We start from the raw sequence: 576,716 nt of genomic DNA, 5'->3' as shown, positions 1-576,716 counted from the left end.
CTCTGTAATGTAGAAATACGAAATTATGTTCTATGTAGTCTTAGAATCAAGCATCACTTATTGTGGTTTTATTCTTGACAATCCTTATAAAGCAGCAGCACACAAAGTATGGTTTGTTGTTTGTACTGCTATGCTTAATATCAAGACACTGAAGGAGAATTTTCATTTCAGCTCCAAAGACTACACTTGTCTTTTTCCCCCTTATAATAGCCTCCTTTTTCTACCATACCAAGTTCCTCTAAACATATAATTAAAATACAAGGGATTTGGGATACACATTGCAGTTAGATCTGAATTGTAGTGAAGTTAATTAAACACAAATCCCTTTCATCATTCTCCTTCTAGTCACTGGTTACTTTTTAACACAAACTCATAACATAGCATTTCTTTTTTTGTTACAGCCTGGTGGAGCCATCTGTTCCCTGTTGAAACTTAACAACCATTGATTTCCCCTAAACCAATATTCCTTGCCTAGCTTTACTTTAGTTATATATTTAAAATGTCTCATCTCGTCTAGCATATTTGTAGTGTCTTTTAAGCTTTCTCTCTTTCTTAATTCACAGGACCTCTAAAACCGACTATGGGTTTTTTTTTTTATTGTTGTTGTTTGGTTCGTTGGTTTTTATTTCTTTGTTTTGTTTACTTCTGGGCATATCAACTCACGGGAGCCTAAAGCACTTAGGATACACATTGGGGTGTAGCCAGGCTCCTCTAACATGTCTCAGAAACACTAAGTTGACGTTGAGTGGTCTTGAAGCATTCAGTGGACATGTTCCATAAATATTTGTGTTTACAAATCTGGATCCCAAGACAAAGTTTATATGAGGCTGCAAAATAATATACAGTTATCCTATGAAATTCCAGAGAATAAAGAGTACCTGGTTCTTGGGTTCTTCCCCACGGTAACTCATTTCTGTCTCCTGAAGTCTGGAGTTCTTCACATAAATGAAGGCAAGGAAAACTTTTTCTTTTAGTTTAAGTGGGACAAACTTAAATTTGCAAAAGAAGAAAAAATCAGAAATTTTAAGACAAAATGTGTAAAAGTGGTAATGAGGAATACAAACATCCTGACAACTAAAATCTAGCCATAAATCGGCTTAACTAGTACTGTTGGATACCTGTCTCAGCACTCTAAAGCAGTAATTTTCAAAAAGGATGAATTAGCGCACCATGGAACAGTTGGCATAGTCTGGAAGCATTTTTGATTATCACAGCTGGGGATGTTATTGGCATCTGGTGAGTAGAAACCAAAGGTCCTCCTAAACTTCCTCCACAGGACAGCCCCCTATAAAAAGAACTAACCTGCCCAAAATGTCAATCCTGAGTTTGAGAAACCCTGGTCTAAGTAGATGCGTGAGAAGAATGAGGTTCAACCATGCTCTTTGGCCTTCTAGCCCAAAGATATTGTGGTTGATACTGTTACATACTTGGAGCTCTATCAGAGACCAGGATCAGGATATGGTTCCATAGTGTAGCAATTAGCATGTCTGCTTTACACGCAAAGGTGCTGGGCTCACCCCCCAGGGGAGTTTTGGTCCATGGCCTTTGGCCATGCCACCCTGAAAGACCCCGATGTCTGATCTCAGAAGCTACGCAGTGTTGGGCCTGGTTAGTACTTGGATGGGAGACCACCTGGGAAGACCAGGTGCCATAGGCATAAATAATAATAAATAATAAAAGGGGAAAAAAAAGATCAAGATCATAATCTTAAAAATGATTCTAATTCAATGAAACCATTAATTTCTCCTATTGAGAATTCCAACTCTGATATTGCAGAGAAAACAAACCAAATAACTAATCAATGATTAAATTGTATTAACTTAGGGAGGTAGCATTCTCTATTTGATAACTTAGAGGCCCCTAAGAGAAAAACATTGTAGACGTCCATCACTAGTTTTCAAAAATCGATAATGTAAAAGTTCCCTTAGAGAGATCATTAACAAATATTTAGCGCCTACTGAATTTCTAATATTCTGCAAAGAACTATTAAGGATTTTTTAAAAGTATCATCTTCATCTTCACTACTTTTACATTAACATTTTGCCTTCAGCTTATATTGGAGGCCCTCTCAGGAAGCAACCACATGAAATTTGAAGTATGCTGTATGAATGTTAAGGATTAGTTCATTGCATCACTTACAATGTCTCCTATAATGTCCCACATTAAAACTTTCTTTTACAGTTAAGTTCAGGGAAAGTTTGGGAATGGTTCTTCTTTACTGATAATAAGGTTTAACGACTTATTGGATTTCCTTTTAAGCTACAGCTGCCGGGGAAATTTAGCGATATTTTAATCACACGAACAGTGTCTTTTGTCCTACCTTAATTTATTTATTTTGTTGTTGTTGTAGTCGAAATCAATTTCAAATCCTGTCTAATAAGAGGTAAGGGTGGGAAAGGAGGCAGAACCAAGAGGTAGAGAAAAGTGTATGCAATTAAAGAGTACAGAAACAAATGTACATGCAAAAATAACTGGAGAATATGATGTGTCTTTTAAAAATTGAGTGCTAGGGAGTGTTGTATAGTTCATAAATATATCAGACTGCTGCAGAACACGCACACACACAGTTTTAAAGCTGGAAATCAAATATAACCTCCCATTTTGAAAATAAGAGACAGAGGAACCAAGGGGTTAATTTCCCCCACTTCCAGGAGGGTCTAGAAGGCAAATTTCCTTACTCTTGGCTCTTTTGGCTGCACCACATTGCCTTCCAGATTTCTCTTGGCAAGAGAAAGCCATTGTAGGTTTATAAGCTAGAGAGTCTTTTAGAAAGTGTAGCAGAGTAGAGGATAAGTTGTGAAGGAAGAGATAGAACCAAGGAAGAGTCTTTAATTTTTAAGCAGGAATTCATTAATGAAGGAAAAGAAAAGAATTTGCTGCTTAGGAAGCTCTCTGAGTACCCTGCTGAAGTTATTGCTATAGTTCCTGCATCGTAAATGGCAAGGTCAAAATACGGAAGTCCCTATTTATCAGGACTGCGATCTTTCTAGGAATGTTATGAATGTTTCATTTAAGTTACATTTGTGTCCTTTGGGCTGTCTCACCTGACCTGGTTTTGATTGCTTGATTACTTCATATTCAGAAGTCAGGCAAATTAGATATGAATAATATGGTTTTATACAAAGGTAAAGTAAGGGTATTCTTGGGAGCAACCTCAGCCTCAACCTCTAATACATTTAGTAGACGATTCTCTTCAGCAGCAATGTTTCCAATGTATGGAATATGCAATTCTATATCCTCACCACTTTTCAGGGAAATGAAAGACACTGAAAATGCCTTTTCCCATATTTTGGAAAAATGAGTTTTATGAATGAGTTTGAATACTATGAATTTAATGCTTATGTTACTACTTGATACAAAATATTTTTGAAGAAACATGCAACTTAATCAGGCACCAAAAGAAAATAAGGGCTTTTCCTTAATGACAGCTTTTCAGCTGAGAAATAGAAACTTGACAACTTGAAGTTTTTATGGCAAAACTCCAAATGACCTACTCTCAGGTCAATAAAAATAAAATAGTTTGAAGCACTAAGATTAAAGATATGCTATCACATTAGTGTTTACAAATGTATCAACTTTTTTTCAACATTTTATTCTTGCTTTGCTGAAGAAAAGATATTTCATATAAAGTACTGAGAATGCCTGAGGTGTTTCCTGTGTCTCTTCTGGGTTTTGAGACTTATCTTGGTACACAAAACTTTAGGGATATCATTTTTCCAGACAGAATTTTACAGATGAGACTATAATATTCTTGAATAGACAATGAACCTTTATAAATAGATTTCAGGATAGCCTTGGAGAACCTCGGGATTCCATAGTAGGACCATTGTAAATCACATAATGTGAGATGAAGAAAAGCAATATAGTCGGAGCACTCGTGAAATCTACTTTTGCTGCTAACAGACATGTTCTCAGGCTAATCATTTAAACCCTAGGTAAGCCCCAGCATTCTCTGGGAAATAAAATGGTTGCTCTCTGAGCTCCATGGTCCCTACGTACTTTGTAGTTCTAAGAAACTTCCAATAAGCTTTACAAGGTGTCCCAAAACAGGACTCATTGTAACCAGATCCTTGCTGGGCAGAAATTCCATGGGAAGTTGGAGTGGTCATGGTGTGTATGATTTACATACAATCCACCACATGAAACTTGTATGATTGCTTCCAAAACAAAATGGGTCTCACCATCTCTTGGGGCTGCTATTCCCTCTTTTCTTACACACAAACTCCTGTAGGAAACCTTTCTTAGTGTTCCCTTTCTTGTTCTCTTCTCATCTCTTCACCAGCAGCCCAGGCTGATTTCTCATAGATCTTTCCCACTGCTCATCTCGTTCTAATCACTATAGACCATTCTCAGCTACAATTTCACCCTGCAAGCCTGTGCTGCTGAAGTTGGTTACCTGAGACAGTTGGCGTGACTGAGCAATTCGATGCACTTGTGAAACAACGGCAGCATTCTACTGCAGCTTTCTTGTTAGCATTTCAAGTACTGTAAACTTTAATTTAGAGTACATAAAGCTTGCTTCATTTACGTATTGCATAAAAGTTGATGTGATTGGCTAACTAGGTAAAAGGTATATAAACATTTATTGAAGCACTGCTCCCTACCCGGTGTCATGTTCAATACAGATACAAATTAACATGTCAGTTCTGCATTTTCCAGTTTTTTGTTTCCATTAACATTCTTTGTTTATTTTATGGTGAAGCATGTCTATTGTGAAAAATAATCATAGGCTTCCAAGTGTGTAACTTATACAAAAAGTGCATTGACATTCTGCTTGTATAAATATAAGTATTTTGTATCTTTTCATTACTTATGCAGTTCTTCTGGACTTAGTGCTATTCTTTGCCTTTGACACTCTGCATGTCTGTAACACAATGCCAAGCCAAAGTGGATGCTACTTGAATTTTTATGTTTAAAAAAAAAAATACTGGATAAAAGCTGTTATCTCCAAGTCGTGAGAATTTAGATTATTTTTATTTCTTTACAGTCTTCTGCATTTTCCAGATGGCCTAACAGAAGTAATTTTATATGTATATAAAGATATGTATATCTATGTTTATACATGTATATATGCATATAAACATATACGTGTATTTTTGTGTGTATCTATATCCACATACATATATGAACCTCAGGATATCATATAGTCCTGTGTTCTACCTTCAGAAAGATTATGTGCTATTATCCTTATATGAGGTCAATCATCAAAAACCCAGAAATAGTAAGTTAATATTAAATAATATAATCTAGAATTATACAAGTAGGAAATGATGCAGAAGGAACCAGAACTAAGATTTTTCTAACTACTAGTTTTGTATTTTTCCTATTAAGATGAACATGACAGATGGAAGTGTGCTTTCCCCCAGTAGTGTATGTATGTGTGTGTATGTGTTTGTGAGTGTGTGTGTGTTTCCTGCTTTATGTTAAATCTCTGGTATTTCAGAACTTAAAAAATAAATATACTACCCAAGTTTTTGTGTGTGTGTCTACAGTCCTTAATCAATTGGTCAAGGTCTGTCTTTTTTATATCTAAAAGTATCTTACATAATAAAATGCATATATAATACTCAATAATAATACCTTAAAAATAGAACAAAACATTAACACTGATAGACTGGGTAATGTTTTTCTCCTCATTTACATTTTCGTGTTTTTCTTATTTCCTATCATGACTACTTCATAGTTTATCATCAATCGAAACTGATTTCTGTATTTAGCCATCCTATGTCTTTTGACTGGAGCATTTAATCCATTTACATTTAAAGTAATTGTTGATAGATATGTAGTTATTGCCATTTCATTATTCATATTTTAATTTTTTTCTTCTTATTAAAGAAGTCCCTTTAACATTTCTTGTAATACTGGTTTGATGGTGATGAACTCCTTTAACTTCTTCTTGTCTATGCTTTGATTTTAAATAATAGCTTTGCTGGGTGGAGTAATCTTGGTTATAGGTCCTTGCTTTTCATCACTTTGAATATTTCATACCAATCCCTTCTGGCCTGCAAAGTTTTTGTTGAGAAATCAGCTGCTTTTAATATATTCTTTGTCTTTAAGCTTTGATATTTTAATTACGATATGTCTTGGTGTGCGCTTCTTTAGGTTCATCTTGTTTGGGACTCTGAGCTTCCTAGGCTTGCACGTCTATTTCCTTCACCAGGTTACTGAAATCTTTCATCACTATTTCTTCAAATAGGTTTTCATTTCTTTGCTCTCACTCTTCTCTTTCTGGTATTACTATAATGTGAATGTTGGTATACTTAACGTTGTCTCAGAGGCCCCTTAAAGTATCCTCATATTTTTAGATATTTTTCTTGTTGTTATAATTGAGTGTTTTCTGCTACTTTTCTAAATTACTGATTCATTTAATCTACTACTGATTCCTCCTAAGGTTTCTTCATTTCAGTTATTGTATTCTTCATTTCTGACTGATTTCTTATGTTTTTTATCTCCATTTTTATATTTTTAGCTCTTTGTTAAAGTTCTCACTGAGCTCATCTACTCTTCTCTTAAGTTCATTGATCATCCTTGTAACCAGTGTTTTGAACTCTGCATCTGGTAGATTGCTTGTCTCCATTTTGTTTAGTTCTTTTTCTGAAGCTTTGCTCTGTTCTTTCATTTGGGACATATTTCTTTGTCTCCCCATTATGATTGCCTCCCTGTGTTTGTTTCTATGTATCAAGTAGAGCTGCTATGTCTCCTGGTCTTAGTAAAGTGGTCTTATGTAGTAGGTGTCCTGTGGGGCCCAACAAAGGAACAATGGCCTCTGCCAGTACTTCTGTCTGGGAGAAAGCTGCCCCTCCAGCCCTCGCCCTGAAGCCAGACAATTCAGTTCCTCCCAATGTTTCTGGCATCCTTTGAGCTGCTTCCTAAGTGCCAGAGCCCAAAGTGAGTGAGTCTGTCAGCAAGTACATCCGTACATCAGATCCCCATAACCCTCTGCCCCAGTCAGCAACTATATCTGCTGATTTTCACATCCCAATTTTGTGGGGATTCCTCTTACCAACACTGGAACCCTGGGCTGGGGAGCCCAAAATGGGACAAGGCTCCTTTGTTCTTCTGAGGGGACTTCTGCAGCCAAGATATCCCTTCCAATCCGCATCTCCATCCCTCCTAACAGTCTTGACATGGCCCCTTCTGTATGTCCTTAGTTGTAAGACTTCTGGTAAGCTAGATTTCCATGACAATTGTTCTTTAGTTGTCATTTTGATGTGGGCATGAGAGGAGGCAAACACAACATTTATCTATTCTGTCATCTTGACCAGATCTGTCACAGGCACCTTTAATAATATGTTAAAGTTTATGAAACCTCTCCTTAGAAAATACATATATAGAAACAAAATGTTGTAAAGAATTCTGGAGGCGCACGGATCCCCGAAGCTCATTCGTTTAAACCCTCTCACTATTGCTCAAAGTGTGGGCTACAGTTTTCATCAGAACACCTGGGATGCTTGTTCAAGATGTAGACTCCCAGCCTTGACCAAAATTTTCTGAGTTGGAGATAGGAGGCGGGCTCAGAAATCTGTCTCTTTAACAAGATAGTCCTTTTCGACCCTCCAGACAAATGAAATTCACTGTAAGTGTGGAAATCTTAGGAGCCAGGTGTCCATTTTGAGTTAATTTTTGTATATCATGTAAGATAAAGGTTAAACTTAATTTTTTTTCTTGTCAATATCCAGTTTTGCCCAAAAGACTATTTTTCCACATTGAGTGGTCTTGGCACCCCTTGTCAAAATTTATTTCTGGGCTCTCCATTCTATTCTATTGATATATGTCTCTTTATGCTAGTACCACGCTGTTTTCATTCACATAGCTTTGTAGTAAGTTTTCAAATCTGGAACTGTGAGTCCTCCAAATTTATTTATTTTTTTTTCTGACTATTTTGGTGTCCAGGGTCCCTTGAGATTCCATGTGAATTTGAGGATGAGTTTTTCTACTTCTGCAAAATGGTCATTGGGATTTTGATAGGAATTGCATTAAAACTATAGACTATTTTTGGCAGTATTGACATCTTAAAAATATTATGTCTTCTGTATGTCTTCTTTCATTTCTTACAGTCAAACTTTCAGTTATAAAATAAAAAAGTTCTGGGGACCTCATGTACAACATGGTGACTTTGGTTAATAATACTATATCTTAAACTTGAAATTTGCTGTGAGAATAGATTTTAAGTGTCCCTATCTCTCTCTCTCTCTCTCTCTCTCTCTCTCTCTCTCTCTCTCTCTCACACACACACACACACACACACACACACACACACACACAAAAGAGGTAATTGTGAGGTGATGGCTATTTCAATTAACTTTGTTCTGGTATACTAATATGAAATCATCACATTGTAAATCCTAACTACATATAATTTTTATTTGTCACATGGTATATCCTAAATGTATGTCATTATATTTTAATAAAGTTGGAAATAAATAAATAAAACTGGTCATTCACAAATAGTTTTGCTGAACCTTTAGAATTCATATTAGAACAAATTTTCATTCCAAAAAGAAGCTTAAAATTAAAGGCAGTCCACAGGGAGAGGCCAATTGGCAGCCTCAAATAAGATAATAGCCAGTATCCTCTGCCAGTTATTTGAATGAACCAACTTGACATCCAGCCCAGTTGAGCCTACAGATGACTGTAGCCTCAGCTGATGTCTGACTGAACTTCTTAGGAGAATTTAAGCAAGAATTTCCTATCCAATCCCAGTCAATCTGTAGAACATTGAGATAAGAATAAATTATTCTAAGCTACAAAAAACGGAGGGGTCGGTAGTCAAGCCATTTTTCCAAAGGCGTTTCTAAAAGAATATAGAAATCCTGTTTCTATGGAAACAGAGTTTTAAACCTAAATGTATACCAATATACTAAAGGACAGTCATAACTTAATGATTACTCTTAAATGATCAACAGCATATAATCTAAGGTGAACCTCTAAAAAACAGTCTTGAAGTAAATTTTATTCTAAAAGAACAGAAAGATGTTCACATACTAAACTGAGCTGCCTTCATGGTCTAGTTTTAGAACAGAACGTAAAGGAATTACCATTGGTAACCTGGTGAATCATGTGAAAGCAAAATTTCATTCTATATTTTATTAGGAAGGGTTTCTTCAACAGACTTCACAAATGTAAATGAGAAATGCTTCTCAAGTTACTTCTCTTTTCACCTGAAAAAATTTTTAAAGAGCAAACTATCTTCATTTCTCTCTTATGTGCCTCCCATGTACTCCACTGTTTCTAAACTGTCCATGCAAATGCCACTACTGACCTCCATCATAGGTGCCAAGGTCGGTGGACTTCAATTACCCCTTTCCCTTCTCAGTCTTCATCTTTCTGTACCTCTGCAGTATGTAACACTGTTCACCATCTTTTCTCCCATCTTTCTTCCTGGACTTCCATGATGCCACTTTCTCCTCTGTTCTTCCTCTCCCTCTAAACAGTCTCATTTCAGAGCCATTTTAGAGAACTCTTGACCTTTCTCTCTCCATCTTCGCAGTCAACCACACACAAATTCCCATTAGTCAACATCTGTAATGTCCATTCCTCTCCATTCACCGCCATGGACCTGGTCCATCCAAGCCCTTCACCTGTTTTGTGCCCCTTCCTCATCCCTCCCCTGCACCACAACTTCTGTCCAACCCTCCACACACCGTTGTCGGAGCTATCTGTCTAAAACCCAAATCTGATCACCTTGGAGGGAAGGGGAAAGATGAACGATTCTCTAGTGATTCCAAAATAATGTCCAGGCTTTATAGTAGCTCTTAGCTGCTTTCACTCATCTGCCGCCACTGTGCCTTATGCTCTGTGCTGTCTTCTGAGTCTGACAAAGTCCTATTTGTGCTTTAAAGCCAGATCAAATTTGACCTCCTCTATAATACTTTTTCTAGCTTGTCACCTTTCCCTCTTCCTCTCTTTCACTGTCCTTTGAGTACAGAGTTCCTTGGGAATATAGAGAAACCAAGAGGGAAGTGATGGGGTGTAAAATTTGCAGGCCTGGGGAGGGACTAGCTGCCTCTGGGCACTAACCATGAAGGCATCCTGCCAGTGCCTACCAGGCTGCCTCCAATGCAAGCACGAATCTCCTTCCCATGGAAGGACCAACTCTACACTCAACTTTGTTTTTGTTTGTTTTTTTGAACTTGATAAGACCTGCATGTCTTCCGGACATGTTACTGTGTCCACACCAAGATCCTACATCTAGCCCACTGTCCACCTACTCTCAGTACCCGGAGGGCCACTCTACCCTTTCCTGATGAGGAGGGAAGAAGGAGGTAAATTACTGGGCTTGCTGGCTGCTGGCTGCTGAGACAGACCCAGCAAAGTTTGATGCTATGAATACTAAAAGAAAGAGGAGCTGCCACTCATTAATATCTGATAGTATTAATACTAATACAAACAGCAGCTACTTTGTGCCTTGCATTGCTGATGTTTTACTTATATCACCTTGTATAATACTCTCAACACTCCTAGGCAGAAGATATCATCATTGTACAAGCTTAAGGAAGTAACTTGTCCAAAATCAGCCATCAGAAACAAAATTGTTCCCTAGTTTGCTTTGCCCCAAATCCCATGACATAGCTTTGTCTACTGTCCCCAACTGTCGGGAAACTAAATCTAGAGGCAGTGGCTGCTGCTCTTTGGCAGCTAGTCCAGCTTCAGCGGAAGTACAAGGAAAGTCAGGGATTTAAATGAGTGTCTCTCCACCTAGACTTGTGGCCCCTACTTCTAAAAAGGTTACCTGAGCCAAAACAGTTCCCACCTCTCTCACCAGTTTCCAAAGTGCCCCACTCCTTGTGATAGGCTCTGTGTTGCTAGTGGGGCCCAGGATGAATGAATAGAGTCTTATTATTCAGATTTTTCCTCAGTGAGCAGAGAAATACAATCCCTTGTGAGCAAGTTCTGCAGCTATTGTGACTCTTTGGCAATTAGAGTACAAAATGAAACTTGTCATGCCAAGGACTCCAGGAGTCTATCTAAGTCCTTGCCGAATTAGGAAATAAATGGTAAGCATTGTATTAAGAGTACAAATGTAATTAGATTCACCCTCTTATATAAGAAGTTCAAAACTTTTAATCATAAGAAAGCCATCAAGGGATAGTTTTCACAGATAATTACTGATATTAACATAAAACTTCCTCGAATTTTAAGTGTATTTTGCAGAAGGGTTTAGGAATAAGTTTTTCAGCTTATGTATGTTTGCTGTTGTTTTTTCTAATTCAAAAGTGTCAGGGAACCCATCATAGGAAATGCTGGTGTAAGTCTTTGCTGCTCAAAATGTGGGCCAGAAACCAGTAGCACTAGTGTCACCTGGAAGTTCACTAGACTCTCAGGCCTCGCCCCAGAACTACTGAATCAGCATATACAATTTCATAAGGGGTCCAGGTGATTTCCATGCAATAGACTGGTAAATGATAACAGAAGTTGGAGTGGGAGTGATGTTCATTTCCTGGGGGTGTAAGGTAGAGGGGAGTGGTAGTGGTGGGCAGAGCCTAAAGCGATCTTCAAGTGGAAGAGTTCACCCTGGGAGAAACAGCTGGGCAAGCAGGACCAGCAGGTGAGCTTCCCATTGAGGACATGGTTACACAATTTGATAAGTATTTGTCATTTCAGTGATACTGTGGTTGGGAGAGAGCTGTCAATTTGTCTTCTTGAACCCAGGTTGTTATCAGTAAAACAACAAAACCTTCCCTGAAATATTTCAGCCTGAAATTTGATGCATTTTCAGAAACCAGATCCTTATCAAAGTTATAGAAGTGATATTTTAAAAGAGTTTATAAATGAGCTTATGAGTGGAAAATAGTGTAGAATTATGGAAAATATGGAACCCTTTACTTAAATTCACTGTTCGGTGAATTAGGAATAATACTTACTGGTAGGTTGTAGTGATGTACATGGTATATTTTTGAAGATGTTGGAATAATTATTAGAATCAGCATTCATTTCACACCAACATCAGCACAGCAGTTGCCGTGCTGACTGCCTACGTTCTAAGCCGATGTGAACCCACATTTCTTGGTATCTACATCTGGCTATTGAAAGCAGCAGAACCTGACTTAGAACCTGAAGTTCTGGATTGTGCTTCAAAGCTTATTCGTGACCACATACAATGAGAGCGAAAGCGAATGACCACAGAGGGCTAAGAAGACCTCGTTTATAAAAAGGACATTTGTCACCAGTCTTATGGGGAATAATAACAAGGTTGTAAATTCCCATGATCCTCTTACTGGATGACTTACTAGACCCAGGACCAACTCTAGCCAACAATGACACCAGTCTTCACATTGTCCTGCCTTTTAAAAGGGGCATTCCAAAAAAATTTAGAACAGAGTCCAGCCCAGGCTTGCGTCTTTTCAAAACTAGCTTATGTAGCTTAAGAGCTGGCTCCTCATTTCCCCCCACCCCAACCCCTCCACCCCAAACTGCTCAGATGCTTTTTTGCTGCATAACAAACTAACCTACAGCTGGTGGCTTAATATAACACGTCATTATTTCTTATGATTCTGAGGTTTGACTAGAATCTTCTGCATAGTCCCATTCTTCGGGTCAGTATTTTTAGTAATAGAACTGATAGTTGATATCCACTTATCTTTTTCTAGTGCTTTATTTCTCAAGTGTTCTGAATTTTAGAGACAAAGGTAATATAATCAACAAAAGACTGTGCTCCTATGACTGACTTTACTGAAGAGCCATGAGTGACCAGAGCAAAATTTCATGTAGGGGAAAAACATAAAATTATATATGCTAATTATAACTGTTTCCAAATTACAGATTTTAAAAAATTAGTCAAACCCTTCCCTGGACACAATGTTTTCCTGTCTTGGTGTCTACACCTTAAGAAAGAGAGAAAAAGAGTTTCACAATACAAATCATATCCCATCCGCCATAGAACAACTGTCCAAATCTTAACATAGGGTGAAGGGAGAAGCTCTATCAGGTTGGCCTCACATGAGCTTTGACTTTCTTCTGTTCTCTGAGAATTCTTTACAGATGTGAAATGAGTCTGCACCTCTTCACTCTTCCTGCAGGCTCCTAATGGATCTCTTTCCCCTTCCCACATACATACCCTTCAGGGATAAACAATCAGAAACAGTGGAGTCTAAATTCACATGAAGGGCAAGAACCATTCCCCTATGTGCAACCTCATGAGGTGATCCCCTCCCCTCAGTGGACAGGGTGTTTCACTGTGCCGAGCAACTGGGTCGGTTGCTCTTCATGCATTTCTCAGCTTCCAGACCTTGCCCAGGAACCTATTAATATTTTCATACTTAAAAAAATTAGACCCTTGATAGTGTCTTTTCAACAATAAAGAGTATAATCCTGGTGGCTACCCTTTAGCTGTACAAAGTCCAAATAAAAGCACTGATTGTCAGTTTGTCTTTACCTTGGACCAAACCAGGTCCTTGGATTCTAGCCTCTATTAGTGGATAAGCAATGTAAACAAATTTACAGAATTCTTTCCTTCTGTCTAGAGCACATGAGAGGGGCTAGGTTATGAGGTGTATTCTTTCCTCCGTGTGTGCAACCTCTATGTAGTTTATGAAGGTCATTCACTGTGAAATTTTTCCTCTCAGGGGAAGAAAATAATCCCAGGCAAAATGTGCCAGGTAACTAGAAAGTAGTCAAACGTGCTTTCACCACTTCAGAACACCTGGCAAAGGAGGTCAGATCATGTGACTCCAGTCTCCAAAATAGTCCCTCTAATGCCAGGCGTAGGAAGTATTTCTTAGCATTTGACAGAATTATTCGTTGAGACTAAATTTCCTACAATGGCTTTATCCTGTAAGAAAACAAGGCATACATTCCTCTCCGTTTTTTGAGAAAGCTCTTAGTAGCGTATAACAAATCATTTACTTAGGATCTTAAAATACCTGACTTTCAAATAAATTAATTTTAAAAGTACTTCAAGAAGTTAATAAATCTAAAAACCTGATAAATCTCCAATAATATGGTGAAAATATGCTCTTGGGCACAGCCTGGTAACTAATCACATGGTTGTAGTTTTAAAGAAATGGAGTCTATGAGGATCCTTCCGATGGCTGAGGTAGAGCGACACCTTCTGGCATATAGGGAGTACTGCATGCTAGCTGGCCTCCCCCACCCCTTGAAAAGGCCCTCACTCTGGTTGGCCCTAGATGGTTTGCCTTGGGTCAAACCATCGATCAACTAAGTTCAGCCTCATTAACAGAGTAAAAGGTAGGTGAGAGTGTTGGTTAGAGTTAATCATTTCCAATGCTCTCTTTTACAAGTTGTTCTGGCCACTGGCCGTTTAGAAAGAAACGAAGCCACCTCACGTACATAAATCATCTAGAATTATGGGAAATATTGGCCACTCCATGTCCTACCTAAGAGAAGACTTCATAAGACCAGAAATTAAATGAAATCTTTGCAACAGGTTCAATCCAAAACATTTTGAGTGACACAGGTAGCTGAGTGGTTTTTAAAGAATATCACAGTATTCTGGTGGGCAATGAGGGAATGGGGGGATAAAACCAATATTACAATAATGGAGTTCCTAACTGCACAGGAGAAAAATAGTATATGGTTATTTAACTATATTAGTTTGCTGGGGTTGCTGTTACCAAGTACCACAACCTACCTGGTGGTTTAAATAATACAAATACATTGTCTCATAGCTCTGGAGGCTGGAAGTCCAAGATCAAGATTTTGGCAGAATTGGTTCCATCAGACTGGAGAATCTGTCTCACGTTTCTCCCCTAGCTTTTGGAGGTGTCTGGAAATCAGTGTTTCTTGGCTTGTACACACCTCATCCCAATTCCTGCCTTCGTGTTCAGATGGCGTTCTCCCCATGTGAACGTTATGTTTCTCTACATCACATTCTTTTATAAGGATTCTAGTCAGATTAGAGGCCCACCCATCTTAATATCATCTGACTTTAATTCATCATATTTCCAAATAAGGTCACATTTTGAGGTAATGGAAGGTTAGTACTTCAGTATATGAATAAGAGTGGTGGATACAACCTAACCTGTAACAGTTTGCCCCCTGATTCCCCAAAACTCGTGTCCTTCTCACATGCAAAATACAGTCATTCCATTCCAACATTTCCCAGAGTCTTAACCCACTCTAGCATCAACTCTAAGTCCAAAGTATCATCTAAATCAGGTATGGGTGAGATTCAGGGTATGATTCTCCTGGGAAAAATTCTGTGAACCTAGGAAACCAGACAAGTTCCCTGCTTACAAAAAATGTTAATAGGACAGACATACAATAGACATACCCATGCAGAAAAGAAGAATTTGATGTTACATTTAACAATATCTTTGCCTATATTTTGATTTACATTTGGAAGATACCACCCATGTCCTCTATCTCACCAAACATTGTACATAGCAAGCTCCCTCAATCCTAGGTTTTGCTCTATCGTCGTCCACATACAAAAGTTCATTATTTTCTAATTCCTGGATCCCTTTGGAAGGATATAGCATCATGAATTTCAGTGCTATTACCACCACACCCCATTCCTGCCATACACTCATACACACACTCGTAAATATATACACACAAAACAATACCACCTAAGATTGGCCCTGTGTTGACAATTGCAAAAGCTAGGTGATGGATAGATGGGGCTTCATTATATGATTCTCTCTCTTTTGAATATATTTGGAAATTTCAACAATAAAAAATACTTTTTAATTATTTAAAAAGGGAGAAAGTAGGAAAGAAAGAAAAAAAGGCCACAGGTCCCAAGCAAGTAGGAAACCTAGCACAGCAAAGTCCATTATTATATTTTGCAACTTGAGAGCATAATCCTTTTGGGGTGGATGCTCTGTCCTCCTGGCCCACTAGGTTGGTATCGGGCTCTAGAACAGAGAAAGTGGCCCTGCCCGCTGGAACTAGAGAGGATCTGGCCCCTGTAGGAACATTCTTTCCTTTTCTTGAAAAAAAGATAACACTTGTTCACAGCCAAACAGCTCTGTTGTTTCCTGCCTGTAGAATTCCAAAAATCCAAAAGCTTTCCTTTATTTCTTCCAGTCTCTGCCCACTTTAGTCCAAGCTTGCAGTGTTCCTGCAGAGATGGTTGATTGGATCCACAAGTCACACACTTAATCCATTTTGCACACTCTTGGTGTTTTCTTCAGAGCTTACTTTCTCATTTTTTTGCAATATGGGTAGGCTGAGAATTTTCCAAATCTTCAAGTTCTAGTTCTTTTTTTTGCTTAAAAATTACTTCTTCGATTTCTTTTCCTCTTGAATTTTACTATAAGCTGCAAAGAGAAACCATGCCATAAATTTAATGTTTTCTTTAAAAGCTCTTCAGCTAAATATCCAAGTTCATTTCTTAGATTTCTACCTTCTACCTTACAGAACACAATTCAGCTAAACTCTCTGACACTTTATAAAGTGGATCACCTTTCCTCTAGTTTCCAATAACCTGTTTCTCATTTCTGTCTGAGACTTCACCAGAAATGTTTTTACTGTTCACATTTCTGCCAACAGCTTCCTCAAGTTGGTCTAGGCTCTTTTTAAATCAAGCACCTCAAAACTCTTCCAGTTTCTACCTATGACCCAGTTCAAAGCTGCTTCCTTCCACATTTTTAGTACTGTTGGAGCAACACTCCATTTCCCAGTACCAGGATTGGTGTTCACTTGTTAGGAATGCTGTTACAAAGTACTATAAACTGGGTGGCTTAGACAGCAGAAATGTACTGTATAGGATGCTAGAAGTCTGAGACCAAGAAGCTGCAGGGCTGGCTCTGTATTTCTAGGCAGTGGTGCAGAGTGATAAAATCCTTTTAGGCATGCAGTTATCCCTCTGTTGCTCTTGGCCCTTTTGCACACGGTGCCCCCTTGACATCTTGGTCTTTGCTCTCAGCACCTTGGTCTTTTCTGTTTGGAGTCCTTTTCAGTTCCCAAGCATAGCTTGAAACACAGTTTAGATTTTGAGAGACATTAGTGTCTTTTGGATGACATGATAAAATGTAAACTTGGCTGCACAGCAGAACCAACTGGAGAGCTTAAAAAAAAAAAAATCCTGAAGTCTCAGTCTCACTGCCAGAAATTGTAAAATAATTGATTTGTGGTATGTGTGGACTGGATAGCATTATTTTTGAAAGCTGATCCTATTGTGCTCCATTTTCAAGGTGACTCATCACCTGTCTCTGCTTCTGGCACCTTTGAAGCTACCAGTCGACCTCTTCATCTTCCACTCTTTAGGGCAGGTAAGCTGCTCATTACTCAAGTACTATGCTGCCTGTGTTAGAGAGAGAGAGAGAGAGAGAGAGAGAGAGAGAGAGAGAGAGAGAGAGAGAGAGATTTTATCTGTTATTCCCACTGCCACCTAACTAACTCTCCCCTGAATCTTGGTTTCATGTTTGAAAAAGTCAGCATCTAATTAGTCTGCTTTTTATCCCTATTGGACAAAACTCTCACATTGGGCCAATGCATAGGCTACTTCTCAAGCAGGTGCCCTCCAGTATAGCTCAGCCAGCTATACTGATGGTGGGTCATAAGGAGCAAAGTATGGTGACTTCACAGAAAATAATCCCTTGGAAAAAGACAATAGGTGTAGAATTGCCAGATTTAGCAAATAAAAAATATTTGAATTTCAAACAATGAATAATTTTTAAAATATAAACATGTCCCATGCATTTTTGGGACATACTTATACTAAAAAAGTACTTACATGCAAACACTGCCGCATCCAGCAAATAGTAAACCCTGCCACATCCAGCGCCGCCCTTGGAAAATAATCCTGAGTGGGAACGAAGGGAGATTGAGAAAAGAAAGAAGACAGAAAGCTGGGATTGGGAGGCCCAATATCCACTGATGAGGGAACGGAGAGCGATTTTATTTTTGCAAATTGCTTTTACACAAGAGCAAACATTTGCTGGCTAAAATGAGATAATCCCCATCCAGCCTCCACATCCTACTATAATCATTTGCATTTCCGTAGGGTAACCCCCACCCTACACAGCCTGACAAAATTATTTGCATTTCAACAACCACATTATTCTCCAATCAGTTCTTCCCATTCTTAGGAAGATTTGGGGAGGCGAGGCAACCCTTTAATTGGCCTCACAGATTGCAAGGATCTTGTCAGTTTCCAACCTGCTCTCCACATATGCCGCATGAGATAGAAGTATACTAAAAAGCGAAATTATTCACCTGAAATTCAAAGTTAACAAGGCATTCCGTATTTTACCTGGGAACCCTAAATAGGTGGAAATACCTTTTATAGTAATGGCTTAGTCTAACCAGTATATCCAGTTGTACACTAGTAAACATCCAGCTCTCTGGAGAAAACAAACCTGAAAACCTTGATTCTAAGTGCTTGCTGATTTGCATAGAGTAAATACTCCCACTGTGGCTGATTTTAAGCTAGCAAGGTGATATCACTAAAGGTGAAGTTGGGAAGATTGTGCAGTAACACATCATTATATCCACTATACAGATACAATACACTAAATAACCTCAAGGGTGCATAATAAATGTACATAATAAAATCATAATAAAAAGTTAAATGATTCAGAAATGATGAATTTTGAGCATTTAGAATCTTTATTTTAAACATAATTTAATTATAAGCTTTTGTACTTGAATTTTTAATAATGGCTAGGCTTATTAACTGGCTCATGAAATTCCTGGAAATTCCACATTTGGCTCTTGCAAGCTGGTAGGAGCTAACTTTAGCTCACCACTAAAAGCGTAAGCCCATATTTCAGGAAGAAAATAGTTTGCTAAACTCAAAACACTGCTTCAGAAGGCAGAGGGACTTTAGGGCAGATTTAAAAAGCAGTATTCTATGTACAATGCAGTATTTTATGTCTTTTATTTAAACTGTCATAAATTTAAGATAGAAAATATATTAACATAGAATCCCTTAAACAAAAAAAAAATTTATTTCAGCACACTTTAAGGTCTTAATGATTTAAAAAAGAAAATGGTTCTATTCTACAGTGGTTTTGCAGAAATGATTCCCATTTTTGAATAGTCCTTTATATTTTGATATATTTAATAAACTTTCTGTCATAGCAGTAACGATACCTTTTCTTATCAAGTAATGGATGTTCTAAGCATAATTTGTGCTGCCATTGATTTTCCAAGCTACTAAAATCTTTCGCCACACAAAGGTGAGGTCGGTTGTGTTAGTTTATTGCTTTGCAACTTGGTTGTGTATTCCAAACCAATTTAGATGAATTATGCAGCTAAAAATGCAGTATTTGGCGCTAACACTAACCTGTGATGGTGTAAAGCACTAGGGGTTCCTAATAGAGTAAAGACTGTTCTTGTAATATTTGGAAAGCAATTTAGTGCTAGACAGAAAATTAAAAATTTTGAAGGGCCCAACATTTAATACCAAAATTTGCAATTCTGAGAAGCATGCTGATTTCTTAACCAGCCTTAAAATTTTTTCTTTGTTATTTACTTTCTAATCTAGTATATCTTTTCTTCCTATATTTTTTAAATATATGGAATGAGTAGGGGTGGGGAACTCCTCAGCTCATATAATTGTTTGACCTGACATTAGTGTCACAAAAGGAAATATAAAGTTAAAATATATCTAATTCTTTGTCAGTTGAATTTTCTGAAGTTCAAGGAGAGCTTCTGTATGCTAAAAGGCCTACTTACGGTTGCTTGTGTTTAAACTACTATTCAATTCCTTAATATCACAAATTGAGTTTTTCTTAAGATACTAAGTTCAACTTAGAGATCTTGATTTTCCATTTATAAATAAAATAATTTTGCATATCTTAAGAAAAATCAAATATTAATTCATGTTCCCCTGACAGTTTAAACTCCCCTGAACAAATAACCTATTTACAAATATATTTAATTTTTTAATTAATTTTTATTACAGTGACATTGGTTAACAACAGTGAGTTTCAGCTGTACACTTGAACAGTAAGGGATATACATATTTACACTGTGTGTTCACCACCCATAGTTAGATTTCTTTCTGTCACCACATATTTGACCCTCTTTACTCTGTCTACCTCCCCCTTTCTCCCTCCTCCCCTACCCTTTGGTAACCACTAGTCTAGCATCCATGTCCATGAGTAAACATATTTAACTAAATTACCTGTTCAAAAACTGGGAAATTTATTAAAATACAAATTTCTAACCCCGCCCCATAGTTTCTGATATAGAAGCTCTAGAGTGGGGCCTGAGAATATGAATCTCTAACACATTTCCAGATGATGCTGATGTTTCAGTCTGGGGAACCACTGCCTAATCCTTTCAAGCAATAAGTATAGATGCAAAGTATCTGATTTCTTGAACACTTCAAACATTGAAGGAAGCAGCCAAACAGGACTCATAAGCAAGATCTTTCTTAGTATGTAACTCTTATAAATCAAGTTATTACAAACATTCAGATTCAGTTTACAGAGTTAATCAAATTTTTCTACACATGCTAAATCAAAATAGACAGTATAATATCAATTACGCATTTCAGATAAAAATCACATGACTGAAATATCTGATTCTCTAACAAGTCAGTTTACAAAAATCTTAAATCATAAGTATCTCAGTGAGTACAAAATTTATAAGCAGAGTTTTACCATCTCAGTTGGATGGAGATTACCAGATTCAAGGTTTTGGACCATGAAATAATTACTTGTGCAAAAGGAAGACTCAGAAAGAAAAAAACAACAACATTAAGAAAATGAGTTTTACTTGCAAATTTTAAAAGAATTGTTTCACCAACTAAAAACTATAACAATAATTTAAGGAAAAAAGTTACCAAGATTGGTCTATACAGCCTGAAAAACAATACCCTCCCCTTCCCCCCGCCATGTGATTATTGTATCTCCAAGAATCATCACTGTCTGTAGACATTAGCTATGAAAGTTTAGGGTAGAATATGTTTTGTAAGGGAATGAGCTTCATCTAGTGCTAGAGAGAGTACTTCTTTAGAACTACATTTTAAGGTAGCATTGTATACTAGATTACATTTTAGATTTGTCTTTTTCTCTGTGGTGTGTGATACACCAGCAGGACAAGAGGTCAGTTGGTCTTCCTCACTTGTTGATTGGTAATTAGACACCAGGTTGAATTTACCTGAGCTGAGCTACCACTGGATGTGCTAAGTCCTTTCTTATAGCTGGATGTGACCAACAAGGTAAAATGAAGGACCCCCAATCCCCATTTCAGTTAGGACTTAGTTATGCTACTGCATGACATCGTGGATTCCCTGAGCCTCTTTCAGTTTCAACCGTATTAAGATTTTATCCTACTCCTTTTCTTCTATTTCCTGATTTTATTTGGTAGATTCTGTATTCCCATCTTTTTCAGTTGCTGCTAATTTCCTTCACCAAGTATCAACTATTTTCTTTACTGCCTGATAGATTCTGTACTCTTTTCCTTTTATCTGGATCTACATCATTTGTTGGCAGTCTTTAATATGTAGAATCAATAATCAAAACTCCATAATTTTATTGAAAAACTAAGCCATAAAGAAAACAGTTCAACAGAGCTACAACAAAATAATAAACTTACTTACCCTCTTAGAAAAATATTACTTCATTTGTAACACAAATTAAGGAGTATTCTTAATAAATCTATGTAAAAACACAAGATTTAAATTTGAAAGTGTTTCACATGCCTTAGTTGACACTCCAATGTTCACGTCTCATTTTTCTTAGAAGATTTTTATACTATAGGAGAGTTACTACATTAAAAAGATTGCAAGGATTACAACAGCATTTCCAGATACACTAGAAAAGCTTGCTATTTAGGCGTGCAAATATATTGCTCAACAGTGAAGAAGGTAACTATGATGCTGTTTTGATGGTAAAGATACAAAAAAAAAAATCATAAAATTCTTGCTCAGCAATTAATAAGCAAAGAAAAAGGAAAACAAAAAATAATAGCAATTGAAACACATATTTCTTTTTATCAAAAAGAGCAAGAGCTGGTAAATAAACTTGCTAAGCAGATTGAAGTTATATTTCTTCTAAGGAAATTGCTGAATATATTAAAAAAGAAATATAAAACGTTTGCAATAACACCGTATCCAACCAGACCTAAACTGCTAATGAAATGCACTCCTGTATAAGAAAACAGTACACTGTTTTTAGATGATTTATAACATAGCTAACTATCCCACACTACTTTTTTTTAGAGAACTTAGAATGGAAGAAAATGCAAAGTAATTTTTTGTTGATTAAAATGAAAGAAATCATAATGTTCATGTCATCTAAGAGAAAATCCCTACCTCGGTTCACCAACAAAGATGAATCGCAAACTTTGGGGTTGAAGTTACCCTGAATGCCAACATATTTCTCTGCAAGGACATTAATAATAGTTACGTGAATGCATGATTCGATGCACTAATTTAGCAAGAAATAATGTGTTCCACTTTTCTACATTGAGGTTGGGTCTCAGAAATTAAAGCAATGCTCTTAAACAGCTAACATTCCTGAAATCATGGTGTTGAAGAATGAATTTAAGAAAAAGTTCTCTGGTTTAAAACTTGAGGAAAATGAAATGACATTGTTTAATTTTCTCTTTGCCATTAATACTGAGAGTGTGAATGAAGAGCTAAAAATGGAAACTATTGAACTTCTGTACATTATAATACTGAAAACCTAACTGGAGGACCAAATTTATTATAAATATCTCTGGAATATTTTTCTTAAATACGAAAACCACGGATAGATTCATTTTTAGTTCAGAAGTATATGTTTGTTAATTACTATTTTCCGTCGTAAATAAAACAACTTTTGTTTTCAATTAAAGAATTCAAGGCAAAAAGTCTATAGTAAGTGCAATACATAAAACTGACTTTTATAAAAAGAAGAAAAGATACCAGGTTTCCAGTTCCAAATTAAAGGAGTAGTGACTTATGAGATGATGTAATAACGAAGATACTTCTATTTTTTCACAGTGACATTTAAGATATTTTCGACGTAGTACATGTATGGTGAATTCATGTCTGTAAGTCTGTAAACGTATGCCCTGTGTATTTATTGTTCCTACTGCTCTTTCTAATCTCTGCTTTTTTTCCTCTTCCCACCACAAAAATCAGTGGATCTAACTCACTTGTTTTAGAAGCATACTTGTAAGGCAAGATTTTCCATATCCAGATAGTAGGTAAGACTTGGTCTGGGAAAGAGGATGGAGGAGTAAAAAAACGGACTAGGACCAGGGAGGAGAGGAAAGAGAGGAGAACCTGGGTCCTGGAAAGGGAGAGAAGGAGGGTCCATCACAAATGCCAGGGAACCATGTGGAAGGATTCTGTGCCTGGCTGTAACAGAGTAAAGACCATTCGCAGCCAGCCCATTGGACCAATCACCTGTGATGGACTGAATGTTTGTGCCCCACCCCACGCCCAGATTCATCCCTTGAAATCCTAACTTCTGATGTGACAGTATGAATTGGTGGGGCCTTTGGGAGGTGATTAGGGCATGAAGGTGGAGCCCTCATGAATGGGATTAGTGCTCTTAAAAAAGCAACCTGAAAGCTCTCTGGATACTTTTCTGCCATGTAAGGACATAAGAATTTGGCAATCTGTAATCCAGAAGAGGACCTTCACCAGAACCCAACCACGATGGAATCCCAATCTCGGACTTTCAGGTTCCAGAACTGTGGGAAATCAATTTCTATTGTTTATAAACCACCCAGTCTATGGTATTTTGTTCTAGCTGCCCAAAGAGACTAAGACAATAGTTGAGGGCAAAGCAAACCACCAGAACAAGAGTGGGGTGGGGTGTTGATAATTGTTTGAAGAAAAAAAATCTTACCCCTGAACAAGGACTGCACGGACTAACAGAAATAGATACATGACTGTGATATGGAGCAAGCCTCCACCACAGTTTAGGAAAAATAAAGAAAATGTGAGTATAATTTTGGCAGTTGATGATTTTTCTTACATCCCAGCCCCTCTTGCCTCCTTTTTCCTTTCTCTCTTTTTCTTACCAGTCCTGTTCCTGTGTTCTCCTCTCCAGGCCCCTGCTCATCTTCCTTCCCTCTCTCCCCCTCCATAGCTCCTATGCTCTTTCCCTCTTTCCCCTCCTCCTCTCTTTTTTATTCACATTTCAAGCTTAACCTCTCTGGGTCTGTTTCACTTCTCTCCCCTCTCTTCCTTCCCTCCCTCTCTTCCTCCCTTCATCCTTCTGACATCCATTTTCCCTCAGAGGGAGCCTCCCCCTGCTGCCTTAATGTGCACACACACTTCAATTCTCAGAAGCACAGCAAAAGGATAGGGCCTCCCTTTGCCCAAGGCCATTTTGAAACAGTTCATTAGGTCAGTCTGATGTCTTCCCTTTTCTAAGCACAAGGTAATTCTGCTCAAAAACTCATTGCAGAAATCAGATGTGGTGACTGTGATACTTAAATCAACTGGGATGTGTTGGGACCAATAACGTAAAGAACTTGTGTGCCGCCAGAGTAGAAGATTCAAAAGTGAGAGTCTCACCAGTTAATTAGAAGAGTCACATTTAAAAGTAAGTGTACATGGAAACACATTCTCACGGTGCTCTATGAGAGTCAAGTATAAATGACGACCAGGCACTTGAAAAACATTCTACTTCGCAACTAATCAATGACAAGCAAATTTATATAGTAATAAGTGTCATTATTCCCTGATCAAATCAGCAAGGTTTTTGTTATGAAGTATAACTATATTGAGATTTGTTTTAGAACTGTGTTTTTCAAACTCTTTTGACATAATCTATATTAAGAAATAAATGTATTGCATTACAACCAAGCCCATTCATACAGGTTGGGAATAATCTGGCTTCTACTACTACGACTGTGCTTAGTGGTGGATGTCTATTCCTATGTCATGCAGTTCTTAAATTTTTTTGAATATCATATGCATTGTTTTATACACATACACACATACACACATACCTGAAAGTTTCACGAAACAATACTCAATCTTATAAATGTGATGTACACTTATATTGCTTGTTCTGTTGTCTTCTATTCTGTTCTATCCTGTTCTGTTTTTGTCCATTCCATTCCATTCCATTCCATTCCATTCCATTCCATCTCATTCAATTTTACTCTATTCAATTTTGGTTGTCAGCCTCTTGTTGATTTCACCATTCTAAATTAATGTACCCATAATTTAAAAACAATTCCAGAAGAAAATCATGGTGCTTGTAATACCTAAAGTTTCCACAAGACAGCATCATAAATCTAATCAGACATTTTATACAAAAGGATCTCCCCTAGAACAAGGCCAAGGGCACAACCAAATGGACCAGGAGTGGGCACGTGGCCCAAGGACAGCAAATCTCGTGACCATTAACCTACCTAAAAGCCAGACACAAATAGCCCCACCCCTACAGAGACTATCAGGGTATATCAGAGTCTCAGTCTCATGAATCTAAAATGGAAACTGCAGAGAGATTTAAGTGGTTGACAGAACAACCGTCACCTGATGAAAATCACCTGAAGTCTAGCTGAACAGAGGTCCTACAAATCAGAATATACAAAGAAGCAACCTCAAGACTTGCAGGAGGGGGAGAGACATGAAAAAGGTGGTTAAATCTCAGCTGTGGAGGTCCCCCCTGAGGAGTGAGGGGTCCCAGCCCCACGCCAGGCTCCCCAGCTTAGGGTTCCAGTGTGGCAAGAAAAGTCCTCACAATTTCTGGCTGTGAAAAACAATGGTGCTTGTGGCTGAGACAGAGAGTGGCTGGAGTCTCAGACGTTCCTATTAAAGGGCCCGTGAATAAATTAACTTGCTGATGGGCTTTCTCACTGTGAGCTCCAACTCTAGAGCAGCAGCTTGAAAGGCACTGAGGATATATGGGGAGGAACTGAATTGTCTGGATTCAGGGAGAGGACTAGAGGGGTAATTTTCTCTCGGAAGTGCTGCCAGAATCCATTGATTTTTGTGTGAGTCCTCCCCCTCCTAGAGTGTAGCCATAGGTTGCCATCATATCTGGTTCCATCAACCTGGCTAACACTGATTGCTTACCCTGGTGATTCCCAGAGACCCTGCCCCACGCAACTTGTAGGCCCACCCAAGCTGTTTTAGTGGCTTTTCCATGCAGACTTTCCTAAAACTTCTCAAAAGTCCATGAACCCCAAATAAGCAGTATCTGGCCTCAGCATGCCTCATACCTCTTGCTAAGCAGTCTGGCATAGGCAGCAGCCAGACTCAGTTCACAGCTTAGCCTCTCCCACACACCACCAAGCCTAGCACAAGTGGGAACTATCTACAGGTCACTTTCTAGCTCATACCAAGTGGCCCCAGGCAGGGCACAGACAGCAACTGACCAAAGCCTACTAAAAAGACAGTCCTAAGAGGCCCCAAAACCAACACACCTGGTGGCCAGCCTGAGACCATCCAGAGTACCACCCAACCACCTCCACAAATGACACACCCAAAGGGCAGACTGGGCAGGCACCAGAGCCCTGATAAAGCAAAGCTTGCTGTGTAGGGTCAGCCCCAGCGCAACAGCTCCTTCACTGTAGTCATGGCCAGTCTTCACAACCAATCATCCTGAGGGTCAATTCTTTCCATTGACATAAACAGTAACCAAGGCTCGACTACAACAGAAGGGCACATACAACCCACATAAGGCACACACCTAGAGCACCCAGCTCAGGTGACCAGGAAAACTATATTACTGTGCCTCACAGGAAACCTATAACATAAGGCCACACTACAAAGACTGGGAGACAAAGCAACGCTACCTAATACATAAAGACAAACACAAGGAAGTAGCCCAAATGAGGAGATAAAGAAATATGTCCCGAATGAAAACAGAAAACAAACAAACAAACAAACAAAAACCAGAACTAAATGGAGACAAGCAATAAACCAGATGCAGAGTTCAAGTGCTGGTTATAAGGATGCTCAATAATCTCAGTGAGAACCTCAACAAAGATATAGGAAACATAATGATGGAGGTAGAAAACAAAAAAGACCCAATCGGAAACGAAGAGTACAGTACCTAAATTGAAAAATACATGACAGGGAATCAATGTAGATTAGATGAAGCAGAGGATCGAATCAGCAATTTAGAAGATAAGGTAGCAGAAAACACCCAATCAGAACAGCAAGAAGAATAACACAATTTTAAAAAATAAGGATAATTAAATGGGCCTCTGGGACAACATTAAGCATGCCAATATTCACAACATAGGGATACCAGAAGGAAAACAGAGAGAGCAACAAATAGAAAATCTATTTGAAGAAATAATGATGGAAAACTTCCCTAACCTGTTGAAGGAAATAGGAAGCAGGGAGAGGCCCAAACAAGATAAACCCAAAGAAGCCCATGCCATGACCCAACATAATAAAAAGGCCAAAGCTTCAAGATAAAGAAAGACTCTTAAAAATAGCAAGAGAAAAGAAATTAGTTACCTACATGGGAGCTCCCATATGACTGCCAGCTGATTTCTCAACAGAAACTATGCAAGCCAGAATGGATTGCATTCAAAGTGATGAAAAGTAAGGACCTACAACCAAGATTACTCTACCCAGCAAAGCTATCATTTAGATTCAAAGAACAGATAAAGAGCTTCCAAGACAAGAAAAAACTAAGAGTTCATCAACACAAAATCAGCATTATAAGAAATGTTAGAGACTTCTTTAAGATAAAGAAAAAGAAAAAAAAAGATTAAAAATGTGAATAATAAAATGGCAATAACATATCTAGCAACAATTATTTAAATGTAAATGGATTAAGTGTTCCAGTAAAAAGACATAAAGTGGCTAAATGGATAAGAAAACAAGACCCTTACATATGCTGCCTAAAGGAGACTCACCTCATATCGAAAGACACATAGCAACTGAAAGTAAAAGGATGAAAAAAGGCATTTCATAAAAATACAAATAAAAAAAATTGGTGTTGCAATACTTATACCGACAAAATCGACTTTAAAACAAAGGCTATAACAAGAGACAAAAAAGGACCCAGTAATCTCATTTCTGGGCATTTGTCCAAACAAACCCAAAACACTACTCCAAAGGGTTATGTGAATCCGTATGTTCATTGCAGCATTATTTACAATAGCCAAGATATCGAGGCAACCTGGGTGTCTATCAATAGATAAATGGATAAAGAAAAGGTGATACACATATACAATGGAATATTACTCAGCTATAAAAAAAAATGAAATTTTGTCATCTTCAGCAACATGGACCTAGAGGGTATTGTGCTGAGTGGAGTAAATCAGAGAAAGATAAATGCCATATGATTTCACTTAGGTGTGGAATCTAAAGAGCAAAACAAATGAACAAACAAAACAGAAACAAACTCACAGATACAGATCATTTGATGGTTGTCAGATTGCGAGGTGGGTGAAAAAGGGGAAGAGATTGAAAAGTACAAATTAGTAGTTCCAAAATAGTCATGGGGATGTAAAGTATAGTGTAGGGGATACAGTCAACAATATTGTAATAATTATGTATGGTGTCAGATGGGTACAAGATTTATTGAGATGATATATAAGTTATATAAATGTCTAATCACCACACTTGAAACTAATATTAGTTATTAGTTATTAATTATATACCTGAAACTAATATAATATTGTATACCAACTTTAATGGAAAAAATTATTTAAAAAAAGATGTTCATAGTATGTTGTTTTAAAAGGATATCACTTAATAGCGTTTCTTTATAATGTAATTTTACTTTAAATTGTGTAATATAATATAAAATATGTAAGGATATACATTAAGATATTAAGTGATTATAGCTGAATAATGATATTGTGAGCATATTATATAAATAGATAGATAAACAAATAGATATAATACCACTAGGGGTTTTTTTTCTTTAAAACAAACATATACTAATTGTTTAATGTTTTAAGTGCAATGATCATTAAAAAGAAGGAAAGAATTTTAAAATCCACGATTATTTTAAAGATAACAGTACAAAGTTTCAAAATGTCTCCAGAAGAATCATGTGAATTGGGCCAGGCCCCAGAGGCCTGATAAAGTACAGGTGTCCTGGGAACTTTCCTCAAAGGGGCCACCTGAGTAAAGTCCCTGAGGGTAGAGAATTCAAGGAATACTGGGGAAATGGAAGCCTGAATGCAGCTGAAGCAGAGAGCACCCTGAGATCTTAGAGAATGCAAAAATTTGAACATATTTGGTAGAGATCGTTCTGTTTTCTTAGACTTCTAAAAAAAATGACACATTATTTGGGAGATATTTTAAAAGATGTAATTTTATATATACTAGAAAGCATAATAATAAAACAAAACATATCCATTACCCAACTTAAAAAATAGAACGTGACTAACACCTTTGAGACTCTCATATACCCCTCTTTGAACCCATCAAGTTCCCACCTTTCCAAAGGTGATCACTCTTAATTCCATGTTTAACATCTCTCTCATAGTTTCATTGCAAATGTACACATCTTTAATAATAGTAATAGCTAAATTCTTTCAGTGCTTACTCTTTTTACACACTATTCTAAATTCTTAACATATTTTAACTCTAATCCTCACAACAACCATGAAAGGTAAACACTGTTATTATCACCCAAATCAGCAAATAAGGAAGCTGAGGCACAGAGAAGTTAAGTAACTTGCTCAAAATCACACAGCTAGTAAGTGCCAGACCCCGGTTTCAAACTCATATAGTCTGCTCAAGCTTCTGTACCCTTAACTACCTACTGTACCTACTCTTAACAATATATTGTTATTCTACTTATTTTTGAATAACATATGATTAGGATCTTACTATCTTCGTTTTATTTGCCCAGAAGCACACTCTGAGATATGGATTCTAATGTAAGTGGTTTATTTGGAAGATGAGCCAGTGTATTAATCAAGGTTCCCCAGAGAAAGAGGACTAATAGGATATATATAGATACATATAAGAGGAGATTTATATTTATTATAGTAATTGGCTCATACAGTAGTAGAGGCTTAAAAGTCCCACCATCTGCTATCTGCCATGCTGGAGAGCCGGGAAAGCTAATAGTAGAATTCAGTCTGAAGGCCTAATAATCGGGGCTCCATGGTATAAGTTCTGGTCTGGGTCTGAAAAATCTTAAGAACCAGGAGTGCCAATGTCCAAGTGCAGAAGAAGAAGATGGGTGTCTCGGCTTAAGCAGAGAAAACAAATTCACCTTTTCTCCGCCTTTTTCAGTTCTATTCAGTTCTTCAGCCGATTGGATGATGCTTACCTGCCTTGATGAAGTCGATCTTTACTCAGTCTACCCACTCAAATGCTAAGCACTTCCCCAGACCCTTCCCAGACACACCCAGAAATGTTTTACCAACTGTCTGGGCATTCTTTAGCTCAGTTAAATCGGCATAAAAGTAACTGCCATAGCCACAAAATCCAGTAATGGAGTGGAGAACTGAGACAGGGAAGGAAAGGCAGCCAACAAAAAAGTTACCTCTGTGGGCAACTATATCTTAATCACACTGCAGAGCCAGAGTAGAACAAACACTTTAGAATTATCCCACCCATGGGTGAAGGAGCCGAAGTAGTTATACACCAATTCCGTTGGCCATTGGTTGAGGTCTGGCTCCGAGAGGACAGTTATTCCGTGGCACTCTGGCCTGCCATGCGTGTAGGCAGAGCATGCTTTAAAAACAGAGAAAAAACACTGGCAAAGGGTTGAAATTACTGACAGCTGGGGTTAAACTGGCCTGTGCTGAAATGGTAAGGCTTAAAGGGTTATGACAGGCACTTCCAGTATTTGTTACAGACTAAAAGCGCATTCTACAACTTGCTTTTTTTCAGTACTATTTACCATTATGGTTGTGGAATTCATCCATATTGGCATGTTATGTAAAACTGTGGTTCAGTTATTTTCATCGCTCTATTCTATCGTTTGACTATGTTCCATTTGCTCATCCATTCTTTTGTTAATGGACATCTGGGGTGTTTCCACACTTTTGTTATCACAAATAATGTTACCTTGAACCTTTTCTTTACTACCTAATAAGTATAATAGTTTTTGCATTAGAAGTACCAGCAGCAGAGTAGGACATTTCTTAATGTTTCATGTCTTTACCCAAAATGGTGTTGTCAGACTTTTAATTTTTGCCCATCTGGTGGCTGTAAAATTATAAAAAAGGAGGTTCTTCATTGTTTGGGGATGTAATATATTTAAATTTAAAAGTCATGTGGGTTCAAATTCCATATCGGTTTCTGTCATTGTAATTTAAATTGTATAAGAAGGAGGATTGGATAATATAAAGTTGTGACTATGAATAAAATTGTTTTGCATAAACTTGTATGATGGTTAATTTTATGTATCAACTTGATTGGATCATGGGGTGCTCAGATATTGGCTAAACATTATTTCTGGGTGTGTCTCTAAGGATATTTCCAGATGAAATTAGTATTCGAATCAGTAGACCCAGTAAAGCAGTTCGCCCTCTGCAGTGTGAGTTGGCATCGTCCAACCTGTTGAGGGCCTAAACAGAATGGAAAAGTGGAGGAAAGAAGAATTCAGCCCTTCCTGCATTATTACTTGAGCTGGGACATTAATCTTTTTCTGGCTTGACACTCCTTGTACTCAGACCTGCAGACCTAGACTGGAATCTACATCACAGCATCAGCTTTCTGGTACTTGGACCTTCAGATTTAGACTGAATTACACCACAGGCCTTACTGGGTCTCTAGGTTACAAGTGGCAGATCATGAAACTTTTCAACCTCCATAATTGAATGAACCTATTCTTTATAATGAACCTCTCCCTTTCTCTCTCTCTCTCTCTCTCTCTCTCTCTCTCTCTCTCTCTCTCTCTCTCTCTCTTTTTCTCGATCTCATATACATATTTCTCTAGAGAACCCTGACTAATACAATTAGCCAGCAGGTTCTAAGGCAGATGCAAAAGAAGACTTTCAAAAGTATGAGTGAAGAATTAGCCAAATATCTGGACACCCCATGATACAAACAAGTTGACACATAAAATGTTACAAGGTAGCAATTTGAGTTAGGTGTAGCATCTAAGAATGAAATTGTAGGACGACACTAAAGTTCTGTGTGTCTATTAATCATTCAATGTCTTCATGTTTTAGGTAGGTCTCATATATATAGGTGATAGGTTTCCTTCTCTGTAGTCTTACTTAATGGCTCTCTTAAGACCCTTTTTACTTTGGGACAAGTGGTACTTCTAGGGGAGTGGTACTTCTATCACAGGAGAAAGCTTTGTCAACAATAAATTCTTGCAACATCTCCAGTAAAGGAGAAAGTGGTTCCCAGTAGAAGTTCCCAGTATTAGTTTCACAAGACTGCTATATCAATTACTACAAACTTGGTGACTTAAAACAACTGAATTTTATTCTTTCATAATTCTAGAGTCCAGAAACCCAAAAGCAAAGTGTTGGCAGGGTTGTTTCACTCCAGAGGCTATGAAAGAGAATTAGTTCCATACCCCCCTCCTAACTTCTGGTAGCTGACAGCAATCTTTGGCATTCTTTGGCTGTATAACTATAATCTCCAACTCCTTCTTCACATAGTCCTCTTCTCTGTGTGTTTCTTTATGGCCTTCTCTTATAAGGGCACTTGTCATTGGATTTAGGGCCCGCCCTAATCCAGGATGATCTCTTCTTGAGATTCTTATCTCAATTACATCTGCTAAGACCCTTTTTCCAAATAAAGTCACAGCCATAGGTTTTGCATAAACATCTTTTGGGAGTCCAGGATTCAACCCACTACAGGAGGCAACTGAAGATACTGTTGTTGGGAGAACTAATCGCATTAGATATTCTGAGGTTCTGTTCATATCTCTCTCTCAGTGGGCAGAATGAGAAAACATGTTGGGTGTTATAGATGAGATTTCTTCCTTTGTTTATTCTGAGAATCAATAAATATCTTTTCCCTAAATAGAGGTTCAGTAATAAATGTCTGCTCTTACCAGAGGGAATGTCAAGGAATCTAGCCAAGGGGAAGTGGTGCTAATATTTTCATTGAGTAGAATATAAATGACTCTCTAAGAAGGAAAAATATGTATGCTATTGGATGGACAGATTGCAAGAGAATTTCTTAATTGTTACTTATTTAATCTTCTCTTCCTGATCTTAATGTTATTCTAAAAAAAAAAACTTCCCCAAAATTCTTCCCTGGTAAATAAACCTATCCTGTAATGTTCTATTTAAAAACTCAGAAGAGTGATAAATGTTAACTTTTTCATTCTTGGTGGGTTTTTGTTTTTGTTTTTAGACTTTTCTGTGTTTTTACAATTAAAAAGTTAATGCGATAAATTTTCCATAATTAGCATGAGATATAGATATTTTATTAAGCAATACTATTTACTTCAGATATTTATTTTTCACTACGAGCCTGGATTTCTAAGCAATAGGTAGTGTTTTCTTTTGTAGTCTCTCTAAAAAAAAAATTTAAGTGACATTATTCTAAGCAAAGAAGTGTGGTTATCCTATTAGTATGTCTATTTAGAGAACACCTCAGTAGTGTGGAAAGAGTGCCCAGAGCAAGGTTAGAAGGGTGGGCCTGAGTTTGTGTGGTGCTGTGCTTACAGCACTAAAAATTTCTAATTATGACAGAGAAAATACCTTTATGAAAATGTTTTTACCCCCTAAAAAAGGCCAAAATTATCCAATGTCATTGTATGGAAAACTAGTATAACTACACTGGATCTGTGAACTACATTTGCATTTAGAGTTTTCTTTCTTTCTTCTCTTTAACTTTAGGTCTCCCTCTCCTATGGCCAAAAAGTCACATTGTTATGCCCCGACTCATATCTCCACGAACCACCAAGAAGCTGACACCGATGCAAGAGCAAGAGGGAGTTTATTTCAGACTCGAGTCCGGACCGCACTCCGCACACCGATGCAGCAGTGAGTAGGAGGCGTCCGGAACATGGGGCTTCAAGGGTATTTGCAGGGAAAAATCGTAAGCATGGGGAGCGATGTCTTGGCATTACAGCATTGGTACAACAAGCTTGTCGCTTAGCAGGATTGGCTGGGAGATGGCGCCAAGGAACAAGGCGGGGAATTTGGAGAGTTACTCTCCACAGTTGCTCTGATTGGCTGAATCTAGGATGGGGTGATCGTCTTGTTATCTGCAGCTTTTCCAGGAACTGGCCTGTGCTTAAGATGGAGTCTTATACCTAAGATGGAGTCATTTTGGTTGTTCAACATTATTTTAGTGCCAGGCATCTTTAAAGAGATATCTATTTATTCCATCATTGTCATTCCACAATGAGAAAATGTGAGCTCTTAGTGTTAAATAAATAACTGAACGTGACACAATTAGTGACAAAGCCAGGGTCCATCACACACTTCTCCAAAAGCTAAATGCCTAAATTTTAAACAATTCACTCAAAATAGTTATCAGGAATGTCCTACATCTTGAATGAAATGGTAACAAAAAATAACTGATGTCATTCCCAACATTTTTTCCAAAGCTTCCTTAAGAAATGTAATATAGTTCAAAACTTAAGTAGTCCCTACCTTGTCCTTAAATCTTTGTTTTCAAATTTCTAATTCATGAAATTAATTAGTTACAAACAATATGCACACACACAATTTAAAACCCAGAAGTTATTGTAGGAACTTCAGTAAGCAGTTACCTGCTCAAAAATGTCTTTGCTTTTATTTGAGAAGACTGGCTTAAATTGGCGTATTTGTTTAATCTAAGTTCTCTGTGCAAATTGTGCACTTTCAAATTGGGAACAATGTTTCCGCTCTGGGCAACAGACTACTGGTTCAGATTTTTATCTATTCTAGAATCAGCGCTAAGTCAATTATTAAAACATCTAAAAATTACTGTTTATCAGTTGTGGTTCATTCTAATGAATAACATTTCAGGTATAAAAATTAGTTTCACCCACCATATCTCATTTAATTGTCACAACAACCCTGAGAGAAATGTTTTTCTTTTTTTTTTAGCACATATAAAACTAAGCTTCTGAGATTTGCTCAAGGTCACAGTTCTATGCTATACAGCGGCCTTATTAAAAATAGGGAGCTCCAAATAAAGTGTGTAGTTTAGTTAAAAGTATTATAACAATGCTCATTTCTTAGGCTTGATAAATGTCCCATAGTTGTGTAAGATGTTAACAATGGGGAAAGCTGAGTTAAGGGTACATATTGAAACTCTACTATCTCTATAACTTTTCTGTAACTCTAAAAGTATTTCAAAATAAAAAAATTTTAAAAGAGGTCCTCTAATTAATTATTATCACAGTTTATAAGCATTTTAGAACTGGCAGGGTAGAATATAATCTTTCCTTTTACAGCCGAAGATACTGGTGCTCAAGCTGACTTTCCTAAGCTTGGATTTGACCAGAGACCCTCAATTGCTGAGCTGGGTCTTTCATAACACCTGCTCAATTTGCAGAGATGGTGTAAATATCTCATTCTTCTATTCAAAAAAAAAAATTATATCGGGAAGCTCACAGATCCTATCTACTCTTGAGAGAATTTTCAGACTGGTATGTACAATCTATTGCAATACCTAAATTTATTGTATCTGAACCAATTTTCCTATCGCATGACTATTCAAACTATGTGCACCTGTTATATAACCAGGCCATTATTTCCATTGGGCCCTCTTTTGTAGGAAGATACTTTCTCCCTTATTCTTGTTCTTTTGTTGCTTTTTTTTTTTTTAAATACTGCAGCTTTTTTTTCATCTAGACTTGTTTTTTTCCCCTGACCTTTTTTCTCGAGTCTGCTGAATGAGGCTGTGAGGGTCACATGCAGAGCAGAATTGTGAAGATGTGTGCTTTTCCCACTCCTTGCCCTTTGAGAGATATCCCAGTTCAATAAGACTCTGGCACAAATTACCTGGTATGCTTGTCTCTCGTGCTTGAGCCCTGGGAACTGGGAGAAGCACATTTCTTCACAATTCTGCTCTGTAACCCTTCCTAAATCCAGCTACTTGATATAATCCTACACACCTGGAAAGGTTGCATGTGATTACTTCATTTCTATTGAAACCCACCTCGCTGACAGGTACTGGATTCTGAGCTTTCCCTAGTTCTCACTTTATAGACTGACTTTGTGCACCGCTTCTGTCCTCACTCGTTTCTGCCCTCTGAAAACTGCTGCTCTTGGCTGTTGAAGGATCATATGAGGCCAATTGTTGCTACTTAGCATGTACTAAGGGGAAAAAAGAGGCACAAATTCATTATTGTCAGTTTTCCTATCTTCTCACAATGGCATGGAACTTCGAAAACATTCAGGAAAATAGAGAAAGGTTAATTTATAAAACCATATTTTTATATTTTTCATGTTCTCTTCCAGTCTTAGTTTGCACTAGGAAAATTATCATTTATATTTAGTTTTCCCTTTAAGATGAAATCATATGCATGTTTTCATTGTACTATAGTCTTCATTACATTCATTTTAGTAGCTTCATAATATGCATAATTAACAGAGTGTTAAATATGTGTCAGGTGTTTAACATAAAAATTTTTGTTTAATTTTATTTCATTCCCACAAAAGCCTCTAGGGTAAGTATTCTTTTGTTCATTCACAAAAGTAAAGCCTTTTTGTAAAGGCTTAGAAGGTAAAGTAACTTGCTCAAAATCATGCATTTAGTGAGGAGGTAAGCCAGGATTCAAACCAAGGCCTGTCTATTCTGAAGTCTGTGCTATTGACCTGTCAAATAGTAGACTGAGGATCCACAGTGGAATGCCAGGCCCAGAATTATAACCCAAAATTCTCCCATAAACCAGTGATTTTCTGCCTGGCCACACATCAGAATCGTCCAGAGAGCTTTGAAAACTACTGCTGCCTGAGTCTCATCTTAGAGGTTCTGATATAATTGAGCTGGGGTATGACCCCAGGCATCAGAGTATTCAAAAACTCCCCAAGTATTTTAATGTCCAACCAGAATTGAGAGCACTGCTCTCTATGACAGCTTTACTACAGAGAAAACAAAAAAGAAACATAGTTAAATCATACTAGAAATGCATGAAAGTTATTTCACTACAAAAATGGCTTCTTTCATAAGTTATAGCCGCCTGACAAATTGTGTAAGTCTATTCATGTAAGTTAGGAAGTCATCGGCATAGATATATAAAAGGAAGCAATGGAGGTATATCAGCTGCCCTGGCAAAGCATGTGGTAAGAAGAGAAAAAGTCTAAGTACAGAGCCCTGGTGGATAATATTGAAGAGATGTGCAGAAGAAGAACAGAAGAGCTATCAAAAAGGCTATTTCCAGGATTTTTAAGTGCTAAATGCTACCAAGAGTCCATGTAGGAGAAGTCCTGAAAAGTGTCCAGTGAATTCGGTAGTAAGTCCTCACCAGAACCCTCATGGGAGAACATGGTGGAGTGGAGTGGGGAAACCAGATTTCAGTGACTGAGACAAATTTTGGCTTTAAAAATGTATCAATAGGCTTCTGGTCAAGATGGTATAATAGGTAAATGCTGTGCTTGCGTCCTCCCATGGCCACATCAAAATTACAACTAAACTACAGAAAAACCATCATTGACAATCACCTGAAGTCTGCCTGATCAGAAGTCCTACAGAGAGGACTTACATAAAAAGTTACTTCAAGACTGCTAGGAGGGGCAGAGACGTGAAACAGGCTGGTCCTGCACCCATGTGTGGTGGTTAAAAATCCGGAGTGATTTCTTGGTTTCAGAGATGTCCCCTGAGAAGCGAGGGGTCCAGCCCTACATGAAGCTCTCCAGCCCAGGGTTCTAGTGCCTGGAAGAGAAGTCTCCACAACTTCTGGCTGTGAAAACCAGAAGAGATTGTGGCTGAGTGAGACAGGGGGTGGCTGAACTACCAAGCATTTCTTTTAAAGGGTCTGTGCATGGACTTACTGCCTGATGGACTCACTTACTCTGACCTCCAATGCTGGGGTAGGGTTTGGAAGGGCAGCTTTCTCCAAAAAGGCCAGTGTTCCTTTGTTGGGCTCTCCACTCACACAGATTGCACATGGAGGTGACCACCATATCTGAGTCTCCATTACCATAGCCTACACTATTTGCCCTGCCCTGGTGATTCTGCCCCACCCACCCAACTTGTGGGCCCACTCAAGCTGCTTCCATTGGCTTTTTCAAAGAAACAGCCTGTCTTGGCTCATACTCTGGACTTTTCTAAAATCTCTCAAAAGTCCATGAACCCAAACAAGCAACATCTGGCCTCAGCATGCCCTGAACCTTTTGCTAAGCAGGCCAAAGCCCAGCACTAGTGGCAGCTGGCCATGGTTTGCGATCACTTTGAAGCTCACAGTAAGTGCCCTGGGCAGGGCATGGACAGTGGCTGACTTTGGCCTACACCAGAGACCCTGCAAAATGGCCCTAGAACCAACACACCTGGTAGCCAGCTTCACATCACACCAGAGCACCACCCAACCACCTCTACAAATGATACACCCAAATGGCAGACTTAGCAGGCACCAGAGCCCCGATTAAGCTAATTCTGCTCCGTAGGGTCAACTCTTCACAACCACTCCTCCATTGTAGTCATGGCCAGTCCTTACAACTAATCTGCTTGAGGGTCATTCCCTCCCATTGACATGCCAACAGTGATTAAGGCTCAGTTACAACAGGAAGGCACACACAACCCACACAAGTGGCACACCTGGAACACCTGACTCAAGCAACAATGAAGACTGTGCCACTGGGCCCCATAGGACACTTTCCACATAAGGCCACTCTACCAAGACTAGGAGACACAGGAGCTCTGCTGAATACATGGAAACAAACATAGGGAAGCAGCCAAACTGGAGAGACAAAGAAATATTTCCTACAGAAAGAAAAGAATAAAACTCCAGAAAAAAGAACTAAACAAAATAGATATAAGCTATCTACCAGATACAGAGTTCAAAATACTGGTTATAAGGATGCTCTGTGATCTCAGTAAGAACTTCAACAAAGAGATAGAAAACAAAAGAACCAGTCAGAAATGAAGAATATAGTAATCAAAATGAAGAATACATTAGAGGGAATCAATAGCAGATTAGATGAAGCAGAGAATCGAATCAGCAATTTAAAAGATAAAATAGCAAAAAAATCCCCAATCAGAACAGCAACAAGAAAAATGAATCTAAAAAAAATGAAGATAGTTAAGGAGCCTCTGGAACAATATCAAGAGTACCAACATTCACATCATAGGGGTATCAGAAGGAGAAGAGAGAGAGCAAGGAATTGAAAGCCTATTTGAAGAAATAATGACAAAAAACTTCCCTAGCCTGGTGAAGAAAGTAGATGTACAACTCCAGGAGTTTCAGAGAGTCCTAAACAAGATGAACTCAAAGAGGCCCACACCATGGCCCAACGTAATTAAAATGCCAAAGCTTAAAGACAATGAGAGAATCTTAAAAGCAGCAAGAGAAAGGCAATTAATTACCTACAAAGAGCTCCCATAAGACTGTCAACTGATTTCTCAATAGAAACTTTGCAGGCCAGAAGGAATTGGCATGAAATATTTAAAGTGATGAGAAGGACCTATAACTAAGATTACTCACTCTACGCAGCAAAGCTATCATTTAGAATCAAAGAACAAATAAAGAGCTTCCCAGACAAGAAAAAACTAAAGGAGTTCATCAACACCAAACTAGTATTACAAGAAATGTAAAGAAACTTCTTTAAGAAGAGAAATATCAAAACCATGAGTAATAAATGGCAATAACTACATATCTATCAACAGTTACTTCAAATGTAAATGGATTAAGTGTTCCAATAAAAAAAATGGGGTGGCTGAATAAGAAAACAAGATCTTTACATATGCTGCTCATAGAGAGAGATACTTCAGATTAAAAGACATACAAAACTGAGAGTAAAGGAATGAAAAAAGATATTCTGTGCAAATGAAAACAAAAAAATTATCAAAAAGCAGGATAGCATACTCATACCAGACAAAACAGACTTTAAAACAAAGGCTATAACAAGTGACAAAGTAGGACCCAGCAATCCCACTTTTGGTAATTATCCAAGGAAACTCAAAACACTAATTCAAAAAGACATGTGCATCCATTGCAGCATTATTTATAATAGCAAAAATATGGAGGCAACCTGTATTTCCATCAACAGATGAATGGATGAAGAAGAGATGATATATATATATATATATATATACATATATATATATGTATATATATACACACACACACACACACACATACACACACACAATGGAATATTACTCAGCCATAAAAAAGAATGAAATCTTGCCATCTGCAGCAACATGAATGGACCTAGAGGGTATCGTGCTAAGTAGAATAAGTCAGACAGAGCAAGACAAGTGCCATAGGTTTTCACTTACATGTGGAATCTAAAAAACACAATAAATGAACAAACATAGGAGCAACAAACTCATAGATACAGAGAACAGTTTGATGATTGCCAGATGGGAGGGAACTTGAGGAGGGTGAGCAAAAAAGGGGAAGGGATTAAGATGTGTAAATTGGTAGTTACAAAACACTCATGGGGATTTAAAGTACAGTGGTCTTGGAGGATCTTAATAGGGATGTCTCCCAGGTTGTTCACCCCAATAGGAAATAGTCACAGGGATGTACAGCATAGGGAATGTAGTTGATAATATTGTAATAACACTAAATGGTGTCAGATGGGTACTAAATTTATTGGGTGATCACTTCATAAGCTATATAAATGTCTAATCACTATGTTGTATACCTGAAACTAATATAATATGGTATGTCAACTGTAATAGAAAAATAAAATATTTAAAAATGTATCAATATGCTTTCAGCTGCAAGCATGGAAATACCCAAATAAAAGTGATTATACAAGAGACTCTCCCATTCAAAACACACACACACACACCCCATACATAAGAAGTAGCCTAGAGGTAGGCAGGTCACAGGTTGACTCTAGTTGGTTTCTCTGGGATACTCTTGGCTGCCTGTTCATGGTCATAAGATGGGAGAAGCATCTCCAAATATCGCGTCCTCACATGACAGAGGTGAGAGAGATGGCCCTCCTCATATGCCTCTCCCCTGTTATTAAGCAGCAAATCTTCTGAAAGCCCCCAGCAGACTCATCCTGATGACTCATTGGCCTTAACACTCACATCTCCCTCCCCCAGCTACAAGGGAGTCTTGGTGAGTGAACATCTGGTGTGTTTTGCTTTATAGTGGAAGATAGGTTCTGCTTTCAAGGCTAAAAGGGGCAGAGGAAAGATGGCTATATAGAAAACTAAGAGTTACAGAGGGTATAAAGGAAGAGAGTGTGGTAGCCAGAGGGAGGAGACATTAGCTTAATGTAAGTTTTTTGCTTATTTTAGCATGTTTGAATCTGACTATATTTAAATGCTTTTTGTAGAAAAAATATAATCATAATAGTGAGACCCATGTTATTATGGGATGCAATGGGATATAAAACATGAGAGATAGATAGGCATCTCTTCCATTCTAACTGGAGGGAAGGAGAAAAGGAGAAGGATGAACATAGGTGAGTTTGTACGTTTGCAGGGGAGTTGAGGGAATTCCCATCTGATTGCTTCGGGTTCTTCCCTGTGATCAGAGTCATCTGCTGAGCATAAGGAAGAGTAACCCAGGCAATGCGGGATTTCTGGCTGGTTTTAACGGCACAGTCGAAGTTGGCTGCCCTGAATTTAAAATTACTCTTACCAAAAGCATTAATGATATTTTCCCTCTAGCTGGACTAGAAACCTGCTCACAGGTATTGAGAAGGCAGAAAGATTAATATCTCAGGGGACATTTTGTAAAAGTGTGATAAAATAAATGAAACAAGGGAACTGAGGGTATAATCTAAAGAGCAACTGCAGTATTAGAATACGGAATCTAAGCTAGAAGAAAGTGAAAACAGGGGAATAGATCCACAGGAAGAAAAGTAAAGAGGCCAAAGGATCAGGACTGATGCAGAGTGAGTTAGCGAGTCAACTGGAAGGTCTGGAGGACAAGGTTTACCAAATGGTCTCTCTGGACTTATTTCCAACATGGTGCTGTTTGGGGGAGCTGTAATAATGAGGAAATTGGTTCTTAGGAAGAAGAATGAAACAGAGGCACAGAATCGATATGACAAGAGACTAAGAAGCTCTAGAGTGAGAGGGTCATTATCCCTGACTCAACTTTCCTCCTCAGATATACCCTACATGAACATCTGGCCTCTCTGGCGAGCCTTCTTGACTCTTCTCCTTACCTTGGCTAAATCATACTCTTCTTTGGGGGTCTTCATTTCGAAGGCTGCTTAAGGAAGCTTCCCCTGCCACCTGAAGCTAGTGGGTGCCCTCCCATGTAGACTCATAGCACCCCACAGTGTCCAGATCATAGCACTCAATCTTACCATTTATGACAACCACCATTTGGATATTTAGTTGCCAGGTGTCATATATTCTCTATTAAACATTATATATATATACACACACACACACATATATATATACACACATATATATACATATATATGTAATTTACAACTTGTTGAAGTTAGATATTCTAGTTCCATTTATTGTTATCAATCCTCACTTTTTACATAAGAAGGAGCTCAAGTGAGGTTAGATAACTCACCCAAAATCACATAGCTTGTGGCATCAAGATATAATCAGCTTCAAAGCTTGTGCTCTTAGCAGTTATCTGTTGCTTTCTCTAGACTGTAATCATGAGTTTCTATCTTCCACTCTAGCCTCAACACTCTGATCTGATCACTGAATTACCCTGTCTGGTAGATGCCCAGTACATGACTCGTTCTCAAAAGTATTTGTTGAGTGAATGCAGCTGAATGTGAGTAAATCAAGTTATGTATTAGTCCAATCAACTTTCTAATCCAACTGGGTACACAATTGTGTACCATTCCTATTACAACAAAAAGGCTTGAACAAAGATCATTTATAAAATATATAACTGGTATGTCAGATAGATTTGCATGATACCTGATTCTAAATTTGTAATTTGCAAATTACAAATCTATAGTTATGTTGTTCTTCATCTATCCCTTGTCTTAATCCCTTGTCCTAAACTGTTGAGAGACCACCCGGAATCTTGGCTTGGACTGTTATGTGGTTACACGTGCTAACACAGGCTCTCCCTGCACACAAACATTGTCAAACTCTCTTCAGTCGAGGAGCTGTAGTGGCCAGGGAAGCTAGCGTGTCCGCATTTGTTTCATATAGTTATAAATGACCCCAAATGCAGACTGACACTATGTTGCCTATGAGGCCTATCCACCTTCAATCCTTTATACTCTAAAACCAGAAGAGGTTGACAGATGACGTGTTCTCCGTGGCTGCAAATATGCTTAGTCAGCACCATCACTAGCCGGATGAGTGGAAAAGTTGAAATACCTAGCACACGTTACCTCCTTACTGTTTCCGTAAAAGATATAGGATCCCTACCCAAGGACAAAGCAATATGAACACACAAACAACCCTAAACAAATTTATCACTGACCCCGTTCCGTTGTTCGGTTCTGTTGCGCAAACAAACATTGGGGTGGTAAAGCAGGCTGGTTGTTTTTAAGATGGCTTTAGCCAAATGCAAAGCTATCTTCGGAAATGTTCTTTGTCCACGTGCATAGTGCACACTCTGGCTAATTACTAAGAGGCTGAGAAACGTGCACCTGGGGTGGGGGTGGGGGCGGGGGTGATGTTGCCCGTCCCACGGGGAATAAGCTGGCACTGCTCGAAATAAAGCTCCAGAGCCAATGTGTCGCCTCGGCACGCGGGATTGGCGGCCTCAGCCGTGACGTGGCCTGGGCGGGCCGAGTCGGTTTGCGACAGTGGCAGAGGGTCCTGGCCCGAGGATCGGAGAGGAAACCCGCAGCGCAGCCGGGGTCCGCGCGCCCCTTCTCCGCCAGCCGAAAGGTCTTTTTCTTCCCTACGCGCCTCGCCCGCGCCCCCGAGCTTCGGTACCTAATCCCGGCGCGGGTTTGGACCCGGGACCCGTGGTCGCCTGCTGAATTAGGACTCCCCAGCGCGAGGGCGGCTGGGGATGCCGCGGTTCGGCCTGCGGGAGCGGGGCGGGCGCGGAGCTTCCCGGGAGGGTGGCCGACCTGTGCAGGGCCGAGGCGGGAGTCTCTTTTCAGCTCGCTCTGTCCAGGCCGCTGCTCCAGCGACGGCTCCCGCAGAGCGCGCGAGGAGAGCGGCGGAAGGTACGCCGGCCCTCGGGGAGATGCAACAAATGAGGGCGATCCAAGTTGCTGGGCCTGAGCCCTCAGTGCTGCGGGAGGGGTCCCCAGAGCGCTTGACTCTTTGCTCGGGCAACTAACTTCACTTCTCCCGCCGCTGGGGAATTGGGAGTGGGGAGAGGTGCAGAGGGCTTGGAGAAGGGCTTGTAATGAATTCTTCCATGAAAACTTTTTCCTCCCTGAGCATGAAAGTCTGCGTGCTCACAGTAGGACACAGAGAAGGGCGGGGTGGGGCGAGGGGTGGGAGTCACGCGTGGCTAGTGGCGAGGGGAGGGCGATTTGCATTGCGAGCTGCAGCGCCCGGCAGACCGTGCGGCCGGGAAGCGGGCGGGCTGAGCGCTGAGATTTGGGGAAGTGGGAGCTGCTCGGGTGGGGGGCGTCCCGCGGAGAGTGGGCCACTAGGTGTTCGTTTCCTTTCACTTCCTAAGGCAGCTGCTCAATATGAGGAGGAGAGCGGGGCTTAGGCGGAGCGGCCTGATTCCCCGGGTCTGAGCGCCCACCCACCGCCTCCGCCCGGACTTCCCGGACGCTCTTGTGCACGAGCTATGTGTGCCCGGTGACCAGGCGGCGTGGGGAGCCCCGGACTTGAGACTTCGGGAAGGAATGCTGGCTAGTTTTGAGTGACTTGGGGAGAGTGAAGAAACCCCAAAATGGAGGACTTCCCCACCAGGACCTACGGCACCAGTGGCCTGGACAACAGACCTTTGTTCGGAGAGACGTCTGCCAAGGTGAGTGCGGACCGGGACTCCGGCCTGGGCGTGTGTGTCTGTGTGTCTGACTCTGCCCTCCCGCTCAGAGTTCTGGCTGGGCCCTCTGCGGCCTCCGAAGGCACTTATAGAGAGAAAGCTGGTTCTTCAACCCGGCTTCCATCTCAGGATGTTTCCCTGCCACTCTGCTCCTTCTTTGGGACAGGGTTGGCCAAGATCCTTGAAGGCTGGGGGTGGAGAAAAGTTCAGAAAGTTCTAGGCTGTTGGGGGCCCTTCAGTGGAGTGCGGAAGCCCCTGGTTTGGGGGGTGGGAGAGGAAGTTGTGTATGATGTTTGCATTTAGGCATATCCAGCTGGAGTGCTAACTTTCAAGAGGCTTCAGATGTGCGTCTAAGGCTCTGGTAAGAAAGAGCCAGTAGAGGTGCTTTTGATTACTTTTTATCTAGAGCCATTAAGGATTGCTGCTGAGGCAGCCAAGCAAATTAAAAGAGAAGAGGCGTGAAATGGGAGTTTCTTTGTTGGCATTTATTACAGGAAATGATCAAAGGGTCTCTGGACCCTAACAAGCTATATAGTACCTTGCTTTAGGCTTTTAAAAGTATGTTTTCTTACAAGTTTAATCATGTGATGTTCTGGACCAGTGATTGAAGAGAGCTCTTTTTCAAATATTCAGCGTTTACTAAGCATTACTCTTTTGAGTTGTTTGGACAAGATTAGCCTGTTCGTCTTTTTTGTTTTGTTTTGTTTTGTTTTTCACCCAGCAAGTGGCATTGGTAATCTTTGATCCTTAGCAAATTGCTTTCAGCCTCTTCAGAAGTGGGGCACAGCGCTTTTTGGGTTTCTCAGCTTTGGCAGGGACCTGTAGTAGAAAAGATAGGGAACTTTTACACCCAGCAGTGTGGGGCAGAGCCCTGAATTTGGAAGCTGCCAGCCTGCTGCAAGGCTACTACTTTACTTTATAAAACTCCATGTGGATTTTGCCTTCTTGTAAAGTGACTTAAAGAAAATATTTTAAGCTTGATCTCTAGGGAGATGCACTTTGTTTATCTTCTGGCTTTGTATTATCCTCACCCACAGTGCACCTGGTTTGAGAAGCATGGCTCTAGTCCAGTAGTTGTTTCTATTTCTGCTAACAACATTATTGAGCATTATGTGCTAGGCCCTGGGAGTCCAAGGAACCCAGTTAGGTGAAGAAAATATGTAAACAAATGTGATGCGGTTGGATCTTTGCTATTATGGGACACAGAGGGAGTATGTTGGGGTAAGAGGAGAAACTGGTCATTTTTATTTGGGAAGCTTGGGGAAGACCTGAGAGCAGGGGTCCCCAAACCCCAAGCTGGGGACCGGTACTGGTCTGTGGCCTATTAGGAGTTGGGCTGCACAGCAGGAGGTGAGCGGCAGGCTAGGCAGTGAAGCTCCATCTGTATTTGCAGCTGCTCCCCAGTACTAGCATCACCACCTCAGCTCCACCTCAGATCATCAGGCATTAGATTCTCATAGGAGCACCCGTCCCTGGTGCCAAAAAGGTTGGGGATCACTGCAGAGGATGGCTTCTCCATTCAGTCTCTGGTAGCTTTGGGCTTTCAGATTTGAGTGCCCCTAAAATGGGATTTGACTAGAAGGGAATTTGGGGTCTGGAGAGTTGAGGCAACTTGCTACTTGAAGGAGTTGGACCCAGGGCATCTGGCTGCCCAGGCTTTTCAAGAGTGAAAAGATTCACTGTTTCCCTCTACCCCCAGCCATGCCCTGGTGCACAGATTGGGGTCCTGGGTGATGCAGACTTTCTGACCTCATTTAACTCCATAGCCCATGAGTACTGAGGTAGGTGCCTTGGTAAAGGGCTTGTTGATTTATATAGACACTTAGAAATATTGATGTTTTCTGACTTGCTTTGGCCTAAATAGTCAATGACCGATTGTAAGTTTCCTATTGCCTATGATCCACTTGAAGCCCATCCAGAAACCTCATTATTCCAAATATGTCTGTTTATTGCATACTTATTTAGTCCGAGAGTATAAAGCCCTGACACTACTTAGGCAGCTTTAGGCATTGTGACAGTAGATTCAGCTTCTCAGAGCTCACTTCAGCTCCCTCTGTGGGGCTGACAGAACGATTGGACACAGAGAAATTGTGTAGAATGGTGAGAGAGAGAGAGAGACCTCTGTTCTCGCGGTGGAAAAACATCATTTTTTCTTTTAAATTGAGGTGCCAGACCTAAAGAAGGAGGGGCATCCTTCTTTGAAGACAGCAGATGATTTTATTGAGGACCTGAAGTGGGCAAGGCAGAAACTGCCAGAGCGGGTGGGTTCCTGGGCACTCTGAGAACCCCTTCAGTGGTGCCTGCATGCAGTGTTCCTAGTTTGTTCTCTTTCAGATGCCAGAAAACTAGACACAACAGCCGCTTTACAGTGGAAACTTAATATTAGTGAAGTACCACTTCTGAGAAAAAAATCCAGAAAGGGGAAAACCCACTTCCTGCTATAGTCTGACAGATCTTCGGTACTCTTATATTTGCCTTGTAACAGCTAATCATGTATCACCTCTCAATTTTAAATCTAGAAAGGACTAGAGCTTTAGGTTTAGTCGGTAACTTTAAGGCAAAGATTACTGAAGCCCACACTAGAGAAGCGTCTGGAGGGAAATGGTTTGCTCAGTGCGGGTAATGGATAATGTGCTAGGCATTCAGCTTTCCTTCGATCTCCAGGTTCCTTTGTAAGATGAGCATTGCCATTCCAAGTTTAGAACTGAGGAAGCTGAACCACAAAGCACACTACTCGTTCAGTCACACAACTTGCTCTCCTCTGGTGGTTTCACCAACCCCCATTCCGTGAGTTGACTGGGGTAGTAAATAGTAAATTATACGGCCTGTGTCACATACTTCTAAAAATACTATAGATATTCATATACCTATTGCCCTTTCACAGGAAATAGGTGAAGTGGTTCACCCAAACTCATGGAGTAAAAGATTGTGGAATCTAGAATAATAACTGTATCAGCCAGTGAGTCCTGAGCTGCACCCCCGTGGGCAATCCCTGAGGGAACTTATGTCCTCATCTGTACTCGCATGTATGGTTTCAGTTACTGAACTCCGAATTCATTCAATCTTTAGTGTTTTTAGGAATAACTTTACAGATAGAGTCATGGAGCAAAGGGCAAAGTGAAACAGTTCTCTATCGTTACATAAATACCAAAGGAGTAAGGGACAAAAAAAAAAGATGTTCATTTTTTTCTAAGAAATATCTCCCTCATTCTTTGACAGCTTTGGAGTTACCTGTTGCTAGGTGGGTTGTCTTATGGATGCAGGTCAGAATGTTCGGATGCATTTTCATCTACCCCCATTTCTGGGATAAGTAACCTCTTTCAGGTGAAAAAGTGTGGCACAAATGTCCCAATAATACAGTATATTTGAGGCTTCTAAGCCTGTGCTGTAGCTCAGCATTTTCTAAAGGAGCACTGTCCAATAGAAATATAACGTGAGCCACATATATGATTTTAAATATCCTGGTAGCCATATTAAGAAGTATGAGATGAAAATTAATTTTAACTCCATACACCCAAAATACTGTCATCTAATATATAAATCAAAATACTGTCATTTCATTATATAAGTGGAGATATTTTTTACATTTTTTTTTTCATACTAAGGCTTTGAAATTCAGTGTGTATTTTTCACCTATAACCCGTTCTCAGTTTGGACCAGCCACATTTCTGACGCTCAGTAATCACATGTAGCTATTCCTACCAAATCAGTGCAGTTATAAGCAAGTGAATTATTAGTTATGGTGGTTCCATAGTCATGGTTATGAAACATTTCTTTACTGTGGGACTCTCAGAACCTTTAATATGCTAATTTTCATTGGGACCTTAGTTGGACAGGGTGGGAGAATAGTGCTTCCTGTACTATTTTGGTGGCTTCGTCATTTAGTACTGGCACAACGCCCTGCCCAGTTCTTGCCTCCACCCTGGGAGCATTCACAAGATGAGTTTTGACAGAGGACCCTTTGGGAAATGTTACTCTAGGAAGCTCCATCCCCTTTACCTCTCTTCCCTCCTCTGTGTGAGCTAGAACCTGGAGTGACCTGGAGTGACCTGCCCTGCTCTTGCCCAGGGCTGCCTTTAAAAGTTTGCTTAGGACAACACAGTTGGGGCCATCTTTCTGTCTATGAAATGGGTGGGCATTGTTATCCTAGGAGCTTATGAGGCAGTCTTGATTTGCTAGCTGATTGCCAGATCATCTGAAAACAGTTTCAGCCAGTCTAGGCTGGTAAACCTAGGAGGGGTGGGGGAGAATGGCTTTCTTCGGAGGGACAAAGCAAATGGGAAAAGGAGAAACGCTGCACTTGGTGGAAGGTGGTTTCCAGACCAGCCTGTTGATTTTCACTAAACTACATAGGGATTCATCCGCTAAGAAGGGTGGTGATATTTCTTATCTTTTTATTCTTACTTGGAGGTGATATAAGAACATTAAGTGACATTGGAGGAAGGCACACACATTGAACTCAGATAATATGGGGGGTGGGACGGAAATCGTATGTGTAGGGGGCAAAGTCGTAAGCCCCAAGGCTCAGATCTTTGGTTTATGGCAAAAGTACTAAAGTACTTTTCCTGCATCCTGTAAAAAAAAAAAAAAAAAAAAAAAAAGCAAATAAATAAAAATGGTTAAAAACAACCTATAGTCCAATTCCAGCCATCAAACTTAGGGCTTTTGTCTTCTGCAAATAAGAGTGTTAAGATTAGAGTGCTACTTCTTGTCTTTTTTGGGGGCTGGGGAGTTTGGGGATTGCTGCTTTATTAACAACAAAGCTGTGGTTCAGATTGTTGTGCACCTGCCGCCTCTGCCCAGAGCCCCAAAGACTGTGTCCTCCCAGGAGTGCAGGCTTCTAGCTTCTTTCCTTTGACAGAGCTTCTGGGTGATCCTCTGAGCACAACTCCTGTCTTCCTCAAAGGAGACCTGGCTACCCAAGGGACTGGATCAGTTGTCCCCTTGCCTCTCCAGCCTGCCAAACCACTTTAGTTGCCGTTTCTTATGCTGGAAAAACTGTTCAGGCTGATAGATGTCACGACTTTTTTCTTCCCTATTCTAATTTGTGTTCTCTCCCTGCCCACAGAGCAGAGGACTGGGGATCTCAGGGGGTTGGGCTCAGGCATTTTTTTTTTTGAAAGCCCCTCAGAGGATACTGGTGTGAAGGGAGAGCTGACATCTGCTGGTCTCACCCTGGCTCTGTAGAAGTCCAGTCCCGGCTGGCACCTCTCCACTGATTCCCTTCCTTTAGCTGCCTCCCTGCTCTTGGCAAATGTTGTTTTCCTTTCTGTAGCATCCTCTCTTCTCCAAATATCTGAATTCTGCTCAGTCTACTTCGCAGCCTTAGAACCTTCCTTACAACCCAGCCTGCATCCATGCTTAGGAGCCTGGCAGTCAGAGATGCCCCCAGCACTTCTTGTGCTGTGAGAGATTTATAAAATCTCGTATCCTGACAAGACTATAAGCTCCTGTAGGGGAGGACCCAGTTACCTCATTTCTATAGTCTTTCTAGCACTAGGCACAGTGCCTTGCCCAGTTCTTGATTTTATGTATATTAAGTTTAAAGCGAAGTAACAATTTAATATCACCAAAAAATAACTTTCATTTTTAAGGGACAATAGGAGGAACCAACAGTGTTTCAGGCTCTCTTGCAATTAAAGTCATCACTCTGCCTTCTTCTTGCTGAACCTTAGCAAGAAGGCCAGTAGTAAACGTAATATGATATTGTAAAAAAATACTTAAAATGAGGCTTGTTCTGCTGAGTTTTCCTCTCTATAGATGTGGTTTTTGCAGGTCAGTAGTAATAAGCTAGGTCTACCGAATTGAGTCTTTTTTTCTTAGCTTTAGTCCATAGTTCATGTATAGGTATAGTGACCATGTTATCTGAACTGCCATAAGGACTTGTGGGTTGACAAACTTGAGTGTCTCTGTGGGGGTGATGGAATGCATTTGAAATTGGGGCTGCCCTGGAAGTTGGGGTCAGGGGATGGCGCCAGCTCAGCTCTTACTCATCTCTGAGGAGCCTAATCTCACTGGTGAGATGCACATTAGATGTAGTAGAAATGACACTAATACCATATTAGCAACCATTTACTCGTTCGCTATTAAATATTAGTTACTCTGGTCTAGGTGCTTTACATGTATTATCTTGTAATCCTTATAGCAACCCTGTGTGTTTGACCATTTACAAATATGGACGTTTAGGCTTACTAGTTAAGTGACTTATGCAAGGCACAGGCAGGCCTGTCAGGCTTCTGACCTCACAGTCCTTGCAACATGCCTCCTGTTCTGAAGATCAGCACAGAAAAGTCAGGCACTTCCTTTGGGTACCAGTTCTAGGGACCATTTGTCCCTTAAACATGTAGAATAGGCTTGTTTTCTACTTTTACTGTGATCAGATTTCCGTAAGTGATACTTCAATGAAAAGAATATATTTCAAGTGCATGTATCTCTGAAAAAGAGAATCTGGATGGATGGGTATACAAAAATATTCACGCTTGAAAGATAACTTCAAAATATTAAATAAGGAAAATATTTAAAAATGTCTATGCATTTACTTTGTCTAGATAGAAATGAGGGAAAAGTTGTTTAGATCTGCACGTAGCTAGCAGTGGAGGTCATGGCGGGACACTTGAGAGAGTTCAGAGTGTGAAAGTCGTAAAGTGCGGGCGTGCCTGTATTCTCATAAATCCTTCCTCATGCATTCTTCTGGCACAGTTCAATCTAGTGTTTCTTTGGCAAGTCTTAGAACAGTAGTACCTGTGATCAGAGAAAAGGTGTCCCCTTGGTCACCATCCACTAGGGTTGCCCCTGGTGGCATCGGGAGGGGAAGCTCCTGCTTAGAGCCATGTAGTTCTGGTTTTTTGCTTCAGCTGGGCCCAAATCTTTTTTTACATCTCACATCGTTTTGGTCTATTTCTAGAGGGCTGCCTCTTTGGCAGCTGACCAGGCCATTTCCAGAGATTTCCTGACAAGAAGTTTTCCGCTGTGATTTGGAAGAAGAAAAGAAAAATCATTTCTGAGAATCAGCCTTTTATGGTATTGGAACCCTTAAGTTTGATGAAGAAATGCAGAACTTTGGCCATAAAATTGTAGGATGTGGCTCAAGGGTCTGAATCTCTTCCTCCAGGTTAGCAGGTTGGAAGCGGCACTCTTGGCACATGTAATGCATGCTGACTACATTGCCTTTTTTCCTCTCTCCCTCACAGTAGAAGATAATAACTGTCTTCAGTGACCTGAAGAACGTGTGGGCTAGGGAGGATAAATACTGAATTTAAAATGGGATTGAGCCCTATAATAAAATGATGAGCAAAGTGCCAGGGAGCATGGAGAAAGGGAATAATTCTCCTGGGGCCATCAGATCAGAGGGCTTTTGTGTCTTAGACCTAGACACAGGAATAAGATTTTTGACAGGAGGAGGTGCTTGGGCATCCCAAGCAGGAGGTCCAGCTTGTGTCAAAGGGGTGGAACAGGAAGGTACAGGAAGTGGCGAGGGAATGTGAGTGCTCCATTGACGGCATCTAGAGCCTGGGAGGCATGGTCAGAGGAAAAGTGGGGCCTGGTGAAGAAGCTTGAATGCTGTGGTAAGGAGTATAATTTTCTTCTGGAGACTGTACGTTGTTGAGAGTGCTTCTATGTATTCTTTTATTCAATTATTAATCATGTACGTATTATCCCAGGAAATACGCTATGTGCTAGATGGTATATCTTTTCTCATAGAGCATATATGTACTGAAGATAGAAAGGCATTGAAACAAGTCCTCTTCCTTCTCTCTCCCTTACTAAGCATCAGTCATCCTGGCCTTCTTTTTTCCTTCTAATTCCCAAGCTCACTTCCACCTCAGGGCCTTTACACTTGCTGCACTGAGTTGCTTGCAGTACCCTTCTCCCAGGTCTTTGCATGTCTCATTTCTTTTACTTATAAAGGCCCCTGCTCTGATGTCACCCATCCTCAGAGAGGAATCCCTTTCTCCACCCTGGTCACTCATTTACTCTGTTTTATTTTCTTCCTAACTTTGTAACACTTATGTCAAAAGAGTGGAGAATGAATACTTAACGTCAAAGTTGGAAGCAGGATGAATGGAAGGCTCTTCTAATGTTGGAGGGTGTTGAGATTTTTGGGCGAGAGATGGACTTCTTGAGGGAGAGATTCAACATAGAAATGAGGACGTAGATGATTAATTGAGCCAAGGAATGGGTGCAGGATTTGCTGAGAAGCTGGTCACCTTCTGATCCTCTTCAGGCAGGAAGGAATGGAAACGGGGAAGGATTTCCCTCTTTTTTTGTGGCATCTTTTTTTTTTTGTAAGAATTTCTGCTGGTGTATAGCCTTCAAGAGTGGGATTGGAAACCTGAGTTGAGGTTCTTCTAACCACTTTCTGGAGAGAGACAGGGACATTCAACCCAAAATAAAAAGCTATGGAAATACAGTGAAGGCCCAGCTCAAAATGTGAATTTGTAGTAAACTCAGTTTATTCTTTTAGTTAATATTTGAGCATCTAATATATGATGGGTACTGGGTTTGGCTGAAGGAAATGACCAATGTCTCTACGCACTAACATGGTAGCACCTTTGTACAATCAGAAGAAGGCTATCTCTTTGGGTAGTGGCAGCTCTCACAGTCACATGGCTTGGCTTTGTCTGAATTACAACAAGGTGCTCCTGCCTCTGGGCAGATGCAGGCCTATGCCAGGGAGCACCACTTGGAGAGTGCAGCATCGGGCTGGATTTCAGCCGTATAGCCACGTGCAGTGTCCCAGAATCTGACGATGAACATGGCAGACCTGACCCTTAGCTTCTGAGACCTTACGGTGGAGGAGAAGAGACAGATGTGTAAACTGGCAGTTAGGACAGTTTAAAGGTTTCACAGGAAGGCTTGGTGCTGGAGCATAGAATTGGTTGGAGGCTTGAGGGTAACTCAGGCCTGGGTTTTCAAAGCATCAAGAACAGATGAACACATGCACCAGGGAGTCTTATGTGTGTTGTTAAAACCGCCGACTCCATGGTTAGAGGTTGGTGGGAAGCCCCTCAAATGAGAGCTTTGGTGCAACAGATTGGGATGATCTAGTCAGTGTGTGTGCGTGAAGACCAGATTCAGGGCAGTAGAGGAGCGGGTTTGAGGAAGAGGAATTTGGCAAAGTAGGTACTGAAATAATTGAGGTAACTGAGAAGAAGAAGGGAAGAAATTGGCATGAGACTGCCCAGGAACATATGTTTCAAAAATAAAGGCCGTTTATTCCATTTGGGTTGCTCTAACAAAATACTACAGACTGGGTGACTTATAGACAACAAACATTTCCTTCCCAAGTTTCCGGAGGCTGGAAGTCTAAGGTCGGGGTGCCAGCATGGTTGGGCGAGGGCCCTTTTCTGGGTTGTAGACTCTCACTGTATCATCACGTGGTGGAAGGGGCTGGGGAGCTCTCTGGAGCCTCTTTTGTAAGGGCAGTAATCTCATTCGTGACCTAAGCACTGCCCAAAGGCCCCACCTCCTAATGCCATCTGTCAAATTGGGAGTGTGGCATGTCAGCCATCCCACCTCCCACCCAACAACTCTTTCGGGTACATTATACCTTCAGCTTCTCTGTGGGTCAGTATAAGAAATGACTGTGTGAAGTAGTTGCACTTTCTGTGTTCCTGTATTTGTACAGATGCATGCAGCAAACTCTTTTTAGACTCAGGAGAGGGTTGTTTCTAGTGATCCAGCGTGCTTATTTTTATTAGAACTTGTAAACCCCGTTGTTCATTCCACTTAGCTGCCAGGAGTCGTACGTAGTGCTAACATTTGAATTTAAAGCACAAATGTTTTCTTAGTGAAATTTTTTTCCTATAAATTCTTCTTTCCATTCCCCAAACCCTTTTACAATTTTTTTCTTGCTCTTTTAAATGGATTAAGGTTTTACTATAGTAGCACAAGCCCTTAAATACATTTTGGAAGTGGGCAAAACATAAATTGCTGTGGAAATGGAAGGTAAAACACGATTTTACTTATTAGCATCTCAAACTGGCTAGAACCAGGATGTTTCCAGGTTGCTGAGGACAAATGCCAGCTTTTGGTTATTTGGGATGTTACTGCCATTTTCCTCCCAGAGCCATCATTAACCCCCCTGAACATTTGAAATGAGTTTGGAGTTCTCTGCCTTGTTATCAAGATGCTGGCTAATGATTGACCAAGACTGGGGGCTCCTCTGCTTTTTGATTGCTGAGGAGTTGGCTTTCTACTCTGGCCCCAGTACTGATCCAGAGCCATAAATTATTAAATCAGAAAGGGACCAGCTAGCATTTGATTTGATAGACCCAAATGGCTTAAGAGATCCTTTTAAAGTCACATAGCTATCCAGTGTCAGAACTCAAATGAGCAACTTGGTTTTTTAACTCTTATTTCAGGGACTATATGTTTTGGCGTAAGGATTCTTAGACTTTTGAACTGCTCGTTAGGCTTGCTTTTTGCAATGAGCTTTTGAAATGTTTTGCCATTGCCTGGCAGTATGACCTTGGGCCAGTCAGTCTCATTGAACCTGGTTACCCATTGGTAAATGGAGATAAGATATTCCTTACTTGCTTCACAGGGTTACTGTCTCCCATCCTAGGTATAAACCATTTGCATGTACGTCCATCTTTTTCTCCATTCTTTTTTCAAAGGAAGGTGAAGATGTGATTCCGTTGGCAAACTGATCCCAGCCTCTTTCCTCTCAGCTCTCATGCAACTTGCTCAACTTTCAGCTATCTCCATTTGCCTGATTTTGTTTATTTTTATTTTTTGGTAACAGCCTTGCTTTTGTTTTTTCTGGGGTTCTTGTGAAGTTTCTTCTTCATGAACCATCTTTTCTTGTTCATATGCTAGTTCTTGTTCAGGTTTGACTTTTTTCTGAGTCTCTCCCTGACTGCCCAAGGTACCTCACTTTGTTTCTTCTTAGTGCCCTCTTACGCTCTGGACAGTATAAACTTCTGGAGGCTGGAGATGGTTTTATTTGTTACATTTGCATCTGGAATATAGAGATAATTTTTTTCTAATTTCATTGAAATATAATTGAGATAGTTTACATGAATAAATGACATAAGAAATAACATCAGAATTCCTCCCAAAACCATACATATATGTACATTTTTATGTTCATGTGCTTGTGTATGCATGTATGAGTTCTCTCTCAACCTGGTGGTATTTGTCTTTGGGAAAGGCATCCTGATTCCCTTTCCTGTCCTCTCTGCAGGTCAGGATCAAGGCTGACTCTGGTCCTGTCAACCCTCCTTGCTTGGAGAGTGAAAATAAGCCACAGTATAAGGTTTAAAACTCTGAGTGGGGAGAATAGTTTTGGTAGATGGAAATAGGATAGTAGTAAAACTGGGGAGAAGACCGAGCTAGTTTCTGTGAGAAATTGAAATAACCGAGTTAATAGAGACTGGCTATAGAAGTAGAAATAGCCTGAGTTTCAGTTCATTCCACAAACAGCAAAGTTTAAATGCAGTATTCTCTTTTCTTCACATGCTCTATTTCCGATTTGTGGTTTATTCTCAAACTCTCCTCTGAAATGCTATTTAACTGGCTATTTAAATATTCTGTTATTCTTTTACTTTTGGGGACTGGAGCTGGGGGAGCTGCTGAAGCTCTGAAAGATAATCCCTGTGTCCAAGGATTGGACCGTACACTATGAACTTCTCCGTCTTCAAAATGGTTTAGTTTAGGCTCTAAACTTTAGAGAAGTACTTCCAAATTTAAATGTACACACGAATCATTGAGGATCTTTGTTAAGTTGCAGATTTTAATTCAGTAGGTCCAGGGCAAGGCCCAAGATTCTGCATTTCTCATGGACTTCTAGGGGCGCCTAGACCACGCCTTGTGTAGCAAGCACTTAGAAGGTGGTCTTCCAGAGTCAACTCTGCTGTTTGTCTGGATTCATGGTTACTTCGATAACAGAAGGCTTGAAGCCAAGGCTTTGGCTTAGAGAAAGAAAACCCTGGGAGAAACGCTCTGCCATATCCTAAATAGTTCACCCCATTTTGGGAGTCCCAGAGAGACTACATTATAATAATAGAGTAGCCGATATTCATGAAGATGTCTTGGAATTCCATTTGAACTGTCTAGAAGGTAAGCAGGAAAGTATTCATTCAAATTTAGATACATTTTCATGAATTATTAAAACCAGTTTAGGTGTATATGGATAAGTTCAATAATCTGAAAAAAAAAATCACTTATGAGAGAACGTTTATTCCTGGAAGATAAACGCTTTAGTTTGCTAATAGGCTTTTTGAGGTGTCACCTGCCACTTGATGTCTTTGTTTAGGCCAGCAAGTAGCATTCTCGGTTGTTCTTCCAGTGAGCAGTGTATGTGTTGACACTGAATCCTGTCTCTGTCACTTACTGTTGAGAACTTACCAAGTTCTCAATTTCCCTGAGCCTATTTTGCCATCTGTAAAATAGTTTTAAGACCATTTTACCCCATTTTTTAGAAAAGATATTCAGAAACTCCTCGCATAGTTACTGTCCCTTCACCATTATTTTTACCCATGCTTTGATTCTGGTTGGCAGCTTGCTGTGCTATTATTCTGAGACTAGTGATTCTTCTTGACCACCTGTCACCTGAACCTCTTCACTGGTTTCCTTCTATTGGTTAAGAGAGCTGTTGTGAGGTACGCAGACCTTCACAAACTTTTCTAAGTCCCTGAAGCTCACAAGGAGATGGGAACAGATATTCTTGACTTTTCAGAGTAGACCAGAAGTGTTTAGTTGGACCTTTTTCACAAGGCAAAAAATAATGTTAATGGGGCTCCCATTAATAGACTGTCTACATACACATTTATGTTACACACACAAGTTTGTCTTGTGTGGGAATAAGCTAATAGTGATAATTGATTATTTGCCTCTGGGTTCCTTTCCTAAAAATGGTCATTAATTTCTGACCAACTCCTGTGTACTCTGTAGGCTGCCCCGAGGTGGTGGTAAGATTGGTCTGAGGCTTCCTAGTTTAGTAAGGGTGTGGCTGGAGTCAGTTTCCTTTGTCCTCTAATATCTGAATTGCTTTGGCCTTGGTCTGGAGAGTGGTCTGTTCTTGGTTAGATCAGGCACACCCAGTATAGCTCTTGGCTTTCCTTCTCTCTTCCTTTTCAGCTTGGCTGGCCTGCCTGCCTGCCTCTTTGGATTCTTATCTTTAAATAGATAATTTGGAAAAAAGTGTTCAGTTGTTGCACTGCTTATTCCTGTACCCTTCCCATCTCTGAGCTTTTGTTTATTGGCTGCTCACATTCCATATCCTGTTCTCTGCACACATTACCAAAAAATCTCCAAGACCTATTCATTACTCAGCTTTGACTTCTCAGAAATAAGACTGCTTGGTATTTTCATTGGCCAGTTTCCTATCGTCTTAAATCCTTATGACTTTATTCTGTAATATGTATTACTAGTATTACATTCGTAACATGAAAATATTACTTCAACTTTTTAGTCCCTATAACTCAATCTAACCAGTGACCCTGATTTAGGAATCGTTTGCATTACTTCTAACTTCCTGAATCAAATGATTCTACTTTTGTTTATATACTTTAGGCTTCTGCTATTATTAAGTAAGTGGAAAACCACTGGACAAAATGGTCTGAGATTCGCTTCCAGCCGTGGCATTCATTTTGTGATCCCTCTAGTGGTAGCATCTACTTTTTGATTAGATAAGGATACTTAAAGCTGTATCACAAATAGGTCCACACTCATGATGGCACTTGACATCACATACGGTCTGGTTCCTGATACTTTTTACTAGGGCTTTGGGCTGGCCATCCCAGTGCCACTGTCCCTTTGCTTCTGTTCCTAAGATTTGTCCTGTCCCGTTGAGAGACCTCCTAATTAGTTGTCCCCGTCTTTCTCATTCTGGTGGCTTTGCCTTTCTGACAATTTTATGTCTGTATAAAGGGGGCAGGATCTTTTTTTTTTTTTTTTCCATTCTAACCGCCCAGTGCCTAGCTTTGTACTTTTCTGAAAGTGCTATAGATCCATCATATGGCTCAAATACTCTTTTCTGTTTCAGGATCGAATCATCAATTTAGTTGTTGGCAGCTTAACATCCTTATTGATTCTAGTAAGTATCTTTATTTTGTCTCACCCAGGCTCTTAGGCAAAGTTTTTAAAACTTTAGTATTGTGGTTCAGTTACCTCCAAAAAAGTAATTAAATGGGGCCAGTACATAAGTATGTAAAATATTCCATCCAGTTATATTAATGCAATTTTATTACCACTTAAAACTGCAGTTTGTAACTAGAGTAGCTAAACTGATTTCCACCCTTAACCACAGTTGAATAGGAATAGTACAAGTCAAACAGTTTTGTGAGTTTGCCATGTTTGTTTGCCTAGTAGGTTTGTATCAGTTCTACCAGTAATTCCCTTCTGTACACAATTCACAACTCCTAATTTTTCCTAATACTTTGAGTTTATTTTATTCTTAAAGCACATTCATTACCTTTTGGTTCAAAAAGATTTGGTTAGCATGTAGTAATTTTTCATCCCATAAAATCAGCTTGGGGCTATCACAATAAAATAAAAACAAAACTCTATTTCTCACATACTGAGAAAGACATTTCTGTGGCACATTTTCATTAAATATAATAAAATTTTAGTGAACTTTGTTACCATGACTTCCTAATAAAAAGAATGGGTACATTTCTGTATCTATGGGAAAAAGAACTCAACAGGGCATTTGGGACTTATCTTTTAGTATTTAAGCAAAAATAGTTTAACAAAAAGGTTATAACGTTCCCCAATATAACCGTTAATCTCAGGAATGAGGTTGAAATGCTTCCTTTTTAAATCTCTAACGAAGAGGTTATTTTTTGAGGTTAGTTAGATTTACCACTATGATGTCTCCTTTCATAAAGGAGGAAAAGTTAGAAAAAAAAGAAGTACTAAAAGAAATAACACAAGCATATTTACAAATATTTTATTAAATATATTAACGTTCCAGAAGGCAACTGTAGTGGTAGTTATCATTTTACGTGAGATTTTGTAATATATTATATTGCCTAGACTCCAGCCTAACCAAGTCTTGGAATTACTCCTAAGGCCTGACATAATTTCTCTTCATACAGGTAACGCTGATCAGTGCTTTTGTTTTCCCTCAACTACCTCCAAAACCATTGAATATATTTTTTGCTGTCTGCATCTCTTTGAGTAGTATTACTGCCTGCATACTTGTGAGTACTGTTTAGAATTTAACTTGAGTATCCTCTCAGTGCCTGCGACAGATTCCCAGCCCTGGGTCTGTCTGTATGAAAGTTTTTCTAATTACAGCTCTCACCTGCCAAGGGTGTCAGAATTCTTAATATTAATCACAGGGCTTTCTTTTTTAGTTTCTTTCTTTCCTCCTAAATCCCAAAGTTGTAACACTAAAGAGAAACTGTTCCCTTGATAGGGTAAAAAGTAGAAGGAAAAAAATAGTTAAAAGACCTAGGTAGTGCGTGTGTGTGTGTGTGGGGGGGGGGCGGGGCGGGGAGAACTTAGGTGGTGAAAGGTTTAAGTTACTTCTGTCCCTTTGAGGACTACCCGCGGGGCCCAGCAGGCTGAGAAAGGCCATTGCTGCTCTTAAGGGAAGACGTATGGCACCCTGCCTGGATCCATTTCTAATAATTACAAAACTAGTCTATTTCCATCTCTGCTTATTGCTCCAAGTGAAAGTAATTAACACCAGTCTCCTGGGAAACCTAAAGCTGCGGTTGTATCCTTGTCACAAGAACATTCACTTTTACTATAAAAAACCCTTTCTTTTAGGTAAGGAAAACATAGGTGGTGGTGGATCTCAGCTGCGTACTGGCCTAGCGTTCAGTCACTCATTAGTTGGCTGTTTCATTTCCTTCAAAACAGTAAACACTTAAAAGCAATCGTTTTGACTCACATAGGGCTTAAATCATAACGGTAAACGTGCTGATGAATTAAAATTAAACGAGGAGGGGAAGGGCTACCTCCAAGCTTCTAAGTGACTGATTCTGCTATAGTCCTGACCTGAGGGAAGAAGAGGGGGCCACCCCACTTTGGGAGCATTTGGATAGAGCTCCAAAAGATGCGCTTCTCCTACTCCCAACCAAAAGCTACAAGTGGCTAACAGTGAGCTAGTTTTAACCAAATACATGCTCACAGAAGCCCAATTTTGTATTGGCAGTGTGAATGTTAGATTAAAGTTGTTTTCCCAGTACCTAAAAAAAAAATTATATCTTTTACTCAAATATATTTTAAATGTCCAGAAGGTACATATTTTAGGTATGTAGTCTTGGTAGACTCTGTTTGTCTGAAAATAGAACAAAGTTAACTAAGAATGCAGGAATAAGCATGATAACTTGGTACTACTTGAATTGTAAAAAAATAAAAAATTAAATTTTGGCTGCATTAGTTTCAGGAATGTAGATTTTAATAGTAAGTCTCATTTAGAGGGAAAATAATTAGTTGCATTTTAAATTTTAAATACTTGACCCAGTGACTATTACTTAAAACCTGTATTTAATTCTTCTTCTTTTAGATCTACTGGTATCGACAAGGAGACTTAGAACCGAAATTTAGAAATCTAATTTACTATATCTTATTTTCTATCATCATGCTATGTATATGTGCGAACCTGTACTTCCACGATGTGGGAAAGTGAGGCTGCCAAGGAGAAAATACTTACCAGGTCTCTTCAAAACTATAAATTAGGACTGTGAGTAAGTGCTGGATAAGGTATGCTGAAGAATCTCCTGTAGAAGTCTGATACATGATTTTCATGTTAAATTCCCTCTTGCAAGGGAGACACATCATAGATCACTTTGCTTTTTGTTTAAGGAACTGATGTTGCACTTAAACATTCCAACCCTTAAAGCTCAAATAGCACAAGTAATTTTCACTTTTGAAATTAAATTTTTTTATAATTAAATTGCATGGCGAAAGGCTATGTAACAATCAATCTTGCATTTTAAGACAAATATTCTTTTATTTCTGTTAAACTGAATATACAATTGTTCCCTAGGCAACCAACTTTTGCTTATAACTACAATTTAAGTTCACGTTAACAAAACACAGACAGTGAAAAGACAACTTTGTTTGTGATGATCTAATTACAATAATAAATAAAATAATTTATACAAGGTTTTTTTTTTTTTTTTTTTTTTTGGTGACTTTTCTATAGGGGTCATATGTATTAAAGCCCTAAGAGGCTAGTTTTGGTTGAACCTTCTCTAGTATAGGAATGACTCTTGATTTGTTTCCTTTCATTACAGAAGCATTTTTTTTTTTCTTTTTAATTGCCTGAGAGGGAGAAGTTACTTTGTACCCTCACCAGCTAATGCACTAAGTGAACGGCAAACTCTGGTACCCTACTATTTTCTGGGTAATTTATATAGCAAAACATGTAAGAAACGGTCACGGTATAGGATAGGGAACTTTACTTCCCTCCCATTTAATTTTACTTCAAAGTGCTAATTTTGTAAACTGATGACAACTGGTTCTGAGGGAAAACTCTACTTAGCTGTAGTGAATTTTCTTAACTCTTTTTTTAATGCTTTCCTTTCTGTCCAGCTTAAATCAGCTCCCACCACCAGCAGTGGGTAAACCACAGGTAACTACCAGAGTCACCTCGTAGGTCTGTGTCCTTGTATGCTGGTAAAGTCTCAAACTAATGATAATGTTTTTGAAGGTGGTCACTGGTAAGATCATGTTGTTGTGACCTCTCTGAAATATAAACAGGCCTACCTGAGACAGGATAGAGATTCATGTCTCATCTTTAGAGATGAATATTACAGCTTTTAAAACAGAGTAGTTAAGCTTTGGTGATTTTAAACTTTTCTCAGTAGATGAAGTGAATGAAATTCCCTGCTGACAAATGGCACTAATCACAGGGATCTATCTATGTAGTTAAGACCCCTTATACTCCACTCATCTACATGCTTTCATAAGACTAGAACTCAGATGATATATTTAAAGGAGGTAAAAAGTCATAGCAGCAACACTATGTGGCTTATGCATTGTAGCTATTTAAAAGCCAGAGGAATGGTAAGTTAAGCCTCTTGAGAGTTGCTCCTATTTCTTTGGAGATGTTGTAATTAACAGTGTGGCTTCTCTGCCTGAACTACCTGTTTCTAAGAATTACCTAATGACAGTTTACCAAATCCTCAACATCTTTTGAGTCTTCTGAAACGGGACTGCCCAAAGATGATCCAATGATATTTGATTCTTCTCGATGATGCTGGAGTATGGGATCTGTAACGAGTTAAGTTTCAAGTTAGTCTTAAATGTATATATTCTTTAATTCATGTCAAGAATTTAAGTATTCTACCAAAGTGCAAAATTTTAGAAGACTAATCTTTACTGTTGGATCAAGAAAGACTAAAATAACTGAATTAACTATCTGACTGCCTGCTTTTCCCCTTAAGACTTATCAAGCACGTGATGAAGCTGTATTACAGTACCTGTTAGTGTTGTCAAAGGCAAGACAGAGTCTGTATCTATAACATCAGATGCCTGGATAAAGCCATGTGGTGAAGGAACAATAAGTATCGTTTCATCATCAATTGTTGTTTGATCAACTTGTTCTTCTATAGTAGGAGACTCTAAATCCTAAATAATAATAATTGGAAAAATGAGATTCTGACTCATATTCCTTATCAGTTTTCCTTAAGATCCCAAACACATTTAGGTTTTAAAGGGCTTAACTTTCAAACATGATCTCATTTAAAATTTAGAATATCAAGAAAGTTAAGGTCTTAAAATGGACAAAGCTAATAACTTCATACTCTAAAGTACTAAATATTAACAAAAAAGAACTTAAGAGAACCAATTCAATTATAGGTTCCCTGAATATAGAAGAAATAATGCTGCTATACTGTGGGTTGAGGTTCCTAAGCTAAACTGCAAAGATCTGTTACTAACTACCCTCAGGAAAATGGTTCCAACAAACATTTCTAAATGTCCTGGAGGTGGAGAGGGAAAGCTTTTAGTGACGAACAGTGGTAAGAACAAGCCACACTACAGGCTGTCTGATACTTGTGAGGTCAGAGGTGGGGGTTTGCACTTTATTTAGTCTAAAGTAAAAAGGAAGGTACTAGAGGATCTCACCCCATAAATTACTTCTAGGCTCTTCCCCTAAGTGCAACTTACCTCAGTAACATAAGCACGGGCTAAATGAGAGGGTGAATCCTCCTCTTGTTTATGGTCTTCTTCTGTTCTGACCATAACACTATTCATCAGTTCTGTGCTATTTTGGTCACTGAATTTGGATACATGAGCATCATTAAATGATGGCTCTACAGTCACCTTAGGTTGATGAATTTCATCTGGGAAAGTATCTGCTTCTAGGGCGTCTGGAGGCTCAGGAAAATCAGATGAATGAATATCACTATCTACTGTCAGTTCTGCTTGGGATATGGAAGAAGTGATGTCCTCTGTGGCAACTGTCTGAATGATGACTCTTGGTGTGTGACACTGCACTGTAACATTGTCACTTGTGTTCAACAAATGTTCTGGCTATAAAATGTTAAAGAAAACAATCAATGGTAAAATGAAAAAGTACCTTCCATATTCAAGTTATAGGCAACAAATGACATTTATAGGTGCTAATAGGGGCCACTGTTCCCCCCACCTCTCACCTCTGGAACTGAAGTGTTCTTATCATTATTTTTCTAGAAACCTTTTTCTTTCCCCATTGGGACCTTTGCTCTCCTTATGTCCCTATTCCCCTAATGTAAGTCCATCACATGTAAGGAGACACAGTGCGTGAAAATTTACCCCAGTGGAGGCAGAGTGATGATGTAAAGTATTGTTCCTGGTACAACAGCAGTAGGACAAATTGTTTAAGTAAATGGACTGTATTAGTTTTGGCTCTTATATTTTTTATCTCGTAATCCTAGTCCCTAACAGATATTCAAATACTTGAACTGAGCTCAAAATCGACTCCTCCCCTAGAGATAATATTACTGAAATGGAAGGCACATGGGTTCTATCATAACACTAAAACCTAGAAAAACATGGTGACACGTGTCAGCCAATCTTCTCTACCAAAACTAGGAAAATCAAGTAATTTATGTAAGGTAACGTACGGATAAAGCATGAACAATGATCTGTTCAGGAGAAGCAGGAGCAGCAGCTGTCAGGGTTACTGTAGGACTAGCAGTCAGAGTTAGGGGAAGGCCTTGGCTTGAGCTTGTTTGAAGTAGGTAGGTGCCTGGAGTGCCAGTGGGCTGTAAATGGAAAGACTAAAGGAAAAAGAAAAACAAGCTCAACACAGGTGCAACAGATTATCGAGTAAGCAGACTTACTAGTACTTACTAAGTCCAGCTTTGTGTCCAAAACAGGGACTGACTTTACTAGTCACAAATATACTTACCAACTGTAAAGGTGCAAACGTAATAAAATGAAGGGTATAATATTCTTGACTACTTGTCGTAAGTCATTACTTGGCCTGGAGGTTTAATAGAGGAAAAGTCCTTTATCCTGTTTCTCCCTGTATTTCTATGGCCTAGTCTGTTTTTTGTTTCATGGCACCAAGACACGGTCACAAAAGCCACTTTCTAGTGTGCTGGTGCTAACAGGGTCTACTGTTCCCCCACCCTGTAACCCAGTGTACCCTGTCTTCCCTCATTATCCTTTCTCTATGGCACATAAAAATTGGCAGTCTCCCAGTTTAAAAAGCTTCACATTTTTGAAAAGGCTATGCAGCAGTATTACTTGAACAGATTTTTTTCCCCATAGTATAATTTTAACAAATATTTGGCAAATATTAAGGGGAAATGTATAGAAATAGCAATTAGCAGTGTTCTGCTGAAGGAGAAAAGAAAATTACTATTTGAAAAGCTGGTTAACAGATAATACGTTTATTTTTTGAGACTATGGATATATAAAAAAGCTCAACACCTTTCACAGCCATTAAGCTTCTATATAATAATTTGAGTTCAGTTTATTCTAAGACTCCAAAGGAAAAGAATTTGCACTTAAAACAGAGCTGGAGGTTAAAGTCACATGACCTGTTCTTTAGTCTGATGTGGTCTTGTAGACTTAAGCCACAACTAGGTATTCATTCACTGAATCTAGGTTTCCTTATTGCTAAAGCAAGGATAACAACTACCTCTCATTGAAAATGTTGTGAGGATTGGAAATGATTACAATGGTGTCTGGCACACAGTGGGAAATCACTTTCTTTCCTCCATAAAAGTGAAAGCTGACTGTTTTCCTAATGGTTGTATTTAATAATCACATATGGTCAGGCAGTAAATCCTTTATATGTACATGTACATTATAATACATTATTTAATAAATAATATTCATTGTTCATAATTTTTTGTCACTGAGGCACGATCATCATTCTCTATTAATTAGGACAGAAGTTTCTAAATATTTGATTGTAACCCCACAGATAAAAACCTGAACACATTCTAAATATATATGTGTATAGTTTATTTGGCCAGGAGGAGAAGGAGGTAGCGAAATAAAGTAAAATGAAGTTATTTTTTGTACCTGTGAAAAATGGTTATCTTATACATCCTGTTTTAGAGATGACTGGATTAGGAAATTGAGGCTTCAGTAAACTTACAGAAGTTCCAAGGTTGTTCTTAAAGAGAACCTTTTGCTGTGCTGGGCTATCCTCGCGAGATTTGGCTGTGGAGAGGATAAACTCTTGCACTAATATCCCTTGTGTTCTTTACAAGAAATCTTGACATAATTTAATTATAATTTAATTATTTATATATTCTTTGTGAAAAATGAGGTAATACTGGATTTACCCTATTTTAGAAAGCAGGGCAAGAAGTGGGACTTTTTAAAAAATTTCCATCTCCCCACAAAAGAAACCCCATTCAAATCAGCAGTCATGACCCATTTCTCCCCAAAACCTCTTAGCATAGACATTGCTGATCTACTTGCTCTCTCTATAGGTTTGCCTGTTTTGGATGGTTCAAATGAATGGTAGTCATACACTATATGATTTTGTGTATTTTCTTTCACTTAGTATAGTGTTTCCAACGTTCATCCTTATAGTAGCATATGTTAGTACTTGGTTCTCTTACTGCCAAAGAATCATGTATGGCTATAGCATATTCTATTTATCAGTGGATGGATGTTTGGGTTGTTTCCACTTTCTGATTATGATATAAACATTCATGTATAACTTTTTATGTGGACATATTTAAGTATACCTGGGGTTAGAATTGGATCATATAGTAACTATTTAACCTTTTTAGGAATGGCAAGATTCTTTTCCAAAGTAGCTATGATATTCAGGACTGAGGCTTTTAAATTCTGTATTCCCAACACTGCAATGTTCAACATTGCTAGTGCAATGTTTACTGAATTAATGTTGTTAAATAATTCATTCCACAAACTTTTTCTCAAATAACCAGTATGGACCTTTTGGTTATATATTTGCTTATGATTCAGTACAAAACCATAGCATGTACCCTACTCTTTAGCACTGTTATTTTATACATAAAAAAAACATACTATTGGTTTATATACAGATGAAGAAAGAGACTAAAATTAATTATAAAAGTAGAATCTGATTTATGTCATCTTTTAACAATCTGGCCTAAAAATCATGGACATAGTTGCACTTAATGCCAGTCATGTCTTTATACTTCATGTGCTTATATGTAACATTTCTAAAACTGATGCCTACTGATCTTTCTTATGCATAAAAGTGGCCAGTATCTATTTTGTGAAGTATTACTCACTGGAAGAATCTCAAATGTTTGTAGTGTTCCACTGTTTAGTGTTATTGTTTCCGAGTCAACAGTAGCAGTAGGGGAGTCTGTGGAAGCTGTGGTAAGAACAAAGACAGTAAAAAATAAAATACTTTGTAAATTTAAATTTCCCCAGAGTACTTAATTATTACAAAGGCAATCTTGTATTGGATATTTATCTGGAAACCTGAGGTCATTTAAATATCTTATGAGATATAAGAAATTAAATGGATTTATCTGGGATGGCATAGATCAGAGGTTGGCAAACCAAGGCCCACGGCCAAATCCAGCCTACCACCAGTTTTTGTAAAGTATTATAGGAATGCAGCCACACCTGTTCATTTATGTATTTTCTATGGTTGCTTTTATACTACAATGTCAGAGTTGCATAGCTGTGGCAGAGAATATTTGCTTACCCCTGGTATAGATCATAAAATATTTTGAATGTTAGGATGTAAGAGGAATACACTAAGGCTAATCTGTAAAGAGATTGGAACCTGGTAAAAAAGAATTTTCTGGACATTTTGGTAGGCAGTACAGATGCCTGTAATGGTAGTCCCAAAACATTAGGTTTTAGTTCTAGCGGCATCACTTCCTAGCAATGTAAACCTCGGCAAATAACTTACTTTAATCAAAACTAATGTTCAGAAACTTTATCTGTCCTGCCTATTTCATAGAGTTGTTATGAAGATCAAAAACATTAAGGAAATATAAGTATTATTTCAGAAGACCACGTTTGGGAGACTGAGCACTTTAGAGATCAGTTATTATAATCTATAGGTGGGTCAACTGAGATAAAGATTTAATCTTTCTTCTGAAGGTTATATAGAACTAAAACTTATTAGAAGAAACGTGATCTCCTGGTGCTTGCAGTCATAGCTGGAGGTAAATCCACATGAAAAATGAGAACGGACTTTTAATGTGTACTGTTTGTTAGTTTATTATATTCTGACTATAATATCTGTTTGAAAGAAATGTGATACCTTTACCAAAAGAAATGCATTTGATTTGTGTTATTTCTCTTTATATCTGGTGGATTCTTAAGATCACGCCTACAATAATTTGAAGCGATCCCAGATAACCTCAATCAAGGGTAAGCAAACTATGGCTGCAAATAATGTGGCTCAACGCTAAGAATTTACATTTTAAAGGATAATTTAAAAACAAAATCTAGAAAGACCTATGTAGCCTGAAAAGCCTAACAAATTCATATTTTCTATTCTGGCCCTAAAATCTGCCGATCCTAAAAGAAGAACAATCATGAGACTGTAGCCTGAATGTCAAGAATAATGGGTGTGTCTTAAAACTCTTATTATACTCACGTTTCTTGCTGGAACAAAACTATTCTAAGTACTTTCAAAAAGCCATGCTGTGAATGAATACTAACATATCACCCCCCCCCCCCAAAGTACCATCAACTCAATAGTTTTGTAATTCTCAAAACTATAAAAATGAGCAGTGCCAAAGAAAAATTCTTTGTTCTTTATTATACTGGTAGAAAGCTAAAACACATAACCAAATTTAAATTAGAACTTTAAGGCAGGCATTATTAGTTTAAATGTCTCTAAGGTAACTTTGACAGTCACTGCATATACAGACACATAGTGTTAATAACACTAACAGGTGGCCCAGTGATTCTCAAACATTTGAAAATCTGTATGGTGTTTCTGTTTGCCATAATGATTAGAAAGCACTACTGGCATTTTCTGGGTGGGGTCAGAGACACTGAGCATCCTACAGTATGTAGGAGAGCCCTGTAAACAAAGAACTGTCCCCCTCAAAATGCCAATAATACCCTAGTTGAGAATAACACATTGATACACTATTGGCAATGACCTTTCCATAAGCAAATAACATTACATAGAAAAAAAAGTAAAAGTGAAGAATAATGGTTCTGAGATTTTATTCTCATTCCTTTTCTGTTACTCTGACGGAAAGGTAGCTGGAAAGACCAACTTAGAGCTAAGGATATACCTTTCTACTTCTACAATTGCTAGGCTCTCATAATCTCGTTAAGCAAAAACAAACAAACAAAAAACAACAAAACAAACAAACAAACAAAAAACAAGTCAGAGGTTAAGGAATAGGGGTAGGTACAATAGTTCCTATAGGAAATTGTCTCTTTATTCCTTAAGAAAATCTTTTTCAACCTCACCAAAATCCATTTCTTCTACAGTCCATCTGAAATCCTTTCCTAATTTTTGTCTTCTGGTGAATTACTACAAATGATGTGCCACTGTATGAACTCTATTTCTTTGCACAGTGACTATATTTTAGGTAGTTTTCTATTAATAGTTAATTTATAACATCTTAGAAAGTAAGATGATTTAAAACGGTCTATAATGGCTGAGCGTTGGTTATCAGTTCTTGTCACACATTCTTCTTTTGTTCAAATATTAATTGAGGTAACAAATATAAAATGCCTTAGATCTCCTTTAATTTGTCAGCTTGGATAAATTTCTATCGACATTCTGCAGGACTAAAAGGTGTCAGAGCCATTAACCAAATCAAGTAGCAAGGAGTCTTGAGGTTCCAACACTTACAGACATGGGTGATCTGGACTGGAATCTGCAAAGCTGTCATGGGGCTTGGAGAGATGGCTGTACTGTCTTCCAAGCGGGCGACTCTGATCTGAACGTGCTGTACACTGGAACTGGAATTACTGTTTGGAACTCCAGATCCTGATTTATTCTCCAAAAGCGTTGGGTTGTTTTTTTGATTCTCATGTAACTGTTTAAGACCTTTTATTAAGACTGAAGGGAGATGGGTAGACAAAAAGAACATTGATTCTCCGACAGACCACCATCTAAGCAGCAAGGGAGGTGGGGGGTAAGGAGGGAAAGTATTTGGAATAAATAATTGTATACTAGATGTGAAATCTTACCAAAATTACAATAAAAATATTTTAAAACTACAACTTGTCTGGAAATTTTTGTAAATGTTATCCATCACATCAGATTTAGAAAATTCATAATGTAATATTGTTCTTGCCATCTAAGATGCATTAAAAAAAATAGCCATTGTGAAGAGCATAAAAATAGAACCCTTTCTGTATACTAGGGTTTCATAAAATTATTTTATCCATATTAATATTGGTAATGTTAAGTAGCTTATTTTCATTTTTACATGAATACTTTTCTCCCAAGGACTCAAGGGCATTTGACTATTTTAGCCACTGCAAGCACATCATCAGTTGGCTCTGAGTCTAACTCAGAACTCCAGAGCAGGAGCTAATCTTTTCCAAATAGTAATATACAGCCACCTTGAGTTTTTGTACAGGAAAGCCAACTCTAGACTTGCCCTCCTCTGCTATAGTCATGATAAGTTACATCAGCTCTCTCAGGTGATGCTGCAATCTGGCTGGGTTCATGTTACATTAGTATTCATCCACTCTTCTAGATTTAACATTAGATTTATAAATTAATAATTGGGTATTTAATTTTTTAAACACCAGATTTCCATTAAGCCAACATTTCTCAGCATTTAATTTTCCTTTGGAAAAATGGAAGTTGGAGAACTATATTAAGAGGAATGATGTGATTACTTAAACAGACTGTACAACTTAGTTTAGTGTCTTAAGTGCACAGCAGATGATGAAGTGAAAAGTATGCTATGCCTCATGCAAACCCACCTTAAGATCTCCAGATTTACATAACAAATGAAACCAGAAATTTACATAGCCTTTCTTCTATACAATAAATCACAGAATTTTTCTACATAAACCCAGTTAAGACTTGAAATTATTCAACTTATAAAGTTGATTTAAACTTACGTTTTCAGAAATACCTCTTTGTACACAATGAAAAAATATATGTAAAATTTAGTTCCTCTTTATAGTTTATGTGAGAGAACAAGAATGTGTGTAAATGTGTATATTTTTATCTTAGGTGCTTTGAAAATTACAAATCATATCAACTCTTTATTTTCCAAAGAAATAAAGCACAGGTTTAAGTGAAAATCTATGATTCATATCTTTAGCTGAGGCAAAGAACTAATAATCTCTAACTCCCAAGGAGTAAATATGGTTTAAGACAAGGGAAGGACTTTATTAGCAAATAATACATTACCAGGGAATGAAACATCCTTATGGTTTGCAATTTGCCTTTTGATGGTCCACCATTTACTTCGAAGCCACTGTGGTGAACGGACACTGCTCCATCCTTCTGCTAACAGATCCCAGTTTATGTCATTTTCATCAGCCACATCAAGCTCTGCTATCCTACAGATTACAAATAATCATCTGTTAGATGTTAATTTATTTCTCTATAAGAATCCTCCTTTGACTCTATACATGACGGCGCTGATGATAACAGAAATGACAGGTTGTCACTGACATGCTGTTAAGTTGCATGGGAAAGGATTCCAGGATGGTAGACCTGCTTTGAGAGCTGAGAGTTATGAAATACCAGCAGTAACAGCCTTTTGCTAATGGTACAACCAATGGGCTGACCCATAAATAAACCAGATGAAGCACTGTGAAAGAAAGGGAGTAGCTAAAGGTTAAAAAAGGATAAGAACAGGTTTAGTGTTCTGCAATCTTTTATAGTGTGTTATAGTTATTTCCTGCATCTGAGCTTTTCCATTTCCAAAATAAATGTTTAGAAACGAGCTAAAAGTGACTAGCTGAAAAAAAACTATTAAAAGCAACCCAAAACAAAATGGCAAGACAAAAACAATATTCTAGCAGCAACCAAAATCAGAAAACCCCACCAAAATAAAATAATGTCCTCCGCCCCCCCAAAAAAACCACAACTAAATGTGGGTTTTCAATGGTTTGTTTTTTAGCTTTAACTGTCATGCTGATTTTCGTTTTCAGTAGAGAACTATCCACAACAATTGCTGCTATTCAAATATTTTCTTGCTGGTATTTTTGCCCATTTGAGTCACTAAGTCTTAATGGTTAAACCAACTAATTTAAAAAATGTCAGCTTAGGATTATTACCTTAAAACTTTTTTGGATATGCATGAAATGGAAGTATCTGATTCAGTCTAGTTTCAAGGTGTGGGTTAACTGCCGACTGGGCCCCCTTCTTGGCAATCTCAGCCAAAGACTGAAGAGCATGGAGACTGAATCGCCCTCTTACCCTCAGTATGGCCCCTTTGGGTAGGACTGAGGCACATGGGTGGGACAGTGGAAAAGCTGCACTGCCTTGGCCTGTGCCATACCTGTTCTGTAGGTATAGAGAGGACTTCAGTCTCCACACCTCCTATATCTGGTACTTTGCATGAGTACTACACCCACTAAAAAGGAACAAACACAAAACAAAGAGCTCAATATAAAATACATAGGATCTAAAACAGTGGCTCTTTATAGAAAGGATGCTTTTCGGACATTAGGCATCTAGGGAAACCAAAGAGAAAAATCAATCAAGACACAACCATAGCAATTAAGGAGCTTTTGTCATTAAGAGATTTGAGGACACAAACCTGAGGATGAGATTGATTTCATCTTCCTTTGTCCACTCAGTACCTCCACTCTGTTTCCAGTTCAGGTAATTCAGCCATTTAGAACGACACTGCTTTTCTGAGCGGGTACCCACTCGTTCTGCCACAGCTGCCCAAGACACACCCTGTGTGACTATGTCACCTGGCTCAGTGCTTGTCAATTCATGGACAACCTCTGCAAGTCTCTTTTCCTCTTCTTCTGTCCACTTTCCTGAAAAAAGGAAATCATCTAGACTACTACTGCTACTTTTTTTTTTTTTTTTTTTACAAATCAGAATCAGACCTGTATTTCCAAGAATGGGAAGTATGCAACAGTACTAAAAGCATTTCCAAATACCCTCAGGTAAGAAACTGCATATACTTAGTAATACAGTTACATTTACATTTCACTAGTCTAGTACAGTTCTTAGTACAAAAGGAAATATAGAATCCGAATAGAAAGTGTTGACTGACTCTTTAAGAAAAACTACCCTAAATATAACCAGCAGGAATTATGTGCTCTCAATTATACTAAGTCCTAAGTAAGAAGAGCTTCATTCACGGCTTGATGGACACAGAAAACTCATACTTTTTTCTCAGTCTCACTGAAGATTCCCTGCTTTGCGGAAGTATAATAGGCTCAATAGAGGCCATTACTTCTAGGAATGAATGATAAAGGATAAATGGAATAACATCTATGGCCTCCTACCCATTTTGGTAAAAATAAAAATAAATTTATACCGTCTCCTTTCCCCGTTATCCCAACCCCAAGCTGTGATGAAACTGAGGCTGGTATTCACTTGTACTTTTATTCCAGATTTTTCTGAATCTATAAACCTACTAATAATATCAAATGTTCCTTTTGGTCTTTTCTTAAGGAACTTGAGTAGAAAAAAAAAAGAGAGAGAATCTTCAAAAAAGAAAAGCCCTTTCATTTCTGTTTCCATTACGAGTAGCTAAAAACTTCTAGAAAAATTCAAAAAGGCTATGTGCTTGCTTCGAGGATTTGTTCATTCAACAAAAATGTACTGACTGTCTATTATGTGGTAGGCAAAGGTCTGGATACCATGGATTGAAAACAAAGTCCTGTTCTCCTAGTTTAGCATGGTAAGAAAGGAAGGGCAAAATCAGACAGTACCAGCTTACATTGTGGTACAACAGAGAATTCCTGATCAGAAACAATACATGGAAAGGTAACAGGCAGATCAATCCTCTTCAGGCTGGCAATCAAGAAACAGCAGTGTTGTTCCAAATTATGGTAACAAAAGGGGTTCTGTACTCATAGCGCCTTACATGAAACTGGGGTCTGTCCTAAATCTAAAGCTTCCATTCCTGCTTCACTCATTAAGTTCTCATTTACCTCAGAGTGACAGAGTTGGTAGAATCTATGTCCTCAATGCCTTCCAGGTAATAGTGCTGGTGGAGTGGCTAAACAGGATACATTACTGATTCCACTTTAGCAGGGTTGGAGGGTGAGGACAGAAAATATTTTTCCTGGAAGCTCAGGCTTAAACTTGAGAACTATTTTTTCTTATTGAAAGACTGATCATAGACTGTAGAGCCTTCAGAGAATATTAGGGCTAAAAGAGAATGAACTATGAGATCACTTATTCTAATCTCTTTATTTTACAGAGGAAACCGAGGCTCACAAAGGTTAAGTGAGAGTTTAGTGTCAGAGCCTAAGTACCATTGCTGGTCATAAAAGTTAGGTTTAATAGTATATTCATCGGTATATTTCTATACAATAAAAGTTAAATAGGCATTTGTGGTCTGGTCTGGGGACGGAAACAACAATCACAAGTTTTTTTCCTTGCTTTGAGTTTAAAATAAACACAACACATACAAAGCTTTGGAACACAGCTTCTTCCTAAATTGGGACCTGCCAAACTAAAGTTTTTCATAAACATGAGTTGATAAGCTGTTGTTAACAAACGTTCAACTGTTAGATGAGCTTAAATTAAAATTACTTCCTGTATATTTGCCTTAAAAATACCTGTATATAATCCTTAAAAATAAATACTTTTCTAACTGAAGCAGTTCTGAATTGCTACAAAATGGAAACAAGTTAGACCTAAAACCTTTGAAACCGAGATGTTGTGTCCCTGTGAACAATGTCACTACAGAAAAGCACAAAAATAAAGGGTTAGTTGGGTCTATTAACCTTGAAGAAAAAGGACGGCTAGAAAATGAAATTTGAACTAAACTGAATTACAAATTCTTCCCAGAAGAGAAAGCGGTATCTGAAGGGGCAGGAAGTTCAAACGGTGACCAAAAAAAACACCAGCAGCAGCACTCATAGTACCTGTGTTGCAAGTATCCTTCATCAGTCGGCACCGATCTTTGACGGAAGATGCACTTCTTCCCAGCGCCGCCCCTATTGTTGCCCAGTCATTGCCATGCTTTATCCGGAGCCTAAAACAAGAGTCTGCCAATCAGCATTTGGTTCAATTGTTTTCTCCCTTTTAATTTCATCATTTATTCTTCATTCTTCTTCTTCCCATTTGACTGGTTTGGAAGTTGTGGGCAGCAATACTTTGAGAGCCAAAGTTTGAAAGTGTGGCCTTTTTTTGGGGTCCACAGTTGTCTGTGGGTAAAAAAAAAAAACAGGCAGCAATTGCCTTTTTCCTGGGTCAGAGAAGAAATAAGTAACTTGGATATGTGTTCAAAAAAGACCAAATTTCCCCTCAGGTTATTGATACAATCTCCCAGGCAATCCCCAGATTTTTCCCTTTTGAATACTCCTAACAAGTTCTTAGATATCTGAAAAAGTTTCGCAAGTCCTTATTATCATAAATAGGACCAACCTTCAGTATTTTCATGATCCACATAATCCATTAATCCTTACTATATGGTCCTAATTCAATGAAGTGAAACTGTTGCCTGTGAAATAGCCTTTATAAAGTAGAGTTAGCCCAGGCATTAAATGAAACACTGCCAAGTCTCCATTCTAACCTAAGCAATGTAGCAAAATCCTGGTTTTGATCCTGGTATATTAGGTCCCCAAATTTAGACTTCAGGCCACCAGGAATGGCCATATTTGATCTCTTCTGTAACCCCTCACAGTGGTGTAAAGACACATTTTTGTTAACTGACGCTAGGAGGAGACTAAATGTATGGGCATGGTTACTCTGTGCAGGTATTGATCTGATAAATTCTTTTAATGGTCAATCATTAACAGCAGGATTAAATTATACCAGTCTACCAAAAATTCTTGACATTTCAAAGTAAAACTTTTAAAACACAAGACATTAAAAAAAATAATAAAACACGAAAATGAAAATCCAACCATCAGAATTAATGAATAAAAGTCTTTAAACTTACTCCTTGAGCTTTTCGATTTCTTCAGGTGTATATCTAGAAATTTAAAGAAATTTAAAACAAAAGATCAATTAAAACAAAGAATGCCAAACACCTTAATAAAAACCGGAATTTCACTTAGAGTCAAATGTTAAGTCACTTAGCATATTGATAGTATTTTTAAAGTAAAATATTTCAAAGTAGAGTAATATGAATTAATTCTTCTATTTTCTTTTTTAAAAATAAATACTATTAGCTACAAGAAAAGTGAACACTTTATCATCTTCTTTAAAAAAATTCAACAACTAAGACATATTTGCTCCTATGCTGCCTTTCCTTACTTTAAAGTTAGGTTCAGGAACCCTAACAGCTATTTTGAATGACTCAGTGGTGACACTGTAAATTGGAGCTAAAAAGAAAATGTATGATAAATTTTCACGAAGCACTGAAAAATTTAAATTCTCTTCATTTTCTCTATCCACGTGTGGACATCTGACGTAGTGTAGCTCCAATGCATAGGTTCTCCTTTTTAAGTAAAGAGGTACTTGATATAGTCAATGCAATGCTCTTCTTAAAAGCAGTATCTAATTAGTCATACTACTACCACCTCAAATTCCCAGAGAGAAAAATATGTCAATAACAACACCATATAATCATTGCATTGAAAATATGATGCTTTCCCATGTTACCTATCACAGAAATCCACGCATTGTATCATAAAATTTACTTATTTTCTACTCTGGACTAAAAAAAGTCACTGAACTAGGAAATGCTATACTATAAAAATGAACAGGAAAAGTGTTACCAATGAATTTATAGAATTCTTTGCACAATTCTTAATCTTTAACCACTATGATAGTTTTTATAATGGTACTTCACTACAAAGCAGACTTTGATGTATTAAGTCAGTAAGTCTTAAACCTACATAAAGTGATTTGGAATAGATTCTAATTTCTAAAAGAGGCATTATTATAATGAGGCTTCACCATACTGACAACATAAACCTGGAGTAATATAACTCAATAGCAATTCATAGAATAGCTGTCTGCAATTAAGGCTTTGATCACAACTATTTTTTAAAAGTAATTCCTTACGTACTTCCCCTAATTACATGAAATCATGCAGCATTACAAGGTTTCATACTTTCCCACATGGTTTCTGTCATCATACATGCGGAGCACTCTTCTATAAACTGCAAACAAAGGCCGGTTCAGACCCCATGCTATAGTCCTGTAGAAATCTTTTCTTTCGTCTTTTGACATCTCAAAGATGATTTCTGTAGCATCTTTTATTCCGCGTGCCTAAATGGGTTACATTTATTTGATTTAGGGATTTCTGATAAAATGCATTATGGATATACTATGCTTTTTAAAAGTTTTTTTTTTTAATGTTAAAGATCATCAATGGCATTTCAAAAGTAATGTATTGTTAATTCATTAATAAGTAAAATATGAACTTCAAAATGTTGCATGATAAGTGATACTTAAATGTTCCAAAAATAAACTGTATATAATTCAATAAAGTTGCATTTTGTCAACCCCTTTTAAAATTATAAAACATTAAGATCTAAAGAAAGTAGAGGAAGAAAGTCATAAGAACAAAATTAACAGATTCCGAAAACAAAAATTAGAAAGCATAAGCAATGCTAAAAATTATTCCTTTAAAAAATCCTTTGAGACTAATACAAAAATAAATTTATGGAGGGAAAAAAGATAACATTAGAAGTGAAAAGATGTGGCCTAAGTAGAGATGTTACAAAGATTAGACAATCGAACATGATGAAAATTTTATGGCAATAAATTTGAAAACTTATATAAAATAAATTTCTAGAAAAAGTCAACTTACCAAACTGACTCAGGAGGAGATAAAATATCTAATAAGCATAGACCGTTAAGAAAACTTAATGAATTATTAATAATTTTTCCATAATGAAAACCCCAGGCCCAGATGACTACTTTATAGGTAAATACTATCATATAATCAAGAAAAATATAATTCTGATTTTAAACTATTTCAGAGCAAAGGAAAAAAAAAGGGGGTGGTGGGGGGACACTTTCTCATTCATTTTATTAGGCTAGCATAAGCTTGATAGCAAAAGCAGACAAGCACAGTTTCAGAAAATAATTTTCAGGTCAAGCTCATTTGTTAACATAGGTCTCCCAAGTCCTTAAAATATTTTAGCACACTAAACCCAGCAATGTATAAAAAGGTTAATAATCAATGAAAAAAGTGAACTCATTCCAGGAATACAAGTTTGTGTTAATTTCAGAAAAATTATTACTGTAATTAATCACGTGAGTACATTTATGGAAAAGAATGTAAAATATCAATAAATGTGGCAAGAGCGTACAATTCAACATTTACATTTGACAACACTCCTAGCAAGTTAGATTTGTAAACTGATAAAAGGAAAATGTATAAAAAGTATAAAGATCGGAAAAGAATCATTTGCGGATAATGGTATCTATATATACATACATATATATATTTATAAACCCAAAAATCTATGAAAAATTATTTGATTTAAAAATAAAACAGTATTTAGCAAGGGTAGTGCTTACAAAATCAATATATAGACATTTGCATTTATATACAAAGCTCATAAAAAAGTTCTTATTTATAATAGTATCAAAATTAAGAACATTAGGACTAAATCTTAGGCATGTTATGAAATCATTTATGGAGGAAAAAACTAATGAAAGATATTACAAAGGAACTAGCCAAAATGGAAAGCTACACAATGTTCCTTAGGGAGAAGATGGAATCTTGTAAAGATGTTAATTCCCCTCAAATTGATGCACAGATTCAATGTAATCCCAATAAAAATTCTGAAAGTTTTCCATTCTCTGCAAGCTGATTCTACATTTACAATGGAAGAGCAAAGGGCCAAGAACGTTTATTAAGAGACTTGCTCCATCAGATATTAGGACTTCTGAAGATAGTGCTGTATTAATGCAGGTATCAACAAACAAAACTTGGGAACAAATTTAGAAACGAATCCATGGAAGCCTGATCTCGGGCAGAATGGACACTGGAGATTGAGAAAAAACTAACATTCCATAATGATGCCTTGACAATTATCATCGACACCGAAACAACAACACAATGAAACTCTATCTCACACAGGAAAAAGAAATCCGAGGCAAAAGTCTAAAACTTTTATAAAATAATATATGAGAATATCTGTATGCCCGTTTGATGCAGGGGAGGATCTCTTTAAAAAGCATGCAAAATATTAAAGTAAAAAGAGGATGAATTTTGATATTGATATTAACAATTTTTTTTATCAGATGTCACCTAGAGAGAAGAAAAAGACAGGCCACAAAATTGGGACAAGATATCTGTAACACAACCAAAAAACCATCAGTATCCAGCATTCATTAAGAACATCTAGAAAAAGAAAAAACCCATAGAAAAATTGGTGAACAACACAAACAGGAATTTGAAAGAGGAAATACAAATGTCCAATAAGCATATAAAACTATGTAATCAAAGAAATATAAATTAAAACCATAATATCATTCAAACCCACCAGATTTGCACAAATTAATAGCAAAAAAGGAATTGAACAAAATGACCATTCACTATAAAATGGGTAACTTACAGTGTGCATATCTGCACAATGAAATACAGTCAAACAAATCAACAGGGCATTAATTTCAAAATCATAGTATCTAACAAAAGTTACATAATACCCATAGAAATTTATTTACATAAATTTCTAAAACAGTTAAAATTATACTGACATACATTTTATACTCTTTTTAATGTATGAAGTCTGTAATAACTTACCAGCAGAAAGTTTCTAAATTTTAAAATCTTTTCTAAAATTCTTTTGTTTATGCAATTTCAATTTTGTAAACAATTAAATCTAAATATTTACTGGGCACCTACCTACATGCAAGGCACTGTGTTGTGGAATGACTATATAATGAGATAAAAAGGTTCTGCATTTTTTTGTTTTGTCTGTAGCAGTTATTTTCATTTATCCTTTTACCCATAGTACATCTAATTAGTTTAAAATGGCTCCTTCTTAGAAGAGCACCATGTAATAACAACCATGATCAAAAATCAAAACCAAATACAATCGTCCCTCAATTTATATGGATTATCCATTCCACATATCATTTTTTTCATGTGGAAGAAAACCATGTTCAGAGTCCACTGGCACGGGAAAAAAACCACTAAAGAAATAAGCCAATGTAAGTCATAAAAATATTTATTTCACATATTTTCACACACAAAAAAATGCTAATGAAAATTGAGGGAAACCAAAATAAATTTTATTTGCTGTCGGTATCTGTACTGCGATCTATAGCAATCAACCTTTGCTTTTTAACTGGTACAAAGTCACTATTTTCATCGCTCAAAATATTTGGAAGTACTACTTTAGTTTCATTATTTATGTTTATGTTTTTTGGATGATCTTTTTCCAACCCTATCTTTTGGTAAGTTTTAAAAAATCCTTCAATATTCACTGTAACATTTAAAAAAATCTTTTCAAAATTTTAAGGCTTACTGGATATTTGGATCAATATCTAGAATTGGAGTTTCCAGTTTTGTGGCCAATTGAAGAGCTTCGTAAATATTTTCTGAAACTGGTTGAAGGTCACTGCCCTATTCATTGGCAGGCTGGACTTCAGAAAGTAGGTGAATTAATTCATTATCAGTTAATTTGTGATCAACTAGTAATTAGTTAATATCTATTTCGAATTGTCAGAGCCTTCTTATTGAAATTAATTTAATAAATTAATAATGCCACTCAATCCCTCTTTAGTTGTTGAAACCACATTCCCTGGTACAACCACTTCTGGCCATATAGCTTTCCAGTAAGCGTTTAAAATTGACAGCTTTATGTTACTCAAAGCTAAAGCAATATTCTTGATACAACTTAAAATTGTGTATTTATTCAAGCGTTCTGTAACTGTGATTCCTTATCTTCAAGTTTATTAAAAATATCATTAAAATTCTGTTTTATATAATTAATCCTAAAGGTGGAAATAATGCCTTGATCATAAGGTTGGATCAAGAAAGTTTCATTTGGTGGCAAATATACAACTTTCATATTTAGATGTTCTAATTGTGTGGATGACCAAGTTACTTATCTAAAAATATTTTAAAAGAAAGACATTTTTCTTTCATATAATTTTCAGCTTCTACAAAAAAATTTGTAAAACCAATCCTGAAACACATTAGTAGTAGTCACCCCGGCCTTTTTATTTACCATCCAATTAATAGGAAGATCATTAATAATTGCGAGTTAGTATTAGTTCTCTGTATGTTGCTGAATTAAGCTACTGTTTTTTAGAAAGAGTAATGGCCGATAATGGAAATGAAAAAGAATCATGTAAAATGAGACCCTGCAAATGTAAACTGCATATAACGAGTCTGTCCAAAGGGAGAGAGGGCATATTTACTGCATACAAAAAAAACTCTTGTAAAAAAAATACTGTGTAAATTAAGGGATGGGTATAAATGATCTTTTTCCATGGTCAGTACATCTTTTTGGTCATTTCCTATTTCTGCCACTCCTATCATCAGTCTCCCAATCACTCAAAATGAAAACTCTTAAGTAATTACGACTCCCCATTTTCCTTCTCCCCCAACATCCAGTCACCAGGTTTCCTTAAGAGACTATTTGCTTATCTGCGCTTTCCCTGCCAATTGTATTTCCACCACTAACAAAGTCCTCTTAGTACGCTCATCTGGTCAACTAAAATGGTCATCTAAAAAGTCTCAAATTTTAATCATGTCTATTCCCTTTAATCAAATAGTGGGAAGGGACCTTGGAGATCATCTCCAATCCCCTAGAAAAGAAACTAGCTGCTTAATTCTCAAAGTTCAGTGTTCTTACTCATTACTGCATTATCTAAACCCATGCATTCTTCCAGTTTTATATGACCAGCAGCCAACTAATACACTTCTGGATACATTTTTAATGGCCACTGAATTTAACTATTGAAACAGTTAAGAAAGAATGAAGGTTTTAACTCTTAATAGTTTATGAAGCTTAGCTTGGGAAGGATGCAGCTTAAAATTAAGCTTAAGAATATGGATATTCTAGGCAGCAATATATAATAGTGAAGTAGTGAAGAATTATAAATAATCTAAGTATCAAACAATAGCAGAATAGTTAAATAAATACCGTATACCTCCCATTCCCAAACACTGTTAATGGCCTACATTTTGAAGACACACTATTTGAATCTAACTCCATTTCTGGGACAGCAAGCCTCTGAATATTTTCCTGAGAAGAGCACAGATTTACTCGCCAACCTCTCTCTCTTAACTAAGGTACCAGTCTTTCTCATCTCATGTAGGGCAGAGTTCTAATTCTTCAGTATGGACTTCAAATGCTAGTTTCTGCAGGCTACTTATTTTGGTTCAAATTAAAGGAGTTAATGTGGTGGTCTGGGTTTGACTCTGATTCCTTGGTGCTCGGCATTTACTCAAGTTGTTCCCTTCAGTTCTATTTTAGTCTAAGTTCTACTCCCTTTTTAAAGACTCAGCTTAAATTCTTGCTCTTCTAAATGTTTTTCACAACTGTCCTAAACCTGAGAATAAACTCTTCCTTTTCTGATCTCATGCAGAATTTACAGCATGTAGCGCTCACATGGTACAAAGCCTTGTATCATTCTTTATCTGTTTTCAGGATTCCCAAATGGATTGTTGCTTTTCGAAATCATGTTAAGGCAAGTTGTACTTCCAGTGCCTCAAAAATACTGTGTTCAACAGGCATTTAACAAAGGGGATGACAAAATTACCAGAAAATAGCTCCAAATTTGAAAATGAACTAAATTTTTGATTTTTTTTTTTTTTAAAAGGAAAGGCTAGTATATCACAAGTTCATTCAAAGAAGCACATTTTAGGCTTTAGACCAGGGGTCCCCAACCCCCAAGCCATGGACTGGTAAAAGTCTGTGGCCTGTTAGGAACTGGGCTGCACAGCAGGAATGAGTGGTCGGCGAGCGAATGAAGCATCATCTATATTTGCAGCCGCTTCCCAGTGCTAGTATCACTGCCTCAGTTCTACCTCAGATCATGAGGTGTTAAATTCTCATAGAAGCACTGGTTCCTGGTGCCAAAAAGGTTGGGGACTACTGCTTTAGACAATACAAACCTAAAATAAACTAATTTATAGGCTGCTTTAAAAGCAGGGCTTTAAGGTTCTGAGAGGCTATTAAGATTTTTGTCTAAACTTCAGGGTGGTTAATTAAAACAGTAAAGCTATTTAAAACTGAGAATTCAAAATTCATTTAAAAATATGCTATAATCATACACTTTAAAATTATTAAGCTGCAATTTTAGCTAGTTATCCATTACACAAATTATTGAAAAGCTCTTAAGTATAAATATGCGCCTTTGGTATGTTTGCAATTGGCAGTGAACAAATTAGTACAGAAACAAAAAAAATATGCCATAAGATACCTTTAGATAGCGTTCAATATTGTTCATCAAAATATCAATTTCTTCCTTGGACCACATCCCCTGCTTCCATTTGTGTCCTATAAAAGAAACCAATGTTATAGACATGTTATTCCTTAGAGGAATAAAATACTAAAGATAAAACATACCTCTCATATCCTTTCGGCAGTATAGGACTGCTAAAAAGACATATAAGTATTAGAAAAGCTCAAATGTGCTGATGAAATCCAATGAAAAATGAATTTTATGGGCAAAACAAGATGTACATAAAATTCTAGGGTAAGGTAAACACAATATGCTAGATAGCAAATGAATAATATATTCTAAATGAGAATTCACAGTAGTTAAAAACAATCAGTTTACTTACTTTTGCTTCCTTTCCTTACTACAGAGTGGCATATACACAACCCCTATTTTCCTGTAGCAGTTTCTTAGCAATCTTTATGAACATAGCAGCACTATAAACACTGTGACAGTAAGCCTGTAAGCCACTTATTGGACCAAAGTAGGCCTTTGAAAAGACATGACTTCGTATTCCCATAAGCAATAACTGTACTGTCTAATAAATGCCACCAAGGCATTTGCTCAGAATAAGACAAAATTTACTTCATATCAGAAAAATGATCAATTATTGAAAAGCAAATGTTTGTTTCATAGTCTCAGTCATGTATAGCTACATTTAATTCATTTAGAAGAGCTCACTTACTATAACTACTTAATCACAATTATAAAGTTCAACTCAGAATCCTGATGACTACGGCTCTTTTTGCCTCCTTTTTTTCCCCATTAGACACTAAATTTCACAATATACCTTACCTTTGTTAGTCAGAGAATCCTTATCTTCTTTAGTCGTAAACCATGCTTGGCTAACTGCTGAAACTTCCTCATTACCCAAAGGAGATATTTCATCTAGTTGCTCATTCTGTAGAATCTTAAAGTTAAAACAAAGTCAACTTAATTTAATACCCAACCTGATTTCTCTCTTTGTAATGCGAAGCCATTAAAAAACTCTAATATAGTAATATAAGATTTAGTTATTTTAAATATATTAAAATATATTTATAGAAAGACATTTTCTTGCTGTTTTTATTATGGCAATATGAAAACAAAATTATCTACATTAATAAAATATGACCTTCATTTAAACAAGTAACTCTACCAGTGACTTGTTTTATTGGCTAATATTGGCTAAGATTCTATTAAGTATTTAAATCAATATAGGATATCCAATTATTTGTATATTTATATATGTAAAATGAGCTCTAAAATGGAAATGATGGGGCTGAGTATTATGATTGATTGTTTATGTCCTCACATGTAGTTTGCTGCCTAGTCATATGTAATGTAATCTCTTGTTAAATTTAAAGGATTAACAGGGTAAATCAAAAAACATTATTCCAAAATCATGGTCTGCTTACTGTTTACTGACAATTTTGTTTTGGCCAACCTCTAGAGCTGACTCCTATCCTCATTAATATAGCTTCTTCTCAAATGACTATATGGTACTTACGATTATTATTATTGCAGCTAAAGCAGTCTTTATTGAGAAATGTGTAGTTAAAAAATAAGCTTTAGTGAGGCATAATTCACATACATAAAATTTAGCCTTGAAAGTATGTAAAATTCAGTGCCTTTTAGTACATTTATGCAACTATCATTGAGTATATTTTTAATGATGTACCTAATCTTGAAAATTCTGCTTTTAAGAGTTGGCTGTGGGCTAAACAGAGCTACAGTGTGAGGAAGATATGCTTACAGTGCTATTTTATCAGCCAGGAGCCTATCACAGGCAGACAAGGATAAGGGGAGAGTCACATGCCTAGTGATCACTCAACCCAGTGCAGTCACTGGACTGAATCAACTGCTAAGCTGTATCACTCACTGGCTGGGGGTAATCCTAACAAAGACTGGTCTATTTACTCAATAAGCAAAAAAAGAAATGAATTCAAACTTCAGGAGGAAATAAAACCAATTATCACTTGGAAAGAAAAGCTGTCAATGAACAACCAAAGCACATTGAGAGGAAAAACCATACTTCTATTGTCACCTGCTTTACTTTAATATCCAGTGGTAATGAATATATTATATTTAAAAATGCGTTTTTTAAAAATCCATGGGCAAAAAGCTAGAAATCACTGAACAAGTATGAAAAGTTTTATAACCCTGTATTTATGTGCCATACATTTTAGATATTTTTCTTTTAAAGACCTAGAGGCTATTATAAAGCTGAGAATCGAAACGAACACTAGATAGATGATGTCTAAGGCCTCTTGTATTCTTAAGATCATAATTCTATCACATTTGACACAGAAGGTGATTCACAAAGCTATCAAAAGACTCTGATACATATAATACCCACTTTTAAGAAATACAATGTAGAAAATGCTGTCCTGAGATGATATTCTCTTATCTTAATCAGCTGGTTAAATGTATTAAATCAACATTTCTCAAAGTGAGTCTAAATATACAGCAAAGTGCACTCTATGAACCTTAGGAATAAACCTGTCATGCTGAATTACTGCCATCTTTGGACAAATATTTAATGCATTATGGCATAAACTCTCCTGATGAAGAGTTACAATCATTACTTAAGTCATATAATGCTAAATATGTAAATAGCTATCTAATGAGGCAAATAATTATATTTTAACAGTAATATCCAACACTGTCAATAACAAATGAGTTAAGTGAACACAGCAGGAGACTTAGTAATATCTATAGTGAAGGGTATCTATACTTAATGTAGGTATTAATAAGTTTTATAGTATTTTACCTGCATTTTCCTCTACTTTATGCATAAATCTTTTAAAATTACTCAGTATTTAATATGCTGTTGGGTTTTTAAATTAGTTGTACAGTTTCATGTTTATAATTCATACAAGGCTTAGAAGTATTTCACCCAACAAATACCTGTTGCAACCACAAAGTACTGTATATATTTGTTTTTTTTTAGTTTCTAATTATCTTTCAAGCTAGTCCCATTACTAGAATGAGATATAATACATTAACTACTGAACTATGTAAAATAGCTACATCTGGTTTAACAAAGGACAGCAAAAAAGTAGAGTATTTCTGAACTTTTAACTATGCTGACTTTTGTTCATGACTTAATGTTAATCTTATTAAACATATATTCAGAATTATTAAAAGTTTTTCATTCACTAAAATGGTAATAACAAACCAAGAGGCTAGTATTAAATTATAACTCATTAACTCCAGAAATAACTCAAACAAAACAAGCCTAGAACTTGTCTAACATTGCCACTGCTCAATGTTCTAACTAGGTTGTAAACCAAATCATATTTATGTATACAGCTATTTTTACTGTGCTGAAATGAAATGGAAGTGAAACTAGTCTTTGAACCTGAAGTGAATTTGACAAGCCCCATTTTTAAGAAAGGATGTGCTCTATTGCTTCAGAGGGCTTAGAAAAAATTCCTGTCCAAATCACCCACTGATACGCAAGGTTAAATTATGAGCATCTCCAGCCTGTCTCAAAACTGTATGGAGCATATCACAGACTCAGTCATTTGGAACTACTTTGAAGCTACCTATCGGAGAAGGTTCACAGTGCATCTACTTGAGATGTCTTTAGTCCTTGATGTTACATATCAACTTATAACTATCATACTTAACTGAACAAGGGTCACTATGATGCTTCATATAAGAAAAATAATGGTACAATGTCTCTACTGTCTACTTCAAAAATATTTTATTAAATAAAGAGATGAAGCAAAAGGACACGCTACTAAAAAGAAAGGCGCAATCTACCAGAGATAAATTTATACATAAAACAGATTTAAGCTTCAGGCTAAGAGCAAAGAATTCCAATTACTTTTGGCAGAAATAACTTGACAAAGAAGTTCACATAAGAGGAAAACAGTAAGACTGATTATTAGCCAACTTCTAAACACATAATAAAATGTATATAGTCCTACAGGCAACAAAAGGAACTACCACAATTACAACTTTTATAACTAAAACCTGTTGAAATGACTAGTTTCCAGTAATATAGAATAAATACACATAGCCTTTCTAAATCAGTTACTACAGATATCTGCTGGGTAAAACTATCTCAAAAAGCTTTATATTCCAATCAATATCTAATATAATGGGAAAGATAAAACTTAAAGTTATTTAACAGCTCAAGTGAGATCACTCCATATCAAGAAGCACATGCATCACCTGTTTTAAAAGACGTGAACCACTCTACAGGGAATTACATTTAAAAGACTTTGCTTATAATTCTGAGACTTACATATGTGGGGATTTAGAAACCCGAATGAAGTAATAAGTCTTACCTCAATTTTGTGCTTGCTACTTTGTCAGACAAACATGTCTGTGCCATTTTATCACTTAAGGTATATGTCAAGGAGAGCCCTCTTGTAGCTAATAAAAAAGACTTACTATACCTGGATCTGTGTCACAGTACCCTCAGTAATCTCATCATCTGCCACCTCTGTGGTTGCGGTCATGGTCACCTCAAAGCTCTGATCATTTTCTGAAACTTCAAGAAAAAGAACAGTTCAACCTCAGAATAATAATGGCAGCTCATAATTATTTTTAAAAAAATCTATGAGAGGATGATGGACTAGGTAAAAGCAGAGTTTGCCTCCTGTCAGGTCCACATTAAAATTACAACCAAATTATAAAATAACATGGAGAGTCATCTGAGGTCCAGCTGATCGTAATGTGTACGGTCTGATCATATAAAGAAGGAGCTACATCAAAGGCAGTAGGAAGGGCAAAGTCACGAATTGGGCTGGACCTGTACCCACAGGTGGTAGTAGAGCATAGGGATGGGAGCCAGGCTGCAGAAAGCCCCCTGAAAGAGAGCAGAGTCCTTGCCCGATATGGGGGCTCCCCAGTCCAGAGAAGAGGAGTTCTCAAAAAATCTGACTATAAAAATCAAAGGTGATTCTGGCCATCTGGGTGAGACAGAAGGAGAGTGAAATCCCAGAAGCCCCTTTAAAGGGCCCACGCACAGGCTCTCTTGCCCATGGACATTCACACAGGGCACTGGATGTGGAAAGGAGGCTTGGGCCAGATTTGTACATGGAAAGACTGCATTACCTGGAGCTGGAACGAGGGCTATACAGACAGTCGCCATTGTTCCTTATTTGGGAACCCCTTATGAGGCGGTCTATAGTCCAGTACCAGCTTGCTTGTGCAGATCTGCCCCCTGCATGGCCAATTCTGAAGCTGCACTGGCCCAAGATCAGTCTGCTCTATCCATCCTATATTGCCCAAGGCAGATTTGTCAACAGGCGGCTGCCCCACCCTGCCCCTTTCCAGGGCCCAACATTTGGTGCAGGCAGCAGACCTCATCTAGCATTATGGATGCATTTTAGGGGAAATCAATACGAGAAGACACCACTGCTGCTTGCAGAGCTGCAATATCACTTGGGGTGGGTGGGTCGCAGGGGTCTGTGTCTCACTGGGATCTGTGACTACAGCGGCAATGCTCGGACACAGAAGTTGCAGCAAAACTGAGGCTGTACTGGCTTGATAGCCCTTGTCTCCCTGAAATCCTGCCCTATCCAATCTACAAAGTACCCAAGGACCATTATTGACAAGCAGCAACCCCTGTCCTGCCCCTGTTTGGAGTTGTGCATTCTGTGCAGGCAACACACCTCGGTTAGCGCAGTGAGCAAATTTCAGGGAAAACAGTGAGGACGAGATCACCGCTACCAGCACAATACAATATCACTTGGGCAGATCCCAGATCCCAGATGGCAGTAGGTCTTGCAGTGATATGTGATGTTTGTGGGAGCCCGTGGTTTCAGAGCGGGCAGCAAATCTGGTGCTGTGTAGGCTTGACAGCCCTCTGTCTCACTGAGGCACTACCCCACCTAACCCACAAATTATTTGTGGCAAGGCTGTTCACAGGCAACCCAGTCCATCCTATGCTTTCCTTGGGACATGAATTCAACAGCAAACAATAGCGCTCAGTTTGTGTGGCCCATGCAAGGCCCATGCAACCAGGAGAAGCTTATGGTGGCGGGCCACAAAGCCATGCCCATGAGCTTCAGTAAGCCTTGAACAGATCTTAGGTGTGAGCATGCCTGAGGTGGGCAGTGGCTGCCCTTTCTGCAATCTGATACTTGTACAGGGAACCACAGAGACAGTGTAGGCATGTAAACCGACACTGCAGTGGCAGGGGGAAATTTACTCTATAACCAGGTGATTCCCAGGCCCCTGCACCACCCAATGCACATATCACCCAGAGGCTCCTCCAGTTATGGAGTGTTATGGGCAAATGACAGGCAGTCTCAAGCCTTGAGGAGCATTGGTTCGTCTACAAAAATGCCCCAGGCCCGGTAATCGGGGTAACCAGACTGTGGCCTGCAGCATTGTCTCTGCCACTTGCCTATAGATCTAGCATAGGTAGCAACCATCTCCGGATTGCTTTGTAGCTCTCACCAGGTAGCCCCGAGCAATCAAAGGCAGCAGCTAACTTTGGCCTACTGGGGAGCCCCTCCTAGTAAACCAACGCACTTTGAAGTTGGCACTAGACCAAAACAAAGCAACTCCAGACTAGTCTCAGAAGTGGTACATACAAAGGGTGGTCTCAATAAGTACACAAGTCTGCTAGGGCAAATCCCACTCAGTGGGGTCAGCCCCCACACAGCAACTCATCCCTGTGGGCACAGCCAATTCCCACATTCATCCAGCCCTAGCGTTAATCCTATTCACTTATATACTAACACTAGCACAGGCTTAGCTACAACAGATCATACACAACCCACACAAAGATCATGTCCAGAGACCCCAGCACAGGGGATCAGGAAGAGTGTGCCACTGGGCCATAGGTGACACCTTCCACATAAGGCCATCTGGCCAAGGCTGAGAGATGAAACAAATCTTCTTAATGCAGAGAAACTAATAAAATAAGAAAGGAAAGAAACATGCCACAAATGAAATAGGAGGAAACACTCCAGAAAATAAGCTAAATGAAATGAAGGCAAGCAACCTACCAGAGACAGAATTCAAGATAATGGTTGTAAGAATGCTCAATGATTTAGAGGGAGAATGGATGAGTTCAATGAGAACCTCAACAGAGAGAAAGAGAGAGTAAGAGAAAAAAGGACATAGAAACCACAAAATAGAACCACACAGAAATGAAGAATATGATAACTGAAACGAATACATTAGAAAGATTCAGCAGTTGATTGGATGAAGCAGAAAGTCGAATCAGCGACCTGGAATACAAGGTAGCAGAAAACACCCAATCGGAACAGAAAAAAGAAATAAAAAGAGGATAATTTAAGAGACCTCTGGGACAACATGAAGCGTAACAGTATCTGCATCACAGGAGTACCAGAAGAAGAAAAGAGTGAGAGAGAGCAAGGGATTGAAAATCTATTTGAAGAAATTATAGAAAACTTCCTTATCCTGGCAAAGGAATTAGACACACAAGTCCAGGAAGTACAAAAAGTCTCAAACAAGAGGAATTCAAACAGACCTATACCAAGACACATCACAGTTAAAATGTCAAAGGTCAAAAGCAAAGAAAGAACCTTAAAAGCAGCCAGAGAAAGGAAGTTAGTTACTTACAAGGGTATCCCCATAAAAATGTCTGCTGGTTTTTCAGTGGAAACTTTGTAGGCCAGAAGGGACTGGCAATAAATATTTGAAGTTATGAAAAACAGAAATCTACAACCACGAATACTCTACACAGTAAGGTTTTAAATTAAAATGGAAGGTGAGATAAAGAGTTTCCCAGGCAGGGAAAAGCTTAAAGAATTCATCACTAACAATCCAGTATTATAAGAAATGTTAAAGAGACTTCTGTAAATAAAAAAAAGAAGGGGGTGAACAAAGAAATAGGAATAAAATGGCAGTAATTATGAATCTATCAATAATCACTTTACATGTAAATGGATTAAGTGCTCCAATCAAAAGATAGGGTAGCCAAATAGATAAGAAAACAAGACCCATGCATATGCCGTCTATAAGGTACCCACTTCAGATCAAATGACAAACGCTTAAAGTAAAGAAATGGAAGAAGATATTTCAGCAAATGGTGGGGGGGGGGGGGGGAGAGCCAGGGTAGCAATACTTATATCAGACAAAAAAGACTTTAAAACGGAGGCTATATAAGAGACGAAGAAGGGCATTACATGATGATAAAAGAATTGCTACAACAAGAGGATATAACCCTAGTAAATATATATGCACCCAACATAGGAGTACCTACAAACAAGGCAATTACTGACATGAAAGGAGAGATCAACAGTAATACTCTCATAGTAGGAGACTTTAATGCCCCACTGACACATATGAACAGATATTCCAGACAGAAAATCAACAAGGAAACAATGGGCCTAAAAGACACACAGATTGATTTAATAGGTATTTTCAGAGCATTTCACTCCAAAGCAGCAAAATATACATTCTTCTCAAGTGTACACAGAACATTTTCCAAGATAGACCACATGTTAGGCCATAACACAAATATTAATAAATTTAAGAAGACTGAAATCACATCAACTGTCTTCTCTGATCACGACGGTATGAAATAAGAAAAAAACTGGAAAATACACAAACACATGAAAGCTAAACAACATTCTACTAAACAATGAATAGGTTAACAATGAGATCAAGGAAGAAATCAAAATGTACGTAGAGACAAATGAAAGTAGAGACAAATGAAAATGAAAATATGACTCAAAATCTATGGGACACAGAGAAAGCAGTCCTAATATGGAAATTCACAGCAGTACAGGCCTACCTCAAGAAACAAGAAAAAACTCAAATAAACAATCTAACCTTACACTTAAAAGAACTGGAAAAAGAACAGCAAAGGAAATAATAAAAATTAGAGCAGAAATAAACAAAATAGTCTAGAAAAATACAAAAGATTAATGAAACCAAGATCTCATTCTTTGAAAGGATAAACAAAACTGATAAACCCTTAACCAGACTCATCAAGGAAAAAAGAGAGGGGACTCAAATAAATAAAATCCGACATGAAAGAGGAGAAGTAACTATGGACTCCACAAAAATACCAAGGATCATAAGAAAATAGTACAAGCAATTATATAATTATATGACAAGAAATTGGACAATCTGGAAAAAACAGGTACGTTCCTAGAAACATACAATCTCCCAAGATTGAGTCAAGAATCAAAGAATTTGAACTGACTGATTACCACCAACAAAATGGAATCAGTAATCAAAAAACTCCCCAAAAACAAAAGTCCTGGACCAAGTGGCTTCAGAGGTGAATTTTGACCAAACATTCAAAGAATTAACATCTATTCTTCTCAATTTTCTTCCAGAAAATTTAAGAGGGAACGTTCCTTAACTCCTTTTATGAGGCCACCATTACCTTGATTCCAAAACCAGATGACATTATAAAAAAAGAAAACTATAGGCTGATATCTCTTATGAATATTGATGCAAAAATCCTCAACAAAATATTAGCAAACCTAGTTCAGCAATACATTAAAAATATCATACACCATGATCAAGTTGGACTTATTCCTGGGATGCAAGGTTGATAAAATATCTACAAATCAATTATTGTGATACACAGCATTAACAAATTGAAAGATAAAAATCATATAATCATATAGATAGATGCAGCAAAGCATTTGACAAAATCCAGCATCCACTTACGATAAAATCTCTCAGCAAAATGGAAATAGAGGGGAACATACCTCAACATAATAAAGACAATATATGACAAAGCTACAGCTACCATCATACTCAATGGGGAAAGGCTAAAAGTGCTTTCCTTAAGATCAGGAATAAGACAAGGATGCCTACTTTCACTACTTCTGTTTAACATTGTATTGTAAGTCCTAAAAATAGCAATAGAAATAAAAGAGAAATAAAAGGCATCCACATTGGAAAGGAAGAAGTAGAACTCTCATTATTTGCAATGACATAATACTATATACAGAGAACCCTAAAGATTCTACCAAAAAACTCTTAGAACTGATCAATAATTTCAGTAAAGTAGCAGGATACAAATTAATATTCAGAAGTTAGTCGCATTTTTATACACTAATGATGAGCGTTCAGAAAGAGAAATTAAGAAAAACAATCCCATTTATACAATTGCATCAGAAACAATAAAATACCTGAGAATCAAAGTAACCAAGGAGGTAAAAGATCTGTTCTCAGAAAAGCATAAGTAATTGAAAAAAGAAATTGAAAAAGATAAAAATAAATGGAAGCATATACCATGCTCATGGGTAGGAAGGATCAACATCATTAAAATGGACATACTACCCAAAGCAATCTATAAATTCAATGAAATCCCTATCAAAATACCAGTGGCATTTTTCAAAGAGCTAGAACAAATACTTCCAAAACTTATGTCAAACGCTAAAAGATTCCAAATAGCCATAGTAGTCTTAAGAAAGATAAACAAAGTTGGAGGTATCACACTACCTGATATCAAACTATACTACAAGGTTACAGTGATCAAAACAACATGATACTGGCATAAAAACAGATGTATTTATCAATGGAACAGAATAGAAAGCCCAGAAATAAATCTAACTCTATATACTCATTTAATATATTACAGGAGGCAAGAATATGCAATGGAATAAAGACAGTCTCTTCAATAAATGGTGTTGGAAAAGTTGGACAGATACATGCAAAAAAATGAAACTGGACTACCTTCTCACGTTGTATATAAGAATAGACTCAAAATGGATTAAAACTTAAATGTAAGACCCCAAACCATAAAACTTCTAGTAGAAAACATAGGCAGTAATGTCTCTGATATTGCTACTAGTAATTTCTTTTCAGATGTATCTCCTTGGGCAAAGGAAACAAAAGAAAAAATAAACAAATGGGACTACATCAAACTAAAAAGTTTTTGTAGAGCAAAGGAACCCATCAACAAAACAAAAAGAAAACTGACTGAATGGAAGAAAATATTCACTTATGATACATCTGATAAGGGGTCAATATCCAAAATACATAAAGAACTCATACAACTCAACAACAAAAAACCCCCCAAAAATCCAATTAACAAATGGGTAGAAGACTTGAGTAGATGCTTCTTCAAAGAGGAAGTACAGATGGCCAATAGACATATGAAAATATTCTCAAGGTCACTGAATCATCAGAAAAATTTAAATTAAAACCACAATGAGATATCACCTCACATGTGAGAATGGTTATCATCAATAAATCAAAGAACAAGTGTTGGTGAGGATGTGGAGAAAAGCGAACCCTCATACGCTGTTGGTGGGATCACCAACTGCTACTGCCATTATGGAAGAGTCTGCAGGTTTCTCAAAAAATTAAAAATGAATATACCTTTTGACCCAGCAATTGCACTTCTGGGTATTTAGTCAAAGAAAATCAAAACAGTAATTATTAAAGATTTATGCATCCCTATGTTCATGGCAGCTCTATTTACAATAGCCAAGATATTGAAGCCACCTAAATGCCCATTAAGAGATGACTGGATAAGATTGGTTCATATACAGAATGGAATGTTACTCAGCCGTTAAAAAAAATGAAATACTACCATCTGCAACAACATGGATGGATTTAGAGGTTATTATGCTGAGTGAAATAAATCAGACAAAGAAAGATAAATACCACGTAATTTCATTTATATGCAGAATCTGTGGAACAAAAATAACATACTAATAGAAAACAGACTCAAATATAAAGGACAATCTGGTGAAAGCCAGCGGTAGTGGTGTGAGGGGCTGGGAGAAAGTGGTGAAGGGTTAAAGAAGTACAGATTAATAGTTGGTCATGGGGATGGGGAGCATGGCATAGGAATGCAGTCAGCAGTAAAGTAATGGCTATGTGTAGAGGGAAAGAGAGTAATCAGGGGGGTTTTTTTGTAAACTATATAAATGTCTAACCAATGTACTGTATACTTGAAACTAATAAAAAGATAAAACAGATTGCAAATGAAAAAAATCTATAGAAAAAAGGCAATCATCTAATTTCCTAACACATTCTTTGCATGCATACACATACACACACTTAACAAATATTTATTGTGCACCAAGTACATACTAGTATTGCTCTGGGTGATGTGGAGATAGCAATGAGCAAAAGAAACAAAAATCCTGCCTTTATAGTGCTTATATTTTAGTGGTTTAGACATAAAATGAACATGGTATCATGTTGGACGGTTATAAGTAATAAGGAGAACAAATAAAGCAAGAAAGGGAATATATTGGGGAGGGCGAAGGTGTTTGAAATTTTAGATAGAGGCTAGGAAACGTAACCAAGGCTTGTAAAAAAGTGAGGAAGTGAGCTAGTTAAGTAGGTATCTTGAGTACAAGCAATTTAAGCATAAGGAACAACAAGTGCAAAGGCTCTGGGATGGGGGCATGCCTGGATTTTCCTAGGAATAGCAGGGAGAGCAGTATAGCTAGAGCTGGATGAACAGGAACAGTAAAATATAGTGTGGGAACTTGGAGGCTACTGCAAAGGCTATGGCTTTAATGCTCAGACAGGAAATCACTGGAAGACTTACGGAAGTCATATAATCTGACTTATTTTTAACAGGATCACTCTGGTTGCCCTGGAGGAAAACGGCCTGAAGAACAGCAAGGGCTAGAGTGAGGTAAGTTATGAAACTAATTCAATAATCATGATAAGACAGTGGCTTGGAACAGAGTGAAGGCAAGTAAGGGTGATGAGAAGTAGATCAAATTGTGGATATATTTTAATGGTTGAGCCGAAAGAATTTGCAGATAAACCAAATGTGAGAGAAACTGAGAAGTCAAGGGCGATAGTACAGTTTCTTTTTTGGAATCCCAGCTACTGGAAAAAGTGTACCTGCCTGCCATTAATGAGATGAGGAAGACAAGAAAAGTAGCAAATTTAAGAATTTAGGAAGTTTCAGGAACTCAGTTTTAAACACATTAGTTTAAGATATCTAAAAACATCTAGAGTTAAGAGGAAAAGTCTGGACTAGAATAAATCTGGAAGTCATTACCAAAGATAGGATTTAAAATCATGAATTCTAAGGAATATGTGAAAATGGAAAACAGAAGCAGTCTAAGAACTGAGTTCTGGGACATTTAGAAGTTAGGGAGATGTGGACAAGTCAGTATAAGAGACTGAAAGAATGGACGGAAAAGTAGACGAAAACTAGAGGAATATGTTACGTGGAAGCCAAGTGACAAAATGTTTCAGGGAGAAGGGGGTGATAAATGTCAAATATTATGGATAGATCAAGTAAAACAAAGACCGAAAAAAAAATTACCATTGGATTTTGTAACGAGAAGGTCTCTAGAGACCTGGGAAGAATGGTTTTGGAGAAGTAATAAGAGGTAAAAGTGAGATGAGTGGGTTTAAGAAAGAATGGAAGAAAAATGAAGGAAATTATAGGCAATTCTTTCAAAGTATTCTGTTCTTAAAAACTGGATGGAAGCCAAAAGTGGACTAATGGGACTTTTTATTTTTTAAAAAATTACAGTGTGTTTGTCATTCTAATGGGAACAATCTAGTAGAGATGGAAAACCTGATTCAACAGAGAAAGAAAAGAATTGCTGCAACAATGTTTGGAAGTAGACAAAAGGGATGGGACCCAATTAATCGAAGGGTTGGCCTTAGCTAGGAGAAAAAATAGCACATATGGGCATAGATACACGTGGGTGTAAACTTGTGGTAGCAGAAACTTATAGAAATTCATTTCTGGCTACTTCAATTTTCCCAGTAAAGTAGGAGGCAAGGTTATCAGCTGAGAGTAAAAAATAGTAGAGGAAGGAATAGAGGTTTTGGGATATATGAATGGTCATCTCATTGAGGGGGGAAGAATACGTCTAGAAGTATGACGTGACTGGCAGGCAACACCATGATCCCACTTCAAGTTAATGATCATCGATTTAAAGTGAGAACAGTTGGCCTGCTTGTGCTGTTCTTCTCTGATTGGATATAGACATATAAAGGCAGATATATTTAACTGGGGTTGTGGTCTGACCAAAGAACAAAGAACTGAGGGAAGGGAAAAAGGACAGTAAATGCAAGACAGTGATTACAATAATTAACCATGAAACTGAAACTGGGTAAGAAGGAAACAAGATACAAAGTGGAGAAGAAACAAAGAAAAAAAAATTAAGATCAATGAAACCCAGCAGGGCAAAGGATCACAGAAGTTTAAAGTATTAGAGGAAGTAAGCTGGAAACAGGAGGAAGTAGTGGTAGGAAACAAAGTCTGAAGTAGATCACAAATGGACTCCAGTTAATAGCTAACAGCAAGAGTGGTAATAGGAATGATAAATGAGGCAGTGTGGAGAACAAAAGGGACAGGAGGCTAAGGTATTGCAATAGTTACCTAAATGAATAATCACCAAGAGCTGTAATTATGAACATGGAATGGAGTAAATGTGGTGGTAGATGACTGCAAAAAGAAGTGGTTAACGAATGATCTAGACTGATAACCATGAGAGGTAAGAGGTCTTTTAAGGCTCAGATTGATAAAATTTTATCAGTTTTATAAAGCATGTAAAAAAAAAACCCTATTAAAATTGAATTTTAAGTTAAATCTTTAAAAATTAATCTTTACTTCCATGAAGTCCAACAAATGACTTTTAATCAACCCCGGATGATGGCGATGGATACAGGACTTAAGTTTTTATATGACTTTTAAATGTTGAAACCTTCCTAAGCTGATTTTATCAACATACTTTTTACAAATCCAGGGAACATGTAAATATTTCAAGCCTGCTTTTCATAAATTCAATCATAAATATTAGGCTCCAAGATGCTGTCTATCTGTGATTTGCTATGACCTAATATCAAGCAGCTCATGTATTTTTCTGTCGACACAGCCATATTATCTTAACTGGTTAAATGAATGAGGATGCGAAGGATTCAGTCTACCTTAAAAGAGAACAAAATATCAATTATAATTTGAACCTACGATCATGATCAAGGCACTATACTTTAACCAAATGAATTAATCAGTGAATTTAATCACTCAAAAATTCTGGCTTAATAAAATAAATCCTGAGGATGTAACATACAGCATGGTGACTATAGTTAATAATATTGTATTATATATTTGAAAGTTGTTAAGAGAGTAGATCTTAACGTTTTCATCACAAGAAAAAGTATTTGTAACTATGTGTGGTAATGGATTTTAACCAGATTTATTGTGATCATTTCACAATATATACATACACCGAATCATTATGTTGTATACCTAAACCTAACATAATGTTACATGGCAACTATATCTGAATAAAAAAAAATTCTACCTTAGAAAATGTCTACATATGATTGTATCTAAACAGATAGGCCAATCAAGTTTTAAAACTGAATCACAACATAATGACAGTCAAATTAGGAAAGAGTTTAAAAAATCATATGACTCACCATTAGAAGTAAAGATCATTTAAATAGAAATAGTTTATGTTTGTATATGTCACAAATGGACGCAATATTAACATTGACACTGTCTTTCAACAAAGTCTCACAGTATACTAATATAAAAGAGTTTCACTGGATTAGTGGTTAGCAGAGGGAAGGGGAGAGGGGAAGGTAGACTGGGGTAAAAGGAGTCATATATTTGGGGGCGGCGGGGGGAATAAAAGTTTCTTTTCTTAATAAGCAATTAAATTCTAAATACTGAGTACGTATCTACTTTGGGAAGACATGATTTTCTACGAACACTTAGTCTTAGTGTTCCCACTGGATGAAGATGTGATTTTGCTTGATGAGGGTACAAAATGAAAGTTCTAGGATAAGGCAAGACTCTCCTTTATGCAGAGTGCCGCCGACAGCCTTGTGCCCCAACTCCATTGCCATTGCCTAAGATGCACTCTGGTTTTGTGGTGCCACCAGTTCAACAAGATTCCTATTTTTTGCTAAACAAATCAGAAATATAATTTAACGTTGCAGTTGGCATGTTGTAGTCTTTTGCCTACAGTATTTCACCTGAAGTACTATACCCCCTTAGAATCCAGTCTACTCTAAATGATCTTGGAATATTAACTTGTGAAAAACTTTCTTAGAATAAATTAATCAGACTCCCATCTAACTTCCATTTAGCTATATACCATATGAAGAGGCAGTATAGTTTTGGGGTTAAGAGTAGAAACTATAGGAACCAGAATGCCTGAATATAACCTGAGATAAGTTAAGCCTAAATTTCCTCATTTATAAAATAAGGATGATAATAACCCTTCCTCTAGAGCACACTTTCTCAATGAGAAAGTATGTTTCTCAAATATGCTTCTGGGGTATGTGTGTGAAAAACATTATACTATTTATTAACAAAACAAGGATGTACACAGTACATTAAAAAAACAAATCAAACAAAACAAACTCAAAACAGTATATCTGTGGTATTAAAATTTCATGGGGGAGAGTACGATCAGGAAAAAAAAAAGCTTCTGGGTGGGGTAAGGGGGGCAATAAAAAAAAGATTAAGAAGATTAAATTGCCAATATATGTAAAAGGATTTATAAACACTCCTGGCACCTAAATAAGTGCTTATTAAGTGTTAAAATGCGTTTTGACTAAATGAAAGGAAAAATAGAGGTGTAAATCTACCTTCAAATGGTAATTCAATCTCTTGCAAGCTAAAATCTGATTTCAGAAGGGAATTCTGTTCTTAATAAACATGACTTACGTGGAAGTGCAACAACTGATATGCAAGGAGTAGAATCATCAATACTCTGATCATCCTCAGAAGACAGACAAAGCCTTTTATGCGGAGGTTCAGTACTATCTTCTGAGTCTATTTCATCAGCTTCTAATGAAAGGTAACAAAGTGAAAAAAAAAAATCTCAAAATCTTTAAATCAATGAGGAAAACACAAAAATCTTCAAGGTGTGACTGTAAAATAATCTTCTTACTAATTTGCTCTGTTAACTAAAATCAGTTGTACAAGCAGAACTCAAAACAACATTGTCTTCTCTATGTCTGATTCAGTACCTCAGTTTCTATTCTTAAGACAAGGAACTCTGACAAAGATGTCACTTTTTAAATATTACACTTTTGCTGACTATCTGATTTTCCAAATATTTCACATGTAAAAACAAGGGCAGGTTACTTATTCACTCACAAATATTTGATGAAAGCCTACTATATGCTAAGTGATGGGAACGATAATGAGACACACTGTAGTGGAAATGATGAAGCTAATAATTTCAAAACTTTGTAATAAGAGCTATGACAGGGAATAAAGAGGTTGTTATATGAGCAGAGAGGCAAGGCATTTAATTTAAACTGGACGTGAAGGAAGGTTTCCCGGGGAAGGAGTCTTGAACTTGAAAGAGAAATAGAAGCCAGGGGAAACGATTATCACTGGCAGGGAGAAATGATTATCACTAGCAATAGGAATAACATGTACAGTGGTACTGAGACATAAAAAGCTTAAGGCAGGAAAATAAAAACAGTTGTGAGCTGCTGGAACATATATGAAATGTGATAAGAAGTGAGGCTGGAAGGAAAGCTGAGATGATGGAAGGCCTATGTACTAAATTAAAGAACCTGAATTATAAAGACCATGGTAAGCTTTGAAAAGCCCTTCTTACTTTGTTGAGCCATGACCAAAGTCATTGGCAGTTTGAAAGACGAGTCAGAGGTGGGAGACTGGTTAAAAGGCTATTAGAGCTACTTAGGTAAGAAATAAACTAACAAAACTTGAGAGAGAGGAAGGAATGGATTCAAGAAACATAATTCCATCAACAAGTCATCATGATGGGATGGAGGTGGGAGATGAAAGAAGGATTTATTCCTATTTATACTTATGATTTGAGATACTAAGTAATGAAATTGAGTAAGGAAAGGAAAACTAGGTTGGGGAATTTATAAAATAATTCAGTTTGGGACATGTGAAATTTAAGGTGCCTATGAAAAACACAGAATTCAGAATAAAGACAAGTTTGAATAATTTTTACAGGCAGGTGGTAGTTAAAACCACGAGCTTGAATGAAATAACACAGGGATTAAGTATGGAGTGAAAAGAGAAGATGGAACTTTGGTTGAGCAAAGGTAAACATAAAGCAAAATAAATAATAAATTATAAATAAGGAATAGGTAGAGAAATAACAAAATCGTAAGTCTCAAGGCTGTTGAATCTTAATTCATTATATATGATCAAATTAAATCCTATTCAGATAGTCACATAAAATTCTCTAACACAGGTTCAAGTAAAAAAATGTCTATCTATTCCTATTGGTACAACTATTTCTACATTACTATTGTACTACATATACTTCGGTATCAAACAGTATCAAAGAGGAAGTGTATTATAGTTAGTTCATCATCTTTGGAGGCTCAACTTTTTTTGCTTCTAAAATAATCACCCATAAAGGTTAAAATTTATGGTAAATTAAAAAATAAACCAAAGTATATTTTAAAAATATAAAATTAAAAATACAAACTAAGATTAATTCATGACTCAAAGAGATAACCTCCTTTCCTACTATGCTAGCCTAAAATGTTTACCTAGATAATAGAGATCAAAGGTGACAAAAATCCAGAAATTCAAAAAGATTAACAATTACATGTCAGCAAGTTCTCCTACCATTCTGAGGGCAATGAAGAATGAGGTTCCCGTCTGTGTCCCGAGTCAAAGTCACAGAGTTCACAGTTTCTACTGTTACTGTGTCAGAATCCTCTTCAACTGTGCTCATACTCAAATCTGTACAAGAATAGACTGCAGATTAGGATTTAAAAAATTATTTCCAAATATAAACATAAAGTAGTCCCATACCTCCCCCACCTTCCTCTGCAAAACTCTTACAATTTGCATCTTTCTACAGTGTTCTTTATGTAAAATTGTGATGACCATTCAGATTTCAAACGTTTTTCCTATCCGTACCCATTATTTAGAGTTAGATGTAGTAATATCCAAGAATCTGACTCCTATGATTAAAAGCCCACAGCATTCACTTTTTTAAGAGCTGTTCATACTACATGCAATGAAAGAATTTGTTCTAAGTTGTCAAGTCAGCAAAACTCTCACCACTTTTTATTTTTGATTGACAGCTTTATGAGAAGTTTAACTTATGATTCTTTAGAAGATTCACCAAAACTTTTATGTTAATCTAAGAATTACTTCTCCAAACTACTTTTTACAAGTATTTAAGCTCTATTATTTTCTGACCAATAGGAACACTAAGTAAATCTTAAAAATTTTTTCGTAATATTAAACAGGTGCATATATACATCATGGATCAAATGTTTTTCTAACAGGTATGGAGTTATGCTTTCTGTTTCTGTATAAAGTGCCTTTACCTGCTATTTTATGCAGAGTGTTCATGACTGACAGGGAGACATGTATTTAATTATAACCAATAGCCTGGCTGAAGTCTTCAGGCTTACCTATTAATGCTCAATGAAGTTCTTGATGCAATATTCAGTTTTGGTCTTGTCCACATACCTTTTTACCAACTACATAATATAGAGGATGAAAGCCTTGATGTGTATTTAAGTTAATCACAGTATCTGTTTGGTTCCTACACATAAGATATTAGTCTGTTCATATATTTACCATTTACACAAATGCATTTTCCCTAGGCAGAAAAAGTCAGGATCTATTAACATTTACATACTGAAGATCCAGTGATTCATTTAAGTTTTACTATACAAATTACTGTTTTAAAAGGACATCATTTCTTTTACAATGGTAAAGATGCCATTTCCAAATTAAAGATAAATAGAAGTTTATCTTTATTATTAGTTATGATTAAAATCTGCAAATCATGATGTGAAGTCCTTGGAACAAAGGCAGGCTTACCTGAAAAACAAATGGATCAGCTATAGCCCTTCCCACAGAATCAAGTCGCCTTCCCTTAGCCACCAGCATCACTTTCATGTCATCCAGACTGTTTCTTCCCCATGTTCCTGCTGTTATAACATTCTGAAAAAGTAACAGCATTACACAATAAGGCTTTACAAGAACAAACAATTGGGTGCAAGCAGTATGCTGATAGCACCCTAGCCTCAAGCCTCTGTTGTCAACTAGAAGAATAACAAAACCAGCATTCTTCTTAAGTAGACCTTTAGGAAATCAGTCTAAAAGTATTATTCCCCAATAAAGGACAGAAATGATGAGATTCTACACCCACAATGACCTCTAGTATTCAAATAAAAAAGAGCTGTATGTGTTTCACTTTAAATCAAAAGCTAGAAATGATTAAGGGTAGTGAGGAAGGCCTGTTAAAAGCAGAGATAGGCTGAAAGCTAGACCTCTTGTGCCCAAGTTAGCCAAACTGAGATAGCAAAGGAAAACTTCTAGAAGGTTGTTAAGAGTGCTAATCCAGTAAACACACAAATGATAGAAGAGCAAAACAGCCTTACTGCCAATATGGAGAAAGTTCTAGTGGTCTGGATAGAAGGTCAAACCAGCCACGACCCTGTCTTAAGCAAAAGCTTATTCCATAGCAAGGCCCTAGCTCTTCAATTCTATGAAGGCTGACAGGTGAGGAAGCTGCAGAGGAAAAGTCTGAAGCTAGCAGAGTTTGGTTCATGAGGTTTAAGGAAAGAAGCATCTTGATAACATAAAAGTGCAAGGTGAAGTAGCAAGTGCTGATGTAGAAGCTGCAGCAAGTTATCCAGAAGATCTAGCTAAGATAATTAATGAGGGTGGCTACACTAAACAACAGATTTTCAGTGTAGATGAGACAGCCTTATGCTGGAAGATGCCAACTAGGACTTTCACAGCTAGAGAGAAGTCAATGCTTAGCTTCAAAGCTTTGAGGGACAGGCTGACTCTCTTGTTAGGTGCTGCTTAAGCTGGTGACTTTCAAGTTGAGGCCAGTGCTCACATACCATTATGAAACTCCTAGGGCCCTTGAGAATAATGCTAAATCTCCTCTGCCTCTGCGCTATAAATGGAAAAACAAAGTCTACATGATAGCACATCCCTTTACAACATGGTTTAGTAAATACTTTAAGCCCACTGTTGAGACCTACTGCTCAGAAGATTCCTTTTAAAATATTACTGTTCATTGACAATGTGCCTGGTCATCCAAGAACTCTGATGGAGCTGCATGAGATTAACAGTTTTTATGCCCAGTAACAATAACACAACATCCATTCTGGAGCCCATGGATCAAAGAGTAATTTTGACTTTCAAATCTTATTAAGAAATACATTTTGTAAGGCTATAGCTACTGTGGTGATTCTTCTAATGGGTCTGGGCAAAGTCAGCCGAAAACCTGGAAAGGGATTCACCATTCTAGATACCATTAAGAACATTTGTAATTCATGGGAAGAGTTCAAAATATGAGCATTAATAGGAGTTTGAAAGAATTTGATTCTAACACTCATGAATGACTTTGAGGGGTTTAAGCCTTGAGTGGAGGAAGTAACTGCAGATATAGTGGAAATGGCAGGAGAACTAGAATTAGAAGAGGAACCTGAAGATGTCACTGAACTGCTGCAATCTCATAAAACTTGAATAGATGAGGAGTTGCCCCTTATGGAAGAGCAAAAAAAAAAAAAAAAAAAGTTTCTTGAGATGAAATTTACTAAAGAAGATGTTGAAATGGCAACAAAGTGTGTTTAGAATATTACATAAACTTAGTAATAAAGCAAAGGCAGGGTCTGAGAGCATCGCCTCCAGTTTTGAAAGCAGTTCAGTGGGTAAAATGCTATCAGACAGCACTGCATACTACAGAGAAATCTTTCATGAAAGGAAGTCAATCAATGAAACACACTTCATTGTTTTCTTAAATTTTAAGAAATTGCTACAGCCACCCCAGGTTTCAGTAACCGCCACCCTGTTCAGTCAGCAGCCATCAACATTAAGGCAAGACCTTCCACCAGCGAAAAGATATGACTTACTGAAGGCTCAGATGATGGTTAGCAATTTTTAAGAATAAAGTTATTATGGTTATATACACACTTAATAGCCTACGGTATAAACATAACTTTTATACGCACTGGGAAAATAAAATTAAAATCCATGTGACTTGCTTTACTGCAGTGGTCTGGAACTGAACCTGCAATACTGCTAAGGTATGTCTGTATGCTTAATTGCATCCAGTTTTATGCAAACTGTAAAACCCTTAGGGTTTTCTGACACCTTAGGACACATCTCACCAATGGATGTACAAAATAAATAAAGATAATGCACAGATGTTCCATTTAATGCTATGGTGGCTTGCTGCTGAGACGCTACTTATCATTTCCTCAACGGCAAGATGAAGAGACACCACTGCAAGTATGTGACTGCAAGTTGACCAACTGATTAATAATAGCTAAGTCCTTAAGGTGGGTCCTGATTTGGTCTTGTTGGAAGAAGAAAAGGCGGCTGGTTTGGCAGAGGCTTTTGATTGAGAGATGAAGTAGCTGAATTTAAGAGTTTGGAGATAAGAAAAAGACTTCACAAATCCTTGGAGGGTTTTAAGTTAGGAAATACAATTTACATTTTTAAAAGATTATCCAGACTGCAGTATGGATAATGCATAAGAGAGTAAGTTATGAAGAAAAGCTGCTGTCCAAGAGATGACTGCCATTTGGAATAGGTGGCAGAGATAAGGGGGTACTTATCCTTAAGCCTGAAATGTGGTACAAAACATTTATAATGGGGTACTTATATATACTCACATTTATAACTTGGAGGCAGTGTTGACAGGATTTGCTGAATGAAGAGATGGAGATTAAGAGAAGGGGAGTTATCTCAAGATAATTCTAGGCTTTCAGCTTGAACAGATGAGTTTTGGGGCACTAAGAATATATTTTATTATTTCTATGACTATCAATAAAGATTAGATTAATAATTAAATGCATGCAAATGATGTCAAGTTGATAGTTGGAAGCTGGAATTTAACAGGCAAGAATTAGACCTATGTATTTGAGTTAGTGGTATGAAAATTGTTTTCAAAGATAAGAACACCTAGAGGTTAGAGAAGACAGCCTAGATTCCAGTTCAGGAGCACTGTTTAACAGCTGGTAATCAAGTGATTCATAAACATAGGAGATTGAGGATGACCAGGCACCAGTACAGGATGAAAACTAAGTGGTAACTAAGAGGCATAAGCACAAGAGTGTTTTTCAAGGACCATTAAGTAGTTAACTGTGTTAAATACTGCTGAGAGGGTAAGATGATGAAGTGGTTATCTGATCTGGCAATATGAAGAACATTGGTGACTTTAAGTAGTTTCAGAGGAATAGTGAATCAGGGCAGAAGCCCTACTACTGGAATACACAGAGAATTGGAAGTAGAGAAGACAATTCGAACAGGTCTTTTACAAGGTTTAGCTTTCCAGTAGAGTGAAAGGATACCTGCTATCACAGGGTCAAGTCAGATTTTATTTAGAAGAGCATATCTGTATTCTGATACAACTATCACAGTGACTGAGAATGTTGCTGAATAAATTAACTTACGATAGTAAGGTAAAAAGTTGCATATTTAGTGCCTGTATTCTAATTATACATGAAACTGTACATAACTTCTAGACCAGTTCCCCACCTGGTTTATCAGTGAAATATGTTAGGAAGATCTCCAATTCTACCATCGATTTTTTTGGTCTTCTTTGGGGCAAATAAGCACACACCATTGGACCACAGATCATCTTTTTCTGTAACAGGTTATAGTTATATCACATATACTATTTTTATACTAATTAGAAATAAAAGAAAAAATTTTAACATCCATTTTAAATGGTAAAATGGTACTTTGCCATGTTTCTACCATTTGATGGATATCTTAAACAGCCAACAATACCTTAATAAAATCAAGGAAAGCAAGCCTAAATTTGGTACAAAACATTTATAATGGGGTACTTATATATACTCACATTTAAACGAGAAATAAATTTTTATTTATAGCTCCCAATAAACAAGATACTAATGTATAAAAAAGAACAACTCTTAGATCTGTTATTAATATAGAATTAAAGAGATAGTCCTTAATCCTACTCAGTTCCAGTATTGATGTTAAGCTTTTATTCAATGGATTATTTTAGACTGTTATCACCATCAATCGAGTCTACAGAATTGCCCTGATTTTCCAGGCAATTTAGTGCCAAATCTTCTAAAAACTACAACAAACCAAGTGACATTTCTTCCTAGTTTTGGGATTAGTTCTTAAGCACAGTACCAACAGAAGTGGGTAAGGGGGGGTTCTATTAGTGGAGATCATGGAAGCACATGAACTTTTGCTAACCCTAAAATGCTTGGAGCTGTGATTTTACATTGAAAGATGGGATGAAATTACATGGTATGAAAAACATTACACTTTTATAATGGGAAATTAAGCAAGCTGCAGAATATATAACACCAGAATTTTATTAGACGAGTTAGGGATTGAGAACTACTAGCTAAGAGGCGAAGTATCTGGCATACTTCAATTTATAACACGCCAAGGACATTTTTCTGATGTCTTTTTTCCCTGACTTGATGTATAAGAAAATTACTTATATTCCTCACTAACTTTTTTGTGATCACCCAAGTCTTATCCATGTATTAACATGCCTGCTTTTTACCATTTTTATGAGATCATACCATCACATCTTTTATAACTTTTTTTGGTAATTATTTTATCAGGAGCATTTTCCAATATTACTTACTCTTTGCAACATTTTTAATGAGTGCATGGTATCGACATTTACCTAATCATTCACCTATCACTGAACATTTTTGTTTTAAGGTCTTGCTAGTATAAAGACTCCAAATTAACCACTATCGTTGCATAATGCCATATGAAATGCCTATAAGGGGATTGGCTTGGTAATGTATAATAAAGAATCTGAAAGATGTGTTTTAAGGTATTATTTTGAAAGCATGAAACTCTTTGCTAAATAGAAAGTCTTAAACAGAATATGTAATAAATTCCTACATCCTGAACTTAGGTTACATAGTGAGATGTTAGAAAAACAGACAAAGCCACAGAATACCATCTTGAATGCTGCTTTTATTTGAGTTAGGATTGGGGGACACAACAGGCTTGAGGTTTAATGCTTTCAACTATGGTCTCAGGTCCCTGGGGATTTGTTCTTCTGTATACTTTGCTGAAGTCTGAGAAGTACAGCTATAGATAAACATACAGCATACCAAATTAGGGTACCTACTTAATACTCATTTTGGCTTGGTTTTAATATGGTAATATGACTGTACACCATAAAAGTCAATAAAGATGTTAATGGAGTTTATTACAATAGACTTTAATTGCTTAAGATGTTGATTCCAATTATCAACTGTTGAAAACGATGTCATCATTTGAGAAATCAGAATTACCTGGTAATATGGTTCATTTCAAAGTGCAGCATTTTATACCTAGTTTGGCAATAAAATCACCATTTATTAAAAGCTAAAATGTTATTCTTCACCCAGTGAATAATTTAAGAGCTATAATGTGTAGTTGGCTTCATTTTACGATTTTATCCATTCAAAATTGAGCACTTTATGCAAACCAGCATCAGATCTTTAAAGGGAGTATATCAAATTATCATTATACTCTGATTTACACTGAAGTTGATCTTTAAAGTGCACTTCCTCAATCGACATTCATCAGCAGTACATAAATCTAATTAACATTTCTTTTGCTACATAACACCTGATAGTAAAGATGAGCTTTGACAATCTGGCACTTAGAAGAATGGGCCAGACAACCTAAGTGTATATAACCAATATGACAGCAAAACAACAAAAACCAAAACACAATTCAATCGTTCACACAGGGATATCCAGTGTACTTTTCCCGAATAACTTATTCCTGGTATTCAGTCACAGAACAAGATATCTATCCACAAACTTGCAAAAGCAGACTTGATAAACGAGTTTTCTTTTTTTTATTATTTACCTTTATGGAATCAAAAGAAAAATGAAACCTATTTGTGATTTCTACAAGAATTCTCTTCACAGAAGGGGGAAAAGAAAACCATGAAAAAGGGAGAAATGATATGCCAGCAAATAAATGACACATACATTTAATAACTATCTGTATTTTATATTTAACACACTTAGCAACAGGTTCATCACTTTCTCAGGTCACTTTATATCATTTGGGGATAGAAACAGCTTTGCACCTGAAACTGAATAATATATCAATTATTAGGGAATCCCATTATAAGGGAAAAAGTGCTAAAAATGATGGGAAGAGAAAATTGAATATTAAAACTGTTTTGAGAAGGCAGGCTAACATCTCAGTGTTAAACAGGTAGCCTCTGTACATATTTAAAAAATGGAACTCTACCTAAACTTTACTGCTGTTCTAAAGTTTTAATGTTTTTGAAACACTTTCAAAACACTTCTCCCCAACTCCCTCAATATTTTAACATCTATGTGTCAGCCTGTGAATCCCTTCAGACACTTGTTTCACATTATCTTATTCATCCTCACAGGTGTTAACTTAAACCAATGTATTGAAAGGAGCACGACAAAAGCAATTTAAAATATATTTTAAATAGCACTATGTTATTTCAGGACATACATATTTATTACAACATTAATAAAAACTAGGGCCTGTAGAAGTTGGAGAAATGAAGTGAGCAGAAGCATTATGTGTGGAAGGTAAGAACTAGTTTTGCTGTTTTTATTTCAACACTAACTATAGTAACATCTAACTAACCTTACAAATAGGCTTCTCTCTCCTACCTTAGAGTGAAACGAAATAACCTCTCCACCTCACAAAAAAAAATTCTGTAAAAAAAGGAAAACTTAAAAAAAAAAATGACTAAAGAGGACACCCATCTTATTTTGATATAATTCTGGGCCAGTAACTGTTTTCCAGACGTGCTCTGCTTTCTAAGCTCAAATCCTAACTCCAAGACCTTTTTTGATTGCTCCTACAAAAATACTTCTAAAACATGAACACCCAGAGAAACATGTTTCTGTAGCATATATTTACTCATATAACTGCTTAAAAAGTATGGACTTAAAAATTCCAAATAAGTATACAATGCCCAGTACTTTTACTGATAAACTGTGGATGAAGACAGGACAATAGATTTTGGGTCCACCATCTAGCTCAACTGCAATTAATTAAAGAGATTCACACAGAATATGCAGATCCAGATCAGTCCCCAAAATCATATTTTGGGGTGAGCCTATCAACCAAAATAGTTAGGAAATAATCAGTTTGTTTAGGCAAATAAAAGCACTTAGTGTATGGAAGTTAAAATAATGAGATAAAATGGTCACAAACATGATATGTACTTTTCCCCGTAATGGTACTGTAACAAGTAATGTTTTTTTCAGAAAGGATCAAGTTGGTTTTTTGTCCCTGTGAATAAAGGAAAAAAATTTCTTACACAAACCTTTTTTAAAAACTCTTAAGGCCTGACCATTTTTGTAATGCTAAGAAATGTAATTTCAATTTTCTTCCTAAATCTTAACTAAATTTCTAAATCTTAACCTAATATAATAAATTAACTCTTAATGCTACTAAATCATCATAGTAAAAGCTAAGTTTCTGGTGTATTATTACCAGAGTCTTTAAACGTTAAAGCAGTGATAAATTACTCAAATTACTTTAAAAAAATACAGTCGACACTCCAAAAGTTATTTGAAACACAAATTTAAAACCAGCCTAAAGAATCGCAAGTAATGGAAAAATATGAAAACCCTTAACTAAAAAAAAATAGATTGTAAAACTTTCAACATAACGGAATACTTAGACTAGAGCTTAAAAACTAGAAAAGGTGATTGTATTTCAAGAATTAAAAATAAAGGTATAACTAGCAAAAGATAAAAAATTTCCGAATGGTATTATTCTAAGCTTAAAACACTAACTAGAAAGTAATCCCACGAAATGTGCACTTTGTCGGCTGTCCCAATATCCAGCCTCGCCTGTCATAAAGGAGGTAGGAGAAAAACCACCAGGGAATTTGAATTTCCAAATTCAATCAGATAAAGGGAGGAGTCCTGACTTACATTTCATAGAATTGTCACCCTCTCCTTATCTACAGCGAGTATTTTTATTATAAAAACATATGCTGTATCATTCAACTGCCTAGAACGGCACTTGGCCACTTCTACTCTCCAGTCTACGTCGTAGATGAGGTTAAAAACTCTACGTCCCTGAAAAGGTACTCAAAACAAAGTCTATTTTAAAGGACAAAGGAGATTAAAAAATTATTTAGCTTCCTCAGAATTTGGTAAATTTTGATAATTACTATTTAATCGACGCATTTTGCCAATCTCTGCTCGGTTAGGACTGTTTCCAGCACTCCAGCCCACATCCCTCCTCAAAAAGACTCAGGCTGACAAAGATACAGAGATAGTTCGGCCAGCAAACCCGATTCCCTCAGCCTGGGCCACGAATAACTGGACTGAGAATGAACCCCCCAATATGGGAGACTCTTAGACACAAACAAGGTTAAAAAAAAAAATCGAGGGGGATGGGGTGGGGCGAAACCCGCCCCAACTCTCAATCCCACCCAGGTCCACCTCTCCTTTACTGAACCATGTAACACCAAAAGGTAATTCAAAAAAAATTAAAAGGGAACATCACGAGAAGGCAAGTAAGGCTTCTTTACACTCCGCACCCCCGGACCCAATTCTCTACCGAAGCTCCCGGCCCTCCCCACCCCCAGGGGTCCCGGCGCCATTTAGCTCCTCCGAAGCCGCCGCCATTTTCCGCCCCCCGTCAGATCGCTGCTGCGTCTCGGCGGCCGCTCGCTACCCTGCTCTGCAGCCCGAGCCACCGCCACAGGCCCGGCCCCGAGAGGGAGGCCCTGGCCTGAGCGTGCGGGGCCGGCAGCTTCAGCGTCACGAAGGCCCAGCTCCGACCCCGCCCGCGGTGCCCGGGGGCCGGGAGCTTGCGCTGCCCGGCGAGAACAGGCAGGCAGCAAGGGGGCCGGACAGGCTCCACTGGGCGGAGCGGCCCTAGCGGCGGTTGGGACCTGAAGGTTCCATCGCACTTACTTCCTGTTTTGGGTCCGGGCACTTTGGAAGAACCAGGATGGAGGCTCCAAAAAATACCAGGATGGAGGAAGCAGCCACGGGCAAGAGTGGCTGCAGCTGGAGAGAGCGAGCGCGACGAGCCACCGGAAACGGAGCTGCGGCCGTGCCCCGCCCTCCAGCCCCCGCAGGCTCCCCCTCCCACTCCTCTTTCCCTTGGGGCGGCCCCCAGCGCCGACTGCTTGCGTAACTTCCGGCCAAGTTGGAGCGCGAAAGAAAATCTGGGAGTATTGGAGCTTCAGTCCCAGTTTCTGTGGTGGTGTTCTGTGGTCGTCTCGTATCCTCTCCTCCTGCTAGGAAATCTCGGTACAGGCTACCTCGCTGCCCATGATATAAAGGGGGCCCTCCCTTTTTTTTTGGCAGTTGCGATCCTTCTGGCTTTGGGCAAAGTTGAGTTGCGCGCGCGCGCGAGCCGAGTTTTGTAATTCTCCGGGGCTCGGAGTGGAGGGAGCTGCGGGTTGAGAGGGCTTGAAAGCCAGGTCTGAGTGCAGGAGAAAGCCAGGAATTCTGTGTCTGGCTTTCCCTTCGTCTGCTTTGCCATAGGTGATTAAGGTGAGGTGTTACCTGTTTGGGCGTGTGATGCAATTCTTGGTGAAATGTATCCTGAGTGTACTCTAGTGCACAATCCGTCATAAAGCACTGCTCTTTTACGTTTGCTACTTTTCTATCTGGGGAGATTTTAGAGAGGACCAATACTTGGGCGCCGACCCCGAGACCAGTATTAAGCAGCTTAGTGAGACCCTGGCAGAGATTTTGTTTTTAAAGTTCCAGGTCTTTGAAAATCGGAACATTGAGTTAGTTGTCTGAACCATGTTACAGCTTTTATATATGACCTCGTTTTGTTTATCGAACTAGATTTATTGTACTCTCCTAGGATTACAGGAGCTTAAAATTTACGCTTGACTAATAGTCTCGTGTCCAAAAACTATGTGTAGGCTCACTACATTGTCACAGTGGGAATGTAGTCTATCAATTGTAAAGGTCAAATAAAGACTCAGGAATGTGAATGTGTACATCCGAATTGGTTTTTAAGTAGCTAATAATAAGTGTAGTTGAAAGACTTGATGGAAGTGGCACCAATTCATCAAAGTAACATTGGGATGGGGAAGCAAACTACACACTAATGGAATTAGGATAAATGTTTTTTTAGATTTTAAGCCATATGTACCTAGTTTTCACCAGTAGTCCACATTACTGAGATATTTTGGGGGGTAACTCATAAATGTTACATTTTATAAAGTGTAAAACAACGGGATAGTGAATGGCTAAAATTCAAAACACTGACACGTGCTGGTGTGTATGTGGAATAGGAATGCTCATTCATTAGTAGTGGTAATGCAAAATGCTACAGCCAGTTTGGAAGATAGTTTCTTATAAAACTAAACATACACTTAACCATATGATCCAGCAATTGCTCCTTGGTATTTACCCAAATGAATTGAAAATTAATTTCCATGTAAAACCTGCACATAGTTATTTATAGCAACTTTTTATAATTGACAAAACTCGGAAGCAATGAAGATGTGTTTTAGTAGGTAAATGAGTAAACTGGTACATATATACAATGGGATATTATCCAGTGTTGAAAAGAAATGAGCTATCAAGCCGTGAAAAGACATGGAGGAAACTTAAATGAATATTACTAAGTGATATTTATTCCAGAAAGGGCAAAACTATGGAGGTAGTTAAAAGATCAGTAGGTGCCAGGGTTTAGGGTTAGAGGGAGAGGAACCGGTGGAGCACAGAGGATTTTTAAGGCAGCAAAATGGTTCTGAATGATCTATAATGGTACATACATGTCATACATTAGTCAAAACTCTAGAATGTACAATACTAATAATGAACCCTAAGGTAAACTGGATTTTGGATGATTCATCATTTGTAACAAATTTACCACTCTGATGGGGGATGTTGATAATGGGGGAGGCTGTGCATGTGGAGTAGCAGGGGTGGAGGGATGGGTATATAGGAAATATCTACCTTCCCTTCAGTTTTCTATTAAATCTTAAACTGCTCTTAAAAAGTACAATCTGTTTGCAAAAAGATAGTATGAAAGGATTTAAGTGATACTTTGTATCTGGACAATATGAGCCAATGTTTTTTGAGTGCTTATGTGTCAGTTCAATGCTTTACATGTATTAAACTTATTTAGTGTTTGCGAGCGCCAATTACATCAGTACGGTTATTACTAATGAATTCCAAAAATAAGTGAAGGAATGTGTCCAAAGGCATACAGCAAAATAAATGGTAGTGTCAGAATTGAAACCTCAGCTCCAAAGCCTATGCCCTGAACTACCTTTGTGCGGCTCACAAAGTACACTTTGGCAACAGTCTTTTTATAATGAAAACAAATTATTACAGTTTCCAGAGTCTGTACTGAACTAAAAGATGGACGTGTTTGACCAGTTTTCAAAAATAAATTCCAGAAGCAGCATTTTATTGCATCTAATTTTATTACCAATTTGTGGTACTTTTTGCATCCTATTGTGGTTATGATAGATATCATTCAGTTTTTAAATGAGTACATAAGTAGTATGTAAACAAAACCATGAAGCATGATAGTGTCGTGGTATAGACGTTAGAGTCCTACTTGATTGTTAATCTTAGCTTTATTGCTTAGTAGTGGGCATGGTATTTCACCCCTCTAGGCTTCATTTGCTTTTGAAAAATGGGATAATAAAATCTGCCTCCCAGAATTATGTAGTGAACATGCATTGCACAGAGCCTGACCTATGTATTAGGCACTTAAAAATGGAAACTAATAAACCTTCGAACCAGAAAAGCAATTAAACTACTCAAAGACAGTTCTAATGAAATAATCACATAGAAAATTAACATTAATATTTATGAGTAAGTGGTTCCTAATTAGCCACATTTTTCATAAAGCATAACCATATAAGATTCTTTTCCCTATGACATAAGAGAGTGATATCTAGATTATAGTCTGGCTACTCATTGTCTTCTGCAAAATCTTAGGTCAGCCTGCACTCTGTTGATAATTTCCTAACGTCAAGTGCATCCTCATGATTCTCCCTTTGTGGGAGAAGTTAATTTCTTAACTTCTTTTTTCCAAGGTTATTTGGTATTTCCTTGAGGACAGTGTATTTTAATACTGGTTTAATACATAATTTAAAAAGTAAATTTAACATCAATTTATGATAAAAACTCTCGACAAAGTGGGTATAGAGGAAATGTACCTCAACTTAATAAAGACCATATGTGACAAGCCCACAGCTAACATCATACTCAAGGGAGAAAAGCTGAAAGCTTTTCCTCCAAGATCTGGAACAAGAAAAAAATGCCCACTCTCACCACTGTTATTCAACATAGTTTTGGAAGTCCTAGCCAGAGCAATTAGGCAAGGAAAAGAAATAAAATGCATGCAATTAGAAAGGAAGGAAGAAATAAAGCTGTCACTATTTGCGGATGACAAGATATTTTTAGTATATATATGTATATCTCTAAAGATGCCATTTAGATATTAAAATAAATTCAGTAATGTAGAATACAAAATCAATAAAAAATCTGTTGCATTTCTATTCACTAATAACAAAGTCAGAGAAGCAAACAATCCCATTTACAATTGCATCAAAAAGCATAAAATACCTAGGAATAAATTTAACCAAGGAGGTGAAAGACCTGTATATTGAAAACTATAAGACATTAATGAAAGAAATTGAAGAACACACAAATGGAAAGATATTCTACACTCATGAATTAGAAGAATTAGTATTGTTATAATGTCCATACTGCCCAAGCAACATACAGATTCAATATTCAGAGTACAGAGCAGGGCTTTCTGAAAAGACTTTTGAGCACACACTGGAAAGGTGAGATGAAATCTACACAGGGAATGAGGAGTGGGACAGCATTTGTTCAATTAATACGGGTGTGTATTTGTAAAAAAACACATGGCCTATATATAATATTTACAAGATGGTAAGGACACAGTATTCATAAGTGGTAGGCTTGAGTTTAAGTCCTCTCTAAGGCTGAACGTCAGCACATGCCAGAGGTTGCTAGACTGTCAGCCACCTCTGCCTGATCTTATAGCTTCAGTTTGCCAGCATATGGCACAGTACCTTAACTTGGTAGACACTTAAATGTTTGTTGAGGTCAAAGATAATTAAGTATCTTGAACCAAAAGATCAGGAAGCTAGCCATTTCTATTCTTTGGCAATAGTTACTGACTACAGGAGAATCTAGTTTTTCATGTAGTGTCACTACTTGGGTAACTCTGGAATAAAACAAACAAATGTTACCTTTTATTATTACCCTAGTGGAAGGTAGGATGTCACATGTTAGGTGTTACTCTAACCTTTATTGCCCAAATCTCTCTGTTCATCTAGATGAAGTATTTTAAGGATAGAGACATTACATTTTCACCAGCAGATGTCCCTATTGTTCAGCAAGATTTTCTTTTTTCCTTTTCTCTCCAGAGTAGTAGCTTCAATAGCAGATGGGAATTCTGTGGCTTGAATTTGTTAGTGATACACTATGGTGGACTAGTGACAAGCTTAAACAATAATAAAACCAAAGGAATTATGCTTTGAAATTCAAATATGAAAGGTCCTCTAGCATTTAAAGACTTTTCATTGATTTATGCCCTTCTCTTTTATGCAATGTACATCTAATTCCCTTGCTAAGGTTATGCAGTGAGAAAGAAACAGAGAACCTGTGTAACCTTTATAGCTTTCAGGAGTTTGCACATTTGTGATACTCCTTCATGCCTTTCATTCATCAGACCTAGGCATGAAAAACAAGGACCCTGCCCTCAAGACACATATATTTCTAGTAGAGGAGCTTATGTTAGAGTAGTGTAGAGTAGTGTTTTTCAATGTGTCTTTGTACAAAACTCTAGATTAAAGTTTTGCAATTGTTTGTAAAAACTTGCTCGTGATTGACAACTTAATGAGAGATTAAGATAAACTATCATTTAGTATTATCATTTAGTATCATCAGATTAATCTAAATTTAAAAATTAGGAAATATGCACCAGTGTTCATTAGTCTTGCTTAGCCAAAGCACTTTGAATACTATCTGACAAATTGAAAGTGTTCAGGAATGTCAAATATTATTTGTCTTTACCCATAAGCAACGAAGAAGCAAGAAGAGAGCATTGTGTTATTTGACTGTTGAGTAGGATTTGTTTTAGTAAAGAGTATTGGGATATAAAAAATTTCTTTATCATGTTAAGATTGATATTGAAATAACAATAGCTAATGGGTGGTCTATTTAAAACTTATTTTAAACTACCTTATTTTAAACTATCTTTCAAAATGGAAGTCTAATGCCTATAGATACAGAAGAGGATATTATAGTTCCATTATTTAAATTTTTTTTTCTTTCTCTGTAAGTCCTTTGTAATCGGCCTGTTTTCATGTTTCTATATGGCCTCTTAGTTGAGGAATTTTCTTCTACTGGGATTCACTGGATACCCTTAGTACACATGTGAGAGATGCATATAAACACATGCGACTTAAGGTCTTTCTTGACCTGAAATTGTTAAAGTTAAAATCCAAACTCAACAAAAAACACTGTTAATCAAGTGAGCTATTTCTCTCAAAAATTACCTGAACTATCAAACTGTAGTTTTTAATAACTACCTAATTTAAGAATATATATATTATGTTAAGTATAACCATATTAAGTTAAATTCATTATAAATTAATTTAATTTCATTATAAATTATTTAAGTTTATAATGACTGCATCTTAAGTGGGCAGACTGGGTGAAGACATGTAGTATATGTTTTTAATTTAATGAAATTGGAAAAAACAAAATTAGGAAAGTACAGTTTCTATAGGTCCTCTGTTCAGACTAGAGGATATATATAATCATGTTTTGTAATTGTAGCTATTGAAGCAGTATTTTATTGATATTAGCAAACTTATGGTTAAGAAAATATGTGGCTCCAGCAGTCACAGTATCACTAATGTCTTTTTTTCTGTGTCTATGTTTCCTTATTAGGAGTTTACATTTATGCTGAACTTTAATCTGTGTTGCTTCAACTTGGTGTAGTAAGACATAAGGCTATTACAGCCATTGTCTGAAGGTGAAACTTCTTTCTTTATTTCTTTTCTAATTGGATAAGCTCTATTTTTGTTAAACAGGAGCTCATTTTTCACATGATGCTGCAGTCTTTCTTTTCCTTTGCCAAAGAGCCATCTGCTATGGAATCATTCTATATCACGAACACTCTTGATCTTGAGCCTATAATAAATTTCCACAAGAATCTCCTCTGAGAAGGGACCCATGCTGCTTTACCTTTGTAGACCAATTGTAGGAAAAATATATGATACAACAATGTCTCACACATAATGTTATAAATAACTATGTTATTCGAAAATGTCATAGTAAATATAGTGCTATATAAGCAACCTGTCTCCTGCAGTACGTGAAAACAAAAAGAAGTCTGAAGCCTTTGCTTTTAGGCCTTTCCTACTACTCTCTTCACTGCAACTACATTTTGACAAATTAGTACATAGGATGACAGATTTAAAAATCATATTTCCCTAGGATAGGTGACTTATAACTGATGGTAGGATGCAACAAGTGACCAGAGTTTTCCTATAATCCCCATATTTACTTGGTAGTAAAATCTGACATTATAAGTTGTTTTATTTTTATTAAATTTTAAATAGAAATAGAGTGATTGATTTCATTTGTTTTTATTGTTATTTAAACAAATAAAAGGTAAAACTCAATCCCAGTGAAGTTTTTTAAGTCACAATTGTATGCATACAGGTTTGTAAGAAATAAATCTGTCATTTTTTTGGTAACAAGCCTGAAGAGTGATCCTCAGATCCTGATAGTTAGTCATTTTACCTCTCTCAACAAATGACCTTCACAGAGACTTTAAAGCATTAACTCCCTCTCATAGCCTCCCCAGCCCTCACTTATATACTCATCTGTGCTCATCTTGAGCACCTTCCCTTCAATCCTAGAGAAGTTTCTTCTCTTATCCAAGGCTAATTCCTTTTTATGTGCTTTTGATTTCATCTCCCTCTCAGGACTATTTTTATTCCCTCTTCTAGGTTTTCAACTACTGTAGTCTGGTTTCTGACTCCAGTGCGGTCACTTGAAGATCATTAATGACCTGCACATTGCTAAATCCAGTGAATAATATTCTGTAAATTTAATATTATAAACTTAATAATAAACTTATTATAAACTTAATATTTCAGCAGCATTTCGGTTCCTGAAATGACCGCCTTTTCCTTCTCTGAATACTCTTTTTTTCTCTTGATTTTGAGTTTGAATACTCTGGAATTCTTCCTACTTCTCTAAACTCTTCTTAGCTGCTCTGTCTTTTAAATAGCAGAGCTCTTCATAGTGATCTCCTAGGCCTACATCTCTTTTTCATTCAATCCTCTCTTCCAAAATGATTATTATCCACTCTAATGGCTTCAATTTCTCTCTACACTGATGACTCCTAAATTTATAACTCTGCTCATCTACTATATAGGTGCCCAATTGGGTGTGGCACTTGGCCTAAATGTGGGATACTGTATTTTCCATAGATGGATGCAATAGTATCTCTTGTCCAACATGCTCTTCATGCAATATAACTTTGACACTCTTCCTATTAAAAGGTGGATATTTATTAACTCGTTCATTGAAGCTGGATAGCTTTTGTGGCCTATTTTAACCAGTAGAGCATGCAGGAAGTGGTGCTATGTGACTTTGGAAAATATATCATGAGAGGCCTATCAGCCGTCAAGGAAGCAACCACCTTCAAGCAGTTATTAGCTATCATACTGGGAGGAATCCCAAACTAGCCATTCAGAAAAATTACATGGAGAGTCCCTGAGACCATATGAAAAGAGGATGATTGGAGAGCCATTAGCCTCTTCAGCCTCCCCTCCATATTCGTTATCCATCACTGTGTAATAAATTACTCCAAAATGTAGAGGATTAAAACAGCAAGTTTACTACCTCACAGCTTCTGTGGCTCAGGAATTTAGGAGTAGCTTAGGTAGGTAATTTGCTTAGGGACTTGCATGAGGTTGCAATCATGGTATCAGCTGGGGCTTCAGTCATCTGAAGGCTTGACTGAAACTGGAAAATCTAGTTCTAAGATGGCTCACTCACAGGTTGTTGGCAAGAGGCTTCATCCCTGGCTATTGGAGGCCTAAATTCCTGCAATGTAAGACTTTCCCCAGGAGCAAGTGATACAAGAGTGAGAGCAAGGAGGAAGCTGAAAGTCTTTTATGACCTAGTTTCAGAGGTTACACGCTGTCACTTTTATTTTATGCTATTTGTTAGAAGCGAGAAACTAAGGCCAGCCCATATTCAAGGGGATAGGGATGGGGCTCCACCTTTCGAATGGATTTGTGGACACCCTCCATCCATTGTTATAGTTTCAGCCATTACCTGATTACAATGGCACAAGAGATCAGCAGATAACCTGGAATCGCTTATCCTAGCCTTTCCCCCAATCCTGATCCATAGAAACTCTGAGCAATAATAAAATGATTATTGTTGTCTTAAGCCACTATGTTTTAGAGCAATTATGTTTTCAGCACTTGCTAACGAAAACATGGAGTCTTTTGACTAAACCTTGGAAAAGAGTATTCCTTTCTTCTCTGGAATCCCCATAAATTTATCTGGGGTTTCTATTTCCCCTAGACCTAGGATTTTGATGCTAAAAAGGGAGTAGCATATATGGTGTGTGTGGAGGGGAGCTGTCCAAGTGCCCACTAGCATTTGTTAGCTTTTCAAAATTTTTATCTCCTTTTGATTATGAAAACTACTCTTATCAACATTCTCCCTGTGCTCTGGTCCATGATAGAAACTCTGACCTAGGAGGTGTAGGCCCTTAGTTTTTAAATGAAAAGTTTTAGAAGCTCCAAAGCCTTTTTTTCTCCATAGTTTTGGCTCTGGATTTTAATTCTATCACATAAAGTTATAAAATTCCATTCAAAAATTTAATTCACTTCTTTGTTTTATCTTATATATATGTTCTTCCTCTGAGGCAGTGTTTATAAAACTATCAAAACTCTCTTTATGGTGGGAGAAGAATAATAGGCATAAGAAAGTGCTGTAAGGAACAGCAGCCCATTAATAGCTCAAAAATATTATACTAAAGGAGTAATTAAGATACAGCATTTATATTAAGTGGTATTTGATTTTCTGTAATTTGTAAAAGTTTGTACAAAGTATGTATACATGTTATAGTTCATTATCATTCTTTTTTTGTGTGTGTGATAGATTTTGGAATTTTGGAAACATGGAATGGATACCCAAGACTGGAATTCCAATTTACAACATTATACCACAGGTAATGGAGATTGGAGGAAACATGTACCTGGAAATTACTCCCTTTCACAGCAGATAAAGGGATTAAAAAGATTAGGATTTGTAAATTTTTTATGTTAGAAGCTGAAAAAATTTGCTACATATTATTTTCATCATATTTTAAAATATAACTGATACCAGCACTTGCAAGCCATAGTATGTGTAGAAAAAGAATGTTTTCTGAGTGTAATATATATTCCCATATTTATTACATTACTAATAACGTGAACTATTTATAGAAATTAACTGAATTCTATATGTCAGTAATTAGTAACATAGAGTTTACCTGAACATCTGGGTAAAAAATAATTGCCCAAACAGTAGCTTAAACAGAATAGAGTCATGTTCTCCATTTCTTAGCTGACCAGACATTTCAACTTCTGTTCTCCCACAACTTGCATAGGAAGGACAGAACTAACTTGTGCAACAAAGAGTTTCTTCTGAGAGGGCTAACTTGTGTTATATCTGGTTAACATCTGAAAAATCACTTTCTGCGAAAAATGACATGTGGAAGCTCATGTAGGGTTTCTTGATGACTCTTGGTTTAGGCTTATTTGCTTCTAAATAAACTTTCTACATGAGCACTTCCACTCATGTCTGAAGTACACAGTTGTCCATTTGCTGGGCTGTTTTCACCAACATAAACTATAGTCCATTTGGGCTCTTTCAGAAAGACAGAAATTGGCCAGTTCATCCTGTTTCCTTTACTGATGTCTCAGTGTCAGTACACAAAATGTGACTGAGAAGAAATTGAGATGAAATTTTTGAAATCTGTGATGGTTACATTTAGCCTACATTTCAGTAAGAAAGTGAGTCATACTTCATGTCTATTTTCAGTTGCTAAAACTAACACTATGTTAAACCTAACTAAAAGCTCTCTCAAATTGCTAACTTTATAGTAGCTATAAGTAGAGTAATTAGGGACTCTATACTGATTTTGTAAAAAAAGAAACCATTTTTTAAAAAACTTATGCTTAATCCTGCTTCTAGCACCCTTGTTCGTTTAAAAGTTGTGGATTTTAAAAGGAACTGTGGTGGTACTCACATGTCAGCTTGGGCCTCCTATCTCCTAGTTCATGAAATTAATGTAAGATCACCTCAACTGCCCAAAGTCCAGTTATGTTGAAAGCTTTCTATAGTCACCCTCACATACTCAGGGTTTTACACTATCACGACTCTCACTCTAATTCTTTTATCAAAGCATATACTGTATTTTGCCTTGAAAAATCAAGTTTCTTCACCAGTTGCCACAGGCTTTATATTTCAGGAATTTAGAGGCCTTATAGGAGAGTTAAAAGTTCCAGGGAGGAGTCATAGCCTTCTACCATTTTCCTGGCTTTTCTTTCCTCTTCTACTCTCTATCTTACCTCTCAGGAAAAAAGCCAGTTCCTCTTTTTGCCTTATAAATAGCGTTTTAGCTGGTTAAAATATACTTGATCTTACTTATGGCTGAGACTACTAATGATTCCCATTATTTGTTCTTCCCTCCTTCTATAGTAATAGTAGAATATTTGAGTGCCAAGATGATATTACATTTTATTAGCCTCCTATGCAGCCAGGGATAATTATATGACTATCGCTCTGGCCAATGCAATGTAAGCAGAACTGATGTATATACATTATCTGTTTCTCCTTCCCCCCACCGCTAAAGGAATGAACCTTCCCTCCTTTTGACTTTTCCCTGTGCCTTCTGGCTGGAGTGTGGATGTAGTGGTAATGATTCATCTCGAACTAAGCAGACAAGAGCAACAGGAATATTGGCGCAATAAGATGGACTGACGTGATAGAGTCCCTGTACCTGTCTTTGTGTGATTATGTCCTGAATGTTACATGAGAGAGAGGGAAACTTTTATCTCCTTCTTAATTTATTTATATTTTGGGTTTCTGTTTCTACAGCTGAGTCCATATCTTAATCCATGAAATGCCCTTCACATCAAAGCATTTCTTGGGAATGCTCTGCACTTTCTAAGAGGGACCCTGTAGAACCAAATATTCTCCCCCTCTTCATATTTATGAAACTTTTGGGTTTTATAAATTTATGAAAATTTATGAAATTAGAAGGGGAAGATGAGTGACATTTCCTTAAGCAGAGATGTGAGAATAAAGGGACTTCAGATAAGTGCAAAGAATTTCTAAGGAATATGCAATTTAGGTGGAACGTAGGGGAATTCTGGAAAACAAAGTCGGGAATGTGACTTGGGTGGGATTGGGTCATTGAGGGGTATATCAGTTAGTCTTTGCTGCTTTGTTTTAACAAAATACCCCAACTTTTGGTATCTTGAGACAGATTAAGTTCACTGTGGGTTGGTAATTGGGACTGGTTGCATTTGGTCAGTTCTGCTGTTTCATGTTTAGTCATGCAGCTGAAGTCAGCGAGAAAACCAACTGGGACTGGATGGCCTCATTGACATGTCTGTGTTATAGGTTGATGGCTGGAGTGGCTCACTTCGAGACTCCATGTTGTCACTTCAGTTTTCTGGCTTGGGCTTGTTCATATGGCAGCAATGTTCCAAGTGCAGCAAAGAAGGCAAGACTAAATGCTCAAGCACTTTTTAAGCTTCTAGTTGTTTCATATTAGGAAGTCATTGACCAAGCACATATATGAAGTGGGAAGAAAATACTTCACCTCTTGGTAGGAAGAATTATAAATTATTAGGAGACAACATTTTGCAATCTGCTGGGTGCTTAGATACTAGCTAAGAAGTTTGAACATTTAATTGCTAGACAGTGAGGAAGCAAAGGCAAAGACTCAGAAATCAACCTTAGATGTAGCCCCGAACTGTCTTTAAAAAATTTTAAGAGCAGTTTTAGATTTATAGAAAAATGAGAAGATAGTACAGAGTCCTTATGTACTCTACGCTCAGTATCCCTTGTTATTAACACCTTACATTACATTTTTAATGACCTGGACTATTTTGAGGCATCCTGGTCAGAAATTATGTAGGATGACCTCCATTGGAATTTGATGTTTTTCTGAGTATTAGACTTAAGTATGGATTTTTGGAAGGAAGACCACAGAGGTAAAGTGCCAGTTTCATCATATCAAAAATATATACTGTCCACATGACTTCTTGCTGTTAATGTGAAACCTGATCACCTGGTTGAGGTAGATTTTGTCAGGTTTCTTCACTCTAAAGTTACTCTCCTGCCAACACCCCTACCCCTACCTCCAGCATACTCTTCGGAAGTCACTATGCTCAGCCCACACTTACGGAGTGGGGCGTTATTCTCCCCCTTCTTGAGAGTGGAGTATTTACATAAATTATTTGGAGATACTCTGTGTGGGAGATCTATTTCTTCTTTTCTATTTATGAATTTATTCAGTGGTTTATTTGTATCAGTATGGACTCATGGGCATTTATCATATACTTTGGGTTTGGGCATTTATCATATACTTTAGGTTATAATTCAATACTGCTTTTTATTTTGTTGGTCAAATTGTTCCAGCTTTAGTGACTAGAAGCTATTTCAGTTGTCTCTTATGCCCCTTTGACATACTCCCATCAGTCATAGGCTGATGTGGCCTAGAAAGCTAGGCCACGCAAGTATAAGCAACAGGTGGCTTAAGGCATTGGAAAGCAAAAGGGGAAGTTGCATGAGGACAACTAAAGGGGGTGGGAAGTAAGGAAAGGCTTAACCCTTTTTTCATATGCATTGGAGAAAATAAGAATTATCTTGTTATAACAGATTTCATGGTTAAAGATATCATCAGGGGAAAGCCAGATGTTGACTATGTTATTATAACAACAACAAAAAACATCTTTAGGAAGGTTGAACAGAGAGTGATAGAATGCAATGGAAGGAACTAGTAAAGTGTTCAGAAGAGATAGAAGACTGTGGAAGCAAGAGGGAGAAAAGTGGAGATTTAGTTTCACGTATCAGAAGTGTACTATAAGGTATCACAGTACCTTAATATTAGCACCAGACTACAGGTTCGATAGTTAAATAAATGAATAAAAATATCTTTTGACAAATTAGTAACTAATAATTGCTTTCTTGCATAATTATTTGGGACAAAAATGAGTGAAGAGCATATGCTGCTTGTTTGAGCTGTCATTACTTGGATGAGCTGTTGACAAAAATGGAATTTTAAATTAGAACCACAATCTTGCAGAATGCATTCAGAAAATACTGGAAATGCTGGCACTTTAAATATTCATATGGGAAAGTCATAATGGAAATGACTTTTTACAATATGTGAAAAAATATATAATGACATGTAGGCTATGTCATTATACTTTCTTAGTTGCAGAGAAGGAAATATAATGGTTCTCTCTTTCTCCCACAATACTCTTTGCATTCTCCAAACATTTTGGTACCCATCCCTAATGCTGGGTTTTTATCTGGGGAGAATTGGAAGGTGGGAAGAATGTTCTGAAAAACAGACAGATTTAAGGTAAAGAAAACACCCTTCCTTCCTTCTCATCTCTCGCTCCCCAAGCCCCACCCACTGACATCCCTAGTCTCTCCCACCAGTCCTAAGTACTGGATATGGACAACATAAGCCAAGGGGATCAAAGATTTCCATGTACTTGCTTTGAGTAATACAATGGGAATAGAATGAGAGACTGGATTTAAACTCAACTTTGAAAACAGAAACATCTGAAATTTTTTAGATAATTTAAAATGACCCCAGATAATATAAAAGAACTGTCTTCTGCAGGGAAAAATCTTTATAAATCTGGGCGAGAAGTTTGCATCTGTCATTTAATATTATCTTCTGTTACTTCCTAGTTATCTGTCCTTGGGCAAGTTAATTCACGCTAGATAGTTTATTCATAGGGTTCCAAGACTTAAATATAATCTATGTATATAGTTTTTTTTTCTCTCTAGTTTTATTTTTTACTGAAAACCATCAATTTCAAGTTTGGAGAAAAGTTGCAAGTACAGTATAATTACCTTTTTGTAAGCTATTTGAGAATAAGTTGTCGACCTGATGCACTGTTACCTATGAATACTTTTGTGTGTATTTTCTACAATGACATTTTCTACATAATCATAATCAATATATTACTTCAGATCCTACTCAAATTTCACCTTTATAGAAAAAGAATCCCATTCAGAATCAAGCGTTGCAGTTAGTCGTCATCTCTCTTTAGTCTCCTTCAATATGAAAGAGTTCCTTGGTCTTTCCTTGACTTTCATGACCTTGACAATAATGAAGATTACAGACTAATTATTTTGTAAAATGTCCTATCATTTTTGTTTGTCTAATGTGTCCTCGTGACTAAATTTAGGCTCTGTGCATTTGTCAGAAATATAGAAAGTAATGCTAATTTTCTCTCATTACATCCTGTCAGGTGGCACAAGATTTTGATGCATCTCATTATATTTATTTTCTTTTGCTGCTGTAACAAATTAATACAGATTTAGTGGATTTAACCCACACAAATTTATCTTATACTTCTGGAGCTCAAAAGCCTGAAATGGATTTGCTGGGCTAAAATGAAGGTATTAGCAAAGTTTCATTCCTTCTGCAGGCTCTAGGGGAGAATCTAGCTTCTCTATTTTACTTTCTAGAGACTGCCTGCATTCCTCAGCTCATAGCCCTCTTCCAACTTCAAAACCAGTAATCACATCACTCTGAACTCTGCTTTCATTCTGTCTCCTTCTTTGATTTCTCCTGCCTCCCTTTTCCATTTTTAAAGATCCTTGTAATTACATTGGATCCACCTGGATAATCCAGGATACACCTCCATCTCAAAATCCTTAATCATGTCTACAAAGTCCCTTGTCCTATTGAAAGGAACATATTATAGGTTTGGGAATTAAGGAAAGTGTAGACATCTTGTATGGGGGGGGGCATTATTTTACCTACTGTACCCATTTTTGGTAATGTTCACTGTAAGCACTTGATGAAGGTGGTACCTGTCAGTTTTCACCACCATAAAGTTTCTTTTCTCACTGTAATTAATAACTTTTAAGGGGGGAATTATCTGGGACTGTAAATATCCAAATTTTCATCAACTCCTTTCTTCCTTTGTGGATTTTTATGGGTTATAAAATAAAATTTGGAATTTTTATTTCTTAAATAATAAGTAAACAAGCAAGCAAACAAACATTTTATTCCAGGCTTAGCTTGTACTTTCCCTGTCCCTGCACCTGGATCAGACATTTCTATAAAAAGCTCTGGTTCCCTTTTAATCGAGAACAGTATTCAGAAATCAAGAATTGGGTACTAGGTGTGGTCATTACTATTGAACTGTTGCTTTTCCCTAGGCTTCTCAGTACACAGAAATTTATATATGTTTCCACAGAAAGACTTGTACAAGAATAGTTATGCAGCTTTATTCATAAAAGTTCAAAGCTGGAAACAGCACAAATGTTTATCAACAGGAGAGTGCATGAACATTGTGGTATATTCATACCCTGGAATACTGCTTAGCAAAAATTAAAGAAAAAAAAAGAACCAATGATATATGCTATCACATGAATAAATCTCAAAAACATTGAGATGAAAGAATCTAGATGCAGATAAGAATACTGTGTATGAATCCATTTATATCAAGTTGAAAAACAGGCAAAACTAAGCTGTGACAATCAACCAGAACAGTGGCCGCCTATAAGGATCAGAATTAAGTAGAAGGAGGTTCAAAGTAATTCATTAACATTATAGCAATATTTTATCTCTTAACTGGGGTGTTGACTATACAGTATACCTATTGAAATTTACATGTAAGACTTGTACATTCCACTGTATGTTAATTTTAACAATTAAAAAAAATGTCGTGGGCTGATTCAGCTTGGCAGAGAGGATTTTATGCCTTGTCTTGCCCTTTCTTCCTGGCAACTATTATGTAATTTGAGTATGGATGCCATGAAATAAAGATGACAGAATAAAAAGAATGTAAGTTTCTCATGGCTTTGTAGGACAACATAGCATTCTTCAACGGTGTACCACCAGAATGTGTGTGTGTGTGTGTGTGTGTGTGTGTGAGAGAGAGAGAAAGAGAGAGAGAGAGAGAGAGAGAGAGAGAGAGAGAGAGAGAGAGAAAGAAAGAAAAGGAAAGAGACAGAGGAGAGATTGAGATCCTAATGAGTTTAAGCCTTTATAATTGAGCGTCAGTTCTAAAGCAGTCCAAACCATTTCCCAAATGACACACTTCCCCTGATCTCTTTGTCTTCATCTTGTTTGGTTAGGAATATAGTGTTTCTAGATCTAAATGTACTATCAGTTCTGAGGTAGAATTAAGCAATTATTTCACATGACAGTAATTGCCTGTTCCTAAAGTGTGTTCTACAGAATATTAATATTGTAAAAAAATTCATCTTTAAATAAACTAGTCTTTCATGTATGACTAATTATAGATTATTTAGAATTGTAAATTTCCACTAGGGATACATCGTACTCATTTCTCAAATATTTCTTGGTTACTGAAGCTTTTTTTCAGTGGTGCATCAAGCTGAATTAGAATATAATTTTGGAAATGTCACCATAGGTCAAGGATGAAACTTGGAATGAAATCTTTACGGTAAACAACTGTTCCTCTTGAGATTTACCATTTTCCCCACCCACCTCTCCTCACTTCAGGAGAGTATGTAATTTGCTTCAATTTGCTGTCATGTATTTTCTATCTTGGAAGAGCCATAGAAAACCTCTCTAAGACTGATAGTATTTGATTTTTAAAGCCCTTTTAGTGCAGTGCACTCACATCTTTTGTCCTGCATGTTTTGCTTTTCCATGAAGTTCCTTATTCTTGAGAATCTGGGACTTTGTAAATACTATGCATGTGCATGTCAAAACCCCAGTAGGCACCATTCATTTAGACAGTGATATGAAAGGTGCCCCCTGGAATGTCCAAAAGGGCAGCCCTAGACATACTCTGAGTCTTGGTTCCTGCCCACACCCTGACAGACTCTATGTTCTAGGTTTCACTATTCACGAACTGTGATTTCTTTCACTTTTCTAGTTTCTGACTCTTGGTTTTTGTATTCTTACTTTCATCCTGTATATGTTTCTGATTCTGACGTGTTGGTCTGGGAACCGACTATGGCTAAAATAAACTGGTATCCCATATCCAAGTACTAATGCTTTTCAGTTATCTCCTTTTCTCTTACAAATGTCCTTCTGCTTAAAACAGTCTTTTGTCCAGATGACACTTTGGAGACATGTGAGAGAAGGCTAAAGATAGAGAAATGTTTGAAATTCAGGATTACTGTGTGTTGCAAATATTTGGGGGTGAAGGTAAGCTACTTTCCTTCTCAAGTAAGACTGTAGATTGTATATTAAGAATTAAATTTTAGAAGAATCACAGGGTAGCAAAATCTCCAAAGAGGAAGAATGGTTGCCCAGCAAGTAACATTGAACTGTAACCTGAATGAATATATTTAGTAGCTAAAGAAAGAACATGTCATTCAGGTGGTGTGGAGGCTTCGCTATCCCTGAAATTTCAGAAAAACAAAGATCACAGAGGCAAAGATTCACTGGGCCTAGGACACGAGACCTTGGCCCAGAAAGAGCATAGAACTGATACCAATCATTCTGAGGTTATAATAACAAGAAGCCTTTTGATTATAATTTAACTTCCCATACAGTGTAAAGAAAGGTGGTCATAGCAGCGAATGGCAGTAAACACGTTCCTTTGCAAGTTAGTATACTTGAATTTGACTTTATATATCAATCTCTGTGAGCTGGATTAGTGGGATGCTGCATAGTGTATTGACAGATCAGGTTTATGAGCTTTCTAGGCTGACAGCTAAGCCTGTGAGGAATTTACCAAGGTAATGCCACCCTGCTGGCAGCTGAATGAGCAGCTAGTCACTCTTCCCTAGTCATCTTTCCTCTAACACTGCCTTGCATGTGAGCAGATTTTCTTCAGATTTCTTGTCTATGTAGCTCAATTAATCAAGTGTGTCAATATTAATAGCATGTCACTATCCATGTCCTTTCACAATTTCTTTCCTGCTTCCATTTCGGGGTAAGCATATCAGCAGGAAACAGAGGGATGTTATGACCTCATATTAGATAAAAGAAAGGATTTCCTAACAGGTGTGCTTTGAAAGTTTTGTTTCTTTTTTAATTTTTATTTTAATGTAATTTTATTTATTTACTGATTTTAGGAAAGAGTTCAGACACCAATTTGCCTGAAATAACTTCTGGGTTTTCTTTATTTTTTTTTGTTTTGTTTCTGGAAAAAAGGAGCTATGTGTGATGATTCCACTTGGTTTTGTCTACACGGATCCTAAAGTTCATTATTTTCCTTAATGTTAAAAGTATTTCTATGAGCAAGGATCTCTGCCAGTCACTATTTAGGCTTGAGGCTTGGATTTTTTTCTCACAAAGTTAGGTGAGAAAGTAGGAAATTAATGCGTTTATTCACTTAATCAAGGTAACCTCCCCTGTGTTTTGCTAAATTCTTGATTCTATATTCATAAGCAAAACCTAGGTTATTTCCTTTTATTCCAGCCTTTCTCCCTGGAAACATCTGAATCAACACACACAGCTGTTTTAATCACTGTGATTTAGATTACCACACAGTCTCTTCAGCATCATATCTGTACTATTTGTTTGTAGATTGCCAAAATAATTAGCTTGGCTGTGTTGCCATACTATTCAGTGATATTTTTTGACCATAATGAAATTGTTTAGGCTTCAGTTTCTCATAATCTAAGTGCAAAAGAATATTTGATGGATTAACTCATTGATGGTTATACCATTAATTGAATTTTTGAAAGGATTGCATTCCACCTCATATGAGAGAATACACTGAGATTTACTGTCAGAAATGAGTTAAATGAAATGAAACTCTTAAACATTAACATGAGAGAAACAGATTCATGTGGGATGGCTGCAAGAACATATCACTTCTAATTTTGTTCATGTTGAGAAAGTTAAACTTTTCATGTTGAGTAACAGTCATTCAGTGGTAACAAAGTGTCACAAATTATTTTTTTATGCTAGGATCACGAAAGCTCACTAGGACAGAGACTGGACCAGGGCCTGCCCACTGGGCCTTTTTGGTCTGCCCCCAGAGGTATGGAATTTCCTCTGGAAAGCTGTGTTAGCTCAGATGCTAAGCTGACTGTATTCCAATTAAGAGAACATCCAAGAATACCAGACCCTCACTCAAGTGCTAATAATGTATAATGTTTATCAAACCCCAGTAATTTACAAACAAATACCTTTTGAGGAAATTAATTTCTATAAACCCTCGGTGATGGCAAATAGTACTTTCTAAATATAGCTATAAAACTAGATTTAAACTTCTTATACATATAGATCTTGAACATTCATAACCTCAAAGTAAATTTATAAGTTAAATATAAAAAATAAATAAAACTGATAAAGTTCAAATTAATAAGACTTAATGAGAAAGATGCTTCTTTTACTGAAAGTAAATTGTTATTTGCAACATAAATATGGTACTGACCCATAAAGTACAGGTTCTTTTGAATTTAGTACACCTATCATTTGATTACTCAGTTCTTCCCCTACTTTTCTCCATTAGAACCATCTTGCATCTTTCATCTCTGCTGGTCTTGGTGAGCTACCTGATGGTGTGACTTCCCACTTTCATTCCTGAGGGGTCAGAGTTCCTGGTAATAGTACTCTTCTTAGCCTAGGGTTGCTACACTTCTCCATTTATAGTGCAACTGTTAGAGAAACCGGTAGGCAACCAAGCGGATTCCCTAAATTTCACACTTACTCCTCTTTGTTGTGATTGTGTCATAGAGCCCTATGTCTCCTGCTTATCATGGTCATTTACCTGTAATGAGATTATGACTCCATGTTGCTGGTCACTTGACATGAGAAGCTCCAAGAGTCTAGGTGGCATCTTTGGCTTTTAGTTCAATAAGATCCTTGTTATGTTGCCTGGTAAGAGTGTGCTCCCCGCAGAACCCAGAGTTAAGAAGATGAAAAGCTACAAAGCCACCAATGTGTCTTTAAGAGTGATAGAAAGTGAGATCACTCCTGTTTCCACACTTTGATCTCTGAGTCAAAACATATATTGCATCCTAGAAAAACGTGCCTCATTCTTAGAGGATATTGCCTCCAAGCTGATGCTTCTACTAGGCTGATGACTTTTGGGTGGTGAAACATGTGATATGACCAGTATATTCCATGTTCATGGTCTCACTCTCACGCTTCCTTTGCTGTAAAGTGGTTTCCCTAGTCAGATGTTATGTTGTGTGAGATTGCATGCCTATAGATCAGGCATAGTGGTGTTAGCTCAGTCTAAAAGGGCAAAAAAGAAAGAAAGAAAGAAAAAATTCCATGCTGAAAAATTGGTGTCTATTCCTATGAGGAAGAAATGTTGGATCTTTCAAAGTAGAATCCAGTATTGTCCATTTGCTACCAAGTGCTATTTGCCAGCATTGGAGTGGTTACTAATAAAGTCTGGCTAACATCACCAATTGGTTCATTCTATCTAAGTTGTTTAGTGCTTCTTCCATAGTTGGTGCTTTCTTGTGGGTTGTTAATATGTGCTACAAAGATCTTCACTCTTTATATTCACTCCTGTTTATTCACATATGCTTTCTTATATATCTTTGGTACAAAAGATACGGTTCCCAGGAAGCAGATGCTGAGATGGAATAGGAGTTTAAAAGGTTTATTGAGGAGTGACATCTGTGACTGAAAAGGGGAAGAAGCAGGATTGGTCAGGGAGAGCCATTAGACCATGATATAGAGTAAGCAAAGTCTCTGTCAGCCCAATGGATAGTTATGAAGCAAAGAATACCTGTTAGAGGAGATTTGCATTGTGTAGACATTGTTAAGCTTTGGTACGACTACTGTCCATTATTATTGCCTTGGGGACATCCCAAGAAGAATGTGACTTTATCTTGAAATCTGAGATGGACCCTGATGGAGCCAACAGTCAAAGGCTGTCAGCTTATCACATTCTTTGTGGCTAGATGATGAATCATTTTTTTAAAGGGGATGTGGTCTTAATAGCGTTACTGTGTCTACCACAGTTAGGCAGTTGGATAACTGGGTCTGGGGCTCGCATGATTTTTCTTGGCCAAAGATACAAATTTGTGATCTATCTGCATAGCCCTGGCTGGTGCAATAGGGTGTAATATAACTACTGTGTGTATGTGAAATTTCCTAGGAAGGAAGTGAGGAGTGAGATGAAGAGAGTGTCTAGGACTAATACTGAGGGGACTCCAGTATTAAATGGCCACATAGAAGACATTAAGCCTTCAAAGAAGACACAAGATGGAGTAGTTAGAAAGGTAGAGGATCACAGAAAAGTAGAGAGTCAAAAAATCCAAGGAAGACTGTGTAACTGCTCCAACTGTGGAAGGCCTTGAGAGATAAGTAATGTAATCCAAGAACTGAAAAATATCAGTTTAATTTAGTGACATGGAGCTCATTGTTGATGATAATAATGATGGGGCAGAAGCCAAATTCCAGGGGTTTGAGAAATGTGTATGGAGGATGAGGAGGTGGAGAGAGGAAGCAGGTTAAATCTTTTGAGAAATATAGGTTTAATTTAAAGATATATTTTAATGATGTATTAAGAAAATAAAGTCCAAATATATTCATAACTCTAAATAACCAGCCAAAAGAGTAGTCAGGAATAGCAATTACACTGTTACTGTTAAGAGAAACACATTTATTTTACACTGTATTTTGTATTATCTTAGTTACTTTGAAAATTATCTATCCTAGAAGTTTAAATTTTAACTCGAGTATTTAACTAATAGATATAAATCAATGGGAAAGATAAATACATAAAATAGATGATAAGAAGAGTAAAGAAAAAGCCTTCAATTTCAGCAATTTGTATATATCAGTAAATGTAACATCTGTATGTCGTCTTACCTTTTAGTAATAAAAATTAATTAATCAGACATTCCTGGAAATACAGACAAATCATTTTGTAGCTGTTAAATAGTCCAATATTAATTACATTAAATGAAAATGTTTAGGACATTAGAACAATTAGTTCTTTAGAAAGATTCTATCTGGGTAAGACAAATGACTAAAAAAGAAGCCACGTGTAATGAATGAGGAAGTGAATGAGTAGGATATAGTTTTGTTGACCTTATCTTGTACTTTAGTTTTTTGAAAAAATGGTAAGAAATAATTTCAGATCCCTTGGAGTATAATATAAGGAATGATTTATCATTACAACAATTGAGCAATGTCCAGCTGCTGAAATGGCAGTCGTCAATAAAAAACAGCATAATCCCAGGAACAATATTTAACAAGAATTTTTTGATCACCTATTATGAGAGAGACATTATTCTAGCTCTTAGGGAAATAATAAAAGATAGTATAACTCTCAAGCCATCATTATTCATCATTTCTAATATAAGCTTGGATTCATTTGTTATAATCAACTTTGTGGCCACATTTCATTTTGGGTCCATGGTATTTGCTTGGGACAGAGGAACACTGTTTAGCTTTACTTATTTAGGAGAGACATTCTTGCCTGACACACTGGGACTGGTAGGTGGTTAGCTAATCAACCATGTGGCTAAAACCTTGAATCTTACAATTTTTTTTCTCTTTTGTTTTTTTCAGAGAATGTTTAAAAATTAATATTTTAAATATGTAATTCAAACTTATAACAATATAACAATGTATATTTATTTGCCAGATTTTTGGAATAGAGTCATGATGTTTCTTTCTTTCTTTTTTTTTTTTTTTGCACGTGGATCTCATGATTGGAATTCTGTAAACTTTTTCAGGCATACATGACATAGACACACAAGAATCATCACTTACACCTCTCAGTTTTGTTTCCTTAAAATAGCTTTGAAAGCTTAAACCACTTGCGAAGTGACTTGAGAGAAAGCTTTTATATTATTAAAATTTTGTTGCCTATATTTTGGGGTGCCTAGCTACTACCTAATTCAATGACAATAGTTCTTTGACATTTACCTTCATTGAGTCACTAAAGTGAATGAGACAGTATGATTCAATTCTATTACTTAGCATTTCTGAAACATTTAACTTAATTTTTATTGAAGTGACTTTGCTTTTTCACTTATATTCCATTGATTTTTGTGATATATATTTGAATTATATATTTACAACAGTAAGCCCAACTAGAATAAACCCAACTGACTTGATGATGACGTAATTCAACTGTTGAGAATAGAAGTGTGGGGACACAGAGGAGAAGAGTACTGACCATGATTGTGAAGTGTGACAAGAACCTTTCTAGGTACATTTTACAGAAGAAATAGAGAGCATTAGTTTCTTAACAGGGCACTTAAGTGGATGATGTTTGAAAGATATTACTCCAGGGTCTTTTGGGTAGATTTATCATATAGCTATGGTATTACGGTCTTGAAACTTTGTTATGTAATATTTTCAATGGAAAAGTTGAGGATCCCCAGGCATAGTTTTATCAGAGCTCTTCACTCATCAGTGATTCTCTTGGCTTTTCCTTCCTCCATGTCTTGGTGTAATCCTCAGGCCGACTTCCTTTATGATAGCAAAACAGCTGCAGTTCTAGGCCTCATATCCACATACCTCACCAGCTAGAAAGATCGAGTATCTCTTCAAGCTGCTTCAGCAGAAGAGCAAGAATGCCCTCTTCCTAAAAGTCGCCAGCACATATCTCTTATTTCATCCACCAGAATTGTATCATGTGCTCTTCCCTGAATTAATTACTATGATCAGGTGATGGGGTGTGCTATTTAGCTTAAACCCATCAGTGTATATTCACAAAACACACAGCATGAATAGAAGAAGAAGGATATTGGGATGAACACTTTAGTACTATAAAAGGAGGAAGAAAAGTGTACAGCTGAAACTTACTGGGTTTCATTAATGATTATCACAATGAAAAATAAGTAAATTAAATAAAAGGAGGAAGAAAGAAGAAATTTCCATTATAGGATGCAAACCAAATCTATAAGTCCTCTAACATGTTGATTTATTTAATCAAATATTATCTTTGAAATTATAGATATTTTTTATAGTAGTGGAAACTCATCTAAGATATTTTTCCTTTTATTATTATTATTGATGGAAGGTAGCATTTATAGCGTAATGGAGATAAGTACGTATATTTCATTGAATGATGGGAAATTGTCATTTCATTTAGTGTCTCAGAAAAGAGCATGGCTTAGGGGCTAAGAACAGGGGCTTCGGAGACTCTGGATTCATATTTAGAAACATGTACTGTTGTAACATGTCAATGACTTTAGACAAGTTTCATAATCTGAGACCTTGGTTTCTTCATCTATAAAATATAAAGCATCATATAGTTGTGGGGATTGAATAAAATAATTCATGTAAAATATAGTACTGTTTCTGGTTGTACTTAATAAATGTTAGCTTTTATTGTTCAGATCTGATCAGAGTGAGTTGCACTCATTACCATCTCACTACCTAAAGGGCTTCTGGAGGTCTCGAATCAAACTTTGTGCTACAGCTTTGAACGAAGTTTATATAATTTGAAAAGCCATCCTGTATATTTCTCTAAGTGAAATGATAAATTTACCAGTTGTCTTTATTTCTTATGTATAGTTCCTTTCATTATGTAAATAAGAATGAAAGGAACTATACATAAAACAGTATAATGTTGAGTTAAACTGGGCAGAGGAGTGATTCCATTTAGATAAAGGCAGAATAAGCAGAACCAATGTATGGTATTAGAAGACAGGATATTGATTAGTGTTGGTGGGTAAAGGTTAAATACCTGGAAGGGGCATAAGAGGAGACTTCTGGTCTGGTAGGTCGTGTTCTGTACCTTGATTTGGATGCTGGTTACAAAGTATATTTACCTAATGAAGTTTGTTTAGCAGTATATTTATAATTTGTCTTCTTTTCTTTATTTGTTATACTTACCAGAAGGTTAAAAGTGAACATGCTTGATTTTATTTGGGTCAAAAGATTTAGATCCTTAACTTTTGTTCAAAGATAAACCAATTGAAACCTATTTCTTTGGAGGAAATATGGCCTTACAAGGACAGTCTCACCCATGATTCCTTGGTATCTGGCCAGATTCCTTGGTATCTGGCCACTGAGGTGGGTAATTCATGTAGGAGAACAGACACATCCTGGGAGAGTAGAGATTGAAATAGCAAACCCTTCTTTTTTGAGGTCCAATGTTATTAGAATCTCTTTAATGGGTCATGTTGGTCCTAGTGGAGGGTAGTTGTCAGAATGTCCTTAAAGTCCCCAAAAGAGTTACTAAACATTAGGGAGGGAGGAAATGGTTTGATAATTGAGGCCTGGAGGTTACGAATGTAGAGCTGGGTACATCACACATCTGTGGTGTGTGGGCTATGCTGACCTGAGCCAGTCTATGTATCCCAGTTTTATGGCCATAGTGGTTGTTTCATACATGGGTGCAACACTGGATCAGCACAATATTTAAGGTGACACTTGCTGAGCTGTTTTGTTAAAGGAGAGGTAAAGAAAAAAAATCAATTGTGGAAAATGGCAGAGGGGACATTTCTATTGTCTTAGCTGTTGAGGTACAAGAAGTAAAGTGAGTTTTGTTGTTGCTGTATTACTGCAATCAGCAGAACAACTCTGAAGCTTCCCAGGAAGGCTAGTACACATGCCTTGAGGATTATGCTTACATTGTGCAGAGCAGAGTGGAGACATGGAGAGAAACTGAGTCTTTGATGACATAGATTCCTTTGTTGTTAAAGCTAGTTTGAGTCAGTTTTTCTCTCACATAGAATGATTGTTAATATATTCAACAATTTAATTATTTTTAAGAATGCATGTAATATAGTTTTACCTGATTTCACCTGTGTATAAATGTTGACTTGAGAAGGAGCTACATAAAATGACTGGTCTGAGTTCCTTAACGCTAATGAGTAGTTCTGCTCTCATCTTACCCTGCCTTGCACATCTTCCTTCTACTTAATTTTGAAGGATATCCTAAGATGATTGTATCCTTATATCTAATTTATTCCCATATGAGTTCTACTATACTTCCTTTGTATAGTGACCAAGGTGAAAATTTGGTCAATAAAATGCTTGTTGAATAATGATTATTTATTTTTAAAGTAGATTAGACCTTGGGTTTTCTTTTTATTTACAGAAGAATGACTTCTTGTAATGATTTGTTAAGTATCCATAACTTGGGAATCTGTCATCCATAGATTCTAACTATATCAACAGAGACCATGAGAGAGCATTTTTGCTGAGAAAAATGGAAGTCATTAACAGTGTGACTTGTCTCCATTTTTGGTCCACATTCTCATACCCTCCCTCATTCTATTTTGGTATGTTCATGTTTTCCCAGAATAGCTGTGAAATCATGTAATTAGCTTCCAATCAGCAGTGCTGACACAGCCATTGGCATTAAGTGCAGAAAAACTGATCAACTTATTTTAAAGAAAACATTCTAAAGGACTCAGGTCTGCTTCTTACTGCCAGAAAGAGTCTAATCTGTTTATCAATACTATGCTTCTGTTAAAACATGTAATGACTACTGAAAACAGTCCCCACAGTGCTTCTAAGAACACATACTCCCATACATAATAAACACCTTGTTGGTCTAGATTTCTCCACAGAGTACCTGTCATGAGGTCAAAGGAGCTAGATCTAGAAGGGTCAGAAAAAGTCTATAAAATAACATTTTAGGTGAAAAGTAATTGATGGCCAGGTATGCGGTATATGGGGGCAACATTGGGTTGCCACCCAAGAAACTTTAAAAGAAGGGAAATGAGATATTCCTTTGTGATTTAATCTGTAAAATGAATATATATTGGATGAGTTAGACATATAAAATACCATCCAGGAAGACAGAAAGACTCGCAAATAAAAGGAAGACATGCTGGTTACTTAATTGGTAAAGCGTGTCCGTGTATGTATGTTTGTGAGTATTTACATAGATAAAATGAGTCAATCTAATTTTTCTTATCTGCAAAATGCAAATAATAATAGTACCTATTTCACAATTTCGAGGATTAAAATGGAATGAAGCATGTCAAGCATTTAGTACAGTGCTTGCTGCTACTTAATGAAAGCTTAGAGGAGGCAGAGAAGGAAGGAGCAGGGACAAGAGCACATAAGCAATCCACTTGCCTTCTTTTCTTCTCTGAGATCTTCCCAGGAACACTCCAAGTGCTTCATATGTTTTAACTCCCTTAACCTCACAACAATTACCTTTAAGTACCTTTAAGGAAGGTACTCTTACTTCATTTCACAAATAAGACACTAACACCAAGAAGTTACTTAAACACAACTTCACCAAAGTTACAGCGCTGGCAATTGGACAAGCGCTAGAACCAGGATGGACCTCAGTCTGTGCTGTTGGCATCTATAGGGTGCGAGTGTACCCAGAGCTCACTTTGAGGATCCAGTAGTTTATAGGGGATTCTTTCTTTTTGCCCAGAGGCTTTTTTATCCAAGTTTAGTTATCTCAGAGTCCTTAGTTTGGGCTGCTTATATAATCAAATAAATTTGGATAAGTATAGATTTATAGGAGGCATTCTTTAATTTTTTTCACCTACTTTCAGGAATGATTATTCCAGTTACTCTTAAGAATTGCTTAGATTTTCTTGCTTTTTTGTATGCCTAGTAATTTTAGATTTTATCCTGAAGGTTTCAAATATTATGTTATGAGCCTCTGGGTCCTATACAAATCCTCTGGATATTGTTGATTTGTTGTTGCTGTTTTAGCAGGCAGTCGGCCTGGTTAGGTTCAGACTAAAAATCCTAACTGTCTTCTGTGGGCAGTGGTTTAATTTTTAAAGTCTATATTAGTATTTGGATCCCATCCCATGTGTGTCCCACTGGGTGCCAGTCTGGGATCTGGATGGAGGTCTATCCTATAGTTCAGTTCTAAAGCCTTTGCTATGCTGTTTTGGGTCTCTTTTGCACATGCATATCTCAGGGGTGAACATAAGACTTGTGTGGGTTCATTCAGGGATACACAGATTGAAAAATTCTCCTTCATTTCCCTCTGCTGTGACTTCCCCAGCTTCCAAGGAACTTTTATCCCAGTCCTCTGACTATAAAATTGCAATTTCTCTTAGAGTTTTAGTTTCCCCATACTATTGTGTACTTCCCATAACTGGGGCATAGGGGCAAGGCACAAAAGAGAGAAATAAATATTCTGGATTTCTCCCATGCTTTTTGTGGTGGGGAGCAGGCCCTTTCTTGAGTTTTCAAGCTGGAGATAAGGGCTTTTCTGAGTTTTAGGAGCCCATAGGACGATAACTATCACTGCCTTCCCACTGGGGTTTGCATTGGGGAAGGCTGGGATAGAGAACAAACGAACAAGCAAACAAATTCTCCCATGCTGTCAGGGATGCTGCTGCCTTGTCCTCTGATCAGAAAGAGTATTTCTCCTGGAGGTTTTCATGCTCACACCTGCTGCATAGTCCCAGGATTTGGGCCATCCTCAAGTCTAAGCTGGGAGCTGCTCAGCAGGTTGTTCTTTGACTTTTGATTTCCTTCTGCAATATGCCTGCCTTTATTTATTTTCAGAGTCCTTAGATATTGCTTTTTGTATTCTGTTGCAGGAGTTTTTAGTTGTAATCACCAGAAGAGTTAGCCCACTATATACCTCTGAAATAGAATCAGAAATTCCTTAATTATCTCCTAAACTGAGATATCCCATTCCTGTGTGAGCTGATGAATTCAATGTGCATTGTTATATAAGGAGCCTTAATCCACTAGAGTTATGTATTTATTGATTTAATTATTCACTAAATATGTGCTAGAATACATATATATACATATATATATGTAAATACATACATATGCCAATTTCTACCCAGATTTCTAATAGTCTTGTACAGAAAACAGATAAACCAGTAATTACAGTACAGAATAGGTGCTACAGTGGAGTTTAGTTTTTTTCTTTTACAAACTCCAAATAGGGAACTTTCTTAAAGGCCAAGCTCTTTGGAACATATTCTCCCTAGTTTTTCTTTACTTTTGATAATTCCCCATTTTACTCTCTGATTTTTTATAGTCCAGAATAGTTGGCTCTAAGGTACAACTAAATGTTCCTATTAGACAATGAAATTACAATGCATGTATTTTGAGCAAAATTGAAAGTAAATTTTTGCTTTACTGGGTTCCTTTACTGGGTCCGTCTTTTCCAACCTTCCCAGCCATCCTCATCAGTTCATCTCTAGACCATATCTCTTGCCTAAGAATTGATCCTCTGAGTTGCACAGTTCACAAATGTTTGTCCAACCATTGAACCAATGCTAAGCTCTAGCTGTGAATTCTATTTTAGCTTCTCTTCAGAAATTTATTTATTTATTTATTTATTTATTTATTTATTTATTTATTTATTTATTGCCTACAGCACATGGTATTTCTAGGTGGTCTCCCACCTAAGTACTAACTAGGCCTGACCTTGCTTAGCTTCTGAGATTACACGAGATCAGGCATGTTCAGGATAGCATGGCCTGAGACTCTTTTCAGGACTTTAAACTATTCTTGTTTTGGCTTTCTAGCACTGTTTACCAAATTATCCCTAAAATTTAGTTGCTAAAAATAACAAACATTTATTATCTCACATTTTCTGAGAATGATTGATGCTAGATGCCTCTGGTTTTGAGTCTTTCTTGACATTACAGTTAAGCTTTCAGATGGAGCAGCAGTCTCATCTGAGGCTTGATGGGGAAGGATACACTTCCGAGTCACTCACATGGTGCTTGACAGGATTCAGTTCCTTTTAGGTTGTTGGACTGAGAACTTTTATTCTTTGCTAGCTGTTGGTTGATTCCTTGCTACATATCTCCAGTTCCTTGTTATATATCTCCGGAAGGCTGGTCTTAACATGACAGCTGACTTCTCTCAGAGTGGGTGTGTGAGAGAGTGAGAGAAAATATACACGATAGAAGCCAGTATTTATGTAACATAATCTCAGATGATAAACTATCACTTTTGTCATATTCTATTTGGCACTAATCCAGCTCACACTCAAAGAAAGGGATTACAAACCTTCACTGCCTGGATCAGTGCATTTCTTACTTGCTATGAACATGTCGTCTCCATCCTAAGTCATGGGCTACTATAGCCTTTGCATGCTGGCTCAAAGCATCTAAAATTCCACAGATATTTATCTATATAGTTTTATTTTGTATATTCATCTTTGCTTTGACCTACTTTTCCAATAGGTTGGATTCAATCAAAATAGACCTCACTCTTAAAATATTCTGAGGAACATCATAATATACATCTATATGTTAATAAAAATAACCATCTTCCTAAAGAAGTCTCTACCGTCTTTCAAAAAGTATGTGAAATATTTAAGACTACATATTTATATTTAATATGTTTTGTCTGCCTTTTGTTTGGTTTTTGGTGCTTATTTCCCAGTTACTTTTGGGAGAAAGAGGACATTGGGCCACAGTAGAAAATCTTTTAAAACTCAGGGTCACTTGGGTAAAATTTTCCAGGCCCTGTGATTATTTCTGGGAGAACTATAAATTAAACATTATATTATTATTTATGTATTAATGCATACCTTAAGATATACTTATCAAAATCACAGCAAGGGTATTGCTGCCATGGAAAATATACATATTCTCTTTCTATTATGTAATCTGCATCAATAGGACTATCTCTAATACAAGAGAATTAACAATGCAGACATGTTAGCATTGTATAAATTAGAATAAAAATTCTACTTATAATCTACTTATTAAATTTGTGTCTGCTGCAGATTTTAATAAGTATATCTTATATCTTAGAAATATATTATTTTTTCACATGATTTAATTTTTCTCCAATTTTTGAAAGTTTGCTTTAACAACACTAAATTTGGAATGTCCTCTTTCATCTTTTCAGGCAATAATTTATATGCTTCTGAAATTAAATGAGCTTTATGGACCACATTATTATCGGAGTGCAACAGGAGCACATGGCATATGTGTTGAGAACCATGTGAAATAAAGACGTAAACATTTGTGCTGAAGGGTTTAAGAGTCCAGAGATAGACTCTAAAGACAAGAAAATTAAAATATAATCGCTGTACATAGATAATACAGAAAGATGCAAACAAATGTTACTTAAATCCTGAACAAGCCATATATTTTATTATTCTTTGTCAAAAATTTTATTCATTAAACAAAATGTTCTGAGCTGAGAATCATCACTTTCTTCAGAGCTCACAGTATGACAGAGAAAACAGGCGTAAATGCTACAAACAGTGCTATCTCCTTTTTTGAAAATAAGCTTTTTAAGGAAAAGATTTTGTTATCAAATATATCACGCATATATAAATTTTTGACCAAAAACATTCACTATTCTTTAGATGGTGAAGAAAATATTGAGTGTAAATGGTTTAACTATGCAATAACACTTTAAAATCCTCGGACCAAAGAAAGATATTAACCTGTCATTTCAATTCTTTTCAAAGAACACTGTCACAATTTTAGTGCTATGAACCTGTTACTCACAGATCAGACTTCAGTAGTTTTTCTCTGTTCACCGAATGTACTCTAAACTTTTAAACTAAAAAGTATAAAGCCTTGTGGTCCCAGAGAACTTTTCTAACCCCATCTTTCATTACTTTTATTTTATAACTTTCTAGCTTTGACTTTCTTAATGAGTAGTGATATACTATTTCAAGCCGATCATTCTCAAGATATACCTGTGCTATATTTGTCTCCATGCCTTTCCACATGCTCTTCTCTTCACCTGGTTCTTCACCTGTTTCTTAACCAGGGCTGATTTTGCCCTCTCTTTCCTCCCCCTGCCAGGAATATTTGGTAATGTCTGGAGACTTTTTGATTGTCATAACCGGAGGGTGCTACTGGCATCTAGTGGGTAGAGCCTAGGGATGCTGCTAAACATTCTACAATGCACAAGACAGCCCTATCCATGACAAAGAATTATCTCTTCCAAAACACCCCTAGGCAAAGCTTGAGAAATCGGACCTAGACAGTCCTTTCTTTTGCTCTTTGTTTAAATTCTAACCTTTCTTTTTTGTTTTTATGGACTCATTTAAGGACTACTTCCTCTATGAAAGCTGGTTTTGGTCTTTCTACTCAAATAATCACTCTTTTGACTTTGAACTTTCCAAGGCAAAGTACTTTCAGTGCTCAGTGTTTTTATTGATTTATTCAGTTAAGATGATTTTTAGGTTCACAGAAAAATTAAGAGGAAGGTACAGAGATTTCCCATATATCCCCTATCCCTATAAGTGCATAATTTCTCCCATCGTCAATATCTCCCACCATTGTCATTCATTTGTTAAAAGTGAAAACCTCTATTGATACATCACAACCATCTAAAGTCCATAGTTTACATTAAGATTCTCTCTTGGTGTTGTACATTCTATGGGTTTGGACAAAAAGTATAATGACATGTAGCCACCATTATAGTATCATACAGTGTACTGTCACTGTCCTAAAAATCTCTCTGCCTGTCTACCCCCCAGCTCTCAACTCCTGGCAACTACTGATCTTTTTACAATCTCTGCAGTTTTGGCTTTTCCAGTATGTCGTATAGTTGGAGTTGTACAACTATAAGTTATTTAATCTTTTAAATTTGGCTTCTTTTGCTTAGTAGTAATATGTATTTAAGTTTCCTCTGTGTCTTTTTATGGCTTGATAACTCATTTCTTTTTAGCACTGAATAATATTCCACTGTCTGGATATACCACAGTTTATCCACTCACTTGTTAAAGGATATTTTAGTCGGTTTCCACATTTTGGTAATTATGAATAAAGCTGCTACAAATATCTATATGCGGGATTTTGTGCGAACATAAGTTTTCAACTCCTTTGGGTAAATATCAAAGAGTGCAGTTGCTTGATCATATGGTAAGAATATTCAGTTTTTGGCATCTCCTTTTTACATCCGCTTTGACTCTGTCCATCCCCTAAAGCATAGCTTATAGTACATCTTCAGAAAGTCTGAGAATATATGGCTGACAGAATTCTTTCTTTTTAAAATTATTTTGTAGAAGTAGTATAGTAGAGAGCAGTGGTTTTCAAGCTTGAGCAGGCATCAGAACCCTAGTGAGGAGGGTTTGTTAAAACACAGATTCATAGGCCTTATTTTAGAGTTTCTGATTCTGTAGGTTTATGTGGGACCCAAGAACTTGCATTTCTAACAAATTCCCAGGTGAGGCTGATATTGCTATTTGAGGACCACACTTTGGGAACCATGTCCATAGAAGCATAGAAACCATCCTTAGGGCCAAAATAACCTGGATATTATCTTCGTTTCTCCACTTCCAAGCTGTATGACACTGAATGAGATATTTTATTTTTCTAAACTTCAGTTTCCTCAGTTTCCTGTAAAAAAGGGAACAATAATAACTACCTCAAAGACTAGTTTGTTAAGATTTAACAAAAATAAAATAAGACATATAAAAATATGTTATATAAGACATAAAATAAGAGGGCATAAAATACTAGGTTTCTTTGGTATTTTGTGTTTTATGATAAAAAACTGAAATATACCAATTATTATTTTTTCTGTTGGAAAATAAAAGGCTAGAGAGTAGATATTTGTTGACATTCATAGATCAAATCCAAGTAGAATAGCCAGCACTTTCAAGATTGGCATGCAAGCAAGCTATATGGAGAAATGGAGCAATTGTTTATCATACAATAGCTGTAATAATCATTCTGCGTGCATGTTACTCTGTCATTAACATGAGGAACAGAGCGTGTTGATATGTTATCATCCGATATAGAGCATCCCTATTGGGCAGAGTTTCACTCCAAGCTTCTCAGAGGATTAGCAATTCCTAATGTTCAGTTTACCATGTCTGCTTTTAGCATAGACAAGAATATCTGGTCCAATCTGCTGTGATAAAAATGGCAGGGTTGATTCTAGTTGATGTACACGGTATAAATCACAGCAGAGATAGTAGGGAGCTGCTTTCCTCACAAGAACACACTGGGAATGTCAAATAGGACCTTTGCTTGAACTATCCTGACAGGTATTTTCGCCCACAATTCTGGGCCAGGCTTGGCTGAGTGGCTTCGCTCTAGGCCTGTCTCTAGGTTGAAGGGGCAGTGGCTGTAGAGAAAACCCTTTTCATGGCTGTGGTAAAAGTACACAAGAACAAGCAGAAACATGCAAGGCATATTGAGGCCTAGGTTTGGAACTAGCATTTTGTCACTTCTGTCGCCTTCTTTTGGCCAAAGCAAGTCACATAAGATAGGGAAAGGTAGTCAGTCTTTATGATGCCATTAATGCAATCAATTTAACCCTCCCCCCCAAAAAATTAATAAAGTAAAGGTTCTACATGAATAAAACTATAACATTTTCAACATAAAATTAAGGTCTAAATAAAGAGGCATGCCATGTTCTTGGATGAAAAGAATTATAAAGATAATTATTTTCAAAATCAATTTATACATTTTATGTAATTTCAATTAAGGTACCAACTTAGATTTGTTTGGGGAACTGGACACAATGACCTTAATGTTCAGTTGGAAGTGAAAATACATCTTAAAAATAACTAAGAAATGTGTCTAAAAGAATGGTGATGGGGACTTCCTAGCTATCAGAACATAGTATAAATCCATTAAAACCACAGTAATATGGAACTAGCATAGGAATAGACAAATTATTCATCCAGACATAGAACTAGAGACATGAAAATTTAACATGACAGAGTGTTTCATTTCAGAGAGAAAATATTTACTTAACAATTGGTGTTGGCACAACTGATTATCCATCTATAAGAAAAAAAATTGTAAATTTTAAATGTAAATTCCAGTTAGAAGACTTAAATATAAAAATTAAAACATCAAGAATTTTGGAAAAAGCTAGAAGATAACATATGCACTCTAGGGGCAGGGGAGAAAAAGACCTTAATAATTTAAAAAAGAATCCTAGAAGCTATTTTGAAAAAATGATATAAATACTATATAAATACTAAAAATTTTGTATGCAAAATAAACTATAAGCAATGCCTGCAGACCGTCATTAGATTTAGAACAAATATTTGCAAAGCAGATGATGGATTCAGCAAAGGTTAATAACTATAATACATAGAGAGCTCTTACAATTTGACAAAAAAGGCAAACAACTCAATAGAAAATAAAGGATATGAATGTGCAGTTCACAAGAACAAATCCAAACACCCCATAAATATATTAAAAGATACTTTAATGCACTGGTTGTCATAAAAATGCAAACTAAATTAACGTTGACATGTTGCTTATACCTTCCAGGCTGGCAAATGTTAAAATAAATAAAATTTTAAAAAAGGTCAAATAGCTATTGCAAGTTGGGATACAGGAACCAAAAGTACAGTGATCATACTTGCTGAAGTGAATTTTCAGTTAACTTCTTTGGTACCTAATGTCATATTTTTTCTTTCCAATTATCTAGCCTTTTCACCCTCTTCTCCATGTCCAAGATCTCTGGGTGATGTTCATTCCTCTCCAACAGGCCGTGTGTTTCCCCATGGTTAAGTTTATTTTATAAACTAAAATACAAGGTATTGGTTCTCAGTACAATCATATGCAATGATTAAAAACTGCAATATGAGCTTCTATTTGGAAAGAGACAGAGTTACTGGTCCATAGCAAATATCAAGAGTGGCAAGGACACTGTGGTGTCGAAGAAATTGCTAACAGCAGATCCTTTTTTTGTTTTCTGGGAAATCTCTCTGTGGGTCCATTCCATAGCCTCTGGAAATTAGTGGGGTTGAGAGTAGAGGATTTTTGTTGTGCATTGCATTTCATGAGCACAGGTAAGGTCAACTCCCAGTTTTAATAGCTCACTTCTAGTTGGTGTGATTTAGGGGGAGGTGAGGATGGCTCTAGAGGTTGATTGATGGGGATTGTGGTTGGAGTATTGGGGTAAGAATGTGGGTAGGGGAGTATGGGAAATGGACCCATGAGGACAAGGAATTTATCTGCTGGCTCCTTTTTGTGTCTCGTCCCTCAGAAGAACCTTTAAACTCATGAGCTGTGTTTATCTGGCCATTCTTCTGAGGGACCCAGGTCTCCTAGCTCTTCCTCTGAGCTGAAGTGGTGGGAAGAGTCAGAGCTTCAGTTGGTCTCTTCAAGTCTGTATGGGAAACAGGAGCTGCTGGGCCCTATTATGGTGAGAGGAGGCTGGAGGAGATGCAGTACAATCAGCTGTCACTCGTTGAGAGGGTCCAGTCTCATATAGTTTCCACTCATCTCATGCATATGTGGATTCTGAAAATGCTGTAAGAAATGTCTGTAAGCATCTACATAATATTCAGTATTTACACAACTGACTTCTTAATTATTCATGTTTGATTTTACATTTTATCTCTTAAATTTCATTTCATTAATTTAGGAATTGATGGGATGGATAATAGGAAAGAAGCTAGCTACTCTGGAGTTCGGGAAGAAGAGGGAAAGATGAGGAGCAAACCCTTTTTTATTAGGGTTTGAATAGCCAAGAATTATGGTAGATTGGGCACATATTTTAACTTTGTGGTTTTTAACCTTGGGTATGTATCAGAATCACCTACCGACTTTGTATAAAATGAAGATGTCCAGGTCTTACTTCAGTGAGCTTCTGTGTTCTTTATTAACTCATGACATGAAGTAGATATCATTCATTGCTCTCTATACAGAAAGACAAGTTAGGATTCAGAGAGGTTAAGTAATTGGTTTAAATTGGGCTGGATGAGAGGGAGGAACTGAAAAAAGGAACTTTTGCCCCAACTGCTGGGGAGTTTTGGAGTCTGGACGTCTTAGTTTCTATTAACATGACACTGTTCTTGCTCACAGTCTGGTGAGGCCTGGTGACATTATGGACATGCTTAGAAAAAGATACTGCACATTAAACAAAGGAACAAATATTCTCAGCATTAACTTGCTCTCTTATATTCTTAGCCCCCGTTTTTTTGTTAAAAATTTCAAATATTATTTGCATGTAATTAAAAAAGTAAAACAATGAAGAAAAATTTCTTCCTCAATACTAGGTGTTTCTAATAAGTACTGGGGGAGTGTGAGGGTGTTTATGCACTTTTTAACATATATAGGTCATTTCAGGTCACCCTTCTAGCCCAATCTCCACTTTATTCTATAGTCACTGCATATAGAATAAAATGTAAACTCTTTTACACTATTTAAAATCATTTTGTGATCTAGCCCTGCCTGCTTCAACTTTTCCTACCACATTCTTTAGCTATATTTCACCTCGCTGGCTTTGTGCTGTCTGAGGGTTTTGCCTTGGATGGTCTCTCTGCCTGAAATACTCTCCCAATCTCATCTGGTTTTCAGGTCTTACCTCAGCTTATCTTATGCAGTTTGTCCATTAGTCTGTGTTATTTTCTTTATAGCATTGTTTTGAAAGCATCTTATTTATCTGTTTACTTGTTTACTCTTTCTCCACTTACAAGTAAACTCCATGAGAATAAGAACTCTGTCTTGTTTCCATACTGTCAAGAAAAGAACAGTGCCTGGCACATAAGAGGGCATAGTACATATTTGTTGAATGACTGAATATACCCTCCTGAGCGTACACATACGAACAGATACAAACACACATATGCACACACTTTAAAAGATTTATACCAGCCTTAAATAGGATCATGTTATCCTGTTTAAACAATTGATTATGTGTCTTGGAGATTTTCTCAGAAAAACACATAGAGATCTGCCTAGTACTTTTCATGGCTTAAAGATTTTTAGGATCTAAAATTTAGTTAAAAATAAAAAGGGAGAAGATAGAAATGTAATACTATTTTGCGGGTGTACTGTAGTTTATCTAGTCCCTTATCAATGGATATTTTGGCTGATTCCAGGAGTTTGCCTTTTCAAAAATGCAACAATGAATATAATCAGACTAGTATCTTAGAATACTTTTGTTTCTTTCTTACTTTTAAAATTTTAATATTTCAGTTGCATTCACATTTGAGCATTTTATCAGAATCACCATATTATGTGACTGTTACTGCTGGTGGGAAGGAGATATCATTAATTAAAATTAATACTTAAGGATTTTCTAAGATCAGTAGAATGATTATTAGAGAGAAAACATTATTCTTTTTACTTTAGCTCCAGACTTACTGTAAGTGATATTATTATATGTGAGATGTCAATTTTTAAATGAATTTCCTGGAAAAGAAGTGTTTTCCTTATTACTCTGACTTTTGAAGTGAAATCAAGAATTGCTTAACTTCTCAAGTGTGAAATTCAGCAAGACCCATGCCTGCTGACCCATTAGGAATTTCAAAAGGCTGGCTAATGCATTATTGATTGAACTTTTTCTAATTAGTTCTAGGAAGTGGGCAGTCCTTGGAGTGGGGTGGAGGGTATAGGCCCTGGGTCACATCATCTTATGTCCCCTTTTTTGTTCCATTGGTCTTGTTAAATAGTGCTATCAGGTCATGAGGTATACAGGCAGCCTTGGTGGCAAAAAAGAGTTTCTAAAAGGACTATGGCCTGAGGATGGTGCAAAAAATGAGAGAGAAGCAGTTCCTCCAGCTGAGCTTTGTGGATAGGAATAAGATGCACAAGGAACCCAGGGCTGCTTCCTTGAATTACAACCCCATCTTTCAACAAGAGGAGAGTAGAAGGTGAAGGGCAGGTGGCCCAGACCAATCTATCTGATTCATATATCCTAGATCAGTGTTTCTCAAAGGGCTACTTTTGTACCCTAATTTATCAGCATTTATTTTATTATTTTTAAAAATATTTTTTATTTTTTAATTATAGCCGACATACAATATTATATTAGTTTCAGGTATATGATGCAGTGATTAGACATTTATGTAACTTATGAAGTGATCACCCTGATAAATCCAGTATCCATCTGACAGCATTTATAGTTATTACAATACTACTGACTATATTTCTCATGCTATACTCTACATACCCCCGTGAGTATTTTGTAACTACCAATTTGTACCTCTGAATCTCCTCCCTGCTTTACCTGTCTCCCCAACCTGTCCCCCATCTGGAAGCCATCAAAATATTCTCTTGTATCTATGAGCTTGTATCTGTTTTGTTTGCTCATTTATCCTGTTCTCTAGATTCCACATATAAGTGAAATCATATGACATTTGCCTATATCTGTCTGCTTTACTTCACTCAGCACAATACTCTCTAGGTCCACCCATGTCGTTGTAGATGGCATGATTTCTTTTTTATAGCTGAGTAATATTCCGTTGTATGTATGTACTGCTTCTTTATTCATTCATCCATTGATGGACACCTTCTATATCTTGGCTGTTGTAAATAATGCTTCATAAATATATGGATGCATATATCTTTTTGAATTAGTGTTTTAGGTTGCTTCGGACAAATACCCAGAAGTGGGATTATTGTGTTCTTTGTCTCTTGTTATAGCCTTTGTTTAAAAGTCTATTTTGCCTGGTACAAGTATTGCTACCTCAGCTTTTGTTTGTTTGTTTTCATTTTCATGAAATAAATACCTTTTTCATCCATTTACTTTTCTGTCTCTGCATGTCTTTCAATCTAAAGTGAGTCTCTTGTGGGCAGCAAATGTAAGGGTTTTGTTTTCAAATCCATTCAGCCACCTCATGTCTTTTGATTGGAGCATTTATCCTTTTAACATTTAAAGTAATTGTACATATAGATATGTAGTTATTACCATTATTAATATTATTCATATTTTTGATATATATATATATATTTTTTATTCTTAAAGAAGTCCCTCTAATGTTTGTTATAATACTTGTTTGATGTTGATGAACTCCTTTAGGTTTTTCTTGCCTGGGAGGCTCTTTATCTGTCCTTCGATTTTAAATGATACTTTGTTGGGTAGGGTAATCTTGATTGTAGGTCCCTGCTTTTCATCACTTTGAATATTTCATGCCAATCACTTCTGTTCTGCAGTTTCTGTTGAGAAATCAGCTGACAGTTTTATGGGCGCTCCCTTGTATGTAACTATTTCTCTTGCTGCTTTTAAGATTTTCTCTTTGTCTTTAACTTTTGCAATTTTAATTATCATGTGTCATGGTGTCTCTTTGGGTTCATCTTGTTTGGGACTCTCTGTGCTTCTTGGGCTTGCTTGTCTATTTCCTTCATCAGGTTAGGGAAGTTTTCTGTCATTATTTCTTCAAATAGGTTATCAATTCCTTGCTCTTACTCTTCTCTTTCTGGTACCTTTATGGTGTGAATATTGGTATGTTTGATGTTGTCCCAGAGACTCCTTAAACGCCTCATTTTTGTTGGATACTTTTTTCTTGTTGCTATTCTGATTGGGTGTTTTCTGCTACCTTGTCTTCTAAACTGCTGATTCGATCGTCTTCTTTATCTAATCTACTACATTATATTATCTAATCTAATGTATCCTTTTTTAAACTAAAAATTATCGAGGTGACATCAATTAACAAAATCTAATAAGTTTCAAGTGTAAAATTCAACAGTATGCCATATATATATTGCATTGTGTGTTCACCATCCAGAGTTAGATTTTCTTCTGTCTTCACACATTTGACCCCTTTTACTCCAAACTACCTTCCCCTTTCCCATCTTGCCTCTGGTAACTACTAATCCACTGTCCATGTCCATGAGTCTCTGTTTGTCATGTTTGTTGCTCTTAGATTTATATTTCACATATGAGTGATATCATATGATTTTCAACTTTTTCTGTCTGACTTTTTTCACTTAGCATGATTATCTCAAGATCCATTCATGTTGTTGCAAATAGCAGTATTTCATCTTTTTTTTTTTTTATAGCTGAATAATATTTCCATTGTTTCTATGTACACGTCTTCTTTGTCCAGTCATCTATTGCAGGGCGCTTTGGTTGCTTCCATGTCCTAGCCACTATGAACAATGCTGCTATGAACATCAGGGTGCATATATCTTTGAGGATAAATGTTTTCAGGTTTTTTGGGTAAATACCCAGAAGAGATATTGCTGGATCGTATGGTATTTCAATTCTTAGTTTTTTGAGGGAACTCCATACTGTTTTCCATGGTGATTCTACCAGTTTGCAGTCCCACCAGCTGTGTATGAGTGTTCCTTTCCCCCACATACTCTCCAACCCGTTATTACTTGTCCTATTGATGATAACCATTCTAACAGCTGTGAGATACCATTTCATTGTGGTTTTGATTTCCCTCTAATGTATTCTTAATTTCAGTTCTTGTATTCTTCATTTTTGACTAGTTCTTTTTTTATGTTTTATATCTCCATTTTTATGTTTCCTCTCTCTTTGTTGAAGTTCTCACTGAGATCATTGAACATTCTTATAACTACCATTTTGAACTCTGCATCTGGTAGATTGCTTGCTTCCATTTTGTGTAGTTCTTTTTCTAGAGCTTTGTTCTGTTTTTTAATTTGGGACATGTTTCTTTGTCTCTTCACTTTGGCTACCTCCTGGTGTTCATTTCTATTTCTTAGGTAGGGCTCCTATGTCTCCCTGTCTTAGTAGAGTGGCCTTATGTCTTAGGTGTCCTCTGGGGCCCAGTAGCATGGTTTCCCTGATCACCTGAGCTATATGCTCTGGGTGTGTCCCTTGTATGGGTTATGTGCCCTCCTACTGTAGTTAAGACTTGATTATTGTTTGCACTTCAGTGGGAGGTATTGACCCTCAGGCTGATTAGTTGTGAGAACTGGTCATGACTACAGTGGAGGAGCTGTTGCGCTGGGGCTGATCCTATGGAGCAGGATTCGCATTAGCAGGGCTCCGGTCCTGCTCAGTCTGCCTTTTGGGTGTGTCTTTTGTGGAGGTGGTTGGGTGGTGCTCTTGTGTAGTTTGAAGCTGGCCAACAGGTATGTTCGTTCTGGGGCCTCTTCAGTGGGTCTCTGTTGCAGGCCAAAGTTAACCATTGCTTGTGCCCTGCCTGGGGCCCCTTGGTATGAGCTACAAACTGATATTCAAATGGTTGCTACTTGCGCTGGGCTTGGCGGTGCCTGAGAGAGGCTAAGCTATGAACTGAGGCCAGCTGTCACTAATGCCGTGCTTTGGGGGCTGCTCAGCAAGAGGTACAGGGCATGCTGAGACAAGAGACTGCTTGTTTGGCATTTGTGAACCTTTGAGAGATTTCAGGAAAGTTTACAGCATGAGCCAAGGAAAGTTGTTTGTATGGAAAAGCCACTGGAAATGGCTGGGGTGGGGCCACAAGTTGAGTGGGACAAGGTCTCAGGGAATCACCAGGGTAGGGCAAATGGTTTTAGCCAGGTGGATAGAGATTCAGATATGATGCCCACCTGCGTGTACAAAGGGACAATGGCTTCTGCTAACACTACGGTCTGGGAGAAAGCTGTCTCTACTACCCTTGCCCTGAAGTTGGACAATTTAGTTCCTCACTGTATGTCCCTGGCATCTTTTGCACTACTGCCCTAGAGCTGGAACTTAGAGTGAGTAAGACCATGTGTGGACCATTTAAGAGGAGTGCCTAGGACTCCATCTGCCCCACGTCTCACTCAGCCCTAATCTCTACTGGTTTTCACAGACAGAAGTTCTGAGGACTTCTCTTGCCTGCATTGGCACCCTGGGCTGGGGAGCCTTGTGTGGGGTGTAGACCCCTCACTTTCCGGAGGACAGGGAGTAATGTCCACAGCTGAGACATCTCTCCTGACTTTTAATTACCACATGTGAGTCTGGAACCAGTAGTTCCATATCTCTGTTCCTCCTACAAATCTGGAAGTGGCTTCTTGTGTATAACTTTACTTATAGGACTTCTCTTCAACTGGACTTTAGGTGATTCTCAGTAATGATGCTTCTGTATTTAGTTGTAACTTCGATGTGGTCATGAGAGGAGGCCAGCACGGCATTTACCTACTTCGCCATCTTGACCAGACTCTATCAGTGCATATTTTAAAAGTATTCATGTAAGCCTAAGCAGGAACTCCCACCTTCCACTCCCAACACCAATCTGACCTTGTCATGTCACCACCCTTTGGGCAACCACAAATTATAGTAGTGAGAAGCAATGACTAGCTCCTTGAGACTTGTCAGGGCCTGCCTTTCCTTGGTGGCAATTCCAGGTCTATTTACACGCCCAACCCCAAGAAGGAAGAAGGCCAAGGGAGAGTCTGTGTGTGCCTTATGCACTTTAAATGCACAGTGAATTCTTGTACTTTTAAGTGTGACCAAATGAGTATTTTGAGCCTTATCAATCTGCTAGCAATTCTTCTTTCCTTGGGGAGAAGAAGAAAGAAGTTGGCATAAAGTAGGGAAAGTGGCAGATGTGTTTTCTCTTCTATATCTGGATTAAGTTTAAAAAGATATGTTTTCAAGCAGGAATGCTAGAACTCAGTTTAAGCAACAGAAGTCTGAAAATAGGGAATATTTTAGACTCACCTTAGTCTGTGTTCCACTCCCTTTTGTCTTTCTATATTGCTATAAAATACACACACACACACATTATACACTTTATACACACACATACACATACACACAGAGAAATATATACACATATATGTATACATTTGTTTTTACTAGATCTTGAGAAGGCCACATACAGATCTAAGTAACATCCTTGGTGATAACAATGTCAGGAGTATTGTGATTTATGATTTATCTTGGACCTTTTTCCAGCATAGTTGCTAAGATTCTAAGAGATGCTGTTGACATCTTAGAAAGATGATGTCACTGGCTGACACCCCTGTTTCCGACTCCACAACTTAGAATTATAGATGAAAACCACATTGCAAGATTTTTATCCTCCCATCTTCTTATATCTCAGTACTTACTATGGGTAGTTTTAATGACAATTAATATAGTATTGAATTTTGAGGATATAAGAAAATATGGACAGGTTCCTAACCCATGTGTGAACCTTTGCAAAAATATTTGCCTTTAAGCCAAGCTCGAACATCTCGTTAGTTATTGACCTGATGCCAATAGACCGAATTGCATAATAGTTCCAAAGATTCTGCCTGTCAGACTCTTGGCTATTTTCATGTTTTATTCTTGAAGACTCCGAAAGGATCTGATACTTAGGGAGAAAAGGCTGGTTCTGCTAGTGGAGATTACAGGCATTTGTTCATTTTCTGTTTGGGAAAATTGCCATTATTTCACCAAGATGTTGTAATTAAACAAAAAGATACTTACTCATTAAATGATAATGTAGTGATTTCCCTTCAAAATAGGAAGAATAAATATATTTTTTCCTAAGGAACTCCATAAAAACCAAATATTAAGGAATTGTAGGTCACTTATTACTTTGCTTGCTGCCGATGGGTCATAGTGGGGTCTGAAGGTCCAGAACCTTATTACCATAATTATAGGTAAATCCCTTCCAATAATTACTGGAAAATGTAATTTTATAAGGAGGTGAATCATAATTAAAGCTATTTGGTGAATTATTTTATATTGTATAAGTTTCCATTTTATTTTATCAAACTTTTTAAAAAATAAAGTACAATTATACTTTCTTATTGTGTATAATTCACCTTGGAAATGGATAATTGCATCTCTTATATCCTAAAAGGAAGGAAGTAAAGTGGTAAACATTACAGAAGACAGGAATAGATTGAGTTAGGTAACAAGGAAACCTAGAGAATACAGTCCAAGAATGGGTCTACTGTTTCAAGAAAGAGGCTATTTCTTAAGTTTAGTTGCATGTATCCCATCAGAAATAATGTAATGAGAAGACATGAGCACAGTACATAGTGAACAGATGTCTTCTCTATAGGAATAAAATTTTACATCAAAGACATATTTCATGTTTAAATTTTGGTTCTATACTCTTATTTCAAAGTTTTAAAGTGATTCTAAAATTATATTTGACTCAAGGTTTAAAAGACAAATTGTGCATCTTTGGAAGGTTAGAGTCACAGAGCCTGACAGTCACTGGGGAATCACTGCAGATAGTGGTAAATGACCCAGATCTATATAACAGTATTCTTATGCTTTGACCGAAAGTAGGTTGAGATGGCATATGGAAGGGGAGAGCAGGTCTTGTAAAACCTGTAAGGAAGCAACGATGATGGGAAAGACAATTAATTTAAGAGGAAACATTTCATTCCACTACCCTGAAAATATAGGAAGAATGCTTTCTCGAGAATTTGGAAACAGTGATTTGAAGGATGACTCCATTAAGACTTCAGTGATGACAAAGCTTAGTACAATTCAGTGTGGCACAGGTAGGTAAATAAGCATAGACCGTGCTTTGATACACAGACCAAGTATTTGTCTGATTTTATGTTGTCATGGAAAGATGGCAATAACAAAACAAATAACAAGGAGATATGCTCATTTATCCTTTTTTCTTAGTTTTGTTGCTGTCCCTTCCTACAAATCCCCTCAAAAAAATTGATGAGTATCACTTGAGATCTTTGAATCTTTGCATTTCTTTCTTCCATTCCTCTTTTTCCCTTTTGCTCAGCCTTGGGCTAATACTATTTAATACTCTAATTGTTTACCCATTGAATTAATTATCATGAGTTATAGAAACACAAATTCTGCTGTCTGTTGTGCATCATTAAGTGGCTTCATGAAAACATTAAATTATATCAGGGTGGAGAACATTTGTGGGTTCTGTTCATTTATATACCATCTTTGCAAATTCTCTTTATGAAAAACCATCTGTGCAAAAATTTTTATGGGAGAAGAGAAGGAAAACCTATAAATTATAGACTCTGTAAAAATACAGTAGAGGAACTCCACAATCATTGTTGGCTCGCAATGAATCCCAATAGTGCTCAGATATAGTTTGGATGAGATTATAGTCAGTGCTCCACTGTCTTAACCTTTAAGAAAACTGTGTTCACACTGACCAGGGAATATATACTAGTTTCCTATTAAGAACAGGTATCTAACAGCATCTCTGTTAGAAAGTTACTGATGCAGTAGGAGTGATGCTACGAAGGGCTCCAAATTTATACTCTAGGTAATGGGAGGGAAAGTGAGAGATCAGTACATGGACAGTTTCTGTGAGTGGCAGAAAAGGGTGGATGCGAGGTTTGTTTGGAGGATCTTCTGTGTAGTGGTCTGATCCTGGTGAGACTGGCTTTCCCTGGCTTGACAGAGCCTTAGGATTAGGCTGAAGATCTATGTCTGTTATGTTATAGAGCTTCTTGCGTCAGGGTCCGATGTCAGAGAGATCTGGGTGTAAATCCTGAGTCTGGCACGCAGTGGCTGTGTGAACTCTAAGCTTCAGTTTCCACATTTATATTACTTCCTAGATTTGTCGTGAGGATTAAGATGAATCATGTCTATAAAGGCACTCAACTAAGGCTGGTCATTGTTACTTCAGTAATATAAAGTGAAAGTGAAATCCAAACACGATACCTCCATTCTTTCCTAAAGACTGGGTACGAGTGACAGGTAACGGAGGATGCATGTGTGACTGGGGATAGCATGAGGTTACCTTCTAGGATTTACCATATCTCCCAGAGTTTATACTGTTCAATGACTTTTCAACTTTTCTTTGCTTCCTTCTGTTCAAGAGCCTGAGTTGTAAGAATCAGAAATAATGGATTGGTGATTAGGCAATGTTGAGGTGAGTACCTATTCCCAAGACAATAAGGTATTTGCTTCTGGATAGATACAGAGTTAATTGTGGTCAAAAGGAAGTCAGACGCAACTCTACTCATTACTGAGTGCAGAGAAGAGATTCAGGAATTGACTGTGTTGAAATTCTAAAGGATACTAGACTAAAACAAATAGAAAATTTATGTAACATAGTGTTATAGGTCGAAGTGTGTCCTCCCCAAATTCATATGTTGAAGTCCCAACCCTTGTACCTCATAATGTGATTTTAGGGTGATGGTAGATGTAATTAGTTAAGATAAACTGAAGTTATACCAAAGTAGGGTGGGTCACTAATCCCAGTGTCCTAATAAAATAGAGAAAATTTGGAGACAGACAAACATACAGAGAGAATACCATGTAAATATGAAAGCAAGGATAGGAGTCGTGCAAATCAAGAAACACCAAAGATCTCCAGCAGACCATCGAAGGCTAGGAGAGAGGCATGGAACAGATCATGAAGCATAGCCCCCAGAAGGAACCAGGTCTCTAACACCTTGATCTTGGACTTCTAGCCTCCAGGACCATAATGCAATAAATTTCTTTTAAGCCACCAGTTTATGGTACTTTGTTATGACAGCCCTAGAAAACTCATACGCATGGGTAAAATCATCTCCCTTTCTCTTAAACAGGACTGATACTAGGGTGAAGCAAATGAGGCAGTTGCCTCAGGCACAGTGTTTAAGGGGCACCAGAAAACACCACTCGGCAACTTTTTTTAAAAATTGAAATTAATGTAAAAGAAATCAATGCAAACAAAGTATCAAAAGTTTAAATAAAGACAGGAACATTAATAGATTCATGCTGAGTATATTGGAGCATATGGTAAAAATAATGAAAAAATTGGTGATACTGATCATGTCTTTAAATTTTTGATATTTTGTTCATGCCCTGCCTCAAAACCATCCCTTGAGTCTATTATTTTCAACACAGAAGGCTGAAACCTATGTGATTCCGATGTTCATTTTGGTTTTGGCCAATGAAGAAAGAATGCTTGTCAGACATGTCCTCTCAAACACAGCATTAACCCAACATTCAACTTCTCAGCTCCAAAGTGATTCTCTTGCTGTAACCCTTTCTTTAGTTGCAATATGATCTTCCCATTAATTGCAGGTCAGCACCTCAGTATCATTATTAATTCTACTGTCTCTCTTGTCACCCACATCCATTTGTTAAGGCTAATTATTTTCCTAGCTCCTAAGTAAAAATAGCCTTGTTCTCCTTTTGTAAAATAAATATTGAAGAATATATTCAGTTATAAAATTTCACATATTTTAGCAAGTATAAAAAAAGGAAAAAATTATCAGTAATATCACCATCCAGAGATACCCTCTGTCAGTATTGTGGTATATATTCTTCCAGACACTTTACATTTGTACTTGCAAATATATTTTCAAAAATAGAATTATACTGTACACACTTTTGGTAATCTTGTTAACTTGTTAAATGCCTTATGAACTGTGGAAATGTTTTCATATTAGCAAAATCTATATATACAAAATAATTTTTAATGGTTTCATAGCATTCAAATAAAGGGATGTACCTTAATATATTTAACCAGTATCTTCTTAAAGAACACTAAACTTATATCTACTTTTTATTAATAATAAGAGCACCACAGTGAACATCTTTATACATATACTTTTCTGATGATTTCTTTAGGCTAAATTATTAGAAGTAAAATTATTTGGCCAGAAAATGTATAAATTTATTATTTGATACTTATTGCTAAGTTAACAAAATTTTGCTTTTACTGTTAGGAAGTGCCTCTTTCTCCAGAATATCATTTGATGTTTTGAATATTTCACTTATTTTATGAATTGCCTATTCATGTCCTTTATATATTCTTTTTTTTGGGGGGGGGGAGGGTTCATCTTTTTTCAAAGTGTTTTTATAAAGAGGTCTTATATTAAGGATATTATATGGATATTAACTTCTAGTTAATGTTAAATGTATTGTTAGTATTTCATCCAGGTTATAAGTTATCTTTTAACTTAACATGTTATTTTTTACCCAACCAGAAATATTAACTTTAATGTATATAAAAACTCATTAACAAACCCCTGGCTAGACTCACTAAAGAAAAAGGAGAAAGAACACAAATAAACAAAATCAGGGATGAAAAGGGAAATTATGACAGACACTGCAGAAATACATAGGATGACGCAAGAACACTATGAAAAAGTATATACCACCAAATTCAATAACCTAGAAGAAATGGACTAATACTTAGGAAAATACAACCTTCCTAGCCTGAATCAAGAAGAACTGGAAAATCTAGACCAATCAGTAGCATGGAAATTGAAACAATCATCAAAAACCTACCAAAGAGTAAAAATCTAGGACCAGATAGCTTCACCAGGGAATTCAAAGATTTATTACCTATTCTCCTCAAACTCTTCCAAAAAATCGAAGAGAAGGCAATACTCCCCAACTCATTTTGTGAGGCCAGTATTACTTTAATACCAAAACCTGGTAAAGGTAACACAAAAAAAGAAAACTACAGACCAATATCTCTCATGAACACAGATGCAAAAATCCTAAATAAGATTCTAGCGAACCAAATACAGCAACATATTAAAAAGGTTATACACCATGATCAAGTGGGCTTCATTACAGGGTCATAAGGATGGTTCAACATAAGCAAATCAATTAAAATAAATTAAAAAACAGGAATCATATGATCTTATCAATAAATGTAGAAAAAGCCTTTGACAAGATACAGAACCCATTTATGATCAAAACACTTAACAAAATCGATATAGAAGGAAAGTAACTTAACATAATGAATGCCATACATGACAAACCCTTAGCCAACGTTATACTTAATGGTGAAAAACTAAAAACCTCCCCTCTAAGATCAGGAACAAGGCAAGGCTGTCACTATTGCCACTGTTATTCAATATAACAGTGGTCCTTGTGAGTGCAATCAGGCAAGAGAAAGATATAAAAGGCATTCAAATAGGAAGTGAAGAAGTCAAACTGTCACTATTAGAAGATGACATGATTCTCTATATAGAAAACCATAAAGACTCCACAAGAACATTACTAGAAACAATAAATAAATACAGTAAAGCTTCTGGATACAAAATCAATGTTCAAAAATCCATAGCATTCCTATACTCTAATAACAACATGTCAGAAAAAGAAGTGGAAAAAATAGTTCTTTTTTGCAATTACAACAAAAAGAATAAAATACCTAGGAATAAATATAACAAAACATGTGAAGGACCTATATAATGAAATCTATAAGACCTTATTAAAAGAAATTGAAGGAGATATAAAGAAATGGAAAGATATTCTGTGTTCTTGGATTGGAAGAATCAACATAGTTAAAATGACCATATTACCTAAAGCATTTTATAGATTTAATGCAATCCCCATCAAAATCTCATCAGCTTTTTTTTAAAGAAATAGAACAAAAAATCATCAGATTTGTGCGGAAGCACAAAAGACCCCGAATTGCCAAAGCCATCCTGAGAAAAAAGAACGAGACTGGAGGCATCACTCCCTGACTTCAGATTATACCAGAAAGCAACAGTAATCAAAATGGCATGATATTGGCAGCAAAACAGACACATGGCCCAGAATTGAGAGTTCAGAAGTAAACCCATATTTATATGAGCAAATAATTTTTGACAAAGTAGCCAAAAACATACAGTGGAGAAAGGAAAGCCTCTTCAATAAATGGTGCTGGGAAAACTGGAAAGCCACCTGCAAAAGAATGAAACTAGACTGTTGTCTATCACCACACACCAAAACTAACTCAAAATGGATTAAGAACCTGGATATAAGATCTGAAACAATAAAATTCATAGAAGCAAACATAGGGAGTAAACTCGAGGCCATCGGACTTAAAGAGGATTTTATGAATTTGACCTCCAAGACAAAGGAAGTAAAAGCAAAAATAAATGAATGGGACTACATCAAACTCAAAAGCTGTTCAGCAAAAGAAACTGTCAACAAGGGAAAGAGACATCTTTCCCATCTGAATGGGAAAATATATTTGCAAGCAATGCCTCTGATAAGGGCCTAATATCCAAAATATACAAAGAACTCATACGACTCAATAACAACAAAAAAAACACAAATGACCCAATCAAAAAATGAGCAGAGTACCTGAACAGACACTACTCCCTGGAGGACATAAAAATGGCTAACAAATTTATTAAAAGATGCTCAACATCACTAGCTATTAGGGAAATTCAAATCAAAACCACAAGGAGATACCATTGCACAGCTGTTAGAATGGCTGTAATCAACAGGACAAGTAATAACAAATGTTGGAGAGGATGTGGAGAAATAGGAACCTTCATTTACTGCTGGTGGGACTGAAAATTGGTACAGCGACTGTGAAAAACAGTATGGAATTTCCTCAACTGACTAAGACTTGATCTACCATATGATGCAGCAATCCCTCACTGGGTATTTACCTCAAGGACTTGAAAACTCATATCCAAAAAGATATTTGCACACCAATGTTCATGGCAGCATTATTCACATTGGCCAAGACATGGAAGCAATTGAAATGTCCTATGATAGATGATTGGCTAAAGAAGCTGTGGTACATATATACAATGGAAAATTACTCAGCCATAAGAATAGGTGAAATACTGCCATTTGCAACAACATGGATGGATCTTGAAATAATTATACTAAGCGAAATGAGCCAGACAGAAAAGGTTGAAAATCACACGATATCACTTATATGTGGGATGTAAACCTAAAAGCAACAGATGAACAGGACAGAGGAGACTCGTGGACATGGACAATAGACTCGTGGTTACCAGATGGGGGGTGGTAAAATAAAAAAATGTTAAAAATAATGTTGTACAAAAAAAAATGTATAGCTTCAAAGAAAAAAGTCAGTATTTTTGTTTACTTCTTATTTTATAATTATGCTTAGAAAATCCTTTCCACTTCAAAGAGCTTACCTAAGTTTTATTTCAGTACAGTTATAGTTTAATTTTTATAATTATATTTTTACTCCATTTAAAATTCATGTCGATGTAAAAGTTCTGATAATTCTTCCTTTCCTTTTCTTTCTTATTCTTTTAGTGCTGTCTTCTTTTGGGCCCTGTATGATTATAGCCATCTTCTATTTAGTCTTCTTGTCCTTTTTTTTGTTTGTTTGTTTTTATTTTAAAATATTCATACGATACCTCGAAAAAAAACATTCTAAACACTATCCGTTGTTAAGGGGGAAAAAGCCCTGAGTTCTCTAGCCAGTCCTATTTCTAATGTTGTTACTTAATCTTACCTCTTTACATGAATTTTTTACCCAAGCCAGGCCGAAATAATTATTGTTTCTCAAGCATGTCTTGCCTGTGTGCCTCTGTGAGTGCTGTTCCCATGAAATACCCTGCCCAAACCCAAGCCATTCTTAAGGCATGTCCAGGAAGTCATTTCTGGAATACACTTTTCACAGAGCCTTCTCCTGGTTTTGAAACTCCTGTATCACTTGTATATGTGGTTCCTAAATGTATGCTTACTTGCTTTGTTATTTAACTTTCTACTTGTATAAAGTCATAGATTTAATGGTTTCAGAGTAGGAAGAGACTCAAGATATTTGTCACTCAATGTGTTATTTGACATCGAAACTTATCTACAATATAATTGCTAAATAATCACTTGGCAGTTGCTTGATTACCTCTAATAATGAAAAACTCACTATATCCCATAACTGCCCATACCATTCCCAGTCATGTTCTAGTGATTAGAAAAATTTTTTCTTATTAGAAGCCCTCAAATCTGCCCTCTTGTATCTTTCACTCTTGGGGGTAGTTGTGAGAAGGACAATAAGCATGAAATCTGGTAAAACCAGTTTTGAATCTTGACTCTACTCGCTAATAGTTTTGTGATCATGGGCAAAATGCTCCACTTCTATTGGGCTTTAGTTTCTATATCTGTGAAAAATGGGTAATATCTACCTCAAATTGTTGTGGTAAAAATAACATTAAATGAGAATTAAAGTAATTGAATGAAGACATATATGTAAGTCTCTGGCATAGATCTTAGTACAAAGGAGTGTTCAATAAATATTTGTTGAATTAGAATTTGATTTATGTTCTTGAACCATGCAGTCAAAATCAAATCTTATAGGCTAATGTTATAAACACTTTGCTTATGTCTTTTCTTCTCCATTACATATTTTCAATTTCTACAGTTATTTTCTGATGTCACGATTTCTTACATGATATTCAGTACCACCTCCCCTACTGTTTGGGCACTCTTCTCAACATACTCCACTTTTTCAGCATCCCCCTTAAAGATCGGGGTTCTGAACTCTAACAGACACTGCTAAAGTTACCTAATCAGAATCCTATCATTCTGTACATCAATTACAGAGGCTCTCAAGCCGGGATGTATATTAGAGTCACCTGGGGAGCTTTTAAAAAATACCGATGGCACCCATGGTTTATTTTAAAGATCTGTGTAAGAACTAAGCATTAACACTTTTTAACAGCTGATCAGGTGATTCTAATATGCATAGGTCTGTAAGTTCCTTTGGAACAAACAAATTTGCAATCTCTATTTGAAATACTTGGACTCAGAAGTGTTTCGGAATCAAATTTTCCCCCAACCCTTCCTCCCACTTTTTGGAAAGGTAAAATGGTGCATACACCATTAATATGAAATTAGTGGATCTGAATCTTCATTTTTCAGTCAAATACATAATTATTTTGGCAGTGACAGACATAAACATTCAAGTTAAATAGAAATAATAAAGACTACAAATAGCCTTCTGTTATCTGAGATCTAGTTTTGCAGCCAAATGAATTTTGGGACAAGATTTCAGAAGAAAATGGCAATTGTTAGAACTTCCAAATTGTAGATAAGGGATTATGGACCAGTCTTTAATAGTATCTTTTCAGCACTTAGCCTAGTGCGCTGCCCAGACCTACAAGCTTAACACATACTTATTGAATGAATGAATGAGACATACTTTTCTATGTCCTATCTGTAGAAGTGTTGGTATATTCCCTAACATTGATTCTCCTCCAACAAATAGTACCTTTGGACCTTAAAACTGGAAATAAGTTAATTTGAAAGACAGTGAAGGAGAATAAAATCAGTCCTGTTCTGGGCTTTTTTTTTTTTTTTTTTTTTTTTTCATTTCAGGATATCTATTCCTGGAAATAAATACATATCAAATTACTGAAAACAAATGGAGAGCTTTTCTCTATTGTGTGCAGTATATCATATACCATAACAGTTGAGGAAAATTGAGTAAAGGAGTAGAACACAGCTGAAAAATCTAAATTTAACTGAGAATAACAATGAAGGAATCTGAAGAAGTATACAGATGGTACTCAACTTATGATGATTCGACTTTACCATGATGAGAAAGCAATATGCACTCAGTGATAACTGTACTTTGAATTTTGGATTTTGATCTTTTCCTGGGCTGTTGATATACAATGTGATACTCTCCCGTGATGCTGGGCAGTGGCGGCGAGCCATAGCTCCAAGTCAGGCATGTGATCAGGAGGGTAAACAACTGATAATCTACAGTGTACTGTGTTACCAGTGTTTCTTTTGGATATTGTGTTCCGAGCACATTTAAGGTGAGCTAGGTTAAATGGTGATGCCCTGTAGGTGAATTATATGCATTTTTGCTTACAATATTTTCAATTTACAATGAGTTTATCGGGATGTAATCCGATTGTAAATGGAGGAGCATCTGTATTCTAATTTTCAATAACCAAAATTGTAAGTCTAAATGTAAAAAAACATTAAATAAGATAGAATTGCAGGAGTTTACACATATAAACGGAATTAAACTCTAAGAATCAACAAGCAGCAAAAAAGAAAAAAAAGGAAAGAAAAGAAAATCTCCAGTTCTGTTTTCAAAGTAGTAAGTCTCTGAAGAAATGAAATCTGTGTAGACATTTAGTGCAGACTGAGGCACTCTCAGTCATTAAGGAAGAGGAATTTAAGAGCTATTAAGGTGATGGTCATTACTGAGTGATACTCTGAAATCTTTTCACTGAGAGGAATCCCTTTTATAATTTAAATATGTTAGTCAGGTTCTTCAGAGAAAGGGAACAAATAGAGAGACAGAGAGACAGAGAGACTTAAGGATTTTGCTCATGTAATTGTGGAGACTGGAACTTAATAAAATCATAGTGTGGGCAGGCAGGCTTGCAACCCAGGAGAGCCCATGGGTCAAGTGAAGTCCAAATGCAGTCTGTTGAAAGGTTCCTTCTTGCTTAGGAGGCTAGTCTTTTTGTTCTATTTAGGCCTTCAGTTGATTGGAGAGGCCTATCCACATTATGGAGGGCTATCTGCTTTACTCAGAGTCCACTAATTTAAATGTTAATCACATCCAAAAACACTCTCTAAATTGACACATAAAATTAATCATCACAGATATTATTCAAAACAACTTTTTTACCCTCATGTCAATATTCAGCTTTAATTGTTCATGGTTAATTGTTTTCAGAGTCTTCAGTGCATATTGCTTTATTTCATAGATTTTTTTTTTTTTTTTTTTTAGAGCCGTACATGTCTAACAAGCACCCAGGTGATGCCAGTGCTGCTGGTCTGAGGACCACACTTCGAGTACCAATGGGCACTATCTTGTGCTCCTAGCTTCAGAGGGAAAGAGTGCAGAGCAGAGCCAAAGGAATCTCCCTGTCTTTCGAGTTTCAAACTTTTAGGTCTTTGGGGTACAGGGAAGAACTCAGTAAAAAAATTAAAGATTGGAGAGAAGTTGTGATGCAAGGAAAATATCCCTTGGATTGGATTGCAAAGAAAATCAGAATCAGAGGCAGTTCAAGGGTAAGTTTAATGCTACCAAGTTTCCAAGAAGACCCTTTTCTCTTATAATCTTCCCTGTTGGGAGAACCAAAACTCTAAGAGAAATGTGGGGAAATGATGGAGAGTTACAAGAATTATTCATGTGGCATAAGCAGGGATTTAGAAAGAAAATTAATCAGCTGATGTGTAAGTTGTGTCTGATAATTTCTTTTGTGATGATAATGATTTATGTTGTGCTAACATTGTGCCAGACAAATGCTTTATATATATTTTTACTTTATCTCACAATAATCCCATGAGCCATGGGTAGATATTTCTGTTATCCCCATTTTAAGCCAAACTTCAGCAAGGTGAAGAATCTCATGCCTATCCCATAGTTAAGTAGGAGACTCAGGGTTCATGGTGAGCTTTTTGTGTGGGTTAAGTGGACTAATATTTGTAACATGCAGCAGTGCCTGTCATATAGTAAGTACTATATAAAGGTTAGCAATTATTATAATGATTCCTCAATTTTAGATCCTGATCTCTCTTAATTTTCTTTTCTACCTACAGAGCTAAAGTTCACATCTCTTTCTATCTCTACTTCTAAGGGAACCAACAGACTCTGAGACCTATGTTCACTTCTTCCCTTGCAAAGCCAGCAAACCCAGGTAGAGAAAAGCTGCTATATTAAAGTTTGTAAGGAGGGAAGGGAAGCACCTTTTCAGAATATGGAGGGAAGTGCTGACACAAGTAGGGTGAAGGGGTAAAAGAGGAGAGAATTATAGGAATTGGCGTAGAGAAGGGAGAGAGCACAGGAGGGCAGAGCCCTGTGCTTGGCCTCCTTTCTCCAGAAACCTCAGGTGGGGAGGAGGGCTCTCTCTTCCGAGTGATGCAAAGGAATGAAATAGTTACATTGGAGGTTCTGTGACCAATCCCATATCTTCACTTCCAAGTCCTCTACAATTGGCATATTTCATTTGAACCATTGTATAAGAATTTCCCTAAACTATCCTGAGGGTCTAGTGGGTATATATTTTGTTTGAGCATAGGTGAAAGAGGAAGTAACTGGAACAAAGATTGGAGATCCATTTAATGTGGTCACAGGCCGACTATTAAACATAAAAGACAGGTACCTGAACTCAACAATAGGCAGAACAATGAGAAAGAACTTTTCACCATATTTCCCTGCCCCTGAATAACTGAATACAGGTATACCTGATGTATACATATTGACCGATTTGCATGAACTAATGAATTCTACTTTTTGTAGGGCCAATTTGAGTTAGAGTTCTGTCTCCTAAAGAAGGTACCCTACTTTATCTCCATTTTCACAGGTATATTTTAAAAAGTATAATTATTACAAAGAACTTTTACAGGTCACTGATACAATGTGAAGTTGCCTCCTGGTGATTGATTAAGAAGTAACTTCATCTTTCCAATTGTTAACATTCACTATATTAAAAGAAACCTCTTTCTTCACTAATTTCTTAAGGTGTACTGATTTGTCAAATTTAAAAGTGGTACACATTCATTAAATAAAATTGGAAAAATATAAAAAATGTAGAAAGAAAAAATAACTCTAGACCAACTACCTAAAGACAACTATTGTTAACAATTTGGTTTCTTTCCCAGCTTTAATTTTAATTGAAAAATGCTAAATAAATACAGAGGAAAAATGATGCATTTATTATTTTTGATTTTTCTAGCTTAGCCTCAAATGTAATATTTATAGAATAGTCAATGACTGTCACGTGCCTCTCTTTTTTTTATGAAATGTAAGATTCCATGTATTTCTAAAAATCAAGAAGTATATCTAGGACAAGTCATTATTTCCTAAATTATCAAATTCGTCCTGGAGATGAAGTTGTTTTGAGATGACTGATCTTTCTAACTATCCCACGAGACTATATACTGCAGTATTCCTTTTTCGCCATTCACATTTTTAAAACCTTTCAGGTGAAAAATACAGAAAGTCCCTAAGACCTTTCTCCATTTCAGTGCTTCTTGTCTTTCCTGTGGCACTCCACCATGGCTTCTTGGACAGATTTGTTCCTGATGGAGGAGCAAATGATAATATGTCAGTCTGAAGACCTCTGCTCAAGTGATTAAACAGATAAACTGCTGACTTCAGCCTTGTTTCTCTCCCCTAAGATTATGTTTTCTTAAAAAACCTTCAGTGAAGGTTTTTGCTGCTGAAACAAATTACCTTAAATTTAGTGGCTTAAATTTAGTACCTTAATTACCTTAAATTTAGTGGCTTAAAACAACACAAGCCCATTACCTTCTAGTTCTGGAGGTCAGAAGTCCAAAATGGTTCTCACTAGACTAAAATCAAGGCGTTGGCAGGGTGGTGTTCTTCTCTAGAGGTCCTGGGGGAGCACCTGTTTTCTTGTTTGTTTGTTTGTTTGTTTGTTTGTTTGTTCCTAGTTTCTAGGGTTCTCTCACAGCCCCCTTCCATGTTCAAAGCCAGCAATGGCCTGTCCAGTCTTTCTTACATCGCATCACTCTGACACTGACACTTTACCTCTCTCACATTGGGCGCACCCTGGATAATCCATGGTAGTTTCCCAGGTCAGGATCCTTAACTTAATCACAGGTGCAGAGTATCTTATGGCATGTAAGGTACTGTTCACAGGTTCTGGAGATTAGGACATGGGCATCCTTGTGGTGGGGTGCATCATTCTGCTTACTAAAAATACTTAAAAGAGTGGGTAATGTTTGAAATAGGACAGAATCATTGGGGAGATACTGTTTTCCTTTTGCTAGTTCTCAATAATACTAATTTTACTGCTTTAGCTGTTATAGTTAGTATAAAATACCTTTCAGGAGTAAAATTATTATTCTTGCTCAGGACTGGCCCAAGACAAAATTGTGAAGCAATTTGTTTGGCCTGTCAGTTTTTTCCCCTCTAGTCCTATTTCTTCTTTCCCATAATTCTACTCTCCTCTTTTTACTCTAAGTCTTGGATTAATTCTGATAAGGAATTTCAAAATAAGAGCTAAAGAAATGACCCTTCTAGGGATATTTTCACATTAAAATGTTTTGAAAATCAAGACTTAAAGACACAGAGTGGAACTGTAAGTTCCAAAGTGATTAGTAATAGACTGAGTAAATTGTATTCAAATATTTACCCATTACATAGTATGCTCGTCATGAGGGGGATTCAAGGATAAGCAAAGTTCAGTTGCCACTCTCAAGTATTTAACAGTCTCATCAATTTAAAATTCATATTATTGGATCAGAAGACTTTCAAACTTCCCATGTAGGTTTTAGGTGTTTGTAGCTATACTACCATTCACAGATATTAGGGGTCAAAACCCAAAATTTTTCTTATGGAATTGTTATGGAACTATATTTACCAAAGGTTGCAAATTTACTAATATAGTGTGCCAATGAAATATAGCCTTAAAGTTTCCTATACCTTCTGATACCAGAAGTGGAGGAAGAAGGAATGAGACATAAACTTTAAATCTGCAAGTATACAATATCTCATGGCTTAAATATTCTCTTCTGAATGACTCAGATTGTTAGGTTTTAAATTTATTTCCCCAGCTCTATACCTATCCAAAATAGTATCTGAGTGTATTTGGAGATGGGGCTTATGTGGCCATATTATCATAGGAGGATATAGGGCCTCTGGATTTTAGCTGGTTGCTGCTGTAGATGAACTATTATGATTTTTTTCCTAGACTAGTGTCCATTGAAATGTCTGCATGGTTTTGGACTTATGCTGGTATAGATCTTGGTCTCACATATATATTTCTAGAGGTGAAATCTTCACGTACTGAGACCTCACAGTCCCAACTCTAGGCTTTTGCTAGTCTTTCAGCTCTCTCAGATCCCTTTTACCAGGGCATTCAGAAACCTCTGGGTCCCTTGCATCCGTTGTGTGGGCAATAGGTGGATAGGAGTGCTGCTTCAGGCTCATGCCTTCACCAATGGAGCATTACCGCTTCTGCAGCATGCTGAATGAGGCTGTATGTGGCACTCTTATCAAGGGGCATTAAGCCTTCGAAGCCATCCTTGGATATTGCTGATACGATTACCAGGAGACAGAATTTGAGATGCAGATTTGCATGTAGAAGTTTGAGAAGGGCTCCCAGAGTCTGTGCTTGTGGGGGAATGATAAAAGCAGGATTGAACTGTGATGGAATGAAGCAAAGGCTGAGCTGACCCCATGGAGAAACTCTGAAGCTGAAATGTTGTCCCAAATTAAGGCAAGGGTTCTAGGCATGTATAACCCTGCATTGACCAGTCACTGGATGAGATTTGCTCCCCACCCCTGGAGGTGGAATTCCCTTGGGCAATGAGACCCTTTAGCTGAGAGCAGTCTCTTAAGAAATATTTTGCTGTGAACTGTCAGACATGAACACACCCATCAGCTGGGGAAATGAGTGCTGTATCTTAAAGATGGGAGGAACTGGGAGGCCACACTGCAGCACCCACTACCTTAGGGAAGTATGCCATTAGCTTCTCCTGCCTCCCAGTTGATATTCTTGGGATCCCCTGTTACACATCTGAATATTTCTACATGGTCTTCATACTCCTAACTCTGTCTAGGAATTCCACTCTGAGAGAGAGATGAGGGGGCATAGTCACTTGATCGTATTTCTCTATTTCCTTGTCATTTCTCTTTCTTACACTCTCCCTGAACAGTGAGGTTGTGGGCTTTCCCTGTCCACCTCCTCTCTGGAGCGGACTTTTACATTATATTGTTAAGGACTGCCTAGGGTCTGAGATTTTAAGCTAACAAGTTAGCCTGTTATAGTTTCATAGATGCTGACATGAGACTCCTGAGTCTGAGACTGAGGCTTTGTTACTCACAGCACATCACACGGCATGAGCCTTGTGTTCATACCCATTCTCCATTTCTCCCAGATTCCTCAGTGGTGGGTGCCCTCCATTTGGCCAGCTGACTGTCAGAGTGTTGAGGACTATGTGGGATGTTTTAGGGGTCAGGCCAGAAAGAGGTATATAACTACTCATATTTCATTGGCCAAAACTAGTTCATGGCCTGACCTAGTCGCTAAGGTGGGAAAATGTAACCTTCAATTGTTTCTGCCATATTCTTTAATAAGAACCTGCCAGCCAACTATATTTTTTAATGGTTATCTTGGCACATATCATTATATTAGGCACTGCAAAAGTAAAAAGAGAGAGTAAAAAATTCTCATGTATGGATATAGAAAATGGATTAAAGGAAATCATTTAGTAATAGGTTTTGTTTAAAGCACCATTGTGAGTTAGTTGTTTAGAAATTAGGGGCACATTTAAGCTCTAGAAATAATGTATAAATTATGGTGTAGGTATCAGATAACGTTTTCTGGGTTCAAATTCTAGGTGCCCAGATCTATGGCAGTGACTGCCGACAATCCTCCGTGTTTAACAGCTTAAGCAGCAGAAGAGGGTGGGCCTAAGTAGTGTAGGAAATTGGGTCTAACAGGTTCATTCTTGGCATAAGCATAAAAAAGGATACTGTATGTTAAGCAGTCAGTGGCAATCTAAAGGAGGATAGAATTAGTACTTGGGATCTGGATCATGAGAAAACTATATAAAAGAACAGGTGACAAGTGATAGGACATGACGATTATCCAATTGGCAAGGGCTGCTTTATAAAATCAGGTAGGGAAATGAACTAACATGATTATTGAATGTATAGTCCCGCTAGCTAAAGAAAAGAAAATGTAAGTTAGAATGACCATGACCTCCTTTTTGTTGCAACAGATTATATTATAAATATATTATAAATATATTTTCAACAGACTTGGTGACCTCATAACTATGGAGTGAAAGCAAATTAAGTAGCTACTTGCCTTCTGAGGTCCAATTTTCCATTCTTGTTTTTAAATGATTCAGATGATCAAGTAGCACAATAATTGTAGAAGGGTACAATTTGTTGAGTGCTGATTATATGTTGGGCACCACACAAGCACTTCTAAAAAATAGGTTTATTATTTTAACTTTTATGAGGATGCTCTGAGGCAGGCATAATTATCCCCATTTTAACAGAAGAAAAAACTGAAGCTCAGTGAAGCTGAAAGATTTGATGAAGGACACATGACTAACCGACCAGTTGTGGAACTGGAACTAAAAATCAGGTCTTTGGATATGGTTTGTTGCTTTACATTATAATGCTCACATGAATATAACTAATTACTGTATTCTGTGATTGATACTTTGAGCATTTTATAAAGCCATGTGAAGTTGAATAAAAGATAGCTTACTTGAAATCTGCAAAAAAGGTAAAAGGAAGAAAGGTGAAATATTGAAATGTTGAAATGTATTGATTTGGGTATCAGAGAAAAATATGTGTACCTGTCACTCTGGCGTTCACGCTCTCATTTTTTTTTTTTTTTTTCTGTTTCTTTCTCATTTATATCTCATCAGTTTCTGGAAAAGAATTTATGAAAGCTCTTTGAATGACTCCCAGGAAAGTCATAATGTACTAAAATTATTTTCGAATTTCTAGCTAAATAGATTGCTTGCCTTGAGATTGTGAAGAACCAACAATATTGATAAATGAACAAAATTTATGTAGGGAGTATGTGTTTTTGTGCTTCATTATATGAATGGAATCATATGTATTTTCTATGGCATGCTTTTTTGTTTAATATTATGTTCTCGGGATTCATCCAGATTGTTTCATGTAGCTATAATTCTTTAATTTTGGTGTTGTTCATGACATTCCACTGTATGTATATCCCACAGTTTGTTTAACCTTTGTATTGCTGACAGATACTTGGACTGTTGGTTGTTTTTTGCTGTAACAAATACTGCTGTGAACATTTTTACAAGTATCCTGCTGCACATATGCAAGTGTTTCTGTAGGAGACATATTCTTGGGAGTATAATTGCTGGGTCATAGAGTAAGTGCATCAGTTAACTTCATAGTGTTTTTCCAGGGTGAATATTATACCAATTTGCACGCTCAATAATCATCTAAAAGTTTTTGTTTGCTCCATAACCACATCTTACACTCATTGTTACTTTTTAACTCTTGCCAGTTTTAAGCTCAATGTAGTTTTAATTTATATGCCCCTGAGTACTAATGACATTAAACATCATTTCTTATGTTTTTTGGTAATTCATGTTTCCACTTCTGTTACTTTCTGGGACCTTTGCACATTTCCCATTGGGTTATTTATCTTTTTATTATTAATTTGGACATGGGTTTTCTTTCCCGCTTTTTAAACATATCTTCTGGATAGTAATCATTTGACAGAAGTTTGTGATGTAAATCTTTTCTTTCATTTTATAATTTTTCTTTCATTTAAAAAATGAATTTGTTTTGTAAATGTAAGTATTAAATTTTAATGTAGTCAAGTCCATCATGTTTTCTTATATAATTTGTTCTTGCATCTTACTATAAAAACTCTTCCTAACCTAAGGTTGTAAAGATAGTCTCTTATCTCTCCTTTGAAAATGTTTCTTTTTTTTAATACATGATTTTCTTAATATGTATGGTGTGCTTTAGGAATATAATTTTATTTTTTTTCATATGGCTAACCGATTAGAATTCGTACATTCTCTGCCACATTGGGGTGCTAATTCTTTCATATATAAAGTTCATGACTTGTATACTCAAACAGCCACTGTCCATTCTTAGGTCAGATTCAACAACATTTTGTTACATGATTATGATTAAATTTGTTTTTATTGAAAAATAATGTGTGGCTGAGGTAGATTAATCTAGACCTGGTAAGCAGGAAGCAGGAAAGGTATAAAAGAGAACTTTGAGTCAGGGAGACCGGTTAGAAGTTTATCGCAAGTTCAAGAAAATGAGGTTCTGAATTATAAAAGAGGCATAGTGATGGAAGAGACAAAAAAGTGGGAAAACTTTTAGTGAATAATTGAAAATGGAAAGCAAAGTAAGGGAAGTGACAAGTGTGACTCTAAGTTTTGAGCTTGGATAACTCTGATTTTAGAAAAATCAAGATTATTTTAATGTTAAATTTATTAAAATTGATGTGACTGTTGGACACTGAGGCAGAGATTAAGGAAGTTGGAGGGAATTTTAAATGAATTTTGTTGGTTTCTCCATTCTTATTGTTTCATAGGAATTCCTGTTATATTCTGGATACAAATCCTTCTTCCAGGAATATCTTCTTCCAGATTGTGTCTTTTTGTTTGTTTTTAATATTTTTACAATGTCTTTTGGGCAACAGAAGTTCTTAATATTTATGTATTCAATTTTATCAATTATTTCCTTTATGTTTGCATATTTTATTTAAGAAAATTTTCTGTACAGTGAGGTCATGAAAATATTTTCCTATGTTGTATTCTAATTACAGTTTAATAGTCACATATAGATATTTAATTCAATTGCAATTATTTATTATTTATGGTATCGGATATTTATGTATTTAAGATACAATATCATATTTTCCCTGTATGGTTACTGAATTGTTCCATCATCAACTATTGAGAAGTCCATTTATTTCTCACAAATTTTTAATAACATTTTGGCCATATATTAAGTACTAAATGTATGAGTTTGTTTCTAAGCTTTTTATTCTATCTAGTTAAAGTTTCTAATCACCAATCTGTGTCAATTTTAATTTCTTCAATTTTATAAGAAATCTTATTATCTAGTAGAGCAAATTCTCCATCCTTTTTTATTATCTCCTTCAATAGTGTCTTGAACCTTGAACCTAAATTTTAATTTTAGACTCAACATGTTAATTTACACACACCTGATGGGATTTTTATTGGCAATGCATTGAACTTAAATAACAATTAAAGAACAGATATCTTTATGATATCGAATCTTTTAGTTCATGATCATGGTATAGCTCTTGATTGTTTAGGTCTTCTTTAAGATATTTCAGTATGGTTTTATATTTTTGTCCATGATGGTTTTGCATATATTTATTACATTTATTTCTAGGTATTCCATATGTTTTTATTTTAGTTTAGAAAGTTTCATTTTCTAACTGTGTATTGTTCCTTTATAAAATGCAATAATTTTTACATATCAATTTTATACTGTGAAAATTTAATGAATGCTTTTCTTATTCTAGAAATTATAGGTATTGTTAGATATTCATAACAAAGTGTATCACTTGAAAATAATATTTTAATTCCTTTCCCTCTATTCTTCCTACTGCTTATTTCCTTTTATTTCCCTTTGGTACTGACTAGACTCCAGTACCAAGTTGAAAACAGTGGACTTTCTGGCCACTTTCCTGATCTCAAGAATGTTTTTATTATTAAGGATGATATTTAGTGGTAGCTGTTTTTGTAGATACTCTATCAGGTGAAGAAGTTTTACTAATTAAAAAAATCAAAACCTAATCATTGGCCTAGATCAAGGGAAAGGGAAAGGGAAAGGAGAATCAATTGAATTTTTAATTCCAGTTATTATATTTTTAATATCTAAATGTATTATGTAGTTCCTCCCTCCTCCTTCTTTCCATTCTTCCTTCCTTTCTTTCTGCCTTCCTTCCTCTCTCCTTTCTGCTCTCTCTCTCCTTCTCGCTCTCAAACCAATTTTGTTCTTCTAAAATATTCTGTTATTTCTTTCTTGTATATTCAGGGCCCTTTAAATTTTTAAATTTACTATATATATTTTTTTGTTTTCTAATCTCAACATCTGAAGTCTTTGCCTATCTAACTTTGCTGTCGTTTCTACTACCTCTCACTCTAGGGGGCTTGTTTCTTCATGCATTTTGTGAATTTCAACTATAAGTTCATATTTTTTTGAATTTTATCTGTTCGGAAATTTTTAAGCCCTGTGTTGGCAATTTATACCTCTAGTGACTATTTGTATTTGCTTCTGCCAAACACAGAAACACCTGAAATTAAATTTTCTTGCCTGAGGTCTTTTTGGATATCTCTAGATAGAGTAAGATTGGGCTACAAGCTCAGGTGAGGGCCATGGCGTGTGTGACTATGAAGTCCAAAGGGTGATTTTATGTTTCCTTCTACCCAGTGCCACATTTTATAATAAGCAATTTTCCTTGCTGTCCCAATGATTTATTTTTAGTTCACAGATATTTTGAGGATTTAGGCCTTTGGGATACTCGATTTATTAAGGCATCTTCTATTAGAGTCCTCATCTTGGCCAGGTGCCTCCCAGGGTTTATCTCCTATTACCTGTGAGTACAGAAGTTAAATTTCACCCTCATGGATAAATGTCCTCAAAGTGAAAGCCAGATTCAAAACAAAGTTCAGCTTATCTCTCTGGATTTCTATGATACATTCAATAAGAATTGAACAAACTAAATACTCATACCCAATTGAAGAACTAAGTAAATCATTGTAAAGAAGGTGCTATTTTATCTCAATCAATAGGTTAGACAGAGGGGGATGAGTGCAAGTTTATTCCAGGTAGGAAACAAAGAGTAAGAACAAAATGTAGAGGTTAAAAAAAAAAAAAAACAAACAAACTATATTTGACTGGCCTGTGAGGAAATAGTTAATGATAAGAATGGAAAGCCAAGCTAAGGCCTGAGTATACAGGGCCATGAATTCTAGGTTAAGCACTTTAAACTTAAATTAGTAGGGGGACTGAGTTATCAATAGATGCATAAACCTCTCAGTTTCATGCTGCTTAAATTATGTCATTTAAGGGCTGATAGTAGAATCATGATTTAAACTCTAGTAATTATAAACGGGTAAGTGAGAATGGGATAAAGTATGGGAACGTGAAACAAGTAAAACACTTTCTGATTTAAATAACTTTACTTTCTGATGATAGCTTGATGTTGTTTACATAATTACTTTCTTCCATTGCTCAGAAAAAAATTATTTATTTTCTGAATAGGTTCGAAACCACATCTTGGTATTTCCTTCCATGAGTAAGATTCAAGCCTGAATTAGAACCCAATGGACACACTATTTAGGAACTTTAAAGAGAAATAACCAGGCAGGTTCTTGCTCAAATAGTTTTGTTCATTTTCTCTTACTTTTAGATTATGATATTAGTTGAACAGTGCATCTTTATAAATTTCTTAGGCCACCTCATTTTGTTAATAAGAAAAGGAATCATTAAATGTTCATCAGGATTTGTGGTATCAAAATTCAAGGTCTACTTTATAAATGCCAAGAATTAGAAAATTATCAAAGGGACACTAATAGGCATACTATAAATGGCTAAGGTAATTTTTATTTCTGAACTGAGATGAAAAATGAGCGTGTGTCTTTCTTCACTCTAGGACCAAAACCTCATTAGGTCTGGCCAGCATGTGGGGAAATGACACAGCTGAGGCTTTCTTAAGCAAAATACATTAACATTACAAATGAAACTGGGTCCAAATCTTTCTCAAGGAGCATTTTCTCTCAGAGGTATAGTAAGAATTACATTAGCAGTACAGTTATTAAGCTCTGTTGAATAATTCTGTGTTTTAGAAAAGGAAAGTGACCTTTTGTATCTCTCATAGGGGTAATAGCTAGCTCTACAGATATATTTAAAAAATAACTAATTGTGACAGAACATCAGATTTACAAAAACATGTTGGGAAATTTGGGATTCAGTTAAAAATATGGAGTATCTTAAACAAAGCATTTCATGATATTGGACAAGATGTATGACTTTTATTCCTTTCTAATCAAACAATTTTATCTTCTTTTATAGGTTGTAGAAGGGGAATGAAGGACAGAAAATAGTGTTGAAAATTCCCAATTTTGTACTGCTTTGAAATATGGTAACAATTTGTAACCTAAATGCCTCAGTAATAATCATAACTATTGTTTTCTTTGATTATCACAGTTACATATTTTTCACATTTTGACTTACTTGAAATTTGAATGTTTCCTAAAAAGCCTTGTTAAAAGACAAACATGCTCCAGTTTTTATGCTTCTTAATAGTCATCATCTTTGTGAGTAATAATGCAGTCATGAGGTAGCATTCAGATGTTTATATTTTAAGTCTCTCATGTTGCCTTAAATATTTTAAAAAGAGGTAACACTGCAATGCAGAACTGAAAAGAAACATTATTTTATATAAAGAAGAACAGTTAAATGTCATCGAATGAAATCAAAGGTGGTAGCAAACTGCCAAATCTACTGAATACGTTATGGCATTTGAAAGCCAGGAAATATTGTATAACAGATTTATGGTCTTATAGGATTATTACTCAGTTGCCAAAGCATCTCTCTCTCAAAAGGATGACTTTCAATATAATTCACTTATAGTGATGGTAATTTAATTAAGGAAAGAGTGAAACAAAACCCTAAACGCAAACAAAACCCTAAAATTATACTGTTAATCTTAAAGATGCCCAAGAGGTAAAGGTCACAAGCATGGATTATAAAAAGCAACATGTTGTTATGCTGCCTAACCAAAATCAATTCAGAAGACTCAAAATCAACTCAGAGACTGAGTGGGAAGACACTGGAACCTGAATTTAATTTTAATGGTACAGAATGTGCTATATCCAATTATATGAATAAAAATATAGTATCAGAGTAATGAAACAACTTAACATAAGTCTAATTTAGTGTTTTGTTTCTGAAAACAATAAATATTTAGAAGCAGAAATAGTAATCACTAAGATCCAAGATGAGTTTACTATTTCTAAATTCACACTAATACGATATTCTTTTTTGAAAGGGTTAATTGGTTTGAGCTGGGATGACAATTCTGTATTTCAGTAGGACACTTAAACTCATTGTATTTTTATAGACAAAATGGAGAAATATGGCCTGGATTAGGCAGTGTATTAGAGATTGAATAACTGTGCTGATAAAGTCTGACGACTGAACTGATGTCCGGAGAGGGCCTTCTAGTGGCTTGTGGATGACACTTTCCTAGGCCTTCTTCTATGCAGTGTAATTTGTTGGTAACTTGAACACATGGAAGCCTTTTTCTTTTTTTAAAAATAAGATTAGCAGTAATAAAAAAGTAGCAGGGGTGATACTTTAGATGATCAAATCACTGTCTCTAACAGACAGAGTGATGGACCAAATCCAGTAAAATTAATTTTATAAGGGGTAAATATAAAATTCTGAACCTGGGTATGTAAAATAACATGCTTGGATAGGCTAGTTTTTAATTGCTAACCATTTTGTTATACCTTTTAGAACCTCGATTTTTCTATGTATAAAATAGGAATAATAATACTAGCTACTTAACAGTTTGAGGTAAGGGCTCTGCACAGTTCTGGCAAACAGTTAAGTGCTCCGTAGGTGTTAACTACTTCTTTTCTTGAAATCCTGGGATAGAATATCCAAATTCTGTCACTGATGGGGTATTTGACCTTGGATAAGGTACTTATTCTTTCTAAACTTCATTTTCTCATTTGAAGATGGGATAAAAAGAGTATCTACCACATCGGTGGGTGCCCTGAGAATTAAATGAGATAATGCATGTGAAGCCTTCTTTGAGGTGCTTGGCACATAGAAAACTCCTAATAAATGTTAGCAATTGCAGTGAACATTAGTGTAACTTCCAGAAATTCCACCAGGAACATTATATTGCAAAAATAGAATTTATAGCCTTTCTGTAGAACTATAGAAATTATACTTCTACTCAATTATAGACTAAATAAATGTATGCTATTATTTCAGTTCAAATGTATAATTTTAAAAGGAATATTGGAAAATCTAGGTGAACATATAATTAATCTATGTGAAAAATGATGTAAGAAACTGGGGATATTTCTCCTAGAAAAAAGATTAAGATAGGAGGAAGCTACCTGAAGAGTCATCATTAGAAGAACGAGGCTTGTCCTGTTTGGGCCCTAGAGTTAGAATGACAATGAGATAGGTTTTTGCTTCTCTGAAGAAAGACTTTCTTACAGTGAGAGTTGTCCAAAGGTAGAAGGGTTGAAATTTCTCAGTTCCTGAAGTTTCCCCCCCCCCCCTTTTAAAGTCTGAAAAGTCATTTGAGGGAGAGTTGCAGAGAGGATTCATAGATTTGAGATGAGATTTGGCTCAATGATTTTTAAAGGCCAGTACTTTTCTGAGCTTCTGTGGTTCTGCAGCTGTTGACTTCTTTACAGTGCTTAACATTTAAAACCATTTTAAAACACTGCATTTAGTCACCTAGTTTTTTCTTTCAAATTATTTGACTGAAGCATCTCACACTAAGAATTGCATACCCCTGACCTTTAAGGGCTAAAATTTATTTCCTTCACTGCTCTTATCTGAGTTGTCTGAGTAAATGGTTTTGCAGAATCTGTGCATACCAATCATACTTGAATTTCTTTTAAAATAGGGAAGTTGATAAAGTGGTAAAAGAATTGTCTGGTTACAGGATTTCTGATGGCTCAGTTTTAATAGCCAGTAATGCTCCTTTTCCAAGTAATGTCAATATTAGTTAATAAGCATGCAAATATTGGGTATGTGGTTCACAAACTAGCTTTTTATTGCAATGCATTCTTTGAACAATGTGTCTCATAGGAAAAATTGTGTTGACATTTGCTATCTCATTCAGCATAATATTCTGTTTCCAAGTGGTTTAATTTTTCTTTGAATTTTAGTTCATGCCTTCTGGCCTTAGAGAATTGTATGTTAAGAAAAAACTCAAGGACCATCTTGTTGCTTTTATATTGATTAGCAAATAAATCAAGAGTGGCCGTGGAGGACAATGGAGAAGGCAGCCCTTCCAACAAGTGCAACTGTTTGGTGAACTTGGCCTGAAAGAAGGTGACATGATGTCAGATCTATACTAATTCACGGGTAGTAGCTAAAGTTTTGGCTATATGGTGAAAAAGTTGGAAGGAACACGATTAGAACTTTGCCAATAAGGAGGATTGGGGAAGAATTATGTGAGTGAATCTCTTGAAACAGACCCAGCACGTGGAAGTATTCATTTCCTATGTGAATTTTCAGGTGAACCAGATGACTTACTCTATTGATGTCAGTCACCTTCTTTCCCCAGTGACCTAACTGTGTCAATGAACTCATAAACAATGGTCCATCATGTGCAGATTACACATGCCTCAATAAAAAATTGATTGCCTCGCTCACAGGCTGACCTGGCTCTCCTACCATGACTGGATGCCCAATCTGCCAGCAGCAGAAACCAGTAATGAGCTCTTAGTATTATATGATATAGTGAGGGGGCCATCCTACCTCCTGGTCGATTATATTGTGTCGATTATATTATATGATATAGTGAGGGGGCCATCCTACCTCCTGGTCGATTATATTGTGTCGATTATATTGTGTTACAGAGTGAACAGTGTTTTGTCCTCACTGGAACAACCATGCTGCTTCTGTTGCTTTAATGTCTTATTTACATCATGTTTTCTCACATAATATTGCTTTTAATAAAGGAACTCATTTCACAGCAAAATAATTAAGGTCAGTGTTCTTGGGATTCTCTGGTATGCTACAAAAGCTTTACACAGAAGATTATGGCGTAGCAATAATATACGGAATGGATTTACTCTATCAGATGGGAAATAATATCTTTTGACTCTGGAGTAGTGTCTGAACTAGTACCTAATATATGATGCTGTTTATTCCCAAACCAGAAACACTTAGAAACAGGAGTGACACAGGGATGGTATTTCTCACTATCACACTGAATGACTAAAGCACAAAAATTTCCTTCCCAAGTCTCTTACTTTAGACCCTGCTAGATTGAAGGTCTTAGTATTCAGTGGAGAAATATTCCACCAGGGAGACAAATGAACTGGGAGTTGAGACATTGAGACTGCCATTTGGTCTTTTGGGCTTCTCCTGCCAATGGACCAGGAAACAAAAAAAGAAGTTTCCTATGATTTTCTATGATGGAGCTCAAGGATTCCTCTGGAATGCCTCATAGTTGTAATATCCTGTGATAAAAGTTAATGGGAGATGACAGCAGCCCTATAGAGTTGGAGCTACCAAGCATCAGTCCACTTTGGAGTTAAACTTTAGATTAATTCCACCAGACAAATGACCAGCTGAGAGGCTGCTTGAGTACAAAGGGAATTTGGGGGAAGAAAGTTATCAAAACCAAAGGTGATCTCAGAGATTGCACTGACATTAATTTAAAATTTTAATTTTTAAATTAACATAGAGTAAAATTGACTTTGTTTGGGTGTGCAGTTCTAAGGACTATATTGCATATACAGATTTGTGCGACCACCATCACCATCTACATACGATTTCATCACGCTCACTCAAATTACCCTTGTGCCATCCTTTTGTAGTCACACTTCCTTACCACCACCCCTGACGATAACTGATTTGATTTTTATCATGAAAGTCCTATCTCTTCGAGAATGCCATATCAATGAAATCATACAGTATGCACGGTTTTGAGACTGGCTGCTTTTCTTCAGCATAATGCCTATGAGATTGACCATGTTATAATGCATGTCAACAGTTCATTTCTTTTTATTGCTGAATAGTAATCCCCTAGTTTTTAATATGTAGTGGATTGGTGGTAGTTCACTTTATAATTTATCTGATAGATTTCAGGATATCAAGATGGGATTGCCACTGAGGTAGAAAAGAAATGAACATGACCAAGAGATGGAAGTTTTACCGTAGGAATAAGAGTGTTTATGTATGTTGAATAGCAAGAGGGTGGACTGCTGCAGAAATTGCAGTTTGAGTCACCCAATCTGTCCCACTTCTAGTATGCTTTCCTGAGCCATAGTGTGGAGATAGCTAAAACATTCCCAAGATCCCCTTGTAGCTAGATTCTATATTAAAACTAGGTTTTGCCAAGGAAATCTCACATGAGGCTCCAAATAAGTAAGTGAGCAACATGAAATGGCAGCTGCACGAGTGTGGATTAATTCTGGCTGACATGGCAATAGGGGCATTTGATTCTGCTGCTCTAGTAGGTGTGGAGGTTTGAATGTTTTAGTCCTCAGCATCACATGTTCTGAGTGGTATGTGAAGCCTGCAGTAGTCATGTGGGGTGGTACGATAGCACTCCTAGCCGTGTTTCACCTGGCTGCATAGATCCAAGCTTTGTTCACTGGCACTCCAAAAAATTCTGTAAGGTAATAACACTGTGTGATAAATCCCTTTCTCCTTTAAATGGATAAAGTGGATTCTAATACCTACAACTAATCCTTTGTTTCTCAAATTGAGAATTTGAGGATTCCCCTCAAATTCATCTTTGGATAAATTTTAGAAACTATTAAATTAATTGCGTGTCTAAAATATTTGATATGAACAATAAAAATTTAACTACCCTCGTTACGGTGATCACATAATGTGTTTATTCATTCAGCACATATTCACTGAGTGCCTATGTTCTAGCTCTGGAAATATAGCAATTAAAAGCAGAACCAAAATCTATTTTCATGGTGCTTCCATTTTAGTGAGGAGAAATAGACCAGTAAAATAGGCCACATACAAGAAGATGATAGTAGGGAGAACAGTAAAGCGGGGAAAGGAGATAGGGAGTGTCAAGGACTTTAGAAAGGGTAACGAGGAAACCCCTTACTGGGAAAATGACATTTGAGTGAAGACCCAAAGAAGGAGGAGCATTCTGGGCAGAGAGAACAGCAAATACAAAAGCCCTGAAGTACACTGAAGAAACAAGGAGGCCAGTGTGGCTGGCATGCAGGGAATGTGGTGCCTTCAGATCATAACGTTAGGTGCAAAGGTGTTAACATTTTATGCTAATGATTGGCATACAGATAATACAAATAATATATGTATATGTGTATATATTTCTGATTATTAACAAAATGTAAATACAAAATGTAAAAACCATTAGAAAAAACTCATCTCCTGAGAAGACATTGAAGGCATACCCTCCCATCCCTTTTTGGGGGGTTTTGGACTCCAGTGGAGAAATACTAGTGTGACTAACTTAAGAAGAGAACATTTATAAAGAGCCACAAATATGCCAATAAGCATGGTCATGCTTTAGTACTCATTATGTATATTAACTATTAACTCATTGCACACCAAGCCTATAATGTAATGTCAGGTATTTCTAAACTCTAATTTGAAGCTAAGAGAGATTAGGTAATGTTCACAAGATCACAGTAAGTTTGTCTGACTTCACATTCTTCTCGAAATTTCTATAACCTTTCACAGTAGGTGCAACTCTATATTCAAGTGAAACATTTTCTCTTAATTTAAAATGTTTTATACTAATCTCTGAAGGAAATAGTGAGCAAGGGAGATATATCCCACTGGTGAAAGGCTTTCACGGACTTAGGGAAAGTAAACCAAGATACCCTAATTTAGCCTTTCTTCATATGACCTATTTTCCATTTTTGAATCTTTTTTTTGTTGTTGTTCCTCTAAAAATCCTCTCTATTTATCCTCTCCAATTCCCCATTCTTCTTCCCCCACAAGTTATTTAAAATATGGTGACCACATAGATGTGTAAAATAAATATATGACAGAATAGCTTTAGTATTGTACTCCTTTTTAATACACCCCAGCTTTTTTTAAAAATGGAACAAATATATATTTCCTATAAACTATTTGGAAATGTGGAAAAGTATAAAGAAATGGAAAAATATAATTCATATCATATTATCCAGGAAATAGCATTATTAATCATTTGGTCTGTCTTTTCAGTCTTTTTAAATATGGATTTTAAAAACCTATTTAAGAACCTATTCTATGTAATAATTTGAACTACTAAATATTTCAAAAATATAGAAAAACACAGAGGGTAATAAAACTAACTTCCTAAGTACGTGAGCCCTAGAATTAGACTGCTTGTGTATAATGAAACGCCACACTGCCTCTTGCTGAGCAACTTATGCCTTTATTTTCTCATCTGTAAAATGAGGATAATAAGGGCACCTATTTCATAGGCTGTTTTAAGGGTGAAATGAAGAATGGCTTGTAAAGCTTTTCTAATAGTGCCGATATCTATTAAGTGCTCAATAAGTATTAGCTATTATAATTGTTCCCATTGGAACAATGTTACATTTTGTCAAATCTGCTTCAGATATTTCCTTCTTTCCTTCCTCCCGTTCATCTTTCTTTCCTTTCAGAAATAGAGGTACAAGGGAAGTCACTTTTACACTAATTCCCAATCTCATTCTCTTTTCTTTGTTTCTAGACAGTTACTGTCCTGAAATTGGTTCGAATCCTTTGTCTGTGTTTTAAACTTTTACTATAGTGGATGTCTCTATTGTGTCTAAATTTTGTCTCATGATTTTATCTATTTAACTAAAAGCATTTTCAGAAGAACTTTTCCGTTAGACTCTTTATGAAACAATTCTTTGTGTTGGGATAATATGCTATCGAATATCATTACTTACTTAACTGTTTTTCTAATATTAGATATTTAGGTCTATGAGTTTTTGTTCGTCCGGCTTGTTTGTTGCTTTCAGTTTTATACCCCATATATGAGTGAAATTATGTGGTTCTCAACTTCTTTTGGTCTAAGTTATTTTGCTTAGCATGATTATATGATGTAGCAATCCCTCTTCTGGGTATCTACTCCCCAAATTTGAAAACACTTATCTATATAGACATATGCACCTTGATGTTCATAACAGAACTATTTATGGTGGCCAAGAAATGGAAACAACCAAAGTGTTCTTCAATAGATGATTGGATAAAGAAAATGTGGTACATATAAACAATGGACTATTAGCCAAAAAAAAAGATGAAATACTGCTATTTGAGGTGACTTTAACCTTTTTAAACCTTCATAGTTGATCTTAATTCCATTAGGAATTTTCTATTAAAGTACTTGTTGAAAAATTAGACTTTTAAGATAAAGTTATTGATCAGATAACCACAAACCATTTGAATAGTCTGCTGTTAGAGTGTAAAATAACAGGTGCACAGGAAATGTAGAACATCTTATGTATTTTCCTTTCTCTATAAGTCTGCTAGTTTTAATGACCTAAAGTCAAGATGTTTTCTATAGGTTAGACTCATATGAGAAAAATTATTTATTGACAGTGGCAAATTGTCCTACTTGGGAAAATCTGTAATTGTCATTTAATCTAGGTGCCTTGACTGGGACAACCTTAATTATCACAAGGAAAAAAACTTTTCAATCCATTAGCCGTGTTGTTAGATCTCACTTCAATAACTAAAATAATAATATAATTTGACTGAAATTCTGGATGGATTAAAGAATAAAAATACATACAAAAATAAAATAATAACAAAATAAGAAAATGTAAGCATCTGTATGCTCTCGCAGAGGTACAGGTGCCTCTAAGCATAAAACAGAGAAATCACAAAAGGAAATGCTGCTATATTTGAGAACATACAAATGTCAATCTTCTATAAAAAAAGGTCACCAGAAACAAAATTAAAAGGAAGAATACAAATTGAGAAAAGTTATTTGTGACATATATGGTCAACAGAGGTGTAATACGAAACTTATAAAGATTGCTTCCAAATTAATGAAAAAAGATGGAACTTTAATAGAAAAATGGCCAGAGAGTGCCAGTGGAATATTCACAAACACTGACAAGAAAAGGAAATACATAGTTGATAAACATATATGAAAGATTATTCAACATTACTAATTGTAAAATACATTTAAAAATACTTATAAGATAAGAATTTTCTCTTTTACCCAAATGGCAAATATCTGAAGTATTATAATCTAGAACAATGTGAAATAGTACTCATAAACTTCTGGGAACAATTGATATAAAAGTTAAAACTGCACATGCCATGTGATCCAATGATTTTAATTCTAGAAAGGCATCTAGAAAATCAAAAGATGTGTACACGGAATATATACTAAGGGCATTCATTCTAGAATTATTTATAATGTTGAATACTTGAGAAACTGCCTAACATCCAATAGCAAATTACATAAATTCAAACAGTAGAAGATACACATTTATTGAAGCTGTGTTGTCAGAGAATTTAATGAATTGAAAAAATATTCATGTTGCTAAAGAAAAAAATTTAAGTGATCTATAAATTATAATTCCAGTTTTTCAGTAGACACACATTTAAAAGACCAGGAAGGAAATTCTTCAAGATGCTAATACCATTAATAATGTCATCTTTGTGCAGTGGGATCCCTAATGATTTTTATATTTTTCCTGATACTCTCCAATCTGTTCCAAAATGTTTACAATAAACATCCATTACTGTTATAATCAGAACACACACTTAGAGAGGAAAAAGAAAACTTCCACGTTCCATGTGGAGATGTTTATTAAAATGATATTAGAGACAGTGCCACAGGCAAATTAAAGTCAATTTATAGTGAGTCTGTCAGGTGGATTTCTCCAGGTAATCAATTATTAGAAATTTGAGTTCTCCTTTTGAATAGCAGGATAACTCACCCACTCACTGAATTTTAGACCAAGGAGGGACACTCGAGGTCCCCTATACTGAAGAAGGCATCATATCCATTTTGTTCACCCCTTGGTATCCACCACCCAGTTCACTATGTTTTTGAATGAAAGAAAAATGAAGATTACTCCAAGCATTGCACAGATGGAAAAACTGCTTCCTCTGGAAACAAAAGGGCTTACTTGCCCAAGGTTACACATTATCCCCATGAAATAACAGCAACAGCCGGAGTAATTACGGCCACTACCATTACCAACACATACCGCACCTACTGCTTCCAGGCGCTCTTCAAGTATTTTATGTACATCGATTTAGTTAATCCCCATAAAAACCCTATGGGTTAGGTCTTGTTATGATTTTCATCAAATAATAAAACTGAGTTACGAACAGCGTCTATATTTCATTCGCCTTTCTTCCCCGCCATTTCACGCAAAGTCTAATCACCTAAAAATTCGATTTGACGCTAGCTAGCTTGGATCCTTAGGGATGTTTCTAGGGAGCATCTGTGTGTTTACGCGGGCAGCAGGGAGATTTTGAAGACCCGCCACCGGAAAATAATGTCTTGATGTCCTGTATTTCACTCTGGCTTCATCCCTGGAGCGCCCCTCCTGGTGGGCCATGGGGCCTGGGGATCAGAAACACCACCAGAGGATCTCGGCCTTTCCTGTCCTCTACAACCTAATGAGGCTCCCGCCTCTGGCCGCCGGGAAGCCCCTCAGGACCCGCTCAGCTGGGCCACAGCCCCGACCCGCGCGCCACCTGCTCCCCAGTGCCCGCGTCCCCGCCCTGCGTCCCGCCCCCGCGCCGCGCCCGCGCCCCGCGGTCCCTCCCTCCGGCGTGACGGGAGCACCGGCGCCGGCTGCCCCGGCCGCGAGCGCGGCGGAGCTGTCAGCAGGCGGACGAGCCGGGGGCGAGCGAGCGGCGAGTGGAGCGCGCAGCCCTAGCGGCCCGGGAGCCAGAGCGCGCCCACCCGGGGAGGCTGCCTTTCCGCCGGCCCGTCGGCCACAGCGGGACAGAGATGCTGCCGCGCGCTCGGGCGCTGGCGCGCGGGAGGGGCCGGGGGCGGCTGCCGGGGGCTTCCCGCCGCCGGCTCCCGCTGTCCTCGAGCCCCGCCTGGCTGTGCTGCTGGGCGCTCGCCGCCTGCCAGGCGGCCTGGGCTGGAGACCTGCCCTCCTCCAGCCGCCCGCTTCCTCCTTGCCAGGAGGTGAGCCGCACCTGGTCCTTCACCTGGAGTTAGCGGGGGAGGGGGATGAGGGATCGGAAGATAAGGGGTGAGGTTTGCGCCTTTTACTGTTCTCCGCCGTCTCCTCTTTCCTTCCTGGGAGGACAGCGGTTTTCGTTTGTTTCAAGGGATGAAGTTACCCGCCTCGGGAACCTGGCCGTCAGAGGGTGTGTGGCTTTGCTGTCTTTCGGGTGATGCTTTTGCGTTCGCACTCCTGTGTTTTGAGGGCTCTGAAGGACTTTGCGGCGTCCTTTTTGGAGTGCCAGGCTTGAGCACCTGGGGCTAAGGGAGAGCTTTCAGCAGGGGGAGGAGACTGGGGAAGCCCCGCCAGTGGGATTTGGAGACCCGTCTCATCACAGCTTTTCCAGAGAGCCAGATAACTACCACAGAGGGTTTCCCGCTCCTCCCGTCTTCCCACTTTCTCCATTCTCGTCTCTACAAACCCCTTCTTTCGACTCCCTTGCTCTCAACTTCCTGATAAGGCCCTGGAGATATGCTGAGTTAGTGTGTGTTGTCACTTAGCATCTTTCTGGGAAAATATGGATATGAATTAGGAAGAAAAAGGAGTGTGTACTTAGAGAAGAGGCGGCTTGGTGATCTAGAAAATTAGAAAAGACGGCGAATGTGCTCCTTTTGGGAGATGTTCATCACCTGGCTGAAGGATTGCCACTGTGTATTTTATTGTTTGAGATTATTGTTGGCATACAGCCAAGAAGGATAAATTATGGGCGATGAGATTTTTCTCCTGCTTTTAGGGGAAACGAACTTGTGCCAAAAATTTAGAGGGGTGTCACTGGTACTTGTATTGGGTGTTTATCTTTCCCTTTAGTGTTCCAGAAAGTGCATCTTCTTAATGAAAATCAATGAGGGGAAGGAAGCAGCATTCTGACCTACTTTGAGTGATTATGTCAGGGAGGATATGAGGAGTGAATACTGTTTTTAGGAAGATTGCTAGGAATCAGGGTGATGGGTTATTTTAATTTATGTAGCAAAAATAGGCTTAGCTAATAGCCCCTCTGGGAAGAAAGGCTAGACCTTGTTTCTTTGTGTATGATACTGTCACTTTTGAGTTTTACCCAGGCTTGAATTATAGGATATCTGTGTTCTAGATATCATCCATCATCCATAGATTTCATCTTCCTCTTTCATAGAACGAGTCCAGGGCAGACTGAAATGAAAGAGAATAGATCAAAGGCATACGTATAAGCACACAGTAGTGTTGAAATTGGGGAAATCAGGGCAAGATCTCAACCAACAGCTGTGTTTAATTCCAGAATTTATTAGTATATTCTTTATATTTTTCAACTTTACTTATCACCTAGAAATAATTCATTCTTCCAGGTTTCTGTAGAAAGCTGATGTGTGGACATTCTCAGACCGAACAGTTGTAATAGGACATACTTAAAACCCGGCCTTCAGCCCTCAGCCTCAAAAGGCAGAACATATTTCTTTTCTAAAGTGAAAAGTCTTAAGCTTCTTATAACATCAGTTCTTAGTAATGAAGAATCTACTTGAAATGGGTGAAAGAGACATTGGGGGCAATGCTTTTGGGTACCATGACTAGGCTGATCCTTTTGATGAGCACATGTTCTACACAAGTACACCTAGAAAGAATGGAGTAAGAGGCTGCAACCTAAGACAAATATTGAAATGAGAGGCAGAAAGAAGACACTGGTTCAATTAATCCCAGCTCCTTGTTGCACTTTTAGAAATTGCATGTTAATCTATTGAGGTCTAAAGTTTGAATTTTCCTGTGAAAAGGGGAATAAATAAAATATATAGGAGGATGTTACTGAGTCTGCTTGGAGTTGGCTGTGTTTTTAGAAATGTTGACGCAAGAATCCATATATATTCTTCCTGGAGACTGACAAACAGTTGTAAGATGATTGACTGGGAGTTAGAGGTTCCTTTGGAAATGCTTCTTGGCATTTGGTCTAACCAGCTGAGCTAATTTGTAGAAATGATCATTGTTTCTCTCTGACATTGTTTTTAAGAGGAAAGTGAGAGAGAAGGGTAGTTGTTTCTCAGTCTTTGAGGTTAAGGGTCTGCTGTGCTAATGGGTAGGGAGATATAACTTTGGAAATGTAGGCCAAACTCTCGTGAACAAAGACATAGCTAAAGCAACTATTTTGTGTCCACTCTTACCCCTTTTCTTTCTTTCCACTCTTTATTAACAGAAAAGGAAGCGAATGCCGCCTGTAATGGATGGTACCATGTAGTGGAGAGGAGAGGGAGAGCAGTTAAAGTGAGGGAGTCTGAGTATGGGAACTAGAGCCAACTCAGTAATATGAGCGAATGTTGAAGCAGAGTATGGAAAAACCTGGAGGTAATTCTAAACCTCATTTCCCCCAGTAATTTGAATCTTTTCTTACTTATTGGTGTTTTCAGAAAAGTAGTCATGTTTAACTAAGTTACATAGACTCTCATTTTCTTGTCTAATTTAGGGGAAAGTAATGAAAGGAAAAGGATAGGAAGCATAGAAAATTGGCCTGGGAGTAATCTAGTTATGATTGTCAGAGTTCAGAAAAAAATGCCCTTCAAAATGACAACTGGGTTTCGGGTAACGTTTCACTTAGATGTTTGCAGAGGATTGGACTCTGGGGTAAAACTCATAAAATACAGCTTCTTCTGTTAAAGTCATTGGATTATGGTGTTGAAAAGGGGGGAAAAATGATTACTTTAGAATGCTCCACTGGTGATCAAATCAGCAGGGTAGAAGCATAAGCACAAACAGGAAGGCTATAGTTTGAGAGACAGAAATAAAAGTAAAGTCAATGTGCCAGTAGTTGAAGGACAACAATAGGATATGACTTTGATAAATAATGTTTAAAGAAAAAAATATATGATGGCTGAACATATGAAAGTAAAGAATTAGTATTCCTCAAACTTTTTTATGGGGGAACTGTAAAAGGATAGGTATCATCGGGGTTTCTTGGCATCTGTTTTTAACTTGTAAAATGATAGTAATAAAAACTGACCTGCCTATTGTTATTTTGAGAATGAGATGAGATTGCTATAAATTAAAGGAAAAAAAAATCTATAAATTCGAGAGTTGGTCATTGCTGGGTGAGTAGACCTAGATCCTGATATTTCAGGAAGTGTCTACAGTGAAACTTGAAAGGGTCAGAGGTTAGGCTTACCCAAGAATTGATTAGAATGTAATTTTTGACTCTTTGAATAATAGGACTTAATGGGGTTGCCCCTAGGAAAAAAAGATAAAGGTCCACAGATGATTCAGAGTTGGAGTAGGTATTAGAAGATAGAATGCATGAGAATAGAAAGAACAGAACTAAGTGGATTATGTATGCATTATTTAAATTCGGAAAATTAAATTATAGCATCACTTGATTCTTAGTTCACTACTCCAAAATCCTACCTAATACAATTCTATTGGTCTCTCTGAAACTTAAGTGAATGATGATTTTTTGGGAACAGTTTTTATTCCACAAACATTATCGAGCTTATACTGTGTGCCAGGTCAAATATCAGGTGATGCGAAATTACTAATTAAAAAAATAAACTCTAATTGGGTAAGGAAGAGACAGATATGTAAACAAACAATTGCAGTAAAGTGATTTGGTGTCATTAGAGAAGAAAGGGGCAGTCAGATACAGTGGGGAGGGTCAGAAAAGGCCTGATAGAGGAAGTGAATGAGACTTGAAAGATCAGTAGGAATATGCCAAACAGACAAGGGTCAGATGTGAGTGTGGGCTAGTTTGGGAAAAAGACATTTCTGCTGTACAGCACCTTGAAATTGGGTAGAAATACAAATAATTGATTATAATTGAAGTACACTGTGCTATGAGCTTAATGAAAGTGGAGTCTGAGAGGAAAGCAGAAGGCTGATTATAGGGGACTATATATTATGCTAAAAGCTGGAGCGATAGAAGCATTTAAAATCAGGAGTAATAAAATATGCTTTAGTTTGGCAACAATATGGAGGCTACATTAGAGGGGTAGGAAATAGAAGTAAGACCTGCTAGGAGCAATTGTGGTAGTTCAGCTAAAGGGTGACAGACTCAATGAATAGCAATGAAAATGGTAAAGACTGCAAGATGTTAGAAGATAGAATTGACAGATGATGTAAGAGTGAGGGAATGAAAGGTTCTGGTTTGATTAGAGGATGATGCCTCTAACCTCCATGAGGATGAATGTGAGGAAGAGAGAGGGAGCTTGTTTTTGGAGAGTTTGGCTTTCAGAGAGTTTTTTGGTAGGCAGTTATGTCTTAGGTCTTGTTGCTCAGGGGCATGGTCTGGGGTGGCGTGGAAATATGGGAAGTACTTGAAGGAATGAAAGGCATGGTTGAAATTGCTAGATCGGATGAGATCATTCAGAGAGTGAGAACAAAGAAGATAAAAGATAGGACTAGGGTTTTACTAACATTAGAGGGGGCAGAAATAGAGGTTTCCACAAAAGAGACATATAAGTAATGGCTAGTATAAGGGAAATGTGACAGCATAGACTTATGAGGAAAGGGAGAAATACCTTTGAAGAAGAAAGAGATTGTGGTTTCAGTTGCCCAAAGAAATTCAAATAAGACGAGGACTGAAAAGAGAAGATTGAATTTGACAATTTGGTCACTGGTGCTCAATGCCAGAGTGGTTCATGTGGCATGTTGGAGATGGGTTGAGTGTTAACTAGGAGGTGAGGCAGAGGTGATAGAATAGAATTTTATTACATAGCCTTCCTAGATTTGATAAGAGATCAAGTCTTCCAAGTCCACATAAATTGGAAAACTTGTAAATGGCCTTATCGTCTTAGCAGGCTTTCATAGATACAGTTGAGAAATATCCTTTCTGTAGGAAGAATCTGAATGTCATGGGCTGTGGATGAGGGTGTCAGAGTCTAAAGCCACACTGTTACTGAAGGAGTTAGGACTCAGCCGCTGTTTTTAAGCAGTTGACATAATTAATCTTGCCTGCAATGCTTGTGGAGGTGAATTTTCCATTTCGCATTCTTATGCTCAGAGCCATTTCTCATGTTTTAGGCAAATGTGAGCAAGTATTCACACCATCAATATTTACAATGTAAAACTAAGAGTTGACAGATCCGTGAAGTGTCATATTTTAGCACAAGGGATGGAAATAGCAGAGTGTAGTATAGAGTGGCACGTTTTCCTGTCTTAGTGTGTTCTTCAGCAGTGTCTTGGATCTTATAATAATTCCTTATTGTTAGAAAACACCAGTCAAATTTTGGTTGTCTTTTCCTTCTCCCCGAAGGAAATACTTGTCCTTTTTTGTCTTTTTTAATCTAAGTTATTCATAAGATTTCAATATTAATTCCCATCTTTACTGTATACTTGGGTACCAGTTAGTAGCAGTAAAATCATGAAAAAAGCATATGGCCCCTGCCCACATTGAGTTTTTTAATCTCATGGGAACAGAATCAAAATAATGCCACATATCACATAATTACATTTGCTATACTGCTATGATGGAAAAAAAACTATGCAGTGGAAGTATAGCTTTTCTGTTATGGTGGTGGTGGCGGGGGCGGGGGGGGGGGTCCTGAGGAAAAGACATTTAAGCTAAGACCCAAAGGATGAGTAGGAGTTTGTTGAATGAAGGTCATGGGTGCTGGTGATAGAACATCTCAGAGAAAGCCTTCTGGCCTAGTTCAATTGCCATACCTCCTTTAACTCTTCCTGGAGTATTAAAGACCTTTTCTCTGGATTTATCTCAGCTATTATTTACTCTTAGGCATGCATATGCTGTTTGATGAATAGTTTGCACACACGGGGCCACCCCGTATGGATGGGCCAGTTGTACCCTGTACAGGGCACCAAGCTGTGGAAGCATGTAATAGCTAGAATCCAGTGGTCAGTGTGCCAAGCCAGCTGCCCTGGCACAGGTCTGCATCCATCCAGAAGAAGGAGTTCCTTTTTTTCTATTCATATACCCAGAGGGAGCACCATTTTCTAAGTCATACAAAGGTGCCATATGTTTTACTAGAGGCTCTGAACACTTACATCCCAAGTACACGATTAGCTTACTGAGGACATGAGTTTCATCATCTTATTCAGCAGTGATTAAATATCTTTTTGTTTAAGGCACGTTAGGGGTTTTAGAAGCGATTTAGATATAGGTCCTCTTCTCTGGGAGCAGTAATCACTGCCTTGAAAACACTGTATAGTAGAGTGAATGGCTTTCACTTTTTCAGTTATAAAAAAGAATTGATCTTTATAATGCATTTAATCCTAATTGACATCTTCTCTCAGTTGTACCAGATTTAGGACTCTGAAATAAAAACCCAGTGATCAGAATATATTGAAGCTTATTCTCAACCCAGTTTACAGATCTGGAGTTCAGGATACCATTTATTACTTATTCAAAGCTTCTTTTTTATAGGCTTTTTTTTTTTTCTCTAGGTCAGTGGTTCTCAAAGTGTGATCCTAGGATTTGCAGTGTCAACATTACCTAGGAACTTAGAAATACAAGTTCTTGGGCCCTGTACATATCCCACTAAGTTAGAAACCTAGTCTGTGTTATAACCAGCTCTTCAGGGATTAGATGCACCCTGAAGTTGGAGAACCACTGCCTAGGTATAAAGTGAGGAATACAATTTAGTTATCTTAAATCCAGGGACCTGGATTTCATGATTTCATTGTTAAAATTTCTTCACCTGTAACCCTCACTTCCTGTTTCTGCAGGGCATCTTAGAAACTTTTAAAAATAATTACACTAAGTAGTACAAGTTCCTCTCAATACCTTGAAGTGCATGAGCAAGCATTTCTCTACTATTTTCTCTACACCAGGTACTAGTACTAGGCAAGATACTGATGAAAGGACAGAATGCAAAGGATGTTGTCATCCCTCTTTAAAGGCTTATAGCCTGATGGAAGAAGCAAGCATGGAAATTACTAAGTACCTCTCTCTGAGATAGACATTAGAATCAAAAAATATGGTAATTTTAAGAGGTAACGGTAAAATGGTGAAAACATAGTAATAATAATATAAATTTTCTTGATAAATGTTTCCTGATGTTTGTTACTTATGGGAAAAGAGTGTTGATTACATTTTGCAAAGCCTCTTCTTGTTATAGTAGAAGTAGTACCCAGGGTAATCAGAAACTTATTCAGATCTGAGCCCTGCCACTGGTTTGTGTGACCTTGAGCAAATCAACCTCTTTGAGTCTTTCTGTGTCTGCAAATGGAGATAGTAACTTCTGCCTTATCCACATTATAGGGTTGCTGTGAGGGTCAAGCTAATGCATTAAAAAATGCTTTATAAATTTTAAAGCAGTACTAGTTATTAGTTATTATTCTTGTATAAGTTAAGAACAGTGTTTCTAAGGAGACAGATGGACGTATGAAAGGACTGGGAAGTGGATAGGAAAATTTGTTTACTTATAATAGTATTTTATAGGAGGAGTATTTCTAATTACGAAAGTTGTGCATTGTGAAAATTTTAGGAAAAGAAGGTATAAGAAAAATATCATCTCTAAGCCTTCTACTTAGTGATATCTAGTATTAATGTTTTAGCACATTTCCTACACATCTATATTACATATTTTCCTTTTTAAAAGCTGAAAATGAGCTCATACTGTATGTAGAAGTTATAACTTTTCCCCTCTTGTTATAAGCATTTCCAAATGACATTAACACTTATTTATAAATAGTTTAATATGTAACTTATTGCAAAATATAGCATCATTTGAATGTAAGCCATTGTTTACTTATGAACCATTTGCCAAATCCAGCTGTCATCACTCATATTTACCTGCCTTATCAGAAACATCAGGCCCATCTGATTGCTCTGTCACCACTGAAATGTTCACTTGGCTCCAAGCACTCCTCACTCTCATGGTTTTTCTCTTACCCCACAGCGATCCTTCTTGGTCTTTTCAGGTTTCTCCTCATCACCCTGACTTCTTTACATTGGGGCATTCCAGGCCCTAATCCTTGGGCTTCTTATCTTTTTTGTCATCCTCGAACTCTTAGTGATGTCATCCAGTGTCTTGGCTTTAGGTACCACTTATACACAGACAGCTCTCAATTTTATATATCTTCTGGTCAACACTGAAAATTGTTATTTATTAATCGTTACTAATTTGATGGTGGAAAATGCTATCTCATTGGTGTTGTTTACATTTCTTTAATCACTACCGAGTGTCAATATTTTGAATGTCACTTAGGTTTTTGTATTTCATTTTTTTGTGGAATTTTCTGTTTAGGTGTTTTCACTTATCACTTTCTTTACATATATGAGCTCTTCATATAGCACGGATAAGATATATATAGTGAAAATATATTTCTCTAGATTTGTTTTTGTCTACATGTTTCGAAACAAAATAAATACTCAAGAAAGCAATTATTTAGATAGTAAAAATTATATGGAATTACTTCCCTTGCATCAAAATAGGAATAAATTTTAACTTTTAAAAACTGATGTTTGCTACATAGTATCTTACTAAATTCCTACATTATATGAAGTTTTTCATGTGTTTGGCTGCAAAGTGAACAAGAATTCTTGGGCTTGGATTGATAGTCCTTGTTCTAAGAAAGTGTTTTTGAAATTTCAAGACACCTTTACTCTATTCTGCTACTTCCTTTTCAGTGGCCGTTCACATTTTTGTTTAGCTAGCATTTAATGATTTCATATCATTCATTTTTCTCATAGGAAAATGAATAATATACAAATCTGTGATTATAGTACAGATGAGTTAAATGCCATGATGGGGTTATGCACAGGGTTATATAGAAGCACAGAGAAAGGGCAACTAAATCAGACTAAGGAGCCCCGGTCTCAAAGAAAGTGCTGTTTGAGCTGAGTTTTGAAAGATTTCTAGAACTGCTTTACAGGATACACAGAGGTCAGTCAGCATATCTGAGTCAAAGAAAATAGATTGTATAACTGCACAGAGGGATTAAATCACATGATAATTCACTCAAGGGCTAGAGGGAAGGCACATGGGGAGGAGTGGCAAGAGATGACTAGATTATGAAGAAGGCAAAGATTGAGGGTCTTGTGAGGAAAGCTGTGGGGAGCCATTGACATCAGATTAGACAGATTATCTGTGAAGAAGATAAAAGGGGCATCGTATTGGAGGCAGGAATATCAGTTAGGAGACTATTGCCCCTCTTATGAGGAGAAAAATGAAGAGCTAAGCAAATGACCGAATGGTGGGAGAGGTGAGGAGATGGATTTGACAGCTGAGTGATATATTTCAGTGTCCCACAATTTCTAGGTTTCTCACCTTGGACTGCTGGGTAGATGCGCTGCCTTTCGTTGAGACTGAAAATTTAGGAGGAGGAAGAAGTGGCTGGAAGAAAGAGGGTGAGTTCGTTATCAACATCCTTAGTTTACAGTGCCCAAGGGACATTCAAACAGTGCTCTCCTGGAGACAGTTGGATGTGTGGGAGTGTAACCAAGAGACAACTTGGGAGCCATAAGCACATAAGAGGTAATTGAAGTCATTGGTGTTGATGAAGTCACTTAGGCACTGAGCACATAGCAAGAGCAGTGAGTTGAGAAGCGACCTCAGGGAAATGCCAATATTTAAGAAGAAGCAGAATGAGAAGTGATTTGAGAATGAAACTGAAAAGGCACAGACAGGAGAGTGATAGCACAGGAACTGGCCGAGGGTAAATGGGGTAGGTGACTGGCCAGTTAATCTGGAGTATGATACAGACGTGATTCTTGTTGTTTGGGAAGGCATTCAAAATGTCATATTCTTGTGGACAAGATGCAGAAGTATAGGCTCAATGATCTTATAACTAGGCAGATTCTTGGCTATTTAAACAAATGTACTCTCATGTTATTACTCTAAGGAATTGATGCAGAGCTGGAGGAAGGTGTCCAGTGTAATACCTTTGGTCTTAGTATCTAATTTCTGTCTTGTTACTGTTTTACTTTTACTATTTTAATCAATGCTTTGGTTTTGAGAAGACTTAACCAAATTTTGTGAAGTCAGAAAGCTGGGCAAGGTGCCTAATGAGTTGGAAAGCAGAACTGGGATTCAGTGATGTTCAAAGGCTACAATAATGGGCAAACATAATTGTTTTAAATATAGACTGTCCTTTTTGGTTTTGAAATTTAGATATTCAAGCCTAGGATGTGGAAATCTTGCTTAAAAGTATTTTTAAATTCACAGATGTTATGTGTCTGTTGAAAGCAATGATGGGGTGAGGTGGTGTCTTTGGCCTTATTATGAGTAGAGTGCTTGGCTCATAGAAGGTAGACATTTAAATTAGGTCATTAATTCAACTTAGGTGCAATATTTGAAGAGAGACACTGAAATAGGGAGATGTTGGCTTGAGGTATGAATTAGGAAGATGATCTATTTGAAAAGTGTGTCCAAATAATTGAGGACTGGTCAAAGGAATCGAGGATGTTTAGCTCAGAGAAGACCTAAGGAGGCCATGATAGTGAGCTTCACATGTTAAGTGCAGTCATGTATAAGAGGTGCTGGTGTAATGTTCATTTAGAGATCAAGATTAGGATTGTGGGTAATAGAGGAAAGCAGAATTTAGTTGATTCAAGATGTTTTATGTCTGTATAGCCATGTTCTGCTTCTTTGAACTCTGAAAGTTGTAGAGTTCCTGTTTTGGACAAACTGTTGGTCTGGGTCATATCTATGGGTACCATGAGTTCTGGTTTACTGCACTGTGCCTATATTACTGTGGTGGATTTAAGGGGATGTTCAATAAATGTATATATACATTTTTACTATAAAGGTGAGAAGATAAGTTTATCCTTGGTGCTTTAGTCCTAGGACACATTATTTCTTAATGTCTCATCCTTGACACTGTATTTTAAGATTGCTACAGTAAAAACATAAAACAATACCCTTTGGTGTTTAATTTAACACCCTAAAACGAGAGTGGAAAGAATTGGCCATTTGAAATGTGAGTTTAATGCAGACCTCTATGTAATAATTCTTGAGCATATCAGTAATGCATATTAGGTGACAATTTGAACCAAAATAACAGTAGATGCTTAAACAGAACTGATTTTAGTATGCTAGGGAAGTACTTCCCTATCTAAAGAGCAGATAAATATTAACATTATTTGCTCATTTTTTTTATGGTTTCATCTTTTACATTTGACCTTTTAAAAATTAAAAGCAATAAATATCCATTTGAGAAAAATGAAGCAATAAAAACACCTGTAATCCCACCAAATACGCACCCATAATCACATGAAATAACCCCACTCTTAACATTTTTGCATTTGTAATAGGAATAATAAATAAAAATCACAATATCCAAGTACAATTTTAAGGCATTTCATGTATCGACTCACTCATCCTCCAAACTCTAAGGAGCTCAGTCCCAATATTTCCAGTGTGCTTAAGGTCAAATACCTTGTGAGCCCAGCTGCTGTCCCAGTGTCTACTCTCTTAACTGTTCGGCTATCCTGCCTCTGTCACATATATCAAATATCTTTGCATATATTCCATTATGAATATACATGCATGTTTACAGAATGAGAACATTCTGTATGTACAGTTTAGTAATCTACCTTTTTTAGTATTTAATAATGTTCTGTGAATTTATTCTCATATTTTGACTACTCTAGAATTTTATTCTGTGGTTGATGTAAGGTAAGCCTTTGACTTTATTTTCTGAATAGCCAGTTTTAAAAACTTGTATTTTGAACAATCCATAATTCATTCTTTCTCCATTGATTTGTTTCTATACCATCTACTGGGGGGGGGGGATAGTATATATATGTGTGTGTATATATATATAATACATAAAACCTATTGTTTTATATAATATGTAGTATATTATATATATACACAAACATCGATTTATTTTTGGGCTACTTTCTAAACTATTGATTTTTATTATACCCAAATTGCACACAGAGTTTCATAATTTTGCATACTTTTCTTTTATTCAGAGATTTTTTTTAGCTTTTCTCACTCCATTTAGTCTTCTTGTTCAACTTTATAAAAATTAAAAAATCTCATGAATTTTATCTTGAATTCTATTACATCTCTTCATTTATTTGGAGAAAATATAATCTTTATAGTATTCTCTTCACATTTGAAGGCAGTCTGCTTCAGAGTTTGAGGCACTCTGTTTCTCACTTGTACAGTCTGTATTCCTAAGTACTTTTTGTTACTGTTTTCTGTGATAGAAAATTTTACCCTTTTACCATTTTACCTTTTAATTGATTTTTTTCTTTGATATTTGAAAAGCCATTGGTTTTTGGAAATTAATTGTATATGCAGTCTATTATAGAGCAGTCTTATTAATTCTTTGATTTTCTTGATAACAAGTATCATTTTTGAGTATTAAATGTGTATAAACTTTACATGTATTAACATTAATCCTAACAGCAATCCATACCTCTGCTTTTAGAGATGAGGAAACTAAAGCTCAAAGGCAATGAATAACTTACAAAAGATGCTAAGCTAGTGAGCCGTAGCCTGAGATATATTTGTCTCCAGAGACTTCACGTTCCACCGAACCCCACTGCCTCCCACTCTGTCTGCACAGAACTGGTCTATACTTTCAGCTCTCTACAACTGCTTCTAAGAGACTGTGTGTTAAACTTAAGTTCACCAAGAAGCTACTTATAATTTTTTTCTCCTTTTATCAATTATTTTTATATTATTCCTTTTTCTCAACAGAGTATTCCCTTTCTCACATGTTTCAGAAGCCTGTCATTTTCTCTAAGGTTGACATTAGTGTTCCACATGTTTTAACAAGGAGATCTCTCCGTGCTGCTCTGTGTTACCCACACACAGGTATGTGGGTGGCTGTGACCACTGGTCTTCTCTCGAGGATGTGGTGTCTGTGCAGAGTCCCTTGTCCAATTTCTGTTGGCAAACTTTCTTCCCATGCTGTGCTCATCAGCCAAGGAGACCTCAGTCTGTCTTTATCAGATCTCAGTTAAGAGAATTTTTTTTTTCTTTTTAGAAGAATTTGTTTTAGAATTTTAAAGAAGCAGAGCTCTTTGTGGTTCTTCACGGTAAGCAGCACATGACAGGTACTGGGCTTAGGGCATGTTCTGCATCTGTTTTTACCGGTACAGTTCTGGGATTAAAGGATGGAGATGAAGAGGTAAGCTCAGTGAGGGGTGTTAGTCCCATGACATCTTAAATCAGAAGCCTATAAAACTTTAAAAATGAAAGGTCAAACCCTGTTGGAAAAAGTATATCCAAGACAATTCTGAATAAAAATTGATGGACCACATTTCTGTCATTTTACCACAATTATTTTAACGTTTTTGTTTTTTTCTTTATCCTTCTTTGAAGACTTATATCACAGTTATATGGGCCATGCATTGTTCTAAATGTTTTAGATATATTAACCTATTTTAAAACAACCATTTATTATTAGTCCACTCATTGTTTATATGTAAATGATATTGCTTTAAAGTGTTATTCAGATATTTTATGGAAAGGTTAAACAATTGCCTCAATCTTTTTAAACATTTTGATGATTGAGTCCAGTAAACTACATGTGTTTGAAGTGAACAATTTGATCAGTTTTAATATATTGTATGCATTCATGAAACCATCACAATAATCAAGATAGTCATGTCCAATACCCCCAAAGTTTTCTTTTTTCCCATTTGTAATCCAGCCTTTTCTCCACCATGTCCCCAGGCAGCTACTGATCTGTTTTGTCAGTGCAAATTTGGTTGCCTTTTCTAGAGTTTTATGTAAATGGAATCACATGGCATATATTCTTTTTTCCATTTTTTTTTCTTTTTTGGTCTAGCTTTTTTTCACTTAGCATAATGATTTTGAGATTGATTCACATTGCAGTGTACTCAGTAGTTCCTTTTTATTGCTGAGTAGCATTCCTTTTGGCTCTACCATATACGCCTATCTATTTATAACATAATCTAGTTCTAATCATAGTACTTGCGATTCTTCAGCTTCAATATGATAATGTAATCTAGGAATATCAAGAACTCATTAGTGAGCTCTCCAGATGGGTTGTCTATAAAGTTCAGCAGCAGTAGCTTAAAATGTAAATGTAAAAGGGACTCTTGGCATTCTGAGATATTCTGGGAAGTAATTTAGTTCTCTGTTTCACTCAGTATTTAGTGCTATTTCAGATAAATCTTGATTTTTTAAAGAGCTAATCATTCAGTTAGTCAGTTACATATGCTTGTGGTTGGAACTACTTCCACTTGTCTGTCTAACTTTGCACCATTTCATCATTGGTTAATGAATGCATGTTTCTCAGTGCAGGTGAGGAGAGTGGATCTCCCACTGCTCAGTTGGAGGCTAGTGTGGAGACTTTGTGATGAGCGTGTACTATCTGGATAATGACAGCAGCCTTTATGTTCATCCGGAAGGACAATTAAATATGTTCATTACTAGTTGAAATTATATTTCTGTGAACTTATTCAGCTAGATAACTAGGTCTAATTTTCTTTTTTCTTTTTTCTTTTCCTTTTTTTTTGTGGGTGGTGATGGGACTAACATGTTTGCATTTAGAACCAGGTAAGAATTCTTTTAGACTAATAGTGGTGCTGCAAATTTGTAGGACTTTTTTTTTTTTTTCTTGCTTTGGAAAGACAAAAGGTACTGATAAGAACTATGACTGTGAGACTGGCTGACATGTCCTATTTAGGTTTATTTCTTCTGTAGCAGTAGGTGATGACTTTGACAAGACAAGGAGAATGAATGTGACTCGTTTGAATTCATAGTACTGAGTTCTGTACTCTTTACGATGGACACAGATAAAAGCAGTCCTTAACCTGACCTTTTCAGCTATGACTTTTTTCTGACTTTCCCTTCAAAACTAGACTCTTTACTTTTATTTCTTAATTTTTTTAGTCTCTTTTCAACTCATTTGTAGTCTAGCTTTTATCCCAATCATTTTCCTAAATCTCTTGTTATGGTTAGTAATCATCTCCTTATTGCCAGTAGTTTCTTTAATCTTCATTGTACTCCATTTCTATGCAGCAATTAACCCTGTTTTAAGCAACCCTGTTGCTTTTTGAGACACCAACATTTTACATCACTCAAACTTACATTCTTATTTCTTTAGCTGGCCATGCTAATATTACTTCTTTGTAAATGTTGGTTATCCCATGTTTTTGCTTTTGGTCTTCTCTTTGCTTTGTACGTGTCCTCTCTGACTCTTAGCCATATTTTTCTTTATTAATTCTTATATTTCTGTAAATAGAAATAGTGCATGCTTATTATAAACAATATGCATAATTTGAACAAGTAAAAAAGATGGAAATCCCCTGCAATCTCGCTATGGAGAACAACTGTTAACATTTTTCATCTGACAGCTTGTCTTATTTACAATCTTTGTTTAAATGATTCTTAAAACCAGCCTCCTGATTCACCATCAAGTTCCAAAAGCACATTTACAACTCCTTAAAAGACATCTCTAGTTGAGTGTGCTGGACTCCTTCAAATTAAATACATCCTGAACAAAATTTATCATCTTCTCCTCCATTCGAAAGTATTTTTTTTTTTATTGCTTTTGTTTTTGATTGGTTACTAGTGGTTGACTTGTTTTAATTAGTCCTCTTCCTTCTCATCTCTAAAGTATACGTGGATCCAGTCGGTCATAAAATAAGTCATTTTAACAGGATATTCAAGGTCCTTTACCATGTGGTTTCAGGTGACCTTTTTAGTTTTCTCTTTATGCCCTTGACTGTCTTCCATTTTATTTCTCTTATTTAGCAATCTAACCACAATTTTCAGTTTCCAGAGATTATCATACTTTTCCATCCTTACATGCTTCACTCATGGTCACATCTGAAAAACCATTTTCTTTCTCTCCCTGATACAGCTAACCTTTAATTATTGCTCAAGACCTGGATTCCATGTCCTTATTTGTGGATGAGATAAACCCTGCCCTGGCAGAATGAGTCTGGGGCAAACACTACATTTGCTTTGATTTGTCTTGACTAGAAAAGAAGCCCAAATGAAAGGGCTCATTAAGATTGTTTTTAAATGTATGAAAAGCTATCTTTAGAGAATGAACTTCAGGAATCTTTCAGACAGCAGACCTGGGACCAATGAATGGTTGTTATAGTTAGGAAGATCTTTTCTCAGATTAATAAAGAACTGTACCCTTTAAAGATAACCAGCAATGGAAAGACTTCCTTTATAAACTGGTTAGTTCTTCATCAATAGAAGTATATGGGAAAAGACTAAATGACCATTTCTAATGATTCATTCATTTAATCAACATTATTAATCACTTTGCCAATCTCTGTGCCGGAGATACAAAGATGAAAAAAACTCCTTTTCTTTAAGGGGCTTACAATATGATATGGTAGTTCTCAACTTGGCTGTACATTAGAATCACACACCAATAATTGGTTTCTAATTTAGGAATATTTGAGGTCAGGAGTCCAAGAAACAGATTCCAGTGTGCAGCCAGGGTTAACAGTCACTTGTCTAATGGTTATTTTTTGAAGTACTATTTATTTCACACCTACTCTATGCCAGGTCATGTGATGTTTACTTATTCTTTCAACAAATATTTATTCAGGCCCTCTTTTGTGTTTGTCCCTGGTCTTGGTACCTGGAATACATCAGTGAACAAAAACAAAGTTCCTGCTCTTACAGTGTTTATAAAATGGTAGACTATAGACATTATATAAATGCATGATAGATGGTGGTAAGTCTAAGAAGAAAAATAAGGCAGGCGATGGGATAAGCAAGTGTCTATCTAAGTAGTTAGGAAAGGGCTTTCAATGCTATGGCACTTGAACAGTGCCTGAATGGAGGGGGCTTAAGCCATACAATCACCTGGAGAAAGGGCTTCCGGGCACATGGAGTAGCAAGAGCAAAGGCCTTAAGATGAGCATACATTTGGCATGTTCAAAGAAGAGTGACCCACTGTGGCCGGAGTGGAGTGAATGAGGGGGGATATTACAGGAGGTACAAACATAGAGGTCACGGGTGGATGGCGTGTGGCAGATCCCATGGCACCTTTAAGGATATGTTAAAGACTTTGACTTTTATTCTGAGTGAAATGAGAGCCATTGAGAGTTTTTAGCACAGAAGTGACATGATATGATTAATGTGTTAAAAGATCAATCTGGCTACTATGTGAAAAATAAATGCTGAAGATATTGGTGAAAACATGAGTTAGGTTATTACATTAATCTAGATGAAACATTATGACAGTTTAGATTAAAATTTTAGGGGTGGAGTAGTGAGAAGCAATTATGTATACATTTTGTATTATATATATATACTAAGATCTCCTAGGGAGTGATTTTAGCTAGGGAAAGAAAAGGTCAAGGACCAAGTACTGGGGCTCAACAGGAGTATAAGGAGAGCTGAAGGATGAGAATGGTCTTCCAGAGGCCAAATGAAGAAAATGTTGAAGGAGAAGAGAGGGAAGGACTGAATTTTGTTTGTTTAGCTCTAGTGAGAGGAATATTGAGAATCAATGGTTGGATTTTGTGAGGTGGAGGTCAACAATAACCTTGAAAAGAGCACTTTTTATAGAGCGGTAGGGGCAAAAACCTGATTAGAGTGGGTTCAGGAGAGAATGAACAGAAAGGCAGACAGTGAGGATAGGCAATTGTGAGGAGCTTTGTTAGTAAGGGAGAAGAGAAAAGTGGCAGGAGTTGAACAGAGAAGTGCAAATATTTGTTGGTAATGCTTAACAGATTTTAATTCAAGGTTCCTTCCAAATACAAGGTTTTCTTCTATGGTTAGTGGCTCTGGTTTTATTTTTTATTTTTAATATCTTGTTTAAGAATTTCTTAAGATGAGGTACAACGCTTACAGTGTTCTATCCTGTTTAATTTGAGCCTTTTTTTTTTTTTGTATCTAGCTCAGCCATTATGTCACATAACTATTCCTCCTCTTTAGTTTTGGGTATCTTTTTGTATTAGTTTTCTAGGACTGCCAAACAAAATGTTACCTTTGGAGGCTGGAAGTCCAAAACCAAGGTATCAGCAGGATCGGTTCCTTTTGTGGTAGAACCTATTCTGCACCTCTCCCTTTGACTTGTGGTTGGCCATCTTCTCCCTGTCTTGAGACATGTCTTCCTTCTCTGCCTGTCTCTGTTCCAAATTTCCCCCCCTTTAGTTGGACCACGGTCTTTGGATTTGAGCCCACACTAATGACCTCATTTTAACTTGATTACTTTTGTAGGGATTCTATTTCCAAATAAGGTCACATTCTGAGATACTGTGGGTTTGGACTTCGACTTATGGATTTTGTGTGGGAGGACATAACACCTTTACTTTTCCAAAGGCCCATTTCTGACATTTTATTCTAATCACATTTAAAATTTTCTGCTTGGCAGAATTTAAACATAGTGATTGGTTACTTAATCTAGTCATTTTGGTGACTTTAGGTGTCACTTTAGAGGATTTGGGCCAGGAGGTAGACTTTCTGATGTAAAATGAACACTTGCTGAATTGGACCTTCAATGAACTGCCTTTTCGAAAAGAAATATAAAATGAGTTAGAGAGGTGGTTTCTTAATAGTGTATATGAACATGAGGTCAGTCTTTTCTCAGACTTCTCATTTACTCTTGTGTTTAAAATGGTAGAACAAGTAAGCTAGTAGATGCAAACTCATCCTTGGAAAGAAGAGTTAAATCAAAGTGACTTCTTTAAGAAAATGCCTCCCTTAAATATATGTATCCTTTTCCCATATCATCTCCCTCGTTTTATCAAGAGGACGGAACAGGCCTGGTTCTAAATATAGGCCAACATCTGACCCCATAATATATCACTCTATTCCAGAGAGAAATTAGTTGTTTATTATAAGCAGTTTTGTTGTTGATATTGTTGTTGTTGTTGTTGTTGTTGTTGTTGTACTAAGAAGAGCATTATAGAGAGTGGCTCATATCTGTGATCTGAGGGAGTGCTTCCAGCAATTTTCTGGCTATCCTGTTCTCTCTAAACAGTTGCTTCTTTTCTAGTGTCAGATTTTATTTGGAATATGGGCCATTAAGACGTATCCTCGTAAAAGTTTATGACTGTAATGGATTCTATTTAAAACTTGTTAAAATACTGATCGTAACTAACAATAGAAGTTGTCAGCACACAGACCCGTTATCTCTAAGTTCTTAGCTCAATAAGGGAGAAAAATGTAAATTTAATCATGGAATAGTAAATATTTTTTGTGGTCTTATTACTCCCTTATAATATAAAGGCAGAAACAATCCTTTAAAATGAAGAAAACATCTATGGCGAAAATTAATGTTAAATAGAATACTTATTGGGTATTTTTCAAATTACTTTTTGGCTTAGAAAACTAATCTTTGGTAATGCCCTAAAATAGCCACTGGATGAATCTCTTGGAGACAGGCTTGATTTTTTTTTTAACTTCATATATTTGGTTTAAATAATTAAAAAGATTCATGTTATTTAACTTTAAACATTAAAAGAAAACTCTGAATGAGAAAGCTAATTTTTTTCTAGGGTAAAAGAACAGCAAACATATCCTCAGTGGGTTTTCCACAGAGTAAGCCTGGCAGTAATTCAGATACTAACCATATTAAAGCAGACAATTTGTTACAGTGGATTCCTATCCTGGCTCCATGGCTTACCTCATTGACCACGGCTCAATGAAATCCAAATTCGATATTCTTCTGAGATCATGAAATCACAATCCTTTCATCTCCTTTTACTTTCACATGTTCAGTGACTCTGGAAACACATCTTTTCTTAGTGCTTTCTCAGTGACTATACTGATTATATACAAAGAGCATATGGAAGCAGATACATGCGTAGGTCTTGATTTTATGTTTTGGTAGACTGGTTTATTTAAGCAAATACAACAGGAGAGCATGTTTGTTTAAGGTTTTCCTTGTACCAGCTGCCACTGCTTCTCTTTCCTAGGCTGGCCTGCCAGAAATGTACACCTTTATTCCTATACCACTTGACAAAAATTTCCAGTTTACAGTTTTATTTAGTGAATTAATTAGCTCCTTGAAAAATGTGATGTATGTCCAACATTTCTATTTTAAAAATGTTAAGGATTTTTGAAGAATCGTGCTCAAATTTGATTTTGTTTGAAATGATATGTTTTTAATTTATTAAAATTATTTAATGATAGAGACTTAATGTTTTTTAAATATTATTCATAGAAACAGCCTTAAGTTATAATAGTTTAAAAAGCATACAGTCTAATTTTAATTATTCAGAGGAAGAGCTTTATTTTTATTGTAAATTCTTTGGGGATCAGTAATGAGTTGAAAGAGAGGTAATGTTCAATTGGATATGTATGTGCCAGAGTTGGGTGAAATGGGTGTTGACCAGAGAGTCAAGAGACCCAGTTATGGGACTTTCTTGTGGCTAATTGGCTATGTGACCTTGGATAACTTGCTTTCTCTTGTACTCAATCTTCTCATTTGGAAAAGAAAGAGATTGATTGGTTTAGGTAATCTGTAAAGTCTTTTCTAACATCAACGCTTTATGACTTTCTTCTGGTTTTATATTTTTTTAGGGAAATGGGTATGTCATGAGATAAAGTATGTTCTGAGACCAGATGGGAAAATTTTGAAAGAGAAGTGTGATGGGAGGATAAGCTATTAATTACTTTCCTGAAATAGTTGAGTAATATTTGTCAAGAGATTTAAAACATAAGCCTCATCAAGTATTTTACAACTACTTCTAGAATTACCCTACGTAAATTGGTTAACTGAAAAATATGTATGTATAAGGTGGTTCATCTCAGCATTATTCATAAACAATCCCAGTTTTTAATAGGTATCTTGTTAACTAGTTTTCTCTATTAAATGGAATACCATGCCACCATTAAATGTGATGATACAGCAGCATATTTATTTACCTGGAAGAAGTTTATATGTTAAGCAGATTATAAAGCATGTTGTGGTTTAGGTATATAGATGTGTGTATTTATTTGGAAAAGGTTGCTACAGATTTACAGTGGCTAATCCCTAGTTGGCAAGATTATGGATTATCTCCCTGCTACTTCACACACTTATCTCTATTTCTACTTTTTTCTACAAAGCCCATGGATTCTTCGAGAGGAAGTAAAACACTGAAGCACTTGAGAGCCTAGGACTCTGTAGCTTGTCTGGTTGGGTTTAAATCCCAGTTCTATTACTTACCAGCTGTGTAGTCTTAAGCAAGTCATTTTATTTTTCTGTGCCTCTCTCTTATGCAAAATATAGATAATAATAAATAATAAAAATACCTATTTCATAGGTTTATGAAGATTCAATATACTTAATATATGTGAACTCTTTGGAACAATTCATAGTAACTACCATACAATATTAATATTAGCTATCATTTGCATAAGGAAGTTAGAAAGTGAGGGAGAGACAGATGGACAAATACACTAGTATAATGGTCCCCAACCTTTTTGGCACCAGGGACCGATGCTCCTATGAGAATCTAATGTCTGATGATCTGAGGTAGAGCTGAGGCAATGATGCTAGTGCTGCAAATACAGATGAAGTTTAACTCAGTGGCCTGCCACTTACCTCCTGCTGTGTGGCCTGGTTCCTAACGGGCCACAGACCTGTACCAGTCCACAGTCCGAGGTTGGGGACCCCTGTAATAGCACATCTAGAATTCACTGGCAGAGGAAATACTCTCTTGGAATATCAAGTGATTGAAAAATATAATAAACTTTAAGGGGAAATATGACAATTTTTAGATGCTTTTTTCTTTACTATTTTTTACTTTTTAAAAATAATTGTTGAGGTGAAGTTCACATAACATAAAATTAACTATTTTGAAGTGATCAATTCAATGGCATTTAGTATATTCATAATGTTGTACATCCACCTAGTCGGTTTCTCCCCATTTCCCACCTCTGCGTCCTTTGGCAACCACCAATCTGCATTCTGTATCCATGGATTTATTTATTTATTCTGGATATTTCATATCAGTGGAGTCATATCTGGCTTCTTTGACTTAGCGTGATGTTTCGGAGGGTTGTCCATGTTGTAGCGTGGACAGTACTTCATTCCTTTTTGTGGTTAATATTCTCTTCTATGTATATCACAATTTGTTTATTCATTCATCCACTGATGGACGCTGGGTTGTTTCCACATTTGAATAGTACTGCTATGAATAGATGTTTATTTTTATTAAATAATAATTTCTTCTGTTAACAGTAGCTTATTATAGAAAATTTAGAAAATATAGAAATGTAAATAATCCCACTTTAAATTTTGGTATACATCTTTTCAGTATTTTCTTTTCCAGGAAAATAATTTTATTTCTAACACACGGTAAACATATATCCAATATGTACTTATTTTACACATTTATTCACAAATGGCTTCTAAATTATAACTGCTTTCATAGTTAAGCATGTAACAAAAGTTATCTTAGCCGAGATATGCAAAAATGCTTTAGATAACATGCTGAATATATTGGATCGGTTACAGCAGAATTTGCTTTGTTAGATTAGTTCTATAAATTCAAAGCTTTGAAAAGCCACTACTTTTGCATTTAATAATCCCAGATGAATAGGATGTAGCAATATCAGCTTGTATTAGATCCTTTCAGTATTTTTAAATACATATACATATATGTGTGTGTGCATAAAAATATAGCTATGTACAAAAACATACTTTTTTAAAAGAGAAAAATTAGAGATCACATATATTCTGTTTCATGGCATTATTACCATTTAACATCTTAAAAATATTTTCTGATGTCTGTAAGTATTCTGGTACATTATGATTTTTAATAAACAAGATTTATTATACCAATTTCTATTGATACAAGTTTAGCTTTTGACTCCTATTTTAAGTAATGCTACAATGAATACCATTTTATATAAAATACCTTAGTTGGTTCCTAAGGAAAAAATCAAAGGAATAGGACTGTTTTGTCTAAGAGTATATCCTTTTAAGGCTTTAGTTGTGCACTGCCAAATTTCCCTCCAGAAACATTAGATTGATTTACATTCCTACCAGCAATATTTGAGTGTGTTTTCTCTTTTACTCACTCATTTTTAGAATGCATAATCATCGTCATTTTAACAAAAATGTATCTTTATATTGTATTTTTTATTTCTATTCATATAAAATGGGTTACCATATGTTTATTGTTTTCTTCCCTTTATAAATGCCTGCTTAATGACCTTTAGTAAGTTTGTATTTTTCTTAATAACTAGAATTTTAAAAAAATGTATAAGTATACACACACACGTACATACACACATAATGAAGATGTAAGTCTGTTACAAAAGCCTTTTCCTAGTTTGCTGTTTGTCTTTTCATTTTGTCTATGGTATTTTGGTCACAAGGGACTTATGAGTTTTTATGTAATGAAATTGATCTTTCTTTGCTTTTTTTGGTTTCTGCCTTTGTTCAGATGTTTTTCTATCTTCCTTAGGTGATTGGTATTTGTGTTTGATAATGAGCAAAAATCCTATATTATCTTGTGTGAACATGGCTTAAAATGTGCATATTGTTCACAAATGCTGTTTATCTCAGTATTTATTTTCTATAAAAGAACTTTTTACAGTGACTTAGAAGAAACTTCTGTAAATGAGAATTTCTTGAGACATCAGCCCTAAGATCTTCTGTGTTATTCTTTAGAGACAGACATAGATCACTAGAAAACAAGGACACATGTGGGCTTCTTCAGGGACCCCATTTTCATGGCATGTGCTAGAATCTGAACACATTCTTTTAGTCTTCTCTCTATAGTTTCTCTGTGTCCAGACCCTTATAATTGGATTGACACTTGAGGCACTCAGATCCTCATTCATCAAAGAAATACTGAATTTTGTTCATCATACTGCATTTACCTATACAAGAAATTGAACTGGCTAATTTTGGGGGAAAATTGTTTTTACCCTTTGTAAATTAGAACACCTTATTTCTTTGACATCCCAATTCATTTGCCTTTATTAGACATAGGAAAAATATTCTTACATCTTAGGAAAGCAGATTACATCAATTGTAACCTAAGTAAGCATCTAGCATTTTTTTTTTCATTAAATGTCAGAATTAGAAGACTTCCAGTGGTATGAAATGAAACATCTGTTTACTTCAGGCTGAAGATGTTAATAACAAGTCATTTAGTTTTTATCTGCTTGTTTCTGTAATTTACTTCTGAATAATGTTTCTCTTTTTTCATACAAATATAATACATATTTATTATAAAATAAATCAGGAAATATAAGTAAACCAAACATGCCAGATGATTACTGTTAATACTTTTGTATATACTCATTCAGATCCCCTTCATGTATATGTAGTCATTCATATGTTTTATGAAAATGGAATCATGTTATACTCATCATATAATGAGCATCTTGCCATGCCAGTAGTAGGGTAGATATATATAATTTGAAATAAGTATACAGAATTCCACTGTATGGATATATCAAAATATATTTCAGCAATTCCCAGTTGTTGATTATTTAGAATGTTTCTACTTCTTGTTTTAGTTATGTAATAAACATAGTTGTAGCTATATCTTTTCTATATCTAGATATTTATCTTTAGATATTTTCTTAGGATGTTACCCTAAATGGAATGTATCCAGTTTCTGAATCTTGTAAGTTTTTTTTTCTTTTCTTTTCTTTTCTTTTTTTTTTTTTTTGAGAAATGAGATTATCAAGAATGTAGAAGTTTAGACTGGGTGTCTTTTCAAATTTAATACATGAAATCAAATAAAAATTGCCTCAGTGAAAAAGCATTATTTATCTTTCTGTATCTCTCTCTGTGGCAATTCATCTTCCACTCATTTTCCTGACTGGGGAAAATAAATCCCACTGGGGGTAAGTGGGATAGGAATTCTAGAAAATTTTATTCCTATCTTTATTATTTTGGGAAGTTCACACACACACACACACACACACACACACACACTTTATCTATCTATCTATCTATCTATCTATCTATCATCTATTTATCTATTTATTTATTTATTGGTTATTTTTGAGGGAAGTTTTGCAATGGATGTTTCCATTCTTCTGACCAGGCTTGGTCTCTTTTGACATTTAGAAAAACTTTTACTGTAGGTGTTCCTGTTTGCTGATGATTATTCACCTTGTGTTCAACTTCTACCTTCTCCTTTTCCATGGACATTAAGAGCCTACCTTGTGCAGTTGCTGGGCAAGATTATGTGGCTAGAGAGAAGATAAGGTTCATTGAGGATAGTCACATAATGTGGTGTGACAATACTTCATCAGGGTCAATTCTTATATAGTTGGAAAAGCAATTGGAACATTTTAGTCAAGGTTATTTGGGCATTGTCCTGTTTTCTATAATTTCTAATTGTCATGTGTCCCCTTTCTTGTAAATCTTAAAACTTGTTAACTTAGAACTTTGTAATTTTTTCGATGATGAATAATCTCATTCTGAAAACAAAGACATATTTTGGGACTAAAATGTTTCTATACACCTAACCTCTAAAATACAGAACTGTTTCATTGTTATCAGAGTCTGAGAAATGATGACTGTCTTCTACCTCTTGAAGGTTAAGAAAGAATTTTCTGCCTGTTCGCTTTTGTGAGTTTAGAGTTGTTTGTCTCAGGTGTCAGTATCACAATTAATCATTAAGTACAGAAAAGGACATTCCACTAATTTAGGAAAATCTCGAAAGTGTGACGGTAATCACACCTACAGAGAGAAATTTGTTGCCTGGAAAGAAGTCACTGCTGTTTTTTCCAGTGCTTTAATTAAGAAACTGGCCAATGCAGGCCTGTAGATTGACAAAAAACCCACTTTATGAAAACCTCTTATGTAAGGGTCTCAAAGTGAAATATGAAATATAGAGATACTCATTATTATTAGAAAAATATTTTTCAATTTTTAAGGATTCGAAATAGGAGAGCTTTTAATACAGCGCTTTTATAGTTTTTGTTAGTGAGGAATCGTTTGCTTATTGAAAAAACTTTATGCAGAGAGTAGGAAACAGCCAGAATTAAAATTGGTGCCAGATAGTTTCTAAAGCCAATAACATATTTGTGTCCAGTGACCTTTAGATGTAGTATTGAAGTTCACAACCAATTTATCAATTTTATTTTTGGTCCCAGATTTTGATAGAGAATATTGAAAATAATTGTTTTGATAAAAGATTAAAGTAAAAAAAAGCATTTATGCATATATGCAACAATATTTATAAAAATATAAAAATAGACTTTATAACACAGTACATGTTTCCTGGTGGCAGAAATTTGTCATTTCTAATAACATACCTGAACATACTTATGAATATATTGTTCATTTATAGTCATAGCTGATAGTTTTTTTCTGCAGTGCACCATTTTTTCCTTTTTAACAGCTTTATTGATATATAATTGATGCACAGAAAACAGCATATATTTAATGTAAGTTTGATGAGTTCAGGCATATGCATATATTTTATTGAACCATCATTAAGATCAGGGTAATCAACATAGCAATCACCTTCAAAAGTTTCCTTCAAAGCAGTTACTTTCCGAAGTGAATCAAAGAATGTTTAGTTTATATCCAGTTTTATTTTAGTGTTTTCTCATATAAATATAATTTTGTGTTACAGGAACTAAGAGCTGTCATTGCAGTGGGTAAGAGAAAAATTTTTCTAATTTATTATATTAAATGATTGATTTGTATAGACAAAAATTTAAATTTTAAAATGCATTATATTTGCTTCACTTCATCCCGCAAACTGTTTTTTTTTAATTGTTTAACCTTCATATTATTTGTGAATCACGTTATCATGATGATATTTATGACTAGAGTCAGTATGACATTAGTGTGTTCAAAATTCTGGGAATTTGTGTTCAGCCATTACCTTTAGCTTCTCTTTATAGCTACATCTTAACGAAATCCAGTATTACTAGGTATTTATCTGAAAATATTATTTAAACACCAAAGCTTTTACCATATACAGTTAATGTTCATTGATAGTTGTAGTTTTCATCAGTAGCTACAGAAAAAACAGAATTAGCGATTACCAAACCTCTTCTTCTAGGGGAAATACAAAAGCCTTTGGTCACGACCTTTTCCTCAATCAAGCAAAACATTACCTTGTTTCATGTGTGATTCTTTTTAAAGACATCTTATTGAATATATGCTGTTAACTCATGAATATCAAAGTAATGGCTAATAACAGGATAACTCATGCCTGAAGGAAGCTTATTTAATGTGTTTTCTCCATAAGACTTATCAAAGCCTTCTAGGAACTAGACAGCACCTCAACACTATACTGGGGTGCCATTTTAAAGGCTAAAATCACTCATAAAGCAAAAAAAAAAAAAGTTAAAAACTTGGCACAAAATATACTGTAAAAAAGACACTTGTTTCTAGCATGAGGGCTGAAACAAGGCCAAATGTCATTTTGTTGACCTCAGCTGTGAACGTGCGTGTTGGCCAACTCCTGTTCTTTCCTGTTCTGTGCATGTCCATGAATGGTGGCCAAAGCCCTGTGAGTACTGATTTTGGTGTTACAAATACATTTTTGGGCATAAGAGAAGTTGCAAATATAGAATCTTCAAATAGAATCTACTGTGGCCATTTTTGGTAGAGAATTTCTAAAATGAAACAATTGAACATAATTTAAATTTGTCTTTATCATGCTATAGACTCATCATTATGAAGATGAGTTGAGGATAATCTGGCTGGAATTGAGAGTCCGTCATTGCTGCCCCCAGTGTGTTTGACTCTGTACCAGTGTCCCTGGCTGTTTACCATTATTTTCTTTACCACCTGCTCCTCCTTTACTTTATCCCAGCTAGGATTCCTCAGTGTGACAACTTGAGGCATCTAGCAAACCCTCCTTCCCTGTCTTCCTGCTCCTAACCTGTCATCTCTTATAACCTAGGAAAAACCTGAAGATTTGGGGAGAAAGCAGAAAACCACGCTCATTGAATGATTAAAAATAGTTTTTAGACATGAGTTAAACTCAATAAACTTTAGTATGAGAGAGAGAGAGAGAAGGACTTGAGTATGTTACTTTTGCAACAGTTTTTTTCCCTTCTCTGACTCAGATGTTTTGTTAACATTTTGTTTTCCATGATGTGTGAGATGATTTAGAATGGCACAGTTTTGGCCATTAGATCAGTGGGAACTGTCATTTAAGCTTATGTTAGTATCTTGAGCTTTATACTTTTCTTTTGGGATTGTATATAAACCAATAAAACGCAAACACTTGTTGGTCATTTTTGCATGCATTCCTGCTTGTAAGAACATTATCTTCATTTTATAAGACTGGAAGTCTGAAGTCTGGTAACACAACCAACATATCTTAGATGAGTAGCAGAGCTGATGAGGAAGCTTACCACATACTTCGTTGTGCATTGCTCAATGGTGTTATTACCACATTTGCATAAATTTATGTTTACTTTCCTCTTTTTCAGACTGGCTTTAAAATTTTTTATGGTCAAATTCTAGAGGATTTCTAGTCATTAAATTTCTTGGATTTTAGTCTAGCGCCATACTCCCAGGTCTGTTCAACAGTGGCAGCCTGTGTAAACTTTCTTCTCTTCTAAACAGATTTAAATCTACCTTCTGTCAAAGGACCCATTTCAAAATGACTTTTATTATTCTTTGTTTTCTTCAGTTGGAATGTTCTTTTAATTACTGCCTACACTAGATTTGGCTCCTGTCATATTTTTGTTGCGGAGCAGTATCTATTCAGAGTGTCATAGATGTTCTAAATGCAAAAATATTGCTAGCTCAGAATAGAGATATGATGTAATTGAATAAAAACTTACTGATTGCATGTAGAAAGTCAAGATCTATACTGTTTAATACTATAGCCACTAGTCTTGTGTGATTTTTGACCACTCAGCTAGTCCAAACTGAGGTGTACTTAGAGGTGTAAGATACTGGATTTTGAAGATTTAGTACAAATAAAAGAATGTAGTTTTCCATTAATATTTTATATGGTTATATATTTAAATGATATTAGGTTAAATATATTATCATAATGTTACCTGTTCCTTTTTACTTTTTTAACCTGGCTCCTAGAAAACTTAAAATTACATATGTAACTCATTTATAGTTTATATTATATTTCTGTTGCATAGTATAAAATAAACAACTGGTATAGATGTTATATTTGATATTCAAAATGTGTAGACCCTGTTTCTTTTTTTTCCTCTCTGATCTTCCCTCCCTCTTTTGAATATACATGTAATGTCCTGTTGGGTAGAAATTTAGAAATATAATATGCTTATTCAATGATCAATTCCTTATTGACCCACCAACCACACTTCTCATTATAGGCGAGTTGTTATATACCTCTGTGAAGGCTCTCAAGATACCAAATTAGTAAAAGCTGGATAATGTGAGACTGTGTTTTTTATGTGACGAAGTTAAGCCAATTGACAATTTTGATAACTCACTAAAGCTGAAAAAATATATTGAGAATTTGCTATGAGGAGTTGCAAATAAGTATTAGGAACTCTTGATCAAGTATGAGTTCTTTTGAAATTTGTTATATTTAGTCAATTAGAACTATGACCAGAGTATTCAGTATTATAATTATTATTAAAAACCTGGATGCTATTTTCAGGTATACAGAGGTGGATTTCATCCAGGAAGTAGTCTATTCTTTATTATTTTGCTTGGCCTCATATGACGCACATTGATTATTTGCAAACTTGTTTTATGGTAGTATTTTTAAATTCCTAAAGCCTTTATTAGAAAAGCAACACTACTCATATAACTTTTGACAAGTAAAATTATATACATTATATCTAATTTTAATATGATGTCTATCACAATTGAGTCTATATCCAATATACTATATATAATACTGTACTAATATATATTCTTTTAGCAGACAACTGAGCATGTATAAGGCCTTTTAGGCAGCAATGGAAATCAGTTTTTAATATTTGCTGGTGAATTTAGTGTTTGGTACCATGTGATGGGTGAAAAACATTTGTAATTAAAGAAAGAAAAGGCTCATTCACTTTTTGACTGTAGAGGGAAAGTGGACATTCTTGCTCAGAAATAATGTTAGATTCAGTGATAATTACAGTGCTCTTTGTGACTTTTTTCCCAAAGAGCTACTTTGACTTTTATCATTTCTTCTGAACATTTTGTCAAGGTTGTCTGTATTCTTTGGATTTCTATTTGTTCTATAGGATTGGTTTTAGATTTGGTTAATTTTATTATGCAAAAAAGTGACTCAATATAAAACAATTGTTTAACTTCTTATTTGTCACAACCAATAAGTTTAGGTGCTTGATTGCACTGTTTTTCTCTATCCTGGATTATTTTTCTTAGAAATGTCATCAGGTTAGAATAGTTATCAAGTTAGTCTTAGCTAGTACTGAGGTCTAAGTCAGTTTGTATTACTTATGTGGATTTTTCTGGCTTTTTTTTTTTTTTTTTTTTGGTCAAAGGAAAGAGGTACTTTTAAAAAATTATCTTTTGCTAGCTTTCTTTCTTTGATTTAATAACTCGATTTTATTAATGTACCCTCTCCACCACTGTACCCTAACCTGCATGCAGGAATATTTATTCTTGTTTTATTAGGAGGCTTTTAGGGTTACTGCATCTGTTAAGTTAAAAAGTTTAAGTTTATTCCTTCCATTAATAAAATATTATAGTTATAGGCTAGAAGTTATAGGCTTGAAGATTAATAGTTTCTGAATTCTGCTGGTCCTACCCATTGTTTTATCTTGTTTAAGAATAATACTACTAATGAATGCATATTGGAGACCACAGCTAACCTGTACTATGTGTTTGTGTGAGTTAAATGACTTTATCAGTGCAGTGTGGGCTGGGTTTTTAACATCTCACTAATCCCTCTCAGGAGGATATGTTAATGTAGTGTTCAAACTGTACAGTTTCTCAAGGGTTCTTTATGGAACTTCTTAACATACATTATCTAATTTAATCTTTCAGACATTTCATGTCTACCCAAGCATTAAATTCAACTGCTATTACTTATTTTACTAGAAAGGTTCATTTTTATCATCACTTTTAATTTTATTTTCACAGAGGAGGAAACTGAAGTTCTGAGAGGCCATTTAACTGTGCAGTGGTACATAGATGGCAAACGGCAGGGTGGGGAGTTATGCCTAGATAGGTGTTGCTCGAAGTCTGTGCTCTTATCTGTCAGCTTTTAGCTTCTGTGATAGTTTTATAGTCAGAGGTTAAGAGAAGATAGACAATCTGTAATCCCTGGTTTGATGCTGTTGGGCACCAAATTATGGAAGGTAATAAAATTAATGGAATCTATGAGTCTTCATGCTTTCTTGTGTTTGACAACTTTAAAGAGTTTTTAGGTAGTGTCTTATATAGAATTTTTCACTGGCTTTATGTTTATAAACTATGATAGCACCTGTCTGAGTTGTGTGGATTGTGTAATCATATCATCTGTAGAGAAATAGTAAAGACGATAGCAAAATAGGAGCTTCTCTCTTCTACTCTAAAGTTCATCTCTCCTGTCATCTCCTAAAAACAGGAGAAATTCTTAGTGAATTCAAATTTGAAAAGTTTTTGGTGGCCTTCAGTAGAAAGTTAATAGAAATGTATAATAGTAATATGTTGTTTAGCTTTTTCCAAACCAAAATGAGAGTGTGCTTATTAGCCTTTTCCTACATAGCCTGTCATTTTAGTTCTAGGTTTACTGGAGAAAAACAGAAGAGCTAATACATCTGTACAAATATCTTCATTCTAGTGTGGAGAGTGTTAATAGGTTTCTTTCAAGATGAACTTTGTGATCACATTTCATGCTTATTACCTCACTTGATGGCCAGTGATTTCCTTGAGCCTTTTTATGGCTGGGGTGAGAAGACCAGAGAAAGAGTTTAGGAGCACCAGTCTTTTTAAGCTTCCTCTGATATAGACCCTATTCCCGCTTTTTTTGACTGTTAGATTAGCCTCTTGCCTTTCTGTGCGAAATAGTCATTCCTTCCCCATCCTTCCTTATCCCAAAGCACTAGGGCACTCCACTGACTAAAAATTAAATTCATACACCTCTGGCATTCAGAGCTTTCATATGGTATGTCCTCAGACTGTTTTTCTGGTCTTTTCTCCTATTCTTCCTACTCTCTACTCCCAAGCCAAACTGTCTCCTCACAATTTCTATAATAGATCTCACAATTTGCTCCTTAGGACCTTTCCGCATAATGTTCCCTCTGTGTGGAACACCTTCCTGCTTCGTTCCCTACTTCTATTTTGCCTTTTGAAATACTACTCATACATTAAATCTCTGCTGCTTCTGTGAAGCCACCCTGGGATCTCCTAGGCAGAGGACAGTTCCCTCTCTGCTTACCTGTTAGACTTGTACCTTTATTGCAGTAATGATCTCACATGCTGATTAGTTGAATTCATGTCTTATCTATGCTACGATGAAGGCATATGCTCATGTCTTACAGGTCACTTTTTACCCAGCAGTGTTTGACAAAAATTGGGGATGCAAATATTTTTTGATTCAGGAATCAATGAATTTAGCTCTGTTCTCTTTCCTTCCAGGTATCCTAAATTCAGTGTACTCCTACTTGTTGTGTATTGCTTGTTTTCTATTTATTAAATAGCTTTTTTATGGCTTACTAATATTTCTCTGATTACTTAAAAATATTTTAAACTTACAAAAAAGTTACAAGCATAGTACGAAGAAGTCCTCTGTACTCTTTACTTTATCCAGATTCACTAGCTGTTTATGTTTTGTTCCAGTTGCTTTATGCATTCTGTGTGTGTGTGAGTGTGTGAACTATTTGGAGATATTATATCCCTTTCCTAAGAACAAGATTATTTTCTGACACAACCATAGTATAATGATCAAGATTAGGATATTTTATATTGATATTTTTATTCCTATCCTACAATTCATATTCAAATTTCATCAGTCATTCCAATAGTGCCCATTATAGTTATTATCCCCTCACCCAATAAATAGGCTAGCATCCTAAATTGCAGTCCGTTTTCTTGTCTCTTTAGCCTTCTTCAACCTGGGACAGTTCCTCAGTCTTGTCCTTCTTGATTTTGACATTTCTGAAGAGTAAAGCCAATCAAAGCCCCTTCAAACTAGCTCCTGTGTCACTTTTACATGTTCCATTTATTTATTTATTGCACATTTCCATTCTGACACAGGATATTTTAGACTTATTGTATACTTTTTCTGCTTCAGCCCTTGAATTAACCTTTCCTTCAACGAACCCTGATTCCTTGAATGGAGGATGGTATTTAGAATCTGAGACCTGGGAGCCAAGCATGTTTATTTTTCTGGCTGTCATATTTTCTAGATGAGCTGAGCAAACAAAGCTAGAAAATGTATGCTTTTGCGTGTATACATACATGAACATATATACATATATATCTTAGTTCTGTATCTGTTTATATTAAAAACTACATGTTTATTATGGTGACTTCAATTTCAACCAGACAACACAGGGTACGTTCATGTCTTACTCCACTCTGTATTTATAATTCCCTTCTCCAACAGTGAGAATTCTGGTTTCAGTTATACTCAGTATATGTACTCATTCACTCACACAGAAAGTACTTTCAGAATCACTAGCCCATACTACTGCAAAAAGTGAACCTACTAACTAGAGTTCAATATTTGCTCACTTTTTGAGGTACAGTTTACATACAATCAAGTGCACAAATCCTAAGTGTACAATTTGAGTTTTGACAAATGCACATATCTGTGTGATACAGATCTCTATCAACACAGAGAGTATTTCTATCACTTAAAAAGCTCTTGTATTCTTTTCTAGTTATTCCCTTCTCCAGCCATGCTGCCAAGAGGCAGCAACTTTTCTGACTCTTTTAAACATAGTTTATTTTCGCTGTTTCCGGAACTTTATATGAATGGAGTTACGCTGTACATATTTGTGTGTGTGTGTGTATTTGTGTGTGTGTACGCACGCGCGCACACGCCTGGCTTCTTTTACTTAGCATTATGTTTTTGAGATTCATCTATGTCATTATATATATATATATATCAGTAGTTTGTTTCTTTTTGTTGCTGAGCAGAAGTCCCATGTGTAATTCTACTACCATTTGTTTATCCGTTCTTCTGTTGATGGACATTTGGGTTGGTTCCAGTTTTTAGCTTTTATGAATAAAGAACATGGCTATGAACATTTCTTACAAGTCTTCTTTGTGGACATTTGGTTTTTATATTTTGGGGGTAAAATTTTAGGAGTAGCATGGCTAGACCAATGGGTTGGTGTTTATTTAGCTGTAGGAGCAACTGCCAAACACTTGTGCTAAAGTGGTTATACCATTTTCACTTCCATCTGCAAGATATGTGTTCAGTCGCTTTACATCCTTGTCAACATTCTGAGTTTTCACTCTGCTTAGTTGTAGCTGTTGTAGCCTATGTGTAGTAGTACCTCATTGTGATTTTAATTTGCATTTCCCTGGTTGTCAATGATGAAAGCACGTTTTAATGTAGTGATCATGTATATATCTTTCTTTGGGAAATTCCTATTCCAAGTTTAAATTTGATTGTTTTCCTTTTCATTATTGACTTGTACGAACTCCACATATTCTGAATGCGAATTTTTGCCAGAAATATGTTTGCAGAGTATTTTTCTCAATCTGTGACTTGCCTGCTCTTTTTTCTTAATATTAGTTTTTGTTGAGCAGGAATTTTAAATTTCAATAAAGCCTAATTTACCTTTTTTCCCCTAATTGTCACATTCTCTATTTTGTACCCCCCCCCACCAAAAAAATCTTTATCTACCCCCATCCTGAAGATATTCTGTTTTCTTCTAAAAGTTTTATAGTTTTAACTTTAATATTTAGGTATATGATACATCCGAGTTAATTTTTTTGTATGGATATAACAATAGGGGTTGAAGTTTGTTTATTTTTCCATGTGGATATTCTGCTGTTTTAGCATCAGTTGTTGAATGGACTCTTTTCTCTCCATTGAATTAGTTTGGCACCTTTTTGCCCATAGAAGTGTGAGTTCTCTGAATAATTTTAATTACAAATATAGCTTTAATTTTCATTGAGCTGTTGCTTTATATTTTAAGCAATATTCATAAAAAGAACTTTCACTCAGCTTTTACTTTGAGAAAATTTGTTGTGGTTTGACCATGCCTCTTCATCAAATGCTAGGATAGTGTATGTGTTTTGCCCTATGGTGAAATCTATCACCAGGGTCTAGCACATGTACCAGATGCTTCTCCCAACATTGTCCCTTTGCCAATATAGAAGGCTTCCTGGATAGTTTCTTTCTCACCTTATGTAGGTAACATAGACTTTAATACTGCAGTAAATCAGTCTTTCATTTTTATCAAAGCATTATGAACCATGATGCTTATAGTAAATAAATAAAAGCAATTGGCATGCTTCTCTTGTTTCCTTTTTTTTTGTTTGTTTGATCTATTCAGTGTATATGTATTGAGCTTCTATTATAAGCTGTCTCACTGAGAGCACATAGGATAAATGGTAATTGCTTTTTGTGATTACATTTTATAATAGTTTGGTAGCATTTTAGAGTATAGACAGTGCTGAAATTTGCCATAATGGGTACCTACGCTCAGCCTATAAAATGTGCACACACATGCAAATACACTTGCTCTATTCCTTGGAAGAATTAGGAAGCTGCCTTGGAGATCTAAGCTATTGTAAAGAGGAATCATAGCTCTTTTTTTCTACCACTTACTATTTTAGATTCATTTTCTGAAGATTAGCCATTTTCTTTTGTTGTCTAATATTTATACCTTAGGAAAATAATTAAAATGGTCTCATTTTTCTTAGTTTTGAGACCTTTTGTCCATAGCAGTTTTAGGGCTTCTTCTCCTATTAATAGGTCCTATGGCTTACATGGTAAGAATGTGCTATCTGTAATTAAGTGTGTTGCTGATGATGTGCCTCCGGTGGCATCAGCATGTGACCTTGACAGTGTGCGTTAGAAAAAAATGTCTTGGGTGACTATTATCTCTAATCCACTGCAGCCAAGCAAGAATAATGGCAGATGACGGAGCAAGCAGACACAGGACTCCCAAGAAGAGTTGCTTTCTGCAGCGTCTTGTGTACAGGGGCCTGTCAAAGATGCTTAGATTTTGTGGTGGGAGCGCCACATGGCTGACAAGGCAACAGCATTATATTTGGAATGTGGACATGTATTGAATTTGTATTAGCTTCTTTTGTAAGGCAAAATGAAAGTACATAATGAAATAAGTAGCATGTGTAGAAACATTGATTTTTATTTCATACTGGGGCACAGAGGCCAAGTCTGTTCTGTGCTCTGGTGTTCAAATGGGGGATGATCTTTAGCCTGCAGCTCTTTCGCATTCATTTTGGAAACCAGCACATTTTTCCTTTGTTTTCCCCACCCATCCAGGAAAAAGAGACATCTGTTGTCATATCCATTATTTATCTGTGGGAAACAGTTTTACTTAATTACCTTCTCTGCTGCTAGAGGCCTGGTTTGGCTCTCTCCATTTTGAAAGGATAATAGGACTCAATGCTGTTAATATGTTTTAATTAGTGAGCTCAGGGTACAGCCAGGGCCTCACACTTAGCTCTGTAGATGGTTTTATAGAAAAGAACCTTTTTGGCAAAATGAGAAGTCTGGGAGGGCGCACACTTCCTCAGAGCCACGTTCAACTCTCACAGCAGCTGAGCAAAGCACGTTTTCTCAACAGTGTTTTTTTCTGTTTGACCCCGTCATAGTGGCAGATACCACTCTCCAGGGTACTTAACATGGCTCATTTGTGTTGTGCCTATCTTGGCTTTGGAGAAAAGCATCTTTTTTCTCTAGCATAGCACAGCTCACAGCTCACGTTTTGAAAGAATGCTTCATTTATTGCTTTATTCTCAGAGCTCTAGTTCCTTCATTTTAAAACAAGACATTTGAACCACAGTGAACTTTCAGGCACTTTTGAGCTCCAAGTTTAGAATCCTCAATGAATGTTGAGGTTCTGGTAGTTTGTAAGTTATAACATCAGAAATCCAGGACCCATGGAAAGTGGTCCTTGGCTGGTACCTTGCATGTATGGCCTTGGGAAAAGGGTGGGTCCAGCTTGTCTTTGTAATGTTCCTCTGTCTTTGGCTTTGTAAAAATGCAGGGCAGGGACTTTCAACATCCATGTCTTCCTTATCCTTCTTTGAAGATAAACAGGGTGGTATTTCTCTCAGCATATTAACCTGTTTTTAAAACCTTACAGTTTTCAAAATGTGTGCATTAGTCTATGTCACTCTGTGCAATTTACTGGGCAGATTGGTATTCTCTTTTAAGGAGCATAAATAAACCCAACCATTATGTTGTCCATTAGGTTATATGACTGTCCCAACCATTATTATCCTGCTGGTACGTACTAAGGCTAGAGGTGAAAACCTGTTTCTAACTCCTGATATTAAATTAAGGGTATCACATGGTGATGTATAACAACACTATGAGATGCTCTTCTCGGTTTCTCTTTATTATGGAGACAGCTCACAATTGAGAGTATAAGGAGAAGCATTCCTTATATTTTAGATTAAAGAAATGCCCTATGCTACCATTCCCACAAAGTAGGTTCTGCTAAGAGAGGACAGACCTGTAGAACTTGGATAAATCTCTATTTATCCATTCGTGTAGGAATAGAAAGCCTCTGGGGAGATCTAGGTTGTGGTATAGTAATTACCTCTTTTTTTTTTAATCTCTTTTCCTCCCCTTAGGAAGGCTATTTATCATGTTTCCAGCTCCCAAACTAAGCCCCCCAAACCAGGAGAACATGTAGTCCAGCATTTCGCATAGGAGGTTTTGAAGGAATCTGGTTCACTTCTCATCTGGAGTTACTGTTGGCCAGCAACAGCCAGAAGTGCCCCATGCTATACTGGAGTGAAGAACTGGGGAATGGGGTACTTAGGTGTGGAGATGGTGAACTCTCTAGCCCCACATGCCAAAGCTTCATAGCATCCCCCAGAACTGGAGGGTAAGGGGACTGTAGTTTTCTGAGGACCTCAGTGTTAAGGTTGCAGCAGTTGGTTAAGTGGGAGGCATTACTGGACTTCCCCTGGACATGTAGCCCCTACTAAGTGAGGATGTTCACGCCTGATGGAGTGTTCTGCTTACCCTTGGTGGGGTCTAGAGAAGGTGTGACCCTCACCCCACTCCCCACCCCCAGCATCTTGTGTGCCTCTGTGGAGGGAACAATGCCCGGTAGCATGCTTTGCCTACTTGGGTGGTAGAAAGCTTCAGTATTTAGTATTCATATAGGGCAAGATGACCATGCCAGTGACAACATTTATTTGTCACTGGCATCAAATCGAGAATTAGCAATGGCCAAGTAGAATGGAGACTGCTGCTGCATAAACAAACTCCACTTTATCCTCCCTCGACACCTATGATTTCTCTTTGCTGTCCTTAACAGAGCCAGCGGATGGGCAGAGATGAAAGAGAGCAGGCACTTCCTCATTATCTCAGGAGGGAACTAGTAACTATGACAAGTGCAGTCTGTGTTAGAAAGGCACCCTGGTTTTGAGCTGGATTAGACTAACTTTTAAGCTAGAAGTGACTGGAAATATTATTAGATTAGACTGAGATATCTCTATTTGGCAAGTTAGTTTGACCTTTACCCAGCTGGGTGGGATCCTTGACTTCTTGATTGGTAACATCCAATGAAAAACAACAACAACAATGCATTGTTTTGAGACTCTTCAGCCAAATCTGACAGAAAAGATCAGCATTGACTTGTAGCTCTGGTGGATAACAGTTTACTCTATGAAGTTTAGATGTGCATAGAAAATAAAGCTGCTTCATTTTTCATAGCTGAGTCTATTCAATCTGTCTGGCAACATGTCTACCCCTTTTGAGACAAGCTTAACCAAGGGGGCTTAGACATACCTGCCTCACCATTTGCTTACACATATTCCTTTTCTCTTCACAATAGTTTGGGAGCCTGATGAGATGGGCTTTCTATTTCTTTCTATTGGACCAAGCTTTCTTTATGTCATTTCTTGGCAGGATGATTTAAAGGAGGCTAATTTGTGGCAGAAAACAATAAACAATACACTGTTATCCTTGTTACACATGATCTCATTTAATCTTCCCCTAGTTCTGAGCTACAATATTTTCATTTATAAATGAATACTCATTTTTAGATGAAGCTCAGAGAAGTCAAGGAAATCTCCCAGGTCACACATCCACTGAGAGAACTGAGATTTAAAATCTCCACCCCATTATGCTACCCCCCATTCTCCTTTCCAGAATATGCAGTTATTCTAGGTCAGCACTCTTTACAGCGTACATCAGCTTTGCCAGAAATTCAGCAGTGCGGCTTTTTTTGATATGGGTCAGCAGAGGATGTTTTGTTTACTTGGTTGCAAACAATGAAACACTAGTGCTTTTCCTATGTTTTTAATTAGCCAAGCTGAAGCTTGTGATGTGAAGCCAACAGTAAGGTTCATTTCCTATTGTATATTCTGTACAATATGTGGAATGTGGATGGCACTTGCTTAGGTTAATAGCAAAGGCAAAGAGTAATGACAACAGCAGCAGCAAATTAAGTGGCCAGTCAGGGATACTGCAGGGCTGAGTCAGACACTGACTCTGGGCCAGTGAATGAATCCAGGCCGCTTTTCTTTTCTCCACTCCTTCAGGCGTCTCTGGCATGAACCGTATTTATAGGACACCTTCATATTTACTGGTAAAGGAGTTTGGGAGCTTTTCCCCTGCCCTGGTTTAGAAAACTGCCATTCCACCTATGGCTTGGGGGAAAGAGGGATTTTTCTTAAATAAGCCACCTATGAAATCTGCACCTACCCAGGATGTTCTACATTCACCTCTGAGCTCCATTTATAACTCTTTTTTTTTTTTTTTTTTAACATTTAGTTTCTGAAGAGCGAGGGTAACCTTTGTTGATGAGTATTAATCAGGACAGTTTCACAAGGGGTGGTGTGATGTCTTGCAGGGATGGTTGTCAAGTGTCACATTGAGCTTTCAATAGTTCAAGCAGCATTTGCCTTGCATATGGACAGTAATGTGTTCTCTGTGAGGTTAATCTGGCTCTTTTGAATGTGTTTTTCAGTCAAATTCAGGAAGTTCCATATGGCACTGTTTTTATTCTTGCATCATCTTTGCTAGGTGTTGACCTTTAGACCTGAAATTGGTCTGTTCTGAAAACAAATGAAATATGTATGAGAATCATATCATGTTCATGGATCTTTGTTAAAAAAAAAAAAGCAAAGAGTTTATTCTTAATGTTTTAACACATCAAATTATTCTAAACCAAAGGAGTTCACATGTCAGAATATGTATATTCAACGTGATCTAGATTCAGCCTGTTAAAACACAGGTGAAACGTGGTGCCAAAATGTACTGAATGTCCCTAGCATAGACAGAGTTTATTATTCCTCCATTTTCCCTGGGGAGGCTCCATGCTTTAGTAGGTGTTTTTGATAAAGCTGGGCATACTATCTCCAGAAGCAGAAAGGAGACCCAGAATACATGATTGTGGGAACTGACCTAATTTTCTACTTTAAGCTATAATTTCAAATCATTTATAGTCTTCACTTTGCATTTTATACACCCAATTGATTTTTATAGTTAAATAATAAAGATGGTAATTGATAGAATATATCATTTACTAAAAATAGTTAAGAGTTACCCTGGAGAATTTACTGATGACAGTATACATTTTTCATTTTAACTATTTCCCTTCTAGCACTTTTGTTGGGAAGGTTTCTTTATTTCTGTAGCAGAGCAAAGCACATGACAGAGTGATTAAAACAAACTGTTTCTAAAATTGTTAGAAAATCAAAATACTGAATACCCTGCATAAGTGGAGTAGGATTGCAGGCTGGATGTTCTTAAGTGGCCACACTGGGGAATGCCAAAGAAAGGCTATCGGTGCCAAGGTAGGGGCTTTGTCAGCTTTTTATTCTTTGGTAATATTGACTAGTTAATTTATTAGGTGTCTCTTTCTACCTCCCATTCACAACTATAAAGTATGGATAAAATCAGAAGTAGGAACAGAGGGAGTGGAAATGAAACCAGTTTGGTACATTTATTTTTTGTTAACCTCACTAATATATAAATACATTTTTTTAAAATGTTTTTTTTTTTAAACCATGAAAACTCCAGAACTTTTCATTAACCAATACTCCCTTTTATTACTTTTCTAAATTTAATGTTTGATGTGCTTGTTGATTATTGAGACATTGTAATTGACCAAAGTTCTTTGAAAAAAACTTCAAAGTTCTTTGGAGAAACTGGAATCCTCAAAAATATTTGGTAAAATGGGTTGTTGCATGTGTATAGATATATATACAAAAACACATTTGGTATATGAAAAAATGATGATCTAATAAATCAAAATTGCCGTGTACTGTAAATGTATAGTTTCTATTAACCTGAATACAACTCTAGAAAGTAGATTAGATGAATGACTCTCAATGTGAGTGTGTGACTTTGTCCCCCTGGGGAACATTTAGCAATGCCTGGGACATTTTCGACTGTCATGACTTGGGGGAGGAAGGCTTTGCTGCTGGCATTTTGTGGGTAGAAGTGAGGGATGCTGCCACACATCCTGGAGTACATGGGCCAGCCCTCCACAACAAAGAACTATCTGACCCCAAATGTCAGAAGTGCCACTGTTGGGAAACCCTGGACCAGATCTTGAGGTAGGAACCCTGGGTTTGAATTCTAGTTCCACCACTCAATAACCATCAAACATTAGGCAAAACTGCATGACTTTTGTGGTCTTAATTTCTTCTTTGTAGAAATACAGGTAATGCTTCATCATCCACCAATTTTTTAGCCTTGCAGTACAGATCATTGTGAGCTAATAATGCATGTTGAAATGTTTTATAAACTAAAGGAAGAGTATGAACAAATCGTGTGATGATAGAATAAAACAAATTTGGGTGGTTTTATATTATCATCATTTAACCAGAATACTTTCTTGATGAATTCAGATTTTTCTGTGTAATGATCTCTTGAAGAGTAGGGCTTGTACTTACATTTCTTTTATATACTCAAGTACAATGCCATCATATAAAGGAACAGTATATTTTTGTTAATTATCTACATGCATATTGTAGACTTTGCATTAACGAAAATCTAGTCTTTCATTTGTTTGTTCACCCTTGTGTAGTGCTATTTAATTCTGTCAGCTCCTAGATAGGAGCTGGGAGATGTTACTCACATTCTCCGTGTTTCCTATGTAAACTATACTGAACGCTTTCTCACAGTGATTTAGTACCATAACTAACCGATTAGGTTTCTAGAGCAAATTTCTTCGTGTTGCAACTGAGTAGATGAACACTTGATCGAAAGACACTTCTATATGGGGATGTGGGTCCCATGTGATCTAGAATGGACCCAGAGATATACCCTTAGTCAAGTGACCATAGTGGGAAAGGACACTGATGTCTATCTTCACTCAGATTAGGATCGTGATCATCTTTTGGAGAGGATCCGAATTTCTTGACATGAAAGCTCATCAGCATCTTGGACTGTTGTTGAGTTTGTTGTTGATCATCCCATGTCTTCTTATGCCATTAGAACTACTTCTGCCTAAATTTTCCAAACATGGAGAAATAGGTGGATGAGTAAGATTGGAGTTTTTAATGTTGAGCATTTATATCATTCCTGAAACAACTTAAGTCTGGTAGTCCCTTGTGAGCAACAGAAGAGTTCCTTTGGGCACAAAGGATGACAAGAGGATGAGGCTGGTAGCTTTCAATCTCTTGTTTAGTAAGTTGAAATCAGATTTAGTGCTAATATGGTAAATCCTTGGAGTACTATCGTGGCTTCTCTTTGCAATGGACACCTACTTTCATTTAAATTTAAATATGAATACCAGCAACTCAAGGAGGCTGAATGTTATTTAAGTATATTTAGTTACTTGCCAGCTTCTTTCATCGGACATCTTTTCAAAAATTTGTTTTATACCCTCCCCTCCAGATGCTTTATTCTAAACCCTTAATCACCATGTAAAGCATGAAGTGTGCAGAAAAATACAAATATTTTTTCCCTCCTGCTTTATAGGGATAATTATAAAAATTAGTAACAGGCTCAGAGATAAATTTATGAAGTATATAAATGGTTTTAAAAAGCCTTATAAAAGTATGTGCTGAGTATAGCTAAATTTGTGACTTTGCTTGACTATATAAATGCAGTTAATACCATACTTAAAATTGTTTCAGGAGATAGCCAATGAAAACTTTGGAGTTAACCTCAGGGTCTTGCCTGTTCTACACTCAGAATATATCTAGGAAGAAGTACATTAATGTGATGGTTAATTTTATGTGTTGGCTGGGCCACGGAGTACCCAGACTTTTGGTCAAACACTATGCTGGATGTGTCTATGAGGGTGTTTCTGGATCAAGTTAACATTTGAATCAGTAGATTGAATAAAGCAGATTTCTCTACTTAATTCAGGTGAGTCATATCCAATTAGTTGAAGGTCTACATAGAACAAAAAGACTGACCTTTCTGCGAGTGGGAGGAAATGATTCTCCTAGGCAGGAGTTCCTGAGAGCTTGTTTGGAGGTTCTAGAAGGGGAGTGCAGCTACTCATATACCTTTGACCGAAGAACGGTCCTCTCCTCTATTGGGGAAGGTTGTCCTCTTTGACTGAGTGTGCAGCTTTAGGAGGGACGCAAATGGAGCAGTGATGGAGGAAGCGGACACCCACCCAGCCAGCCAGATCAGCTGAATCAACCATGGTGATCAATGGGGTGATAGATGTCCAGCCAGATTGCCCCCACACCCCTAGGCAGGGGTTCTTGATCTGGGACTTGAGCAAAATTGCTTTGATCTGGGACATCAGTGTTTTCCTGCCTTTGGACTCCAACTGAAACATCAGCTCTTTCTGGCTCTTGAGCCTGCTAGCCTTCCACCTAGAACTAAACCAGCAGCTCTCCCAGGTCTCCAGTTTACCAACTGCAGATCTTGGATTTTTCAATCTACAAAATTATGAGCCAGTCCCTGTCTGTCTGTCTATCATCTATCATCTGTCATCTGTCTAATCTATCATCAATCTGTCATTTCCTATTAGTTTTGTTTCTCTGGAGAACCTTGACTAATACAATTAGTGTTTACCAGAGGATGGGAAGGGGGATGAATAGGGGATGACTACTAAGGAGTACGTGGCTTCCTTTGGGGGGCGGGGTGATGAAAATGTTCTGTAATTCATTAGTGATGATGGTTGTACAACCTTGTGAATGTACTAAAAACTACCCAATTTTTCATTTTAAGTTGGTGAACTGTATGGTATGTGAAGGACATTTCAATTTTTAAAAAATCAGAGTATACCTGGAATCCACTAACCTAGGCCATACCACTTTTATCTCTCACCTGAAAAACTGCACTAGACCCCTAACTGATGTCCCTCTACTTCCATTCTCTGTGTAGCAGCCAGGGTGCTCTTTTAAAAAATCAAATTTATGTCAAATTATCTTCTTACTTCAAACTCTTTAATAAGTTCTTATTGCACTGGGGACAAAATCCAAACTCTATTCCATGGTATACAAGAAGACTATCTTCTGGTGTCTCTGCCTCTCATTTCATGTTATTATTTTCTGGTTCCCCCAAACTGTAGTCAGATCCACCTCCTTGTGTTCCTCAGACATTTCACCCCTGTTCTCCCTCTGGGCTTTAGCAGCTGCTGGTCTCCTGGGGCTGTTCTTCCTTGGGCTCCTTCCCTATCTGGCCAGCTCCCCTCCCCCCACCATCACCATCATTGGTTTCATCTTATCTTTCAGGCCATATCATAAATGCCACCTTCCATGCACCATATCTAAAGTAGGGAACCCTATTTATTTCCAGTTTGTATCATAGCCTTAGTGATCTTATTTTTTGGTACTTTGTCTCTGACTGCAATACAAATTTTCCAAAGGCAAAGTTCTTATCTATCTTGTTCTCCTTGAGTTTTCTCACATTTACTCAGTGGCTGGTTTCCTTGTGGTTAAGGATTTGGCTCTGGGAGACAGATGGTCTGGTCTCCCTACACTATCATTTGGACCATGTTACTTATTTGTCTTCTTCTCTAGCAAGAGAGAGTATATCTCATGGAATTGTTGTGAAAATCAAATTAGATAATTCATGTAAAGCATTTGGTACCATGCTTAGCACATTAGTAAGATCTCAGTAAATTTTAACTGTAATATAATACATACTTAACAATCATTTTAAAAATGAATTAATCCATAAAAATAGACTCCTGGGGAGAAATTCTTTTAATGACTCTTCCCCTGTCTTTCAGGTTATTGGCTAGGCACATTCTTTTTCTTGAATGTTATTTATTTTATACTCTTTCCCTTGCCCCAATTCCAAACTCCCCGAGGCAAGTCACTTTCTATATTTATTATCATCCCTGAAAGAGGAAAAGAAATCACAAAAGGGTAATAGGCAGCCTGGCCTTACTCACATTGCTAGCTTAGCATGGAGCACAACGTAGGTTGTAGCAGACCCAGTTGGATGCTGCATCCATTTGCTCTCTTCCGTCTTCCTTTTTCCACCTTGGTATTGTTTATGAGTCTACAGTGTGCTTCTGGGAAAACAACTTTATATGTATCTCTAGGAATACCTTCTGTTAGTCTAAACTGGGAGTCAGTTAACTACATAAAACCAAATTCAGCCCTCCACTGGCTTTTGTAAATATGGTTGGAACACAGAAACTCTTACTCATTTATGTATTATCTATTCCTGCTACAATGGCAGAGTTAAATAGCTTGCTAAAAAACTGTTTAAGCCGATCATGGAGATCTTCTTTCCCTTGATAGTGATTAAAGGTGAGAATGTCACCTTTTCTGGCCAATGAGAAGTAAGGGGAAGTTTTCTTAACCATAAGAAAGAAAAATTGAAAGAGATGACTTTTTATTCTGTTTCTGGATGTTATATTGTGTGGAGATGATACTTGGAACTACTACAGGTATCCTCAAACCATTGAATCAGTCAACTGAAAGGTCTCCTACCTAGTTTTCTTGCTTAAACCAGTTTGAAAAGGCATTACTCTTACTTGCAGACCTGGTATTTCAACAGACATATTAGTATTTAACGTGTTGAAATGAATGAATAAAGTATGAGGCAGGAAGTGTAGCCCTGTCTTTCTAACTTTGGTCATGGAAGAGATGATTTATGAGCTGACTACTAAGTATGCCTATAAAATTCAGATTTCATTTTAGTAACGGCTGAAAGGTTAACTTTTTCTTTCCAGAATTCTCCCATCCAGTTCCTGAGACACCAGTTTTTTTTTAAGTTTTTTTTTTCTGTATGCAGTGAAACTTCCCACCCCCTAACTCCCAACTGCCACCCAAACTTAGTAACTGGGTAATTCCTTAGTAATGGGCTTTCTTGTTGTAAGGTATTAGGAAGTCCTAAAAGGAAATTTCATCACATTTTAGGCAAGGATTATTTAACTAGTTCAATTTTTAAGAAGTGTATGTGTTAGTAGAACTATTACTCAGGGGTGTGCATTTTATTCATGCTTTGCCACATCATTTAGACATCTAAGATGATTGATGAGGACCTTATACTAATTTGATAGCTTTTATCTTAGAATTTTAAAACACCTGATAAATTACTTTGATTTACTCATTGTTATGTCTCTTAATTCAAGAGAATGTTTTATGCTTATCTTTGCAACTCTCTGTGTGTTTGGAACAAAGGAAAGTCTAATGTGGTTACCTCATTTCCCAAGTGGGTATCTCATTTCTAGGGTAATTCTCCTGCCCTTCCCACTGCATATAGGGTAAAGGGATATGATTGATAATTACCAAAATTATCATTATTCACTGAACATCTCAGCTATTCTAGGCTCAGAGAATTCAAAGCAATATTAAACTTAATTTCTGCTCCCACGAGCGATTAAAATTTGGCCAGGAACATAAGTTTTGTAATAAGAAAGGAAATCTGAGAAATTATATCAGTGGTGCAGATGAAAAAGCTAAAGGAGATCAAAAGAGATTTTGATTTGGGATAGAGTCCATTGAGAAGTGTTAAGTGGGTTTGTAAGAAGAAAAGAATGTAACTAGAGGGTGGAGGGAGAGGGAAAGAGAGAAAGTGAAGTGAGTTCATAATAGAGGGGGCAGATGAGCACATGGGACCTCTAGAGGTTAGTAATTGGGCTAGTTGACCGAAATTTTAGAATTGTATAAAAGTTGGATTTTGAGACAGCTTTGAGGGCTTATGTTACTAAGAAACGGGAATGATGGGCAAGTGTTTTGGACTCTATTACCATCTTAAATCCATGATCATTTTCATAAACAATCGATTTGTAAAAGAAAATGAGAGGCAATAGTATAATTCTAATTTAATATAAAAATATAGTTATTAAAATGAGAGATTTATCATTCTTAGTAACTAATTAGCTGTTCTCCAAATATTAGTAAGAATCCTCTTATTTTAATAACCAAGGTGCATGATTTTCTTTTGAAGTTAATAGTTATAGTATATTGAAATAACTCATCATCTGCAAATTCCTCCTTTTGTTCTGGAGGGTAGGGCCATGTCTCATTCACTGTTATATTCCTAGTGCATATTACATGGCAGGGGATCACCATGTGGAAGTTCAAGTGAACTCAGTTCTGGGTTCCAGTCACTACATTTCATAGGATCTCATTTATATTCTCAATGAATTTCTATAGTTTTTACAGTTGTATTTTTAAGATGATAGAGGATCATGACATTTCAGGTGCTGCTTTCCAATTGATGTAGGATTTCCAAAATTTAACATTCTGAAATTATTTTAGATCAAAACATCAGTGAAGGCATTAGATAGGTTTTTTTTTCCAGAATGACACAATTCTGTCCCTATAGCAGCACAAATAGGGGGAATTTCACCTTTTCCTTTAATGTGATCAGGCATTGTGTGCTGGGAAAGACGACATTTATGAGGGCTAGTTAAAATTGCTTTTCCTAATTTTTCCATGTGAACTTAGCTCAGGAAATAATGTGGGTCTAATTTCTCTAGTAAAAGCTTATGGTAAATCTCTGTTTTATTTGAATTTCATGCTGCCTGAAGATTCTTGAACTAAATCTAGGAACACTAGATTTTAGAAATTTCTAATTTTTTTTCAGTCAGCTTCCTGTTTTAGCGGCAGTTTCCTTCTCTTTTCTTCATTGATGATAGTTTTTATTTACACATTGGAAAAGGCATATGAGATAGTTCTCTCCCAATATTTATTATCCCCTCTTTCTTAGTGAGAGCATGCTTAATTAAAAGACTCTTTCCCAAGCTTCTTTGCAGCTTATGGCCAGGTACCATGTTTTGGCAAATGAGACATAAATAGGTGTGTCAGGTGGGATTTCTCAGAAGGCTCTTTAAAAGGGAGAGGGCACACATTCTCTCCTATTCAGGTTTTTGTTTGTTTGTTTTGTTTTGTTTTTGTTTTTGTTTTTGTTTTTTGTTTTTGTTTTTGTTTTTTTGCTAACAGTCATATGAATATAATGGCAGGAGCTTCAGCAGCAATATTGGGTCATGAGGTGACCTTGAGGATGGAAGTCAAAAGGATGAAGCAAAAAGAAGCCTCATGACCTAATGGAACCTCGAAGCCAACTCTGAACTGCTTGTTTCTGGCTTGCTTTTACTTAAGAGAACATGCAAGACAGAGTTGGGACATGTTTTTCTATCAACAGTAATTTTGTAATTGTGTTTATGATCAGGAATATTATGCATGTGTTTTGAAAGTAGAAGATTGTAAATTTTTCTCATTGACCCCATGTATGATGATAATCACTAGAAAAAAGAAAATATGGAAATGAGAACCTTTTTTTCCTGGAAAGAGAGCTATATGGAGTACTAGACAAAATATCAAACCGGGGGTACTGTGCCTTGGAATGTTTGTCCTGGTTCTGTTACTGACTAGCTATTCAGTAACAGTTATTTAATATCATGGAACTCTTGTTTTTTCATCTATAAAATGAATTATCATCACTCTCCCAATCACCTGATATAGTCACTTGCCAAGCTTTTGCTCTGTGTCAACCACGTGCACACACTTTGCTAGTCCTTGGGACTTCTGTAGCACTTAATCTGTAGTTCTGGTTGCCTTCTGTTATGATGTATGGCAAATCTAAATATGATACATTTATAAATAAATCTATCCATGATCACATATACTGATAGATTAATACAGCACTGGTGAGTTTATAGCTCAGATGAATAAATTTCATTTTTTTAATGGCAAATATATCCTATAGATGAAAGGAACAAAGATCATTTCCTCCAACAGATGACAGGTTTCTAAGCTTTGGGGCTATAACATGCTGTATAGTTAAATGTTATAGTCCAAGGAGATTACATAAAATCTTTGTAGTTAGTGGCTGAGGGGCTTATTTCTTCTCTGCAAACATTGGAGAAAGGAATTTTTTATGGTGAGGGCCACAGAGCATATAGATTTAAACTGAAATGACCATTAACATACCTAACTAGTTCTCTAACTTTGCTTTTTGTTCATTGGGCTCTAGTCGTCCTTAGAAAATAATCTTTAACATCTTTTTTATTTCCCTGAGAAGAGCGACAGCTATTTCAACACTTTGAGCTCTTAAGGAACTGAGATTTACAAGATTATTTCTTTGTGTGGCTTCTCTTAAAATAGTATTTTGAGCCAGAGTTTTTCTCTTAATTTTATCCAAGGCCGAATCAAGGTTTTGAAGGCTTATGATTTTGTTCTACAAAAATAAGGATGCACTATTTTTTTTAATAGATTTGTAAATTTTCTGCTCTGTGGGATCTCAGTTTAAAGAACAGAACTCAGAGCTTTCCATTTAAAAGTTGAGGAAAAGAAGCAAGGCACAAACAATAACCATCAGAAAAGGTGGTTAGAATTGCCACGGGGGGATAAAGTGTCAGCTATAAATGAAAATCAGTTCTGCCTCCAGAATTTCTTTTTAGTTATTTATGCTTATGTGGATAGTAAGTAACATATGGCAGTTTCTTTTCATTAAATGTAAAGGGCAAAAATATTACTTTAAATTACTGCAAATGTTACATTAGAAATGGTCTGTTTATTCTAGTGTGCTTGTTTACATTTACAGTGTTACTGAACACTTCGAAATAAAATAACACTTCATAGCCCCCTGCAACTCATCATGCTCACTGCTGCCAGCTCGTCTGCTTCATACTGTCTCAAGTTATGGGTAAGGTAGCCAAAAGCCAGCATGCGAGAATCTCCTATCTCTGAATAGACTCATGTTTTGTATGTACATATATTACTCTCTTTATTACAGCTAAGCAGAAAGATATTTGGAGCCCAGAACATATAGCCTACATAATTTAAAAGGGAAATAAAACCACAATTGATTAAAATTGCATATTTAAAAAATGTCTACGGTCTCTTGGGTTCATTAATTATGAAAACCACAAAATAGTTGCTTAGTTAGCCTTTGTTTGTTCATTTTATTTTAACAACATCTCACTATGAAGGATTTTTTGCCATTTTAATTTACAGTTATTAATGGTTTTATAACTATTAAGTTGGGTCCATTTCTACTTTAATTGCGGTATATATGAAGGAATAGTAAATTTTCTCATCTAGGCTTCTCTCTTTTCTTAAAACTTTGAAGAGAATTTTATTTTGGGGTAAGCGATATATATTTTAGTTCATTGTTTCATGCAACACAATACATACTGTGGATCAGTTATGTGCAGTTTCAGGCTCGATGGCAGGCTTTGTGATATTTATAGAGATAGAGACAGTATTATCTTTTTCTTGGGTTGCTTAGATTTTCTAGAGGAATAGAGACAACGTGTACACAGACATGTAACAAGAATATGTTGTTTTGATGCAGGTGCATTTTTTAAACCTGTGTTTAAAGTGTTTTTATTAATAGTGGCAGGACTTCTCTGGTGGTTACTCTGATTCAGGTGCTATCTTAAGTACTTTCATATATTAATTCATTTCATTTTCAATTCCGTGAAGAAGATACTGACCTTTCTTCTATTTTATGGTTGACAAAATGTTAAGCAACCTGCCAATTAATCAAATCAGGTCTAGTTTCAGAGTCCTGTACTTTTATCAACTATATACATAATTCTGCCTCTTGGTTGAAACACAAATTACTACAGCCAAGAACATAGTTGTAAATATATGGTTTCTTTCAACAATGACCTTAAAATTCAGTGCAAAGGCAATCAAACACTTAAGCAGAGCAATTTTACAAAAATGTTAAGAGAGAACTTCACTTTTAAAATTTTTTGAGAGGGTGTTAGTTTCCATAGTATCTGTGGCTCAAATACTTAACAGTAAATGTTAACATAGGCCATTATTGAAAGAAAAATTGCGAAACCTTTATTAAGGCAGTTGTAATTCAATGATGTGATGCTATGGAAGAATCTCGAATACCCCTTTCAGTTTATTTTGATGAGGTTTGCATCCGGGAGTTACTGCTTTTCACAGCTCAGCTCCCTTAGGTGTGGAGGTCGCCCTGCTGGAGGGTGCTGCTCTCGGGCATTAGGAGGAAGAGGCTAACTTTTTGAGCTCTGAAAGTGGTTCTGGAAATTGCAAAGGAAACTTATTTATTTATTTATTTATTTATATTATCTTGCCCATGGGGGAGGAGATGGATTAAGTGACATTTCAAGATGCCTTCTAGCCTTCGGTCCCTGTAGGGGATTGAAGTAAGCGAAAGGTATGAATGTTATATGAACATGGGTTTTCACTCATCATTATCAAGGGCTCTGACAGACCTGATTGTACTTAAATTAGGTTGTGGACACAAGCAAGTTTTTCTGCTTTAAGGTTGAAAACAGCTAATTGTTAATCCTGATATATTTGCTTAGTTTAAGCCTGTGGCTGGGTAACTATGATCAAAATTGATTTAGATTTCTTCTCCATTGAGAGATTTAGACTCCTCAAATGAGATTTCTCAATTGGACAAAGGTATAAATTCTTCATTTTCTCGTTAGTTAGTCAACACATATTTATCAAGTCGTATTATTTTTCTACAGCTGTATTGTCATGCACCACATAATGACATTTCAGTCAGTGACAGACCCCCTATAAGGATGGCCTATAAGATTATAATGGAGCTGAAAAATTCCTAACACCTAGTGACGTTGTAGCTGTCTTAAGTTGTGGTGCAATGCATTACTCTTGTGTTTGTGGTGTGTTGCTGGTGTAAATAAATCTGCAGTGCCAGCTGTTATAAGTTTAGCACGTGCAGTTATGTACAGTACATACTTAACAATAATAACAAAAGACTATGTTATTTTATTTATTTACTGTACATTTTAATTTTGTTTTTTAGAGTTTACTCTTTCTACTTGTATATAAAGTTTGCTGTAAAGCAGCAGCTTCGTACATCTCATATTTACTATGTCTCTTGAGTGCATCATTTTCTCTTGTGCTAAATCTAGTCTTGTGTTGTTTTATAAGTTTAATGTAGCCTAAAGGTACAGTGTGTATCAAGTCTGTGGTAATGTCCTAGGCCTTCACAGTCACTCACCACTTATCTGCTGTCTCACCCAGAGCAACTTCCAGTCCTTCAAGCTCTATTCACAGCTAAGTGCTCTATACAGGGATACCTGTATATTGTATTATTTTTTATCTTTTAGGCAATATTTTTACTGTACCTTTTCTATTTGTAGATATGTTTAGCTAAACAACTACTCACCATTGTGTTACAGTTGCCTGCAGTATTCAGTACAGTAACATTCTGTGCAGGTCTGTAGCCTCAGAGCAATAGACTATATACCATATGGCCTAGGCGTGCTGTAGGCTACACCATCCAGGTTTGTGTGAGTGCACTCTGCGATGTTCGCACAATGACAAAATCATCTAATGACACTTTTCTCACAATGTATCCCTGTTGTTAAGCAATGTCTAACTCTACTAAGTTCTTGATCCACATTCAGTGTGCGCCTCACCTCAGATCCATGTGCTTGTCTTGCTGACTGACCAGAGCCAGCTTCTGCTGCTCCCACAGTTGTGGCTGACTTGTGTCAGGAGTAGACCCTCATGTTGCTTGACAGAAGAACTCAACAGTACCTTTCTGCCTATGCCATGTGCCTCTTGCCTGAAGTCCTAAGGTTTCCCTGTTGCCACTAAAACACAGGGGACCTGCTCAGCACTCACCTGTTGCAACCTGCAAGTTGTGGGGAGTTAACATCCCATGTGGCTAAACTTTGACCAATGATAAAAGGGAGTCAGTAGATAAATTCTTTCTTCTAACTTATGGACTTGTTGTTTGGTGATCCAATAGCTTCATACTGCCTCTCTGAAGACATTCAGCAAACCTGAGCATTCGGTTTCTAAGGAAGCTGTGGTTAGCTAAGTGACACACTGTCTTATGTTTGCTCTTCTCTACTTTCCTTGCTTGTTCCTGCTTCCCTGGAATTGCTTTCTCAACAGAGCATTATCACATAAGCTTTTGCCTCAAGATCTGTTTTCTGGGGACTCTGAGGCCATTCTTCTCTGAAAGAGATAATTTGATGGCATTACAGGTAAATCAATGATATAATGTGATGAACGTAAGAGTTGTATACAGGAACTGGGGGTGCAGGTTAGGAACAATTAATTCTGGCTGGCGGGTGAGTAAAGGAAGGATGCCTGAAAGGAGGTGCTTCCTGAGTTGTGACTTGCACAATGCTTAGGGGTTCACCAGGTGCCTGAAACAAAGAAGGATTCTTTAGGTGGAAGGGATCCTGTAAGAGGCCTAAGACAACTAGGAGCACTTATTATGGCTGGAGCACGATTTAATGGCACATGATAGGAGATATAGCTGGAAGGTAGACAAGGCCTTATCATAATTGGTCCTAAATAACCTACTTGAGAGATAAGCTTAGGGGATTCATGGAGGGCAGAAGCCAGATCATAGGGAGTAGAAGAGTAAATGAGAGACAACTGGGTAAGATAATATAGACTTCTCTAGGAAGCATGGTTGGGAAGGAATAGAAAGGACACATGAGATGTATCAGTCAGAGTCCTGGCAGGAAACAGCTCACACAAAAAATTCAACTGAAAAAAATTTAATAAAGTAAGTTTTTATGTGGACTAATTTTAAGGGAACCAACAATGGATTACTGGGGACCAACAGGAGTAGATCAGAAAGGTGTTGGTACTCAGAGGCTGAAGGGGCACGATAGGAGTTTGGTTATGGAAGCTCAGTGGTTGTGTAAAGCGGGAGGTAGATGTTTCCCTCCATTCTCCCATTGGATGAACATAACCAGAATCCAGAGAGCAAAGGAACTTGAGCAATATAGTCTAGAGAGATCAACTTCTCTGGCCAAACTTTGGGTAAATAAGTATAGAGAAAGGATCTGAGGTGTAAATTATGAATCACCAACACACAGGATCAGGGGAGATATTTTCTTGTTAATAATGAGAGAGACATGATTAATTTATAGGTTTAGGGGAGAGCCAGAAGAGAGAGAGGAAGACATAAACAGAAGCAAGAGAGAGGCAGAATAATTAATGAAACAAGTTTGAGGAGAGGATGAAAATTGAAAAACAGATGCTCATTTTGTAAAGTAGGGTGCATGCATTGTGACCTGAGACCCAAGGGAGGGAGGCAAGCAGGTAAGTAAGGTTGTGTATGCAGACACACACAGAAGGGAGATAGCTTGAGGAAATTCATGCCTGGAAAGCTTTTATTTTCTTGAAGTGGAATGCAAGGTTATCTGTTGAGAGTTAAGGGACTTAGCTTTAGTATATGGCTTGAAAATTTTAATGTGAATTTTAGACTTGTGAGGAGAACAGGAAAGTGAGCTGACTAGAGACGTACAAAAAGCCTGCTGAGAAGCAGTGGGCATCCCTCTGAGATAGGAAGGGCTAAGTACTAAAAGCAAGTAATAAAAGAGGGAAGTACTCATAATACATATTAATAAGTAAATTGCTAATGTTAGATGCTGGGATATAGTGAAGACAGAATTTTACCTGTGCCATTTTTGGCTCCTAGCTATGCCTTATACATGCTGCTGGATCTCAAAAATCTTGAGTCTCAGATTTCTCATACCATATTTCCTCAATTCTTAAGCACCATTTACTTTAGAACGCACCAAAGTTTTATTAACTTTTTTAAAAGGTGGAAGAAATCTTTATTGTGTTAAATGTACAGTAATTTTCCCCCAACAAACAATAATATAAATGTAACCACTTAATTATGTACCATTCTTCTTTAATATCTATGTCCGTGACTGAGTCTATACCACTACTTGAAATACATAAACATTCTTCTTAATTATTTCCTTATTATCAGCAGTTCCTGAGAATGGGTGAAATGATTCTTTAATAAACCTGCCATCAGGATCTTGGTTTGTGACATGACACAACTGATATCTTGCCTTCCATGACACTGGTGTCTTTGTAATTTTCTTCTTTTATTATTATATTCTCTCTCTCTTGCATTCTCTCTACATTCTGGCTTTGTTCACCACCAAGACTTTTCTATTTTGTTGGCTCTTGTCCTGGCTCAACAGTGCTTAGGCATCTGCCATTTACAATTGACTCTTGAATAATGTGGCGGTTGGGGTGCTGACTCATACAGTTGAAAATCCACACATGAGCTTTTGTCTCTGCAAAACTTACAGTTGTTCCTCAGTATCCACGGGGTATTGGCTACAGGTTCCCTCTGCAGATACCAAAATCTGTGGATGCTCAAATCCCTTATATAAAGTGACATAAAACAGTGCATGCAGTCAGCCCTCCACATCCATGGATTCCTGCTGTTTTCCATCCAAGGTTTGTTGGACCTGCTGGTGCGAAACCTGGGGATATGGAGGTCTGACTGTATGTTTATTGAAAAAAATCCATGTGTAAGTGGACCTGTGCAGTCAAACCCTTGTTTTTCATAGGTGAACTGTCTATTCTTAATCACTTAGTTTTAGAATGTCACATAGTTAAGGCTAGCCTGTGGCCTTGTGCTCCCTATCTTTTTTTTAATTCATATTTCCTAATGTAAATGATTTGAGCTTTGTTTTATAAATATCCCTACTTACCTACTAGGTTATATTACTGATTTTGTTGCTTGTAATTAAACACTATCTCTTTGGAGTTATTAAGAAGTGTTTGGCAAATAATATCTCAGTGACAGCCCTTAAAGATGCATGAAGTGGTTCTGTTCTGGCTGTTAAACTTTGGTGGTCTGTCCAGGGAATCAGAAACTTCTACCCCTCTAATTGCATTACTGGGAGAGGTGGCCTCTTACACACATTCACTTTTGATTTCTATGCCACATCATTGTATAAGCCCCCCTGCCCTCTGCCCCCTAGATGTTGTAAGCAACAAATAAAGCTAAAATTCAACTCTTGGGATACAGATAACTCAACTGATAATTAAATGAATGAATAGTTGACCTGTTGTTAAGTTTGCACAGGCACAGGCTGTGGCCGTTATGTCATTCTGTGTAGCTAGAGTCAAGTTTCTTTGGAATGCATTTTAGAAATCTTCAAGTCTGCATCTTAGAATTGAAGAAATGAGGTGCTACTTCCCTCATGTTGCTGCCATGAAGATCAAAGCAGAAACTATATGTGAACCATTTCTGTAAATTGCAATGAGCAAAAAGGTTACAATCCTTATTTTCTAGTGCCTAGTATAGTATGTGGCCAGAAATATAATAATTCATTGTTTCCTGGCAAACAAACCTAAAAATTACTATATCTCTTGTATGAATGATCATCTCATATCTGTATAATGATTTCAGTTAACTTATTCTTATATTCCTACAGGATAAGGGGGGAAGATACTACAATTTTAGTACTGATAGACAAGAAAATTGAGACGTAGACATGTCAGGTGGCTTTCTTAAGGCACCTGGAAAAATGGTGATGCTGAGACTAGAATCAAGTTCATCTCAGTCTCTTTCTTTGACTTGTGAATAATCTGTCTGCTTAGCATTTTTGAGTTGTATCATAGAGAAAAGTGTGAGAGAGCACTGAGAAGATTTTTTTTTTCCCCACTAAGATGCCCATAATAAGTACTGGGGGAAAGAGTAAAGCATACAGGCTTTATAATTTTGAACCTGTCTGCCTTTTATATTTTGTCTCTGTACCTTTCATTCCTAGGTACAGAGAAGTGTATGATATTTCATGACGACAAAAATGTTTGTTTCGTTTTTTCATTAGAAGTGTTGTATATTGCTTTTAAAAATATGATTCAAGAGAAAGCTGTAGAAAGTCATCTGTATTTTCTCATTTCTCTAGAGCAACTCTTTATTACTTACATAATAAAAACTTGATAATATGAATGATATCTCAATTTAAAAGTAAATATTCTTAGAAATAACCACTAGCATGCTGGTTATTGGTTATTGCTGGTTGATGGGAACATAGCAGGTGTTTATTTTCTTTGTATGTTTCTGTGTTTTCTAAACTTTTCACACTGAATGTGTGTTGCTTTGTGATTAGAAAACAAAACATTAAATATTGTTTTAAAGCCAACATATGAGGAAAACAGACAAAGCTTAATAATTTTTAGGTTTATAATAGAAAATAAAGCTATTTCGGAGCAAGTAACTTATGAAGAATTATTTTTAAACTTACTTTGAGGCCGTTGGTTCACCAGGATGTGGGATGGTGTGATGCTGTTGAGAGCACAGGGAGGGGCCGGGTTAAAGAGATTACTACTGGCCAATTCTTCTTTCTGTGAAGTTTGGAGATAGGTGGAGAGGCATCAATTTTTATTCTGATTTCTGCTTAGAAGTTTTTCAGATTTATCATTACTTCTCAGGATCTAACGAGGGAAGTGTAATGGTCATGATGACATGCTTTGGAGTTAGGGAGACTTAGTCCCCTCATCCTAGTTCTACAGGTCAGCTGTTTGACATTGGAGATTACTTAGATCTTTGCCAGTTTCCTTATCTAGGAAAACCCTACCTTATAAGGTAGTGGACAGCATTGAGATATTTGTAAAGAACTTAGCACAAGTACTGGAACATGTTAATCAATAATGAGTAGCAGCTGTCATCACCACCACAATCATCTACCTAACCTGGGATTTCAGACATACGTGTATATGAATTGGTTTTATAGAATTACTCCATATCTCAACTATTTGTCAGCACCTTCATAGGTTGCAGGCGACAGCAACTCAGCTCAGGTCAGTTTAAGCTCAAAAGCAGGGTGTTTATTAGATGTATTTCTGGCATAGTTCAAAGAATTGGTTGAAATATAGGACAGCCCTGGAGACCTCAGGCCTACAAACAAATTCTTTGGTAATTTTAGTATCTGCGCATTTTGAGATTATCATAGGTGATTGTCTTTCTCTTAAGTATTGGTTAGATTTTCCTGGGCTTTTTTTTTTTTTGTATATCAAATAATTTGGATTGTATTCTGGACATTTAAAACATTATGTTGTTGAGCTTATAGTACAGAGAACAGATTGATGGTTGTCAGAGGCAGAGGGTGGGGGTTGGGTAAAATGAGTGAAGGGTGTCAAAAGATACAAACTTCTAGTTATAAAATAAATAAATCATGGGGATGTAATGTATAACATGGTGAATATAGTTAATAATACTGTATTGTATATTCGAAATTGCTAAGTGAGTAGATATTAAAAGTGCTCATTGAAAGAAAAAAATTTATGAGTCTGTGTTTGTATGGTGATGGATGTTAACCTTATTTGTTGTGGTGATAATTTCACAATGTATACAAATAGTGAATCATTATATTGTGTACCTGAAACAGATATAATGTTGTATGTCAGTTACATCTCAATTTTTAAATATTATGTTGTGAGACTGGTTCTTTTTAAATCCTCTGTAGAGTTTTTTGTTTATTTTAGTAGGCAGTTGACCTGGTTAACTAAATCACCAGAGTATAGATCTGGTGATTCTAGTGTTAATTCAGCTTTCAAAACTTTTGGTATTGTTTGTTGAGGATGGGAGGAGTCCTCTGCCCTTGCTTGAGATATTCAAGGCACGAGGGTGGTGGTTTGTACTGTAGTCAAGTTCCCCCTGACTGTGCTTTGAATTTTTAATTCTATTCCAGACATGTCCAGCTCGAGGGTGAGCCTAGGGCTCCCATTGGTTCATATCAGAGCTAGATTCCCTTCTCCATCACTCTGGGATATTTTCTCAGGGACTCCTTTTTATATTTCCTTTGGTCAGAAAGATGGATTACTGCAAAGTTTTAGCCTACATGGTTTTTGGCAGTTCTACCTGGGGTGAGGTGACGGGAGAAAGAAGGGAGAAAAAGAACAAAAAGGCTTTTTTTTTTTCTCCTGAACTCTGCACAGCGGGGACCCTTGCTCCAGTTCCTTTGTCCAGAGAGACAGGTTTTCTCGTGGGGTGTCAGGTGCTCACATCACTGTGGTGCCATCAGTGCAGCTGTACAACCAGCACTGGACTCAGAGCAGGGCTGGAAGGGAAAAGGAGAAAAAAAAAGAAACATCTGGTTTCCCCTTCACCATTATCCAGCTAACAGAGAGGGCTTTTCTTGGTCCTTTGGCCAGAAAGATAGGATTATCTTGGAGTTTTTGCAGGACAGTTTCCTGATTTGGCGCACCTTGCACCTTCAACTCAAAGCCAGGCGATAAAGGAAGAAAGTAAACAGCAAATTCACTACCATTGTTATTCAAGTTTTGACTTTCTACCCCAGTTCACCTGCTGGTATTGATTCTGCAGAGTCTTGCTTTTTGTATTTTGCGCTGTGTGGAAAAGGGAGGCTCCATCTTGGCTGACACCAGTGAGTAGTTTACTGAAATTGGCCAGGTGACATGTCCATATTAAGGCCTGGCATCCTGTGATTGACTCCCCAATCAGAATTACATGGCATCTTAGAAAGTTCTCCAAAGGGTAATGAGGGCAAGAAGCAAGCTGTTAACCGAAGAAGTGAAAAAAGATGCAAGCTAGACAAGAACAGCATGTATCTATTCTTTTTATTTTTTTAATTTTTTATTTTTATTTTTTATCTTTTAGGAGAGGCAACCCTTGGTTGACCTCACAGATTGCAAGGACCTTGTCAACTGACAATCCCTTATTATTATTTTTTCATTTTTTACACCTATAGCACCTGGTCTTCTTAGGTGGTCTCCCATCCAAGTACTAACCAGGCCCAACCCTGCTTAGCTTCTGAGATCAGATAGAATCGGGCTTGTTCAGGGTAGAATGGCCAAAGACTTGTTCTTTCTGAATAAAAAGAAAATCTTCTAATAGATATTTTAAGTGGTTTTCTACGAGTGTGGTTATGACAATAGATGTTATTAGGATTATACTATTTAAAAAATTTGTTAATTTGAAAGATTCTTATGAGGTCCATTCAGTGTTAAGGAACTTAAATAACTAGCCTGTTTTTATTTAGCTCACAAAATTTACAAGCAAAAACATGATTTGGATGTCAAAATTTTCAGAACCACATATCACCTATGGTGTTACTGTAGACACTCTTTACAAGTAAAGCTCTATTTCAAGTGGAAGCATTGATGATTATTAGCTTTTGACTTTAAATCGTATTTTATAAATCTTTTCAGTGTGGACTCTGCCAGCGGCTTAGCTGGATTGTCTTTCCTGAGCCAAATTATGAAGTCAGCAAAGTGTTTTGTCCTTGTTCTCTTCCTCCCATTTGATTAGTCCCAGTTTTTTCATCACTTTGTGGCAGAAGAAGGCTTTTATCTGCCTGTTCTCACAGTACTTAGGCTCTGGGTCTTTTCTGACCCAGAGATATCTCGTGACCTTTACCCCGAAAGCCTTGCAAGATGATTGACGACACCCTTCAGAGAAACTAATCTAGAGAGGTGCTAATGCATTGTTAATGGAATAGTCCTTCAGTGATAAGTCCTACGAGGTACTTTTTTCTGAAGTCAGGAGAAATATGAACACTTTTTTTTTTTATGTGTTGGTAAAGCAACTACCTGAACTTAGGAGAAGTAAAACATTTTAACTATAGAAAATATAAAATGATAAAAGAGAAAATAAAATTCTCTATGTTCAACACTCAATTCACTACTCTCAGTCTTTTTTTACACACACCTATAGTCATGTTTACGTGTATTGATTACACACTACACTCACCTTATACACTTAAAAGAGTTCAGACATATTGTTTTATAACTTTTATATTGCTTAAATATGTCATAAATATCTTTGTCATCAAATGTGGCATTGACATCATTTTAGAACAGACTATATAAAATTTTATCATGAGTACACAATAATTTATTAACCAGTCCTTTATTGTTGTACATTTAGATTGTTTTTAAGTGTTTAGTATTTTAAATAATGTTATGATACGAACTTATTATGATTTCTTGGGTTATGGTCCTAGAAGTGAAAGTAGAATTGCTTTGTCACAGGGTATATTTAATACATTTCTGAAACTTTTGATGCAATTCCTCCTGGTGCCTATTAAATAGTAAGTAGTTGCTCAAATTTACAGAAGTAAAGATATCTTTTCACATTCAGCCTGATTTCCTATAGAAAAATGTATAGTTTATATATATATATATTTATATATATATATATACACACACACAGATAAGCTTGCAACCATATGTAATTAGTCATAACAGGTAGATTTTCAAAGACTTGTTTTTTTCCACTCTTGGAAAGTTGGGCTTTTACAGACTATTTTACAGTTTTAATTTGGATTAGGTGCACGCACGCACTCACACACACACAGACCTCCCCACCAAAGAACCTATTAAGAGGTAGACTGACTCTGCCTACCCTGTCATAGGAAGTTCTGTGTTATGAAGTGGTAAATATCTTTTGTTTAGATGTTTTATGATAGAGATCAGTATCTTCTTCGGACTGGCCTAGAGGGGCCCCTACCTTGGTCTCTGCTGTAAAGGGCCCCACTTTGGTCTTCTTCCAGCTGTGTTCTTCCTCTTGCTTTGCAGTCTGCAGGCCAAGGAGATGTGCCCACCTGGAGGTTGTGTCCCCCTTCCCCTCACCCTTTTATGCCATGCTGTAGGTGGCATGACTTTGAATTACATTCTTAAAAGGTCCAGGTCTGTTTGCAGGGTCTTCATGGGCTTTTCCCAGGTCTAGCCTTCTGACCGTAGACTGTGTTATTGTGGGAGGGTCTCTGACCGACCTTGGATGTGCTGCTGGCGCCACCACTTGTTTGTGAGGAGGCTGTTTGGGGTGTGAGGTGGGTATAGAAGAGGATGGGAGTATTTATACTCTTGCCCTTGCCCTGCAAATGTCAGATATGGGCCTGAAAGAGAGGGCTTTGTTGTTATACAGATTTCCTTATGTTATTACAAGGTATGAGCAGAGAGAGCTTCCAGGCAGAGAAAAAGTCAGGGCCTGGAGACTGGAGAGAGTATAGCATATTTGATCCCATTATTTCAATATTTCATATGTGAAGAAATTGAGAAATGAAACTTGAAGAAGCAGATGGAGAATGAATCAAGAAAGGTCTTTTATGCTATGCTAAAATTATTGACTTTATCCTCAGGCCAATTGGACATTGTTGTAGGGTTTTGAGCAGGGATGACATAATTAGAACTGGCTGCAGTGTCATGAATGGGGGCAAGAGCAGAAGAGGCATGCCAGTTAGGCTGTTGGTGGTCGTCACCCAGGCAGCAGAAAGTGGTGATTAAAATATGTCAGTGGCCATGAGGACGGAGGTAAGACACTTGCCTACAGTGTAGGGCGATGCTGTGGATCAATGAAAGTAGGATAATGTTATGAAAATTATTTTGGAAAGCTTATAGGATTATGCAAATGTTGTTAGTGTTATTAATAAAAATAACAATCGTATTGTGGGTAAAGGTTACTTTCCAGCTAATCTCAATTCTGTGGTAAGAAGATGCAAAAATCAGTTGAAATGATATGGGTAATGCTTCTAATTTGAGGCATCACATCCACTGAAGGCTCCTTTGGGAGAGCAGAAATGTGGCTGTGCAAGTCTTTGGGGTGGTGGTTCAAGTGGGAGTTGGCTGGGCTTGGGTTTCAGTGTGAATGAGCAAGCGTCTCTGAGGTGGATTTCATCATTCACTATGTAGCTGTCCATATGCCTTCTGTTTTCAGTAAGATGTCTTTCCTTCCATTTTCTGTGCTGATGTTCCTGACTCTGTAACCTTCCTAGTTCAGTTTTTTCCAGAAGAAATAATTCTTGTCTCTTGTCATCATGTGGTAGGAAATTGAAAGGGTCTGAATTCTTAAACAGATATTCATCTGATCTTTCTGTTTGTAGATTTTATTTGCTTCTGAGATATTTGGTGCGTTTAATTCTGAGAGTTTCTACAAGTCAAATCAGCTTTCTTCTTGTTATTATCTGCTTATGTAGCCCTCAGCGTTCAGATTTTCTTGCTTTCATGAGTCAATAAACTTAACCTTATACTTTCCATCTCCCCCCAAAAAATAATTGACACCTGAATCGTCAATTTCACTTCTCTACTTTTTGTCATCTTATAATATTTTTATTTCTTTACTCTCTGCTCCATTTAGAAACTCATCTCTTTTACAGGTTTGTAGGGTGCAGAGATAAACATATATTAATTCAGCTAGTTTAAATGTAATTAGACAATCAAATAATGATTGTGTGTGTTTAAAGATGTTTTTGTATACAAGCATATATTTTCCTCAGTATCTTCTATGGTTTTCAAATTAATATTTCTAATATTGATATTATTATAGATTGTCTAGCTGCAGGTTTCTTCAAAAAATCTAAGTTTCTTTCACTGTTTTCATGGGTAGAGTTGTTTTAGAATGTTCTTCTTCTTTTTCTTTTTCTTTTTGAAACCTTCCCTGACAAGTACATGCCAGTGCAGGAGATGGTTGGTTGGTTTCCCTTTATCAAGAACAGTGAAAATATGAGATATAAAGTATAATACCACAAGCATATATTTTCCTTTCAAAGAGTGAGAGGAACCTGATGTGCAGAGAGTTGAGTTGCTCGGGGTCTTAAATTTATCACTGGCAGAGGTGAGATTGGGATCTAGGCCTGTTGTTCCCAGTTCATTCCCTATCCCTTCAGAAGCTTGGATTGAGAGCCATAGGAGGAAAATGGTCTAAGCTGGGTTTTCCCCAAGAAACCCTGTGCACTTTCATTCACACTAACTTGTAAGTCTCATGAAAGCAGGACCATTTTGTTCACTTTGGGATCCCTAGCATCTACATAGTGACACATAGTAGGTGCTCCATAAATAGATATTGAATTACAGATTGAATTGAATACCTTTAAGACCTTGTTTATTTACAAAAATAGGCACTGAACTCAGGTTTAAAGCATGAACTTTTCCAAAATAATTTCTAAGAAGCAATAGTATCTGCAAATGCAGAGAAAAGGATATACCATAAATAGATCAGATACATATTACTTTACTTAGCCCTAGGTTCCCATGGTAACTTCAGGTTCCTTTTATAAAAGAAATGTCTGAATAGAAATATTTCTGCATAGTGCCACTGTGCTCATGTACTTCATAATGGAAGGTAAGGAAGTTTTTGTTTAAGTTGCTTATGTGTCTGCATTAAGTATTCTCATGCTTTTGACCTTCCCACATTGTAGGATGAGTACGCTCACTCACTGGAATTGGAGTTAAAATATTTGTGCCATGCACTATAGTATCATGCTTTCTACCATTTTCCTGCTTGCTGTCTTGCTCTCTCAAATAAGGGTGCAAAGCACTTTGCTAAGCACTTAAATTTGAGGATGTTTCTCCCAGAGGAATCGCAGGCTCATCATATATGCTGTTCTCAACATTCCACATAAATGTTCAAAGGAAAGTTACACGAAGAAAATGAATTACATTGCTTCTTTTTATCCTTTCCCTCTGTTCTCTTAGGTATTAGCACTTTCTTTTTTTGAGGCAGAAGTCTACCACCTCTATTGCTTTTGATTCTGTGCTAGAACTTGTGGTCATCTCCTGGGTCTTCATAATTAATCGTGGTCAAGTCATAATTGACTACAGAGGATAGGCGGGGAGCATCAGGGAGCCGATTTTCTCATTGGTCAGCCACTGATGTGCAAAGACCAGGCAGCTTTATTTGCTCTTTCATTAGTTCACTCACTCACTCACACACCCACACACTCATTTACCTACTTACCTCCCTATCATCCTTAGGCTAATGTATTTCACTGCATATCTTCAGGCGGATTGTCTTCAGACTTGATCATACTGTTTATCACACCCTGTTTAACCCAGTATTTATGATGGAACTGGTAATCACTAGAGCAGTTATAAACCCTGCCTATCTTTTAAGGCTTTCTCCTCAAAGTCTTTTTAAGGAGTTCTAGCACACAGAAATTTCTTCTGACTCTGAAATCATAATAATATGAGGTCACATTATGCACATTCTACTAAAGTTTTCTAAAAAAACATGGCCTTTAAAATGCAAGCAATCTGAGAGAGGGAAAAAATGGCATAGATGATAGAAACTCTGTTCATCCCTCTGGGGACCAAATCAAAGTTGTGACAGAAACAAGTAGTAGCAGCAAGGAAAAATCACCTGGGATTTAGAGGAACAAGCCATAGAACTAGGGAGAAATCCAAGAAAGCACCCTGCAATGGCAGAAGGTAGGATGGGGCGAGGACGTCGGGCTGCCTGGTCCCAAGTGTCTGAGTGAGATGCAGATTGCGGCAGAGGCCTCCTAAAGGGGCTGCATCTGTGAGTGGAATTTTGTGGTGACAGACCTGCTCTCTCTGAGCACCAGTGCCAATTAGGCTGCACACAGGAGCCCCCAGGGACTTACAGGGAGGCATTGTTGGAGTGAGGGCTGAGGCGAGACTGACTCTGTACAGAAGTGCTGGCAGTATTCATTGCTCTCTGTTGAGTTCTCCCCTGTCTCAGTGCCTGGACACAGTGCCACCATAGCCAAGTTGTCATCAAACTGGATAACAGAAGTCGCCCAGCCAAGAGGAGTCCACGAAACCCTGCTTCTCCCAACTCGTGGCCCCGCCCAAGCCACATCCATGTATATCCTCAGTGAGTCAGGTGCTCCATGCTGAACATCACCTAGACTCACACTGGAGGCAGCTGGCCTCAGTTTCTGGTGTGGCCTTTTGAGGTAACTATTGGCACAACATCTGTGGATTGCTGGATAAATCTTAACAGGTGGTCCTGGAGGGACAGAGGCTTGGGCTAAGTTTGTCCTGCAGTTGACCCCTCTCAGGACTGTGCTACTGGACACCTACTTCACAAATCTACACTTAGAAGACTGGGAGACTTAGGAACTTTGCTGAGTACATAGAAATAGATACAAAAAGGCAGCCAAAATGGAAAGACAAAGAAGCAGAAACCATATGAGAGAACAGAACAGCGATCCAGATATAATGGAGTCAAGTAAGTTATCTAACAGGTGCAGAGTTCAAAACACTGGTTATAAAGATGCTCAATGAACTTTTGGGAAGGCTAGATAAACTTCAGTGAGAACTTCATAAAAGAAAAATAAAAATGGAAATGGAAATTATAAAGGGAACCAGTCTGAAATGAAGAATGCATGATCTGAGATGAGAAGTATATTAAATGGAATAAACAAAGGAATAAACAAAGTGAATAAAGAAAAAGATCAAATGCGCTATCTAGAGGATGGGAAAGCCAAGCACACACAATCAGAATGGCAAGAGATGAGATGCCAAGACTATAAAAATAATTTAAGGAGGATATGGGACACTGTTAAGGGTCCAAAATCTGTCTGATTGGCATATCTGAAGAAAATCAAGGTGTTGAATAGCTGTTTGAAGAAATAATGTTGGAAAACTTCACTAACCTGCTGAAGGAAATGAACATAAAACCCCAGGAAGCTCAGAGAATCCCCCAAAACAGGGATCCAAAGAGGCCCACACCAAGACACATGATAATTAAAATACCAAAGATTAAAGAATATTAAAAGCAGCAAGAGAAAAACAGATAGTTACTTATAAAGGAAAACCCATAGGACTGGCGGCTGATCTCTCAAAAGAAATTATACAGGACAGAAGAGCTTGACAAAAAATATTCGACGTGATGAAGACCCAGGATATACAACCAAGAATTATTTATCCAGCAAAGCTATCATTTAGAGTTGAAAGGTGGATAAAGAGCTTCCCAGACAAAAATAAACTAAAGGAATTCATCACCACCAAGCCAATATTTCAAGAAATGTTGGAGGGACTTCTTTAAGAAGAAAAAACATGTATCAAAAACAGGAATAAAGAATGGTAACAACTACCTTCCTATCAATAAGTACTTCAAATGGAAAAGAATTAAGTGCTCCAACTAAAAGACAGCGTGGATGAATGGATAAGAAAAAAAGACCCCTACATGTTGCTTCTAAGAGACTCACTTCAGATTAAAAGACATACACAGACTAAAAGGAAGAGGATGGAAAAAGATACTGCTTTGATGGACATAAAAGATATTTAAGTCAGACAGAGAAAGATAAACACTATATGATTTCACTTATATGCAGAATCTAAGGACTAAAAAGAACTAATCAAAAACAGACTCACAAATATAGTGGACAATTTGGTGATGGCCAGTGGGGTGAAGGGTTAAAGAAGTACAAATTAGTAGCTTTTGGATGGTCATGGGGGATAGGGAGCATGACATAGGGAATGCAGCTAGCATTAATACGATGGCTAGGTGAGGGGTCAAGGGAGGGAGAGAGCAATTGGGGGCATCATTTTATAAACTATATAGATGTCTAACCAATGTACTCTATATTTGAAACCAATTAAAATAAATAAATTTTAAAAATGCAAGCTATCTGTTTGGTAAGAAATAGGTATCAGATGGGGGCTTAAGAAAAAATTAGCTATGATGAGTTTATTGAGAAGTGATACAACATTGTACTTGATGGGGGTGTTAAGGGATTTTTATTGGTAATTTTCACTAGATAGAATTTTACATACACATTAACTTGTGGTGATACTCTTTTGCTTTGGAGCCATTAAACTTTATGCTTTCTAATAAGATTATAAGATGTGTGTGTGTGTGTGTGTGTGTGTGTGTGTTCTGTCTACCCCAACAAAATCATAAGCTTAGTGAGTGCAGAGACTATCTGTTATATTTATTTTATATCTTCTCCATAGCACTTAGGCCATAGAACTTGTTTAATTATTGTCACATAGTAAAGAGTGATATATAATGTTAATATATAAAAATAATATACATTGATATAGACATAAATTATTTATGATATGTATTAATATATGTGTATTGCTAATATGTCAAGATATCTATATACATACTTTTATATATGCAATTTATTTGAAACATTGTCTAACCTATATGTAGTTAAACTATAATAATTGTCATCATAATTGAAAGATGATATCCTAGATTTCCTGTGAACACCACATAGTAGTGCAAATGACTTTTGTGTTTGGGGATTTCAGTGAAAACCAGAGCTGGTCAGTAGTTAAAATGGTGAAAACATATTTTTTCACATGCTTTTGCAATAGGGGAAAAGAGATCTCAGTACAGAACTGGGCCGCATTCCAATATAGCATGGACAAATGGAGATTTATTGGCAAGGAGTGGGGTGAGGGTCAGTGAATGTAAAATTACTAAGAAACATCAGGGTTATGGGGGGAATTCTGCTAAACTGACTTGACAGGATTCTTGCTAAAACTGAGTGATGCAAAGATGAATACAAAAGCCCAAAAGCCAAGGCTTCTTTGAGAAGAGTTCAGAGGTGCCTTGACTAAGGGGTAGTTGAGGAGAGAGTTTTTGTCAAGGGGTACTGTGAACATCCAGTAAGATGACATACTTTATGTTTCTGTTATTTGAGAGTTTGTGCCTATATCTTTATTTGTGAGAGTGAGTGAGTGTGTGTTGGGGGGGGGTCAGGTGTGATTTCTATTGAGGGTGTTTTCTCTTAATTATCTATCTAGTGATGAAGAGTAATTATTCTCTATTTTTCTTTAGTTGTTTCCTGGTTCCCACATATTTACAATGTAATGTTTCCAAGGAATCCATCATTTTATTATTTGGGGCAGTGTTTGGTATGCTTCGATTTTCAGACAAGTCTAAATAACTACCATCTTTTGAGTGGGGTAGGGCCAAGCACTTCTTCCAGTTTACAGTTTGGAGACTGTGGCTTTTTCGTGGAATTTTGTGTTGTTAGAATGTGCTCTGACTCATATCAATATATTTGGTGATAAACCATCAGGGAACCTGAAATGTAGGAAACATTGTCAGGAATTATCTCCCTTGTCAGGAAAAATTTGAAACATGTTGAAATAGGCAGAAAAGATTTAACTTTGGGTGGTGAACACACAATGCAATATACATATGATGTATTATTGAATTGTACACTTGAAACCTATATAATTTTATTAACCAATGTCACCCAAATAAGTTTAATAAAATAAATAAAATAAAAGCAATCCTGTCCAGAAAACAAAAGAAATAGAGATGACCGAGTGTCATGTTTTAGTGCATCTTTCTAAATGATCAGTTTCTATAGTGGCCTGCACCTTTCTTAGTCTTTAAACTATTTTACAAAATCATGAGTGTAGGAAACTGATAATAATCCAAATGATACTTGTCCATAGAAATGAAATGGATTTTATCCTTTTGAATGCTATTGATTTTTATGTTCTGGATATTTATCAGTTCTGCATCTCTTAGTTAATTCATTTCACTTTTCTAATTGCCTGTTTAGATGTATTCTTTGAATTCTCTTTTGATTTGGTGATACTTTATTAGTGACTGACTTGCTAATTAATGACTTAAAACATTTGACACTTATTAATTTTATATTTGTATGAGAAAAATTTTACCTTTTCTTTTTAATTGCTCCTTAAGACCTAGAAATTCTCATTTCCAAGGGATCAATTTAAGTGCTCAGTGTTTACTTGGGTCTGTGGCTAGGGTTTTAGGCTATTATCTATAAATCTAAAAACTTAAATGCTTTAATTCTCTCTTTTCAGTACCTCGAATATCACTCAGAATATTTTGGGAGCATATATTGTATCTTTAGTGATTTTACTGTATCACACTATTTCTTAAATTTTTGCTATGAATTTTTGGGTTGCTTTCAGAAATAATTTTTTTTTATTTGTTTGTAGCCCAGATGAAATAACCTATTATATAATTTAAAATAAAACCCATCTGGCTTGGGCTGCAATTTAAATCTCTGACCTCAAGTGCTGCTTTGTGCGTCAAATAGGTTTGCATTTAAGTATTTTGAAATTATAAACACATTACAGCTTTTTGATAAAATTCCAAGAATTTTGTGACTTAACAATAGCCATGACCCTTTCGAGTTCAAGGGTAATCTAGAGGAGGCAGATAGGATAAAAAATCTTGAGAAAATTAATTGGCATATGATATCCATCATTAAGTCAGAATACTATACTATACCTTTACCCTGTTCTTATTGCTTTTCTCTTCTCATAGCTAGCAACCTGAATATCACAGAGATAGTGGTCGAGGACAGTTGTTGAGCTTACCTGTTTTATTCAGAGGCCCTGCTTCATTTGAAATTCATGCCAGACTTCTCAGCAGCATTATTTTGCAAGGACGATAACAAATTACCTAAATTTTATATATGAGGGCCAGGATCTTAGTTGGATATGGAAATAGGAAAGACTTCCTAATACAAATAACTAGAAACAAGAAGCCATTATGTAAGTACATGGCTAGTCAAGGTCATTCTACAATAGGGGTTTGTGATAGGCTGAATAATGTCCCCCCAACCTCCTCAAATAGCCCAGTTCTGGAATATTCATGTAACCTGTGAACGTTGCCTTGTAAGACAGAAAAGAGCTTTGAAGATGTGAATAAGAATCTTGTGATGGGAGGTTTTCTGGGTGGGCCTCAAATGCAGTCACAAGGGGAGGAGAAAGAAGGCAGTATACCCACAGAAGCAGATTGGAGTGATGCAGCCATGAACCAACAAATGCTGGTAGCTACCAGCAGCTGGAAGAGATAAGGAATGGATTCTCCCCTAGAGCCTCCAGAGGGTCCTGGCTTATACTTCAGTGATGCCGACTTTGAACCTCTGGCCTCCAGAATTGTGAAAAATAAATAAATTTCAGTTCTTTTAAGTTGCTAAATTTGTGGTTATTTTGTTACAGCAGTTATAGGAAAACTAACACAGATTATGCTACCTGGAATTGGAGAGCTGCTTTAACAAATGCCTAAAAATATAAAATTCTAAATGCTTTAGAATTGGTTAATAAACAAAAGCTGGAATAATTTTGAAGCACTTGATATAAAAAGTCTAGATTGCCTAGAACAGACTGTTAGTAGAAATATGAGTGTTAAATACTACCAATTAGGACTAAGGAAAAGTGAGGAGCACAATAGAAAAAGCCTATATTGACTTAGAGAATATATATGTAAAATGTCATAAACAAAATGTTGGTAGAAATATTAAAGGTGGTACTAGTTAAGGCTGAGAAGAAAATGAGGATATGTCACTAGAAGTTGAAAGAATGGTGGTCTTATTATATAGTGGCAGAAAGCTTAGAATTTTGTCAGTCAGTCATGCAAAAGGCAATACTTCTAAGTGTTTCACTTAGATATTTACAGAGGAAGTTTCCTAGCAAAGTGTTGAAGGTGCAGCCTGGTTCCTTCTTGCTGCTTACAGTAAAATGTGAGAAGAAAGAGATGAATTGAGGGGACAGTTGTTAAATAAAGGAATTCAGACTTGATGATTTGGGAAATTCTCAGCCTATCCCAATTGCAGATGATGCTAAAATTAGGACACTCACTCTTAGGAAAATTTGCTGTGGAGAGAAGGCCATATGGCTGGAAAACCTTTTGCTACTCTTAAAGAAATTTGATGTGTGACTTATGGTTCTATTTAACCATCTCAGCAGAAGCCAGGAATAGAGATGTGTTTATCTAGGAAAGATCATTTGAGGGTCCTCCATCTAATGGTATGAATCCTGTGACATACATAGGAGACCCACAAGGTTTTTGATAATGTTATATCTGCAGAAATACTGCCAGCTTGAATTTAAAGGAATAGAGATGGATAAAATGGAAGAAGCTATTGGATTCCACAGAAACAGCTCAATAAAACTACTTAACTGCAAATGTGTTCTACTTTTTAAGAAAAACAAGAATGACTCTGACAGTGGAGCCTTGAGCCCAGAAGTTGGAGCCATGAACTACAGAGGATTATTCTCAGGCTTTGGAATCTAATGGAACTTGCTCTGCTGAATTTTAAAATTGGGACTATTGGCATCTCCCTTCCATCTTCCCTTCATTCCATTTTATCCCATTTTGAATGGGAATATCTGTAACCATTATTAATGTCTGTTGTATTTTGAAAGCAGAAAACAGGTCCAGAAACGGAGAGAAATTTTGCCCCTTTTTTGGTCATAATAAGAGTCTTCCTCATATCTGTTTTAGATGATTAGATTTGGGGCTTTTGAGCTGATGAGATGTATATAAGGTTTTAGACTTTAAGTTGATGCTGTAATTAGTTGATGCTGTAATTTAGTTTGGGTTGATGCTGTAGTTTAGTTGGGATATGGTGAATGTATTTCTCACATGGAAAGGACATGAAATTTTGGAGCCAGATGCCGGATGGTGGTAAGCTGAATAATGCCCATCCCCCCTCCTCCTGCAAAAAAAAAAATCCATATCCTCATCCCTGGAATCAATGAATTATTACTTTTATGGAAAAAAATAGACTTTGAAGTGAATAATTGTTAAGCATCTCAAGATGGGGAAATTATTCCTTATTATCTAAGTGGGCTCTAAATACAATCATAAGTCACCTTATAAAAATGAGGCAGAGGGAGATAAGACAGAAGAGGGAAAAGGCAGAGTAGAGTGCCTGTGGAGGCAGAGAATGGAGTGATGTATCCATAAGCCATTGTATGGCAGCAGCTACCAGAAGCTGGAGGAAGGAAGGCGCATATCCTCCCCTACAGCCTGTGGAGGGGTTGCAGCCTGGCTGACACCTTGATTTTGGCCCACTGATACTTATTTTGGACTTCTTGTCTCCAGAACTATGAAAGGATAAATTTCTGTTGTCTTTAGTGGCCGAGTAAAAATACAGAAATAGACAGGAATCTAATTGTGTTCCTTATCTGCATACTCTTGTATTCTTTGAATATGAGACATTTTTATGATTACTGTTAGACTTCTGTAACAACTAGGATTTTATATTAGAAAATTTTACCACTATATTTTACAGCAGTAACCATTTGTTTTAAACAGAGTGGCATTATATAAACTGGAAACTGGTAAATAAACAGAAAGCTTGACTTTTGCTCTCAGATATACTCCTTACTATTGGGTATCTTCGAGTAAATTACTTAACCAATCTGAGATTCAGTTGAACAGTGGTAATAATTTGAACTGTCCTTTCTAAACCACATAATTGTTATAAGTATTTAATGATATAAATATATATGAAAAATACCAGGTAATGTACGATTCTTTCATGCTCAATTATTAACCATGCTTTCTCTAGTGATATCAAAGTTACGATGAGCAATTTTGCACATAAATCATTGCCCACATTAAACATTTTTCCTTCTTAAATTAGAAGTTGGAAGTGAAATTGCGGGTTTGAAATTTTTAACACTTTAAAGCTCTTGATTTATATCAATAATCTCTCCAGAAAGCCTGTGCTACTATACTTTCTCACTGGAAGCACACAAATGCTCATTTTGCTGCACAGATACCTTAGAGAGTTTTTAAAAAGTACTTTAAATGTTGTACCAACTTGATGAAAATTATTATTTCTATTTTTTGATAAGGTTTACCATTTTTATTTCTCGACCATTTGTATTGTTCTTTAATGAATTACCTGTGTTTTTGACTATATCTCCAAACAATTATTGTACTTTTTCTTACTGATTTTTTTTGAAACCTGGTATTCTTAAGTTAACCTTTTTTTTGTGTATTGTTTCTTTACCAGTTTGTTATATTGTCGTTTACCTTTTACTTTAGTTAATGATGACTTTTTATGACTTTTATGCTTAACATTTATGCATAATCAAATTTAGTTAACTTTTATTGTTTTCTTCCCTCCCTTCCTCCTTCTCTTCATCCCTTCCTTCTTCCCTCCGTCCTCTCATCTTTCCTTCTGGAAAACTTTTCCCATTTGGCAGCTTTTAGTGGTTGTTGTAGGTATGTAGCTTTGCCCTTCATTGGCAGTAAAGCATACTTGAGATCCAGGTTCTTGTCAAATAACATCATCTCAAGTTATCCCTTGCCAAACTGTAAAAATTTTGAATGGAAAATAATGTTCAGAGATGATTACCTGAAGGATATACTAAATTTATTTCTAGGGGAGAGTCTGAATGCAGCATAAAGACTTGCTTCCAGCCTGACAATTCCATCTTCTCTAATTTATAATCCTGTATCAATTTATCTTACATATATGCAGAAATTGAAGCATGGTTTTTGAAATATGGTTTTTGCCTTATCATATCACCATTAGCTCCTTTCTCTATATTATTCTCTCTATCCCCATTATTAAGAATAGTCTGTCATTAGTCAAATAAATGCTAACTCAGCCTAACATCCCTAACATCTTACGTGCATTATCTCAATTTATTTCCACAACAGCCATGCAAGATAGGAAATATTATTATTCAAATTTTGCTAATGAAAAAAATGGATGCTCTGAGAGGAAAACTGTCTTGCCCAATATCACATAGATTATATATGGAGGAATGAGATGTAAATTCAAACCCAGAGCTTCCTAATTTCAGAACCCATTTCTTAGCTGGTGTTCGTTCCATATGGACACATGCACACATAGGTACCTCCCTGTTTCCCATACCTGATTCCCTTATGGTGATGTGACTTGATATTTCTGTTCTCTCCCATTATTGATACAGTAAGGGAGGCAAAAATTGAGTGAAGCAGAATAGCAACATCCAAAATATTGAACTGAATAAACAGAATATTGAACTGAAAACATCTTGGGGGAGACTTAGAACTTTTCTTATTCTTCAAATGCTCCTGTGGTGTTTTGTCCTTGTTCCTCTCAGTTCAGGCATCTCGTGTATAACATGCTCTGACCAACGGAGGACACTGTGAAAATATCAAAGCAACTAACGGCCCTAGATACATGGGTTGATCTTGGTTTGCCAATTATAATAAATGTCTATTTTATAGTCTGTGATCGATGGCAGCTTGCCGTGGTAGGTGTGTATTGAGCCTGGAATAAGTATTCAAAAAATCTGATAAGTCTTTTACTAGCATTTGGATGATTAATTGTTATACCCTCTGTTACATTTTAGGCAGTGAGAATTAGGTCAATGGGAATGGTTCTCATTTCTTTCTTTGAAAAACCCAACAGCATTCAATTTCCTAGTGTTATTTTGTTCTTATACTCTATCAATAGTCAGAGCCCTAAAAGTCTGCAAAAGAAGTAGGGAAATGTGCAATAACCTTTTTGGGTGGGTGAGACTCAGTGGACACAACTTGAGAGCACTGACTGCCCTGTCCTTTATCAGATCCTCAATGCCTACTCACTGCCTGGCATGAATGCATTTTTGATCAACATGTTGCTTGATATGATTGAGTGAGGAAAGAATGAGAGTCAACCCAAGAGTAAAGTTTAGAATCAGGCTTGTGGGCAGGTTTGGGGGTGATCTAGAAAGCACAGCTGCCCCTTTATAATTGACTCTAACAAAGGCTTATTTTTGTAATTGTTTGCAGAAAGATTACCACTTTGAATACACAGAATGTGATAGCAGTGGCTCCAGGTGGAGAGTTGCCATTCCGAATTCTGCAGTGGACTGCTCTGGCCTGCCTGACCCAGTGAGAGGCAAAGAATGCAGTATGTTTTGCCTTTTTTGACCATTTGTTTTCCTGATTAAACCATATCTTCTTTATACCAGTCCATGAAGTTAATTATAATGAATATGAGACCTTTGAAAAAATGAACATGTAGCATCAATGTCTAGCAGAGCAAGGGCACTCTTTTTCAACAGTCTGGGCCCGTGTGTCTGAAATCTGTAATGAGGTACAGGCAATATTAAAGAATGTTATTTTTATTTATTAAAATCTGGTGTACTGTTTTTTTTCTGTTTATTAAAGTATAATTGACATGCAATACTATATTAGTTTTAGGTGTACAATTCTACATTTTTATACCTTGCAGTGTGATCACCACAATATTTCTATGCTGTACATTACATCCCTGTGGCTTATGTGTTTATAACTGGAAGTTTGTGCCTCTTATTCCCCTTCACCTTTTTCACCCATCCCTGATTCTCTGGCAACTATCAGTGTGTTCTCTGTATCTCTGAGTCTTTCCGTTTTGTTTATTCTTTTTTTGTTGTTTTTTAGATTCTATACATAAATCATATGGTATTTGTCTTTCTCTGTTTGACTTATTGGTTGGCAAGGGTGTGGAGAAATGGTATACTGTTTACTTGAAGTTCTGGAGGACTGAGTGGCAGAATTTTTCGTTAATGTATTCCTTTTTTTAACTTAAATTTCTAAAAAGTTTTAAAATTTTTGGTAAAGTGTAGATAACATAAAATTGACCATTTTAATAATTTTAAAGTATACAGTTTAGTGACACTAAGTACATATGCCAACGTCCATCCAAAGAACTCGTTCATCTAATAGTAAATTTCAATTTTAGCCATAGATATAATATAATTTGCCTTTTTAGTATAGAACCTACAGGGAGATTGTAGAATTGATAATTATTGTATTCAACAGCTTATCTTTCAGCAGTTGCAGGCTTGAAGTGCAACATTATGAATTAACAGAAATATGTCATTATATTTATTTTTACTTATAAACCCTACTTTTTAAAATTCTTTAATTTGGTGAGTTACAGGTTCCTGCAATGAAGTAGTCTAGGAGTAGGCTGTAGTTCAAAACTGGAAGTAAGGCAAAGAGGTTATCTTGTTTTTACTATAGCCTTCCATATGGTATTCTTAAAAGCTTACTTCTTTTGCATCCAAATGAAAGAGCAGATAAGCAAATTATTAAATGATAGTTAATTCTTTCCTGTTCATGGAGAGAATGTGTCTTTGGCTGGAGAAGTTACAGCATAGGTGATGGTTTACTGTTAAAAGGGAGATAGGAAGACAGCAATCATCTTATGAGGAAAATTAGGGGAAAAAAAACATTATTTATTGGTGAATGATGTTAAATCAATACAGAGAGAAACTTAGAATGCCTAACCAGGTGAAGAGGTCTGCCTGAGAAGAATCCTAAGAGGATAGTTGGGTTAGTATAAAAGGTGATATAAGGCTGGAGTATATGCAGCCACCTGTGCAGAGAGAGGATCAGATTGATTGTCCTGTGAAGAAGGACTGGTTTTAGCTCATTGTAAAATTGCTTCAGTCACTTTCCTAGAAAATCTATATATCATTTATCTATATTTACTTTTTTTGTGTGAGGTAATTCCTTGGTTCCCTTGTAAACAACCCTATCGAGGTGAATTACCTATTATGAATACTATTCCATATCTATATGATGTGCTGGTGCTGGCTAGCATTGGCTTTTGAGAGCTAATTTGTTAGTTCGAAATGGGCCATGGTGGAGTATTTTACAGCATAGAAATTGGTGAACGCTACAAATCAGGGACCTCCATTCCCTTGGGAGTTGGTTATTAAACATGTTCCAGCACACCATTGATTAAATTTATTGGCGAAGCATTCAAAAATCTGTTACAGAATTGATACTCAAATAGAAATTATTTGTGTTTGAATGTTGCCAGGGACAGTCTTTGCTCATTATTTACTATAATCTTATTCAGATAATGTTATGAATCTGACACTTCAGCAAGAAATTTTTCTAAAAACTCTTACTAATAATGAAGTCACTATTAGTTACTATTTACTTTAAAAATGATACAGCTTATTTTAAAAATGCTACTTACCCTAAAAATGACAAGAGTCATATGATAGCTGGGGCATTTTTTATCTTGGCATTTTGTCTGAAATCTCAATTTGCAAGTATTTTTGCATATATACTATATCTGCTCAGGGAGCCGTGGCCTCTGATATGTGTAAAGCAAGTTATTTTAAAACTCACAAGAAACTTAATAGATATAAGTAACTTATAAGCTCAGTTAATTCATAACATTAAACATGATGCTTACCACATTACTAGTCATTAAAGTGCTGCTTGAAGGCAGTTATGGTGATAACTGAACATTTCTTCAGTGGGTTGGATTTCTATTGGTAATAATAGCTACCATTTCTCATGTACTGATTATGTGCTAAACATGGTGTCTAGAGCTTTACATCATTATCCTATTGTATCCTCATAATGATCCTCTCCAATGGCTATTATGAGTATTTCCAATTGATTGATTAGAAAACTCAGCGTTAAAGTGGTGAAGTTACCACAGGTCATATAGTCAGGATGTGAGAGATCTGGGATTTAAATACAGACATGTCTCTTACCCACTGAGTTAGATCATCACTTGAAGATGACAGCCTAGAATTGCTTCTAGGGTTTCATGAAGAGAACACAAAGATCTGTAGGTGAATATCTTCAAGGGAAGATATTATAAACTCTTGTGCTTCAAGGATAAAAGAGGATAAGAGTATTATTGTTCAGGAATGACATGCTACTTGCAAGCCGTGCCTGGGGGATGCTAAGACTTTGGATGGTGGGTGATGCCCCTGGCCTCTGAACTCAACAGTTATACCACGATGATATGGCCTAGTGGTTGGGACATATAAAAGAAAATTAAAAAGTGGAATGTGGCAACTTCAGATAAGTAAAAAATATTGAGGGCAGTGCTCATGCGGGACATAATTTCCCTAGATCTTAATATCTCTTAGTGAAGTCAAACCCAGAATCAGGAGTCTGTTGAAATTGCTATAGATTCCTCAAAATCTAATTGGGTAGATCTTTACCTCTTTCTCAAAAAGATCCAGAAGAGAGGATTTTTCCTTAGGCAAGGGATTATAGAAATGTTCATGTAGGAGTTCTAAACTTTTTTCAGAAAATTGATAGATAAGCTGTATTATATCTTTATTTTTAAAAAATCTTGCTGCAAGGCTGAATGAAATTAATGAGAAGTCAGGTATCAGTTTTTGTTGTGCTAGAATACTGGTGTGTGTGTGTGAGCTGGAAGCTTACAGAGCTCAGGAAATGGGATGGAGAGACTTCTTGTTATTGACTGACACTGGGCCCCATTGTCCTCTGCTGTGCAGAGCTCCTCGGTCTCATAGGCAGTGCTACTCTGAGCGGGCCACTGAGATGACTTCATATCTCTCCTTCTTTACTGCCAGCTCCAGGCTTTGTTACAGGGAACTTTGCTGCTTATTCCATGCCCCGGTGTTAAGAACCTTATGCCTGTGGGCATTTCTCACCATTTGAAATCTTGGCATCACTAAGGCAAAGCTTGAACCACGACACTCCTTATCTTTTTCCAGAACAAAGATATATGCCCCCTATCACAATTTCATCCCTTCTCCACTGTTGGGTCACTTCTGTCTTGCACAAGAGTTTCTTAAGTCTTCTCTTGACCCTCTGGTGTCCCGTTGGTGTTCTTAGATGATCAAAAACAATAATCATTTTTGAATTCTTCTCCCCTCCTCTATCTCTTTCTTGCCATACGCTGGAGAAAGGGACTTTATTTTAAACCAAACTTTAGAAAGAAAAGCCTGGCTGCAAGGAGTGGGGAGAGAATTCCTCTACCTATTTCCTTACATATTTTCAGACAAATCTAGAATACTGAGGAGGAAATAAACATAAGATATCTCTTCCTTTTGAGTGTGTATATCTTCTGCTTACTCATTCAATATTTATCTGTCCATGACTTTAAGTATAGCCTTAGTACATTATTTTCTAATTAGGGGTGACTATGTAAGATACCTGTAAGTTCATGTTAGCATCAAATCAGTCATAGTCTTGTGGACCTTTAATCTCATCCTTCAGTATTTATATAAACTTCTAATATTTGGTTTTCTTAGATCAAAAAAATACTATGTTCAGATTAGAAAAAGACCTCAAATATAATTTTTTTCTTTTTACATCATTTCTCTCAGCTCTATCACTGTAACCTACATTCAATGGGCCTTACAGAGTAAGCAGGGTAAATGGTGTCAGTTCGAGTCAACAGAAATTTGCTCATTTCAGTTTGGAATTGAAAAAAGAAGGATTCTCATGAAAAGAAAATTGATTTTAGCTTTCTAGGTGGAATATTTAAAAATCAGTTTATTGAGATCATAGCTCTTTCAAATGTAGGCTTTTCCCCGGGATTCAGTACATAGTTTCTCTCATTTCTGTTAGGAGTTGTTATTGGTACAGTAACAGGTGCAGTTGGGCAACTTGAGCACATTGGCTCTGAATGGCTATCAAACGTCATGCTCTAAGTCTGTTCTATGGAATGCTCATCCCAAACAAAAAGTGTGTCAGAGTCTTCTGTGGCGAATAAATTTGGAAAATGATGAATGCTATATCCCCTTCATGGAAAAATGCAGTGTACATTTTCAAATTAAAACCTCTGATAAACTTAATAAACATTTATAGAACATTTACAGTGTGTTAACTGCATTATATTTTACCCAGAGTTTTCCTAGTGTGTTTGATTATTGGACTTTTTCATCCAGTGTGTAATTGGACCCCTTAGGCAGGTTTGTTTTTGGAAAACACAGATTTAAACACACTCTGGCTAATTTAGTAATATTTTATATGTTGTTACTCATACCTGATTTAAATAATTTCATATAATTTGCTCTACAAGGTTCAGTTGCAGATTACTGAATTGGTGTCCAGTTGAAGATCTGTCATGGTTGGTGATTAGATGTGCTATGCACCTTGGGTTAAATCCCAGATCTACAACTGACTTGTATGTCTTGGGAAAATTATTTAGTCCACAGTTATATATTGAGCTTTAATTTTTGTACTGAATAATCATTTATTGAGTATTTCCTATATTTTGAAATCCAAAAATAATGAAAAATAATTTCTGTATTCGAGGACTTTTCATTCTAATAAGGGAGCAGGTTGGTAAATAAATTATTTATAGTATAGGGGCAAAGTGCATGATAGATATAAAGACTTGTGGTCATCTTACTAAAGAGAGAGAGATAACTTCTGCTCATCGAGAGTCAAGAGGGCCTCACAGTAAAGCAATTGTTGAAGTTAAGTCTGAATAACCACAGAAAGTCATCTGAGCCCTGGCAGGTTTATGTGAAAAACTGTGTTCTGAGTTAGACTTGAGGCAGAGATTAAATGCCACATTTAATGGGTCATACGTTGTTAATTTTCTCAGGGTTTCTCAGGTGAATCGTAAAAGAAGGAGTTCTGAAACAGCGCAGCACCATGGCATTTGAAGCATAGGAAACATGGGCAACAGTGAGGACTAGGGGCAGCACTGCGTTTTCCTGGATGTCATGTGAGATCTGAATAGCTGGCTCTCAGGAAAGATGTGAGAGGAGACAGAGATTCTGGCAAATCTTGTAGGTTCTAGTGTGTCACACCGAGGACTTTGACCATTCACAGGTGTTTGAGGGGCTCAAATGAAGTAATAAATATAATCTACAATGCCTGCAATAATAATTAATAATGAAGAATTATAATAGCCAATCTTTACTTGCTCTGTGCAAAGCACAACCGTAAATGCTTTACATATATTTGCTCAAATTCATTTTGTTGCCCCAATAACCTTTGGAAGTACCTACTTGTATTAACTCACGCAGAAAGGTAGAAGATGGAACCAGGATTTAAAACCAGGCAATCTAGGCCCTTGGGTCCATGTTCTTGACCCTTATGGTGGTTCTGCCTCTTTGGAATACACTACAGTGTATGCTGAACAAGTCTTAGTCTCCTTCTTTAGGCATATGTGCTCCCCTAACATTTACTTCTTGACATAAATGTTATGCAAATGAATATCCTAAATAGGTAAATGGATTTTTTAAAAGATGCCATCTAAGGCCCAGATATATTGCATTGTGGATCACTTTAATGATTAATGATCTACTTGTAGATTTTATTCTTAATTGCGTATATTTTTTCTGAAAGGTAAAAGGACAACATTCAGAATTTATGGCACATTTGTAGTTATATCCTCATATACAATGAGAAGTTGGTTAGTTAGCATTTTTTTTTCTGTGCCTAGAAAATTTTTTCTGTACCTAGATTCATATTATTTAACATATTTAACTATTAGAAGAATGTTAGTATTTTTTCAACTATAGAAATTCTTAATTTAGAATAGAGTCCTATTTCATTATTCCCAAGAGAAGAGCTGTAATTCTTTCATGACTCCTAAAAAAGTTCCAAACACTGGGATATTTATTGATTGAATAACTTTGGTGTCATCAAATTAGAGACTGAATTCAGTGTTTCATTTTTGTAGGTGAAACACAGAGATTTAATCAGATTCATAAAAATGTATTCTATGTGTAAAAGGACAGAAAGAAACATTTTGTCCTCAATAGGCTTAGCTTGGAAAGTCGATGTGTCAAGTTCCAGGCGGGAAGAGTGTTGAAGTTAAATGAACTCAACAACACATAAGTGGGAGGTCAAAGGCAGCAACGAATGGGATTGTTAAAAGAACAGCTCAAAATCAGCTTTTCATCAATTGTACTATTTGATAGGAGCTATACCTGAGAGAGCTTCTCTGAAAAAAACTGTTTTATAACGGAGATGAGAGAACTCAGCTCTGAAAACTGCAGAATTAAGGGCAGAGAGACTATCAGGAAGTAGAGGGTGACTGACACTTTCTAAAGAAGAGGAAAAGTTCAGAATGATAAGAATCATAGTGTTAGAATATAATTGGAAGTTGAGAAAACTGATTTCACAGTTGCATTGTTCTGGGCCCTTTGGTGACCTCATCAAGTACTCTGACCATTTTCCTTCCCTTGACCTTCACTGTTGTATTTTTTCTGTAAACCTTTTGTCATTCATGCCCAATGAACTGGAATTGGTCTCCTTCCCCATCAAACATTGAAGTCAAGAAGCCACAATAAAATACATTCATATTATTTTTAAAGGTGCAAACTACCTTAATTAGCTTCTGCTTATAAGTTTTCCTGCCAGGAGTTGGTAATTTTGGGGGGTAGGCTAGGGTTGGGGAGGTTTTCTGGCCGATCACTTCTTTTTCAGAGTTGTAGAGGCAATACTTTCACTAAATAGTATTTTCACAAAATAGAGAATATTACCCAGAACTAGTTGACATTCATGTGCTCTTTTGTAAGTCTCCTGTCCCAATTTTGTTTTTGTAAAATGAGAGGTGGAATGGTTTTTCTTTTCTGTCAAAGAACTTCACAAATATGACCTTATAGTTTACATCTCTTTGGCCTACAACTTCATCTCTCAGTCCTAACGAAAAATTAAAGATTGTTATTGATAGGATTGGACTTTAAGAATTCGATTCTAATAATTTTCTCTTGCTAGATAAGGATAGTGGATTTTTCTCAGCTTAACCGTAATAAAACCTTCTGGTTGCATGGTTCTGTGAGGAGTCTATTTGTAAGGTAGAGAGTTGTAGGGGTCATGGAAATCTATCAGAGATTCTGCATAGAGTGACTGTAGAAAATTTGAACTAAGTTGCTCACAGTCAAATAGCTGAGGAAACTCGGGATCTGAATTGTGAAGATCACCAGCAATGAGGGAAGAAGAAGAGCTTAGATTTGCTGGATTCAGTATGATATTCAATTTCTCTTATATGCCATTTCCTATTTTGTCTTGTTTTCTGTGAGAAGAAACATAATAACAAACCTGACAGGCAGTTGAAGTTTTAATTATATGATATAGTAATCAATTGGCTGATTGGTGAAGATAAAATTTATCATTTTTGAAGCCCACAAACTACATCATTTTCTCTGTGTATGTAGCTTTTAATAGCAGTGAATAATAATAGCTATAAGAGTATTCTTGTGTAGTCAATAGTAACAATGTCTACTACTTTAACCTTGTTTTATTTATCTTATTTAAATGAAACTAGACAATTGAAGAAAAGTAAACATATTGGCCTAATTCTGGGCTTGATTTAATTAATAATTTCCCCTAAAATGTACATAATTATTTTTTATTAAGTTAACAGAAAAGATAGATTTACAGTGAATTTAGCTTAGCGAAATGTAAATGTGATCTATTTTGAGGAAGATAAGTCTAGACTAGACTAGAATAGAAGATCCTTGGTAGGCGGAACTGTTTCTATCTTATTAACCAAAATAGCCTCAGTGTCTAGTGTTTGCCTCGCAATATTAGGTACTCAAGAAATATTTGTTGCATGAATTAATGCAGTATAGTGTGATTGCCATATACTTACCTATTATGAGATCGCATAGGGTCACTAATTAATCGACATCTCATTATACAAGTAAATTGAAAATCCTTTTATTACTACTTATTATTACTGTTTGCTGTTTAGGAAACAAATTTCAGTAATAACTTTGAATTAAATAGAAAAATGGATGAATTATGAGCGAATGTAATGGATAGCTGTCACCTTTCAAAGTATGAGGTCTCTGGAGGAAGAAAAAGAAAACTAAGAGACCCTTGTAAAACATTAAAAATAGATATCCTTTATAGTTAGGTGTAAATCATAGATGATAATCAGCATATGAATGATTTAGTTTGGCGGCCACTATTTGGTATATTGTACTGGTGGCTGCATGATCATAGTAATGCTTTACATTTTCATGTCACTTTTAACTTTCAGAGCAGTTTCCACAGTGTCTCACAGAACCACAAGCAGTCCTATGGGAAGAGAAGGGGAAGTGGTATTCTCATTGCAATGCGAATGATTGGAGGCACAGAGGGTTATAAACTGCCCCAGCCTTTTGCTAGTTGGTGACAGACAGATATAAATGCCTTTTTCAATATCTGACTCTTCACACCTGCATATTTCAACCTTTACAGATTCACAGTAGCAGGAATAGATGTCAGAAAAGAAGAGGCATAAAGCTGAAAAGAAGACACTGAGTTTAGCACATGACCTCTCGGTTATAGTTTAGACTTCAAGTGGTTGGATGCTTAGGTAAAATATTATGAAATCCCAGATCAAGCCCACTGTTAAGTAGTGTATGACCTTAGCAAATAAGGTCTTCCTGTTCTCAGATTAGGACTTTGCAGTTTGCTTATCTTCAATTCAGTTACTCTAGGATTTTGAGGCTGTTGAAGAAAAATAGTATTTATTTTAGAAATGACTAATTGTTTAAATTAAATATAGTCAGTTCACATTTACAACAGTTAAAATAGCTTTTTATAATAACCATCCATCATCCTGCTTTTGTTGAAAGAGTCCTATATTGTAATCTAAATGAATTTGAATGAAAAGAATATAGTCCCCAATGTTATGAAAACCTTTAAAATCCAACTAAAAACTAAAAACTAAGAAAGCACTGTTAAAGTAGAAAGTGATGTGTCTAAGGTAGAGGACACCAGAAAAGGAAAAGCTGATCCTGTTGGTGACTGCCACAAATGGCTGGCAGTGCTGTGTCGACATAATCTTGTGAAATAAATTGTGCTTAATACGAATGCGTGGCTCTTTTCTTCCTTTGACATGTGACTCTAGAGCTGGATTCCAGGATGGAATAAAGGTTGAGGAGTAGCAAATGATTAAAATACAAAACGCTTTACACTCTTTAGCTCTCTGCATTATTAAAGACCCTACACTTGTTTGACTAATTTTGACTATGTAATTATTCTGAGAAGATGTAGAATCATCATCAACACAGTGGCAGAATTCTTATTGCTCCAGACTCCAGAATTGTATTATTAAGAGTTGTAGCTAACATTTGTTGTGGGGCTTATACCAGCTACACTGCTAAATGCTTTATGTGGAATATTTATTCCATATTTATATGTAATATTTATTACAACACTTTAAAACAGATATTACTATTTTCCTTTTACAGTCAAGAACATTGGGATTTATGGACATTGGTAACTTGCTAAAATATTCTGTGAATATGTGTTTTAGGTATGATATATTAAATATTCCATAAGAGATGTGAGGGTGGAGAATGGTTATTGCTTTATAATGCACATGAATATCCTTTATCAGTTCAAGACAGGAAATGAAGAATGATGTGGAAATATAACAGTGAATTCATTTGGAATTGCTTACCCTTTTGGCATTGATTACAATAATTGCTCAAATCGAATTTTCTTGGGACACCAGCTTTGGAATCAGACCTAAATTTGAACATCAGCTTTGGTACTTGTTAACCGGGTACCTTTATAATCAGGTTATTTAACTGTACGGGGCCTCAGTTTCTTCATGTGGTAAATGGGCATGATATGTTTCCCCTTCATAGCTCTGTTATAAATACATGAATCCTAATTATTCCTGGCTTCTATTTTGCAAATTCGCCTACTTTATAAAATTTATTTGTAATCCCCAAATCAATACGTAATACTTTCACAGTCATTTGCAGATATGTGCAAAGCATTAACATTTGAGTCACCTGACTACGTAGCCCCAGCTGAGGTGGAACAAGGTGACATTTTTGCCTTCTTATTTCATTTCTCATACTGTAAACAGGCATCATTTTCACCATCTATCGAATGCCATGTTTTTGCATTTTGTGCTTTTTATTGGTGATTTCACTGCTTCTTTTTACTAAAATAGTGCTAAAGTGCTGGCTAGTCTTCCTAAGTACAGGAAGGCTATGATATGCCTTTTGGAGAAAATAGATGTTAAATAAGGTTAGTTCGAGTATGATTTATAGTGCTTTTGGCCAAAAATTCAATGTTAATCAATCAACAATGTATATTAAATGAAATGTTTTTTAAAACTAAGACACACATAAAACAAGGTTATGTATTGTATTGATCTGTTGATGATGTTATGACCAGAGGTTCACAGGAGCCTGACCCTGTGTTTTCTCTGGAAGCAATGATCCAGTATTCGCTAATTTAGTGTTCACAACTTTATGTAATTGCTGTAATTTAAATGAATTGACTCAATAAATACTCCATATATTCATTTTCAACTTTCTCAGTTTTGCTTCTGGTCTTAGACAGGAAACACCTCTGAAGGAGTTCAGGGATATTAATGATTTTAACAGGGCAATGAATGATCACTGAATATTGACTGTCGGATTAAATTATTTATTCATTTGCTAGAATGAATTTATTATTTATTTGTTTACAAATCATAGTAAGTAAAATAAAAAAATTTCATAACTGTGATTCTCTTTTGGTAGTACTGATAATGATAATAATTGCATGTGGTGAGCATTTATTAAATGCTAGGCACTATGCTACTCATTTTATACTATATTTTATTTTCCAAATATAGCCCTATAAGGCAGTACAATGATTATTATCTCATTTTTCAAAGGTAGAAACTAAGGCCCAGAGATGGGAAATAACTTAATTAAAGTCACGGAATTAGGAAGTGGTACATGCTGGTCCCAGGATAATTTTGACCTTGTAGCTAGCATGCAAAATTCTTTGCCTAACTCCTTACTTTCTGATATTTTACTGGTTTTGAGATGTTGTACAGCATCTTAAGCTTTTCTGAAAAAAAAAAATTCAGTTGATGAATAAGTAGCTGAGTGTGGGTTTTAATTCTTATTTTTTAAGTTTTCAAAATTAGCTTGTTTTTATTTCTTTCTAAATTTCCAAATGTATTCTAAAAGAGGAATCTACCTAAATGTGAGGCTTTGTTACTTCGCTCTCCTCTGGGAGTTGTGTTTTATTTTGTTCTTGTTTCTATAATATCCTGATTAAAGGATTAGAAAGCCCTTTGCTACATTTGAGTTAGTAATACCACTCTGCGCACAGCACCACACACTTGCGGGACATAGATTTGTATTTGTTGAATGAATAATAACTTAGTAGCAACACAATCTTCTTTTCTGTAACTATGTTGACTATTCTTCGCATTGCCCATGTCTGCTGGGAACAGTTCTCAGAATTAGCAGAGGACTTTTGTCAGTAATAAGATGTAGGCTGTGGAATGAATAGGTTGGAGTTGTGAATATCAAAAAAAGCGGGCTTATGGTTTCAGAGTAGAGATACTTGTTTAGCTATTGCATGTGAAGCTCCACCCTTAATATCTCCTTTATGTTTAGCTCTCACTTGCTCGATCACTCTTTTATCTGTACTTACTATTTGACAGCTACAATTAGGAATCTGAACATAATCAGCCTTGTTCCTGGAAACTCAAAGCCTCACATCAACTGATAAGTGGTCTCTTTCTATCTCTACCTCTGTATCTCTCTATCTATATACCACATCTAATCTAATCTAATCTAATCTAATCTAATCTAATCTAATCAATCATCTACCTATTCTTCTATCAATAGAAAGAGTGCTTTAAAGGAGGTATTATGAGAAGAGTATTGTAGGAACACAGAGAGAGGCAAAACTCACTGCCTGGTGGGGGCAGGGAGGTCTTTTTTGAAGAGGGTCATTTTTGAGTTAGGAATGGGAGTTTTCCAAATAGAGTAGGTGGATTGGTCAGCATCTCCAGAGAAAGAAGACCATAGCAGCAAGAAAGAAGATGAAATATTTTGGGAATGATATGAATTTTGCTATGATTGGGAAAGGGTGGGGCAAATGGTGAAGCTGATAAAACAGATTGGAGCCAGATTGTGAAATGCAAGTAGTGATAAAGAAGACTTTGCAAATCTTTAATTAGGGTGCCGCATGATCGGAGCTTTATAAAAATAATTCTGGTGATACTGTGAAGGGGAGGAAATTGATGAAACAGTCCAGTGACTAATGGGTTGTACATTTTTCTGCCTTCCAGCTTTCTCCTGTGCTTCTGGAGAGTACCTAGAAATGAAGAACCAGGTATGCAGTAAGTGTGGCGAAGGCACCTACTCCTTGGGTAGTGGCATCAAATTTGATGAATGGGATGAATTACCAACAGGATTTTCCAATGTTGCGACATTCATGGACACTGTGGTTGGCCCTTCTGACAGCAGGCCAGTTGGCTGTAACAAGTAAGAACCCAAAGGAATCTTTGGATCTTGACTGAATAGTTGAGAAGGGCGTAGTTGCTCTTTTCCGGAAAGAAGTTGAGGATAATCTTGGTACTGATTGGGATTATAGATAAGGTAATTGGAAAGAATCATATTTTTTTGGACAGTCTTTACAAATAATGTAGCTGAATTTTCATGAAGTTAAAATAATTGTTCTCAGGACATAATAGATGCCATATGCAAAATTGTGATAAAACTATTATAAAAACAAATTAATTTTCTAATATTTTTATGACTTCACTCAAGCCAGCGGTATTCCTACAAACCATTCTCTAATATTTAATGAACAATTTTAGATTTTTGTTCCTTTTAAAGGAAGAATGCGTAACCTTTATTTAGGCACTCAATTATCTCTTGTAAGAGAGAATGGGTTAAGTACTTGAGATGGAAATCTTGTTTGCTAATTTCTACCTCTTATAGGAGGTTATATTAGCTTTGCCTATGTTACTGCTGGAGGAACTACTTTTGAATCTGAGTTATATAACTTGCAAACAGAAGCAAGAGGATTCTGAATGCTAACAGAAAATGCCGCTTGGTTTTGTTTCCGCAGCTCTTCTTGGATTCCTCGTGGAAATTACATAGAGTCAAATCGTGATGACTGCACTGTGTCTTTGATCTATGCTGTGCACCTCAAGAAGTCAGGTTACGTCTCTTTTGAGTACCAGTACGTCGACAACAACATCTTCTTTGAATTCTTTGTAAGGCCGTTTATTTTCAGAATTTTACTCTTTAAGAGACATTCATGTATAATTTTTCTTAATCAATTGTTTTCATTATACTGTTTTCCTCCCTGTTTTTTTTTGTGTGTGCATTAACTGAATCTTTTGATAATAAAATAAAACTTTACTTTTTTCTATAATATTTTACTTTCTGGTTAATGCTATTTCTTTACCACTGAGCTCTTGCCTTGTACAGTAACATTGGGCTTATTTAGCTTTTGGTTATGATCATTAGATGACCATTTGGTGTAGACTTTTTTCATGACAAATATTTTCTCCAAGATTCATTTTAATTGTATTTTTTTCATAGCTGCAGATGCTATTTTGTTTAAAATATGGCTTCACCTATTTTAGTTTTCATTTAAAAAGTTTTTTTCTTTGCAATTTCAAATATTTGAATTATTTAAGTGTATTCATGGTAATATTTCAGAAGCAGGAGTCGCTATATGTTTCTGGTCTGTAAGTTTTGTGCAATCAAAAGGAATCAGTGAATGGTATAGTTGATGTCTCTGATAAGAGATTAAATAGCAATACAGAATACAAGATAAAATTATAGTCTAACAGAATAGACTGTTACCACTAAAATTATTTAACTTTTTTATATAAACTGTCCCTAATCCAGCAAACATTCGTTGTGGCAGTGACTCAAATGCTTGATTAAGAAAATGTTTTCAGATTGACTTCTTATATCAAAAAAAGTGTGTGTTGTGCAGGTAGCTTAAAAAACATTTTGTAAGCTGTTTCTGTGGTCCAGGTCTCAGGAGCAAATGTATTAACAATTCTAAAACAAATTTATATTGGTCTTGATGATGGAAATTTCTAAGTCAAAATTTGGTAGGAAGAGAGATTTTCCATGAAAGTATGAGCCTTATATTTGAAGTTAAGAGATTCTGGCTTTAGTCCCATCTCTGCAATTGCTAGCTGTGTGTGTTATTAGGTAAATAAGTTAACTTTTCAGCCCTCAGCATTCCCTTTTGTTAAGTGGATTGTATCACAAGACCTTCTACGGAGGCTCCTAGTTCTAATTTTCCTTTGGTGAATTTGAAATGTTAAGCAACATTCAAACAAATTTGTTTTTTAAGCTACTTCTTGTTTGTAAAACACTTCTGAGAGTGAATGATTACCTATAATATGGAACATTTTGCAATATTACTGAAACTAAAATAAAGTTATAAAGCAAGGCAATTATATAATTGTTCAAACAAGCATTTAGTTTTATGTTGTCCAGTAAGTGCTTTGAGAGTCATCAGTAAAGGTACTCCAAAGGCAGGAAGTTTCATTACTTCCTTTCAGCGATGCCTTTCTTCTTCCAGTTGTAAGCTGAAAAAGGATGCCACATTCATGTTTTTTCTTTTGTTAATATTTTAGCTTAGTAGGTTGTGATTTATTGACTCAGAGTTTCAGCATGCTAATGGTTAAATGAAAGCAAATGTCTGTAGACTAAAAGATGCATTTATACCTGTGGACTGGATATAATTTAAAGCAATATAGTATTTAATTTTAGAACTATATGGGGCTTTCATTCAGGCCACTCCACCTCCATTTTTAATGATGAAACTGAAACCTAGCGTAACTGGACCAAGGTTATACCATTACTGGTTACTTTTAGAATGAATAACAGAACTCAGGTCTCTACAAAATGTTACAGTAACACATGGTGTTTGATTTCAACTGAAAAAACTTTCAGCCTATTCAAATAATGACCACCAAAGGTATATTCAGGATCCATATCTGTTTTAAAATGGTTTAACACTTACATTGAAATGGCTATTATGCTTATAATATAAACAGGATACTTAAATTTAATTAAAACCAATATTCTCAGTAGCAGAAATTCTCCACTACTGAGAAATTCTCTCAGATATTTGGATGGTAAAAGGATCTATTTTATAGTTAGTAAGTCTTTAGGAAATCTCTCTGATGGAGAACATTTTAATGTTGTTTACAAACCAGTCTGAAGGATGAATGAAATGGCAAAATGATTTAGAGAAGAAAGAAAGAGCCATTTTGGTTGAAGTAGTGTAGGTGATGAGATCTTACTTTAAACCTACTCTGTTGCTGACTATTGTGCAGTATTGTAAAGATGGCCTAATTTTTTGTGTTTATGTCGTCTTTGTAGATCTGGAAAAGTGCTGGTCCAACCCCTAGACATTTTGAAAGAATTTTCTGGAAAGCACGAAGTGTTTGATGCTGAAGATATTAGCTGTAGTCATTTGAATTGGTGTCGCAAATGATTAACATTTATCTCCAAATAAAAATTTGAGACTAACTTTAACCATAGCCATTTACCTACGCATTTGGGTTAAGTCCTGGGGAACTGAAAACAGAAGAGACTTTATTTATTTATTAACTTAAGATTTAACTGCCCAAAATATTGTAAAATTAAACTGTCTTTTTATACCATTGGGCCTGCATGGTGAATGCAAGCTTTTAAAACAATTTGGTAAGTTTGGTAGATTTTTGTACTGACTTTTTCTCTTTATGGAATTTTCAGCATTAACTGTTCTCTTCTCCTCTCTCTTCTCCTAGCTACTCCCGACTTCTCAGCGAGCTAGCCTTTTTGTTAAAATAATGGCAATGCTTTACTAGAAACACTCACTCATATGCAGTTGTCACTTAGGCTCCAGAGGTCTTGATGTGTTTACTTGTTGAGAATTACTTATGACCATTGTTCAGTATGTATTGAAAGAAATTCTTGCAGCCTGTCCTTGCTGAGTAAGAAATTAATTAAAGCCATTATTCAAGAAGATATACGGGGGCTGTTGTGTTTAATCCACAGATTCAAAATGATCAGTGCCAGGAGATGGACACCACCGCTGACAAGTGGGTCAAACTCACAGACAATGGAGAATGGGGCTCTCATTCTGTAAGCTTCTCTTTGTTCTCCGCTCCTACCAACCCCTTTCTTCTCTTGCCTTTTCCTGACCTTTTAAAAAAATTTTAAGAAAAAAAAAGATAAAAAATATTTATTAATTTAGATAGTCTCCACTTAGGGAAGATATTGCTCCCAAGCTTCAAGGATGTGGGCTCTGTCTAGGTATTTTTTCCTACTTTTCTCTTTCGGCCCTTTCTTTTCTCTTTCCCATCGTACTCTAACTTTCCTCCTTTCCAAGGGGGACATTAGCAAGAAATAAGGCTATTTAAGATAATATACAAAACCTCTGAGGGTGTAAGGTGACAGATGTGCCTGTCATATGGAAGAGAATCAATGGCTCTTCACGTTGAAAGGATCCTTGGGGTTTTCATGTAGCTCTCTCTGCAGTCTCCCCAATAAGTAATTTTCAAGCTTGTATTTTTGGGGACTGTGCCGGCTCTCTTGTTGGACAGCTCTGATTATCACAAAATTCATCCATGTTTGGAGCCAAAACCTACTTCCTATCTATTTGCCACCTATTGGTAAAAGTTCTATGTCCTCTGAAAAATACCTTTGCATTGAATAAAATAACTGCCTAATTTTCCATATGACAACTGTAAATGCTTAAAGGCAATTATCAGGTAACACAGTCAATGTAGCTCTTATCATTTGAGGAGCTGTCCTGTCGGAATGAGACATGTATTTAAAATCTAAATCTGGCTTATAGTAGTTGTGTTTCTTTAGGCAATTGGCTTGATCTCTTTGAGTCTGATTTTTCCAAGTAAGAAATAGGACCAATCTTGAGGGTTAAATGAGATAATATATGAGAAGGGCCTGTGCACTGCCAACAATATAGAATGAGCTCTACTTCATCCTTGCCTTTGTGTTGTAGCAGGTACCGCATCTTTGAGTGATTAATACAATGTACCCTTTCAGAGTAGTTTTTGATCTGTGTGCCTGCAAGTGATACTACATACGACCCATTCACCTAAGCATTCAGTCAGTTGGGCTTTGAAGATACAAATAACCCTTGGCAACAAACATGCTTTCTTCACTTCTAAAGACTTCATACAAGCAGAAAGTACTTACACTACTTCTCTGAATCTCTGGCAGGGTCAGGTGATTGAATATGTTGTAAGTTTATACCACTTGAATTTGGCCAGTCAGAGACTACAGAGAATAAGGGCGGCAAATGAGAAAGCGAGCAACCCTTAAAATTAGTTTTTGGGTTTTTTTTGTTTTTGTTTTTGTTTTGCCTGAATCAGCATGAAATTTCTAGATAGGTAGTTTGATTTATAATTAGAAAACTATCCTGGTGGCAAAGGAAGCAAATATTAGATATGGTATCATTTAAGTTCTGGAGTCATAGAGTTAAAGCAGCTTATTTCAGAAGAACAATCTTATTTTCTCTTGTCACTGTTGCAGTACTGTTTATCAAATAAATTTAAAGAGAAGTAAACTCATTCTGTTGCCTTTTTGTTTTCAGAGCTCAAAGTCTACTTACTAATAGTGGCATCCAATAAATATGTGTTTGGGCTGAGTGCCTTCATGCTCTAAAATGAGTCCCTTTTAAATATAAACCAAAACTTTATACATGTAGTTTGAAGATCATTTTTTCTTTTTGTTCAGACTTGAAGGATTTTCTTTTTCTTCTTTATTATTATATTTTGAGGATTGGCAAACCTTTTTTTTTTTTAAGAAAATGTAAACTTAAGCATAGCTTAGGTCTGAATTAACGATAGACTTCAATTTGTGGGTTCCAAATTAATGGTGTTTCATTATAATGCAAAGAGAAATGTATGAGGTATTAGCTTTCAAATATGGTTGGATATAGCATGGCTTATCTGACCTGAGAGTTTTTTGTGTGTTTTTCTTTACAGGTAATGCTAAAATCTGGGACAAACATATTATACTGGAGAACTACAGGCATCCTTATGGGTTCTAAGGCAGTTAAGCCAGTGTTGGTAAAAAATATCACAATTGAAGGTATTTCACAGCAATCTGTTTTAGTAGTCACCAGTCACATTTTATATTGAGTTAAAATATTGATTGAATTGTTGGTTTGGCTGGCTCAAGGGTTTATTGGAAAGAAATGAATATATTAGGTATCATGCATGTCTAGAGACCCTGGTTTTATTCCTGTTTTTTTTTTTCTTTTTAACCCTTAAACTGAATTATTTAACCTGTGTGAAAAATAAACATGATAACTTTAGATATTTTCAAATAAAAGAAAAAATCTTTGTTAATAAGAGCTTATTATTCATTTGAGAAATATCTAGAGTCATTGAGTTTATTCAGGTCACTGCTATATCATTAAAAATAACAATAAAATAAACATCTTGGCCTGACTGTCTTCTAAATCTTTTGTGCTCCTTCTGAACCAGCGGAGGCTTTGTGGCCCAAGAGATTAGCCAATAAGCCCTGGCGTGGTTCATTCTAAGTTAGGGCTACTTATAATTAAAGCAGTTATTCACTGTTATTAAAGTTTGACGTGTGTTTTTTGAAGTCTTGTTCCCTGATGCTAACTCATTAGTCATAGGGACATCTGCTGGCAAAGGCTGGAATTACAAACTAGAAGAAAGTTGAGCCCTTCCTAGGGTCTGTAAGTCTTGCCTGTGATTTAGTGAGCAGCCGATTAAAAGGGAACAGGTAGTCAAAAGATCAGAGAATGTTAACTTATAGAATTGGAGGGGACCTTAGAGTTTCTCCCACTTTTGAGTTAGTGAAGTTGTCTTTCGACAACTGAGTTTATACATTTGCTGTACTTCTTTCAAATCTCGGTTTCTTGTTTAAAGTGTTTGCTCTACTTACTGTGTTTAATTCAGTGTCTATCCCCATTCCCTGTGTACAGTAAACATTTTCCTTGTGTTGAATTAATGAGAAAAGATTTGGGCTGAGCTTAATAATTCTCATTTCTGATAGAAGCTGCAAGAAGGTGCTGATTTGCTCGTCGCTGTTGGTTCCTCCCTCCTAAACTCTGTTTGTCATTACCACACAGGAGTGGCATACACATCAGAATGCTTTCCATGCAAGCCAGGCACCTTCAGCGACAAACCAGGTTCATTCAACTGCCAAGTGTGTCCCAGAAACACCTATTCTGAGAAAGGAGCCAAAGAATGCATAAAGTGTGCAGAGGACTCCCAATTTTCAGGTAAATCTAGTTTTTGACAGTTTATACTCTTTGTTTTTTTTAAGTTTGTCTCGTATATAGTCATAAGCCAGAAGTCACATATAAGTGTGACAGGAACAGTGGACCCGACACCATAGTGCTGGAGTGAATCAATATTGAATGGATGAAAATGATCTCTTTTATTCCTTTCAGCATAACTTCTCCTTTCGTTTATAATTTTTCTGTTCCATACCCCACAGGTAACTTCTTTGGATGTGTTTATACTAATCTAAAATACAATTCATATTGTATTTTTAGGTGATTTATGGGCATAAATATATATTTAGAAACTTTTATTTGTTTCAAATTTGTGACTTTAATGATAATAGAATAAATCTAATGTTTTCTTGGAAAACTATGATATGTTCCATGTATATCATGGGAACACTTATTTGCTCTAGAGGAGATAAAAATGTAAAGCTTTATTTTCTTTAGCCCTACCTAGTTCTACCTAAATTCCTCCAGTACGGTTATTTTCACTTTTTAGTTGTTTTCTTTTGTTGTTTTGATTGTTTTCCTTTTCTTAGAGTCAAAAAAGGAACCAACTCATTTCTGAATGCATTTTTATGTTGCAGAGGAAGGATCCAGCGAGTGTATGGAACGCCCTCCCTGTACCACCAAAGACTATTTTCAGATCCACACTCCATGTGATGAAGAAGGAAAGGTACTGGCAGAGTTTAGTGAACTCCATTTCATATTTATTTAGTACTCTTCCCAATTTGAGCCGACAATAATGTGTTCATGAGAGAGTTAAAGGAGTTGATTTATAACACATGCATGGAGGTAGTACAGAGGAAATTTAAGAATGTGTATTCTGAAGGATGTCTTTCTGGCTTTGATTTTCCAGTCTACCAATTAGTGCTATGGGCAAGTTATTTGCTGTCTCTAGCTGTTAGTTTTTTCATCTGTAAAATGAGGATAATATTAGTATCTATTTCATAAAGCTTCTATGAGAATATGTTATATTCAATGTAAGGTTCCCAGCACAGCGCCTGGCACACAATGAGTGCTCAATAAATTACTCCTATTTTTAAGTTATATGTTTTGAGAAGTAACAATATCAGGAGCACCACAGCCTTAAAATGTGTCCTGTCACTCACAGGATGGAAATATAGCAAGTTCTCACTTAAAAGCTTTGATAGGTCTGAAACTTTAAGGGAAACAATGTATAAGAAAACCAATTTACCATAGGGTAATTGATATCAAAAAGAGTTAAGTACCTATGTCATCTCATCAACTTTATACTGAAACAAGAAAGGATGTGAAATGAAGCTAAATTATTCGAGGACCTGTTCTATTCTGTAACTTCTCTTTAATTATTTAGTTACTCAGTAGGCTTTTACAGTAAGAGCCATGCAGCCACTGGCTAATTCAGTTATGACAGATTACTGTGTAATTGCATTTAGAAGATGCAAAGTAATTACCATACAAACAGGACTTAACCAGAGCAAAAATGCACACATGAACTCTGCAGTTAACCTACCATTCTCTTAATTAAAGTGTTAGCCTACACCAGTCTGTGTCAGTTGGAGAAGCTGAAATTAAAGTGGCTACAATACAGCATTTCTGTGTATTTACATCTTTGAAATTGTGACACTGAATTTCTTGGCCTAGTTTGGAAAATACACATAGATGTCAGAATTGCTTTATTTTCTTAATTTTGTATCCTTAGGTTCTAATCTAATATATGTATATAAACACATATATCTTTATATATATATTTATAAATATATGTACATATTTACATATTTATAAATATTCATATTTATAAATATATGTATATATTTATATATATATACACACACATATGTATACACACAAATATATATAGTTATTACTCTTACCCTTAGTCCTTAAGTTTTTTTAAAGAATTTACTTTTGAATGCTTAAGACCAGGTTTGTTCTAGTATTTCCAGTAGAACAAGTACTTACTAATAGAATAATTCAAGGGAAGGCCAATTTAAATTAGTGGAACATTTTAATGATTAGAAGTACATCTATTACTTTTAATAAGAACAGTAATTCAAACTAACAGCTCTTAAATGACAAGAAGTTATGAAGTAAGATCTTGATGGCCCTACAATAATGGCCAAGTAAGGGTTATTTCTATTTAGAAAATATATGTAGAGAGCCACTTAGTTGGGTTGCAAGTAATTTGGAATAAAGATTCTTTAACTAAGCTTTTCTTAGCTAAACTTGCCTCATTAATAAGAAAAGCTAATTAAATTTAGTTTATTCTATATAATAATCACCAATTCAGCATTATTAAAAATTAAATGAATGAGATCTAACATATAAATGTATCTTGTTTTTGCTATAATAAAAATATTTAGAAGTCATAGTTTTATTATGTCATTGAATGGTGTGACAAAAATCTAATCGACCTTGGCCTTAAGGAAGTAAGGCCATGTATTAAATATAGAATGCACAGAATACATACACACACACACACACACACACATATGCCCATGTGTACACACGCAGGCATGTTGTATACACACATACACACAAGTTATGTTTGCCTGTTTATCTGCATGAACTCTGAACACGTCCTCAGTATAGAGCAAAACAATGGACTAGCACTCCATAAACTGGGTGATTATTTAAAAAATGATTTAAGACTTATTTCAAGATAAATGTTTTTAGTTTCAGTAGTAAATAAAAACTAGTGGGAACTTAGTTAAGAGATATAGTGAAAAGTGTAGATTTGAATTAGAATGTTTTCTGTTTTTGTTGTTGTTATTATTGCAACATTTTCATTTGTTCTGATTTCATCCGTTTAAAAAGTATTTTATTCTTGTTTGGAATAGTCTGGTGACATGCCGATGATTTAGTGATATTTCTCAGGTTTTCAATTACTTTGTTTTGGCTCTTTTTGTCTTGTCATACTCCTGTTGATCTTATTTCCCCCTTGCTTGGAAAGGATCTTCAAGGGAAATGACTACTATGATATACAGACTTTGAATATTATAATTTATATGACACAGAAATGTTATAATTTTTTTTTGTTCATTTTGAAGCTTGGCTATTTGATTGATTCCTGCCTATAGGACATTTTTAATTGGTAATGGGAACCATTTTAATCCTGATTAGAGGCTCTCATTAACATCTTAAAAAAGGTGGAATCCCTACTTACTCATTCATTTATTTAGTGAATTTTACTGAGCACTGGTTGTATACAAAGTGCTTGGAAATGAAGGCAGAGCACAGGAAAGGCAGAAGAAGAACATAATGTCCACACAGATTGTAGAGCAGTGGTTGTCAAACTTCAATGTGCGTCAGACTCACCTGGAGGTTTCGATCCCATTTTTTGTTTGTTTGTTTGTTTCAGTAGCTCTGAGAGGGGCCTGAGAATTTACATTTCTAAGAAGTTTCCAGGAATTCTCAATCTTCTGGTTGAGGAGTTCAGTAATTTGAGAACCATTAGTCTAGACTTTAAAGGAAGATATAGTCAATTGAAGAAAATGAATAATTATCTTCAATTATGATTAGTGCTATAGCAGAGAAGTCTGAACTTTATAGGGACCTGACCTAGTCTGGGGAGGCTCCAGAGCTGTATGAAACCTAAATAAAAACATAGGAGGGGAAGAGAGTATTTCTGCGAGAAGCAGCAAGATGGTGAAATCCTGACGTGGGAGGGAGCCTGGTGTGTCTGAAGAACTAAAGAGATATGAGCGTTACTGCAGTGTGGGGCAGTGGGTAGAGAATTGCAGTAGATGCAACTAATGATATAGGCTAGTGCTAGAATTTGTGTGGTTTTATAATACTGAGTTAACGTGAATGTTTTATGTGTTTTCTTTTGAAATTTCTTAGAGCTTACATTGTACAAACATTGAGATACACCCATATAGCTGTATACAAATGCATACGCAGATTCAGTTCTTGAGATTTGAGCTCAAAAAAATGTCAACCAGTCACAAAGGGCAAGTATTTATTAAGAGAGGGCTTGTTTTAATGTTAGTAAGATATTTTATAAAACTGCTCATGATCTTCCTAGGGATACAATACAATAGTGTACTAAATGATATAGCTAAGTAGATACATGGGTAATTGAAGAATTGTATGTAAAATATTTGATTTAATAAATGAATATCAACTAAGAATGTAGTTGATATTGACTAGGAGTACAATTGGTGTCGTATTTGCCATAGGAATATAAATTTAGCAAAGAATTCATACATATTCTAACTCATATCAAGAAGAATATGAGTTCAGATGACTCATTTTCAACATTCCATTTAAAAATTCTTAACTTGCATAAAGACATTAGGAATAAGCAAATTTATCAAACTGTAAATCAGTAAAGCTGAAAAGAATGGCAGAATTACGATTGAGAAAGATGCCAGTGTGCTCGAACAATAAAGTTAAATTAGTAAAATCAAAATTTATTATGTAAAAGGAAGTCTCAGATGTAAAAGTATGTAAAAAAGAGAAGATATTACTTGCCAAAAAGGTTTCCAAGAGAATACAAGCTTTAGAAGAACTGGCTCACCAAATAAGAAGTGCAACCTATATATATTTAAAAGGAAAAAATCTCCCAAGAATCCAAAAGATAGTTTTCAATTAAGCTGTTCATGGTTTAAAAGCAGGTCTCTCACTTATCTATCAGATTCACAAAAGCAGTCTCATATTTGCTTGCAAAAGTCAGGGGGATGCGATTGTTTTTGTTAGAGAGTCAGCAACTTATAGAAAACGCTTAAAGTTTTATTTATTTTGGTTAGTAGAACTAGACAGAGTAGCTATTTATTTTGGTTTGTTTTATGGTTAAATGTGGTGGTTTCCCCTGTCCCAACAATCCCCACCCTGATTGTGGGCTGTGATGCGCATATTGCCTTGTAATGATGGCAAAGCAAGGTATCAATTTTGCTTCCATATTTGGGAATAATTATAAAATTATGTCAGTGAATTTAAAAACTACTTTTCAAAATTGGGGTGTGGGGAGAGGGCAGGAGTCTCTTGACTCACATGACTGGGAAGTCAATATAGAGCAAACAACTTTATCAAGACTTTCTCTTGTTCTTCTCACTGATATTCTTGGCTCATTTGATTTCCTTCTCAGGAAGGCTCTTTCCTGTGAAAGCCACATCATCCTCATAGCTTTTGATTATAGGAGCACAGACCAAAATTTCACAGAACACTCTGGTTTGCCCTGCTTGAATCACAAGCCCATCACAGATCACCCATTCAGTCCAGGAGTATGGGCTACTCTGGTTGGACAGCTTAGCTCACCTGCTAATCCTTGTGGGGAGGCCAGACTGTATAAACCCTAGTTCCTTTCAGTGTCACACATGTCAGTTCCTTAAGAGAAAAAGATGACACCTGTTACCACAATAAAAAGAGTGATTCTGTGGAGGTTCGCAGAACATATGCACTCTTAAACAACATAAACAGATCTGGCAAGATTGTCTCGATATACTAGGAATTCTGTACATATCTCTCTAGATACTTACATGGTGATCAGAGAATGTTTGCTAGTGTTTTGGTAGCAGATCAATTTATCGCAAGTACATGTAAACATGACTAGAAGGGAAGAATGTTTTAGAAGGAGCCTTCTTGAAAGGAGACATTTGACTTGCAACTTGTTCACCTCTGAGTCTATAGGAAATTGATGGATTGTAGAGGATTTGCTAGTATTTTGGTACCAGATTGTCTAGCACTTTTCTTAATGAACTTAAATATTGCAAAGTATTCCAGATGCTCAATGTCTATAACACAATACTTCTGAATTACAAAGCAGAAGAAAGACAGGAGATATTAAAAAGTAGGGCATAAAGGGCTACAGGTTTCTTCCTCTATGATTCAAGCAAGTCAAATATACTTGTTTCTTAATTAGAAACACAACATGGCATTTCTCAGTGACTGATGATTTCTGAATTTGTTTAAAGTAAAAATTTCATGATAGTCTTCTTTAAAATCTCTTTTTAAAAAACAGCTTTATTGAGGTGTTCTCATACCATATAATTCATCCACTTAAAATGTCAACTCAGTGTGTTTAGTATATCCACCCCAATCTAATTTTAGGACATTTTCTTGCCTAAAGCTCTGGCTAGAATTTTCAGTAAAATGTTAAATCCTCAATGGTGTCTTCCACATAAAGGAAGATAAGAACCCAGGCTTTTATGTATTTAGAAAGGGGACAAGGAGGTAACCAATCCCAAGGGAAAAGAGAAAACAGCAAAGACTTCATAGAAAATGAATCAAAATGAGCGCTGATATGTAGATGAGGACGTGCTCAGAGCAGATATGGATGTTGAACATGGCTTTGAAGGAAGGGACAGACACAACGTGACAGAATGGTGTGGGTAATTCCAAGAGAGACAAAGGATGAATGCCCAGTGGGTTGCAACTAGAAAGGATGAAGATTTTTGAGAGGCAGGGAGGCTAACAGTAGCCTGGTTGGGAACATCTGAGCTAGAACATCATGGAGCACAAGGCAGTTAGGTTGGAGCGGCAGTTGGAAGACCTTTTTAAAGCACATGTAACTGAACTCTGATGAATTCAGCCAGCCTACAAAGCCTTGGTGCATTTGTGCAGGGACATTTGAAGGAAGAAAGCAGGTAACCACAGACAAATCCAGTCTCAAATTTTCTCTAAATTTTAGTCCTCCCAGCCTTGAGTTTTATTTCAATATGAAAACCAGCTTCCAATTAATACCTACCTGTGTTTCTTTAAAATGTATTTTATTTATGCTTAATATAAGTATACTTGGACACTACGGTTTTTCTATAATCTTAATAGCAATCTAGTAAATTTTACTGTATTAGGGTTTTGGTTTCATAAAACATTTCATAATTTTATCTCAACTTGCCAAAGAATGAATTGATTGTTTGTTTTTCACCTGCACTGTGAGCCATCTGGTGCTATGTATCATTAATATTACTTATTAGCTTTCCCCAGCCAGCCAGACTTAAAAGCATCTGTCCCCATTAGAAGAGACACAGATTCAGTCTGCCGTGTGAAACAAGGCTTTGTAAACAAAACTTTTATTACAGAAAATTCGAAATTTGACTTCTCAATGTTTAAATGTTTAAAAGTGGTACACATTTTCTAATTTTTATTTTTAAAAATTTTTATATTTTAATTTTTTTCAATTATAGTTGACATATAATATTATATTAGTTTCAGGTGTACAGCACAGTTATTACACATTTATGTATCTTATGAAGTGATCACCCTGATAAGTCTAGTACCCATCTAATACCATACATATTTATTACAATACTTCCGACTATATCCCTCATGCTATACTCTACATACCTATGACTATTTTGCAACTACCTATTTGTACTTCTTATCCCTTCCCCCCTTTACCTATTCCCCAGTTTCCAATCTGACAACCATCAAAATGCTGTCTGTATCTATGAGCTTGTTTCTGTTGTTTGTTTGTTTATCCTGTTCTCTAGATTTCACATATGACATTGGTTTTTCTCTGCCTGACTTACTTCACTCAGCATAATACCCTCTAGGTCCATCCATGTTGTTGCAGATGGCAAGATTTCATTCTTTTTTATGACTGAGTAATATTCTAGTGTGTGTGTGTGTGTGTGTGTGTGTGTGTGTGTGTACACACCACCTCTTTATCCATTCATCCATTCATGGGCACCCAGGATGCCTCCATATTTTGGCTACTGTAAATAATGCTACAATAAACCTATGGATCCACATGCCCCTTCAAAGTAGTGTTTTGGATTTCTTTAGATAAATACCCAGAAGTAGGATAACTGGATATTTCTTTTTCTCTTGTTTTAACCTTGTTTTAAAACCTTCTTTTTTCTGGTATAAGTATTATTACCCTAACTTTGGAAAAATTTATTTCTTTTAATTTATGTGTGTCTTTTGATCTGATCTGAGTCTCTTGTAGGCAGCATATGTAACGGTTTTGTTTTCTTATCCTTTTAGCCACTCTCTCTTTGAATTGGAGCATTTAATCCATTTACATTTATAGTAATTGTTGCTAGATATGTAGTTATTGCCATTTTATTATTCATAATTTTTATATTTTTATCTTTTTTTTTTGTTTTTTCTTTTTAAGAATGTCCCTCCAACAATTCCTGTAATACCGGCTTGGTGATGGTGAACTCCTTAGACTTTTTCTTGTCTGGGAAGCTCTTTATCTGTCCTTGGATTCTTTATTAGGTAGAGTAATCTTGGTTGTAGGTCCTTGCTTTTCATTACTTTGAATATTTTGTATTAATCCCTTCTGGCCTGTAAAGTTTCTGTTGAGAAAGCAGTTAACTAACTGCTTTTCTCTTGCTGCTTTTAAGATTCTCTCCTTGTCTTTAACCTTTCCCATTTTAATTATGATGTGTCTCGGTGTGGGCCTCTTTGGATTTGTCTTGTTTGGGACTCTCAGTACTTCCTAGACTTGTATGTCTATTTTTCTTCACTAGGTTAGGGAATTTTTCAGTCATTATTTTTTGAAATATTTTTTCAATTTATTTCTCTCTCTCTTCTCCGGGTATCTCTATGGTACGAATGTTGGTAAACTTGATGTTCTCCCAGAGGCCCCTTAAACAGTCCTCATTTTTTCAGATTCTTTTTTCTTGTTGATTGGGTGTTTTCTGCTACCTTATTTCTAAATTGCTGATTCCATCCTCTGTTTCATCTAATCTACTATTACTTCCCTCTAATGCATTCTTCATTTCACTTATTGTATTCTTCATTTCCGACTGGTTCTTTTTTATGTTTTCTATCTCTACTTTTATGTGTTCTATCTCTTGGTTAAGGTTCACGCTGAGTTCATCTACTCTTCCTCTAAGTGTATTGAGCATCTTATCTCCAGTGTTTTGACCTCTGCATCTGGTAGATTGCTTGTCTCCATTTCGTTTAGTTCTTTTTTGGGAGCTTTGTTCTGTTCTTTCATTTGGGACATATTTCTTTGTCTTCCCATTTTGGTTGTGTATTTCTGTTTGTTTCTATGTATTAGGTAGGGCTGCTGTGTCTCCCGGTCATAGTAGAGTGGCCTTATATAGTATAGGTCTACTATGGGTCCCAGAGGCACAGTCTTCCCTGGTCATCTGAGCTGGGTGCTCCAGGTGTGTCCCTTGTATGCATTGTATGTGCCTTCCTGTTGTAGTTGAGCCTTGGTTGCTATTTGCTCATCGATGTGAAAGAGCTGTTGTGCAGGAGCTAACACTACAGAGCAGGATTTACTTTAACATGGATCTGGTGACTGCTCTGTCTGCTCTTTGGGTGTGTCATCTCAGATGTGACCGTGGATGGTGCTTTGGCTCAGACCAAAACTGGCCACTACACATGCAGACTGGGGATTCCTGGGAGGAGCCCTGCTCCAGGCCTTTTTCAGCTGCAGCCTGTACCCTCCCAAGGCCACCTGGCATGAGCCACCAACTGATCAACAGATGGCTGCCACCCACGCTGGACTTGGAAATGCCTTAAGAGACCAAGCTGCAAACCGAGGCCAGCAGCCACTAGTGCCAGGCTTGGGGTGCTTAGCAAGAGGTATGGGGCATGCCAAGGACAAGTCCTGCTTGTTTGAGTTTTGTAAACCTTTGGGAGATTTTAGGAAAATCCACAATATGAGCCAAGACAGGCCATTTGTATGGAAAAGCCATTGGAATGGGCTTGGGTAAGCCTGCAAGTAGATTTTAGGGGATTATCTGGGTGGGGCGACCTGTGTTAGCCAAGTTAATGGAGACTCAGATATGGTGCCTACCTGAGTCTGCAAGCTGGGTGGCAAAGCACTTAACAAAGGAACAATGCCCTCTGTCAGCATTTCTGTCTGGGAGAAAGCTGCCCTACCAGCTCTTGCCCTGAAGTCATACAACTCAGCTCCTCTCCATATGTCCTTAACACCTTTCAAGCTGCTGCCCTAGTGCTGCAGCTGAGAGCAAGTGAGTCCACCACCAAATAACTCAATGCATGGACCCCTTAAAAGGAAAGTCTTTGACTCCCTTGGCCCTCCATCTCGCTCAGCCACAATCTCCACTGGTTTTTACAACTAAAAGTTGGGGAACTACTCTTCTTTGCACAGGAACCCTGGACTGGGAAGCCTGGTTGCAGCCAGGACCTCTTACTCTTCTGGGGGGGACCTCTTTGGCTGAGATATTTCTCCTGATTCTCAACCGCCACACGTGGGTGTGGGACCAGCCCATTTCATGTCTCTGCCCCTTGTCCCAGTCTCAATGTGGCCTCTTCTGTGTGGCCCCATTTGTAGGACTTCTGTTCAGCTAGACTTCCGGTGACTCCCAATGATGGCTATTCTCTAGTTTAGTTGTAATTTCAATGTGGTTGCGAGAGTTGGCAAGCAGACCATTTATCTACTTCACCATCTTGACTGCAAGTCTGTCTCTAATTTTTAAATATTTGCTGTGGTTGGATTGGAAATCAAGTATTTAGCTGACTGACCTGTCAAAATATCTTTGCATATTGTTTTTACCCTTACCAAAACTGATTTTTCTCGACTCATGTTAGTTTACCATTTATTAGCTCAATGTGACTTTTGGGTAAGTCATTAATAACTCTTAGCTGGAGCTTCCTCATTTATAAAATTGAGGATAATATCGAGCTCGCAAAGTGTCAGGGAAGATGACATAGTGTGTCCCCAGGATCAGTCCTCAGTGTACAGCCTCAGAACTGCCTCCATTTCTATGTGGGAACCAACTATTCCCAACACTGGAGTAACTCACACATAACTCAATACTTTTTAATTAATGTCAAAATAAATCAGCAAATTGATGAGTTTTGGAAACTTATTTTCTATACTTGATAAGCTATAATTTAAAAAAGACGATCCCCCAATATATAATGACATTTTATTGCTTAGATTCTCTCAGTTTTATATTGCCTTTCTCAGGGGAGTTGAAAACCCTTTAAGGATTTAGGATTTAATTTAGTTTTTCATTTAGGAAACTCCAGCAGGAATGGACATCATTTTATAGATGGGAAGAGAGAGGCAGATGGATGAAGTGATTGGTTAAACTGTTTCATGACATAGGCTGTAAAACGAATATGGAGAGAATTGTAAAAAGAAAAAAAAATGTTATTTGTAATTCTGTTGAGCTATCTACCTTTTAAACCATTTTCTTAAGTATCTTTCTTCACATAAATCAGTTTACTCTTCCGTAAGAGAATACTTGAGAATAAAATTGAATGGCCTAAAGAACTTACTAAACTTACTATATATGATTTTCTATTAACTGGAAATGGCAATAGAGAATTTCCTTTAATTCTGGTTCTCTAGCTTGAGTATTAGACTTATTATTACAGAAGTTGTTTTAAAGGAGAATGATTACGTTCAGTAAATTATATATCTAATGCAAGAAGCTTTTAATTTCTTTTTAAAAGCTGTATTTAGTTATGAAAGAATTTTTCTCTATTTGTTTAGAATACCTCCTTCCTCCACTGAGCATATTAATTTTTTCTTTTAAATGACTAGCTCATTTAATGTTTGGCTTCAAAAGAGAATAATTTTATAATCACAGCTTTCTGGGTTTTGCCGAGTTACAGCCATTTTGCTATACTTTGTTTTGTGTAGGGGTGTATACATGTGTGAGAGAGAATGAAAGGTAAGGTTTTAAAAACTTTCCTTCTTGAAGGTAGAGGCTATCTTAATCCTGATTTTCAGAGTACATACAACAAGGCCTAAAAGCCTCAGGAGAAAATATTTTAGCTGCAGCTCTTATAGTCTAATATCAAGTTATTGGAAAAGACTCAGAGAGCAACTACCAATATTTATGAAATAACAAGACTACAATAGTAGATATATTATTCTTTAAAAATAATTGTTTTCTTTTGTGATCACCATGTGGAAAGCCTAGTGATATGTACTATGGCTGAGTGAAAGGAAGAGAGTAGGAGAAGTCTCAAAATGAAAAAGATAGTGTCTGCATAGAAACTTTTTTTCTGTATGGAAAAATGAGTGGATCCAAGACTAAGGGCTGTAATCACGTTATTCATATTTAAGGAGGAATTTGACAAGGAACATGCTATGTATATGTATGCAGTAAGGCCACTTGTAGCTTAAGGTAAACATATTTGGAAGTAATGGTCATTTTCACACCAAAGTTCCTTTTTATTTCATTTTGTTACTAATGTTTTAGATTCTCTTCGATTAGATTTAGATTGCTTTTCTATTCTGTCACTTTTTGGACTTCTCCTAGGCTGTCAGTTTAACATTTTTGTTAATGTAAGTTGAAAGCAAATAAAGGATGTTATATGACTTGCAAGCTTTTTTTTTTTTTTTTCCAGACACAGATAATGTACAAGTGGATAGAGCCAAAAATTTGCTGGGAGGATCTCACAGATGCTATTAGGTTGCCCCCTTCTGGAGAGAAGAAGGATTGTCCACCTTGCAATCCTGGATTTTATAACAATGGATCATCTTCTTGCCACCCCTGTCCTCCTGGAACGTTTTCAGATGGAACAAAGGGTAGGATGTCAGTTGGTCCAGTAATTGAACCTTTAGAATAAAAATCTTGTTTGACTACTGTGACCTCATTCTAAGTTGTTTTTATGAAATAATTCTTTAAAATGTATACTTATAGAGGCTGAAAGAGTTGAGAAATATGATAATGGAATTATGAGACTGCAGTAGTTTGTTTAACATCGTAAAGATAACTTTTTGATGGTATTTGTGTAACACACTCTTAATGGGATGACTCTGCCTTTGGAAAATGATAAGAAAATTTCACCATATTAAGAGATTAAGGGTACATACTCCTTTTCCAGTGCCTATGTGCACATATATTGATGCAAGCATAAAATATAACATCTTATAATTCAGCTTTAGAATAATAAATTACCTTTTTGTACTACAATAATAGTAAAAATTGCTTATTTTGATCACATAGCAATTAAACTAGTCCCTAAGTAAGTTGCTTCAAAATGTACAGTTGGGAAAATTTTATTACCAAATAATGTAGAAAGTGATTACAGAATTTGTTTTAATTTGGGTAGACAAAGATTACATGCATTTTTGAAGGTATCTCGCTTAAATATAGCCATGCCATATACTTAATATCCAGAGCCTTTGAGAGATAACATAAAAATGATTCGAGAGCCAAATGGCAAGTTACCAATAATGTGGTTTATCTAAGTTACCTAAACCTTTCAACTTCAATTTTCTCATCTGTAAAATTGTGGATAATAATAGCTAGCTCATCATCACTGAGTAGGTTATATAAAAAATGTCTCCTGTAATACTTTATACCAGGAAATGTTGTTCCATGAACATTTTCTCTCCCTACCCCTTCTCTTACTGAAGTGATAATGCAAAGTATCTTGGGTAAATTAAAAAATGGTTAGAAAAGAACCTTTCATTTTAGTATAGCAGATGATAATTTAAATCGAATTTATTTATAAACCTAACTTTTCCCAAATCCTACAACTCCCAGTATCATTTTTTAACATAGCTAATATTTTGAATTTCAAGTAATCAGTTTATAATTAAATGGTACAATATTTTGTTCAGTTTAATAACCAATAAGAAGGGTAGAATCTTTCCTTATTCATGAGGTAGAGGGAGCTGATTCTAAGATAACATGTTAAGAGAACTAGTTTCAGAATTACTCTTCTTGTGGAGAATAATTCAGTATTAGCAGTAACTCCCAGAAATGAAGGGGAAAAAATATTTTAAAAGATTTTGTATTTATTTGTTTCCTTGTTCATGTTAGTCAAGCATACATAGGTATACGGCCAAAAGGGGGAACTATGGATTTAAAAAAAGGGGGTTATTTACAGGGTGATCTGGTCATAAATTCCTACCTGGGCAGGTTACAGTGAGTAGTCATAGGCTCCAGGTCTATGACTTCTTCAGTGAAAGATTTAAGCCAACCCTGTTCTTATGTGTTCAGGTTAACACACCTTTAAAACACCAGACATATGTCTCTTGAAGAGGGTATTAACCCTGAAGAGAGCACATAATCTTTTTAACTCTCCTGTAATGGAATGCTTCTGTTACTCCCTCCTATCTTCACGTAATCTTCTTAAGTTCCCACCTTAATTTCAAATGCATAAAAGAAACTGCAGAACTGTTATTCTCTGGAGATCTTTCTGAGATCTTGCTCCCTGGCATGTCATCAGTTTGGCTCAAATAAACTCATAAAAATTGGAAAAAAAGTATATATGTGTATAATATATCCAGAATTATTTTTCTTTCCTTATTGCTTTTGAAAAAGTTATTAATTCTTAAAGGAACTGGTGTCTCAATCTCTCTCCTTCCCACTTCCCTCTCTGCTAATTATAGTTTTGTAGTGCTTGGAACAGAGTAAGAAGTTGTCCAGATGCAGCTTAATTGTAATTGTTTGCCCCACTTGCCTCCTGTAGAATGTAGGCCGTGCCCAGCAGGAACAGAGCCTGCACTTGGGTTTGAATATAAATGGTGGAATGTCCTTCCTGGCAATATGAAAACGTCTTGCTTCAATGTCGGAAATTCAAAGTGTGATGGAATGAATGGTGAGTTCAGAATCAGCCTACCTGATATATTTTGGCAACAGTGACTCTCCAACTCAGCTTTCTAAAAAGACGCTAAAAGTGGGTACAAGTAACCTCAATCTTATCTGGCTAGTTTCTGTTGTCAAGCCCTCACAGAAAAATAGTAAATGTGGTGTCACCACCAGAAGACTTTCCCATAAGAATGTAAACTATTTTGCATTTTTTGGAGTTAGTTTTTAAGTAGATAGTGAAGGTCATCACTTATGATTATTAATACCAGAATAAAGTACTAACAGAGATAATGAAATCCATGTCGTTTTCCATTTTGAAGAGAAGTATGACAGAATTTCTGTCTGGTTTGGTTTAGTCTGGCTCAGCACTGAGTCATGGTGATGGGTTAAATCATATCTGACTCTCTTTACCTCTGAAGTCTATGACCCTAAGATTACAAAATATCGATGAACCCCACTTACTGAAAACTTGAAAATGTGGCAGAGTTCTATAGGATATTTGCAGAATTTTATTTGTTCTTATGTTTTAAGGTCTTGGAGAACATAGCTCTTAGTTATTCTGCAGTATTTGTTGGTTGAATGATAATATCTATGTGTGTATTTTTAAACTTGATACTAGGAGTAGCTGTTATAAATACTAGAGTTCTACACCAAAGTGCATCCTTTACTTCTGTAAACTCAGCATTTTTTATCAACTCAATTTTTTCAGTATTATTGTAAAAAATGCTTTTAAGTTGTATCTGTTTTAAATCAGTACCTATCCAAAATAAACAGGCTTAGGATGTAGCGAGTTTATAAATGAGTGCAGGAATTGACCAATAATTGGTTCTTGAATAATGTTGGTTAAACAGATGCATGAAAAAAGCCTTAATATATATTGGACATTATGAAATATCCTTCTTTATTGACCAATAATCCCACTTGTAGGAATTTATCCTAAGAGAAAAGATAAAAAAATGTAATAGTTATTATCTGACCATGAAGGTTTAGGTTCTAAAAAGATTCTATGATTAAATTCTACTTTGAAGAAGTTAAGGCATTGGAAAAATAAGATACTCTGGAAGGCCAGAGTATTGAATGACTGTGAAAGCATCAATACTGTGTGTGTGTGTGTGTGTGTGTGTGTGTGTGTGTGTGTGTGTGTATGTGTGTGTATTCATTTACTACTAAAGATCACCTGAAACTCACGTTGGATCTTTTAGAGAATTTGCTTTTAGTCTAAGTTTCATGATAATACTTGATTACTTGATTTACTCACTTGCTTACTCATTCACTTAGAAGATATAATTTAAATTTGGCTAATTTTCCAAAATGTTCAATTATTAATTTGAAAGGTATACATATTAGTAATATTAGTATGTGATATTGAAATAACAAACAGTACTGTGAAAAATACAAAGATAAAAGATAATTAAAAGGTGATGTAGATTTTTGTGACTGGGTTTAGTAACCAACCTTGAGAGGAGCAGCACTCAAAGGAATGGGGGTCAAAGTGAGAGGCCCAGGGGAGCCTGTCTCATTAGGTAGTCATGAGTCATAGAGTTACAGTGGATGTGCTTTGACCACTTTGACTGTGTGATTTGGAATACTTTAAGATACTGTATTCTCAGTCTGAGTTTTGCACATTGCAGAACAGGTGTGTAGAAGTTGATCTTCACGTACTGGAATTTTGCCTAAGAGGAAATCAAAGTTGAACACAAGTTACAGTCTATTTATGAAGCTGTTCATTGAACATTATCTATAATAACAAAATTTAAATATTCTAAATATCCAACAATAGGAAATGTTTACGAAAGTTATGCCATACTAATTAGAAGAAATGTTATGTGGTCATTAAAAATGACAGCCATAAGGGAAACAGTTTGGCAATATTTCAAAAATTTTGGGTGTTCCCTTTCTGCAATCCAATAATTCTACTTCTGTGGATTTATACCAAGGAAATAATGTGATTTAGAGAAAGAAATTATACACAAAGTTTGAAATCAAGGTGTTGGCAGGGCCGTGATCTTTTCGAAGCCTCTGGGGAGGAGCCTCCTTTGCTTCTAGCTTCTGGTAGCTCTAGGTGTTCCTTGGCTGATGGAAGCATAACTCCAGCCTCTGCCTTCATCTTTAAGTGGCCAGCTTCAACTTGTATCTCTGCGTCTCTGTGTCTTCACAAAGTGTTCTCCCTGTGTGTCTATGTCTAAATTTCTATCTCATAAGGGCACTTACTTAAGTAGCAATGTGGACATTTTCTTTTAGAAACAGAAGTGTCAATGGTAAGTCATTGCCATTAAATAATAACCTTACTTGATGGTGTATGGGGGATGCTTTTCCTTTCCTTGTTATATTGTGGCCATTTCGGCCTATGGTAAGTTGACTGTTTCTGTGCAGAAGATGGACCTCCCATCACCTTCTATGTGCATCCATATCACCCTATATTTTTGACAATTGTTGCTGTGTGTGTGTGTCTCTCTCCCATATTCTACTTACTCCTCAGTGAGGATGGACCAATGCTGTCTTTCTATCCCTAGTACATATCAGATTCTTAGCACTCAATGAATGCCAGCTGAGGGAATGAATAAATGAATTAATGCAGAACAGGGGTTAAAGTAGGGAATAACAATATAGCAAACTATGAGAAAGGACTCCAGACCCTAAATCTTCTTCATTAAGTAATTTGAAGTTTCTGTTTCCCACTAGTTACCTGGAGATTACGTGTTTTCCATCTCATTGTATGAGAATGTATAAAGATCATCTGTTTTAGTTTGGAAAAAGATAATCGCACCTCATTGAGAAAACTGTTGTTAGTTTTCCCATTAGATAACTTTTGTGTAAAAATATGCATTATTTGATTCTTCCCAGGGAATCATATGGAACATCTTTATTGGTATCCAAGAGTCTATTTCTGTGTTCAATTTGCAATTGCAATTTAAAAATAGGGAATTGTTTTAGAGTATTTCTAACTTTGAACATAAACATTAATGGTTTTGTTTTTACCTTATTTTAAAAGATTGTTAGAAATCACTGATAGAATTTTTACTAATAAAGATAACCTTTTTCATTTCCAGGTTGGGAGGTGGCTGGAGATCATATCCAGAGTGGAGCTGGTGGCTCTGATAATGATTACCTGATCTTAAACTTGCATATCCCAGGTTTTAAGTAAGAAAAACCAATTCTGATTCCCTTCTGTAAGAATTCTCATGCTTGTTTCCCTTTAGAAATAGATAAAGTAATGTAATGAAGTAATGTACTTTTTAGCAAATAACAATCTGTTATAGGATACTGTAAAATATTTAAGAATATCTATAGAATCAGTGATTGAGAAACTATAGCTATTAATGATATAGTACTTAGATAAAGCTGAAGGCTTTAAACAATATTCTATCCAAATGTTACAATAATCATAATTCTTGGATGCTTAACGAAGTGGTCTTAGTCCAAGTTATTTGCAGTAGTATCTTGTGGTTTATATACTTATTCTTTTCTCGTTTTTATCTGTAAAGTTGTGTGTTACAGTTTTTAAATTCCATTTTGCTTTAGATTCCCATGTTGAAATTTCCCAGCAGATGTGTATTTCTCACTTTAGGGTAGATGGTAGTAGTTTTACCAGGAGATTCAAGCATGTTAACATGGTCGTGTAGACTCCACATTAGAACAAAGGGTGTGGCCATGTGGAGATTGAGTGAGGAAGGAGTTGGATTGGGGGAAGCAGTAGATTAGAGGAAGAGACAAGCAGGATTTTCAGATTAATGAAAAAAGTGAGAATTTTGTTCCAAATTGTATTTAGAACATTCTATAAATATTATAATTTTAATCTGTCAAATAGACCACCAACATCTATGACTGGAGCCATGGGTTCTGAACTGGGAAGAATAACATTTGTCTTTGAGACCCTCTGTTCGGCCGACTGTATTCTGTACTTTATGATGGTAAGTGAGAAAATGGCTTTCAAAGGCAGATTTCTAAGTTTAGCATTCTGTTTCAAGTGTGAATTTATTTGTGCAAGTTGGGATAAGAATATCATTTTTCCTCCCATTTTTAGGGCTTTCCAAAAATATTAAAAAATGTCAAAAGAAGTCTCTAAGAATTGTGTAATAGAACCCAAAATGAAAGCGTTTGTTCCTTGTGGGAAGGACTGAACGAAGGGGCCTGGGAGGCTGACAAAAGTCAGGAAATGTTAATCTGGCAGAAAATTCTTTTATAAAAATATGCCACCAGCAGAATGAAAATCTCTCCCTAATAACCATTCAGTAATTCAAACCATCAAGAAGAAAAAACATGTATTAATAAGTGAGGGAAGAAAATAATGTTGGTGTAGACCTTGGAAGTAAAAAGCTCTTCCTTTTATATTTAATAAATGTTGACAAAGGACTTTCCTATGTACATATCATAATTTTGCCAATGTTTTTCTAGATGTCATAGATCTCAACTCTTAGCATGAGAAAAGTAGCAACACGGAATTTACTAAGATCTCATGTGGGTATTAAAAGGTCGTTGGTTAAGATTTTAGCATTATAACTCAGTAGTAACTTCACAGACATGATTTGTTTTTGCTTTTTTCCCCAACAGTCCTTTAGTATCTAACAGTCCATTAACATTCCCTTTATGATAAATGAGATATATGGAGATTTAAATATTTATTCATGATCACTGAACCATAGTTTGTTCTGAAATCATATTTTGTTCTGAAAAAAAAATTACATTATGATGGTAATAGAAGATCATGAATAATCTTTAACACATCTGTCTATTACACCACAGATAACCAGTAAGTCTTTAATGCTCCCAGCCCTGTGTCCTTTTTTCTCTAGTCTGTTTGGTGCTCTTTATACTCAGGCCGTTGCTGAAATACAGATTCCTATTATCTCTTAATAGTAATCTCCCAGTCTTCTTTATTCTATTTTCTTATCTACGCTGCTGTCAAAATATCTTTATAAACATAAAAATAATGGTAGAGGCATTCACATCAAACCTGTCTCCTTACCCCTGGTGACTTTTTATTGCCTATGGCAGTCATTCTTAAAGTTTGGTTCCTGGATCAGCATCACTTGGAACTTGTTAGAAATACAAATTTCTGAGCCCTGTCCTAATCTCTATGAGAAACTCTGGTGGCTAGGCCCAGAAATCTGTATTTTTAGCAAGCTCTGAGGGTGGTTCTGATACACTCTAAAGTTTGAGAGCCAATAGCCTATGAATACACTCGAAAGTCCTTAGCATGGCATGTATACGGCTTTTTGTACTCTTTGCCCAGCCTCTGTTACCAATTTTACTGTTAGTACATGCTCCTCTTTAAAACCCTGAATTTGCTAGTGGAGGACTCTGTACTTTTTTGTTTCTTATACATTGCCACTCTAGATTAGAATGACACTATTCATTTTGTTCTTTTGTCTGGTGAACTACCATTCATACTTCAAGGGCAGCTCAAACTTCACCTCTTTGGGGAAGCTTTCTTTTATTCTTTTAAGCAAAATTAACACTCTCTTCAGTGTGTTCCTAAAAACCTTTGAGGAAAACCTATTTTAATTATGTGAATGCATTCATGTTTTGTCTCCTCACTTGACCAAGCACTCCTGAGGGCAGGGATTACAATTACTTATTTTGGTAAATCAATCTTAGAGTTTTGACCTCATAGCAGAATTTGTTAGTTATCTTCCATTTTGCATGATTTGGTCTTCTCACAGGATTTTTTGAGATATCAATTAAATAGCATGTAGAAATGCTTTCAAAATTGTGTAGTGTTATCACAGTAATGCAATAAATTCCATTTGTTATTGGAATAAACATCCAGAAAGATGATGTTTAACAAAGCATTATCTGTATATTATCAGCTCCTCCTAGGAAGTGACATGTATGATGATTTGGTTGTTTGGCAATGTGGAGAATTCCATAATGTATGACAAATGTGTTCTGTTATTCTTATCTATTGGTGAACTCAAGACACATATCTTTATAACACATTTGATTACTTTATAACATATATGACTCTTATGTTTATATTATAGAAAGAAAGAAACATGTTCCGAGCTCATGCCACCATGTTGTCAACATCCCAGATAACTAAAAGAAGCCCATCTAAAATTCCTAATACTTATTAGGGTTTCTGCAGGGAAGACTAATAAGAAAATTCAGGGTTAGCCTTGGTTTTTATTTCAAATAAATTAGATGTATGTTACATTATTTATTTGATTTATTATATTTGCTTTATAACCATGTAATGACAGCATATTGGTTGGAATATCACACATTTGTATGATATTCTAAATATTGAGTTTAGCTAAGGAAATTAGAAATAAAATATTATACAAATTAATCCTTTTGGAATTCAAGTATAAGCAAAAGAATAATTTGTGAACATAAAATAACATTCTGATTAATCTTCACTTGGGTAATCCTGGAAGTTGCAAGTATAAATCAGGAGAACTTAGAATTACTGTGCATGAGCTGCCTATCAGAATCTCTCAAGGCAAAAAATAAAAATAGAATGCCTTTCCGTTTTATGAGGATCCTAAAAGTTTACTGTGAGAAGTTTGAGGAATTATGTTTCCTCTTCTAAGTATATTTCCTAAGCTTGACACACACACACACACACACACACACACACACACACACACCCCACCCTTAAATAAGCTATGATTTGAGATCTCTTTCTTTCAGGTTATATTAACAGTGTGGTTGATATATTGTAATTTCTAAACTAGTGAGTGCTTTTGTAGACTTGAAGGGAGGTTTTGAGAGTTCTAGGATACATGCATTGCAGATAACCATTAGGGTTAGTAAATACAAACGTGTATTTGTAATGTATACCCATGTATATTAATACTGAGTTTGTGCTTTTTTTGTATATATTTTTTTCTACTGTATTTTAGGATATAAATAGAAAAAGTACAAATGTGGTGGAATCATGGGGTGGAACCAAAGAAAAACAAGCTTACACCCACATCATCTTTAAGAATGCAACATTTACATTTACCTGGGCATTCCAGAGAACTAATGAGGGTCAAGATGTAAGTTCCAAGCACTTCTTTTTAAATACTAAGATGATGCCCTAGTGAAGATTTATATAAAATGACCACTCAAATTTTCTGGTGGAAAGACAGCTTTTTATTGATGTGGAACATTTGATTATGAAGTCGATTGGTATAAATATGGTATTTTTTGGTTTGCTTTTTGAGAGCAAGAAAATATGGAATGGAATAACAATGTATCTTTAAATTGTTCTACACTCTGAACAAGTATAGTTGCTGAAAGCTTAAGAGAAAGAAAACCTAATTTTGTAGTTATTGAAAAACTTACTTTTAAAGCTTTCTGAGATGTTAACAAGGCTGGTGACTTTCTTCTTCTTCATTCAGTGATCTGTCATTTTGTCCAGGAGCCATTAACTGATGTTGGTTTGTCATTTCATTGTAGTAATTAATGTCTCCTTTTATAGCCTGGAGAGTATGTATGGACACATAATTGGGTTAACACACAAAATTATTTACCCACTTTTACTTTTCCTGCTAAATAGATCTTAATTCTCTAAGTAAATTCCATTGTATATTTCAATAGTAGCAGGACTGTTATTTGTGGATCTCCATAGATGTGACCTTCCCAAGGTGAGAACAAGGTAAACCACCTGTTCAGAAGCTGCCTTAAAACTATAGTGGCAAATGAATAGCATTTTCTCTTTTTAGGCTTTCATTGTGGGACCTGATCCCCATATTTTATTTGATTTCAGTTGTTACCTACAAGTATTCAAATCGCCATCATGTGGGGCAGGAACATGCCATGGAATGCTTCCTTGCCTTCCTTTTGTCTTTACCCCGAAGAGCATTAAGCAGTTCTAGGGTAATGCTTCTCTGTACTGATAGAGTGATGCCCTTTGCTTGATGAAAACTAGACCTTAATTGACCCATTGTTTCAAGAAGGAAGAGTATAGGAAAATCCAAGTTCTTACTTTCCATTCTACATATTTTCAGTAGAAACCAGAGAATGCTGGTTAGAGGTTAGAGAAAGTACTAGAGAGGGAAACAGGGGCCCAAAGAAACGATATGATCATGCTGATTTACACAGTTAGTGTTAGGGTGAAGACCAGAGCCCTTGTCTTCCAAAGCTAGTCCAAGGCTTACCACCTTACCTCCCTGTCAACAGCCCACTGTAGTATTAGATTTGGGCTTATATCTGAATAAACAATGATGGGTGGTAAAGTTGCTTCTCTGTTAAACCCTACCTGTTCTTCCAGATGTTAGGACTATTGATATGACTGAGTTTGTACCAATTATGACATATCTCATGGTGACTGTGGCAAATTAGCTTCTAGTGTTAATATTTAAGATTTTTAAAGAAAAAGAACCAAAAATGAATAATATTAATCCATTGTCAATTGTAAATTCTAAAGCTGGAACACTCTGCTTATTTTGGTGATATCAACATAAAACAATCTGCTTGTACAATTAAACCCCAAAACAGAAGTCATTACTTTCTGCTTTCTTTTTAGAATAGACGGTTCATCAATGACATGGTGAAGATTTATTCTATCACTGCCACTAATGCAGTTGATGGGGTGGCGTCCTCGTGCCGTGCCTGTGCCCTCGGTTCTGAACAGTTGGGCTCATCGTGTGTCCCCTGCCCCCCAGGCCACTACATTGAGAAAGAAACCAACCAGTGTAAGGAGTGTCCACCTGACACCTACTTGTCCATACATCAGGTCTATGGCAAGGAAGCTTGTATTCCATGTGGGCCTGGGAGTAGAAGCACTCAGGTAATTGAGTCTGTATTTCAGTTATCCCCCAGAAAGCACATTTTAATAGAAAAACCCAAAAGTTCTCATTAATGTTTCTCCAGGAGCTACAAAGTTTGCTAGTTCTATTTATAAATGACTTTTCATACCCTTTTACATTTATCGAGCACTTAATATATGCCATGTAAGTGCTATTTAATAAGAGTAAATAAAAATGCTTTGAAACATATTAAAATCGGTTTCTTATATATTCTGTTAAGGCAAGTAAATGACCTGTATAGGTTGGCAATGGGAGAATATGGAGAGCAGCAAGGATGTCTTATAACATTGTAAGGGCAAAGATTGATGCTATATTATCAGTCTATTGAAACTGACATAACAGGGACTTTTGGCTATTTATTAAAAATATCTTTCCACAAGGAATTAACCTTGGAATAACTATTCTCACTTTAAAAAATGTTTGAACCTTCTAACCTTTGCTAAAGACAATCTAGTTAGCATTCAAAAATTTTCTGTATTAGTATGGTAAAATATATTCTAACTCAGGCAAAATTACTGAAATAGATTTTAAACCTAGAACTTGTTTTGAAATACACTCTATTTAGCAGCTAATACTCTCTTTTTCTTTCCTGCTATATTATCATTATTATTTTACATTTCTTAATCTTAATCAAAGGACCACTCGGCGTGCTATAGTGACTGCTTTTTTTACCATGAGAAAGAAAATCAGACTTTGCACTATGACTTCAGCAACCTCAGCAGCGTGGGCTCCTTAATGAATGGCCCCAGCTTTACTTCCAAAGGAACAAAATACTTCCATTTCTTCAATATTAGTTTATGTGGGCATGAGGTGAGTTCTAGCTGTCAAGGTGAGATGAAGCTACATTTCAGCTTTGATTGAGTTGGTATTTTCTGAGTTGATGGCTCAGTAAAATCTCTATGGAAACTGACAAACAAATGTCAGAAACTGAGCTTTGTTGTTTAAATCCTCTGTTGCCTCCTAGCACGTTGGTTGGCAGATTTCTCCACCAAGGGCAGCTTTGTCTGGTTCTCTGTCCAAAGCACTCATCCGATCATTTTTCAGTTTTGTAAAAATGGGTCGGTCAGGCTTGTCAATCCCACCTATTTTTGAGGCAGGCAGTTATGGTTTGAGGAAGTTTTATTGTTGTTTATATTGTCAATTTTGTGTTTTAAGAATAAAAAACTTGCAAGAGGTAGTTTCTCCAAAAATAAAAAAGAGGTAAGGAGGAGACAAGTGTCAGTTGATAAAATACCCTCTGCTAATAAATAATGGGATTTTATTTTCTGTGGGATGAAGCAGAATCTCAGTTGATACTGCTAATGAGGAGAGTGACAGGACTCGATGTCCAATATTTTTATAGGCACATAAGGTTGGGGTTGGGTTATATGTATATGCATTCACCATTAGCAAAGGTGAAAATGCAAGGCCTTTCGTTAATGTTTCCGTATTAAATCCTATATCTCAAACGGTCTTCATTTTGAGATACTGTGCCAAAGTTTGTACAAAGAAAATAAAAAAGATCTGATGACCACAGAGTTTTCAAACAAAAAGTTCTATAAAATTTACATGTATGACAATTATCCTGTCATGATTTTAGATGGGGTGATCCAACACACTCACTTGACTGTTCACTCAATATAAATTAATATTGAATACTTGTTATGTTAAATACTGTGTCAAGCAATGAATAAGATTAATTCCATTACATATCATACTTCTTTTCAATCTTATCCCTGTATTATCACTGTCTTTTCTTCCATCTTCTCTCTTTTTCTCTTCTATCTTCTTTTTCTTTCTTTCCTTTTTACTCTTCTTCCTTTCCTTTTACTGTAGTTTTCCTCTTCTTCCTTCAGCAGTTTCTCTTCTGTTTTTCATTGTATCTCCTTGGCTTTAACAATTTAATTTAAGCTTAGTAAAAATATGCTGCACCTGTATTGTGTGAGAAGGCTTAATGGAGAGAGAAAATTCCATAGGTTAGGATTGCTAGCTGCATTAATGAAGAGAAATCTTTATTATTTTCTTTATGCTCATCTGTGTACCATCTCCATCTAAGACCAATAAAATAATGTTTGTATTCTCCCTTATACATTTCTTAATAGAAATTAAAGTGGAAGCTATAGTCTTTTGCAGTGGGATTATAGTATATTTAAACTTACTATATTTAAAGAGTCTTCCAATTTTTATAAAACCTTCCAGCTAGCCTCCAAAAGATTAAAAAAAAATAAACCCCTGTATTCCCTTCAACTTACCATTTAGTTGAACAGATATACATCATGGAATCTAAGAGTAGGTGAAGAAAGACATTTATAGTGGTCAACTATTTAGAATTTAGATGTTGTCCTAAGACTTTGTTACAATTTGGCTTTTGTGCTTTCTTCTTTAGCCTTCACAATACCTTTCTGCCTACATAGGCCTATGAAGAAGAAGGAAAAGAAAGCTTTTCCTTGGCATTAAAACCTTCTGCAGCAGTTTTCTGGTCTCTTTGTATGAATTTTTATCCTATGAATTAAAGATGTCATAGATGACTTTTATTTCTTTCAGTTAGATGGCTTTCGTCCAGCACAAATGATGCTTGTAGTTGGAGGAGCAGTGCAGCCTTGAATTAGTTTATTCATTATAACTTCAGTGACTCTCAACTCTGGTTGAACATTGAAATTGCCTCAAGAGCTTTTAAAAAATACTGGTGCTTTGGCCCTACACCAGATCAAATAAATCAGATTTTTGGTGAGGAGACAGCCACTGCCCTACTGGAGTCACTAGCTAACTGAGTTTCAGTTTAGAGCACGACCTTTAATAAAACCTCTTTATGGCTTTATTTTCCTAGGGGAAGAAGATGGCTCTCTGTACCAACAATATAACAGACTTTACAGTAAAGGAAATGGTGGCAGGGTCAGATGATTACACAAATCTAGTAGGAGCATTTGTATGCCAATCAACTATTATTCCTTCTGAAAGTAAGGGTTTCCGAGCAGCCTTATCATCACAATCCATCATTCTGGCAGATACATTTTTAGGTAAGCTTCATTTGGTGCATATATACATGCATGCATTTTTTTTCTAAAATTATAAAGCTGATAACTTGTCATTGCATTGGTGTCTACCATAGGTGGTTAAAGCCCACAGGTAATTCTAAATCGTTACTACGTATCACGGTGAAAAAGCCCCTACAAGTGAGGTCTACTGATCAATCTCAGAGAGTGTTAGAAGCTCCTGAATTTATGTATTATTTATGTATTAACTCATACGTGATATACTGTTTCTGAGAGTTTGTGCCTTTCATCATATTCTCTAGGAGTTTAAGAAGCAAAATAATTTAAAGCACCAAAACTATAAACAAAAGAGGAACAGTAAGCAAAGGCAATATAAACCTAACTCTTAGTATCTGTCACCCATTTTAATTGTCTTTTTTCATACTGAAAATAAACTGGTGACAAGGGGCAAAGGTGAATGTGTTCAGTTTTATTCCCCATCTGCCCCTTCTCTCTCTGTGGTTTCAAAAGCATAGGAACGTTTTAAGAAGGATTCAGGCCCCTAATTAGTAATTCTTTGGGATCAACTTCATTAAATTATCTGGGGTAGGTATTAGGAATCTAACAAGGCATATAACAATCTAACAGTTTAACAAGCTTCTTAGATAATTCTAATGTGCAGCCAGATTTGAGAACCATTGATATGAGGAATTTAGTTTTATTTTTCAGCACCAAGGTCAGTTGCCAAGTTTGTGCTTAGCTCTGTGTCAGAAGCAAAGGTTGCTGTTGTTATTGCTTGCATTTTGGTCCACCATCATTTTGCCTGGGAGAAAAATGCTTACTTTTAGATCAAGCAAATTTTGGACTTATTTTCTGGAAATTATTAAGGCACAAAAATTGTTGTTTTGTCAAATATGCTTATAATAATGTGAATGAAAGCCGTATTAGCAAAGTAGCCCTGCTCATTCTACAAAACTTACCAGAGGCTGAGAATTATAATACTAGGTTGTTGAAATGTTAGAGCTGGAAAAGATTTTAGTGATCATCTAATTATTGCATGAATCTTACAGATTCAGGACTTAAGACCCAGTGAAGTAAAGTGACTTAAGCAAAATTACAAAGCTACGGAGTAGAATCTTTTTTTCCCCTCTTTAATTCCACCCCTCCAACCCACTTCCACCCCTGACCTATGGATGTTGTCATTTCTCCTTAAGAACTGGATCTCTGAAGGTAGAGCGTTGAGAGTAAAATCTTTTATTTATTTTTGCTGGAGACTTTGGAAAAATTCTTATTCTTATCATAAATGTATTAATTTAGTACAGTATTTCTTGTAAAATGACAGCATCAAAGTAAAACTATTTTCTATTTAGATATACAGAGGCTAAATAAACTTAAATTTCCCATATTGCCTAATAGTTTCCTTTCTATTGTCATCTAGGAGTGACAGTTGAAACCACATTGCAAAATATTAATATAAAAGAAGATATGTTCCCCGTTCCACCAAGCCAAATTCCAGATGTGCATTTCTTTTATAAGTAAGTGAAGACTGTTTCTCTTGACAGTTTTTTTTTTTGAATCAAATGGATGTCATTTCAGGGTGCCTAGCATAGTAGCTTATAATTAATAGATAATCCATTATTCTTAAATAAAACACCTAGTAAAAGTAGAAATATGGAATATTTTGAAAGCCTTGTATAATTTCTCTGATATATATAATCTTTTAAATTAGTCAATAAAGAGACTCTACTACATTATTTAGGAAGTAATTATTTGTAATTCACACATCAAAGCATTGGCCTAAATAGATATGAAATTTTTCCCTTTAAAATTTATAATTTATCATTATAATTTTGATTATAATGATAAAATCTTTACTAAACACCTTGATGATAGCTTACCACTTTACCTGAGAAAATAGTTAACTTTTCATAGTCAGCAAAAGTAAATGAGCTCAATTTGTATAAAATTTCTAAATTAGTGAACTTTGATACATTTTTCTTTTTCATTCATTTATAGAGCATAGGAGCAATTATATGTAGGATATTTTTGTCTTTTTAATTTGTGTCATATCTGTTTTGTAAAATGACATTTGCTTTATAGGTCTTCTACAACTACAACATCTTGTGTTAATGGCCGGTCAACTGCTGTGAAAATGAGATGTAATCCTACTAAACTAGGAGCTGGAATGATTTCAGTCCCCAGGTATTTTTATTTCTAAATGATTATTCCACATTTGTATTTATTATTATGAGGAAGCAAGACTCTCCAGAATCTTAATATTTTAAATCATATCCTCCCTGGATGTAAAGCAGAAAGAAGACAGAAGAATCTGTAGATTTTTGTTATAGGGATGTGCAGAAGGCATATTTAGAGGAATAGGTTCTTGCCCAATCTCAGTACTTCCCAGTCTCCTCAATGACATATTCTTGTCCTGTTTGCCTGAGTGTCTAAGTCACTTGAAAAATTGTTTAGCCTTAATTGTCTTGAGAATTGAATTAGGAGCTTTCCTGGGTTATAGTTCTTCATCCACAATCAACTGCATGGTGGATCTAGATTAAGTGATAGAACCTCTGAGACATAGTCTCTTTCTGTTTAGGAAGATGGGGCCAGGGTGGATAATTTGATCCATTTCCCATGCTTAAGTTTTCTGATTAATGGTGGCAAAATCACTAAGGTAGAGTCTGACCTATGGAATACATAATACAGTATCCTAACTGATTGGCATTGCAGTAACAGTTGTCCATATTCTAGGTCTGATGAATACTTTGGGTAGTAATTTATGTAGGAGAAAATAAGCAATTTCATGCACTTGGAAAAAATGTCAACTTAACTAAATACTGTTTTCATGGCATGAATGACATTTAAATGTCTCCTGATGTTTAATTTTCAGTTATTCATTGTTCAATAGATTATTTATTTATTATTAGATTATTTATTTCTAATTCTTTTAGGGTTGAGGTACCTTTGGATCATAGTCTGATTTGCAGAGTTTTCTCCATCAAGCTACCAAAAGTTTATGTTCTTTAAAAGAAAATGATCGACTTAATTTTATTTTTGATAGTTTTACAATAGCCCTTGAGAGATTTTAAGTTATCCTCCTTATGTTACATCAGGATTGGAAATCAGTGACCTAAGCATTGTTTCAATTACTTGGGTATCTTAAAAATAATTACAGTGGCAAAAGTATTCAGGGCTTATTTCTGGGCAGAAAGCACATTAGCATTTACAAATCTCTGACCAACTGTGTTTCACTGGTTCTCAAAGACGTACACATTAATTTTCCTTTTCACCTTTTCAAGCTGAGAGAAGAATGCGATGGCAGGTATATATAATAAAAGGTAATAAGCATCAGTGAAATAAACAGAGGAAGCCTGGTGCTCAGGGGCATTGCTGGTAGAAGATCCCTATGCCAGCATCCATGCTAAGGTCAAAGCAAACTACGCTTTTGTTATGAGGTGTGTTCAGTCTTTCATCATTCTCTGAAGTCCCACCATGGAGCTTTGAGTTCAGATGCTTGTTCTATTTACTGTAGCACTTCCAAGGTCTTTTTTCAGACCTAACAACTAACCTCTCTGGATCTAGCCTCTACGAGTCTACCTTGATGACTTTTGAAGCCTCCTCTAGATCTCTGGCCAAGCAGATGATGTTAGTAAAAAACTCGGTCTGTCCTTTAGAAAATATACCACTCTAATTCTCCTAAGGTGGGTTCTGATGTTTTAAAGAAATAATAAAAAATAGTCTCACAATGTTAAATGACGATATCTAGAAACTGATTTGTTCCTTGTGAGGAGAGGAAGAGTTAAGTGTCACCTTTGACTACTAGCAGTTTTTTCTGCTTAGGGAACTTAACTGTCTTTGTAAGGGTTTTTCAAGATCATCAGCAACAGAATACCTTGGGGTCTCTTATTTTTTAAATATTTTCTAGACCTTCCTAAAATAATTTCTGAGCGTTCAGCACATAAATATTTTTAAAAACACAAGGAAATTCTGATACATGTTAAAATTCGAGAAACACTGGTTTTAACCCATGTTTTGGAGATTTGGCTTATTTTTTTTTCAGAGACAGATTCTCAAACTTTGTTCTGCATTTAAGTTTTCTGAAAAGCTAATTAAAATTTCATTGTCTACAGGGTGGATTTCTTCACCCAATTTTGATATAACTTAATAATTTTTATACACACTGAAGTTTGAGGGCCACTGTTCTAGGGAACTGCTTGAATCCCGCAACCTCCATGTGCTGACCTTTAGTTCCGTCTTGAGTCAATTTTCCATCAGTGCACAAGGGGGCGCTCTGAGATCAGACTATGAGAAAGAGCAGCTTGTCCTGAAATAGAATTATTTTAGCTGTAGGGCTGAATAAAGATTTGTGATTTCCTGCTAACAGTAATGTTAACAGAGCCAGATACTTAGGCTACTTTTGAAAAGGACTTAATTTTCACTTTGGGGGGAGATTTAAATTCTTCAGGAGAGAGAGAAGGCACTAACCAGGCAGTTACTTTGAGAAGTCTCATATGCAGCAGATCAAGAAGTCTCAGAAGGACCTAGAGTTTATTATACTGAGTGACATATGTCAGACAGATAAAGATAAATGCTATATGACTTCACTTATATGTGGAATCTAAGGAACAAAAGAAACAAGCTAAACAAAAACAGACTCAGATACAGAGGACAGTCTGGTGATTGCCAAAGGGGAGGAGTATTGGGGAGCTGTGAGAAAAAGAGAAAGGAATGAAGAAGTACAAATTAGTAGTTACAAGATACTCATGGGACATAGAGTACAATGTAGAGAATATCGTCAATAGTCTTGTAATGGCTATGTGTAGAAGCAGATGGATGATTGAGTAATCAAGGGGATCAATTCATAAACTGTATATGACCCATGTACCATATACCTGAAACTCGAAGTCTTAGAAGGGAGCCTTCAGCAGCTTAGAAGGGATGCTACAGAAATTCCCTTGGCCAAGAATCTTAGCAAAGCAGGCAAAGGCAGCTTTGACAGTAGTAATGTTGGTTGGTCTTTGTGTCTTAGTAACTTGGGAAAATGTCACAAGACCACAGACCTAGGAAAATGAGAATGTCTTAACAAAGAGTGAATGGAGCAAGAGAAAAGAGGAAATGTATGTTCTCTGTATCTCATGTGAAATTTAGAGAGAGCAGCAAATTGTCTGAGCCTCCTACTAATCTGCAATTGGAAACTCCAGCTGCTCTGTTTGGTCTGGCAAATGCAGTTGGTTTCTAATTCCAAACAATGTCTGGAGGGTGTGAGGCATTTTAGATAAAAACTTAGCATGAGTTCTGTGGCAGATGAAATCTGAGAGCTAGAGTGGACTTTTGAGATTATCTAGTGCAGTTTGTACCTTGGCGAAAAAATAAATTGCCAACATAATAGACCACTAATATCCCTAAATAGATGCCCCTCCAGCCTCTGCCTGAAAGGCTTTCCAAACCTCTAATCATGATCCCAGGTGGTCAGAGGAATCGAAAATTCTCCTTTCATTAGGAATAATTAGACCTAAGCATTGTTCAACGTGCTCTTTCAAAAATCAGAAATTTGTTAGTGAAAAGGTTATTTTAAAAAGCCTTATTAGAAAAGACAGAGAGAACCATTTTAACTCTGTTAATAGAGATATCATAGCACATTAGAGACCCTTAAGTCAAACTCATTTACTAAACACAGTAGGAAACACCAAGGATCCAGGTCATAGATGAAGTGATTTCTTAACTGTGTCTATTGCTCTTTTTATGCCATAATACTTTCATCTTTTAATTTTTTCCTCTTCAATTTCTTATAGGCAGAAATTTGCAAAGAAGCACACTAAGCAGAAGCAAATATCACATGTATCCAGGAATAACTCAACTGATCTACATATTATTGTTGTCTTCTTTTAAGTGACTCATCTTTCCTCAAATCCTGTCCTGTTTATTAATGCTATGAGTTAGAGGAAAATCATCCTCTCTCTCAAAACTTATGACCGTATTTAACTGCTTGGGTAGTTTATAAATTGTTTTGCCATAAATTATTTCGCCAAAACTTCCTTCAAAATCCAAATTCATCTTATTATAAGTATAGCCTCTGTGAATATTGTCTCTCACAAAAGGGATATTTCACAGTTCAGTCCTGATAGTGTTCAGAGGTTGAATATGCTAGGGATTTATTCAATGAACTCTGATTTAGAGCCTCTTTCAAAGTTATTAGATGCTAATATAGTGTTTCCTTTGGTCTTCGGGGAAAGGACTGTTAAAGCCAAAAGTCTATCCATTTTAAATTGTTAAGAGTCAGAGAAAAATTATTGGTTAAATGAGTTCTTTGTTTTCTGTTTCCTCTGCACTACTTATGGACAAATCATGGATATCTAAATCCATATAAGTTAAGTTTAAAAGGCAATGGAACTGGAAAGATTAAAACCAAATATGTTTTTATAGCTTTAAAAAGTAAAGAAGCATATATAAAAGCATTATGAGCATAAGGAAAATAATTAAAACTTGTTCTGATAAGAAATGGAAAAACTCTGATACAGAATTGTTAAAATTATATAATTCAAACACTACTGAGTAATCTTAAGATACAATATAAAAATATCAGAAAGCAATCATAAAATTTTAGGATCAACTTTGAAATAAAGTTGCTAAAGCTTCTTTTTAGGTATTTCCCTAAAGAAGATACAGAAGGACTAGAAAGTGTCAGTTAATGTAATTTTTTTAGGCTTTAATTAGATCCTGACTTTTGGTTATTAACCTGGGATAGCATCTTTAGAAAGGGAGTTTTTTTGCAGGAGAATGGTAGAATTTTATATTCCTGGATCTAAGAGCTGTGAGTCAAAATATCTTATGTTTAAACTTGTTCAAAAATGATTTATACTCTTCAGCCTTATGGCAAACAGAATCGGAGCAAGATGCAACAGCATTTTATGGATCCTACACAAGACGGGGTTCTGCCAATGGCAAGGCATCCTCAGCAGAAAAAGGCTACTTTTCTGAGATGCCAAAGTTGAGAGTCACTATCAGTAGATCAGAAAGCATTACCTATGCCAGAGGATATCAGTCTTCAGACCCCAAGACTGGAAACCTCAAGACTGGAAACCTCAAAAAACCCACAAAAGCCCCACATGAAAGAAGCTCAGCAACATGAATGCCCTGAGTCTAGATGAGAACTGTTGTTGGCACACAAGACTGTGGACTTGCCCACATTCTGAGATTAACTCCAGAAGGGTTAGAAACATACTGACAATGTACACGAATTTGTTTTAACTTTAGATTTTGAATAAAGCTTGGGCAAACTGATTTACTATGCTTTATCAACTATCCAAACAATTAATAATAGATTGAATATTAGAATATAGTAATTCCAGAGAAAATAAGATTCTTCTCCACAAACTCATAATATGAACCAAGTAGATCCTGCTTTAGGTAAGATGATTCATTTAAAAGAGGACATTAACTCAGTCCAGTTATCCCCCCAGGAAATTTATTCCTTTTTAGAATTCAAGACATAATTTTCTTAAAAAAAAAAAATTCATCTGAATTCTAACACATTGCCAGTGTTACTCTGGTTGGTAAGGCAATTCCACAAGCAAAATAGGAAACTGGAAAGTCTCTTCTACATTTATCAGCAAAACCAAATCAGAGGCCACTTAGTTGTTCTTTGAATCGTTGGTGGTTTTTCTACCTAGAATTCACAGCACATCCGATCATCCTGTAGAACTCTAGGCTTAAATGCTCTAGCAACTCATGACCTTGTCCTGCGTCTTTAAACATTTACTCATTGGTTTCTATGGATATCGCATGGACCAAAATTTATAAAAGAAGCACAATTAGTGACACCTCTAAATAGCTTGGGGCAGAGGGTGAAGATGGCGGTGACACAGGTCATCAAATGGAGAACTATTTCATGTTTGGCAATAAAGGGTTTATTTATCTTACTGTTTGCCTTTTATTCTTCTCTTAGAAGGAGAAAATATATATTTTGCACATTTTTTTCTATTTTCTTTTTCTATATAAGCACTACCGAAATTACTGCTTCATACATCCATGTTTCACAGAGAAAGTCTGATTCAAACTGTGAAACTTATGTTTATAACAAAGCATTGAATTTGAATGTTCCTCATTTTAAATGACTCATTGGGCTAAAGGAATTAAAAAATTGATTCTAAACTAAACTGCTTTTGACCTAAGAGTTTCTTTTAAAAATGAAGTATACCAAGGAAAAACAGTGAATCATCACAGTATTTTGACACCTAATGGCAGCTTTATAAATTACATCAATGTCTTGATTTTTTTTTCACCATTCCTGTAGCTCTACCAATTCTTTAGAAAGTGACATGCATTGTTAATAGTGTTTTATATTTTGTAGTGCTTTAAACTTTCCCAAATTGTTCTCTCATTTTATCCTTTATAACTACCCTATGAAGGCAGCATAGCAGACATTTCATTTTTAAGAAATTATAAAAATAAAATGGTGCGGAGGGGTGTTGAGTCACTTATAGAAAAACATAGTCATTTGAAAGTCCAGTTAGAATTATCACCCAAGTCTTCTCTCCAGAGCTTTTGCAACTTTGATTAATTTCCTTCATTTTTAATTCGTTGAGTTATTTCTTCTCAAATTTTAGCAGACTCTTTTATTTTCCCAAGATAAACCCTGTTACTCCCTTTACAACTTGTCTATATTGGAAAAACAAAATGGAAAATAACTTGGGGAGAAGAGAATGAGCAGGGAAGCATATTGGTAAGAATTGCTAAACTATCAGAGAATGTAATAATTTTTGAAGTTGCACATCTTTGTTAAGCAAATAGTAATTGTATTCTTGAAGAACTTTTCTGATTGGTTACCCAATTTTTTTTCCAAAGAGTAATTTTAAGTTGCTTTTACTGATCTGGAAGGTGGAAGTTAGGAATAATTTTTAAGTTGGCATAGTTTTCATCTATTTCACTTACCTTAAAAAAATCTGTTTCGTAGTCTGAATATATTTATTACTTTTGTTATGAACAGATAAATTAAGGCAGATAAGAATTCAGCCATTTTTCTAAAGAGTCACTGTTTACCATTGTTCTTAGCTGTGACAATACTATGCCTTTGTTTCTGAAGCATGTTATAAAGAACTTTGCTTTTATTTATATCCCACCCATGTCCTCTTAGTCTGTGGCAGATAGACACTTTTGAAAAATAGATGTGTAAAAATGCAGTTAATTTTTAGCAACTTAGAATTTTTTTAGTGTTCATATTCTAGGGTAACATAATACATTTAGTTAAGTAAGAGTATGAAATTTTAGTTTTGGCATTTGAACTTAAAACTTAAAAAGGGGTATGTCTGTCTTTTTGCTGTTAAATGTTTCTGAACACCTGTACTCAGTACCAGCTAAGGACTGATGGAGGTTTTCAGGGCGATGCCCTATATTTATGCAGCTTGACTTAGGGAGTGTAATAGACAAATTAAAGGAATAGCATTTTCCTAGTTTCAGTGAATTCATGAACTAAACAGTCATTTCCATTAGAATTTTTACAAATAGCTTCTTCAATCAGTAAGGATTCTGTACACTAGTAGCAAGTTAATTTTTGAATCATGCCCTATTTGTCACTAAAATGGAAGAGGCAAGTTGACATAATAAGCTGACCCACCAGAAAGCAGAATTTCAAAAAGTCTTCCATCAGGCTCTGCCTGGTGGTTGGTTCAGTGCGATTCTGCACCTGTGTTTAAGCCCTATCCATCATCACTGGCAAAAGGAACTCAAAGGAAGTCATCAGGCTTAGGAAACCTATGATTGAAAAATAATTTGCATTACTGATGGTGGTTTTGTTTGTTTCTTCACTTCAGACAATTTTGTTTTTATGTCTTCTCCCACTCTTTGTTGATCATGGTCCTGTGCATTATTCTTTTCCTTAGAGCACCTCGCCTAAGTGCATTACCTTAAACAGAAATCACAACCTCCCTTTACCACCTACTGCCTGCTTGTATTGCCTGTGCTCACTCACTGCTTTGCTCTTGAAACTCCAACCATAGTCACCTGCTTATAATGTCCTTCCAATTTATGTACTATTTCAGCCCTGTGGCAAGGATTCTCTTACTTTCTTCCCTTCTATTCTGGCTAACTTTTATCTGTGCCTGTCTCTCCTTTAAAAATTTTTTTAAAACAGCTTTATAGAGGTATAATTTACACACTATTACAAGTCACTCATTTAAAATATACAATTTCCATTGTTATTGTATATTCAGATATGTACAACCATTACTATGGTCAATTTTAGACCGTTTTTATCATCTCAAAAAGTAATCCCATACCCTTTAGTTATCGCCTCCCTAAATACTAGCCCCCTTCCTAGCCATAAGCAACCACTATTCCACTTTATGTTTGTATATATTTACCTTTTATGAACTGTAATATGAATAATACTATATGACCCATGAATTTTTTGATTGGCTTTTTTCACTTAGCATAAAATTTTTGAGATTTATCCAAGTTGGGGCATGTATCAGTACCATATTCCTGTTTATGGCTGAGAAATATTCCATCTTATGGATATACCCCATTTTGCTTATCCATTCATCTATTGATGGATGTTTGGGTCATTTTTACACTTTATTATGAATAATGCTACTATGAACATTCATGTACACATTCTTGTGTGGACATATGTTTTCATTTCTCTTGTATATTTACCTAGAAGTGGAATGGCTGGGTCATGTGGTCACTCTCAGTTTAATTGCCTGAGGTGCTGCCAGACTCTTCTAAAGCAGCTTCACCATTTTTACATTCCCATCAGCAGTATGTTAGGCTTCTCATTCCTCCACTTCCTTGCAACACTAGTTATTATGTCTTTTTGATTCTAGCCATCCTAGTGGGTATAAAGTGGTATCTCATTGTCTCCTTTATTTTTTCATGTACGTTTCCTAGAATCCTCACATTGTTTTCCAGTATGCATTATATATTCAAATGTTGGTTGGACTTGATCGAATGTATCATTTTTGTTGTTTTTTACTTTTTATTTCAGCAAATGTCCAGCAGGTACCTGTGATGGATGTACATTCTATTTCCTGTGGGAGAGTTCTGAAGCTTGTCCTCTGTGCACAGAGCATGACTTTCATGAGATTGAGGGAGCCTGTAAGAGAGGATTTCAGGTAAGGCACAAACCTATCTAAGCAGAACTGTTTGATCGAAGGTGTAATTGCTTAGTCCAGCATCACTTTTACATCATAGAAACTAAGATTCAGAGGCATGGTTAAAGTGTATAGTTAACTTAATATGATATTAATATGCATTTAAAATCAAGTTTGGTAGCTAAACTCCCATATGCTGGGGAAGGTGAAGATGTGCACTGAGATTGGGAAAAAGGATTAAGGCAAGGCAGTTGTAACCTGTGGATGATGTTTACTTGGATTATAAAATGATATTGTTAAATCAAGACATGATGATATAATGCAGTTATAGGTAAAATTAAGATAGAAATAGTATAACTGAATTATCATAAGAAGCTTATCTAAAGAGGAAAGCATATACATATATATAATGAAAAATCTACTCTACATTTTCTCTGCTATTATCTGTTTGCTTATTTGTTTTTTTTTTTTTTTATTAAAGTTGGGATTCTACTCTGTATATTTTTTGTTTTCTTTTATGTTTATGTATTTCCCTTGTCATTAAAAGTTTTTTGAAAACATAACTTTTAGTTATTGACAAATATTCTGTATATACTTGGGGATTTAATAATTCCTCTGTTGGACATTTGAGAAAAAATTGAAAACAATCTTTTTGAAAATAACTTTGTAATGAGCATCCTTGTTGGAAATTTGATTAATTCCTTAGAGTTTATTGCTAGAAAGACAACTGGATTCAAGGAGATGGACATTTTTAAGGTTCTGGATACATATTATTAAATTGCTTTGGTTGTATCAATTCATACTTCTACTACTAGTGTTTGAGAGTGTCTTCTTTAGTGCACCACTTTTCAGTAGTCCCATGTGAAGAAAACAAACTTTTTCTACTTCGGACCTCTTACTACCTCACCCTCTCCAAATCCCATTGAAATAACAATAAAGAAGCACAGATGAGAATAAATCAGTACCAGAGTGGAACCCTACTGAAGAGTGGACATCAGAGCATCAGAGATTCCAGTGGGATTTCCAAGAGCTAGAAGGTAGATGGGGTAGGACTGATCTTCAGATCAGCATGGCATGGAGAACATGCTGGAGTGCTCACTGCATAAGGGCATCAGAGGGAAACTGTTCTGTCCAGGAAAGTCTTAAGGAGATTGTAAATGGCAGATGGAGAGCAGGAGTGCAAGAAGAAATCAGGATGCCCCCACCCAATTCCATGTATTCAGCACATTTAGAAGCAGTCATGTTCACCTTTAGGAAGAAAAGAAACATAAAGAACAATTCTCTAAATTGATATTTTTTAAACTTTAATGACAGTGAACCTGTAGTAAGGAATATATTGCACATTAAACCTAGCACACAGGCACAAACCCAGACTTATAGAGATTATGCCTAAAAATAAAATGGTTTCATGGAACAATACTTTTTTTCATATTTTATAATGGACTATAAGTATAACATTAATAGAAAATATTTTTATTAGTAACTTAATGTAAAATAGTAAAATAAGAAAGTCCCCAAATAGACAATACTAAAACAAAAATTAGGAAATGTTTTATTTATTAATTAAATTTTTAAAAATTAGGAAATGTTTTATTAAATTTATCTGTAATAGCTCATTCCAATTTAGAGCATTCAGAGACAGTGCTGCTCACACATCTAGTGCACTGTTGAGTAGGTCAAGGATGAAAATTTTATGTTCACAAAAAAATGATGTCTTTTAAATCTTCATAATAATAATGATATACTTTATATGCTTCATAGTGAAATTCATCTTTACCCTTTCTCAAATAATGATAACTATTATCTTATAATCATTTTTTTAGAGTAAATGAAAAACTATCATGCATTCCTTTTTTTGATCACCAAACTTAACTCAAGAGTTTTGAAAAGTTAAGTTGTCTTTTATTCAAGTATTCTTTAATATTTTATACTTCTCTTCTGGAAGGTAATGATAAGAAGTTTAAGAGTGAACTTGCAACTATATCTCCAATTTTGTCTCATTTTTTGTTTTTTATTTTTTAAATTAAATTTATTGGGGTGACATTGGTTAACAAATATATAGGCTTCAAGTGTACAGTTTAATAATATGTCACACACATATTGTATTGTGTGTTCACCACCCAAAGTTAAATTTCCTTCTCCCTGTCTTCATTAAAAAAACTTCTATTCAACATGTTATAAGAAGATTAGGAATGGATAGTTGCAAGGTGATTCTTTTTAAATATTTGTTTTGACCTAAAAAATAATATCTTTCGGAACACTTTGATGCATTTGACATGTTGAAATAAACAATTTCCGCCTTATAGTTCCAACTTAATTTGAGAAATACCAAAATCAGTTAAATATGCTCTTCTGTTATACTTGTCATTTTTGGAAGTATTTGCCAAATGAGACCCAAGCTTCAATTAGAAAAATATGAATGCCATTTTAAATTCCAGACACCTTGCTTAGTGTATTCTGTTACAGTAATAGAAAAATGGGCATAATGAAGTAAGAGGGTACATTTCCCTCCCATCTCTGAATATGATGTTTCAAAATGTCTGTCCTTCAATGAGCTTCATATAACACAAATGACAACTTCCACTGTGTTTTCATTATGTCCACGAACAAGGGTGGATTTCTTTGAACACCAAAGACTTATGATAGAAAAAGGCAGTGATTGCAAAATATTGCTGTGGGTATCTTTTAATTTAAAAATAATTCCACTGTGTTTCTGTCCTATTTCTTGTTCCATTCTTTCACTTTATATTTACTGAGAGTGCACTTCCCCAATTTTGCAACTATGTCTAACCCAGATGCGTATAAAGTTAAATTTACACGCTACAAGTCCTTCCACATATAGCTGATAGAAGCTAAAGGAGCTTCACAACTTGTGATGAAAGTGCTCTTATCAAATTGGATCTCAAAAATCTATACCAGGTTCTAAGTATGTACTTAGCATTACTTCTAAATGTCAGAGAGTAGCAAAGATTTGAAGAGATACTGTGTGATCACTATGAGAAATGTTTTAAAATTCATCATCAAATTTATCTCACCCTGTTCACAAAATATTTCTACATGCCGAGTAAAGAATAAATTTTTCAGCTGCAGTGTCAGCCATTTTCTTTTTTGCCAGGTACGTGTGATGGAATGAAAAGGATAAGTCTGTCTAATTAGTAGAATGACTAAAAAATTTATAGAAAGACTGTTATAGAATCATTAAGAAAATTTGCCAATAGCTTGATATTTTTCTTGTTTATTTAACAATTTGAGTAAGTTATTGGAAAGTTAGGCATACTTGCTTTATAAGTGTCTTTTTAATTTTGAAATTTTAATAGTTTGTTTATAGGACTGCCACTAGACATTAGAGCTTACTGTTTTCACTGGATATTGGACATTGGATAAAATCATATAAACTCTCTTAGTCTTTTTTGTTGTTGGAATGTAGTTCAGATGAAGCCAACATTGGCTGTTAGAGTTAACATTTTTTTTCTCTATATTGTCATTATTTACACTTAAAGATGCAGCAGTTCAACTTGAGTATGCCTATATTTCTCACCTCATTTTCTCATAAAAATAATATGATCCATTCTAAAAGTAATTTATTCACACAAAGCTTAATGAAAATTTTATAATTACAATGAACTAAAAATATTCTCAGTTTTAATGTATGTCCTTTTTAAAGAACATGCTGAAAATCCTTATTCAGAATTTAGTTGAAACTTTTCCTCGGATAAATAAATACAATCCTCCTGGACATCAATCACTTCATGATTAACTGCAAAAATGTGTGTGTGTGTGTGTGTGTGTGTGTGTGTGTGTAAAATAAAATTTAACATTATGGTGTTATCTTTCTGTTAAGGTGTTGATAACATGACCATCACACACCAGAAAATTTAATGAGACGCCATAAGCAAAAAATTTAATATTCCATGTCATTTCATATCAATGGATATAATCATGCAGATTGTTACTTAGTCACTGAATATGTTGAAATGTCTTAGGAACCATGAACTATACTATAATTTTTGTTTTTAATCTGTTTCATTTGATCTATTTATTTTATAAAATTGCTGGTTGAGACTCAGTATATTGATATTATTATTTACCAGTTGTTACAACTGGTAGTTTGAAAAACATTTTCCTAATATAATTGAGTCATCTACATTGGTAGGCTAAGAGTAAGAACCTCATGTGGGAAGTGATGACCGAATAATATGCTCCTTATTTTGGCATGGGAGGATAAGTGCAATCTGTGTGTCAGCAAAGCCTGTTGGTCATGTGGTACCCACAAATCCTGGGTCCAGGGTCTGCTTTTCTACTCAGGGGAGAGACTTGTTGGGGAAATGGACCTACGTGATGGGTCAGTGAAACCCATTTCAATTAATGATTTTAAACAACTAAGCTTTCATTTAAAAACATGATCAAGAGGTCAGGGATTATTAGAAATTTAAGGAATAGTCCAAATGATATGTCCAGATGGAATAATTTTTATTCAGTTTCCTCAGCATGTAGCAAGTGTTCTGAATGGACGATCCATGATTTTATTTGGTTTTGTTGCATTTTCATTCATCATTTTCTTATTCACCCTCTTTGGGACCTCTTCTATATCTTCCATGTCTCTGAAGCTTCTATTAGATGAATCCTGAATAATCTTCAATGCCTACTATGAATAAAGAGTTAGCAAAACTCTTTTGAGTTTCATTTCTCATGTCATCTTTGTGTATTTTTTTTTTTTTTTAAGGAAACCTTATATGTGTGGAATGAACCTAAATGGTGCATTAAAGGAATTTCTTTGCCTGAGAAAAAGTTATCAACCTGCGAAACAGTTGACTTTTGGCTAAAAGTGGGAGCAGGTGTGGGAGCTTTCACAGCTGTTTTGCTGGTGGCTCTAACTTGTTATTTCTGGAAAAAGAATCAGAAGTAAGTAACCTCATTGGAATGACCATATAAGAACTGAAAGATCTCTTTTGTTGTAAAAATTTTAGAATTAATTATTATATCCAGTAGTTTCTCTCAGAGACACAGTTTCTCCTAGTGAGGGAGTTATAAGAAAAGTCCTTAAGAAAGCAAAAGAAAATGATTGTTATTCTGATAATAGAGAGAACATTAGAGATTACTGAATTAGACCTATTACAAAACAAAGAAAAATGGAGGTTCCAGGTTATTCAGATCTGAGATTGGAAGGCAGTTTTTCTCTTTGTGTCTATTTTCCTTTTCATGATAACATGATGTCTTCTTGTCCCACCTGTTCTTTTTCAGTTTCTTAGGGGTAGATATTTGCAAAGAAATTGATCGATTATGTAGGCAGATATCACCTTTGTTTACTCCAGGACTCCAAGAATCTGGAGTTGAATATTGAGTCTAACTCCTGATTGTATATTGGTGTATCACACTTTTGACTTAAAATGATTTATATGTCAGTGGGGCTGTGAAAGTTCTATGTGATAGTATCTTGGGACTATTGGAATATCCGGGGTGGTGAACAAAAAGGAATGAGTGATATAGAAAAATGGTAAAGACCAAATCAATTGCCTGTATGGTATTTTTATTCTTATGAACTAAATTTCAGAGCACTGTATAGTGAATTAGCTTTCAAATATTTATAAATTAAGAAAATGCCTTCATACCTTAAGGTTTCTCTTTGTTGTTCAAAAGTTCATAACTGGAAAATTTAATTGATATAAAATAAGTAATAGAGTTAACTGTATTGCACTGGTTCTCTAAAATCCTGAAAAAAAAATTGTGTGTAGGTGGTAGATATATGAGAACACATAGTGCAATTGCTGTAGGTGAGAGAAATTTGTTGTTAAAGCAACTATATTATGAGATAATTTAATGACCTGGTGTATGAGCATCTAAAATAAGAATTTATATTAAACCTCCACTTTATTTACTTATCTATTTATTTACTGCTGCTTAGACTGGAGTACAAATATTCCAAATTAGTAATGACGACTAACTCAAAAGAGTGTGAACTCCCAGCTGCAGACAGTTGTGCTATCATGGAAGGAGAAGATAATGAAGAGGAAGTTGTATATTCCAATAAACAGTCACTACTGGGAAAACTCAAATCCTTGGCCACAAAGGTGAGAGCAGAATTTTAACCCAGTGTTACTGTGTATTTATAAATTAGGGAACATATTAACCTAATAGAAGCATTCATGCAAGCCCTGTAATACAGAATGTCTATTTCTCCTTTGGCAGTTATCTAACAGAAACACTCTTAGAAGTACATAAGGATGTAAATACAAGAATATTTACGCAGCAATGTTTTTTTCTGGTTAACCACGTAGAAACAACTTTACACACCATCAGCAAAAAGTTAGATAAGAAATTTTCATACATCATAGTATTAGAATATTGTGCATCTCTGCAGCTGTTAAAGATAAAAAATATGTATTCTAATATGGTTCAGACAATACATAGACTAGCACATTTCTATTAAATATACATTTATGTTATTATTTGCATAGCAGACTACTACTGACAGTAGCTGCTTTAGGGGAATTTTGAACTAATGGTCATCTTTAGTCTTTGAAGTAATACGTTTTTGTCATGTTAGAATTTTCACAAAGATAATGTATTATATAATATTAAAAAAGAAAAATTTTAATAAAAGATCTCATGTTCATTTATACTTTTTAAAAATTTTATAACTAAGATTGCTCATACAGAGAAAATAAAAGTTACATAAACTGTCGAGGTATTAAACGTACCTTATCAGATGCTATCACCTTTGTTGGCTTTGAAATGATTACTGTTATTCAAACAAATAACATGAAGCCTTAAATATTATTTGTAAACACATTGTATTGACTTTCATCACCATTGACTTAAAAGATGAAGCATTATCAGTTTATCCACTCAGTATTAAAAATAGAATCAACCAGAAGAAAGAAAATGCATTTCAAATGATTTTTAGAATGAAGGACAAAAGGCAAAAGATTACATTTACTGGCAATGTTTTAGTAACCTTTCCTTTTACTTCCCTAATTTAAGCATGTATATATATTCTAGAGGATTATTTCAAAATAAAATGATTAAGCCATATTCCCCTTCTATTAATGGTTATTTAATTTTTGTAATATGGTAGTTTAGGACGGATACTATTGCTAGGGAATGATGAATGTACAGTGATTGTCAAGAACTGACATTTTACCCTATTTTCACAGTAACAAGTGAGACTGTCACAGTTTCATGGACACTTTAGAAGACATGAGATTCTTGGTCAAAGACAAAGGACAGTTGAGCACTCACAGCAGAAGCACTAAGCAAAGTATCAGCATTTATGTTAGTTCCCAAAGCCCCAATTCCCACAAGCCTTTGTGAACAGGAACAGATGACTTGCACACACAGTGCCTTGCATTACAGAAAAGGGACCCTAAGCTTCGGGAACCTGAATCTTTTAGAATGGGTGGTAAGCATTCCTGTTCTTTGCTCCAAAATGAGATATTCTCATTATTGTACTGGTCAGATAGCGTGCCTGTTCACTGATTCAGAGGGAGACACTATTACCAAGACTGTAAGCAGTCCTGCCCTTTCTCTGGAATGAGATATCTTATCTTCTCAAGCTGCTTCTACACAAAGATCCTTGAAAAGATAGTCTAAACAAGGGAAATCAGTGTCTCATAAGATGTGCAGAAATGTTAGAGAACTGTGAAGAATTGTCCCCCAACAATATTCAAATCTCTCTCTACACCATCATCTTGGCTTCTGGTGAAATTTTTGTTAGTCTAATACTCTGTTCACTACTCACTTTTGTCTACTTGGGCCATGGTAGGGGAGCTTGGTGAGCAGTATATTCAACCAAGCGGGCATTCTCCTTTTGATCTACAGTGAAGACCATTCAGCAAGACAATCTAGGTAGGATTTTAGTAGTTGCACAGACTTTGTCTTGGTCCTCAAGGAGGAAGTATTGGGCAATTATATTGTTCATAACAATGTATGGACAGTGAGTTGATGTTGACCTGAATGCCTTCAGAGGCTGAAGTGGTATCATTTCATTACTTTAGCTAAATTCAGAGACAGATATTTTACCAAATTTTCTAATTGAATAACTAACTACACATAGGGTGAGCATAAATGACAAGTTGGTTATTCCTCTAGGAACCTCATCTTAGTAACTAAGAATGATCTCATTTTGGAAAGATCCTTGCGGTTGTCTAAGAGCTACATGATCTGTTGTGATGTTTCTATACATGGTTAAATTATGACCTCTTCTAGGGTGCAAGTGTAAGCCACCATGTTTTTAGGAGGGAAGCAAGTTAAATGCCTTGCTTCTGCATAAGAAGTATCATCGTGGAGGTACATGTGTTACCTCTAGAGAGAAAACATTATTTGCAATTGTTGGGGACACCAAGTAGTACATAGGTAGTAGTAGTACATAGGTAGTATAGATTAACAATGCCTGCAGCCTCCTTGCTGCAGGGTTTCAGTTCACCTTAAGTAATTGTGTCTCTTCCTTGTCTTTGGGGAGACTGCCTAAGTACATTCGGTTCAACTTTTCCTGTTTGTCCACACCATGAATTGGGTGGTATTTGTCCACCTCATGGACTGACTGAGCCATGACTCTGAGAATGGAGGTATTGATTGTTGTTTTTCTGGGAAAGGAGGTGGGGCCAAACCTGCTGCTTCTGATAGATTTCTTAGTATACTTAAGGAGAATAGCAACCAAATTATGGGCAGAGCATTTGGTGGATATGGTAGACCCAGAAGTCAGTGAAGTTTAAGGCATTTAAACAGTTTGAGAGAGGAACACTAAGGCATTTTCCTTCATAAGAAGGTGACAGGGTGGCTCTGAAAAATGAGCGATCATTAATGTCCCTCTATCTCTCAGACCTCTCGGGGTCTAAAGTATTTCCTCCCCAGGCACCTCATTACCAGACTGCACTGTTGCTTTCTTTCCACTGCCACAAAATCAGTTTGTAGTTACAAATTCACCTTATTTCTATTCATCCTCTACTAGCACCTAGATATCTGTTCCAGAACATTTGGGTACAACAGGGACAATGGCATTTTTAAAAACTTATGGACACCCAGGACGTCTTTCACCTTTGTCCAGGGAGGCATAGGGTGATTTGATGAGCAGTGTACTCAATTATGTGGTCATTATCCTTTTGATCTAGGATCATAACAATCAAAAAAAAAAGTGGCTAGACAAGAATTATATTTGAATCTTCTAGGCTTCTTTCTGGCAGGGCTAACACTGGACATTCTGAGGATTGCTGTTGGGGTAAATAAGGGTACATCATGTCTTGGAGTGATCAGAGCAGAATCCTGGATTTTCATATAAGTGTATATAACCTTATATAGAGTCAACCAATATCTTTCCCTCAGTTCCCTTTCTATGACGTGGCCAAGAGAAAGTGATGCCTTTATGGGGACAGCCATATTTAATAACCAAATATCCTTACTAATATGTGTTGACCAGGGGATGGTGAGGGAGATAGAGTCAGAAATCTTTTTGAGTCAATTTTCGAGAAGGCCATTTCAATGCTCAAAGGTACCAATTGCCTTTGGATTGTAGGACGTCTGGAACGTTTGCCAAATACTTCTACTCTCAGCCCATTTTTGGTTAGCTTTTGTGATAAAAAGGGCACCATTGTCAGACTTCAAATGGTCCATAAAGACACAAACATTAAGCAGATTTGTTTTGAGGGCCATAATGATGTGGCTGGAGTTACCTGATCAGACTGGAACAGCAACACTGTAGCCTGAACGGGTGTCAACAGTGGTGAGGCACTACTATAACCCAGAGGGGTGGTCAAAGGTCAGATGTAATCAGTTTGCTAGGAAAAACTGGTAAACCTTTGCCATGAATCCCAAGTCTGACATGACTTGGAACCTACAAGTGGGAACCTCTGCATGAGAAAAATAGAATACTTTGTACCCAGTCTCTGATGGTAGATTCGTTGCTATGTTGGACAGCGTTTGTGGCAGTCTGTCTGGTACAATCTCTGTCAGATGCTTAATTCCATTTGGTCTTTTTAGAGGATGGGTCCTTACTGTGGGGATATATGTGAGTGACCAAGATGATTTGATTGGCATCTAAGATTGGCTTCCAGAGTAGTTGTCTCAGAGAAGGCTGACTAATATGCCAGTGTTTAGTTTACCAAAGACTTTCTTGGCTTAGCAAAAGTGTACGTCAGTAAAAATATAACAAGGCTTATCAAGGGATGTCTTGGCCATAACTATGATAATGGCTTTGGCTTCTGCCCACTGAGCTGAGAAATCTTACAGGTTTTTAGTTCTTCATATCTGGTGCTGGGATTGGGCATCTGCAGCAGCCACTGGCCACCCTTGGGTTTCAGCTCAACCAAGCCATCAGTGAACCAGTCCCAGGTATGTAGTAGAATGTCAATGAATTCAGGGCTCCAAGGAGCTAGTGGCCTCATTCTGATCTGTGAAGTAAGGGATAAAGTTTTCTTCAAAGAGAATGCTGCTATATTTTCACATGAGCCTGAGATGCTGCTGGGGCCAGACCAGCTGCATTCTTGAGAATACCATTTATATTTGACAAGTGAAGCTTATTGTGCCCTTGCTGCCTTGTTGACGCAACATGAACAGGACTATCAGGCTGTAGAGTCACAAGGTGTGCATAGAAATGGCATTCAGTTTTGACAGGAGCTCAGTAACAAGCTAGTAGCTGCTTTTTAAAAGAGTAGCCATGTCAAGGAAGTGATGAGTCTAAAATACCAAAGGATGCCAGAGTCTCTAATTGGCAAAATCGTTAATCACAGTGAATTGTATCACAAAGTGTTTACTGGGGTTGTGAGACCACAAAAATATGGAGCATGACTCAGCTTTCTGGACAGCTCTTAGCTTTTGGCCCAACTCAAAAGATACCACTTTGTGGGTTAGCTGATTAAAAAAAGAGCAAGTAGAATCATCAAGCGAAGCCATACTGTCTTCAGTAGTGAAGAATGCAGTGCAATTCTAGTTGTTTTTCTTTGACTGCCAGCTAAATTTAGCACTGAAAATCTGCCCACATTGTAAACCCAATGTAAGAATTCAAATACTATTCAGTACCACACTAAGTTTTCCTATGGAAATTAGCCTTATAGAACTTTCCCAGAGAAAACCAAATCTCTGTTATCGCAATCAGGACTCACTATAAAATCTCTGCCATCTTTGAATGGATCTAAAGTAGTTATGACAGTTTGCAAGAGGTGTTGAGCCTTAGGGTAGCATAGCTGTTGCCTTTCTTATTTAGCATCAGATTACTGCCACTATCATCTCCAAAGTGACAGCCAAAATTCGAACAGTTCACCTAGTTTCTACCCATAGGTGGACTCCATTTTTCTTTTAATGCTCATTGTAGGTACATGTCTCTGTAACTGTGGTCAGAGACCGGATGAAACTTTCTTTTCCTACCAGGATAAATTTTAGTGTTAGTGGTTGTTACCACGGGGCACACCTGATGCTGATTACTCGACTGGTGAAGAAGTCTTCCATCTCAGAGAATTGACAATATCCAGGCCACCATTTAGGCAGCTGAACTGTGAACTCTTTGAACCCACTTCTCAGTATTCGTCCTGTAGCCAGCTCCTCAGTTCCTTTTCATTTCCAGGCAGTAAATTTTGGAGGACCATTTTATTGCTTTGTTGACCATACAATTTGGTTAGCATGTTTGCTATCAGTTCTTATAGACATCCCTCAAACATGTTAGTGTGTAGGGCTCTCATCATTCCTCTTCCACAAAGATACCTCTCTATCAATTTTTCATCCTCACAGGCAAAACAGTGGAAAACTGTGGAAATTATGAAATTTCAATCTATTAACTAGACAACAAATTAGCCTGCTATAGTTTCATGGACATTTTGGAAAGTGTGCGTCTCCTGGGTCTGAGAAAAAGTACAGTTTATTACTCAGAGCAATAGCAGTAGCCAAGATGGCCATGTTTGCTTTGGTTGCTGTGCACACAGTGGATTACATTATGGAAGAGGAGCCCTTAGCTTGGGGAGCCTGGATCTTCATAGGAGGTAGTAAGTATGTTTACCATTTGCCTCACAGGGTAAGACACTATCTCTAACCTTCAGGAAGATAAGCAAACTTTCTTTGTCCTGGTTGGAGACATTATACCATCCAAGGGTTTTTGTTCTTTGGGAAGATTAGGAAAAAGGACAAACTGTGTCTTCCTCACAAGATATGCAGAAACACAAGACCCATGGAGAATTCATCTGCTATCATCAGTTTTCTTAGACTTGTTACCTACTTAGAACTTAGAATTCCCTATTTGTAAGGGCATTGTCTTGTAATGAAAGAAGTATTTAGGTGCAAGGGAAGATTTTTAAGAGAAAGTGACCTCTAAGCTGAGTCTAAAAGAATAAGTGGGGTTTACTCAGGGAAGAGAACGGAGTGAGTATTAGATAAACTTTCAAGTGCTTCCTCATATTGCAGTGCCTCCTCTATTGTTATTTTATAGCTAGAGAATTGAAAGCTTGAAAATGTTCTTGGAAACAATCACAGGAAACAAGATGGAAGATAGAATTTTTCTCTCTGAGAAGGTTCAGTGTACAACATTTTGTTTTAAATATCATTTTTAGTTGATGTTATAATTTAAAACAATTTTAATTAAAAATTTAAATATTAGAGAAAAGATGAAAGAATTACACAGTGTTACAGCCATATGCCCACCACTTAAATTTTACCGTATTTGCTTTATTACATATCTATCCTTCCCTCTAGTCATTTATGAATACATCTTTTTTATGCATTTTAAAGTTGCAGACTTTAATGCATTTTGCTCCTAAATACTTCAGAATACATATAATTAATGAAAGAAATTCAATATTTTCATTTTTTAGGGTAACATGATTACATAGAGTAAAGTGCACACATCAAAAGTACGTGATTTGCTGAATTTTGAAAAATGCATATACCTGTGTAACCCCAAATATTATTAAGATAGAGAACATTAGTTTTACTGCTGAAAGTAAACTCATGCCTTTTGGCACCCAATCAATCCCATCTTCGTCCCCCAAAGAACGCTATTATAATGCTCTTTTTAAACTATAGATTACCTTTATCTGTTTTAGACTTTATGTAATTGTAATTACACAATATGTAGTATTTTGCTCAAGTTTTCTTTCACTCAGAAAATGTTTCTGAGATTCATTCACCTTGTGTTAGGCAGTACAATATCCTTTCTATTCTGGAGTAGTATTCTGCTTTATGGATATGCCAAAATTTGTTCATCTGTTCTCCTGTTAATGGATACTTGTACTATTTCCAGTGTTTAGCTATGATAAATCTGCTATGAATATCATTGCACAAGTCTTATTGTGTGTCCCATTTTAAAAAATTTGTTATACATGGTTTCATGGAGCAAAAACGTTTATAGGTTTATTAACTACTGTGTCATGCGAGGTTTGCTTTATCTTACATATCCTTATTCATGTTCTAAAGGCCATGCTTTATTTGTTATTTCCCTATCAATGTACTGAACTTGTGGGGTTTTATTTATAGACTCACTCTTCTCAAATTTTTATCAGCAACATTAAAAAAAAATCTTTTATTTTCATTTTTTCCTTTTATTTGTTTCACAGTCATTTATGGGACACTGTGTGTTAGATACTCTGCCAGGTCTTGGTGATATGTCAAATTAGATATAGTTTCTTATCTGAGAAACAATCTCATTTATAGCTGGAGGATATGCATATCACACACACCCACACACACGCACGCGCGCACACACACACACACTCATACTCCCAACCATATCAGTGATAGGAGCAAAATCCCTTGTGAACGTGGAGGACATAGCAACTGAAGCCCTATGAGGCTAACATGATTTTGTAAAGAGTTTTCAATGTTTTGATTTAAATATTACCTTGAGGATAATAAACAGGTCTCTTCCTCCCTCCCCTAGGGAACATATGAATCAAATCTTCTCAGGGACAGGGTACAGAAATCTCAGATATCTTTTCTAGTTCATGGCCAATATCTTAAAGCTCTTTCCTGTAATACACTGTGGGTTCCTTAAGAGCAGACATTTTTTATCCCTAAAGTCTAGTCCTGCAAAACAGTGGGTTCTTAGTAAATATTTGAATCATCAATGGTTATTCCTCTAAAAATTAAGTCTGGGAAACATGAGACTTCAGGCAAGTGCTTACAGAGCCAGTGAGTTAGAGCACTGAGATTTGCAGTGTGCTCTCCCAGGGACTCGTTGTCACAGCAAAGGCTAGGAAAGCAACACTGGCGTTCACTCTGATCTTTTTTTCTGTAATCCTGTCCCTGTAGCCTTAAAAATGTCTGAAGTCCTGGACTCTACTCAAATGAGAGAAAACACAAAAGAAACCTTGTTCTTCCTGACAGAAACAACGTCAACTTCCTATTATTTTCTCATTTTACTTCTCTACTTTAGACACACATCCTTTTGCACCTAGGACTATTCTGCCTCCTATTTCTTTTATTTTTAACATAATCCTAATTCTCTTCATATTTATTCTCTTCCATAACATAGTTCCCCTGGCCCCCTACCCATCTCATTCCAGAAGTTTTTAGAAAGCATTTTCTTACTTTAACAGTGAAAACATTGGGAGGAGTTGTACCTCTTATTTCTCTTTTTCCCCATTAAAGAAGACTAATTTATTTTAATAGGCTACATTTTGAATGTTTTATATAACAAACACTAGTAATGATATATTTGAATTCAATTTTTGATTTATTATCTAAGATGCCTTTATACCTTTTAAGATGTTTTTATTATCTTTGGCATACATATACCCAAAAGATCTTGTTGAAACATATCAGTGAACCCAAGTGACCTTATGTCTTATTGGTGTTCATCTTATTTATTTATGTTGGCCTTTTTCTTATTATTTAGCTTATGTTATCTTGAGAATATTTAGTTTCTGTCAGTTCTATTTTGTCCACAATTCACATGGCAAGGCCATCTATTTCAGCACCCAGGTCAGATGTCCCCTTAGAAGGGCCTCAGTATTTTCTTCACAAGAATCACAACATCTTTTGATATCTATTGCAATCATGTGTTTGCTTCTATTTTGGATTGTCTGTCTTATCTCCTGGACATCAAAAGCATCCTTCAGGGTAGGCATGCTATCTGTTATATCTGACACTCTTATTTAAATGTAAAATCCTAATTTCAGGCGGCAGGTACATAAATTAAAATGACTGCCAGAACTTTCCTTCTGAACATATAAGATTCTAAAACCTTATTGGAATTATAGTGAGTTGATTTTGTTTTAATATTTTTTTCTTCATAGGAAAAAGAAGATCATTTTGAATCTGTTCAGCTGAAATCCTCAAGATCCCCAAATATATGAGAAAACAATGCTGTAGCCTTCAGACTAATGAACAAAGAAACCTGCTCTTTAGTTTTTACAGGACTATAGTTTAGAGCCTGTCCTTGTACCTGGCACATTGGTAATGTCACAGAGGAGGGCCATGCTACTGAAATGGGAAGGAGGTTGAAATGTTTGATTGCCTTATCACGTGGTCAAGTATCTTGCCAAAAATTAGAAAGCAAATGGTTTGAGTCTCAACTGAAGATGAAGCTCAACTCAGGAAGAGATTTATCTGTATATACACATAACTGAAAACCAAGGTTAAGCCCGTTAAGCCCACCAGTGCACTATTGATGCATGCCATATAATTAATGGATAACTTTTATTCTTTATAACTTCTACATAAAAAGTGTGCTTTGGAAGACAGATATCAGCATATGCATTGTGATCCCATTTGTGTTTTCTTTGTTTATATTTTGGAAAAGATTTGAAAAAATTTTAAAGGTGTAGTTATTTTTCCCATTATTTGTTTTCCCGACAAGACCTTAAAACATCTTTTCTTTTAAAAATGGTGAACAAAGACAGACAATAAACATTTCATTTTCCCATAGAGTATCTTTCTGGATTTCAGAAGCCTAAGCAAGCAGTAATTTTTTAGGAAGAGTCGGCAGGTGTTTGGGTTATCTAAACTTATAATCACCTTTGAAATACCATTCATTCTTGTTGGAACTGGTCAGGTGAGCTTGACTAAAAATGTTGAAGTAATCTTTAAAAAAATTTTTTTAAATGGCAAGGAGACACCTTAACTTTCCAGTAATACAAATAAGTGACATTATCATAGAAGTCCAATGGCTTAAGATTATGTAATGCTTGAAGTATAATTTAAAATGAAGGGGAAAGCTTGTTGATCAGATCACACTCCAAAATCATAAACAGGAAAGTGGAATGACTTGTGTACAACTACAGATAACTGTACAAAGGTATTGGGGTAATTTTGTGGTCTCCAGAAAATGGTCCTGGGATTTTTGCCCTATGTCTAGCATCAAAGGTTTTATGGCTATTATTCTGCTACAAGATTTTGAGGGTTATGACTTCCATGGAAGTTTTTCTTTTTTAAGTCAATAAGGAAGAAATTCAGTTTTGGAAAATTACATATAATTGTATTCATAATAAGAATGTGGTTGTACCATAAGCAGTTATGAAATATGTGTTGTTCTTATTCAAAAGTGATTCAGATAATTGTGATATTTCCTGTAACGGACAGGTTCCAGTATTAGCATGTCTTAAATATTATTTGTTGAAAGAAGTTTGATTAGATTTGACCAATTTTGCGTAACATTAATTATTTTAGAACTGAGAAGGAGGAGACTTTCATTCCCATTGATGATTGAAGGTACTTTGATTTGTTTCCAATAATCAGTTATCTTTATAGATGGTAATCTAGATTTTTAAAAAGATGGTACTTGGCTGAGAGAGGCAGGACTTATGAGTAAGATTTTTTGAATCACATCTTTCAATGAGGTATGATTTGTAACTTTTGATTTAGCAAGTGATGTCTTTATTTTTGTGAAAACTGGGAGAAAAATAAATAATTGCATTTATCTGGCTGGTGGGTAAAACACTGAACCATACTGTTATTGTTGAATGAATGTTTGTTTTGTGTATATCTTCTATTGTTGGATTCATGAGTATAGGTGAGGTTGCCATTATTTTATTGTTTATTGTGAGATTCAGGGAGGACATCATGTTGTATAAATCTTTTTTATGTTTAATTTCTTAAATCTTACTATAAATAAATTATTTTGGCATTGCTCATTTTTATCTTGCTAACAGTGCTGATTAGCCTTTCCCTATTTTGGTCAAAATTTAAACAGAAGAATGAAAATAGATTTGAAATGAACCCTTTTAGAGGAATCCTGGTGAAGTTGTACAACTGGACAGTCAGGAAGTTTCTGCGCAGTCACCTGTCACTCTCTCTCTTCATCTTCGGCTGTGCTCAACGTGCATGTTCGAAGCCATAGAGATAATTGGGATTTGCTCCTAGGTAGCTTCTCTCTTCTCCTGTCACTGGACTAAAATCTCTGACATGTCAAAATGCCTTAAATTTTAATGAACTCTCTGAAAATGTAGTTGGTATTGAAGAATTTATTTCTAATTTTAGATATTAAATAGATTTTGTCAGCTCAGTCCCATCTTTGGAATGGGGCTGCCTTTTTCCTTTGGATCCCAGTGGTTGTCATTTATTCCAAGCACTAACAAAGTATGACAGAAGGAATTTTATGAGGAAAATATTCAGACCAATCCTGGCTGTAAAATTCACTTTGGTTTTAGGTCTTGTCTTTGCATAGCTCAGTGGAATGTTGAAAGACATAAATAATTTAATTATGTTTTTATGACTTTTAATTGATATTTATTTCTTTAACTCCCTAAGTGGTAGAAGCAGATATTTGTTATTTTTCTAAAAGGCAGTTTCGAAGCCTTAAATACTTCATTAAGTCAACTATCACCTCTAATATCTCTTAACACTCTGTCAAAACATGTTTAAGTCAGTTTCCACTGGATGAGACCATGTCTTCTGTGGATAAATTATTTTATGCTGTTTCACAATGTGAAGCAATTTGGTATATGTTCACTTGATTTAAAAGACTGAATTTTATTCTTGTTGACTTTTCCCCTCTTTGGTAACTAGCAATCAAGTTCTTTCCAGGATTAAAAATATTTCATAGTATATTTGTGTAGACTTCTGTCATTATTTTCTCCCCAAGGAGAAAAAGCAGTTTAAATTTTTATGTGGAAGAATTGCTTGAGTCCAGTCATTTACCAACTGGGGTCCAGGTTCCCAGGTAGTGGGTTATGATCGACTGTGGTTTTCAAGACCAATATGGTCAAATGTACTTTGACCTATATCAACAGAACTACTTCCTGTGGTAGTTCATGGACATTCCGAATGGGAGGCTAATGTGCAGATCATTTCTCATGAAAGTAAATTTCTTGGGAGTTGAGGAGGAAAGATGATTTCATCATCTAGTTTAAAATCAATGTGTAGCTCGTGTTTATCTTTTTACACAAATGATATGTAGAGTAGACCTTTAGAGGACTTAAAATACCCTCTAATCTATTTTATAGTAAACATGAATATTATCTCAGGTTTACAGGCCAAGTTCTAAATTAAGATTGTCCTAAAGAGAAAGTCCCAAAGGGAGAAAACTAAACAAATAAACAAAAAATAGTCCCCAATACTTGAGTCATTTCTTGCTAAAATGGAGTTCATAGTAACTGACCAGAGATTATACTCTTGCTGGGTTTTGTTTCTTTTGGTTTAACATTTTCAGACGAGTTCATTTTAGGATCATAAATGAAGGAAGTAAAACTTTATTATGGGATGAATAATTGGAAATCAATTGCTACTACTCTTGCAATTGATGCTAATTGATATTACTATTGCAATTTGTCTAGATGGGAAGTCAGCAGACTTTTTTTGTAAAAGGTCAGATAAATATTTTCAGCTTTACAGGACATGTGGGCTCTGTTGCAACTCTTCAGCTCTCTCATTGTAGAATGAAAGCAGCCACAGACAATATGTAAACAAATGAGTATGGCTGCATTCCAATAAAACTTTATGTACACCGAACTTCGAGTTTCATTTAAATTTCACTTGTCATGAACTGTTATTCCTCTTTTGATGTTTTCTTAACTATTTAAAAATGTGGAGGCATTCTTAGCTCATAGGCCTTATAGAAACAAGAGCTGGGCTAGGATTTGACCTGTGAGCTTGGGTTTGCTGACCCCCAGTTTAGATCACTGCAACCCACAAGCAAAACTGTTCGGAAGAATCTGTTTGCACACAGATTCTTTGCCCTTTAGGAGCTTACCACCTTAGAAGTTTCTCAAGTCTCAGAGATGTTCAAGAAGGAAATAACTCATCACCCTCCCTTGATGATTTAATCACCTCACCAAAGACAAAGCCAGATACTCTTCTGAGTTCCTCTTGTCGTTCTTGGGCTTGATTATGGTTATTGGTTAGCAAGTGGTAAGACCAAAGCAAGTGAACTGGTTCAAAGTAAACCAGCAAGATTAATTTAAAAGTCTTTTCTTATTGGAGTTTATTTACCATTTATTGCTAAGGTAACTAGATTTGCAGATAACATTTAATCTTATATACAGATCCATTTAAAATAACCATATGGAAGTAGGGGATATCGATGCCTAAAGTAGCTTCAATATAGATTCTTGAGCCCTAGGACTGGAGACAGTCTTTGCATGTGTTCACACAGGGCACACCTCAATCTACATGTTTACCAAGTCTTATTTTAAGATTTACTGAGCTGCAAAAGACATTTAGGATTTCTTTAATGATGGATGATTCAAAAAGAGATCTCCAATTTCCCTGAACAAAATATCTCAGTAAGGTTTTCAATTTGATGCAATTTTCCTTATTAATAACTCTTGGAAGAAGAGCTTTGCCTAAAATAGCTTATGAATATTGGTAAATTTGGTTTGGGGAGAGGCAATATTTTCTTAGTCTCAGAGGGCCAATTTCAGATTGCTTTTGGTTGGGTTAAATAAATGAGTTAAACCAGTGGTATTATGCAAGTCACAGAACAGGAGTGAAAATTGCTTTATTCATGGGTTTGGGCCTTTGTTATTAGAGCTGTGGCAGTTATAATCCACACTGGTATTCCATCTTTCTGGTGCCCCACTTTTCTTGGCTTCTCTATGCTTACAGCCCTTTGCTGAAGAACTCAGTGGCCCAAAGCTGTCATGGTGGATACGTGAGGAAAGCAGGGGGCCTACCTGAGAGAGTGTGGAGTTGAAGAATGTAAAGGGGCGCTGCCTAAATTACCTTTCTCAGCCAATCTCTTTATCTGTCCTCTGTGTGGTCTGCAAATGAGCTTGCTTAACAGCTTGAAAATAGGACCTTTTTCTTTTACTGTGATAAATCTGAGTGGGCAAGAGAATCTATTAATATTTAAACTAGTGAGGACACATAACATTTCAGAAACTGTAAGCACTTGGAATGCCAATGATAATCTACCATATCATTAGGTTCTGATACATTTTTTTATGAGTGGGATATATCATTCTGCCTGAGTTCCTTAAATTCAGGAAGTTTTTGCAAAGATGGATCTCTTCAACCAGTTTTATATTTTGGAAGGATGAAATGTTGTTACTGGAGTTAAAAAAAAAATATCAATCCCAAACCTATTTGTTTGAAATGGCTTATGTAAAAGAGATTTTATAGCAGCTATTTTTCATATATACTCTGAATATTTTTTAAAACATTTCTAGGGATCACATGTTAGATGATACACTTTAAAACTGAAAACAAGACTGTGGCAGGGAAGGAGAAAATGACAAGAGCCATCAGTTAATGCATTTTCAGTGTGCAGGCAGGTCATGAAGTATAGTGTCCATAGATAAAAACTCAGCTATCAAAAACAGTTTTCTCAAGATTCACCCACAGACTAATTGTCTTGTTTAAAAAGATCCGTGATCAGTTTGATTGTTTTAGGCATGAGCTGTGTCTCTGAACAATCCATGTGATATTGCCTTCCTCAGACTGTCACATTCCATCAGTGGATTGACTTTCTTTTCTCTCTTATCGGCCATGCCTCAGCCTGTATCTTGAGCAGATGCTCATTCTGAGCACGCTTATCTAACATTCCTGCCAGTTTCAGTCACAGCAGAATTCTTTTTTGATATCTAGTGCTGGTGAATTTATTACCCAGTCTACCCTACCCACTCCTAAAAACCCAGGTCCTTATTTGAATATGAGAATTCAGGGCCTGGTGAGCACTGTTGTCATTGAACATCTGCTGAGTTTTGGATGGATTGATTAGGTTGTTGATTCAAATGCATCCAGAAGGAAAAAAGAATTTCTAACATCTGATTCCTCTCTATTTCTTTCAAGGCCAGTCCTGTTGGCTTTTGTGCACCTGCTCATCATTTCTGGATATTTTGAAAATAGTATCGCTATGTCTTGATTAACTAAGCCCTGGTTATTTAGCCTGTGGGTCCTTCATATTCTTGATTCTCTTCTTCCTTCCTTTCACTGTCTTCCTCAGTCATAGTTACCTCACAGAATATCTTCCAGTTTTTATGGTATTTAAAGGCTGGAACTACATCTTATTTATCTTTCTCTTTGTCATGAGCTAAAGAGTGGCCTCCCCAAAAAAAGATATGTCAACATCCTATCCCTAGAACTTGAGAATGTTACTTCATTTAGAGAAAGGACTTTTGCAAATGTCATTAATAATCTTGATGTAAGATCCTCCTGGATTATCCAGATGGGCCCTAAATTCAGTGATAAGTCTTCTTGTTAGAGACACACAGAGAAGACTGACACAGAAGAAGGTGATGTGAAGACGGAGGCAGAGATTGGAGTGATGTGGCCATAAGCCTGGGAAGCTGGCAACCACTGGAAGCTAGAAGAGGCATAGAATGTATCCTTCCCTAAAGCTTCTTAGGGGGTGAGGGCCTGCCAACACTTTGATTTTAGACTCCTGGCCTGCAAAATTGTGAGAGAATAAATTTCTGTTGTTTGAAGTCACTCAGTGTGTGGCAAGTTGTATATCAGCTACAGGAAATTAATGCTTTCTGTATCAATAGCACCTGGCACAGGATCTGGCAGGTAGTTAGATTTTTAGTAAATTTTCCTACGTTAATAAATGATTTGAACCAAAAGGATTACAAAGAGAACTAGAACAGTGTTATTAAGAATAAGCCAGTTTTTGCTTATCCATGCTTTCTCTGGTCACTCTTTTATTTAGGTTAGTAAGGTATTCAAGTTCAGTAACAAGCCTGTGTACCTGAGCATTGTTACCGGGACTTTGGAAAAGCATTGGAAAATAATTTTTCCTGCATTTTTACTGCCTCACTTAGCTGGGAGAGGTGGGGGTGATTTTCCAGTGGAATGACAGGACACTTTTCCAATCTCCTTCCTACTAATTAAGGTGGATTTGGAAATGACAGCCATCAAACCTACCTTAGCAGGTTGTAGGAGCCCTCTCCTTCTTTCCTCAGAGCCCTGTCTGGGAGAATGCTGGGCCCATGTACAGATGTGTCATCTGGGCACTGAAATGGCCTAATACTTATGATATCATCAGTCAATATCTAATTGCTGTGATCCCTGAAGAAGTTCAGTTCTGCTCACTACTCTCTAGCAGTGTTAACAGCTTGTGTTTAAAGGGTGAAGAGAAGCACAGTTAGACAGTTTCTTCCAACATTAAAGGGAGAAATGGTCTGAAGTCAACATATTCAAGTGACTTGAAGTGATTCAAAAAGAACAAACCATTATCCACCATGCTGGAAAACCCTGAAGGTTTTATTCTCAATATCTTTTCATTAATACAGATGCTTTTTATTTTGTGCTGAGAAAACAACCTGTTACACATAATGTAACTTTAATATACAACATAGAAACTCATCCTAAATTAGTTACAACAAGGACCTACAAAAAACTTCATAGGAAAAAAAGCTATCTAATATTGCCACCATATTTTTTAGTAGACGGACCCTATCACACCCTGTCACCAATGCTCAGCTCTGTAAACAATGGTTATTTCCATGTTCTGGGGAATCATTAGTAATGGGGACACTAAAATCAGCCTAAAAAGTTCTAGCACATCACTCTATATTGTACAAGTCCTCAAAAATAATTTATTGTACTGTTTCTAAAAAAAAGGTACTAGGGTTGTTCTTTTGCTCTGTTTCCATATTCTGGAGCTGCACATGAGCACTTTTATCTAACAGTCTAAAAACACGAGAACTGAACCGCAATTCACAATCACAGGGATGAGGTGGTGGAGTCGAGGACTTCTCGCCCGTTGCACACCGTTGGGACGTACGTGCTTGCAGAGGCTAGAAAACAAAGTAGGACAGAAAATTCAGTGTTAGTTAAGTGGGTTACGTGGGTAGTGGCATGGATAATACCAGACACTAGTTAAAGTTAAGTCGAAAACTCATTTTAACTTGGCTTGGAAAATGCTAAAGGATTTAGTGCTATAGTAGGTCAACTTTCTAAATATGTTCTGCTCCAGATTAGCTTGTATCCTTGCACATATCTCCACTAATGTCATAGCTCCTGGACGTGGTTTATGAGCATAATCATTGTTGAAAGAAGTCACTTATGGGTTTAAAATTAGCTTTGGTAATCTATAAACTGGTTAAAAATACAATGTGCAAAATTGAAAGCTCACTGAAATTTTTAAAGAAATTGTTAAATTAATTACTATTTTCAATACCTTAGTTAATTTTGTTCTCTCTGGGCAGGGGTGGCTCTTATGTAATCCCACAAATCATCTGTGAATTCTGCTGCCTTAGAGAATGGTTCGATATGTTTTCATTGTTCAAGTGGATAACCTCAATGAAAACTCTAGCAGGGGCTGCCATGCTGAGAACTTCAATTTCATAAGGTTCTCAGACAGGAAGATATTTCAAAGAGGTGATGCTCTTGTTAATGACAGTAGTGACAGTAGTGTCAGATTGTGAGTATAAAATGGGTATGTATATTCTTTCTTTTTATGGCATTAATTGTCCTAGATACAATTCATAGCTCTTAACTAGTTCAGAGGTTTTGTTTTTATGAGAAATCTAGGTACAGTTAATATATAACTATTTCACCCTTAATACTTTTTCTTTTTACTGAATGAAGATAAAAACAAGGAGCCCCATTCTCCATGGGATGCAGCTATGTAGCCAAGAGATTCGGTTAGAAATAGCCTTACATTACCCCTTAGAGCTGTTTGTGTCCTATCCCTCAGCTTGTCCATCTGGACATACTCTGACAGAAGGAGATGATTCTTTTGGTTACCTGACCACAGTTGAGGTCAAACTGACCATCAGCTGTCCTATTTATGACTTGGTTAGGTATGTGAGAAAATCTTATAAAGTCAGGTCTGTGTGGCTGCCTAAGGTTATGGCGGAATCATGTGACATGTTAACTCGGAGATATTTTCCTTTTATCATTTTTAGGACGAGCTTCAAATTTTTTTTTTTTTTTTTTTTTTTTTTTTTTTTTTTTTTTACAATATGAGCCAACTAAGAGCTATCATATTTGGGTGGAGGCAGGGAAAGCATAATCTACATTTCCTGAAACTTCTATAATGATGACATTTTAATGCGAGTGCCAGATAAATACCTGATAGAAAGTGATAGTGATAATAATTCCAAATGTAAGGGCTTTACTTTATTTTATGTAAATTTTTTTGTATAATTTATATAATTCTAGCTTCATTAAAGATAGGTAAGGCAAGAGAAAAACAAGGTGAAGTGAAGTTCAAATCACAGTTCACTGCAGACCTAGAAGAGCACTTCCAACCATTTAATATATGCTCTTTCTGCAGTCTCCTTGTATCCAACTGTCTACTTGATATCTCTATGTAGATGTTTAATAGCTATTTCAGAATCAAGTGGCCAAAGCATAACTCTTGATTCCCTTACTTGTCTCCATTCTTTCTCTCTTCAGTGAATAGTCTCATTATTCAGTCATTTACTCAAACCAAAAATCTAACATTTATGCCTCCTTCCTTTTTTATTCTTCATCCAATGTCAAACCTATCACCAGTCCAATCAACTGTCTCTACATCTAACAGTTCTATCTCTGCATCCACCACCCTGGACTAATCGACCTAATTATTTTACTCTTGGCTGCAGTAATAGCTGCACTACTCGTATCTGTTTCTACTCTTCCTTTCCTGCAATACAGTCTCTATACAGCAGAAAGAGTATTTTAAAATACAAGTCACCTACCTACACACCTCCAATGACTTTCCTTTATGCTTTCCTTACTCTGGTTCATAAATCCCAGGGTGATTCAGACCATGCCTCTCTTTCTGTATTTGCCTAATTCCACAATCCCTCCCCCTTTTCTTGCTTTTGTCCTCAAACACATTTGTTTCTCAACTTCAGGCCTTTTCAGTAACTGTTCCTTCTGCCAGGAATGGTCTTCATTCTCTTAATCACACATCTATCTCCTTGTCATCCATGTCTGAAATGTGACCCGAAAAAAGCTGTCATTGGGCCACCTAATATAAAGTAACCAACCAGTTATACTCTGTCGCATTACCCAACTTTAAAACTGATCTTTCCGTTTTCCTTTTTTTCTTTTTTGTTAGTATCATATCTTATATTCTTGACTAGCAAGGGCGCTGCTTTTCTTTTTTTTGTTATTTTATCTTTGTTGCTGGTAGGTCATAGGATATATTCTCTATAAATGTTTTCTGAATGATTGTATAAATAGTTGCTGTCAAAGAACATGGGAACCAAGGGAAGTTTCGAGAATGAAATAATCTTTTAACCTGAAGAAAGGTTGCCCAAAAGTGAAGCCTTTGGGCGACCATGTTTTAGGATAAGCAGGCCTTCCTACTTCTTAAGCCACATTGTGGCACTGACCAGCCACCACTACTGCAAAGGGAACTGGCTCAGGCTGTGAACATCCCCGAGCAGGCGTGCTGCCTTTGACATTTTGACTAATCTCTTTATCTTTTCCAGGATCAAGTTTTATTATTTCTGTGCAGGTTTTTCATTTTCAGAGATTGAAGAGGAATGATGTGTCATGGGGTAAGTCTAGGAGAACCAAGGACTGGTATGCTAATGCCACTCTCTGTCTACCTTGGACTAGTCCAACACCCTTGCTACCTGCATTTTTAAAGGTTGTATCAGAAACCTACTTTTGTAGAACTTGATGCAATGCTGTTCTTAAGTGTGCTCTTAGGATCTGCTTGCTCATTGCATTATAATTTCTTAAAATTGGGCGTATTTTGAATAGGTAGGTAAGAAGCATGGGGGCTGCAAAGGTAATTGGATGGAAAATCTCAAGTTACAGTTTCAGATCATTTTCTGTTAGCCGTTCTATGGACATCATTGTGGGAGTTCACAAAATAACTTTGAGTCATCAACCTGCTTCATAGGGATATTAAAGGGAATGCCCTATGTTAAAATGTCTAAACTTTTGAGAGGAAGATAATGTATATTCAAGGTCTTCTTACAAAGAATAGCAACAGCAAAAACACCCCCAAGATCCTTTCTGTAGTTGTTTTTTTCCTAAGCACTTTTAAGTGTATTGAAGGAAACTATAACTTGTATTTTTCTGCTTTTCTTTTACTGTTTCATCTGTACCTTTTGCCAGTGCATTTTATTTTATCATGTGAAAAGTATTCTCATTTTTGTACATGCTGCTGAATATAATAGAGGAAATTACTGTTTTATGAATTTAGTATTTCGATTATTTTGCCTTTCATAAATATTTCACATATGTCTCCCGTATTAGCCCATCTGTTATTCCCCAAGGTAGTAAAATATGTGTAAGAGCAAAGTACTATCATTTTCATGTGTGTTTGTGATGAGCTTTTGCTATTATTCTAATGAAATTCTCATGAGATTTTTAATGGTGTAAGTTTAGCCCATTTTCTTAAGTGCGGTTAAGCAGATTTCTATAATCATCCTTTCTGTCAGAAATAAGAGGCTGCAGGCTTATTTTTGGTTTTCTTGGGAGTGAGGGTGAAGAGCAGCTGTTAGTTACTCTAGGCTAAGGTGGTGCTTTATGCTATTCAAAGGGAAAAGTGAAGATAGCTAAAGAAGACCTAATAAGTTCCACCACTGATCACAAAAGGACAATTCACACCCATTAAAAAGCATATTTTGCTTCAAAAACTTGGTGAAGCATTGGAGATCAATGCAGCCAAGTGACAGCTTTGTCTCACACTGTGAAATCCATATCTCTTCTACCAATAATGCTTAGGCTGGCCAGGCTTTGGGGAAAATGGCCTTAATTTTTCTGGTAACTAGGCCCTCAATCAATGCTAAACATATTTATTTAATAGATTCTTATGCATGCCAAGTGTGTTAGTCAGTTTAGTGGCTGAGACGTGCTTCCTGAGAATCAGTATGTTACTCTGGGTAATATATCAGAGTTGGAAAAAAATAAAACAAACATTTTAACAGAATAGACATTGCATTTTGTTCCCATCTGTTCCCTTTCCTTGCTCCTGGTGACCCCAAATCATTTTTTTACCAGCATGTCTGCTTGTTTAGATATTTTAATGCTATGGTCATGGAATCTAATTTCTACCAGTTGGTGTTGCCTTGGCCTCCTGTTTTGTTATTAAACCTGTTTTCTTATTCATCACCTTAATTTTATTTGTGTGAGGGTCACTTGGACCCATTTCAGAAGTTCATCTGCTAATTTAATATTTGTTATATAGGCGAATGCGTACACTACTAGCCAGTGGTTTGGTAGCTTACTATGTCAGAATTTCACAGAGGAAGACAGAGAATTTATTATTAAGAAATGTGAGCTGGATTCTCAGGGTAACGGTCTTCAACTGTTAATAGTAGATTTAAGAGGAAATCATATTCCTTTGATGTGGGGTAAAAATCTACAGACCAAAGATGTAATTTCCAAATGTGTAGTTAGAAGTTATGAATGCAAAAGACTTCTTCATTCAGCGGTTTATTTCTTGTGAGACAAGATTCGTGGAAGGAGACTATATGACATGATCTTTTTTTTATAACCCACAATACGATTTAATTACCTTATCAACAGAAATTCCACTTCATCTTCAAGTAAATCCTTTGGTCCATTATACCCACATCATGCTGTCATGTTTTGTTTCTAGTCTTGTTCTTTTAATCTCTCCTCTCTTCTTCAAGAAGTACAAACACTCTCTGGACAACCAATAAGTAATTTGTAAATGAAAGGACTCAATGGTTTTTGTACTATTCTACGTTCTTCCTGCCTCCTCTTAGTTGTCCAACATCACTGGTTTCTCCTCCTTTGTATCTAAATGCTTTCTCAGGCAAGGACAGAAATTCATTCACCCTGAGGCTAAAAAATCTAACATGAGCTCTATGTGCTACTATGTCTAGGGATTAAAGTCCAAAGCCAGAAGTTTTCAACCCTAATAAAATAATGTCAGGCATTAGTTTTCCTATCTAGTGGAACGAATCTTGTTAGCTTCACTGTCAAATTATACAGCATCTGAACACATTTTTAGCTTTCATTGCTACCACACTGATTTAAGCCACCAACGTCTGGACTATGCAACAGCTTCCTAAACGATGTGTCTACCTGCTCCCTGTCTTATATTCTGCCCCCACAGCTGTCTCTGCTCACATGTCACCTTATCAGAGAGGCCTTCCCTGAAACTCTGTACAAAATCACCAGGACACCCTATTTGTCTATGTCCCACATTATTTTCTATACTTATCAATGTCTGCAATATTAATTATTATTGGTTTGTCTGACTGTGCCTCCCTCTCACCTGATCAGAATGCAAGCTCCCTGAGAGTACAATTTGTGTTTTGTTCATTACCATATCCTTGGTGCCTAGAACTGAGCTGAGGTCCAAAAGTTTCTTCCATGAATGAGGGAATTATCCATCCAATTAGTCACATTTACTTGTGAATGGGTCGCTCCCCTAAAGGCTCTGAGATTACTCCAGGTAGGGAAGATGTCTTTTTTAAATTATCTATATGATAGGCATTTTGTGGTATGGATACACAGGTATCTCCATTTTGGGGTGTTATCCAGAGAATTTCACTTAAACAAAATGAGAAGGAAGTAGGAAAGAGAAATAGCATAGCATAAATTGATGTTAGACCCTTTGCTTGCTTTGTTTTAAGGTAACGATCATTTAAAGTCAATGTATGGCAGAATTTGATTATATACATATTTCCCTTTTAATTAACATATTTTATGTTCCCAAAGGCATTCATAAATTTGGGTTAACATGGAAATACACATGACTATAGATATCTCTCATACAATATTAAACTCTGGCTCAGGAACCCCTTTTGAGCTATTGAGTTTATGTTCCATTCAAATATGTGGGACAGAAGGGGAACTATACAATGTAATTTAATTCAAGAAAGTAATACTCTCTTTTAAATAATATTTAAATGGAAGAAATTATATCTTTGACCTAAACATTAGCCATTCACCACTAACAATATTCCTTTGTCTTTATCAAATTCCATTTTCTGAGTAGCTTTGTGGGTAGCCTCTCTGGAATACCACAACTTCTCTGTGTGCAGCCTAGGTATAGGGATTGCTGGGATCTCAGATGGACATGATTTATGCCATCGAATTCCCTGACATGGGCTGTTGAGAGAAATAAAATCTGCATCCACACTGGAAGAATAAGATGCTGTCATGTGTGGTACTGAAAGGAAAGCTTTTGGCTTAAAAGAAAAATCACTGAATTTGCAGATGCTAAGATTCTCACGGTCAGAATAATCTCTGCCATGAATTTTATAACTGAGCTGAGGCAGAAAATCCAGAGGCCAGAGAAGCCACATAGCAGCTTTTGAGAGTTTTATCTGTGACTTCAGTTGTCAAATTCTTTAAAGTGTCTAATAAATGTGACTCTGGTTTTCACATCTAGAAATGGAATTATTAAAATAGCCTCCTTTCCAGCTCCGATCTCTGTGGTCACTGTTATTAAAGAAGGTGGGCTATATTTGCTTAGGGAAAACCAGCAAAATATTAGAGGTAAAGAAAAAAATGATTTAAGGGTTGCAAAAGAGCAGTTGTGAGACAAATACAATGGAAATGTTAAAAAGAATAAAGGAGAGGTATTAAACATCAATTTGCTAATACATGTAGTATTACCTATTACAGCCGGAGACTCTATTGTCTCATCCTCAGTGAGGAAGGGAGTGAAAGGGAATGGAATGAGGTTCTCAGGGATGCTGCGGACGTTCCTTTCCAAAGGGAAACATCTATCTGATTTGGATGTTCTAGGTGTATTTGGCTTGGAAGCAGATGGCTTAACTTGCTGAATACTCTGGGCTCCTCCTGCATTGGCCAGTGAGGATTTATATTTATAACATACCTATGCCTATGGCAAAGACCATCAATTCAGTCTGTGTTGCCAAATAACTTGCTAATTTGCCTGGTCAGGGAGCACATAGTGTCATTTTAGAATTCCCTGAACTGTAAAATGCAGGCATATTATGCTGCTTTTCTGGACTTGCACTGTAGAAAAGAAACATGGGCATTGTGTACTTTTTTTTTTCTTTTATAAAGTCATATTCAGATTTGAACAATGGCTCACTCCCTCTTAATTGGGGTATCTTCAAAGGCTTGGTCATTGATAAATGCAAACTGTGGTCCTTATGTGTTTGGTTTCCATTGCTGTAGCTCTGTGGAAAATTATACTGTGACTCTAAAAGACTGTTCATTTGATATTTTTATATTACCACTTTCTTTTTATAATGTGAAAATGCTTTGTAATAAAGAATAATTCTATTAATTGAGCAGTTCACACATTACCACCTAGACAAGTGACTTTCTGTACATTGTTTTGGCAGAGGAAATCAATCTCCATATGCCTATGGCTCCTTGGGGACCCAAATCTCGGTATCCGGTATCATTAGTTAGCAGAAGCCTCTCGGCTGATCTTAATGGTAATGACATATGTGCATCTGATTGATCACTATGAGCAAGAGAAACACACATCCCCTAGTCTGGGTATATAATAGCTCTGAAGACAATTGGGCACAGTCCATTTTTCACTCCTCTTTCCCTATTCTATGCTGACACAAACCTGTGCTAGTGCAACATTCTGACCTGCATGGGTCCTATACAGTTTTGTGCTGCATAACCTCATGCGTACATCCAGCTTGTCTCTTTCAAAATTAATGCAGTTCTCTTTACAAGTGCAGCATATCTTTTTGCTTGCCTGTCTTTGGGAACCAGCTCTGGGATGCCCCTTTGCTTCTAATCCTAAGCAAAATAAAGAATGACCTCTTATCTTTCTCATTCAAATACAAGAAATGTTTGCTTATGTGTGTGGGTGTGGGAGCAGCATTACAAGTATGAGTTAAGGACTTTGGGGTCTCTGAGTATAACTATTGGAAGGAGCATTCCCAGTTTCAGTAAATGTTTTCCGAGTGGCCAGGTGCTTCTGTGCCAGAAACACCTCTCTGGAAGATTCCCAAGGGAGCTGGGAGAAATAACTGCACAGATATGTGGCCACTGACATCATGAAGCAAAGGATGGGAATTCAGAATACCTCACCCTCTCAGAGCACAGTGCCTATTTCCTCTTTGAGGATCATCTAAGGAGACTTCCCTGCTGTGTGCTGATACCAGTAATGAAATATATAGGATGGTTTAGGCTGAGTTTCTCAAATGTATTCCTTGGACCACTTCCACTGAGTCAGCTGAGGTATCTGTTACAAACCTGATTTCCTTTGCCCTAGACCACATGAATCAGCATATCTGTGGGTGGGGCCTGAGAATCTCCATTTCAAATAGGTTTTTTTATTTTGTACACAAACATTAAGAGCCATTAGCTGATACTTACGCTTAATGGAGAAGAGTTAACTTTTCCTTTGTTTTTATTATTCACTATGTACAGTTAGAAGATAACAATTAAAATTCTCCTTTTTACACTTAGCAGTGTGTAAACATTTCTCCAACAATGAGCTTTCCAAGATCTCCTTAATTTCTTTCCTTCATTTCTGCTTCTGAGTTTGGCACATTTTTCCATCTTTTTGGAGCTACTGCTCAGCTATTGAAATCCAATACTGTTATGAATCACCTTAGGGATTGTCATGTAGCTCACTTAGGTTCTGAAGTGGTGTGGTATTTCCACTACTGTCTCGCCAGAGAATTAACTGGGAATTAATGTGGTTGCACCTTCCAGTCCAGGTGACTTCTTGGCAATGCATAAGATTAAGTGTATCAAGTTGCTGTAATCCCTGATAGGAGTACAATATTGGATTAATTTAGGATTTGGAGAGTGTGGCATAATAAATATGGCCACAAATTCTTTGGGAGGTAGAGTCTACATCACTCCCCTTGGATCTGAGCAGGCTCTGTCATGCTCCCTAGGATCCCATGGGCAAGGCCTCCCACCAAGGTGCCAGTGTTAAGAGTGAAAACCACAGTGGACCCTCCAGATCAGCGCAGTCTCAGCTGATCCCACAGACAAATTCCAGTCAAGGCCTTATGGAACAGATGGACTGCTCAGCCAAGTCTTGCCTGAATTGCTGTTCTACAAAATAATAAGAGATGATAAAAGAGTTTTTGTTTTAAGCCACCAGATTTTGGGCAAGTTTGTTTTGTGGGAATAAATAACAAAATGTGTGTGTTGAGGGTAATGCAGTTGCTGTACTAATTTAGTCTGATCCATATATGGGGTTTTGTTTTGACTTCTGGAGGGAGTTAGTCATAAAACCAGTAGCAATATTGATAACAATACTTATCAGAATAAATTATATGTAATCTAAGTAAAACATATGCCTTACCTAACAAACTCAAAAGAGTTTACGGATTTTTCTTCATTTGTAAAACAACATACTTCCCAGTACTTAGGAGGGAAATGGATATAAGCTGAGCTGTATAGATAATGGGGGAAACAGGCACTGGGATATTAAATCAGTTGCTTAAATTTTTACCACGGTGGATCAGTAACATATTCATGCATAGAACTAGATTCCATAGAAGCTTTCATACTTCTTTGATTATAATTCGCAGTGATAAATGTTTTACCTGGACCTGGTACATGTACATAAACTTAGGAGCAAACTTCGCAAAATTCTACTTACTTTTATTACATATAATGCATTATAAGATATTTTATTCTATTTTATTTTATAAAATGTTGCTCAAACATACTGAATAAACTGCATGACTCATTAATGGGTTATACCCTACAGTATGAAAAACACTGCCCTAGCCGTTAAGCTTTGCAGGACCAGTGGTTCTGTCCTGTTCTCTGCTGTGTATACAGGTGCTTAGAAATTTCTGGTGTATAGAAGGTGGTTAAGTATTGAATGAATGAATGAATGAATGAATGATAATAGTTACAATTTATTAAAATGGGAAGGATGTTAATCACAAGTGAGAAACCCCAGTGTCAACTCTTGAATTGTATATCTTTGAGTGTAACTTCTCTATTTTCTTACCTGTAAAATGGAATTTGTGATATCAAATACTCATGGGATAAAATAAGCCCACAAATATAAAACTATTTTGAATAACAGATATAGAACGACAACTGAAAGATCGATGTATTTGCTGCTTATACATTTTGAAATGCCTAGAGATATCATATAATATTTCACTTTGTTACTTTAATAACACTCCATTCATTTGGATTAATTAGAGGAAAATTGCTGAAAAAATGAGGTCTAAATTTAGACCTTTTTTAAAAAAAAAAATATTTAAAATGGTATTGAGTAACAAAATAGTCCTAAAATGTTGGACTGGGTAGACATCTACCTTGAAGTATTAATTGGGCCACTAGCAGATTAGAATTCTGAATGAAAGCTTAAGCAGGTTGAGTGTGTTCGTAGAACATTGTTTTTGTGTAAATAAGTATTTCCAAAATTCTGAAGAGAGGTTTTTTTTGAGTAAAGTGCCCTTATTATCCCTTTGGGAATTTATTAATTTCTAGTGTATGTATTTGAAAATACAGCCATTTCTAAATTACTGAGGTTTGGATGTATGAGATTTTGAGCAATGTCTGTGGAAGACTTATGGACTTTGCTAAATTGTTTCAGTAAAAACTAAGAGCTCTGAGCTATCAACAAGACTGTTTTTGCCAGGGGTAAATTTTGCTGCACAGCCTTGAGTAGCCTTCCTTTTGTTCTTCCAGTAAAGCCTACCAAGTATCTAGACTCATGAGAACCTTCCCAGCTTGCATTCTGGGTAAAATAGTATGCGGTAGTAGTTTGGTGCACTGGCTTTGAAATCAGAGAAACTGACTCTAAATTCTGGTTCCACTATTTTCAGTATGTGTGATCCTGGGTAGGTTTCTTTGTCTCAAGAGTTGTTTGTGTTAAATAAGATATAGTCTGCACACACACTTATGAATTATTTAACACAATGTCCAGCACATAGAAAACACTCCATAAATGATCATTCCTGTCAGCTGTTGTTATTATTGTTGTTTTTATTAGTTATTGCCAATTCTTGTCTGAACTAGCTAACTGTTACAGTTGGGCTGTTAGAAGAGATTTGTTTACTCAAGAAATATGCAGGTTTCTCTAAAATCCAAGGAAAATTACTTCACAAGTTTTACCATGTCCTAAGACTTAACTATTGTGACACCTGAAAATTTAGTTGAAAAGACAGTAATGTCCCCACCTCTATAGCAGTTCTCAACCAAGGAGTGGTATATATAGTGCATCACTGAACACATGCTATCAGCCGTCAGTCTTCTCTTTGTTTGCTGGGGCAAGGGCTGCCCTGTTCAATTTTGTTCTTTGTTGGAGAAACTAGGGCACTAATGTGATTGCTCACTCTGTGATGCTGAGCTATTTTGAGGTATCCTTTCTAATCGACTTGAGGCAAAATTGTGAAGTAGTCATTTGTCTCTGTCACTCCAGTCCTCCCTCCTCCTCTCCAGGCACTACTCCCCTTCCCCCGCTCATCCTTCTGTCAGTGAATTTCTTTTACTTAATACCCCAGATTAGCTGAAAATGGCTTAAAAGGTTGTCTCTTTTAGGTACATTTGTGCTTTAGAGGATGCTGAAGGATTAAATGAACGGTTCTCTAAGGATGCTGTTTCAGATATTTGCAGGCCAGTTAAGAGAGAATTCTGGAGTTATCCTGGTAGCCTTCCATTCAAACTGCCTTTTCAGCTGGTTCTCAGCTGAAAAAACATTGTGTCATTGAAATAGGGGAAGATCTATTCTAACCTTTTCCAAGGTTTGTCCCATGGGATGTTAGTTGGTTTAACAATTATCAAATACTTTTAAGAAACTCTGTAAATAACAAAGTTAAACAGGTTTCTTTGCTCTAGAGATTCTCAAAACATTTCACATGCTCATGTTGAAGGAGGAACGCTTTGTACTTCCAAGGGGGTATTTAGGATGTAGCATTTTCCATCTTATTCAATTATCTTCTTTTAATTTTTCATGAAGCAGCTTAAGCATCTATGTGACACAGACACATTTTACAGGGCACCAGTCTAGTACAACCCTGTAGGTCAATGAGTAAACTGAGGCAAGAAATGATAGAGAGACTCGCTCAAGGTTAACTATTGAACTGATTGCAAAGTCAGGACTAGTCATCAGTTTCTCTGACTCTACAACATGGTCAAAGGTCCTGCTTGCAGTTACAGATTTGATGTCTGTCTTCCCTGTTGCATTGCACTTACTGCTCTTGACTTGTCCACTCACCACTGGATTCCTAGCACTTAGCACAGTACCTAGCCCATGCTGTTTGAACCAGTACTTATTAAAATTGAATTGAGATTGTTCACAGGGATGGACATGTGCTGTCTGCTCCTCTCTATGCCCATTGCTTCCCCTCCGAGCCTGCTCCCTACTGCAATGCTATGTGAATGGAGGGGTAAGTTTCATACTTACACTGAGAATACATGGTCCCAGTTCCGCTGACACTGAACCTGTTGAGGTGCAGTCTGTGTGTGACCACATTCTTCTGGGGTTGGAACAGGATGATGTGCACCTTAGGTGCAAATAAACATCCCAGGACCACGAAGCCACTCAGGCTAACAGAGATGCACATGGTTGTCGTCTGCACCTATGAGAAAAAGTTGCCCAGTTAAGTGTCTGGCTATAAATTTAACCAGATGGCTAACTAAAGAGAGCACTGAAAAAGGACAAAACTGAAGACCCCAAATCCCCCACAGTTCTGTCCTTATTATAGATAAGCCAATACAATAATTATATTGGATCTTCTGAATTTGAGATATTCATGGAGAAACATTGCTTAGGGTTTGAAAGTAAACATTATTTGTGTTGGGTACTCCTGAAAGCTTGCCAAGCCTTTACATTTATTTTCTTGTTTTGTTTTGTTTTTCTTTATATTTGTATAAATGTATTTCTTCAGACTTACTGAATTCAGCATCTTAAATAGTACAATAGTGATCATATTGCTGATGGTTTCAGTCTATCAACTTGGCTCATTTATTAAGGTTCACTACATTATGAAAAAATTTAAGCCTTTTACAGTTTTCTATTTCTAACTCTTGCTGGGAGCTCTGCATCAGCTATTGTTTTTCTAGTCAATGTTTGGGGACCCTATTAACTATTTTCTGGAGTACCTTCTCTTTTAATTACTTCATTGGCATTGCTCTAAAATTTTGATACATCAGGTACTCACTATTCAATCGTTTTTGTTACCTAGGCTTCTATACACTCATCTTGACAAGAGAATTTTCACTTTCTCCCTCTTTGCTTCCCCTGAAAATATACCTTACCACTAAGTTTTATCATCTCTTCTTTTCATTCTCTTGCTCTCATTCTTCATCTTCTCTGATTTCATTTATCCTGGCTTCAGCTCCCATAGATTTTCTGGAAAATCCCAAATTAGATTCTACATATTTTATCACTTTCAGTACTGAAAAATGGAAATTAATTATTTCTTCTATAAGTTTTTACTCAGAGTAGCTATGGTAAATCCTAGAGTAATTTTAGATTTCTTTTTCCTTTTTTCTCTAGGCAATGCTATTACCTGATAGCATAATTATTCATGCCCTAAAGTGTTTAACTTTCTTCTCTAATCAAGGAAAGCTTAAGACCGAACTATTTCTGTTTTCAGTAAAAAATTCAGGTCCCACTTGTAGTATAATTCTTCAGAGTCTGGTTTTACTTTAAATGTTGAAAGCACAATCCATCCTCGGTGTTAAAGCTCTTGTGCCCTCTGACTTGGCCCTAAGTTGCAACCTCCTTTCCCTTTTGTCAACTATTATCTAATTCCACAATGTAAAATCCTCGACAAATCATTCCTGTGTTATTTGTAGTGAGTCCAATTACTGAGGTAATTTTTTTACATATATGCATAATATGGTATGAGAACTACACTCCCCCTGCCTCAGTTTTGACTGTGGAATCAATATATGTAAGATATCAGATCGTAGTGAAGGTAAGACAAGTTCAAATGTGCAAACTTTCAAGGAAACCTCATCTAAAAATATTTCTATAACTTTGAAACTCCTTATACATTCCAAAACTTTACAAGAAGAGGAGAAGCTTTTGAGAGAATATCTTGGAAAAAGCTGTGCTGTGAGTTCTATACCCTCCACCCCTTAGAGGGGGTTATGCCTCTCTCCTCACATTCCGAGACAGGAATGCTTCAACATGTCCATTAACAGAAGGTTTGTGGTTTTTCTGCAAGAGGAGGATGGCCTGGCTTGGAGCTTGATTCTTGTCTTAGAAATCTAGGAGGTGAGAAAGGCTAATTACTTTTTTTTAGCAGAGCACAGAGACTTGCTGCTGTGTTGAGATAGTCCTTTAATCTAAGAATTTATCAAAGCAAAGGATATATGAGTGGTATGCACGGACAAGAGGGCTCCACTATAAAGAGCCTCCATGGACAGTCTTGGGTTCATGTGGAGGAGCCTGGAGTCCTTCACAGAAAGAGGTTGGAGGGGTATATGTAGTTTGATGTCCTGAGTCTGAGTGTGGAGCCACAAGAAAGAACTCAGAAGAGAGAATTGCCAGCAAACTCATGCAAGGATCTGCAGAAGAAAAGGGCCAGTGAAAGCACCCTTAAATCATCTTCCATGTATTCTGAAGATGTGTTTTTAACCATTATGGACTTAGAGATCATAAAGACATCCTGCCGTATAAGAACTGTTTTACTTCTTTCTTATTACTCTTTAACTAGGCCTAAGAGGGAGATAGCAACTGGTGGGTTGGGGAGTGTGAACAGAAGAAGTCGACCATTGCAGGCTCTCAGCCCGAGGCAGGCCAGATTGCAGGAGAAATTGAAAATTAATGGTAAGTCAAGAATCGATTTTGATAATTACATAGGATTAGGCATTTAAAATCCCAATAAAGGCTATTTTATGTTAAAAATTATTGTAGGACCTTATGTTACCTAAGAGCACAAAAATTCATGAGATAGATGATTATTCTCACTAAATACTAAAGGGACAATGGGAGGAAGAGCTAAAATTGCATTTTGGTCATGGTTTATGCAGCATATAATTCAATATACTTGTTTTAAATCTGACAATTTTTAATTTTTTTAGAAAGCCCAATTATCAGCCTCATAGTGTCAGCTGTCCAGTTACTTCGATAGGTCACCCTATTAAAAGTCCGTATTTGTATATGATGCTTTGTTTTCTCTCTTTGTACACTACCAGTCCATGCTGCTCTGTTTTCATTTTCCTTAATAAACTCCTAGTAACATTTGACATGGTTATCACATCCTTCTTTTGGGCTTCCTGGACACATCCTCCTCTCACTGACCGCTCCTTGTTTTAGTTGTCTTTGCGGACTTTTCCTCTTCTATCTGAATTCTAAGTGCTATAGTGTCCCAGAGCTCAGTTTTTGGACTCTTATTTTTACCATCTCATTGAGTTTCATGGCTTAAGTACCTTTTATATTGATGATGTTAAGATATTTATTACTAGCTCCCACCTATCTTCTGGGCATCCAGACTTATATATTCAACTGCTATCTTGGCATATTGTTTTGGATATGTAATGGGCATATCAGAATTAATATGTAAGCCAAACTCAATCCCTCCCCTGAAGTGTTTCCATTTGAGTGATACCAAATGCCAAAGTACAAGCCAAAAACCTGGGGGTCATCCTTGATTTTGCCATTTTTCTTATACCCACACATCTAATCCAACAGCAAGCTCTGACTGCTTTTTTTGGGGCGGGGACATAATTCTCTTGTTCTACTTGTCTTTCAAGCAGAAGCTCTGACTGCTTTTCACTACCTGTGAAGCAAAGGGCCAGGATAGCAACAATTATAAAAGACTCAGGTTCCTTAATCTCACAGTTCCTCCCCTGTGATGCAACGACTGACTGTGCAGCAATCACCTGACTCACTTTGAACAGCCTGTGGAAAGTGGAGCTCAGGGAACCAAAGCCAGTGTTGATTGACACTAGCTATTGCTATTTCTTTGAGTCATAAAGTCCTTTTTGTCAGCATCGACAAAACTGTGGCAGGCTAATATGTTTCCTTGTAAGTATAGTTAAATCCCAGTCTCTACAGTCTTTAATAGTTTTTGCAATGAGCCTGGAATGGCTTTTTCAAAGAGGGAGTATAAGAGCCTGATGGACTGGATTTGAGAGACATCCATGAGAGTCAGTAGCAAACATGATGACGGAGTCATATAGCCAATCAAGCAATAAGCTCCATGTTATTGTCCACTAATGAGGAGATAGTCCTTTAATCTAAGAATTTATCAAAGCATCAAAGCAAAGGATGTATGAGTGGTACGCATGGACAAGAGGGCCACACTATATTCAGGGAGGGGGCCACAGGCTGTGTAATAGGAAGCAGGTTCAGATAGAACTATTGGACTGGTGCTATATTGCTGTTAACTTTTCTCTGGGGATGGGAGTAGAGTGGGGTGAATTCTTTCCCAATCTGATTCAGGTTTGCCCAATTATAGCAACTAGTACTAAAATTTGTCCTGGGTAGACAGAAAGTTGTGCTGCCTTTCACAGAAAAATTGCAGAGATAAGCACCTACACTGAGCATGAAAAGAGGGACCTTCAGAAAAGGCAGAAACCAGATGAATTATTTGAACTTTGGCTGTGCTTTTGGGAGATGAGAGGGCAGGGTATACAATGCTTATCAAGGAAGAATGACAACAGCTGGGCTCTCTTAAGGCTTATCCCCTGCTGATGTCTCTCATGCCAAATTTAGATCCTTTCCAAGATGACAAGGTCTCAGTTTTTTGCAGTAGAACCTGGCTGCAAAAAAAAGAGCTTCAGTGTTCCCTGTGAGATTTCTCTGAGATAGAATATGCTCTGAGAAACTATAGATGGAGAACTAACTAGTATTTGGGCTCTTACTGACCTGGGTCCGGTTTAAATGCTGATAAAGGTGCTACACTAAGGAATGAGAAACTGATGCAGAGCAATCTAGATAAATTCTTGCAGTCAACTGCAGCACTGGAAAACTTCTCTAGCTCTTATATTAAAACTAGGCAAGACCCTAAGAGATGTTATTATGGCAAAATAGCAAATGCCTTGGATTAAGATGAACACCTTCAAAAGAGTTGCTGCTGTGCAAGTCAAGGCAGAGTTAGAAGTGCAAAAACCATGTGCCCAAGCAGAAAGCTGTTTGGCTCTGGCTTCTGCATCAAGAGGCCCCCCCAAATCAAAATGAATAGTGACATTAATGGTAATTTTGCCATCTAACGTAGAATTATGGGTGCTCAGAAACATTGGACCTTTGTTTCCTTAAGTTATGAGTAGCTGCTGCTTAAAATTTAAAGCCCTTGTGCCTTGCATAATGGCCTGGGACCACTCTCCCCCTCCATGCTGCCTGATTCCTTTTTACTCTCTATGCTGATTTTAGCTGCTTTAAGGAGAAAGATACATAAAAGGATAGGATCAAGGTCTCATCATCCCCAAGGCCGGCTGAAGTCCATATGCACTAGACCCAGTATGCTGGGAAAATTCAGGGATGGAAGAGCTCAAAATTTTATGCTCTTTTCATTATAAACAACCAAGTTATCACCCTACCCAGACTTGATAGGGAGAAGGCAACGCTGGGACTAGAATCCAAATTTAAGGGGGCATCCACAACTCAGTAATTAAGACAAATAATATTTTATTGCAATATTTTTTAAAAATAAAGCTTTATGCTAAAAACCCATGATGAACATAGTACCAACATTTTAAATGAGGACAGGGTCAGTAACAGTGCTGTACTGTGATGTCGTCAATCTTAAAGCAAAAAGAAAAATTAGTAATACTGGTCCTGTTCTGATAACTGATTACGCAGGTGTCACCTAGCCCACTTTGCATAACCTAGTGGAAATTGGGACCTGGGAAACCTACATAAATGCTGACACTCTGGCTACAGTGATGGCTGTGAGTGATAAAGTCTTTTGTCTGTGAATCAGTTTTCTAGCAGCATCCCTGAAACTGTGGCAGGCTAACTTGTTAGACTGCAAAATGAGTATAAACCCTTCACAGTTCTTGAATGGTTTTCTCTCCATTGTTAACATCCCACCATCGGCTGTGGCCACCATTGGCTCTGACTGGAACATCCACCATAGCTGCCTAGCCAGTCTCCCTGCCTCTGCCTTTGTTTTTTGTCATATAGTCATAGTGTCTTCAGAAGCTTTATTTATTTTTTTTAAATGAAAGATTGTAAAATGTGATCATTAAACTCCTCTGCTTAAAATTTTCCAATGATATTTTTTTCATATAGATTGAAATCTGTACTTTTAGCTATAGCTTATTAAGTCCTACACCAATCAACTAGCTCCCCTACCTCTCATGTAAAATCACTCTTCCATTTACTCATTAAACTGTAGCCATATATATCTTTCTTGTTTAAGACATTTTTGTGTAGATGTGTTTGTACTTGCGATTTCTTCTGTCTAGCACATAGAATTCCCATGCCTGTCTCTTTCCCATCCTTTAGTGGAGTATTATGAAATAGGCACTAACATGGGATGACAAACATTTTAAAGAATTTAAGATTCGATATATTTTTTTTAAATATTCAAAATAGTCAACATGAGAAAATCAGAATCTCTCTGTATTTTAACATTGTCAAAAGTATGGAATCACCTCTAAAGTTTCTGTGTATTGAAGGTAGTTGTTTCACCTTACCCCACCCTGATAACAATCTAGTATCTTGATACTCAAAAGATGATCTTTTGTCTCCATCACCTGGGAGCTTGCTACAAATCTAGAATTTTAAGTCCCATCCCTCCTTACTGAATCAGAATCTTTGATCTCCAGGTGAGTTGTATACACATTTAATTTTGAGAAGATCTGCAGTAATATAACCACCCTTTCCTTCCATCATAGCACTTACCACCATGTGAGTTATGCTGCATTTTCATTTTTTCATTATTTACCCTCCAGCTCTATCTTCCCCTTACTCCTTTCTTACTGTACTGTAAGTTATAAAAAAGGAGAGACTTGTCTTTGTTGATAGCTGTATCTCTAAGACCCACAATAAGTGCTCAAATATATTATTGGAAGGATCACTTTGTAAGTTATATAAATGTATAACCACTATGCTGTATATCCAAAACTAATATAATATTGAATGTCAACTGTAATTGAAAAATACAATACAATATAATACAATACAATACAATACATGCTCAAATAATTTGGAGGATATGAATAAACAAAACACTCAGTAATTACTATTAATTAATTCCCTTATGTATGACTTTCCACTGAAACATGGTCTAGATTCTCTTCTCCCCCCCCCCCCTCCCATTTAAACTATGTATTGGATCCCTAATGACTCAGTGTTTGATTCTACACTATCTGGGATAGTTTTGTTGTAATACAGAAGAAGATGCCCTGGATATTCTCAAAGATCCTTTGGTTTTTAGATTCTTACCCAAGTTCCTGCTTGCTTTGTCCTATATGCCTATAATAGCTTCGATTAGTTCTGGTTGTTCTAAGGCTCTACTCTTTCAAATCCAGCCTCTATATAAAGGATAAATAAGTTTGTGGTGTGATATAAAAGGCATGCATTTGGATTTGAAAAACTTGCCACCTGGGAAGTTAATTATCCTCTGAGTCTGTTTACTTATCTTCCCAGTGGATAATAAAATTTGCTTTCCAGGGTGCTAATGAGGATCAGTGAGCTCATGTATGCAAAGCATCTAGCAGAGTAAGGTCTCAAGGGCTGATCAGGAAAGGTTAGTTCCTTTCTTTCCCTTACACCTTTCATCTTGCCACTTTTTGCCTGAGCAAACAACCAACCAAAAGAAAATAAGAAAAGTTAAAAAATTGCAAGACCTTAAAGCCCTTAAAAACTATTTAAATGAATTCCTCTGCCTGGTAAAATCTGACCAAGTTGCTGATTTCCAATAGTTTCTCACTAGACCTCCCCAACTCATCTTCCATTTGAATAAGACCCATCTTAACTGGATTCTGTTTGGCCTTAAGAATATTCCCTATATGCCCTGTATTCTCTAATTATTTAAATTGCACTTTCTCGCCAAGGTACCTTTCAAACCCATAGACGTTTAAGAATCTATATCACCAATTTAAGTACAAACTCTCATGTGTTAATTTTGAATTCTTTCGTGCTTGTTATTTTTCTTCCTAGCTGGGATATAAGATTTTTGAAGACTGGAATCATGCTTTATATTTATTTGTAACTCATAATGGGTGGCAAAGTACTAAGTCATAAACCTTGTTGGCTGTTTGATGCCTAAATTCCTTCTAGCTACCTTTAAATTATTGGGTACTTATCTAATGCTGCTGATTCTATCTGAGCCACATGGTTTGCTTCTGGGAAATTTTTAATCTCAGTCTTGTTGTGGAATTCCTAGAACAAAGGTCCCAAGTTCTAATGCTTATAGGGTCCATGCAGATTCATAAGTGAAAGGAGCTAAATGTAAGAATTCAGGGATTTGTGGGAGTGTGGGTAACAGGAGTGAGGGTGCCCTGTCTAGAGTCACACCCCCTATTCAGGTCTGGCTAATTGTTGCATGTAGCGATTTGAGTCCACATGCTTTACTCTGACAAGAGAAGCCAAGAATCTGGATATTTACGTAAAATTTCTCAATTTTCTAACTTTGGCAAATTGAATTTCAAAACAGCATAAGACAAACTAAAGATATCTGTGCAACAAGAAGGGTATGTGACTCCTTAGATTAGTGGTTTTCAATCTTGGCTGCAAATTAGAGTCACTTGGGGAACTTTGAAAAGTCCTGATGTCTAGGCCATAGATAAGGCCACCTACATCAGAATCTCTGGGACTGTGCCCCAGGTATTACTATATTTTTCAAAACTACCCAGTTGATTCAATGTGCAGTCCACTTTGAAAACCACTGTGTTGGAGGCTCCAGTCTACCTCCTCATTTCTTTTACAAATTTAGAATTGGTGTTTTTTGCAAGGAGTAACTGAGGCCTCAGATGATCTCACTGTGATTGGATGCCTTAATTAACATGGACCTTAAAACCCTCAACTCTACAATTTCTGCCCCATTTGCCTCATGTCTTCTGCCATGTGATGAAGTATCAGGTATCTTCAGCTAATTCCATTTAGTCAGTTCATCTACTACATTGCTATCATGGTAAAGGAAAAAAAGGAGTCATTTTTGTGTTTTAGAAATAAATGCTAATTCATTCAATACAATCAAAGTTTTATAATGCTATTTATTCTCAGTAGTATTTTCTGCTCTATTTTTTTTAATTAGCTTTTTTGAGAATAAATAGTTTCATATATAATGTAATAAAGATAAAATAATTAACATTGAAAAACTATTTTGCAGTTTCAATATGCCAAATCATGTCTGCTATGGTTGGCTTCCTAAGAACTCAAAAAAGTCCTTACAGATCTATAGGAATGAATGTGTCCATAAGGAAAAAGATAAAAATGAAGACATTAAAATACATTAACTATGATTCTCCATTTTAATCCCCATGCTCTAAAGTTTTGAGCTAAAATCAAAGTTTCATATAATCTGACTTTTTGTGGATTCAGTTCTGATGTTTTCTGACAGATTTTCAAGTTTTTAATAGGTAGTCTTAGAAACCCTTACCATTCCCCCAACACTGAACTTATATGCTTTATTCTTCTTGCTTTTCCTCTAATGTAATCCATAGGTTTTAGTCACATGGTTGTAAATAGTTTAATAGACTGGATACATTAAGTATTGCTAGTCTCTTTATCCCATGCTTTAAAAAGCTTTGTCTTAGGAAACCATTAACAAAACAAAAAGACAACCGATTGAGTGGGAGAAGATATTTGCTTATGATACATCTGATAAGAGGTTAATATCCGAAATATATAAAGAACTCATATATCTCAACAACAAAACAATCCAATTAAAACATGTGCAGAAGATCTGAACAGATATTTCTCCAAAGAGGAAATACAGATGGTCAGTAGACATATGAAAAGATGTTCAAAATCACTAATCATCAGGGAAATGCAAATTAAAACCACAATGAGATATCACCTGACACCTGTCAGAATGGCCATCATCAATAAATCAAAGAACAAGTGTTGGCGAGGATGTGGAGAAAGGGAACCCTCATATACTTTTGGTGAGATTGACAACTGGTACAGCGACTATGGAAAATAGTCAAGAGGTTCCTCAAAAAATTAAAAATGGATATAACTTTTGACCCAGCAATTGAACTTTTGGGTATTTATCCAAAGGAAACCAAAACAATAATTCATAAAGATCTATGCATCCCTATGTTGATGGCGGCACAATTTACAATAGCCAAGATATGGAAGCAACCTAAATGCCCATCAACAGACAATTAGATAAGAAGTTATGGTTCATATATACAATGGAATATTACTCAGCCATTAAAAAAAATGAAATCCTACCATTTGCAACAACATGGATGGACCTAGAGGTTATTATGCTGAGTAAAATAAATCACTTACGTGTGGAATCTAAGAAACAAAAAGCAGACTCACAAATATAGAGGTCAATCTGATGATAGCCAGAGGGGAGGGGATTTGGGGGGCTGGGAGAAAGGAGTGAAGGGTTAAAGAAGTGCAAATTAGTAGTTGATAGATGGTCATGGAGATGGGGAACATGGAATAGGGAATACAGTCAGCAATAAGTTAATGGTTAGGTAGAAAGCCAGAGGAGAGAAGGAGCAATTAGAGGGATCATCTTATAAACTATATAAATGTCTAACCAATGTACTATGTACTTGAAACTAATAATAAAATAACATTAAAAATAAATAAATAACTTTGTATTTTTTTTGAACTGCAATATTCAAGATTGGGTAATGTAAGAATTGCTGATAAATGGAAATTTGGGGACTATTACAGCCTACAGAGGCACTCCATTTTGTGTAATCATGATATAACAAAGAAACTATTATACCTCTGGAAAACTTTCAACTGTGACAATTTATGAACTATAGAGAATAAAAACCAATTGCTTCAAGAGAAAAAAATTCTTATACTTATTCATTGTAAAGTATTAAAATCAGAAGTAAAAATGCAAAAGTAACTGATGAATGTTTGAGAAATCATGATGGAATCATGAACTTTTCCTTCAGAAGACTTGGTAATTATACTGAAGCCCAGAACATTGAGCTATAGTTTACTAAAGACTCTATGAATAATGACTTAATTAGATTACTTGGATATGTACAAGTTATGACTAGTTCAAGGATTACATATATATGTGTGTGTGTGTGTGTGTGTGTATATATATATATATACACACATATATATATATTTATATATATATATATATATATATATATATATATATATATATATATATAATCTTATATCTACAGGGACTAAATTGTAGAAAAAGTGTAACAAATTAACATTGTATTTTATCTGTCTTAGAAAAGTGATGCTTATTTGAAGCTTGAATGAAAGTTTTTAGATCTTTAAACTGATCCTGGCTTAATGTAAGTCTATCTTAATTTATAGATCGATCCGTAGTAGCCAGGTCCTCATTTGATATTTAGTGGTTCAAGTCTTATCATGCACTTTCTAAATTTAATTAAAAGTTTTAGGAGTGTGTGTGAGTGTGTATTCCATATTCTCCTACTAGATTATAAATTGCTCAAATGACCATGCATTTACATTTATCTTCTTCTCTGTGCCTGGCACAATGCTTTGCACATAGTAGGCACTAATTAAATGCTTTTAAACATAATTAATTAATTTCCACATATAATATGGCAGTTCATCATGGCATTTATAATTATCTGCCTAATTGCTGAGATGAAATAAAAGGAATCTATTTTAAATCCTACTTAACAAAACACTGACAAGATAAAAGGAAAAGAAGAAACCATTCAAATACTTACTCTATAGTCACTTGATGTCACATAAAATATAGGGAGGAAGGCCAACCAGATGATGCATGTGGTATACATGGTAAAACCAATGAACTTGGCTTCGTTGAAATTTTCTGGGCATTTCCGTGTTTTGAAGGCATACACAGTGCATAAGATCACCAGGATCACATCGTAGGTAAGTGAGATCAACATGCTGGAATCTTTGACATTGCATTTTAAGATAACTGTTTCCCGCTTCTCTGGGAGGGTGTAACGCCTGGTGCCTGGAGCCTCCAGGATGAGCCACACAGACACAACCACAATTTGCACCAGTATCAGACCCAGGCAGATGAAAACCTGAGAACTTGGGCTGATGAATTTTGGCCTCTGAGCGCCATTCTTTACCCCATTGAAGATGCGGGCGATGCAGTTTGTTTTGGTCAGCAGGGCTGAGTAACAGATAGCAAAGGAGGTCCCCAGTCCCAGTCGGCGCAATGCGCAGATGAATGGTGATGGCTTGGCAATGAAGAAGAATGTCATGCAATATGACAGGCCAACCCCAAACAATAAGATGTAGCAGAGCTCCCGACCTGATGCTTTGACCAAGGGTGTGTTGTTGTGCTTGATAAAAACGGTCACAACCATGCATGTACATGCAAAACCCAGGCAGGCAATGGTGACCGGACCGATTGCCCAGGCATCTTCCCATTTGATGTAGTCTTCAGGAAGGTCAAAGCAGCCAGAAAGGTCTGCAGTGGGCCACTGCCCAAGGCCGCAATCCATACAGGTAAACTCATCAACCAGGTATTCGTAGGACTCGCAGGGGATGCAGATCCAGCAGCAGACATCCCCTGGCTGCATATTCTTCATTTCATTGGGGGCACAGGGGTCACTGCACTGGGAGGTGGGGATTGTGTTCCGGGACCAGTGGATAGAGTCGACATCTAGTGATAAGGTTTCTGCCCAGTGACCAACCTTCAAGTAGGAATACTTGCCACCCACATACTGGAAATTGAACACGTTGTATCGTCCCATTCCATCTCCAAAAGTGTCAAACTTGACAATGCTATCTGCACCTTTATTTGGGTTGAATGGAGCTGTGACATGTAAAGTGAAAGAAAGGGGGAAAAAAAGAACACTGTTTAGGTGTCTTAGGTGTGTTCAGTCAATTACTTTATGTCATACCCTTAGCAAAACTGAAATAATGAGGAATAAGGATTCCAAGACCAAAATAATTTATCAATTACCATTGAATTCACACATTAAAAACTGCTAGAGTATTCATGTATTCATAAAGTCGTTCACTTAACATTCCTGAGTGCCTCTTATGTGCCAAGTGCCATGGTAATCATGAGCGCAATACAGTGTCTGCTTTCAGGGGAGCTTGGTATGTAATAGGAACTGGCTAACACATGGTCAGTTCTGTGTGGTGTGTAAATATTCATTTCTCAAAATAGTCACAATAGGAATTGGACAAAACTTTCTATATCATTCTTATTACATATTTATGTACAGCTACCTAAATATTTTCATAAAAATATACAATTAATAGAATTTTTCTCCTTCAAAATGAAGAAAAAATTTTTCATGATAAATGTATGCTATGCTTCTTTTAAATAGTTCAGATGATAAAGCAGGGAACAAATGAAAACCCACCTATCATTCTTCAACCCTAATACTTTCATTTTTTGTAGTACATTTATTCTGACTATATGTATGCATAGGTCTATATGTAGCATGTTCCTATTCACATGAACACATAGAACCTGGATATTCTTAAGGCATCAACATTATGAAGAAGGTAGGTAACTATTCTTTAAAGATTGTCCTAATTATAAAGTATCAGTAGCCCTCAGCCAAATGACCTATCAACTGTGTCCTTTTCTTCTAGCAATTTGTGAGTTCCTAAGCGGTAGCTTTCTAAGCATCTATGTTTCCTCTGGTTGCTGCTTATCATGTTTTGCTTGTCAATGTTAGCTGCTGTTCTAATCAGCAATTTTTATGCCACCTACTCTGGTCTACTGTGTGCTTACTATTTCATGCTGACAAGCTTTACTCTTTCCTTAAATGTAGAAGAATGTTTCTTATGTCTACATAATACACAGACAAACTCTATTAGTCAGAGTAGGCTTGACTGTATTGGTAAATAAACCTAAAATTGTTTAATGGCTTAAACACAATGGAAGTTTATCTCTCACTTATGCAGCCATCTAGAGTCTTGGTCAGTGAGCATATCTCCTCCACGTGGTGATTTGGAAACCCAAGTCTCTTAAATCTGAAAGCTGTACCAATTCCTAGAGCCTCTTCTTCATCAGTGTCCATCCAGCAGAAGAAGAGAGAGTGTGTGAAGGAGATGTACCTATTGCTTAAAAGTGTAACCCTGAAATTGGTGCATGTTTTTGTTCACATTTATTGATTAGAAATTAGTTACAGGGCCACACTCAACTTCAAGGAAGGTTCAGGAATGTGGTTTAGCTCAAGTACCTAACTACAATCCTATAGAATGAGAAAGTGGAATTCTGAGCACATTGCAATCTCTTACTCTGCAGGTATTTGCTGTTTTTGTTGCCTCCTCCCGGAGCTCTATTCCACCATATCTGAGGCTCATATTATTTCAGCCAGTGGGAAACATCTTACTGTTCTTGGGTCCAGCTATTTTATGGAGGGAAAGCGTCCCTTGATGAGTTACTTGGGTCCTTTGTGAAATAAACTTCACATTTTATCAAACAGCCCTCCCCTGCCTAGGACACATAGGTGCCACTACAGGGTTGGGTGGTTTATAGTAACATTTCATTCTACATATTAAGTCTGTTAGCAAAGGTAGTCCAATATGACAAATTTATTCATAACTTATCATGATTTTTTTCTTAATGATCTTGTTATCTCACCCGTCATTTGATTTTACTAACCTTCACCTAGCTTTCCGCCACATTTGCCAAACCCATCACATATGTCTGTGTGTGTCTGTCCTCCAGTTGTAGATTGGCTTCGAGTTCATAGTGAGACAGAATGATGCAGTGGATGAATGCATAGTTTTGGATTTAGATGAATTATGTGTGATTCTCATCTGTCTTTTAATAGTCATATGTCCTTAGGCAAATTAACTTGATTCTATTCCTTAATCTGCAAATTATAATATAAATGGAAATTATAAAGTAATATAAAATATTAAATGAGTTGATCATTTTCCATTGATTAATAACACTTGCCAAATATTAAGTTGCATGGTATTCAACTCTCTATGTTATTTGTTGTTTCTCTTGATCTCTTTCTACAACATTATGATCTTTGTGCGACTACTACAACTTTAATTGTTTTAATATCTGTTAAGACAAGTGAACATAGAAGTTGAAACATTGTTACTATCGGAATTCTTATGTCACATAAAAATAAATTTGTTTATGCTTAGAAAAACTTAATTACAAATTTTAGGGATTCCTTTCATATGTTACAGATAAGTAAAATGTTAAATATTTAACATATTTTACATGAAGTATAAGAACCTCAGGTGTGTTATTAATTTTTTTATTCTACAAAATTAATCTTTACCAATGTTTAGTTGATGTTATTAGATTTTCAGGAAAAGATTTATTAAAGGAATATGTTTAGATATTTCACCATTTTCACAGCTTATTTGTAAACTTACAAAATTATACATTATTTATTTATAACCTATAAAAGGAGTTCCTAAACTTTTCAATATAGACTCTGTAAAGAGAATAAACAAACTTAGTTTGACATAACAAAAGAATTCTGATATTGATTTCTATTCCTGAAAATACAGTAATAATATTTCAATTCCCACTTTTTTCTTAATTGAAAATGTCAAGCATTAATAAATGTTTTAATGATCCTAAGTTAGGACTTTAGCTCTGGCTTTTACATAATGTTGCCACTGTTTTTCATGAGGTTATTTTTAAATTGAGGGGAAGAATATATGTAGACTTTTCATCAGTTTTATCCTCCCTCCCTTTTTGTTTCGAAAAATTTCAAACCTACAGAAATGATGAAAGACAAGTACAATGAATATGATGTAATTGGAATCACCTGGAATTAACTAGTTGTTAACATGTTGTCACATTTGCTTTTTCTCTATTTTTCTGTTTTTGTTTTTGTTTTTGTTCTTTGCTAAAATACTGCTATTAAATATTTGCTGTTAAAAAAGTATACAAATATGAAGTACCAATATTAATATAGAGCAAGGATTGGAAAACTATGGCCCACAAACCAAATGGGTTTCTGCTTGTTGCCTGTTTTGTAAATAAAGTTTTATTGAAACACAGCCTTACTCATTTGTTAATATGTTTCCTATGGGTGCTTTACCACAACAGTAGAGTTGAGTAGTTGCCCTAGAGATTGTTCAGCTTTAAAATATTTATTATATAATGCAGTCCATAAAAATTTGCATATTCCTGAAATAGAGCCAAAGGAACTCATACACGACAGTTTGGAGCATACCAGTTGGTATTAAAGTTAAATATTTACATATTTATGAGTCAGAAATAACATTCTTACACATGTTCCCAGGGAAATTCTTGCACAAATGTGCCAAAAACATGTAGATGAATGTTGTTAGTATTGTTTATAAGGGGAAAAACAATTAGAAATAACTTCAATTTACAATACCACTCACAAATTATTTTGTGGATTATTCACAATTTTATGATGTTGCACAATTAAACAACGAGTTATAGGAAAGACGATGCATGTATTTTAGAAATAATATTGTGTGAAATGACTATATGATTCTACTTTTATAAAGTTCTAAGATGAACAAAACTAGAAGTATCATTTGGGGATACATACAGAAATGATACTTTTTTTCAAAAAGCAAGTGAATGATGCTAACAAAATTCAGGATAGAGCATATTGGATGAAGCAGTGGTATGCGAAGGATGGGTTAGGGAAAAGCACAAAGGTGAATATCAATTTAATAAATTCTGCTTTTTATTTGGAGTATTTTTCCTGGATGATTATTTTATTGCTATGTTTCATAAATTGCATTGAGTTAAGCATACTCTTTGTATTGCAGCATTTCATAATCAAAATATTTAAAAATTAAAATTTGAGGATATACTTTTCTTCTAATTCTTGGAAACTAATGCTGCAAGGTATATTTCTCCTTTCACATTTGGGGATTGGGAATTCAATTATAATCAATTGCTTCTGTTGATATAATGAATTACTAAGAGATATACTAAGATATATTGGAAAGAATAGTTTACATATACCAATTTTAATCAGATCAAAAACATTCCACTTAAGTGGCATCAAAAACAATACAAAAAACTGATAAACTTAATAAAATATGTGAAAGACCTATATGAGTACTAATGAAAGACAAAAGAATGTTAGAACAAATGAAAAGACATACAATATTCTTAGATAGGATTCAGTCCTCTCCTAGTTGATTTTAATAATAATATAAAAAGTAAATTTCAATAAAAATATCAACTTAAAAAAACTAAAAAATTTGATTCTTAAGTTCATTTGGAAAAACAAATCAGCAAGAATGATCAGAATAGAGGGAAAAAAAACTGGCATAGACGATAGAGGCTCTGTTTATTCCTCTAGTGACCAAATCAAAGCTGTGACGGAAACAAGGAGCAGCAGCAAGGAAAAATCACCTGGGATCTTGGTGAACAAGCCATATAACTAGGGAAAAATCCAAGATATCACTGTGCAATGGCAGGAGGTAAGATGGGGTGAGGACGCAGAACTGCCAGGTTTCAAGTGGCTGAGTGAGACAGTGGCTGAGTGAGATGGAGGCTGTGGCAGCGGCAGACTCCTCTTAAAGGGGCCGTGTCCATGAGCAGATTTTTGCAGTGATGGATCTGCTCCCTCTGAGCACCAGTACCCATTTGGCTGCACGCACGGGGGTACCAGGGACTTACAGGCAGACATTGTCGGAGCTCTGTACAGAGTGCCGGAGGTATCCATTATTCCCTGTTGAGCCCTTCCCACTCCCAGTGCGCACAGTGCCGCCATGATGTTATCAAACTGGATAACAGAGGTCACTTCTTCCAGAAAAGTCCCTGAAATCTTACTTCCCCCAACTTGTGGCCCCACCAAAACCACATTCAGGTATATCCTCAGTGAGTCAGGTGCTCCTAAGACTGACACTGGGGCAGCTGGCCTCAGTTTCTGGTGTGGCCTTTTGAAGCAACTATAAGCATAGCATCTGTGGCTTGCTTGCTGAATCTTAACAGGTGGCCCTGGAAGGGTAGAGGCTTGGGCTAAATTTGGCCTGCAGCTGAACCCCTCTGAGGACTATGTCACTGGACACCTACTTTACAAATCCACACTTATATGACCAAAAGACTTAGGAGCTTTGTTGAGTACATAGAAACAGACACAGAAAGGCAGCCAAAATGGGAAGACAAAAAAGTAGAAACCATATGAGAGAACAGAACAGAGATCCAGATACAATGGAGTCAAGTAATCTAACAAATGCAGAATTCAAAACACTGGTTATAAAAATGCTCAATGAACTTTTGTAGATAAATTCAGTGAGAACTTCAACAAAGAGATAAAGAACAAAAAATGGAAATGAAAATTATAAGAGGGAACCAGCCTGAAATGAACACATTATCTGAGATGAGAAATATATTAAATGGAATAAACAAAGTGAATAAAGAAAAGGATCAAATGCCATATCTAGAGAACAGGAAAGCCAAGGATGCTCAATCAGAATGGCAAGAGATAAGATGCCAAGACTATAAAAATAATTTAAGGAGGCTATGGGACACTATTAAGGGTCAAAATATCCATCTGATTGGCATAACTGAAGACAATCAAGATGTTAAACAGATGTTTGAAGAAATAATGATGAAAAACTTTCCTAACCTGGTCAAGAAAATGGATGTAAAACCCCAGGAAGCTCAGAGAATCCCCAATCTCTTTGAGAATCTCTTTGGGATCCAAAGAGACCCACACCAAGACATGTCATAATTAAAATGCTAAAGGTTAAATACAAAGAAAGAATATTAAAAGCAGCAAGAGAAAAATAGTTACCTATAAAGGAACACCTATAAGGTTGGTAGCTTATTTTTCAAAAGAAACTATGCAGGACAGAGGGCTTGGCAAAAAATATTCAACATGATGAAGACCCAAGATCTACACCAAGAATCCTTTATACAGCAAAACTATCATTTAGAGTTGAAGGGCAGATAAAGAGCTTCCTAGACAAAAATAAGCTAAAGGAATTTATCACCACCAAGCCAGTATTACAGGAAATGTTGGAGGGACTTATTTAAGAAGAAAAAATACGAAAGACTCACTTTAGATTAAAAGACATACATAGACTAAAAGGAAGGGATGGAAAAAGATATTGCTTTGATGAACTTAGAAGGTATTTAAGTCAGAGAAAGATAAACACTATATGATTTCACTTAGATGTGGAATCTAAGGAATAAAAAGAACAAACTAATCAAAAATAGACTCACAAATATAGTGGATAATTTGGTGACAGACAGAGGGGAGGGGGTTTTAGGGGCTGGGAAATGGGGTGAAGGGTTAAAGAAGTACAAATTAGTAGCTGATGGATGGTCACAGAGATGGGGAGCACAGCATAGGGAATGCAGTTAGCATTAATACGTTGGCTAGGTGGAGGGTCAGGGGAGGGAGGGAGTAATGGAATCATTTTATGAACTATATAGATGTCTAAACAATGTACTGTATAGTGAATCTAATTAAAATAAATAAATTTAACAAAGAACGATCAGGAGAAAGAGGAACGGTGAGGGAGCACTAACACTACCAGATATTAATACATATTGAAAAGCCTCAGTCATTAAAACAGTGTGGTAGTGACTCATGAGTACATGGGAAAACCAATGAAGTTGTGTGAAATATCCATAAATATATTCAATGCATGCTAGGATTTTACATATGATGAAGGTGGCACCTCAAAAAAGTTAACATAGATATTCAATAAATGATATCAGGCAACTGTTTAGTTAACTGAAAAAAATTAATTGGATCTAAATTTTATAATTTATACCTAAATAAATTCTAAAAGGTTAAATTTTTTTTATATGTGAAAAATAAAACCATACAGTTATAGAAATTTTTAAAAGAATGGATTACTTTAATTTTGGAATTGGTGAAGTTCTTTTTAACTAGTAGTGAAAATACAGAAACTGTAAAACAAAATTTTAAAGCTAATTATATGAAATTAAAACAACTTCTGAATAACAACCAATATAAGTATGATAGGAGCACAAATGACAAGCTAAGAAATAATATATACAACTGATATAATAATGGGCTAATTTATAGTATATAAAAAATTCTAATTAACCAAAGAAAAAATGACCAAATTGAATAGGAATTTCACTAAGTGGGAAAACAAATGGTCCTTAAAAATATAAAAATATGTTTAACATTAGTTAAAATAAAGAAAAATGCAAATTGTTATAAGCAGAATAATGGTCCCTTAAAGATGTCTTCTAAAAGCTAGAAAAGGCCAAAAAAAAAAAAATGGATTCTCATATAATGCCTCTGAATTCAGAAAGGAATTCAGCCCTGCTGACACCTAATATTTAGTCCAGTGTGATCCATTTTGGATCCATTTGGATCTAACCTCCAGAACTGTTAGATAACAAATTTATGTTTATTTAAGTGACTAATTTTGTCATAATTTGTTACAAAGACAAGAGAAAAATAATACAAAAAGTAAAGCCATTTTGCATTTTTACATGTATTTTGTTCATGAGGCTCCGGTGAAGCAAGAGCTCCCTTACACTGGTGGGTAGGTAAAGTGGTACACTTCCAATGGAGGGCAATTTGAAAAAATTTTCAAAATTACAAATGCTTGTAACTTTGGACCTAGCAACTTCAACTTGTGGAATGTATCCTATAGATAATACTTGCATATGTGTGAAATGATGTTTTACCATTTTGTTTATTGCAGGATTATTAATTGAAAAAAAATCGGAAAAAATCAATAAGTAAAATGGAATACTATCCAGCTATGTGCCACATATTATGGAGCTATAAAAAAATCTAAAAGTCCCATTGTTATCTGTAAAAAATTAAGATCTAATACAACACATTTAATATAAAATTTACAATGTTATTTTTTATATAAATAGTAAAAATAAAAGAGTCTGTTTTTTTTTTTTCTTTTATATAAAGGAACTCTGGAAGAATATCCAAGAATCGTGGTTACCAATGGGCAAGAGATGGGAAATGAGCAGATGCATGGCAAAAATGAGAAGGAAATTTTACTGAATTCTTTAATATACTTTTAGCATTTTGAAATGTGAATGTATTTCCTATTCAAAACAGAATAATCAAAAAGGAAAATATAATTCAACAATTAAAGATTACCAGACATTAAGTAAACTTCTAACCTGAAAGACACTGAAACAACCAGAAAAAGAAACTTGAAGTAAATAGACAATGCAGGGAACAAAAGAAGAAAGCTTTAAAATAATAATATACTCAGAGAGATAAGAGAAAACTTTGTATCTATGAAATACATACGATATATTCTTAAAAAGGAACATTCAGAGAACAAGGATGATCTTTTGGAAATAAAATAGAATAAATCGAAATTCAACATAAGGACTGAAAGATAAATTTGTGAAAACTCTCGAAGTTTGACAAAAATACCGAGGTGGAAAGTAGAAAATAAAACAGGAAAATTAAAGAATATTCTGTGAAATTTCAACATACAATCAGTAGGAGTTCCAGATAGGGATAAAGAAATTAGAAGGGAGGACATTATTAAAGGAGTCAAAGTGAATAACTGTGGAGAATGAACTTGATCTAAGAAAAAGTGAAGCAATGAACTGTTGTTCTTTCTTATAAGCTTGTTGAATTCATATAAAAATTATGTACATCTATTATTTTCATAAAAATAAAGAAATTATGAAGTTAAAAAAGTGTAAGGAATGATTGAGCAAGGTCAGGTAGCACAGCTTGCAAAGTAAATTATGAAAATGAGGCCACAGGAAATATTATAACGAGTGCTTGAAAGGTGAGTGTTGAACAAATAGTACTTTTGATGGAATTTCGTTTTTTTACTATAAGTTTACCTTTTACTAAATTTGTTTTGTTAGAACGTAACAAACTATGGTCTAGTGTCTAAATTGTTTACATACATAAAACACATTAAGGCAGTACTTCAAATAAATGCATTACAAATTCTAAGCAAAAATCCATTGACCAAGCAGAAGTGCCTTGATCTTCAGTTTGGAATAAAGTATTGCTATGTCTATATTAGGATGAGAAAGAATAAACAAAGAACCTAGAAGAAAAAGGTAAACTATGTCTGTCAAATATTCTTCTACATGTGAGAATAATCCTGTTTCTGAATGGCTATTCTGAACATGACTTGCCTGGGTAGTGAGGATGCAGGTAATAAAACTAGCTCTTTCTCAGGTGCTGCTAGAGTGACTTCAAGTGACAGATAAGCTCGAAGCTCTAGGGGACTGATCCTGATGCCTTCCTGATGTACTTAGGGTTGCCTCTAAGTCAAATGACTCACCTGGGAAATAGTTACAGTCCAGTGAACTGTCACCATCGTCCTCTGGCGATCAGTTGAATAGTTCTTTAGAGTGATGAAATTCTGGGGACTTTCCTATTTCTTAGGTTGAGTATCACCAAAAGAGCAAGCATCATTTGAAATGGAGGCAAATCACTTCATCTTTTGTTGTTGCAATAGCACGAAAAACCCAAATTGAAGAGAGAGAGAGAAAAAAAAACTGGAAAGATGGCAGATTTTTTTTTGTTGTTTTCAAAAAAGACAACCTTCTCCAAGACCTAATTTCAAGCCCCTCACTACTCTAGTTCCTCATAATCAAGTCCTCACTTTTCAGAAGGAGCCTGATGTGGCCTCAAGTCAGGAGAATGACTTCTCTGTTTAGCTTATTTATTATCCAATTAGTTCTGACCTTAATTTCAAATGAATTTGAGAACTTTAATACTAAGGTGACCAGTCCTCCTACTGCCTACTTGGTAGAGATGAAGTGAGTCTGTACCTTAGACGTATCACAGGTCAATGGCAGGAGAAAATTAAATTGACTATTTTTTTCCTCTCAGACAGAAGTCTATTTAAGGTAAGACAATAATGTGACTCTTAACAGGCTTTCGGTAATGAGACAATAACTGCCACTGACTGGGTTCACATTCATAAATACTAATGGATATTGCAAAAGCTACTAATAGCAACATGGCTTCAATTTTATAACATTTTACAACTAAGCCCTCAACTGAGATTTCTGTGAATTAATTTGAGGAACTGGAATGAAGACCTATAGAGGAAGAGACAGAAAATGACATCTCCCTTGAAAGATCTTTTAGAAGTCAAGAAGTAAAGACATCAAAATCCTTTGGCTAGAGCAAACAGAATCTTTTACAAACATCATGCAGCTGGGAGATAGGAAAGAACAAGAATGAAGTCTTGGTTATCTGTAATTAATTTACATATAGATTAGGAACAAAATTGCTAATGCATTTCCACAATTATTTACCAACAGAGCATAGCTGCTGAGAAAAAGACCACCTAGATGCTTTAGATGCTCAGCCTCACTTAAAAAAAGGTTCTGTAAATATCAAAGGGGTACAGTGAAAGTGAATGAGAAAAGCTATTGAATGAGCATTGCTTTTTTAACGGTATTATGACTTTTGAAAAGAACTTTAGTTCTGAAAACAGTGTGGCTAATACTTCTAATGCTTCATTATACATTTTGCTGGCTTCCCTATCTAGAGTCGACATATTGCTGCTGAAAATTTTCAGCACTCAAAGCAGCTCAGAAAGGAACAATCCACTCTTAGACTGAGAATAAAGAATGCGGAGGCAAGGCACAGCAAAGAGCAGTGAGTGAAAATTAGTGATTCCCAATCCCCTCCACCCCCAATCCAGGAATCAGGCGCAGGGCCCACCTTTGCGTATTTTATTTATTTCAGCTGGAAGTCTCATGGTAGCCTCTGAATCTTTGGTTCGGAACCCTCTTCAATGTGAGCTAAAGCTACCATTACATCTTTTTTTCTACCTTCTCTTCCCGAACTCCCACCCTCCCCGTTACATAATCTACTGCTTTTCTCACATTTCTTATGATAAATGTTTAGATTTTTAAAAACTTTTAATCGAAATATGTATACAGAAAGAGAGTAAAAATAAGTGAATTGTCATAAAATGAACATATCCATGTAACATGAATGTTAAGTTAAACACTACTAGTTCCCTTGTTCCTGTTCCCATCTCCCCTTCTTTCCTCCCCAAAGGTAACCACCATCATACCTTTTGTACCATGAAGTTTATGACATCAAAACCTGATATTAAACTTTACATCAATGTAATTATAAAGTATGTATTTTTTTAATCAACATATTTTGCTCAAAATTAAGTTTGGTGAGATTCCTTCCAGTAGGAATGAGAAGACACAGTTGGTTCATTTTTACTGATGCATAGTATATTATTATATGGATATGCCACATTATTTTAGCCATGTTTCTGCTATGGATATTTCTTTTTTCTTTCTTTAAATCTGTAGCCTATGTGAATAATGCTGTGTCTTTAGCTGAGTAATCCCAGAAGCAAATCCTGAGACATAGATTTGAGTTCAAATTGATTTGGGAGTTTATAGGGGAATAGAGAAGTAAGATATTGACAGGAGAAAGAATCCAATGTAGAGTGTATCTGTGAGTGCATGAGGGTCTCATTCTTGTTGGAGTCCTTTGGGAAATAGTACAGAATGGGAGTTGAAACATAATACCCCAGCTTACTCACTAACGGATGGGACAACTCTTGTTTGTCATTGGTTGATGGCTACTCCAGATGTGGTAATGTAATGGCATTTTTGACTATACTAGGAACACACAAGAGCATGCTCCTGTGGCCAGAGAAAATTTCCTGGCAGAGAGTCATAGATGGTTATGTTAAGAAGCCATTGGCATGTATAAAAATAGGGAGTGCTAAGGAAATTTGGGGGAGGCACTGAGAGCATCTCCTACCTGCTGCTACAACTATTCCTATATGTGGCTGCATTTCTGTTGTGTGTATATGTATGTGTGTACGTCTACACCATAGCGAAATTGCTATGAGAGTGAGTTCCCATTGCTTCACTACTTTAATGTTGCCGCCTTTGACTTTTAGCCATTCTTGAGGTACTGTAGTGCTATCTTGAACATTGTGCCATTAAGCTATCAGCCTAATGTGCTGACGTAGTGTCTATACGTTTAACTTTAAGGAAATTGACTATAACATATTGAGAAAGTATCTTCTGTGCGTCCATCTCTTCACTATATCCTAAGCCTCTTTAGGCCAAGAACAATGTCTCATTCATCTTTGCATTCTCATCATCAGAAGCAATGCTAGGCACATAGTAGGCATTCCCTAATTGTTTTATAAAGTGATTATTACACTTAATAGACTGCATAGCATCATCTCAGGAATTTAAAAAATGTTCCAGTAACAGCCTTACCAGAGACCAATTAAATATCAATCTTAGGATATGTATCTTTGTACTTGTATTTTAATAGTTTACTACATTACTATGCAGTCCAGGTTAAAAACCATTAGTTCCCAGCCAGGCAATTATTACTTTGTCCCCCAGAAAACATTTGGCAATGTTTGGTGGCATTTTTGGTTGTCATGACTCAGGGTGGAGGCTACCACTGTCATCTTGTGCACAGAACACACCCTCACAACAAACAATCATATCCAGTCCAAAATGTCAGTAGTGCCAAGATTAAGAAAAACTGGCTGAGGATAATAATAAATGCTTGGATTTCTAGAAATATTCTGATAATCTCAAACCTCTTTATAAATTGAAAACACCCATGCCAGATAAACTCTTTATGGTATTATCATATTGAGGTTACTATTACCTAGTCTTTTTTTCTCCTACAGTCATTTGCAGTTTCTATACACAATCCCTTCAATATTCTCTTTCAAAGCCTCATCTTTTCACATTCATCAACAGCTTTACTGAACCCTGTTCCCATTTACCTCCACCTCTAACACTGCCCCATGACATCTTCCTGGTTTTCTTTTTATTCCCTTTTGAAAAATCAGTCAGCTCAGCTGGATATCTCCTTTCTGTCAATCCCCTTCCAGGAAAGAAGCAATTTCTTGTGTGTAGCAGGAGTAGGTGTCATGTCATACAGCGATCCCTGGTATATCTGTGGCAGGTTGGTTCAAGGACACCCATGAAAATCAAAATCTGCAAATGCTTAAGTCCCTTATATAAAATGGTGTATCATTTGCATATAACCTATATTTGCATATAGATTACAGTAAGATACACTTACACATCACTTCTTTCACGTGGATTCAACATAGGGCTCGGCACATGGCAAATTCAAGTTTTGGTTTTTGAAACTTTCTGGGAATTTTTTCCCTGAATATTTTAAATCTGAGGTTGGTTGAATCCAAGATGTGAAACTTGCAGATTTACAGCAAGAGTAGCTGTTCATGAAGAGCATTACATGGAATCTCTGAGGGAATTTCTCCAGTTACCATGATGTCCCCAGCACAAACCTAAGCACCCAAGAACATGGTTACTTTGCAATAGTCACCACAGGTTTTCAGTTTGGAAAAGAAATTGTAAATTCTAGGATAAATTAAACCTGTCCTCATGTTTTTAAATATGACTAGATCAAGTATTGGAGCATATATTTTTTAAAAACAGACAAAAAGTTTTTCTCACAACAAAATTGGATATTAGTATAATTCTATAACTTAAAAAAATAGAAGGCATATGTTTCCTATTGTTCTGCTCTTAAATCACTTCACTCGCTGTGTTACTGATAGAAACACCACAGAAGAGTGAACCCTGATATGGACAGAAGGTGAAAATAGCTGAGAAAATCCCTTTCAGAGGTTGTAGTAAGTCAGCTGTGCAAACTATTCAAAAATGCGTTTGAAAAATAGTAGCAGAGCTAATGTTCTGAAGAACATAATCACAGTAACAAGGATGCTTAATAAAACGAGCTTTCCATTTTTAAACAATCAATATACTACTTTATATAAAAAACACAACAGCAGAAATTTTATTCAGCCTCAAAGATGAACTTTGCAAAGATAAGCACAGCAGCTTAGCATGGAGTAATGGAAATTTTATGGGTGAAGCAAATTAATTTCTATTCTCTTGCTTTATGCATTCACGAATGTGCATTTGACTCTTTGTGTAGTATCGCTTATAGAGAATACAAGGAAAAATAAATTACTTTTTCTCCTGCTGCACAGATCTATTGTTAGGTTGTCATGTTTTTCCTGAGCCACTGTAGCACATCCTGGTCTTCTGTCTTCACAGAGAAGGGCTACTTTTATGAATCACAAGATTTTAAGGGATCTTGTCAGGTCATCAAGCACATCTACACATTGTTAAAAAATTCTAAACCCCATCTTTTTAAAAGAGTTTCTTGTCTACTGGAAATAATTAAGGTAACAAAATTCAAATAAATAGTTTAAAATTTTTCTCTTCAATTTGTGCCATAATTTCTATTTTGAATTATCTTAAAAATAAGGGTGCTAAGGTTATCATAAATCTGATTATTTTGTTCCTTCTTTAAACATATTCCTGGAACTTGATCAACCTCGGAAATCATTTTCGCTCATATGAGTCTTACCTCTACTCTTCCTCCAATTGTGTTAAATTAATAAGGTAGATAAAATTCACTTGGTGGTAGAATCTTAACATATGCCTTAAACATAACAATGATATATTATATAATTATATAATATACATTTATGTGTCATATATAACAATATATATTGATTATAGAATATACATTAATTATAGAACATATATACATTTATTTTATATAATATATTGTATATTGTATATTATGCTTAAGGATTATGTTTGAGTTCTATCACCAAGTTAATATTACTTCTTATAAAATTATATATTATGTATATGGCTAGAATTTTCTTACTTAAATTCCCACATTTCTGTATGGTATTTTTACTGAAAAATCAGGGGATTAGGCATTGTTAAGATCCAGGACTTTAACCAAAGTCGTCCTTGAAATCGATGGAGAAAATGACGGCATTTTCATATCCAAGCAGGCGTGTTTTAATGAAGTAGACAGAAGAGTCTTGTGGCTCTTCCACTCTTTTCTCTCTTCTCCCTTTTTTTGCCAGCATACCTTCTTGTTCCCAATACCCAATATTCCTATGTGCACTTAAGGAAAACCAATTCCTATTAAAGGACTACATTCTGTTTATGTTATTGCTTTCAGGGTTATTCATATTGAAAGAGGATGTTCATAGTCAAAGGCTAATATGAAAGACCAACATAGATAAATTACTGATGATGGAATTTGATATCAGTGGAGAAAGAATTTGGGGCAGAAAGTTTGTCCAGCTTTCCTAAAATATCCTTTGGGGTTTAGTCTTAGGCCCAAGAAAATTTCTGCTCCTTAGTTTTCATCATTTCTGATTTTACTGTTCCACAGAGAATTTGCAGATCTGACATTCTTTCCCTAATTGGCAGTGTCACAGTAATTAAGAGATAGAGGCAAATGATCTTCTACCTCCAACAGATTGACAGAAGGATCAATTTCTCAGGGTCAGCCTTAACCATCTTCATGCTCACCTTTGCATTTCCGGTCTTCCGGCTGATGGACTGGGTGGCATTTGCCTAGCAGCTCTGACCCTCTTCCAGGCTCTCTGTTTCACCTGCAACAAGTGGGGAAGGAAGACCTGCCCCTCACTGAACTCATGCAGATGGTAGGGATATTAGGATAAGCAGGCTTGGAATCTGTTCTCATAACCTAGCCATTAGACAGGGGCTGTGGGAAACCAAAACCTTTTTGGGTTCTGGCCTTTGCCCAGTATTCTAGCTATAATGTCAGAGAAGACTTGATTTGGGGAGAAAGATGAGAGAGGAGATCAGGCACTTGCTCAGCTATTAACAACAAATTAAAATTAATTTCCTCTTGGCTCTTAATTCTTATATGTTTATAACCCAGGAAAAGAAAAGGAGAAAGTAGGATTTGACATTTAATTCCATCCTAAATACCTAAAACTCCTGAGAGAGATAACCATGTACTTTCCCTGTTAGTTCTAGCTTATAACATATCTTGAAGAGAAGAGAGCAATAAAGAGAAGGAAATAAATATCAATTATTTGATAAATTATTGAATGGCAGCACTGAAATTTCAAATGTTTGTTTTCTTTCAAATTGGATTTACAGGGCACATCTACCAGGACTAGAAGAAAAAGAGAAGGGCAAAGTAGAATAAAGAGAAGGGGAAAAGATAGTAGAAGTTGAGAAGATGGGATGGTGATGGAGAATACTATCTGATCCATTTTTGCCTTGAAACTGGATATTGATTGCTGCTTTTATCTTACTTGTCCTCATTACAAATATGTACAATATAAATGGCACCTCAAATGATGTCTGGAGTATGGGGAGTGCTATGTAAGGAAGTCATTATTATTACTATGGCTTGTTTAAATAGCCTCCAAGTTGACTTTCTGTACCCAGTCTCGCTCTTTTTTTTTCTGATTAACATTCCTCTTAAAATGTTTTTAAGGCACCACAACCACTATTATCTCATCATTACATTGTATGAAGGCCTACGTGGATTTCCTGTTGCATCCAGCCATAGGAAAAAAGTTCTGTGATCAAGTAATTAGCTGGATTAACAAAGCTAAACAGGTTTTATTACTGGATATAGGAGTTACTTCTTAGAGCACCAACTTTGTGAATCTGCTTTGAGAATCATCCAGAAATTGATGAGGTATACGGCCTTTTCCCAAGATTTGGACTACCAAATTTTGTTTCAATTTTTTAAATTAAAGATGCCTAACATCTTGTGTATTGGTATATCTTAGAACTACACTCTGAAGAATAAAGTATCACCATGAATTTTGCAGTCCTGCACAATCTAACCCACCTCATCAATGTATAGCTTTCATTCTATCCCTTCACAATCCACAAGGAAACCTAACTGCCTCCCACCCTCTTTGCCCACATGCAACCTGCACTTTCCCATCTGTGCAACTTTACTCATATGCTTTCTTCTCATAATACCTGTAAAACAACAGATATAACATCTTTGCCCTTTGCTGTTTCTCAGTTAAAAGGGTAAGTCCTTTCTGATCCCATGTCTAATGTTCCTTTTGTTTGGCATGTATTATTTTTCTCTCATATTATAATATTTTTTCCTGTACCTCTCTTTCCTTACTATCATATTATCATGATATTGTGAACTCCTCAAAAGCAGACACCAAACTTTATCGTCTTTTCAACAGCAATTGTTACCTGGGATCTATGGCCTAAATTCAGCCTGAGAATATTTTTATTTGTCCTCTACTGTGTTTTCAAAATATCTGAATTAGTGCCCTTAAATGAAATATTGAGAGAAAAATTTTGATTTCTTCATTTCCTGAAACACAGACAAACTTGATGACACTGGAACTTTATTGCACAGCAGACAGAGTTGGCAGGAGTTCCAGTATCCTGCTCTCTCCTGGAGCTGGCAAGCCCACTTGATGATGTATTTGAATCCCCCCGCCTACTGAGCAGTGTCTAATACTGAATAGATTCTTGAAGAATTTGTTTAAAGCCAGACGTAATTACCTGTCAAGTATTAAGGAGAGGGGGAGAAATTCCACTAGTTAAAAATAAAATTATAGATTTTAAAATTAGATTTATGTTTTTCAAAATGAGGAGAGACGGAATAAATTGAGAAATTGTGTTGGTGGATAAAGCAAGTAAACAACTGATGCTTGACCATAAATGAACTCTCTTCTGGGGTCTGAGAGCCCATGTGTACACCTCTGTCAGAGTGTGATTTGCTCTCAATAAGTTGTTTATTTGCTCTGGGTCCTCCATCTAGACTGAGAGCTCCTTGAGGGCTGGGGCTGTGTCATGTATCACTCTTCCCTGGAGTCTGACTGACGGCCTATGTTGGAATCTCAGCTTCATCACGTACTGTTCACTTCGGTATTACCGGGAGAATTACATTGAAAGTGTGTAGCACAGTGTCTAGAATATAGAAAGTGCTCCAGAACTCTTAGCTTGATTATTATAGCATCTGCCCTCTGGTAGTAGTCAATAAAAGTTTAAGTAAATAAATGAATGAATGAGTGAGTGAGTGAATCAGTTTCCACCACTATGTTGCCACTGTGTTGTCAACCAGCTGGTTTTCTGAGACTTGGTTAAATGGTTTAGGTCTGTTCAAATATTTACCACATGAACCATAGCAGTTCTTTAGATGGCAGACTTTACCTAAATGAAACTAAAACCACCTAAATGTTTCTGACATAATTTATTTATTTCTATTAAAAAAAAATCTTTGTTCTTTATTCAGCCTGTTACCAAGGAATATATTATCTGTAATAATGTCCTGTTTTCCAAATTAAAAATTGCTAATGAATTAACTGAGCCCCACCCCAACCCACAATCTTGCTCGATTATTACCTCTTCTAGAGTTGGATGTCAATACACACACATGTCAAAAGCTAGAGATGGTGAAGTAGTGTTGGATTTCATCTACAGGACATAATTTTGGAAATGAGGAAGAAAGAACCTGTGACATTGTCCCTCTGTACTTTTAGGGACATTTTTGCTGAAAGGCAGGCATTGGAGGATGTCAAAGGGGAAAGACCCTGAAAGTCTGAAGCATTTGCTTTGGGAAGTTTGTTACGATCTGAAGAAGCAAAGGCACGCTTTCCTATCCCTGTCCTATTCTCTCAGAGAACCTATAAAATTTCTGATAGCAGAGATTTAGTCTCATTATTTGCTAAAACCTTAGAACCTAACACTAAAAAAAAAAAAAAAATGAGTGCTGGATAAATGAATAAAGGAACCAGAGAAAGGTGAATAATATGAGGCAAAAAGCAAGGAGCCTCCGCAAACATCAGCTGATAAGTTGATAAAATTCTTATAAACATAAGGTAACAGTATATTATTATATGGTGCTATAAGTATTCTTATAACAGTCTGAAGGAACCCAAAGTTAACACTTCAAAGCTTTCATCTAAAAACTGAAAAATATTTGGAAGTGACATAGATTATCTGCTTGTATAAGATATTCAACATATACTTCCCACTGAATTCATTTGGAAGAACCCAATTTCAGGTATTCACTTCTGTTACTATTTTAAAATAATAACTTAGAGACAGGGTAACACTTTCTCACCTCTCTATCCAAGCACCAGGATTAAGTTCCTGATGGAAGTCAGAGCATGCACCCTGTCACACTGTCAATGTAGGTCTGGTTTAGTCCAGTCACGACAAGCCACACTCATAGCTATTTCAAGGCAAAATCATTAGATGTTTGAGTTTTGACTACCCTATCATCATTTCCACAACAATTACACCCTTTTCATATGTTATGAGCCAGATACCTTTTCTACATCAAAACCTGCTCACAGAAAAGGGTGTGATTATTGGTTATAGAGACTTGAGAATAAATTTAAATCACTGTGAAAGTTTGCTTGTAGGTTTATTTTGGAAAAGTCTGCAGTCATATTACAGAAAATGAAGGCTTTGTTCTAGTTAATGGACTTGAACATAGTCATCTGGGAACAGATCATTTTGGGAAGGGTGGGAAGAATACATTCAAGGGCAGCAGGGATTCTTTCTCATTTCCAGGTTCACCTGGAATTAGGCAGATGCCATCTTTACATAGCTACCTTTGACTCCAATTTTATTTTGATTTCAGACTACTTTCTGTGGATTGAAAGGATTTTGTTTTGTTTTATTTGTTTTGCTTTGTGTTGTTTTTGACTATTTTCACTGTAGTAAGTGCTTTCCACTTCAAAGCTAATGACAGACAGCTTTGGAAGGAGGTGGAGATTGTTTGTGACTTTGGCATTCATGGCTTAGAACATTATTCATTTTGGATCAAATACCTCTGAGTAATTACACTGCAGAAATTGAGGTTTTGAGGCAAGTCCATTCTCTGGTTGCTGATCATGGCCATTGTGAAATGTTTGTGCCCTGAGGCCTGCTGGGCAGCCTGGCATTAGCTTCATCTCAGCCTCTCCATTTCTGATTGTTACTGCTATAGTGGTCAGTTTTCAATACTTTTCTTCAAACAGTTTTGAAATTGTCCTAGGAGCATTTCTTTTTTGGCTTTAGGGTGTATGAATTGTCCTTGAATGCACTATATGGTCACTCATTTGAAACACAAGCAATCAGCAGTAACATTTTTAAGATAGCAATTGGAATGAATGTAAAGTTCTTTTTCAAAGCTTCTCTTGATAATGTATGATTTGAGAAGGAAGAAATTTGCAAAAACTTTGTTGTAGGAATAAAGGGGAAAGGTGAAAAATTATTTTTCCCCCTTAGATGTACTGCTTCCCGCACATGTATAACAACATACAAACAATGACAGCTCTTACTTTCTTTTTTCATTTTCATCCTGTGAATTCAGCAAATGGCATCACGCATCTCTGGCTGTGATAATTACCATGTAAAGTGAAGTGTTTTTTCCAGTGGAGTAGCTTGAGTTGGTAGAGCAGGCTCGGTGGGGAGTATAATTTACAAGCGGGATATATCTCACAACCAGGAGGTCTGAGACAGATACTTCGGGGTGATTGTGTGATGGCTGCAGGATAATCTAAGACTTCTTTGCCTAGTTCCTCTCAGAATTCTGATCAGTGAGATAGGGATTTGGTGTACAGAAGAGAAACAGTAGTGAGTAGTGTACATCTTCATGTCCAGGAAGTGGACCTATGGAATGAGGCATTGCTGGATCAGAACTTCCTCTTTTATTCTTATTTGTTGTATTTAGGTTCTGGAATTTTAGGTGCTCATTGGAATTTATTAAGGCTGCAAGCATCTGCTGGAAATTGAGGCATTTGGCATATATGCATATTCTTTTATTGAATAATAAACACCCTTGCTCTAGTCTATTGGATGCCTTCTCAACAGTTATTTCTTATCATCACATAAGGAAGAAATCATAAACTATATTTACTGCTGCATGTGCATCTATTTGAATAGTGCTATGTATCCACTCTTGTGCTTTACATACATCATCTGATTTAATTTAACCCAATAAAGTGGGTGCTTATTGACATTTGACAAATGAGGGAACTAAACATGAAAGAGACTGAGTCATGTGACTACTTAGTGAAAGTTTCCAAAACAAACTTATGTTTTTAACTATGGTTTATTCTACCCTACTTTGACTCTTGGATTTCCCAGTCTAATTTGCATATTTGTTCATGGTGCTTCATAAGCACTAAATGAGCTCATCTATTATAGCTATTCTCACATACTACTGTAGTTATCTTGAAGGCAGAGATCATGTGTTATTCATCCTTAATATTTAGTACGGTAAGAGGACCATAGTAAGCATGTCAACAATCGCCCATTGAATGAATAGAATACAAGGCCATTCTTTCAGAAAAAATAAATGAACACCTTCACAGTGTTCCAGAAGAGAAGGAAGGAATGTCCTGGTCTGTAATGTGAGATAATGTCTATGGAGACAGGCCTAGGGTGTGTGTGTGTGTGTGTGTGTGTGTGTGTGTGTGTGTGTGTGTGTAATGTAGTTCATGGTTTACTTCAATAGAAGTAAACCATATGGTTCTAGACTGCATACCAGATAGTCATTTTTGTGCTATAATTGTTTTCTGAATAGATTTCGTGTTATTGCTTTGAACTTCTCATTTATTAATAAATTTAGAGGCCATATATGTGAATTTTAATTATAAGCAATTAGAAAAATTACATCTTTTTAATTAGGTTGAAGGGAGAGATTTAGAAGGCCCTAAATTCTCTCCACATAGAAACACTATTAGGTGGGTTCCATTACTATTCCATTCACTAAAGCAGCTCAGAAAGATTACATTTGTGTACTTCCAGAGAAAGAGATTTTTCAGCCTAATAAATGATTTCCTAGACTTTAGAGGAAAACCAATACCTCTCCCACAATGCCTGACAGTCCAGTATTCACATTGAAGTAGAAACAATCTTTTTAAAACTAAATTTGCTAGGTCACCGTCTTGATCAAAACCTTTCAATGACTTTTTGCCTTCATGGAAAATAGTTCAAACTTCTAAACAGGAGATTTGATGTCTTTGACAATGGGATCCTTTTTCGTCTTCTAACAAGTTAACTACTATCTCTACTCCTTCTTTCTCCCTGACACCTGTCCCTACCACTTTTGTCCCCAGACCATCCTGCTTAAGCTCTATGTTCCATGAGTACTAAACAATTCTTCATTTCCTGAAAGTAATTTTCTTGGCCCTCTTTACTTTTCTAGGTCTCTCTTTACTTTAATAATTCATATCTATGTTTTAAGACATTATTTTTGCTGAACCCCTAAATTATAATAAGCTACACTTCTTTGTTTCTCCATAGTTTTTTATTCTAACCTCAATTCTTTCATTTATTTATCTACACCTAGTAGGACTCTAAGGCTAAAAGTGTGAATGACATGCCATGATCTTTGCCTCCATGGAGGTTATCCTAGTCAGCTACAAACAAATAAATGAATAATATAACTTCAAATTGTGATAAGTGCTATGCAAAAACTTAAACAAGATAATCATATGGAGAATGACAAGTTGTGCTAGTTAGGAGAATTCTCCGTGTAGAGTGACCAAGGAAAGCTTCTTTAGGAAAGTGAACTGAGCTTAAAAGTAAGAAGGAGCTAGCCATTAAAGTCTCTGGAGGAAGAATATTTTAGTTGGAAGAATATTAACTTGGAGTAACAGGCAGGGCACTGGATCCTATAGAGTCTTATAGATTCTGGTAATGTGTTTAGATTTTATTCTATCATTAGTGATAGAGGATATGATATTATGATTAGATTTACATTTTTAACAGCTTGCTCTGATTACTATGTGGGGATTGAACTCTAAGAGTATAACTATGGAGATAAGGAAAACATTTAGGATGATATTTCAGGAATTGAAGCAAGAGCTGAAGATGGGTAGGTTGGAAGAGGAGTACAAACAGTAATAAGTGGTCAGATTTAGGACATATCTTTTGAAGTGGTGTTCATGAACTGAGCATAGAGAATGCAGAAAACAGAGTCAATCTTTAATTGACTATAGATTTTTATTTAAACAGATGGATAATAGTGCCATTAACTGAAATTGGTAGAAGAGTGGTTGTGTTTTGGGGGGGGGGGTAAGGGAGGAGAGGTGAAAATAAAGAACTTTAGCTGGATATGTTAAACTCGAGGTGTTTTTTAGCTTTCCCAGATGGGATGTCAAGGAAGTAGTAAATATACAAAATCTAGATACGAGCAGAAAGGTCATGGATGGAGGAAAGACATTTGTGAATCCTCATTACATGGATAATGTTCAATGTCAGGGACTTGATGAGACAACTGAGAGGATTGGTAGGATAGAGCCTTGGGATGTTCCCATGTTTAGGGTTTAGATGAAGGATGAGCCTGCTAAGGAGACTAAGAGAAAATGGTGGATAAGGAATGAGAATAACAAAGAGAGTTTAGGATTGTGATAGTCATAGAAGAATAGTGTTTAAAAAAGAAAAAAAAGTCATCGAAGCCTAAAGAAGAACAAATAAAGAAGTGAATGGCCATTTGTGTCCAAAGTGGGTTAGATTTATCACACTGTATTTAACTACCTCTTCACTCATATGCATTCTCCAATAGCTTCTATCTTTCTTGAAGACAGAGACTGACACCTTCCTAGCCTCAATGGGTCAGTATGGGGCCTAAGCTATAGTAGGTGCTTAATAAGAATTTACTGAATGAATAAATGAATACCAAAGCCCAACGAGATGACAGCTGAACTCTGACAAGGCTCAGAAAATCTGGAAAATATTTGCTGTTTCTTGCACTGACCTCCACCCTAAGTTATACTAAAATTTTCTGTAATAGTTAACATAAAAAGTAATAAAAATCAGGCCCCAAACAGGTCATTTAATAACATTCGTTTAAAAATGATGGACAGCCAGACAGAGTACACTGTACAGGGGGGAACTGGGAAGAATAACTGAGCTATATTTTGAGTTAATTTTATATTCATAAATAAGATTGGAATTGTAGCTCTGCTTTGATTCACCTCATTGAAAGTGAAAAAAGAGAACCATTTCCCCCACAGGAAATCTAAAACTGAATATAGACGATAATGGTGAATGGTGTTTTTGCTTAACTTTCAATAATGTATCATTTTATAATTTAAAACAATCCTAGGGAGATAGATCAGAAGGGACACATAAAGATTTTAGGGTTCCTTGGAGAAAGGTACTCATAATTTTTAAATTATTGTGATAATTATTAGATAATTCAGAAGCTTAAATCTACATCTGATCTACACTTTGACAAGCTTCATTTTCTGTGAGCTCTATTTCCAAATTGGAGAAAAGAATAAGTTATATGTATATTTTTTGTTTTACTGTTAGTGTACAGCCTTCCCCCCCCCCCTTTGAGAATTCCATATTTCTAAATATTGTAGTAACTCAGGGTTTAGTTCTGCACCCTTTTTTTCCTTTCCTCTCTGCATCTTTTCCCAAAGTGATCTTATCTATTTTCTGTCAGTTTAAATATGCTGATGATTCCCAAATTTATCTGTAATTTAGAAATAGCCTCTGAAATACAGATACTCAAATCCAACTGCTTACTGGGCTATATATTCTGGAAGGTAGGAACCGATGTCTGTTTTATCCATGAGTGTGTTAAAAAATTCTTGACAGTAAGCTTCAAGAAATGTTTGTTGGAAACCAATATTAACAATATGATGGGGGAACGCTATGCTTTTCTTAGTTTACCCAGGTAATTATTGAAAGTTTCTGCCTTTGCTGGAGAGCACACTCCCCAAATTCTGCTTCTCTTTCAATCCTCAATTCAATGCTACCTCCTCCATAAAACAGCATATCTGCTCAGATAGGAGTGACTTATCTCCCTTCTAGGTACTCAGGTACTCATGAAACTTTATTTGACCTTTTTTCCTTTTAATTGAGGTATAGTTAATATAACATTATATTAGTTTCAGGTATACAATATAATGATTTGGTATTTGTATATATTGTAAAATGATTACCACAGTAAGTCCAATTAACATCCATTTTCTGGCCTTCCTTATGGTACTTAGCCAGCCATGGATAGATTAATACATGAATAATGAAATACAGTAATCTCAATGCTGAACATATTTGTGATGAAAACCCAAGTCTCTCTCATCTGTTCGCTACAAAGGATCATTTCAACCTTTGATTTTTGTTCTCCTTCATGAGTTCGCATAGCTATAGATTGTGAGGTGGTTTCTGTTTCTGAGGAAATTTGATTACCTAGGAATAGAGAGACATTTTATCCTGATTAGCCCAGGACAGACCCAGTTTGTGCATGTTGTTCTGATGCAATCATTCATAGAGATACCTTTTACTCTCAGAAGGGTCTGCGTTAAACGATAAAGTTCATATTTATTCAACTGATAAGGGTGTAGAAATGCACAGCCTTCAAAAATTTCAAAGTGTATACAGAGAAAAAAACAATATGGAATTGTATATAATGTGAATAATTTCCCCAGAATCTTCATTTGCATTTGATGGTGGAAACTTGACTGTCCTTTTGCATAAGGGGGGTGCTGTTTATTTTCTTGGGATCGATTTTGCTTATTACAACATGTCATGTGACATTTGGATAGGGAACATAGCTCAAAATCAAACACGCAAACAGTTCTCTCTTGTTAAAAAAAAAAAAATCAAAGGAGACAATTGGCATTTGGATATTAGCTTAGAGATCCCCTGTAGATGAGCTCCCATATACACCTGAACTCCCTAATTGGTCTTCTTTGTCCTCATGAGGCGCTAAAAGCCTTTTCCCAGTGTGAGGGCAAGTTCCTAAAAGTCATACATACTTTGTCCAGCAGATGGTGTGTTTGTAGCAAATTGTCCTTTTCTCCAAACTCCCCTTGACCTCCCCCTAGGAAATTAACCACCAGGTTTCTGCCAGAAACTGCCATATTCAGGATGACATATGATGCTGTTAAAATAAAATATAAAGGTTAGAGAAAGATCAGTAATAAGCCCTAAATTGAACATAGATTTCAAGAAACTACCTCTGAAAGAGTCTAGAAATTAATAGTCCATAATATGATGAAAAACCCCAGCTGACATCAAAGGAACCTCTTGCCTTCTTTTTAAAGAATTCTGTTTAATGCATAATTCACTGAGTCCATGAAACATTCTGGGAACTTTTGGATGGATATCAGCCTTTTAATTCAAAATTATGCACTCTGGGAAATGGCTGGCACTGAAGGTGGCAAGCCTACTAGGTAATTTACACCAGCAATCAAATTGCAATTACAGAGGAGATTAAAACATGACTTTAAACAGCCTAACTCCACCCTCAGGGCTACTAGCTGTTTAGTAAACATAGCAAAGGAGCCTGTAATTAAAGGAAACTTATAATTAAAAATTCTGACCCTCCCTCTTCAGCTTTGTTAGGGTGACATTAAGAAATCCCAAAGGAAAGGAAAGAAAGCCTCCTTTCAAATAAAGTTTGGGAGAGTGGTTTTATATCTTCAAGAGGGTGTATTTCTTCTGATATTGTTTACCCCATCCTCTACTAGTTGTTTTTTGAAGTTTATATTACTCTTGTTTTTTAAGAATAACTTGAAAGATTTTCAAATCTGAAGCCCGAATATAGAGGGAGTGAGTGCATTTAGACTTTGATAGTGACACTGCCATATAATTTGAGGTGTTAACTCTAAGACATAGGCTTTATAAAGAGTCAGTGCTACTTGTACACATTTTTTTATTATGCTTAGAATGTTTATAGTCTACTTTCCCTTGAGGAGCTTTAAAAAGCCATCTTGTCTGAATTTGAGGAGAAGCCAAAGCCCAAGGTAAAGTTAAAATGATTTGGTGGGGAAGATTATCTTAGCCTTTCTCCTACCTCCTGCGTTCAAATTCCTCTAGACCCCATCTCCATGTACATTTCTTCCAGATCTTGCTCTCGGCGACTCATGCTTAACTAGGGTTCTAGTAAATTCTCTTTGGAGGTCTTGAATCTCCAAAGAATTTTCCTCAGTAGAGAAAAGGTTAACATGATGATATGACAAGTGATGCTGCCAGAGTACTGGCCACCATGACATATCCATACACATCCTCCCTAACTTTTAGAAATTTTATAGGGACCAAGGTATGGCTTGTTAACAACGTATCTGCGTAGCATTGTAGACTTTCTCTACTTCACTCTTGCTTTATTAATATTTCTAATTTCAATCAAGCCAATATGTTAAGCTAATCTTAAATGAATGATCACTCTAATGTTAACAATGCTTTAAAAATGAGGTTGATTAAAAATTCAATTGGTGTTATTTATACCATGAGATAAATAGCTGATTAAAGGATGAGGTTGAGGATATATAGGTATATAAGTCTCATTTTAAAGATGTTTAACTGTTTCCTTGTAGAAAGTTGATGTGACTCTAAGCAGATTGAAAAATTAAGATATTTTGGATGATGCCCAAGATGTTTCATTTCTAAAGACTCATGAAGCTGGAAAAGTGTTTTCTAGAACTCTCAGAAACATAATTAATTACTGAGTTAGGCCCTTAGAGATAAGAACTGCTTCAAGGCTGATATGGACCTTTTATCTAGTTAATTAGCTTTATGGAGAGAATTTTGCAAATTTAGCAGATGAGTATAGATTTCATTACTTGATATATGATATAATTTATTTTATGTTGTATTTTTAAATTAGTAAAAATAAAGAAAAATAATCTTGGAACTCTGAAATAACTCCAGAAGTTCTGATAATAATTAGGGACACTGTGATTAGACTTCATTCCTTCAACTAAATTATATCTCCAGAGGAAAATAAAAATCTAAGCATAGTGCCCTCTAAATGGATCAATCATTCAAGATAGGGGCTTTTGGCATGACTCAAAATCTGAGTTGTTCATTATGTAGAGCAAACAAGTTTTCTACATATGAACGAACTAGGCTCTAAAAAGGTGTTCAGACATCCCGTTAGTCCTAAATCCAAAGCAATTGAGGGGAATTTTTTGCCTACGGTCCCATCATTTCCAGTAAACATGTCATGTGGTAAAATCTGCATATTAGTCTCTTCCCAAATAGACCAATTTTTCCACATCAAAAACCTATTTGTATAAGATTACCCTTCATTTTCCCTGGAAATGTTGTGAAGAATTTCTCAGCAGCTATATCCTCCATCACAACTTTGATGCTCACTTTGATTCTGTTTAGATTAAAATAGGTTTTGAAACCATTGGACCATCTGTGGCTTGGAACAAAAGTTTCAACAGAGATGCTTTTATGGTGAGTCAATTTTGAGTTCTTGCTCATAATTCTAACATCTTTTCAAATAACACAAAGGTAACAGGCATCAGAAGTAAATACCAATTCTGCACCCACACACTACAACGTTTATCCTCTTTTGTTAGCTGTTTCTCTTTGTCTCTTGGTGCACAACTGTATCGGCACAAGGGCGTAGCCTTGTCCCGATTTTGAATCGCTCTCTGTCACTGAGAATCAATTGAACTCTCCAATGCTTAGTCTCACATGTGCATTGTAAAATTGGTTACTTTTCTCAAAACTTAAAAAAATTATCTCAAGTTTTTCTTCTCTTATAATCATATGTATCTTCTTACTAGCACTTTAAATATTCTCACTTTCATAAAAAGACATCGAACAAACTACAATGGTTGTGGACATCATGACGTCATACAATTGCTCATACTCTCATTTGCTTAGGGTAGTATGAGTAGAATTTTTGTTTTAGGTCATAATTTTGCTAATCTGAATAAAAATGAATCAGCTGAAAGTCTGTAAGAAGAAAAATTTCTATTATATGTATATAAATTATATATTTTATATCAATAAATAATATGTATCTATTATATATACCTTCTATTATATTGCACAGATAGAAATAGGCCTCTGGTTTCCTCATTTAATTAATGAGTAATTAATGAGGCTGAGAAGAGTGAAGAGAAGGAAAACAATTAGAAGAATGTTCCCAACATCTCCTGAATTCAATAAAAGTGATTCTACTTTTATCTGTTTTAAATACTGTATTTCTTTGTAAATACTGGTTTAGAAATAATCATATTCTTTTTTTTTAAGTTTGAAAACTTTGACTAAGTAACCTTGAAGTTTCCTTCACATTTTGCCAATGCAGAAAGGGCAAATGCAGGATAGAAAACCAAAAATAGCTCATGGAGTGATTTAATTGCTTTTATTGGTTCTTTTAGGACTAGGTTAAAAATGGCTTAAAGTTCAAAAGTTGATTCTTTATTTTAGCAATCTGAAAAAAAATTGAAAAGACATAAAGCTAAATGTTTTTTTCTAGCCCTTTAGCAAATTTACTCTTGTTCTATATTATGAACTTTTACTGTAATGATGGCTTATGGAGCAACTGGATGGCACCTCACGTGCTAGAAACAAAAATTTATGGTTGAAATAAGTTCCTGTCAGTTTCTGCTCTCCCTTTCCTACTTCTTACCTGACGTTTCCCTTATGGTGATATTCACACAAAAATAGATGTTCTGGGCAATGTTATTATGAGCTCCAAACAAACAGGAAAAATGACACTCTGTCCAGTGTCGATTAAAGATGCTCCCACAGGACAAGAAACAGCTTTGACTAGATGAAATTTTGATGAAGTGGAAAGAATGATCCCTTGTTTTAGTGGTACTGAAAGATAAAGTAAAAGTACTATTTTGAGGTGATTTTGTGAAAAAAGAGAAACATTCCAATGATATATTTATATGTGATGTGATATGATGTGATGTGTGTGTGTGTGAGATACAAATGAATGCCTTAGATATATTTTTTTAAAGTTCCTTTTCAAGAAAGATTTTTTTTTTAATGATATATGACATAACTGAGGCCCAGAGAGCTTGGATGCCTTGTTCAAGGTCTCTAGGGTAGATAATGTCACAACTTGAGGCAGACCTCACATCTTCTGATTCTCTGTTCAGTATATTTCATTTATATTACAATACTTGATTATATGCAAGTTACCTTCAATTAGAGTTACCTTCCATAAAATGTCATTAAGCTAAGACTGGCTTCAGGAAAGATGACATTTCCAAACTTATAGTGGCAATATTTAGTGAATACATTATGTGAGGTGGTTTCCAATGTAGAAGAACCAAGCAAGATTGCTTTGCCATTCTTGATGAAGTAGAACTGGAATATGAAATTCCTGATGACACAGAATATATCTACTTTGTTTTTCTTCATAATAAGAGCAGTAACTATTCAAGAATTTCTAGGAGAATGCCATTTTTCATTTCACTTTATACCTATATTATTCTTGAAAACAAAATTTGTGTCTGCTAGGTTCCCAATTGTTAATGACAACCACAATCAAATAACGTTTCAATATTTTCTTTCTTAAAAATTACTGAGCAGTAATTTCCAGTATCTTGATCCTTTGACAAGAGATGAGACTGAGTAAACTATCAGAAACCAGAATCTATGCAGTTTTCCTAAAAGAAAAGATCCAAGGTCATCACAAAACCAAGAGCAAGAATTCCCACTTGCAGGTACCGAGGAACTGGCTCCAGTTTGGAGATCTTTAAAGTGTCTTATTTATTAAACTTATGCAAATATTCACCTAATTTTGAGATGATTTATTCTTCAAGTTCCTTTTGAGATGCCTTCCTTGAACTACTCCTGCCCAATTTTCTTAGTTCATAGTTGGAATCTGCATTACCTTCAACTATGCTAAATAAGCACAGTTTGTTTTCAAATGAAATAAAAATTAAATGAGATACCGTATACTTATAAGTATATTTTTAAAAAGTAAAGTACCAAACAGGAGACTTTATTGCCCTAATACTTCTGTTATAGCCCTTAGCGAATCATCCACCATATGTTGCATGATATATGCTTGCCTTTCCCAGAAGATTCGTGGTCATTGGAGGGTCATGATCCCATCTTTTTCTTTGTCCCCTTTCCAGCATCTAACATAAGAAAGATTCTTTAACAATTGTTGCAGAAATATCTTAATACTTTGATCAATGAAGCCTGTAATGTTTTATGTTGGTTCATCATAAAAATAAATTATTATGGGGACAGAAGCAGGACACCTTACAATCACTATTATGCACAGGAAGTGCAAGAGGCCAGAACAACTTGAGGATTGTCTGAAGCCACACAGTTAGATTAGGGTTTTGCGCTGTATGGAAGAGAGGTTTCCAGAAAGAACAATATTCTATCATCACCACAACATACAGAGCTAAGCAAATATCACTCAGTGATTCTTTTCTTTTTGTAGATATGATCAACAATTGTATAGTACAAAGGCTGGATGGAGAGTGTACAAATTCTATAGGAACACATTGTTATTTACGAAGTACATCTGTCCAGTCTTGAGTCTGGAGTATAAAAAATACAACTTAATCTGGAGAGTAAATCCATGTGTGCTTAGCTGGTAATGCACAACAGAGAGAATTGATTCTGGTCCTAATTGAGTACCCTGGAAAATTAAACAAAAGCCTTACTCTTTAGAAATTAAAATGTCTTACCTATGAAAGATACATATTAGGATGTTAACATCGATGGGCCTCTTTAGATTTCTTTATTAGGTTTTTGAATGTGTAACCATAATTTTAAAATGTGCTTTATTCTAAATCTTTGATATTGTTCCTGTCACTTCTCTCTCAGAGCCTTCTAATAGCTTCAAATCTAACTCAGAGTAAAAGCCAAAATTCTTACAAGATCCTCCAAGATCTGGACCTCAGCACCCCTCTGATATAACCTCCTCTCTCTCTTCTGTGCTAACTTCATCCAGTCACGCTGCTTCCTTTGGAATACATCGAGCAGGCCTCTTATCTCAGACCTTGTTATTCCCTTCCTGGGAATGCTCTCCCCGTATTTCCCCACGGCACTCCCTCACTCATTCAGGTCTCCGCTCGCATGTCAAATCGTCACGGAAGTTTCCCCTGACCACCTCATATAAAGCAGTAACACCCCATCCACACGCGCACACACACACACACACACACACACACACACACACACACACACACACACGAGACTCCCTTGTCCACTTGCCCTGCTTTATTTTTCTCCATGGCATGTACCACCATGCGACATACTTTGTATTTATGGAACATAAGCTCTGTGAGGATAGGGCCTTTGTTAGGTTACACTGCTTATTCCTAGGGCCTAAAGCTGGGATCGATGTAGAGAAGGTCAGAAATAAATATTGAATGACTACCTGAGATTCGCCTGGTTCTTTCAAGTTCACTTCTAATCCCATATCCTTCATGAAGTCTTTCCAGTGTGAGTGGAATATGGATTACCACTCTCTTTAACTACAACCGGAAATTTTTATTCTTCCAGAAACAGGAATACCTTCATCATATGAAAGGTAAGAACAAAAAAACATATGCCCTAGTCCTATTTGGCACTCAGCATATATGTAGTGTTTCTAAAATATTAACAGAGGAACCCAGGAGTGGCTATCTGACTTGCCCCAAGCCACAGAGCCATGCAGCAGTAGATCTAGAGTAAATATGAACGTTGCTGATTCAGTGTGTCTTGCTCTGATGAGAGCCAATATTCTTTTAAGATTTGCTAACAGCAAACATAACCAGACTGGTTGTGTCTCCAGTCACATTTTTCTGCTTTATTAGACAAGAATCATTATACTGCCTGTTACCTTAGAAATTGAGGGGACATATCACTGTACAATAATCAAAAAACATGAATTCTAATCTAGGAGTTATTTTTCTTTGACTTTGGACGAATGACTTCACTTCTTCCATCCTCCATTCCCTCGCCTATAATAACATTTACTTAACCTAGTTCACAGGGTTGTAGCAAGGATCTAATTATAGTGTGCTTAAAACTGCTTCAAAAATGATTAAGTGTTCAGTGACATACATCTTCACAAGTATTAGTAGGATTTTAGGATTCTGAATTTTTGGCAATGTCTTCATTTTAGTTTCTTGACTGCATAAGCTCTTGTGATGGGCAATCAAACAAGAGGAACAAGAAAATCAACGCTTTGCTGCACTGTGGCTTGAGATATGGTAAAAATGGATGAGTCTGTAAACTCAGAGAATTGTATTAACTAGTTTACTTCCTAGTCTAGTAGTTCGGATGACTAAATTTATATTGTAGATGTCAGCAAAAAGGAGTGGAAGGCTGGAATATCAACCCCTTGTTTCCTTTCTGTTGTCAAATTAATAGATCTCACTTCACTTTTAAAAGTATCTGTCAGAGTCCTAAATATTGCTACAACATTTTAAATACAATTATGATATAATGTTCCAGAGAAAAATAAAACAAAGTATACTTTACTTTTTCTTTTTCACACTGCTTGGCTACTGGATTAATTCAGCACCAAAAGACTTTTGAAGACACAAGACAGAAAATGAACAATAAATATCTGCACTGAAAAGGGAGGAATTAAATGGAAAAGAGAATTTTCACAGGTTAAATTAAGAGACAAAAGCAGTAAAGAAACCTGTCTCTGGAAACTGGTACTTTTGTTTTCCTTTTAGAAACATTTTATTTACATATTTTTTTCTGTTTAAGGTATTTCTAGAAATGACACAGAGTTCATGACAAATAAAAATAAAGGGGATATAAATAACTGCATTATACAAAGTCTTGCTTTTTGATGATTGAGAAATAACAACTTTTGTTTTCTACTTTTATTAAAATCGAGATAATCAAGTTTAAGGTTTAAGAGACTATAAGCATTTTAGGGACAGAGGAGATTTTTTTAAGTACCCCAAGAAGCTGGCGTAGTGCTAACATGTGATTATTGGTGACTGGATAGCCTATAAACAAAACTTTATGACAGAAAATTCTCAAGAATTTCTAATTTAGGAAAGTATCAATGATATTTAAAACTTTTTTTTAGAAAGAAAATTTGATTTGATTTGTGATGTGTGCTATAAAACAAATTACCATCACCACCCAACAACATGTACACAATGAGAAAAACTCAAATACACCAAAGTAACAATCCCACAAAACTATTATGGTCTTAGATGAAAATTTTGGAAGAGTTTCCGACCTAGTATTTTTTCCCTTTCTGTTATCAATTTACTTTTAATTAGTATGGAGATTTATAATTAGAATGAGTGAATCGGGTAACAAGAAAAATGCGGTCTTAACAGTCTACGGGTAACCTTTTCTTTCTTTCTTTCTTCTTCTTCTTTTCTTTTTTTTTTTTGCAATTTACTATCGATTCTCAGAAATAACAGTATAATATTGTGAATATTGATCTAGTGCAATTTGATGCTGTCAGAAGGAGTCAAGTATATAATTAGAGGCCTTTGCTATGAGCCATTCTTTATTGAAGATACCATTATAGCAATTAGTAAAAAAGTTAACAAAAACTTTTTTTGGATAATAAACCTTTGGGGGCAACTGTTTATTACTGCACCCATATATAGTAAGCTGAGCCAAATGTTAATAGGACTACACACTTTTTCTAGGAACAAACTTTTTTCCTCCTAAGAAAGCAGTAGTGGAAAATAACATGTAATTAGGAAACAGACAGTCTTTGTTGACTTTGGAGGCTACTTAGCTTTACAAATTTGAGAAAGCCATTTAACTCCTTTGAACCTTATTTAAATCAATAAAATAAGGGGACTACTATCTATGTACCTGAGAGAATTTTTATGAGAATTAATCAATGAAATACATAAAATGGCTATTGTCAGTCAGGCAGCAATCAATAAATGCTAGTTTATTTTTCTTTTTATCTCCTTTTCAGATTAGAACTTTATCAGTTTTAGCTGATTTCAGGGTAAAGATAATAGGTTAGTGATTATAAACAATATGATTTTGGGAAAATTTATACATTTTTATAGAGAGGGCTAAAATGTACATTTCAAATTTAATCTAACATTCAGATTAATACTTTACAATTACAATCTAATTTTAGTTTTTAAAAGAGCTCTGAATTTTAATAAACAAAAATGAAACATGAAAAGTTATGAACATGCCTGTGTAGAATTATCTCTTCACCTGAAAAATATTTTCTCCTTCACTACTTCTAACAAAATCTTAGTTATATCCAGTGTTAGATCTTTTAGAAAGTCTTTTCTGACTCCCTGCTCACTGTCAATCTCTTCTTCGTACATACATACCACGCTACTTATCCCTCTCTCAAGATGCCAAAGATGAACTGCTGTATAGTATAAAACTTATATTCTCTTATTGCCCTTACGAGTTGTGAGTTGCTCGAGGGCAGAAATAACTTATTCACTCATTTTTTCATCCTTTGTAGTACTTGATACTAATTTACACCGAAGACTAAAGAGTCTCTGAAAAGTTTCACAATTGTATGATGAGGTGTTGCCTTCTTTATGTATATATGTCACCATTATCCACAAATTTCTTCCATATTTAAATTTTTTTTCCTTTAGCAGCACTAGGTTTACAACAATCAGCACTAATTTATAAGTAGTTTTATAAAGCTAGGTTTATAACAGATGAAATTCCCAATTTCTTCTTTGCTTTACCATAAAGAACAAAATTATGTAAGAAGTTTGCTGTGGTAAAGCTAGCCAACTGACTTACTTCAAGGATAGAATGTGTAATCTTGTCTCAAAAAAGAATCTACGAAATCTGAACTAATGGCTGTCAAACTATTCTGCACTTGGGTTCTACACAAGATAAACTAATTCTACAAATAAAATAGAAATAACTATCTTTTTTGAATTAGCTGACTAAGTTATACATTAAATTGCCTTAATTTTAAGTTTTTCTAGTATATTTTTAAAAACTGTTGTCAATTTACTGCTTATCTGCTGGGAAGAATGAATGAAAGGATAAGCAGCATGTTAATTCTAAGGGCCAGGAAGAGACAAATATTTATATAGGCATCATGCAATACTCATCAGGATTCTTGGTTGTAAAAATGAAACTGGAGAGCAGTCTTTAAAGAAGGAGACATAGGAGTCTCCTCAACTTCCCTTCTTCATGGACACACTGAATCAACAGCTACACATGGAGCAATTCCCTCTGAAGGAAATTCAGAAACAGGCTGAGTGAACAAGAAAATGCCCACATCAAAATGGGTAGGAAAGGCTCAGTGAGACACCCTCTCATCATAACTCCACTCTCAGCACAGCACCATACAATCAAGAGGGAAGCCCTGCCTCCCAACTTCTCCCAAAAGAGTAAAGGGTTTACATCCAACATCTAGTGTCCCAGCTTTAAGACTCTTCACCTGAGGGAAGGGTCCAGAAAACACCTAGCTCCGAAAGCCTACAGGGCTGTGTCCACGAGACTCACAAGACTATAGCAAACAAAGAAGCAATTATTAATGATGAGAACGCTTATCCATTACCCAGGGCTCAGTACAGAGGGAGCAGGTAAAAATGCTCACCACTCAGTTTCTCCCTGGAAGGGACCTAACTACATACAATAAAGAAATAAAATTAGAAATGAAAGAAGAGATATTACAACTGATACCAAACAATAACAGAGGATCATAAGAAACTACTATAAACAATTACATTCCAAAAAATTGAACAACCCAGAAGAAATGGATAAATTCCTAGAAACATGACCCACCAAGACTGAATTATGAAGAACCAAAAAATGTGAACAGACCAATAACTAGCAAGGAGATTGAATTGGCAATCAAAAACCTCCCAACTATCAAAGTCCATGACAAGATAGCTTCAGTAGTGAATTCTAGCAAACATTTTGAAAAGAAATAATTTTTAAAAAACACTTACAAAAAACAGAAGATGAGGGAATACTTTCAAACTCATTTTATGAAACTAGCATTACTTTGATACCCAAACCAGACAACAGCACTATAAGAAAAAAATCAGGCAAATGTTCCTTATGAACATAGATGCAAAAATCCTCAACAAAATATTAGCAAACTGGATTCAACAATACATTAAAAGGATCATACACCATGATCAAGTGGGACTTATTACACAAGTGCAAGAATGGTTCAACATTTGCAAGTCAATCTATCTAATATACAGTGTTAACAAAATATAGAATAAAAATCATACATCTCAATGGATGCAGAGAAAGTGTTTGACAAAATCCAGTATCATTTTATAATAAAAACTCTCAAGAAACTGGGTACAGAGGGAACATGCCTTTATATATAATAAAGGGCACATATGGCAAGCTCATAGCTAACATTACCCTCAATGGTAAAAAAGCTAAAACTTTTCTTCTAACATAAGGAATAAGATGAGGATTCCTATGCTTGCTACTTTTATTCAACATAGTTCTAGAAATCCTAGCCAGAGTAATCAGGCAAGAGCAAGAAATAAAAGGCATCTAAGTTAGAAAGGAAGGTATAAAACTGTTTCTATTTGCAGATGACATTTTACTAAGCATAGAAAACTTCACCAAAGATTTCACCAAAGACTTCACCAAAAAAATTGTTAGAACTAAAAACTTCACTAAAAAAATTGTTAGAACTAAACGAATTTAATAAATTTATATAGGATACAAATCAATATACAAAAATCAGTTGTGTTTCTATATACTAACAAAGATCTTTTAGAAAGAGAAATTAAGAAAACAATTCTATTTACCATAGCATCAAAAGGAATAAAGTACTTAGGAATAAATTTAATCAAAGAGGTGAAAGAGTGGTACACTGAAAACTATAAGACATTTATGAAAGAAATCAAAGATGACACACAAAAAATGTGTATTCCATGCTCATGGATTGAAAGAATTAATATTGTTAAATTATCCATACTACTCAAAGTGATCTACAGAATCAATTCAATCTCTATAAAAATTCCCATGTTGAGAGAGGAAAAAATGACGTAGATGATAGAGGTTCTGTTCATACCTCTGGCGACCAAATCAAAGTTGTGACGGAAACAAAGAGCAGGAGCAAGGAAAAATTGCCTGGGATCTAGATGCACAAGCTATACAACTAAGGAGAAATCCAAGAAACATCCCGCAATGGCAGAAGGTAGGATGGGGTGAGGATGCGGGGCTGCCCAGTCCTGAGCAGTGGAGTGAGATGCAGGCTGCATCAGTGGCAGAGATAGACGCCTCTTAAAGGGGCCACGTCCACGAGTGGATTTTTGTGGTGATGGACTTGCTGGCTCTGAGCACCAGTGCCGATTCAGATGTGTGCAGGGGTCACCAGGGACTTACAGGGAGACATTGTTGGAGTGAGGGCCCAGGTGAGACTCACTCAGTACAGAAATGCTGGCGATATCCACTGTTCCCTGTTGAGACCTCCCCGCTACCAGTGAGCCTGATACAGTGCCACCACAGCTGTGACATCATCAAACTGGGTAACAGAGGTCGCTCCACCCAGGGCTTCCCTGAAATCCCGTCTCTCCCAACTCGCAGCCCCATTCCAGCCACATCCAGGTGTATCCTCAGTGAGTCAGGTGCTCCTTGCTGAGACTCAACTGGTTGAGGCAGCTGGCCTTGTCTCTGGTATGGCCTTTTGAGGCAACTATAAGCACAGCTTCCGTGGATTGCTTGCTGAATCTTAACAGGTGCCAGAGGGGCAGAGGCTTGGGCTAAATTTGGCCTGCAACTGAACCCCTCTCGGGGCTGTGCCACTGGACACCTACTTCACAGATCCACACTAATAAGACCAGGGGCCTTAGGAGCTTTGCTTAATACATAGAAATAGACATGGAAAGGCAGCCAAAATGGGAAGACAAAGAAACAGAAACCAGAACACAGAACAGAACACAGATCCAGATACATGGAGTCAAATAATCTAACAGATGCAAAGTTCAAAATACTAGTTATAAAGATGCTCAATGAACTTTTGGGAAGTGAAGAGAACTCCAACAAAGAGACAAAAGTGGAAATGGAAATTATAAAAAGAAACCAGTCTGAAAGGGAGAATATATTATCTGAGATGAGAAGGATATTAAATAGAATAAACAAAGTGAATAAAGAAGAGGATCACATGCCCTATCTAGAGGACAGGAAACCCAATCAGGTCACTCAATCAGAATGGCAAGAAAAATAGATGCCAGGACTATAAAAATAATTTAGGGAGGATATGGGACACTATTAAAGCTCCAAATATTCATCTGATCGGCATAATGGAAGAAAATCAAGATGTTGAACATCTGTTTGAAGAAATAATGTTGGAAAACTTCCCTAACCTGGTGAAGGAAATAGACATAAAACTCCAGGAAGCTCAGAGAATTCCAAAAATCAGAGATCCAAAGAGGCACATACCAAGACACATCATAATTAAAATGCCAAAGGTTAAATATAAAGGAAGAAATTAAAAGCAGCAAGAGAAAAACAAATAATTACATATGAGGGAACACCTGTATGACTGGCAGCTGATTTCCCAAAAGAAACTATGCAGGACAGAGGGCTTGGCAAAAAATATTCAACATGATGAAGACCCAAGATCTACACCAAGAATCCTTTATATAGCTAAGCTATCATTTAGAGTTGAAGGACAGATAAAGAGCTTCCCAGACAAAAATAAAATAAAGGTATTTATCACCACCAAGCCAGTATTACAGGAAATGTTGGAGGGACTTCTTTAAGAAGAAAAAACAGGAATTCGAAAAGATATCTGCATTCCCATGTTCTGCAGCATTATCCACAATAGCCAAGTTATAGAAACATCCTAAGTGTCTGTCAACAGATGAATGGTTAAAGAAGATGTGGTAGTATAGATACAATGAAATATTATTTGGTCATGAGAAGGAGATTCTATCTTTCGTGATAATATAGGTGGACCTCAGAGACATTATGTTAAATAAAGTCAGACAGAGAAAGATGAATACTGTATGATATCATTTATATGTGGAATCTAAAAAAGCCAAACTCATAGCAACAGGGAGTAGAATGGTGGTTACCAGGCGCTGAGGGAGGGGGAAACAGGGAGATGTTGGACATGGTATACAAACTTTCAGTTCCGAGATGAATAAGTCCTGAAAGTATAATGCACAGCATGATGATTACAGTCATCAGTACTGTATTATATACTTGAAAGTTGCTAAGACAGTAGTTCTTAAATGTTCTCACCAAAAAAGGTACAAAAAAAGGTACTTAAGTGACAGGATGTGGGTGTTAGCAAATGCCATGGTGTTATCACTTTGTAATATATAATGTATCAAATCCGCACATTGTACACCTTAAGCATACACAATATTATAGTGGGTTATATATCAATAAAGCCAGAAGAAACAGTTAAAAAATAGAGAAAAATATTAACAGCCAGTCTTAGAACATCAAATCTTACTCGGTTCAGTGGCTTAGTTTGCATATTTGAGATATTATTTCGTGAATTAAATATATGGTCAACTCTGTGCCAGTTAAATTGTTTACAGTTTTTTGAAGGAATTAAATATTTGATTATTTTAAAATGTTATTTAGTACTATAACTTCTAGGCACTCTGCCACCTTATCAAATTCTAATTTGTCTTAGTAGAATGAATACTTTCACTATTATAATTTTAGAACGAATCAGATACAAATGGAGTGTATACATTACCCCAGGTACAATACTAGGGGTTTAGATAAATGTGTGAAGGATGAATATATGGCTTTTTCTGGTGGTATCACATACAGTGACTAAAGATACTGTGGACATTTGTTAAATGTAAGAGGGAAGTGAGACCAGTCATTGCATTCTTTAGCCATTCTCCTCAACGACTACTTCCCAGGGAATAACGTCAGCATTCTTAATCTGTGCTTCATTAGGTGACAACTTAATCTTTTAAAATTCTTTAAAGAAAAGTCCTTCGTTTCAGTACATGATTGCCATTCTGGTCAGGAATTTTTTTCTAAATCCATTGAAAATACTTCCTTTCCAATGTCTTGAGGATGAGTAGTAGCACAAAGGCATGTGGAAGTGGAAAAACACGTGTCTCCAGTGCAATAGAGATTAGAAACCTTTAGAAGACTTAGGTTATTGTGGGATAATAGTAGGTGTGCTAAAGGTCAGGACTGTAGGCTAAACTTAATTTTAAACTATATATTAATTATAGCTTTAAACAATGCTCAGAATATTTTCTTCAACATCCAGACAACTATGTAAGTGATGTTCCTGTAAATATACCACAGTGTCCAAAAAGTCTGGAAACATCTGGGAAATAGTATATTTATCATATTTTTTTTCTGATAAGCAAGGTGCTAGAATCCATTTCTTTCATTCTTCATTGGGGGTGATTATTTTTTTCTGCTTGTTCGGGCGGCTCTTCAAATGAATCAAGATAAATTAAGGGTTATGAAATAATAAGAGTCATAATAATAACTATCAGATAATAATAACAAGAAGCAGCAGCAGCAGCAGCAGCAGCAGCAGTAGCAGCCGGAAGCTCAGGCCAAAGTGGAAAATTATGTTTTCTAGAGACTCCTGTTCTCTACCATGTGACCTTAAAATAAGAATAATTTCTCAAGCTTCTAAGGCACTAAAGCACAGATGCATGGTGCATAAACAAATAAGTAACCACATTAGTGGTGTCCTTTGGGGTTTAAATCTTATTCTTGTGACCCCAGGAAGCTGACCAGAGAGAAAAGGGAAGAAAGAAGTACAGGATATTTATCTTTACGTGTTCGAAATACTTTTGATCAGCAGAGCTGGAACAAGTTTCTGTGCTTTTGTGGGAACTACAAATGTTCCAGGGGAGGAAGAAAGATCAAGAGCAGTTTGCTCTTTCAGGGACTTCAAAGCCCATTCATCTGAAGATCTGGCCATTACCATTTTGGCTTCCTTGCTGTGCCTTGGATGGCCCTTAACTTTTCAAGAGGAGAGCCTTGCTGGGTTGGGGCCAGCTCAAACATATTCCTTGGAGTGCAGTGTCCCAGAAAATCTGCCCTTCCTGGCCTGTGTTCTGTGATTACAGTGCCATAGCAGGAGTGATCCTTGTACCTACTGGATGAGTCAGATGCAGAGATGAGTAGGGCAGAAAGGCTGAATTACCCATTTGCTGCCTCTGCTCCCTTCTAGGTGTGAAAAATTGTAAACCTAAGAACAAGGCTGGACCATCTCTACCAGGCTCTAGGTCTTCTCTGAACTCAGTAGTCTGTCTCTTTGCTGGTACCAAGAGATGAGTGTGCAAAAAGAAAAAAAACAACCAACTAAACAAACAAAAAACTGTCAGAGCTGTATGTTCCATTATCCAATCCCATTATGACAACCAGTCCAGCAGTAACAGGAAGTTGTCCTTTTCACTTGAAAGTCAAGCCCACAGAGTAAGATTTGTTCAGTGAGCTTAGGTTTTTTTTCTAGACATAAGATATACAAAAAATTTTCTAATCCAAAACAAAAACTGAAATCAAAATAAGACACAAAATAGAATGTAAGACCCTAATATTGCAGCTTCCAATGATCCTGCTTCTATATTTTGAGGTTATTCTGGTGCCTAGAGGCTGGTATAAGCTTTACAAAGTAGGGACTGCATCTGTCTTTTTTATTGTTGGGTCCCCAGGTCCTAGCATAATGTCTAAAAATACCTGTGGAATGAATGACTAAATCAGGACCCTGATGACTTTTTCTGTTACTTATTATGCGGTCTTGAATGAATTTTCTCTTGTTAAGTTCTCAATTTCTCCAATCTCAAATGTTTTAGCCCATCTCTACAAACCACACAGAGGAATGTTATGAATGTTATTCCCAAGATAAGGCCTACTCTACATAGGATGTGTCTTGGAACACCTCTGGCAGTACATCCAGTAAGTATAAACTCTTTCTTTTGAACTGGGTGTACTCTGGTTACCACTTCACCCTCACAGTTGAGTATGCTTTTATGTGCTTCAATAAGTAAAGATATTATTATCTGACATCCTGAATTTCCACTTCTAACTAGTGAGGAGTAAGGGCAAGTTCATCTTTGAGGAAGGCCTTTTGTAACTATGATATTATTCTATTCCACTTTCTGAAACTGATCTCAGAATAAAAAGTGAGAGATGATATTGTATTGTGAACACACAAAATGAGAGTGATATTGCATTTCTTTAAATGTAATAGCCCTTTCTGTTTCCTCTACTTTAACTGTTGAGTAGTTTAAGCTTTCCTTTCACGTGATGAGCACATGGAATTTTATTCAAAGCAATTTTGAAAAGTCACATGACACCAAACATAATTCTCATTTAAGTATTTATTTAAGAATTCTCGATGACATAGCTACTTTAGATGGAAAAATTTTATTGATAAAAAATGCTTTGAAACTTAAAAAAATACATATATTCTAAGATTTAGATTTGGAGGCTTAACTTCAAAAGTATGGATATTTTATGAACCACCTTAGCTCCAAATAATTGAAAAAGAAGATCCCAGGGGCCTTAAGGGGATCATAAATAAAAAGGAGCACAAAAAGAAACATATTTTGAACCTATTGATCGATCATCTTTCATTCCTTTAATAAATGTCCCATTAATGTCTAGTGTGAAACTGTGTTAGGTAGTTGAGATCAAAGTACTCAACTTCCCAGGATCCTTGTGTATATATAAAAGGAGCATTAGCTCCAGTGACCTGGATTTCAGTCTTGGCTTCTGCCACTAGCCAGATGATGACCTTGGACAAATCACTTTCAGTTTTAGGGCTTCATCCATAAAACAGTGATGAATAAGAGATCTAGCAATAATGCTATTTGGTTTTAAATTTATCTTAAATACAATGATAGAACATAACTAAAGGACAGTATTTAGATTAAAAAAAAAAAAAAGGAAGCCATTCCAGAAGTCATACACTTTTCTTTCTTGAAATTAATTTGTTAATGAACAAATACATTAAAATTTCACAAAAATAATCATAAATCTATGTATTGTTTTTCTCATCCTTTCAGTAAACATTTATATAATGCCCACTCTGAACTAGAAACCATGTTAGCTATTTGAGATCAGAGATGAAATGTATGTTCTCTGCCTTGAAAAAGCTCATGATCTAATAATGGAGACAGAGAAGGAAATACAAGTTTGAGTGTTAAGTGTTATTCATAAGTCAACAAATACTTACTGAGTGCCTATATGCTTGGACTACATCAGCGAACAAAACTGATAATGATCTGTTTTCATGGAGTTTATATTTTAAGTGTGAAGATCAAAAAATAAACATGAAATTAATAAGTGATGTGGTGGTATGAGAGAAAAAAATCACAGCGTAAGAAAGCAGACCAGGGTCTATGGCCATGCCACCTTGAACACATCTGATCTTGTCTGATCTCAGAAGCTAAGCAGGGTCAGGCTGTTTATTACTTAGATGGGAGACCACCTAGGAATACCAGGTGCTGTAGTTGTAAAAAAAAAAAAAAAAAAAAAAAAGTAGACCAGGTTAAAGGAAAATGGAGACACCTGTGGTGGGGGTTGGAGCAGTACATTGCAATTTTAAGAAGGATTGCCAGGTGGGCCTCGTTGAGAAGCTAACATTTAAGTAAAAGCTTGAGGGAAGTAAAGCAATTAATTAGCCACAGGGGACATTTGGGGACAGGGCATTACAAGCAGAGAGAACTGGCAGTGAAAAATCCCTAAGTTTGGAAATAAGGGTGAATGGAGTGAAATGAGAAAAAGAGAGAGTAAAAGGTGATGATGAGACAGCAAGAAAGAATAGGGAGGAGGCAGATCAGTTAGGGCCTTGTAGGACATTGTATTTTAATGTACACATTTAGCTAATTTAGCATCCTGGTACCCTTCCATAGTAATTCATTTTCTGTCCAATTCTCACTGCTAAGCATATTTACCTGGTGGCTGGTCTAAATTCCCTCTCTTTTCTATAGACTAAATCTGTTTTTTACCCTTTAGTCTCTTCAGAAATGGAGAGCAACTGGTAATGTCAGACGAATTGAGAAAGCTAAAAAGACCACTTTATGGTCAGGTGTGCATAGCCAAACCAAATTATAGAACCAAATTATAGAAGACAGTATTGAACAAGGCAGACAAAAAGAAAATACTTTTGTTTTTTTTACTCAAATAATGGCCTTATTTCTTTACCTTATTTGTCATTTAAGACTCAAATAGTCAAGAAAATGAAGATAATATTTTGGTTACATAAAACACCCTTATATCATATGGATACCAGAAGGAGAAGAGGGAGAGCAAGGACTTGAAAACCCATTTGAAGAAATAATGACAGAAAACTTCCCTAACCTGATGAAAGAAATACAACCCCAGGAAGTATTTAGAGAGTTCCAAACAAAGTGAACCTGAAGAGGCCCACACCAAGATACATCATAATTAAAATACCAAAGTTTAAATAGAAAGAGAGAATTTTAAAAGCAGCAAGAGAAAAACAATTAGTTACCTTCAAGGGAGCTCCCGTAAGACTGGCAGTCTATTTCTCAACAGAAGCTCTGCAGGCCAAAGGGCTTGGAACAAAACATTTGAAGTAATAAAAACCCAGGATCTACCACCAAAATTACTTTACCCATAATACTATTATTTAGAATCGAAGGACAGATAAAGAGCTTCCCAAATAGAAAAAGATAAAGGGGTCCATTACTACCAAACCAACATTACAGGAAATGTTTGAGGGACTTCTTTAAGAAGAATAAAAAGATATGTATCAAAAATATAAATAAAGAATGGCAATAAATATGTATCTATCAACATGTACTTCAAATGAAAAAGAGCTAAATGTTCCTATCAAAAGTCACAGGGTGGCTGAATGAATAAGAAAAAGAGACCCTTTGATAGACTGCCTGCAAGAGACTCCAGATTAAAAGACATTTCATGATGGGCTTAGAGGGTATTGTGCTGAGTGGAGTCAGTCAAATAGAGAAGGACAAATGCCATATGATTTCGATTATACATGGACTCTAAACAAAATAAACAAATGAAAAAATCAGAAACAAACTCATAGATACAGAGAACATTTTGAGAGTTACCAGATGGGAGGGGGGTTGTGGGGCTTGGTGAAAAGGAGGAAGGGATTAAGGAGTACATATTGGTAGTTACAAAATAGTCATGGAGATATAATGTATAGCATAAGGAATATAGTGACTAATATTGTAATAACTATAAAAGAAGAAAAAAATAAAACAAAAATAAAAACAAACAAAAAACACCTTTCAAGGGCTCCCCGAAATCTAAGAATTCCCTTTCTATGAATCATTGATGAATAGATATATTTGCATGCTAAAGGATAAGGAATGAACTAGAATAACAAAGTAAATTAATATATGTGGTAAATAAAAATAAGTAATTACCCTAAGGTAGTCTGAAAGGAGAAAAAGATGCTTATCTTATTAATCTTTAAGAATTAAGTGCATTATAGATACAATTTATAGATACCTAAGAGTTCACTTGTATTTAGGGTAAAGAAATATATATATTTTTTTACTGATTCTATGGTCCATTCTTATTTACTGAGGATATCAATGAGAACTGATCTGTGATTTTGAGATAAATGCCGATTTGCTATTATTTTTATATGTTTTTCTTATTTCTATATGGAATACACCTGTGGGAATACAGGGCAAAGAAAAAGTTTAATCTTTACCACTTATTCTAATGTTAAGAGAATGTATCCATCAGATGGATAGGAGGGAATGACACTGATTTCTACTACTTTTGGCTTCCTTAGAGTGGAATGAAGAAAAGATGTGCAAAAATGGCTAGGTTAGGGATTAGAATTCTAAAATAGGAAACAATGGTCATGGGCCCTCTCAGTATTACCAATACTTTTTCAGGCCATTTGACTTCTGAATGTTGATTTGTAAAGGAGACGTGAGAACTACCACTTTCTCCAATGATAGTATGATCTGAACCAACAAGCCTTCATGTCCTGAATGATAAATTAATTGAAACATACCGTGCAGACTAGAGTGATGCTGTAGTGCTGTGGGAGATTATAACAATTTAGGTAAATTAAAGCATTTTATCGTTACAATATTTTTGACATCAAAATCTTTTGTGCCCACTAATACTACTTACCATTTAATGATTTGGAATTAAGCTTAAGTCCCTAGGACCAGTATATTAATGCAATGATATCACTTGTACTTTAGTGGAGCATGCAAACCTAAAGATTTTATGCTTCTCATATGTTAGTAATACATTAAAATGCAATGTTATATTTAGAAATATTAAGACCGTATTTAGAAATAAATAAAGAGGCAGCAAACACCACTTCGAAGACACTTTTACATGTTCACTAGTGTATCGCAGTAACTTCTATCAATCAGTCTTCCATTTGCTTATACTCAGACTCCCAGAAAAAGTTTCATTTCATAATGAAATTTAAGAAAATCTGCAACTTTCAATGCTGACATGGAAATGTTTCTGTATGGCAGAAGAAATAAACTCAAATGCCTAGAAATCACCATGGTCTGAGTAGCTTTCCCTTTCTCCCCCTAATTAGATGTTGGGAAAAGAGTGACTTTTTTTCCCTCACTCACTGTGAAAGTTATGAGATTCTTTGCTCAAATTACCCACAAGGAAAGCTTGGAAGTTCACGTTCCTTACAGAGTTGTCAGGTCTGCTAAAGAAGATTAAGTGCCCTTATCATGAGTGTCATATCTACAGCTAACAAGAAAGGGAGCAAATGTTGCATAGCCCACATCTGGCAGCTACCATTGATCGGCACAGCCTAGGGAGCCTTTCAACTTCATGTAGTATGCCAGCCAAGGTACTCACTCAAAAATAAGTAAGAACATTAAAGAACCATCATGTAGCATCTTAGAATATTTATTTAACAGTTCGAACCCCCTTTTGAGGCTCCAAAGTAATGATTTCTGGATTGAGGCAAAAGGTATCTGATTTCTCTTTGATATCACCTGTTTGTACCTTAGAAAATTAGAGGCTCATTGCTCACCTGTGAAGTTGATTTTCAGCAAGTAATCCTTGTACAACTTCTTCCCATCCAGGATCTTCATAGCATCACAAAGTTTGGTGGTGTTGGGACAGAGGGTCCGCTGCATTTTGTGCAGGGCATGGGCCATGGCATACACCGCGTTCACCACAAACATGATCTTGGATTCTTGCTCGTAGTTGCTGCTGTCAATGGCTAGGTGCTTGTCGCAAGCACGCCGGTGGTTCCGCTTGTTCTGGAGGCTGCACTGGAACTTCTGTTCCCAAAAGTCCCGGAACCAGGGGTTGCGGTGGTTGTTGTAGGGGTTGAGGCTCTGGAAGTAGCGGTCGAACTGGCGGACTGGCTGCGAGGCTAGCTCCAGGGTAATGGCACCGTAGGCCACGTGCTCGCTGCCCTTGATGATGCTCTCCTGTGCGCCCCAACCATCGCTGGCCACCCAGGTGAAGGAGGCGTTGGCGCGGCTGGCGGCGGCAATGAGCTCGCGCGAGTCGTCCCCACGCATGAAAAGGACTACCACGCGCGCGTTGGGCTTCTGCAGCAGCTCTCGAATCACACTGTCGTAGGACTTGCGGATGTTGGAGCGACCCACCTTCTCCGCGGTGGCGATGCAGATGTTGCGCAGACGGGCTTCCTGCTCGAAGGCCTCGATCCCTGTCTCGCCATAGTCACCCTCAGAGGCCACAGTGGACACATAGGTCCAGTTGAAGAAACGCAAGATCTCGGCCATGGCTTTGGCCTGGTAGAAGTCAGGGGGCACGGTCCTGGCAAAATAATCATAGCGTGACTTGTCGCTGAGTTTGGCGCTGGTGGACGCGTAGCTTATCTGAGGGATCTGGAAGAGCCGAAGTAGGTTTGCCACCTGGGGGAGGGTGAAAGGGAAAAATCCCAGAGGTAAATAATCAGACATGAAAAATGAATAATATTAGCCTTTTACCCAGCTTTCTTTTCACCCCTAGATTGCTAAACTTTTCTTGATGCTTTGTCAGACACATTCCTGGGTAGTGTATTTTGAATACTAGGCAGCAGGTTCCAAGTAGGTAGTTTATGCTTTGGGAAAGGACATAGTAGAGAAATAAGAAGGGCAACCTTCTCTCTCCTAGACGTTATGCTAGATCCTGGACCAGGATCAATCCTGTTCAGGTGTCCTCAGTGTGGTGATTTGAAGTGTGTGGGGTCCTTCTTATAACTCAAACAATGAACCACAGTGAATTGGCCAAATTCAGTTTTTAGACAACTTGGCTGCAGATGTACAGAAGAGCCTGGATGTTGTCTAATTCTCACTTCCCCCTCTTTTGCTAAAAACGTCAGTCTCTGAAAGAGTTTAATTTGGGAACTGTATGCCACATGGACAGTCCAAATTAGACATTTATTATCTGGGGTAAATAAAAAAAATCAATTTTATTTGGTCCATCCAAAATTTTAGGCATATACTTTTCTAAACTTCAGAAAAGGTTGAACAATATTTTCTTTTCCTTTAAAAAAAAATTCTACTTGGGCTATATGAAAAAGCAAGCATATAAATGCTATTCTTATGGTATTTTAGATTAAAAAGCAAATGAGAAAGTATTGAGGATTTTGCCAAGAAAACAATCTATTTCAAAATATTTAACACTTATTCTGAATAAAGAACTTAAATTTCTTATAATTCACCTATCAATAATATTTCACTATTTTTCTTTATTAAAGATTAAAAAAAAAAGAAAGTGACACTAGCTTATCAAGGAATTTTTTATGCATAGAGTATTTACATAAATGTATGTTTTAAATATCTACACCAATTATATGTATATCTAATTTTTCCTGGCTACCCCACATGTTCTGAACATGTCTATCTGTGTCCTGACTTTAGTTGAGTTACATGATATACTAAGTGGACTTTAATCACAAACGACATTCAATACTCTGATATACTCTGAGTACCTTGAAATTTTCCTTCTGGAAATTGTGGTTTCAGATTTATGTTTGACGTGTAGGCAGCACACAGTTTGAAATAGGCAGCTGTTAGCAAAGAGCACAAGTAACATAAAAGAACTGACATCTGAGCCCTGATTAATCATCATTTCAACTGGCAAAGGAAACCAACAGCCAAGTTCATACACAGCCACACAGCATGTTCTTAGAGATCTGGCCTGCTATAAAACCAACACTTGATATAGCCTGGAGCTATCAAAAATATTTTCTATATTTTTATCAAGTCCTAGTACTTCTCACTCAACTACAAATAGAACAGCTAGAAAATCTGGCACTTAGCATGCAATATAATGCAAATTTAGGACCCGAATGTTTCTTGCATTTTACATTTAATCAAGACTTTTTATATTTTAGGAGGTGAGTTAATTCAGGGGTTGAGTGGATGGGTAGGTAAATGGAGGATGAAGGCTATTATACCATTTATTTCTTCTTTCCTTGAGACCAGGAGATCCTGGACAAAATGGCCTATACCAATTCATTTGAACATAGGAACATTGCTCATTTACTCAGCCTGAATGAGATGATACTGAGCCATTACTGCCAATACTTCTATACCGAGTACCTGGCTTCCTTTGGGTTTATGTACTGCTGTGGCAGACTGGACCCTGTTTGTGCATAAGCTTTGCCTGATTATGAAGTTTCTGGGAGCACTGGAGAGGCCATCTCTTCTTGATTCACAGTGTTCTCATCTTTAAGTTATATTCATCAGAAACTAAACTCCTCAGGGAAGCAGAGAATGAAAGGACCTGAAAGATGCCCAGAGACATTATTTTCACTAGGCACCACAGTGAAAGAATCCTAAATGCTAAACTTCTTTTGAGAGGTATGAATAATGAGAAAGTACTAAAGAAAATAGTTCTTGTCTTTTGACTGATAGGGTCCTGTGGCTTCATGTCTACCTCTCCAGGATATCTGAGAACAATTTACAAATTTATGAACAAGACAGGCTGTACAAGAGAATAAACTAGGTGTAGAAAAATGACAATGTGGCAATGATTCTCTATCCTGGGAAGGGGGCACAATAAGGTGTAGCATTTTTGGGAAGGTGGTGGGTTAGAATAAAATTGCACTATTGCTATAATTTTAGGAATAGCTCTCTCTCTCTCTCTCTCTCTCTCTCTCTCTCTCTCTCTCTCTCTCTCTGTGTGTGTGTGTGTGTGTGTGTGTTTAATGAGACTACAACCTGCTCTGTAAAAAAACAGGAGTATTTGGTGAGCTGAAACATGAGAATGGAACACTAATAGGGAAGTAAGTATAATCTCAATTGTATCACCTGTAGTGAATAATAGAACAAAGTGTTGAATTAATTGTATATGGTGAGCTGTTCCTTTTCAAATTAGTTTCCTTAGATTATAGGAGTAAAAATGCTTAATATAAAAAGTAATCACCACAAAAATCAGCAGATTATAAATCTCCCTTTCTTTTCCTTATGTACTTGAACATGTTTTCTAGAGAAGAATAAAGTTCATAGCTTGGTTTATGCATTTAAAAAATGTATTTATTCTGTTTTAAAACTTGTTATCACTGTACTGTGTGTGTGTGTGTGTGTGTGTGTGTGTGTATTCTCCTTTGATATTCACAACAACCTTTTATGAAATATATTATTACTTCTATTTTAGAGGTACAAAAACTGAGTTCTGCTAAGTGAACAAACTTGTTAATAATCATATAATTAGAAAGTGGGAGGCAAATCAAGATTTTCACTTTAAGTACCATGGCTGTTCTGTCATAATTTCCTGTCTATACTCTTTTTTGTGACTGTGAATCTGAAGTTTGAAGCACAGAAAGGCACCCAGGTAGGAAGAATAAAAGAGAGAAACCAAGCAATGTTGCGGTATACATCAGGGATTGTCTAATTGCTATTCGTAGGAACATTCTTTTTGACATCAAACTTAGGGTTGGGGATATCCAGATAGTTATCAGATGGATATTTCTTGTCTCATTTGTCTGAAAACTGGACATCTGAAACATTCTTGAGTTTCTTTACTAGCCATATGGTTTCTCTGAGAAAGCATGAAGAATAAAGGGAACTCCTACACTGGACAACATTTTTGAAATACGAATAATTTTAGGATGGGGAAATAATGTGAAATTTTGGAAGACAGTTACCCAATTAAGTTATTAGTAGGAGTAAAGGAAGAAAATTAGGATCTAGTTATATATACTTTAAGAAAAAAATGTTTTCAAGGTAGAGATACTCTTCTCATAAATAGAGACTATAAAAAGTATATAGTTTAAGAGAGATAGAAAGACTTAAAAAATAATTCAGATAATACAGAGCTCAGCAAGACAGAACAGACAAGATCTCCAAAAAACCAACTGGGTTGCTGGGATGCATTGAGGAATTTGAGTGCTAAAAGAACCAGTGATAAGGGATGGGTACAATTGGTATGTTGGGTCCTTGGGCATCCCCATGGCAACATAAAAGATGGGCATGAACCTGTGAGAATTAGGAATGCTAAGGTACAGAATGTGAAAAGTGATTGTTGTTATTATTCTGTGTGTAAATTATGTTTCAGGAGATGTGGTGGGAAGAGAGAACCACTGGATGAGAAAGTCCATTCCAGAAGAGTAAAAGAAAGACACTGCCCAGTCTCTCTTGCTTTCTCATTCTCCCTTATGAGAATGTTTCCTAACTTGGAAATGGTGATACAGTAATATGAAAAAGTTATTCCACATCAAAGTAGGAAAGAAGAGTGAAATAAAAATTCATGATCATAGTAATTGAGTTTACCTCTGTTCCAAGTTCTGGAAGAAATTACAGATTAAATGATGTAATTACCATGAATAATCTTTGAGAAATCGATAATAGGAGGACTGTCAGAGGGTGCAAAGGGAAGAGTAAGAGCAAATTCAGGAACTCTAAATCAAGAATAAATATGAGTAAATAAGCATGATATATTTTGATAACCTTCTGGAAAACCTTCTGTTTTTTAATAGGGAGCATGTAGGCACTTAGAAATGAACAAGGCAATTACTGGGAATCAGCACAGATTCATTAAGAATCAATGTCACTACAATCTCTTCAACATTAGCTGAACCATTTAGGGAAGAGTAGTAGCGATGGAGAGTCATAACTTCAATGTATCATTGATGACATTACTTGGACTCTTGTGGAAAAGAAAAATGGTAGGAATTAGATGACAAAGTTAAATACACTAAAAGAGAACAACTTGGAAGAAAGTCTGTATGACATGGTCAAATAAGATTAAATTTTTATCAATGACTTTGGAAAAAAATATTAATAAGCTACAAGATCATTATATTCCAGAGCTGAAAGGAGCCATGAAGATAATATAAGCCTTTTGCTTTATAAGTTATAAAACTGAAGCTTATGAATAAGTGGAAAAGCAAAATTTAAAGTCTAGTCTCTTGATTTTTCCAAAAGATGAGTCTCCTTCTCTGGCAATAGGGCACTATTACAGAGGGAGAGATGTACATTTCTGGATTTAAGTTAAAGTTACACAACCGAAGAAAGAATACGAGGGTACAGATACAAAGTTGAATGTTGCAGAACTCCCCCAGAAATCCAAGGGTGACAAAACTCAAAGAGGAATTATTAAGTGGTTTGCTCTCTTTAGATTCTAATTTAGATCCCGCTGTTATAGATGTATTATCTCCTTAAGTCCTCATTACAACCTTATGAAGTAGATATATTATTATTCTATTTTAGATTGAGGAACCAAGGCACAGAGCATCTAGAGATCTTACTGAAGAGCCCATAGGTGGGGAAGACAGGATTTGATCCCAGGCATTTGACACTGTGCTCAACTTCCCACACTGATCGAATCCATTCTGCAGTCCAAGCTCTTAATCTCTGCTTTATGGGATTCTTTCACTACAATGTAGCAATGATATATTTTAAGTTATAACATGTTTGTCTTCTTTTATTTATGAAGGCATGGACTTGATTTGAGGACTAAAGCAATAATTCTTTGTTATTAAAAGTATACATTTTCTTTGTCAGTCTATACTTTGTGGTGGCTCCATAAATATTTGTTTACTGATTGACCATCTACTGAGATAACAAGAGTTGTCTAAGAATTCAGCGGAAATTTCAACTGAAAGATTTAAAGCTTTAAGTTCTAAATATCATGACAGGTTTATGATTTATGTGAGAAACACATGACCTTATGGCAGAACCTGTTATTTCCTAGGGCCTGAGAGGCTGGATGCAGGTTTAGCAGAAGCCTTTTCCACATGTAACATGTACTAGGGTTTTATATTCAATATTCAGACACATTGGGGTATCCATTTTCTGGATGGTTTGAATTTATCCAGGGTTAGGTATTGCAATATTTTCATTGTAACCTATCAAGTCACAAATGTCTTAACTTTTTTTCTTTTTGGCTCAAGGAGAAATGCTTAGGTATTTACATTAGTCCTGTGGACACTCTTTCCATTCAGGATGTCAATGATGTACTCATTGCAAACATGAGCTTTGTGTCTTCTGTGGTGACATAATGCCAAATATTTCTTTTAACAAAAGACGAACAGGAGTATGTAAATTTAGAGTCTAGTAGAAATAAGTTTCCCACTAAAGTAATTGTCCATCATGAGGATTATATTCAGAATTTTCCTTGTTGTTGACTTCTGAGGCTGTGCAAATACTTTAAGTAAAATACAGTCACTGTTTTTTTTTTGTATTTTTTTGTTTTGTTTAGTTTTGTTTTGTTTTTTGGTGGACCTATGCTTAGCTTCAAAAATTCCAGATGGCAAAGAGGCATCAAATGCTTACTTTCCAAGAAAAGTTTTATCTGCAGAGCTGAAATGTGTCCATTTGAAAAAAAACCCATTACTTCTGTCCTGAGAATCAGGAGACTCAATGATGGGTTTGCCTTTATAGTCTGTGCTGTTCACATATCTCTTGGGGGCTGGTTTCCACAAAAGCCTATACCTTCAGTTATTTTATCACACATGCAATACTGAATGCTTTGTTTCATTCTTTTAATTGAATGCTTATACGTAAGCCTGGAAGAGAACCACTGAGTGCTGCATTTTGAACAATCTGCTACTTCATAATCCAGGTTACTACATAAAGCAAGTTCTAAAAGTTGTGATGATAAGAGCCTACAGTGACCCTCCTATTCAGATTGATGAAGTTGCTCTATTAGCTGCATAACATTCCAGATTGGCTTAGATTTTAAATGGGAACTGGAGGTGAGAAACTGCCTGAGGAATTCAAGCTGTTCAGATCATGTGAGCTATCTATCCGTCAAGAATGCCAATCCTATTGTTATTGTGGAAAGGATTAGTCACTTTTTCTTTTCTCTCTCTTTTTTTTTTTTTTTTGGACTACACTACTTGCAGTGCATCTGGGAATGTTTTGCATAAAAGAAGTTGACTGAAGCCTACCTTTGAAGGCCAGAGATTAATTTGGATTTAGGAAATCATATAATGGAGTGTAGTAAATGTCAGTTTACTTAGAATAATCTGCAAAAGTCACTGATTCTTACACATCAAGGGCCCCCAAAACACTCTGTTCAAAGATTTATATTGCCATTCCAATTCAATAGCATGACTCAATTCCTATGATTTTGTATGGACATTCCAGATAGGGGATCCCTTAATCATGGCAGCAACTTTCAAAATGAGCTCAAAGTAACCACTGATTTCTATTTCAACCTTTTCTGAAATTGTTGCAGTCAACACTTGTGCTTTGGAACTCAGATATTCAGACATTTTCATTTTTTTATGTGTGACTAGAGACTTATTAATAGCTAGATTATCCATTTTGTCATACTCAGCTCATCAATGAGGCCGAAATGATATATATATCACATAGGATTCCTTGAATTATATTTTTTCAGGAGACTGGTATTATAGGACACAGATTTCTCAACATGACAGCGCCACTTCACATTTGACAAATGTCTGTCTTGCTCCCTTAATAACAAGGCACTATCTCAGGAATAACTTTATTTCCATCCACACTTAGTGGGAACTTACAGAAGGAGCAAGAAGGTTATTTTACCCTCTAAATCAGTCTATATGTGCTCCTTGCTCCTTTTTTATCCTGAGAATTATTTTCAGGAGAAATCATGGAACCAAATTGGTTTGGATTCCAGTCACTAACAATGGGATCAAAAGGTTTATGTCATATGTGGTCCAGAGGGCATTAGTGTTTGCCAACAACAATGGCAAAAGCGTAACTCCTGAGGTGACTTGACACCAACAGACCTGATAGAAACACATCCTTTAGTGCCTTAGATATTGATTTTTGACAGTGCCTCTTGAGAGCCACCAGGTGAACTAATCCATATTTTTCTGTGGCTCTTGGAGTCACTTTTATAACAATAATATTACAAATATAGCCTTGTCAATTAAAAAAAAAGGCATTCCTGTCCTCACTGGCTGTTATCCAAATGCTGTTGGGTATGCCTAGAAAAATCTGAGGGCTCCAGGCTAATTAAAAAAAAAAAAAAGATTATTATTTACTCCTGAGGTTCTGTGGCAATAATTAAGGCAGAGGAATATATACTATATGTATTATTTGTAGCAAATAGGACTGTGTTTTTCATGTTTTCCTGTTAACTTTCATTAATTCAACAGACTGTTAGGTACAAAAGCAAATAGTGGTTCAGTGCACAGGATTGGAATCAAAGAGGCCAATATCGAAATCCAGCCTTTTTTCTCACTAGCTGTGTGAATTTAGGGAAGTTATTTTAATTTTTGAAACTTCGATTTCTTCATCTGTAAAAAGGGAATGGTAGTAGTCTCTGGCTTATGAAGTTATACAAGGATTAAATGATAAAAAACATGTGAAGCACTTAACTCACTGGCTGGCATATAGTAAATGCTCAAAAAGTGATAAAGTGATAGAGATGATACATAATGTTTAATTTAATCCAGTCATTCATTCAGTATACTTGAAGAGATGCCAATTATACAAGGTACTCTTCTAAAAGTTGGGTTTTTCTAAGACCAGTAATGGACCCCTACTACCTTTCGGGAAGTTATAGTCTGGAAAGAGACAAACATAATGAGGATAAATTTTGAGATATATGTATACACACTTATACAAAAGCACAGATGAAGGAATAACTAAGCTCAGGTGAGTCATGGCAGGCTCCCCTGCAGAGGTAACATTCAGGCTTGATCTTGAAGAGTAAGTGAAAGTTCGCCAGGCAGAGAATGGAGGAAGAAAGTTTATAGACAGAAGGACACAGAGATGGGAAAATGCACATTAAATTTAATAGTATCAGATAGTTCAGTATTATCTGGGTACCCAGTGCCTGGTAAGGATTCGTAGGATAAGAAAGAATAGAGGGACTGTGGCAAGACTGCTAAGTATTTCATATGCTACACTAGAGATTTTGAATTTTATTCCTTAAGAGACAAAATGACATTAATTTTTTTTTAATTAAAGGACATGGCCAAAGTTATGTTTTAAAAAGACTATAGTGGATGACATCCAACTTGAAAAGAAAGAGTCAGGGAAGGGCAGTCAGATGTACAAAATACTCATTCTGACTTAGCCTGTGAGTTCTTGAAGGCCAGGGACCATGCAATCCCAAGATCGGTGAATAAGTTAATAATAGAAAGGTCAAGATTGGAGGTTTAAAGAAAAAATTTGAGTCCACTTAAAACCATTTATTTGATGGGTAGTAATTACTCAAGTACTGTATCTTAATTTGTTCTGTTTGTGTCATTACAGTTCACCTTGTATCTGTGGAAGGAAACAGGTCATAAATAATGTTGGTTGTCGGAGACTGTAGAAAGGTTAAAAAGCTTTTAAATTCCTGGAAGAATCTCAGAAAAAACAACATAAAAACTTTTTTTAACATAGAAATAAAAACAGAATTTGTTAAATAGCCATTGATGACAGTTGAAATTCAGTGGATGGCAGCAACCTGCTGATATTCCTTAAAAGTACTGTGTAAAACCTGGGCGATCTGTTCTTAATGCACATATGTAGTTTTCCTTTCAATGAAAAGTTACCTTTTTATAGAAAAATTCTGAACAAATTGTAATTTCTGTGTTCAATCACATCTGTTTTCCACTTTGGGCGAGCTTAATTACCTGATTTGCATTTTATGAGGCTGCATTGTGAACCTAATGGCAGCTACCCAAATTGGAGGCCCAGTGCCTAGGAGGGACCAACTAGTCCCTGGGATGCACACCCTGCGCACTTAACCCTACTAAGAGATGGCATATTTCTTCACATGTTTCGCCATTCTGACTACTTGGCAAGGAAATTTAGCATACAATTTTTGAAGGTGTTACTTCTAATGTATTTTCCCCTATGGCACGAATCAGGATTTTGTCTCTGGTAACAGAGGGATTTCCAAAATATGCCAGGTGGTGAAGTTAAAAATAGCGTCACCACAATTTAGTGCTTAACGTCCCACTGACATACTGCCTCGAGCATCAACAATTACTTAGTTTAACTGCAGGTGTTTTGGGAACACTATCCTTAAATTTCTGAAGTCCACTAATTAGAAAATTACTCTGTAAGTTTTCAACTGCATTTTTCATAGACTAGTTGAAGTACTTCTACTACATTAAATCAATGGACTTTAATATCAACTGCTAAGTGTTGGCTGTTTTCACATTGAAATACGGAGCTTTGTACATATCAATCCATTAAAAATGTACATTTTTAATGGTAATTTGGAAAGAGAACTTTGTGACGTTAAAGCAAAATCACATTAGGTTAAACTAAAAGTGTCTGGAGCCCTATTTCAAATAGCTTGCCGATTAATCTATAATCATAATATAAAATGCTTGCTGATATCTCAGAAATGTCTGTATATCTTGCTTTCATCCCATTACAGACATGTGACCGCAATAGAAGCTGGTTCTCAGCCCTGGGCCATTCTACTGCTCTGTGGACAGTGGTCCTTATGGTAACCTCTTATTTTCCACAAGAGTGGTTTCCAAATAAACCCATGATGGAAGGGGAATTAATTAAATAGTAAATTAACTCTAAAGCAAAGGGAAAAATAGTACACCTTAGATAAGTGAGAAAGTTCTATAATGAAATAATATTAACAAAAGCATTTTTAAGTTGCTGTTGCTAGTACCCGTCTCCCTGTGATTAAGTCCTTGAACAGTATTGCCCTTTAGAGGAGGGGAAGCAGGTGCATGGAGGGAGGTTGTAAACAAAGAGTTTCTGGCTGAGATAACTTTGGAGTTAGGTTTTTCTGAAGCTTACATTATGTGAGAAAGTGAACAGGACAGCAGTGTGGGAGGCCAGTTATCTGGATTCTAATGTTGATTCTGCTACTTGTAAAGTGGTAGAAACTTGGGTATTTAACCTTTATGAGCCACAATTCCTCTTGGAACTGTTCCTTTTGGACTGGATATGTTAAAAGTTAAAAAAAAAAGGCTAATAGAGAATATTTATTAAAATCTAAAGTTGAATGCTCACTATGGTGAAACACTAACATTGCTTTTCATGTATTTTCTCATTTAATTCTCATAATCACCCAGTAAAAGGGGTACTACTAATAGTTCTATCTTAGATATAAGAAAAGAGGCAATGCGAGGTTAAATAAATTTGTCTGTCCGCACCCAAAGTTTTAATCACTAAACTGAAAATTTTTATAAAAGGCACACTAAAAGTGTATATTTGTAACATACCTGTGCTATGATTATTGTATTTGCAATATTAAACTCACTAAATGCGACTATCATTTTTACTTTTTGGGTGATAGAGACATTAAAGATAGATTAGTAAATGAATTTTGAATGCTGTCACTCTGCTTTTCTTAAGGACAGGATGATGTTTCCTTCTTTGCATTAGGTACAAGCACAGTATCTGGCATCATCGGCACTCTGCATATTCTTTATTTGGAGAGACTGCACAGAGCTAGATGGTACTGGGTTCCCAGCTGTATTAAGTCTTGGGTGATTGTCTCTGGATAGTCAGTCTAAGGGCAAATAGAGTGGAAGTCTTAGAGCTGCTCTCAAATCAAGGCATCTTTTGTGACACACATGTAGGCAGTGGAGGTAAGGAAGATGGGGGTACTTTTGCCCTGCATGCTCACTTTGTTACATCATCTGTATTTTGCATCAAACCTAATTTTCTATTGTTGGAAAATGCTGATTTTTATTTATGAACATCCAGACTGTTCTACAATAGGTAAGTCATGGTTGTGATCTTTAATTCAAGATTTGTTTAGGGCTTTCCAGCCTTCTGGACACGTGGTAGGTTATCATACTTTAATTCTTTCATTTCATTCAAAAAGCGTTTATTCTCAATCTGGAAAACATGTCCGCAATACAAAGAGAAAAGATCTATTTCCTAAACTCAAAGAGCTTAGAGTTTGGTGGAAAAATAGATATGTAAATGAACAATTATATTTAATAAGATAGTATTAGAGAAGTGTGTTTATGTAGCAGGAACTTGGGAAAGGTTTCTCAAAAGGGCTAGGGTTTGAACTGAGAACTGGAGAGAAGGATTTGGCAAGGCCTACAGACAGCTACAGAGACTACATTCCAGGTGGAAGAAACACTATGTTTTCTTTTTATGAAAAAAAAAATATGCAGATACTATCCAGTAGACTATGAGAAAGCAACTTTCAGGGAAGACTTCAAAGATGTTTTCTATTTACACAGATCTAAAGTCCGCTCATTCTGTTACTCTCTCTGGTCTGCTAGTACTTGTCAATCGATACTTGGGTCCTACACCTTTTGGCATGGATTTGATATTTACAAATTTGCTTATTCATGTCTCAGGGGTTCATAATATATCTACCATTTAAAAATTTTATTTTACATTCTCTCTGCTCCATATTACTCAGATTTTAAAAATAATATTCTTGCTGTACCTAAAATATATATGCTTGATAAATGCTTGTTTTCTGATGACAGGTGATTCTTTGAGTGCCCCACTTATAATAAACCAGTGATTTGAGATGTTTGAGTCACCAAGTTCACAAAAGTACTGCCATAATCACGTGAAATAACAATTGACTTAAAAGTAATTCTGATGGAAAAGAAGCTATTATTTATTTTCCTTCATGTTTTAGATACTTCCTTTGTAATCATTCACATCCTAATAGAGTATTTTGCTTGAGCAAAATATAATTGTAAAATTAATAAATGCCCTTCAATATCATAGACAGATGGTTCCTGACTTATGATGGCTTGACTTATGATTATTTTTATTGTACGATGGTTTAAAAGTGATACACATTCACTGAATGTACTTTGAATTTTGACCTTTTCCAGGGCCAGCCATATGTAATCCAATACTCTCTCGTGATGCTGGACAGTGGCAACAAGATGATTTTTCCCAGCTGTAGGTTAATGTGTATGTTCTGAGCATGTTTAAGGTTGGCTAGGCTAAGCCATTATGTTCGTTTGGTTAGTTGTATTAAATGCATTTTTGACTTACGATATTTTTAACTTATGCTGGGTATATTGAGACCTTACCCCATTGTAAGTTGAGGTATATCAAATGCTAATATCTAGTTCAAATGCTAACATGTTACTTCTCAATAATAGCCAGCTTTCGCTTGAATAATTCTAGTGACAGAGGACTCACTTCCTTACATACTCCTCCTTCCAGATTATTTCATTTTTAAGAACTCCTTCTATGTTGGTCTTAACTGTGTCTTACTCTAAATAAGTTTCTCAGTGGAAAAATAGGGATAGTTTTGTAATTGAGCAATGTTTGAAAATATTTTGAAATGTTACAATTTGAGGTGCTGCTGGTACCTAGTCTAGTGTGTAGAGGTCAGTGATGATGCTAAACACCCCACAATGCATGGGGCAGCTCCACACAACGAGAATTGTCTGATAGTGCCAAGGATGAGAAACTCTGCTCTAGATTTAATTTATTTGTTCACACACAAAAAATGTTGATTTTCACATTCAGCAGTCTATCCAACACTTGGATACAGCTAACTATCTGAAGTCTTTTGTACCTCCAAGTCTTTCAGCTCAGCAATTCATGTGTGACTCTTCCCCAAAGCATTAGAATTTAAAGGAGAAATGAGTAATTGAGGGAAGGCAATGCTTAATATAAATTGACCAGTGATGGTCTACTTTTACACTGTGGAGGAAAAATAGTAGTGTAATGTTTTTATGTGTTGTCCTCCTTACCCCATCTAGATAAAATCTGTGAAACTTACTGCAAAAAATTTAGTTTAAGGATATATTCTTCTCAGAGACATCATGTGAGCAATGCATGGTGTGTCCAAAGCCATGTCACGATGAACAGTCTTATAATGACCATCTCCTAGGGTTAGAGAGTTCTTGGGATGTGGACATTGCTAAAAATTCTGTGAAAGGGTTGATTACACCAGGGATGAGAAGAAGTAGTAAGATCCTTTCATGACTCTCATCTGCCCTTTCTATAAGCTCAGCTTTTAGATGTCATCTAACTCAAAGGTGCAAAGAAAGTGCCTCCTGAAGCAATCCCACTGATAAAGCAATCTTGACCCAAGAGGGGAGATTACAGTCTAAAATAGACCCCATTCGTGGCTGAGGTCACTTTGACACTCAGGAACACAACAATAACTAGGTCAATTTATATCTGTCATGTTCCAGATAGTATTTGTTCCAACTAGATAGGAAAGACTGACAAAATTATATATGCTCTGAAAAGAGTGAGGAACATTTTTGCAACATTTCAAGGGACTTGAGACTGACAACTTAGGAGCTCTAACTACAGTCTATTTGAAAAAGCACGAACATAAACATTGCTTCAAAATAAATACCACATAGACAATTGCTTAGCTAACAGCAACTGGTCTGCTCGCTTCTTGAATAAATACTATTTTCCCTGAAGTGGGTGGATTGCAGGCTTATAGAGAAGAGCTTTGAAAAGAAACTTACTCACTAGAGGGGTCAGATAGACTCTATGTATATTTCCTAATAAAGATTTTGATGTTAGCTTTCATTGATTACCAAATTAAGAAATCAATATTGTTCCTTTATAAAAGGGACTACCACAGAGTGCTTTGTCTTACTTAATGAGAGCATTGAAAAAATAATTATCCAGGTCTTCATCAGTGGTGATACAGCTTAACCCAGCAAGTCATTAAGAATTTCTCCTTTCATGCTATTTTTGCTATCTGCAAACAATTTCTGTTATATTGAAACATCGGGCTATATCTCTTTTGATGACTCCTAGGAGAATTCTTCTCCTTTAGTGGTAAAGTAATGAAAGAAGAGGAAGCTAGAAAGTGCCCCCTGAAGCAATCCCACTGATAAAGCAATCCTGGCTTAAGTGGGGGAGATTATAGTCTAAAGCTGACTTACACAAAAGAGAAGATGCACAAATATTATTCTCTATAATTTTCTCTCTCAACAGGCAATTTCGTGCCTGAAAACTCTTGTGACCTGGTTTGGGACTGGATAATAAATTAGATAATAGGAATTTTAAAAACTGTATGGTGGATTTGTACTAATACATTTCTTCTACAGTTTTACCCTCTTTTTCCCCCTGCTTAGTTTAAGCAAAGATACTTTCCAGGAACTATTCAGGAAGTCAAAAGTAGTTTAAAATGAATCGCAGTTTTGACCGATGTGCATAGATCTTGGGGCTGCCAGCTACACGCTGTCACCATGGTCACCAGACTCTAGGGTGTATGATCACTGACCCCTACCACAGTGATCTAGAGCAAAAGCAGATGAGTATGAGAACCACCTTGAAAAATATACTCTGCTAAAATGTTTCCCTAATTAGTGTACAAGAGTGCCTTAAATTCATCATTAGAAATGTATTGCTTTGGATTGCCATTGACTATTTTTTTGGAATTCTGATGAAAATGTGAATATGTTTCAGAAGGATAGCACATTTAAATTCTTAGCTGTATGAGTTCCCTAAGGCTTCTTTTCATTCCAGATGCCTACCTGAAAGCAAGGCCTTGTGGAAAAATATTTCTTAGAAGACTGCCTGAAGGTCATTGTATAGTCAAATTGCTCTACCTTCAAGCTTACCATGGTTGGGATATGTGTATGGCCTAATCAGAGCCTGATTAGTCAGGGCGACTGCAGGCCATGGTGGAGGGTGTGAAGCCCACTTTTCCTCTTCCTCTCCAGAGCACTGCCTTATTCCTGTCACACAGACCTCTGCCACAACTTTCTGATTGACCTCCTCAGATCCATCATCTTATTGCCACTGTGGTCCAATTAGCCTTTCTCCAATGCAACTTTTATTCTATCATTCATCCTCAAAACCTTACTAAAGGTCATTTCTTACCCTGTGAGCCACATGAACATATTCTGAACTGTAGTCACTATTATTTCACAGTAGGGTAGTACTAACAATCAGATTTTTAAGTTCCTTAAGGGCAAGGCCATGTTCTCTATTGCTTTTGTGGTCTCTCTGACCCCTACCACAGTGAGAGCTTTGTACAGATTTACTTGCTGATGAAACGCAATGGGGACCAGCAATGACTTCAGGCAACTACTTGGCCACTGGGAGGGAAGGCCACAGAGTTGATTTTAGATGTGGCTCTTCCACTGACTTTTCTTATAATTTTAGGAACATGATAGTTACCATTTATTGAATCTGTTAGTTTCTTTGTGAGGCATTTCCCACAAATTCTCTCAATTTATCCTCTCAACAATTTAAAGATGGAAGCCATTTTCCTTATTTTATGGGTAAACTAGTACATGGAGAGGTTGGAATGCAAACTAAAGCCTTTCTGATGTCAAAATCTATACCATTTTCAATAGAGCATGATAATTTTGGTTTCCTTATATTGTGGAGAGAAAAAATGTATTAGCATTTGTGACTTTATTGTGATATGGACCAGAAAATTAAATAATAAGCCGGGTCCTTTGCTGATTAAGAGATGCCTTTTTCCCTTGTGAACAAGAAAAGGATTTCAGTAGCCCACCATTTTTTTTTTCTCTAAAACAATCTGACTTCTGTTGTGGAGTATATAGGTAATAAAAGAGTAGAATTAGATTAAACATATCTATTTGCCTGGAATAGTTTGTTAATTACTTTAGATAAATAGATATTTACACATCTGCTGTAGAGTACTATTTACTGCACTGGGAAAAACAAAGGTTAAAAAGGCATATACATAATCCCTTACTAGTGGTAATATCGGGTATAATATAAATATGCCTGGCACGTATCTGGTGATATTTTATTAAAAGTATAACATATATATATATATATATATATATATATATATATATATATATATATATTCTCTCTTCTCACATAGCAAATTCTCTCCTGATCTATGTATAGAAATAGTGGCAAAATTAATATATCTTTGAGATGTGCAGTATTTTCTATCTATCTAATGAAGTCAAAGGGTGTTTATGAAAAACCAATTATTCTAATTACTCATAATATGAGTTTGTGCCCTGAAGAAGGAAAGAAATTTGCAATAGCTCATTTAGAACAGCACAGAACTGTATGTAAAATTTTAAATGCCACAAATATGGGATATAGAAATAAGGTTATTCCAGTGCAAATAGAACAAATTTAAGTGGTTTGTGACATATAAAGACAGCATGAGTGTAATATGGCTCCCTTTAATTATAGTAATTTGGTAGGAAGCAAAGCAAAGTGTATGACTTTTAGAATCATGACCTTTTATTACTGTCACATTAGTGCTGTCATCAGAAAAAAATATATTGAACTTCAGATAACATATAGAAATCATATGGGACAGTTGAAAGAGCACAAAAGTATAAAATATCTATCTAAATTCTAGTTCTTCTGCTACCTACAAAATGGAGTTTTATGAAACCAATCTTTCTGGGGCCTGGGAAAATGAGAAAGTTGAGCTAGATGATTTCTCACCTCATTTCCATCTCTAAAATTCTATGACCCTGGAAGTGAGCATTGCGAGAGTTTGAATAATATGTTCCTTTTTTCCCTAACAAAATTATGAGAGCCAATTACCAGTTTTTTATCTAATTTAGGTTGCATGCTAAATTGTTCCTTTTTTTTTTTTTGTAATTATCTGGCTTTTCAGAATATATTTTCAGATTTATACCATTAAAAAATGTTTATAATTTATCTCTGAGCAAAACTATGCTTTAGTAAAAATTAGTGTGAAAAATTAGAGTTCGGTGATATTGTGACTTCTTGTGATTGATTGTAACAACGGCTTTAAATCATTACTCCACCGTATACCCACATCCTTTGTGATATAACTTTGATGCGCTCATCCTGTGGGCAAAACATAGTTTCCTACTTCTTGACGCTGGGCTGAGCCCTATAAGTTGTTTTTATAATAGGATGTTAGCAGATGTGAATGCAAGTAGAAGCTTGAAAGGAGCCTATGCAGTTAAGTTTGCATTCTCTTGTTCCTCTCTCATCACTCTGAGAAGAATATGCCTGGGCTTGCTCACTGATTTCAGGTGGAAAATAAGGGACAATCTGGAGCAGAGCCACGCCCAGCTGAACCCAGGCTTTTAGCTCAGTCCTATTGATTTTCAGACTTATAAACTATAATAATAAATGATTTTTTGTTTTAAGTCACTAAATTTTGTAGCAGGTTATGCTGCAGTAGCTACCTGATATACTTCTAAACAATTTTCATTGATAGAGAACTCTTCTGTCTATAAATATATATTATTAAATTCCCATAGGAATGTACAATTACATTTTTAATATCAGTCATTGATGAAATTATTAGGATTTATTTTTGTTCTTCCAAGACATAAAATCAAAGAGATACAGCATTTTTGCAGTACCACTGGCCAGTCTTACCTGTATGGAAACACTGCTGTAAGAGCCACCAATGACCCCTGCAATGAGCAGTGGGATATTTTCTTGAATGGCATAGGATCCATCAGGACACATATACTCAGCTTCATCCACTTTAGTCAAAGATGCCCTGACAAATTCCAGTGATTGTTCTAGTGCATAGGTATCTCTTGAGCATGTATCCAAAATGTGAACACCCAACTTCACTCCTGGTAGCAAGTAATTGTCTTTGTTGATTTCATCAATAGCAAACAACATGGCTTCCAGGCGTTGGATTCCTCTGTCTTCATTGATTCGCCCACATTCTTCATTTCCAGTGCCTTTTTCATTAATAGGAAATAGGCCCCCTAAAACAAGGTCACCTTCTATTTTAATCTCCCTTCTTATAAAGTTATGGTCCCCTAAAGAGAGCAAAAATCCTTTTGAAAACAAAGCTAAGGTAAGAACTTGGAGTCTTGTCAACATCTTCATGAATTCTGTTTCGTACCTCTAAGAGGTATCAATGGATGGAGTCAATGTTGTCCACTAGTCTTCCTCTCTCATTTCCAACCTGGGTCTTTGGCCTGTCCTTCAATAAGGGAGGAACAGAGCCTGTCACCAAATTCCTAGAGAGATAAAAATTATATGAATAAAAATGGTAAAGAAAGCAACAATGATTACACTGCTGGTTCATCCGCATTCAGACTTTTGATAACATAATTGCTCAAATTACCATTTACTAAACACATACTGCACCATTGTACTAGGCTCTCTCCCATGGTAACTCTCACTTAGTCTTTGCAATCCACTGTGATGTAGATCTTAATGGTCTTGGCTCCCAGCAAGGGGCACTCAGGACTTAAGAGGTAAAGTGGCCCAATACAATTTACTTCGAATAGAGGTAGTGTCCTGACACTGGTTTTTCTAATCTCAAATTCAGTACTTTCTCTATTGTGGTAACAACTTGGTCATGAGCCTATCACCTCTCTTTTAGCTAACTTTATAACCAACCCCTTTTTATCTATTCTTCTCTTTCCATTTGGAAGCAAAGCAAAATACAATTGTAACTCTGTCACCATTTTTGCAGTCCTACCACCACATTCCTGTCCTCCCTTCATAGATGACCTCTTCAAAAGTATAGTTTGTAGCATTGTCTCCACTTCTCATCACAGATGCTCTCAGCCAAGATCTTGCCTCCATCGTTCCAACCAAATGGCTTGGGAAAAAGCTACTAGTGATCTAGTTCCTAAATTCCAAAAACCCACTGTAGCCCTCATTTTACTTTACCTTAATTGAAATCTTGACTATTTTCTACTAGTTGCAACTCCAGATTTTTGTTCTCATGTTTAATTTCTAACTATATCTCAAATTTCATTGTTGAACACTCTCCACCCCTGCTCCACTCTTGGGCTAGCTCATCCAGCATTCAGAGTTTTAACCATCACTTAAAAGACTCCTAGGTTAACTGACTGCTAAACAGCTCTACCCACACATCCCTCTGACACCTCAATGTCTACATGTCATAAACTTTCCCTTATTTCTGTGAATGGATCTTCTCTGTACTCAGGCTCTCAGGCCAGAAACCTGCATGCTAGAGCCCTTGTCATTTCATCTTCTCCTAATTTTCTTTCAATTAGCCAGTAAGTTCTGTAGAGTCTACCTGCTTAACATCTCTTTAAGCTGTTTCTTCTCTTCTATACCCACTGTGCCAGGCTCTTATCTCCAACAGGACATAGTAGTAGATTCCTAGAGAGTGACTGCCAACCTCCAAAGCACCTTCTCTGTGTGTGTAAATTAGGAAAAGATAACCTTCCTTAAGTACAAAACTTTAAAATGTATTGTTGTATAACCTGTACAGTATGACTGCTGGTGGCTGCCTCCTCCAGCTCATGTTAGACAACTCCCATGTGGCCCTCACATTGAGAGTTCAGTGAGTGCTTATACTGGGGTTTCCACAGTAGATTTCAGCTTAAGACAGTTTTATAAACTGACCTTTTTTTTTTTTTTAAACATCATACCCTAGAAAATATGCATCTTTTAGGAATCAGGTAAAGCTGTGAAGATTGTTTTTGATAGTAGGCTAAGGTCTTCCCACGGATCTTTCCAAAACCCTGCTGTGGAGCCCAGTTGCATGCACACAGACCAATGGATCTATTGCTCTACTCCTTGTCACCCAACTCCCGAACACTAGAACAAACACTGGTCAGCATACTCACTCTGCTTGCTTATCCTCTTTTTGCCTAAAGGAGATAAGCTTACATAACATTAAGAATTAGGTGAAAAAGTGATGACAAGGACTCCTGGAACATTCTCTTAATAGGATACAGTTACACGCCTATGTGTGTGGTTGAGTGTGCTTGTCTGCTCTCCTGCTTTTGTACATAATTGTGTGTTGGTGGGGTTTTATGAAGGAGGAGGTTCTCCTGGATGCTCCTCAACTCAGTCAGGATGCCTGAAAGCCATACCATCTATGTGCTCTCAGAGAAGTTAGCAAATGTTAACAACCTGAGTAGTGCCCTTTGGAAGAAATGCTCTGTTTAATGCATAATCTTAATTGCTGCTCAGATTGACAGGAGATATAGATTTCCTGTCAATCTATATTGACTTCCCCTTACCTCTAGGTTGGAGAATTGACTTCTTCATTCTTCATTATCTTGTCCTTGGCTAGTTCTCAAGTCTTACTGTTCACCATGTCCATCAACATTGTCTCACTCCTGCCTTCAAACACTGTGCTTCGGCCATATTGAACTATGTTCACCTTAGTGTACACCAGGATGTTGATGACCTCTTGCTTCTGTTTATATTGTTCTCTTGGTGGGAAATGCCTTTCTATATCCATTTATCTGGTAAACACTCACTTTTCATTTAAAACTCAATAGTCACTACCAGGAAAGTCCAGGAATTCTTTTCAACCTTCCTTTCCCAGTGAAATTATTTACTTCTTGCTTTATCTTCTTGCTGAAGCTAGTTCAAAAAAATATTTGCTTTTACTATTATAATTCATATTTGTTTCCTTGTCTGATAAATTGGGAATAAATGAAGTGGCATAGCATTTAGGATTTTTAAGATCTGAAGAAGCAAAACTCAACAAAAATACTGAGACAGGAACGAGCCCAATAATGTTCGACATTTTTGACATTTCTCGCTTCTCATGTTAGCAGTGCCCTTTAAAAAACAGCTCTCCTCATACTTTCTGTTCCTTTTGCATGGAGCAAGTGATGGCTTGTTTTTTTGAGACACGAAGTGCTCTAGGTTTTGTTTTGTTTATTTATTTAGGTGTGAACCTCAGCAGTGACGGCAGCAGCCATCGGAATGCTCAGTGTTAACCCAGAGCCTCTCTAGGAGATCTGCCACAGGGTACCTCAAAGGCTAATAATAATAATATTTTTAAAAGTCGATACCATAGTAGAATTATTTTTGTTTCATATCAATTCTGATCTCTTATTGATCTTTATGTGCAATTCCTTCTGAAGCAAAATTGCCATTGAAGACAAAAGACTGCGATCATTATCACTAATGATAAAGAAGCAAAAATTGCTCTATAAAATAATTGTTTTATGTGTGTAATAAAAGAGAATAGTGAATTAAAAGAAAGTCATCAGCACAGTCTTACTATTATCTATGAAAAAATGTAGGTTCTCTTGAATATGAAATTTGACTACTCAAAGACTAAAGATGACCTTAAAGTTTAAGAAAAGCTTAATCCTCTCTTGGGTAATGCTCTTAGTCAAAGACGGCTTCGAATGAAAATTATCTTACACTAAATAGTATCTATTAGTCAGTCTACCTATTTCACAAGTAGGGGCTATGGTTTTGTTTTTGTTTTTGTTTTTGTTTTTAATATCTGTGTCTTCAGGGCCCAGCATTGTGTCTGCAATCCAGAAGATATTCAACAAATGTTTCTTGAAGACACAATTATGTTTGCAAATGACTCTTTGCTATTTTATTTGTGGCATAGGAAATGGGAATTCAAGTAGAGAAATAAATTGCTTTATTTTATTACATACCTAATTGTCCTAAATGCTCTTGCCCTACTACGCTCTTTGATGAAAGAACTGCCAACAGGTAGAACTACAGGAATTACCTCGTATGTATGTAGGAGGAGAATATACTGCCTTTGTATTTGTTAGTTGGATGGGCCCCTATAAAACCAGTAGAGATACATACCTAAGTTAACCTATATTTATTTCTTAAGTTTTTAGTTGGGAGAATACTCATTTAGGTATGTGGATATTATCCTATTTCAAAGCTTTGGAGATACATTCACTCATCAAATATTTATTGAATACTATGTGTGTGCTAGACCATGAGCTGGATACCCAATTATAAACAAATTAATATTATCCCTAATTCTAAATGCTTAGACATTTTGATGTAGAGAGTGATAGAAAAGCACTCTTCTCTGTTTTTACCAACTATCTTTATCATTTGTGATCATCCTAAAAATAAGTATATCATGGGTCTCTTTTAACATGACAGCTGTTATGAAGTGCTTGACTCAAAAAGCAATCCATTATATATTATGTATATTATATACACTTAGAAATTAGACATACAGATCCCAAAAATAAGTTGACTGACAACAATGTCATGTAAAATATTTTTCCTTTAAGTCCTGACAGGGCATCTTTAAGTAACATTTAATATAGTTTTAGAGAATTATAAATTAAGAATCAATTAAAGTAATGTTTACATACACTGTTTTAATATTTTCTCATTTACCTTTTTCCTAAAGCAGAAATTACAATGATTAAGATAGTAGGGCCATACATAATTTAAAAACATTTAGCATTACTTAAAATGAAGTCCTAAGAAACAGAAAGAATGGGAACTTAAAATTTGATGTTGAAAAACAGACAAACATGCTTAATTCAATGCAACTGTTTATCTGTGTAACAGCTTATCAAATCAGGAGAAAGTGCACCAACTACTTCTTTTCGGATTTCTTTTCATTATAAATCAACTAGCAACACATTCTCCAGATAAACAGGCTCCCTACTGTAGCCATATTCATATACAGCCAGAGAATTGCAGCTCTGCAGTCAAACATCTCCATTCAGGGATGATGAGTGATGTGTTGACTATAAACAATCATGCATAGCCTTCTCTATAGGCTACTTGCTCACCAATGTTTTATTAATCCATGCATTAATGGACTCTCAGAGGTTTGCTTGAATATAACCCCTGGAATATATGGGCAGAAAGCATTCTGCATATGCTAATATGTATTTTTCTTCCTCTCTTGATTTTGCTCAGGGATTTGGTATCAGAAATAAAATCCACTTTGACTTAGTGAATAAGTAGTTTATCCAGGGGAAATATAATACCAGAAACCATGCTCACTCTTTCCTTATAAATAAACTCTTAAGTTGCTTAAGGGCTTCTGAGTATTCAAAGCCTACATACTCAGCTGATCTGAAGAAGAGTTAGGGTTAGTGCTAACATATGCAATTGATTATAAATTTGATTATAAATTTTTCAGCTCCAAGATTATAGGCAACAAAAGACATAGCTCATGTTCTTAAACTGCTATTTTCAATTGGGTAAACAGAGGCTGTAATGCTGGCATTTTTAATAGCAGGATGTATCATTACACAATTCTAATTCCTTTACTCTTGCTAGGGAACAAAGGTATTTTTTATCCAGAAGCCTTTAAGAAATGATCAGTGGCTGACTATTTCAAACTTAACCATTTTGATCAGATCTAGCTTAAAATTTCTACTCCTTAGTAGCCTTCTGCATCACTCTACCTGTAAGAGGGTCTCTTCATTTGCTGCATTCCTATGTAGTTTATTTTATATTTATCATGGTAATTATATTTTGTTTTATACTTATTTGCATAGTTTTTTTATAATTGAAACTTAATAATAATAAAAATGGTTTTTTCTTTCCTATTAAAGTATAAGTTACTATATATATATATAAACAATGCCTTAGATGTTGTATTTTCCACAGTGGCTCACATACAGTTGTCAAATGTTAGTTAAATTATAAATTCCAAGTAGCATGTAAGTTCTTCAGAGATTGGTCATAAGAATTAGAAGTTCCACTCAGAGAATGGCAATAAAGAAATTCAGCTCAAATAGCTCTGATCTTTCCTTTGACTATGAATTGCTGATTTTTAAGGAAAAAAAAAACATAAAGTAAAACTGGAAAAGTTGAGAGCACTTGAAGAAATTAGAAAGATTAAAACATACACTATTCATCTGAGATAGATTAGAAGGAATGGAAAGCTACATACAAAATAACAGCTTAAGTTCCTTGAAAGTATGAATGACAAGGCAGAAGAGTGGCAGCCAGGCCTCTGTATTAAGATTTCAAGTTAGGGAAGAGAGTTCTGCTTTCTCTCAAATTTCTCTAATTTGAAGAAGTTTGAAATTCTACAATGTATATAAAATTTCAAATAACCAAAAAATTAGTCCAAGTAGTGGGAGTGAATTGATCAGACCTTTTCTGATGAGACAGTTTTATTCATAGAGAAGATAAAAGAAGCCCAAGATTCATAGGTGACTACATTGAGGAGAGGGACACTGCCTATCTCAATGATGGAGCCAGAAAGGGATGTTGATGATGCCGAAAGGAGAAACTCTCACTTCGCTGGTTGGCCTTGGACAACTGCCCCTCCCCCCACCCCCTCCACCCCTCACAAAGTCATATCTCCTATTTCCTCTATCTTCTGAATTTAGAGGAAAATGTTTTTATGAGGTAGGCAAACAGATTTACAATTCCATTACACCTTGAATCTTAGGGTGATTGCTAGTAATTTACTTTCAATCAATAATATTAATTTGGTTGGATCATTTACTATAGAATGTATATGAAAGATTTATTCACTCCCCTCTAAAGTAAATCTTTATTTTTCTAAATGACAAAGTGCCAGTATTTCTCTTTCTCTCTCTCTCTCTCTTTCTATGTGTGTTTGTATGTGTGTGTTGCCATCTCAGCTGTTTATTTCATTCTCGTTTCCTACCCTCATTACAAAGCCTTGGAATTGGAGCCTTCCCAAACTCCCTGCAGTTTACCTTTGTCCTTTTCATCTTAGAAGCTGCCAACTCTAATAGAACTTACAGGTTTGTCAGCATGAACAGGGAGCACAGAAACTGGGTTTGTCAAAAGCTTTCCCTTTAGCTCTGAACACAGTAGTAATGGAGAAGAAAAGGAGGGATACTGTTCACAGGAGAACATTTTTACCTGTTGGCAATATGATCCATTAAGTGGCTATTATTAATAATGTCCTGTGTGTACATAGTCCTTTCTCTTGAATAATGTCAGTGTTTTGCTCAATGAACTAAATCTTACTGCTTCCTGGTGAGAAAGAATTATATTATATATTACTGGAAAGAGAGAGAGACAGAGAGAGACAGAGACAGAGACAGAGAGAGACAGAGTGAGACAGAGAGAGAGAGAGACAGAGAGAAATGCAAATTGTTCAAGATAGAGTGAGAAGTGAATATAGAATTAGGATTTAAGAAGACTTTTATCATTATTGCCCAATCAATCTTATTCAAAGCAACACATATCATACATGTTTCTACAAAAATATCATCCCCATCTCTCCAGTTTCCCGCAGTATATAAATGATAAAATGAAAGAGCACCATCTTTGCCTAGTGCTAAATAAAGTCTTTAGAATATCTATAGCTTGCTTCTGTTTCTGGTCAAGTTATAATAACTGGTATTGGACTTGCCTTCTGCCTAAAAATAGCTATTAAACTGGACAAAACATAAAAGGCAAACTTTGACTCTTTAGAAAAAGAATCCTATGAGGGAAGCCCAATGGTTGCACTTTTCTGCCAGGAGGCAATGGCAGTCTAGTTGACCTCATTAGGCTGAGATTAGAGTTTTTGAGTTCTAAAGTGATTACAATTTGTGGGGCAGGGAGCTGTATGGAAATGATGAGCATAAGGGGTAGCCTGGATTTTCTCTTGTGGTTTGACTGATTAACATCCATTTGTTTTCTGAAAACCATATCACAGTTTTCAATTGGGAACCAACACATATGTTTACAAGGTGAAGTGAATCTATTCCTGGCTTGAGAGGTAAATGCCTCGTGACACACATGACTAACCAGAATGTGATGTGTCCCTGGCCACAGCAGTTGGTTCTCTGGGATGAGCCTATGACCAAATCATTGCCAACCAAGGTTAATTTGAGAACATTTTTTGGAACCACTAGGAGAAAAGCATCCTGTTTCTGTTAGAATGACTTAGAAAGATGGGTATAAGCCTGAAGCTATTGGCAGCCACCTTATCTCCATGAGGCAAGAGCCTGTCTGAGATGCAGAGCAAAGAGATAAATAGTGAAACCTGACAATATTATATATGTTATTTAATTAAGCAAAAATTTCCCAGTTATGTAAACTCTTTTTCCCCAAGTCAGTTTAAAATCTGTTTTCTGTCACTTGTCACTAATGATTCCTGAATAGAAATCCTCCTCTTTTTCCCATTCGCTTTTCCTAAAGATTCTAGAATTCATTGAGCACCTGTGCTAGAGACTATGAATAATATTCTACATAGATTGTTAATTTCATTCTGTAACATTCCTTTTACCCAAACATGCCCTTCTCCAGATGCCTGGCGTTGTCCTGAATCTCAGATGGCCCCAGGGCTTATGGTGGCTCCCACTGTGTTACCTTATTTATGATGTTTTTTCCTAGAAATGCAACTATTCCAAAGTCATTTCTTCCCTCATACTCTTATTGGAATCCTCATTTTCTCAATTTTCCTACTTATTACAAATGAAACCATTTGTTTTATTAAACCATCTGTTTTTAGCATGTTAATGCAAGTTAATTTGTTACCCATTTATGGATGATCAAGTTTTTAAATAGGCCAAAATATTGGCTTAAGAGAAAAGAAATATTTTTAATCATAAAATTTTAGATACCTCGGTGTACAGATAAGGAAGTATCAGAACCTAACTGATATTCTTCAAGTTATGGCACTTATGAACTCCATACTCAAATAGAAGCAACTTCTATATATCAGACACTGTGAGACTAGGCTTAGAATAATTGCCATCAAATAGGCAATTAAATGCCACCGATAACTTATCTCTAGCTCTTCTAGTCAATGACATGACTTTAGAACATTTTTCTTTTCAGTTCTGTTTTGTTGAAAATTTGGGGGAAAATTATTTGTATACTTCACTTGGCTGGTATGAGCTCTGAAGACCCATATATACATATTTCTTTCCAAGTCCATTTAGTAATGCCACATTGATAGCTTCAAATTCACCACAATGGGAATATTTATATTGGAGAAATCAGCGAACATTAATAACCAGTCCCCTCAGAAGTCCTATATGTCTAGTTGTTAAACATTGACCAGCACACCACTGGTGGTAAATTTAACAATATTGTCTTAAAATCCATTCCTAGAGAAGCAAATTGAAAGAGCCTGGGAAAACAAGAGAATGATGCTTTAGATCAGTGTTTTTCTTTCCTCATTTTAAATAATTTTTTATTTTTCCATTATAGTTGACATACAATATTTAATTAGTTTCAGGTGTACAACACTGTAATCAGCTATTTGTATGACTTATGAAGTTATCACCCCGATAAATCTAGTATCCAATCGATACTATACATACTTATTATAATAACATTGACTATATTTCCCATACTATACTTTACATCTCCACAAAAATTTTGCAACTACCAACTTATACTTCTTAATCTTTTCTCCCTTTTCACTTTTTCCTCCAAACCCCTTCCTATCTGGTAACCATCGAAATGTTATCCATGAGTCTGTTTCTGTTTTCTTTGTTTATTTTCTTATTTAGATTCCACATGTAAATGAAATTATATGGCATTTGTCTTTCTCTGTCTGACCTATTCCACTGAGCACAATAGCCTGTAGGTCCATTCATGTTGCTGCTGATGGCAAGATTTCATTCATTGCTATGGCTCAGTAATATTCCTTTTATATATATGCCACCTCTTCGTTATCCATTCATCCATGGATGAACACCCAGGTTTCTTGGCTATTATAAATAATACAGCAATGAATATGTAGATGCATATGTCCCTTTGAAGTTGTGTTTCTTCAGATAAATATCGAGAATTGGGATAACTGGGTCCTTTTTTGTCTCTTGTTATAGCCTTCATTTTAAAGTCTATTTTGTCTAGTATAAGTATTACTACCCCAGCTTTTCTTTTTCATTTTTATTTTCATAAAATATTTTTCTATTTCTTTTTCTTTACTTTCAGTCTGTTATGTGTCTTCTGATTTGAGTGAATCTCTTGTAGGCAGCATATGAGTCTTGTTTTCTTATCCATTCAGCCATCCTATGACTCGAGTAGAACATTTAATCTTTTTACATTGAAAGTAATTGTTGAAAGATATGTAGTTATTGCCATTGTATTATTTATATTTTTGTTCTCTCTCTGTCTCTCTGTCTCTCTGTCTCTCTGTCTCTCTGTCTGTCTCTCTCCTTCTTCTTCTTTTTCTTCTTAAAGAAGACCCTCTAATATTTCTTATAATACTGGTTTGGTAGTGATGAACTCCTTTACTTTGTTCTTGTCTGGGAAGCTCTTTATCTGTCCTTCGGTTCTAAATGATAGAGTAATCTTGGTTGTAGTTCCTTGATTTTTATCACTTTGAATATTTCATGCCAATCCCTTCTTGCCTGAAAAGTTTCTATTGAGAAATAAGCTGACAGGCTTATGGGGAGCTCCCTTGTAGGTAACTGACTGCTTTTCTCTTGCTGCTTTTAAGACTCTCTCTTTGTCTTTAAGCTTTGGCATTTTAATTGAGATGTGTCTTGGTGTGGGTCTTTGGGTTATCTTGTTTGGGACACTCTGTACTTTCTGGGCTTGTATGTCTATTTCCTTTGGTAGCTAGGGAAGTTTTCCATCATTGTTTCTTCAAATAGGCTTTCAATACATTGCTCTCTCTCTTCTCCTTATGGTACCCCAATGCTTGATATTGCCCCAGAAGCCCTTAAACTATCATCATTTTGGCAGAGGGGATTCTTTTTCCTTGTTGCTGTTCTGATTGAGCATTTTCTGTTACCTTATCTTCTAAATTGCTGATTCCATCCTCTGCTTCACCTAATTTACTATTGAGTCCCTCTAATGTATTCTTCACTTCAGTTATTATATTCTTTATTTCTGACTGTCTCTTTCTTATGTCTTCTATCTCCATTTTTATGTTTTGTATCTTTTTGTTGAAGTTCTCACTTAGATCATGGAACATCCTTATAACCAGCACTTTGAACTCTGCATCTGGTAGATTGCTCGTCTCCATTTGGTTAAGTTCTTTTCATGGAGTTTTGTTCCGTTCTTTCATTAAGGGACATGTTTCTTTGTCTCCCCATTTTGGCTGCCTCCTTGTATTTGTTTCTATGTATTACATAGGGCTGCTATGTCTCCCAGTATAAGTAGAGTTGCCTTATGTAGTAGGTTCCTGTGGGACTCAGTGGTGTAGTCTCCCTGGTTACCTGAGCCAGGTGTTTCAGGTGTGTTCCTTGGGGAGTTTGTGTGTGCCTTCCTGTTGTAGTTGAGTCTCAGTTGTTTTTACAGCAATGGCAGAGACTGACCCTCAGTCTGATTGGTTGTGAGAACTGACCATGACTACAGTGGAGTTGCTGCTGTGCAAGGGCTGATCCTACAAAGCAGGATATACTTTAGCAGGGGTCTTGTGCCTTCCCGGTCTGCCCTTTTGGTGTGCTGTCTGTGGAGGCATCTGAGTGGTGCTCTGGCTAGGTTGGAAGACTGGTGGTCACTGAGTATGCTGCCCTGGTGAGGGGCCTTGCCCTAAGCCAAGTTAAGCTGCGGCCTGTGCCCTGCCTGAGGCTGCCTGGCATGAGCCACAAAGCAATCTGCAGATGGCTGCCGCTCATGCTGGTTTGGAGGTACCTAGGAGAGGCCAAGGTTCTATTTGAGGCTGGCTGCCACAATGCTGGGCTTGGGGCAGCTCAGAAAGAGATATGGAGTATGCCAAGACCAAATGCAATTTGTTTGGGGTTTGTGAACCTTTGAGAGATTTTAGGAAAGTCTGTAGCATGAGTCAAGACAGGCCATTTGTATGGAAAAGCCACTGGAAATGTCTTGGATGGGCATACATGTTGGGTTGGGCAGGGTCTCAGGGAATCACCAGAGCAGGGTGAATGGTCTTAGTCAGGTTAACGGAGACTCAATTATGGTGGCCACCTGCATCTGCATGTGGCCACAATGGAACAATAGCCTCTGCCAGCACTTCTGTCTGAGAGAAAGCGGCCCCTGCAGCCCTCACTCTGAAGCCAGACAATTCAGTTCCTCCCCGTATGTCCCTGGTGCCTCTCAAGCTCTGCCCCAGCACTGAAGCTCAGAGCGAGAGAGTCTATCAGCAAATTAAATTCCTGTGCGGGCCCTTTAGGAGGAGGTTTTGGGACTCCAGCAGAACTTTGTCTCTCTCAGGCGCAATCCCTACCAGTTTTCATAGCCAGAGTTGTGGGGACTTCTCTTCCTGTCACTGGAGCCTTGGGCTGGGGATCCTGGGGTGAGACTGGGACCCTTTGCTCCTCAGGCAGGCATCCCTGTAGCCAAGATATTCCTCCCAATTTTTAACTGCCACATGTGGGTGTGGGACTGGCCTTTTTAGCATCTCAGCCTGTCCTACCAGTCTTAACATGGCTCCTACTATATGTCCTTAGTTATAGGACTTCTGTTCAGCTAGACTTTAAGAAATTCTCAGTAATGGTTATTCTGTAATTTAGTTGTAATTTTGATGTGGTTGTGAGAGGATGCAAGCACAGCACTTACCTACTTCTCCATCTTGACTTGAAAGAAATCAGTGTTTTTCTAATTGCAGAGCATAAACTATTTGTCATGAAATACGTTAGTGAATTGTAATGAGTAACTTAAAAGGAAATGGAAGAGTTCAAAATACAGTAGAAAATATCAAAATACTGATCTAAGGCATGTAGTAAAGATGAATATTATTTTCTAAAACTTTTTGGTAGGATGTATTTATGTATGTATGAGTGTATATTTTGGGTAACAATGTAAAATAATTTCTTACTGAATCATGGCAAAAATATTTTGAAAGTTTGAAAGTCACTGTTTACAATGTGGGTTCTCTGTTCCAAAAAATGTTTAAATCTACTTCATGACCTTGGCATATGGTTACCTATCTGTGCCTCATTTTGCATGTGTATAAAATGGAGACAATCTCATGGGGTTGGTTTTAGTATTAAGTGAAATAATTAATATGTAACTTTAGCTTAATAAGTGTTAGCCATTGTTTGAATTCTTAATAGTGAGTAGAATTTGCCAATGGCTCTCGTGAAATTGGAAGGTATTTTGGACTTTCCATATAACCACCTATAAGCTAACGCCACTGTTGTTCCATGATTGGAAAACTTTAACTATCTAGTCTTTATTTCCTCATTTAGTGAACAGAACCACCTGATGCTAATCCTCCAGCATCCTGCCTTTCTCCTAGCTGATTTTTAAGAGTCTTGTGATCTTGGAAATGATGCAAAGTGGGACCTTATGTCTTAGATGTCCAGTAAATTCTGGTGTTTATGGGTGCTAAATTTCATAAAATACCAAGAGAAAATGGAAAGTGATTACTCAAGGAAAAGAAGCAAGGTGCTCACAGCAAATTGATTTATTATGTTTCTTTAGAAAAACATATTTATATCCCTGTTCCCTGATCTTCTCCTGTCATACTGAGTTTTATTGGGAGGGGGCCGGGCACCTCTTGTTCTGAGTCAGTCTGGACTAGGACATTAAATGACTCCTCTGCTAAAAGCAGATTATTTTCTAAATTGTCTTAATTTTTATTATCCCATCTCATTAGGGGCCTCAGCTACAGAAGTTTTGGCACTTGTGGCTGTAACAATTATTTGTATTTAAATTTTATGGCAACTACTGTGCCTATGCCAACAAGTTTGGGCTGTCTTCTGCCCTTTTATTCAATCCCTACATGTGTTTCTGGGAGAATTGATCCCTGTGTCTTAGTACACATCCAAATGTGGGACGCTCCTAACGTATAGCTTCTGGAATAGCTACAACATTGAAGCTATGTTGACAATATAGTTGTGAACTGGCAAGACTAACATGCCCCTTGTATAGCTTGAAACTTTGAACTGGATCTGATTTTATCTGTGTTTTTAAAAAGGCCAAGAATAACACAAAGATCTCATATAACACAGCCTCAAGGTATGCTTTCCTTTCTTTGTATTGAACCCAGGTTATCAGTATGAAATTATGGCATTCCAGAGTTGCATAAAGGCCCATTTCCCCAGGCAATAAAGGGGGGTCTGTGAGAAACAAAAGAGTGCCTCCTCTATGAAACTGCTCATATAAAAGCCAAAACCAAGCAAAAGTAATCTACGGTGTTGGAAGTCAGTATAGATTTCAGTCTTGGGGATGTGGGAAGTGAGTGACTGGAAGGAAGCACGGGAGTGCTTCTTGAGTACTGATAACGTTCTCCTTATTGATCTGGATTCTTGTTTCATGGGAGGACATTTCAGTTTGTGAAAATTCATCAAATTATACAATCATGATGTATGCATATTATACTTCAGTGAAATTTTAAAATGAAAAAGCCAGGCTAGAATGAAAAAGAATGGCTAGTGCAGCTGTGTATATTTTAAAATGGTTTTATATGACAAATTGGCCACAGGGGTATTGACATAAACTTGCAACTATGGGCTTGTTGAAGTCATTAGCCCTGTTGAAAGAATCCCTTAACACCTGGTGAGCAGCCCTGGTGTAAAATGAGGTGCCTTACATCATTGCGAATGAGTGCTGGCCAGGCAGAGCCTCCTCTTCATTATAATAGGAAGCTAGCCACTTTGTTTTCCTTCCTATATCTAAGCAGAAACCAGGAATCTGAGTATAAATGACAACATGCATGCAGTCTGACAGTCGGTACCTGTGATCTAACAGCTCAGGTTGGGCATAGAAAAGAGCAAAGTGAGCTCCAGTCAGAGGGGCCGAACTTCAGGCCCATTCTCAAGTGAGGCAACTGCTACTTTCACAGTTTGAGTTCTGAAAGTGAATGGAATTAATTTTTGGCTTTATGACATTCAAGTGTTCAAGAAATTCCGTCCAATAATTTTTAAGAAATCACATTGTATCTATGATGTGCCAGGCCCCCAACCTTATGTTCTAAGGATACAAGGATGAGCGGGACAGCATCCTGCTAAATACAGAGAAAAAAGGATTTCTTGGGACTATGCTACTATCAAAAGCTAAATATAAAGTGCAACCAAAATTTATTTTGGCAGAGCACTCCAATGTGAGAAAACTGACAAAGACCAAAAGACTCCTCCTTCATTGTGATGATCGTTTGCTTTTACCATACAGGTTGGGATAAGTCACTATTTCAAGATAGGGTGAGCAAATCATTATAACAGAGTTCCACAGACTGCAGATACCACTGCTCTTTCCAGATATGTTCTTTCCCACTGTCTTTTGGGGTGCCATTTTAGATAACTGGGAAACTTATGCCCACGGAGGATAACCGATGGCCCAAGATCAAAATGTCAGTAGGTAGCAGTCCTAAGCCTGTATCTCAGGCACCTGCTTCTATTATCTCCCTCATGCTCCATATTTCTGGTTACAATGGACTCTCATATTTAAAAAGTTCACGAATCATTTGCTGCAAAGTGGATTTGAATTATCTTTCCTATTGCAATCTTTTAGGTACATATTTTTTTCTCTAAGCTGAGCTTTTATCAAATCCTTGTTGTTGTTGTAATCACAATAGCACCAAATTTGTCTTTCTTATCTCTGTTGCTCCCATTAGATAACATCAAGCTTCTATTGATCTTTGCTTCTGACTGCTGCAGCCTTCTTCTATTTGAACTTCACACACCTTAACTATTTTCACTTGAGTCTATTCAAGATACTGCTCTAAACTTCTTTACCTGTGGTCACTTGAACAGATTCAAAGATCTCTTGTCACTCTAAAGTTAGTCTTAGCATCACCAGTTTCAATCACTTTACCCATTCACTTCTTTTACAGCCCATTTTCTTTAGCTCCTAGGAAACACAAAGATAATATTTTATGCTTTCTCTTTTCATTCTTAACTCAGCATATAAGTTTGAACAAGTTAATTCATGAGTTAGCTCATGGGACTAGTAAAGTCTACAGCATTTGATCTGTCCAAGTTGTATTATTCTGGAGAACACTTGTGTTGTGTGTTTGGCTATAGTCTGTATTGCAAAATTATGCCATTGGTCATAAAGTAAACTGTGACACACATACCTGACAAGCTTTGCTCAAACTGGTTATCATAACTAAACTTGTGAGTACCAGCAATCTGTGTAGGTTAGTATGCTCTTTCCTTGTGAGGGATAATGGGGTGCCAGGCAACACACATAGCAAGAATACAACGAATATTTGTTTACGATATAAATGTTTTCTCCCTTGTTTTAAACTTTGCAGTAAATCCTAGTTTTCTTTTTCACTAGATCCTTCATTCCTGAATGAAGAAAATAATGAACATTTTTGAATTCACATGAGAAATGGTTTACATGTACTCATTTACTCCTCTCAAGATTTCCGTTGTACATAAATGAGTAAAATGGGTTTAGGCGCAAACTTAAGTACTTCTTGCTCAGAACTCTTCATGTACTGAATAGATCTGATTCCCAATTTTCTAGCCTTTCTTTTATTATTATCTGCCTTTAGGAATTGTGTTTGAACATCCCAGAGGACTCCGAAAGGCAGATAAGTAGCGCATGACAGTAAGTCACCTTCGATGTCTTGTCTTTCTGATGCTTTGCTTTCCTTGGACACATTTGTGTTAGCCTCACCTAAATTCCTACAGTATTGTTGTCTTGAAAATATTTTATCTCATCTACACATGTTCCAATTTAATATCAGGAGACCCATTCCTTGAGGTCATGGCACTTGGAAATGATCCTAACGAGGGAGAGGACCTTTGAACATGAATTTGTTTCCACACTTGGCATCCATTAGCTGTGTCATCAGGACCATCTTTGGAGCCAGCTCCATCCACTGTCCAGATGTTCTTCAACTGACACTTAGACGATATTTACACCTTGCTGTTTAGCATACACATGGAGTAATAACCTTGGGGAATTTCAAAAGCCCTGAACTGTAATTACTGTGAAACTGTAGGCCAAAATACCCCAGTGGTATGGATGTGGAACTATTTGAGCATCCCCTCCACAGCTCACCAGTAACCTATTTCACCATGGGAGAGACACCACTTTATGGGATCTGTGGTGGGACACACAGATGTTACCCGAAAGATGGTATTTCACATGACATCCAGGTTTAAACCACACCTGTGGTCTAAACATCATTTCTTCATTAAGTAGAAAACTTGCAGTGGTTATAAGAATTAGAAAATGAGCTCCGATTATTATTTTTTTTGCTGACAAATATTACCTTATATTTTAATTAAAACTGCACAAAGAATGAACATATCTATTTCCTTAAATATTAGTGATGTTGTATGAAATTTACATGAAATCCCCTGCTAGAATGTTAGCACCTGATTGTGTTTAATGATGTACAAGTGTTGATCAAAACAAATTCTTAAATATTTGCCCTCTAACACTTTTCTGGAATATGTTATTAGAGCTGTGGAGGCTTGACAAATGGGATGGCAAGAACGGTGATACTATCTTTGAAATGGATGAGCCAAGGGAGAAAATGAGGGTACTTTTTGGAGCCAGTTGAACAACAGGAGCCTAATTTTATGAAAAACTTCACAGTGTACTTCTTAATACATTCGTTCTATTGCTCCTTTCTCCAAACAGCCACTATCCTCTGCATTGCAATAAAATGTATGTTCTTGTTTTTAAAATTTGAATATTCATAGATTATAAATGTGTTAGTAGGAAAGCCTTAGAGATCATCCAGTCTGACTCTTAATGCTCTCAATTTTCATATGAAGAGTCAGATTCAGATGGGATAAGGTGCTCCCTAGATTAGGGTCTCACTTTAAAATTTAGTTAAGGGCTCCTGGCTTGGATGAAATCTAGTCTGCGTGTGGTGCATATTTGGAAACACCTGTGGATGTAACACAAAATAACACATTATGCTTGGTTCTTCAAATATATGTTCTTCTTCCAGATAGAGATGTTACTTTTCCCCAAGTAATTTGGAATTCCTGCTGACATTTTCCTTCCATTAGACAATACTGTCCCTTCCCAAGGGAACAATTAGGTAAAGAAAGATTCAGGGATGCTGGTGTGAATGAGCCCAAGCAGAGAAAGGTATTCTATTGTTTAATCACAGGGACTGATGGCAACCAGCTGTAGGAAACATAAAGTGTGTGTTGGCCACATGCTGTTGCTCTGAGAACAATGGTGAAAGAGTGAAAGGTTAAAACAAAAGCAAAAAGCAAGATAATAGGTGTATCCACAGGCTGTTTCCTGCCAGGTGAAGGAAAAAACGAAAGAGCATTTCCCTGAGAAAGGCAACTACTTCAATCTACTGAGCTTATGAAAAAAAGGAAAAGTTAACCACAGGGCATCAGGAAAAACAACAGTGGAGAGGACCTAACTACAAATGCTAAGTGTTCCTCTCACAAATGTTAGCTCCAGGCTGTGCTGTTTAGTGGGGTGTGAAATCACAATTAACAGAGCAAGGGTTTTGTAAGTGAGCTGAGACAGCTTCGAATTACATCCTGCTATTAACTGCATTTAGAACAACCACATTGAACAACTCCATGTTTATTGGACTGTGATATGGTCTTGAAGAAATTAATAAACACAGTTGATTATAGTTACACTTACTGTGTTGGTATTTTAGATCTTAACCACTTAGGATGATTCCCAGTGTGGGATGCAGAAGTAGGAAATGTGTAGAGTTAATGCAACTAGAGTTTTAGGAGCCAAGGTATTCCAACGGAGTCTTCCTGTTTGATTTTCCTTTATCTATTTGAAGACTTTTGTTGAGATTATACCTGGACTCCATTGAATGTGGTTTAGGCTAAAACTCTTTGAAACCTAATGGTCTAGACAAATGAATAGGAGCTCAGAGAACACACCTAATCTATAAGGAAGGAAGAAGCTTTGATATATATAGATTAAAGATTTTACATATCACAACTGCCCCTGTAAAAACTTTTCTATGAAATAAAATAGAAAATGTGGCTTAAAATATAAAAAATAAATCTCCTGTCAATTTTCTTTTCCTAAGATAATGGCTTTGAAATTCTTTCTTGCCCTTAAAATATTAGAAGGTTCATTATCATTTCTTTTTCAATACATATTAGTGAAAGTTTAGAAACTGTAACAGAGCATGTTTTAAGAATAAAATGTTTCATTGAGTGTACTGACACTTAGTTAAGCTAATGCGGCAGCTAACTTTTCATCCCTTGGCTCAAGGGTGCCCTGCTTAAATTTTTCTCAGGGTAATTGATTGTGTAATGGAATCATGGACACTTGCATGTGGAAGTGAATTTATAAACTGTCTCTTCCGACAGTAAGGGTCTAGAGCAATGGTTGGCCTTGTCTACATTATTAAATCAGTTGAAATCAAAACCAGGACTAGAACTAAGTTTATGATTCTGAAGTCATCTTTGAGCATGTTGTCTGCATTGAAAGGTGTCAATGGTCTTTGCTATACTAGTTCTGCAAAATCACTACAAAATTGACATTAGAATCTTTAACCCATAGGAGGCACTTGGCTCCAGTCAGTTTTTGTCAGGCCAACTCTCTTATTCAAAGAAGCTGCTTCTAAATGGTCTGTTTTACCAAAGAATCACTAAAAGTACCACTGGCTCTCCATCCAATATACTTTTGAGTAAAGTAATATAAGCCCTGTGAAATCAGCTTTCCAGATTGTGACAGTAGTAAATGCATTAGCCTAAGAATTTATCCTGGTTTAGGTGAAACAAAAATGATGAAGGCCATGGCTGAATTATGATGAGTTATGGGGACTTAAAAACCATCTGGGCTTTAGTTTTTCAATCTGCAGAACAAAGGTTTTGAGCTGAATGATCTCTGAGGTACTCTTTAGCTTATACATTTTCCTTTTCCATTTTAAGTTCAGTGGTGATGAATATTTCTGGAATTCTAGCCATCTATTCAACTTAACACTCTCTTCAAATCTTGTATAGATTTAAAAACCATATATATATTTTTTTCTATGCATGGCTAATCCTGTACTAGTCCAGTGGTAGGGAAGCCAAATGGCCCATCCTGCCATTTGTTCTCATCTGTCCATCTCTCTCCTGCCGAGGATGGAACACAAATGAATTAATCATAAAATAAAGATTAGCGAGCCAGATGAGGAAAACATTATCAAAATATAATCAGGAACTCAATATTATTGAAAGATATTTAATGTTCGATGCCTACCTATAAGAAGGTTTTTATTTTTGGCAACATTGAAAGAAAAGGAAGAAAGGACAAAAAAGGGAAAAGAAAAACTCTTATTAAGGGCCTACTTTATTTTAAGTATGAGACTAGACATATGCATACAGTTCTAATTTGGTCCTCTCCATCATTCATTTATTTACACTAATATTAATCAGTGCACTTACATGCCAGGCACAGAAGATACAGAGGTGAATGGAATAGACATAGTCTTTGTCCTCAGTGAGCTCACTTCATTGGGTTGATATTTATCTTTGACTTTACACATAAAAAGTTCTTGTGCTTTTATAAAACTATAGATTTCATTTAGAAACTCTGAAAATGTGTCTTCTTTTAAGAATTCCTCCTAGCCATAAATATATTTAAAAATGGGTATATATACATTTTACTATAAAGATGATATAGAATATTTTGTCCAAAATTTTCTCACTGCAAAGGTCCAAATTCTTAGGCTTCCAAGTTCTTCGTAAGCAGCTCTGTAGGAAGACATTTGTGTTGTGTTGAAATAGAGAGGCCAGTTGACTTCTCCAAAGTCACAGAGGTGGCAGTAAGCTCTGGATCCAAGGTGTGTGCTGATGTCTGGGCCAGATTTCTAGTTATACCGTTTTCACCTTCCTAATGGTTTGGTCAGATTTTCTGGTGTCCAAGTTTCCAGGTTTGGAGGATGGTGTTCTAAACCTAGGCCTGCCTTTTCCAAGGTGGGCCAGTGCTGCAGTAAGAGAGGACTCTCCCTTTATCCTTTGGTCAATGCCCCCATTCTACCCCAATAGCATGCTGTGAATAATTAGATAAAGCCTACCTCCCACTGCCTTCAGGAGGTTTGGGCACATCTGCCAAGTCAAATAAGCTTTATCTCAGTCAAGCATTGCCTGCCCCTCTGCTATGGCCAAATGCCCAGACATTTTGCTGTTGTTGAACTAAGCCAACTGGAGAAGAAAATGACCCAAATGCCAGCCCTAGGAGAGTTATGAGATCTAAGGGAAATTTCCACAAGGTAAAATATGCAAATGAGAAAGCCTGGTTTTTCTTCTCATCATAAATCAGCCTTATCACACTGGCCATGTAGTGTCAAGACAGGCAGTGCACCCAGATTTGGCAGCAAAGAGAACCAACATGGACACTTGGCTAGGAGCCCAAGGGCCTGGGCATGAGGAATAAGCAGAACCCATTTCTGTTTCATTCCATATGCTTCCAAGAGTTTCCTTGTATCTCTTGTAAGGCTTATTATATTCTGTGTGGTAGAGAATCTTTCTCTGCCCTTGTTCAGGTCCCCTGCTGGACATCCTTCATAACATATTCAGCTCCTTATTTATCTGTTCCTGCACATATAGTAGATGTTTGACTCTTACCTCTGAGATGGTAGTGCTCATCCACACCCTCATGTTGCATATATGGGAACTAGAAGTTTCTCTGATGCCCTAGTAGAAACCCATGGCAAGTTGTCTGTTCAGAAATCTTTGTAACTCTTGCTTCTGATCCTCATGCTCCTGTGGGCAATATTTCTTCTTGGTGGGGAGTCCTTCATGGTCTCCGTTGCAGAGCAGAATCAATAACATGACACTCTGCAATTTTTTTTTCAGGGCCCCAGAGTGTCTGGGAGAGACATCAATATTACATTAGGCTGCCACAGAGGGCAAGAGTTTCTGGCACAGCACATCTGTTATTGCAATCCTTGAAGAAAAGCTATAGCATTCTCTAACATGGTGCTTGGGTCAGCCTTAGCCACAAGCATTCTCATAATGAAGGATGTGGGTCGTGCTGCTTGTGAGTCACAGAGGTACAGTGCTCATAATGGGCGGTGGCGGGGGTGCTTTTTGTAGTGGACTTGTAGGAAGAAGAGCTAGATTGGGTTGCTGACATTGCCAAGCTACTTTAGGATTTTAAAGCAGTTTTCTCATCTGTAAGATAATGGTAATAACACCTTGCAATGTTGTTTGTGAACTTATATGAGATATGCTCATAGATGTGCTGTATAGATTATAAAGAAAGCTTACAATGGAATATCTTATTATCATTGTCTTTGCCAGCTCCCTTTTTGAGGAATTCCATGTAAAAGTGGCTTGGGTCAGACTTGAAATTAATCAGTGAATTAGTATATATATGATGGATTTGGGGAATGTGCTGAACACTCCCCTCTGTCCCACAGAGATCCTAGTCCCCAGCTTCTTACTAGTCCTACAACCTTACTACTAGATTTATTCCTTATACCCACAAGTCTCTTACTGTAATATAAATTCCACTGGCAGAGCATATTGCAATTTTTTTTCAATCAATAAAGGACATTTTAGATGGCCAGGGGCGAAAAGTTGCTATAAAATTTCTAAAAACAAACATTGTCAACCTTCTAATTTGCCCTTGTCACAAGGATGAGGTAGGGTCAGGGTTGCAGATTGAATTTCAGAATAAGAACAATAAATGCAGCTTCAAAGGGAAAGAAATATGAGATGTGAACACTGTTTTTGATAGAGAAGAATAAAGAACCATAAAATCTGTACAAATTCTCCCCACTTGATTGTAGTTTCTTGGGTTTTTGTTTGTATATTTGTTTTGTTTTGTTTTCTGGTTTTTCAAAATATGTTTTCCTGAGTCATTTAGGGTGTCTGTGTGTGTGGCTAGGGAGAGGATACATTACAGATAGTGGTATTACGGGATTTAGCTCCCACCTTTCTAATTTCTCTCAAAAGTTCTTATTCCAGGCCCAAAGCAGGGAACTTTATTTGAATCTTTCTGTTGCTTACATTTTCCATTACCTGACATTAAAATATATACCAAGGGACTACTAAATTATTTATATTTTTGCATAAAATATATAATGTTATATGATGTTCATCTTCAAAATGATGAAGGCATGTAGTGTGACATAGGGAGAAGAAGCCTTGCTTTGTAGTCAGACTGACTTGGATTTTAATCATGGTTCTATGATTATAAGCTATTTGACTTCAGGTAAGTTACTTAACATTTCTGAGCTTCAGTCTCTTCATATGTAAAGTGGGGATAATAATATTGACCTCTGATTGTTCTTGTGAAATTAAAGTAAGAAAATACATTCAAAATGTTTGTCTTGTAGTAAATATGCCAAAGTGCTCCCATTGTCCTTGTATAATTCACAGCTGTAGAAATGGTAAGAAGTCACAGAGACTAGAACTGAGTTTTTTAGACCTGCAGAATGCTTTCCCAAAAGTGCTTTGCAAAGCTCACCTTGATTCACAATATACGTGTCTTACTGAGGTGGAATTCTTTTTTGCTCCAAGAAATCTTTGCTCAAAACCCTTCAGTGACTCAATTTCTGATTTAAGCATGCCAAACTCTTCTGCCTGATTTTCAAGTTCTTTTATAATCTTGTATTCTGTACTTATCCAGCCCAATTTTTTACTATCCTCCACTATTCTTCCTCATACATCTACTTTATTCATAGGTATGGCAGATTGTATTTTCCAAACATATTTCTGATCCCACACACCCTCCAGAAACTCACCACTCTCACTTCACCAGGTGTGGCCCATTTTCCATCCTCTTGAATCTGGGCGGGACTTTGTGATTTCCTCGTGAATCGAATAAAGTGGAAGCACCAGCTTCTGTGTGACCTAATGACTAGGTTGTAAGACATATCAAGGCTCTCTACTCCTGCTACTTTCTTTTTCTAGGGAACACATTTGGAGCCCAGACACCTTGCTGTGAAGAAACTAAGCAGCCACATGGAAAGGCCATGTGTAAGAGTCCAGCCGGCAGCACTTAGCTGAGGTCCCAGCAGACATGCGGTACTAACCACTAGACATTTGTGAACAAATCCTTAGACAATTCCAGCCTTCAGACTTGAGCTGCCCCAGATGTAATGAGTGGAGGAGAGATGAATTGTCTCCCCAAAACTCTGCTTAAATTGCAGATTCATGAGAAAAATCAATGCTATCATTTTCAGCCATTAAATTTTGGGGTGGTTTGTTATACAACAATAGATAACTGGAACAACTGGGAATACTGCTTCCCATTTTCATTTAAGGTTTTGTTGGGGTAAAAGCCATATCTTCTCTATCCTTTACTTGGAGGACAAATCAGAATTGGATATACAATATACATGACAAAAGTAGTCCTTAGAGATCACCTAATCCTGTAATTTTAAAACATTTCAAAGTTTAATTTTTTGAAAAGAGATATTCTGGGCCCTATGTCTTGTAATTCTGATGAAAACAATCTGGGATGGTGCTCAGAAATACAGTCAAAGACCTTCTGACAAATATCGAGATTTGGAAATCACTGATACAGTTTACTTTTCTAACCTTAAAGTTGTAGAAATAGGCACAGAAGCAGAAATTAGCTTGTCTTAGGTAGCAAAGTGAATGAGCAGTGTGGCAGATGGAGCTCAACTCTTCTGTCTCTCACAATGGCTCAGCTTTGAAAACTCCTTTGTTCGTAGATAACTCAAATGGTGGGTTAGGGATATTAACTTACTTGCTGAACCACTGGCTCTTCAGAGTAACTGTACAGTACATTTATCTCTGCCTCATAAAACAGACTATTTTTTTTTTCAAGTGAATAAAATATTTCTACGCTTTCACCAGGTGTGGCATAGAAAGAGGTCAGGAAAATACCACAGGAGGGGGGAAATGGTGGAATAGAAATGACCGTTTTTTCTTTGCCTGACTGCCAAGGTCAATCCCCATACACATATATGTTTCTTCCTTCACTTGTCTACAAAGGTTGAATTAGACATGAACTGTACAGGTTGATCTCTCTCTCCAGCTGACATGCTCACAATGTGATAAAGATTAGAGCACCACAGGGAAAAATGGATGAGGTAAAAACCATTTCCATCACTCTGGGAGTAAGATGACAGATCAATCAAGGCAGGTTCTGGATGAATGAAGTCAATGAATTGTAAGTCCTTGCAAAAGACTTCTTTCTGCTTTTCCAAGTCTTCAGCCTGTTATAGATTGATTTCTGAAATGATCCAAGAGTTTTTACGTGTCTTGCTTCTCCAAAATTCCTCAGCATACCTCTGCTATAATTTGACTTTCAAATTTTAAATTATTTTTTGAAAATATCTTAGGCATTTTTTTTCTTTCAGTTGGGTTTGGAGTTACAAACTTTCCTCTGAAACTTGATTTTGAATAGGCAAAGAGATTTATCTTTTTATTCTAGTTAGATCTTATTTTATGTTTTCCTTGGCAACAGAGCCCACTTTGAAATTTTTTTCTTATGTCAAAATGCTTTTTGAATGGATTTGGTTGCCATTTTTGAACCAAGGGAGTATTACTGTGGGATATTTTATCTCATCTGCTCCCCAGTCTTGATTATTTAGGTTAAAAGAACTTGAGTTACCCTAGAAAGAGTTACTCTAAGAGTTACTTTCTTCTCCTTAAAGTGGAAGCTGGAATGATGGAATGGTGATCAGATCTCATTAACTACCTTCGCTGTTATTACTTCACAATTAGGAATTTTTCTCCCCACCCACCCACCAGTTTTTAAAGTTTCTCATTTATATTTAGTTAACTATTCTACCTGATTTATATTTAGTTGTGTTTTCTCCTGATTTGTTAATTTTCTCATTTACATTTGGTTTGCTTAAATTTGATTATCCCTGTGGGCACTTTCTTGATGTTTCTATGTTTCATTTTTGATACTAATTTGAACTTTGAATAATAATACCTAATATTTTTGAATGCTCACAATTATGGCAGGCACTTTTTATAAATACAAGCATTATTTTTGTTTAATTCTCACAATATTCTAGTGACCCAGATTATTATTATTTCCATTTTAGAGATGAGAAAACTGAAGAAAGAACCGAGGATATGTAAATTGCCAAAGAATACAAAACTGATAGAAGGGCTTAACCATTTACCATCATGCCCTAGGTAATAAATTTACTTTTCCTATTTCCCATGTGTGCTTTTGGCCTTGATTTTTACCTTAGTTAAGGTTCAAAAGGTGCATTGAGGTTGTCTTATTCAATAGTTATTAGAATCACCTGTAAGTCTTGTTAAAACACAAATTGCCAGGCTCCACCCACAGAGTTTCTATTTAAGGAGACCTGGAGTGGGCTTGAAAATTTGAATTTCAACAAGTCCTCAGATTATGTGGATGCTGCTGGTCCAGGACAGCCCTTTGAGAACCACTGCTTTAGTTGATTCCCTCTGAGTAAAGTTAAGACCTTTCTACTTACCGAATTCCATCCAAATGTGGCAAGTTCATATATAATTTCAATCAACTAAGGAAGTCTTTTACCTCTTTTTTTTTTCTTCTTCCTAGAAAAGAACTATGCACGATTTATAATTTTTCTTTTATCCTTCTAAAGATTGTGGTTGTGTCAGTTTCAGACTACAGCTATTTCCTCAATTTTAGGTGATGCCTTTGGCTGAATGGGCCACAGGTAGCACATAGCACATACTCAGACCTGGAAGATTGATTCTTCCCTGTCTGAAGCTGGACACATCAATTAGCAGCTCATTACTTCAAGGGAAGTGTCTAATCCTAATAGTTCAAGAACTGCAAGCTGCTACTCTGTGGGCTGAGCCATTTTCTAGCTCTTTCATTATGGCCCTTAGTTACGGTAGACATTTATAGGTAACATGGGTCTGATTTTACTAGGAAGTAATAATTTACCAAAGTCTTTCTATTGTTTGTTTGTTCGTTTTTTTTAAGTTCATTGAGTATTCTCATAGTTGGCCATCAGCTTTATCAGAGCCGGTTATTCTCGGTTCGCTGTTACAATTGGTCTGTTGATAGAACCTTTAAATTCAAGTGAGTTAAATGATTTAGTATGTGAAATGCTTATGAAAGATATAAGAAGACCAGGGAGATTAGAGGGTCCTGGGGGTTCTAACTACATGGTGTATAGGTAAGAAGAGCAACATTGGTATGAGAGATGGGCATAGATGCCCAAAGGGCATCTCACAGTGAAAAGGCCCAGATGTGCTTCCTTGAGGAACGTTACTGCCCTTCACCTACAGCTTCACCATGCAATAAATGTGGGGTAAGGAAATGGTGATATGATTTAAACTGTTGATACATTTTATAACTCAGAAGTACATGATATTCTAGACTTCATTTGGTACCGTGGATCATACAAGTTCAGAAACCTTCCAATTCACCCCAATGCCTCTGCATAAGGAGACTAGATTCAGATTCTAGTCTTGTGCTTTGCTGCTTACAAAGTATGTGATCTTGAGCAAGTCATTTAACTTCTCTGAGCATCGGTTTTTTCATCTGTAAAATGAGGAAAAGCATATCTGCTTCACAGGAAAATTGTGTAGATGAAATAAAATTAAGTGAGATAATGTATTAAAGAGCACAGTGTTTGGCTTTATATTTGACTCTCAAGTTTTGTCGTTATCTGGTCCTCACAATTAATTCAGTTTTATATCTCACATTCTAAAAGGTGACCTCTGCCCCAGTCAGATGGGTGGAAACAGTGCTATAAACATGCCACTCCGTTCTCCTTGACTTTGTTCAAAGGCATCCATGCACTTTACTTGCTGAGCCAAAATATGAGGATTTGGCATCTCCCAGTTTAGTTCCATTTTTTCTCTTTCTTTCTGGGAGCAAAGGAGTCAGTTGAGGAGGGGAAATGACTACAAATATAGAGTCAGTGTGAAGTCATTCAATCACTAGTTCTTGGCCCTCAAGGCTCTGTCCATCTCTGGAGTGGGTACTGAGCATATCGAAGAAATAAATATATGGCTCCTTCCTTCCCCAACCTCCTTGCCATTCAATCAGGGACACTAACTGTGCTGCGACACTGCTGCCTACAAAATGTTCCCAGCAGAGCGAAACTTCGAAATCTGGAAATACTCTATGTCAAATCTGACAAAAAGTATCTAAATGATGGAGCAAATGTGCACCATAGATTTCATATAGAACTAAGTGGAGCATGCTGAAATCATAATGAGAATATTTATCTTTCTTGTCTGCCAGCTTATCAATTGATAGATCGGCCAATGCTGACTGTTTCATTATGGATTCGCCATTATCTGTCATCTTCTTTTCTTCTGTAGCTGCTTTAAAGACCATATTTATTTTGCATTTTGACCTGCCCCTGTAGAGGCTGTTTGAACCCTTATTAACTACTAGCAAAGCTGCCCCTTGGTAAATTTCTGGAGATCTCTGTGTCCCAAATAGATGTGTCATAAAGAATATTTTTATTAGAGTCTTCTCAGACATATTTTCAAATGTGAATAAAGCAAACTGTGGTAGATAGAAGCTCATATTGAGAAAGCAGTTGCTTACTATGCTTAATAATAACTGTACCAAATGAAGCCCTCCATTATGTGCCTGGCATTGTGTTTCATACATGCTCACTTACTGTGTGCAGCAAACATCTGAAGTAGGTATTGTATTTTTGTACTGTTTTATAAGTGAAGTAGCCAGTGTTCAGAGAGGTTCATTAAGTGCCTGAGAAACACAAAAATGGAATCTCAGACTTTATATCTGAGCCAAGTTCTGTGTTCTGTTGGGTCCTGTTAAGCAGGTGAAGTACACTCTAAAATCATCCATTAAATTTATTCCCAAAGCGTTGCTATGGAATGTATAGAAAGTGCTAAACACTGGCTTGCTTCTTGCTAGGCACTTATTGAACATTAGCTATCGCCAATAAGAGGCACAGTTGGGATTTGGATCTGGAACTTTTTGTCTTTTAAATCCATTCTCTCAAGCCCACGGTTCTGCTTTTTTCTGTATTCATGATGAATTAAAATCTAACATAGCGGGCAAGTTTGGCTATTTATGAAGGGACCACAGCAATGACCATTTTTGAAGAATTAGATGGTTTCTATTTTTTATGGGGCCATGTAATAGCATAACAATAGTAAAATCTAGTACTATTTTCCTGATGAGCCTATCAGGAAGATTGCATTAGATAAGGATTAATTAAAATCCTTAAAGAAACATATACAAATTTTGGTTTATAAAAGAAAGCAATATGGTAGAGTACGGTTGTGGGAAAGCACATTATTTACCAAATCTAGTTCCTCTTCTGGGGTGCACAGCAAAATCATAGATGCCAGCCTCCTTTGATGTGAGGGTAGGTTTTGCTTTCACTGCTTAAGGACCATGTAGCCTGGGCAAGCTTACATTTCTCTTAAACTCAGTTTCCTTGTATGAAAATGTGATTAATTGCCTGTGCTGCATCTCTCCCCGAGATGCTTTAACGGTGGACATAGGTTTATGAAAGTGTTTTTAAGGAATTAGAAAGTGCTCTACAGGGCATTATAATTATTATTTACATAAAATAATAATGAGCACATTGGAGTCTTTATAGTAAAATGGTAATTGCTTAGTCCCATTACAAGGTTTCTTTTCATCTGTGAAAGTCAAAGTGGTATATTAAAACAAATTGATAGCTTTATTTGAATCTTACATTCTATTGCTTACTAGTTATGTAAACTAGTAATTCATTGACTAGCTCTACGACTTGGTTTTATTATCTGTAAGTTTTAGATAATAATGCCTACTTGTCAGAGTGTTGTAAGACCAAATGAGTGCTTTCAAATTAGGCACTGAAAATTTTAAAAAAATTAATAATATATTTGAAAGACTTGCTACAGGTCAGAAATTTCCAGCATTAGTAACTGTTTGCATGCATATTGGCAAATATTTAGCAATGGAGATAAGGGGACACATAAACTTACTTTAAAAAATTAGAAGTCACAGTCAATTGGATGTCAGATAAATCATCTTAGAAAGTACAATGCCAATCAGTGGGATATTTTTTTATCTGACTTATAAAACCTCTAATTGTTTGTGATGTCTATGAGAACGATTGTTTTGCATAGAGAGTTTACTTGTACTAGGAATGCAGTGATTTTCAGCAGGAATATTTACTACTAAGTGAGGATTGAAACCTAAAGTAGGATAAAAGCAGGATAAAAGCAGGAAGATTGTGTCATCATCAGCCACATCTAGCCACTCTTTCCCCTTCCAGCTATTTTAGCATAACTTCTTTTAAAATCCCTGTGGCCTCCTGTAGATAAAACCTAACTATCCCACTGAAACTTTTATCCAGTTTCATATGCAAATAAAGAAAGACTATCCTCTCTGCTTCATTTATTCCCTCCCCTCCAACTATTTTAACAAAATGTATGAGACCATTACTGATAGTATTAATGATAAACTTTCACACATTTTAAATCTGTGAAAAGCTTTTACAAAATTTTCATATTTTTCTCCACTAAATATAGTGGAGGAAAATAAATTTGAGTGTGTGAGTTGATGGAGGAACTTGAAGGGAGGAGGAGGAGATGAGCAAGAAGGGGGCTTGGGAAGTGTAAAAACATATAACAATAACAGGTGAGGAAAAGGTAAGAAAATATGATAAGAATATTACCAGGCATCTAAAACTAGTAGGGAACAGAAATACATCTGTTTGTGTGCACGTTCATCTGCGAAGGATGTTTGCATTGTCAGAGGGCTTTGTTCTGGAACAAACCTGCCTGTGGAGACATTTCCTGTGTGACATTTATGGGAATATGAGGTTATTTTTCTTTACAAGTAAATATTTGAGTTATCTAACCCTAACATATCTGTGAAGAGATTTATGGCTTATGACTAATTCCGTGTTATTGATGGGCAGAAATAGCAGCAAGAAATAGAATTCAGATGTAATCTCCAAATTTTACTTTAACTTATAGTTTCAAATGGTAGAATCGTTAATAAGTCACAGAACTGATGGATTTAGTGTTTCCTCCCACCTGCCTGGCACATCTCCCAGAAAAGGAACTAATTCAATAATAAAGTGGCCCAAATCAGTGAGCAATAGGGATAATAGAGGGACCAAAGGCCTTAGAAATATCCACAGTATATAATTTATGATAAACTGATTTTTAACCTATTCTTTTATCATTCTTGGACAATTAGTAGTTGGAAGAGTATAAAATGCCTCCTCATTGTCTCAGGACTATGTATGGCATCAGTTATCCTATCCGGTACAGTATGGAGTCCCGACTCTGGCATTCTTTTTTCCTACTTTCTTCAGCTACTTTCATGAATAAACACTGCCTCAGCAAAACTGGATCACTCCCCATTTCCTTGCTGCATCTTTGCCTCATTAGAAATTCTTTTCTTTTCTCCATTCTTTAAGTCCTATTTCTTGAACATCTAAGTCAACTCTTTTCTTTTCCATGAGGCCCTTTTATAGTCCAATGTCTGCCCACTCCTAAATTTTGGATGTTGGCCCATCACTTGTGGAGTTATAGAAGCTCCTCATCTATAGGCTCAGAACGGCCTGGTAATTCCAGGAAGGAAAAATGACAAAAGCCTAAATCCATCATTTTCTAAATTTCAGCTCAGACTATTTTCCACAGACTGAGGATCCAGCATTGTAGGGAGTGAGCTTCTAAGACTCAGCCTTGACTAATTGTTTCCCCATCATTCCTTCCCCATGGAGTCTCTATTGATAAACTTTTCTGCCTTAGTTTTTCTGCCTAGCAATTTATGTTTCTTCTGAGTTTGGATCCTATTGTTGGAGTCCATGGAACTGATTTAGATCATGCTAGCCCCCTGCTTCTGCAGAGTGTGGTGCTAGATGTTGCTCTGGCTCTCTCTCTATTCTGTGAGATGAATGATCACCCAGAATGATCTTCCATTTTTTTAAATGGCACTTAATTCTTAGTCCTTCACTACCATCTGCTCTTCCTGTTACCTATATGAACACCGGAAAGTTATTGAATCTTTTTAAGCCTTACTTACCTCATGTGGAAATTGGCACAGTTATAATTATTTCACAGGATTATTGTGAGGATAAATTAGTTAATCCTTGGCGCATTGCCTGCCCTAAAGTAAATGCTTAAAAATGTTAGTTGTTATTATTGTTTATGTTCTTAATATCATTATTAATATGCCATATATGTTGAGCTGCAGTCTCTGAAATAAAACTTATGTCCGAATCACACCTATACTTGCCATACCCTTTGGACATTAACAACTACCTCTCTCTAATTTGCCATTGATTCTTCTGCTCCTCCAGCTTAGATCAGCCTCATACTTAAGTGTCCTTGAGTCCTGACATTGATATTTCTGTTCTTAAGGCACTTAGTTCACACTGCCTTCAGACTTATTTACTTTATTTTTTCTTCTCTACTAATTTGTAGGCTCATTATGGTCAGAGACCTTATCATTTACATCTGTGTCTCATAATGTATATTATATGGCAGACCCTCAACATATATATTTTAAATAATTGCAAGATTGTCCATAGAGACTATAATAAACATTTTAAAATTTAACCCTTCAACACTTTAAGTCAATGTAGTCATTGGAAACAAGGGTTTATATTTCTAATTTTAAGTTCACTGAATATTTATAAATTGCCAATCCTTAATACTTTAGAAAAATTCAGTAACACTAAGTTCAACAAATACATCTTGACTACCTGTCACAGGCTAGCCACTGTATTAGACCTTGGTGATAACAATTAAAAAACAAACTCAGTCACTCCCCTTAGCTATATACAATAAAAAAACATAATAAAGGATTTAAATTCTTGGATGTACTCATTTAGTCAGTCAGTCATTTACTAGCTACTTGAATACCTGTTATGTTCCTAATGGGAGAATTGAAGAATAACTCCTGGAACATGACATAGAAATTCACCAACAAAGAGCTTACATTCTAGCATACATGACATTGTTACCCCCTTAAGGTTTTCAAACCTATTTTCTGCACATTAAAAAATCCTATAGGATAGGTATACCAACCCCAATTAAACCATGTTTTCAGATGAAGAAATAAGAATTAGAGAGATTAAATGACTTGTCCATGATCATGTAATGTATTAGCATGGTTAGGATTTACAAGGCAGATCTCTACAACATCAAATACTCAGACAGGATATCAGGTTAAACCAAATAAAATGAGTATTTTCATTCAACAGGACTGGTTGAATATTGTTAGTTTTATATGGTTCTAATATGAACAGGGTCTATGCATTTTCAGAGAGACAGAAAGAGAATCATGAGAGAAAGTAGAATTTAATGTAGACACTGGGAAGTTGATATAACTTTATTGGAAGAGGACAATCGAATAAGTAAAGGTGAATGAAATGTTTGGCAGAAATTCTCAAACTTTATCTGAAGAAACTGAATAAACTATTTGCCAGGATGGGAATAAAAGTGTGAAAGTATTGGGTTTAGGTTGTGGGGAGTCTTGATTAAAAAAAAAAAAGAAAGTCTAATGAAAGCGTATATGGTGCTTGGTAAGTCCTGGAGAGTACATCTTGTTTTGGAATGAGGATACAGAACCCCTGAGCAAGGAAGCACATTGATGTGAATGTACAGCATGCATATGCACCAGGTAGGTCAGTGTGGAGAGACACTGGAATGGAGAGCTTGTTGGGAATCAAGTTCAGAAGTTCAGTGGTGACATAACGTTTACAGTGGCCCTGGAAATGGAAGAAAGACTATAATTGAGTCATCTAACAGGAAGAGTCAAAAGAATTAGGTAATTATTTTTGTGTAGTAGGTAGGAAGAGAGAAAAATTAAAGGTGATTCCTAGGATTCAAACCCAAATGACTAAAAAAAGCTACTTTTTCTTATGAATGTGCACAAAATAAATGAAGTGGAATAACAAGTTTGATACTAGAAAAATGAGTTCCTAGGAGATAGAAATACTGGGCTACCTCATTCTGGTGAAGTCCATGAACTATGGACTTCACACTATGGCAATTGGTTATACTGTTTTTAATAGTAATTAAGACATGCTCTGTAATTGAAAGAATGTAGTCGATCTTATATGATCAAAGCAATGAAAGAACTATAGTGAGACAAATTTTTTTTTCCATATGGCAGGTGGAATTATTTCTGTTGTTCTATAGTATCATATTTAAATAACTTGCTCAGATTCTGTTGGAAAAAATTATATATATATAAATAACATATATATTATTATTTTTCTTTAAATTACAGCCAAGATATGAGCCATAAGTGAATTGCTCCATTGATAATAATGAAAAATGATAAAGTTGACAATTTAGAAATCTTAGCTTTTCTCCATGTCAGAAAAGAATGTGTTTAAAATCAGGAGCATAATGCAACATTTTGTTCAAAATCATTTTTTCTACCATTAATAGGATAGGGTCATTTCTATGCTGAACAATATGTAGCACAAAGATATCCTCTAGAAAAACAGAGATGACTGTTGTGAGAAGTAATACTGTTGGCACAAGTTATATGCCAGGCGCTATTCTAAGAAAGTTAAATTAGATATATTAAATCGCTTCATCCTTCTGACATCCTCATGGAATAAACCCTATCATCATCATTTTATAGATGAAGAAACTGAGATATGAAGATGGGAAGAGATTCCTTTGCTAGAAGTCACTAGAGCTGAGATTTGAATCAAAGCAGTCCATGTTAGAAATACATCTATTACACCATGTTACTTTGTAAAGGTCATCAGCATTCTGCAACTAAAAAGTCTACTTTGAAATGATCTCACAACAGGGAGCTAATCAGAAGTAATTTTGGGTGACTGCATCTGGATTCGCTTTATGAAGGGGGAATCAGAGCAGAAAAAAAAAAAGCGCTGCTTTCTTTGGGGACAGATTTACTGTAGCAACTATAAATTCCTTATCTTGGAAGGTACCTGTTTAATACTAGGAAAAGATAGTATAGCAACAAAAACACTGGAAATAAAGGAATCAAGTTTCTTTGCACTTTATGTATCACTACAAATGTTCTAATGATAATTATGTATTTCCACCACTGCATTTCACTGTGGGAAGCTTGAACTTAATTGCAATGACTTTACCATTTTTATTGCTTGCTCATTAGCTAAATGATAAAATCCAAACCAATAGAACAGATGTGGACATGGATGCCCTGCACTGTGGGTGGCAAATGAAGGAAAGTAAACATATGGGGAAAGCCACACCTGAGTATTCACAAGTGAGAGGGCATGTGGAAGCCTACAGAGAAGAAGGAAAAAGATGAGGTGAAGGACCGTTAGCTCGGTAGTAGGGCAGAGGGCAGGAGCCAGGACTTTGGAAGACTCTAAACCTGGTAAATGATTTCCCTGGTTTAATTTGTTAATTTACTCAACTGCCCCACTGCCTGGGGAAGAAGAGGCTGAGTCTCAGAATGCTACAGTTTCCCAAGATCTCAAGACAGCCAAATTTATTCAAATTTTCTGGAAGTAAATTTAAAAAACAAAACAAAACTATGGGCCCAAAATTAGGAATAGTCCAAATATATTTGAGCTTCATTAACATTTTTATCCATATTCCAGGGGAACTGACTCTCTGCCACACATACTGCCTCCTTGTTAGTTTGTGTGGTTTGCAAGTGCCAGAGGGACTGCTAATGCTCTTACCAGTTACATTTTTGGTCTTAATTTTAAGTTCCTAGAGGGCAGAATCTAGGTCTTTTGTGCATTCCACTGTGCAGTATCTATTGTAAGAGACTGGCTGAGCAATAAGGGTGGCAGATGTGCAACGGGGCCTGGGTAGGAGCATGGTTAAAAAAAGTAGTTGGAAAGTACGTAGAGGGACATTCACAGGAGAAAAAAAGGTCTCTTTTGAGCTAATATAAATTGTCTTCAGGATATAATATGCCATTTTGAGACATTGTGCTTTATAATTATACAGCATGGGTTGGCAAACTTTTTCTATAAAGGGTCAGATAATATATACTCTAGGTTTTTCAGGTCATATGGTTTCTGTTGCAACTAATGAACTCAGCAGTTGTAGTGTGAAAGCTGCCATTGATAATACAAAAACAAGTGGATAAAGCAGTGAGCCAACAAAACTTTGTCCCAAAACACATGGTTTTATAAAGATTTGATCTACAGGCCAGAGTTTGTAAACTCCTGGTTTATTCATATACACTTGTCTTACATACATATCCAGATGAGAACTTAAAAGCAGTAACTTCTCACTGACTCTTTTTTCTTAAAGTGTTTCTTACTTCAATCAGACCTATGATCTGACTTTAGATCTCATTTATATATTAAATATCTATTTGGTCAATGCTGTAGTTTCTTCCCTCAAGAACCTCACTGGCTGGTAAGGAAGATAAATGCAGGTAAATACACATGTACTGTAACATGTGCTATGATAGCTTTAGGTATTATAGGCTGAGAGGAGTACAGTGAACCAGTAACTAACTCCTTTTTCTGAGAAAGAAATGCCTGGAGGAAGTCTTTAAGAACTGGTAGGATTTAAGTGTTAAAGAAAGAAGAGAGTAGAACATATGTGAATGGGGGTGGGAGATGCAGGGAGAGGAGTTATACTAGGGACAGACTTCGTATGTCTTTTCAGAGAGCTTTTCTCCTGAGAGATAAAGTTTTGTTTGGTTAAAATGACATGTCTTCTATTAAAACCTTCCACAAATTTCCTGTGAATCTATTTGTGTCTTTTTTGTGTTATATCACCTTCTGCCTTGTGTTATAATTATTTTGCGCTTGACTTCGTCATGCCTATTTTATTTAATTTTCCTAGAAAAGAGGACTCTGTATTACATAAATTTGTATTCTCTCTTAATCTGTAGATTCTATTCTTGGCTGGGTCTTTGCTTTCCCTGCCTTAATCCTGGCTGCAATTTTGAAATAGATACTTCATTGTTCATTTCAGTTTTATTCTTTATTCTCATTATTCTGGCCCCTGACACACAGTGATGACTCTAGAATGATGGATATTGACCAGTTTCATTAATTAAATAAAAGAGTAGTTCAAGAGAATATGACTATATCAAAATGCAGTAGATTCTTAGGTTAAGTACACAGAGAATGCAAACAGTTAACAGGAACAAGAATTCTGAGATTTAGTTTTAAATGGACTCTTAGTGCTTTTATTTCCAATTATGTGCTTTAAAAGGAACTTACTTGAGATGAGGAAGTAGAGTGGAAAGTGATACACTTGGAATTGTATTCTATATTGTTCCTGGTGACTGGAGTAGGTTGTTAAATGTCCAACTGAGGGATACATGGAAGAAAGGTTAGTGAAGTGAAACTAGATTCAGAAAAAAATCTGAAGAGAAAAAGAAGCTGTGTGGGAACACAAAGAATGGAATTGAATTCATGCAACACTATTAACCATTAGTTCTGAACCATACACTACGATGTAATCCCTATCTAGAAAATGGAGGATAACCAGAAATAAGGTCCTTGCCATCAAGAGGTTTGGGGGTTGTCTTCCCACCTAGAGATATGAGGCTGCCTTTGGCTCATAAGGAAGAGTGGTCTCTTGTTTTGGAAATGTCTTCAAGACCTGAAAGGTCCATTAGCTGAAGGAGATGGTCCTTGTACACATTTTAGGGTGAGGGCCAACACCTCTCTGCATATACTTAGTCATGCTGTGTTTGGCAACTAGGAACTACAGACACTGAGAAGTAGATGTAGATACAGTTAGTAGAAGATTAAAAAATAACCTCTGAAGGACCTAGAATTGAGCTTTTGGCAAACAAGGGTAGAGTTGCCGATTTCACCATAGCATAATTATTTGATAGGTTTCTAGACCACGAGAGAGAGAAATAATCATCATTTGCCTATTATGGCAGACTTTATTTTCCAAAGGTGACTGTCTTGCATGTTCTTCTCCAATGGACTTTGTTACTCTCTCATTGATAGGTGGAGTCTTAATTCCCTACTTTTGCCTATGGGAGGATTTGTAAGCAATAGAATGCGGTAGAAGTGATTCTGCATGACCTTTGAGGCTAGCTCATGAAAGGAGAAGCAGTTTCTCCTGGCTCGTTGTTAAACTCGTGTCGAGGTCTTGAGGTACCACGTCAAAATCCGACTACATTGAGGTTGCTATGCCCTTTCCAAATTCTTGACCCACAGAATCCAGTGTAATGGTGGTGGTTTTACACCACTAAGTTTGGGGTGCTTTTATGAAGTAATAATAAATGGAACATTGTTATGCAGCAATAGTAACTGGAATATCTACTGTGTGTCAGACACTGTGTTTAGATTTTTTAAAATACATTGTTTCACTTAATCTCCAAACAGAATTTTAAAAATTAGTCTTGTTAACTCCATTTTTTAGATAAGAAAATCAAGATAGAGAAAAGTCAAAAAACACACCAAAAGTTATAGTTATTAAGTGGAAGAACCAGAGTTCACACCAAGGTCTATCTGACCACAATACCTGTAACTTTTGGTAATGTTAAGAAGTGTTTCCAGTCTAAAGAGAAGAATCACCTGGTAAATGCTAACATCCAGGCTCTAATTTCACTGAATTACTTTGAGAAAAAACCTCAGAAGATTTTTTTAATCAATGGGGAACTTTTGTAACACTATTGTATGCAACCCTATTAACAGAACTAAGTTCTCTAAATAATATGGCAGTGTTTTATTGACTCCATTCTGAAAGACCACACCCAGCACAGTGTTTGGCAGAGAATAAGAGCTCACAAACTGAGAGCTACACTGAACTGACTTTTTTCAATGATCTAACACTGGTCACTCAAGTGTGTGCCATAAACGAGCAGTAGAGACATTAACTAAAATCTTGACAGAAATATCGACTCTTAGGACCCAGCTCAGGCCTATTGAAACAAAATCTGCATTTTAAACAATATCCTCAGGTGTTTCAAATATTCATTAGAATTTAACACTGATTCAGGTGTTTATTTAGGAAAGCTTCCTAGCAATGGGCTAGGTGGGCAATTTGACCCTGAGAACTCCAATGTGTTGCTGTGAAGAAAATTAAAGACCTCCCAGGAAAATGATTCTACAACATAGAGATTGTGTCTTCAAGGAATTTTTTTTTGGAAGCTACTGAGATAGACAATATGAGCTCTGAAAACTCATGGTAACATTCTGTGCTAATGAAAGCTGAATTCTGCTATAAGTACCTTGTTTGAAAGATGATTTCCTCTTTACCAGAATTCCTGGTGAGCAATCTCTCAGGAAGAGAGCAGTTTTATATATGCAGGGTTTATAAAAGGAATCAACAACACTTCTAATTTGTTTTCAGGCAGGGTTGGATGGATCTATTGAATCTGTGTATCTTCTTGATACAGTTGGTTCACACACACACACACACACACACACACACACACCCCTCTTCAAAGAAATCTAGAAAAAATTGCATTTTCTCCTTAGCTCTACCTCATTTATAATTAATAAGTCTGCTGAGCTGATCTACAATTGTAAACCCACGTGATTTAAAATCCATTTGTTACCACACACACTGTCTTTGACACGAATCTTGCATTATGCATCAGCCAGGAGGGTTGAACAAACTAGTCTAGCTCAGTACAATCTAGGCCTCCGAAGAGTCACATGAATGTGAGGGCACAGCTGGGGAACAAGTTGAAAACTACAACTAGGGGGCGCGAAATCCTCAGGACTACAGAGACATTCTCAAAATTGTCTTTGCTTAATTAAATGACATTTTGTAATCACTTTATCAAGTGTCCAGAGCACCACCTTCACCCCCCCTCAAAGAACTGCCCATGTGCCCCAGCTACTGGACAGTACCACAACTTAAATCTTCCCAATGAGGGCAAATATATATTAGGGTTTTTTTAAAAAACTTCTATTGTAAAAAGTCCTTTAGCAAATGACAATTCCTACTTTATTTTAATAAAAAGATCCTATGTTTAGCCAAGCTTTTTCTTTAGCATCAATTTAACTCCCTTTTAAGTTTTGTTCTAAGACAGGAGTCTGTAGACCCATTTTTTCTGCTGTCAGTACAAATGGGGCTCAGCTGGTCACCATTCTGTGTGTAATATTTTCCTGTGTACTAGAAGAATATCATTACTCCCCAGCCTTCTCCTCTGTAGATAGATGTGCTAATTCCAATTTCTTTTACCTTTTCTCACAAGTGTTATTTCCTTCCTTTTAATTATCATTATAGCTCTCATATGAACCATATATATTATGTGATATTTTTATAAATGTAGAACTCAATAGGAGATGTTTTATTGCATATGGTTCTGCCTATATTGAGAATAATGGAATGATTACCTTTTTGGGATTCATTAAACAAATATAATTCCTGTATTATCTGTGAATTTTTATTGCTGTTTAAAGAAATAACTTGTACCAGGTATACAATTAAATTTCATAGTATGGATAGTAATAGTCTTTTTAATAAGTACATTATTTGGGGCTACAAAAACTCCATTAAGAAAGGTCAACCCTAGATAAGTTTTTTAAATGGGAAAATAGCAACGTAGTAGAAATATACTAAATTAAGATCAGAAGTCCTGATTCTCTAAATAAGGAGCTTGATGACCTTAGAACTAGCATGTTAAGATCACCTAGAAGCAATGTAGGCAAGATCAACAAAAGCTCAATGTGAGCCTCCTGTCCTGAGTAACTCACTTGAAATATTTCATTCATAAGACATTTCATAGACAAGCTAGAGCCTGCCCAAGAGCCAGTTCCTAGGGAGCAGGGACTGCATCCTAACCATTCTTGTAGCTGCACATGCAGTTCCTGACATGTATCAGATGCTCAGTAGAGCATTTGAGAAAACACAATGAATTTATTAACTAGATAGTGATAAGACTGGCAACTAGAACATGAGTTCATGCAGAGGCTGCATGATGAATAAAAGATCTAATAGACAGAATTCATACACCATAAAGAGGAATCTTTCTCAAATTTGCTATATAATAGAAATCATATTTAAAAAATAGAACTTTCTAGGACAACCCAAGATACAATGAATTAAAATTGCTAGTTAAAGGGAGAGGAAGGGGCTATGAATTTGTATTTTCTCACAAGCATCTCTGAGGATTCTTATGGCCAAACGAGTGTAAGATACACTGATGTTTAGGACTGTGCCTAATCTTGAAGGTCTCTTCCAACTTTCAGTTTTTATGTTGAGACACTTTTACCACCAGGGACCCAGGTCTTCACAAGGAGGAGTCCTGACTTGCTGAACTTTAAGGTTCCTGCCAACTCCAATGTTCCAGAAGTCCACGTTCCTCCTGGGTGGTGTCCCTTCCCCAAGGTGCTCAGTGACCTCACTGTGATGTGGCAGCTCATGACTTCTGTGTTATTGACCCACTGGATCTGTTTTTCCTATAGCATATCTCCCAATATTGGTTGAGCCTTTCTCTTTTGCCTCAAAGTACATCTGTTCCAGGTGTCATCTCTCTGACAAGTTTGCAAGTACACAGTGATAGAGGACTTTAGTTGATATTAAGGTCCTTACAAGGATGGCTGAAACAAACATCTATTAGTGGACATTTAGCTTTGGGTCTCCTGGTAGAGAGATATTTTGTAGTTCCTCTCCAATTTTATGGTATAGCACCATGCTATGCTCAAATTCAAGTATGTAAATATTTTTCACTCTTAATTTTTGGTTTAATCTGGTGACCTAAGTTTAAGATCTGAATGATCGAACTGGAATTCCAGAACAATGATAAAATTATCCATTATGAAATAAAAAGCTGTTCTTTATAGAGGAGAATACATGTTACATAGAAATATGTAGATATTATTTAATCGAATTCCTTTTATACTTGTGTCATGAAGGGCAGAAATCTTTGGGTTTTAGGGTTCACATAAATGCCTCCTAGATTTTCCTCTTACTTGGTATTCATTTAAGAAGCCATGAGGAAGAAATTAAAAACTCATCAACAAATCAGCATGAAGGTTGAGTACTGGAAGCTTTCATCTGTTAAATATTATGCTCCTATATAACCCGTTTGAACCCTTTTTCTGTTCACTAGATTAATTTGCTACTGATTTGGTCCAGAGCTGTAGTGACACCTGGGAGGACAGCTGTCTACATAGCTAGCGAGCATGAATGTGAGTGTGTAAGCAAGGTGTATGTCAGTAACCAGACAGCTGATATGGTAGAGCTTTAGCTTCCCTTTGCAGCCTGAGACAAGCAAAGATGACCAAACTACCTGAATCAGCTCACATTCTGTTCCTAAAACGTTCCTTATTTCTTTCATAGCACATATTCATTGTCTATTTATTTATTGTTTGTCTAATTTTCTGTACCACAAGGTAAACACTAAGAGGCAGAGTTTTTTCTCTCTTGTTTATCCCTTGTATTTGAAACATAGTAAGTTCTCAATAAATAATTGTTAAGTAAGGAATGAATGAGTGAATAATTTCACACAAGTCCTATTGTGTGGACCTGTCACTTTATGTATTGAATATTTGCGATATATCCTGGAATGCACTATTCATTGACCGCTACACTGCTTTGTTGTGGCTCTCTCCCACAGAATACAAAGTGAGGGGATAAGTAGTTTATAAAAAGGGGCGTGGCTCTGTCATACACATCTCAGGGCATGGTCAAGGCATCTAAACTTTCTCCTATTTCTTGATTTTCTCTCTCTTCTCTTTTTCACTTCTCTCTCTTCTCTTTCTCTCTCTCTTCTGTGTTTTACATTTTCAGTTTTCAAGTTCACTTTCATCTGCTCCCATGATTTCGCTTCTTATTTCTGTTCCAACTTCTATTCATTTTCTGATGCCTAAAATTGTTCTAACAAGCTGTTCAATGGCACCCTTATTTGGTGCCTTACTGGCATCTCAAATGCAATATGCTCAATATGATACTCTTGATATTGCCCCCTTCCAAATGAATATAGAAATTTTTCTCATTCTACCTTGCCAGCCAGCCAGTGCCATTCAGAGCTCAAAGCAGTTCTAAGAAGTTTAGAATTGTAAGATTCCTTCACTAATGATTATTCCAACTTCCCATATTTGATATCGGGTGCCAAAACCAGGAGGGGTTAAGTGAGTTGCCCTTGGTCACAAACTAATAATAGCATTTATGCTACTGGAACTTAGGTGTCCTGTGGTCTCTACTCTTTACACCAACTCCTCTACTACACTGGCCGGCCTTTACAGAGGTAGGTATGGCTGTGGGAGAATGTTGGAACAAATGTTGTAACAACTGCATTCAACACCAGTTTGGACGGAAATAAAAACCCTGTCCTCACCTAATGAACCAGAAATTAGTCTCCTGTGTTGGGAAACAAATAATGATTTTACAAAAAGTAAAAATGGCACGATGTCTGAGATTTACCAAGGTCTCTCTCTCTCTCTCTGTCTCTGTCTTTGTCTGTCTCTGTCACTCTCTGTCTGTCTCTGTCTCTCTGTCTCTCACACACACACACATGCACGCACACACCTTCATATATCATTCTTATTCAAGGACCAGATTGTAGTATATTTGAAAGCAAACAATGTCCTGTTGATTTTCCAGTGTTTATTTAATTGACTAAATCCTTATGTTAAAATCTCAGGTGGTGGTTACTTAAGGTAAGTTGTGATGTGGAATTCATGCATGAATGAGAGTGCTTGCTTTACAACACCAAGATAAATGCCAGGCTGAATAATGACATAAGGTCAGGTAGGTTGAAGAATATAAATGGTAATAGATTTACATTTCCATTTTTATTTGGAAAAACTGCTAATAAGGCATATATAAAGCCTAAAATATCATACTCAGTGGTGAAGACATTAATTTTGCTTATGTGACACTATTCACACTTGTAGGATTTCTGACAATTTCAGGAACCCAGGAGAATTAAGAGGTCTCTAGCAAATGAATGCACATCAATAAAATAGCCTTAGTGAGACTTTTTTTTTTTTTTTAAAGCTGATCCTATGTTTTCTACTTATAGTCACTGACAGATAAGATAGTATGTGCAATGTTTTACAATGACTTGATGTTTCCTTCCTGTTTTGAATATTCCTTTTGTGCTTATAAAGTCAATAGTGCTGCAGTTTTACCTGTTCTTTAATATTTCAAAAGCTCTTCCTCAGTGCCCGTCTTTTCACATCTAGAATTTAGTAATCCTTTACAAACTGTTACATTCCCCGTTGTCAAGTAACACGAAGGATTTTCTGCTGCTCCAGTTTGCTTTGAGGTGAAGCATTTAAGAATGGCTCACCATATATCAGTATCCTCATCATTTCCAGAGAACTTGATGCTTTTTAAAATTGTTCATATTGCTTTAAATGAACAATGAAAGCTTCAAAATACCTTGGTAATAATTTCATAAATTTATATCAGTGATATAAGGCAAAGGTTTTCCTTTGTAAGGAGAGATGGATGAAGAAAAGTAGGCAGAAAAATAAAACTAGAGTAAATGATAGCCATTTGCTGATTATTATTCTGCTGCCTGTATCTATCAGCTTGTAAGTAGTAAATGCCATTATGAATTTAAATAAAAGTCATTGTTCACACATACTTAAATGGAAGTAAGAGAGAACAGTTTGGTATATTGCACTGTGGGGACATGGTACTTAAATGCAATCAAGTTCATTTCTTTGACAATGACATCTCAGTTTTTGATCAAAACTAAAATCCTGTCCTGTGGTAGGTAACAGGATTTCTGGGGTGTTAGCACAGTCTACTTATAAGAGAAACAGCCTTAAAAACTAAGCAAGTGTACTTTATAATAAGACTATTACCTAACTTTTATTTTTACTTACTATGTATATGAACATGTATTGATTCATTAATCTTTATTATCACCTTCTGACACATGTACTACTATTATATTCCATTTTACAAATGAGGAAATTGAGGCAGGAAATAATTAACACGAAGACACAGTTAATAACCGTGTGGGGGAGGAACAGAATTTGAACCCACATAGTTCAACTCCAGAGTTTTATATTCTGATGTCTACCTCTACAGGAAAAATCAATCTTTATAAATCCGAAATAATCGCTGATCCCTTCAATAGTGGTAGGTGAAACTAAGTGCTTCATTCTTCTTGGCTGAACAGGGAAATTGGAGATTGTTTTTCCTAATTGCTTTATGGAAATTATAAGCCTAATATTAGGCAAATGAACAAGCAGAAACTATTTTCGCCTATAACATCTGGAACAGTGGCCTATTGGGTTACAGCACAGAGTGTTTTCCTTCCATGATCTCACTGGACTCACATGTGCAGATGTCCACACACATGCTCGCTTTTGCCTTGCATTATATGCCTCCTGTTACCATAAGCGTAAGTCCTTGTGGACATCTTGTAGACAAGGATATGGGGAAAATCTGAGGTTCTGGAGGCAAACAAAACTGGGTTTGAATCTCAACTTTTCATGTACTAGGTGTTTGATTTAGACAAATTTCTTAGCACTTTTCAGTCTGCATTTTCTCACAGTAATATCCAAACCAAACGTTGCTTTGAGAATTAAGTGAAATAATGCATATAATATATTTAGGAATATAAGTACTCAGTATACTTGGTAAATATTCTCTGTTCTATTTCTCTTTATCATTTCTCTCTTCTCTTTGCCCCTCCTTCTTTTCCTTCTCTTTCTCATACCCATCACTAATTGATCTTTTCTTTACATGTTATGATTAGAAAAGGTCTGGTGCTTTGAGCTTTGAGTATAAGTCTGGACACCCATCCTGACTGTTACTGAGGTTCTCGTATGACATTGGATATATATGAGAGTTTCTAATCCACTTATCCAGCTGTCAAATGGTATTGGTAGTCCTCATTTGTATGCAAAGAGAATATGTTAACAGTTGATCCAGAGCTTTGAAGATAAAAATTGCCATGTAACTGCTTGCTACTATAATTTATTAATCTGTGCTTTGAATGAACTTTTTTTAAAGATGAAATCACTATTGCTTTAATATGTTTTCCTCAGCTTTCCTATTATCACACTCCATCTCACCCCTACTCTTTAAGCCTTTCATGTTTAAATGACATTGCAAGGTGACAAATGAAAAATTTTGCTTTGTATTCTAAGCTTATGTGCACTGGCCTTTTAGAATAAGCTGGCATTTTGGAATTAGGCTCAAGAGTTATTATGAATCGTGGCTGAAGGTACATTTGATTTGAAAGGTCATCCATGTAAATTTTCAACAGGAGAATCCACTGTCTAGATCACAAATGATTCATTCATTTATTCATTACTAAGTAATTATTAAACATCTATTCTGTGCCAGGCACTGTGTTAGATACTGAGGATATATCCTATAGCCTGGCAGGTATGTTGGACTTGTAATAGTATGAGACATTTACTGAGTACGTACTCCTAATGCCAGGCACCTTTCTTATGATGCTTCATTTAGTTCTCATATATGTCAGATAAAGAAACGGAGGTTTAGAGGGGTTAAGTAATGTGCCTATGATCTGGGTCAATAAGTGGTCGATGCGAACCCAAATCTGTCTGATGTTAAAGCTTACCTTTTCACTATTTTTCAGTGCTTCCTAAATTAACAGATTCTTTTGATATGTGCATAAGTGCAATCAAGGTAACTAAAAGATAACTGGTGTTTGAGACTTTAACAGCAGCTGTTCCCCATTTGTATCTGTCCTTGATTGTGACCCTTCTACTTCCTCATGCGGGTGACTGACAAACAGAATGACACCTGCTGGAAAATGGAGACATGTTTGAGCCCTTCTGTTCTAATTAGCTATTTCTGACCAATACAATCATCAGGGTCTTCGCAGAGGGAAACTCATTAAAGGTAACGATTCTAAATTAGAAAAAAAAAAATTAAAGGATTGGGGCAGGGAGGGGGAGATTTTGACCCAAGTATCGTTTTGGCGACAATCAAGTGGTAAAATGGTTGTCAGGAGTTTAGAAGCCTTTTGAAGTGAAACCTTAGCTTTAATAGGATTTCTCTTTTTAAAATTTTCACTTCTTTAAAGAGAGAAGAGCTTTTTTATTCTCACAGTTCATTGCCTGGCACATGGTTGTCACTCAAGGTGTACTCGTTCAATAAAAAATTGATGAATGTCTGCAGCAGCAAATATGTATTCCTGAATCATAGCTAGGTGCAATGTCCACGATCCTCCTTTACTGTTTTGGAATTTGAGGGTACTTTGAGAATTGCTGTGTGAGGAATAAGGTGAATCTTTGCAAGTTTTCAAATGAATGAAGATTGCAGACTTACATAAATGTATTTGATTTGGTAGTTTAATTACTTAGCAACATTGTATAGTGTTTAAAAGGATGTGCTCTGAACTTAGATTTTATGGGCGAGTTACTTAAACTTTCTCTCTTCTCATAAGACATAAATAATAGTCATATCTTCCCCATTTGGTCAAATGATAGAATGCAGGCACACTAAAAGTTTACCTGTTATTATCGTTGTTTTTATTATTTAAATTTTTAAAGTAGTAACTAAGGCACAGGGTTTAAAAGGAAAGTTCAGGAAAAATGTGTAGTCATGTCAGATATGAAATTGGTTCAGTCTTGGTCCTCTGAGAGGCAGAGGCCAAAATGAGTTTAAATGTGCAACAGTTTATTAGGGGAACTATCTGTGTGAGACAAGTGGGGAGGTAGCTGAATAAAGCTGGGATATTCATCAGACTAATACCAGTTTGACCAGCAGTGAAGGAAAGAAGGAAAGACCATTGGATAGATGTACCCTTGACTCCTGTATGATGTAAGAATACTCTGTAAGACTGTCTAGGAGCCCTTGAAACAAAGTTGGCTGTCAGGGGAGTTCCATGTCTCCCAGGAACAGGCCTGCCACATTCAATTATGGGCTGGTAGATCTTTCCCACTTTTCTTTGCCTCATTTGGCACAAAGTAAAGTCTGTCTCATGTTTGAGTTACTTGTGCCCAGGGAGAAAAAATTTGTTTTAACCATTTTTATATCTCCTATAACTTTCAGCAAAGTAATTCTATGTATATAGAAAGTGTTCCAATGTTGAATTAATGAGTTAATCTCTGTGGTAGCAATGAGAGTGGGCCTTATCGACTTCTAGCTACAGAAAATGTAGTTGACCGAGCTCCCAAAGTGAGCCACTACTGGGTCCTGATTATAGGTTGTATTTGCACTAAGACCATGCTTCTTGTAGCAACTACCAGCACATAACTGGGGAGTTTAGCGAAAAGAAATAAGTAGACTATGTTACTTATTTTTAATTGGTTGCATTTGCATCATGAAAAAAATTAATTAATTAAATTGCCAGGATTATAAAAGAAGATAGAAGCTAAAGTCACAGACTGTTTTCTTTATCGTGAGCAAATGGTCTCTTTATTTTTTTGTCTATAGGTATAAAGCCATACTCAAAATCAGCTTTGAGATAGATAAAAATGCTCATTTTTAATTGTAGGATAATATGAGATGTAGTTCCATTTCTTAATAGTAAGATACTCTATGACTTTGGTTCCTCAAGTAGGTTATTCCCAATAGGGACAAATGTTGTTTTTCCAAAGCCACCCAAAGATAATTCACAGTTCTTGCATACTCTCCTTCTACCCTTGTTCCCTTATTTCCACCACATCTGAGAATATCCTTTTGACATGAATCTTTGAGTTACAGACATTTATGGTAAAACAGATATGTATCCTAATTTTTAAAATTGCTGCATTCCCAGATCTATAGAACTTATTTTAGTTTGGTGTCTACTAATGTGTCATTTCAAGGTCGAAAGTGACCTTTCAGGAAAATAGAAGACTTGTCTAACTGATAGATCTGAGCTAATTACAGAGATGAAGTGTCATTCTTTGGTGGGGGATGGGAGGAAAGGTGGTTTATTTGGCTTGCTTGTGAAGGTTCCTCCAGGAACCTGAGATTGAGGGAATGTTGAAATTATAGGGCCATATTAGTCTTACAATCAAAAGAAAAGCCCACTTAGGTATGCCAGAGAATAAAATTCACATAGGTCACCAGCCTGAGGGCCCAGAAGGTCTCTCATGGGATCAGTGATTAGGTGGTCTGAGAGAGACAAACTACAAAATAGTGGGTTCTGAGAGCTGGAGAGCATGGATATCTGGGGCAAGCTGTGGAGCTGTGAGTCTATTAGGGGAAAGGGGTTGGGGGCTCATTGCAGTTACAGAGACTGAAAGGAAGATAGAGAATTAGAATAGATGAGAAATTTTAGAATGCAAAAGACAATTAGGATTAAGACTCAGGGTCCAGAATTCCAAGTGCAGGGCCAAGTTCAGTCCTCATTGCTACTTAAATGCACTCAAACAATGGCACATGGGAAATCTGGAATTACTTTGAGCATAAATGAAAGAGTAGAATTTGAATTAGATTATAATTTAAGCAAAATAACCTCTATAACTTTATAAAAATGCTAAAAATTAAGACTTTTTAATAGTGTTGTACATGAGTGTGAATGTGAGGGAAATGGAGAGAGAAAGATTGAGATTTGAGCTATTTAGCTAATTGTCAAGATATTCTCCTATACTTTGCTTATGTGGATACAAGGCCTTAAACAAACAAAAAAAAAATCAATATTTTATATTTTAAAGTTATGCTTAGACTAGATTCTGGCCAGCCTCAGACCTCCCTAATGATGCATAATTAGGAGTTATGCCTTCCTTACCTCAAAACTGATTTGATTCTGAATGAATTTCTTTAGCTCTATTCTTCCAGTAGTGGACTGGGCAAGCTTTTGCGTAGTATCAAGGGGAAATGTGTTTAAATCCAGCTCTGGGGTGGATTAGTTGATGTGGCGTCCCTCTGATCCTATGCCAGATGTCTATCCTCGGCTGGCAAAGCTCTCCGCCTCCCTTTCAGTGGTTGTTGTCAAGGCTGAGCTTCCTGCCAGCAGGAGCTGGTCTCCCCTCAATGGAGGGCAATATGCCCTCAATCAGCATTTAGATTCTGTGTGAAGACATTCATGGATAAAACTTCCCATTGCTTCTCATCTGCCTTCTGTTTTTGGAATTTCCCAGACATCTCCTGAACTGTTAGGCTTCTGTGTGTGGCCACTGCGTGATGAAGGGCTTGGGGGGTAGGGGTGGGGGAATCAGTGATACAAACTGGAGAGGCCGCCGGGCATGGAGCTCGAATATTTATAAAGCTTGTTGTCATCATTCTTTGAGTGTCAAGTTAGGGTTTGTGGAGCTTGGCATGTGGCCCAGGGGATTGCATTAAAAAGGATCTATAGGTTGAATTCTTTTCTTGGAAGCCTCATAGTGCTATGGTTAAGGACAGAGAGCCTGGGTTAGAATGTTGGCTCTATCAGCTGCCAGCTCCCAGGTAGATTAATTGATATGGAAGCTCTTGGTGACATTGGTCTAGTTACATAACCTCTGTGTGCTTCACTCTTCTCATTTGTGAAGTGGAAAAAACAACGGTGCCTATTTCATAGGGTTCTTGTGAAAATTCAATGAGCTACTTATGTGAAAAGTTCTTGCAACAGTGCCCCTAACTTGGTAAATATTACATAATAGTTTATTAAATTAACTAGGTTCATGTCCCTCAGGTTTAGTAAATGAAAACACGAATTGATAGCTAAAGACAAGAGAAGCATTCTGCTTGAATACTAGAAAGTAATATCTGCAGTTCTCACTTAATTGGCTGCTTATTATGATCCAAGTAGCATGACGAATGTTTTACATAATGATGAAAAAGTACATAGCACTTGCACGCGCCAGGCACAATTTCAAGCCACTTTACCTACTTTACTCCTTTGATCCTCACAATGATGCAGACAGGAGTAATACACACCATTATTATTATCATCCCCATTGCACTGATGAGAAAACTAAGGCAAAAAATTTTTAGATAACCTGCCCAAGATCCCATACATAGAAGTAGAACAAAATTTTGAATCCAGGTAGAATGGTTCCAGCATCTGTGCTCTTAACTACAGAACACACTGCTTCTCATGAAACCCTTTCTTAATTCGTCAGAGCAATTTTACAAAGAGGTATTATTATTATTATGCTCATTTCATAGAGGTTGAAACTAAGGCTTAGAGAGATTAAACACATTGCCTAAATTCACATTACAAGTAAATGGCATAATATTGGGATTCAAGCCACTTTGATAAAAATCCAGAATAAAATCAAGACAAATCAAGAAAATTTGACAGACCTGAGTGTAATAAAAGTGAGGAAGAAGGGGGAAGGGGAGAAGAACAGTAGAACAAAATATTTGTTATCAGTGCTGTTCCAGAAAATTCAAAATGTGGAACAAGTACCATATGCTTAAGGCCCTTCCAGAGGAGCGTATTTATAAAAACTCATCAAGAAATAATTTCGGTTTTTAGCTACTTTTGCTAAGGCAAAATTCTCTGCGGTGGCTGTTTCCAATCTTCTAAGTGTCTGCTATAGGTCTAATTCTGTCTTCTAGGGAAGTGTATTTCCTCAAAGAACATTTTAAAAAGCAGCAAAGATATGTTCAATGTTATAATGTTCAGTGAAAAAATCTGAGTGCAAAATTGTATGACAACTTCTAGGTAAAAATACTCAGCCATATGGACAAATCCCTGGAAGGGAATACGAAGGAATGAAAATACTTATTTTGTTAAAGTGATGAAAATGTAAATTACAAAATGGTTTTCTTTCGATAGTGCTATTTTTGATACTTAAAGAGGATAATTTTTTAAAAAATCAGCCCATAGAGTAAATATTGATTAATGGTCAGTGTCCCTAGCTTAAGAGCATGTGCCTAGGGTACTATAGTAACTCTAATTTCCCCCTCACTTCACTACTGTGCACTTCCTTGGCTACTAGGTCCATATGCCCTATGTGAGCCTTGTACTTCTTTACTACATTTTCATTAGCGTCATCAACTTGATTTGTAGTGTCCTCTGATTTATCATTTGCATAGCATACTGCCTTCCATAAGCCTTCTTTGATCCAAACCAGCTGGAAGTGATCTCCCCTCAAAACTCTTATTGTCTACAACTGCCGTTCTACATGTGTAGCAAATGATATGTCCTTCTTTAGTTTTAAGATCATAAGCTCCTTGAGATCATGGTATCTGCTAAATTCTTCTTCGTGCCTCTCATGAAGCTTATAAATTCCAGAGGAAATTCTAGATATAGTTGTGTTGATGGGAATAACAATGAGTTATGAAAATAGGAGAGACTCTGTTCAGCTTACATTAAACCTTGAGGATCACTTTATAAATTATATAAAATGTCTAACAACAACAACAACAAAAAACTTGAGGACTAGTTCTAGCATTACATTGTGTCTTCACCATAGGGAATGAAAGAATATTCCAAAATATAAGAATGTCAGAATTAAAAATGGTCTAACATTTCAATAAATTAACTATAAATTATGTCTCCTACTAATTTTTATTTTATTCTTAGAATTAGAAACATCATGTATAAAATTTTCATTTAAATAGTGCATAGATCTATATAAGGAAAAGGAAAATTTTATCATCCAAAACAGTTCAGCTACAGATGGGCTGATGTCTGGTGCAGCATTTATGGTACTTTGACACTTTTGTGTTTGCTTTAATCTTTTATGAACTCACCTTTTAGTTTTATGTCATAATAAACTTTATCAGTATAATCTTGCCTTAAAGAAGTAAATTTGTGGCTTAGAGAGAAGTTTTTCTAAAGGAGAGAGATGAGATCCATCAAATGGCATTTATGTGTTGCATGTCTTGTGGTATAAGATTATTAAAGAGCCTCAAGAATAAAAATTAGTAACTTGACTAAATAATTTCTATTTATTTAATTTTTCTCTTTTGTTTTTAACATTTTGTCCAAACAAGTGTTTCTCAACATCATGTACGCAAAACAGGAAAAGACTCTGGCACTCTTTTTTATTGCCAGATTTGATAGTATAAGTATTTGCACATGGATTAGTCTGTTTGTTTTTTTTTAAAGTTTGTTTTGTTTTAAACTTTTAGAGCTTTGTCTACTTGCTCACATCTCAGTATAGAGTGGGCTTGAACCATGGTGACAGTTCACGCTTAGCTTCCTCTTTCAACAAAATGACTGTTTGATTTTCAAATCACTTATCTGTTGTGAAGAATCTGTCTCAAAGATAGGAAATAGAGATGACTCTCTCAGTTCTCCAATGAGGGAACTATATGTTGGTGCCAATCTACCAGCACTTCACTTCTCGGAGATGTGATGAAAGTCATTCTTTGTGTTTCACTTTAATGAGAAAATAAATGGTCCAAAGATTGAAAAATAAATGACATTGAAAGAAAAAGGCAAGGCAATTTAAAAGAAAGAAGGAAGAAGGAAAGAATGAAGAGAAAGTTGCTAGGTATATCTAACTGGAACTGTTTAATAATATTTGCTGATATTTTAGCATTGCCTACCAGATTCCATATTCATTTCACAATATAATCTGTGTTATCCAGCTACCTTATTAAATGTCTCTTTTTGACTTCAGAAAAATGCTGCATATATGGAGGAAGGAAATGTACATGATTAGGAAATCGATGCCTACATCAGGTTAGCCTAACAATACATTCAACATCATTCTCAAGATTAAATGGATTAGTTCATAGTTAACATTGGTTGACTTGTCCTTAGTTTCCAGACTTCTGTACATTTAAGGTTTCTCTAAACTCCAAGCCTTTGAGAAAATAGAAAAAGGGAAATTATTTAATGGATGTTTGATATAGTTTGAAGTGAAGGCAGAAAGAAAATATCTAAAGAAATTTCAAAGAAACAAGAGGAAAGAATGTTAATTTCCATGTAAATGTATTCAGAGGTCTAGGCTTTTCAGTCTTCCAAGGTGTAAGAATTAATTACCAGTTTTCAAGAGTGAAATTTATTCACGGTAAGAGCTATAGCAATCAGAATCCTTCAGGTGTAAAACTCATGAAATTAATATTGAGCTGATTAAAGTTGAGTAAATAACCATTCTCTCCTTTCCTGTACTGTAAACTTCCAAATGTTTGATGGTGCCCTTTGGCATGTTTTAAACAGTATTTAAAGATTGCCATCTATATTTAGAGTCATAAAGGAAGAAATTAAATGTGTTCCGATTCATGGTAAAAACACATTGGAAAGGATAATTTCTTTTTATGATCCAATATTATGTTCTGAATTTTTAAAGAACTATTCAAGTTCTAACGGAGCAATATTAATGTTGCTATCATTGATGACTATAAATATATTCTACAAATTAATTATAAAACTTCCCTAGCCAACCCAAAAAAGATCTAATCAAAACTTAAGATAATTTATTCCACTTTTCTTATCTATGGCTATAAAACAGATACTTAGTTTTAAAATGTGTTTTAATACCCTTGAAGAAATAAGAAAAATATCACTACTTTTCATTAAGAGACAGTATAAAATATTTGGTTGTACTATTTAAATGAGGCTGCTTGTGAAATCTGAGCAGAGTCAGAGTTGATAGGCTAAGGGAATACCTAATATCTATAATCATCTTCTTAATTAGAAAGATGACTTAAGACCAACAGGAAGGAAGAAAACAATGGAATTAAACGATTTTATAAATAGAGGTAAATCAGGTAAACGTTAGTGGGTTTTGGAAAAAGATGCAGGAGGGGTATTTTATAAAAGTCTTAAAGCTTTAGTTTATTATAAAGGTCATTGAACATACATGTCTGGTATCCCTGGGCACAGATTAAGACTAAAAAGGACTTTGTTAAAAGGTATAAATACATTTTATGGTTCCATTTGCTTCAATTAAAAGGGCTGACAATGGAAGTTGTATGTTTCAGTGGAATATGTTCAATGCAACTGTGATTTTCTGACTGTGCCATCAACTTTGCATGTGTTTCCTGATGAATCATCTCACTTGGCTGAGTCAAGGTTTAGTTTAGTCAAAGGTGAATAAGGATGAATAAATGAATGTACATTCCTAGAGAACAAAGTAAAAATTCCCCTCCTTATATGCTTTTAAAATTTTTAATACAGGATGTGGGCACTACATAAGCCTCAAATGACATTTCACTCTTATAGCAGAGATGGAAATCAGGCAGAAGGTCTTGCCCTTCTCAGATGAGGCTTTTATTAAACTATCATTTTATCTTTAAGGGGCAAGTAGCTCCCTGTTTCAAATTAAGGTTACAATTTGAGATAAGAGTACTCAAACATTTCACACGTGAGAGATCAGAAATTTGAAAAGAGGCAGGTGAAAAAAGTGAGAAAAAGTGAATATTCTTTGTAAAATGATTGCTGAGCAAAGCTGAAAAAATTTCAGTGAACTGTTTAAACCTGGATCTCCCCCCAAAGCTAGACCTTTTCCAGTTAATGTCCATATAGATTTATGGCCAAGGTCTTACTTTGACAATGCTACATTCTTCTGATTTGTTTCAATGACTTGGATGCAAGCTACTTCTCCTGGGACACATAGTCACATGTCTCTCTCTTCTGTCTACTCAATCTCTTTGCTCCATTTCTTGACATTAAATTATAAGTGTGTTCTCTCAGAGAAAGTCCTTAGAATATGTTGAAATCCCATGAAACTTATACAATGCAGCTTTCTACAGGCAGATTCTCCCATCTATTTGAGGGAGCGGAGTATTAAAATATCTTGGTGAATGGGATATTGTGAAGTAGTATTTAACAAACAGCTTTGTCTCTTTCTGGGTGGAATTTCTGGACCATTACTTTGAGGATTTGTGCTTTGACATAAAGTTAGATCTCATGATTTAAAAATCTACATCAAATTTTATAATAAAATTATTCTCATCGGAAATGTTCAGAATCCAGAAATATCTTTTTAGGTCATTTAGCTGGGAAAATGGAAAACATATTTTGTCTCATTGTCAAGGTTTCCAGTGAGAACAACCATAGGTAATCATGATGATGTGTCCCCAAAATACGAAAACAAAAGTTCATTCCTAGGATTATTTGTTTAGTGAAAGAAAGTTTATACAGCTTGTGGGAAATCATCTCCTAGAAGGTTGTTCTTTTTCATGTTTATTCTGCCTGACTTTTCCCTCCTGAAGACTAATTCTAATGTCCCAACCATCAGTTACTTTTTGACACAGGCTCACTGTTGAAACTGGTATTGTATTGTATTTCTCTTGGTTTATGGAAATGTGTTTAGGTGCTAGAACTGCCAAGTACTTGAGTATTTGCCAGAGTCAAAATGCTATGTTTAAAAAAAAAAAAAAAGGAAAAAGAGAGCGGAAGGAAGGAAGAATAAGAATAAAGTGAAGATGGAGATCATTCTGTTTACTTTTGCCTAGTGTTTGTTTACAATGTAGAGGGATTAATTTTTGCAAAGAATGATGATTTTTGCAAAAGGAATTCTCATTGAGTCCTTTAAGGAGTCTAAAGCTGAGCTTCAGCTCATGGTTCTGATCTTTATCACAGCCTCAATGGAATATGAATCCTACACCCTTAAACATTATTTTAGAACTTAGGTCCTTGGGGCCATCTAACAGGGTTATATAGCTACTAATAAAAGCTGCCATAATAGTCCTCTTCCCCCTGGACACATTGCACTCTGTCCTCAGGAGAGTGTACCACACAGAGTGCAGTAGAGATGCAGAGATGCAGAGATGCAGACCTAGTTGGCCAATTTGATCAACCCTTTTGATCCTCGTGGCTATAAATGGCCCAGCCAAGAAGTGAAGCATTGAAACAATTCCTCAGATAATCTAGAAAATGATCTCCTTTCCCTTTTCTGTTGTTATATGGCCTCACACTTATTTACACTCAGGTAGGCTTAATATCTTCTACTTTATTAAATGAGGACTGTAAGAGGGCTTTTCTGGAAGACGTAGATCATGTCCTAGCTCTGTCAAACATTTCCTAGCTGTGTGATCTTGGACAAAGCCTTGACATTCTCTTTGCTCCTCTGTGTCTCCTCAGTATAATAAAGTAAGGATTGATTCCGATATGCTATATAGAAAAGTCCATACCAATATGAGATTGTGTCAGTTCTGTATAAACAGCATAATTCTTTTTGACTCAGGGAAGTTGACCCTAGCTCCAGCTTCAGCTGATATACCTTTAAAATAATCAGCTAGTTTTAGAACTGGTGTATCATTTTTAGATGTATAGATTTTTGTTTCCTCTAAGAATTTTCCTTTGGGTCCAAAATTTGAAAGTCAGTAAATAAGTTTGAACAGTTATGGTTAGATATTTTTCCTATTTTAAACAAATTTAATTTAGCAAACAGTGCCAGAAGATAAAGTAGTTGGGTAAATTATAGGTGATTCAAAATGAGTTGTTTCAATTTCATTTAAAATATATATATATATGATGTAGAGAATAAAGGAGAAACAGTCTTAGCTGTAGTATGCAATAAAACCAAACCTAAGCTGCCTTAATCTTTAGGAACACTAGAGAGATTTCCTCTACTTTTCATTATGACTATCTTTACCAGTCAGAATTTGTCTTATACAAAAGAATTTAGCTTTTAACATTAATCTCTGAGTTCTGGGCCCTTAAATTCATCCTTCTGAATCACTTTTCAATTGTAGTAAAGTTTCTTTTACCCAATCGATTAGCAGATTGTTGTTTCGGATATTGTAATAGCCTAATTAATAGTTACCATGTATGACTTTCAGAAAATAAGACTAAAATAAAATGCATTTAAATTAAGACATTGTTTACCTTTATCTGATTATGTTTAGTTTCTTACAAGGCCTCAAGTTATTGTAATGTGAAATAGTGTTAATGAAAACCTATGTCTTCCAGTTTAATCCTAGATAATAGAATATATTTATGGTTTAAATAGTAGTAAAGCTTTACTAATTTAGATTGTGTCTGGGGTTACAAAAATTCAAAAAAGTATAGAATATTTAAGTATAGTTTTATTGCACATGACTTCAATTAATCTCAGGTTGAAATCATATGTTCTAAATCAGAAGAGGATAAATTAATAGCACTGATGTTATTAACATAATTGAATGCTTTTGAATTTGTGGCTCTCAGGTCATTAGTGAATATTTTTTTTCCAGCCACTAGGAAGGACATACAACAGCAGAAACCATAATTTTTTTTGAATGACCCCAATCACACCACATTATTATAGAAATGTCCAGTATCCTTTGGAAAACATCAGGAAAATGATTCCAGTATTGCTCTTCACTTCACCGTCTAGTTTCCTTAATTGTGTTGTGTCAAGACATTGGGACATAAATAAGATAACTGTCTGGCTTCACTAAATAGTGTGAGACAATTTTTGGTTAGGCCGAGAAAGGTAGAAAACACTTTCCAAGGCAGCTTCAGGGCTGTTAATTAAAACACAGCGCAAATTAGAGTGAAAAATTAAAATTGTGGTTAATAGTTGGGGAATGGCATGAGGCTTCTCCTAATAATTTGAAAATAAAATTGTAGGCTCTAGTTTCATTAAACAAATTTAGATCAGAACAGAAATCTCCTATATTATTAAACTTCAGCAGAAACAAAGGGGCTCTGCATAAGAATTAGAAAACATCTCTTTAATAAATTCTTTTAGTTTTAACCAACTCTTAGTTTTGAATTTATGTTACTTAAATTGTTTTCTGATTGTGAACTGGCCTCCTGATTATGTCTGTCTAAAAGCACCAATTGGGCTAGTTACATAGGATTAGATACTCAGGTACTCCTATTTCCAAGACTATTGTATCTTTTTGCAAATTAATAAAATGACATTTAGACTTTTATACATCAGTTTCACGAACTTGTTTAACAGAAACCCCGTGTATAGATGGACCTGCTCTCAAAGTGTGAGAAGTATCTGCAAGACACCGCCAGCCTCTGGAATGTGGCAAACATACCAATTCAGGAAGTATGTGTTGTGAAGCCTGCCCTCCTGACCAACCCCCCGTCCACCAGAGATCTTTGCAGGATATCCATCGAGGTCTCTCAATAATTAATTAATACTGGACCAAGTCAAGTTTTTCTCACTCCTAGTCAATGATGGATGATATTTTTAATCTCCACTCCTTGAGAAATGCTTATTCTATTCATCTTGTGACATAGAACTTTTTCTCTACATTGAAATTTTCCCTTGACCAAAATTTTCAAAATCATTTTGTTTAATTTTGGCTGAACTTGTACTGAGATCTGTTGGCTTCGAATGTATAATTTACAGTAATTAAAAAAAATAATCCTACTTTTCTGATTAAATAAATAGAGCATGTTCAAACATTGGAAAACAAAGGACAATTGTAAAAAAACAAATTTCCTGTAATACCACACTACCTGCAGGTAACTGCTTAAAAAAATAAAAAAGTTTGCTTCTCCTGACTGGTATTAATTTGATGGCTTCTATCAATATGCTTTGTCATTCAGTGAGAGACACAATAACACTGGGGAGGGAGATAATATTTTAGCAGTAGTCATGTAATAAAAGTACTAGTAGCGCAGTTGTTAAACCAGAATAAGCAGCCAAAGAACTATACAGAGTCAGCTTTTAGGAAACACATAATGCACACATAAGAGGTAGAAACTGAAGATTTTAGCTGAATAGGTATTGTTTCTAATTCTGTATAAGCTGATAAATTTTAGCCCCTACTAATCAAGTGAATGGAGAGAAAATTCCATTTATTCTATTAAGGGAGCTGATGTAATTTGAGTGAATTTTCTCTTTCTGAAACTAAATCTCATCTAATTAATAAGCAGGTCATGGCTCAAGGGTCACTTTCCTGAAGCAGTTTAATGGCTTTTACCCCTGTATTTCTCTTTTATGGTTAAACTTTCATTTTTGACTTTAAAATCTCTGGTTTAGTGTATGTGATTTAAGATCTTCAGAGGCTTGTAAAGAATTTATTAGGGCCCCCTCTCTGGGTAATGGCCTCAACACATTGACATAATTGAATAGCTTCCTAATAAAGAACTTACCTTTGCGGGGGGCCATGTTTTCTGAATCTCAAATTAAGACATGTAGTTTAACAAGGAAGACGGGACAGAATGTGAAATGGAACTGTCTGTTGAAATGAAGTTCAGGAGATGAGAAAGCCATAAATATGGTCACTGTGGCCCTGTTCTAAAGAAATGTCCCCAAGGGCCTTTTATTCCACATTAAGAACCAATCTTGTTCTCCCTCTTAATCAGGTATTAATGCTACAGCAGGCATTTACCTTTTCCCCCAGCTTTTGAACAGAAAATTAGACTTAAAAATGAAAATTTGTGCTTTAGGATTCCAGGTATTTACAACTTTAAAAAAAATTAAGCAAGAAGTTTCAGGCAAGGAACTTCCATGGCATGTAAGAGCTGTGGAAGAGGAAGGGACTTATTTCTGTTTTCTCCAAAAGGATGCCTTGAGGGACCCTTTGCTCTCAAATTGTTAACAGTAGATTGTGGTTTAAACACAATGGCTCTTTGTCATGTCAGTGTATTAATACTTGGTTCAAAGAGGAGGGGCCATGGAAGCCCTGTTAAATCCCCTCATTAAACTGTTTTTTCCAAATAATCAAAATGTTTGTTATAGAAAATAGATGGAGAACAGGAAGTTATAGCTAAAATGTCTGTTTCAGTTTAATTCTCTATTGTAGGCTAGATACATTCTTAGCTCAGTTTTTCTTTTTAATATCTATAAGACTGTTTAAATTCCTTAAATCCTCTGAGCCTCAGATTCTTTATCTGTAAAATGGAGATAACAAAATTACCCTGTTAGTATTATGAGGATTAATGAGAGACAGATATGTAGTCGGCAGAGTTTGGGTCACTTCCCTTGCTTTTCTGTCCCCAAATATTTTCTACACCAGCAATGAGAGCTGGTGTCTATTTTAGAAGAGCTTTATAATTACGTGGAGAGAGTTTTTGCCACTTGGAGCTCGCTGAGTAAATATCATGTAAGATACTTTGTATATTCTTTGACAATTAGCTTGCAAAGGGATTTTAAATTTTTAGTAGGGAAATCATTCCAAATTTAAGTAATATATAACACCTCTAAATTGTGAATTTAAAAATCAGAAATAGTTATTGCTTTAACGTATACGTTTCTTAGAGTATCTTCATTTTAAGATTAATTCTAACTTAAACTGTTCAGGAGATCATGTAGAAAAAAAGCAAAAGCTAAAAACAAACAAACAAACAAACAAACAAAAAAAAAACCTCTCATTTTCTCACAGCCCCCTCTGAAGAATGAACAAAGGCTTTCTATCCTCTAACAAATCAGGTCTAAACTTCTGGCAGTTAAGCCTCTCTGAAAACTGACCTCGACTTACTTGTGTCAACCTTTTCTAACCTTTCCTGATTTAAATTTGCTGCTTGAGTTAGGCTGGTTTTCCGGTAGTTCTGCCTACAAACCATATCTATTTCTATCTCTTGATTTTTTTTTCTTTTTTTTTTTTTTTTGCCTTATGCTTAATCCTACACTATGAATATCTTTACGTCTCTTCACCTTTTCAAGATGTTCTCAACTTTCAAAGCCCCTGTATGTGAACATACAGATTTATTTGGGGGATAAAGTTTCGATTTTTCTCTCCTCTTTCCTACTTCTTCACTTCTCTCCTTTCCTACTCTTTTTCTATGTATATATTTAAGAATAGCTTGATTATTTATACGTCAAGGTCTTCATTCATAAAATGTAAGACATAGACATCTTTTGCTTATTTCTTTCTATAGAATGGGCTCTAAGAGGAAGGGAGAGAAGATGGACTCAGAGGGAAGGGATCTAGAATAGCACAGTGGCTTTAACAATGGACTGGAATTCGAGTCTTAGTTTTCCCGTCTATAAAATGGGCACCCTTATAGCACAGTGTAGGTAAGATGTCTAAGTCAGAGCCTAGCACAGATTTATAAATGCTCTATAAATGCTAATTGTTGTCATCAATGTTATCGTTACTAATACAGAAGAGCTGAAAGCAAGGGATGCACTTTAATTTTATAAAACTGATAAACTGTCAACATCATAGACATGCATTAATGGTGTATCGGTTTCCTATTGCCACTGTAACAAATTACCGTGGCTTAAAACCTTGTACAGTTCTGGAGGTCAAAAATTTAAAATGAGTGCTGTGGGGCTAAAATCAAGGTATTGGAAGGATTGTGATCCTTTCAGGATGTTATTTCTTATCTCTTCAAGCTTCTAGAGGCTTCTGGCGTTTCTTGGTTTGTGTCCTTACCATTTTAATCCCTGTTACAGTTGTCCTCTCTCTTTTTCCTCCCTATGATCTTCCTGAGTCCTTCTTATAAAAATCTTGTAATTGCTTTGGACCTACCTGGGTAATCTAGGATAAACTACCCATCACAGATTCTTAATTTAATCATATCTGCAAAGTCCTTTTTGCCATATTTAATAATATTCACAAATTCCAGGGATTAAGATGCGACATCGTGTGTGTGTGTGTGTGTGTGCTTGTGGTGGTGGGATGTGGGGTTAGGAGCATTATTTAACTGACCTCAGACAGACTGAGCATTTTGGTGCAAAGGAAGCAATAGAAGACCAGTTGGTAACTTGCCCTTTAAACAGAAGAGCAGAAAGTCTTTATAGAAAGAACTGGTTAATGAGCTTTGACAGCAGAGCAAACTCTTACTCCAATAGCTCTATTTGTTATGAGGAAGTGGAAGTTAAGGTAATACATACTTTCCTAGGCAAATATATTTTTGTATGAAAAGCTTTATATGTTTTGGGTGGTATATCTTTCCTTAGGAATTTTATTGTTGCTTTTTTTACAACTTGAAAAGGCACATGGTCTCTTAATGGTACCTGCCTTAGATTCAGATAGTGTGTGTTCTGGGGACAGGTGACCATCTTTTTTGAACACCTAATAAGGCTGGCAAATTATCCATATTATTTATATTATTACACTCATTTTCTTGCAGAGGAAACTAAAATTTAGAAGCTGTAAGTAACTTGTTCACAGTCTCACAGTAAGGTAATGCCAGCTCATGATTTGAAGCCACATTGTAAAGCTCAGCTTTCCCTGCTTTAATTTATTGTCTTCATAGAGTGAAAGACTAAATTCACCTGTTGCAGCTAAATGAGTAAGAGCAGGGCTAAGATCTATATCTCTTTGTCCCATGCCTTATATCGAAATCCTTCTCTAAATCACTTTGTGCTATACATTCAGAATTTTATTATGTTTAATACAGTTCTATCTAGTAGTGGTACTTCATTTAATTATTTTTCATGGGAAAAATTACCTATGTTGCTTGAGGACAGGGTCTGGGTCTTATGTTGTCTGTCCTTTGCCTCCTTTTCAGAGTTTAACATGGTGTTATCATATAAAACATAAGAAATATATTCAGAACTGTCCAGAATGGAAAGATTTTAATTCTAGGCCTTATGTAATTTTAATGTTCAGAATTGAAACAAAATATGCTCATGCAGCTATCAAATCAGATATTCTTTTTATAATGAACACCTTCCTCAAATCCTTCATCTATTTATAGGAGAAAGGAAATGGATCATTTTTCTATGACAACTTCTCTATTTTTAACCCAATACCAAGTTCATTGTCTTTCTTGTCTACAGTTCAATGAATGTCAGTTAGGGGGAAAAGGGATAAACAAATCAGCAAGGTAATTGAAGTATATTCATGGACTCCTTTATTTTAGGCGACTTGTCCAGGAATCAAGCAAATGAATACTTTTAAGGATTTGATAAGCATTGGTACAAAGCACTATTGCAAATGCTCTCTGATTGCAGTAATTAACTTTGTAGTCATGAAAGGGAACTCTTGATCTTCCTTCATTACCCAGCATAAGAGTTCTGAAAAGAATTAACATGAAAAGAGCCTGTGAACAAACATAATGTGCAAGGAAGTGAAGACACCAGTTATTTCTCTTTCAGTCCATAGATGAGCAGTCATTGTGCAGCTCATTAAACAACAAGCACTGTCTTGGGATTAGCAATTTTCCTCAGGAAAACTGAAGAACCTGAAGAATGACCTACCTTTCATAGCCAAATAAAAAAATCACTTCTTAAAATCAGATATTTAAAAATAAATGTACCAAATAGCAGTATTTAATGCTTTTGACATAATTCTCTTATATTGCGCATTGTCATTTTTTTCTTGCTAAACAGTTAAGAGAAGGCAAAACTCGGCTCACTTTTGTTTTTCCTTGTGATTTTTGAGGTTGGTACAAACAGAATTTTATGCATAGTGACTAACTTTCAAGGATGAGTTTATGCTTTATTTCTGAGAGAATTATTTGGCCAGTTGTTAGAAATAAACCTCATTTTTATTCTTATTTTCAAAGCTGTATACATCTAGGTTAACTAACTGATATGAATCCAAATCAAGAATTAACTTCTCCACAATCCATAGTGGTTTAACGGCCTTTATTATCATTCAGTTGTCTTCTATAATTGAGTGTTAATGAAAATCTCTGGAATTTGTAGTGTAGAAGTGATTTATGAACTTACTACAGAACTACCTATGTGAAACAATGAGATTGTAATGAAAGGTATATTATTTTTCATTTCCAGCGTAATGACTTGAAAATAGGCAATGCAGTTATTAAATGACATTCTCTTCAAGTTCAAGGCTCAGCTGTGGTTAAAAAACAGGAGATAGTTTTTACTTCTTGGTACCACCAGGCCCATCATGATATTCTGTAAAGAGTGAGTGCTCAAAATATACTCCTTGCAATAAATTGAATTTTTATAACAGTCTAGTTCTCTTCCAAGGCCTCTTTTTTTTTTTTTTTTCTGAGACCATCTATCTGCTACCTATTGGGTCATCCCACAAGATACTCCAGGGGCCATTATTGGCTGTAGTTGTGAGGAATTTCAAGAATTCTAAGTACAGTTGCATGTCAGCCTCAAGAAGATTCTGCTCTAACATTGTGCATTGGTTTCTTATGTTGTTCCTTGTGAGCTTTTATGTTCAGTGAGATCAAGCCCTTGTTTATCATTAGAATTTAGGATCTCGTCTTCTTATTTTTCTAAAAGTTGGCCATGTTTTCTTGGCCCTGATGACTTTGAAGGCTATAATCCTGCCATTTCTTTCAATTACCTAGCTTCACTGAATTCTCTTACTGAATCCTAGCCATGAGTGTTTCTGCAGTCTGAAGGTCTACCTCTTCATGCTAAAGATCCCTGTTTGAATGCCTATTCACTACTCTATGTATAGGGGAGATATGGGGAACAGCAAAGATCAGTATAAAGTGTGTGGACTCCAAATTGATGTATGTCCTAATGCAGACTCTGCCACTCGTGAGTTGTATGTAATTTTCACCTCTTTAAGTTTTTGTCTCCTTATTTCAGAATAGGCATTACTCCCCTCAAAGGGTTTCGATGAAGATTAAATGGGATAACATAGATAAAGTCCCTGGTAGAGTGCCTCACACAGAACGAGCTTTCAATAAATGATGGTGGTTGGCTCCTCAAATTACCCTTAATCTATGTCCACTCATCTGTGATATCCATAACCAATCTTTCTCATGACTAAAGCCCACCAGCATGGATTTGTTCCTATTACTGGCCTGTAAAGACTGCCTTGATTTTCTGCTATTTCATTGTGAATCTGTTCAGTCTTCAGGTCCTGACCCAATGTGCCCTACCCCCACCCTCCCCTCCAAAGAACAAGAGGTCTTTCCTTGTCCTGATCACATGTATGACGTATGCTTTACCATTGCTTTCTGGAATTACTTCTTTATTATTTCTTTTTTTTTGTCTCCTATGACAAGAAACAATATTATAAGAAACATTTTCTTTTCAAGGCAATGCTATTTAGTGCACTCTCATTAATTTAAAAATATGTGTATTAAGTGCCTATTGTGTACCAGGCATTATTGAAAGTACCAGGGATAGCTTGAAGACTAGAATAGGCAAAAATTTCTTAATATTCTAATAAAGGAGATTGATAATAAACAAGTAAAAACTTAAGGAAACATTATTACATCATATCATAGAAGGTGCTATGAAGAAAAATAAAAAAACAATGGGATAGATAGATATGGCAAGTGTGTGTGTGGCATTAGAACAGAAACTTGAATAATGTGAAAATGCAAGCCATTGTCAACTCTGGTGTAAGAGCAGTCAGAGAGAGAAAAGCAACAGCAAAGGGTCTGAAGGCATTTTTGAAGAACAGCAAGGTCAGTGCGATAGGATCATAATGATTGGGGAGGAGGTTAGAAAGAGATGCAGTCAAAGAGATAGATCAGGGCCAGATTATGTGGACCTCACAGTCCATAATAGGATATTTGTATTTTACTCTAAGAAGAAAGCTTTTGAAATACAGAAGGATAGAACTAGATTTATGCTTGTTGAGAAGAATTGTCACAAACTAGGAAATAAAGCCAAAGGATGGCTATGTGTGCTTTCATTATTATTATGGGAGCAATGTCCAATAGGCCTTTTCAAGGATTATTTAATTCTCTGGGGGAACATACCCATGATTGACACTCTTTTTTACTTTTGCTTATGCTCCAGACTCTGTGAAGTTACACCTTTTTGTCTGAGATGTAAATAATTTTTGACTGGTAGAAAAGGTAACTCCAAAGGTTACAGTTTCACTGTCTGTAGGACAATGACCAGTTTTGTCTCTAAATCAGAAAACTTATTTCAGTATGCCTTCCCCCTATACCACATTTTTCTAATTATCTTGTGAACCATCTTTAAAATCCTTCTGGTCTGCCCTTAATTGGTTAAAAATCTTTAATTCTACATTTATATGAGAGTTATAGTATTAGCTTTTTTGAAAATTATATGCTTTGACAAGCTAATAAAGTTCACTTTGGCTGTTGAGTGGAGAATGGAATGCATGAAGGTTTTGGGGGAAAGTTGTCAAGAGTGGAAGTAGGGAGACAAATGAAGGAGGATGGCGCAGTGAACCAAGCAATTAGAATGGTCAAGATAGCCTGGGTAATTTGTCGTGCTGAGGCTGCTAAGAATTGACTGTATTTTACATTTGATTTTGATTTTGAGACGAGACATGCTTATGAATAGATCTGAGGTGTCAGATAAAAAAAGAAATCTAGTATTTTTGCTTGGACAACTGGGAAGTGGTGGTAGAGAAAAAGCAGAATTTTTGGAGAAACTTAAGAGATCTATTTAGATATGTTAATTTGAGGCACAACCTATATGTCTGTTAAATTTCCTTATAGTAATGATGTTGATTTCTCTATTTTTGCAATAATTAGGCAAATCTTAGTTTTTAAAGAATGTTTGTAATTATGTATATGTTTTGTAAACATAGGCAGATATACTTAAAAACATATACATTCTATTTATCTGATGTTGCTTTAAAAAGAAAACACTAATTCCTTAATCTTACTGAGCTTTATTTCCTTTATCAGATAATTTCTATCCCATCTATTTCAATTTATGTATATATTTATCAAATAAGACAAACATAACATTAAAAACTGAAAGCATTAAAGGTATATAGATTATTATCATGTATTACTATTTAGAGAAAACTTTGCTGAAACTTATTCTTCAACTTCTCAATGATGCCTCTGATTATTTAAATTGCAAACAGGCCTTCTCTATACCCTAGCAATACTGATTGCTTTCCTCTGATCTTTTGTTTCCATGGCACATCACAATTTAATTTTCTGGTTTATGTTTATTATTTGTCTTTTCCCACTAAAACGTAAACTGCCTGAGTGTAGGGATCTTTGTCTGTTTTATTGATTTAAGTATACTAAGTGCCTCCAACACATAATAAGTGCTCAATTAAGTTAATGAACATATGAAAGAATGAAAGAGCCTTTCTATAACTGGGAGAATGCTTTATGATCTTAATCAGTTGCAAACAAAAAAAGGCAATTCAATCTGGTTACATACTATTTATAATAATGATTTATATACTAGATTCGTCTTATTATCTTTTTCTTAGGTCAATGTTGAAATTATGTTTAGTATCCTGAATATACAGTATCTAAAGTCTAGTTAAGCAGCCCCAAATATGCTTGGTAAATAAGGATCCAGCTGTTTATTGGACATGTGATTTACTATTGAGCAAGTAATTGACAGCTGTTTTATTTCTGTCTGTAAAATGGGATTGATAATAATAACAATACCTACTTCATAGGGTAGTTATAAGAATTAAACAAACCAATATATGAAAAACTGTAGAACAGTGTTCCTGTACTTAGTAAACACTCAATATAATTATTATTATTATGATTCAGTAGTTTTTTATAGTAGGGGATATAAATAATTGCTACTTAAATCCATAAAAATTACGCATTATGAAACTTGGCAAGTGGATATAAAAACAAACAAAAAACTTACAAAATCAATCCCAGTGTGAAACACTGCTTAAAATAAACACATAATCCAGGAAAATGACAGAAATTTTCGTATTTAAGAAAATCAGCTTATACATTAGAATGGTTTTTGAATTAGCATTTTACTTTTTGTCTGCCTATGGCTGATCAGTTTTTGAGAATAAAGGATTTTTGAGAGAATTTATTTTCTTTTTGATGTTCATTTCATTCTCAACTTTTGTTTCAGCACTCTCATGGGAGAGGAAATGAAAGGACTAAAGTCCTTAAAGTTTTAAGGACAAGAAAAGGCAGTACTCATCCAACAGTAAGGACAACATCAGGCAAAAAATGCCTCCCCTGGGGAGTTTCATCTTAATAATAACTTCAAAATCTTATAATTTCATGGGAGGCAGTTTCCCCCTTTTATTCATTCAAATATAGGCTGATATGCAAATAGAGTAAACCTATTACAAGATGAAAATCTCTGAATTTGTGTATACTTCCGACATCTTTTATACATTCAAACAGACATGGTGTATATGTACTAGATATATCCTTACAGCCTTCCAGTTATCCTTTTTTTTTTTAAATTTCTGCTCTGAAATAAAGGTGGAATCTACTCCCAGAAGAGGTTCCCTGTTCTTTGAAAAATTTGAGATCTCCAGTGAAAGCTGTCTGTATTTCACATTAGGGGAAATCATACATCCAAAGGAAGGAATGGGGTCAAGTCCTCTGAAATCCCCAGAATGATTTCTCATCTTATATGGGCAAATTAAAGTTTTTAAGCTTCCTTCCCAAGCTCCCTCATTTTTAAATCCAATATTTATCACTAAAATGTTAAGTTTGCCCTGTCCAACCTAAGGCTCTTGATTCTGATTCTGCAAGGTTGTCCTTGCTCCTCTTTCCCCCACCTCTAGCCTTCTCAATCCCAGTAAATGTTACCCATTAGCTCCCTAGATGCTCAAGGGAGAAATGCACAGTTCATCCTTCTTTTCTCTCTTTTCTTCATCTCTGCTCATAATATATCAATGAGGTTGATTGAGTCTACCCACAAAATTTATATTTTGTATCTGTGTACTTTGTTTAATTTTCTTGGTGATGGCTCACTCCAATCCACTCTTGCCCTCACTCGACATGCTCTAGTCCCACGGACCTTCTTTCAGTTCCTTGGTACTCCAGTTTCTTGACTTGAGCAAGACCTGATCCCTTTGCTGGGACAGCCTCCATCTTCTTATTTATATGTCAGCACCTCAGTGATAACCCTTATGACCCATCTATCTAAAACAGGTCCCTCGGCTGTTGTCGTTAGTCTATGTCTCAGAAACACGTTTTTTTTTCCCTTTGTTGTACTTCCATGATTTATTTTTATTTACTTCATTAACAAAGCTTTTCTGTTTCACCATTTTTTTTCCCAGCACTTAGCTTAGTTCTAGAATATGGAAGATACTTAGTGGATAACTATTGAATACATGGATGATTAATTTACCAGTTATAGTCTGCCAGATATTTAAATTATTTAGAATTTATAAGCAAAATTTAAAGGCTTTTATAAAAAAAAAAGGATAAGCCCATGATAGATTTCTTATAGAGAGCTAAAAATTTTTAAGCTTCCAATTTCTTAATTTTTATTGTAAAGCTCAGTCCATCAAGAGATCTCTATGTAGAAATAGTTTCATAGCTATTATTTTTTAAAATCAGAATCATTCTTTTAATTTCAAAAGTTACATCTTGTAACTATTCACTGACTGTTTTAGGCCAGTATCTTATGTCTTTGAAATCTATTTGTACAATACCACATTTGTCAGAAACTTTTTCTCTAAATAAGTGCAAAATATTAACATTATGCTACCCTAGCAGAATTATTTTGGTCCAAACCTTTCAAAGTTAAAGTTATGTGGCAAGTTACTATTTTCTTGAGGAAAAAAATAAATAACATTTCTTTTTCCATTATGAATTTATCCTTAGGCTCCTACTCTTTGTGATTAATTTTTCTGCTATATTTCATTAGTGTATTCAGTTTTATAATAAGATAACATTTGTCTAAAATAAGACTAATTTTAGAATAAATCTATCTATTGCTTCCCACCTTTTTAATCTCAGAAGGTTAAGAGTTTGTGGTAACTTTCTATATGGTGTGGCTAAAATGTATGGCTGGCTGTTGAGATAAGGATAATAAAGATGACTCAGAATTATTTCCTAAGTATTCATGGTTTTGAATAAATATATAAATAGAATTCATTGATTAAGACCATATCTTAGGACACCAGAGCCTTGGGAAGACTGATATAACTTGCTTTTTATTTAACACTCTGTGAACATATAAGACCAAATCCTCATTTAAATTAAAAAAACAAATCTTTAAAAAAAATGTATACATATATTATGTATATTTATATATTTAATATATATATTAAAGAGTACAGTTGGAGGGTGTAGTGTTTTATAAGCCAAATTAGGTCAAGTTAACAATGTTGTTCTAAACGTCTATATGCTTAACTGAGTTTTTGTCTGCTTTTTAAAAAATTAGTTACTGAAATAAGTGGGCTAAAGTCTCCCTTATGATTGTGGATTTGTATATTATTTCTTTAGTTCTGTCAACTTTTGCCTTATATAATTGAAATTTATGCTCTTAGATATTTACACATTTATGATTTTACAACTTCCTATAAACTTGACCTTTTTATTGCTTTGAAATATACATCTTTATGTCTTGTACTTCTACTTAAGATCTACTTTGTTCAATATTAATATAATGATGTAAATTTTATTTTGGTTAATATTTACTTGGTAGATCTATTTTTATCATTTTACTTTCAAAATACATGTGTCCATACATTTAAAGTGTTTCTTTTGTAATTAAAATATTTCCGCATTTTGTTTTTTGCTCAGTGTGACAAGTTTTGTATTTTAACTGGAGACTTGAGTCCATATACACTAAATATAATCATTGATTTAGCTCCCTTAAGTTTACCATTTTGATATCTATACTTTTTATCCTGCCATATACTTTTTAACCATAAAAAGTATGTTGATCCTTTATTTCTCCTTTTTTGGGGCTTCCTTTGTATTTGTCAATTCATAATATATTATTACTATTTCATTTTTAAAGTCTTTTAAGACTTACTTTTTCTTTTATTACTCTTATTGGTTACATTATCAATTAAAACATACTTTTGCTGGTTCCTGAATATGCAAAATACTACCATTTAATTCCATTTCTCCCCTTCAACTTTTTGTGCTAATCTTGCTACGTATTTCACTTATATAGACTTCTTCATATTTGTTTCCATACATTGTAAATTCCACAACACGTTATATATTTTTGTTTTAATAGTCAGAATGCACTTATTTTTACTCCCAAATACATTCTTTCTTTTGCACTGTTTCCTGAAGTTCTGTGTTTCTATGAGATCATTTTCCTTCAGCCTGACCAAGTACCTTTGGTATTTCTTGTGATGCAGGTCTGCCTGCAAAAAAGCTCTGCTTTTATTTTCCTAAAAATATCTTACATATGTCAGTCCATTGTCTTCTTGTTTCCACATTTTTCTTTTGAAGAGTCAGCTGTCAATCTTAGTTTTTACTGAAGGTATATACCCCTGTTCCCTTTAGGTACTTTTTAAAAGTGTTCTCCTTGCTTTGGTTTTTAATAGTATTACTACGTACCAAAATGTGGCTTTATTCATATTTTTCCTACTTAGTGTTTTTATAGGTTTTTGAATCTTAAATATGTAAATTAGACATTTTTTATTAAGTTTGAAAAACTCTTGGCCATCACCTTTTGAATATTTATGTTTTGCTATTCTGTCTCTTCTCCTTCAAGTATTCTGATTACACATGTTAGATATTTTCAATGAATCCTATATTTTCCTTTATAATTTTTCCTATCATTCTTTTTTCTTTTATAGGCATTAATTTTGACACTTTGTTGTCATGTCTTCATCAAATTATCTCTTCTGCTATTTCTAATCTGTTATTGAACTCATCTAATAAATTCTTAATTTTAATTTTAATTTTTATATTTTCAATTTGACTCAAGAATTTCATATTTCTGCTGAAAATTTTCATTATTTTCTTTATCTGCTTGAATATTTTAATCATGGCTATTTTAAAATCCCTGTGAGACAATTTTGAAATTTTGATACTGGAACATCTGGACATTTGTTTCTATTCTTTGTGTTTCTTTTGGTTTCCAGTTACTTTGTTCTGTTTTTTGTTGGTTTGTTTGTTTTAGCAAGTCCTCTATTTTGAATAAACACCTAACATTATAGACATCAAGTTAAGTGTCAAGTTTTCTTTTGCCAGCCAGATATAGTGACAATGTGTTATCATGATCCCTTAGATGGTTCCTTTTGGTCTTTATTAGTGCTGGACTAATCTTAAAAGCCCTTCCCATTAGGTGAGCCTTTATGGGCTCTCAACTCAAAGTTTGAGATACTAACTAAGCTCCTCTAGTTTGAAGGGGCTTAAGCACACTGATCTCTGTTTTTTCAACAGGAGACATCTCTGGAATATCTGCTCTGCCATTTAGACTTCAACTATTGTTTATATTGTGTTTCTTGGAGATTCTCCCTATGTACCACTTGAGAAAAATTAGAACCATATTTTGGGGCTCCCCATTCCAGGCTCTCTTCTTTCTTGAATCTTGCCCCTTAATGTCCAGCTTCTCTGGCAGCCCCGAACTCTAACATTTGTCTCTTCAGTGAAGCAAGACCCATTCTTCCTAATTCAGCTCTATTACCCCATGCCAATGCAAACTGGAAGGTTTATAGAGAAAAATACCCACCTGAGGTACTGTTCTTCCTTTAAGAATCATAGCTGCTCAATTTGCTGCTTGCTTTAGTTGCTCTTCAGAAACTTCAAAAAGTTGTTTTTCATAATTTGTCCAGGATTTTAATTGTTTATAGTCTGAGGGTTAGTCTGACATAACTAATCTATCTTGCTTATTATGGAAAATGAGGATTATTATTTTTAAGCTACAGGTTAAACATTATTTGCCAGGTATGTTGCTCAGGGATTTAATTATCTCATTTTATCCTCACAGTAGTCTTTGAATTAGTTATTCTCACTCTGTTAGCAAAGAAACTGAAACAGTATAATTAACTAGCCCATACCACACAGTAAATTATGTATCTAGATCTGTCTGATATAGACAGAGGGAGGGAGAGAGACAGCTCATTTCAGGCCCTTACAACAGCACCAGGGTTTTCTTTACTGTTTTTGACTGATGATGCCTTGTCTTTATAGTATTATTTTACTTCTGTAGAAACTAAGCTTTGTAATCTTTACTGGTAACAAAATAACAGCAAGAAAACAAGAAAAACTTGCTAATTATGTTCTCAATGCTTTATTTAAAAACTTTTGAGTAAACAATGTATGTCATAGCAATTGTCTGTGCTGCTTTAATTGCTACTGCAAGAAATCTTCTAATACTTCAATAAATTTTAAACTGCTTTCTTTTGTTTTCTTTTGCTGTTCTACAGTTTTTTAGTTGAGGCTATAAGACATGCTACAAGTATAAGCAAACTCACTGTTTTAAATAATGTGAAATTGAACCTCGCTATAACTTTGAGCATAAAAGAAAACACTAAGTACCAAGGTCTGAATGAATGTACAGGAAATAAGTGGTAACATCTATGTTACTTTGTGCAGGATATGTAATTCTTATACTACCTCTCGGATACAAGTTATTTTGTTATTTAACAGATGAGGAAACTGAGGCATAGAGAAGTCTAATAAATTACTCAACATCATGAATCTAGCAAGTGACATAGGTGGGATTTAAAACATGACTGTCTGGCTTCCTAACCCTATTTTACAGAAATAAAAATATTCAGAAAAATCTCAGTTAACTTGACTTCTTGAAGAATAGGATATTCTTAATAATTGCTTTTATGATTAAGTTATAAGCGCCATTACTATATTTTTTATTTTAATACTAGTTAGAAATTTTGCTTAAAAAATCAGTTCATTTCACAATATATTTCTCAGATACTGCTAAAAAGGAAAATTTTCTAGAGATTTTAAATAAAATTTTGAGGGAAAAGAGGAAAATTATGGATGTGGAAAATAATAACTATATAGATTATGAATATTTCAAGAATTATAGAAGCAAAACTGATTACCATGTGACTATTTATTCATTCATTCCGCAAGCATTTATTACACCCTGTGCATTCAAAGAAAACTGTTACTGAATATGTAACATGTGACAAATAATGTAGTAGGTAGTTGGAGAAACATTATTACATTTGATACTCACAATAACTCTCTATGGAATATATTATCATCACTTTTGGTTGAGGAAACCGTGACTTAGCTGGCATTAATAATTTGTGCTTTGTCAAGAAGCTAATGGCTGTGCAAATGGCTGGGATGGGCTTTGAGCCCAGAACTGAGACTCCAAGAGCAAGGCTAGCTATATTGTTGTGGGATGCTGATTCAGACATTGGGGAAAGGAGATAGCAGTCTCAGGGAGAGGCTAGACAACAGATTTTGGGACCACAAAGGGCTGTACAATCTGGTAGAAGAGATAAGAAGACAATGAACATAAACCTAATAGGAAAGAGAATGTGATACATATCATAATTGAGATGCAATATTTAGGCCTTCAAAGGAGGGAGAGATTACTTCCAACTGTGATAATTGAAGAAAATTTTTGAAAAAAGAAATTGGTTAAGTAAAGATCTGAAGGATAGCTCATAAACCATAACCCATGATCATGTGTTCATACAGCAGCCAATGCAGCCTTTCTGTGTTTGAAATGGTAATGTCTGCTCCTTCCTCTGAGTTCCTAAGCACTTATCTGAACCTTTTTAAAAAGGTAACTGTCACTTTCTATCTTGATTTGTGATTAAATATGCACATGCTTTTCCTATGACCTCTTTCAAGGTGGAAACTATTATTGCTCAGATGGATCCCTATAGTGTCTGGCATGGTACCTGCAATAGCGCACGTGTTTTCAAAACCGCTCTCCCTTAGTATCAGTGACAACATGCTCTCTGGGCTGTCTTCCTATCTCTTTGTTCTCACCTCAGGCTCCTACGGCAAGAAGGTACAGTCTCCAGTGTTCAGTTTCCTGGCATCTACCTTTCACACAGAACCTGTTGGACTTCATGCAATATCACACTTCAGCAATATCCCACATGCTAATGCCTCCCAAATTAACAGATACGTCTTTCAAACTCTGGAGTGGTTTGTACAGTTTCCCGGCATATACCTCTATCTGTGCATCCCTGAGACACTCTGATGTCACCTTGTAAACTGAACTCATTACCTTCCTCTCCTCCGAACTTCCAATTCTTCCTATGTGGTCCATCTTAGTAAATGTTATGGCAAGACCATCCAGGCACCCAGGTTGTTTTGCTACTTTCTCCTCTTCTCTCTCTGCTTATTGACATCTACTTGGTCATAAAGTGCCTTCACAGTTGAGGAGAGCATTCTTCAATCTCTGCTCCATAAATCTTCATGGCCATTGTCTGAGTTCATGCCTCATCATTTCTCATTTAGATTACCTCAGAGTCTCCCCGTCATCAGGCTTGCTCTCTTTTTCAAACTGCTACCCAGAAGGATTTTAAAAATGCAAATCTAAAAATGCCATCTTTTTTTTAATATCTTGGCTCTTCAGTACCCAATGAATAAGAATTAAATTGCTCATATGGCAAATAAGTATAAACTCCTTTTCTCCACTTCATCCCTGGTTTGATTCTTCTTCAGACCAAAGTTCTCTCCATATTGAGTTGTACTTCTCTGCTCCTTGGCACAGTAGTTCCTCATTCCACCTGGAATATTGACTTTTCTTCTTTGTTTGGCCAACTCAAACTTCAAAAACAAGCTTAATAGTCATATCCTCTAGGAAGCCTTCATGACTGTCCCTCTAGTCTTGATTAGGTATCTCTGCGATTTGCTGAAATAACACTCTGGGCTTATCTCTATTATGGTTCTTATCACACCAGAGCTTAATTATTTTTACTTAACTATTCTCTTTTTATCATTTTCTGAGAGTATTTTGAGAGAAGAAACCTTGCTTTCTATATACCATAATGACCAGCTCATAATCCAACATATTGCAAGAACTCAATAAATAATTGCTGAATGAGTAGAGAAAGAATGCTTGATGAGTAACTAAGATAAAGTCAGAGAATAAGGAATTTACACCCCTTTAATAGGAAAATTGAACTTGATTTAGTTTGGGGACATGCTGCATGATTTTTTGCTCATGGAAATATGTCTTTGATTTCTTAATCTTCATCATGGTTCCACTAGAATTCTTCCCAAACAAAAAAATAATGCAAGTGTAAATTGAAACACAATGCAAAGCCAAGGATAATAAGAAAAATGTCCCTAAGTATGAATTAACCTGAATCCAATGATTATTACTTTCTTTGTAATTTATTTTATCTTACTGAGTACATAAACTTGCAACTCTCACAAGCTGTGGATCATTTAACATTTTGATGACATTTACATAAAATATAAATTCTATATGTACATGATTATGACATACATTACATTTTAGTTCTACCATAATTTTGCTTTTATGTGACTCCAGATACTGATATATATGAAGTATCTGTAGATCTATCTTGAGTCACAAAGAAGAAAATATGTAATAGAATTAAAATATAATGCATACATATCATATATCTATGTACATCTATTTATTTATCTCTATAAATATCTACCTACCTATATTTTGATGTTATGTTATCTTTTCTGGAAATGTACTAGTTAAGTGTGAGAATTGTTTAACCCCTCAGTATGGTTTTAAAAAATCCTGGATTTGTTTTTCTTTCGAAGATACTGAGCTGTCATGTTAGAATTAATGAACCAACCACTGATACTGTGAGTTTGTGGGTATGGGCTGTAAACTTTAGACAGAGTCACTGATTTACATTGCTTGCTTTGTCAGTACCTGTGATTCTTCACTTCTGACAAAGGGATGTGAATGTTAAACACCCACTTATCGCAAGAACTCTTTTTCTCAGGAATACAACCTAAGTCTAAGTTTTTAAATGGGTTATTTATTCTTTGAAATGCAGAGCTAGTTCTACATTTAGTTCAACATTGTCAGTGTTTCTATGCTTGTTGAAATCTTAGAGAAAGAAATATGAAAGTATAAAGAGAAGACAGGATTCAAAACAGGCAAACAGAGGTAAAATGTTATCCTAGCATTCAAATATGTATTAAAAAATTTAAAATATTTCTTCAAGCATATCTTAGACATTGGCCATTGTTCTATCCATTCATGCTTATACCACCTGCTATTGATGTAAATTCCCCAACCCATTCTACCCCCTGGCCATCAAAATCTTCTCTGAATGAAAAATGGAGATATTGATAAATAATGTACATGCCTTTATAAAAAAAACATATTCCCTCCTGATTGAGTTGGAAACCTATTAGTGTCTTATTCTTTCTGTTTAATTCCATTAATATGATAAAGTGTAGGAAATATTCAGAGAAAAAGGAAATGCAAATGAGATGTAGTATCTTTTAGTTTGAGAGATTGACGGAATATTAGACTTACTCGAGATGGCTCTATTGTCATAGCCAGTGTGGAGATCCCCTGTGATTGTGGTTCCCATAACTTTTGCTGAAAAGCTTTCTACAATGAAGAGTTTGCTGCATTAATTTTGTTAAAGCTCTAATTGTCAGAAGATATTGTGAGAAGAAAATCATCCTGTTTTCTGTGGAGGTGTGTTACTCATGCTACACAAATGCTATGGTAATTGTGCAGTTTTAAGATATAATTGAATACTAAACTTGTATTGTGGTTTGCACTAGATAGTAGGAAGAGACCCTAGGAAAAAGGAGGGAGTGCTTGGTTTTCCTTGATCTGGGCTGCCAAGGAGAATGGTAAACTTGTGTGTACTACATATAGACAGGCCAGGGGTTAGGAATTGTGATGGATCAAAAAGAGAGACTTTGAAATTGTGTTTTTCCTTGGTCAATAACATGTAGCTAATTCCTGAGGGCATTTGGAACGCCATGAGCCTTAACTTGTACTCTCTGTGATCATTCTTCTTCTGCAATCATTTAGTATTTAATAAGGTCTCATCGAAAGCTTTAATCTGTCTAAATTATACTATAGAGTACAAAGGAAAGAGTATTTTGTTTAATACTGTGTATTAAAGTGGGATATATTAAATTGAGAAGAGACCACTGCAGAATGAAGGCAGCTGGAAACAAATAGTAAAGAACTTTTAGGGGAAGGGAGGCAATATTGGTAAACATCCATAAATTCATACTTTTAGAACTAAATCTTGGAGGTTGATGTTTTATATTATTAAAGTAGGCCATATTGTCCCAAGATTGTTCTTTACAACTTTACTTTATGTTTTGCTTATGAAACTGAGTCATCCTTCGAGAGATACTCTGAATAAAAACAATGTGAAAATGTGTTATGCCAATTATGATATTCCTCCTAAATCCTTTCTTTCAAACCAACCATGGTTTCTTCAGCAATCCTCATGCCTTCTAGTTCCTATATGCTTTATCATCATGATTACTCATTTCTAGACTCTCATATGGCTTTCAGAATGTAGCATGAAGAACTGCTCAATATATTAGCTGAGCACTGGGACCCTGCAGAGAATGGTGGAGCCACTGCCTTTCTTGTTCTACATACCCAATTTCCATACCATTCATTTTTCCAGGTTTTTGAAAAATTTTGATTAAAAAAGTATTGTGATGATTTTACCCTGTGAGCAAAAAAAAAAAAATAGGAAGCAAAGTTCGAATTGCATGTATTTTGTTTTAAATGTATGGTTTTGAGTAAATAAATTTAAAATAAATTTGTATCAGTTAGCTTGAACTAGCCATCAAAATAATTTGATTTGCGTTTTTAGATAACTTTGTCTTCCTTAGCAAAATAAATCAGTTGAATAATTAAATATGAACTTCTCTGGGCAGGTTTTGGGAGTAATGAGCTAATAAAGTATGAGCCATGGGAAAGACAACTCAAGGAGACACTCTAGGTCCTAATGGAGAGGTTCAAAAGGGCGGTTGAGGGAGAGAGAAAAAGAAGAGAGCAGGAATGTGTAATGAGCAACTGGGATCAGCACCATTACTTCTATTTTCTTCTTAGTCTGCTGTAAACAATAAAAGTATCTGTCTTCTTTTTAAAATTTTGGCTATTCAGTGTGTCCCATATGGGGGTGGTAAGATTTGACTAATGTCACTTTCCTCTCCTTCCCTATTTCTTCTGGATAGCTCAGTGTGATCCTTCAACAACTAGGTAATCCTTGTGGCTATATTGAACTTGCAGATCACTAAAAGTCTTAGGCCTTTTTCACAGAAAATGCTAACAAAGAAATTCTTTTATCCTGTATTTTTCAAACCTATATTTTTAAAAGGCACAGTTCTTTATATTTAATCAAAATATCTATGTGTATGTATGTATATATTGTTAGCTTTGTCACATAACTTATTACAATCTTTTAGAATAAAAATTAATACATTTAAATATATTTCCTTCCACAAATTTATAACAACTATAGATATTATATGCTTGTCATCTACATATTTATCATCCTGATCATATAAAACTAAGAGATTAGAGTCCTATAGCAAATCACTACAGAGAGTGAGTGATTCAGGAGTTATACATTAATCAATATGATGTGGATTGTTTATTATCCAGCCATTAATATGTACTTCTAACCTATTATTTTGAGTCTGCACCAATCTGTCTTGCCCACAATTATAAAAAGAGACTTCCAAATGCCACATGAAATCAAGAAAATCATTGTTTATCATGGAATTTCAGAAGTAAAATGAGTTTAGGAATCATGTACCATATTCTCACCTTGAAGAAAATATTGATTTACTAACTACACTTTACATTGGCCTTACAGTGCAAATATTCTGAGTCAAGAGTCCCATATGACCTTCTAAGGGATCAAAACTTCCATAAGGCCTATTCTAGAAACAGTATTATGATCACTACAAATAGTTTTTATAACACATCTCATTAAGTCTTTGTAAAAAAAGTGGATATATTTTTTTGTCCGTTTCTAGATTTTTATTTCCTTTCCTATAATTGCAGTGGTTTCTCTCAAAGATGATGTCTGGGATATCATGATTACATCTGTAAATTCCTCCCAGATGGTAAAATTCCTTGAGCTTGGAGACATGAAATTATTTAACCAAGTTAGGTGCTTCCTTAGAATAATCTTAGCCACCCTGAAGTCCCCCCTTAGCCATGAGCTTCCCTTCCAATGTGATGACTTGCTTTGACAGAGAAAGAGAATCCATGTTAACATGACCTTCTCTGCTTGGAGGAATGGGTGTAGCCCATTCTTTTCTTCTAGTTTTAAACATAACTTTTAAAATTCTTTTCATCTTGCTCAGCATTATTTATAAGCCTGAGTTATTGCTGATGCTTTCCTGACACTGTTCTTAAAGGTTTGTACCATTCTTTTGTATTCTATTTGTAGTTCTGTGCTTCTTCTTCTACCTTTAGTATATGACCTTTAAAATGATTTTTTTTTCTGTTTAGAAACAAAAAATCTTTACTGAAAAAAATATCAAAAACCAGAGACCAATGTAAAGAATAAAATAAAAACCAATGCTCAACTGAAATTCAACTGCTTAGAAATAATATTCTTATTTTAACATATTTTATACATATGTATTCTTTTGTTAGGGTCACATACACATTCATATTTCCAGCCTGCTTTTTTAATTTATAAGATTTTTTCCATAGGATGCAATATTTATAAACAATATAATTTTAATTGTTTCAAAATATTTTATTATATGCAATTTATTTACCCATCTCCTTTTTTGGGGGGAAATGTGGGCTCTTGTAATATTTTGCTGTTACAAATAAAATAGTGTTGAATATTCTTATGCTTTAAAAATCTCACCATATTGGATAGTTCCCTACCCAGCAACAATAATTTATTTCAATAATTTTTATTTTTTCTTATGTGATTTTTTAAATTTGTAGAATCATAATTTAATTTTAGAGTTTTTCGTCCTTTGTGAGCAATTATTTTTTTTTAATTTAAAAGAAAGTCTTCTGCTATTTCTTTGAAATTTCAGGAAATTCCTTCCTAGATTAGAGTTTATTTATCTGGCTAGATGACATATTTATCTTCTTCAAAGCCACCCATTAATTCCCCAGTCAGTTCTTTCTTCTCAGCCAGGCTTAAAATTACAGAATAGTAAAGTGATAGAATTGATAAAGACCGTAGCGATTTTATTTTATAATGCCCTTGTTTTCAGGTAAATATGTTTTTTCCCCCTGTGGTTTTCTAAAAGAACAAATTACAAGCAGAGTGACATGTCTTGTAAGATTTAGTGACAAAACATGCTTGACCTGAGTAGAAGGCTAATAGGGCAAAAGAGAAATCTGGAGCTAGAAAGCATGGTTTGCTCAGGTGAGAGAAACTGTGCCTCCAGATAATGATAAGAAGATTAATATTATAATTATGATTGATCTCTCGGTTTTTAGAAAGGCATTGTCTGGCAACTGGGAATCTAGAGTTCTAGGACTACTTTCCTCAAAAGATATAGTTTTACAAGGTGTCAATGTGCCAAGTGAATTAGTATTTAAGCTAAGAATCTTGTCCCAATTAAAGCTTTTAATAGTAATTGGAGATTAAGTGGAAATCAAACGTATAAAAGAGGAAATGCAGAATGAGTAAGAGAGGACTCAGGGTAGTTAGCAGGCAGATAGATACCTAGGCCTCAGGCCAGTTAGATCAACACTGAGTTTAAGGCTACTACTGGCGGGTTTGAATTTAATACATATGATTTACCCCAGTCAAGACTGGCTTAATGAATTTATGAGGCTGACATTGCAAGTTGAAGGTTTTGATGCTTACTGTTATTAAGGACTAGACTGGAAAAAAGGCAAAAATGATCAAAATCAAGGCATGACTGTACTAGATACTCTGTTTTTTATTGAAAGAGTTTCCAGTAGATGAAAAGATAGTTAAACACCATCTCTTTGCCATGACTTTACCCCACCTTTGTACAAGAATCAATTAGAAAAGCTTTGTTCATATGCTTCATCTAAATATATGGCCTACATTATCACGCAACTCCTAATAGTATTTTTGTCTTTTTTATGCTTACTCAAGTAAATTTTGCTACTGTTCCACTATTTCGTCTGTATTTTTAAGTGACTGATTGCATCTTCTTACATGAGAAGGTCATTTCTGACCTATTTTAATTTTTTGTAACAAGGTATATCTTTGAATTTATGTTTGTATCATTAGCAACACCATCGAAATTAGAATGTACCTATTTTAAACAAAATTTACTGTTTATTAGACTTAGTCTCTCTGCCTTGGTACATGGATTCGAGGATATATTTCTCATATTCCCAGGCTGCTGATTTTTTTTTTTTAAATAGAGATTAACTTGGTATTCCTCCTTAATGTTAGTTTTTCTATGTCATTATATATATTGTTTTTCATATTATTTGGTCTTATACCTTTATTGTGATATATTTTTTTCTCTTCAGATTTTATTTTCAAAATCTTCTTGATTGGATCAGCAACTCTTCTAAGAGACATTTTTTCCTCATGGTCCTTGTGAGCTGTACTTCATCCCTTGCCAGAAGCTACATCAGATACTTTGGTAGTCTTTACAGAATTTCTTGGCTTGGAATCATAAACATATTGATAAAATTCATGTAGCTTCTGCTGAGAGCCTGAGCTTGGGGGGGGGGGACCCTAAGTCTTAAAAGTGGTTTTTCTTTTCTTTTTTTTCCTAATGGGACAATACAGTGCTTAATGCAGTCATGCCCTTCTTTTGATATTTGAAAATTATCTATTGCTGCTACTGTTTTTAATATTTGTCTCTTATGTCTTTCCCATCATTGAAAGAATGAACAAAATATAGTTTTAAAATTAAAAAATGATTTAAATCTCATTATAAAAAGTCTATACTGTGAATTATTTTTGATATCTTTATTCCTTTAACATATTTCAGAAGAAAAAATTCTGAAACATTTAAATATATGGAAGATTTTAAATTAAATACAATGCTTCTTTTAGCCAGAGAATCTTGGTTTCCTCCTATTTTCTTTAGATTTAGGTCTTCCCACAGAACATGAGGAAACCAAACTTGACTAAAAGTCAATACAATCATGATTCTATTTATAGTATAATTCTTTAGGCTAATGGTTTCAGAAAATTGATTGTAATATTACTCTTTCTTTCGTTATCCCAATTTGCAAGCTCACCCAGGGCATATTAAACCCAATTCTGGTTATTTGTTGTTAGTACTACTTTTCCAGGGCCCCTGGTAGGATATTGGCTCTCATTCTCCTTGAATTTGGTTTACTGGTTCGCAGCCTAGGATTGCTTGAGCGTTGCCTTACGGTTATCTTAAGGCTGCCAAATCAGGCAGATGCAGAACATTCTGGAATTAAGGATGTGGCATTTCCCTTAAAGCCTTGTAACTGAACATGGCTCACCACTTCTGGCCTGCTAAAGAGGGTGGGCTAGGTCTATAAATCCTATTCAAAGGTAGCGTTATTCTAGAAGGATAGATGTTCTATTTAGCAAATGTCAGACCTTGATTGTACTCTTGGTTCTCCAAGAAGCACTGAGGATGAAGTATATCATCAAAAATGAAGATAGACACTGAGATTTTTAGCAACTATTGTAGCAACTATTATCCTAATTTGTACAGAGATGTAAAATAAATAATATGTTGCCCTTGGTGAGCTTACAATCCATTTATATATGAGAACATGCTGAAGTTATTATAATAGAAAACAGTTATTATAATTAGAAGAGGTATTAGGGAAACAAGATGAGTCTTCAGCCTAGGGGTTGGGAGTTATATTTCTGAGATGGCTTCTTAGTATAGGCTATGTATGAGTTGGGTCTAAATAAATGAATATAATTTAGTCATCAAGGGCAGAAAATTCTATGTAGAGATTGTAGCCTGAGAAAGTCTTGGGGTCAAGAAACAACATAATCTGTAGGAAACAAAAAGAAATTTGTTTTTAGAAGATACTATATGAAAAGAAACAATGGGAAGTGAAGTTGTAGAATGACTTTGGGTTCAGACAATTGAGAGTCTTGTAAGCTACATAAAGAAAATTTTACTGTTTCCTGTGGGTAGTGCATTTAGTTTAGGTAAAGATGGCTAGGAGGGAAGAAATATAAACATATTAAGAGTTAAAAAAAACCCTCTTGAACTTAGATGATGATTAAATGTGGAGATAGAGGTAGGAGTCAAGGTTGGCTAACACATTTCTTGCTTCAGCGGTCAGGTGGATGGTGGTGCTAAAACAGAGTAAGGGCATATTTTTTGGATAGTGAATGGATTAAGTTTTGGACACTGAATTTGAAGTGTTTGTGAGATGTCCAGATGGAATGTCCAGAATAGATTTATCAATGAAGAGACCAGAATCATCAGCATATGAGAGATAACTGAAATTATAAAGATGAATATGATCATTTAGGAAAGGTATATAGAGTAAGAAAAGCAGTCATTTGAGGAAGCAACCTGGAAGCAGTTGATCTATAAAATGCATTTCAGGATGGCTCAAAGGAAACCAGAAGAGGTAGTCAAAGAAACTTGAAAAAGTAAATGGTTTGGTTTCAGGCATTAGAGAGAGCATATTTTTCTCTGACAATAGGAAGAAGATGGCAAGAACAGGCTTGTGTCTTAGATTGTTTTGAGCTGGACAGATAATTGAGAGAAATCATTCTAGACAGTACAAGTTTTCCAGATCAAGTAGAAGGCAAGATCATCTGCTTCAAATACAGGTAATAATAGTTGAGTAGAGAGGAGAAGCTTTGGAATAGCTACAAAAGAAAAACAAAAACAGGGTAAGCAAGGACTAAAGATGAATTGTACAGAGTAATTAGCTGAAGTTTGGAGTCCATGTCTTTGAAATAAGTAATAAGAGCGGAAATACAACAATATATACAACTGGGACTCTTACTGTTTCACTTCAGCTAGACCCCCACAAAACTGACAGCATACCTGTTCAAGATATGCTGAAAATTTGTGAAATTTGCTTTGAAGCCTTAGTTCATCACCTTTCTTGAATATAAAAAAGAAGTCTATATTGCTCAAAGAGATATTGAAGAAGAGATACATCTTTACAGCTTTGGTTTTTAGTGTGTTCACCATTCTCAGCATACCCATAGAGAGTGGCAGAGTGCTTTTGCAGGTTCGAAGCCAAATGAGAGAAAAGCATTTGAGAAAAATACCTGGACAGCTTGACTTGAGTCCCCTAGAGTTTAGGGAACATAGTCAAAAGTTAAGGGCCTGACTGGGGCTGGCTAAACAAGACAATGGGATGTTTTAGGAACTAGTTATATTTCCACTATTGATGGGGTTAAGTTGTGTTTCCTTTCTCATTTACAAGATGTGATTCTCAACAAAGGAGCCAGCCCATGGTCTCCTTAAAAGGAACCCTACCCTAAGCAACCCCTCAGGATGTGGTGGCATCCTCCTCCACTTCAGTCCTCCCAAGTGTCAATAGTCCAGAACTGGAAGAAGGAAGAAGCTTCATATTTGCCTACTTGATTTCACTCTGGACTGGACTGAACTAGACAGAATTCTCTTTAGAATGGACTAAACATTTTGACCTAAGATTGATTATAAAATCTATGCAATCTGGCTGAGATTTTATCCAGGTAGGAAAAAGCAAACAAAACAAAACAACAATTACAACAAAAATTTCAAGACAGGCTTCTTTCTAATTAAGTCATACCTATTTAATAAAAAACAGTGTTATTTGGTTGGTGGTTTCCAATAGTCTTATATTGCCTGAATGTCCACTTGAGCCTTTTGTTGTGGCAAGATCAGTAGATGAATGAGGATATAAGGGAATCAAAGGTATCAGGAGAATGGTTAATCATAAAATTCAGATTGAGTAAGGAAAGAAACCAGGCAGGGTTATGGTAGGGGTAATAAACTGAGAGAAGTAAATTGAGGGTTGGAGTTTTTAGGAAGTTGATAAGTAAAGGGGAGCAAAATATACCATCCCAAGAATTGCCCCTTTGAGGTATTGATAATTTTGGGTTGGTCACTTTTAAGAAACAGCAGACACAGGAAAAGCTCTGAAAACTGAGTTGAAATTACCCTTTTGTAAGAGACATTTACATTTGTAGGGGAAATCTTATTTATAAGTGTTTCTCCCTCTCTACTAGGAAGAGAAAGATGATTCTAAATCTCTAGAAACTCTTATCAATGGAGAAGGCAACTGACTTAAATCTGCATAAGAACATTACTTTTATTTACTGGTCACCCCCCAAAACTGGCATCCTGCCCTCTCCCCTCCTCCCACAAACATCTTCTTTTGTCTTTGATTGGAGATAGTATTTAAAGGGGTGGCTTGAGCCATACTGGGGAATTACTCAGTTTTCTTGGGTACTTCCCATAGATGCAGGAGGTATACCTGCTATTAAACTTCTATTTGCTTTTCTCATGTTAATTTGTCTATTTATTAGAGGCATCTCAGCCAAGAATATAGAAGGATAGAGGAAAAATTATTTTTCCTTCCCTAGAATGAGCGATTGGCATGGGAACCAGAAAATGAGAAAGTTGGAAAGATTGGAGGTTGTACTTAGACACCCTCTAGATTAAGATAATTCTCAGAGTTAACACATTCTAAGTTTTTTCAAATAACTTGAATAATCCAATTCATTTCAGCAAATAATATTGAGTATGTGGTAAGATGGAGTAGTATACTTACAAATAACTTGTGAGAGCATAGAAAGGTACAATTAGGAAAATCTAAATATAAATTTATTAGAAATAAAAATATAGGCACAGAATTTAGCAAAATCAATAATCGAGAGGCATTTGATATCATGTACTCACTATGTGCTAGACAGTATGCTAACTTCAGGAGATAAAAAGTTGAAAAGTTATTTACCCTTGAGTATTAAAAACTCTAGTGAGGGAGTCATACATGAAAATACATAATTACCATACAATGAAGTAAATGAAATGGTTGCAGAAACATGTGGAAGGGAGTATCTAGAAAGCTGAGGGAGTTAAAAAAATCTTATCTTGGTTTGGGTGTCATTATATTTAAGTCTTAAAGGATGAGTGAATATTAGAATTTTTTAATTAAGAAATAAAAAGAAAGATATTTTGCATTTCAGTTAGAGGTTTGGACATATTTCATGAAGGCTGCATTTGAGATAAACTTTCAAAGAAGTGATGGAAAAGAGAAGAGAGAGAGAGACAGACTATCTTTTGAGAATGGAGAGTCCAGTGCTTAAGAGAATTAGAACATGAGTATGGAAATGTAAATTAGGACCACCCAATGAAAAACCTTTTAGGGTTGAAGACACTTAATAAGTTCTGAAGTAGGATAGTGAATGAGGAGATAAAAAAAAAAAAAGGAGTGGATTTCATAGGCCATTTGGAAATAGAACCTACTGGAGTTGACTCAAAATGTGGGAGACAGAAATTCTCTTGGGTATCTAAGGCCATATAATTATAAATCTGAGAATATAAAAATTTCTGTTCAAACACATAGGAAGTCATGAGGAGGTGCTGGTTCATGAGGTAAGACATAATGAATTTGAGGGGCTAGCTATATGTTTTGTAAAATTGCCCAATGGATACTTGGAAATGTGAATCTGGAGTTCTGGAAGGAGATTAGAGATAGAGCACAAGAAGTTATCTGCTTAGAAGTTGATAGTAACAGCAACAGGAGTAGATAAGATTTCCAATTGTTTATTATAAATTATTTACCTTATTTGAGTTATGAAATCCTTGGAGAATATTATGAAAGCTAAACATCTCCTTGCCAGAAAAATGTACAAACAGATAGACACGAAATTTTGTAGACCTTAGTTTAAGATGTCTTGGTATTAAAAGAGAGCTGAGGAAAGAACTTTGTAAAATACTTATAGGAAGGGGACTGAATAAGGAAAAGATAACAGCAATAGAAAACAAACCACTGTGACGAAGATGTTTTAAGGGATGCTTTAAGTAATGCTACAAAATGTTTCAAGAAGCTTAAAACTGAGAAGTTGTTGGATTTGGTGGTCACTGGATTAGTTCATTATTGATTTTGGACCAAGAAGAAATCGTCATTCAATAGAGTAGTGGAGAGAGAAGCCAGATTGCAATGAGCTAAGGAGTGACTGGTTTGTGAGACCAAGTAGAGAAAGCAAATGGAGAGACTAAGTGCATTCTGCTCCTATTATATAGTTTGTGAGCTCTGAGAAGGAATATTTCTATCAAGGTGAGCCTGAATTTAAAACAAAAGGCTAGCAACCCTTTGTTGACAGAGGTCTTTCATGTCTCTGTAGTCGGGGAAGAACTGCAGACTGAACTTTCAACTTCCTATACTGTGTCTTTCCTGTTTATGCTATCTACATCAACTGCTACATGGAAGGTCCTCATTCTGTCATCATTACACTATCACCTAACCAATCAGAAATGCACAACTTGTACCCTCATTTGCATCTACATTGATCAATCCAAATTGATCAGATTGTAAGTCCTCATTTGCATAAATGGACCTGAATGGGAATGTGGGCGGGAGCTTTGTAAAACAGTGGTCTCTAACCTTTTTAGCACCAGAGACCAGTGCTCCTATGAAAATCTAATGCCTGATGATCTGAAGCAGTGATGCTAGCGCTGGGAAGTGGCTGCAAGTACAGATGAAGCTCTAATCACTAGCCAGCAGCTCACCTCCTGCTGTGCAGCTTGGTTTCTAACAGGCCATGGACAAATATCAGAATATCAGTCGGTGGCCCAGGGGTCGGGGACCCCTCCTGTAAGAGACAGCCTGTCATTCGTTTCAGCGGAGAGTAGATAGGGTTGCTACCTGAATCTGTGTCTCTCACATTGCAATTCTTTGTTCAAATAAATGCTTTTTATTCTTGTTAGAGAATAAATCATTTGTGATTGACAAGTTTAGTCAAAGAGGTAAAAGGAGAGCAGTGACTTGAAGGAAATGCAGTCTTGGAAAGAAGTTTTGATATAATGTTTTGAATTGGCCATGTTTTTAGACAAAAGAAAAGGGACCGATCTAGATGGAGAAGATATAAGAAAACATAATAACTAAAAAATTTCAATTATTATTATTTAAAATTTTTTCTGCGCAATGTTACTACTAGCTAGGGTTGCATTTTTGGAAGGCATATTCAATTTGAGCTTCGATATCTCCATTGGAAGTAATATATTCCATCTAGGTATATTCCAAGTTATTTGAGGAAGGTATGGATGCTAGCCAAAGTCTTTAGATGCCATGGAGAAACATTCATTTCCCTGGGGGCAGTAATATAGGATTATTTTTCATATTTCTCCTTTAACTCAGCTTAATCAAGACTTTTTATCCATAATTGTGAGGAATCGAGCACTAGCAATAGCGTATTATTTGGGCATTTGTGAAATTCATGTTCGAGGAAAATGTAATGGATAAAACAAAGCTCCTAGGAGATAGACTTCTTTCCTTTTCTGAAATCACCACAAGGCTGCAGAAAAACTACAGTCATTTTCTCGGTACAGAGTAGACAGTCTGTACATGGCAAGTAGAAATGAGTCTCTTCTTCAGAGATAATTATTCTTCCAGGGTAGGAGCAGTCAGCCACACAAATCTATTTTCATGGTAGGTCTACACTAGCCAGTAATTCACTTCCCTCTCTTCTTCTCCTTCAAGACTCACAGCTCTCTAAAGAAGAGGTCATTAGCAAGTGTGAGAATTGCCCAAGGATTATATGAAGTTGTAGCAGCTAAAGTGAATGCCTCATTAGCATGTGAGAGAAAAGCCCAAACAATACCATCAAAGGGTGTTAAACCCATCCAATGGAGTGGAGAAGGGTGGATAGAATTAATTTAAATCACTTTAAAGCCAACATGAATGAAAGGAGAATTATTTCCCTAATAGTTAAAAGTTAGCCTGATTATTAGTGAAGGTGTGTACATTTTCATGTGAATTCAAGCTTGATGATTACCTAAATTTATTCTTAACTGATGGCTTACATAATAAAAACAAAATTAAAAATATTTTGACATTTCAGCTGTTCTTTGGAAACCAGAAAAATCCTAAGGAAGCAGTAACAGGAAAAGAAAACTTGCCAGGAGAATATCTGAGGCAGCTTATTATAAAATTGCTACTGTTACTAGCATGGTGGACGATAGAAACAACTAAGACATACAAAAACAGATCAACAACAATATGACAGACTTGAGTTAAGAATCTAATGAAGTCACTTGCCTTTAATTTGTGTCTATAAATAGAACAAAAATTTTCCACCAAACAGTGTCAAACTTGGAGGAATGGGAAGTGGGGGGGGGGGGGGTGAAATAGGGGTGGGGATGGGGACTGGTAAGGAGGTAGAAATGAAAAAAAAGAAAAAAAAAAACAGAAAAGTTCTGGTTAACAATGAAGATTTCCTTTAGGGCCATCAGTTTGGCTTCCACAAGTATCTGCTTACAGAGCCTGTTGTTTATTGATTGGGTGAAAGTGACAGGAAGACTTGTCATATAATTGTTATACCTCATAATGAAAAACAAATACCAGTTGGTATTAATGGACTTCATGCCTCTCTACTCTAATTGGGATCTAACAGGAGCAGAGCACTTAAGCTGAAAGTTTTTTCAATTTCCTGGAGGTTTGGGCCTAGGCAGAGATGTGTGGATGAAAACGATATTCTACAGGAAAGCAACCTTGTTACCGTTGGGGTGATCTGAACCCTGGCACTGCCCCAGTAACACTGGAGATTCTCAATTCTTTTCACTGATGCAGAGATAATTTCAGCTCAGTGAGAGTTAGAAAAAGTGAGATTTATTAAAAGTATATTTTAGAAGGTTATGGGCCCCACTAAGAAATGCTGCAGCCCTGTGGAATCTGGGAGGTGGAAAGATAAAAGAGTATGCTCCAAGGGAGGAGCAGGTTCTCAGGGAAGAGGGCTGTAACTATGCAGAATTGGGAAGGTTTGTATTACATTAGGGCCATGATGGGGTTACAAAGGCGTTCCTAAGTGATTGGGACATGAGGTCATTTTGATTGACATTTGACCATATAACTTCCTGCCTACTGCGCATGTGCATGCACATGAGGCTTACCCAGAATTCATAAACTTCAGGGCAAAGGCATGATATTATAATGATGGTATAATGAGGTTGAGGTTATGGGCAGGTTGGGATAGTACTTTCCGTGCAAGCTTTTGTGGCTGGACCAAATCAGCTATAGTTGTATGGCCCTCCAGTCCTTTATCTCTTAGGATGCAGGAGTGATTCTTTAAACAAATGGAGTGTTCTCTGGGTAGTCTTTGGGCTGTCCCTGGGCTGGGCTTTTGTTCCTTTGTTCCCTCCATTGCTCCTGTCTGTTTAACTACCTAACAACCTCACAGGATGATCTGATTATAAATACTAACTAGGCAATTCACTGTGGGTAGTCATGCCTCAGGCATATAATTTTTTGGTAAAGTGTTTATATTTGCCTTAAGCAACCCCTGTCCATTGTTCCTGTGCATCTATGTTAACACATCTTTGAAATGCCTCTTTTCAGTCTCCTCAAAAGTGAAACCACCTAGGTTAATACACGTCTGAAATAAACTGTAACCACCCTCAAGAGAACACATAATCTTGCTAGCTATTCTGTAATCTAATCCCCACTTTGCTTTCTCCCACCTTCATGTAATCTTCCTTATGTTCCCTCCTTAATCTCAAATGTATAAAATAAACTGCAAGATTTTTTTCTGGGAAGATTTGAGACCTTGTTTTCTGGCAATTTTCATCAGTTTTGGCTCAAAAAAAGTTCACAAAAATTCTCTACAGGTGTAGATGTTTCTCATATCGACAGGTGACTTTGATATAGAAGGTGCAGGTCAAGGTATGTGAGTGATTGGTAACTCATTGCTTGAACATACTCAGTGTTACCTCTACTGCCTATCCTCACTCCAGAGAGTATTTTGCTGAGATCGGAATAAAGTAGCGTGCCCTTCACTCTCCCCGAAAGTGGCTGAAATGTTATGCTGCTGCTATATTGAAAACCGGTCATATAGAGAGAGGTTGAAGCTCTGCTAAGTGTTTATTGGAATAACCTTCTTCTAGTTGATGAAATCAGAAAAAGGCATGTAGCACAACAGGCTAAGGAAAATACTAAAGGATAAATTGGGGTTCTTACTGTGATGTACACCGGTATTTCTTAACTAAAAGCAAAGCAATCACTACTTGATATCATATATCAAACCACAGGTAGTTCCCTTCTCTCCACTCTAGGGACCTAGTTGAGTCATCTACTCCTCTTTTATGCCCTTAATTCTGTAATAATTTGGGCCAGTCAGGCATCTCCATTATTCAGGTCAGATGTGAAAGTTACCTGGCATATGTAGAATATCAGTCATTTTACAAAACAGTATTGAGGGATTTTGACATTTGCAATAGAGAAGATCCACAAGTCTTTGATTTGATAAGTTGCTTCCTGCTGCCTCCTTCCTGTCAGAGGTACTGAGCTTGAAAATGAGATCAAACTTCTGGAAAGAAATATGCTTTATATAAATGTTCCTACTCATATTATTTCATAGTCTCCTATGACAACCTTCGCGTCAAAGATTTATTCTGGGTACTTAAGTTATACAACAAAATATCTGATGTGAATTTTGGCAAGAAATGTACTAAGTGGATAACTTGCCAGGAACAGGTATCCATATGGAATAAACAAAAGTAATGAGAATAGGTAAGAGCATGCTCGTCAGGGGGCTATGCCTCTGAATTCCTTTCCTAATTTGTCCTGATAAATATCATTAAGCCCATCAGTACGTCAATCTATCTTTTTAGTAAGATGTGCTTCATAAACAAGCTAATTTTCATGAAAAAAAATATAGCTGGTTTGGATACTACAGTTCATTAGAAAAAATGGGTTTCTGAAACGTGAAGGGCTATTTGGGGAATGTGGATAAGATAGGGAAAAAAAAATTAGCTCCAAAAGATCAAGCTCTGTCTGTCAGAGCAAGATAGTCGCTTCTAAATATAAAATCCCTCATTTAATATTGCTCAGGTTTTAGAGAAAAAAAATATCACAAACATATCAATGATTATACATATTAGTTCTAGAAAGATCATTAAAATAATTTTAAGATTAAAAATGTTAAGCTGAGAGAGGTGATGTTTTGTGAATGAAGTCATATTTTTAGCTGTAAAGAAGCAGTGTGATTTCTTGAAGCATATATGAATAAGATATTTTTTCAAGTTAATATAGAGAAAAAGAAGGTTAATAAGATCATTTTCTGTGTTGTGGGTTGCAACATTCTTTTTCTCTATAAAATTAGTTATTAATTCCCAAAATTTTATCCTAGATTCCTCTCCCTATTAAGTAAAGCCTAAAATCTCTAAGGGATTATTTGACTTCCAATATCTCATGCTTTTGTTAAAATACATTTCGATGTGTAATTAACATTAACATCAAATTCTTATTTCTGACTTCAAGCTCTCAGAAAGTAAAGTTTACAGTACAATTTAGATAAAAATGATTAGAGGGTAAGAGTCTTCACAAAATGTGAATAACAGAAAATATGTCTAACAGCTCATGTTATTGTGCAGCCCTCAAACTTGTTCTTCCTAAGATTTTGCCAAATATAAGTAAACGTCTGACACTCTGAGTTAACATTTAAAAATACGCATTAGTTTCATAATCACTGCAGTGCAGAAGTTATTAAAGCTACAGCAGTTCAGCATGAAAGAAGCCAAGAAATAGTCTGCATTATTTTCCTTCCTTTGCCAAATGATACTTTATGTAAAATCTTCATTTTCTTAATTATAGATTACACATGTAATCTTCATAAACATATGAAATATAACATATGGTTTATAGAGAAGACTATTATTCATAGTGAGATTTATAAAGTTCCAAAAAATAAGTAGAAATTATTTGATTTGTGAACCTATTTAATTAATATCTATGCGAGATTATAAAAAGAATTGAATTATGACTGTAAGTGGGATATTATTACTAATAGAATGAAGATTAAGAAACTTATATCAGTGGATTTTATTCAAGGCGCAGACATGCTTCAGCTTTGGTAAGATTTAGCTAACATTTAATGAGTAGGTAATGAGTACCTACTAAGTGCCAAGCCCTACTAGGCATTTTTATATTTGTTACCTTCCTTGATCTGCACAACATTGTGAGATAGAGAGCATATTATGTTTTGTAGAAATGCAATATTCCTTTCAGGATAGTATAGCTTATAAGTGATTGGTGTTTATAGCATGTGTGGTGCTCATCTTGCTCACTGTGCTTTCTCCACCAAATTTATTCAGTTTGGTAACAGCGAAAGAAAACAGAACTAAAAACATAGATTTCCTCATGTATCAGAGGTAATAGTTTGACTAATGAGAAATATGTCTTTCTAAGCAGACTCTCACAGCCACCACAATCAGCAGTGATACTGAGAGAAAAAAAAAACTTTGTATTCTGACTTACATCAGACTTATTTTGAAGTCTTAGCTATCTTTCCCAGAGAGTTGAGGGAGAGAAACAAGGTCATCCTTATATTTTTAAAATAGTCTCTCTCATTGGTGTTTGATTGATGCTGGCCAGGGCTCCCCAATGTTAACATTGTCACTGCTCCTCAGTCCTACAAAGTTTATTTTGGAATGAAATTAATCATATATGTGACTTTGGGTTTACTAGAGACATGTGTCAGGAAGAGGTGAGTATATAGTTGAATTCTGCTGTTGTGTTGGTAAATCACCCTCTATGGACTTCTCAGCCAACTGCAACTTTCATTTGCTTGCACTATAGTTCTGCAGGCTGTACTGAGTAGAAATGGTTTTGTCATCCTTTTTGGATGAGCATAGTGTAGCTTCTGAATAGATTATTTGTTCCAAGCTCCCTAGGACACAATGGATATTCATCAACAATGGTTTGTTTCTTTTTCAGTGTGTCAAAAACAATTGTGATAAACAATATCTAGAATCTGATCTGTACTTCTAATGCATAAATAATTTCAAGTTTTCCATAAAAGGAATGATATATTGATGTCATAGTAGGCACTCAATAAATGCTTATTGATTAATTGCTCAATTGAGCCATTGTGAATGTCCTAAATGACTGCACAAACATCAAGATGATATCTAACATCCATAACTCATCTATTACCAAGTCCTTTCATTTCTTAACTACTAAAATTTTTTTTTAAATTATCCCTTTATCATCATTTCAACATTTGCCAACTTTGCCCAAACCACCACCTTTTGTGTTCTGCGCAATTACAAAAGTCCCGTAACTGGTCTACCTGTATCCGTTTTGACTCCTTAACCCTTATTGCTTCTCCATGTTCCAGAGAGAATTTTTTGTTGTTTGTTTGTTTCTGGTCTTGTTTTATTTTGAAATAACAGAGTGAATGACCCAATTCTTGCTTTAAGTACTTGAATCATTTCCCATTGTTCTTAGGATAAGGATAACCCTCTACATATACTATACTGCTCGCTATTCTCAGTACTTCAGTCACATTGACCTTTCAGTTCCTTATAGATGCCATACTCTCTCCTTTCACAGGATCTGTGATCCTGCTCAGCCCACTGACTACACTTGCTTTCCTCCCCTCTTCACTTATCCTCCAGTTGTCATTCTTTAATGAAGGCCTGGCTTCTGTGATAACAATCCCTCTTATTAAATGTTCCCATAGCATTATATATATCTTCTATTTTTAGGCATTTATCACAGTTGCAATTTCATATTTCTTTTAGACATTTGATTTATTTCTCTCTCCCAGTAAATAATAAGCTTCACATGGGCAGGAACTTTAATGACTTATCATTAGTCTAAGCCTAAAATCTAATAAACAAATTTCTTTCATGGTCTTTAAGGCCTTTTAATCTGGCCCTAAGACTACTTATTCAGTCTCATCTCCAAGGAATTATGTTATGTAATTCAGTTAAATTTAAGATTTATATTTTCTTTTGACCTAAGCTCCCCTAAAGCTACCATTCCATTTCCTTGCCCACCATTACTGCAAAACTATACAAATGAGGACTAGTCACTGTTTCTATTTCCTCAAATCCAATTTTCAACTCAGTGTTCTCCGTTTTCTGTTACCTTACTCCATGGTAACTTCTAATGGCTTTAAGACACTAAATGTATTAATCTCATCAGTTTTTAGGATCAAGTTGCTAAAACATTGATCTCATACATTTTCTCAGCTAACTTGCCCTCCCAGCATCATCAATATAGTTTACCACTGCCTTCTTCTGGGAAAAATTTCTTCTCTTTTTTTCACAATAACCATTTTCTCTTGACTTGCTTCTTACCTCAATAACCACTACTTACTTATGTGTTTTTGATTGCTCCTTTTTTGTGTGTATGACTTATAAATAGCAGCATTCTAGAGCTTGGTGTGAGATCCTCTATTTTTCCCTATTTACATTTATACCCCACATGATCTCATTGGTAAAGTGGTCTCTGCTACTAGATAACAAATAGTTTATTTTGAATTACTAGTGAGCAATCATTAAACATTTTCAAAAAGGTATTGTTTAATTTTCATTAGTTGTTTGAAGATGTATTTCTTGATTCCAGACCAAAATTTGAGGCAGTTTTAAAATTTAATGTGCTGCTTTTGACTCACCAGGGTTAAAAACTACAACAGAAATCAGAAAATGCAGCAAAAAGTCTGAATGAATAAGTTCAGTTTAGAGGCAAAATGTGGCTCTCTTGGGTATTGGGGTTAGGTGAGCTGATGATAATATATAAAGGCACAGATACATTATTAGTAATTTAATATTAGAATATGTTCAGAAGACAATTACTGAAGAAGGTTGTATTTTGAATGAAGTTTATATCCTCAAAAATTAATTTTTTTAGGATAAAAGTTACTCAAGAGAAATTCTTTAACAGACAGCATCATGAAAATAGTTTGATGAGCAAGAGGAATGTTTGAGCCAAAGATCAACATACTAAGACTCTTTTAAATACATAGAAATCAAATATTAAAATAATATTTTATCTTTAGCATTTAGTAATTTCTTCTTGAGGATACAAAGGCAAACACTACAGAAAGATATTAAAACTTTATCACTGAACTATGGCAATATAACTTGTCCGTCAACTCAAGCAGCTCATTGTAATTCAGCAAATATTTATCGAAGGCTCATTATATCCAACTCTTTATTTTTCTATTCCTTCCTCCATTACTTCATTTATTCATTCAATAACCATCAACTATTTTTAAGGTATTATCATACACTCCAACAATATAAAAATGACCAGAACATGACTCTTTCTACAAGAAATATATCGAGAGTAACAAAAGACCATTTTTACTTTCAAGAAGGATAATAATAAAGGTATTGCGAGGTAATTTCTGATTCTAGTAATGAGATTTTTCAAAGTAAGCAATTTTGGATTTTGAAAAGTATATGAAAGGAGAAAGTTTATCATTCTATTTGTAATAAAATGTGAATAATTTAAGAGTAAATTTAAAGATATTTGCAATTGTTATAGAACATAGTTTACAAAATAAGCAGTTAGTGTTTTTATAGCTAATATATTTTCTTAACTCTGCAACCATTTATTGTAAGATTCACTATGAATTTAAGAACAACTTTTTTTGTGAAAAAAAATTATTACATAAAATGTACACATAAATTGACTTATATCTCAATTACAAAAACATTAAACTGTGAAAGGAAAGTGCCTATTATGTGGTATGAAGGAATTATAATAGATAGTAAATCAATTTACTAGCTGGTGGTGGTTTCCATTCTTCGTCGACTGGTCAATTGGTTTAATGATTTTTGATAAGTCATTTAAAAAAAAACCCATCTTGCTATCAATTTCAGAACAACATTGACAGTAAAAATTCTTTTTATTTTCTAAAGTTTGAAATGATCCCATGTATATTTTCTAGTGCCATTTGATTAAGATTACCTTTTTTTTAACTGTTAAAGTATACTTTGCCTCCATAATGATGTCAAATTCTTTCTAACCTCAGGAAGAGAGCATTAGAAAATAGGTGTACATTTCATTGTGTACCTTTGTATTTTTTAAATTCTTGAGCACAGAGTCATTAATAAGTTAAACACTATGCACATAACTTCTTTTCTATGAGTTCCATACAATGAGCTACCTGAGGTCAAGTGTACAGATCTCCAGCACAGGCTACAAGGTCAGATGCATATAAAAGGTGCTTGATCAAAGTTTCTTAAAAGAATGAATGGGCGTGAAAAAAAAAAAATACTGTGTTAAGTAAATGGAAGCATTTTTACAGGTACTAAGATATTGAGGGCTTGACCCCCAAAGCATTTCTGCAGCAGTTGCCTTTGTATTTTACATTGCAACATGTTTTTATTTTTAAAAACATTAAGCAAATCTTGTTACTAAGATAAAAGGAAAGGTATTTTGTTTGAGGTGACTCTTAAGCCTCTGGCATTGCTTCAAGGAAGCCCAAGGAAGCTAATCCATTCCCCTATAGATTTTATTGACTCATTTTTGCCTAAAACATTAGATAAAGGACAATAATGCCCCTAATTTTGTTATACTTAAAAAAATACCATTAAAATATAGAGCTTTAAAATGGTAAATAAAGATCTTTGAGGCAGGGACCTTTTTTTTTTGTTTGTCCCTAACAGTACAAATTCAGTGTATGTGCTTAATTAATGGTTGTTGAATGGATGAATCAAAATGTCATGATTAAGTAAAAGAAGTGTAGAATTATCATCATAAGGTCAATGTTAACTAGCTATCTGAAATGATATGTACATGCATGAAAATGTCCAATTTGAGTAAGTGAGAATTCTGATGTTTTAATTTTTGCTATTAAAATGAAAACTCAGCAGTATTTGTATTTATCAGCAAATGCTCTAACCTACTCTTTGGTAGAACTGCATGAACTAGTCAATATACCAAACATAGATAAAATTTTCACTAAGTGCTTTTATGATCAAAGTAACTAATGAAGCCATGTAAACCATAAGACTTATATACTTCATTAATAAACAACTTTTGAGTTTTGTAGTCAGCCTTCTGATGTCAGCAGGGATTTTTCTTAGGGATTATTTAAAAGCAATTGATCCAAATAAAGATTTTCAAATGTTCTACTTTCTCTTTTCCTTTTGTAGATGGATTATTTTGCTCACCTTTTCCTCTTTGTTTGTTTTGGGAATTAGGACTTTCCAATGAGTCTATGTGGTGTTAAGAACTATATGAGAACTAGATATTGAGTTTACATTACAAACAAACAGAATTCCCAGTCTGTCAGAGATCTTCTCCTAGGATACAAGGAAAAGCAAAGTTCAGCTGAACTGCACAATTAATTCGCGATCACTTCTGAATAGAGAGAAAAAGTTGCTTTAAGCTGTTCTGTTCTCCTAGGGACTTAAGGTCAGTTTCAAGAAGCAAAATTACTATTCTTTCAAAGTTGTCTCTCTCAATTTGTATTCCTGTAATTATCTCTTCAGGACTTTTTCCTTTTTAACTTGTAAACTCAGCTTAATAAATCAATTCAAGGATTATATGTATGTAAATATACCTACTCTGAGAGCAGGATGGACGGAAAAGGAATAAAGTAGGACAATTTCCTTTCCTGACAACCAGTTTCACCAATGTATCAATTATTTTTATTTTACACAAAGGAATCAGAGACTTCCTCCACCCCCGGGGATTAAGGGAAGTGAATCTTTCCTTTAAATTCTCTCTCTCTCTTTTAATATAAAGATTAAAAGCATTGTCATTTTGCTTTTCCAAGCATAGAACAAATTCTGGAGATCAAAAGAACAAATTGTTTTTAAAGAAATAAAGCCTTAGGACGGTTCTTTTAGGTGCAGCTGACTCAAACTACTGGAATTAGAAGGCTTTAGGTGAAAATAAAAAACATAAACAGTTAAATATATTCTGCCCAATAATATTAACAAATTGAGCCAATATTTGACTACATTACTGGTTTTTACTTTCAACAAAGAGCTCAGAATGTCACTAGGTTTTGAGTTGTTTTTTATTTTTCAAATCAAGGAATGTAAAATAGTTATTCCTTTTTTTTGCATATTAATACATTCTAGTTTTGAAATGATTTCACAGGAGAAGCAGTATAGTTATCTGGTCAAGTTTATAAGCTAAAACTGCTAAAATCCTAGCTAAATCCTTATTATGTAAGCTTGCGTTAGCAACTCATTAGCACCTCTGTCAACTGGGTATAATAATAGTATCTACCTCATATGGCTGTTGTGAGGATTAAATGAGCAAATGTGCAGTACCTGGCATATAGTAAGTACTCAATAAAAGTTATTGTTATTCACAGTGTCTTCTGATTCTCCCACAAATGATGTAGAGAATATGTGTGAGAACCACATTCATTTTATTTTGAGAAGTTTTGTGACAGAGAGTGCATTAAATGAAACACCTGGAGGTGTTATTCACTGGAGCTGGTGGGAATTAGTATTACCAAATGAGCTTTATAAATTCTCTTCTATGAAAATATCTAAAATGTTTTCATTTGTGAGAGTTCCAGGAGGCAGAAATTGGACTGGCAGCTGACTTTCTTGGAAAGTTTACTCAACTCTCAGTTTTTATGGTTATTTCCTTCTATTTCCTTGTTACTCATATCTCATTGTAAGGTGAAGAGGAGAATTGTTTGCAGAATAAGAAGAGGTTGAGGAATAAGAAAACATGTCACTAATACTGTCATTAATGATTCTACTATTTAGATAGGGATTAAAGTATAAATTTATAAATAGGACCCAATGGTTTTGTGAGTATAATATGATACTGATTCTGAGTTACTGAATCTTACCTTCTTCATTAACAAAGTTTACTTATAAAAACAATATGATTAAAAGGAATCTTAAAGATCAATACCCAATTTTAAAGATGAGGGAAATGAGCTACAAAATGATTTAATTAACCGCTACTCCATTTATTCAGTAAATATTTATTGATCTACTATGTGCTACTCACTCTGTTGGGCAATAGAGATACAGCTGTGAATAAGCAGGCATGGTCTCTGTCTTTTTAGCAGTTACAGATGACAGTAGAGACGACAGGCAATTATAGTAAAGTGTGATGAAAGGAAATACTGAGAGCTTGAGGAGTGCATAGCAGCAAGAATAACCTACTATAAGAGGTCAAAACTGGTATAGACTTCTAATTGAGCCCTGAAAATTCTAAATGAGTGGGCCAGTGCTCTGGGAGTTTGCCCAACCTATAAGAAGTTCTGGGGGGAGAGAGGGTAAGACATACAAGCTGATCAGTTTGACTGAAGAAGTGCAAGTTGAAAGTGATAAGACATAAAATAGAGACACAGCTAGATTGTGGACAAAAAAGGGGCCATGTACTATAGCTGACAAGCTCAGGAAAGACCCACATGGCAGGCCCTACAAGCTCAAATACTGAAAGTAACTGCATAGGATGGTCTGAACATAAAAATTCCTAACTCTAAGCAGGTTGTGGTGGGTGGTAACTTCCTAGGCCTATAGCTTCCTGGACAATCTTTACTTTAAGTGAGCCTATTGTCATTTTGCATCTAAGATCTCACACCTTTGAAATGTCATCTTCCAGACCCCTTAGGGCACAGCCATCACACCAGAGCAGGAGATCACAGTGTCCCTCATGGTTATCTTGTTCAATGCTAAGTGCTGTAAATGTTAACTATTAGGTCTCCTGTACCCACCAATGTAAAACAAGTATGTGTCTCTCCATTCTACTTTTTATCCAATCCCAGACATTTCTCCGCGTTGCTTTGTCCTGCCCTCTTAATCTACCATTAGTGGATTTTATGTAACCCTCCTTATGTCTCCTCTTTTGATTTTAATGTATAAAATAAGCTGCAAAATTGCCATTCTTGAGACCATTTTTCTCAATCCGTCGAGATTTTGCTTCCCAACAATTGTTGTTAGTTTGGCTCAAATAAACTCATAAAAATTCTCTACAGGTTTGGACATTTCTTACATCAGTCAGCAGAATCATAGTGGGTTTGGGAAAGCATATTTTGATTATCTCAAGAGCAATGGAAAATCTTTGGAGAGTTTTAAGTATAGACTAACATACTCAGATTTGTTTTAACATGATTCTGGCTACAGTCTGGTGAATGCATTTAGAAAGGTAAAACAAGAGTCAAGGAGGCCAAGGGGTGGCTCTAACAGAAGCATGATGAGTGTTCATAGTGGCTTAACCAACTGCCTGTGGATAAAGGCTATTGATTTCATTTCCAAGTCTTGTTTTCAAATAGTTAGTTCTTGGATTATTATGTTTTCTTTTGACCCAGGTTCCTAAAAAATACCCTTTTAAAAAATCCCCTTTTTCCTTTATTAAACCAGGGCTTTGATATAGCATGACCTTTTCTATTGTAGAAGAAGGAAAATGATTAGCTTAATTATTTTGGCTGGTGTTTTTCACCCAACAGCTAATTCTTACTTACGAGGCACTATCCATCTTTGTGTTTGTTAGATTCATTTCATATTTTATATTCCCATTGCCATTGCCCTACTTTGGCCATCATTACCTCTCACCTGAACTATTGCCATAACAAGCCAACTCATCTCCCTGACTCCCAAGGCTTTATTTCCTCATATTTCACATTGTGCTTTAAGATTCCTGTTCAAATGCTTTCAGATGTTCCCCTCTGCCTACAGGAGAAATGTTAGACATTGTTCTATCTGCTCTCAGAACTTTTATCTGCTACCTGACCCCCATATACCCTACTCTTAAAGCAGTCCACACGTTGTTCCCCAAATACATCCCATATACTATTTCTCTGCCTTTAACTATATTTTGAATAGCTTTCTCCACTTTCTGAAATCTTAATCATTTTTCATGTTCCAGGACAGAAGCAATGTTTTTATATACTTTCTACAGTTATGTCAAGCAGAAGTATTATTCACTCAGAGGTCTCATAGGTGAGCTTTTGAATTTTCCTGTTACTGTAGTAATGCATATGCATAACTCCTTTATAAGATTATTAATTATTAGGGAGACAGAGGGACTTTTTATTTTCTGTATCCTCCTCAGTACTTTGCCCAGTGCCTTGAAAATAGCAGACATTTAATAAAGACTTGTTTAATTGAATTGATATTCTTTTTTTATGACAAATTTAAACATGGCATATGGAGTTATTTTGTTTGAGATCCAAAATCATTTTAGGAAATAATATAATTTATGGATTAAAATTAAGATCGTAAAAATAATTCTGATTTTTGAAGTGCAACGTATGAAGGGGAAAAATTAACATTAACATTTCAGGATGGAAGATACCCATTGAGTAAATATAAAATTTAAAATACGATTCCTTCATTAATTAGATACATGTCAAATATTATCATATGTCCCATTCATTATTATAGACTGCTAAAAAGATGGACAAGATCTTTGTCCTTTTGGAATTACTTCTAGGTCAAGAGACAGATGGCTGTTCTAGCCGCATCTTAAATTATTTCATAGGCATTGATTTCTGTAAATCTTTATATAGGCACCCCCATTAAAAAAAAAAAACACAAACATTTTTCTGGGTTATAAGCTTTAATATTTTTAACTTAGATTGTATTACCACAGTCATACATTATACAAAGCATCTATTGGTATAGTGATGCTTTGCTAAATTCGCAGCTAAGTCTGAAACCACAGACATCTAGGCAAAAGAATGCTTATATTTATTATGTCAAAGTATGTTCACAAAGGAGAGAGTATCAAGAAATGCTTATATGCACCAAAACACATAGCATCACAAAATGGGTTAGGTCTGATGCCAGGCTGGGGAAAACAGGGGATGGGAGAAGTGGCCAGATGATTAGGTGCTTCGGCCATGGAGCAGTAGGGAAATGTCGCTGCATTGGTACTGGTCCAATGCTTGGGATTGTTTCTGCAACAAGGTGTTAGTGTGTTTTGCAGACCAAAGGCTGTGAAAGAGAGCCCCAGCACAAGAAAAAAAGACTGGAGGGAAAACGGGAATTCCAGAAGTGAGAGTATGTGTGGAGTCAACAGCTGGAAGAGCAGGTGCTGAGGAGGTGTAGTAAGACAAGGAAATTTCATGACAAGAAAACTGAGGTGAGAGACTCCAGCAATGGAGAAAGAAGTCTCAACACACACACACACACACACATACTTCATCAAAAAGAGATTCAGCCTTAAAAGTCTGGGGGCCCAGAGAGTGTGAAGCCTGTGAGGTAAGAACTTATTTCTCATAACTCTCCTTCCTAAGCCCACCCTCCATCTTTAACTTTGAAAGAGTCAGAACTTGATTTAATAAGAGGGAACTTAGGAGCACTGGCATTTTTTTTTTCTTCAAATTCTAAACATTATGAAATAGGCTCCTGCTGGATAAAGAGAGATGATTCAACTTTAAAGTTCAAAGTTTTAATTATTACCTTGGTCTAGGCATACTGAGTTTTGAATGGAGGCTGTTAGCAATTAAGGTTTATTGTTTTATTATATCAGAGTATAATATATTTTACTGACTACCTTTTAAAAGTACAATGAGAAATGAAAATAAATTTGTCTTCTGATTTTATTCCACAAATTATTGTTCTACCTACCTATTACTCAGGCCAAAACAATGTTTCATTATTTAAGCTTACATATCATGAGAATGACATGCATATTTTTGATAAAAATTTCTATGTAAGACAAATAAAAACATCATTAGTGTGGACTTAGACAAGGTGAGATTTGAAATTGGCCTTAAAATATAGATTTACAGAAAGGAGGAGGAAAGTGCATTCTAAAGGAACTTGTGATTATAACGATGCTCAAAGGTCTATTTTGTGTGCAAATAGAAAATCTAGGTAGAGGAGAGGCTCATAATGAGGAAGAAAGGTTAGAAAGACGCATTGGAAGTCTGTTTGAAAAAGATCTTGATGGCCAAGCTAGTAAGTTCAAACTTCTCTTTTTAAATAATGACCTTATACTTAATGCCTTTTAAAGCAGGGATTGGAATGGAATAGTTGATTATTCATCAGTGTTGCTTTTCCTAATCACCCCCTCCATTTTTTTTTATATCACATCATTATTTTTTAACCATAGTTTTTAACCTTGGTTTTCTTATTTATTGTCTGACTCTCACTACTTACTGTAACCTGAATGAGAGCAAAATCCTAAATTTTTGTTTTTGTTCACTGTTATAATATCTCTAGAACTGGACACACACTAGGCACTCACCAAATATTGGGTAAACAAATAAATAATAAAGAAAGAAAGACTGGAGGAGATAAACTGTTACAGATGGTTGAGAGTAAGTGATAATAACACAGGCTAAGGTTTTAGCGGCGGTAGGAGAGAAAAAGCTCACTGCATGAGAGGAAGGACAAACCAACAGAGTGTCAAACAGAAGGGAAATGTCTTGAGCAATTCCAAGATTTTGAACTATTTTCTGGGGAGATGATGGTGCCCCTCCTAGGTTCTGGAAATAAGAAGAAAGAATCTGGTTTAGAAGTGTTTATGGGATTTTAGCTTTAGCTGGGGAAGTTGTGTCAGTGGGAAAGTTCAATGGAAGTGCCTTTGTCAGGTATAAGCACTATGAATGACCATTGCAGAGGATAAGGAAGCAAGGCTCTGCTAGGAACATACTGTAGCTTTTAAAAACTTAACATTTTGAGGCCTGAGACAGCCTGAATTTAAAAAATTAAACTATTTATTTTTTTGGTGGTTGTTTTTTTTTTTTAATGTTTGGGAGTATATGTGTGTGAGGGAGAACATGGTCAATTTTCTATTGCTTTTCCCTTCATGAAGTCAGTAATTAACTGTGGAATGCAGCAAAACACAAAGAGGTTGCATAGACCCCCCCTAGGAAGTAAAGCTGGTGGCCCAGCCTGTCTCTCCCATCCCCTCCCCACACTCGCTGCTGCCTGTCCCTCATTTCTTATTTAGCATTTTCCCCAAGTGGTTCTGGATGCTGCTTAGGAAACTATCTTTGGCAGTATTTGTGTGGATTGCCAGCTTCAACTAAGCAACCATTCACTTCAACGCAGTAGAAGCTAAGTGGAGAATGTATAAGAAGTTGCCAAGTGAAGTTCTTTTTTTTTTTTTTTCTTGATTTTTTTCTCCAGTTCTGCAGATCCAGAGGGCAAAGGGGAGAACTGTGATAAAACAATGTTTTCCTACATCCCACTAGCTCACAAGGATATAGTTATAAAGACAACTTGAGTTTTAAGTGTACAGTTATCCAAATCTAGAAGCACTTCTGTTTTTAGAAATAGAAATAATGTTATTACTGATGATACTCTTCAAATGTCAGTAAATTTCTTTTCTCACATCTTAATGTTGCAAGTATGAAATATAAAATAAAAGATAAAAATTGAAAAACTTTTCTAATACGAGTATCAAATATATATATATTTTTGTATCTTAGTGGAATTTATTAAAGGTAATAGAAGAAAAAATCCTTTGCCATGAAAACAATATGACGTTTCTAGAAAATAAATCTATTTACACAATACATGGAGACTGGGCTTTATTAGTTGAGCTTAATTAATTAATTAATACTCAGGCTTGTAGAATTTATTTTAGACATCTGATTAATCTAATTAGAGTAAACTTGATGTGGGGAATAATTTTGTACAGTAATTCACTATGTGTTCTCTGTATGAGTATTAGTCTATGTCTAATTGTTGTGTACTGAACGCTTGTGTACTCCCCAAATTCATATGTTGAAGCCCTACCTCCAGTGTAATAGTACTTTGAAGTAGAATCTTTGATTGGGATGGGGGCCCACATAATGGGATTACTTTGCAAGAAGAGAAAGAGAGACCAGAGCTCTCACTCTTTTTATCCTGTCCAGTCACAGCAAGAAGGTGGTCCTTCAGGAAGCAGGCTCTCTCCAGAAACCCAGTCTGTCTGCACCTTGATCTTGGACTTCTCAGCCTCCAGAAATGCTAGAAATAAATGTCTGTTTTTTTTAAAACCACCTAGTCTATGGTATTTTGTTATTAGCAGCCCTAGTAGACTAAGATAGTAGTGTTTCTCAGATGAGAGTGTGCATAAGAATAATCTGGGAGCTTATTTAATACATGTATTCCTGAATCCCAACCTAAAGAAAATTAGTCTGGATGCATCTGTCTCAGTATCCTTCCTTTTAAGTAAACTTCAAAGTGATTTTGATGCAGCCTCTTCTGGGCAATAATTTGATAAACAGTATTTACAGCAGAGGTAAGCAGATGATTATTATTGGTACAATTGGGGGAAGGTGGGAAGGAAAGGGAGAATGTTGCTGCTCTGAGTTTGTCATTCAATTTTCTCATTCTTTACTTCATATGTTCCAACCTTTTCCATCTGAAGAACATACTTAAAATTACTGGAATCTCTACCTACATCACATAGCAACAAATACAAATTTAGAATTTTACAAGGAAAAAATGTGGAAAAGGTGAGCACACTATAAGGCTTCAACCTTTTTCCTACAGGGCTTAATTTATTCAATAACTACAGGAAAGATCTCTTTTCCTCTCAAGTTACTGCATTGTGTATGTTCAAGGAATCATGGTTGAGGAAGGGCTTTGCATAGACAAAATTATAAAGTAGGCAAAAGTTATAATTGTTCATTATGTTCACTTCCCACCATACTGAATGAAATTAGCTTTTCTGGGTTAAAAAAAAAAATGAACATATAAATCCAATGCATTGAAGGGTCAGTGCACCGCATAGACCTAGAAATATATGATCTTTTGTACTTCCTGGATGAAATAGTTTAAAGTTCAGAAACTTTAAGGAACCAAGGAAGGTACTGGAAGCGATGTTTTATGGGGAAAGTAGGGCTCTTAGCCTTCTTCAAAACATTTTTCCCAAGGGGCAGGCCTTGAGCAAAGTCTGTAAGGGAGATGGTTTAGGAATCTAAATCACATATCTTGGCTCCTTATTAATTCTGAAGTGTGGTCAACAAAATATCTGGACTTGACAGAAATCACTAGGATTAATGCATCAGCATGTAGAGGGTCTCTTTATTTTTATTTTTATTTTTTGGAAAAATAAGATTCTTTAAAATAGAAACTGTTAATTATATTCTCCAGATCTCATTTTCTCCTAGAGACAGATACAAATTCCAACTGTTCTGACCTTGTAGTGCCATTTCTCAAATTGGCATGTATTTTGACATATTTTATAAAAGCAGTTTCCATTATGTTGTATTCATCAACACATGGTGAATTGAAACTGTTAAGAAAAATACAAAATATTACTAGTAATCTATCTGCTGTATATTATTAACAATTAAAAGAAACAGTCTTCACCAGATGGAGAGACAGATCTGTGTGATATCTGTTCTTTTTTTTTTTTTTTTTTTTGTCCATAATATACTCTAGCACAAATCACAAATCAGAAAAAGATTTTCAAGTAAAGCCTCATATTCCAGCTCTCTGGTTGTATGAAATGAAATATAAATTCATGCAACCAAGGCTTCTTGCCTGTGGGAAAGCACCCAGGTCAGAGAATCATGAAATGTGGATTTTCCCAGAGCAGCTCTACTGAGTCTGTAGAATCACCAGCAGGTCACATTGCTTCTCTTGTTCTGGTATGTTTAAAATGTGAAACCCTTGAGCTGGTCCCTTTTCAAGCTGCTATGTATATTCTGAATAAATGTCCAAATGTGCAAAACACCAAGTTTTCCACATAAAAATGAATGACTACTTCAGCTAGGTAAAGAACTTTTAAAATTTTACTATTCTACAAAAACATTTTGCTAGCTTGTTTTCCTGGTGGGAAGTAGTTAGGTTGTAAGAGGAGAGAAGCATCAGCATTTTAGCCGTAACAAGTAGAAATGCTATTCACCTCCATGCTTTTTGTGAGACTATTTTCTTGCTACTGTACTTAGTTTTGTGGATTGTGATGTTCATCGAAATCAGACTCCAGAAAATATACAGTTCTCTCTCATTTTCACACCTGGTGTTTATTTCTCAGCTTGTTAATAAATCCACATCTTCATCGACTCTTCTAATTCTTAATGTCCCCCCTTAGTTAATTATAAATAACTTTATCCCTCAGAAGAGACTGTGATTGGATGAGGAAGGAAAAAGAGACTGGAGAAAGGCTGAGCCTGTAGAACTCTCTTCTGGGTTCCATTATATTAAGTATTGGTCTCTTTTACCAAAGTATGTTCCTCTACTTGAAGCTCAGAAAATATCTGTTGAATAAAGTGTAGCCCAGCCTAAAACAAAATTGGGGAGGTAATTTAATTTCATTGTAAACAGAAAAAGACCTGGGATAAGAAAGTAGGTTTTGAATTCCAGTTCTTGCTTGTTAATGACTTGAACTGGGGAAAATTACTTAGTCTCTCTGGGCCTCCATTTCTTTTTCTTTAAAATGAGGATCAGAATACTTACTTCATAGGGTTCTTGTGAGTATTAAATCAGATCATCTGCATGACATTTTAGCACATGGCAATGGGTCAATAATATCATTTATTATTACGACTTATCATTAGCTTTGTCACCTCACAGCATCCACTACAATGTCTCCATAGAGTATCAGAATATCAGCATTTGAAATTTTAAAATCTAAATACATCTGTTAAATTAAGGAACAGATTTTTTTGTTTGTTTGCTGGATAATTCTGGAAACCTCTTCTCTAGAATTTCAAGTTTAATATTTGGAATACCTTTCACTTTACACATATTTGTGAAATTTTGTATGCAATTTATTTATTTGTTTGTTTGTTTATGGTTGATATAGGTTAACGAAATCCAGTAAGTTTCAGGTATACAATTTAACAGTAAGGCATATATATATATATATATATATATATATATATATATATAGCATTGTATGTTTATTGCCTGTAGTTAGACTTCTTTCTGTCACCACACATTTGACCCCTTTACCCCATCTACACTCCTGGTAACCACTAGTCTATTGTCCATGTCCATAAATCTCTGTTTGTTTGTCCTGTTTATTTGTTGCTTTTTGTATATGTTTTAACATTTTTTTGTGTCCCCACTGCATGTCCTAAATTTTGTTCTGGTTATAGCAAGTGCTTAATAAATATTTATTGACTGATTGCTTTCCTATTAGCCATCTTTTCTTTCTTAAGATAATCTTTAACCTCTTTTTTAAGGGGAGTCCCCTCAAATTGTTAAACTCTTAATATGCTGCGCATATAGTTGTAATGCTTTTCAAACTATGTGTCTAATATCATGGTTTTGAAAATTTCTGTTTGGCGTAGACCTATACTTTCCAAATAAATTTACTCCAATATCATGTGGGTGTGGGTTTGTGGAGTGCTTCCTAGGCAATGATAATGAAGTAAATTCCAATAAGGAATTAAAAATAAGAGCTACTTTGGGCTTTCTATGGAGATATCCTCTCTATATATGGTTTTATTTTCAAACACGGTATTTTAGTCTACCCTTGTATAGGTTATATGTGTTTTCCAAGTTTATTTTTTCTGACCTGTTCTTAAAGTGCAGTGCACAATTTTCAGTTCCATAAAAATATTGCTCATTTCACGAGGAAATGTTATAGTCTGTGTAGACATAGACTTCTTCGAATGCTTCAGTCCCAGGGAGAAGTCACAAGTATATTAATGACCTACTTTTCCTACACCAAGAAAATTGATTTCTCCTTTGTTTCTAAGGAAAATCATTTTGAGGGTACTCACCACTATATGATGAATGTCACTATAAAAACACTTTGGGCCTTCAAGAGGGAGAATACTGGTTTTAAAAGTTATTTATTCTATGCAGTATAATTTTATCCCTTGAAGATATATTCAGTTTGGAATGCCACTTCTTTTTACTGCTTCCTTAATTTAATCCACACGAATGTTTCTATGTACAATCTAATGCTCACTAAGCAGTAAAGAGGACAACATTAAATTGTGTTTTTAGCTGCTGACTAATCTTATACTGAGTCCTATATTTTCTGGACTTGCCAAGTGTAAACTAGGAACTTATTTTTTGATTTATGTCATTTGCTCCTCTACTGACTAGCAAAACTTGTATTTCAGTGGCTGGGACTTGAAGAAACAATTGAGTGGGATGGTGAGTCTACCAAGATATTTGCTTAAGAATCTTAAAAGCCTACACTTGGATGTCTTAGAACCAGATTTTAAATGAACAAAGTGAAAACCTGTTTCTCTCTTGTGGTTATAATAGGCTTTTCTATTTTTAAATAACCTTCACATATGGTACCTTCATACATATATAAGTATATTCCATATTGATATATGCATAATATGAGCTTACTTTTCATAATATGGCGTAGCGATGAACTTAATTCAAACTTAATTCTACTGGCTTTTCAGATTGTTTCAGTATGGAGGGGCTACTGTTTTCTAACAGAATTACTATGTTGAATTAACATATACCTCTAAACTATATACACTATTATATTCTTAGCACATTCTATTAATTATGGAAATTACTTTCATTTCAATAATGCAATTTACATGAAAACAGCTTCTGGGGCTCAGTGGAGCATCAGACCAGCGTGTGACAGAATTCCTTTGTAGTGTGGGTGTTGACAGGATTCTGCTGACATCAAATTTGCAATGAAAATGTCTCATAAGTGTGCATCCACATAGAATGCTACTTAGTATCTCGATATTCACATAGGTCATTAATGTCAAAGACGGAAAATTTCCTCACACCTACATTAGTAAAATAGGTTATTAAGAATATATTATCATACACATCATATAGATGGCTTGAACGATGTGTCTTAAATATTTAGAAAAGATGTCTAGATATCGCTCTGTCACCTTTGTGTTTTCTCCTATAACTGTATAAAGCTTTTGTATTTTACAAGTTTTATATAAATGTTAGATGAAGACTCTAAATGAGGCAAGTGAATGGACTGATCCAGAGGGGTTATAATAGGGAGTAAGTAACAAGACAAAATAGAACCAGGGGAAAATTAGGCTGAATATTACAACAAAGTTCTTAATAGGGAGGACTATTAGACTGTGAAATAGACTCTCAGAGGCGTTGGAAGAAGTCATTACTTGAGCCATTTAAAATGAAACTGGACTGAAGTACTCAAAATACATTATGCTATGGGGACCAAGCCCACATTAGAAGTAAAGGGAGGGGGATGACCTAATAGCTTCTACTGTCTCTGTGATTACTATGATTGTACTCATTTTATGTGTTCAGTCTTGGTGGATAATCTTCTATCACTTTATGCTACTTCTAGGGAGCGATTTCAACAAATTCATTTCATGTAGTATTGGATGCATTTAGCAGCATCTCAGAAGAGACAAAAATGCACAATAAACTCAGTGTAAAATAGCAAAGTGAGACAACTATGAGTAAACACTATTCCTTTTTGGGAGTAACCCCTAAGGAAAACAATTCTCACCCTGGCACTCTGGCCACATTCCAACATACATAAGTGCATTCCATCTGCTTGGCTTTCAATGGAGATTAGGTATTAATTTTCATTTCTTTTGTTTAATGGTATCTTGGGATAAAGTTGAGTGCAAGACAATAAATTGAAACATTTCATCCCCAAGACAGGAGGCAGCTAGAACCCTGGAAAAATATCTTGCAAAATTTTGTTACCGATATCAATTAGAAGAATGGACAAGAAAAAGAAAGCAGTTTAATTTTAAAAAAAGTTCTACATGAAAAAAGGAAAAGGGAAAGGAATCCAGGGAAGTTGTAAAAATGTTATTGCTGGGAATCTTTCAGAATAAGACCATCTTCAATCATGTGTGGTTCTGGTTGTTACCTGTCATGAAGTGTAGAAGAGAGGCAAGTAACCTTTGGACAATTATCCTAGTTCTTTCATTCAATAAAAATATTACATTTAATTAAAAGTCTATTTTATCCTATCTTTGCATTTGTTCAGCCTACCATTTTAATTACAGTGACATAAATTTAGAGATGTGTTCATTTTAATGCTTGGTAATTGTGAAGTAAATCATCTGATTTATATTCGTTTCTTTTCACGTGTACACCCACAACTTTTAAAAAAGAATATCATACACAAATGAAAAGAAAATAGAATATATTTTCATTATTTATAATATTTTCTGTTTATGTAGTTTTTCATACATTTTCTCAACTTACTGATCATGTATTCCTGAAGTGTGAAAAATACTATTCAGTTTAAATAGAAAGGCATCTTTACCCTGCAGTCCCCCAAATTTAACCTAGTCCTTGTGTTGGCATAATTTTCTGTTATATAGATTTCACATTTCATTGGCAAGGATCTAGCTCATACAAGAGGTTTTACACTTAGATTTTTTGGTGGGGGGAGGAAGGAGTGGAGGACTTGTCAATACTAAAAGATATTCATTCTTACCATTTATCCTTCTTTTTATCCCAATGACTGTAGATATTTTGAAATTTTCATTCACTTATTTGTGAAAAATAAGTTTCAATACTTCCCCTCAGTTTTCATCCTGAGCACCTGTGCTGTTTTAAATATAAATCAAGACAGCCTTTGGGCATATCTATTTAAAATATCCTACACTCCTGCTGGATGATCAGAACCTGAAAGCATGGACAGCTAAAAACTATAGTTGTGAGAAACCTTTGTAAATACAAGACGCTGCCATTATGAAAGAGAAAATATCACTTTATTAAGATCTGGTGTACAATAGCTTCCAAAATCTATTCAAAATCTATTGGGCTATTTTAAGAAAAAAAAAAAAAGAGGAGCAAAGGACTATAGAATCATTAACTAATAGAGTGTCCTATGCATCTTTAGTACAAACTGTGTAATCCACAAAAGTTTAATGTAGTGCCAATCTAAATTTTTTTTGGCATGCCTATATTAAATATATTTATACAAACAATTGGAATTCAGGTAGCAGCTTTAAAACATGTGATCAGATAAACCAACTTAGATTTAGGTAGGTAAATAACGTTTCTCTACAAATAAATGCTATTTTTCTTCAAAGCAACACACTATAGCTCTATCGAACATTTCTAAGATCGGGTAGCACAAATAAATTGAAGCAGAAAAACTCAAACTAATGAACTACTGTGGAGGTCTTTAACTCACGCTAACTTCCATTCATATTAATCTTAACTTTGAATACACAGATATATAACTATCTCTATATGTCAAACATACCACTATTCAAATATTTTTTTTTAGCAATTAGCTGAGCATTTGACCACAGATCACTAGAAGTACAAAGTTTTGCTATTTGCTATCAAAATATACAATACTTTAAAATATTTAAAAGGCAGGGACATGTTCCCTTAAGATATCTACCTAAAAGTGTTATACCTTGAGGAATCTACCATGTTATTTAACCAAGGGAAATAACTATAGAGAAATCTAAAATAAATTTGTAACAAACAAGCTCATTGGATATATTACCTAGTGTAATTCTGGATTGCAAATCTCCCGCCCTCTCTGAGTTATCTGTCAGATAAAGAAACAGAACAGGATAGATGAAGAGATATGCTTCCAGTCTGGCTTTTTGATCCTTTCTTTAAGCCAAAGGAAGAAAAGGGCATCGAGTTAGGGATCCCTTCCAAGTGTATTTGCAGCAGAGCGAACCTCTGGCCGCCTCTGGCTACCGAGCTTATCCTGGCTGCAACGCGGACCAGGTCCTGCCGACCGCTGCCCACCTCGCCTGGCAACCTCCACACCCACATGAAACAGCCAATGTGGCAGCCAGTCATCGCACGGTTTCCTGTGCACAAAGCCTAAGGAGCCCCGGAATAGAAACGTATCCTGTGCCCAGGGCAGGGCTGGAGGTGGTTGGCTGATGAGACTGGTCTCTCTGGGGGTCTGCGAGCGCTGGTTGTCCCTCCACCTCTCTCACCCTGGCTACAGATCTGTGCCCTGAAATCTGCCACCCCCTCAGAGACACAGAAGTGTGCGCACACACACAACTCTCACTCACACCCACAACGCCTCTGCCTCCCACCCTCCCCACCCCTGGCAGCAGAACTGTAGGGACTGGTCGATGCTCTGCCTCAACTTTCCCGGCTGCGCCTTACCCACGCGGCGCCCGAGCCTCAGCGCCTCCGCTGGGCGCCCTCCAGAGGGACACATCCTCCTCTGGGCCCCTTACCTCGCACCGACAACTCCTGGCAGGGACTGGAGCTGACCGTGGTGGCAGCAGCGGCGGCTGAGCCTGCACCCGGGCTCTGGCTCATGGTTGGTCCTCCTCATCCGACACAAAAGAGATAGCTTGCTGGCTTTGTCCTTTTCAAATCCAAGGGAGAACTTATTTTGCCCCTGAAATGGTCAACTTGTGCGCGCCGCTTCCTGTCACAGTGCCCCCTGCCCCTGCCCCCGCCCCCTCCTGGCTGTTCGCTGGACCACTGCCCGGTGGCAGAGCATCCAAGCTTCCGAGTCAGTGGGGAGTGGGGAAAAGGGAGGGTGGAAGGAGAAGAGAAGAAGGAGGTTGGGAAAAAAGGGGGGGGGACCCAGTGGTCTTTCACGGAGGGGAGGGGAGCAGTTCTCAGCTGAGTCCTTCTCTTTACAGGCAAGCCCACTTCCCAGGCACGCAAGCAACTTTCCTTCACCTTGCCCAGGCTGAAACCATAGCATCTAATTGGGACTCTCAGCAGAGGCATGGACCTTCTGGCATTCTCTCTTTCTCATTCTCTTTTTCTTCTTTCCCCCCTCCCTCGTTCTCCTTTTCCCTTTCCCCCTCTTCCTTCCTCCCTCCTTTCATAGGGGTGTATCTGCAGAGTCTTCAGTGAGCCAGGGTACCTAGACATGAGGCAAGTCAGACAGAGTCTTTTTGCCGGCTGCTTCGCCTCACTCTGAAATCCTTAGGCATTGCATACAAAGGTTGGGAATTTCGGAGAGGTGGGGTGAAGGGGCTAGGGCGGCAGGGAGATCAGAGGCTCTAACTTTGAAGCTGTGCTAGAGCTTTTGGCCTGCGGGAGAGCAGGGACTAACAGTCAGCCCTGAAAGAACTCTCCCGTGGTCCCGTGCACCCGGCTAACCGCATACTAGGAGAAAGGGAGAGCGGGAACAGAGAGGAGCGAGCGAGCCTAGGAGGCTTGTGTGCAGCTCTGCCCCACACGCAGCTCAACTGCACATTGCAAGCCCCTAGAGAGGGCTTGTGCAGAACAATCTCTGGGTCAGGAGGGAGGGAGACGCTCCCGTTTCCTAGCAACCTTCATCAATCTTCTCGGGATAGCTCCCTCTGAAGGAATTCGATTGGACAGCCCCTTGAGGGAAACCACGCCCCTTCAAGAATGCTAGGCTGCTGCTTTTTCGCATTCTCCCAAATTTCTTGGGTGGAATAAGATTAGAAGGGAGTGCTGAATTGTCTTTCTTATTATCCTCCTATGCTAGCACACCGCCCCCTTGCAGTGACCCCACCCCACACCCACATTAGTCCTTCTCTAGTCCTACTTGTGGTTAGCAGACAAAATGTTCTCCGCAGAACCTCGTATTTCTTTTTAAAATTAAATAAATAAAACCTTCAATCAGTGACGTAGGCACAAAGAGGAAAAGGCACACAAAAATAGCTTTAATAGGCTCTGAGCTACAGATAAAATTCTAAAGGTAAAATTCCAGGTATCTTTCTATATTTAGAAACACATCATGTTTAATATCAAAATTGGAACTTCACTGTCATTAATTTTTCCACCCTGATATACTAACTTTGTGTTAACCAAGGATTGAGTTATATGTAGCCAGAGACAAATGAACTTAATGCTTTAATGCTACATTTATTCTTTAATATTTAATGTTAAATTGTTTAACAACTATCTCCTTTGTAACTTAGCCAACATATATAAACTATAGAAATAATTTTACCACTGATTTCTTTAGAAGCTAATATTTAAAAGACATGTCCACTTATATATTCTATTGTGAACACCACTAAAACTGGAAACTTGAATATTTTAAAAATTAAAGTGTTGTTAAGTAGTGAAACTCTAAAAATTCTAGAAATTCCCTGTCCAACACCATTCTTTCTAAATGCAATAGCAGTGCCAAAATAAAAGCAAAATTACTCTTCTTTTGTATTTCATTGCTATTATCCAACAGGTACTACTTACCACAAACACATTAAACTTTCATAAGAGAAAATTTTTCAATAGACAACTGTACATCAAGAAGTGATAACATGACAATGGAGAAGATAAAGATCTGTAAATGGCAACAGCTTCCATATGCATGTAGCCATGTTCACAGCTTTTGGTTTCATTCAGAATCTTCCAGAAGATCTTTTTTTTTCTCCCTTTGAAAACTATCAGAATTAATTGGGAGTGGAAGGAGAGAGCTGATGTTTTTATCTCATAAAAAAGGAAAGTAACCTTTACACGAAAGAAAGCACTGATGTATAGGCTGAATGGCACTGCCATGGTCTGTTTCTAAGTTGTTTACTACACTAAAGCTGGTAATGTGTAGAGACTGAAATACTGAAGCAAATTATCAACTGTTTTCAGGTCTGGCTTTATGTGACACTTTTCTTTTTCCCCTACCACACATGCACGAAGAAATGATGAACATAAGGGATTTTCAGTCTGGTGATAGCATATTATATGAGTTTAAATACTTAATTACCATCACTTCTAGCTGTGTGACTTTGGCAAGTTTCTTAACCTCGCTATATCTTGGTTTCATAATCTGTAAAATGAGATTAATAATTGCTTATCACTTTGTTATTTTTAGAACTAGTAAGTACCATGTAAGCAACATGTTAGTTAGGATTATTAGTCTCTAGTATAGTTAACAAATGTTATTTTAATTGTTGAGACTATATAATATTTAATTGAAGGCAATTAGTCTTATACTTTTATTCTTCCTTTTAATTTGATTTAAATTCATCATTGACTGGATACATAGCTTTAATGTTTATTTGTTGGTGAGTGTGTGTGTGTGAGTGCACAAGTTTTCAAGTTTCCTTTAAAAGCCTCAGGGGATAGGACTAAATAACAACCTCTAGCTAAATAGAATGCCAATTAGGAAATGGCATCGCGTCTTTTCTTCTCCCATCTTCCCCCAAGTATTATAACTGGGCTCTGTTTCCTAATAATTCTAGCCCCCTATTTAAGTATCTCTGGTATAGGGTATTTATCTTCATCAAGCCTTTTCAAATCAAGCACATGTGTATTTGGACATCTAGACCACATTTTCTAGTTTATATTTTATACTAGATTGATTAGTTTTTGCTAATCTTTCTATATTTATTTGAGTGATTAATCATGATCTTCTATTTCTATTTAGGACCCCTTATAGTTAACATCCTGATTTCTGATATAATAACTTTTTAACGTGGCTCATGAAACATACCATACTTAATTTTGCAATAACATTGAAAGATGATGTGCTGTAATAGATTACAAATAAAATGCCTTCTATGTCCTTATTCTAATCCAGAGTTCACTCTACTAACGTTCCCATTGTAGCAAATCTCCATTTTCTCAATTCAGAAATCAATTTCATTGTTGGTTTCTACTACCAGTCAGAGTGTGTAGTTATTTCAATGAGGTGATTAAATGTCCAGTTTGTCTGGGAAAATTCTGTTTTACATCAATTGCGAGGGTATATTTACAGTGCTCACTTTATTTTTCAAAAGTCTCAGGTTTGCACATTTAATTATATGGCTACCTGAATCCTCCAATCATCTGGCTGATATCTCTTGCTTCAGCATTTCCTTGCTCCATCTGTCATATGTTAAATCTCTCTATGTAACTTTTTTCCAGGATAGAAATGATAAATTCTGGAGGCCTAATATATGTGTCCCTGTAAATATATAATATGCATAAAATATTAAATTTATATTTAATTTGCTTATAAATATTCCTCATTTATTTTTGTTGTTGTCGTCTCATATTTTTATTTATTTATTTATTTTTTCCCAATATTTCTCATTTAGTTTTCAAATTCTTCCAAAATATATTCTCCATTGGATCATCTGTAAAGTATGATTTTAATTACTATTATACAATATGAAAACAAAAATATTCTAATCTTAATTTCGATTGAAGATTCAAGGCAAGAGGTACCAATTACTCCATATTCCAAAGCAAGAGTTGACAGAGGCCCTGTTCAGGGTTTGAGTAAAGTATCTTTAAACCACATGGATAATAAAAGAGTTAAAATTTAGGAAGCTGAGAGAGGAAGAATGTTGGAGTTTAGAGAGATTTGTTGTTATGTTCTAAATATGCAGGTCCAGGGTAGGAGTGTGTGTGCTTTCTTTTCCCCTCACTTCAACTCTAGTGAGGGGTGCTGCTGCTACAGTGAATCCCTTGCTGCATTCCCCAGGAATTAGGGTGATGCAGTAGACTGCTTTTAAATTCACAGAAAATGTGTGTGTGTGTGTGTGTGTGTGTGTGTGTGTGTGTGTGTGTACACATACATACCTGCATATATATAAAACACAAGAGGCTTCATGTTGATCCATCTCCCAGAGGGCTGAAAGTGAAGAAGACTGAACTTGGCAGGTAACTGTACTCCCACTGATGACAGGTAAAGGATTGGTTTCCTTTACACTACACAATAGCAGAGAGAGCACAGAGCAGGACATGTGTTTTCTTAGATCCTAACCAGATGGGCCTGGTGGAGAAAATTTGGATTCCCAGAAGACAGTGTGAGAAGGACACAGAACTGTGGGAATGTAACTGTGCAGGTTGTATGCTGCACAAACACTCCCAGTGGAAGAATGGGAAGGAGCTGCATGCACGGTGCTAATGTGTTGAGCTTCATCAATGTGGCAGTAGGGTTTCTTTTAATAATTCACTAATCTGGAAAGGTCACTACCTTTTTCTAATTCACATACAGGGTACTAGGAGAAGGAATAAGGTGAAGTGCAGACAACCAGGGGCCTTGGGTAGAGTAGTTAAGTGTCTAGTCATGAAAGCCTCATTAGAATCAAGTCAGATTCTGCAACCACAGATCTCCAGACCCCAAGGGTCTTAAAAAACTGATTAAATTGGGATTAGAAAAGTTAGCTTTGAATGTCTCCTAAACACAGGAGAAAGTAATGCCAGATCAGTACCAGTTTAACAGGACTTTTCTTGTTCCTTCCTTTCTTCTACCACTGATTCCTACAACTCTGAGGGCTCAAATGCTCCATCTAATAATTAAGGGGAAGGAAGGATGTGGATGAGTAGCTGGCTGAGCAGAGAGAAGAGCCTACCAGGTCCCAGTGCTGGCCTCTCTCTTGCTGCTTTCTCAGGCTGGGGGAAGGGAGAAGATTTAGCTCAGATGGACCCTGAGATTTTGATTATTACTCTGCATTGAACTTAAGTCTACATTGAACCTAATTCTACCCAAGTCTAGGTTTTTGTTTTGTCTTGTTTTGTTTGTGCTAAAGTGAAAGAAAATATTTTTATCTGGGAACATCCTGAAATTCAAGGCACTGGCCTTGAATTATTTCAAGGGGGCACAGCAGAACAAGCCCCATAGATAAGACCTGGAGGGGCAATGATGAGACAAGAATACAAAGGTTTTTGTGGTGCTTTATGAACCTCACTTGTTAGATACATAACTGGTCTCATCAGTACTTTGGATTCTTATAAAGGGAACTAAAAAGAAATAGTCTCAAGATACCTACTGTGTTTTGTTTTTATCCTGCATATTGTATAATTAACAGCTAAATTAAGATTGGTTCTAAACTTGAATATTCAACTAATAAAGTATTTATCACTCACAAGTGGCTTCTTTGTAAGATTTTAATTTTCAATTATTAAATATAATGAAAATAAATAAAAATAAATAATAAAATTAGTAGATCAAGAAATTGATCATCACAAGAAATTGAAATACATGTTTATTTTTCCTCCAATTAAACTGGAAGTTTCATGAGGGGCAGGCACTATGCTGCTATGTTTATCTTTTATGTCCTGGTACCAATGGAAATGATGTGTCTGTGGAAGGGAGGGGGTTGAGAGACTTGCTCAGTAGACATTTGTTGAGTGAATGAATTAAGCTTTAAAGATTAAAAGATCATATTGACATATTTTGTAGTCGAGTAAAATGACTTCTGAATTTAGCATATGTTGCCAAATTTTTGTATTGGAGGAGTTTAGAATTGTTCACCTGGTTCACTAATCTGGTGCATAACTGTTAATCTGATTCACCCACTTCAAAAAGGAAGTGGGTTTTTGTGACATCACTTATCAATATCACACGCCTTAAACTGCCTGATATGTTATAAAGATCAATAGGCATCTGATGAATGAAATATTAAATGATTGGAAGCCCTTCCTAAGAGTTTTGTCTCAGTTTTGTATTTTCAAACAAGCAAATTGTTTTGTTTTAGGTCTTTTTAAAATAATTTTTTTGTGTGGGGCCTGGGCAGGGCTAATAGGATCAGATGAAGGTTATGAACTTTATAGGGGAATTAAAGCCTCTTGGCACAGCCACTGGTTGGAGCAGTTAATTTATACAGATAATGTGTAGTGAAATTACTGCTTTTACTCTGGATTCATGATTCCAATCTAAATACGCTATGCATTAAAGAAGTTCAGAAGAAGGAAAAACATGTCAACTGGGTTTGCCTTTCCACCTACAAATTAATTTCAGATTTTAGCAAAGGTTTACATTATATATTTTAGATGTAACATGTGTTGATGTTATTTATTTTGATCTTATGTTAATTCATTCATTCCTGAGAATTCGAACCTATTTTTCACACCTGGAAGTGATGACATACTGATTGGGTCATCCCTAAGTCAGCGACTCAGTTCAGAGTAAGGTCCAATTAGTTATGTATATATGTATGCATATATTCAAATAAAATTCATTGCAAACTATCCTGTGCCAACACTATGCCAAGTACCTAAGATACCAAGGAGATAACAGGAGCCCTGTCCTTGAAGATTTCTCTTCTGATAATGATGGGTGAAAATGTCAACCAATCATTAAAATTACAACATAATGGAATATATAAAAGAGATGCGTTTAGAAGAAGATTGATCTAGTAGAATAGGCCACTATACATTATTTGAGATAAAAATCTTGAGCTCAAATGGCCTTTCAATATGATAACCCAAGGCAAGAGTCTTCTGTTCCAAAAGCTCTCCATTTCAAGGCTAAACTTTTAAATACATATGTGTAAGGGAGGGAGGCAGGGGAGCATATCAGTTAAAAACATTTTTTTTTTTTTTTGGCTGCAAGTAACATCCCAATCAATAATGGATTAAACTAATATTGTTTTTCTAGTTTATTTATTTTCACATATCAAGACTGGAAATAGGTGTTGCTTTTGTGGCTCTATGAATTAAGGTCAGCATCTCTGTTTTTTCCTTCATATTGCAAAATTGCTGCTATATTTCTAGCTATTACATCATTCATTCAGGAAGCAAGAGTAAGCAGGATTAGCAGTGTAAACTATATTCGTCCTGTGTATCAAGAATGTACAATCTTTCTCAAAACCACATAGCATAGTACTTATGTCTAACCAGATAGACTGTTTATAGGATGACCCATAGCTACAAATTAGGTTGGAAAAGCATGCAACTAGCTTTTCCAGCCTCTTTAGTGTAAGACATAAAGAAAGAGGGTGAATGGGAATGGCAGAAGTCAGCCAGCTAAGAGTAAACTAAGGAAAAAAAGTAATTCACTTTGGACAGCGAAAGGGATCTGCACTTTCTTCCCCGCAAACTTTAAGTAAAGGAGGACAATCTTATTACACTCTAATCATTGCAACTAATAAAAGCACATTTATTCTACAACTTTCAGAATCAAAATAATTATGCTTTAGGAAAAATAATGAATCATCAAAGTAAAAATTTGTGACTAACATATAACTTTAATAAACATTTCCCCAGAACTTTAATCCAACCTTTCTTTTCAGTCTGAGATATTCTAATTTGAGCAGTGTAGATTTTTTTAATTTGCATTTTTACTACTAATTTGACACTACATCTAATTGAAGTGTCATGCCCTCAATGACTGAATCTCCACTATCAAACTAAACCAGACAATAGAAACAATTACCTAATTAAGGTTTTGACTGAATTGCTAAGATAATTCAAGCAAAACATATTTTGCCTGAGAAAAGGTTTTCCTGAATTTTAAATTTATTTTATTAAATTCTGGCCTAAAAATGAAAGCAACTCTTACATTCACATTTGTGTGGTATCTCTACCCAGAATCTTTCCTTTCTTAAGGTGTCCTCATACTAGCTCAGACAAAAAAAAATTTTTTTATTTTTCAAAACTTTGAAGTTTTGAATAAGTTTTCCCTAGTAGGTGCATTGACTTTCACACACACACACACACACACACACACACACACACACACACACACACGATTCCTTTATAAATCTGGAGACTTATTAAATATTATTTAAACATATGAAAGGTTAAAGAAGGAAAGGTAGAGATAGGGGATTGAAGTTTTTGGTTGTTTGCTTTTGTTTTTTAATGAAAAGCATACTTCCAATGTAGTAAGATAAAATAAATTTAAAAAGCAGAATATGTGAATTAGAGTAAAATAACCTGAAATACAATCCCGAGGGCTGTTAACATCTCCAACAGTCACAGGCTATGGTTGAAACATTCCTAAAAATAAAGTTTCATATTGATTGAAAACATTTTTCTGGCTATATGCTTCACAACACCAAGAACTATATTGAAGTAATTATTCTTGCATACCTAGCATGCAGTAGCACATTGCCTGGCACAGAGTATGCCCTTAGTAAATATCATTGAATGAATCCTCCCAACAGAACTACTAGAGGTATCTCAATGTGCAACATTTATACTTCAAGAGTGAACACTAAGTTTTGTTTTTGTTGTTCTGGGGTTTTTTGTTTGTTTTTCTGCATACTTAAAATACATTTAATATTTACTAAACAACTTTCCCAAATAGCTCAAATGGCATAATTGTGTTTGGAATTTATATACATACCTACCAATACAAGTAGTTTGTTTTGCAACTTAGGATTTTCTTTAAATGAACACGTACTTTTAGGTCTTAAGATTCTTAAATGATATATACTGCTTTCAGATAATGAACCAGGTATTAATGTAATTAAAAACAGGTACTACAGTTGACCCTGACTCAAAAGGGTCACTTGGCCACAGTCTATAAAAGACCAATCACTAAATTCCCTTGATGGACAACTAAAAACATTTTCCCTTCTGTAGAAGATCTAGTCATGTCACCTCTCTTTCAAGTCAAAAAATAAATTATGGACTAGACCACTATCTTCAGCATAGAAAAGGGTTAAGAGACAAGCAGTGGGATTACTCCCTGAAGTGAAGTGAGGTTAAGTAGTTTGCCCAACTAGTTAGTAGCAGTGCCTATATTAGAGCTCAGGTCTGTCTGACTCCATAGATGATGCCCTTGACACCTATGTGATAGTGCTTTATATAATACATCAGAGGCCTTCAAGCTCCATCATTTGGTTATTAATTTGTTTTTGTTGGTAATTTTCACCAGGATCCTGAGTGTCTCTTCAAATATGATGCTGAACAATCATGTTTTTAGTCACACAAATTAGAAAATGAGCAATCTGTTCTTGCTATAGAGACTGACTGTAATATCTCTCTGACTTAAAGGAAAGTTACCATGAGATAGTCAAGGCTGATTAGACTTACTGAACATAAAATTGTGTTGTTTGAGTAAAAGCAAGTTCTAGATTCTATTTCCATTGATTGTATAAAGTGCTAGTTTAATGTTTGAAAATGCAAATAGTAGTTCCAAAATATTTACTATGCTTTAAGTATTCTCTTAAAATTGAAAATTCCATATAATAACCAAGTTTCCATCCTTAAAGTAAATGTTAACTTTATACTTACAAGTTTTCTTCTATAAAGGACATAGTTTTTTTTTCCATTTTAAAGGTTTTATCTTTCATACTACTGCAAATTCTTTGAAATAAAACATTAGTTTTCGATTGAGTGAATGAATCTCTTTTCTCCTTGTTTCACATTTCCAAATTCTCAAAAATTAGAATGGCACTGCCTGGCCTCTCTGCCCAATATCACTGTTCCCCAGGGAAGGAGTTGATCTTCATACTAAAGTACAGGGAAGAACGAAAAGGGCTCATGTGGCTTACCTGCTTCCCTTTACTTTGTGCACAATCTACCAGCTTATAGAGATCCTCTTATGTTTCTTCAATTCTAAGGCACATTTTTAAATACCTTAGCAACTCTGAATAAACATATACCTTACAATTAATGGTAGGTACTAATTTAAATGACAAGAAAGTTTCATTTCTTTCTTAGTGGTGCATGAAATAATGGCTTGCCTTACAACCCGGTGTTTTTTATTAGAGGAAATATAAAATTCTGCTTTTCTCCCTAAGATATGGTAGAGAGCCTGACTGTGGGGTGTAGTATTGGGAATGCATTGGAGCTCTGTAAGGTAAGCTATTACCCCAATAGTTTCCTCAGTAATAAAGGGGACATCTCTATCCTCCTGACCTTTTGATTGGCTCTTAACTTTGGTTCTGAATGTCAATAGTGGAAGAAGAGTGTTGTATATTAAATCAGCAAATACCTGAAACTTGTGTATTGGACCGAACACCTTGATAATAGATAAGTAGAAGTAGAGAAGAAAGAGAATTGCAGAGATAGAAGCATTTTGAGAATGCAAGACCCTAAACAATCCAAGATGATGGCTTTGGGTTTTGGTTTACCAAGCAGGATCAGAAGTTAGTGTCATGTTTTTTTTGATTTTAGTAGGTGGTAACTCTCTATAGCATGCCATATGGCTGCTTTTTACAATTTTATTATTGGTTTTTAGCTCATGCATCCTGGGTGGGTGGCATTAGGCCTCAGGCTTTAGTAAATTGGCCAGGTGGGATTTTTGACTTTGAGGGGTCACTGAAGCATATAATAACTTTGTCCCAGGAAAGTGACAGTTTTTATTCAAGCAAGACTACAAACACCTGTGCCTAAGACAAACCTAGCTCCACAGGTGACCTCAGCATTCCTGGATATAGATGCCTTTAGGTGAGTCTATGACAGCAAGACCTTGATATTCATAGGCACAACTTTGACTGGTATTTCAGGTGAAGCTGAGTTGAGCTTAGTCCTTTTTGACCTTGGAAGCAGTAACGATATTTGTCACTTTTAAACTGCAGCTGAGTATGTCCTACAGAACACTCGTGGGGTTCTAGCTTTGTATTGTTTGTACTTGGGCTGTGTAGGAAGTACTAGAACAACTGACTCACATTCTATTCATCTTTATGTCATGTCACCTGCCTTCAAGGCCAAGACTGAAAAGTGTGGAAGGAATAAACTAAGTGGTCTCAAGAGGGCCTGAGATTTTTTAACTGACTAATATTTCAGTGTGGATCTTGATTTCCTAACCCAAATTATGAGTTTTTCCAGAGAAATGTGGTAGACTATTATAAATGAATAATAATGAATGGAAACTTTTTTATGAACAAAATACGTTTATCATTTTAGAATAAGGTAAAGATATAACTCAAAGTTAAGGTATTGCAAACCCATAGTCTAAGAAGGGAATTAAAAAGAATTTTACCTTTTAACTCTAGAAATCAAATTTTAAAATTTTTTCAGGCAATTAAAAAGCAACTGGGATGATTAGTTAAAAAACAAAATAAAAACTGACTGGCTAAGTAATCTGAAGAAAGTAATCTGAGTAGCTTATTTAAAAAGTTGATATTTTAGTTGATAGTCAATACAAATACAAAGGGGAAAATGAGATCTTAAAAACCAGGGTGGGTCAGATATAAAAGGGAAAAGAGTTGAACCTAAGCCTAATTGCTCTAAAAAATGATGAAGAGGAAGGAGAGATATTGGTTTAGTTGTTACTAGGACAGAAAAGATGACTGGAACTAAAAGAATTCTGACACAGAGGGAATACCAGGCTCTCAGAGAGCAGGGCTGAGTAACTACACTGGAAACATCCAAACGACTGTGGAGATTGCCTCCTGAAAGGTGAGGATAGAGAATCCCTTTTAAGATTAATTGTGTAAATATACCTGAAAGATTAGGATAACTATGCCATTTGGTTCCAAAGAAATATGGACACATTTAAGAGGAGAAAATTAGAGAGATTAGTGCAAAATATTCAAGCCATTAGTAGGTGAGTTACAGGGAGAAATCAAATATTTCTCTGTCCTGAGACAGCATGCTTGAGAAATTTATGGAATTTGTATTCTATGGAAAGGGCACAACAAAGATGAGACAGATAGAATGCCAATAAATCAGGGCTTTGTCTATATGTCAGCTGAAAGAGAGATATTTTGATGGTTGATATTACCCAACTAAAGAAGAGAAAATAGACAATGTACTTAGGATGGAGCCAGATTTCCTGGTTTCATATCTCTCACTATGGGAGGTTCCAGAAGATGTTATTTAGAGCAGTATATTAGAAAACAAGCTTCTTGACTAGAAAAACACGAAGAAGGCAAATGGAGAAAAGTCACTTAAACTCAACAAACACACAAGTACATCAAATAGAGAAAGAAAGAAACCAACTTAAGTAATAATTGAATTGTTATTAGTACTCCTTAAAACAGTCAAGGTCTTCAAAAACAAGGAAAGTCAGAAATTGTCACAGCCAAGAGGAGCTAAAGGACACATGAGACTAAATATAATGTGGTATCTTAAATGAGAGCATAGAACAGGGAAAAGCACGTTAGGTAAAAACTAAAGATGTCTGAATAAAACATGAACTTTAGATAATATATTAATATTGGTTAATTATTTGGGACAAATGTACCATATCGAAGTAAAATATTAATAAAAGGGGAAACTGGGTGTGAGTGTATGGGAACTCTGTAGTATCTGCAACTTTTCTTTAAATTTAAAACTATTTGCGAATAAAAAAATTTTATTAAAAAAAAATTGAATTGTTAGAATGCCAGATGAGTCTTTGAGCATTATAAAGGGAAATACTAGAAATAACTTTTTAAAATTTATTGAGGTATAATTATTAACATATAACATTATATTAACTTCAGGTGTACAACTGATTTGGTATTTGTGTACACTGCAAAATGATCACCACAATAAGTCTAGTTAACTTCCATCACCTTGTATAATTACGAATTTTTTTTCTTGTGATGAGAACTTTTGAGATTTACTCTTAGCAACTTTCAAATATATAATACAGTATTATTAACTATAGTCATCATTTTGTACATTACAGCCCCATGACTTATTTATTTTATAACTTGACTCCCTTCACCCATTTTACTCACCCCTCAACCCCTTCCCTCTGGAAACCACCAATATGTGTTCTATATCTATGATCTTGGTGTTTTTTGTTTTGTTTTTGTTGATTCCACATATAAATGAGATCATACGGTATTTGTCTTTCTCTGTCTGACTTATTTCATTCAGCATAATGCCCTCAAGGTCCATTTATGTTGTCACGAATGGCAAGATTTCATTTATTTTTGAATAGTATTTCATTGTGTAAATATACAACATATTCTTTATTCATCCATTGATGTACACTTAAGTTATTTCTGTATCTTGGCTATGAAAAATAATCCTACAGTGAACATAGGGGTGTGTATATTTTTTGAATTAGTGTTTTTATTTTCGTTGGAAAAATATCCGGAAGTATTTCAATTTTTATTTTTTTGAGGAATCTCCATACTATTTTCTAAAATGACTGTACCAATTTACACCTCACCAATGGTCCACCAGGGTTCCCTTTTCTCTACATCCTTACCAACACTTATTTATTGTTGTTGTTGTTTTTTTTTAATAATAATCATTCTAAGAGGTGTGACGTAAATAATAAATAGCTGTTTTGAGAAGCACTGTTGGTCTTCACTTGGCTGCTAAGAGCAGTGCACTAGTATTAATAGCAAACAATACAGAAGCTCATTGATGATGATTATTTGAATCAATTGCGGGTGAAAAGAAGAGCACTTTCTTAAGAGAAAGATTTAAAAATTAAGCATTCTATAAGAGGCAGAAGAAATAGCTAATGAGACCAGGAATGAAAATATTCATTACAAGTCATTATGGAGGGTGTGTCATAAAACAATGCTGACAAATCAACATTGGGGTACAAGAAACATAGAGCTCGAAGGAGAAATAAGAATTAAGAGGATTCAAATATACTGATGGGGAAAAAATTACCTAAAACAACTGAGCCTACCATTGCAATTTTCCAAACACTGCAAAACGAACACACAGAAAAAATAACTTGAGGATGGGGATGGTTATAATTGGATGATTTCCCTCCTGGTAAACTTATTGCTGTCATTACCTCTTTGGTGGAATTGAAGTTAATCTCCCAGGTTGTGAATTCTGGCCAGGCTGATACCAAAATTCTCTTTGTACCCACTTTCCTTTCCTTAGATATCATTGAGGCTCTATTGTGATATTTGGCATTATTGAGTACTGAATTTGGAAGCATAATTTTGCCTGTGATTATTTTTAGGAACTGGGTACTTTTTTTTTTTTTTCAATTTCATGGACATGGGGCAAATACTGCGATAATCTTTTATGTCCTATTAACGTTTTAGACCCCTTAAAAATGTATATCATGAGACTTAGTGATAAATGTATTTAATCTTGAACCTCCAAAAGAATTACAAAGGCTGGATGGAGCTGCTGATGGCTGCTTTTCTCAACATCGAGAACTCACTCTGTTGAGACTGAGTGGAATGTGGAATTGAAAAGAATTAATTTTGGATAAATAATTTCTTAGGAATTTTAACTCATAAGGGCAAAAGGATTTATTTATCTTTATTGTGAATTATAAGAAATTTCTCTTTTTTGCTTTAATTTCTTCCTGATAAATTTAAATGAGGGTTATATTTAGGTTGGGACATATCTTTATTTCTATTTTATAGTTGGAGAATCTTAATGTTGTTATTTGATCATATTTAATATCCTCTGATAGAAAGTACTAAATACTGTAGCTGGATATAATTTGAGTTGGGGAATAGAAAGCAATCAACTTTCCTCATAAGGTGGCAGTGTATCTTGAGATTAATTTAATTAATGCATTGTCAGAATACTTTTAAAATCTAAACTCTATTATCTCTCTTTATTGTGAAGAAAAAATATATTATAGAGACATGAAAATACTTAAGCTAAATACTCACAATCAGCATTGCAACAGCACTTTAAATTTTATAAAGCGGTTTCATGCACACTATCATTTGATTGACTCATCTGCCTGTCCATTCATCCATCCATTCATCCCTTGCCTGCCTTGAACACACACTTGTTCTTCTCAAGCTTCATTTACTTTACTTCGAAGTTTCATTGGCACTAAGCAAGCAACAAAGTTTTGATAAAAATGCAAATAATTACCTGTATTTATAAAACATTTAAATGTAATTTATAAGATTAATACCACTTTACATTTATTTTGTATAGTAAAGCTGTAAGATACAGTCTAAAGAATGAATATCTGCTGCTCAATAAAATCAGGTGACTTTTTAAAGATCACACTGCTAGTATGTGGCAGCTCATGGAGCTTATACTGCTTTTTTCCTCTTAAATGAGGACTCTTTCCACCACACCACACTACCTCTATGGAAAACATGATTTTAGTTTCTTTTTTATAGTTATATTTTCTTTTTAAAATATCTATCTATTATCTATATATCATCTAATTGTCTATCATTATCTTTCTAGATATATAGATATAGATCTGAATCTAAGGGAAAACACTTTTTTACTGGTAGTAATTTACCTTCCTTAGGGTGCCTGGTGGTGACATAATTGATTTTATTGCTATTGATGAAAAGTTACATTAAGTTTAAAACTGTCAACTAAGTCCAGAGATAACATTTTATAATGACTTTTAATAGACATAGAAGAAATGATTTCATTACATTCATAAATTTCATTAATGATATTTTCCCAGTATCAAAATAAATGAGGTGCTCATTTGCATGCTTAATTATTGTATTACAGGTAGATTTTCCTGCAATATACATTTGAGACAGAAGAAGAGTACCCCAGAGAAGGGTCTAGTAAACAACTCTGAAAATTGATACTATTAGTAACATTTAGAAATCTCCAAACAGTCATGTTTTCATTTACCAAAAAAGAGAAAAGTATTTTGATTCATTCAGATTTTTTACTGTGGCACATATGTGGATATGATCTCTTTTATCTAGAAAGAACTGTTCTAGTCAGATATTTTGGAATTCCTAACATGCCCCCTCCAATACCTTTTTGAATTCCACCAGTTGCTGAAAACCATGCCATATTTTAGTTTGCATGAAATTAATCTCCCTACAGTTTTTTCTCATTGCCTTTTTTTCTTGTTAGGAGAGCAAATATGTCTTTATTACCATTTCCTTCTAATCTTTCAGCTTAATCATTTTGTCTGTGTGTCGGCGTGCATTCTATTTTTCTTAAAGCCCACTTTAATCTAATTCGAAGTCATTACCCCATATTTGAACCATGGCTTCTATATATATGCTTGTTATTCATGGAGTTTCCAATTGCTTTTTTTTAAACTTTGTTATCTTTTGCATCATTTCCTATTCTCTCAATCATGATATTGATTCTACAAAGCTACCCATTATCCCCACCTTTTTTGGTTGAGAACTACCTCTAATATGCTCTCTGCCCTCCTGAAGTTTACATTCTATTGAGGGATAAAGATGATCAAGATAAAGAAATGTTATAGTTTCATTTGTTGATTCTACTTACTATCAGGCAGAGGGCTATGTAAGAAATGAAAAGTCTTAGCGACCACTTTAGCAAGGGATGATGCATTTCTCAGGTTATAAGTTTGAAATCTGTCATTTATTTATTAATGAAAATTGATATTTTAAATGGTGTTTCTATTCTTTAGTACTCATAGAATATACAGTATTTATTAAATTAGGCACTAAATAGGCTTTAATGGCCTGCCTAGAACTAAATCAACATTGTTTTTAAACAAAGAAAATAACGTACTTCAATTTCCAAAGAGAAAAAAAGATCTGCAAGTGAACTTTTAAAACAAACCCTATTTGTTACAACCCACTAGCTAAGTTGGCAATTGACTATGTTGTAAAGTTATTCTAAATGAAAAATGATTTTTTTAACAGCCTGTCTAAGCAAGAATCATAGGCTTTTAAAAATTTCCTATAGGTGTTTAGCATTTAAATAAAATTCATTATTAATTTATAAAGATTATATAACATTGTCAGGCTGTAAGCCATTTGAAATGTTGGCTATTTAGATATACAAGGAATTTGACATTGTCCTTAAATTGACCTATTACTAAAAAGGTCAGCCTAGAATTGTTTTTGGTAAAGATTCATGGAACCATTTTTTGTAGTTCCTTCTAGTCTTAGTCTGCTACATTTAAAATGAAGATAAAGTTAAAAACAACAACAACAACAACAACAACAATAATATCCAAATGTTCTCATTAATTCAAGGTGTGAGGATCCCTGGAAAGAATGCAATTATACCCTAGAGGCAGCCAGATTTCTGAGTCTTAAATTTGCCACTTTGTCTATTTTAGCCATTTTGTTCTGTTTATTTCAGATTTCACTCATACAGAGAATCCATCTGTATGCCAAGATTTTAATTTACTAGTAGTTAAAATGAAAACCTGTATTTATAAGCAGGTTTAGTTTATACTTGTTTTTACTTTTGTTTTTATTTGCTTGGTGGTCAGAGTTTCTTCAATCTAAAGACCCCCTCCTGCCCTAAATGTTTTAGAAAGGCTGAAATAAATAAGTCATGGGGATGTAGTGTACAGCATAGAAAATATAGCCAATAATATTGTAAAAAACTTTGTATAGTGATAGGTTACTAGAATTGTCATGGTAATCACTTCATAAGGTATGTATATGTTGAATCACTATGTTGTACACCTGAAGCTAACATAAGGTTTTAGGTTAACTGTACTTTAAAAGAAAAAAAAAAACATTAAATTAAGTGAAATCCTTAGGAAAAGCAAATATTCCCCTTATTGCTACAAACCTTGGAATAAAAGATAATCATTATACTTGGTGAAATACAAATGAGAAATGTGAAGGAAAGAGTTAAAATATTTATGAGAGAGTCTTAGTTTCTCTAAGGAGATTTATTTATTAAATTAAATGTCACATCAATAGTTTGCTTGTTGCATAAATGTGATATATATAAAGCAAAACGTCCACCACTCGTTCTGAATCCTTCTCTACTTCTGTTCTATTGCCCGTTGTGAGTGAGCATAAACCTATATTTCTAAATATTTTCTAGGCTTATACAAATATGTTTATGTATCTATTTTTTTTGTACAAAATTAAGATAATAATATACACATTGTTTCATAGACTTTTTAAAAGTTGATGTATAGTAAATATCTTCTCATATTTGTACTTATGGACCTTCTTTTAGTTTTTAATAGCTTTATTGAAGTATGTTTGGCATATAATAAATTGTACATATATGAAGTATAGAATTTGTAAGCTGCGACGTATGTGAATTCCTGTGGAAGCATCACTATGATCAAGAAACTGAACATATCATTCTTTAAAAAGTTTCTTTATTTCACTTTTTGATCCTTCCCCCTTACACTTTTCCACAACCAACAACCCCAGTCAGTCACTGAACTACTTTTGCTTACTAAAGATTAATTTACATTTTCTAGAACTTATATAAATGGACTTATAGAGTACAAACTCTTATTTTTGTCTAGCTTTTTCACTCAGCATAATTATTTTAATATTCTTGAATGCTGATATGCATGCCAACATTCTGGATGTCTGGAAATTTCATTGAAATGTAGTACTTTGTTGTATGAATATACCACAATATGATTATACATTCACCTAGTGATGATTTTGGATTATTCCCAGTTTTTGATTGTTACCAATGAAGCAGCTATGAAACATTTGCTTCAAGTGTTTGTGTGCACATATGCTTTTTTCTTTCCTCTTTGGTAAGCACTTAGAAGCCTAATATCTGGGTCATATGGTGGGTGAATGTATATATTTTTTAGAAGCTGCCAAATAATTTTCTAAAATAGCTATCGGTGTATGGGAGTTCTAATTTCTTTCAAGCCTTGACAGACCTTAATATAGTTAGTCTTTTTAATTTTAGCCATTCTAACAGGTGTGTAATATTGTATTATTTAAGTTTTAGTTGAATTTCCCTAATCGCCAATGATGTTGAGCATTTTTTCATTTGCTTATTTGTTATCAGATATCTATTTTTGACAAAGAAAATATTTTCAAATCTGTCAGAATCAGCTGTTACTTTCTACAAAAAAAAAGGCCTCCTGGGATTTTGCTTGGCATGGTGCTGAATCCATAGGTTAACTTTGAAAAAGTAGACATTAACAATATTTGAACTTCCAATTTATGAACATACTCTATTTCTTCATTTGTATAGGCTTTCTTCAATTTCTCTCAACAATATTTGGTACTTTTCAGTGTTTAGCCTTTCCATTTCTTTGTCAGATTTATCCTTAAGTATGTCATATTTTTGATGCAATTGTGTTATTGATTTTAAATTATAATTTCCAATTTTTCATGGCTACTACATAGAAATATACTTCATTTTTGTACACAGATCCTGTTAACTTCATTTATTTGTTTTAAAAGCAGCTTTTTTTTTGTTGATTTCATAAGATTTTCCACATAGATGATCAAGTCATTTACTAATATGTCCAGTATTACTTCTTCTTTACCAATATGTATGCCTTTGATTCTCTTTTCTTATTTTATTTTCCAGACTAAAGCTAATAAGCTTCCTTGTCTTGTTCATAATATCAGAGGGAAAGTTTTTAATTTTTACCATGAATACAATGTAAGCAATAGATTTTCTGTATATCACTTCATTAGGCTGGGGAAATTTCTTCCTAATTCTTATTCACTGAGAGGTTTATGAGGATTGTTTTTTAGACTTTATGAAAGCTATCTTTGCATTTATTGAGACTGTTACATGGATTCAATTTTCAATTTTAAAAATAGTATTATTTTTCCATAAATTTTTGCTAACATTCACCAGTGAAACCCTATAGGTAAGATTTTTTTTTTTTGTGGAAAGATTTTTAACTATAGATTTAAATACTTTAATTATTGTAGGGCCTTTTAAGTTATCTCTCTATATATTTTCACCTTTATTGAAATAGAAATTAGTTGCTTATACTTACATTGTACAATTCAATGAGTCTTTTTTCAATTATAGTTGGTGTACAATAATACACCAGTTTCAGTTGTATAGCATAGTGATCAGAGGATACACATAACTCACAAAGTGATCACCCCACTAAATCTAGTACCCTTCCTCCCCTTACATATTTATTACGACATTATTAACCATCTTCCCCATGCTACATTCTGCATCTCCATGTCTATTCTGTAACTATCAATTTGTATCTCTTAATCTCTTCCCACCAACCCTCCTCCCATTTAATATCCCTCTAAAGAAATATTCTCTGTATCTATGAGTTTATTTCTGCTTTTGTTGTTGTTGTTGATTTTGTTCTTTAGATTTCACGTGTATGTGAAATCATGCAGTATTTGTCTTTCTCTACCTGACCCATTTCATTCAGCACAATACCCTCTAGGTCCATCAAGGCTAAATTTTCTCCATCCCCTTCGTTTTATTCTGTGTGTATCTTTTAAGCTGAAGTCTGGGAAGCTCTTTTTCTGTCCTTCAATTCTAAATGAGAGCTTTGCTGGATATAGTATTTTTGGTTGTAGATCCTGGGTCTTCATCATGTCAAATAGTTTGTGCCTATCCCTTCTGTCCTGTATAGGTCCTTTTGAGAAATCAGCTGCCAGTCTTGTGGGTGCTCCCTTGTAGGAAAATAACTGCTTTTCTCTTGCTACTTATAAGATTCTCTTTTTGTATTCACCCTTTGGCTTTTTAATTTTGATGTGTTTTGGTGTGAGCCTCTTTGGGTTCCTGCTTTTTGGGACTCTCTGAGCTTCCTGGGGTTTTATGTCTATTTTCCTCACCAGGTTAGGGAAGTTTTCCATCATTATTTCTTCAAAAGCTCTTAAACATCTTGTTTTCCTTCATGTACCCCTATGACACAGATATTTTTACCCTTAGTAGTGTCCCATAGGCTCCTTAAATTATTATTATAATCTTGGCTTCTTTTTTCTTGCCATTTTGATTGAGTGTCCTTGACTTTCCTGTGTACTCTATATGGTCATTTGATTTTTATTCACTTTGTTTAACCAATTTAATATACTTCTCATCTCAGATAATGTGTTCTTCATTTCTGATTGGTTCCCTTTTATAATTTCCATTCTATTTTTATGTTTTTAATCTCTTTGTTAAAGTTCTCACTGAATTCATCTATGCTTCCTTTAAGTTCATTGAGCATCTTTATAACCAGTGTTGTGAACTCTGCTTCTGTTATATTGCTTGACTCCATTATTCCCGGATTTCTGCTCTGTTTTCTCTTATAGTTCCTGCTTCTTTGTCTTCCCATTTTGGCTGCCTTTCTGTGTCTGTTTTTATGTACTAAGCAAAAATCTTAAGTCTCCCAATCTTATTAGTGAGGCTTTGTGTAGTAGGTGTCCAGTGGCACAGATCTGAGAGGAGTTCAACTGCAGACCCCATTTAGCCCAGCCTGTGCCCCCTTGGGGCCACCTGTTAAGATTTAGCAAGCAATCCACAAATACTGTGTTTATAGTTGCCTCAAAAGGCCACACCAGGAACCAAGGCCAGCTGCCATTACTGTGAGTCCAGGTGCTGCTCAGCAAGGGGCACCAAACTAAGTGAGGACACACCTGGATGTGGCTGGGGTGGGGCCACGAGCTGGGGGAGGTGGAGTTTCAGGGAATCCTCTGGGCAGAGTGATCTGTGTTAACCAGTTTGATGACATCTCCGCTACGGTGGTGCTGAATCTGCACACTGGGATAGGGGAGGCCGAGAATCAATAGAGAAACAATGGATACCACTGGCACTTCTGTCCAGAAGAGATCCTCGCCTCCAGCCCTCCTCCAACAACTCACTGTCCCCCTGTAGGTCCCTGGCACCTCCTGGAGCAGCCAACCTAGTGTTGGTGCTCAGAACAAGTGAGTCCATTAGCGCTAAATTCTGCTTGCAGATGTTGTTCCTTAAAGAGGTATCTGCAGCTGCCGGCTGTCAATGCCATGGCCGTAGCCTCTGTCTTACTCAGCCATTTGAGATCAGACAGTCTTGCATCCTCGCCTTATCCTACTTTCTGCCATGCAGGGTGATTTCTTAGATTTCTCCCTAATAGTATGGTTTGTTTATCTAGATCCCAGGAAATTTTTTCTTGCTGTTTATTCCTTGTTTCTGTCACAACTTTTATTTGGTCAACAGAGGGATGGATAGAGCCTCTATCATCTACGTCATTTTTTTTTCTGGGTCTAAGTTATCAATATATTCTTGACTAAGTGTTAGACATTTGAGTGTCTCAAGGAACTTGTTAATTTAATAAAAGTTGTTAAATTTATTGACATAAAGTTTTTCATAATATTTTCGGATTGTCCTATAATATCTAAAAAATCTTTCATGGTATCACTGCTTCCATTTCTGACATTGTTTTGTGCTTTCTTTTTTTCTTGATTAGTTTGACTAGAGGTTTCTCAATTTTGTTATTGTTCTCAAATAACCAGCTTTTGATTTAATGAACTTTAAATTTTTTTCCTATTTTCAATTTTGTTGATTTCTTCCTCGATCTTTATTTTTACTTTCTTCTACATAATTTGGTGTTTCTTTCCTTTGCCTTTTCCAGTTTATTAAAGTGGAAAATCAGGCTATTGATTTGAGATCTTTGTATTATTTGTGTTTATTAATATACTTTTCCCCTCTATTTTCTTTTTAGCAACGTACTTTAAATTTTGGTAGATTTTTAAAAAACTCTTTAAAATTTAAATAAGGAGAATTCTTTCAAATGGAAAGAGCTAGCATAATGACATGTTTTAAAGGAGAAACATTAAGTACTGAACTGAAGAGAAAGGGCGAGGAAGGAGGGTGCCACCACCACAGCCTGGTGAATCCATGATTCCATTTCCCATCCAAGGTAAAAGCTTCCCCAAAATAATGTACAAACAAGCTGTACATTACACTGTTAGCCCTTGTCTCCCCTTGCAAATATCTGTTCCACATAAAAAGACAAAGAAAGGTCAAAATGAAAACAAAAGAAACAAAACAACCTTCTCAAGAACAACAAAAAAAACCCGCAAACCCTTTTTACCATGAAAGGTATGAGGTCAAAAGCTCACAGTACAGTATTCCCTGTAACCAATGGAAGAAAGTCATCCACACAGAAGCTTAATAGAAATTTCCACTCCAAAGCTTTGTAACATGCTGAAGACAGAGCCCTGGGGACATTAAAATCTTGGAGGCCACCCAATTGAGGCGGAGAAATGGTGGATGATAAGTCAGATGCACTTGGAAGATCACTAGCCAAAAATGGGCTGGTGGTCCCAGTGGAGATCATGGCTAGGGGACAGACAGTGTCCAACCCCAGTGCTGAGCTACTCCTGTCCCGAGTAACCTATTTGTCTTCTGTCTATTTCACATTTTCAAATAGGAAGAGCTGGCTTCCTGAAATCTGTGGTTCCCATTCATCATAGAACATGAAAAAGCACAAACACTTTAAATCCTGGTTATCAAAGGCCATTTCCAATAGACCTGCTAACCCAGGCTTACTCTAAAAATGAAAAGAGACAAATACAGAGAGGCAATGTGCAGCTACTTGGTGGAAGGAATCAATTAGCTGTGGGTGGACCTTTACCAATTTGCTACACACTGCCTACGTCAACCAGTTCTGAACATGGCCGTGTGCATGTGTGCATACCCTCAGCCTCCTTGGCTCTGAGCATCAGTCACAACCCTCATTAACCATCCAGAAGGCAGATCCAGAAGTCAGAAAGGTGAAGGCATAGCTGAAGAGAATGGATGCCGATATTTAATGACAAGATATCTCAATATTCCTGGAAGTGGCTAAAATGACCATGGTTTTGGAAATGGACAGATTTTTCTGAATGTGTGTCATCCTTTATTTCCCCCCTTAAGGAATTTAGAGCCAGAAGCATATAAATTCCAAGTTTGAAAACAATAATAATATGAATTAAAAGGGGGAAACAATAGTAAAGAAAACCAGACCAAACAGAGCTGGCAGAGAAGTCCTCAGTGGATAGACGACACCTCTCAGAAACACTATACTCTGGGGTTTCACCCCACTTAGTGTTTGACTCGGGACAGATGTTACTGCAGGATCACTGGTTGCCCAGCAACGGGCTGCACCATCAATTGCCAGGGCAAAGCTGCTAGCTTCAGAACGGAGGGTGATTTTAGCAGGCAAATGTGCATGAGAGGGCTCTGACACCACCCCCATTCCAGCAACAGAAAAGTTAAGTGTGAATTTTCACCTGTTCCTGCCAGAGGCCTCTGCATGGATCTGTGCTCTGAGGAGGGGGTCTGAAACTAAAATAAGACCATAAGCCTTATTACCTTGAGTTTGGCTCTAAAATGATGAAAGGAAGAGAGAGATTGCACCTTAAAACATCTCTGCACGACAAACTGCATTTAATCAGACCAAGGAAGGGATGAGGTATTGGGTAAGTTTAGGGCTGGCCTTCTGTCCTCAGAGTCCAATTTAAAATCTATATCTTAGTAGGAAGAGCTGCATCTCAGAGACATAGAGGTGGTGAAAGCACTGAAGTTCACGTATAATTTCCTGGACTTTCCTGCACAGAATAATTCAGATATTATATATAAATAGAGCAGTGAAACATGTGCTTTTTCTTCACCTCGATCTACAACATCAATACATATAAATAAACTCTATTGTTCTGTTTTTATTTATGGGTGGGTAGAAAACACAAGGGTAGAGAAAAGGGCTGGAGAACAGGTGACCCTTTTGTTTTAATTTTTTCTCAAATAGGAAGTACTGTCACTCTGATGGCAGGATCACCTGAAGGGTATGTCTTGAGTTTGTAACAGCATCCAAGACTCTTCTGTTGAATTTCAAACTGAGAAACCTTTATCCTTTTAAAAATGTGCTCTGGAATGAGGAGTCTGGCCATGTTCCTAAGTGTACAGACAACAGTGAGCATGGGTGGCTCCTGCAGGGGCATCTAGGCGACTGAGGCAGGTGGAAGCTGAGCGAGCTGCAGAGACAGCAGTCAGCCCTTTGCAGGGAAAGAAAGGGCAGAGTAGATGAGCACCTGGGGTAGGTGAGTGCAGGCAACTCTGTCAAGTGGGCAGCCCCTTCAGAAGGGACTTTTAAGACTCAGGGGATAAAGAAGAAAAAAAAAAAGACAAGCAAATGGAGTAAGGTCTGAGGGTGGAGGTAAGAAGGAGAATGCTGAGAGCTACAGATGAAGCAGCAAAGCATCTTTCAAGAAACTGCCCTTTTTCAGAGGACACCGAGATGAAAGCCAGGAACGAGTCACTAGGAGATGTTCCCCCACTTCCTTAAAACAGTAAAGAACAACACTCAGAGTCACCTCAGCAGTTTCTAAGGGTGCTTCTTTCCCCATGTTCTATATTGCGCACAGCGTAGATACATAGCCTAAGCGGCTGTGACATACCTACACACCTGTGGCAACACTGAGGGGAAACTCTTTAGGGTACATCCCTGTCTACCTGCTGCTCGTTGTCGGAGCCAGGTCTTCCCAGAACCATGGGCAATGGCTGGCAGCAACGCCTTCAGGTAGAGGATTGCTTTTTACTCTGAAGGGTGTGTTCAAAACTTGGCAGACTTTTTTTTTTTTATTTTTCATTTTCATTCAATTCAAAACACTTTCTAATTTTTTCCTTTTCTTATTTGACTCATGGGTTATTTAGAAATGTGCCCCACCTCAAAAAATATTTGGAGGTTTTCTAGAGTTTTTCTGTTATTGATTGGAATTTAATTTTTTTGTGATCAGAGAACATTGCATGACATATTCTTTTAAATTTATAGACTTGTCTTATGGCCCAGGATATATTGCTCTATGTTCCTTGTGTGCTTGAAAAAAATGTATATTCTGCTGTTGTTGGGGG

The 576,716-nt window shown here is 36.1% G+C and overlaps 4 protein-coding genes, 1 long non-coding RNA gene and 3 pseudogenes across 16 annotated transcripts; 5 read left to right on the top strand and 3 right to left on the bottom strand.

Annotated features, from left to right (window-relative positions):
- The first annotated feature begins 1,541 nt into the window (after positions 1–1,541).
- On the top strand, positions 1,542–1,657 carry LOC118611152 (annotated as a pseudogene).
- A 41,865-nt stretch (positions 1,658–43,522) lies between these two features.
- TMEM243 (transmembrane protein 243) lies at positions 43,523–61,748 on the top strand. The gene is made up of 5 exons (XM_016148039.2): positions 43,523–43,896; positions 44,361–44,660; positions 58,669–58,719; positions 59,723–59,827; positions 61,144–61,748. The coding sequence occupies exons 2-5, from the start codon at positions 44,583–44,585 to the stop codon at positions 61,264–61,266; spliced, it is 357 nt and encodes a 118-aa protein (XP_016003525.1). The 5' UTR covers positions 43,523–43,896; positions 44,361–44,582; the 3' UTR covers positions 61,267–61,748.
- DMTF1 (cyclin D binding myb like transcription factor 1) lies at positions 61,747–112,372 on the bottom strand. Of its 7 annotated transcripts, none has more exons than XM_016148031.2 (18): positions 112,243–112,372; positions 103,166–103,288; positions 101,951–102,067; positions 100,049–100,171; positions 87,882–87,976; positions 84,286–84,400; positions 83,473–83,549; positions 77,189–77,346; positions 76,070–76,102; positions 75,051–75,160; positions 72,752–72,980; positions 71,392–71,543; positions 69,868–70,077; positions 67,316–67,401; positions 64,691–64,846; positions 63,753–64,118; positions 63,065–63,212; positions 61,747–62,855 (listed from the first exon to the last, which is right to left on the bottom strand). In XM_016148031.2, exons 3-18 carry the CDS (start codon positions 102,057–102,059, stop codon positions 62,746–62,748), a joined length of 2,277 nt encoding a protein of 758 aa, XP_016003517.1. In that variant the 5' UTR covers positions 102,060–102,067; positions 103,166–103,288; positions 112,243–112,372; the 3' UTR covers positions 61,747–62,745. The 7 variants fall into 7 exon arrangements, with proteins under 7 accessions (XP_016003517.1, XP_016003521.1, XP_016003520.1 ...); XM_016148032.2 differs by having other exon boundaries at positions 61,861–62,855; positions 101,951–102,082; positions 112,243–112,369; XM_016148035.2 differs by lacking the exon at positions 69,868–70,077 and having other exon boundaries at positions 112,243–112,369.
- Positions 112,373–153,726: 41,354 nt separating this feature from the next.
- On the top strand, positions 153,727–182,814 carry LOC118610694. Its single transcript, XR_004953889.1, has 3 exons — positions 153,727–158,795; positions 167,325–168,237; positions 179,145–182,814. It is a non-coding gene; the product is annotated as an uncharacterized LOC118610694 (long non-coding RNA).
- Positions 182,815–189,628: 6,814 nt separating this feature from the next.
- On the top strand, positions 189,629–344,817 carry ELAPOR2 (endosome-lysosome associated apoptosis and autophagy regulator family member 2). 4 transcript variants are annotated; one of them, XR_004953888.1, is made up of 23 exons: positions 189,631–189,918; positions 265,080–265,200; positions 278,059–278,254; positions 278,844–278,991; positions 281,792–281,878; positions 283,747–283,852; positions 284,865–285,017; positions 285,611–285,699; positions 297,243–297,423; positions 299,319–299,447; positions 302,488–302,578; positions 303,246–303,348; positions 306,286–306,423; positions 307,896–308,159; positions 308,815–308,988; positions 310,985–311,174; positions 312,568–312,664; positions 313,230–313,331; positions 322,114–322,240; positions 326,943–327,121; positions 328,122–328,287; positions 333,935–334,185; positions 337,429–344,817. XR_004953888.1 is itself a non-coding variant. In XM_036230308.1 (22 exons), exons 1-22 carry the CDS (start codon positions 189,733–189,735, stop codon positions 332,696–332,698), a joined length of 3,285 nt encoding a protein of 1,094 aa, XP_036086201.1. In that variant the 5' UTR covers positions 189,629–189,732; the 3' UTR covers positions 332,699–333,928. The 4 variants fall into 4 exon arrangements, 3 of the variants coding, with proteins under 3 accessions (XP_036086201.1, XP_016003513.2, XP_016003510.2); XM_036230308.1 differs by lacking the exons at positions 333,935–334,185; positions 337,429–344,817 and adding an exon at positions 332,441–333,928 and having other exon boundaries at positions 189,629–189,918; XM_016148027.2 differs by lacking the exon at positions 333,935–334,185 and having other exon boundaries at positions 189,633–189,918.
- LOC118610937 lies at positions 249,565–249,683 on the bottom strand (annotated as a pseudogene).
- Positions 344,818–344,947: 130 nt separating the features above from the next.
- Positions 344,948–551,902, bottom strand: GRM3 (glutamate metabotropic receptor 3). 3 transcript variants are annotated; one of them, XM_016148028.2, is made up of 6 exons: positions 550,994–551,902; positions 436,302–436,903; positions 417,692–418,547; positions 369,137–370,203; positions 357,774–357,948; positions 344,948–345,309 (listed from the first exon to the last, which is right to left on the bottom strand). In XM_016148028.2, exons 2-6 carry the CDS (start codon positions 436,767–436,769, stop codon positions 345,236–345,238), a joined length of 2,640 nt encoding a protein of 879 aa, XP_016003514.1. In that variant the 5' UTR covers positions 436,770–436,903; positions 550,994–551,902; the 3' UTR covers positions 344,948–345,235. The 3 variants fall into 3 exon arrangements, with proteins under 3 accessions (XP_016003514.1, XP_016003516.1, XP_016003515.1); XM_016148030.2 differs by having other exon boundaries at positions 550,920–551,012; XM_016148029.2 differs by lacking the exon at positions 550,994–551,902 and adding an exon at positions 452,141–452,213.
- Positions 414,062–414,179, top strand: LOC118611245 (annotated as a pseudogene).
- Positions 551,903–576,716: the final 24,814 nt, after the last annotated feature.

This window comes from Rousettus aegyptiacus, unplaced genomic scaffold (assembly GCF_014176215.1).
Source record: "Rousettus aegyptiacus isolate mRouAeg1 unplaced genomic scaffold, mRouAeg1.p scaffold_m13_p_13, whole genome shotgun sequence".
NCBI lineage: Eukaryota > Metazoa > Chordata > Mammalia > Chiroptera > Pteropodidae > Rousettus > Rousettus aegyptiacus.
This window is presented reverse-complemented; position numbering and strand designations above follow the sequence as displayed.

Bases quoted from the DNA above. Each gene is read 5' to 3' on its own strand.
- TMEM243 (XM_016148039.2), top strand. From the start codon at position 44,583: ATGGAGGACTTCCCCACCAGGACCTACGGCACCAGTGGCCTGGACAAC. The intron at 44,661-58,668 runs GTGAGTGCGGAC...TTTCTGTTTCAG, and splicing joins TCGGAGAGACGTCTGCCAAG to GATCGAATCATCAATTTAGT. The intron at 59,828-61,143 runs GTGAGTACTGTT...TTCTTCTTTTAG, and splicing joins GTATTACTGCCTGCATACTT to ATCTACTGGTATCGACAAGG.
- DMTF1 (XM_016148031.2), bottom strand. From the start codon at position 102,059: ATGAGCACAGTTGAAGAGGATTCTGACACAGTAACAGTAGAAACTGTG. The intron at 70,078-71,391 runs GTAATGTATTAT...ATCTCCCTTCAG, and splicing joins TAAGGATGTTTCATTCCCTG to TCTTAATAAAAGGTCTTAAA. The intron at 63,213-63,752 runs GTAAGTTGCACT...ATTATTATTTAG, and splicing joins CCCGTGCTTATGTTACTGAG to GATTTAGAGTCTCCTACTAT.
- ELAPOR2 (XM_036230308.1), top strand. From the start codon at position 189,733: ATGCTGCCGCGCGCTCGGGCGCTGGCGCGCGGGAGGGGCCGGGGGCGG. The intron at 285,018-285,610 runs GTAAATCTAGTT...TTTATGTTGCAG, and splicing joins AGAGGACTCCCAATTTTCAG to AGGAAGGATCCAGCGAGTGT. The intron at 299,448-302,487 runs GTGAGTTCAGAA...TTTCATTTCCAG, and splicing joins AAAGTGTGATGGAATGAATG to GTTGGGAGGTGGCTGGAGAT.
- GRM3 (XM_016148028.2), bottom strand. From the start codon at position 436,769: ATGAAGATGTTGACAAGACTCCAAGTTCTTACCTTAGCTTTGTTTTCA. The intron at 370,204-417,691 runs GTGAGCAATGAG...TACATGTCACAG, and splicing joins GCTGAAAATCAACTTCACAG to CTCCATTCAACCCAAATAAA. The intron at 345,310-357,773 runs GTAAGTATGAAA...TTTGTTTTCTAG, and splicing joins TGGGACCATGTATTCTCAGT to CCTCTGCAAGCACGTACGTC.